The 526,871-nt window shown below is 39.9% G+C and overlaps 4 protein-coding genes and 1 long non-coding RNA gene across 10 annotated transcripts; 4 read left to right on the top strand and 1 right to left on the bottom strand.

The window, feature by feature from the left end:
- The first annotated feature begins 96,558 nt into the window (after window positions 1-96,558).
- On the top strand, window positions 96,559-381,231 carry LOC131459883 (CUB and sushi domain-containing protein 1-like). Its single transcript, XM_058630020.1, has 74 exons — window positions 96,559-96,803; window positions 128,517-128,629; window positions 193,238-193,432; window positions 195,164-195,371; window positions 208,458-208,570; window positions 211,218-211,295; window positions 223,208-223,289; window positions 226,124-226,248; window positions 231,625-231,746; window positions 245,948-246,051; window positions 246,501-246,613; window positions 251,630-251,812; window positions 251,939-252,124; window positions 259,098-259,238; window positions 264,583-264,704; window positions 264,796-264,868; window positions 266,180-266,318; window positions 267,552-267,739; window positions 267,981-268,169; window positions 273,996-274,112; window positions 274,209-274,424; window positions 276,197-276,385; window positions 278,375-278,544; window positions 285,079-285,235; window positions 287,141-287,332; window positions 291,341-291,467; window positions 292,007-292,218; window positions 293,610-293,801; window positions 296,176-296,314; window positions 300,112-300,299; window positions 302,255-302,449; window positions 314,458-314,574; window positions 314,654-314,767; window positions 317,237-317,332; window positions 317,494-317,697; window positions 317,892-318,016; window positions 318,122-318,218; window positions 319,323-319,427; window positions 324,022-324,140; window positions 324,469-324,538; window positions 325,750-325,866; window positions 326,366-326,575; window positions 328,556-328,744; window positions 329,685-329,862; window positions 336,375-336,520; window positions 337,924-338,004; window positions 339,182-339,295; window positions 340,177-340,293; window positions 340,490-340,561; window positions 342,057-342,203; window positions 343,601-343,789; window positions 343,945-344,130; window positions 344,697-344,894; window positions 345,970-346,143; window positions 348,880-349,053; window positions 349,205-349,378; window positions 351,480-351,668; window positions 352,873-353,049; window positions 354,826-355,011; window positions 358,888-359,064; window positions 359,423-359,608; window positions 363,510-363,683; window positions 364,998-365,064; window positions 365,416-365,522; window positions 366,773-366,846; window positions 368,450-368,561; window positions 368,766-368,945; window positions 369,344-369,406; window positions 369,913-370,074; window positions 371,091-371,203; window positions 374,428-374,515; window positions 374,772-374,898; window positions 376,090-376,152; window positions 380,034-381,231. Exons 1-74 carry the CDS (start codon window positions 96,559-96,561, stop codon window positions 380,191-380,193), a joined length of 10,731 nt encoding a protein of 3,576 aa, XP_058486003.1. The 3' UTR covers window positions 380,194-381,231.
- A 7,399-nt stretch (window positions 381,232-388,630) lies between these two features.
- Window positions 388,631-410,333, top strand: LOC131459264 (uncharacterized). 2 transcript variants are annotated; one of them, XR_009240231.1, is made up of 4 exons: window positions 388,631-388,788; window positions 400,234-400,371; window positions 401,755-401,926; window positions 408,949-410,333. It is a non-coding gene; the product is annotated as an uncharacterized LOC131459264 (long non-coding RNA). The 2 variants fall into 2 exon arrangements; XR_009240230.1 differs by having other exon boundaries at window positions 400,234-400,400.
- Window positions 407,451-438,041, bottom strand: myom2b (myomesin 2b). Of its 3 annotated transcripts, XM_058628837.1 has the most exons (39): window positions 437,951-438,038; window positions 435,808-435,911; window positions 433,326-433,380; window positions 432,974-433,128; window positions 432,725-432,811; window positions 430,866-430,954; window positions 430,714-430,764; window positions 430,457-430,621; window positions 429,885-430,046; window positions 429,574-429,715; window positions 428,900-429,099; window positions 428,520-428,573; window positions 428,298-428,425; window positions 427,855-428,038; window positions 427,079-427,253; window positions 426,847-426,968; window positions 426,561-426,748; window positions 426,268-426,394; window positions 425,993-426,171; window positions 425,305-425,419; window positions 424,999-425,161; window positions 424,792-424,898; window positions 423,559-423,603; window positions 423,071-423,207; window positions 422,766-422,910; window positions 422,397-422,459; window positions 421,529-421,596; window positions 420,845-420,958; window positions 420,600-420,687; window positions 419,932-419,970; window positions 419,057-419,162; window positions 416,234-416,300; window positions 415,786-415,882; window positions 415,222-415,258; window positions 413,871-413,893; window positions 412,960-413,015; window positions 412,780-412,869; window positions 409,232-409,357; window positions 407,451-407,928 (listed from the first exon to the last, which is right to left on the bottom strand). In XM_058628837.1, the coding sequence occupies exons 2-39, from the start codon at window positions 435,888-435,890 to the stop codon at window positions 407,716-407,718; spliced, it is 4,245 nt and encodes a 1,414-aa protein (XP_058484820.1). In that variant the 5' UTR covers window positions 435,891-435,911; window positions 437,951-438,038; the 3' UTR covers window positions 407,451-407,715. The 3 variants fall into 3 exon arrangements, with proteins under 3 accessions (XP_058484820.1, XP_058484821.1, XP_058484823.1); XM_058628838.1 differs by lacking the exon at window positions 435,808-435,911 and having other exon boundaries at window positions 437,951-438,041; XM_058628840.1 differs by lacking the exons at window positions 433,326-433,380; window positions 435,808-435,911 and having other exon boundaries at window positions 437,951-438,011.
- A 2,661-nt stretch (window positions 438,042-440,702) lies between these two features.
- On the top strand, window positions 440,703-448,037 carry rnaset2 (ribonuclease T2). Of its 3 annotated transcripts, none has more exons than XM_058630273.1 (10): window positions 440,703-440,854; window positions 442,692-442,769; window positions 442,946-443,000; window positions 443,686-443,735; window positions 444,034-444,091; window positions 444,637-444,701; window positions 445,353-445,466; window positions 446,353-446,398; window positions 446,534-446,608; window positions 446,697-448,037. In XM_058630273.1, the coding sequence occupies exons 2-10, from the start codon at window positions 442,699-442,701 to the stop codon at window positions 446,865-446,867; spliced, it is 705 nt and encodes a 234-aa protein (XP_058486256.1). In that variant the 5' UTR covers window positions 440,703-440,854; window positions 442,692-442,698; the 3' UTR covers window positions 446,868-448,037. The 3 variants fall into 3 exon arrangements, with proteins under 3 accessions (XP_058486256.1, XP_058486258.1, XP_058486257.1); XM_058630275.1 differs by having other exon boundaries at window positions 440,722-440,859; XM_058630274.1 differs by lacking the exon at window positions 440,703-440,854 and adding an exon at window positions 441,087-441,188.
- A 2,082-nt stretch (window positions 448,038-450,119) lies between these two features.
- On the top strand, window positions 450,120-470,515 carry LOC131460046 (ribosomal protein S6 kinase alpha-2-like). Its single transcript, XM_058630293.1, has 22 exons — window positions 450,120-450,779; window positions 454,026-454,142; window positions 455,425-455,506; window positions 456,173-456,253; window positions 457,201-457,280; window positions 457,557-457,663; window positions 457,749-457,786; window positions 457,864-458,006; window positions 459,158-459,228; window positions 459,487-459,575; window positions 460,518-460,582; window positions 462,881-462,983; window positions 463,218-463,363; window positions 464,193-464,315; window positions 464,445-464,534; window positions 464,641-464,799; window positions 465,637-465,798; window positions 465,893-465,969; window positions 466,916-467,033; window positions 467,134-467,190; window positions 467,306-467,386; window positions 468,305-470,515. Exons 1-22 carry the CDS (start codon window positions 450,675-450,677, stop codon window positions 468,452-468,454), a joined length of 2,244 nt encoding a protein of 747 aa, XP_058486276.1. The 5' UTR covers window positions 450,120-450,674; the 3' UTR covers window positions 468,455-470,515.
- The last annotated feature ends 56,356 nt before the right edge of the window (window positions 470,516-526,871 follow it).

The following is a 526,871-nucleotide window of genomic DNA, read 5'->3' as shown; positions in this document are numbered from 1 at the left end:
TTGTGAAGAGAGCAAAATGCCTCACACCAGATCTTGTACAGAGGCAAATAACTCAATGACCCGTGTTAGCCCTAAACAAAATAAAGCGGAGACACCGCGGCTCCCACACAGACATGGACGGGGATGGGGGGTGAAATTTCCTCCTGGAGGACATGCAGAGAGGCATTGCCATGCTCTCTTATTGAAACATGATTGTGTGGAGTCACACTCTCTCAGAGTAGCAGTGTAGTCTCAGACTGTGGAGAGTCTGATGATATGACAGGGATTTATGCTGTGTGTCAGGAGCCCGGCAGTGTCTGTGTTGGTGGGGGATTTTTGTGGCCGTGGAGGTTGGTGCCGTGTTGTGGATGAATGGACCTGAAGACAGTGTTAACATTCCCCTCGTTTGGTGGGAGCGTTACTGTCACTCTGTTTATCAATAGCCTCTCTGTGTGCACTTCTTCTCTTTCTCAATGCCAGTCGCTCTGTATTTCTCTCTTAATCTCTCCCTCACACACACGTTTGAGCAGCTATTCTTCTTAGGTCACTAAGAACATTGACTCCCATTCATTTGAACAGCTTAAACAAGGCTTAACCATAACCAGTTAACAGTTTACCTTCAAATCTTAGTCCTGGACTTAAGAAAAAATTGATTGGGTTCCTCAAAAATTGGCCTCACTAAAACCAGATTTTGGTCTCCCTGAGGACCTAATAAAGTCAATGTTTATGCCAGAAAAGATGTAACAAATACACACATGTTTGCACAACCTTTACAGTGAGGATACTCAAACATAATGCATTCCCTAACCCCTCACCTTAAACCGAGCCATCACAACTACATGCTTAAAACCCTAAAACCATGTCTTAACCTTCAAAAAGTCCTTTTAAGGGATGACAACATGAGCACTAGCCAAAATGTCCTCACTTCCCCATACATGAACACACACACACGCGCTATACATCTCCCAGGTCGTTCCCCCTCTGCGATAAGGGGGCAAATACAGTTTCAAACAGTGCTAAAATTCCCTGATAATGTTTTTTGTTTGTTCCTGTGCCTTTAACTTTAACTCTGCAGAGGTAGAGCTGTATGTATTGGTTTTGTCTTGTTATCTTTAATTCTTTGCTGTCCTTCCATTCAGACTGTCAGATGAAATGAAGGTGAAATGTGGAAGAACGGCTCACATTGATGAATATGATAAGGGTGCATTTAACCTGTTTGTGGTTGAAGTAACTGCCTCTTATATATAAATATATATATATATACATATACATACATATATGTGTATATATATATCAGTTAGATGTTTCCCTCCCATGAGCAGGTTTATAGTTGCTGCTCCTTTATTGTTCTTAGCATAAACAAAAGTAGATTTTTTAACATGCAATCTACCAGTTTAAAACATTTAGCTTTATATCATTTCCCAGCATGATATGCAACACTCTTATTTTTAGCTGTTGAAGTGTTAAACACACAGACAGATAGACAGACAGCTGGAAAGAGGTTTGCAATAATTTATTTCATCTAACCTCAAACTCTAGATGGCTGTCACATTTTAAATTGCAACTCTTTTGGTTGTCTGGGAATGTTATTTAAAAATGTCTTCAGCCATGAAGTGAAGTGCCCATAAAAAAGACAGATGTTTGCAGATGCTTCAGTTGATTATAAGACCTGTCGTCTATACACTAAAATCATACTTTAGCTTCAATGGATCGATTGGATAGAATATCTGTAAATTATGTTAAGGAGATGGCTGGTTGAAGAAGCAGGCGTGTTGCAGTGCTGGTTGGACAGATAAGAGCAGCTGACAAACCAAACCCCATGACATCTAGAAGATGAAAACAGGAAGAAACTTTAAATTAAATCTGCTTCAGAGTAGTTTTTCAGAGAGTGCACTCTTTCTGCTCACCCTGTTATATATGTTATATATAAGCAAATTTGAAAAACTTAATATTTAAAGAATGTTAAAGCACTAGCCAAAACTAAGGTAAAATACCAGTTCAGAAAAAGTTAGATACAGCATTCCAACACTGACTAATTTCTTCAACTGCAACATATAAATGTTAAATAAATAGCACACACGTTAGGAAACAACACATAATTGTGTACAACTAGTATTTATTGTTTGAAGTTTAAAACCAGAATGAACTGGTTGTGCTCACTGGAGCACAAATCAATCTGTAATTGTCTGACATCACAGTAATAATTATCTATATCGACTATTTTGACAATCTTATATTGTGATGTGAATGTTTTTGTCCGTATTGGTGTCATTTAGTTTGCAGCTTTTGCCACGTCATTGTTCATTAACCATTAGAAGTGTAAAAAGGGAGACAGCAGCCGTGTAGTGATTATAACTTAAAAAGAATTTAGTACAAATGTTGCTTTATTGTATTAGGATTTCTCTCTGCTAAATTTGACATTGATATGAGGGATTATGGCACGAGCGATACCTTGGTGGCACCAAATCCTCGTCCTTGTCTATCAAGATGATAAGACTCTTACTCTATGATGTGATATTTCTCTGCCGCTACAACGAGCACACACCTTTAATTTACAGCAGTCGCTCCTAAATAAGCACCGAAATAAAAACTGGAGTATGAACCAATTGTTTCTATGGGAATATACTGTATATACCCATAAAAACAAGCTTCAGTGACTTTTTCTCCTGAACTCCAGATTCAGTAGCAGGTTGTTTGTTTAAACCAAGGAACATCCATGTGTCCAACTGTGATGATAATTGACATAAAACCCAGTTAGAGCCTATGTAATTAATGTATAGTTAATTACACTCTGCAGGGAACATTATGAAAGACTTACTTAAGTATGTACACACACACACACACACACACACACACACACACTTCACCACGCTCTTTAGCATTCACAAGAAATAAATTTAATAAATGGTTTGTGATGGTTATGAGCGGATGTGCTGCTATTTTGAAGTGGTCAGTTATGTTTTTAGTTCAGTTTTCAACATTTTGACAACATTTGATGTATTTATATTTTTACTCCCTTTACATTATCTACACCATCTTTTACTAATAGGTGCCCAAATGAGCAATTAAGGCCACTGACATATACCTTAATAAACAACCTTGTGTTATAAATGCATTTATAATATGTTTGCTCATAAATTCTACATTGGAGAGGCTTAGCTTTACACTATAACATTAGCGTAATATTGTTTTAAAAATGCATGCAGTCAAATCTTTGATTTTCATCTTTCCATGTGTGTCCCATGGCCTCCTTCTCTCCTCCCCTGACCTCAGTCATGTGACAACAGGTGGTCACATATGGCGGGGGAAGCCAGAGCAAATGGTGTCTGATGTGTCTGATTAAGTTAAATTCACTGAAGAACACTTAGACTGTATCCCATGTGTGTTATTAGAATGTCAAGTAGTGAGACGGGCAACTAGAATCAATATTGCGGTCTGGCATTGTTCAATGTCGTGTTATGGTCACCATGGGCATGACAATAAAACTGATTTGAAAAAAAAAAAAAGCTTGGGAAACTGAGACATTTAATCAGATTGTAATGAGAAAGGAATGAAAATAAGTCTGTGTGTGTGTATGTAGCAGGGACACACTAAAAGGTACGTGCACACAAGACAAAGATTTTCGTCCTGTGTTTTCTCCTTTAGTCTGAGAACCGCACACATAATTTGAGCAACCTGAGTCTGGAAAAAGATACAAAGAAAGGCTCGCTGTGTGAGTGACATAGTGAGTCAGTGAATGAGTGTGAGGTATCTCCCCCCACAAGTGCTGATGATTTTCTGGTACTTCAGAGTCCTTCGAGTTGTCCAGAGAGACCCGGAGAATACACAGGCACACTTCAATACAGTTAAATACTGCTGAGCACACAGTTCAATGGAGAGCAAAGAGGTAGTGTGTGAATGTGTGTATAGAAGAAAGAGACTTGCAGAGAAGAGGCCACCGAGAGTTGAACTGAATTCTAGAAGCCATGAACCATTTGATTTCCTCATTTTCTGAAATTTAGATACAGAGGATCTTTTAATAGGGGCATTGCACCAAGGGGGCTCAGTTCAATACCAAGTACGGTAAATACTTTGCCAGTATCATCGATACCAGATACTGACACTGATACTTTTTTATAGTTATAATTGCAGCTTTCATCCCGTCATTTAGGGGAAAGCAGCAGAGAGTCATGTTTTAAAAGGTAAACAAATCATCAATATGGTAAATCTGATGACATTTTCACGACCGCTAAGTGTTAATGTTTATTTTTAATTGAATGTTAAACCGCAGGACACATTTTAAGCAAACTGAATATGCATGAAACGTGCACAAACTTATCAGTAAAAAAATAAGTAACCAGAGAACAATGAACGTTTTAAACGGTACAATTCATCTCAGTGAGAAGATTGTGTTCAGAAAAAAATAAAACTAAATAAACAAAGCCTCTTGCTCAAAAGCTGGGATTGGCCGCAGCTCCCTCCAAAAAGCTTCAAAGACCACGCTGTATCGTTGGATTCATATACTAGGCAGAAATTATGAAGTGACATAGTGCTACTTTTAGGCAAAATCCATACTACTCAGTTTTCATTGAAAAATGCATAAATTCTGCTCCTGTTATGCCTGCAGTCCACACCACACTGGTGCTTTGAAACTGCCTCCTGAAACTGAGCAAACAACTGCTGAGGAGAGAATAATGTTTCTGTTTACATCAGCACGCACATGCCCAATGTTCATAAATGGTCACATTATATATGTTTTCTAGGCTTGTTATGGGTGCAGCTCACACGTGAAGCTGAATCCCTCACATGGAGGCAGATTTAAAATGAAAAGAGAGTGGCACGGCTGTATTAAGTAAACGTCAAAGAACAGACGTAACTAGCAGAGAACACCAAAAGCACGAGTTGGATGCACGCAGGATCATCACGCTTGTGATTGTGGAAATAAAAAAAGGCTTTCAGCTCTTCCCGTTGACATGAAAATGAGAAAAATATATCCATTCAAATTGCAAAACTTTTAAGAGAGCCATGGCCTACATACAGTTGACTAATGCAGTGAGGGAGGGCAGTGGAAGAGATGCATACAGAGGGAAAAAGAGAATATCTGTGAAGAAAGAGAAATTGAGATTGAGACAGAGATCAGAGCAAGTGTGCTAAAGACAGATGGGGGTGGAGAGGAAGCAGAAGCACTGCGATGAACTGAGAGATGTAGTGAAAGCGAAAATTAAAATGTATTGCCCAGCAGACGCGATTAATCAGGAATGACTTTTCCATCTTGTGCTGCTCAGCTAGTAATGTCTGGCATTAAGTAATGACATCATAACCCTGTCTGCCCTGAATTTATACCGCAGATATGGAGGGAAATCCACTGGGCTGACCTAAAGGCACGAGCAAACAGGGCTCTAAAATCTGTTGATATTAATGACTGGACTCAAATATTTCATGCCTGCTGTAAATACTGCATCACACGCCGCAGAATCACGGATCTATCCATCATTTAAAATCAGAGAGGACAGTGTTGAAAAAAGGGAGAAATAAAATAAAAGAGCATGTGTGTACATCATATGAAATGGCAGTGACAGAGCTTGCTCATAAAAGTGCTGTCTCAAAACTTGTCCAATTGTATTTTTCCCCTCTCTTCAGTATGCATGAGTAAATGCGATGTCTACTAAAGTTGTCAGGCTCTATCTGAACCACCATATTAAAACGTATACAGAAAAAAAAATATATATATATGCACTTTGTAAAGATGTCCCAGGCGCAGGTCAGATAATATGCGGGCAATATGGCATGGAATAATGTACAGGAACATCTGTGCCGAGTATGAGCTGGGGAGCCCGTGGCCACCTCCAAAGAAACCTCCAAAGGTGGTTGAGAATGATGGAGTTCCACGGTAGATCCAGATCCAGGCTGATAAAGTAGTTATGGCTTATAAGCCGGACATACTGGTGGTCAGAAGCAGCAGCAGAAGAAGGCAGATGTGATAGATGTAGCAACCCAAAGTGAAATCAACATCAAGAGTAAGAAACATACAAGAATCTCATTTCAGAAACATTTCAGAAACTGTCAGAGTCTGAAAACTTGTGAAATGTGAAGGTAAAAGTTTCAGCAGACGTCTTCAGCAGATTCAAGGAACAACATTCAAGGTCCATGTTTAGAAGAGCTCTGTCTTAAGAATAGCTAAGCTAATGTGTACAACCCTCAGGCTACCAGGCTTCTGGTTAAGGATGTGAGCTAAGGGGGGGTTTCCCACCGTGTTGAAATAACTGCTCACAAGTGGTCAAATCTCTTGTAAATATTTCTCGGAACTGTTTATACCCAACTTAAAAAAAAATATCAGTGCTTCTAAAAGTATGGTATGTGGCCCACAGGTGGGTCTTGGAGGTATTGCAGGTAGGCCTCAGATTGGCCTATAAAAATTCTTTAATTTACCAACTTTATTGAAGCATGCAGTGTAAATGTTAAATAATGTATTATATGTCTTAAATTATTTATGCTGATTATATCATGTTCTCCCTGTGTGTGCTGTGGGAGTAAACCCTGTGGGAGAACCCACAGTCCAAAAACATGCAATATGGGGATTAGGCAAATTGGACAATCTAAATTGACCATAGGTCTGAGTTTGAGAGTGAATGGTTGTTTGTCTCTATGTGTGTCCTTGTAATGGACTGGCGAACTGTCCAGGGGGTAAACCGCCTATCGCCCTATGTCAGCTGAGATTGGCACCAGTGCCTCCCCCTGCAGCCCTCATGTGGAGGATAAAGTGGTAGAAAACGGAGGGATGGATGTTGATTATATCAAAAAACAGGATGGTTGTTTGTCTCTGTGTGGCCCTGTGATGGACTGTCAACCTTTCCAGGGTGTACCCCGCCTTTCGCATTATGTCAGCTGGGGTTGACACCAGTGCCTCCCCCTGCAACCCTCATGTGGAGGATAAAGCGTTAGAAGATGGATGGATGGATGGATGGATAGATATCTAAAAAAAAAACATATGTACTCTCAGTTATGGTAACTGTTTTGATAAATAGTGAGACCATGATTATTTATGGTTGTAGCAGGTCTTGCTAAGGGGGCACCCGTTCACAGTCCCATGCATTGCCCGGCTTGCTCTGAAATCTGCTCTCACTCGTGTGCAGCAGTTGGTCTCTCATGAGGTCCAGAGTGCTGCTGCATATAAAGGGGGAGCAGGATTACAAAGCAGCACCAGCTGTGACAGTTAGCTAAAGCCTGACCGGCACTGGAGGATTTTCAAATCTGACTTGATTTTTAAAAAAAACGTGGGAGACCACAGACACAATGAACTTTGTAACCGAGTTTCAATGTTTTAATCCTGAGAAAGTCGAGACGCAGGACCACACACTTAGCATTTAATCAAACGATTTCATGGATTTGAAATCTCACAGAAACGTGCGAGATTCAGAATATAAGACGACTGTCGGCATCAAGTGTGATGTTTTGTGCTGAGAAATGCAAATAACTGTGGATGAAGTCATGGCTGAGAAGACGGAATCAACTTGGCTTGTACAAGTTATAGCTCTGAACAAGAACACCCATTTCCCGGTCAACTCGCTCACTGAATCGCTGTTCAGTCGTAAATATCAAACGTGATTAATACTTACGATTATTAATATTTACGTGTCTGTTTACCCCTCACACTACAGGATAATTTGGCCAGATAATCTGTTCAAATCAGCCTAAAATCGGAAGACACCCACGATTGTTGGAAGGGCCAGATTGGGTGTGTGGGGTGTGGCTTAACCTGCAACTGCTTTCATAAACCATCTCCATTCTTCTTCTTCTTCTTCCTCATGCAGCTGACTGCCAACCACACCCAACAAAAATATAATATCTGTTTACCCAAAACGTCCAGTGTATAAGAATGAGTGACCTTCTGATGTAGAGTGGAACAAGACTATGCCACTCACCTCTCCCCACAGAATTACAGTGGCCTTACCCAACCACAGAGGAGTTTCTCTAAAGCACATATAAAAGGCTTATTCTGAGACTACAAAACCATTTTTTTTTATAGTGATTTCTCTTTTTCAAACAGAGTTATGGGTCACATATTCAATTTCTGCCAATTTGCCCTCCTAAATGTTACACATTGGACCTTTAAATCTTGTTTGCCTTTTCTGGATACGTTCAGCATCTGAATGCTTTCAAACCTCCCCATACTCATCTCATATGACATGTACTGGAAAAAGCTGTAAACACTTCTAATTTATGTTATGAGTTGAAACAGTAATTTTGGATGCATAAGCCTTTAAAGCAGCCACTTAAGAACAGCAGTTTGTTGCTGTTTTCCTGTACCTTGTGGTGCAGACGCCTCGCTGTGGTGGGAGCTGAGGGTTATTTCATAACACAGGATTACTCAGCCAGCCTGCTCTAAAAATAAGCATGAAATGAACCTCTCAACTGGAATTCGTAATGAAAGCCCGGTCGTCGTGGCTATAAGACATCTGTGAAAAACCAATATTCAAATTTAATTGGAGAAATTATTCAGAACATCAACAGCAAAGTGTCAGTATTCCCCCCCCCCCCCTCCCCATTCCAGTTAAGTAAAGTACAGTAATTCTCACCGCTTTCTGTTCATGTTAACATCCGTGCATACAAGAAGCTTTGCTGAACATTGGTCACCCGGTATGCATATGACTAATGTCTTTCCGGTGATATTATATTAAGTCTCTTCACACTTCTTTCCAGCTCCTTTTGACCCACAGAACAATGCAGTTATTTCTTTCTTCTTTTAGTTTAATCGAGATCTGTTAATTATTCTTTGATGTTGCAAATGTTTCATATTTTTTAATGTCATTAATTAGTCTGGCCTTTGGACTGTGGAATGTTTTGCACCAGTTGATGAGCATGGTCGACTGTTTCTGCCTCTAAAATTCCAAAGAATTATACCTTCTGGAGCCATCGCTCACCGTTTCCACTGTTCACGAGGGCCTTAAGTTACTGTCATTTTAGATCTGTACTATTTGCAATCCTAGGTGAAGAAAAGACGGATTGACAAGTTTGTATGCTTGAGCGTTCTTCACCACAAATAGCACGTGGGATTATGATGGGAAGAAAGTGATCTACTTGGGATATAAAGATGTATGTAAAGAAGTGTAGGACAGTATGTTTTTCTGTGATAACTCAGAAAAACAAAAAAAAAGCAATGATTTCATGATCTGCTTTAAAACAGCAGCTGTTGTTTTAAACAACCACATTTGGCTGTTAACAGCAACTTGTTACACACAAGATAAAGTGAACACTGACTAAATGTAGCTTGCTTTTTGATGTTTGCTATAAACTTAGAATGTGGCAAATTCTCTTTGAACTTCACTCTCATTATTATTTATTTTACTTACATTTTTAGTAATACATCTTGGGAGATATTGACTGTAGTCACTAAAATTAACTTATGCTAGATGATTTGGTTATGTAAGCATTTATCATGATTCTATTTTAAATGTGTGTGTTTTTAAGGAAATGTAGCATAATTTCATCATAGCACACTGAGGATAAATCAAATCCAGGCAGGTGTTGCTAAGAGACTCACACCACAAATTAAAAACAAAATCACTAACGACAACTTAAATCTGCTTAGCCTTGGGAAAGGTAAATGCATTAAGATGGTACTAATTTAATACAAGTGCTACTTCAAAATTTCATCATGTTACATACTATTTTTTAATTAAAAGGGTGGATTTTCTCAGCAGCAGTGAGGTGAAGTTGTTAGAATTTGCCGCTAAATGTTGGATCAACTAATCACTAAGCGTTCATAGTGATTTATATTGTGCAGAATCAAATCTGAGAAATCAGCCTTCTTCCTAAGGACCACCCTATGTTTCTTTTTTGCCCTCTTATGTGGCCTTACTGCATCAGCAATTTGGTTGCTATTTAATTCTTTGATACAGTGCTATTTCTGGTCTGTATATATAACCATGCCTTACTATGATGTAGCTCGGACTTTATAGTTAAAATAACACAGATAAAAGTAATATGGTAATGACTAATCGAGGTAGGGAAAATGGCTTTGTGACGAGAATGCAGGGGAACAAGGAATCAGTCGGTAGAACAAGGAAGGATCCAGTGTCTTGCACAAGGCCTCGAGTAAAGGTTCCTGTGTGCAGCTGAATGACACCGTTCCATATACTGTGATGTCCTACAGCTTTTTACGCATGTTGGTGCGGTGCTGCTGTTGTCTGAAAATAGAGGCTAATGCATCTCTTGATAGTGCTCTATTATTTCTGCTGTGTGTCTCTGCCGGCATGACATTTTCTATAAGTTGAAGGCTAACGGCCTGCTAGCGGGCTAACATTAAGCTGGTTAATGTCTCCGTTAATGTTACATTAGAGTTATTTCAGCTTTACTCTCAGTTAGTTCCGTGGTTTCAGGGCACAGTGTGCGTATGTCTTTGCATGTAAGATACTGTTACAGCTCACCTACACTGTACATGCGTGTGTGTGTGTGTGTGAGAGAGAGAGAGAGAGTGTTGTACAGTAGGAGTGTGTGCGTGCTCCACATGTGGAGCCAATGAGTTCCATTTCCATTTCAAAGCGACGAGTCAGCAGTAGCAGAAGCTACTTTCATCCATTAATTAATTAATTAACATCCATGTAATTTTTCGTGGGAAAGCGAGACAGTGTGACACACACACACACACACACACACACACACACACTGAAAGAAAGGGTAATAATTACTCTCCACATTGGCAAAGGGTTCATCTTGCGTCTCTGTCTCCGTGTTCCTCTTTCAGTGATGAACACCTTTCCCTCTGTCTCCCTCTGGGTTGCCTCGTGTGTATGTGTACTCTACTTATCGGCTGAACAGCTCAGTGTTGCCATGCAGCTGTCACTCACATTAAGTGGCTCGCTGCTTTGCAAAACATGTGCAAGTGTTGTCTTACCAAAAAAAGTTGAGAAGTCTGCAGAAGATGAATCATCTTAAAGAATAAACAGTCCACGAGTGTGGGTGGTTGCCTCGGCCTTTAAGAGAAAAAAACCCTCTGTGTTCGGGTTAGCTCTCTTTGTGTGTTTGTGTGTGTATTTGTGCTCCCTTCTGGCATAAACACTGACCACGTCAGGACCAGTAGTCCTCATGGAGACCAAAGCCTGGGCCTAATGAGGCAGAACCCAATGTCTGAGGAACTGGTCATTTTTAGAGCTAAGATTGAAATGGTGGTTCGGTTAAGGTTAAGGCATTTAATGAACTGGCTATGGTTAAGGTAAGGGAAAACGCTTTGTTTAAACTGTTCAAATGAATGGAAGTCGATGCAATGTCCTGAGAAGAACAGCTGCATAAATGTGTGTGTGTGTGTGTGTGTGTGTGTGTGTGTGCGTGTGTGAGGGAACATGGACTGGATTATTTTGTGCTTGAGTGCCCTTTTGTGTGTAAATGTCCATGCGTAAGCTAAAAGTGTGTGTTGTGTGCCTTTGTATCTAGAGCTGTGTGTGTGGGTGTGTGTGTGTGTGTGTGTGTACATATACATATATGTGTATATATATATATATATATATATATATATATATATACACACACATATATGTATATATATATAACATATATATATATGTATATAAATATATTTCAGCGAGTTGAAAGTGAGTGTGTGTTTTTCATTTATTTATTTGTGTGTTAGTATTTGCTTGTTTCCATAAGCCCGGTTGACTGGTTTATTTGCTTGTATGAGTGTGTCTAAGTGAAGGAATTTAAACTGTTTCCATACAGATGAAAATGAGCTTAGATGGATTGCTGTGTACAAGCATACAAAAATATGTGTCTGCTCTGTCAGTGAGGAGATGTTTATTGTATTGTTGTGTTTGTACGCTTCTGCCTTTTCACATGTGGTATTTGAAGCATTTTTATGCATGACCGCTTTAATAACCTGCTTTAATGTATGTGTGTGTGCACTTTCAACCGAGCATGTGTTTGTGCGTGTGTCGGAGTATAAATGCGATGGCCACGGGCTATTGTTGCTCAAGTAGAATCGTTCTTATTCTATCCATTTTTAATGATCGGTAATGGTCGCTAGCAGTGTTGAACCTACATCGCAAGGACAGGGCACAAAAAAAAGGCCCTGTGGTGCACAAAACAATGGAAATGGATGATGATGGGCGGAAAAAAAGGCGACTCGGAGGAACATGAGAAACTGTGAGGATCTTAATACATAATTGCTTGTGGGAACCAACATTATAGAAGCTGTGCTTCTGCAGTAAGGCATCACAGGGAAGACGGTGGGTGAAGGAGGAGGTGAGAAAGCGGCCAGAAGGATGACCGACTCACTGAGCGGCTGACTGACTGACAGTTAGATTTGCTGATTGAATAGCGGAGTGGTTGTTAAGATGAATGACAGATGGCTACTGTATGTGACCGACTGAGGCTATTTTTGAAGGGCTTTCACAAGGTTCTCTTTTTAGGGATGAGCCGATAAGATATTCAGTATTAGGGAGAATCACAGGGTACCTCGCGATATGATACGCGATGCATGTTCCACGATACCAATAATATCACGATACAACGATTCTCTGATAATTACATCATGATATCTGTCTAACTGAACAAAATGTTTCGTGAAAAGTTAGAAGTGCAGGAAAGTCAAAGTGCATAAAGTCTATGTATTGAATGTGGATGGGGCATCTCTTAGCTTAACATAGCTCCACTTTCTCTGCTGTAAACTCCCTCTTCTTCGGCCAGGTAACTTCCACCAAAGTTTCCCTTATTCCTTTGAGCAGCGCCGCCGCGAGGAGACATGAAGAAGTGATGTCCGGTGAGTGAAACTGGCAGGGACTGTTTACTTTCGAGCGCCTTCATTTGTTAACTAAATCTATCTATCTATAGTTGCCCTGGTGTACCAAGGATCATATTACACGAGGAAGAACGGCGATATATTCACCTAATCGATATTTTTTTGTGACACTGCAGTGATCATGTGGATAGCTCACAATATTTTAAGATAGAAAGACAAGACAATATTGCACTGATATTGGAATAGATGTTTTTGATAGAATAGAATAGAATAAAATAGATTGAGTGATAGACACTCAATGTTGTGATATCAGTATCTGTATCGGACATAAAAAAGTGGTATGAAGTCATCTCCTTTTGGAATGACATGGTTAGAGAGGAGGAGATGGGAGCAAGCAGATGAGCGATGGAAGAAAATCAAGGCCTTTTTAAAATGAGTTTAAATCCTACCAGAGAGGTTTGCAATGGGTTTAGTGGGTCCAAAGACCAAGAAACCTACTTTGTAAAGCACATAATGGTTGTTAAAGTGTTTCTTATTAAATTTTGGGTTTATAAAGACCACAATGTGCTTTATTGCTTCCCTGTACCTTCCTGGGGGGGAAATGGCTGAATGTTATCCACTGAAATCTATTGGACTCAAGTAAAAGTAAATCAAATCAGACTAACCATAGGTAAATGGAAACATTTTAAACAATTACTAAGTTCAGGTATTTAAATCTTAAGGGAGAAAATACTTTAAAATTGGGGCAAATTTTGGGAAAACATGTCTAAAAGTGTAAACGGAGCAATTTCACTGCATGTCCACTGCAGAGGCGAGGCAGAGAGATGGATGGAGAAAAAAAGGTGAGGAGTGGGGAAGGAGTAGTGAGTGAAGAGAGCTGGGAGGGGATTAAAGATGAGGAGGAGGAGATGGTGGAAGGAGGAGAGAGGAGCAGGGAGAAGGGGAAGGCCTTAAGCAGTGCGATAAGGAAATAATAAAGGAAAGGTTGTAAAAGGCTCCAAGACTCCAGCCGTGGCAATATCAGCTGCACACACACACACACCTGCACTCTCCCCTTCTTTCAATCACAAACACACAGACACAGCTGTATGAAAATGGATGTTGCAATGCCCTTTATAGGCCATTAAATCTGAACAACGGCATTCACTTACTTCTGTCTGACAAATGATGGCTAAATAACACAGCTTCTGACTGTCCGCCCACCTGTCTTAAGTCCCACAAGCAAACACGTGTTAGTCTGACTTTGTTTTTCCCAACATTCTTGACTCGTGTTTTTGTACTTCTGCCAAGACAGGAGCGTCTCACCAGAGTGGTTTTGATGAGCACTCAAAAGCCCTTTGACCAAGTATGACTTTGGTTGTTTGCAGATAAGCGCTCCGTATTGGACAGCAAACAACAAACATGTTGACAGAAATGCATGGACTATTAGCATGTATATATGGAGATTGCTTCTTATATAGATTAGCCAAAACCTTGATAGATGTGGGGAAAAATATGGTCTCTCAACTCTCTCAGGTTGCTTGTTGGACTATAAATGGTTTACTACAAAGAAAATGGAAGTCTTGGCCTGGCTATTTGTTGTTGACACAGGATGCCCCCAAAATATTGGCTCTTGCCTCAACAGGCTAAAGACTTATAATATAATATGTAACTTTTCTAATGTCATATTTTTGGTTGGGTAGTGTAATTACACTAGCCAAAATGTTTCCAACACTCTTTAAATCCATAGAAATCTGGATTTCTGTTCAAGGTAACCAATCATTCATTCTGGTGGCCTTTTAATGACGGCATCTGCTTTACTGTCTCTGCTGTATTCTCCGGGGGAAATATGACGAAGGAAATATTTGGTACTACTAATTAGCCAGTGTGAACACTAGTGGTGATCAATTCGTCTCATTTGATTTTGCTTTTCCATAATTGGACATTGGACCTGGTACCTGGTACCTGTTGCTTTCTTTGTAGTGCCTGCTCTGAGTAGTCGAGTAGTCGAGTAGAGCCAAGTCGTGCTAGAACTGTATAATGGAAAAGCGACTTTTGTGGTTGTTTTGATTAAGAGCCCCCTAGTGGCAGAAATCACTGTGCATTTAAAAGCAGCGGAGCTGCACATTTTCCTCTCCTGTCATGCACCTGTACATTTGTCTTCTGACGCAGACTACTCATATTTTGTTGCACGGTGTGATTGCTGTTCACTGTCTTCACGTTCTAATGTCAGTCCAAAACATCTTCTCACTCTTGGTGCAGTGCCACATTGTGGCTACCTCTGTTTCTTCCACTGACGCGGTCCTCTCAGTAACAGTTAATTCAAAGACTCTTCCTCCTTAATTATATCAAAAGCTTAATCATGTTCTTTCATTATTAAAAGGAGGTAAAGGGAACAAGGTTATGAATATAAATAAACAAGCCTGCAGAACCGATGAGATTACAACGTATATGTAAACTGAAACTGGAGAGATCTGGTTGGAGGTGTTTGGTTACCTGGGTAACCATACATTGCGATCGTCATAAGACTTCCGTTTTTGTGTGAGTGACAAAAGTGTCAGAATGACGCAGCCCATGCGGTTCCAAGAATGCTGGTGTCACGTCCACTCAGCACATCTTCATTTTATTTGACAATAAGCATGAATTTCCATGAAGAGTGTCAAGCCGATCTTCTTGAATATCAAGAAGCAAGTGATTTCCTCTCCTCTTTTTTTTTCCACACTCGCCCCCATTGTATTTCCCTTGCGCTCCACTTATCCAATCTTGTCTCATCTCTTGTTGTATTCGCCTGCCCATTTTTTCTCCTGCATCATGTCTTCTTATCTGTTCATCTATGAGGGTTCCACTCTCCCATTTTGCCTTCTTTCATCCCCTGTTCCCCTTTTTACCACTCTGCCACCAACTCAATTTTATTTCTCTTCCCTTGTATTGCTCACTCTGTCCTGTCCTCCCTCTCTTCCTTCACTTCCCTCCATCTCTCTCTGTCCCTCTCTGTCCTCCTCCCCTCATCAACTTCCTCCTCCTCCCTTTTTCTCTCTTCACCACCCCACTTCTGCTCAACATCTCTCTCTCTCTCTTTCTCTCTCCCTCTCTCTCTCTCCCCTCTCTCTGCCCTTTTCGAGTCCTTTGATTAGGTTGTTGGCATTTTCATTGAGATGTCTATATGACCACTGAAATTACTCTGCTGTCACAGTTTCATCTGCCCCCTATCCACTTATTTCTCTGCCTCTTCATTTTCCACTCCTGCTCCCCAGCATTTCCTCCTCTTCTCTTTACCAATCTTTTATTTTCTCACTTAGTTTAGTTTTTTTATCCCTTTCCTGTGCTGCTTTCCTGCTTCTCTGCCAAGCACTCCTCAGTTTGTAATCTCTCTTTGTTTTTCAGTATCTCTGACTTTCTCCCTCTACGTCCTTTTCACAGTTGTGCACCTCAGCATCGCTATCTTTCCTCTTTTTGTGATTTTTTTGCTCTTCTCTTCTCTTTTGTTCTCTATGCCTCTCCACAATCATTTCCGCTCTCTATCTCCTCAGCCACCTCCATAGACCATTTGTCTGAATGTCAGATGGCCACATCAGCTACTGTTGGTATTATAAACAGCATTCTGGTCAATACCACGGAAATGGGGGGAGAGAGGGAGAGATTGAAGTGGTGTGAGTGTGTGATAGTGGTGGTGATGTGTGTGTGTGTGTCGGGCTGACACTGCAGTTTTCTTGTGTTTCTGGCAGTAAAGAGAGAGTAGATGATGTCTGAAAATGGAGAGAACATGTTTAAAAATGATATGGGGCGTAGGGCGGGTGAAAGAGGGGAGCGATAGAGAGGAAAATTAGATAAGAGGAAGAGAGGGAGAGGCAAGGAGGCAAAACAGGGGGAATAAAGAGAAAGGGAGAGAGAGAGAGAGCCAGTGTGTCTACATGCCTCTAATCTGTTGATGGTTGAGGGGAAGCAGACTATAAGCCATTATCTGTCGAAGACTTAGCTTCAGCTGCAGCAGCATGGCACTGCGCACTGCTATTGCCAAAGCAGCTTACAGCACAGTTCTGCACCTAGGATGCACTGACACCCATACAGGAAGAGCACGGCTTATCAGGACAGAGTTTAAGTAAGTGAGATGATAAGTAATCAATAAGCAGCTTAGTAGCAATCGCATATGATACGACACGACAGAGAGCGAGACAGTTTCATCTCTAATAACGAGGGGAAACAAACTAATTCAGTGTGCCACGTCCGCTCTGCAGTAAACGGCTCTTAAATGACGGCTATCAGTTTGTGTTGAAAGTGATTCACGGAGATGCTCTCGACTGTGAGCTGATTTTGGAGGATTTCATTTGTGTTGCCGCTGAGTTGGAATCGGTGCTGTCTCTGTCCCTTAAGAAAAGCTTCAGTGATCTAAATTAGGTGGACAAAATAATAGAAACACCCATCTGTAAGATGCACTTCGTGTCAAGAGGCTCTTAGAAATCACATTTATATTTATACAGCTAATTACCGACGACAAATGCGTACAAATGTATTGTCATTTCATGGCGTTGCGGTGGTTAGTTCTGTCGCCGCACTGCAAGACGTTTTCCAGTTTGATTCTCTGTTTGACTAGGGTCTTTCTGCATGGATTAGGTTAATTGGAGTGTGTTGTTTGTCAGTGTATGTTATTGGCTGATGAACTGTCAAGTACTTTGTCTCTCTTTCAATGTCAGCTGGGACCAACTCCAGTTCCCCCTGCCAAACTCAAAGGATAAATGATAGAGGGATGATATAATGGCATTTTGATTTCTTAGCTGGGCTTTGGAAATTCTTCATTAAAGATGCTTTAACACGTTTAGATATAGAAACATCAACATCCACTGCTGCCCCCTGTTTACAGGTGCTATAGTGTGAATTTTTTTTTTCAAAAAGTAAGTCGTCTTTATCCAAAAACATGACTCTGTGATGAAATCATCCCATGCCTTAATAATGCAATTTTGTTTAATGCCGTCCACAGTGAAAGATATATTGTCTTTTGGGGCAATGAAAGATGCATTCATTCATTCATTCATATATAAATTGACCTTGATCTAAAAGAAGAAGAAAATACACAATCGAAAAATATGAAAATATATGTGAGAGAAAATTTGAATCTTCAACCAATTTTAAGTTTAATTATTTGCAATATTGAATATTAACAGCCTTTCAAGGTTGCCCTCATCTGGACCGGATACACTATCTCAAGTCTTACTAACTATAGTATATGTATCAGACCTGGCACACTGCTCACCAGAATCTGCGATGATGCCTCACTGTTCCGTCATTGGTCATCTCACCTGATAATCAAACATATACATTATTTAACATCCAGTTAAACAAACTCTCTGCACTCCAGTTTGTTTGCTTTTGAAACCAAAGTGCTTTTAGTGCTTAAACGTGACCGCACACAGAAATCAGTATCATCAGACCTCAGTCTTATCTACTTTGTTGACATCCCTCTCTCCGTGTGCCTCTCTATCCCACAAACCACCATCATACACTTTGAAGTGGTCCAAACTTCAGCACTCACTCCTCCCCACAAAGCCCTGCCACTGACTATAATTCAGACGGCAATAAAACCTCTTACATTAAGTGTTTGGCAAAACAAATTGGTTTACATAATCATTAATTTCAGGATTAAATATATTTAGTGTACAAACACATAGGACAAGTTAGTCTGACTTTGAGAGATCTAACCCTGTAATTAAGTTGTTTTGTTCATTTTAAATGTGGAATTTAGCATGGAACAAGTGAGATATTAATAGGTGTAAATGGACTGTTGTACAGAAGATGACTTGGTGATGTCCAAGTGATATAATACAATTGAAACATTTTACTGGTAAGTAAACAAGCATAATGGAAAGGTTCCATTCTTTGTTGTTCCTGAGAGGTTAAAAAATAGCAACTACAGACAGAAAACTCATGCTGTTTTCCATTAGACTTTAATGTATTTAATATTGTGCATCAGGCGCTGTAATGCTTACAGTTTTCCTGGATTGTTATTAATAATTAATTATGAACCTGGTGCACCTCCAGTTGCAGTTAAATGAATGCTAAAAAAAAAGTGAATGTACTTCCTTGGGTTGTGGTGGTGCTTTTATGATGTTGCTATTTCTGTTATTTCCAATGTATTTGCATTAGTTTCATTGTTATGTTGTCTCCGGATGAGTCAGACAATAAAAGATTAAAAAGCACAGAGGCACTGCCACAGCACAAATTTTATTGCCAGGTGCGCCGAGTTGATTTTTATGTATTGTTTTGACCAATTATATCTGAGTCATGCTCAGTGTACGTTGCTGCTTAAAAAGCAACACCATCATTTCACATTGCTGTTCCAATTAAGCCATTATATATGTGCAGTCTGCAGCGAGCATGTTGGGCAAAGTGGCATTTTCTAGCGTGCTCTTTGCACTCTGCACTCATATTACTTATATTATACACTGCGGTGATCAGAAAAAGGATAAATGTCTTGTAAAAAGGCACCCAAAAAAAGAATATCTACTTTCCATGTTTGATTTCTGATCATCTGTCTAAGGCTGAGTCTTTACTGGTCTGACAAACAGGAGGGAGGCCAGATTTGACACCAATGCTGTTAAAAAGCTGACGTCACAGCACTGACTAAGACAGAACAGAGAGAGGTGCCACACAGCAACTCTCCTCTCCTCTCCTCTCCTCTCCTCGTTTTGATTTCAGCATTCATTTTGTGGCATCCACTGGCCCGCTGGTGTGGATCTGTTTAGAGGGCATGAAGTGCTTCCTAAATGATGGCTAAATTTAACTAAATGACTTCCTGCACTCATATCTGATATAATGTTCTCCACTGCTCCTCTCTGGATCCTTCTTTCATTGCTTCACCCCTTTTAGCTATTGTCCTTTTTTCCTCTCCTCTCCTCTCCTCTCCCCTCTCTTTCTCTCTCTTTGAAGTGTGATTTCTATTTCTCAATCTCCCTCCCAGCTAACACCCCTGCCCCCCCGCCTTACCTTTTTTTTTCTCAATTCTTCCTGTCCTCTGCTCCCACCGCTCCCTCCTCCCCTCACCCCCTCACTTCCTTTCTACTAATCATTTTGTTTTGTCTACTTTTTACTTGCATAAAAGGGTCAGTGTGTTCTCTCCCTCTCTTTCTCTGAATCCTTCGCTGTCTGAAGTCTAAACAAGGTGGCGTTGGAGGAAATTCGTTTTAACATGACAAGTCATCAAACAGTCATCCGTCTGTCTGTCTCTGTGATCGATTCACTTTGTCTAGCTTTCTGTCTGCTGACTGCATCATTGTGTCTTCGACTGGACGGATATTTTACCTGAAAATCATAGTCACAGAATTGGATAAAGGGCAGTTGCGTGTAGATCAGAGTCAATGGCGACTCGGTCAGTACCACACCTTTCATCCACTGAGCACATCTCTGCTGCACTGCCCCCTAATCACATCATTTATATGTATAAAACCTAATACTCTTTACATTACCATGTATATTGTGTTACCATATAATTATGCTATAATGTAATATAATGTTGCATGGAGCCTGTCATTAATAATATTTCCTGATCGGTGGTATCCAATTACCTTGTTTTTAAGTTTGGGATTTATGTGTTAATACAGTCCCACATATCATGTTGGGGCAGACTGGTAATATAATAATACATCAAAGCTCTAATTTAGTTGAACGTATTATTATTTTATGCGCCCTATGAGCCACAGAAATATAGTATAAACTGTTTAATTAAGCACAGCTTCAGTAATATAATATAATATGATATAATATGATATAATATGAGGTCTCTTCTGAACCAATATGTTACCCGTCCTAACTTCAGTTGTGCAAACAAAGACCAAAGATTTATGTAAAAATGTTTGATTTTAATATAGGACACGTGTAGTTTGGACTATAATAGTTAACTTTATTTTCCAAGTGATGGATATTTCACTTAAGAAGGAATGGCATTTACAGGTCAAGTTCCGGTTTAAAACACAGTCATTGAGTTCTTTGCTGACAATTAGATAAGAAAAAAAATTGATTTTTCACTGTTTTCACAAGCAAATTAGCAAATCAGAGAGCCTGAGATGACTTTATTATTATTTGTTGGCAATTGTTCTGTATTTAATGCCAATTTAAAATGCAATAGTTCATACAGTAACTATTGTTATGAAGATTGACTTTAAAAGGATTATATCACATCCTCAAATTGCATTTGCAGCTAGATATTTTACCCAAATTGTTCAGCTCTAAATTTTTCAGTCCATGAGCTTCAGCTGTAGACTGGAGCATGTGCTCTACGTTTAAAAGCCCACCTACCACAAACAACTGTGAAAAAAATCACTTTCAAATGCACAAAAACCTGCAATAATTTCTGCTCAAACTGGATCCATTTTAATGAGACCTATTTTCATGGTCACATCACCTAAAATATTGATTCCTCACCAGACATGAGACACTGTGGTAAAATCCTGGTGCATTTATTTTGCTTGAGAAAAACAGTTTTAGTGTCTTTGGCAGAAAAGCTTGTAGATCTCACCGTCTGCTTTTCTTTATCGAAAAAAGAAAATAATCAAATAAATGGAAATCATGAAGATGGAGTGTATCTTATGGAGAGAGGAGCAGGTTGATCTGTGCATCAGTCAGGTACAGCAGTCTCAGCTCAGTGGGCTATATACAGTATATGCTTTGTTTCCGCTCTCTGCTTCGTCAACATGATTGATATTTTAATTGAAACTGTGGTTCCTATATTGCACCAGTTTCTATATAATCATTTATCTGTCCAACTAAATCAGGAAACAAATTGGCCCTTTGTGCAGCAGCTTTTTTGACAGGTCATGATAGGAAAATCACAGGTGTAAATACTCAAAATAATAAGTTCCATTTAGCTTCCTCAGTTTCAGTGTTGCACCGTCCTGACTCACATGAGCTGAACACAGCTGCGTGTCAAAATGGCTGCTGTGCAAAGGACCCATATTTGGTGCCTGCGTTCATTTCCTGGAGCCACACTTTTCCTCTGCAGCACCTGGTTCTCTCGTGTGTGCCGTCCAAGAGCTCACAGATTTGTGTCACTGCTGTGTCGGTGATTGATGGGAGCTGCAGGTGGACGGCGGCGCCCAGAGAGATGTCTCGTGTTTAATTTGTGTCCTTATTTATTATGCACAATTAAGATCACCGGTCCACGGCAGGTAACAAACACAAAAACCTACTCAGGCCCCATGTGCATATTTTCAAACAGAAGTGCTCTGGTTTTAAGTTTTTCCAATTACTACATTTGTTCCATTGACTACATTCCAATTACTACACAGTTGTTGAAGTTATAAGCCTTGAAAATTAAAAAATAGCCATTATTTAATCTTTGACATTTGTTGTTCTACCTTTTAAGCAGTGGATATCAGAAAACACACAAAGTATACGCAACCCCGGTGCTGACAAATATTTATTTAGTCTCATCTTCTAAGCGCAACAAAGCATACATAATGTGTTTTTGCAAAAATGCCCTTGCTAGAAGCTGTAACAACAAAAAGCAAACCCTTGAACAAAGTCACATACGAGCGTCTTGGTGACCTTCTAAAAGGCCCGCAGTCTTTGTTGCATCTGTTTTCTCCTCGTAGCTCTCATGACCACATTAGAAGCTGCAGTGCATAACTATTTGTAATTTTATTCTTGTGACATTTCAGTATGTCTTTGTGAACGGAAATGACGCAACCTTATTTGTATGCTGTGTCCTTCACTTGAAAATGGGCTCTGTCAAACAATACTATCAGACCTGACTCAGGGAGTGCTTGTGATGGCAAGAAGCACTTATACTGTCAAACACTTGGACAACAGGGTTTTTTGAGTAACATGATTCACTTTGTGGGTGTTTTTTGTGTGTTTTTAGTCACACTACATCCTGTTTTCAGCCATCTTAGTTTACTAGCACAGTGTTGCTGTTGCCTCCATCTGTTGTGACGTACAGTACCAGTCAAAAGGTTGGTCACATCTTCTCATTCAATGGTTTTTTTCTTTCTTTTTTTTATTTTCTACATTGGAAAACCATTCCAGATGACTCCCTCATGAAGCTGGGAGTCATGTGGAATGGTGGCTACTTTGAAGAATAACATATGAACATATTCTGGTTTGTTTACTGCATCATTTCATATGTGTTCCTTCATAGCTGGGATGTCGTCAATATTAAACTCAATGTAATGATAGTGGTAGGAGGTTCAAACCCAGGACCTTCTTGCTATGAAGCAACAGTGCTTACCACTGTTCCATGCCATTCTCCCACTGCTGACACAGTGACACTCTCATCCTAGGGCTGCAACGATTATTCAATGAATCGATTATTACTTAATTAGTAAATTAATCGTGATCCGTTTGAGTGTTGTTTTTTTAAAATAATCAAAACCAGCGTTCTGATTATGGTGGTTTCTTTGCTCAATATAACAAAGAAATCATTAAAACTGAATCATTTTGGTTTGTAGACAAAACAAGACATCCCACGACATCCCAGGTTTGGGAATTTCCATTTAAGATTTTTCAACATTTTCTTTCATTTTATGGACCTTTTTATGGTACTCGATTAATCGAGAAAATAATTGACAGATTAACAGATCATGAAAATAGTCATTAGTTTTACATTTTACCATGATATATGCTATTACCGTGACTTATATTAAAAAAATCATAGGGTTCAGAGTGAGTGCCAACATAACTAAATAAGAAAGTCAGCAATAACCTAATAGGTGCCATCTGTTTTTAATGAACTATTTAGGCATATAATTACCCTGAGAACATTTATTTTTACAGCCTACTGACCTGCCTGCTCCTCACGGTGCCGACAGAACCGCTGTCACTTTGCCACTGCACACATTTTTCTTGCTACAAGATGCCCAGAGCGGCCCAGAGTAATCATGTCTACCTCCTAAACTCTGCACTCCGCCTACTGCACCTGCACCTGCTGCTCTCCCCTCCACTCCATCTTTGTCTCAGCCTAAGCGGTATCAATACTCCTGTATCCTCTGTGGTACGGAGGGTCAAGGAAGGCGCAACATTTGCGCATGAACTTGCACACTGACGCGCTTTCATATTTGGCCTCGTGCCTGGCAAGAATTCCAGCTTTTATTGACTTTGTTAACCGGATGTCCTCGACACAGCAACGTCTCAGCTGTTGTGCTGTTCTTTAGGACCGACTTGCTGGATGTGCTGCTTTCCATCTTTATTTTGTTGTAGTATTCCAAATCAACAGTCAAGAAAAACAAACTCACCCATCCAGACTGATGTGTTGGACAAATAATTTAAAGCACATTTAATATGATATAATTTCCCTGATGCATGCACATTGTGCTCCATATTTGGTTTAATTAAACTCCGACTGTGGCTGTGTTTATATATGTGATATTGTATCATCATATAATCACCCAACCATATGATGCATATAAAACTAAGTCTTACCAGAGAGTGTATGTGGCCTTTTCTCAGTACAGTTATTGCACTGGGTTTGGCATTTTATAGATGGAGATTATACGATTTACCATAAAATAGAAAATGAATACGGCCTCCTTCTTAAATGTCACATCTGAGGAGACCACCTCTGCACATTATATTTACATCCAAATTCACTGTAGTTAATATGCACTCAAGGGGAAACAAAGGTAAATCACCATATCTCCCTTTTTTTCATTGAAGTTTTTAATGTTCATAAAGAAATTAAGGATAATAGTAAAGTATAGTAAAGCTGAATCAGGGTTGATACATTCAGGACCAGTTGTAGCAGCAGTTTTGACAGAGGGTCCGTTCAGAGCAGAAAACTGTTGACTCGGGTCTTGTGGTCACACATATTTTTTTTTTCCTTATTTCTTCGCCTGAACCAAGATATTACAACATGACAGGAGTCGCAGACCTCTGACCAGCGGTGCCGCTGTATTACTCCGAATACAACTGTCAACGTTCAAATCCAGCATTCTCTCTCCTTCCCATTCCTGTTTTCCTTTAATCTACCCTCGGCAGCAATAAAGAGCGACCTCTGTTATTGCCGGCGTAGCATGTGTGTGTGTGTGCGCGCACCATGACAATCCATGTTCAATATCTCACACCAGTGTCATTAAAGCACAGAGCGCTGGATGTGAGTCACGGCTGCAGCCTGTAGGTTGTACAGAAATATTTTTGGCTGATGTATTTAAGTCCGTGGACTAGCGAAGACTGATTGAGTTATTGCACAAACTGGTTAGCAACACGAGCGGACTCGGCTGGCGAAACAATGTGATGACACATCTTCCAAATTACCCAACCGTCCTCCTCTGCATCATGTTCTATAAAAAAAAGTTCTAATTTTGGCACGTAGCAGACGACGCATATGCCAACGCAGATATATGTGATGGGCCAGTATCGACTCTATGATACCATATATCGCTGAAGCCTTTGAGATTGATCTTGTCTGCACTGAGCGCTAGTGAATATTTCAAGCGGTGGCAGGAAATATAGTTGGTTTCTTGTTTTGGTGTAGCTGCAAGTTGTAAAGCTAGGTGTCTTTTTTTTCCATTTATTTGTCTCGGGGAGATTGACTGCGCGCCCGGACTCATTGTCAGCAATCCCCCCGTGTTACATTTCTAGTTATATGCACAAAAATGAGCTGCAATGCACTGTGTTGCCTTGCTCAACAGCACTTCAAATGTCCTATAGTTGGTTATTCTAAGAACTTAGATAATCCAGTTTAAATATAATACTGCAACATTATGCATGTATACACACAATTGGTCCTATCAACCGTTTACTCTCCTGTTGTCCTTGATTCCTCTCATTAATTACCACTTTGACGTCAATGTTAGTGCATGCATTTTCCCACTGACTTTATATTTTTTTTACATCATAAATTCATGAGGACACATCATATCAAAAATAGTGAATTGCCACACACAACAAAGCATATGTAATAATAATAATAATAATAATAGATTTTATTTGTATTGCACTTTACTTTCGAACAACAAATCTCAAAGTGCTACAGAGTAAAAACAAGATATATCCCATCAAACTGCACTTTTTAGCTTTAAATATTCACTTTTCATGGGCGCCTCTTTGTGTTTTCGGTCGCGGAAATGTCACCACATGACATGAGATCATCATGAGAACATGAATTAAAACTGAAATAAAACAGATCACAGATGACAACAGAAAATAACAAGACAAGGGAACAGTGTCCGAAAAGGAACCCTTCCCCTTTCCTGCTTCTCTGTTAAGTAACCAAATGAGTTTAAATACACTTACATCTAGAATAAATATAAGAGCCTGTCCTAAACTGAATTTATAACCAAAAATAAGGGAGGTTAGAGGCTTAATCTGCATTGTTTGAACTCATTTTTTAATGGTATGACTGTAACAGACATTTGCTTGTATTTAAAAGTTGTGCTCTACAGTTTCAACAGTCACTGTGTGACATTTAGGAGGGTTTAGATGTATAAAATCTTGCGACGCATGCCTCTTTGTCAAATGTGTTGCCCAAGAGACTGTAATGTCCTGACATACTTTGGCAGAGAGAGGGGTGAGCGTAGGATTCCTCCATTTGTGACATTTTGCCAGTCTCATCATTCGATTCCACTAATTCTTTCACACTGGACCTTCAACGCTGTTGTGTCAGGCTGTAAAAAGAGTAGTTGTAAGTACTAAGCTAATTCAGCTTGTCAATCATTTTCAACCCATAATATGTGTTGAAGTAATGAAGGCTGGTGTGAGGTGGCATATTAAAAAAAAAACAAAACAAAACACTGACCTCATTTATCATGATGATCAAGTACTGTGAAACTGTTCACCTTCTTCTGCTCATAAAATACAAATTCAGACTTTTTTTTTATCCACAGTACTGAGTCGTGGCCTCGTCTTTGTCTCCACTGCATTATCAAGTACTCGCCTTCAACTCATTTTAAACAGTTGCTCCTCTATGAAATGACAGCTCCTCCAAGGACCTGGTTGTTACAGAGAGCAGGATGCTATCTATATGTGGCTGTGGTGTGATAGTTATGCAGCTGACATGTTCTGTCACGGTTATCTTGCCAGCCTACATCTCCTGGGCCTACGCGTGACAGCGTTAGTAATGGCTTCACAAATGTACTGCTCGGTATCTCAAGGATTAAGGGCACATCTCCTGGTTTGTAATTGATAGTATTAACATAGAAATATCAAAAAGCTTTGGTTGTTCTAACAGTGGACGTACAGTAGCATGACTTCTCTTCTCTTCTCTTCTCTTCTCTTCTCTTCTCTTCTCTTCTCTTCTCTTCTCTTCTCTTCTCTTCTCTTCTCTTCTCTTCTCTTCTCTTCCCTTCTCTCCGGTCGCAGGGCCAGCTTGTCATCTTTGCCCGTGATTTAGTGGCCCTACACATATTCCCTCAGTGGCATTAATTCTGAAAGGAGACAAGCAACAAATCAAGCCACTTCTTTGGCATAATCTAAGAGAATCTAACCGAATGTGAATGGACGTGATTAATATGCATATAAACATATGGTGCCTCAAAGCAACTCTTTGGGAAAACCAAACATATCTTTAAATAGTGAACCCACAACATGGCTGCCCTTTTTTCTGCACAGGAGGATATTTTTCCACCGTGAAGGGAGGGGGAGCTCTGCCACTTTGGATGACGATGATGATGATTCAAATTTAAGTTCAACTTTCTGCTTCTAATATAGCAGAGTAAATTGATTATGGGGGGGCAATTCAATCTCCCGAGATTACATTATTGTGTGTAATTGACTGGATTACTTGACTCATTATAATTTTTAACAGGGAAATTGATGACACTTTTAGCGTTCCTCCCGACTTTATGAGAGGACAGTTATCCTATCATGGAAGGTGACTGTGACAGCGGCTGGGATGCTTCTCTGCAGTCTCAACGCTGCACCACTATGAAAGCGGCTGCGCTTGGATGTAACGCAACGCTTATGCAGTTGGCACAACTGTGATTTCGTGAGCATACATCTTGTGAATTGTCACATCATAAGATTAGTGATGATTCTCCTCTCCTTTCCTTTCCTTTCCTTTCCTCTCCTTTCCTATCCTCTCCTCTCTCTACTGAAGGCTAAATAATGTATTGTGTTATTGCTTGTTGAGGCAGAGGGAAGCACTTGGACCGATCTTATATGACTAATACAGTTATGACAGATTTAAATTCATTGTACTGCAGTGACAGTAGCTGGAATATCCTGTTTGCTGTGTGTGTGTGTGTGTGTCTTTGCAGCCTGATTCTGTCACAACTTGCAGACAAATATCACAACTACAGTATCTCCAATATAGACAAGTAAAAAAGAGGGATGTTTAGTTTGGCCGTGGGCTTTGAACTTGCAGCGAGTGCAGCGTGTGACACGTACAGTAAGTGGGGTGTGTCTTGCCTCATGTGTGTCAGTGACTGGTGTCGCCCAGGTTTGACATCCTGTTCTATAATTCAGCTCGTCACTTACGTTTTTGATTGCTGCAGGATTGTGACATACAGTCGTACGGGACACCAAAATCCTTTTTGCACCTGTCACAGCGCATCATGACTCAAAATAGAAGTCGCTGTCATTGTTTGGCAAACAGAATCATTAAACTAACATTTCTACATCGTTGACGTGACAAAGGAACTGCATTTAATGCAACATTTACCTTTGCAACGATCATAAAAACACAATTTAATTTGTCAAATAATCCTAGCAGCGTCGTGGAAATGTTACACAACACAGTTACTAGAGTTTTATTCCTTTTTGTGAAAGCATGGCTTCTGATCCAGAGCAGCAGGAGAAAAAAGAAATGTGTTGACATAGCTGTCTTTGGCCTTTGAGCACAGTTGAGTAATGCAAATGGAGACATGCGTGCGCTGGGGATTTGCAAACCTCACTGTCAATGACAAAATATTTTAAGAGGTTGTGTTTACCTCCAAGGACACAACATGATCAGAAGTTTTTGAAATACATTTAAAATCGCACTGTGGAAGCGCTGACTGGAATAAGTTAGAAAGATGATGATTTTGAGAAAACATGGTGGGGTTTTGTCTGCCTATTTATGAGACCCTGTCATTTTTTTTACTTGTTTATCTGTTTTGGAACACTGAAGACAATCCAGATTCATAATTGCCTCTCCCTAGAGCATGCTGACACACAGCTTTAAAGCTGAAAAAAAAAATTGATTATTTTGCCTATTTGATAAGCAATTTGTCACCTAACCTGCAATATATAAGACAAAAGCCCATTACATTATTCTTTTATCAGCGTTCCAAGAAACGGAAAACAAAGAAAGGCAGCAGATCTCCAAATTTGAGTGGGTATAATCGATGGGTTTTTGGAGTTTTGCCTGTTCTAACAATCCATTAGTGACCAAAGTTGTTGCTCCTGCAAAGTGAATTATGATTTCGCTGTTTATCTGCAATTGAATTTTGAGGCAGGTATAATAAAATTACAGCCAGATTCTTTGGAATATCAGTCCTGACTCTCGGGCTAAAATAAACACACACAAGCAGCCATTCTGAAACCTGGAGTCACTGCACAAATGCCGAGTAAGCCTTTTTGTGAATGTGCAGCTTCAATCACAAATCATTAACATTTTGCCAACAGCTCAGGGGGTCACGAGTGTCAACTTAAACTCATCCATCCAATACTTTTATGAGTAGGACATTAGGCAGCCCAGAATAAAGCCTGTAAGACCACACACTCAGACTTCACTCCACCGGCTCTTTCTCTGTGGAGGAAGATTGCAGGACCCCAGAGGAGAATGAACAGATATAAAAACTAATTTGTTCCTGTACCCGGTATGATTTTTTTAATGCCAGGAAGTAGTACTTGTGGGCACTGGCAGTGTGCTCTTTAAATGCAAAGGCTTTTATAGACGTACTGTACTGTACACTCACTTGCAGCAGTCTGTGTGTGTTAGAGGAGGGAGAAATCGACTATTTTTCAATGCATCGATGTCTAGCGTTGAATCATCCGAATGTTGAAAGTACAGACGTCCATAAATGTCACTCAACTCAAAAATGCGCGTCACCTCGTAAACTTTAGCTATGATGGATTGATGGATAATCTGGATTACAAGATGACGTGAGGAAAAAGTTACCTTTGATTGAATTACAGGGAGGAAGAAGTGACCTGCACAAAAGCATACACTGTGTGAAACAAAACTAACACGACCAACATGCACAACAACATCTTACCACCTGGAAGTGGAGGAAAAACTAACAGCTTCTGTTGCTGCCAATCTGGATTGCTGTCCCGTTTTCCTTTTTCCTTTCAAATTAAAATATGCTTCGTTGAGGGAGAGATACATTAGACTTTTGAGTTCTTTACTCAGTTGTATTTCGCCGTAGCATTGTGATTAAAAACTAAAGAGAATATTGAACATCCAGGTTTATTTTTTAGAAGTATAATCCTCTTCAGAAACTTTGTTGTTGTAACTGGTAACATTATTCAAGTTTCTGTGATCAAAAGTGTGGGCAAATACAGGATACAATTAAATTACAATTGGCCTAAAATGAAGTGCTAGAATGACATGACCGTGATAGGTCATCAGAGATTTAGAAAACATGTGACATTGAAAATCTGGCTTCACGATAACAGTGGTGCAGCAGATTCTTTTTTTTAACTTTTTAAAATGTAATTCACAACATGTATTTTCTGTTTATGTTGTGGAAAAGTGGTATGAGCTCCTCGTACACCTGTCTTTCAGTTTGTGCAGGATTGCTCCCTCAAACTGGCAACCAGTGCTTTTTTTTTTTTTAAATGTAGTTGCTTTATCTTAGCTCCTTTAATGAATAATTTGCCAATGGGGATTACATAATAAAAACAAACAAAGCAATCAGTCTTCCTCTAGCTTGACTATACCGCACATATATACAGGCTTGTATTTGCCCATATAGGACAAATCACATGGCCTTGTTGTGCTTGCGCGTCTGCATATACGCACAGTGTGTAAGTATGTGTCTGCCTGTGCATGTGTGTTTGTCTCTTCTGCTGGTAATTGATGTGTTGCATCATTTAACAGAATGGCAGCCATTTTCCCTAATGTCCTTTTTCAACATGAGAGAAGATAGTGGGCATTTAGCCAGCACTTTACCATGTGTCTCAACCCATTAACCAGCAGCTTAGATATAACACCACACACCTTCATTACCAGGTGCCGCAACCCATTGCCCAGAAACATAACATAGACAGCTCAGCTCACTTATGTGTCTGAATTAATTAACTCGTCTCTTATTATTAGCAGATCATTTGGTATCTGCCTGTCTTGTTAGGTTCTGGCATCAAGTTGTAGAATTTAACTAATGAAGGGAGAAGTAGAAGAAAAGCGAGGGATCCTCCTGTCTTTATAAAGCAAATGCACACTTCTTTGAGCTCATTACTGACAGCCTACTATAAATTCAAGCACTTTAAATGGGAGCAAATACACTATTTCGGTGTGCCCGCTCACACGTGTCAATATGCAGCTGTCGTTTGGTTCCATACTGTGAGTCGAGTATGTTTTCAAATAGGCCTGCAACAGTTTATCGATTACTAATCTCACTAAATTAACGATTTTAATAATTAAAACAAGTTATCTGATTTTTTTCAGCTTCTTAAATGTGAATATTTTCTGGTTGCTTTGCTCCATGTAATAACATTAAAACTGAATGATTTTGGTTTGTGGACATACCAAGACATTTGAGAACATCATCATTTCCATGTTTGGGAAACACTGATCAACATTTTTTTCGACATTTCCTGACATTTCTAAGGATCCAACAATTGCAAATTGAGAAATTAATCGACAGATGAATCGATTACGAAAGTAATTGTAAGTTGCAGCCCTATTTTCAATTATTTTTTTAAAGTCCCATTGAGATACGAGATCTTTTCTTCCACAGAGTCCTGGTCAAGCTAGCAGCATAGATAGTACAAATAGTTACAGAAACAAGACAGTTGCAGATATAAACCTCACAACAGGATATACAAGTCAAAAGGAGGTCATTAAAAGAGAGTAAAAAAAGAGAGACATAATAAAGTAAAGTTCAGAAGTGTACAGGCCATATCAACAAGATCCTTAATCCGAACCCCCTTGCTTAACTTCCATGTTCCAAAAGTACCCTCAGGTAGCAATTTGTTAGGTACACTAATGTGAAACCTATGCGACACTCATGCCTACAGGGAGTAAAGTGCGATGATGGATTTCTGTCAATCCGTGTTTCCATTTAATTTTAACACTTACACTTCTGTACAGAAAGCTCTGAAAGGTGCATAACCTCAACGTCCTTGAGTTTCAGGATGAGACATTTGCATGTTCCTCCTTACGGTATATATATATGTTGTTTTTGTGCACTGTGGGATAGGGTTATTATGTGGCCTGGCTCAAGTCAACCGTAAGTGATTTTTTCGGCTCTAATTAGCTTTATGAGCGTTTGCTTGGTTTGGTTTAAGTTGCAGAAGTCTCTGGTGGCGGTTAAAATATGTTCAGCTGCCACAAAAGAAACATTGAATAATAATAATCAGTACACGGTGCAGGTCGAAGTGAGTGCATTAGAGATAAACAACAAGATGCTGGACAGTAGGAACATGCAGCAGGTGTACAGTAGTCCTGTCCTCAGTAAAATATATAGTAATCTCAAAGCCCTGCTGGCATAGTAATTTATGTGCTCAATATTTAAGATTAAACAGTCAAGTGGCATGATTTAAACAGCAAGTAAATCTAAACGGCAGTGACACATGTATCCTTGACATATGCGCATGCATGTTTAGGGACCGACGTTGACACCAAACAGCTGTATTTATTACTCACCAGGCAGCGGTCCAGTTTGGCTACAGAGTTGCCTAAAGCAAATAAGAGAGACAAAGAGAAAATTAGGGTGCAGGAAGTCAAAGGCAGTTAGCGGGTTAGGCAAAGAGAGAGGCTCAGTGAGAGAGATGGGAGAGGAAGAATGAGTGTGAAGAGCAAACGGAGAGGGTTGAATAAAGCTTCCGGGCCCCAGAAGGCTGAGCTCTCAGACATTTTAATCAATAACCGCAGCTCTATCAAAGGACAGCTGATAGACCAGAGACAGAGGGATTGTTCTGCACTCACAGCTTCACCCCTAAGAAGTGACTCGACACACTGGGGGCCTGTCCACGAGTTTTTTTTTTTATCGTAACAGTGTTTAATCCACGCGAAAATCTCATGTATCTCGACGATGCCATCGTTATCGTATTTTAGTGTTTTGAGCTGTTACTTGGCAGTGTAGCCAAATACTTTCAATGAAAAGTAACTTAAGTCGGGCTGAAAAGATGCTAGATGTCACCAGAACACGTCGTCCTGTCCTCAGCGAGTTCAGACACGGCAGTAAAGAGAAAAATAAGTGGTGAAGATTAACAGTGAAGCTGAATCATAAAATAGGGGAGGAGAAAACAAAAACCTAGTTTTACTTGAATGAACAATATAGATTAGTGACTGTTCCGCACACGGTCAGCTGTACTGCACATCTTTCTTGTCTGTGACTCTGTGCTTCTGTCTCTCTCTACAGTCAGTCAGACCGGCTCTCTGTCAGCAGTAAATACAGCTAGATGAAGCTCACTTGTGCGGCAGAACCATGGATAGAACCGTTGATTTCCTTCTTGGAAAGTAGTTGGCAGGGTTCCCAAGTTTGTGAATTTGCAAAAGCAAAAACAATTTCTAGGCCCTTTAAAGTGTTTGAAAGTGCTTTCATTTTAAATGTCTCCCTTGTTTGTTACGACGCCACCTACTGTTTCATGCACCCCTGCATTGCTTGATGTACGTAGACTTAGGCCTACACATAACATTCAAATTCGAGTCCTAATTACGAGTGGTGTTGTGGACACTGTCCACTGTCTCTCTCTGACGTTGACGTGAGAGTCCATGCTGAGCAACAAGTGAGTAACGTTAAGCAAGAGAGAGAAATGACGTGATGCCAGGGAAATGCAAAATCCAAGATCCCAAGGACAATGACTTGTCCAGATGCAGAGCGTGCTGCAAATCAATACAAGTGTACGCCGTGGGATAAGTGGCTCTTATAAGTTGCCCTCCCATCTTGAGCTGTGTCAGCACATTCAGTCCTTGAATTTGAGGGAATAAGTCCTGGAAAGTCTTTGAATTTGATGTCAACCAAGGTGTGGGAACTTAGGGTTAGAGGGAGAGAAGAGAGAACAGGCATTTTTTGATTGTCTGCAAGTGTTGGTTGTTTTCCGAAAATGAGATTAAAGACTGGAAATGAGTTTGTTGGTATGTGTGTGTGTGCATTAATGTAACTTGACAGAATGCTGCTCCGCAAATGTTGAGACTAAACTTCATGTATTTATTTCTCTGTCTCTGTGTATGTGTGTGTGCGTGCACATGAGTGTGAGTGGGAGATGGAGTGACAGTGGCTAAGTGAACACAGATACAGACAGAGCTCAATATACTAAAACTGTTTTTATTCACTGAAATTGTCCCTACTCCTTTATATTTGCCAGAAAGAAATTCCTTCCCAAAGCTATTTAAATGGAGTTGCACTTCGATGTAGCCCTTGCTCCTTTTAAGAAAAATGTGCTCTTAGTTCAGCAAATGCTTTCTTTGTTTTAGTCAATACAGGTGGACGTTACACAGTACTTTATTTCCTGTTTAAATGTCCCTCTGCTATAGTTCAGCAAAGTAACACTGTCTGTGGAACCATGGAGGCAAAATTAAATTCTGAGATGACACTAGCTGTTCATCATGTACTGCTCATCTTAAAGATGTAGTTCAGGGTTTTTTTTGTGTGTGGTTGTTTGAGGTATTAAGACGGCCTAAATCGCCTTCACTGAAAAAATACATTTTCACCACTTAACAAAAGGCTTAGGTAAGATCTATAGGTATATCTGTGGAAGTGTACCTTACCTTACCTTGGTCGTAGCAAGTGAGTTTCTGTTGCCTTTCCATCATCTCAAATAAAAATAGTCTGTTCATTCTCCTCTGACCTCCAGGATCAACAACACATTTTTCGTCCAGAGATCTGTGTTTGCTCACTGGTTATTTTCCTCTATTTTACACCGTTCTCTGTAAATCCCAGACATGGTTGTGCTTTCAAATCCCAGTAGATCAGCAGTTTCTGTAAAACAGATCAGATGAACACCATCTGGCACAAAAAACATGCCACATTTAAAAACAACACTTAAATCACATTTGATGCTCGGTTTGATAATTCGGCAGGTCGTCACGACCATGTCCACATGCCTAAATGTACTGAGCTGTTGTTGAGCTGTGCAAGAGGCTGATTAGATGTTTGCATCAACCTGTCGGTGGAACAGCTGAACCTGAAGAGGCCTGTGAGTGTACCTGTATCTTCCTTTTTGCCTGACTTGTCGCATCAGCCGGCCTTATCTGTCCAGTTTTGTTTAGCTCGACATCCAGCAGAGAGGGATTTGTTGTCACAGAGATAACGGAGGAGGATTAACCTCGCTGATGCTTATGATGTTATCAGACTCGTGACCTTTCTTCACCTCTTTGTGTTCTCTTCTTTTTATACCTGCTTTTTACAATGTGACTGAAGAGGCAAACTAATAATTCTGTTAAAAGTTCAAACTTTTCTGGTTTTAAACCATTAGCATTGAAAGGCTTTTACCCTTCTGCAACTTTCTGCTCTTTCTTTTGTGTGTGACGGAAATCCTCTGTGAGGAATAAGCAAGTTTGGAAGTGTTACAGTGGGGTGGTTAAAAAACGCAGCTCATCTGTTTTGTGTGCATGTGTGTTCGAGCAGTGATTAATTGCACAGTCGCGCATCCTGCTGTTGCAGAGTCGCTAAACACCGCTGTGCATGTGTACACACACGTCTTTGTGTGTGTACAGTAGGTGTTTCTGTGTCATTGACTCGCATTGTCCGGGGCTCTGTGATCACTCTATTGGCCTTTTTCGCTGCAGACATTTAGACGCGTCACAGTAGGAAAAGACCAGGTGTAAATAATAGAGGTGTTACAGGGAACACAGTTTCTCTGGAATCTGTAGTCACAGGACCTTTGATAAGGTGCAGCTGTGTACAGAGTGCCATCTTGAACAACAGGAGGCCTGCTCTGCTCACAGAGCACGCCGCACATCCCAGTTATGACAGTGACACAAATAAATGGCAGACTGCAGGTGTCGGTCTCACACTATAAGTGCACTACACGCACACACAGCATACTTAGCCCAGTTAAGTACCTGGCAATGAGTATCATCACTAATGTTAGTTAGAGGTCAGATCTTAAAGTCCCCATGACATCAAATCAAGGTTTTAGGCCTTTAATCACACATATCTTGCTTGAAATGTCACCTCCATGCTCATATACAACCGAATAAAATGAAAATAGCCATTTTTCCAATTGGACTTTAGAGGTTGTTATGCCCTTAAATACACTTTGAGATTTTTTTTTCCATTCAACTAAGTATGCATTGGGCCTAAACAATTTTGAATAAATATCTAATATCCTCTTCCTCAGAAACATCACTATCAGCTTCCTCTTTGGTTAACACTGCAGATATAGGCAACAGTGGTGGCAAGAAGACTGTCTTCCATGTTTAAATATGGCATAAGGCTGTGTTATAGCTGTAATGCCCATTCAGTGCTATTAAATACTCTAAACCCCACATCGGTATGACAACAAGACCCTCCCTCTTAGCTCGTTATACCTGAAATATATAAATATGCATATACTATTCGCACATACCACGAGCCCTGTCACTTTCGAGACCATCCTTTAACATGAAAGTCTCTCTAAAGTACAACAGCAGAACAATAAGAGGAGGAAGACCAGACAGCTGTGTGCCTGAATTGTTCAGAAGCAATCATGTATGTTTCTGTGAACACGTCAAACTTGATAACTTCTTGGAAATGGCAGCACACGAATGTGAACATGAATATTTCACGGATCAAATTGCAGATGCTGCTCTTTTTTTTGTATTTTAACAGCTTCATTGTGTTGTCAAAGGAATAAAAATACATTGTTAATGGCAATAGTTGTTTTTTTAAATTTAATATACAGATTGTTTTGTGATGTTTTTTCTTTCCATTCAGCTTGGCGTCATGGCTCAGATGTAGTGTGGTTGTTTATTGATCAGAATTCTACTAGGTTTTCATCCCTTGTTCCTCCAGTGAATGTTTAAGTGTCCGTGAGTAAGACATTGCGCCGCATGTTGCCGCAGTCGGTCAATGCCACATGAGTAGATTTAAGGCACTTTTACACTTGATGTTAACTGTTAAATGACCAGCAATAATAATAAGAGAATAAGAGAGCGAGAGAAGAGACAAGAGGAAATCTAAGGAGTCAAAGCTGCACTGGTGCTGCTGTAAGATGAAGTAAGTGTTAACCATTAGAAAAAAAGAAAGCATGTGACGTTCTGTGTTAATATTCTGGAAGTGGCTACAAATAAATTAGCGCCGATGAGTGTAAAAATGCTGCCTAGAGAAGTGACGTCTTGATCGGAAAGTGATGCTTCACTGCTCTGTACATTGCTATAGCTCTCTTTTAGGACGAAAGGTCACTGGCATTAGCCGTCACAATTGCTTTTGCTTTAGTCTGTCATGTATTGAATATTGGATTTAAGTGATGCGCGACCTCAGGCCTCGTCACTTATGAAGAGTTCCCACGGTAACTAAGGCAAAACCTGAATATAGTGAGCTCCCTAAAGCCACTGATATTTACAGAGACTTCTTTTAACAGTACATTGTAGAACTGCATGGACTTAGTGTACGTATATTTATTTTTATTTTTTATTTATTTACAATATCATGTGATGTCAGTGTTTGTGTGTAGAGTTGAGGGCGGGGTTTTAATGGAATGTTCTGTGGATGCACTGTAGGATACAGCTTAAGAAAGAAATTCTTTGATATTTGGTGAGTAGCAGGTAAATAAACAGATTTGGCCTTGGCAGTGGTTTGGTTCTGGCTCATTGTTTCTCCTTTTGGTATAAATTTTCTTGTCTCTTGAGAGATAATTTACTTCGATTTCCAGTTTTGGTTTTCCATGCCACATGTCTTCAGACTTGTTGTTTGTCCTGTTATTACTCACCCAAATACTGGATACTCCCCTTGTCAGTTCATTCTTTACCATTTCCAGCCTTATTTCATAGTTTACAGTATATTCTTTTTTCTGTTCTCTGACTCTGCTTTTTTTGTTTTGTACTGTTGCCGGTGGTTTTTTATTATAGTGCTGCAGATCTTTGCATATCCTCACTTAGGCCTGGGACATTCTTTCCACTGAGGTGCGCTTGGTCTGCATTTTGTCATCCGTCTATTTCTGCCGCAGAAGTCTACACATGCACAAACACAATCACGCCTCCAGCTTCAGTCCCCACACTGAGAACATACCTGTTGACTGCACATGCTCCCTGTAGCAACTCCTCTTTCCAGTGCAGTTGTTGCTTGAGATGAAGCAAAGAGGTCCGCTGGTATCCACACATGTACAAGTCAGTGCTCACAGAATACACAATGAACACAAATGAAGGTGAACTCCATGGGAATACTCCTCTCTTCCTAATATAGGTGCGGTTTTGCATTTCAAATGGCGTCTGATGAAGGGCTAGTGTGATGGGTATATTTCTAAAGAGAGAAAAAAGGTTAAAAACCGATGTATTGGAGAGTGGGGATGAAAAACAGAGACTTATACATTCACAAACGGACCTGCTCTTGACATTAAAGAAGAGAGAAGAGTATAAAAGGGAATATTAAAAGGACCGTAAACATGCACTTATCTCCCCCCTGTGTGGAGTGTCAGCTCTGTGTGCTTGTGTTTATTACAATTAATTCTCCAGCTGGAATAAAAAAAAGAAGAAGAAAAAAGTCGTGAGAAGAAGATTCTCCAAGATCATGGAGTGAAATCTGGTTTAAAACAGAGGTCTGAAAAGATGGAGGGAGACACGTGGGGAGGAAGGGAGAAAGATGGACAGATTGCCGGATAGAGGGAGACATGAAGGGGAAAAAGGAGCGGGAGTAGGAGTACAGTGGTGAGGGGGGAAAAGGTAAGTGGAGGTGAAAGGGAGACTTATCTTGTGCTCCTCATTTTCTCTCCACTTATTTAGTGTGAAGCCTAGATAACATCTTGAGAGGGGCACACACACACACACACTGCAGAGGAGCTGCATGTATTAGAGCAGAGTGTGTATGCACTGCTGTAAAGTGTGAGAGGAGACCCAGCTTTGCAGCTCACTAACAAATATCCCTAGGCAGGGCAAACAGAAGCACAAGGCTACATGTAATTCAAAGGCACATAACTGCATATGTTTTCACGAGTCGACTGGAATCAAAGCATTTCAAGGCCGTTATGTATGCGGTTTGTCATGTGTGTCGCCTTTCTAAAGAGTTCTTTGACGCTCTCACACATGGGCTCCCGAGCGGTCGAGAGTGGAAGTGGGCTGTGGAGATTCCGATCTGTGGGAGAACGTGTAGAACTGTAGAGCGGAGTGAAGAAAACGGGGAAGATGGAGAGATGAGCAGACAAGTCGGAACTATTCTTAGCCCGCTGCTGTTAACTGCCTTGGCATCCTCACACACACAGAAGTGAACACACACACACACACACACACACGTGCGCGCACAGGAACGCTCACACTGCAGGAAGAAAATACTGTGCATTCGTCATGCATATAGACCTGCCAGAGAATGTGTGTGAGGTGTGGAGAACTGCACTGTAGTGGAAAGGGATACAGAAATAGAGGAAAAGGATGCAGGATGAGGAGTGGGGAGTAAGGAGAGGCAACCAATGTTCTTGTCCTTCTATTGGCTCTAATTCTCCGTAATGTACTTGGTATTAAAGGAGGAGTTCACCCATTTTCTATGACCTTGACGGTAGCACTTTGTGACGCTGTAGAGATACATCGTTGGCAGAGATGGTCTGGCTCTGTGCCAGCAGTTCTTCTCAACATCATTCGAAGAAGGAAAAAAAAAAACAACAAACACTTATTTTATAGCTGCATATTTTACCCTTTCTGTCACTCCTGCACCCATTATTCCGTTGCCTCCTCTTCTCCGCTCGAACACATATGAACCATACATCATCTTTATGGTATTGAAATACATGGGAAACATTAGAGGCAATTCAGACGGCGTGCTTTATGACCACATGTATGACACAACCTTAATGAAACCTTGGCGGTTAGTGTGACAGGTAGAGCAGCAGAAGACAAATGTGCTAAAAAGAAGAACTGAACAAACCCTTAAAGAGTTCAAAGCCTTTATTTAGCACTGGTCTCATCAAACACACACCACACCACTCTTTGTTTCTCAGTGTAGCAGCGTGTAGATCTTTTGTTGCCTGGTAACATTCCCATGCTGCACATAGGAAGTGGTTCATTTTATGTCAAGACATACAGAGGCAACGGCAACATTGTGCTAGTAAAGCAAGACGACTGCAAACAGGTTGGAAAATGACTGAAAACACACACTGCGCTCCCAGTGTATACACACAAATGCTCCCTCAGTCAGGTCTGATAGTATTGCTTGACAGAGCCTGGATGCACCATGCAAATAATACATCATTTCTGCTCATGAACCAATCAGAGGCAGAATAATAATAATATTAACATCAGCAAAAAAAAAAAATCACTCTAGTTTGACAGACTGCAGCTTTAATGGTGCATTTTTTCTTTTTCCATTAACAGAAAGTCACATTGATTAGCTGCTTGTCATACCTGCGTGTCCTCTGTTAAGATTCTCTGGAGGTAATAAAAGCAGAGCTAGTGCACTCCAGATGAGATCACTTAATTTCCCACTGAATAAATGTCAGCTATACAAGCTTCGATAAAATTCAAATTTGTCCTGTACACATACGTCTCTCAATAGTTCAACTATATTTCAGATTTTAGATGAGTCTATTAAACCGGTGCGTGCGTAAGATAACCGACAGGAGGAGCTGGGGTGAGGAAAAAAACAAATCAGGGATTCAAACTTGTCACCTTTTAAACTACGACATAAAGAACTATTGCTGATACAGTGTGGAGTCATTTTTGTGTAATTTGTTTGTGAAACACTTTTTTTGGCTATTTGTCAAGTTCTCTTAACATACAGATAGCCATCAATGAAAAAAGTCTTAGATTAACTGGAGTTGATACACCAAAGATGGCAATATTTTAATTTCTGTGTGTACACTTCCTCCTGCGCTCTTTCAATACCTGCTCTCTTCCTCCCCCACACACATTCACTCACACACTCCTGTGTCACTTACCTCTGTTTTGATGATTTTAATTAGACTTTTTTTTTTATCCACAGCCAACATTTTGCCTTTGTCACAAATTATCCAGCCTGCCAAGCAAATGAGTAATTATCTGTTACTACAGGAAATAACAACCAAATCCTGATTGTTTTGACTATTTAAAGCTGCAGTGTGTAATTTTCTGTGTTTTTTATTTACTTTGTTGTTGTTGTCGATGATGTTATGATTCCGCCTCTGTTGCATCTTTGTGAAAAAATGACGTCATATTGGGACATCATTTTCTATCACTGAGATGATGAATATCATTTTCCTTTGGCACCCATAGGAAACGAAGTTGCAGGAGCATCTTATAGGGCACTTTTCTCCACTAGAAAGACACTCCTTTTTAGAGTACTCCTCTAGAGAGTAGTTTAGCATGTGTCTTGCGACTCAAGAGGGCACTCAGAGTTTTTTGTCCATTCGGGCACCGAGGGGGTAAAGTTGCCGTCTTGACATAAAACAAATCACTCCCTGTGATTCTGTGATTGTTGTGTCATGGATGACACAAAATCTAAACTCCACTGTACTGAGAAACACAGTGTGACACAGTGTGAATGAGCTGTATAAAAGTTACGTAGTACAGTGTAACATTATATACAGTATGGTTAAATAAAATCCTGGTGCAGCACCATGGTTTTGTGTTTGCCTGCTCTGCAAGAACTGGTGAAACATGGAAATGTGATATTGCTCTTTTACCTTGTACTTGTGTGTGTGTGTGTGTGTGTGTGTGTGTGTCGGCATGGACATGATTAAGCAGCGCTTGTGGAAGATGAGCTGTGTGTATGTGTGTGTGCGTCTGTGTGTGGGTGTTTACTGTGACCAAATGAGGAAGAATTTGACCAGATTTTAAAGCCTGAAACAAATCATCAGCACCACGTTTTTTTACTGCAGTCGTGTGATTCAGACACACAGCCTTGGTGCATGTCATCCTTTCTCCACTTCTCCGTACTGTATTGTAATCAATGAAGCAAAAATGTCATTAACGATTTTTCACACACCAAATCACTTAATAACTTAAGTTCCTTAATAGCCTGTCATAAGAATATTAAAATGCAAAAAAAATGTGTTATCTCTTTAAAATTTATGGATGGTTTTATTCTTTGAAAGGTGGGACACAATGCAAAATAATAACGCATTAATCAGCTTAGGATGCAAGTCTGCACACGTTCTTTAACACAGTCTGTAATGGCGCAATAAAATGTGACATCCCCCCCCCCCCAACTATTTTGTATTTTCATTTTTCACGTCACACGGTGATAGATCAACACTAACATTTTGTGTAATATGTGTCCAGATTTGTTATCCTAGCATCATCTGTTTAGGCTGAGGCCTACATCAGAAACTGAAGGCAGAAAGTGTGTGATGAATTGCAATATGAGAGAGGCATAATGAGAATCCCAGGTTGTTTAGAAATGAAGGGCAAACACAAAACTTTTATGCATTTGCCACAGTGAAGCATGGGGTGTAAGCATGGAGTAGACATAACAAGGCTGCATCTGTTTCTGTTGCATTATTCAGATATGACTTTTTTTTTTTCTCTACGTGAGAGAGGAAATAGTTGTGGACACAGTTATCACCGGAATTTGAATTACACACAGCGGCTCACTGTAGAGTTTGAAATTGAACTCTGGGTTACACTTGGTGGATTGATTTGTACCCCCTTTTTTTTTTAAATATCACCTCACAAATCTAGACATTAATTACAAAATCTGTCTCCTTAAAAAATGTTTTTCTTCTGTAGTATGTTTTTTTTTTTAACTATAATTATAATTCCCGTTGTGTTTTCTGCCTTATGTTCACAACGCATGTTACTGTGAATTAATGAATTATTCCTTTTTGGAGACAATGTAGTCATAGCATGGCACCATGTGTGTGTGTGACTGACAGGCACAGCATGTTTTTAACATCCAGGCTGCTGCAGAGTCTTTTTCTCGTTTGGTATTTATAAAAAAAAAAGAAAGAAAAAAATTGAATTTAAATTCTCTTGTGATGTGTGATAAAAAAAAAAAAAAAGTGTGATATTTCCAGGAAAGAAATGGTAGAAAATACAACGCAGTAGGTTTGCTTCCCACAGGTTTTCATGGCCATCATTTTTTTTACAATTTAACCCACTGCAGTTTAATAATACTGTAGTTGTTAAAGCTGCTGATATTTTAGCTCTGCTGGGATGCCCTTTGCTCCGCACTTCAGTTCATTCATGGGTTTTTATGTGGGACTCGAGCTACAATATAGGACACGCGTACATATACTGTGACTATGTTAAAATAATAGACTGTCCCTGTTTTTTCTCATGCGTGTCACAGACGGCATTTTATTGTGAACAGTTCTTACACAGACTTGGATAATGGTCACAACAACATTTGTTTTTCTTCATCATATTTCCTACGACATAAAACTTTTACTGCACTATAGTTGTGAATATGTGTGTGTGTGTGTGTGTGTGTTCTTGTATTTGTACCTCTGTAGGACCTTTTCTGGCATAAACACTGACCTCGTCAGGACCAGTCGCCCTAATAATGGAGACCAAAACCTGGTCTGATGCTGTGTTCGCACCAAACGTGATTTGTCTGGGATCATTTTGTACATTTTGTGACTTGGTGGGAACACTGGCCGCAAGATACCTTATTTCAAACATAAGTTACGGACATTTCTTTTTCCCATCACCCAAAGCATTTTTACACTCTCTGTTGTGGAAACTTCTGCAGAGAAGAAACTGTCATCTTGTGTGGTTTCACGACACCATACGGACACAACATGGCGAGTTTCACCTCTAACTTCAGGAGCTTCTTTTCTGCAGACGGTGTCCAGTGTGAACACCGCATTCAGATGGTGGAACCTCATTTCTGAGGAACTGGTTGGGTTTAGAGCTTACTTTTGAATTATGGTTAGGTTAAGGTTAAGGTTAGTATGCCTAACGATTGGATTTTAACATCGAAACTGAGCGGATTAGGACAGTAAGACAACCTTAACTAAATGATTACACCTTAAAGATTTATTTTCATATTCATATTTATTAAATTACTAATTTCACCAACCCAAAAATACGAATCAAATAGGGTTTGTCTGTACAATTGTCTATAAAAAACCTTTTAGTTGTAAAAAATGTAACCAAAAAAAACAATCAAACAGGAATGTTGCATGGAAACCATGGTGCAACCACAAGAGAACGTTACAGTTTTTGGTTCCCTCAACCTTTAAGGAACATTAGGCTCCTACCTAACCCTGAGGGAACATTGTGGGTGTAACTACATTTAGGCATTAACTGTTAGTTAAGGTTTGGGATAAGGCTTTTGGTTACGCTGTCCAAATGAATGGAAGTCAATGCAAGTCTTAAAATGGGTAGAAATACGAGTGTGTGTGTGTGTGTGTGTGTGTGTGTGTGTGCATGAGCATTCATCACAGCCATGGCCTGCCAGCTGCTTTCTGCCGTGCTGAATCAGTCTGATGGAATATACAATACAGACATGCACACACTATGCACACACAAGTGCACACACTGGTGCACATGCACACACTAATCACCTAATCACTCACATTGCCTCATTCGAGTACTTAGCTCTTTATCAATGAATAAAAAAATCGCAGTTACTGAGCCTTTACTGAATCCTGTAGTGTCGAGGAAATGGAGAAACATAAGTATTATAAATCCTGTTGAACATTCAAATATAAAGCTGCTGACAGAATATTTCCTCATGCCTCCCAGAGCCACACAAAATGATTTTTACAGTCTGTTCAGAAATTGAATGTGAGGTGGTGTCCACCCAAACAAAGGCATGGGTATGGCCGTGGGACCATGATGGCTTCAAAAAAAAAGAAAAGAAAGAAAAAGAGATAGATATTTCTTTTTTTACTCACAAAGCACTTTGCACCCTGAAATGAAGCACACATATAGTCAGTTATACAGCCGCACCATGCAGTGGCTCTTATAGAAGATGGATTTATACATTATGTTTCTGACATAAGAGCCTGCGCCAGAGGAAAAGCATCAGATCATTAAACAGCTCATATGTTAAAGCACATGTGTGCTGCTGCTTCGTGGAAGCGCATGTAGAAGTAGTTTTACCAAATGTAATTTTAAGTTCACAATGAAACGGCTCCTCGTGGCTTTTTATATCCATTTTAGAACAGTGTCTTTATGCACATGCGTCAGCCAAGGGCTGCAAATAACGATTATTTTCAGAATTTTTGTTAATCTGTCGATTATTTTCTTGATTATTCAAGTAATCATTTTGGTCCATAAAAATGTCAGAAATTGTTGATCAGTGTTTCCCAGACCTGGAAATGATTCAGTTTGAATTATTCCTTTGTTATATGGAGCAAATAAACCAGAAAATATTCACATTTAAGAAGCTAAAACATCTGAAAACTTGTTTTAATTCTTTTTTTTTTTTTTAAAGTAACACTCAAACCTATTAAATAACTACCAAAATAGTTCTCTGTTCCTCGAGTCTTCTGGGTTCAAAGAGAAACTTCTTTCTGAAGTTTAGCCTGATGATGAGAACTGATAAAAGATCCTCTATTGAAATCCAAATTTAGTTTCACAATAACATAAAAAAAGTTACATGTTTTTATTTCACCACTTTTTATATAATATATACATACACTTAAATAAATAAATTCAAATGTAAAAATATATATAAAATAAATAACATTAACCTATACACTCCCACCACACGCACACTTCCAACACCTCCTCGTGTGTGCGTGTGTGTGACCGTACATATCAATAAAGGAAGGGTACACAGAGTATAGGACCGACTTCTGTTTGAACACAGTTCACAATCAACTCGATGAAAAGTATAAATGCAGTTTCCCCGTGTGCGGCTTAGTCGGCAAACAAAACAAGGCTGTTTTCTCCTCAGCGAGGATGAAATGACATGCTCTAAAACTGCCACCTGTAATGAATCTGAGCACATCATGATGAACAGTGTTAAGGGGCCTGATCATATGGGGCTGTTGCGTCCATGTGAATCACATCTCCGTAGTTAAATGGAAATAAACCACGATGTCTATACAGTCAACAGTTCACTGAATAAATTGAGATTTACATCTCAGAAAAGTGTCCCGATTTCAACCCGAGCGTCTTGTTTATCTCTGCGTATTGTTGTTTAACAGTGTTATAACTAGTGTTATGTGAGGAGCAGTTAAATGGAGGGAGAGTGTTTGTGTTGTGAGCATGCATGGCTGTAAATATACAGTCCCCGGAGGTCTGTAAAGTCTGGGGGGGAGACGTTACGTGCTGCTAATGTTGGGAGTTTTGTGGCTGAATGTCGATGGTAGTCCTGCGAGATCTAGAGCAATAATTTCCAATCACAGCTTATAGACGGGGCGGAAAGCTTTCAACGAGACATTAATACTCCACCTCCGATCATTTAAAGTCCCTGATTCACGTGCCATTGTATTTAGGCCATCCCGCTTATGTCCCAAAACAACGTTTTCTACATTTGATCTGGCATTATTATGCAAGTAAATTCAGTCAAAATACCTTTATGCTAGCATTTTGGTTATTTCTTTAAATTATTTCCAAGTGTCGTCCAAATGTTCTCCTAAGTCACTTACTTTTTTCATCCAAAAGTATATTTCTTTTTGATTGAGAGACAGACTGTACCGAATGAACACATGAATACATAATAAAATCATCAGCATCATATATTGGCCTCTGTCTATTCCTATTTCTACAGATTGGCATCAGCCATAGAAAAGCCAAAATCGGTCAGTGTCTACACTTTATGAGACACCTCATTAAACATGTCCTGTGCTGGTAAAGGTTTGTTTGATGTCTGATTCTGAGCAAAAAAAAAAAAAATCCCTCTGCTTCTGCCTCAGCTTTGTTGTGTTTTCAGAAAAAGAAGATATAAGCTTTTTAGTTATTTCTACTGGATTTATCTTCCTCCCTTTTGCTGCCTTTACTTCCCTCTTGTCAAACTGCCCATGGATGTTTTGGTTTGGTCTAACTAAAATCCGTAAAAAGCTCAACAACTGTTACTTATCATCCCATCTGAGCCGGTCTGGGCCCTAACGGGAATAGAGTGGGCAAAAAATGGGATGGCAGACCCATGCTGGCCCGAGGTGATCTGTGATGACTGCAACTGCTCGCTCTCTTCGGATGCCAAATATGTGCTGTGTCCTGACAGTGCCTACATTTCACTGCTCCTCTCCTCCCTTATTGGTAAATCCATCATTTTCACCCTTTTCTTTATTTAAAGAAACACTTCTTTATACTTCCGTGCAGTCACATTCTGCCTCCTATGGGCCATTAACCTCTAAAATACCAGGCTTCAGGATTTACTGCAGCTATCCGTCATAAATGTTATTGTTTTCTCCAATCACTGCAAAACATGTGCAGTCTGGCTTTTTAGCTTCACACTGTTTCCTTGCAAAGATACAGAGACAATTTAAAAGCTCACATCTTTTCACCCCTCAACTATTGAAATAGCATTTTCATTTGCATCAAACAAAAACCTCTCTATTCCCACTGGCACTTTGCTTTGAAATTGATTTTAAGGTCTGATTATTGAGGGAGTTTCTCTTGAGATCTTTTTTTTGTAAAGGAATATCTTAAAACTTTCACTGTCAGAGCCCTAAACTCTGGAAGGAACTGCCTGAGGAAATTAGGTTTCGCAGTGTCAGTGACCTCTTTTAAATGCCTTCTTAAAGCATTTTTGGTTCTATCAAAGCATTACTTTCCCTTATTTTGTTGGCCAGAGTACTCGATTCTAGTTTATTTTCATGGATTTTATGAATTTGTATGGATTGTTTTGCTCATGATGTTTGGCTCTTACTGCCTGCTCTAATTACCTAGCTCGAGGATAAGAAAGGAAAGGAAAGGAAAGGAAAGGAAATGGAATAAGTAGCCTACTGTACATGTATCGCTGAGCAGAAATGCTGTCCTGGGAATTCAATAGAAACAGCAGCTCACATCCTCTCCACATCCAGGCCTATGCACGGGGACGACAGGTGTGGCATTCTACATTTGGTAATGGAATTTTACAACCCCAACTCAAAAGAAAGCAAGTAGTAGTAGTAGAAAGTAGAAAAACAAACAACTTTTTGACACATATTGGTGGAAATTGAAGCACATTGTTATGCATTACTACCCAATTTTCCCACATAGAGTTATAAAGTAGTTTCTCCCATTTCCTCCCACAGTCCAAGAACATGCAGATTTGGGGATTAGGTGTGACCATAGGTGTGAATGTGGATGGTTGTTTTTTCTCTATGTGTTCAACTGGCGACCTGTCCAGAGTGTACCCCGCCCTTCGCCCTATGTCAGCTGGGATTGACACAAGCGCCCCCTGCGACCCTCAGGTGGAAACTAGAAAGCGGTAGAATATGAGTGAGTGAGTGGGATTTATAAAGTACTCTGATTTCAGATTTCTCTGAAAAAGTTGTCATAGGCCATATGGAGACTGTAATTAGATCAGATTAGATTAGACTTTATAGATCCCACACTGGGGAAATTCACTTGTTTACTGCAGTTAAAGGGTCAGTGGTAGACGAATAACAAATGTAAGTCATTATAGAATAGTAGGTAAAATAAACAATACAACTTGACAAATATAAAGTGTAAAAATTCAAATGCAAAACAGAAATAGAATAAGCAATATTGACTGCCTTTCCTGTCTTCTAACTTCACCTTTAACAAAATGTTACCTGAGAAGATAAGAAGGAACCTTAGCAGAAGAGAGGAGAACGGCCAAAGAGGAAAAGTAGTGGAGGAAGAGGCTGGAAGGTGTAGAATCCGAAGATCAGGGCAAAGTGGACGATTTAAAGAAGATACAGATGAATGCAAGGCAGACATGGAGAAGAGAAAGAGAAGGCAGGCAACAAGATGGATGTACACAGAATGAGCGAATTAGATGGATGAATAAAGCAGGGTCAAGGGGGGGGACAGGCTGAGAAATGAGAGAGAGCATGAGTGAAGAGAGGAGGATGAAGAGAAGGACACGGGGAAGGAGGTGATAATGGGATGGATGGTATGATGGGATAATCAGAGAGTGACGGTTTCAGAGGAAGAGAAGGAGGCAAAATAGAAGATGAATGCAGACTGCTGTAGTCAAGGGTGAATTCAGCAACACACCGCCTCCTTAATACATCTGTAGCCATGACATGGTGTCATTTAGCTCTTGACTACACTTGTATTCATTCCTCAATCAATGAAGGAATGAAATAAGGAATGGCGATGACGATGTAGCGTTGTAAACGCAGGAATCCGAAGAATTGCACACTTTTATAGAAGTAGTGTGTTTTGTGAAATTCCAATTATTGTTCTTTTAATCAGTCACTCTATATTTACTTATTTATGGAGCGTGTCACACTCACACAAAACACACAAAGTGCTTCACATGTGCACATTTCTCTCATACAAAGACACACGATCACTCTCGCTGGATGGCATCGATCACTAAGCGAAAGAAAGAGAAGGAAACAATTGTAAACGTTTGTAACCAACAGAGTGTAGAAATATAGATTATATAAAAGTCATAAGAGATGGATGGAAAAGAGTAAAACAAAAAAAAATACAATATAGTATCAGTAACACCTATTATCTTTTAAAATGTCCATCTGGACTTTTTTTTTGGCTTAAAATTGACAGAAAAATGTCCTGTAACCTGTAAGTGCTTTTGCCCATTTTACCGGAATAACTTTCAATATCTGGCAGTTAATACAATGTTATGCATGTTAAAATAGTGTATTAACAATTTAAAATGAAGAAATGTTGTACAATAGCAACACTTTTTCTCATGTTAGATTGTAGCTTCCTGCAACAGCACAAGTGGAATTACCGTAATGACCCCATGTTGGCTTTAATGTGCAACTTCTCAGCTTTCAGAAACAGTTGGAATTATTCCGACAGCACAAACTGTCGTGTAAGAACTGCAATGCAAAGGGCTAGATCAATAAACCAATTATGAATTTATTCTTAAGTGGTGTTAACTCAATGTAGCCTTTTTTTCCCCACAGAAGAAATATTTGACCCATTTTATTGGTGTTACTGATAAAATTAACCATGGCTCTGTTAAGTTCAAGTAAGTCATGACATGTGACAGGGAGGCAGCTAAATGGAACCCAGCCATCATTCATTTGTGTCTTTGCATCAGTGCCACAAACTCTCATAATATCCGTTAAGAAAAAACAGAACAGAATAATAACTAATATTATTTGTTATTTTATTTGAACTTGCAATTTGCATCTCTTATGGAGGTCAATGATTGTCAGCCCCGTTGAAGCCGCTGAAAGTGGTGATAGTTGGGTCCACATAGACGACTGGCTGAATGTGTGAACAGGTGTCTGGTGTTGCTGAGTGTGTGTGCATGTGTGAAGGGAAGGGATGGTGTTGAGGGAGTGGTGCGGATAATAGGTGACTCTGTTTGGGAGGTGTGAGACGTGGGGGCGGAGAGGGAAAGCGAGAGAGGACAGATGGATGGACTGGAGCAGCGGTATGAGAGTAGATAATGGCTAGACATAATATCCGGGCAAAGAGAGGAGGGAAGATGAGGGGACAGGTAAAGTGAGGTAAAGCATACCAGGATGGATGGAAGGATGGAGGCAGAGGAATTGAATGCAGATAATGGGGTTGATTCTAATGTCTGCAAGGAAAAGAGACAGTGACGGCGAGGTATGGGTTGTTATGTGCGCAGGAGTGGAGCAACGAGTGTAGATAATGGGCTCCATCTAATGTCTGGAGAGAGGAGAGGTTACAGAGATGAGACGGAGTGATAGAGAGATAAATTGACAGGAGTTGTGGGACAACACTATCTTCACACCTGTGCGCCGTGCAGCGTGAACACACAGTGATAACAAATGTGTATTTGTTAACTGATTATGTCTCCTGGTCATTGTGTTTTTGCAGTGACCTATTAGATGTAAATTGGACAGTCAGTGTGACATTGTTTACTGTGATGCCGGGGGCTGAACTCTCTGTCGGTGAGACGGATTCCTGAACATGTCCTGTTTGTGACAAATAAAGCGACCCGTGTTTGTGTGTGTGTGTGTGCGGAATGTACATCGTGCAACGTAATGGCCTTCATCCAATGTCTGAGCAAGGGTAGAGCAGAAAGGAGGAGGAGGAGGAGGGAGGACGGGGACAGGGAGAGATGGATGTATTGATGGAGAGGACTGGGGGGGATTGAGTTTAAAATATGGTTATGTAATGTCTGAAGACAGGGTAGATAGAGGGATGGAAGAGCTGGGCATAAATGATGATAGGTCTAATATTTGGCGGAGTTTGGAGAGGAGAGGACACAGGGGAGAAAGATGGGGAGAATGGATAGATTTTGGGACACTATACATACATGGACATTGTCCGGAGTGTGAGGAGAGGGAGAAAAGGAGATGGATTGATGGGCAGTGCAGGGATGAGTATAGATAAGGACCGGAGGGTAGACATCCATCTGACTGACCGAATTATAGCCCAGTTCACTTTTTACAGACTAATTACTGGAACATGGGAGTCTCTCTCTCTCTCTCTGTCTTCCCTCCTCTGTGTCTTTGTCTTTCACTTCGTCTTGGTACCACAGGTGATTTTGAGGGCAGGATGCCCATGCTGATAACACGCATCTGTGCATATAGTGCTCATAGCTCAGCTCACCTGCCCTATTTTCTCCTTGTTAGTGCGGATCCTCACATGCCCTGCCTCCTCTAACAGATGGCTTTCTAAGGAAACTACAATGCGTTACCTGCCCATCACCGCACGCATTTACCTTATTTCTCCCCTCTGTACTTCCGTGTCAGCTGTCTGTTTCACGCCGACTCTAAAGAGGATGAGCAGCAACTTTACAGTGTGCTATACTCTGTTTGTTAGTGCCATTGTTCGTGTTTACACCTCAGGTTTAAGTTTATAATTTAGACGGTAAATAGGTGTTGAAATGTGAAATGATTACCTTGGTGCATGCTCCTTAAAAAAAAAATCAAAGTTGGTTGACTTATTAATGATGGGCGATGCGTGAAAAGTGACTAAACTATCAACAGTGTCTCCTGTTAGCTCTTGTGTCGAATAAAAATAAGTAGTGAAATCAGGGTAATGCCAGCATAAAGTGTGTTTATAGGATGTAGAGCCACAAGAGCAGCTTCATTGAGCCTTGGCAGAGACTTTGCCAGTATCTAGCTTTTATTGGGGGCATGGATGCAGCACAACCCTTTTACAAGAAACTCCATTGTTCAGTGTTTTGATGGTGGAAAAATGATTTCTTCAACAGCACTGAATGTACTGTTGTGTTTAGGTCTGAGTTTATAATTAGTGTCTGGGGAGGCTCCATGGTTCACTCTAAACCATTTTAGGGCCGTTCAAACTAATCTTTGTTGCCTGTGTACTCGGCACATCTTCTTCACTTTGACAACATTTAACATGCTGTCAAAGGCCGTTACCGTTACACAACAATGCCAGGAAAACACCTAATGAGAGAGTTGCTGCGGGAAACACTTGGCAACCCACTGTGACATCATAAATTGGTTTGTAAAGTCCCGTTTGGAAGCTATTTGCACTTTGGTCAGTTCTGTCTTTTCTTCTTTTTTTTTTGCAGAGGAGACCATACAGTGACATCTGCTAAAGATCATATAATCACCACACCCTAAACGAACCCTGCTTTATTCACAATAAAAACAACACAGAATGCTGTTTAGATGATCTGAACCTAGCCATTAAGGCCATAGACGACCCAAACTGACATAAATCACTTGATAATTAAGGGTAATTTATTATCTGTACCAGGAAACTGTGCATCACTTTTTACAGTCTATTTTGGAGCAGCATTTGTGATGAAACATTGTTTCCACTTGATTTTTCTTTGCACCATAGACCACAACTGTACCTGCTCAACTGTTCTGCATCAATTGCCTTGCTGCATTTCAATGTTGACTCTCAACTTAAACATCTCTCACAATTACACACTTAAAGTGCATTCTAACGTTTTGGATTGTAATATCAAGATATCTTATTCAGGTTTTAGTCAAATAATAGAGATAGCCAGTACTGCTGAGATTTATCTATGCATCCCTCATATTTTCTTAGGTTAAATTTCTTCTGTGAAGTTGTATTAAACATTTCATATAGATATATATAGATAGATATATACTGTATATCTATATATCTGTATATACTGTATATATATGTGACCTGCACTTAAACCGTATATAAACACCCCGATTCCTGTGATTTATATTAGTTGATGATGCCTGAAGAAACCAAAGAGCTCATTTGTGGAGTTCTCCCTGTGCCTGAGTGAGTTTTTGCCAGATACTTTGGCTTGCAGGTTCATTAGCCCCGGCCCTGTGATAGACTGGCAAACTGTCCAGGATTTGCCCTGTTTCTTGTACAATGTCAGCTGGAATTGGCTGCAGCCCTCCATTGACCCTCAAAGGAGGAGTGGTGTAGCTGTAGACTATTATGACATCAAATGCTTTGGACGTTGAAAAAAAAGAAAGAGTAATAAAAGTGAGAAAATGAGAGAGAAGAAGTGAATAAATGTGAACACTCTGGACCATTTATCACATCTTTTACCAAGTGCACATAATTTGTAACCCTATTAAAAAAAAATTCCAAGAAAAAAACTAGTCTTCCTAGAGTCTGCCTCTAAAGCTGCCTTCTGGCAGAACACAATACTGCCACCAGTACTAAAACACAGTCACATGTTCTGCCAGGATGCTCACCCTGGGCTATATTGTTAAGTTGATCCTCCACCATAGCAGGGGGTTAATCTTGAAGTCTGCATGAGGAACTAACAAGAATCTGTTCAATCCAGCATCAAAAACCTGCTGGTTTCTAAGACCAAACGTAGCAACGGCGTAGGACTTCTAAAATAGCTGCACTGTGTCTTCCCCCTGTACTTTGGCTGCAGCATGTTGTTTACCTTTCTCCTGAGCAGTAGATCTGAATGTGACAGTTTCTTATGATGTGACAGTGATCCAGCATCTGCGCCACAGCCCAGGATTTCATGGCCTTGAAATGAAAATCAAGCAGACATGCCATGTTCTGGAGGCTGCAAATGGCAGCGTGGCCACACAGTCTCATTTAGACGGATGGGTGGCTGATGGCAGTACAGCTGGGTATCAAATTTAATAAAACCTAATATCAAAGATGCGGTGTTGTTTGATGTACTGTACATTTTGGGACCTAAGGATTTAATCCCATCAGTGTCAGTGAGCCAATAAGCATGCAGTGTGCTGTTTGGCCATGATCTACCAGTGTCCATGACTGTCTGCCTCAAAGTTTGCAGGAAGTTATGACCGGAGAGACAGAGCTCATGCCACAACGAAAATAGAAAGTTGTGTTATTTTGGTTTTTAAGGCTGGCATTTGTTTAATGAATGAAGGTATTTTGAGAATAATCTTTAGTGCATGGAATAAATACATTTTGAGAGCAGAAAGTTGCGATGAGCAAGCCAGTGAAAAAAAAAAAAAATCACTTTGTTCTTTTCTATGAAAACATATTTAATAAATTAAAAATATTGCTCAGGCGTCTGTATCGCAGTCCAGCTATCGATGTTGATACTGTATCGAATATGTTATATCAATACCCAGCCCTAGATGACAGTGACCATAACAGTTTTTGACAAACTCAAGAGTCATCAGCTTCTAGATTCATCATCTTCTTGCTGAAGAGCCGCAGCACAGTTTTCATGGGAACTCACACAATAGAGCATTAGTGAAGTAACAAGTGGGTGAACAACGTTGTGGACAGACATTGTTGTAAATATGTGAAAATATATTGAGGTAATAACACATTAAAGTTTATTTATTATTATTTAATCACTGTGAGCCGTGTTCGTGACCCAGTCGGAACAAGGGCCTTACTTACTCAAACAGTCCAAAAACATGCAATATGGGCATTAGGTAAATTGGACACTCTAAATTGACCATAGGTTTGAGAGTGAATGGTTTTTCTCTATATGTGGCCATGTGATGGACTGGCGACCTACCTTGGGTGTACCACGCCTATCGCCCTATGTCAGCAACCTTCATGTGGTGGATAAAGCAGTAGAAAATGTATGGATGAACCGCACAGGATGTGGTAACTGATCTAGCCGTAAAAAAAAAAAAAATATATATATATATATACAGTATATATATATTTATGATGTTGAGATAGTTGCAGATCCACAGAATAATCTGGAGCTGTTTGAAAGAAAATGTTTGGCCTTGGCAGAGCTATCTGCTCCACTGACTGCCATTTACAGTGTATATTGCTGTACATGCTCCAGTTATTTTACCCATTAGGTAGGATTCCTGAAGATCAGCTCAGGTAAGGTCAGAGGAGGTGGATGAAAAACTGCTACGTGGAAGCCAGTGGTTCATTTCTGCTCGGCAGCTGCTGGATGAGGGTTTAGTTCTTTTGCTCTCACCTCCTAAGTTTTCTGTCAGTAAGTGGTCTGTTGTGCTTTTGGGGGGGCACAAGCCAGCCCACTCACAATAAGGTAATTTTCATGGATGAGGTCTCCTCTTTCAGGAATGAATTAGAATATAGCCTGAAGCTGTCTCATAAATCTTTGTGACATTAATTAATGGCCTGTTATGATTCGGACCATAGATCTTCTAGATCCATTAGCCCACATCTACATTTGACCATATTTTATTTTGAAAACAGATAATTGAGACAGTGACTTTCGGCATTAATTTGTCTGGGACTTAAGAGACAGTTCATAATTTAAAAAAAAAATAAATAAAAATCTCATGACAGGAAAATAATGTTTTTCTGCAGCAGAAGTAAATAGACTAACTTTGACCTTTAGGATGTCCCACTATGGTCGTCACTGACGAGCATAATGCATGGCCACTGTCAAGAAGAAAAAATATAGATAGTGTTTTCCAAGTAAATTGGGGAAATGCTTGTTTGTTTTTTTGTTGTTGTTGAAGTAGCAGTAGAGTCACTGTGCCAACTGGAAACTTGCAGCTAAATTGGCTGAGTTATGAGGACAAGGGAATTTGGCTGGAGTTACCGCTCTGAGACCAAAGTCCATTTTTGCCAGAGTCACTGTCACATAGATGTGTTTTGTGGTGGTATGCACAATAACTGTGCACTGTTTGTTTGAGAGTGTCTCAAAGCATCAGCACAGATTCCAGATCACAGGGAGCAGATGTAACCATGTTTGACACTGCCATAGGTGAAGATTTGTTTGAGTTGCTGTGTTCAAAACTAGCTGAGAAAATCATCATCATCATCATCATCATCATCATCATCATCATCTGAGATCAGACGCCTTACCAAAGCAAAGCAGATCCAGCCAAATGTGATTAATAATTTAACATGTCCTTTAATAGATGTGATAAAAATTGAAAAGGACAGAGGAAAAAAGGAAATACCACTTCTGCTCTACAACATATTTTTAGTATTACCTTCACAAAACTGTCCAAACCTGCTGATGCACAGAACAATATATGTCACATCCCTTTTGTTTTGAACTTTGAATTTTGCTTCAGTGCAAAGAATAAAACACAACACTTTTTTTTTTACTTTTTATTTTCACATCAATTTTAGGAAAACAGACGATTTTGTTAGTCTAACAAAACCTTACTAAACAGTTCCTCCATAAATGCTGCACGAACATGCTGTGTTGGCTGCTGGTTTCCGTTTAATTAAAGTACTAAGTGAAAGTACATTATGAGCTTTGCTCGCCATGAGGAGACGATGTTCACCATACACTGCTTGAACGCAGAAACAACTTTTGGATGACTGGAGATATAAAATCTAGGAAAATCTGTTTAAACAGATCTGCTCCTTTTCATTTCCCCCTTTGAAAAATATAAGAACATAAGCCTCTGACATACTTCAATCAGCAGGCTGTTTGCTAAGTATCCCAGTCCTACAGTGCTCATGAAAACACGGCGCAATATGTTAAGATCCACTGTGGCTGATATTTTCAACCTACATACGACTTCAAACTAGAAAGTCATTTTGCAACAACACACTCTGCAAACCTGCACATTATCCATGCATTCATTGTCTACTGCTTTAGTATCCTACGTTAAGATGCATCCATATATCTTGTGTGTGTATGTAGGTGTGTGATTTGGGGTTCTTGGACCAGTCAGTTATCAGAAGAATTGAAGAATTAGTCATTTTTGCACACATACCAAATAGTGATAGTGAATTTGTCCTCTGCATTTAACCCTATCCTTATTGCACACCAGTAGTGAACACACACAAGCCGGGTGCAGGAGCAGTAGGCAGCACTTATCTGCACCCAGTGGAGCAATGGGGGATTGGGTGCCTTGCTCATGGGCACCCCCTCCCTTGGCCAGTCCCGGGATTGAACCAGTACCCTGACAGCCCATCTAGGTACTGGGGACCCCACGATCAATTCAGTTTATATTCCCTCTTCAAAATGATGTGTGATGAATCACAATTTTTCGCAGTTCTAGGTTTGGGCAAACCAAAAAGGGGGATATTTTCTAGACAATTCTAAAGAACTACCTTAAAGTACTTATGGTGCAAACGTGCCAAATGAGTGTTTGTATCTGTGTCGGAGATCAAAATGCAAAAACTTGTAGTAAAACTAAGACGATTTAATCTCTGTACTGTTATATTAGAGTCTGCATTTGCTGTGCAGCACAGCTTAGCAGCCTTTACAGTTAAGGCCAAGTATCTCAGGTTAGCCATCCCCTCTTATTATTGTAGCCCAAAGCAATGGAAACACACACACACAGAGTAAAATCCTGCAACCTTGTACCTACCTATCTAAAGGTGCGCGCACACACACACACACAGGTGAATTATCATTGCTTTGCCCTCAAGAGCGCTATCATTCAAAATGTAATCCAGTCACCATTTGATATACTACTGTGTGTGTATGTGTGTCTCTGTGTGTGTGTGTATTTTTTTGTGTGTGTACTGTAAGTTTCAGCATGTGTGTGTGTGTGTGTGTGTGTGCTTTGGGTTATGTGTATATGCGCTTGTGTGAGTGGGTGTGTAATATGATGGCAGGCCAAAGGGGGCAGAGAGAAATAGCGGGAGTTGAAACTCAAAGGTATTCTTTAGCTTTTATTATCACATGATATCGCCAAGGGCAGAGAGAGACAGGGAGAAATCGAGGAAGAGAGAGAGTTAAAGAGAGAGAGAGTTAAAGAGAGAGAAAGAAGGAGAGGCAAAGATAAATGAAACGAGGAGACAGACTTAACCAGTGAGCAACATAGGAAGAAGAGGGAGACAGAGACAGCAATCTCCTCTTGCTTTGGGCTTGAGAAACAGTGCTCTTTGACTAACCCCATCTCACAGCTTTATATGCCTGTGTTGTTTCTGTCTATAATAAAAGTAACTACCTTAGCTGAACCCACCTTCTGTGAATCAATAATTTTTTTTTGTTATTGTATTGAACCAGCAATGTAGAAATGTGTCTACTTCATGGCACAAGACGAATATAGCTGCTTTACAACTAAAACAGAGAGAGGGCACCATTGTCCCGGCAGAGAGGCGGCTAGAAATTCTTCGGCCTTTCTTGCAATGACAGATGGTGGAGCAACAGAAATGCTGATGGTTGCCTGCATCAAAGCTCTGCTCTGATGCCCGAACACAGGCTGAGTGATAGAGGACCAGAGTCAATATTGCAGCATGATGATGACCACGTCATCCAGCAAAATGTCAAGGCCTGCAGCAGATTTTCTGATCCAAACTGGATCTGGATGAATTACTCTTTTTTTTGTTGGACCTTCATGTTGTTTGTCAAGTTGTAATAAGCCTGATGAAACTGGAGTGAAACTTTGTCATTACTGGGTCCTATCATTTCTGACATTTTGCCTAATCACACCATCTTGTACCCTTTTCTTAGCAGCTTGTTTACAAGTTTGTGTCTGGAAAGTCATCATGTGAAATCGACTGGCATTACACTATGCCAAGAGTACGCTTTAAAATTAAGATCAATTGCCTCTGCATTTGTTTCTCCTGGTTCTCCGGGTTCCCCCCACAGCCCAAAAACATGCAGATTTGGGGTTTAGGTAAATTGGGCACTACAAATTGACCATACGTGTGAGAATGAATGGTTGTTTGTTTCTATGTGGCCCTTTGATGGACTAGCGACCCTTCCAGGTTGTACCCCACCTTTCGCCCTATGTCAGCTATGTCCTGCCCCTGCATTTTTAGGTGCGTGAAGCAGTAAATGAAGACAGAAAACAGAGTTTGCCGTTTGTTGTGTTGGATGATCCTCTTTGAAACTAATAAGAGGAACACAGAGACAGATGGTCATGAGGGTCTTAGAGGCTTTGTGCCTATCAACTTATCCCACAGAGTGAGTGTAATGCTTAGGAGCAGTTTTAGGTAAATGATTCAGAACTCGAAGATCATCTGTTGTACTCATTGTACAGGATGTCATGTTGGAATGTAAATAGTCTCAGACCTGTGATGCTACAGTATATGCGCATGTGATGCTGTGCGTAGCACAAACGTATATCGCCTCATAGTGTATTATTTGTCAGACAGAAACAGGAGACTGCACATCTTTTAAAAGCACTTTGAAAACCAGGATGCATCAGCAGGCCTTTTTTTTTTGCTGCTCAGCCTTCCCCTCTTCCTTACTTAGCCTGAATTGCTTTGTCCTCATTCTTGAAGCCGTAGATGCAGCTTTGCCCTAAAATAAAACTGTTCACTTGTAAGTTTTGATTAGGAAAATTTACTGGGTTTGTATTTTGGGAAATGGTACCTTGTATTACAACAGAATTTGGTTTTAAGCGAGGGTAGGCAAGATATTTTTATTTTAGGCGTTGCTGAGTAATATTTCGAAAAACAACTTTTTTGCTTCATATATATCAAGGAGTATGTGAGAGAATTGTGCTTCTGCGTCTTCTCTATGAGAGAGAGAGAGAGAGAGAGAGAGAGAGAGAGAGAGAGAGAAACAGAGAGAGAGAAACAGAGAGAGAGAGCCACCACTGACAAACTCTAGTTTGGAAAGCAACCTAAAAAAGGGAAAAATCATCAGAACACACCTGTAGATGAGAATCAACTACTTTTCTAGTGTTCATGCAACTTGCTGCAACTTTAAAAGAATCAGCTCAACAGGCACAACAAAGACTCTTGCTCTTAAAGATATACATGTTTCATCCATACGTCTTCTACCTCTTTAACCCCGGTCTTCTTGTTGCAAAGGCAAGAGCGCTAACCACTACGCCAAGAGTGACACATGTAACATTGTTGTCAAATTGACAATATGATAAATATAGGATAATAACATAAAGTGTGTGATCTTAGCAGAGTAATAGTGACACGATCCAGGTGTTTGGAAAGCATGAATGAAGCAGTTAATGCCAGTCAGCAAATGCTGGCATGCATTTTAAATGAGTCTCCCCACTGTTTTACTTTCGTCTGCCTTCCAGGGAAGCTAGCAGAGCAAGCTAGTGATAAGAATGGAGGGCAGCCACACACGTCCATCTCATAATGACTATATCACATGATTAGAAGATTGATGATGGCTTTGCCGCCTGTTAACAGGGGGTGAGAGCTGAAAGTCTACTGATTGTAACAGCAACCAAAATGCAAAAGAAATTAAAAAAATACAACCTAGATGTCATAAAGTAGCTCACACTCGATCTTAAAACAGATAATGGGCAATAGACATAGACGGTGTTACATGCTGGTGTGATTTTTCTCAATTAGGCTCTGCTGTCGTTGTGGAACTGTGGTGGATAACTAAGTTATCTACACTGCTCATTAAGACTTCCCCAGGCATTTTGTGCCATCAACATCAAACACAGACTGTCTGTCTCTTTTATTCTTTTCCTCATCTTCTGGATATGGAAGAGGGCGTGTCTTCTGTCTCAGTGTTTAGCAGATTAGTAATTAACCAGTGGTCTCTTATCTCCTCATGTTGACAGACTTGTCAAAAAAGCTATAAATCACAAAGACAGTGAGGGGGAGCTGGATAGAGACGCAGACTGGTATGATACGTACATGGGCTTATTAAGACTTTAAGTGTGTATGTGAGTGTATGTCGGTCTCATCATTCTGTGTTGACAGAGACATAAAAAAGGTGTTTGAACACATGAGTCATGCTGTTAAGTAATGGCAGAAGAGACAGTGAGATTAAAAGCTCTAGTTGCAAAGACAGGATAGCAATAAACTCATGGACCATATATAAAGAGTGGACATAATCTTCTGGTTTATCGGTTATGATAACCAAGAAGTAAGCATATATTGATATATACCACCAGGGGGGTGACTCTGCCAGTTTGGAAAAACAAATTCTAATTTGAAATGGAGTCTCTTCATCTGTACAGTTCTAGCATGATTCGTGTCGGCTCGAGTACCTGATAACTGGTGCTTTTTTTTGTACGTGTTCTTGCGTGGTTCCAAGCGAGCTGAGACGATACTAAAAGGTGACGTCGACAGACTGCTGATCAGAGAGTGTTGTCAATGGAAGAGTCATGAGTATAGACGTCTGACACAAGGATCAAACCGCACAATGCCGAACTGTAGATCAGTTAAAAATACTTTCAAATCCCGAATAAAACATGCGTTAATCTCCAACATTTAACAAGGGAATGTCTGTTGTGTTAAATCTCAATTTAACACAGGAGTCTGCTGAAAGCCGGCAGTCATGAGCCAAAACACATCCCCTTTTGCAGTATTTGAGTTCAGTGACTGTGTCAGATGGAGTCTACACTTTGGTCATGTGGGAATTACTGAACTAATCTTTTTTCTTAACTGATTCTAATGATTCAGTGCACCGAAAACAACTGCTTTGCTCCTCACTAGTTTGTCTGTTAGGGCTGTGATGTCCCTGCCCACGTTGAGGAGGCACTATAGAGATGGAAAACGACGTGCATGATACCAAATAGTGGAAAAGCTGCTCACTTGATTTATAACATCAGTTAACATTTTCCAGTTAATAGATTCAGTCACTAGTTTCAGTTTTGTAAATTGCATTCTGACTTGGAGAGAAAAAAAAGAAAAAAAAAAGCTGGTGTAGTAGTAGCCTGGCTGCAGAGGATGTCTGTGACCTTGTCGTTGTAAAACATGGGTCACATCACAATTGCTTGTCTCTTGGAGACACTTTGAAGAAATTGCAGCTGACTTTCCGTCAGCCCTGTTGTTGAAGCTCCGCCCCCAACACACTGAAAGTTGTCATTCATAGTTAAACTGGGAATTTTTCTGCCATTTCCCATGGCTCACTCACTTACTTCTGGCTATTATGGTAAATTGTATTTATTGTATTTATATAGCTCTTTTCTAGTCTTTATGACCTCTAAAAGCTGCTTTATACTACAGTTTTGCCATTCACCCATTCATACCCATTCACTCACACTTTCGTACAGCACATCTATGTGCAGCACATTTTTCTAGCACTCCTCTTTCATACCTATTCCCACACAGGAGCAATCTGGGGTTAAGTGTCTTGCCCCAAAGGCACATTGGCAACTTTATTTACTAAGATGTTACGCATGTGAAGAGGATTTCAGTTCAACCGTGTTTGGGAAACTACCCCTTGCTTTCAGAGATTGAACTGATACATGTAGTGATGTGTGTGTACATCATTGTTATGTGTTGTCCTAACTCATTTAGCACTGCTCCTGTCGCCTCACTTTTTCTCCAAATGTCATTGGCCTTTCATTGCTTTCGTGTCACTGCAACATTGGTTTGATGTATGTGAACCTCAGTTAACCAGAGAGAGGGACTCCACGCAGGATGCTGACGTGTCCTTGGGCAAGACACAATACCCCAAATTGCCCCTCATAGCTCTGTGCACGTGAGTGTGCGTGTGTGTGTGTGAGAGAGAGAGTGTGTGTCATGTCGTGTAAAACATTTTTAGTGGTGTCTGAGCCTAGAAAAGCACTTTTGAAGTGCAGTCCATTTGCAAAGAGAAAGAAAACATCAAAGAGTGGACAAAGCAAAGACAGCGGCCGGAAATGAGTGACAACACAAAAAGATTAGCGTATGATCCCAATGAGGAAGAGGGAAAGAGAGAACGCGAGGAAAGATGAAAAAGAGATGGGAGAAACTGAATGGGATTTCAGATGAGTGAGCCATTAGTCACTGCCTTCTTGCTTCCTGCTGTGAGTGTGTTTCCATGGTGATAATTAGCATATCACATATTAACCCCGCCTCCACAGCCTCTAGCGCCCCGTTAACCAGTTAACTTCTGAGTCATTGAGAAGTAAGACAACAAGAACTGACACTGGATTTAACAGTCGGTTTCATGACGGTAACTTTTGGGCCCAGCGGAGAAGTTTTAGGGTTAAAGATGGAACATCGAGTAACTTGTTACTTCATGCCTGCAAAGGAGGTTATGTACTAGATATGATTTATGTGGAATTGTTTACCTTGTCATTACCATATGGGCAGTGACAGAATTACTTGGCGGGAAATGGTTTATTTTATTTTAGATTAGATTTTTAGATTAAGATTATTGATCCCACACCAGGGAAATTCACTTTTTGCAACATGAAGTGGAAAAAAAGACTCAAACTAGTAATTATTTTATTTGCAAAAAACTTTCTTTCAAGTTTAATTAGTTCTGAGATTCAGAAAATCATGTGTACCAATGTTCTTTTTTAAAGATAGAAAAGTTGAATAATTCCATAATTACATTTTAGCATAATGTAAATAAAGTGATCAGAGAGAGAATGACACTTTCTGCACCCAGACTCTTGGGGAAATCTGTGACTAGAGATGAACCAATCACAGCTCAGTTCAGTGAGAGTGTATTGGTTGTTTTACTGTGCATACACTTCCCCTCTGCTTAAATGGCATTATTCAAGCAATGGCAACAACTGCGTATGATCCAAAGAAGCCTATAGAAGGGAACACAGTCTAAAAAAAGAGTCAGACAGTAAACTATAAAATGTGTGCCAACATTTCCGAGATGGAGGGATTTCCTCTGGTTATCAGACGTGGAAGAAGCCTCTGCATTTGACCGTGGTCATGTAGTGGGAGGAGTTCAGGACAAAGAGTTATGATCATAAAATGTAGTTTTTAAAGATCTGGGCATGAATCTCAGCAATACACTTTTTTTCTAGTGATTCTACAGTGTGTAACATTGCTAGATTAGATGCTTTGGGAACTGAACTCCACTGTCGCTTTTGCTTTATTAATGGAATATTCACAAACCTTGCTGAATCCTTGCTGTTTGGGTAAGGAGTGGTGCTAGTTTTGTCTCCAGCCCCAACCAGTCCCCGACAGTGCCCTTGAACAAGGCACTGAATCACAAACTAGTGTGGTTGCACTGCATTCACTGCCAGCCTTCTACTTTATCCCTTCTGGAGTAAAGTTGTTGAACGGACGATGCACTCTGCAATGAAATGTGGCTCCTCACAGCACAACTCTAAAGTGACCTTGAACAAGGCACCGAATCCCAAATTTACCAAAACACTGCCATCCCATGTGGTTTTAAGAATCACTTGTGTTTTATATGTACATTATATGTATGCATGTTATGCAGAATCAGGCAGTCAAGGTACCTTGTGTAGTGTATATAGAACCCATCATTTGCACACTACTTCCTTGCCTGAAATGAGAGAGTCTGGATTTGAAGTTTACTTGAAACACTCTAAAAGCCAAACAGATTAACGGTTTCACAGTTCTATACAAGCATTTATGATGGCCCTGTTTGTACAAACTTTTGTCTGTAATCAGAACAATGTGTAGTTAAAGCTGCAGTAATCAATACTTGTATGCAAAGAACGGGATTATTGATTTGAGAGTGGCTGGTCCCAATCAAGCCCCTATGAAGTTTTATGACCCACTTTTGAGTGCTTTTACTTTGAAACTGGAACAAGATGTTTTGTGTTTGTGACACAAGAAACAGAAACTGTAGTGTATTTTGTGCTGTGAAACACGCGTGGCTCATGATATATAAACCTAGTTAAAATATAGTCCTTAGCAACAGTAATGCTACATCTTGCTATATATGCTACGGTGAAGTAGAAAGCACAGTATCTGTCTGTCCACTGCCCCATCCATCCATCCATCACCTGTCTATCTGTCTCTATGTCCCCCATTCTCTCTCTGTCATAAATTATAGTCCAGTCCAAACTAGTTCAGTTACAGTCACAAAGTTTAGACACTGTGCTGTATCTTTATCCTACAGCTAGAAACTTAAGCACACTTGCACACTTTGATGACAGGACACAAAGATCAGAGAGCAGGATTTCAACTGTAGGTCAGTTACCATAGCAACAGTGCTGAACGCACCGGAGACCTGTCACCATAGGAACCAATAGTCAGAGAGGGAGAAAAATGGAGGGACAGAAGGAGAGAGAGACAGAGACAGAGAGAGATGTAAACAGAAGACAGAAATAGAGAGATACTGTGATTAGATGGAAGCAGAACATGTGAGTGAGAGGGATAAGAGAGACATGGTGTAATGTAGGCAGAGCGAGGAGGAGGAGGAGGGGGAGGAAGAGGAGGGAGATGCATAACTGTATTCACTGTATCCCTATATGAATAGCAACATACTGTCGCCACATACTATAGACACTCGTGTTGTCACAATACAGGATTATGGATTTGATATATGGATGCTCATGCATGATCATGTTCTCATAATAATCACTTTTTAATCCAATTTGACTAAACGGAAAACTTGAGCTTATTTAAGTGCGGGCCCCTGTCGAGGAGGTGCAAGTGTACTTTAGTGCACTTATGTAGTGTGCAGGTTAACAAACCAAAAGTTTGAGCTTTACCGTCTATGACCCAAAACCTGTAACTTGTGTGATTAATCCTGGATGTCCTTTTTGTAGACTTCTAACAAATACTGTCAAAACATGGTCAGATAGTATTTGGCATGGGTTCACTTCACTTCATGTGATTTCCTTTAATAGTTAATAGTTAATCATCAGCAAATAGAGATATTTGCCACATTGGTAATTTAGCTAAAAATACAAAGAGAAGTGACAGACAAAAGTCAGGATGAGTGTTTCTAGGAGACGCACACAAAAATGATGAACCTGACTTGGATATGCTTGTTCAATTCTTTGTGACCTTTGAAGTAATAACGTCTTTTCACTGGAGTTGAAAAATGTGATAAATGTAACTTTGGTTGATTTGCAATAACCACAATATCCCTGAAAACAACTGCCATATCCCAGCTTGGATTATCATTGTCCTCTGGATGTCTTTCCTACTTGTGGTGTGTTTGTTTGCACATTTGTCTGTTTGGCTGTGCTGGGGATATGTTCAGTGTCCAAGTTGTCAAACTCACTAATATGTTTTCTGAATTTTGTTTAATTGCAGCGTTTTGAGTCTTTAGACCTCTCAGGGTCTGTAATAGAAGTAAACACATCAAGTATGAGTCAGTTCATTTGTCAGCTTCCAAAACAATAATGACTTTGATGGAATGTATCCCTCCTTTTTAAGAACTCAAGGGCAGCGACTCACAACAGCTAATCCTGCTGGGTCAGTGTTTTCAATGCACTGACTTTTATGACACATCACATAGGTTAGCTTCAAGTGAAGCTTCAGTAGAGGTCATTTTTCTTGTCAGTATATGAAGGACCAACAGCAGGCTGCATACAGCATTGCTGGTCACAGGGTAAGCTGCTTATTTTACAATATCAATGGCTATTAGTTATTCTAAAATGACTGGAACCGTCCTGGCATGAATGAAAATAACTTTCTAATGGATGAAAGTAAAGGCGGGAAATGTGCCTCAGCACCGCTTTCAGAAAGTTGCTTACTGGCAGCTGGTCATAGTCATTTACAGCCTTTTTAAAAATTCATAGTGTATTGTAGCTTGTTGCCTGGCTTTCATAATGTATAGTTGGATACTTATGCCTACTTAGCATTAAAGTGGGCACCCCAAATTTTACCAGCTGCATCCACTCGAAGGAACAACATCCAGATGTGATTTGCATTAATATTTTTGTCTGGGCTCCGGGAGAAAACTACAGTAACTCCACAAAAGTTGTTTTTTTTATTTGTGTTTTTAGGTTTTAATTCATTTTATTGCAGTGCATCATTTATTTATTTACCAAGTACTGTACAACTGTGACATAAAGACTATCTGAGTCCTACTGTGTGGTGCTGTGGATGAGCTATATTTTATCTCAAGATACAATTTTGTCCACTTTCTGGTGTTTATAATGAAGGTGTGATTCCCCAACAATGGCTGTTTTCAAATGATGGTGTAAGGAAGGTGATTTAGAAAGTCAGCTCCACACAGGAAGTAGGCGAGGGAGGTAGGGAATACTGATAGAGAAGAGAGCAAAGAGCCGACAACAAGAGGGAGTAAAAAAAAATCAGGCAGGAGAAAGAATGGAAAGGGCAAGTGGAGGTAAAGAGAGACAAAGAAAAGGCTTGTGTGTATGCATGTGTCATCGTCTAGTGCTGCCATAGTTTTTATTCCAATCACACACGCTGCCTAATGAGCTAATGGGCCTGACAACAAGACAGACACACAGAGTGAGGGACAGGGAGGGAGAGAGAGAGAGGCAGGCAGATAGATGGGAAGTCACTTGGCCAGTCAGCCAGCCATTCATCCATTCAGGCGGTCAGTCAGCTAGTCAACCTTTTAGCTCCTCTTTCCACAGTGAGGTTGTGTGACTGCTGCAGATAAGAGGTGCACAATTTTCCAGTGGCATTTTCTGAAGAACTGACTCAACCGTTTTTGTCTCGTCTTTTTGTTCTTTGTGTACACGCAGGAACACACATCACTTGTGAAAATACCGGTGACTCTTATGAGCACACACTGCATAAAAATGCATTGAGTCTCCTGGTTCTGAAGAGTGAAGCTAATGTGGAACAATCTGTATTCCCAGGTTGTGTGTAAGTCAAAGGGAAAATGTGTCTTCTCATCTGATTTATAATGTCTGTAAACATCTTCCTGGGGAGTTCATGGTCTCAATCACTATTGGTCTTCTTCAATACAGCATGGTGTCCTTTTTATAAATTATGGTCCCATTTGGAGTCACAAGCAGGGTGTGCTTTAGGGTGTGGCGGTGGTGTGATTGACAGCAGATGTCATGCACAGTGTCCTGCTGGTCCCAACTAGTCATGATGTCACCCATTCAGTTTTTGCAAATGGTAATACATACACCGTGTTTCCATCGTGGTACGTACGGTACAGTTTGGTACAGTTTGGTACAGTAAAGCCCTGGGCCAGGCTTGTGTTTCGACAGAGAACAGTACTTTTATAGGTAGGCGGGGTGTGAGATGCGTAGCATGACGACGTACCGTTGGGATGATATCGAACACCAGCAACGGGGGACATCCAGTAGCTCGTTTCCTTCTTGGTTTGCGGCTGTTTGTCTCAACAAGATGTCAAGCTTTGTATGAGAATGGAATTTGCTACTATACGTACTAAACCGTACTATACCGAACTCTGTGGAAACACAGATGTCTCCACTGTTAACACTGGTATCCGCTTATTTGTGCCTGTTTCAAAAATGCAACTGAGAAGTAAGCTCATATTCCCGTAGACTTCCATTCAAACTGAATGAAATTGTTGCTTTGGCCAAAGTTTTAACATTATTATTATTATTATTTTTATCATCATGTGTTTCTAATTATCATTTCAATTGTAATCAAAGTTTTTGCTCTGGCGTGTATATTTTCTCCCATCCCATCCTGTTTTTTCTCCCTTTTTGCCGTTGTATTCAGTCAGTGTTTACCACATGTCATGCTTTTTCCGACCTCTCGCTCTGCTTCATTAAATAATTTTCCAGGCTTTAGCTTTTTCCAGTGGGCATCAGTATTAGCAGAGCGGGTCAGCAATTTGACACACTGGTAATGGCAGTCACTCGACCAAGTGCTAAAATGATTTACTGTGGGGCCCAGCGGTAACCACAGCAACACATCAACCAATGTCACCCGCGGTGCTGAAAAAACCCCAAGTAAAAACCATTTTTCACTTTGCTCTTATCATCTTTGTGCGACGTTAAATGCATGAATCATCACATCTTGATACAATTAGAATCAACCACTGATCTCATTCAGAACTCTGCTGTAGACGTCTTGACACACTGCAGAAGCAGCGGGAGAGCTGTCACTTGTTAATTTCTGATGTTTAAACTGCTGATGTACTGAGTTTATAATTACCAATCTGCAGACCTCCCATAGAAATAAATTCATCCACAAAATCTTTAGTGTCACTGTTTTAAACATAAGAAATGATAACTTTAATAAAGTTATAAGAACAAAATGAATCAGAATTACCACCAACTGTGGCAAGGAATAAATATGTATAGTTGCATAGTTGTATAGTTGGAGAAACAATTGAAATCAATGTATTCTTATCATTCTTAAAAAAGAAAAAAAAAAAAAAATCCAGTGACATGTGTCATGAACATCTGTTTTTTGGCATCAAACAGCTCACAATTAACTATTCACATATTATTTTTGTCATCTTCCATGTTAAGTTTTAATCGTTTTCATTATCACGCATATTTGTGCATTCATGTGTGAACACGCGTGTGTGTGTGTGTGTGTGTGTGGCAGGTTGTGAAATTTACCGAGCATCTGGGCGAGCGTTCGTTCTCGCTGATGCTTCTGTTTTTGGAAGCTGCAACAGAGGAAGAGAGAGACGGAGAGCGGGAGTCAGGAGATGACAAGTGCGGCATCAATCACGTTGTCAACAAGCATCCTTCACCACTTCACTACCTGAGCACAGATGTTTGGCTGAGCATGCGCGTGCGAATTGCTGTCTTTAGCTGTGAGACATTGTTATGATCCGCTGCAACTCTTTCGGTCACATGAGATGAATTCTATATTTTCTGTAATGCTCCGGTTGACTCTTGCTGATCTTTAAACATGAGAGCCTTCAGCAGACACACCGTGCAGTGTCAGTGAGCGATATGTAGTTTTGATTTTCTCAAGGCGGCTGAGATTGGTTTTATGATGCTGGGCCTGTTTACTGCATCAGAAGGCTGTTTTTCTTATGCATCTCTGTGACAAACATCAGCGTAGGTAGGGAGCCTCCACCAAACCCCAGTCCACATTTTTCTTTGCTTGATGTGCCTTCTTGATACTCTGACCCCCCGTGGCTCGACAGATTCTGTCCCACAGTTTTTGTTTGTGGTTTCCAGGGCTGAGCTCGCAGCAACCTAAATGCCTACAAAAGAACATCGTTAATGAGTGTGGCTTCTGAGAGGACTGAACAAGGACAGTGGCGCATTCTTATCTCTGCATATTTTTGAGTTACTGGTTAAACCTGAAATTGATTTTTGCCTATATTACAGCCAGACGGGGGTATCATTTTTCAACTACTGCTTATGTGGCTTATGTGATATACAAGGTTTTTATAATGATTTAAAAATGATACTTTAGATATTTCATTTTAATACAGGCATGTGGGTGGCATGGTGGTGCTGGTACAAGAAGGTTCTCATGTCTGTGTGGGTTTTCTCTGGAAATACATGTACTGTATGTCCAGAGGCAGATTTTGTTGGAGTTAGGTTAAGTGGGGACTCTAAATTGCTTGTATGTGTGAATGTGAAGGGTTGTTTGTCTCTGAATGTTGGCCCTGTGACAGGCTGGTCATGTCCAGGATGTAAACCCTACCTGATGTCAGCTGGGATTGGCTCCAGCTCAAAGTATAAGTGGTTCTTATTAAATTAGCCAAATAAGCATCTCTCAAATATGAAGTTTAAAAAAACTGGCTTATGGTTCTTTATTGTTTTAAATGTATTTTATAGTTAATTTACATTTACACATGTTCCGTCTTTAAACTGTACGTGTACATTTTGTTCTCATTTTACACACCATCTGTTTTTGCATCAGTAATGCAGGTAATCTATCAGATAGTTTGTTGGTAAACATGACATCAGCAGAAATGACCAACACGCTCACATTGCTCCTTGAAGCAGTAAATCACGGCAAAATCTTACACAAATAGTGTTGAAGTTTGACTAGTTTTGAGGGAGGAGGGGGAGCCTTTTCCTTTTATTCACATTTCCTCTAAGAAAAAGGAGGAGGAAAAAAAACTTTATTTTTTTTTTCCTATATTCAAACACTAGCATGCTCTGATTGCTTTTTCCCTTCTGCCCCTATTTCTTTCCCATTCTCATTTTCACTATCTTTCTGTTCATACTATTAATTGCAAAGTCTCTTTGCAATTCATGTTTCATTTCAGCATCAAAATGAGTTGTGCTTTTGAAGACGTATTTAAATGTGGGCAACGAAAGCACATTTCTGTTGCACACTTGTAAGATTGCAAACCTCAAGAACAGCATGCCATTTTGTATGATTTGACGTTAAGTGTTGGAAAACAACACTGTAAATACACAAATTTAATTTAATTAATTTCTTCCTCTGTCTCTCTCCTCCTCCACAGTGTCTTTACCCTTTCCTGCCTCCCCTTTTGTCCTTTTTCTTTTTTCCCTTTACGTTAACAGCAAATGATTGTCATTTGGAAAGCTCAAATGGTGTTTTACAGTGAACATTGGCTCAGTAATTCAACGTGTCTAGTCAGTGCTACTACCATATGGAAGATATTGATAAACATACTATTCTTCAATCCCTCCTACACCAAATGCTTTGCTCTGCTCTCTAGAACAATTCCTGAAAAGTCTATATACACACAGCCTGGTTTCCATGACTTCAGAGTACATTACATTGACTTACATTCATTTTGTGGAGACTACTTACGACTACTGACCTGACCCTGACTCTAACCTCAGCTTAACCATACAACATGGCCTTGCTTTTTGTCCCCATAAGGAAGACAAGTCCCCACGATGTGACTGTGTAAACATATTTAGGTCCCCACAGCATAGGTTATACCAAGAACACACATACATATTGTTTGCAAGGATACTCAGTTACACAATGCATTTCCTAGCCCTAGGGTTGGAGATTCTGGAAAAGAGACAGAAGTAAAGTACATACGCTCACTCTCTTTCTTTATTTCCACAGTGTATTAATGAAACCCACTCACACACACCCTTCACCCCTCTCCCATCAGCTTACGTCTCCTCCATGTGTTTTGTTTAGAAGTGTGTGTGTGTGTGTGTTTTTGAGAGAGACAGATTAGATTCCCCCCAGTGCACTGTACTCCTACTATAGATTAACTGCTGTTAATGCAGCTTCTCAATCCAAAAGTAGAGAATTAAAAAAAAAAAAGTCCCCACATGAGGCTCTCCTGTAACAGAAGACTTATACAGATTAGGTATTCTAAAAGCCATTTCTTTTTTCAGCGTCTATACCTTCAAGCACCAGAAAGTGCTTTTAAGTTTTATTTGTCTGAGAGAAATTCAAGGATAATTATAAGTGCTTATATAGTGTGTATTACAGTAGCTGCCCCAGGGATCCACTATCACATTTTGTCCCCAATGCTCAATAGTAATAATGGCAACCAGGTACAATAACTTTGAATAGACAACAGTGCTCCCAAAGTAGGTGGACAAATATAATTTTTAATTTAAGTAAACGTTACCATTCTGCAGCCAACACAACTCTAGGCGAGTCTTGAGTTTTAAAGGCTTGATGAAAGTCAGAGGGCGGAGGGATCTTCCATGTGCAGCTCAAGCAGCAGTAAAGTAGAAGTGGATTTAGCTCGTCAGTAATATAGGTCAGAGAAAACTGTCAGATAGAAAAGATGTGGAGAAAAAGAAACAGAGAGAGAGAGTGTGAGAAGGCTGAGTGAGATAGTTTACACACGGTTCGGGTTATTTATTTGACATTTTAGTACGTCATGTACATATGTGATTTTTGGGGTGACCACAGTGTGTTATTTAGACGTAAATGTTAACTGTTTTTGATCTTTAGTGGGAACTGTGTGGATTTTATGCAAGGAAGGAAACAAAACAAATAAGTGTATTTAAAAAAAAAAAAAAAAGGTTATTTGAGTAGCACAATATCATAAAAGTATATAATAAGAAAATGTCTTCTTTTCTCTTTTTGACATTTTAAGTGGTGGGTGACTTATCTCAGAAGCATAAATGCACACAATAACAATTGGCATTAATTTGTAAAGCATTGACAGTAAAAACATTTGATATTTGTCCTAAATTGTAGCTTCTGTGATTTGCCGTTTCATTTGTTCATTGTATGCTTTAACATTACATTACATTACATTACATGTCATTTAGCAGACGCTTTTATCCAAAGCGACTTACAATAAGTGCATTTAAACATTTGGGTACAAATAAGAGCTAGAAGTAAGTAAGAGCTTCAAGTAAACCAAACTATGAAGTGCTAGTCGTAAGTGCGATGTATACGTTTTGTTTTTTTTTGTTTTTTTTTTGTCGTCGTCATCGTCTTAGTCGAGGTAGAGTCAGAAGAAATGTGTTTTTAGTCGGTGGCGGAAGATGTGGAGGCTTTCCGCTGTCTGGATGTCGATGGGGAGCTCGTTCCACCATTTAGGAGCGAGGACAGTGAACAGTCTCGAGTTCTGCGAATGCCTCTGCGATCCTCTCAGTGAGGGGGCAGCGAGCCGGTTTGCCGATGCAGAGCGAAGTTGGCGGGCTGGGGTGTAGGTTTTGATCATGTCCTGGATGTAGGCTGGACCGGATCCGTTTGTAGCATGGAACGCAAGCACTAGAGTCTTGAAGCGGATGCGAGCAGCTACAGGAAGCCAAAGGGTGAAGGGAGCGGAGGAGAGGTGTAGTGTGGAAATATGTATAAATATATATAACATAACAACATCATAAAGAGATTGATGTTTGTAGATTTTTCTCTTTATTATTGAACTGTTATATCACTATTTTGGAAAAAAAAGTATCTCCCCCGAATTATTGGTCATTTGCCTTAAAAACAAGATGTTCCCACTGCGATAATTTGGTGTTGGGTTTTGCAACTAACTCATCCGTGATGCACATCCAATCCAATCCAATTTATACATCGAGCACATTTAAAAGCAACACACATAACAGGTGAGAGGCAAAAAAACATAGGACATAAACAGCAAAAGCTCTCACTGAGTCGAATGCTAAAGCAAGGAAATAAGTTTTTAAGCGAGACTTAAAAACAGGAAGTGATGAGGCCTGTCTAATGTGAAGTGGCAAACCATTCCACATTTTGGGAGCTGCTATCGTGAAAGGCCCGATCACCCCTGAGCTTCTGCCTTGTTTTAGGGACGACTTAGAGCCACTGATCAGCTGATCTTGGGGACCGTGAAGGAGTGTGAAGCTGAAGTAAATAGAAGTGTCAGGGACTTCAATATTCATCTGGAGGTTTGACAGTGGGTAGAGCTAAAGCTTCACTTGTGTATTAAACCACAGCTTCACTTAAAGAGTGCCGGCTGAAAAAAAGTGGGGAAAATGGATGGGCAAGAGATTGGATGGATTTCTTGTGTGCAAAACATCTTCAAAGACGAGATCTAATGAGTTCAATAAAAACAAATATAGTTTTGGGTCAGAAGCAAGACTTATGGCTGTGACGCCCACTACAGCAACATACATAGCCCATAATAAGGACACACCATCTGGACAACACAGTGTCAGCCTGCTGTACTGAACTGCCCTTTGGACTGATGCCCTGTTCTCTCTCTCGCTCTTCTTTCCTCGATCTCTTGTTCTGATGTGTTGCCAGGTTTGTTGTCTGTTCATGTTTTGCCCTAAAATCTGTCACTTCTGTGGGTATTACTTTTTATACTGTAGCATTATTCTAAAACTACTGCAGAATTCAAAAAATGGCTTTTATCTTTATCATATCTTTTAAATGACTTTTCCCCATTGACAGTGATGAAACTGTCTGGGAGAGTTGAGTCACCTAAAAACAATATACAGAAAAGTTTGAGGTGGGTTGATAGAAACACAGTCCTGACGTCATTTTTCTGGCAAGCCTCTGTTCCTCTGGCCTCTTTAGTCTCTCATCCAGCATTTATTCCTGAGGTTTTTTTCCAATCCATAATCTAAGTCAAACTGACATGCACCATTACAGCTGTTGCTGTTAGAATTTAAAACACTAATAGCGTGTGCAAATGATGAATTGTCTGCAGCTCGTAAATGGTTAGAAACTCAACAAGCTCACTGTCAATGGCAATAAATCAAACTCCACGATTGTTTTTATCAAAACGATCAATCAAATACAATTATAGATAAAATGGAATACAAACAGGTTCTTTGAAGAACATTATTGGAAGTAATTGTGGCTGTAGATTTCCCATTTATGTCATTCATTATTACAAATCTCTGTGATTTAGATTTTTTTTTAACTGCGTGAGAAGAACCGGGACAGTCCACTTTGTTTAGTTTTTACTGCATTAAGTGGTAGAAATGTTGCCACATTTGCATGACAAGACTTTTTCTTAAACATTTTTATTAGTTGATGAGTGTCAGAACCTTAGGTTGGCCTTCTAAAACTTGTAAAAACTCAAAAACCAGAGGAGACTGGTGTATTTAGCGACAGCACTGCCAAAACCCTCGGATGGCGAGTGCCGAGCCGCATCACAACCCCTGGCGCTGTATTTCAGTTCAGTGAATGAGTCTGTGCTCCGGTCATGCAGGAAGTACTGAATGATTCCGGCCATGATTTACAAAAAAAACCCAACTATAAATATCTAATGTTCATGCATGTATTTATCAATTTATTTAACACTACTCTTGTGTCACTTTAGTTTATCGTCATAGAAACCACTTCTGCCACCGTGACGTAAGTCACACTGGCACCGCTTGTTTCAACGCAGACACCTCGTGTCATTCTCACTTTAACTATGAGGACCTGTTTTAGTTGCACCACAGCAGAAACCAGTTGTCACTTCAGACTTACCATGAAAAGTAGAATGGCGAACATGGGATTGTAGTGGCTTTGAGGTTTTCTGGTTTTACTTTATAATTTAGCAAAGAAACAAACAAATTGCTACTCCCTTCACTTTCTCTCTGTCACTTCACAATAGCAGCAAAAGTTACAGTAGTGAATTTAGGAGTTTAATGGGTCAGACTTCTGACAGCCTGCATAGTAAATCTGCTCTTGGAGGCCGATGAGAACAGTCGAGGCCATCAATGATTTAACATGTCCTCAGCACTTCCCACTGCAGGCAGTTGTTGTAGTGCTCTCCCCACACCTACCATAGATGTGAGCTTAAACTGAGGCGAACTCTTTGTTGTGCTGGAACAATTCTGTTCGATGTGTATAATTTAATAGGTCTTGTGGTCCAAACTATATTTGTTTCTAAATGAATAATCAGCTGACAGTATCAAAAACAAGCCAGCACTGTCAACAAGCTGTCAAACAACATAAAAATGATTCAGACACTCCTCCTTCCTCTCTCCTCCCTCTCTCTCTTCTTTGTGCTGGTGTTGGTAGTGATTCCTGCTTTGCAATGCTGTGAATTTACACATCACAAGAAAACACACACACACACACACACACACAAATGACTGTAATCATTCACATGCAAATGCATGTTAATCTTTGTCTTTACACTGAAACAGCAACTAAAACTTTCTAGGAGGTAATGACTCAAAAACAGGGGATAATGATATATAATTATAATATTATAATGCAACATTAATAGCATGAAAGAAAAGAGGAAAACAAGAATTGGAAATGCCAACTAACTAAGGTGGGATGTTTTTAATAACGCAAACAAGCACTAACAACTAGTTAGTGTCTAAATGTATGCATAGAAAAAAAACAACAACAACAAATTCTCACTTGATTTATAACTTTAATAAGTGTTTTCCTAAACAGGTTTGTGGTTTCAGTCGTTAAATGCTTTCTTCAATTCATGACCATTTTGTAAATGATGGTCCCAATTAACGTAAAAAAAGACAATAAAGCAGGCTGTTTTAGGGTGTGTCTGCCAGCTCATATTCTTATATATGGTGCTGGACAAACTTCAGTCTATAAAACAGCTCAGTACATCAGGCAATTATTTGTGTCTCTGTCGTCGAACATGGAAAAGGTTACTAAAACAGCTGATCTGTACAGTCCCAGCTTCTCTTGGGGTTCCGAGCACAGTTGCACGGCTCCTTCAGAGTGGAGCTAGAAACACTGTCATCCGTTGGCTTGCCAACAGAGAATAATCTCATGTGATGTAGGGGGAAAAAATGACAAATGACAAAAAAAAAAAGTCTATTTTTGTTTAGTCGGCAGCGTTCTCTCAAACAATCACTTCTTGTGATAAACAGCCACACGCCAAGAAAAACAAATCCTGACTGCTGAATGTTCTCGATTGTTGCTTTTTTGTGATAATATTGTGGCACGCTGAACACTGGGAGGTGTAATGCTGTCCTCCGCAGTTTGAAGTTCTTTATCGCAGTGCGAAGTTCTTTTCTTCTCCTAATAATTTCTGGCTGGCTGTACACCAAGAGGTGCATTGTTGCCCTGGAATCTATTGGCGAGCTACACTGTGTTACGCTGGTATGACATGACGCTGTTAACAAAGCTGATACAGTTGTGTAAATGTTATCCGGTCCACACGCCCAGCGGTGGAAACACAAACCAGATCGTGGTGTACAGCTGAACCTTTGTGAAAAGGCAAATCTTGCCCTTTGGCAACCACCTTGGAAATGCATCTGGGCAGTTAGGGCAGTTATTTCAGGCTCACAAGACAGGGTCTCTCCAAATGAAGTAAGTAAGGGCCGAATTAAAAATAAAACATTCCTCTCCAGCCATGGAGGAGCTGGAGGTTTTGCTAAATGGCTGCTCTCCTGTCAGATTGACTGACTGGTTCACTGAGTGATTGGCTCCCAGGTCGGTTGACTAACTGACCAGATAACTGGCTGACAGCCTTAGCAATGGCTGAATGACTGGCTGGCTTGGTGATGAAATAGCTTATTGGATGACTGACTGAGTGGCTGAGCATGGTGCAGGCTCACAACTCAGAGCCAATAGAGCAGAAACGGCAGCATCCTCAGGTGAGATTATCAATACACACAAGCACACACACATACACGCGCATACACACATGTTTTTTTTTTTTTTTTAAAGTAAGGCTGGAGAACGTCACGCTTCCATGAGTTGAGAAGAAGAGATAAAAAGACTTTGGATCTTTTTCAAGAGAGCAACTTTGTAATTTGCACTGACAAATATGTTGCTGTACTGTGTTTTTCTCCGCCCGCAGTGCGGTGGATTAAAAAGTCTGGTCTGGTACCAAAATGTGGGATCAAGCTGGATGAACATTTCTCTTAAAATTGGAGAAAAAGGGGGCACCATAATCTTTGCATGATAGCACTGTATCTGTCTTCATGTTATGGATCAGAAAACCAGACCTGCGCTGATGTATAAATAAAAATATAGTTGATTTTTCATATAGGTAGTGAAATTGATGATATCAAAATTTCAAAGTAGAAGCCAGTGTGTTTAAATGATAAAATCATTTTGATCGTGGGAGTAGACATAACATAACACAGTCTTACCTCAACAGGAGAAAATATCCAGACAAAAGCAAAAACAAACGTGTGTGTTTTTTGCAGTCCCATGTAGCATAGCTAGTCGTGAGATTAAGTAAGAAAACTCAAGAAAGTCTAGCTGAGATCTACACACTCAAAGATACTATGACACAAAACACAGACTGAGGGTGTGTTTCACATCTTCACACATAAATGTTGAGATGTTCTCACCTGAACCTGTTAAAAACATCCAACAGGGACTCTTCTTTTCATGTTTGTGAAGCTGTTACACGACATCTTCCACTGTAACGTAAAGTTGAGTTTGATGGGATTGAGGGGGGGTTTCCCAGATTATGTGATAAAATAACTACATTTATGCTCAAAGAGTGATGCAGTCTGGATGAATTTTCCATAAACTTATGACACAAATAACCAGACTGAAGTTTTATTAGAAGGAGCAACTGCAGTAGTTACCGCACAGGTCCCATAGCACCATTAAAGTACAGCAGTATTACCATTATTACTCCGTTGTACCCTGATTGGATCAGATTTGATTTCATTAATTCAAACAGTGAATAGCTGAATTAGTTTCCCCGAGGAAAACGGAATATTAGAATCCATTATGTTGTGTATAGAAGTTAAATGCCCAGAGTCAATTATGAGTTAAAATTTAAGGATTCTAAAACCTTTAAAATATTATTCAAGAGGACCATTTAATTACCTTTTTTCAGTTGAGTTTTTTATCAGTTCTCTTTTCTCTCTTTATATTTTACTTTTACAATGTAGGCTGTAAAATCAGTTTTAAGAGTTTCAGGACAAAGTTGATTAGTCATTTACATTTCTCATTTTTTAATGAGATCTGTTCCACATCTCTCCTTTACTCACCCTTCTCCCTCTGACTATTAATATTAGTTAAAACAATAGCAGCTTTAAGGACGTATGGTCCTGTTCCCTTCAGCTCAGTCCTGCTGTATTTTTCCCACGGAACACATTTCTGATATCATCCCAGTTTCATTTAAATTTAAAACATATGGTTCAAATGATGTAATCATCACTGCCACATGGTTCCATGCATCCTTTAAGTTAGCGTAGTTGTGAAGCAATGCATCCACTAGAGGGCAGCATGGAGAGTTAATGATCAGGAGAGGAGGTTAAAGCTGTCGCGCTTAACTTTTGCTGCCCGCCTAAGGGAGTCTGAGTAATTACCAAAAAAAACTGGTGGCTACTCTACTTGAAGTATGCCCAGGCTTAAGCATTTATCTTGTCAAGAAAGGGCAGAGACGAAAAACAAACAAAAACAAGTTACCAACCTGTCCAAGAGCAGTAAGGTGATGTACGTGTCTGCCCACACTACCACTTTTCCTTTCACTGCTCTTCACTGAGGAAAAGCTACACCAACGGTTGTCTGTGCTGTCGGTCACTTTTATTTTAGTTTTGTAAGCAGGAGAATCCACTCCTCATTGGCGCTTCAGTGGCCTTTTTGACCACATTTTGTTGTGCGAGGTGAAAATCACACACTGTGTCAACTCATTTGGCAATGGTTGATATTTAAAAGTTAAGTACGACAGCTACAACTTTAAAATGCCACCTTGCATTGTTTGTGGATGTTCTTACCAACTCCAAAATTTTTGACAAGTCTTTCGGAGTCTTGTGGTCGTCTCGTTTTGGTAAAGTGGAACTGCTCCATTTTTTTCTACTTTGACAGTATTCATTAGTTTATTATTAGATGACAAACTCAAATGTCATACACATGTACACTTAAACATACATTTTACGCCATTGCTCTTGTAGTCATCATTTAAATTTATTCTCAATCTCTGTGGCAAACTTAAACTCGGGCAAACAATGTCTGCAGACTTGTGTGTGTGTGTGTGTGTTCTTATGGGTAAATGGAAGATTCAAGGAGAGGGAGGTTCATGCATAACACTGAGGGAGGAGACGGTGACAGCATGTCATACTCCTCAAGAGTCAGACCCCCCTGGGACCAAAATCACAGGAAGGCTGAAGCAGGCTGCTTGAAATGTATTTGATACTTATTTTTCATGCCTCCATGCCGCTGACAGCGGTGGACGGAGGCTTTATGTGTCTGTCCGTCCATCCGTCGCATTCTTGGGAACGTGATATCTCAAGAGCATCTTGAGATAATCTTTTTTTGAATTTGGCACACACCTTCACTCTGGCTCGTGGACAAATTGCTTAGATTTGAGTGGCCAAAGGTCACAGAGGACTCTCAAAACATGTATTTGGCCTCTAGAATATTCAAGTCTTTTTAAGTAAATAAGTGCATATGGAAACAAAAATGCCTTAAAACTGATGTTCAGTAGCCTGATATTGTGTTAGATTATTGTTATTTTATTGTGGATGGTGTTGTGTTTATTTCCGCCTGAGTAACACGGAGTAACTTCCTCCCACTTTGGTTCCTTTTAAACTGGTGTGAATGTGGGTTGGTTCCTCAGAAAGCACCAAGGTTCTGAGACTCCAGAACGGAGCCAGAACCAAACCGTGTCTTTCTAAAAGCACTAATTAAAGTACGACAGTGGATGCTCGGAGGTTAGCATGTTTTTACCATGGCTAACTATGTAGGAAGAGTTGCTAATGTTGCTGAAGTGATGGTAAAGTGATGTCTGCCATGTTGGGTTCACTTTTTCCGTCCGCCAATGGGTAGCGCAACCTACGACATGTCTGTTTGGGCTGTGTAGGCTTTGACCTAAATACATGAAAGCACCTTTGCATCACATGATTTGATTGTCTGATGCTAACACTGAAACTTGGAAAGCTGAACATTTCTCAGCTTCTAAAACGAGCTATGCGATCAAAGCCAAGGAACGCACCCACAATGCAGTTCAACACTGTTCCATTTACAGTGAATGAGAAGTGTTTCATTTGATGCATCCGCTGCATATTATGTGTGAGTCCACGCTTTTTGGATAACTCAATTGGAGCCATTCATATGATTGCTGTCCCTATAATAGGCTAATTACTGTAACATGTCATGTAGAATGATTTCTGTTGATTAGGTGATACATTTGACCTGCGTGTGAATACCTGCGTGTGTCTTCTCTCCCTAATGTCATAAATGATGCATATTTATGCGCTTATTTATTTCCTTCCCCTCTGTATATCACTTCCTCACCCCAGTCGTTTTCTCCCTTTCTCCCTGCTCGCCTTTTTTCTTGTCTTTATAACAGATTGTTAATCGTTGATTACTGCAGCAACAAAAGGTTAGGTGAAAGTGTTGATGGGATTCTGTTGTCACTGGAAGTGCTGGAGGCAAAAAGGCTGCATCCGCAGAGTTTAATGATCCTGTGTGCATGTGTGTATGCTTAAATTCCCTCATTAAATCATGCATGAATGGGAAGTACTTTGGTAAAGAGTTGTGGGCCTTTGCACGCGCACACACACACGCTTAGACTGGAGAAGATCGATGTCATGGGTTCTGGGTAATTCCTCTCTGTCTCCATTAGTCACCCAGAAAATGACAATGTGCCACGATCATGCATGATATATACTTTAGCTGCACACAAGCACACAGGCAAATACACACTAGGCACATATACAGTTCAGTACACATACTGTACATGCACAAAGATAGAAAAAGGAATGGAGAGTAATACAAAATTAATTCAGTTAGAAACACAGCACAACAAAAAACCCAATGCAGTTTTTTTCTGAATATTTAATCTGGCATCAAGCTGCCTTTTAGATCCTTCTCCACCTTCCTGCTTTTTGAGGAGGCCCATGGAGGAAACATGTCATATTTAACTTGTCCAATGAGCTGGTGTTCCTGTCTCTGTCGCTCTGTGTTTGTGTTTGTCAGTGAGAGCTGAATGTAAGCTGTATGCTGCGTTATAAAAATGTCTGTCTCTACATGATTATTAATAATCATATTTTTTTCTGGCATTTGTGTTTTTTTTTCACACGTTGCGTAATAACAACTGTGCAGGTCTATGAAATGGGCACATAGAAACTGTTGCTATAGAAACACCAGAATAAAAGCACCCTCCCTGGTAACGACACAAGTTTTCATTTCTTCCTGTGAGATAGAAAAGGGGATTTCACTCTGTGTGTCTCCCCCCCACCACCCCACCCGGTCCCTTTGAAATGAGACAACAGTTTCTCTCACTCTCTCTTCCATCTCTCTGTTCCACTTTTACTCTGTGTCTCCCCCCTCTCTCCTCCTTTTAACCTCCCCCCTCTGCTTCCTTGGAGGCTCCCATTTCTGAGTCAAATTCACTGCACTGGCACACTTGGCTGTGACTGGCAGTGTCATGCCCTGATCCGCTCATTCTGTTATGTTTTTTTCATATAATGTCATTCATCCAGTCATTCTTCCCATACTCTTAGACACTTTGCTTGTCCTTGTGTGTGTGTGTGTGTCTTTTTAACCCATCAGTATGATTGGTTGCCCCAGTCTGAATACTTTCAATCCTCTCATTGCCTTCCCTCACTGGTGTATTTAATCTGTGTTCCTCAGTGCAAGTTCATCTTTGTACTTCAGGTTAAGGGTTCCAGCATTTTCCCCTAGTCTTCTAGATATTTTGTGATTCCATTTACTTTACCTGACTTTGTTTAGCTGTGTCTCAGTCTGAGGGAACCCCCCTCAAATGGTTTGCCCTGTTTTCTCCTTCTAATTACGTCCTACCTTGAAAGGTTTCTGGGAATGACGGATCCAACAGGTGGGTCCTTGCTGCCCCAACCTGTCCTATCCATGGATGGGTAGATGGATGAGAGATGGATAGATAGATACTGTAGATATTTTATATAATAATATATATAAGAGATATCTGAGGAATAAGTGTTTATGTAAGAACCGGTCTTCAATCCTTCTGTTAACATGCATACTTGTCATTACCGTAACTCCTAGACCGTTTGTGATATGTGTAAAATTTGATGGATGGATACCGGAAAGCCGAAATAGAGCTTTGCGTCCATATACTTGCATTATGGTAGGACTGTCCAATCACAGACGAGTTTCACCAGTGCGTCACACGTTTGTGACGTCAGCTGCTCAGTACTGTAATTCCTAAATGGTTGAATAACTGCCAGATATTGAAAGTGAAAGTTGTCTTGGAAAAAGGGGCAGAAGCACTCACTCATTGGACATTTTTTTGACAATTCATCAAAATAAATTATCACGATGGCCATAAGAGGGTTAACCTTTAGGACCTTAAATATTTAATGTGTGTTAAAATATCATATACATATCCATCCTTCATGACCAAGTTGGTGAAGCAATAGGGAAATGGAGGAGACTGCCTTATTTTTGGTTTGGCCTTCACGGTCTATTTGACTGATCCATAGACCACATTGTCTGAAGGAGGTGGCCCCTGGATTGGGACACAGCTGTTGTCTTCCCTGTGCTTTATTTGTTCGCCATTATCTTTGGCAGCTCACCTGTGTAGCAAACTGGCTTTCTGGCAAACAGAACACAGCCATTTGTTGAATTTGACCTTTTTCCTCAGTATTGTGCATTTCAGTCTTTTTTCCCTGTGGTTCCGTCAGTTGTTAGTGACGGATTTTTTATTTTCTTTGGTAATTTCACGACCAAAGGCTGCGGCTCTCCAGCGGTGCACCTGCAGTGTCAATGCAAAGGAGGCCGGATTAGAGGAATAAATTATCGGCATCAATCACCAGCAATCAGATCAGCTCCTCTCATCCCATTTAACAGCAGTGTGCTCCCAGCACACACTGACATTTTGTAATGGAGAAAAGAGCCGAGAAATCTCCCACGAGGAAACCAATGTACTTTGTCAGGATGTCCAAATACACACCATTCCAAATATGCAACAAGTGGCGTTCAGTTACACCGCCAAGTGCCAGTCTCCCAAGATTCATTCAACGATGAGAAGTATGAGCTGGTTTGAAAATACACACTTATTTTAAATTATAGGCTGTTGGCGAATTGCACATACCTGTTTTTCTGTCCCCACAGACAGCTACATATTTTCATCATCTGAAAAGGAAAGTCCCTCATACATAACACAAGCATTTGTAGATGACACATTCTAGTTGGACCCACATGTTTGAGCATGCAGTCGTGTTTTCCCGGCAAGTTAGACGTGTGTGCCGTTAACATACTCAAACAAAGTGGCGACATTGTTTCAATTTTAAATACCAGAGAACACTGACTCAAGTAATTTGTGTGCTTTCAGTCTTTTGCCAGTGTTTGTTTTTCAAGCAACTGATCTATTGAGAGAAATATCCAAGGCTGTGCTGTTTCTACAAGATTTGAACTTGACTACATTGTGCCTGCCATAATGTATTTATAATGTGTTTTCAGTGTCAACATTTCGATTCGATTGAGTGCCCAGTCCAGCTCATAGTGCTTCCTCCTCTTGTTTCTGCAGGTACACCAAAAACTAAATACAGTAGGATAGAAAAAGATAGTAGCCTTTCCTGATATAGTTGTTTTTGTTTGCTTTTTTTTTAAATCTGTCTAGTCTGTACTCCATCCATGACTGTCCATGGGGAAGTGAAGACTGACGAGAGCACTCCTTTGTGTGTTGTTAGCTGCTTTTTTTTAACTGTTACAGGCAATTATTATGTCTGCCTATGTACAGTAGGATTGACAACACATTTGCATGTGCACTTTTGTTGAAAGCGGTCACAATCCATCGTGGACCACTTCTGCAGGGGGTGGAGACATTTTTAGCCCAGGCATGGGTGAGATACATGTGTCATGTATGACATGACATATTTCACAATCGCTCAACAGCTAATGTAGTTATAAATAAATAAATAAACAATAATAATAATAATAATAATAATAAAAAATAAATAATAAATAATAAAAAAATGCTGAAGCTGAATTTGTCACATTTTGAACCACTTCAGACCATTGAGAAGAGCATAGACAGAAACTAGAAAACATGCCATGAAATCACTGAGACGGTTGGAAGAAAATAATATCCAACAACCATAAACTCAATGATCCGTCTACATTTTCTACATTTCTCACTCCAGATTATGCTGCACATTTCCTCTCTGTACTTGAACAGACTACCCAAATAAAAAAAAGAGTTTCCATTCCATAAAAGTAATATATATTTAGCTTCAACTTTGTAAAGCAGAATAAATTATTTTTTGTACATTTTGAATCGTGTAAATAGTAGACCGAACCTTCAGGATGAAAAAGATTTATTTTGCCTGTATGGGTGAAGCATTAGCTTTCACTCTTTAGTAACCTTCTTACAACATTTTGTATTTTCACATTCTTAAATTGTCCTTTTCCTTCTCTTCCTCTCTGTTTCTCTCACACTTACACATTTACTACGTGCGATCTCATGTGAAATCAATGTCCCTACAGATGAATCACAAAGCACATACTGCATCATATATAGAATTGAGCCCCCAGGGGCAAATATAATGATACAAAGAGTTGCATCTCCCTTTGTTCCTTTCTCTTTTGCATTCTCTCCCTATCTACCTGCTCAGTGTGTGCTCATTCCCCCTCCCTCATTGTATCTCTTTTTTCGTAAAACATTGGACTAAAAGTCCCAGAAATATCGTCCTTTTGATCTTTATTTTTTTCTTCATTTAGCCTCATACACCCTGTATGTCTCCACACTTACATGCAAGTCAGTGCCTAGAGTTTCTCTAAAGACCTGTGACTGTGTGTCATTTGCAGCGGTGGCCATTTGGCCAGATATCATAGCTTGTTGGAATCACAAACTTGGGACAGCAGCTGCTGTGCTGCCCTGTGTGTGTCTCTCAGATGCTTGCATGCATTTTAATAGTGTACCCCACATGCAGCCATTACACAAATCTTCCCACAGAGCATTTCTATCCGTCTCTTTCCATCTCCCACAACTCTTGTCTCATCCTCTCGCTCTCTCTCCTCCTCTCCCATATTAACAGGAGACACAAAAGTCCATTGGGACCAATAAACTCAAGAGACAGGCACACATAAAAACAGAGACCTACAGAGAAAAGCCACGATGAAGTAAATTTACAATGATATACTTCCCTCTCCTGCTAACTCCTCCTCAACTCCAGTAAAAGCCTGGTTAGAACTGTAAAGTACGGAGCCGTTTCAGGTATAACTAATTAGGTAAATACTAGAACTGACAGAACCCAATTAATTTCACTGAAGAAAGGAAGTTGAATTATTTATAATTAAATTACTTCTGCCCGTCTCTGGCCATCAGTTTAAAAACGACATACAGTTTGTTAAAATGGTACCAGCTCAGGCTCCGAGGCATCATTTTTACTTTATTATTTTCCTTCACACAGCGCCCCGCGTTTAATTCAACGTGAAGAAAGATGCATAAACACCCGAGTTTAAATGCAATTTGAAATATTTAGCTGTTTAAAATACTGTTGAGGTTTTTTAGGAAGATAATAAAGACTCTTAGAGCAGCCTCCCATTGTAGACGTGCCAGAGTCTGTGTAACTACAGTCCACACTTCATACTTTAGAACTCTTTGTATTTTTCCATCTCATGGGTGCAGTCATACTATGTACATGTACACAGTATGTGTATATTTACTGTACATGTGGGTTCTGTTGGGAGCAGCTGGTGGTTCAGCCATTGTTGTTTACAAGCTAAGCGGTTGTAATACGCGCTCAGGTCACCGCTACGTCTTCAGGGCAGACTGGATGCTACTTTGATGAAACAGCGCGTCATGCTCTTGCTATGTTGCAAAAAAATGTCCATGTTAAGCCTGTGAGATGATTAGATTTCTCCTAATATTTATTTCCTCTCTTGGTCCAGCACTCGCATAGAAAACAAACGACAGAAATTGAAGTGATTTATTGTTGTTAGTAAAAATCTTTAAGAGCAATTAACATAAAACAATAACTAGAATGGTCTAATTTTCTCAAGTGTAACAAACACCCAGCCTGCTTCAGGAGAAAGGGTAGTAAAGTGTTTAATATTTTATGGCCCTCGTGTGTGTGTGTGTGTGTGAGAGAGAGCACACACCACAATTAAAGGATGTCATGGGTCATTACTGTTGTTGATCAAACAAAATGTTACAGATTTTTCTTTTTTCTTTTTTTTTAAAGTCAAAAGAAATAACCACGGCTTACTTCTGCTTTCTAATGTCCTGATAATTGTTGAATAAACTGGGTGAACTCTTCAAACTGAATTTACCAAATGATTTAGAATTACAATTTAATAAATGTTATGGTTTATGTAAGGTTTAAATCTATCTAACATTAATTCATTAACACATTTCATATCTGTATCACCATAGGTGAGTGATCATGTAAGCAACATATGTTTAGGGATAAAATGAAGTAACTAAACTGCTCCTTTCGGCTTCTCCCTTTTGGGGCCGTTACAGCAACTGCCTCCATTTTGCTCTATCCCATGTGCCCTCTTCTGTTACACCAGCTGTGTAATGAACCTTCTCTGTGGTCTTCCACTTCTCTTCCTGCCCACTCCTGCGAGTGACCAAACCATCTCAACCTTGCCTTTCTTACTTTATCTCCACACCGTTTCACCTGAGCTGTTCCTCGATTACGCTCAGCTCTAATCCTGTCCATCCTGGTCACTCCCAAAAAAAAAACATCTCAGCATCTGACACCTGTTCTTTAGACAGCGCCACTGTCTCCAAGCCACACATCATAGCAGGCCTCACTTCCCTTTCACTCTTACTGCTGTCCTGCTGCCACACATCACCCCTGACACTCCTCTCCACCTTTAAACCTCGTCCATTTTCTCTACCTCTACTCCTTGCTCCTACTAACCGTCATTCTTCTTCTCTCCGGTGCAGACCTCCACCTCTCCGGGCTCTCTTCCACTTGTCTCTTACGCTCACTACATATCACAAAATCATCTGCAAACAACATCGTCCAGGGAGGCTCGTGCCTGACCTCATCTGTCAACCTGTCCATCACCGTTGCAAACAAGAAGGGGGCTCAGAGCTGATCCCTGATGCCATCCCACCTTCACCCTGAACCCATCTGTCACTCCAGCAGCACAACCTCACCGCTGTCTCACTGTCATGATGCATGTCCTGCACCACCCTCACATACTTCTCTGCCACTCCAAATGTCCTCAAACAATATCACAGTTCCTCTCTTGGCACAGATCATAAGCTTTCTCTAGATCCACAAAAACACACTTCTGACCTCTCTATCCTACTCCAACCCTCTCAAAGCAAAAATCACAGCTGTGGCATGAACCTATAGCTACTGCTGCGCGCTGATCTTCACTTCTTTCATGAACCCGGTTTCAACGACTTTGTTCTGCACAGTTCTCCATTCCTCTGCTAAAGTAGTTACTAAACTAACTCACGAAAATAGTTATTGCTTATTTAGTTGTGTCAATGAAGGTGTACTCATAGCTTATGTTTTAAACTTTAGCAATTTCCTCCGAATACGCATGGCATGTAGTAACCTTAGCTAAATCAAATGCCAACCCTAATTTAAAATGATGTGCAGTCTTCTATGATGAAAAACTAAAATGCTATCACGCCGATGTTTGATGCATCAGAGACTTCTTTTATACTTCTGTTGTTGTCAGATAATTGACAAGCAAGTGAAACATGCATTTATGAAACCTCACCTTTACACATTGACGACCCACAGAAAAACTATTAAGCTGTTGGTGGAATGAAGCTTTGATGGTTTACAGAGATAAAACGGTGGCAAATTAGTGATGTTTTTATTCGGGGGGGAAATGAAGTGACTGCTGTTAACTCATAGCAGCTGGGCTTCAAGACTGCTTTAATTTATGTTTCATTCGCTGTAAAAACAGCATTATTATCAGATGAAACAAAAATTGATTTCCACTGTCAGGGAGAAATTTAAAAGAAAAGAAGCTGAAAAGAGCTGGGCTATGTGTATTTGTGTGTGTGTGTGTGCGTGAGAGAGCGAGAGAGAGAGAAACAGCCTGGAATTAGTCAATGAAAAGAAATTATTCAAAGAAAAATGTGTGGTATTTATGTTCTGTGGAAATGTGTGTAGTTGGCAATGACGGGGTGACCCAGTCCTGACTGTTCGTAAAAAGATTGAATTAGAACATTTCAGCATAATAAACACGGTTTACCGCCTTTTAGATGCACACAATCGACAGCCAAGGCCACGCACTCGCACAACACACGCACGGACAGTTTGAAGGTTGCTTACCATTGCTTGTGCTCAACAGCCGTTTTGCTTTGTTGACACATGTTCAGCAGATTGCTGAGTTCATAGATTGGATATTTCCACCTATTGCCAACCATAGAATGTCTACGTGTGCGCAATGGTTTTCGCGTGCGTCTGTGTTTCTGCTGACTGTGTCCTCTCCGTGTCGCATTTAGAGGTGGACTTTTCTTGAATGTGAAAAAATATCCTTTTTTTTTTTCTTTTTTAGTGATTTCCATTGTCACATCTTTTTTAGCGAGATGGCCCAGTGTATATCTGTGTGTTTCCTCTTCACTGACTCAGGAGCACAGCTACACTGTGTCGAGGAAAACTCAGACCTGGAGACTTTGACAGTTTTCACTTCAGGAAAATCTCAAAGGAAAACACCGAATTTTACTTTGGTGACAGTCACCACTGGCAGTGACCTCCACTGCTGCGACTGCTGCTCAACACAGATCTGAGACGTAATGACTGTTTGCGATGTGACAGTGGACACTTGCAGTGCTATGCGGACTATTACCACCTGACTCTGCAGTGCCTCTCGATTCTATAAAAATGTAGTGTTTTTGTTTTGAGGCCAGTAACACTTAGGTTCACTAACAGGGCTCTTATTATGTTGTTTCTGGCTGGAGCAGACAGCTTTTTTTTTGCCAGTGTAAGACTTTAAAAAAATCATTGTACCTTCCTGGCATTAAATGGCAAATAGACTCGTTATTGATGGCAAATGAGGTGGGTGGAGCTTGTGAAAGATATTTCTTTCAGAAGTTGGTGGAGAGACCAGTTCAATAGCTGCAAAAGGTGTTTGGCAATTCTGTTTCCCCCCCACGTTTGTGGCAAAAAAAAACCCAGAAACATTGAATCTATAGTGGTGTTCCAGTTCTGCTTGTTTTCTGGTAAAGGTGATGTTGTCAATGTGTTTGATCTTCTGCAATGAAGTATAATGGATAATAACAAAAATGAGACTTGAATCAATAAAGTTTTAATTCTTATGGTACATTCACACCAAAAGCTAAGCAAAGTGATGCAAACTATGCTAATGAAATGGCCCCACCTGCATCACCTGCAAGAGAACAGGCAAATATTCAAGTTTGTTTTTACGAGTGTTTATCAAGCAATTAAACACAACCTCAAACTCGATAAAATTTGCTTCACATTGTGTTTAAACACACACCATTAGTCAAAAATAGCTGCTGTTTATGGTGAACTCGGTCACAATATGCTCTCTGAGGCTTGGTAAAACTGGTGCTTCCATCACTGGAGGGTTATAAAAACAGCCATATTGTCTGTTGTATCATGTCCAAAAACAGTCATGCAGAGAGAGAGCTCATGTAAGTTAATAAGCCCCACATGTCTAACTCACCTTGCTGTCTTAGACGAGTGTCATTGCCAACATTTGATCCTAAAATGGCTAATCTGCAAGAGTTTATTGACTGTGGCGGCACATTTCGTAATGAGCTGTTGGGGCAGTGTTATGCACTGCGTTTGCCATCGCTCTATAAATGTGCTCTAAGTGCTTTGGCATCAGTAGACTGACGGCCATTCCCAAACCCCCAAACAAACAAGCATGGGCCGCTCTACTGAGGCTGCTGAAGCAAATACAAATAACGGAATGACAGAATTTCAATCGGTGCCCATGAGCAACCATGTCAGCGGAGACAGCACTATCTGTTCTAAAACAAGAATACATCAACCATGATGTGAAACGTGTTCAAAGATTTATAATTCGGAATGCAGCAGTAAGGCAAATGGATCTACTATCAATCCATTGTTTTTTTCCTATATTTATATTATAGTATTTGGATTTATCGCTTCATTTCTATTCAAATCTCTTGAATGATCTCCCTTCCCTGATAGGTTGAAGGATGATTGATTACAAAGGCAGATTGTTGTTTGTCCTTGGAAAGTCAATCTGTTTGCTTTTCAAAGTGGGAATGATGGAAAGTAAAGAGCACGTATTTACTATTGTAACTATATGTGACGACACGAGTGAGCGTGTGCAGTTCTCTCATGTGCGCCTCCCTGTCTCTCACTTTGTCCTTATTATGGTCTGCATCTATCTTTAAAGGTTTCTTTCTTGCTCACTTACACACACACCCCCACAAACGCACCATCCATCCCATCTATCTCTGCTGTCAGACAGCAACCCCTGTTCCCTGCTGACACCGTTTGGGATTTACTTTAGACATAGCCTTGATTCTCACTGTGTGTGTGTGTGGGTCACTGGGGATATGATACATGTCTCTCCTCAATTCCGTGTGGTTGTCATGGTGACTTGTTCATGCCCTGTCCTTTGTGTTCGTTTAGCTGATCCCCGTCGCATTGATTGTGAGTCATTTTCATGTGCATCTCGTCACAATCACCAATTTTGTGTTGTGACAAACGGGCTCTTTTGTGTGCTGGATATTATTATTTCACAGTTTTTTCCAATTATTTCTTAGTTTGAAAGTTGGTACTGCCCATTACATGGTGGTGAAATTTGGTGAAACTTCTAAGTTAATAGTTGTGTTTTTAGCTATTTTTTTACGAACTCTTTGGAGTTGGATTGATGCAAAAACTGAGACTTTTGTTCAAAACTCCTTTCACTATCGTTATCTGCATAGGTGGCCTTCTGTATTATTTCCCAAAGACCTGCCTCATCACAACTAAACACCCGCTAAATGGCCTAAACACTTTAGTGTAACTGCAGTCCCATTTGCTTAAGCTGTTTGACAGTGGGCTGACGGAGCGTGAGAAATGGCGATGGAGGAAGAAAGACAGACAGAGAGTGGAGGCAGTATTTGTTCTTTGTGTGATAAATATAGGAGGCGAGTGGGTGGAATAAAAAACAAGCGAACACTCCAGCAGGATAAGGGAGGAAACACGGAGAGATGGATTTAATGACACAAGTGCAGAGACAATATGACATACACGTGTGTGTGTGTGTGTGTGTGTGTGTGTGTGTGTGTGTGTTCGGGGGGCACAATCTCAATAAAACTTATACAGAGGTAATTGTAGTCAAAGGTGGACGGAGAGGGTGGAAAGGATGAATGGAATCGAGAGCAGGGTAGAGACAGAAAGGGGAAATAGAGGTGATGGCATAGAGCTGGGGAAACATAGAAAAGAATTAAGCTGCAGGAAAAGATGCACAGGGAGATGAACAGAAGAAGGCTGGTGATAATAATACTGGTGCACCGAAGAGAGAGGATGAACCTGAGGGTGAGGAGAGAGAGAGACAGAGAGACAGAGGGGAGGGGAGATGCAGAGAGGTGGAGAGTCGTAGAGAAACAAACAAAATGTAGAAGAGACAAGATGACTCTGACACAGAGATAATGAAAAAGAAGGGGGTGGTGGTGATGGTGGGGTTCCCCGAGAGGAGGTAGAGAAAAGGTAAAGAGGGAAAGAAAACAAGAATACAGAAGACAAAGAAAAAAACTAGAGCATGACTCCTCTCCACTTGTTCGTAGACGGTATTGAATCACTTCAGTCAATAGTTCTACACGGCGTAACTCAGAAAGATGCATTTGATTTGTGGGCCAGCGCGCCGTGAGAAGAGAAGGCCAGCATTTGATTTATGAGCCAGGGACCTTGTGGTCACGCTGGACGAGGATGCTTCACCACGCCGCTGCTTCTCAGCACCTAAAATTTAACAATCTGTCTGACTGTTATGTAGATCTGCGCACTGACCCGATCCAATGCAGCACTTGTTTGGGTTGTTGGGCAGAAATGATTAAGAAATAATTCTTTTTTTCTTTTTTTTCTTTCTGCAGCAGAGTTACCTAACATCTTAATTTTTATGTGAGAAGTTGAGAATCGAGTTGTTTTGGTTCGTCTGCCAACACGCAGCGCGCCACTTGTGGGAATATTGCTCATATCTGGGAAAATCCTCAAGCAACTGTTCATATTTTTTTAAGTGAAGATAAAACATAAAGCAGGGGAAACCTTAAAGCCTCTGGGATATAAATCAAACAAACTCACCTGTAGGATTTGATCCTGTGTTGAAAGTCTTTCAGTGTGTGTGTGTTAACAGTTTAGTAGATATATAACCGTGAGTGCACAGAACACGTGCATGTGACAACATGTTTATCTATATGTGTCTGCAGCTCCTGTTTGGCATAGTTACACATTTATATAACATTCACTTTCACTTAAGTTTTCTTAAGATAAATGACCTTTAAATAGCTTTGATTTTTGACACAGAAAGGGGTTGTTAACAAATGTCTGTGCTAGAGATTATGAAGTGCTTAAGAGAGATCTTCTCCATTTTAAAGTTCTGTATCTGTGGCCTGGGAAAGATGGTAATCTAAAACACAAGTTGAAGCTAATGTATGTCCTCAAGACTTAGAAAAGCATTATATAAGGACAGACCATTTACCATTTAAGTTCAACACTAATGTGGAGTTTAAAGAAAGCTGTGGAATCTCAATGTTAGATGTGAATGGTTGTTTGTCTCTATATTTTAGACACGGTAATAGACTTATGATATGTCCAGGGTGAACCATGCCTTCTGCCTCGATGACAGCTGGGATTGGCTCTAGCCACCCTCTAAACCCAATGACCCTCATACAATAACTGGGCTAGATAATGGATGGATGTAAATCCTTGAAGGACAAGGTGTCTGAAGAAGGAAATAGTTTCCTGATTGGACTATTACTGTTACTGTGTCATTTTCTTGTATCTGGGGTCATTTGAAGAAAAAACGGTCATACCATAAGGGATGCTCTCAGTTGGTTAGCTGTGGCATATCCACAGGGATCTTTTTGCATGGACTTCCATGAATAAATCCTGTAAAACTAAAGACAGTCCCATCATACTCAGTTCTACTTTGTATTTAGTGCTAATTAGCCAACAGTAATGCAGCCTCACAAAGCTGTTAGCGGGGCTTTTCTAGTTAGATTCATTTTTTTCTTCCCCCTACAATGAATAAGACATTAGTGGTGATCTTTTTTTTTTTTGCTTACGTGGACATCTGTTGGAAGGACAGACCATATGGTTATTGGTTAAAGGACAATCCCGGGAATCAAAGCATGAAAAACAAGACAGCTTAGAACTTAATGCAACATCAACAAAGACACTTTGCAAAGTACTTTTTTACTGAAATGCCCCAAGTATGCTGCTGTAATGTAGAATTCAGTATGATGCAAATATCTCCTCTTTTCTACTTACCCCCCATCTGCTCCAAAGTGGGCAGAGGGGGAATCTGGCAACAGAAGAGACCACGGACCGAAGGAAAGAGACAAGTGGAGAGAGAATGAAAGACATACACAAAGACAGCTGAGGGGGAGAGGTGAATTGGGTTGGAAAGACAGTGGAGAACAATCTGAAATTAATCTGGACACTCCAGATGGTTTGAAGTTTGTGTGAGTGTGTGAGTGAGAGTGTGTATGTGTGTGTTTGTGTGAGCATCAGTTGTTGCCAGCTTGTCCATTTGGGCCTGTGTATAGGTATTTTGCCTATGTTTGTTTGTTTTGTATTACATCCGGCAAACAAGAACATCTGGTATCTGCACAATGAGAAAGTTCTTGTCTCATTCTGATGGGAAAAGACCAAAAGACACACACACACGCACGCACACACACACTCACACACACACACACAGGTTGTTGGCAGTTGGTTGACTCGATTGTGACCCAGAAGATAGTTGTCTTTGGAGTGTACAGCACATTTCTGTACATGTGTAAGAGAGAGTTTGTTCTCTGTGATGTAAGGTTAATAAATCAAGAGCCATCGCTATCTGAGAAACAATTACTGCCGGCTTTCATGTTTTCCACGCACGCATGCACACACAAGCACGCTGTGCTACACAGTATGCGCCTCATATTTTCTAGTAGGGGTAAACTATATAAAGTGTTTTTGGAGAAGAGAGTACCAGGAGATGAAAAGATGGGGGAGAGAGAGAGGGGAGTTTGTGTTGAGTGAGTTTGTTAATGAGGGAGGAGGAGAGGAGGGGAAAGTGGAAACTCAGAGACTCAGTAAACCATAGTGGAGGATTCTTAAAACCTAATTGTGTTTTATTTTTTTCTCCTGGTGTTTGACTTGGTCACACATCGGTTCTCTCTCTCTCTGTGTGTGAATGCGGAACAACAAATTTAGAGATGCCCAGATCAAGTTCTGAGAGGAGTGCGTGTAGGTAGATAGATAATGACTGTATGCTACTTCTGTATGGAACAAAATGATCATTTACTGGATTATTTTGACAATAATTACTCAAATGTAGGATTGAACAACAATAGCTTCCTTTGAAAAGCTGTATAAATGCAGCCACAGTTTACAAATTGAATGTCATATTCAACAGTGCAGTACAATAACAGTGTACAACTTTAAAAGTACATTTATCTCTGAAATGAATCCACAAATTATCTTTAAACACTGTTAACAGTTTAAGAAAAACAAAAAACAAAGAACAAACCTGTACACTTCACAGTAAGTCTCACAGAGCACATATCACATTATCATATCAGCATTTCACCTGAGGGACTCTCCAATGTGTAATCTCACCAAATTGCCGACATTTTAGCTAATGGAACGCTCGCAGAAATAACTTCTTCACAGTCCAACATAACTGCTGTTTTGGCGCGGTGAAGAAATGAAATTGCACTTATATCACAGTAAAACTAATGTACTTTCAAGACAAAGATTTGCAGACATGTGGTTACCTGAGCTCTCATTTCTTGGCAGCGTCGGAGGCATTTTCATATTGTAATCTTAACATTTCGACAAAAACGACTGTTTTCATATTACGCATAAAATGTGTTTGAAAAGCCCTCTCAGGCACTTTCCCATTGCATCTCTCACTGGTTTTCCTAAAACGTTTAAGTCTTACTACGAGGTTTCTTAATACTTTTTGTCTGTCTTACATTGTGCAATGTGAAAATACTCAGAAGTGTATTAATAATAATAATAGTAATAATAATAATAATAAGAAGAATAACAATAATACTAATACTAATAATAATAATGATAAATAATCCCCACTGATTTTTATCAGGTGCATCTGTGAGTGCCTGTAAAGAATAATTAGCCACGTGTTTGCTTATTCCATGTGATGTGAGGTTCAGGAGGTTCAGGTTGTACCAGGTCTTGTCTGTGTTGTCTTGGCCGTGTTTGTGTGTTTAATGTCATGCTATTTTAATGAGTGAGCAATGCTATCACTCAGTACATGCTGTTAAAAAAACACTGCATGATATTCCGTACATGCTTAGATGCACATGAGCGTCACAGAAGATTATTTTTGGCCTGAAATCAGTGGATCACAGCCCTAATGCAGGCTGATTAAAGGTTTCCAGCCATGAAATCTAAATGCATACACTATGTACACTAGGCACTTTGCATTAAGAGCTTCTCATGACACATGCTGTAGTGTCGGGGGAGGCTGTGAACCATGTGCTGCATTATGTTGCTGCAAGAACAGGGGGATTGTTACTCACTTGGCTTGGTGCATAACACTTATCTAATCTCCGCTCAGTGTTCTATTTCCAATGTACATTTCCTTTCATTCTTTTTAAGGTTTTTAAAGGGCTTTTCTTCCCTTTAAAAAAACTTTCACTTTGACAAATATTACGCTTAAAATCTTTGATATCTGTTGTATAATGTTAGTTTGTTATATTCTAATGCTTTTGTTCCATCTCTCTCTTCCAGCTGAATCTTGCGGTGGCGTTGTCCAAGGCCTGAATGGCACGATAGAGTCGCCTGGTTTCCCCCACGGCTACCCCAACTACGCCAACTGTACGTGGCTGATAATAACGGGGGAGAGGAACCGGATCCAGCTAACCTTCGTCACGCTGGCGCTGGAGGAAGACTTTGATATTGTATCAGTTTACGATGGACAACCATCGCCTGGCAACTTGAAAATGAGGTTAGATATTATCCTTTAAAATGTACATCTCCATCCTTTCCCCCCTTCTTTTCCTGCCCTGCTCTGCTCTGTCTCTCCCCTCTGAAGTCTCTGACTTTGACACTTTCACAGCTCTACTTTTGTCTTTCCTCCAAACAAAGCATTGGCGTTTGAACAACAGCACGCTGACATCTGGGCTTTGACTACTTAATCTATTCATAACAGTGTCAGCTTTAACTTGATTAGATTTTCTGCCTGATTGGATGAATGTTTGAGGGGAAAAAAGGGGATTTTTGTGCAAGGTAGATGGAAAAAAATATAGCTTTAAGGAGATGCTTTGACTGATTATACAGTATATACCTTTTTTTTTATCAAGTTCATAGTTCAGGTGCACTGAAATAACTACCTGAGGTCAATGCTTTTACAGCGACTACAGATCAGCCAAAATTAATTGTATATGCTATAAGTATGATCAGTGTGGGTGGGAAAACATCTTGAATAATTCAGAAATCACAGTATTTGCACTTTTACCAATGTTTCATGTAACCTGGCTGTCATTTTACAGAGGATTCAGCTGAGGGGGGGGGGGGGGGAAAGAACGTTACCAGCATGACAACATGCATATTTGATAGTCCCATACTTTGTGGAAACAGGAGAGATTAATAGTCACTATATGAAATTGAATTAAGGTAACCATGTGATGGATGTGAGGTGGTGGATGCCTTCAGCAATAATGCAGATGTTGCAATAAAAAGGACGCAGTGTAGTTTATTAAAAGCATCTAGAATTTAAAATGTAGCAAGGATAGTTTTTTTTATTTCTTTTTATTCTTTTTATCATTAAAGCTGATCATCAGCATTGCTGTAACCAACCTCACTAGGTTAGACGGCACTAGCTACTGGCTCGGTTCAATTATTTGTGGAATAAAATAGATGTCAGTGACAAACTGGCGGCATCCCCTACTTGGTGGGTTGTTGGACTGAAATGTTGTTGCTGAAAAGGCAGAGAGAACAACATCTACAGAGCTGCCAAATGTAAACTGAGCTTATTCATAGGTCTGTGCTTGTATGTAGGAGGTATAAGCTGGGATGGCACCAAGTAGTGCATTGAAAGGATGAGAGTATGGAAGCATAATGCAGCTGCATTGTGTGTTGGTGTTCAAGGGGAACAGACTTGTTATTTATGATATGTATATCAATGGGTTTCAAAGGAGGCTTCCTGTCTGTATCCCTATTGTGATCATGTTTTTAGTTGCTAGAGTGAATGGAAATATTTCCAAATATAGGCACGGACTTAAGTCCAGAATTGATTACTTCTCCGTTTCATGTAAAAGTTCAAATTCTTCTGGAAAATTCAGTGTTGCCGAAATGTTTTCGACGAGCTGGTGTCAAGTTACATTTTTCTTTCAGAACTTGTTCAACCCTGAGAGCAAAATAACCAACCTGACCAAATGAAAGCAGGTATTATTTTTTTTATATCAAAGCCGTACACACAGCGCAGACAGAAGTGCCATTGAAGTTTGCAATCTCACTGGCATTATTTTACCTGCAGCTTGGGCTTTAGAGCCACACGAAAATAATATTTTAGTTTGAAATAACGTCGTGTTATTGTGTGGCCTCACTGAACTGTGATGAGGACTATCTCGTCTGTTTTCAAGGACAAAACATTAAAACACACATTCATTACGTCCTTTACTTTGTACATTTCCAAATAGTCTCTCCAAAGATGAAGACTTGAAGAGAAACTACTCTGAAATGTGAAAAACTAAAATCCTTAAATGGATAGGATTTTTACTTCCATGAACCGTGATGCTGAGCTCACAGGCAGAGATGTTCCTGCCTGTGTTCCCGCGCTCACTGGCTCTGTCACTGGTGTTAATTCGCGCTGGAATTATTTGGCACTCACATTATCCCACCGTGGCCCAAACATACCGGGGGCTTTTCAAATACACTGTCCCTTGCAATCCCTCATATGTAATGGATCACTATAAGGTGGTGTATTAGCGTCGCACTGAGCTTCTGGGTTGTATATGCGGTCGGCTCTTGTGGGTGAGCCCGTTCCCAATGTCGCTGAGGTCAAATGACTCGCTGAGAGGTGCAGCCTCATTCTCTACTCGGCTCAACCTCCTCTGTTGGTGTAAGCACAACTCGGAGTGGTGTGGACATTACAGGGGACAGGCTGCATATTGCTGAACTGAGATCCCTGGCTGGCCTTCTTCGGTGCCCTTGGGGATTTCCTGGTGTTTGTCACTGCTTGTAAAGCTTGAACCCTGCTCTTAAAACATCCCCCCAGGTTCAACTGAGCACCACGAGCTATTGAATCACAGCCACCCTCCCTTTGGCCCCATTCAGACCTGGTATTAACATCTGTCCTCAGTGATTGGATCACATGTGGATAGTCTTGACTGTTCACAGCTGGTATTAAAATGCGCTCTGGATGCTTTTACTGTCGCCACATGAGATCGGATTTGGCTTCGCAGCCCTGTATTCAAATACACAATGATGTGCTGTCTGTTAGCAAGAATAAAATGATGTTAATATGGAGTCTGACTGTACGTACAGGAGGCGTCTGCATGAGAGAACAGGTACAGACTTAAATCCACAATCTATTACTTCTCCTTTTCATGTGAAATAATGCATACGTTCTAATTTGTTGTAACATGAATTAAGGCATCATTTGATGTTGATATTGTGATGGCTACAAATAGATTCATTTATGGCTAAAATAAACAAATGATGTCAGCTAAGGACGCGGTGTCTTATGTGTCCTGAGGACAGGCTGCATTCATGCAGCTCAGGAATGAGGACACATGTCCTCAAACCACCCCATAATGTGGGTTTCAGATCAGATCTGAGGAGAATATCAGACCTCTAAAAAGAGCAATCTACCTGTAATCGGATCAGTCAGGACAGGGTCATCTTCACTTATTACATAAAGCTCATTCATAATGATAATAATAATAATAATACTGAAAAAGCTTTTCCCCCACAAAAGTTCATTTCAATTATCCTGCTGTTTGTCTGGGCGTCCATGAGGCTGTGGTCAGCTGGCTGACCTAGAACCCTCTCGTCTGGTTGAATAGTGTTCAACGTGCTGATATGAACCCATCAGACTGCCCACATGGTGGACAGTCAGACGAAGCCACAAGGAGCCATTTCTTTGTTCACAAAGAGCAGCTCTGAAGAGGCAGGACATATCTTCCTCTCACAGCTACCCCTCCAACTGGCCTCTGACCCGGCGTGTGTGGGGGGGAGTGGTGCGATCTCATATATAGTAGAAAGGCTGATCTGGCATCTGTGGCCTCTTCATATCGGCCCCAGCTGTGCGTCATCAGAGGTAACTCTCCTTCATCCCACTCGCTCTGATGACTGATGTCAACAGTGGGAAAATATTTATTTCTGAGGCTGAAAACCTTCTCTCATGTAGAAATCACTGTCAGCTGTCGGGGGAGGTACAGAAGTGGCTTTGCAGACCTGATTTTGTCAAAGACCCCCCAATCCATTACAGACAGTTTTTCCCAAAGAAAAAGAGAGAGATATACAGTATTAAAATGAAAGCTTTCCTGTGTGTAACATACCACACGTACACACATACAGCAGCAGTAAAGAGAAAAACTGCTGAAGATACTGTTTTAAAAGTGTTGTAAAGCCTCGGAAGCTGCTCTGGAAAGTAAAAGTTTCCTCAGCCATCACTCAAGTCTGCAGGGATGAGTGACTGATGCTCAAAATATGGACTTAATCATTTCTGAGTTGTACTTTAATGCTCTTCTGTGTGTCACTTTCACGTGTCCTTGAAGTGTAAACTTTATTGCGGCGGAAAACAAGTGTAATGTGTGTCTCTGATGTCGTTTTTGCTGGTGTAAAGCACTTTGGGATCTTATCGGTTCCTCTTCCGCGCACGGTCTCAAGACGGAGCGGTTGAATCTGCCATTCATCACTTTCACTGTCTTAGGGAATATGTTTCATGTCACTGTCTGAGCATGTGCGTCATCCAGGCGCAAACCAAGCGTGATCGTTGTCACACCTCACTTCCCATCTTCAGCTGGCAACTTATTCTTATAGGAATAAAAATTGGGGTAACTGTAGAGCTAGTGGCTCGGCCATCACCATCATCAGCCTGTTACAGCCATCATTACTGTGTCATGAACAAACAACGCCGAGAAACATTCAAAATAAAGGCAGAATATCTGACATGTGGTGATATTACAAAAATAACTGAATGGCATACTCCACAATTCCAACACTGATAAACGGCATGCCGTGAAAAGAGGAACTGCTTTGCATGTTGTCTTTTAGAGGAATGATTTATGACGGATACATGTTTAAAGGACTCAAGAAGTTTAGAAATAAAAATTAATTGCCACTCAAGAGTTGATGAGCTAATTTCCATCACAATTGCCAGGGAACATGGTCTGCTAAAATACATCTGCTGAGGGGAGAGGAGGAGAGGCGAGGGCTCTACTGTGTCTTTAAATAAATGCACTAAACATGGTGTGTCTCATAGGTTTTAGATTTTCAGTCATCAGGGTTGAGGCCACGGCTGGAGCTGGGTGTTGGTCCACCCTCTTAACTTCTTCTGCTACAAGTGAAATGACTTAAAGGGGTAGTTCAGATTTTTTCTAAGTGTGTTTGCAAGGGGTACTGAACCGTAGTAAGCACGGATGAGCGAGCTGTGTGTGCTCTGTGCTGGCCCTCTACACTGAGAACCAACATAAGACAGACATGCTCACATTTACTGAAAACATGGCTGCCAGTGGGGACACACAGAAAAATAACAGATTGTAACAGCATATAAAAATTGAAACGGGTTTAGGTGAATACACATACACATTCTTAATGGTTAATGGTCTCTCTATGTGGCCCTGTGATGGACTGGCGACCTGTCACCAGCGCTCCCCCAAGATCCTCATGTGGAGGATACAGTAGTAGTAAAAGATGAATGTTTGCTGCTTTTTCTTGCCATAAACAACATTTTGCTGCTGATTTTAAACTGCTCCCTTCAACCGCTTGTGACTAACAACTAAATATGATATGCCATATATGAGTTACCTCCCAAAGTATAAGGATTGATGTCCAATATTCAGTGTCGAAACTGCTTACTGTATTCCCAAATTGTATGTGTTGATTATGTCAAAACTAATTTGTCTTCCAATGAGCAAGTGACAGTTGATTTTGTCATGTTTAGCCACGTGAGAGTTTTCACATTGTTTTCTCATGCTTAAAATATAGTTTTGGGTATGATAGGAGTGTATGGCTAAATAAGACATGGGAAAAAATTGACAAACTGAGCCCATCTTCTTCTGAACATCTGCTTCACCCCACCTGCACTTGCCACATCTCAAGAACCAGGTTCTTCAGTTACGGGTATTTGTTTAGTTTGATCTTGCCACTGATCTTTGTGCCTTCCAGCTTATCTCCAGAAAATCCTCCTCTGTCCCTCTTACTTAGAACTATATCACTGCACTTAGCCTGAGGGCAATCTGTCCTAACAGAATTCACAAATGTGATGGGATTATTTGATTATAGGGATATAGATGGACTCTTTTAGCAGTTTGCCCCTGTGGTTATCTGTGTAGGAGTGTAAATATAGCCGTAGTGGTGGACGCATCAAAGGTTTTGGTTGGGATTTACTTTGTCTCAAATGGCGTGTGTAGCATCAGATGTTTTTGCTCAAGAAAATTAATTATGATATATTACATACATATTCTATTCCACTGTAATATTTACCATTGTGTTATTTTATTTACCTCACGTATACTTAAGAAAATAACAGAAAACACCATTGAAATGCATAAAGTTGAAATGATTTCAGGGTTCTAGTGCTCTCATGTTTGTCACAACATGAATATGTGGAATGTTGCAGTAGCCAACACTAGTCATTTACAGTACGAAGACACCCCTCTAACATCGGGGAAGTCGCCTTATTCCAAACCCATATTTCCTGGAACGTCCCTCTTCAAACAGTCCCTTCTGAATCCAACTTTGTACTCGTCTGAAAAGAAAGATTACTTCTCCAGTTCTCACAAGTTTTTATTAGGACTGTCAATAGAAAAAAAATAACTAATCTTTCTTCTAATGACTAAATTAAAGAGTAATCAGACGGTGTGTATTTCAGACACCATTGTTGAGTTCTAAGTTACTTTTTAAACACAGAACTACACATATAACTATGTGATTTCAAAGAACACAGGACAGTTAGTAATAGTCTTTATATATTAAATTAAATGGCAAACAGACAGGAGACAGGGAATCAGCAGGTTTGTGAAGGCACTCGCTGACAGAACGGCAGAGATGCACGCAATTTCTTTGAGGGGGAACAGCAGGCAGGCAGGTAGGTAGATGCGGAGAGTTGAACCAAACAAAAAGCTCCCAGTTCGGGGAACAGGCAGACAGAAACCAGAGACACTGAGGCAGAAACATGGTCAGGGACAGAAGGCTGAGGAAAGATCCAGGGTTCAGGGTTCAGGGTTCAGGCAGGGTCGGCAATCGAAAGTCAGTCCGGAAATAAACACTGGCGAGTCTCGCATGAGGGCTAAGAGCAATCTGGCAAAGGAGTGCGTGAGGAGCTGGAGTTCATAGGGAAGGCTGACTGTTGATTGCAGGAGATGAGCAGCTGTGATCACAGGTGAGTAGTGTTGGCTTGATGAGGAGGTGTGTCTTGGCAGGTAGAGTGGGGTGGAGTCAGGTGAGTGGGAAACTGCTGAATGAACTGTGACATCAGGCCTGTAAAGTGCCAACCAGGTCATCTTAAAATAAAGCCTCAAAGTCTCTGGGCAGCTGCCAGTGTATTACGCACTCGGTGCAGAGAGTGGTTAGTTTGCCACTTGCTTTCCACTCGTTGACGATGTCAAGGAATTCCTCTGCGCAGGTCTCAACAATAAGTCGCGCATCTGTTTATTTGACAGTCGCGGCAAAGGATCGCACCACGTTAATCTCGGCTGTATTAATCGCAACCATTAATGCGTTAACTTTGACAGTCCTAGTTTTTATACATTGTGCACAGTGGGATTAGCCTTTTCAGCAACTAAAATAGTGTTAGACAATGGTTTTCTGTGTCTGTAGGGAAAGCACTAATAACAATAATAATAATGATAATAAAAAAAAATCTAATTCTCTGCATATACACATCAGAGGAATGAGGTTAGGCAGGGAAAGGTTATCTGTTAGATGTTGTGTCTTTGTTGTCGACTGATAAGGCAAATAAGGTAAAGGTTTGTGTTTGTTTGTGTGTCTGTGTTTTAATTGTGGACTGGAATTAGAGTAATTGTCCGATGGTGAATTTCAGACGGATTATGTCACAAAGAAAGGTAATAAAAGGGTTAGAAAAACATAAAGTATAGAGAACAAAATAAAAGTACCTTGAGACTCCATGATGGCTGCAAGGAAACTTTAATTATTATAAATGTCTCACCTTCTCTTCTCGTCTGAGACAAAAATGTCGCCACTTGCTAATTATGTTTATAAGTCATCCAATATTTTCACAGAATATTTGTGCTTGCAGAACTTTTGAGAAAAGGGCACTGTGGAAATTGTGTTTTCTTTCTTTGTTTCTTTCTTGCTTTCTTTCTCGACAAGTATAATGTGTACTTTGATTTTATGGACATTCATGGATCAAAATCCAAAACGATCATGGTTTAAAATGCACAAATATGAAGAAAACAATGCACAACTTACAAACTGAAATGGAAGAAAGCAAAATGAAATGCCCAAAGGGGAATTATTGATTTTCAAAATTGGTTACCCGTGAAGTCCGATGACCCCATCCATTTGTCCTCAACATGATGGAAGCGGAGCTTTTTGTGCAATATTTCATCCAAGCATTTTGTTTTCTTGTTTTCTTTTCATGACAGGTCAACAATACGTCTGTGCGAGTTTACTGCACTCAACTTATTGCTTTTATTGGTAGCCGGTGTACGAGGTACATTTACACACACAAACCCCTCTTTAAATATTCAGCTGCTATTGTAGTTGAGATCATTTTGCAGTAACGCAATAAGAAGTGAAATAATAGTAAATAAATAAACAACATGTTCAAATAACACGGAACCCCAAAAGAGTTTTGGATACTGACTTCAATTCAAAGCAATGAGAAATATCTAATAGACTCATTTTAAAGTCTCATCATAACGTAAGCACCCCCCACACACACAGACACACACACGCACACACAAGCTTAGACTACACCCCGGGTGACTGCAGAGTTAAAAAAAAAACCACGTTTTTCCTGAGAAAAATAGGCCAACACTAGATAACCAGGCAATGGAACTAATCCAGGACTATAGCAGAGGAAGGAAGAAGAGATGTAAAGAGTGAAAGAGAGAGACGGGGGGGGGGGGGCTGCTGTGGGGAAAAAAGACATACAAAGAGAGATAGGACCAGAAACACACACACACACACACACACACAGAGGGAAGATGCTAAAGCTAGCAGAACTAAGTCTTTCTGCGGTTGGTAGCTCTGTCTGTCTGTGTCTTATTGTATTCTTGATAATTCACTAAGATGCTTGGACTTGTCACAGGCACATCACAAAGTTTGGTGCAGTTATAAAGTGCGATAAGAGTTGAACAGCACGGGGGAAACTCAGATGATGCATCTTCCTAAAAGCACTTGATGATATGTTTTTTCTACCAAACTTGTGCTTTATCCATTTCTTGATGGTGTGAAGATGTTCTGTTAAGGATGCCAGGGATTTTTTTTACTGTAGAGTCTGGAAAGTGAAGCAGCCCCTTCAATGGCCACCAGGGGGCCACTCGCATCGGTTATGAAAAGAAGTCAATCTGCAGAGAAGAAATGACCCTACCGCTCTCTTGATTTCAACATCAAGAAACATTTTCCTGAGGTGTTTATTGTCTCGGTCATTTTCACTACAACATAATGCCAATTTAGAGTAAAGTAGACTATATAAATGACAACATGTCTTGAGATATGCAGCACATCATATACTTGACAGAAAGAAGTGTCTGGTTCTGAAGGACAGGATGTACTAAGACTTTTATTCTGCCATTATAATGGAAAACAAAGTTGACCGGGTTCATTAATTCAGTGAGGCTGCAGTAACTTTACTGCCATTCGGAGCTTCCTGGTTTCGGTTGCTTAGTAACTAACAAAGGATGTGACAAGCACAAAAACCTCCAAGTGCCTCGGTTAAAAACACGTCTGGGTGGACAGTGCAGGTTGGGGTGAAGAAGATGTTCAGAAGAAGATAGGATCGGCAGTGGAGAAAATGTTATCTCATTTATTTAAGTGTTATAAAAAGATGTGAAAACTCTCTGTTCAGATCAACTCTGTCACTTGTTCATTGGAAGACAAATTAGTTAGTATTTTTCTCATTCATATCAGTTGAACGTCAGTGGTTCGGTCCTTTTGTAGGTGGGCAGCAATCAGCGTAGAGTCATAGCAGTGACTATACAATTTGACTCATTTTGCAGTAAGAAAAAAATAATGACAATATCCACAGAAGCTTCATAAACCCCTCCTCCCCCCCAGAGCATAATCCACTTCTCTGCTTTTTGTCTCAATGCCTGAATATGGCTATAAATGTAGCTCCTATTGTTTTTTCCCCACCAGCTGTAAGCTGTTCATGCCTGTCACAATTGTACAGCACTTTATGTAATGGATATTAGTGCTGAATCACTCCATTGTTTTCTGATCAATTCCTTAATTATGCGCTCGGTAAACAAATTAGTAGAGCAATAATTAAATGTGCTCTTCACAGTTCATTCAGGTACAACGTGACATTTTAAATTTAGGGATGTTTTGTCTTCATTATTACCCAAAACGGCTTTTGCTTTTTCTTTTATTCTCAGCAGTAATTCTATCGTCAAACGCATGACGACATGATGAGATGACGAGATGATGGCTTTGTGAAGCAGAGAAAGGAATGTGTGTAGTGTTGACAGGGGGATGAAAATGACCAGGAGGAGCTGTGGTCGCTGGAGCAGTTCCGTGGACTGATGCTGAGTTCAGCTGCTGGGCTCGACTGTCAGACTGATGAGAACATTTAGATCCACGGGCCTCCTGCCTTAACAAACACCTGTTACTGCTGAGACGCGGCGGGGGGCGAGTGACTGCTGAAGGAGAGATGAGGCAATAGACGGGGAAAGTTACGGGGAGTTTAAGAGAAGTTTAAAAGAGAGTGGAGCAAACAAAGAGGGGGCAAGAAAAACAGCAAGGGAGGTGTAGGCCGGTGGCCAGATTTCAAGCTGAGCTTTGCTTAAGTTATCCTCCAAGCACATCATACACACACACACACACACACACAGTCTGTAATATTGCAGTTCATCCCAGTCTCTTTCGTTCAGAACGCTGTAAAAGTTTAATTTGCTGTAAATCAGGATTAGTTTTGGTGGCAGACACAAGACTTTCTGCTTTGTCTGTTTGTCTGAAGAAAAGAAAAGGAGGATTAAAAAATAAAAAACACCACCAACAATGACCTTCTCTCGTTTACCAACAGACTCTGGTTTTTATGTCGGCAAACTTTCAAACGCTGCTTGTGTTTTTGTTTTTTTTTTGCTGCGAGAAGACACTGAAGAAAAATAAATAAGATACAGCGGTGGAAAGTTCTTGCTGTCGCCCACTTTGATCTCTCTCTCTGAACACAGCAGAAATTAAAACGTCTGTGTTTTCTTATTATTGCTGGGTTTTTAATTTCCTGAATGTTGCTACATGATAGTCCGTGTAACAACTAAACAATGGTGAACATTGGATCAGATCTTTGAGGGGAAAAAGCACTGTGTTGCACCGCACCATTAAGATATTCTTAATTGTGCTATATTTGTTTCCTGAATTATTTATTTCCCACCAGTTTGTTTTAATATACCGGAGCCAGGGCCGCACTGTGGAGCACGTGGCTGTTTTTCCAAGTTCTCCACTTTCCTCCCACACTCCAAAAACATGCAGAGGTTAATTGAACATTCTTAAAATTGTTGTTGGTCTCTATGTGTTTGCCTTGCAATGGACTGGCGACCTGTCCATGGTGTACCCTGCATTTGGTCTTATGTCTTATGCCTGTGACCCTCACGTGGAGGATAGGATCAGTATAGGCGATGAATGGATGGATAAGATATCCTGTTAATCCACAAGTAATGAGCCCTGTTCATCCTTTTACATTCATGACTCACTTGTACTGAGCTTTATTGATCAATAATGGATGTTTGAATGCTACCCTTTGTTTCTGTAGTTGCTATTTTTTATTTTAATGGGCTGTCATCACATGCATTTTTAATTCCACGGCTGTTGTCAAAGTTAACAGCGCGACCTTGCATTTTGGGTTTGTCAACTCATAGAGATGATTTAGAATTTTTATGGAAAATATACTGTCATCACCTGAGATACATTTAAAACTGTGATTTTTATGAGGCAACAGTCATTTTAAAACTTCATACATTATAAGATGTGATGTGCGCAGGCATTAAGACACAAGGCCCTAAGTCTTGCTTTCATGTGAGCTGGCGTACAACCCCGATCCTCTCCTATTGTTTTTTGCTTCCGCCGGGTGTTTGTTGAGCCAGTAAAAAATGGAATCTACACCTCTTGAAAACACAGATTAAATAAATAAATAAATAAATAAATAAATGAATGAATGAATAAATAAATAAATAAATAAATTGATTGTTTCAGACACATCAAGGTAGAAAGGCCTGGCTTGTAAAAAAGCCAGAGTTTGAAATGCCTCCAAATGTATCTTCTTTTTTTTTTCAGAGAGATCAAAGTACAGAAAGCAAAGTGCTTTGATATCAGAGTAAAAAATATATTTATATATGTTCCCCACATTTCTAGTTTGTAGCTTTATCAGGAAATAACATTTTCAGCTAAACAAAAGTTCAAATAAACATTTTTTGTACTCTGCAAATCAAAAAAATATATGCTAAAGCTGCTGTTCCCCAACTTAAGGATGCATTTATATACTATAAATTCTATAAATCTGATGTGGTAACACCTGTTACACAGTCTATAGACTGTATAGGAAACGTTTTTTAAAAGTAATTTTAACTGTATGGCTGTGGTTTTTTTTTTAATGATTAGAATTTATTTTTTTTATTTTTTTTTAATGAACCCAAAATACAAAATACAAAATAAAAACCACACAACCCATTCAATCATTAGGCAAAAAAGTTGTTCAAAATACACTATTGCTGACGGAGAGAATGGAACAGCGTTTTCTTCCATTGCATCATTGTTTTATTGTGGTGCATTTGCTACAGCAACAGCACATAATAGCAAAAGTTTCACACACAAACTAGAACTCTCTCCATCCTTTTTCAGCCTGTGGCGTTTGCCAAGGAAAAAAAAAAAGTGCGACTTCATTTACAGTTTTACTCGTGCACTATGTCAACCACCTGTCGATTCTCCTTCATCTCTTATTTTAGTCACTCTTTCATTGGCTCCGTTTTACTCTCCGTTCCTCCGGTTTCTTTCTTGCCAGATGGAAGTGTTTGTGAAGAAGTGTGGTTCACTTGTGGTTCAGGTGCCAGAGTGTCCTTGAGCCAAACAATGAACTCTAAATTGCATCCTGTACTGTGTGAGATTGATGTGTGGTGGCAGAAAAAACAAAAAACCTTCTCCATGTAAATGTGCTATGGGTGATTGTCAAGACAAAAGACAAATAGCTAAATAATGCTTTATATACAGACATTTCACAAACAGTGTTTGATGATGAACTTTAATTTTTCAGTTTTTAGATATTGTCATATTTACAAATGTGTGGTGACTGTGGGAAGAAGCATGGTGGGAGTGTTTAAATGTCAAATTTGCTTATGTGGGCAGCCAGTATTGTGGATAATTGGAACAATGATGTCTGTGGTTGCTGCTGTTGTGTGTGTGTGTGTGTGTGTGTGTGTGTGTGTGTGTTGGGAGATTATCTGAAAACAACATGTTGCAGCTGCAGTGTGTAACTTTTGGTGAGTTTTGCTGTTGTCGATGTTATTATTATTCCGCCTGTGTTTGGTCTTGGTGAACAGAAACAATGTCACATGATTTGGATTCGGTGTCCTTCACTTGTAAAGCGACCTGAGGCAGTGCAGAGGTGGGCGGAGCAAGAAGCTTTTATCCAGTCAAACTGCTGAACGATGAGATATTTGGGCAGTTGTTTCACTTCCGACTGTGTTTTCAGTCAGTCTCCAACCAGTTTGCAGTCATTTTGCTTTACTCGTGCAATCTTTCTGTTGCCTGTGTCTTTTATGACATAAAACAAATTGCCATTAGGAATGTGTGTGAGTGACATATTTAAAATCTACGCACTTTTAATTAAAGGAGGGTATGATGAGCGCCTGAAAATGTCATGTGAGTAAGTTCTTTTGCCCATTTTTCCAGAATAACTTTCAATATCTGGCAGTTGTTTACAACTTACTACATGCTAAAATAGTGAATTAACAATTTAAAATGAAACATATTTAGAATCATATTTGTTTGAGTTTTTGTCTCAATGTCCAAAAACAGGCCAAAAAATGGTTTTAAGTCATTATGTCCCCATCATATGTGTGCAAAGTTGAACTAAGTACATCAAATACAAATCCTAGTTCATAGACCTCATGTTCACTAGTATGTGGATTTGTTTTCGTCTGAACCAGACCTGTTGTAGCTTGACCCGAGCCTAATGCAGTTAATTTGAGCCGTGACACATACTTGTCACAATGGTTACAGCTCTACAGCTGGCTTTCAATATGTATTTAAATAAGAAAATGAATAGGACTATATATGGTGCTACACACACACTCTATAGCTCCTCAGGCCCAACTGAAACTAACCCACACCCAAATACCAGGTACAAAACAGTTGTTCCCCTGATCCTGAGGAGTTGCACATGGTCACAAAGACCCTGAATACACCAATGTAACAGTGATTATTTAGCATATTTCTGTGAGAAATCTCAGTGCTGGTGTATTTTACCTGTAAGAGGATTTTATCTTGTCACCTTTTGAAGGGAGCTAACAAATCTCACCAGTGAACATCCAAACTTCCCACAGAGACCTACACTCTTCCTGCAAAAGCATCAATGTGAATGTCTCTTTAGATTTGTCGGGGAAAAAAGAAAAAAGTCCAGTTTTCCCTCAAAAACACTGAACTAAGTCTCCTGTCATCCAGTGAGTCAGCCGACTTTGCATAATTGTATCCCTGTGGCCAATTGCAGCACATAAAAAATTATGAGCTCATCTTTAGTCTCTTTTTAAACCCATGGAGGACCACGAGGTTACTATAGCAACTGAAGACAAGCGGTGATGGAAGACTGACAGCTGACAGATTAGTGTCAGAAATATTTGCCGCACGAAGAGAATTTCTCTCTACCTTATTTTTTCCTTTCTGTAAAATATGGGTGGTTAGCGTTAGACTCTTGAGAAGACAGTGAGAAGTGAACTTGTAGTTAATCAATAAAAGGTGTTGTTGTTGTTCTCTTGTATGGATTAATAAACCAATACAGGTTACCAGTGTTACTTTGGCAGCTGTAAATATGACTAACCTGGCCAAGTATGCGTGGGAATCACTTTTTTCCTCTTTTTGTAATTCAGAGGTTTCAGAATGATCTCTCCTTCTGACGGCCATGTCTCGCTCTTTCCATTTAACTCTCTGCGAGCACACAATGTATATCATGAAAGTGACTTTGGAATTTATGGCGCCAATGTTTGCATTTCAATCCGATTTAAATTTCAAAGAAATTTGTGGCGGTCGGAGGAGGAGATTGAAAATGGGGGAGACTGAGGGATTCCTAAGAGAGACCACAGAGAAGACATTAAGAGGAGAAGGAACATTGTGGTGTGCTAAACACTCAAAAACACAAAATTGAGGTTTTTGAAATTAAAATATGTCTCACACACACACACACACGTGCCCACTGCCATGCACTGGGGAAACAGGTGAGGGGATTCACAATATTATGAGCTCCATATTCATTAACTAGAAATCTGTATTCCCTTTAGATATTTTTCTGATATTTTTTTTGTGTGTGTGTGTGAGACGGAGAAAGAGAAAAATAGAGATGATGAGAGAAAAACAAGGTAGAAGTAAGATTGTGTCAGAAAAAGTAGTTCAAATTCCAGTATCTGTACTTTGTTACTTACATTTCTAGCAACTTTTACCTCAATACATTTCCTCTAACTATCTTTGTTAGTCGTGACTACCAAATAAAATCAGAAGAAGAAGAGTTGGTCATGGGCTGTATTTATATAGAGCTTTTCTAGTCTTGATGAGCTGCTTTACACTACAGTTTTGCCATTCTCTACTACTCATCTTTCATACCCATTCATACGCTTCAACATGGGGTTAAGTCTTGCTCAAGGACACATATAGACTAGCAGAGCCAGGAATTGAACCAACAACCTTCCATTTGAAAGGCAACTTGCCTGAACTACCATGGCTCAACCCTAACTCCTTACTTTCTTAATACTTTTACTTCTAAAACTTAAGTACATTTTATATCAGAAAATTACTTTTGATACTGAAGTACAAATGTAAAAATGGCTTCAAAGATAAGATACAGCACTTGTACTTTTACTCAAGTATCCCTTTAAGGTATAATTTATACCTTAAAGTTGCAGTCTTTATACAAGACTGCAACTGACTGCACTCAAAACTTTATAAGTAAATTTTTTTATGAAGTGTGTTTCATGTTTAGCTGAGGATCAGGATCACAGGAAGTGTGGTTAAGGTTAGGTTCCATCTGTTGACATATGTGTTACATACTGTAGCTTTTTTTTCTCCCAGCCACTTGTGTGAAGATCCATTTTCATGAATGAATGAATGGATGAATGAGGTGTTGTTTTTCTGTGCGGAGTTCCTTAACGTTCCTTCACTGCGGTAAAAGTTAAGTAAAGGTTCAGTCACAGTGAGAGGGAAGGCACTGGTGGATTTGCATAAGTGATCCTCTTTGCAGCAGTATCTCTGTAGCCACCTTAGCCCACACAAGTGATCAGCCTACATTTTTAATGAGGCACATTTTTAACGATGCTTTGGCCTACAACATAAAATCTGACCTTACCTGTGTGATTTACGATAATGTTTATCTCAGGAATGCTAAAGCGAGGCGTGCAGTAATCTCAGGAGTTCAGGAGGAGAAATTCCGGTCTCAAGCATGGGCTGTATTTAATAATAAATGTGGTCTCATGGTTCCTGAAAGTGATGCCAATGTGAAAGTGCCAAAAACCTATATTTGCCCCATTGACCACAAGGGGGGCTAACTAAAAATTTCCCAACTAAACATTTCATTTTCAGGTTATGGTCTAATTTCCTCAGTCTAGCTTTATGTCCATTTTTTCTAAATAATGATCATATTTTGAATAATATAAACAAAAAAAAATCTGGTCTTGAGGTGTGATTGACAGCAGGTGTTTGTGCACATCAATCTGCTGGTCGGTGCACTCTCAAAAAGCTTCACACCTTCATTATTATTAGTCTTTTTCATAAAGATGGACAGACGGCAAAACTCGTGGCTCCAAAATGACACCACTGACGGATGATGTCGGCACATCCCTTCAGGTCTTAAAATGGATGAAGCGGGAAGTCCGCGATGAGTGAGGACAGGAAATGTCAATAACTGAGGCAAGAAAAGAAGGAGCTAAACATGCAAAGACGAGGGCACGGGAGACGGTGTGTGGGGTGAGACGTAATAAAGTGGAATGAAGTTGAACAAAAGGGGAAGCAAGTGCGGATGATTTAATGAGATGTAGCCTACAGTGTGAAAATGAAAAAAAAAAAAGACTATTTGATCCACATAATCTCTATAGCTGCTTTGATAATGTGAGTTAATCAACATATGAAATCTGGACTTAATCTGATGGCTTCTGTTACTGAAGACTGATGGTAGAAAAAAAAAGGACAGGACACAGAGATGCTTAACTGGACTTTGTCAGTGTCAGATGTTAGACACTGTGCTTAGGCTCCGACTGTCTGAGTCATTCTTTTAGGTTTCTATGTCTGAATCACAAGCGTTGAATTGTTCTCATACTTGAAGCAGAGCTAATTCCCTGAAACTCCTTTTTTTAACAAAATGAAAAACAGTTACTTCACCACAGTCCTTCCTGTCCTCAGGCGTCGTCATTTTAGCAGTGATTTACTTTGGGTAATTGAAAAGGGGGGATGCTTAAGTTTTGTACTGCTCAATAACATAAAAAGGCAATTTATTATTTTCTTATCCAGATACTGAGCTGGTCGGATAAAAAAAATAAAAATAAGAAAGAATCTCCTCAGAGTTTCTCCTCCTTTGCTACAGCACAATAACATTCAAGATGCCATCTGTGCCTCCACCTCCATCCTTCACATGAAAAGTTACATTCATTTGTCTTTAAGAGTTAATGATCCTCTTCTGAATTTATTTCTTTTGAAGAAATATTGCATAAAATGCCCTACTTGGAATAATAACCTCTGTCTCGCATAAATAATGCAACGTAATTAACGTAACACTGGTCTCCAGTGCAGATCAGTCATCTATAGTGGACACTAGTGGACTTTTCTTTACTCTCCTGCGAAGACAAAAGACAAAATGGATCCATAATAATGCAAATGACTTCAGGACTACAAATCCCTGTTAACTGGGAACACAAACGGCAGAGAACACGGGGATCTAGCCTGTCCAACTTTTCTGTCTTGGCTGGAAAGCATATAGTGAAGGATTACAGCTGCAACAGAAGGGTGGCAATCAATCAAACGTGGATGAGTAAGTGTGCGAAGGAGGAGGAGGAGGAGGACGGGGATTCTTTCATGTCAGTCATGCTTTATACACCAGGGAATGTGCTTAACAAGAAGCTGCGCGTTTTATTTCCCCAGTAATTTAACCCTCTGTTTTATTGCCTCTGCCTTTATTTACATTTGTGCTTACACTATTAAATTCTCATGAGTGTACGGTACACGCAGGGAGGACAAGCTGCTGGTTCTGTCCAAAATATTAGGGCTGCATGTGTCCGCCGTGGCTGTCGTCTGCAATCGCTACAAACGGCCGTATTGATTTCCTCACTTCCAAACTAGTAAAAAAGGCGACAATTACATAATGTGGTAAACAGTACTCTAATTAAGGATTAAAGGCTCCGAGTGCTGAGTGAGTTATCACTGTAGCAGTCGTCAAAATATTCCATGAAAAATTCAAAGCAGCCTTATCTTGTTGCTCAAGCCTGTTTGTGATTTTCAGTTTCAGTTTCTGGTCGGATTTTCTTTTCTTTGGTTTTAAATTTGGTCGCCTGGATTTATTTTGATGTTATGGCTGTAGAATTGTCAAAAATTGTTCAAGGGGTTTCTGCCTCTTTTTCCAAGATAACATTCACTTTCAATATCTGGCAGTTATTCAACCGTTTAGGAATTACGGTACTGAGAAGCTGACGTCAGAAACGCGTGATGCGCTGGTCTTGTCTGTGATTGGACGGTCGTTTCCGTGGAAGTGCTGTGTGCAAAGCTCTATTTCTCTGCTTTCCGATATCAATCCATCCATCTCCCGCAGTGGTCAGCAGTAGGTGGCTCGTGGGCCAAAACTGGCCCGCCAGCATCAGTATCTGGCCCGGCAAAAATGATTTGCTTTTCTTCACAAAAATTGTAACATTTCATATCGACTTCAGAGATTTTATTCTTAGATTCTGTTGCTGGAAATGACAGTTAACGTTAACTAAATGTTTGGTTTGAATAATAGAAATAAAAACACTGCTGTTATCATGGACAGCCACGTTTGTGGCATTAATGTCCATAAAATAACGATTTGCATATGTTAGGCTAAAAGAAGTAGTAGTAGTAGTAATAAGTAGCAGTAATTCTTAAAATTTAAATGATGAACAAGAAATAGGTGATTAAATAAAACATCCACATTATTGTTAGATTAAGGCAGCAAATGAGGGTTTTTGTTTTATGAGACATTTGAAGGCACTTTACGTGATGAAGATACAATGTTTTGGCCCAAATATTCAATTGCGTATAAAAAAATTGGCCCTTGACCACATTTACTTGCTGATCCCTGATCTACTGCTTTATGAGGGTCACGGGGGGTGCTGTGCCAATCTCAGCTGTCATAGGGCGAAAGGCGGGATCACACCCTGGACATGTCGCTAGTTCATAGTTTTTGGAATTTTCTAGGCGTCGAGGAGTTACGATAATGAGAAGTACGCATGCCAAATCCTGTCAGCGACGACAGGATGGTAACAGAAGGGTAATCAAACTGATTAAAAACTGGCTAAAAATAGCCCTGGCTCTCTCAGGGTTAAGGAGTTTGAATAAGGGCTGAACATGTAATGAATCAAAATACATACACATGTCATTTGAATCGATATTTGCTGCTTTGTTGCTTTTTTTTAGAAAACAGCAGCAAAGGCTCACAAATAAACGGTTTTGGTGATATCCAGTTTTTCAAACAAACTTTGCCTACATAACACTGTTCCAATGATGGAGTGTTTTTATGGTGATTGTTTTCAGCTGCCGAGTGGATGATTTGTTGAATACATTACAGCGGCTCGTGTTCGTCATAATGCAAGTGCGTGTGGCTGAGGCCTGTGGCACAGACTGAAGCTGTACAAACCCAATGAAGCCCAATGAAGAGAATAAAAATGAAATGAAATGAAATAAACCCACATGCATTTTGCTTTGTTTTCTGTGTGTGTTTGAACCTGACCTGTCCTCTGCACAGTCATACCAAACACCAACCTCAGGCAAAAGGAGAAAATAGCTTACGTGTTGTGTTTAGGCGACCGTGGACTCAGAGGTACGGCGGGATAAAGTACATTCCAACCGTAAGATTGGGGTTTGATCCGAGGCTCTGCCAGACACTTGGTTGCTCCTATCAGCTGTGAATTAACTTCAGAGTAGGATCATTGTCATTGCTCTTTATCTGCCTTATTCTTTTTGCTTATTTTAACCATCAAAGGACCAGAAAATGCTTTTTGCCAATTTTTTTCAGAATAACTTTCAATATATGGCAGTTTTTCATTTACAATTAACTGCATGGAATGAAGAAAAACTTTGTTATTGAGAAAACAAACACTGTAGTTGTGCATGAGCACTAGATTTTGTTTGTTAAATCTGAAATTTGAACAGTATAAAACATTATTTGAAATAACATTTGTTTAAGCCAAAAAAACTCTCTTCTCTCTGGTGACAAAGACACTGATTCCAATGGCTTCCTGCAGCAGCATGAGTGAAATTACTGTAATAAGCACATGTAGGCTTTGACGTGCAACTCCTCAGCTTTCAGAAACCGCTGGAATTCTAACGATAGCACATACCGCTGCACAATTACGGTAATGTAAGGTCAACAGTCAGTCAAACGTCGTCTGTGATACGTTGGGTGTTAAAGTTAACAGATACAAGGAAAGTACATTATGTTCTCATGTGGTAAAAAAGTTTAGTTTTTGGAGCTAAAAAAAACAACAATACACGTGCAGAAATAATTTAACTGTGGGAGATGTATTCATTTATTTGTGTTCACGCGTTAGATGTGAGCATCACACTGTATGTGTAGGCCTATGTGCTGTATATTTATATACGCATTGCATATAAAATTCTTTTTTCAACTGCTGCCCTCTGGTAGAAGATACATAACTGCCAAATCACGCACAACCAGACTCAGAGATAATTCCTTTCCAACAGTCATTTCCATGATAAATAAACAGTAAACAGTAAAATCAGTTATTGGGATATTTTATCTTTATATGTTTTGTGGCGCGTTTTTATGAAACACCTCTAGAGTGGCTTAGTTCAATTTCGTTGTATGTGCTCATACAATAAAGATTTCTGATTCTGATTCCTGATTGTGACATGTGCATAATGCACTGTGTGAGGGTGCCCTTCCCTCAGGCCTGTGTGTGTGTGTGTGTGTGTGTATATGCGACCGTAGGAGCTTTTAATGTTCACACCTTGTCAAAGTCTTTCACTTACCTTACAGATGCCGTGCACGCACACATGCACACAGGCATGTAGAGGACACATGTCATAGGCTGCTAAACAAAACCTGACAGAGAGAGAGAGAGAGAGAGAGAGAGAGAGAGAGGAGTGGATAGAATGTGATGATGATGATGACGGAGAGAGAGAGAGGATATAGAAGAGGATGCATCTCTAATCCTTCCCTCCACTTTTCTTCCCTTCTGTCTTAGTCTCTCAGAAGCAGAGTGAATCAGTTTTAATGGTTTGCCAAATAATGCTTTACTCCTCCACAGTGTGTGTGCTTGTGTTTGTATTTGTTACTTTTTTGGACATTTTCTGGCATAAACACTGGCCTTGACAGAACCAATGGAGATCGCAACCTGGTCCTAATGAGCTAGATCCTCATTTCTGAGGAAGTCGTTAGGTGTAGGGATAACGCTATGATTAGGCTGTCCAAATGAATGGAAGTCAGTGCAAAGAATCCTTAAAAGAATAGCTGTGCAAACCCCTGTGTTTGTGTGTGTGTGTGTGTTTAAAATGAAAGCTTTAGCCCAGAGGTTTCCTCTGTTGATGTTGCCCACAGCGTCAGATTATATGCTTTTTCCAGTGTGGTCACACACAAGCATTAACCCTCAAAAAAACAGTACATTCACTTCACGATACCTACATACTGAGAATAATGCAAACAACACGCACACACACACTGTTTAGCACATACATAATTGCAGAGCAGAAATACTCAACCCTGCATGAAAACATGCAGTCACATCATGCAAACATACAGAATATTATGTCCAGACAGTAAATGATGGTGTAAATTATACATATGTCAATGTTATTTCACCAGCAGGATTTAGCTGTAGGAAATACTTAGGTTACTGTGTGTATAATATTATATTATCATTTCCACCTTTAGTATAATATGCATGTCTGTATCTTTTTTGGTCTTTTCTCTATTCTTTCTCAGATGGAAAAACCGAGGCAGAGCACCTTTGTCTGGCACATACACACAACTCACATTCACGACTTTTTAGCTTTATATGTTTCTGTTCCAAGTGTTCCACATTGCAGATGGAAAAGAGCCAATGTCAGGCTTCCGGCCAGTTCTGACTTTAGTTATTCTGCAAAGTGAGTTAAACACAGGTGGACAAACTGTTGTATTTGTCATTTTGATTCCCTCTCAGTTCTTACAGGTGTGCACGAGAAAGAGCTGATAGGAAATTGAGCATCATGATTACATGGTCAGCAACTTAAATTTCAGGAAATGTAAATAAAATCCAATATACAGTGCATATGAGCAAAAAAACATTTTACAGAGACAGAAAGTACTTCAGTGTGAAGGACCCAGAGTCTTGGCGAAAACCCAACAACCTGCAGACCTGCAAACCATTGCTGATGTTGGTTCCTGGCACAAAAAGCATTTGTAAAGTGCAGTTAAATCTCTGTTGCCATGTTTTAGTTGTATTTGCCCCCATGAAATGATAAGTGTTTAAATTCCATAGGGTTTGGAGTCTTTGTGTAGACCCTGACTACTGTAGATGTTGCCCGGCAGGTGAAGGAAGAAATCCAACTTTCAGCTCAAGTGAAATGTTTCCTTTTGTGGTGACTGGACTGGACAAAACATTTTCCTCAACAGCAGGGCTACATGTCAGATTATTGTTCTACTACTGGAAACAGCTGCTCCGTTTATGGTCCAATGAGTATATGTTCTCCGTCAGCTTGTCATCGAACAAATCAGTGACTTTTATCACATGGGACTCGTTTCACAACCTTAGATTCAGCTTGAGATCCTCATTGAATATAACACCCTCTTTTTAGGGTTCACTTGAAGCAACCAGTGACCCATGTCAGTGCCAGATTCACAGTTAGAAAAACACTGGTTTACAACCAGTTGAGATGTGGCTTGATGCCAGCTGCTTACTCATACTCTCCTGCTGCACGGCTCCTGTTCCTTAACATAGCTCAGACAAATGAGTCCCACTGAGATTCTGAAGAGCTTTTTTTGTATCTATTGTGACCTAAAATTACGGTGGCTTTTCTCAAAAATTGCAAAGCTATTTCCATTTTTTAATGCAGGGTTATTTGTGCGTAATTTGCAAAATAGATGCAAATTGCAAATGAGAAAAAAAGAAATACTGGCAGCATTTATTTCATTCAATGAGGATGTGATTCGTACTCAAACTGCAACTATGTGTCATAAGAAAGAGACGTATATTATGATTTCCTGCCATAATTAGCACACTCAAAAATCACAGTGGATGGTACTAAAAGTTTTTATCGTTTGCATTTGCTGAGTTCAAAGTGACAGAAATGCTGCTTTTAGGCTCCAGTCTTGATAAATATACCTTCATCTCAGTGTCAGCACAGTAAACAGCAAGTGCTAATTGTGGAAATATCTTTCTCAAGCTCGTCTGATGTGGAATATCCACATTTATTTCGACTCAGGTTCGATATTGTTCCAAATAAACATTCAATGCTCTCGACTAAAGGTATAATAAAGAATATAGAATATATGAATAAGGCAGGTTAATTGAAACACAAAATGCCCTAATGTCCTAATTAGTCTTGCACTTAAAAACCAAAGGCATCATCATCTAATGTGTCATCATTACGTTTTTTAAAAGGTTTTCTTGGTTTGATGATGTCGTGGAAAAAAGAAGAAGATTTTTTGTTATACTATCTGTTAGAAAGATTGACAGACAATGTGCTAATTGGTAAACTCTCTTCTCTTCTCTTCTCTTCTCTTCTCTGACAGTCAGCTTGAGGCTACAGTGGCTAGCTTGCTGCCAAACTGTCCCATAGGCTTTTAATAACAAAGCCAGATAAATTATAATCTCGCTAAATAGTAGATACATTGTTGTTGAACTAGTCCCATTAATGTGGTTCAAATAAAAACAAGATATTACGGTGTTAATGTGGTTCACTTTCACAGTTGTATTTGACTTCATGGACATACGTCTTTTAGAGAGAGTAGCCATCACTGCTAAGCTAAGCTAGGCTAGGATAACAACCATATGTGGATGTATGTGTGATGCATAGTCCTGCATGGGCACAGGTGGAGGTGCGACACGACAGTCCCAGAGCCCAGCAGGAACATCATCTTTACTGTACAGCATAATGCATATTTCCTACTACCAGTCCCTCATTTTGTAAAATCCAAATCTCAGACATTCAATTAGAAACTCATCATTTCAACATTCATATCAATTCAATGCCAGATTGGCTTCAGCTTGGCCAGAAAGCAGCAATCCCCCTGCAATTTCTTCAGAAATTGCCTTCTCTAGTTGTGTTTGTGCTATTGTTTTTCTGTTGTTCTTATCAAAATCTCTCCCAGTAAAAGTCTGTTGTTATTGTGTTGAACTCTTTTCAAGTCACCCCTCCCACCCCCCTCTCTCTGTGTCCCTGTTTTCTCTCAACAAGCACTTCTTGTCTGTCTGTCCATTTACTCTGTACTGTGTGGTGTCACTGACAGACTAGTGTTCTGCCAGAGAGAGTTAAAAATGGATTGCGCCCCCAGAATGACAGGTGGAAACAAATAGCTTCAGCCAGGGACATACATCTACTGTACGAGTGTCAGGTGTATCTAGTGTTGGCAAGAAGAAGCCACATGCCCTGTAACGCAATGTTGGAAAATAGTAATATTTGTTTTATGAGTTTACACACTGGGCTCATCTCAGGTTTGTGTGACAGATTGTTTTTCTACATGTCAGAGCCACTAGATATACGAGGAAACTGAGATATGAATCGCTGCTATCTCTCATAATAGTCAGGAAAGATAAAACTGTTGTTTTTTTTACTACATTTTATTTTCATTTTTGTTTTTTCGGTTGGGTTTTATAAATGTCTTGCTTAAATCTGTCCATACAATTCAAGCTCTTGTTTTATAATGACAGTTTGTGTGCAGTAAGTTCTAGAACTAGTTTGATATAAAGCTCATCAGTAGACCTGACCAGTTCACTCATTCTCACCTTGAGGTCTTTAACTTGGCTCGTCAAACATTCCTAAGATAAGACTTGATGGTAACTCTCACCTGCAAAATATTTCATGTTTTTTATCTTTATCAAAAAATTGCAGTGTCTTCCCACTTTGTCATATTACAAATTTAAATTACTCAGCGATTAATTGTACAGCCCTACTCTCAGGCAACATCCAACACTACTTTTTCATTTGTTGTGTCTCCCCTGGAGTCCGTAGTCCTTTGGTGTTTTTAAAGCACCTAAAACTGAGAAGTTTGGAAACTTTGATGCTGTGTTTCAGTTTGGATGGGCAGAATTGGACAACTTTAAATTAAAATTATAAACAATTTGGCACATTTGCTTTGTGATTGGTTCTCACTGGCCACAACCTCCATGATCAGCTGAAAATGAAAAGCGTTAGTAACTCAAGTCATTTTCAGTTATAGTTCGACTTTGTCATTGGTCTAATAAAGAGAATCCACTTTTCATTCAAACTGTTTCACACTCTCCAAAACTAGTAAAATCAAATGGTCATGTGATATACAGTATGTTTTCCAGGTTTGTAGTTTTCAGGTACAGGTAGAGTTATAAAAGCTGCTTATACAGTACATGCAAAATAAAGAAGCAGAAAAAGAAAAAGAGGCCAAGTGTGAACCATCACTACAATCAGGGGGACAACTGAGTGCACCACTCAGTGTGTTTTTATGACACACACCAACCACTCACATTTGTCAGCTTCAAATCTGAAATGTTGCCATATAGGTTTTATTTCCTTTTTATTTCTTTTGGAGACAACCTCTTTGTTTTTTGTTTTTTTTCTAGGAAATAGTTCAAAGGCAACTTATAGCTTGCTTTATCAAAATTACATCGTAAAATGGCTTTTAGCTGATATTGTGTTAGGAGCTGGCTTGTTCACATTTCAGAAATCCTCATTTCAGACGGAATCTGTCATGTTTTATGAGAGTCCTGCTGCATTCAGCCTGACTTGATGTGAGTAGGAGAGAGTTGAGCATCCCCCCCCCCCCCCAGTTTGATCTGCCTTCCTATTCCAAAACAATAAGAGTCCCATCACAGCCACAGTAAAAGGGTCACTAAATAAGTTCAATATTCCCTCGTCCTGTCAGGATTCCCCCGATGTCAACCCATAAATGTCTGTTTATGGCTTTGTCTCACCTGTGTGAGGTGTTAAAATTCCCAGGCTGCCGATACCACTCTTGATTTGGCATTGTGAAGGTGTGATTGATGCACGTTGTCAAACACAGTGGTAGAAAAACGCTGCATAACACCCACAGACGAAGACGCGCAGTCAGTCAGCTCTGTTCAATACGGACATAAATCCTTAATAAAGGAGAGACAGGAGATCAACATTAAACATCCATTGTTCAGCAGCACATTCATTTACAGGCGGTGGTGTATTTACTGTAAACAAATGAGCGCACCAACATGGGGAGCAGTAACCTCTGGAAGTCGTTTATGGCAGCACAATCAAATTCATAGGCCATCTGGAATATTTTATGGCAAATATAGAGTTATTTTCTTTGGGCAAACTAAAAAAGAGATGATTCTTAAGTTTTCAAGTGTGAGAGAAAGTAAAACAGTTTTTTTTATTATTATTTAAGTAATAATTTCCATTTTACACTCAGCATATGCAACCATTTTAATGATTGCATATATTTTTTTAAGATGTTGTCTGCTGCCAGATTACTCACACGACTCATTTATAATTTAAAAGCCAACTTCCTTCAAGGGTGCACGTGCAGCCTCTATGCCTATGTCTCCTCAAGGAGAAGTTAATACCCCCCCACCCTCCACTCCTCGGTTTGAAATGACAAGGTCAAAGCCTAGATGTGGAACTTCAATGCTTTTCTTCTTCTACATTCACAGTTAATCTGTTCCGTGTGAGTTGGCTAACTGACTTACAGTTTCTAATCACTTCAAAAAATTGTAAAAAAGCTATTGAGGTTTTTCTGCTTGGTAGACTTCTTATAGCTCCAATATTCACCTGCAGTGGCATGATAAAGGTCATCGTGCCTTGACCGTGATGTGTGCATTTGCAGAAGTAGGAAATAACTTTTATTGAAGGGGGGTGAGGGGGACTAAGAAGTATAGTAAATCGAATTACTTTACAGTATCTTGATGCCATTGTTACAAGACTCAATTTTTTGGCACATGCAGTAGCTCTCTGAATAATTTTAATATCAAGAGTAATCTCATTATTACTTTCTTTTTCAGAGGCTCAATCTTACCCCTCCATTTTTGCACATTCACATATAGTGTGTTACACTTTTTGATGTAGGTTGGTAGTATGAAGGCTAACTATCCCTTAAGGCTTTAAGTTTTTTCCCAGATTAACTGAATCCAAAGAAACTAGCTATGCTAATCACAGCAAAACCTGTTTGCAGTTTCTTTCACACACCAAAAACTGTCCCAACAGTATTCCCAGGTTTTAGGTTTTCTCCCATGTCACCACTTTGCTGCGGACAAGTGCGTTATAATAATGCCTAACGTCCATAATAATGGTTTACTGACAGCTTAGAACAGCTCGGTTCCTGGTGATGTTATGACCGGTTGCCACTTGGTTAACGTTATGAATGGAATTGAGCCTCTCTCTCTTTGTTGTTTTCCTGCATGTGTAATTGGTGCAGTGGCATGAGTTGACGTGTGAAGCAGCTGAAAAGGAGAGATGAGTTTCCATTGTGCAACTGAGAGTTTCCATTCAGTTGTGTATGTGTGTGTGTGTTTTGTAGCACAGATAAAAAGCAAAAGGACATGATAACAAATCCATTTTCATATGGTTTACTGCGAGCCCAGAATACCACTGCAAGCCTATTGTAGGTGACAGAAGATATAATATATACTAGTAGTAAGAGTTTACAGTAAGGCATCACTGCTTGAAAATTCAGTATTATACCAAAATACAACATCATATCACAAACAACAGCTGCAGGCCACTGTGCCTATTCGCAACTTATTAATAATATTCTCACAACAATATCAGATTCTACCTGTGTGTCTTGGGGTTTTGCCTCTCACGTTGTAGCTCTTGTACTCTTTTCCCTGATTTCATTTATTATTCCGTGGTCATGTTTGGGCCCCAGTTCGAGGGTCATTGACTACAAGTTAGGAATGCCAATTTTTGAAGTACTCCCAGCTGTCACTCCTTTCATGAAAATCTTACACACAGCTTTACCAAAAAATCTCCAGGGTTTCTGTTATCATATTGTGCAAATCTGAGGAGCTGCCAAACTGCAGCAGCTGCAATCTTTTGAGGGACTGACTCGTTTACACATATGCCAAGTTTTTTTTTTTTTTCTCCCTCCTGCCTAATCTGTGAAAGTGTGGTCGTGTAATGATAATGGAAATAGCACTGATGCTGTTCTCCAATACCATGGCATGCCTCATTACTGCACTACCATCCAATCTAAACAATAACCTTAGAACATGAGGGTCTGTCAACATGAGACATGCCGACAGTGTGGCAGACTGGCAGGCAGAGCGTGAGATAGACTGTTAAACAGGCTGATACAGATGGGCTGTCAGACAGATGTACGCAGCAACAGAAAGGCACACAGGCAAGCTGGCTGGTTGACTGTAAAGCATGACTGGAATCACCGAGTGGCTTTCTGATTACATAAGCAGGTTGACTGGTGGAGAAGGGCTGGATGAACAGTCATATTCTCTAAAGCCGGCAGACTTTTGCTGTGTAATTTTCAAACAGCCGTAAGATCTGGTTGAATCAGGAGGGAAACAGTAGAACCACTGACAATACTCTTCACTACCTGAATGCACATGCGCACATAGAAAATCATTGGTCTCGACACAATTTCACTTCTTTGGAGAACAGAAAAGTATTTGGTTATCCTTTTTAGGTTTACACACTATGTTGTGCTTTGCTGAAGGGTTAGTTGTGTTTCGGTTTAGTTCAACTTATTTCTTTAACCCTGATCATTTCGTTAAAACGTATACAGAGGCTATAAGAATGTGCAAAGTAGAGTGTCTTATATACTTTTTTCAGCACAACCTATGCAATCTGATGAAAACATTATTTCATATGTGACTTATAAACACACACACCCAGGTTGTCCATATAAGGAGTTGTGCATTTTTCCCATGGCAAATTACCATGGGTGCACATCCGGCACAGATCTGTGCCACATGAGCACTAAGTCTTAACAGGACCACTAAGCCAGAGTTTGCTATATAGCTGCTTTGCATCTGTGGTCCCTGGGCAGGAAATATAAAACAGTACAAAAACTGACTGTAAAATACCTTTCATTTGGACATGGACAAAAAAAACCAAACAAACATACATAAGGATTTGGTTGAGCTTATTGCTACCAAAGAAGGGTCAACCATTAAATCCATGGTTTCACATACTGTTTCTGTGAATGCCTACATGTGTTCAGTAAAAACATGAAAACATATAATTGTGTGTGAGGCATCAGTTTAAGAAGACTGTGCTGTCACATTTTATGTCCAATTTATGCAGAAATCCAGGTCATTCCAAAGGATTCACTTTTACTTTACTACCATTGTATACAGTATGTATATACATATGCTGTATATGGGGGTGAAACAGCTGGTGTTACCACTGGACCACCAACGTAATCTGTTAAAGCCTGTGAGCAGGCAATTCTCTTTCTAGTTTGGATAATAGTAGGGCCACTGAAAATGCAGCACACAGACTGAAAAAGAAAAGAGAGGCAATTCTACAAAATCCATGGTGTCACAAAACAGGATATATGATAAAAAAAATAAAAAAATCATAAATGATGAAATGACGTGCAAGAGATTTTAGCTAAACATGACACAAGTGTGCACGTATTAGACAAAGACAGACGTCGTCTTTGATGGTGACACAAGTGCGTCACACATACACGTACAAGAAGGTGTCATCGACCAAGCTCACTGAATCCTTAACTACTGTTAATTAAGGACTCATTCTTGTCAGGTTAGGTTTCACTTGCATGTTCAAATTGAAGTATATGAACTTGTCATAGAGGTATGAAATGATCAGCTCAGCCACAGAGGGACGGATGTCTCAAAAAAAACATAGCACACAGGAGTGGGAACACTGGGTCAACGCATACAATTGAAGGGGGGAAATGACAGAGCTGCTAGACACTATTGTGTTTAAAATCTCATTTACACCTGCAAAATGGGAAAGAAATGAAAGGGAAGGTGTGTGTGTGTGGGGGGGGTCCTCTTCTTCCTCACTTCCCTTGTCTCCTCTTTCCTCCTCACCACGTGTCACATGTTTGTCCTGTCCTTCCCCAGACTCTTCAGACACCGTCTCTCTGTCTGTTTGACTCTTTTCATACGCTGCCTTCGTCCTTTCCCCGTCTGTCTTTTGTGTCCTTCCTTTGAGGTCAGTGGATTACAATTGTTTATTATTTTCCATTACATTCTCTCTTGCTTAGTAGTTGTTGCATGACCTCTATGTTTTCCCTCTGTCTGTCTTTACCTCTCTTTTCAGACTGTCTCTGTCCCCCCCCCCACACACACACACACTTTTACTTTATTTCATTGTCTCTGTTGACCCCCCCGACCTTTCAAATGATGAAAAATAAAATGACAGAGGATACAGAATGCAGCTTTGATCGTGTTAGCAAGAATTCTGTTGTGTTGTCTGTATTTATACTCCCTTTATTTGTCTTACTCCCAGGTGGTTTTGTCTCCCCACATGTTTCACCGCTGCTTACTTTTGTGTGAAGTGAAGGACAAGGACACAAAAAAAGAATGTTGTCTATTATCTTATCATGGTTTTCTTGATTTGAATATAGCAAAGTGCTATTTTAACACTGTGCAGTGCAGTTAGCTCACTTTCATAGACACTCCAAAATGGTGTCAATTCCTGCATTCTGCTCTACTTAAAAAAAAAAGGCACATTTTGACGCACATGTACATTGTATGAATCAAAAATGAAGCCAGGATGAATCAGGAGGGGAAACTGCAGGGAAGAAAGAGAATTAAATAAAATAAAAATAAAAATCAGATGATAATGCCGAGGGCTGTAGTCAAGGTTGCTAAAATAATACTTCAACGATCAAGACAACATGGCAAACACTCATATTTGCAATACTCGCATACACGAGAAATTACCGTAATAACCACATGTTGGCTTTGACGTGCAACTTCTCAGCTTTCAGAAACAATTAGATTTTTTTCCGATAGCCCAAACCGTCTCGCAATTACGATAATTCACTTGCACAAACTCGGTGTTAAATGGTTAACTAATGTGCATTGTCGTTAACTATATCTATATGCATCCATCAAATGTGAAAACGTTGGATACTGACTGTACTTTGAAATATTTTTGATTCCTTGCCAAGTTTTCAACCCAGATTATTTTGGCCTTGTATACAATACACATTATATCTCTTTCACTTGAGTTTTATTTGCTTCAGAAACCTTCCAATCCTCTGCCTAAATCATTAATTATCCATCACCTTACAGTTAAGTGATACAGGCTACTTCGCACAAACTCCGTAATTAAGAGTCTGCCTATTATCAGTCAACAGTGAACACTCCTTTCACTTACGACAGCATTTGCCTGTGCTCATTATACATATATATACAGTATTTGGTTGGCTAAGTTCTTCACTGGTGTATTGAAGATTGATTTACACAGAGTGTGAAAATCACTGCCATCACTCTTTCTCTTGTTCGCCGGAGAAGACGGCAGGAATCCAGAGAGCAGGAACACTCAGGAAAACACACAAAAAGAGAGAGGTCTTGAAGGATTTTGGGCCAGCAGGGATCTTTATGGCTTCAGGGCCAGAGGTCTCCTCCACAACATCAGCCCTGTATTTCACCGCCACATACTTCTTTACCGCGCTGCTGTTCGCCGGGGTTTTCAGAGTTGATGTCGGCTCATTATTTTCTCTCAGAAGTCAACAGTCAGCCGTCGTGCTGGGTTTCACCGACGTTTGTTTTAAGCATTTCTTTGTGTTTTCCAGGTTGTCGGGATTCATGCTGCCTTCCCCTATAGTCAGCAGTGGATCTATATTGGCCTTGTGGTTTACCACAGACTTTGCCGTCAGTGCTCAGGGCTTCAAAGCTGTGTATGAAGGTAAGACCCTGTGTGTGAGTGTGGATAGTGATGTTTGAATGTCAGACACAGGAAAATAGGAGATTACAATACCAGAGCGAATGAACCATGCTGGACAATGTGTTTGAATGCCACAGTGTTTTTTTAATGGGCATGAATAAATAATGCCACATAATAAGATAGTTGCACGTTGCCTGGATTTCTGAGTGTTCTTAAGAAGTGCTAAATGTATAAATCAGATTTTATTTGGCCCTAAAATGTCTTTGCTGCATTTTAACGGGCGTTAAAATTGCTTGGATTATGTATAATATGAAGTTGCATTCACTTCACTCCTGCATTTGATGTTATTGTGTTTTTATACTTTCTAGAATAAGGTAATGTTTTATTTATTTATTTTTAACATTACTTTGAACACACTCCACACAATCAGGAACTGTTAGGAAAATATTGGAAGTGAGGATCGGGGTATTGCAGTCACACGAGAAATAAAAAACCAAACAAAACACAAACCTCCTGTAAAAATCTTCCAGCAAGTGCCATCTTCTAATATTGTTTGGTACTCACATTGACGTCAGAGCCACTTAGTCTGCACTAACATTGTTACCTCCTGCTGCGCTCGTCAGCGACAACAACAAAAAAAACACTTGGATTTGTGCCAACATGAAAAGCTGATGTGATGTCGTTCTTGAAGTACAATCACAACAGTAACAACAAGTGCTTTGTTTGGAAAAAAATCCATTTTGTTTGGTATAAAGCTTTTAAATGACGGGATCCTGCAGTGGGAGTACCGAGTGGACTTGGTGGCAGTGGTTTTTTGGGTGCAGATGATGTTAAAGTAAAGGAACATATTTAATCCAGGTTTTTATTATGAGCTAATATGTTGAATCACCCCTGGAATAACTTAGTGTTTATCATTATAATTTGGCACAGTCCACACGCAGGCAGCTCATTAACACACAGCTCTGGCTTACATTGGCGTCTCATATGATTGACGTCATCATATTTGTTTGTGATACGTCGTGTAACGATGTCTGATTTAATCAAACTGGCACTGGTTTGTAAGAACTTAGCGTTTGAAGATAGTATTATTTTGTATGGATTTTTTTAGTGAGCTCTCAATTGCTAGCGCTACATGTAGCACATTCCTCTGCTTCCTGTTGCTCTGCTTCTGGTTTATGATAATAACTTTTTTATATCAATAGTTGAGTGTGGGTGACTCTTGGCTCACAGCCCAGTGAAGCAATCTTGGTTGTCCCGACATCAGGTGGGACTGTGCAGATGAACTCATAATCTATAGGTCACTCATCCTGTAATATCTCACATAGAGAGGTCACTTTTCATATCAGGGCCTGTTGTGGACTGTGGCATGTCTGCGTGCCTGTTGGGATGTGGCTTAAATGCTTGGCCTGACTTTTTTGAGAACACACACTCACACACACACATGCACAGAAAGTCCTCCATTAGCCTTGTATAATGGTGCATCTATGAATCATGAAGTCTAAATATCAAATACAATATGTGTGCATACCTGGTCTTCCTGATTTTCTTGGGACCTAAATGTGTTAACACAGTCACGTCATGGGGACTTATCTTCCTTGTGGGGACAAAATTCAAGTCCCCGTAACATACATTACTAGATCACAAGGTGAAGACATGTTTTAAAGTTAGGCTGAGGGTAGGGGTAGGGTTAGGTTAAGGTCAGGGTACTGGGTCTGGGTCAGGGTTAGAATTGGGTTAGGACTAGGGCTATGGAAGACATTATGCATTATGAGTGTCCTCACAAATAATGCAAAAGCAACATGTCAAATGGGCTTTTTTTGAGGGTTAAGACTTGATTTTAGGGCTAGGTAAAGAGGATGTGAAGGGTTACAGTTACACATTTAGTTGGTTTGGTTAATATAAGGGGCTTGGAAATGAATTATGTCTCCCCATTAAGAACTCTGTACAACAATGTGTGTATGTGTTTTGTATAGGTCAGTGTGTTTTCTTTTATCACACACTATTGTTTAGTGTGTGTATGTGTGTGTGTATTCCTGGAAGTGTGTGTATGTGCATGAAAGCAAAGCTGACAGCCATTCAACCTTTTTTTTCTCAAGCAAGTGCTTTGTCTATATATATTTTTTTATTTCCACTGTTCTGTTCACATCTATGGGGACCTCTAAGTGTGTTTGTTGCCTCAGGAGTAATTCCCTCTCTCTCTCTCTCTCTCTTTCTGTCTTGCTCTTTCACCTCTCGCTCTCTCTCTGTCTCTCTCTCTGTCTCTCTCTCTCTCTCTGTATGTGTGCCATGTATCACTGTGGTTCTCAAACTTTTCATACCACCTGACAAAATACTGAGCTCTTTGAGTACCACCATTATGACCGACGTTGAAATACAGTGGTGAACATAGACCCACCGAATTCAGTTGCATACATTTCACACTTAATAAGATCATTTATCGTTAACTGTTTTCAGCCACACACACTTTTTGTGCAGCAAGCGAGCACAAGAACTGGCACCGGAAAAGTTAAAGCTCGATCTCTCTTTCTCTCTCTCTGAAGAAAAGTTTTCAGTTACAAACATGGGATATCTCACAACAGAAAATCACAAGTTCAAATAAAAATACATCCTGGATGCATCTCCTGTGACCACATGAGTCAGACTTGGCTTCCCTCGCTCTGTATTTCAATGCACTCTAAAGTTATGTCTGTTTACAAGGGGAAAAAAAAAAAAAACTCTTTTTAACAAATCTGATGCAACGCTGTGAGCAATAAGTTGACGCTCACCTTATTTTTCCCCTGCTTCATATTCTGGTCAAAATCCTTCAGCTTTACTACACTCACATGCACTGGTCTACAGCAAGTATTTTATGATACTCCTCCAGGTAAAACTGCTGCAAGATCTGGTTTGTGAACTGCAGTTTAAGAACTATAAATATATCATAGAAGGCAGACAGCTGTCAGATTTGTAGGAACTTGTAATCCAATTACATTCCTCAAAAATCATACTTATATTAATCCCTGCTCCATTAAGATCTTCTTGACTTGAAACTAAATCTCTGTTACATTTCTGTCGTTCAACCCTGACACAGAACATGTGATTTCATTTTGAATAGTAATTATAATCAAATTAAAACAAGCAAAAAGTTAGTTTTTGTCTAGCCAAGTAAACGTGAAACCAAGGAGGATGTGAGAATGAAAGGGTGAATGTTTGATGGTACATTGCAGTGTGAGTGTAAAGTTATACTTTGCATATGAACGTTTATTTTCATCTTCCATCTCTAACTTCTTCCTCCGTTAGACTAAAGCAGGTGAATCAGTTACTGCAGTGATGACTTACCTCACTGTGGACATTTGGATTCAGTCTTACATGAACTTGTGTTCATGTGTGGGAATGTGGGCGTACACTCTTTGATTTTATTACTGTGCTCTGAAGTGTCCGTGTCCTGCATCTTCCTAATGTCTTGGTGTCTTTTCTGCACATTGATAGGACAAGTGTCTGTTGCCGAGGTTTTGTTGTACACTCTGTTGTCTTCTTTGTGTGTTCGTGTTTTGGCCATTGTTCCTGGTGTTTCCATGGCTTCATGCTGCAAATAGATTTCCTCAAGGACTGAAAAAAACCCACTGAACTTAACTTCATGTAATTTAATATAATGAAATAACGGTTATTATACAATTTCCCCCCCAGCATCTACTTTCTCTTTTTAGTTCCCCTTCACAACTATTTGCACCGTTCTTTCAAACTAATTCACACAAACAGAGAATCTATTCAACCCTGCCTTGTTACTCTCTTTAACGACTTGTCTCCCCCATTTCTGTGTAAATAGCGAGTCCTGTTCACAAACCTTTTCAACTGTTCTGTCCTTTTATTAAAGCAGCCTAAATTGGAGGATAAGTCTGAACACATAGCTGACCGATAAGAAGCCCGAGCGAGGAATAGATGAAGAGAAAGAAAGAGAGGGACGGTGGGACAAATGTAGCTGTAAGTGGCGGAAAGTGAGGCCTCGCTGATTAAAAAAGCAACTTTGCAAACCAGCTCTGCAGGACAAGATAATCATCAATTAATTTCCCCTGAAGCAAAAAGAGAAAGAGAGGTTTAAAAAGAGTGAGGTGTGCAAAGGAGATGGCTGGGAAGATGAGGGAGCCGGAGATTGACAGAAGGGGTGGATTTTACATCTGTGAATATTTCCAGTTTGATGTCTCACCACATTAAGTGTATGACAACATTATTTAGCAGGAGAAACATCCCCTCATATATCATCATTACAGCACAAGGGACTTCTGGTGGCTGTCTCAGTGTGATCAGTGTGTGGCTCTAAGCAAAAGTCAAAGACACAGAATTTGACAAAAAAATATCCGGAAAGTATTTTACTGAAGTTCACAGCTACATAATATGGGATTGGACAGTCAGAGGATTCATTACATATAACACCGGACTGTTAGTATTACAAGTGCAGGAGGAGTTGTAAGTAAAGTCAGCTGTGGCAGAGACAGAAAGACAGAAGAAGATATGTCATGCATTGAAATTCAAGGCCTTAAAGACTCCTAGTGCAAAACTTAGCAAGATATTATTCAAGGTAGTTAAATGCTGCGAGGGAGGCTGGACGCTATGACAGCAAGAAAGAAATCGGTCAAACACAGTGTGGATACCCTCAAGCAAGGTGACCCAAATCTATACCAGAAACTTAGTGAGATGGGAGACATATATCACCGAGATGGAGCATCACACTCGCTGGCTCGGTTTGTCTATAAGAGGGTAAAATGTCATCAACGTTCAGCATGTGTCTGTGTCGCAGGGCAGAGGATTCACTGAGTTCATCCCATCCAGACAACATTTAAAAAGGGGACACGGCTTTTTCATATTAAATATGTATGCAGAACCTTTAACGAGATGGGTAAGGATTACCGGTGGGAGATTTACAGAGATTTGGACTTGGCAAAAACTTCAAATCAATGGTTAAATCACTTCACTTTTCCCTGTGCAGTGGTGCAGAGAGATACTGGTACTCACTCAAGTCCTTTATCTCTGCTGCTCTTTGTACTGTGACTGATCATTGATAGATGATAGAGAGAGAGATACCGTAGATAGATAGATAGATAAGTAGATAGATAGATAGATAGATAGATAGACAGATAGAAATCATTATCATTATTACCTGCATACAATTTTAAAGTAAGAGGTTCAATAAATAAAAGTTTAGCACAAAAGTTCAACATAAAATATTTCGAAAGTAATTCACTTATATTTTATTCACTATAATGGTGTTTTGCTTATTTGGTATTCAGGTGCATTGGGGTCTTGGATGGGGCATGTTCAGCTCTTACATCTCCCTCATTACCATTTCAGTCTATCTCTCTCTCCCTCACAAAAGAACCATAAACAAATTAAAATATTCAGATTTGCTGCGTCTGAGTCCAAGAACCAAAGTTCTCCTCCCACTCGGACCCTCGCTCCACAATACTTGTGTTTTTTTGTGATGGCAAAAGATGTACATATCCCTGCTGGAAGCTTAGCAAGTGTTAAGCACTCATGGTACCAAATGCTAACAATGTATAAATATTTAAAGTTTTAGTGACTGATTGCCTTCCCTCATATAAGTTTGCATTTCCACCTTCCGCTCTTTACCAAAACATCTGTGAAGTGTTACTACCTATTAGGAAAAAAGGCCTCAGTGGTTAAAGGACTTTAGCCACTTAACTGTCCCCTCAACATTGAAACATAAACTTAATTTAATGTATTTTTAACAACAGGTTGCAGAAAAATGTGTAAGGTTATGTTAACTGAACTTTTACCATATCAGAAAACCTTTAAATTCACCAATTAAGTCAATTGACTTTTGCTAGTTACTGTGGCGCAACTTTAATTTGTCAACATGTTCATGAAACACCAAACACAATTTCATTCGCTTTATTCACATATGACATTGACAAACTTCTGACTCAGTTAATATTGCTTGTGTCATTGTTTCATTGCATAACTGACATTATAAAACAATGCTATATAATTTACCATCTTGTTTATTCAATATGTCAAACCCTCATGACAAATATCTTATACTTTAAAATGAGCATGTGCGATAAAATATGAATACAATATGACAGGGAATAATAAATCCATTCCGAATGAAAAATGTATGCATTTTATTTTTGTATTAACAAATGTATTTTAATGGGTAAATGCCACATAACAGAAGTATGAAAATGCCATTTAATTCATTATTTTAAGGAGGAAAAAAAATTGATCGTTTCACATCATGACTGAAAAATACAGTAAACAGCAGTAATGAATGAAGCCTGTTCATTTTCATAACTGTTGATTATTATCTTGAGTATGCAAAACAGTCGAGCTGTTTGTGTGTGAGCGGAAGAGAAGAGCGTGAATGACTCCGCACCAACACATTAAAGACAAAGCGGAATTATCATCTTCAAGTGATTCAAGTGTCATCTAAACACACACACACACACACACACACACACATGCACTATAACTCAGTCAAAGAAAGAGGCCAAGTGCTCGGTTTTTCAATCCCCAGGATAAAGCTGCAGAGTTTCCTCCCTGGTTGAGGGACTTCTGTGAACATGAATTGGAAACCATTGAAAGAGACTTAAACACAAGTGCATACACTTAGGGTCTGTCTGTTCTCTATTGGTGCGTTCACACTGTGAACTCGACGGTGATTTGACAAATGCGGCCAAAAGGTCACTTCCACAGAAGCTCAGCTTCAACGACAGTGGGTGGGGAGGTGGGCAGGCGCGGAAGCTGGGCTTCCGCATGATGATTGAAGGATTGACAGCGTTGCAGAAACATACACGACAGCGGAGCCTTTTCTGCCTCAGTCCTGTGTGGCGTCTGTGAGGGAAGTTTGTAGACAAATAGCTGCTTGGTGTGTGTTATTTGCTCAGGGATATCGCTCATTTTCATTTGTACATATACACTCTGCATAAAAACTGTTTTTAGCATTTTAGTTTAACATAATTAACATGTTTCCTTGTTCCAGTTCTTCATTCATTCATTCATTTTTATTGAAATGTATGTATAAATATCTTGATCTGAAATAAGCTTTCCCTGTTTCAAAGATCAGCAACCACCACTGCTGAAAATGTATAGACATCTGCAACCATGTACCCACTGGACAACACCAGCTGTTCATCACATGGTGTCCACTCACATGTGCCATGTGGGAATATACAACACCTATAGGTGATTACAGTATACGTCCACTTGTACACTGCATTACAACATGTAATGTGTAAGAGGCCCATGTGTGGATGTGATGGCATTTCCACACTCTCTCTCTGTCTATATATCCATCTCTCTGACACTCTCTGCCTCTCCACTGTGCAGACGAGTGTAGAATCCATTAGGAACACTTCTAGGAGCTTCTAAATCTTGCTGACTTGAGCCCCTTAGCCACCAACTACTGGTAGAAATGTAAAAAAGATTGCATACTACTGCTCTGGGATTTTTGGTCCTCAGACACGACATTACATATAAGAAAGATTTATTCATGTGAATTTCCCCCCCCCGATGCCTTTAGCTGGATATATATCTTCGTGGTGTCTCTCTCTTTTTTTTTTTTTTTTTAAGCAGAATTTTGCTACACAGGCTACAAATAGCCATTGCAGAAATAAATAGCATATTGGTATTGACAACAACAGAAAAAGATATTCAGAGGAATCATTTCTAAAATATACAGTAAAGTTTTTTTTATAAGGACCTGACACATAAATGACTTTCCTTTGTGTTCAGACCAAACAAGAAGCAAGTATTTAGATCAATCAAGCAAATTTGGATGCAGGATCATTTGTGTTTACTTCTTTGAGTCGTCTGGGAATATTTTCCTATTCTCTCCCTCTGTGATAAGAGGAAAGCAGCGGATAAAGTGGTAGAAGATGGATGGATGGATGGATGGATGGATGGATGGACGGACGGATGTCGGATGACGGATGACGGATCTCATGTAAATCTTTTTGCCTGAGCTCGAGTTAGTCACATTATGTTTGCAAGATCCACTAGATTTGCACGACATTATTCACGTGAAAATGGACTTTGTATGTGGTACTTCATGGTTGGTGTGGTCATGGTCCACAAGCACATGCTTCCCATTTGGGGAAATTCTGTGCAAGAAATAAACATTTGCTTCTAGTGAGAAGAAGTAAATCTACCATGTGTTTTAGCCTGGAGTTCAGTTTGGCCGTCATTGACTCTTGTTTGGGAGCCAAGTTGGATTAGTCTTGTTGAATCAGATGATACTTTACAATGTCGGACACGACATTTCCAAACTGCTCCCCAAAAAAGAGAGGCTGTCTGGCTGGCAGTGGGTTGGGAGAGCAGATTTGAACATAAGGAGTGTGTATCATTTCCTGCACGACCCACATGCAGTAAGTGATGCGTGTGCAGTTGCCCTCAGTCATTCATGTGTGTGACTGTATCAACACGCACGTTCAATCATAAAATGGAATCAAACATCATTGTTTGCACATGCTTTCGTCCCAGTAGCAACAGCTTCTGAACAGACAATTCTAGGCTGAGCAACATCTGAAATCAACCCATCCCGAAAAAAAAAGTTTATAAGCAACCTCCTTGAGGAGTATATTTGAATTAGGACGCCTTTTATTTATTGATTCACTAAGTTTACTCCCATACCAGGTAAACCCATAGCGACTTTGGCAAGTTCAAAGAGAAACAGGAGGGGGCCTGCTCATTCATACACACATGGATAATAAATTCACAACATATTCACAAAAAATGCAAAAGTTCTGTGTGTTTGAAATTACTTCCTGTAGAGATTATGGAAAGTGTGCCAGTACATGTGCCAGTCCCCCACCAACCCAAAATAAATGTCCTCAGAGAGGTGGTTTCCTGTCACTTCCTTATATAGAATGCTGTATTAACTCTACTGGGAAGAAATGACATAACAATAGCAATCATCCATTACCAAAAATGCTCCCACCAATAATACATTTTGTATAACATTTGATATAATGAATGAGTATTAATGAGAAAGTCACTACATTCTGTTCTTTGCACCCACATCACATCTTTGTTGGCATGAAACCAGGCTTTTAAAGCACAACAGTAACATGTTTTGTTAGATATTAAAGTTTTATTTCATATATATATATATCTATATATCTATATATACGTATATGTGTATTTATGTATATACATATATATACACATATATGTAGTAGAGAGACTAATAATATGATAATTTTGCCTGTGAATGTATGTATATATATGTATATATGTATATATGTATATATATATATATATATATATACATATATATATATACATACATTCACAGGCAAAATTATCATATTATTTGTCTCTCCACAAACTCATAACTAAAGGTGATATCATGTATGTTTCCTCTGAGCGATTCATATGTAGGAATGATACTGTTGAGCCACAATAATAATAATAATAATAATAATAATGATAACAATAATATTTGCTGCATCACAAACTCCATCTCTCTGAGCAAAATTTAGACAGTAAACAAGTCTCAGTCATTCCAGGGGGGGAAACGTATCATTTGGATTTCCTTTTGATTAGCTTGTTGAGGAAATGGGTTGCATACATATATCCATTTGAAATGGAAAATGGTAAAATGTTTTTTTATACAGTATATAATGTAATTTAATGCAAATTGCTTTGACACATGTAATAGTTTCTTATACTAGAGCAGTTATGCACACACATATATGAAAACGGAAATTATACTGCGACCAACGGAGACACAATACAACACATCGCTGGAAATTCTTTTGGTGGCGTGTGACTGACATTTCTCTATTTCCCTATTTAAGTTTGCCATCGACCTGTTAGACTCTGCTCCTATCACTGTCTTTGTGCCCTTTATTGAGAATAATAGGTTGGCGGGTTTAGTCAAAACCAATGGATTCATTTCAGCAGGGAAGCTTCTTAGCGCAAACATAGCAAATCATTGAAGAAAGGAAGGGCTATTGGTAGATTTGTCAACTTGGAAAGAGATGCTGCTACATATTTGTGTGTGTGTGTGTGTGTGTGTGTGCGTGCGTGCGCGTGTGTGACAGAGATAAAAGGAGCAGAAGAGCAACACAGAGTGAGAGGAAAAGGAGAAGCAGTCCGTTACACCATTAACCCATATTGACTGGAACGCCACAGGAAGCTCCTCACTGTGGGAGTGTGTCATATAACGCTGTTGTTACTGACGCCAGCAGTAGTCAGCTACATCGATCAAAGCAGCAATGTCTGTGTATGTGTGTGTGTGTGTGTGTGTGTGTGTGTGTTTGTGTGTGTCCATGGCTGGGAAGCAGAGGAGTGTCTTGGGGTGATACCACCATCATCAAAGTATTGCGTTTGAGCATGGACACAGATTCCCTGGCTGTCACAAACACATACTTGCAGTGAGTGTTGTGAGTGGGTAATCAACTTCCCACCACGCAGTCAAGTCAATATGACATCTAAGTGGTTTGAACTTAGCACCCTTCATGTGCTATTTTCAGTCTGTTTGGTTTGTAACCGGTCTCCCAGCGCAGTTCCTGAAAGCAGAAGGTTGGGATATAAATGCTGACTCACAGTTGGGGGAATGGTCAGCATGTCCGCGGGCTTGTTCTGTGGCGCAGATTCGACCTGGAATTACGTCTTTCTCTTAGTCACAAGTAGATAAGTCGGCCCATCATTTTACACCTGACACTAGAATGTGTCTCCGCATTTGTCACTTCCCCCCCTTCAATCTCAAGTGACTGGCTGCATTTGCACTTGTAATGTGGGTCAGACATGGATGGTCGGTGTGTGCGGTTTTCTTTTGAACAAAAATATTGTCACATTTATCGACATAACCGTGGATCAGTGTTTCCCCTTGAATTCTTCTCAGGCTACTCACTCAGTCAACAGTGTGTCAGAAAGTTAACCAGGCTCTGACACAGAAGGTCAGTGAAGTTCTAGTACAGCCCCACACAGCGCTACACAAACCCACCCAAACACAAATCTCTTTGGATCGTCTGTCAGTCTTTGTGTCTGTAAAGCCTGTGTCTCTTTGATGTCATGGCAACAGTAAAAAGTGTTGCTTTAATACATGCGTGTGATGCTGTGTCAGTTAAAGCCTGAGATGCCCAGTTACGCTGCCCCAGTTCCTTGATTACGCAGTGGTGTCTGTCTGTCTGTGTCTTGGGTTGACAAGTTCAAAGTCATCAAAGGCAAGAGTCCATTGATGCCTTTGAACAAAGAAAAAATACTGATTTTCTTGAGCGGTTAATACAAAAACATGAAATATAGTTTTTAAAGCACTTATTTTGAAGCGTGTCACATGAAAGGTGTGTGGTGTCACCCTCTGGTCTGTGAACTGTATTTTCTTTTATTCCTTTGATGTAAAATGTGACAGATGATGAAAAGAGTGTAACGTCACTGTTTATTAAGGAATTTCTGTCTGTTAATTACAAAACTGATCAACCGTTCATTTGGACTTGGCTTTAGACTTGGCAGGTGACTTACTAAGGGCACCAGTGTGTGCACTGTGGTAGAAATATGTTAGAAATATCATTAAGCGGATGTGCCATGAATGTGGTGCTGAGTCAGTCGAAGCCCAAGATGCCCAGGTATGCTACGAGTCCATTGATGGAAGAAAGATTTTCTTTAGTGGCTTATTAGTTCAATACAATTTTTTTTTTATTATTGTTTTTTTCATAGTGTTGCAGCTGAATGTGCAGCAGGCTGTAAACCTCATGCTGCAATGAAAATCCACAGTCACTGTATTTGCACTATCACTGCAGGAATTGTCTTCATTTGGACTAATGCTCTTAATCCAATCTCCAACAAGAAACAACATCTCCAATTTTAAAATCTCCAAAAATGACAATGATGAGTTCAGACAAAACAAAAGAGTAAATGAAACTCAGTGGAAACGTAATTCGCTGAGTAGATGCTGCTTTTCACAATTTCTGTCCTATTGATTGACTTCATCACACATGGATTTTTTCAAATATTATACTCAAGTGAGTGGAAATTGAAATGAATTACTGTGCTTCATTTGCACTGCGTCATTCCTGTCGTTTGCCTTGTTTGGAGTGAATGAATCTTCATTTTATTTAGATTTGACTAGGAGGTCTTATTGCTAACTTCCTCACAACATGTTTTTATAGCTTGTACGTCTGGAGACTCCTGTCAATAAAGTGCAGCAGTGTGTGAATAATATGAGCTTTAAATTAATATTTTGGATTTTGTTTTTCCTCTAAGTCATTTAGAAACTTCCTGCAGCTTCTTTATCGAATCTAAGTTTGTTTTTAGTTAGACCTAGAAACCATATATAACTATATATAATCCAACATTGAGTTTTAATTATTTTAGTCAACATTTCCACTCAAAACGTCCACTGCCACATTTAGTAAACTTCCGAAATGTAAACATTACACCCTGGAGATATAATACATATAGTATGGGATTTATCCAGTACTGTGACATGGGACCTTCCCAAGTTTAGATTTTCTTATCTGTTTTTGTCACAGCAGTTACAATTCAGTGCAATTTACTTGCAACGCAACACTCTAATGTGAATTGAGGGACAGAGATAAAAAAGATTTAGAATTACCATATCGCCCATGTCCTCTTTTCTATCCCCTATGTTTCTCGCTTTCTGATGATAAGCAGCATTTATACAATCTGTGCTCCAATCTCCATGACAGAAAGGGTCTGCTCACTATGATTTAAGCCACGCCGTCTCAGTCATGCTCTCTGTTTTTTTTCCTGTGTCTTGAGTTTTAACTCGGGCGTTGACCTTCAATCTCTCACCAGTCGGAGCCATCCATGACAAAGAGGCAAATTATTGTAATGAAATTCAGATTGTGGCTCGTTAAATAGCTCCAGTGAATATCTGCATGTAAAATTTAGATCGCTCTGGGATCCATATCTTTATATATACACATAAATGTGTATATATAAAACAAATTTCAGCAAAATAAGCTTTTAAATATTCCTTGTTTTCCTTGTAGACTTACTTATTGATCCAAAAACAAAGTAAAAATCAGACTTCAGAATCTGGACTGCTACAAACACACAATATTACTTTATACAACAAAGGTATCTGCATTTTTTTATTTCATTTTTATTTTACATAACCGTATAGTTACATGATGGTTTGTGCTAATGGTAAGATTCCGACAGTTTCTGAAAGCTGAGAAGTTGCACGTTAAAGCCAACATGTGGTTTTTATGGTAATTTCACCGTAATCAGCATCTTTGACGCCAGGGTAGAGAGAGTGGGAAGAACACCTAGTTTCCATTTTTTGGGCTGTTTTTGCACAGTGAGAGACAAAGACTTAATTTTTGTTTATTGTAAATATGTTTCATAGTGTTCCATATTCCAACTGCAGTATTTTTTCTAAATAAATCTTCTTGGATTTTCTTCATTTTAAATAGTTTTATAACATACAGTGAATTGTAAATAACTGCCAGATATAGGAAGTTATGCTGGAAAAATGGGCAAAAGCACATAGTTACAGGACGTCTTCTGGTCCTTTTATGGTTAAATTTAGCAAAAAAGGTCCAGATGGGACATTTTGAGGGTTAGATATGAAAGGGTTAAGATGAATCTCACTTAACAGGTTTGTGGTCTGACATTTAATTGCTTTAAAGCCAACAACCACACATTATAGACGACTGGAGAAAAAAAGAAAAGAGAAAAAAACTGTTGTGTAGACTCTGTGCAGTAATTGTCGTTCTATATATATCCTGGGAAGTGTCCTCACCAAATGGAAATTCATTTGCTCCTACTATTGATTCAACATACAGTAATAGCATCATCACTGGCCGCATCACTGAAAGAATTTCTCCCGCTTAAAAAAGAATCAGATATTATTTGAGCTGAAGCAACCCTGAAGCGGTGATGAATGACTGCGATGTTGGCCTCGCACGGGGAACATCAAAGCTGTGGGAACTCAAATGAAACACCAAATAGTATGTTGTTCTGAATGTAGAGTGAAATTCCGAGTGCAGTTCAGACAGATTCCCTCATTTTAAAAGTCTGCATATTTTATTGAATTCTAACGCATCTATTACCTAAATCCGGAGTTCCATTCTGGTGTTCAGTTTTGTTTAGTTTCTCTATTCATAGATGAGGTAAGTACGTCCATATCTCACAGGATTTTACCTCTAATGTAGCAACCACTGTCGTGACTATTTTCTTTTCCCACTTCATCTTCATGTATCCTGAAGATTCAACTCCTCCCACCTAAATTGAACTGATATAGGATTATGGATTAGTCATACGTTCCACAGACAAACACTCACAAATCCTTTTTGAAAATTATGCCACATTCTTGTTGTTAAAGATTTCGTTAACCTCCAATCATGGTTTGGGTTTGAGTGGGTCATCACCGGCGAAGACAAAAAGCTTTTTACAAACAACCCATGGGTTTGTTTTTACTTAAAAATAATAATAAAAATAGCATGAAATAATAATTTGTCTTGGGGTTTTTTTGCGAAATAGTGCATCATGCCACTTTAGGGGGTGACTCACACTTAAGACTGAAACACAATAAATTGTGACATAGCAGATTTTTATTGATGAAAGCAAAGTTTGATTTAGAGGCAAAGTGGATTTTAGACTCACAGTTGGCGACAAAGTTAATGGAAAGTTGTTATTAGACGTGAATCAAAACAAAGACAAAAGTTTCTTTTATATGAATTCACTCACACAGTCCACACAATTCTGAAAATAAATGTTTTTCCTCAATTTATTGTTCTTGGCCTTGCTTGTCCTGAAAAGTTCCCAAAATAATAAAAATGCAGAGTTTAAAATGATTATAGAACAAGCAATACTTTCAAATTCACTCGGTACAAAAACTAAAAACAGTATACCTTCACACTTGAGTGTTTTCATGTCGTATTTTTGCCCCTTGCAGCTCTGGCACATGGTCACATTTCTCATTATGCGAGTCCACATTGCTGTTATTAATATAAATGGGCAGCGCTCTCAGGTAGAGATCATTCAGAGGACAGGTCCTGCACCTCTCCCACATTCAAAAATCTCCCAAAGTTTTTTTTTTTTTTTTAACTACAGTTAAAGATCATATCAATCCTTTGGAGTTTACAACTTGTTTGTGGCTTGTTAATTTACAGCAAACGTTGCTCCGTGGTTCAATTTTATGGTGGACAGGAACAGATGGAGCAGAAAATTAGATGCAGTTGATGCACGGTAGTGTATGCAATATACATTGTTATATGCCATGTGTCGTGTGCAGTGTGGAATATCAACAAGGGGTCAATGCTAAGTCACTGACTGAAACAATGTAAGAAAAAACAAAAAGAAAAAAAGAACCCAGGTAGTTTAACAAAAAAGAAGCAGTGGGGGGTGGGAGGAGGCCGCAAGAAGGTTCATCGGGAAGCAAGAAGAAATAAGTAAAGGAGAGTGTACAGACAAGAAGAGAGGGTTGAGAAAAAGGAGGAGAGTAGACTGTGGAGGAAAGAAGAGCAGACAATCCCTAGAATACCAAGCACTTCTCTGGCTGAGGGAGAAAGAACAGAGGAGAGGAGGGGTTGCGGGGAACGATGGAGAGCGTCCGCAGAATACCAAAGAGAGGATAAATGCTAGGAGGGTTTTTTTCAAGTCATTTTCACATTAATTCCAAAGTCTGTGCGAGAAGTTAAAAATAGACACTTGAGTTTAGTTTGTGGTGCCTAAAGTTGTTAGATCTCGTGTAACTGCCGAGGTTTTATTGATAAGACACAGTCAATGCAATAGCATGTCATTGATCATAATTCTCAATAATAGTCACTTTACTGTATGTTCCACACTCTCATGATACCTCCACTTTTATTTAGTGGCATTAGTTTTATATAAACTTTATTTTATAACATAGTTTTTTTACACTATATTATATATGTATTGCTTGTTGTAGTTTTTACAACTGTTGTAAAATATACATTTGTTGTTGACAACAAAAACCGACAATACCTGAAGCAGGAGCTCTAATGTACAGACAACCATGTCTTCATATTCATATATTTATACAAATATGAGGACATTAAAAATGACCAAATAACGACTGTATAGTGCTTAACTTTGCGTAGCTTGAAAGCAGAAATTCCATCATGCCGATGCAGATGATGCAGACCTGCACAGCCACTGAATGAGGTGCCATTCAGACTGCTGTAAATTGATGTACCATCAAAAATAATCTTGAAATCCTAGATTGTGTCGCTCGAAAGGTCAGTAGATGGATGTGATGAGAATGGAGTGAGACTTTTTTCCATCTAATAAACAACGAGAGAGTAGGAAATGAGAAGATGAATGAGGGGAAGAAACGAGAGGGCAGCTGAAGCAAAGAGAGAGACGGTGGAATATTTTTCCTCCCTCACAAGGCTGCACCTTTTTGCAACATGCATTCTGTTAGATATGTGCTGAAAAATAACACACACACACACAGAGACAGACCTATACCTGTCCCTAGGGTGGTCTCACTGCCATGCACACTGAGACATATACAAGCTGCAGACACAGGACACCATGTTTTCATACCTTGACTAACTGGCACAAGTTGTTAAAGTTTTATGAAGAGAAAGAACAATAAAGATGGAAGCAGAAGAAAACCAACAACAACACAAGGACTAGAAAACAGAGAGGAGCAATATGACACCAAAAAAATATGATATATGAAGAATAATTGTTGCTAAAATAGCAGTAAGTCTGCACACTTCAACACAAACCTAGCATATAATGTTTTAAGTGCAGGAGCTACACAAGCGCAGCGTGATTGCACTCAAAGTAATTGTTGCCTCCAATGCAAGCGAAGCACTTTGCACATTGTTATTGTTAGATTAGAATCCATGACTGCAGTTGTAGTGTTCATCTCTTTGTTTGTTTACTTTATTTTTATTTTTTTTAATCAAGCATTTTAGACCCAGCAATACTGTATTTCATGGTGTTTCACATTGTGAGTCTCCAGTTTCGATTTTTAGACGTTAGTAGATAAATAAGTATTGTTTTATTTCACCTACTGTAAACAAGATCTCCTCCAAGGTGATGACATTATTAAACTGTACGTACTGTTATACCGTATGTATGCATATTCACAAGTAGGGCTGCAATGACTTGACTGGCAATTATTAAAGTACATAATGCAAGAGTGACATTGTTTGCACGTATTTGAGGAAACAATCTGATGCAGAGTTGAATAAAAAAAAGGTGGTGGACAGTTCTACCACTTCTTCAGGTTGAGATCAAACATGGCACCTGTCACAGTATGTGTGAGGACGTCCTGGAGTAATACTGTGACTGAATGACTGAAGACGATTTCCAGAGAAGCCAACATGCTTTTCTGGAAAAATCAATAGTGCCATAAGTGGTTAAAACACCACTATGTTGGTCTGTGGACTTGGAGAATATGTTGCTTGCAGTATAGTACAAATGTACAGTATGCGATTGCAGTTGTGTCTCCTTCGCTATCAGTTACCAGAGAAACAAACCGTACAAATGCAGAAGGAGGAAGTGTTGCTGTCAGACAGAAACCAATCAGGATTGTTATGTTCTATATAATCACACCTCAAAGTGGAATCACAGCCTGATAGTTCATCATGTGTTACCCACGTAGCTTGATAAACAGAGGTCACGTGTTGCCTGTATAGTTCCTAGCATTATAGATACACAAAAGGGGCTCAGTTGCACTCACAGTCTGATTAAAAATAATTACATGATTCTGCATTATTACGATAATGAGAGTAAGAAGGATTGAAAGCAAAGCAGGATCAACTTCTTCCCTCCTGCAGCCTTTTAGCTCGTTCACCTTTTTCATATCTCTCCGAAGCACCTTGTCAGCCGCGTACAGCTCTGTCTCTTTCTCCGTCCCACTCTCCCTCTTTCACTTTCCATCTCTCTTTTCACGAGGGGCTCTTATGGGGGTGAGGATAACTACCTTGCTTTATTACCAGTCTGTATTCATGCTATCAGTCCAAGGGCTGTTTACTTTAACAAATCATGACTCAGCTCATGAGCTGCATGTGCAGCACAATAGTAGGAGGGTGAGGTACGCCGCGAGTAGGTGGGTGAGCGGAAATAACAGATGTGATACATCTCCTCTTATATAAAACCATATAAAGGTTATTTTTTGGTGCTAATCTACGAGAGGTCCTCGATGTGCAGAGTATATTTTCACGTTTATGGTGCATTCTGTTCAAGCATGAGGCATTCATGCACATTCTCATGCAAGTTTTGGCACACTACACCCAAAGGCAAACCACCACGCACTTTGCATCACCACAGTTACGCGTCGGTTTGTGCTTTCGGAAAAATTCCAACGTTTTCTGAAAGCTGACGGTATTTTCACTCGTGCTGTTGCGAATCAGCTTCTATGTCATCGGAGAGGAGAAATTTGGAAAAACGCCTGTGCATAGTATCCATTGTTTGGCCTGTTTTTGCACATTGAGACAAATGTTACTTTAAATATGTTTCATACTGTTCAAATTTCAAATTTAACATGCAAAATCTGGTGCTCGTGTACAACTGCAAGACTTTTTCTTCATTTTAAGCTGTTAATATACTATTAACATGCAGTTAAATGTAAAAAAGTAAATGTAAAGTGCAAAAGCACTTACTCACAGGATCACTCTCTGACCCTTTTATGGTTAAAATAAGACATTTTGAGGTGTTAAAATATTGAAGTGTAAATGCACCGTGACACGATCACCACTGTAGACGTTTTAAGTATTCATGGACAAAGCAGTGAGGTATCACGACACACACTTCACAGATTTCCTATTCTTTCTTTTTCTTGAACTATTGCAGAAGCTTAATCCTATTTCTATTCTCCCGTCTTTTTTACATACTGGAATTATTTTTTCAAGCAGCTATTATTGTCCGTCACCAGGCAAACACAAAGACAAAATCGAAACGTTATAGTTTGTACGACACGTATCGGCTCTGAGGTGACATAATAATCCATGTTTGAAATTAGTGGAGTTTTAAAAAGAGGGTGGATCGTTTTAGCTTCGCTAAAGACGTTGATTCAACCCTGTCACGCCGCGCTGTCGTCCTGTGGAAGATAAATGAAGCCCAGCTGTCAAAGCTCCATCTTCAAAGTGTGGTGTTGTCAACATCACCACCATCGCTGGATTTTGGAGATGTTTTTTTTTTTGTTTGCCCTTTCAAAATCTAACTCCTGTTATGTATCTGTCTCTGCACTGCAGCTGATATTAAGGACATTTTCTTTTTCTTTTTTTCTTCTTTTTTTGAGCGGTTGTTTTGACCCTGTCAGCGTCTTCTTATAAAGTGGCATTCCTCTTATGGCACAGTGTGACAGCCTGACATATCGTTATTCTCCCTGTGACTCTGGTGGTGGATTTTTAATGAATTTAGGATGTGCCATTTAAAATGTGTTTTTTTTTTTTTTTGCCATTTTCACCATGTAAATGAGTTTAAGTCAACAGATGGACAGGCAGACAGAAAAAGTCAATACACACATTTGCTCTAACTCTGACAGTTCTAACTCCTCTAAACTGTACCACCTTTCTCATCAGAGACGTTCTGAGACACATTCCTCCTTTCTGATACATACATACAGTGTAATAACTAAATTTACATAATTTCATTTAAGTGTGGCCAATAAAATATAAAGCACAATATAAAAACAATGTAGCTACAGTTTAGAAAAGATAAAATAAGGTGCATTTACAGCTGGGCAGTAACATTATATGATATAATTCTTAAATCAATATAGCAAAGGTTCAATAATATTGAGTGAAAACACACTGCAGATGTGTAGAATGTGTCCATAACGAAGCGTTAAACCACGTTTTGTCTTCAACATTTATTCAGGAGCAAAACTCAATCTTTAATTATCTGACATTCATCTTAATTATTATTATTAATTTGTATTACTGTTATTATTATTGGTATTATTATTATTATTATTATTGTTATTATCAACAACAACAATAATAACAATAATAATAATAATACAATCGGGGTACATTCCTACACCCAGCTAACCAGCTGTTCCACCTGTTACCCTCGGGCAGGCGGTACAGATCCCACAGAAGCAGGACTAACAGGCTCAGGGATAGCTTCTTTCCCAGAGCCATCAGAGAACTAAATAAATAAACGAAAGCAAAAACATTCATTCATAGGGAAACACCACTGGAAAGTGCAATAGTCTGATGTTTCAGTCACTTTGTCCTTGCTGCTATATTTTGTCATCTTGCTGCTAAATTTTGTCATCTTGCGGCTATATTTTGTCATCTTTGTAAATGTCATAGTCATAGTTTCTGGAAAAATGTAAACAACATTTTCATATTCTTATTTTATTGTTAATATTTTTATTTTCTATTTTTAAAATTGTTATTTATATATTGTATTTTGCACCAAGGGAGTGGCACCCAAATTTCGTTGTCCACAAAATAACGACAATAAAGGCTATTCTATTCTATTCTATTCATTCAGCCAGTTTACTTGCAAGGCTATGTGGGTGGGTATGTTGATAAATTGCTGTCTTAGCTGGTGGGGAATCTCTTCTTTACCACTTTAAAATCAGTAATTTCCCGGTGGCAGTGCAGCACAACTGCTGTTTCGGAGCAGGGAAAAAAAGGTGATTTCCAACAGGGTCTCATTATTTGTCTCGGTGAAACTAATACTCTGTAAATACTCAGTATTGAATTGTTGCATAGCTTTGAGTCCTAACCAGTATTCCCTGAGTCACTAGACAACACTGATACATCTATGTTTAATGCCTCTGTTTAAAAGAGGTTAAGACAGCCTTTTATCATCTTTATCATACACACAACGCGCTAACATGCAAATACACAAACATAAGAGTCATTGAAACTGAAAAGATTTATATCACCAGGTAAATAATGAGTCACAGCATTAACACACATTATACACATTATTCTTCTCTTCTCAGAAAACAGTAAAAACAATCCATACCCTTCCATCAGTCCTGTGTTACCCAGCTTTGGAGCAGCTTTGGACACAGTCAGCCAAGACTGACACCCCGCTCTCACTGTGTCCTGTCATTTACCAATCAGAGCTGGAGCCATAACATCGATATATTTGGCACAACACGGCTCCAGACAGAGTTGGACACGGACCACGTTCTGTTTTTTGGGGGTTTTTTTGGCTCAACAAACTACTGTATATAAGTATTAGCATCCCCATGCCAAATCTCTGAGCATGTAGTAATGAAGCCATAAGCATTATCATCATTTACACCTTTGCTCTTCTCCAAAAAGTGGATAAAAAAAATTCCAATCAAATAGTCTGTGTTACTCATACAGTACGCTATATTTCGCCTCTCTCTGTGAATTACTTACTGTTCTCACTAAGGCCACACAACAAGTCTGCACACCTAATATAATAATAATAATTGTTTTTTATTATTATTATTATTCTTTGTTTTGCTGTGTTTTTAACCAGAGGCGCCGCATCTTTATTCAGTTTGCATATGTAATGAAAACATAATTAAAAATGTTAATAACTTTCTGTCAATCACACATTTAAATATGGCGTTCCCTCCCAGTGCTGTGTGTGTGTGTGCTGTGGGAAGCAGGTTTATTTATTTATTTATCTATTTATTTTTTATCACCCGAGCAGAGTGGCAGTTTGTCTGATTACCTTAATAGAATTCACCGTGATGAAATTCAAACTCTTTGCTCTGCCTTTCTCCTAGGCCAGAAAACAGGACTCTGTCAGAGTCTGCTCGCTGTGTTCCAAAACACGTCAGAGAAATTAGAAATGAAATGGTTTGGAACATTTGGAGTTGTTGCGCTGTATGTGGCCCCTGAACTAAAGGGCCCACATTTGTGCTGTGTCCTGTTTTGAGAGGCTCTATTCATTTATTCTTTTCTTACAGCACTCGCTCAGTAAACGTGGTGTATACAAGTATAACACACTTATTTTCAACTTGGCCTGATTTTATTGGTTTATTATTAGTGGGGACAGCTGAATTTTGCAGTTCAACAACAACAACAAAACTGTGTTATACATGATATTTTCCACTGTATTATCAAATCACAATAAATCCGAACGGCAATGCAAATCAAAACAACGCCCAATCACAATCTAATTGTGACAAGAGCGTCATCCCAACCATAATGGAAACAGCTGTTCAGCTGTCGCATGGGATCTTGTTTTAAGTCTGAGAAAAGAAATGTCTCTTCTCTGTCAACGGCGTGTGTCCTTCCTCTCGCCTAAAGGGTCATTCCTCGTCCGACACATTAACAAGGCTGGTTTTATGGATGCCCCTCTCATTGATATAAAACCCAAACACACAAGGTAGCATGAGGCAAAGATAAGTCGCTCCCCCACACTCTTGTTCTGTGACGGACTGGATGAAAGCGCCTCAGTCAGGAGACATGACGGACATCGGTGGAGGTGGAGGATTTTGTCAAAATCACCTGACGGTGACAGATGGCTCAACAAGGATGTGGATGATTTCATCTGACCTTTTTGTTCTTGCTCACATTAACAGTGTGTCCACACACAGAAGGACTTTGTTTTTCAAGTGGAATGTCTCACATGTCTGACAGAGCAAAGCCCTATTCGGACAGGATTAGTTTAGATTAGTTAAGCGCTGGGGTAGAGTACTTATTATGAGAGCTTCTCAGTGATTTTAGTCCCGTCCGAATGTGCCATGTCAGTAATCATTACTGCACGATGTCAGTAAAGATTACCTGGAGTAAAAAGGGCCGGAAACATTCCCCCAGGTAATACTAATCCTGTGCATATGGACCAGCAGTAAATATGTGCGTAAAGTTGTTTTCCGCAGATTTTCAAGCATAGAGGCGTTATGTTGATGTGTGTCTGCACTTGTGATATCAAGTAGTACAGGAGGTGACGGCCGTGCATAAATCAAGCACCGCTCGGTGTCCGGGAAGACAGGGGGAAGTTGTTTGAGCGTAGCCGGTGCCAGTTCGGGGATCACTGGGTTTGCTACCCCCCTTGCCCTGAACCCGGAACTGGTCTGGTCCTAGTGGCGGCTCCACGATTTACCCTGATTATATAATTGTGGTACTTTTACTGAGATTTCTTGTCCCGTGTGAATTGGCCATCAATATTACACATGTCCTGTGGTAACAAATGACATTATGTAAAACTAATCCCATCTGAAAAGGGCTTAAGGCAAAAACTTCACACCAAATTCACACTAAACGTCAAGTGAATGTTTGTATTACTATACTCATTCAAGTTTGGTAGCAATATCATTTGTTTTTAGTAAACAAGCAAATATATTTGTCCTCTCTATTTCAAAGTTGCTTCAGTCTTCAATGCCAATTCACATTTCTGACATTGTGTCACTCAAGTTCAAATGTTTTAAATTTGAGTGAGTAATTCATGGTTTTTTTCACCTGTGGTGAATGATATGAAATGTTCTCATCTTTTCATCAGTGCATGTTTCACATACACATTGGGCTCATTTCCACTGCTCTACATGCAAAACCAGTGTGAGTGAGTGTTTGACTCAGAGCAAACCAAAACACAGGAGATGTTCTCTCAGTACTGTACCTGAACACGTCCTGTCAGTGTAGACACAGTGAGCACTGAAGCTGCTGCTGCTGCTGCTGTTGCTGCTGCTCTGTGAGCAGACTGGTCCTGCCAAACTCAGTGTGTACAGTCAGTCATCCTTCTGAAAAACCCTGCACCTGCACCAACAATGACTGCTGTTTGTGATGAGACATTTGAATCACATTGCTGTTTGTTTTCACGTTTCTTTTCCATTTTTATTGGGTCCCCCCCCACCACCTATGCACATTTGCATATATACAGTACATGCATAAACTGGCTTTGCATCAGTCTACATAAGGGGTGGGACAATCATCAAAAGGAAGTGCAGAAGAGCCAGAATTGACATTCCATCTCGTGAGATACAATTAACGATAAGCAGGCCCCCAAAGTTGATCAGATTATTATCATGTTTTATTTGTCTTGCATTATATCGATCATTGCTATGTGACATTATCATTTTCATTGGCCATGCATTGTGCATTGTATCGTGACTTATTATAAGTGTGCTCCAATCTACAAGACGCGTAAAAAAGAGGCGATGACACTGAACCACAATGGGCAATTCTCAACAATGCATCATGGCCATCATCATTACTCCAAATGCATTATTTTTTTGGAGTAATTTATGTTGTACATACACAAACAGTTTAATAATACTAAACAAATGTAATCTTTCATTTCTATGCATGAGATTTGTGTCAAAAATGTTCTTTCTATGTATTCACATAGTACATGTACATGGAAACATGTGGCTGTGCATGCACACATTTCATACATCCGTATACAACATCAAAACTGACATCGTGTGGTGGTTCAATCAAGCATGAGCCCAGCAAGTTGTGAAACACAAGACCCCAACATACTGTGTGTGTGTGTGTGTGTGTGTGTGTGTGTTCCAATCCTGGTGATTCAGCTGCACAAACCTGACAAACCTGCGTGTGTGTGTGTGTGTGTGCGACCACCAGTTGTGTCGCTTTCCGTCCGAGTTACAGGTCATCTCCCCACCCAAATGTCGCTTTCTCTCATTCTCTCACCAACAGTGACTCACTCTCTCTCTCTCTCTCTCTCTCCCTCCCTCTCTCACACGCACTCTCTCTTTCACGCTCTCTCTATCTCTCACACACACACACACACACACACACACACAGTCACTCTTGTCTTGCCCTGGGCTGCAATGGGCATCAGCAGTTGAATTCCCTCCACAGCTGGAGTGCAACAAAATCACTGACCACAACAGCCTCACAAACAAAACCCCTCATGCACAGGAACACACAGACACACACACACACAGAGCAGAAAAATCCTTGATTGATTTCACTTCTCTCAGTAAAAGCTAAGTGTTAGTGTATCATGTGTGTGTCTCTGTGTGTGTCTGTGTGTGTATGCGGGTAACCAAACCAACAGATTGCCAGCAGTCGCTCAGTTGTTTTCTGCCTGCTCATGCAACAAATCCAATTCCAGCCAGTCAGCAAACCAGAGATGTCTATCTGAAATAGTTCTGCCACCAGAGCCACTCAGCCTCAAATACAATTTTAACCAGTAAGCAAAGTGTAAGCTATTATTTCTTTACAGCCGAGGTTATACTTGAAGAAGTTAAATTAATTCCAATACCAGAGGCTTGGAACGCTTCAGACACCTCCGTCTGACAACTTTAACAGGTCAAGTCGAGGCCAGGACAAAAAAAAGCAGAAGAAAAGTTTAGTGAGATCTTTGGCTCTCTCTCATGCTTTAGGCTCGATAACCACCAGAATAAAGACATTCCTCTGAATCTGTATCAGGAGCGTGGAAGTGCTAAGTTGAAATTGTATTTAATTTATTCTCCAAATGTGTGAATTGCCATGTGTCTGTCTTTCTGACTGTCTGCATGAATATAAAAGCGCTATTGAACGAGTCTGTGTGAAATCCTGTGGAGGGCAAGGGTATAGGTCAGGTAGAATTCATTGATTTTTGGGAATAATTCATTTGTTTTCATTCAGTTGCCCCCACAGCTGTTGAATTTCTAAGAAATTAATATTAACATGTTCTGAGTGCCTACCTGGTAGAGCAGGCACCCCTTTCCTCGGGCTATACACTTCTCTGCAGCAGCCACACGTTCACCTCAACCTTATGACCCCTTGCTGTGTGCTCTCCCCTCTCTCTACCCCTTTCATCCTACAGTGCTAATGCTAAAATGAATAAATAAATGAATCTGTTTGTCTGCTGGCAGAATATGTGAGAAAAGCAGGTTGATTGTTGCTGAGCACATCTGTGTTGGTGGAGGCATGTGCTATATTGCCGGTAATGACCACTCCCCTAAACATCATATGCAGTCATTTCTAAATTGGGGTGATGATGATGCTCTGCTAAAAGTGCTAGTTTACCTGTGGAGGAGGAGTCGGGACCTGTGAGACACAGAGGGAACGATGTGCCCTTCTCTTTTCCTGCTCTCAGCTTCTCTCTTCGCAGTTCTCTCTCTCCCTCACTTGTGGCTGTCGATGAGAACACTGAAGATTTAACCGTAGATACTTCACTTCCAGCTAAAGGTGCATGTAGAGTTCACACCAGTCATGAACTGCTCCAGAGTTCACTTGCAAAACAGTCCGAGACACCTCTTTGAAACGGACCAGGCTGTTAATATTGTACACCAGGTCTGGTTATAATAATATGTGAGTAATTAAACTTAAAGTTAATTGATAAAGACACTTCAGACTGCTGAATCTTTGGATTACCTGCTCTACTTCCTGATCCATATCAAGTTCCTGATTGCTGTATCTGCTGTTGGGTCTGTCAGACACAAAAATATGTTATTTAAACTTTTTATTTTTTTTTACTCTGATGCTGTATATGAATGTGTATTTTACATCATAGTTGTGCCATTGAGCATGTGCATATGTGAGTGGCTGTTGAGTGTTTAAATGTCCAGGCAGAGGTCAAGTGGCGCTCCACTGTATGCTACTTTACACTCCACTACCATCGCTGGCTCTTGTCTGCACACTTAATTGTAACAGTGCTTCACTTCACAGCTGTGTTTCTCTTCTCTGAGAGGAACACACAGACCCATACACACACACACACACACACACACACACACACACAGGAACTGATTGCAAAAAAACTGTAAAGCTATTCCAAGGTGACAAGTGCCAAGGAAAAATAAGCAAGTATCACTTGCGGTTTTCCCACACAGGTGATTGCCTAGCAACCTACATTGTCATAAAAGCCTGCCGGCAATATTAACGCCTCTCTGGTAGAGTAAAGAATGGGTACAGAGAATTTATACAGAGTAGGATTTGGAAGGTTGAAGAGGTCGCCTATCAACTGCTCCACTGCAAACGTCGGCTCTATTTTAGCCAAGATTGCGCACCCGCCACCTCAATTATTTAGCTGCATGACTCTGTGAAAAGCAGGGCAGGTGGAGAGTGAGGCCGGGGGAGAGGGGAGGAAGAAAGACACCAGTAAAGAGTTTGGCTGGCAGCTAATCACGACCGTCACCTCACCGATAGCACAAATTAAACTATCTGTCGAAACCTCAGCTTCACAATATGGCACCTACCTGGTGAGTAAGAATATTTTCACTCTTCATCAAGAGTCACGATATCCCTTCAGAGGAAGTGCTGAATTCGTGATGACCAAATGTTATCACATATGCATGGAGAGTGTTAATATTAATGGCCACATTGCTGTCAGCTTTTTAAAATTCAGAGAAAGAGAGACAGTGGTGGGCCAGGGGTCAAGTGCTGCGTATAACAAAGATGAGTGCAAAATGAGTCTGTATTCATAACACTTAACGCTAAATGTTTGGCGTGTGAGGTGTTTTCCATCAGCTAATTATTACAGTGCTATTTTTGGGACATTTATATACACTTCCTTTTTAATAAGCTCAACCATCTGCTGCCCCGCGCAAATAATTACATGTTTAACATGTGTAAATCACACAGCTGTCAGACTGAGCTGTGGCAAACCCCAGGAGTTATTGAGACGAGCTATTCAATGAAAAGCATAGTATCACAGTAGTAGAGACCAAGAGGAACTAGCTTTTCTCTCTCTTTTTTTTTTTTTTTTCAGTAGATGTAGAGCATCATTCAGCAACACATTTCCAACCCTAGCAACACTATGTCAAGTGTTTGTAATAGGAGCAAAGGGAGTGACATCAACAGTGGGGGGGGGCCTTAATTCACTGTGACCTTATTATTTGACACTTGTCTTCAGACAAGTTTTGAATTATTGTTTGAAAGGTTTTGAGTCATTGATTTGCATGTTGATAATAGTCCAAACAACGTGAATAAGAATGAGGCATTTTGCACACACACCAATTAGTGATGGTGAATTTGTCCTCTGCATTTAACCCATCCCATGACACACCAGTAGTGAACACACACACAAGCAAGGTGCTGGAGTAGTGGGCAACACTTATCCACCCGGGCACCCTTGACCCGTCCCAGAATTAAACCAGCGACCTTCCATTTACAAGCCCAAATCCTTTCCTCTTGGCCATGGGCTGCCACGTGAAGGCCATGATGATAAAAATGAGTGCCAATTACTTAGACACTGCAGTCACTCTATGTTCTGTTTATCCCTTTTCCAAGATTTAGCCTTGATTTCACACACATATGTTGTCAATTATTTAAATACATGAAGAAGAATTAGAAAGAAAGAAGGAAACCATCTGGACTGATTACAGGCCAAAATGGCTGCAGTCGTCACGGACGTTAATCAAAACACATGTTGTTGGACACACTCATTGTCGCCTTTCTTCCAGTATTAACAGTTAAGGTCCAGCTATCATCCACAGCTGTCACAGACTCATTAAACATCTGTGAACAAGCAGGACAATGAGAACTCAAATTATAATCGGTCTGTCCCCACTTTACTCACCCGGTTGAAGTGTGTTTGTTTTTGAGGGGACATGGACACAGACAGGTTCCCAGAAAAAATCACTTTAAAAATCAATGACATTTCCCATCATACAGTTCCTTTGACATGAGCTTCTCATGACTCATCAGGAACGGGGGGGGGTAGCGGGGTAGGAATCCCTCAGGTTGGTGCAGCGTAGCATTACACGACCCCTCCCCCTCCACTTGGTGTGAGCAATCAGTCAGTTGTGTGTGAAGAATGGCTGCCAGAGGCACCACTTCAGGCAATGCTTCAAATATTATTTCACATCTACAGGAGCACCACCCATCACTCTTTGCCAAATTCAAGGTAATGCTGTCTTGAATGAATGTTTGCAACTAGGTATGAGAGTTTGCATGTCTGTCAAGCATTGGTAAAACAAATGCTATTATTCTTGTCACAGGGATTTGGCTCTTAACACACGTGAGATTCCTAATTAACTGTCGTTTTCACGTGGGTATTGACTTATGGCTCTCTGGCTGAGTACAGGCCAGAAAGATTATAAAGCCGAGTTTCCACCAAGTGAAAAGATTTGGTTTGTCCAGCACGGCATGGATCTGTTTGCTTTTTAGTAGTAGTACCAACATAACTGGTCCCAACTGGCCCATTCTTTGGTACCCTTCCCTTGGGGTACCAGAGAAAGAAATGGTACGGTCAGTGTAGCTCCTGCCCTGACATTTAGCTGATTGGTGAGACAGCAGAAAAACGTCACTCCCTTGCGATAAATATCCCATGGAAGTCAAGACAAACACCCATACAAAGCTTGGCGTCTTGTTGAGACAAACATCCCCAAACCAAACAGGCAAAACAAGACCTGCTGAATGTCCTCCACTGTGTCGGACATGGACACACAGCATTAACATAACCCCCATGTAACTTGCCTGACACATCATCTTCCATCCACTTCCATCTGATGTCAGTCATTCAAGGTCTTAGCCAATCAAGTGGGACGTTTTGTTGCTGGTTTAGCATACTCTGCCACACCTTAAGAGGGCTGTTCATGGAGTAAGGGGTTAGGGTTAGAATTGTGTGTGTGTGTGTTTGTGTACGCTGTCTGGTGGAGCAAGCCTTGTGTTAATCTGACGTGCTTGGCTGACATTTTTCAGATGAATCTTCGCATGACTCCATGACAATCTCTGCTTAAGCTGAAGGACAGGGAGAGCCTTTTCATTTGTGACACTGTGTGTGTGTGTGTGTGTGTGTGTGCGTGCATTAAGGACACAGACAGACAGACAGGCAGAGAGGCAGAGAGGCAGAGGGAAAGAGTGAAAGGCAAGAAGCAAGAAAGTTAGAGAGAGGACGATAATAATATATGTGCATGGGGAAGAGAGAGTGACACTAAGCCTTTGAAATTGTATTGGGGTTTGTGTATGACGGTTTAAACTAGGCCATTGTAGGATCAAATCTCTCTCTCTCTCTCTCCCTCTGTCTGTGTCTCTGTCTGTCTGTTGTAGTCCAGGTGGGCTTTCATCGCCTTCTTACATTGTCCGTCTGAGAGGAAACGGAATGCTCAAATGACCTTTTTCTTTGAAAAGATTACACATGTTATGCCATTTTAAATTCATGTTCGGCTAGGCTAAATTTAAATGTGATGTTCTTCGTGACAGCTAAAATACATTCTTACAGGGAATTCTGACTTGAACAGGATGAACAGAATCCAAGGCAGAGTCAGTGGGTTAGTATTTCTGAAGATTGAATCAAAGGAAATAGTAAATGACATCCACTTCTATCAATGTAGTCTACGTTATCCAGGAAGGTAACAGCCTCCTACGTAGTGCTGTAACATATCGAGAGCTATGACTATGGCGACTTGACTTGGATCACGTTTGCGTGGAAGCGGTGGCAGTCAAAGCAGTTATGGCGGATCATTCAGAGCTTGGTTTGTACAGAGCAGCTGTTTGGCTGTTTTTTGAACTGTCAAGAGTTATGTGCCACGACCTTCCATCAAGCACTGACCTCCGGTGTGTCATCGTTAATATGAAATAGCAGTTTCCATCAGCTTTTATCACATTCTTTTCATGCAAATCATCACTTAATCAGCTTTTGATTTGACATGTGCAGTTAATGCATTTACCCCAAATTCTAAATAAAAACACCCCACATATAAAAGCAGTCAAAAGATAAAAATGGAAGAGAGGATGCTCGGAATCAAAACAACGGGATTAAGCATTGCTTTACACCTGTGAGGAGTGATGAGTTTTCAGGATCGGCATGTTCAACTGGGTAATTATGGAGCCTCATGGCAGCCCTAATGTGAGAGAGAGTCAGCATGCCTCTATTTAATTGCCTGCCAATGCTCCTGACCACGGGCAGGATGTCTCATTTGTTATCAAACATGTTTCTTTGGTTTGTCTTCTGGCGTGAGAAGTTCAAATAAGCAGCGCTGTCACTCCAGACAATGTCAGGCCAGGCATGTGTACGGCTATCCACGCCCTCAGGTTTCCATTGTCCATTACCAGCATTCAGACCTTGAAACATATTTTGAAAAAAGCTTTATCCATGACATTTTTGGGGTTCTGGAAGCACATTGTCTTAGAGAGAACTGCTCTGCTGTTGTTATTAAGGGCAGAGAGGTTGTATTTCTCCTAATCCTCCTCTGTACACAAACCTCACAAACACTGCCAGGCTTCAATGCCTGCCTCTGTTTCAACTAAGCTAAATCTGATTGAGCCCATCTCTCTCTCTCTCTCTCTCTCACACACAAGCAGATATGTGGAGCCGCAACGTTTACCAGCTTTATTAATTTTTTATGAATACAGAAGGTGTTCTTTCTCTCTGTTGTGTCACTTGTGTGTGTGCGTCTGATTGTGTGTGTCCTGCTCTGGGCTTGATCAGATCAGAAATTGAATAACATCTGTGGACATGTTTTTTGCTCGTGGCCTTGAACGGGGTATGTGTCCTACATGAGTCCGCCAGTCACAATGGAAATGAAATATCTTTATTGTGTTGTTTTCTACTGCACAAGATAAGATCAAACATTTGTGTGTGTGTGCAAACAAAAAATAAATAAATTAAAAAAAATAGGTCGTCACAGCGCCAAACAGGAAGTGATATCTGTGGAGACGACGGTTCAAAAACATATTAGGCAGCCGGTGCTTGTTGTAAATGTGTTGGAGAAGATAGATTACTGATAAGTGGGCTGTAGATAAACTGAATTTTATTGTCTCTGTAATATTTAATTAAATGTTTTTAATGAAATATCACTGCCAAAGTCAAAAAGCAACAGATTGCCGGTGTGAATACATCACAATGAAAGCATTTTTTTAATTTTAAGTCATATTTTGGGGAACTTTCTGGAGTGGAAATGAAAAAATCGGTGACACATCAAAGTTAAACAGTGCTGCATAAAATCGGTGTAAGCTAAGAGATCCTGACATCTATAATAGATTTTGTGGATATTATAGGCATACCCCGAGGCATAAAAGTACACCTCATTTTTATTCCACAACTGGAGTTTGCAATGCACACACATTTATAATTATCTAAACCTAAAGGCTGGTGGCATCATCAGATTTATTTTATTTGAATATTGATCCACAGGAGACATTACACAGCTGATTTCAGGGTGAGGTTAGCTTCAGCAAGTATGAGTGGTTTTCATTACATAGGTTAAATGCAGTTATCATTTCTTCACCGGTTTATTTCTTTACATAGATACTACTGGGCTTTGGCACCAGCACTGTGATGGTGAAACAAAGAAAATCCATACAATTAAAACTCTCTGTGTGCCTGTTATTCAGGTATTGCATGTTTGTTTGAATAAAACCAAACTTAGTAGCATTACATGTTAGATGCTGCACACCCAACGCTTATTTTTACGAAACAAGAGTTGTTTTCTTAATTGCTAAGATTGTTGCAGCAAATAGCCACCGACATTTTTCTCCAACAGAGTGATGATGATGAAGCTGTGGACGGAGTAGAGGACGAGCCGCGGGAGGGCGAGGAGATGCAGCAGCTCGAGCGGCAGCATTAATAAGCCTCTTTCACGGCAGACTTCTGACACGTTTGTAGCAGGGGAAACCACAGGTGTTATTGATAACATTAACAGCGACTAATTTGTGAATAACTCTTTTTCTCAATTTACATTCAGCGTGACTCAATTAAGTGAACAAATTATAAGGCCCATAAACATCATTTTAATGTGGAACTCAGCCATTATTAATTTGATTATTTACACTGGTGCTTCACATACTGTGGTCTGTCAAAAATGTCTGCCCTGAAAAAGGCCCATAGCTTAGCCTGAGGGAAGAATGGGAGGATGTTGCCGAGGGATGATGACTGCAGTATAGAAGTTTAGCCCGTACTCAGTCACTACCTCACCCTCTCATGTCGAGTGAGAGGAAACTGGGTGATCTCAATCACCTTTAAAGTGGAACTGTAACACAGGATGCATCTGGGCAATGCGGTAAGCATAATAATGTCAGTATCTCTGCAACACAGTAGGTGTAGTGGTTAGCGCTCCTGTTTTTGCAGCAAGAAGACCCCGGTTTTTGCGATGGATATGGAGTCTGCATGTTCTCCCCGCGTGTGCGTGGGTTAGTCGAGATAACAGGCTTGAGCAAACCGCTAAGCAGCACAGTTCGCAGTGGAGTTAGCTGCATCTGCATGCATCTGTCATCACATTTGTTGAGATGGCTGGAAAGCGAGGTGACTCATGTTGTTCACATAACCAACAATTGTTACGTTTTCAATGTGTCTGCAACTAATGCGGTCATAACTTCCCGTACATTATCCGTCTTGCAATGATAGTTTACTTTGCAGTGTGTCAGTGCTCGGCCGTCATTGTCAACATTATTCAAAATGCTCACATATTGCCCCTTTAAGTTGCTCTTGCATGGAAGTGTCACAATGTAGCTCAGTATTGTTGAAACAAAAAGGAAATTTACATCAAATTAAACCGTCTTCTGTGGAAGCCTGGTGGGAATTATATGATGATATATAAACTATTCAATTTTCCGATTGCTAATTGAATGGTCAGCTATTTCGATCGATCGATTAATCGGTTTGAATGTATTTTTAAATCATTAAACAAGCTCTCAGATTTTGAAGCCTCTTAAATGTGAATATTGTCTTCTTGTTTTAACTATTGTTTGCTCCATGTAGCAAAGAATTCATAAAAACTGATTAATTCCGGTTTGTAGACAAAACAAGGCATTTAAGAATGTTGTCATTTCAAGGTATGGGAAACACTGATCAACATTTTTCGACGTTTTCTGACAGTTTATGGACCAAACAATTATAAAACAGATCAATTATCAAACTAAGTTAGTCGCAGCCCTCGACATGAGTCTCCTTGGTGACCAAACTCCTCTCATCACACGTCTGCAGGGAGAGGAAGAAACCTTGTCCACAGCTTCCTCCATTTCCAAATGTTGTCACTCTTCTTTATGTTGTGTTATATCTCTCACCATTCTAATCAGCCATCAACCGGTATACGTTTAGAGCATTATGCCAGATCCCACAGGGTTAAATACACTTGCTTAGGCCCTGAAGCTCAGCTCATTGGGAATTGAACTGGCAACCTTCAGGGTCACACAGACTGCCTATCTTCCTGGCCGCTTTAAACGATCTAGATAACGAGCCCGTTGAGAGTCGATGAGTGTGTAGATTAGCATAAATTAGCATAAATTAGGTACGCAATTAATATTCTGTTCAATCTGTTCAGAAGTCTTCTGACTATCTAGAGGGAAAGACGGGGGAGAGAAAGCAAAACAGGAAGAAACAGGAGCGAGAGAAAGAGACACAAGAAAGTAATTAGAGGCAGCTTTATAATGTGCACGAAAAATGTGATCAGATGAAATGATTTCATTTGAAGTAGATAAATACTTGTGCACGGAAACACATTCTGCAATGCAATATTAATTAATATGGTGATGTGACAATAGGTTCGACATGCATATATGTTAATAAGTACGTTACAAATATTAAACAAAGTAAAATATTGTATAAAGATGCAGTAAAATTAAACCTGATATGCCCACATTAAAAGGAATAGAACAGTATAAATAAAACGTGTGTCATATACTTGCCGAAACTTTAACACAGAGAAAAGTTTTAGTCTGACAAGAGTTCCAGAGAGCTTTAATAGCGTCGGTCTGATCACCCTTTGTCACAAACTGTGACCTGGAAGTAACCAGCAGGGCTCCATTCATGCATCTCAGTATCTCTGCGGTTGAGAGGGCACATACCGGGTCAACAAATCAGAGAGGTAGTTCTGCAGAGAGGCCATTTAAGGCCATAAAAGTGAGCAATAACAGTCTAAAAATCTGTTTGAATTCTAACAGCGAGCCGGTGTAGAGGGAAAAGGCACGCGGGTGATGTGTGGTCATGTCTCTGTCTTCTGATAATGAGTCAAGCAGCACTGTTTTGTACCAACTGGAGACAGTGGGGGCGGACTGGCTGATACCCAAGCATCGTGTTCTGCAGTCAGCAAGCCAGGACGATATGAAATTGCACACGCGTTTTTAAATTAACACTTAGTAAAATGAATCAATAGGGAAGATTACTGTGTCTTTAGGTGGAAGAAATATTTAAGCAGGGAAATTTGAAACAGCATGCTCACTATTATTTTATAAACTATCATAAACACAAAAGTGATGGAATATCAGATTTTACTTATCTCAAGATAATGTGAAAATCAGTCCATTTCTAGGATGTATATAGAAATCAAAACAGAGTCAAAGACAGAGCCCTGAGGGACACCACTCTCAAATAAACAGAACAGTGTCTACAGAGCGGGTTAAATGCTTTTTACAGTCATAAGTCAAAACTTCACACACCAATGTTGTGCCATATTATCAGTCTTTATTAGCAAAAAGATGACAACACTAATTGAAGACCTGAACTGTTTTGAGGGTCTGTCCTTCCATCATTATCCTCCACTGGTGCTTTGGTGCATCATTTTAAATCCTCTCATTGCTTCAGTGTCCTTTGCTGGATGAATATCATATTTAAAACATGTCACGATCCGTTCCTCTTTAGCTTTTTTTTGTAATGCTTCCTGTTTAATTTTCCTTCTCGTCCTTGGTCCTGGTGATTGCCTGACACACACTTTGCTTTTTTGTCAGCTTGTCAGTTTTTCTTTCCCGCTTATGTGTGCTTTGATAAAAGTATCCTGTTGTTTGCTCTTGCTTATTGGCTGCCTGTAACCTTGGAATTGTGTCTTAAAACTTTGTTTTTGGCCTTAAGCTTATGATTATGATGCAAGTAAACAAAAAAACAATACTAGAAGCATCCGTGTTTTGCCATTCTACTGGATTAAAAAAAACAAAAAAAAAAACATACTGGATTCACAAGCTGCAGTACTTTTTGCCCACCTCCCCCACACACGTCCTACCCACATCAACCCCAGCTATTTTTACTTGTTTGTTACTCAAGGTTTTATTACCAGGGTTTGGTAACAGAGACTCTACTGTGCCTGGTGTTCATAAATGTTCAGGTTATGCAAAATAGCTCCCAGTTTGATGGTGTATATTGATAACGGTCTAACTTAACGGAAATCTGCCGTTCTAATAATGTATCCATGTAATCCTATCTCTGTGGGCTGTTTGGTTATGTACAACACTCTGTTACATCAACATTTCCCCGAGGGAAATAACGCTTATTAATCAATATAGCATGCTACTGAGCACCAACAAGAAGCTACAAGCTGGCTATACAGTTTCATATAAATGAGTTTACACACACACACACACATGCAGTAGCTACATTAGGGAGACAAATAACAGTCCAGCATCATTTAAAGGACCACAGGAGAACATTCATCATTAGCAAAGTCTCAGTTTACACTGTCCTGTTTAAATCAAGATTTAAGTAATGAAGGGGCAAATGTTGCTTTATTAGACAACCCTCGGTTTAGAGACAGGATGCCATAAATCAGCTGGCAGCATGGATAGCAACTAGAGCAGGTTGACACTTAGATTTGAATATGTGTTGTTATTTGTCAGTTCTAATGTGCTCAACAGTGGAACTCTACAGTGAGGGAAAGATAAAGCAAAAAAGACAGAGGGAGGAAATAATGAGATCGGGCGCAGAAGGACACTGAAGCTGTAGCTCTCGGAGGATGGAGTCATAATATCCAAGCATTTCTTGAATAAATTAAGAGAAAGGAACTTATAAATACACAATGTTTTTACTTGCATATCCTCTAGTTTGTCCTTTTATGAAGCCATGGGAGATCTGCAAGGATGCAATCAACACATCGCACGTTTGTCCACTGGGACGTTCTTGCCCAGTGAAGCGTCATCAGGAAACAGTGTCATTTATTAATGTCACTCAGCCGTATCAGCTAACACATAACATTTTACAGATGACACTGTTTTGATTATGTGACCGTCTGTGCTCCCAGCGAGGAGTTACCACACCTCGGCTTCATTTTCACTGATTCATATAGAGAGAACTACTGCACTGGAGACACACTTCCACAGATCTGAAAAAGGCACCATCAACCCTCTGTATATTCTGACTTTTTCCAGAGTTGGTCTTTCGCTGTGAGTCTGAACATCCACAGCTGTAATCATGACAGGTTTATAAATGTTCCTCTGTGCATCTCATAAAGTCAGAAATTAACGTTAAAAAAAAAATTGAGTACTTTTTGCTCAGGTGTGTTTATATAGTTGGTAAAAAAATCTGATTATAGGTTGTGGTGAACAAAAGGATATAAGACTCTATATTGCACACTCTTATCGCCTCTGTTTATACGTTTTATGATAGTAATGGAAAAAAAGCAGCCTAAATGCTCTGTGTTCTAATGGTTAAATAAGGAGTCCATATTTCTCGTGTTTACTTGTTTCTCTTGTGTAAAGTTTGTTGTTGTTGAGTATGATGTTATGCAAAAAAGCCTTTAAACTAAAGAGATCAATCAACAAGATAACGTGATGTAACATGTGCACATTACATACTTAATTCAAGTGATAAGTTAGAGTGAAACAAACTGCAGTACTGTTGCCTTTGTACTTTACAGTACACTGGTCATTAGCTCTACCAACAGAAATCCCTGCAGTATTACCATTACATTCATTATGTTTTAACTAGTTAACCATCTGAACCAATTATAATCATTCTAACCCTCTGTGTCGTTAAGTGAAACACATTCTAAATGTTTCATGACTTTGAACTTGCACCTCAGTGATCATGTATGATGATGCAGCCTGCAGACGGATCAGCCCACAGCCCGCAGCCCTCGTGCAGCTCCTCAAGGGAAGGGAAGGGAAGGAAAACACGCATTTCTCCCCACACCACATCTCAAAAATTGGCTTATGTGCATTATTACATTTCCGAGGTGGTTAATGTAATGGATGTAATTTCCTTGTGCACTGGAAATGATAATTAGATGTGGAATTCATTACGGATTGTGTGCGACCACAACAATTTTTTTTGTACAGAAATGCAGCTTTCAAAAATGTTGTCATTGTGCAATTTGCTTTTTTTCCCCATCTTGCACATTGAGTCTCACAAATGGAGCCTTCGGTAATGCAAACACACAGTGTGCAAACGTACAGACACGTGCACTTTCAAGTATGTGCAACATTTCAGTCGATCTTTGTGCAAGGACACGGCAAGGCCAAAATAACTACATATACAAATAGAATTCTTGAAATATAATAGATAGAAATGTATAACAGGTTGGCACAGTGACGGAGTGACCCTGTCACTGTCACAGAGCACTAACACACACAGATGCTGCTGCAGTCGTTTGCTCATCATTGTAGTTTGTCAAGCTCCTAAATAACCGTCCTTTAATCCCGTTCAAACTCAGTAACTTACTCCATCCTCCGTTTGTGCTGTCAGCAGTCCCAACATTGTTTATGATGTCATTCTCTGTCAGTATTGTGTGTTAGAGCGGTGGTAGGGGCATCAGGCTTATATAAAGAGGGGTCTACCTCCTACTTAAAGAGAGAGTTTCAGTTGGAAGTTGGTTGCAGTGAAAGTAACAGCTCTGGTTGTGCAGTACTATTGTTGTCCGGTAATTTTTTGTAATTTGATTTTTGTGTATATAGATTTTTTTACCCATTTTTACTACTGCAATTTTGCGATTGAGGACAATAAATCACTGTGAACCACAGTATTTTGGCTGTGCCATCAGTTTGTTGTTGGAGAAGAACCCAGCCACACAAATCCATGGTGATATTACCTCCAGAGACCATTTACTATGAGGCAATTAAAAGCCAAGCCTTTTGAAACTGGAATTCAACGCAGAACAGATCCAGAGTCTGTTGAAAAGTGAAAAGAAAAAAAAAAGAAAAATTCAAAAACTTGGTTATTAAGAATCAAGTGTGATGCACAGAGGCCATTATGGAAAGAGGACATGGAAATTATCCAGACAAAGGAGAGTATTTCAAAGGATGAATATGGAAACAGTAAACAATAAAGATATGAAAGAGAAGATGAAATGGCGAATGAAAGAATGACATTTGATGTATGGTTTAAAAAAAAATGCTATAAAGGTAAGAACTGGAAAAGAATTGATGTGAATGCAAGAAAGCTGAGTGCCAGCTAATACACTGAGACAGTTTACGAAAGGAAGATGGGAAAGACCAAAGAATGTGGCGATGAAATAAAGCTTTCAAAGGTTAATGTGGATTCAAAAAGGAAAAGGTGTGTGTGTGTGTGTGTGTGTGTGTGTGTGTGTGTATGGGTGGGTGGGGGATAAAAGCGGAAGAGAGAAGGGACACTATAGGGAGAACAAAAGGGAGCGCTTCAGTGAATGAAGTTCATTTGCTTCTGCATAAATGTAGCTGCATGTATGGTTGTAGATGTGCACTGCGTGTGTGTGTGTGTGTGTGTGTGTGTGTGTGTGTGTCATACCTGTGTGAGTGTAGACACGTGGATATCTGTGTGCATGTTAGATGAAAGTGTTGTGTGGTGTTTATGCTAGCCGGAGTCCTGCCGTGAACAATAAGAATCCTTGATCATACATCAAAGACTTCACATGCGCACACGCACGCACACGCACACACACACACACTTCCTCTGGAGTAAGGATGAGAAAGTTTAACCATCCTTTCATTGTCTTGTGTTCTTGTTCTTCAGTGCAGGTGGCAGCTCAGCCAAATATACAGACAACATGCAGCCGTCCACAAACATTCACATAGGTGCTCACGGATCTAACGTAGTCAGTGAAAACTTCAAACGCCAACACTGTTCCATTCGGTTCTGATATCACTTCATACAAAATCAGCTCATGAAACAATGACGGCAAAATGAAATACATCTAATGTGGAGAAAATAACAGAATATTCTAGTGTTTTTAGAGCTATTATAAGCAAGGTCACTATAAAAAAAGGTTCCCTTTTGAGTCTCCTCTTCAAATTCTTTTTAGACTTGACACCCTCTCTAACAATGACATATGAACTGCCAACACTGACTCACATTTCATCACTTTTATTTTCCAGCCTTCTTTTACACCAGTTTCCATTTTTAGGTTCCTTTGCAGCACAGACACTTCAGCCAGTGCTGAAATATAGCCACCTTTCTGCTGAAGGGTACATGTACATGTAGCCTTTAACGGCCCTTTTCCACTATACAGTTCTAGCACTACTCGGCTCAGTGCGGCTTCGTATCAGGCACGTCTTTTTCCATTACTGTACTACCTCCTCAACGTGGGTGCAGTCGCCATAGAACGGCTGCACAAATCTGTTGTGATGTTGTTTTATACACGATACGGAAAAAACGGTGTAGTGAATCATTAGAATCAGTTCACTAAAAAGATTAGTTCACTACTTCCTGCAATATTTCCAGAGATAAATGTGTTTTTGTTCATCAGGCAGTTGATCAGAGATATATGTCTCATTCCCACAACAACAGAGGATGTTGGGATTGAAAAAATAAAATAAAATTGACAACAAAGTCGATGTAAAAGTCACTTCAGAGAAAATAAAAGCCCTATACGCTGCTCTTTACTGTGTTTCTGTCAAGTTGTATGCGTAAAAGATCTGAAAAAATTTTAATAAATAAACATTTGATTGAATTAAACACAGCAGCATCATAATGGTTTTGGCTTTTTTCTTCATTTGACCAAGTTGGAAAAAAATGGGTAAAACGCCCTATAACTGATCTACAGTTAGCCATTGTTTAGTTTGATTCCAGTGTCAGACATTGCACTTATGAATCTTCCAGTGACAACACTCTCTGACAATCAGTGTCCAGCAGTGTGTTGACATTAGTATATGCGCAGCTCACTTGGTACCACGCCAGAGCAGGTACCAGGTACTGTACCGAATGGAAAAGCAAAATAAACTGAATAGAGTCGAGTTGAGTCAAGTCAAGTCGTGCTAGAAATATAGTGGAAAAGTAGCATTAGATCCCTCTTTGATCACCTTATTTCAATTGGGCAGAATGTTTTAATGGTATTGTTGCTCAATAATGTCGAAATTCCCTACCCCATCTTTAATGCTGCCCACTGATATGAAGGTCATCACACGTATTAAACACAACAGAGATATATCATAACATATAGCAGATGTAGAACTGCATTGGCTTACATTTAGATTGTTATTCATCATTAAGCTGTTCTGCTCTACACCAAATCCTAAAGATAAAACTTGGTCCCATGTGCGGGGGCAGGTAGTGCAGTGTTTTCTTTTTGTTTTGTTGTGTTTCCTCCTTTCCAGTAAGTCTCCTGTTGTGGCTGGAAACAGAGTTGGTAATAGCAAGGTTGTGGGCGAGACTGACACATTTCTGTGGGTTTTTGCCTCCGACCTGGACACAATTTGTTGTTGATGTTCTTCCCTCCTACAATCCTCACCGGTGTATGACAGCGGTCGCAAAAACAGACGGGGAGGACACACAAAGGCAGACAGTCACTGGGTGACGCAGTGAAGGAGCTTAAATAAATGAATTAACTGGCTTATATAAGCAGATGGGCAGATAAGCAGGCAAGCAAAACATGAATCTCAAAAACGGTGAGATTCTCCGAGGAGCTGGAACACAAAATGTGATCATGGGCTGCAGAAGAAAATGACCTCAAAGGTGGTTTGCACGGCAACTTATACAAGCCCTTTGTTTTCCATAAAAGTATATATCTGTATTTATTATTAAAGCTGGACATAATTTAAAAAGTGAAAAATGCATATGCAGCTCTTAAAGCTGCAGTGTGTGACATGTTTGGGGTTTTTGTTCGTCTGCTCTCAAATGAATGAATGACTTTCATAAGAATTGTACACATTTCAGTCACCGCAACAAGGTACTGTCACCATTGCCCGCTGAGCTGCTGACCCTTGGCTATGAAATTTAATTAAAAGAAAATTTGATGAGGGTGTTTGAGTGGCACACTTTTTTAATGGTGGTGTCACAGTGCTTCCCTGGCAGTACTGAAGGGCTGCTGGACTAACACTCAACAAGAGAGAGATATGACTGCCAGTGCTGCAGGCGTTGGATTCACCTCATCTATTTACCTCAGGTACACAATGAATTGTACGTGATTTGAATCCAGTGATCCAGTGTTGCACCTTGGCTGTTGTTAGTCAGGTTGAAATATGAGTAGAAGTGGAAGAAAAAACAAACAAAACAAAGCAACAAATCAAATGAAAACACATTCTGCGGGTCAAGAGTGTATTTTATAAAAGAAACCTTCACAAGGCCACAGAAGCCGGGATCACAACAGAGGTGAAAATGTGGCTGATGAGGAGAAGCAAAAAGACCATTACAAAACACCAATGTAACAACATGTAAGTAAACAGGAAAACATCAGGTTTTCGTCTTATATGACCGTGAGGAAGACTAAACTAACAATGGCACCTAAAGATGTGTGTATGAAACTTTGTTAAGAGAACAGGTCGGGCTGTCAGTCCCTGAAAGAGACTCTTCTTTTACTTCACCATTCATTACCTTTGCACATGCAGAGCGTGATAGAATACGTAACAGAAATCAGACATTCCAGTCTTTCACTGAGGTGTCCCGGATACGTCCTTGACTGTCATTCACTACGACACACTACACGGTATGAAATGATTGATTTTTTTGGGGGGCGGACTTACAGGTCCTGACATCCCACGTCTGATGGATCAGGCTTAAAAACGTGTAGTCTGACCTCGGTGTTATTCAGCCAAATTACATGCTGCGAATGAGTTCTAATGAGAACCCATTGCCACTAATGGCCGGGCCTCAAATTGCTCTTATCCACAACAGTGCACTCACATACACAATTTGTCAAAACTGGACAGTTCTGTATCAAAGGAGTGACGAGACAAGAAAGAACTCTTGTGTGACAAAAATGTGTGTGTAATACTTGTATTTGTTGGATTTTTAAGCACCTTTTCTGGCAAAAACACTGATCAGTACCAGTAGTACCAGTAGTAGCCGTGTTTCCATCATGGTACAGTTTGGTTTGGTACAGTATGGTACGTTTCGAATGGTAAATCCCTGGGTCAGGCTGGCGTTTCAACTGAGAATAGTATATTTACTTGGAAGCGGTGTGTGCGCTGCGCCCAATGGCCGTGTCAGCGAGATACGCACCGTGACGTGGCAGACTACAAAGGAGGGAATCCAGCAGCTCGGTTTTTCCTGCTCAGTTTATGGTTGTTTTTGTGCTTGACTGCAAGTGTTGAAGAAATACAGGTCGCAAGGGAGTGATGCTGCCATGCTGAGTGATGTCATTCAATCAGTTGACTATTGTGTGTTTAGCTCCACCCGTACCGTAGCATTACTCTGGTACCCCAAGGGAAGTGTACCGGAAAATTTAATGGTTGGGGCCGGTTATTTTGGTACTTTCCCTAATGGAAATACAAAAAAATACGTATTCTCAGTGGTAACGCCCCATTAGAAACCAAAACGTGGTCCTTAACGAGGCAGAGCCTCATTCCTGAGGAGTTTGTTAAGTTCAGCGCTGATATTTAAATAGTGGTTAAGTTAAGGTTAGGGTTAGATTGCTTTGTTTAGGCTGTCCAAATGGAGGTCAATGCAGTGCCTTAAGAAGTATAGCTGCACAAACCTGTGTGTGTGTGTGTGTGTGTGTTCCAGTCCCGGTGATTCAGCTGTCAAGAGTACATGCCTCCAGCAAGTGCTTGAGGGTTGAATTTTCCTTGAGGGTAACATTTTCATAACATTCATACAAGGGCCCACTCGCCACAAAACATCATAAAGTATGAAAAGTGGCACTTCAGCCTAAATATGTTTAATAATGCAGATTCTGTACTGCACTTTAGTACACACTTCAGGCACACAGACACAGACCCAGCTGTTTAATTGCATATATTAAATGATACATTCTCCCCAAGCCTGCTTTAAAAATAGCATAGAAAACCTGTTCTTACTATGAGAAGAGAGGAGGAAAAGAATAAATATTCAGTTAAGTCAGGGGGGTGGTTTACAGTAAAGAATAATAATGCCGTTTTAAAAGACTTATCTCTCTCTGTATGCACTGCAGTCTGTGTGAGTAGTGTGGTGAATGAAGCCTAAACAAACTTTTAAATCCCAAAAGAGCAGAGCAAGCAGGTCCTCCATCCTAATGATGCATGTTGTTTTGGTGAAGCCACAGCCCATTTAAAGCAATACTAGGTAACCTTTGTCGGGGGCGCTGTCACCGTGCAGCGCGCCATGACGAAAATGGACTTTTAACTAACCTCGGTTCAGCGTTACTCTTGAACTCGCCGGGTCTGATTTGGACAGACCGTGTCACCGACCGTAATTAAGTTTCTCATTTCACACAATGTTCCTATAAAGGCAGAGACAGAGGTCAAAGTGCAGCGTGTGCAAGAAGCTCCACGCACTCTCTAACAAATCAGTTGACCTGTCAAAATGAGTTTTAAACTGAAGGTATGACACTTGTTGATTGTTGCTTTAATTATAGGTGTTAAAGATGCACAGTCTGGGATTCCAACCACGATATTGCGTTGTAGTGTTTTTGGCTCTGTGATCAGATTTGACCTCTAATGTACATGTGTCCATATAATATGACACCACACGGTGTATAAAAAGGCATCATTTTATTAGTATTATCATTATTATTATTATTGTTGTTCTTAGTCTCTTGTCAGGGTTAATGCCATGATTGCCGAAACAAATGTGGCATGAATAGATAAAAAGAAAATGAATGTAATAATACACTCTGATTATAAAGTAAGACAGATTGTGCTTCTCACGGGTGACTAGACTGTTCCCTGCAAATGACTTGACATCTCGCCATTTAATGGATGCTCAAGTTTTGATTCAGTGCTTAACAGAAGCAAAGTATTGAAGAAAAAACAGACTTTTAATGAGGTACAATACTTTGACTTTAATAAAAAAAAAGATGAATTCACAGCTCCTTGAACAAACACACAGCCCCGACTTAGAATAAATAACAAGAAACGCAAATTGGCTTGCACTATTGACTCGTACCTGACACATGAAACTGCACAATTTACTTTTATTTTAGTGTGTTTCTTCTAAGGATGAGCTGATGCTGTGATAATGGTCAAAATCACTGGATCAAATACCAGAAAAACCCTCCAAAAACCACCCAAAAATCCTGAATATCATATTAGATACTTCACTGAAACAGTTCAAATGGAGCTGCTGCTTTTTATTGACTGAGTGATGTTAAGCATGACTCAGCAGAATATCTGTTACACAGTTGGAGCTTTGAAATGGCTGGTTATGTCTACAGGTGGTAAATGCATCAGCACAGAATGTTCTATAAACTGCTTACTCGTTTAAAGAAATGAGATATTTGTATATGTAGATGCTCAAGGTTGTGATATCAGTTTAGGACACAAACAGCAGAATCAACCAATCCCTAGTTTCTACTGTTTTTATTAAAATCTCATGATATGACAGTACTACAGTAAAAAGGACCATTATTGTGATGTTGTGATTGTAATAAAGCGTTGAGTAGCTGGTGAAGTCCACTCGTAGGCTCTGTGCTACTTTAGTTTTTGATTGTTTGTAGAGACCTGGTAATAGTGTTTGACTAAAGTATGTATGTGTGATCTCTCGAGCTGTGGTGTTGTTATGGGGAAGTGGCTTCTCTTCTGACATGACTCAAATCCTCCTACGTGCAGGTCACTGCAGTCCGACAGTGTCTCTCTCCTTCTGTTTCATTTCTTGACACGGAGGAGAAAATCTAAACGCTTTCTCACTCTTTCACATTCAAACTCTGTTTCTGCCTTGACACTGCATTCCTGCATTCAGGATTGTTTTGTTGGTGATCCTAAGAGGTAGCAAGTGGCAAGCATCAGGTCAATGACGGTGTGAAGACACTTTCGTTTTGTGCAACAAACGTCTTTTTGCACTGCACATATTCTTTTGTTGTTGTGAAATCACGTCGAGCAGACAATGAAAAATCCAAAGAAAAGAAAACAAGTTAGCAACTTTAGTTTGACTTAACCTAATTCATTTAAATGTAAACCTTTTTTTTTTTAAGTGTTTCTTGCTTCATGAATCTGATCCCCCCCCCCCCAGTCATTTCTTTATGATTATATTTTGTAATGATAATAGAATCCCTGGGTGTTTTCTCATCCGCCCCTTCTCATTTTATTTTTTTTTTATCTTCATCATGATGTTGTCGGAAACATAATCTGCCTGGATAGATAAAGGACAGGCTGTTCTTGTGTGGGCAACGGGCACAATTGGATTTTAATGTATTCAGTTTGGTTGCTTTTTTTCTCAGTCACATGTGGGTGCATGTTTGTTTGCAATGGAGTGTGGAAGCTGATGGTTGTCTGAGATGCTTGTAATTATTTTCCCCTTGTTGTTGACTTATTTATTTATTTTTTTCCTTCATCTGACATGTTTCCCACAAGCACATCAATAGTTTCTCTCCACTGCACTCGTCTCTCACGCTCCCTCAACGTACATTTTCCCCCGCGCTCGCGCTTCCTTAAAGCTTTCACCCACTGCTCGTTGCACCTCTCGTTTTCACTTCCAGCATGTTGCTTTCATTTTTATTTTATTTTGTTTTATTTTATTGTATTGTAACACCATTATGCTTTGGCTTTAGTTTTCCTCACAATGTTCCGTCTTTCTCTTTTTACCCCCCCCCCCCCCCCCCCCACCATCTTTCCTCCAGCCGTCCTTCACCCTCTGCTTAGAGATGGATGGCGCAAAGTGGTTAATGAATCAGTCAGTGATTTTCTTGTGTGTGTGTGTGTGTGTGTGAACAGGTGAGAGAGAGATTTAAACAGCAAAAGTGTGTGTGTGTGCGACACGTGATACAGAATAGTGACTGATTGGCTCTGTCATTTAGCCCCGCTATGGCTTGTCACGATGTCAAACCTATGAGTACTTGCCTGTGCATAAGTGGCCCTGATAAGTGTGTGTGTGCGTGCACAGGTATGCTCGTGTAAAACAGGGATCCGGGTTCCCTGAAGCGTAGAAATGGTTTTCTCTGGGCTGAACACAATTTAAATGGAAACATTGTAAAAGGGGTTATGAAAAGCTGTTGCCTAAAATACTGTAAAACCAAGGTGCATTCAGCGGCGAGCAGTCGCACGGTTCAGGCTTTCACCATCAATCTGCTGAGGTGCTCGTGACTACTGCACGTGCACACACATGCGCACACATGCACACGCACGCACACACACACACATACAGATACCATTGAGATGTATTTTGGTCTTTTTTACAGTGTTACAGCTGCACAGATACACTGATGTACTGATTCCTTATAATGAGGCATTAACTGAAGCACACCCATTGACCTTTTAATTTCACATTGCAAAAATATGAAGGGACACACACGCACACACACAGAAAGAGAGACACACACACTGATCTTTTGGTTTATGATGTGAAATGCACCCTGCCATGCCTGTGTAGAGATGATTAATAGTCACTGCTCTGTTGGATAATGAACTGTAATATATATTATCATTTAACTATGATTTATACGGTGTGTGTGTGTGTGTGTGTGTGTGTGTGTGTGTGTGTGTGTGTGTGTGGGCCTTCATGCACTTATAGGTCCAACTTTTTTTTACAGGTCTACTGAATGTTCTTCATTAAAATGTGAATCTAGGTGCTAATGCTTGTAGTCTGGTGTGTGTGCCTGTGTGTGCATAATCAAGTCGGACATGAAAGACTTCACCGTGTTGACAATGACAAATTCAGCCCTGCAAACTTGAATGCATCATTTGGGTCGTCCTGATGTAGAGATGTCTGTATCATTTCCATTTGCGCTCTTCGATTCAACCAACATTAAAGGATCCCATTTAAATTTTAGATGTCCAGGGTCTCCCATGTCGCTATGCACGTTGTCCAATTACTGCCTGTCAAAGGAAACGTCTTGATTGACTCTATCAAATATTGTGGCCAAGGGAACCAAAAGGAGAATTATTTATTATATCATTCTATATTATATTTGATTTATTACTAAAATTACTATGCAACAGTACATGGAAAATTTTAACTAATGTGTGACAGTTTCTTTTCTTTTGTTACACTTGCTATTAAAGTATGAATGTATATGGGGGATGACAAAGTGGCAACCCTTATGTGTGTGGTGCTGATGGTGTTGCGTTTAAAAAAGAAAAGAAAGAAGGTGCATGTGAATGTGTGCTGGTGCAACCATTGCAAAACGTTAGTCTATAGCTCTGAGTTAGTCTGGGTTGAACGAATCAAGAGTCGTTAAAAATTCACTCCAACAAGAATGTGGAGTTTCAAGGTCTCCTGCACGTGATCACTTGCTGAATTGTTGCAAAAGTGGAACAACTGCAGCTCTTCTATCTTTCTTTCTTTCTTTCTTTCTTTCTTTCTTTCTTTCTTTCTCTTTCACAGTTCAGTTAAAGCTGGGGGTAAGCAAAGCATAGTTTTGACGGTGCTAAACAATAATTACACAGTTATCTTTATGCCGAATGCAAATAATCTTATAGAGAATGGACTTTTTGCAGGCTTGGTTTTTCTGTCTTGGAGAAATCTGGCCAGTGACAGGAGAAATTGACCTCTCACACAGAGAGAGAAAGAGAGGGTGAAGCTGCATGACTTTTAGTGGATAGATGTAACACATCAGGAGGAAAGTTTGCCATTTCAGCACTGACAATAACTGCCCCCCTCAAAAACATAAAATAGAAATATTGATATAGACATAAAATGTGTTTTGGAGATGAATAGATTGCCTCAGGTCACGCGTGGCGAATGAACCAAGTGTCCATCTGGTGAAATAAATCCCGAGGACTCGACAGTCGACTACTTTGCCACTGATTCTGCCTACTACAGCTTTAAATGAAGTGACACCACTCCTGCATTTACTGTAGTAGCCAGGGAAGGACAGCGATACCTGCTCGTGTGTGTGTAACACACGGCGCCGCTCTGGTAATGGTTGTCTGGTAGATCAGTCACTTTATGACACTTTGGTTGAGGGTGAGGACGAGCAGTGTGGTCTTTAAGAGCCAGCTGTAGCGGCCTCGACAAGCTCCTGCGCCATTTAGACGAACATGGCCCATCAACCACCTGCTCCTGCTCTCATACTGGTCTGCTCACTGTGTGTGTTTGTGATCAGGTGATCATTTCTCCATGTGTGTGCACACCTTCAAAAAGCAAAGTAAATACTGTTCTGTATTTAATTTCATAACCTTGGCACACCTATGGAGGAATATCACTGTTGCAGTTGTATCCTGCTGCTTCTACTGCTCACTACTTTTTAAGGAGAACTAAAATATTCGTTTAATACTGTGTTTTGTTTTGTTTTTTTAATCTTTTATCATGTGCATTCACATAAATAGACTGTAATTAAATATGTGATATATATATTATGTACTCCTGCTGCAAGGCCTGTGGATGATGCAGTAGTGGATGTATTAAAAGTGGCATCTCAGATGAGTTGTGCATGAATCATGATTTCCTTTCTGATGCTCAGACAGGTTTTTTCTTTTTTTTAGCCACATGTTGTCATGTTGACACTAGATCAACGCCGGGAAAAGCATCCAAATGAAAACTGATCCAATCCAATCCAACTTTATTTGTAAAAGCACTTTAAAACATCCTCAGCGCTGTACAGAATAATAAATAAAAGATAGAATAAATAAAAACTCACATGGGGCAATAAAATATATTTAAAAAAAAACAACTAAAATAAATTAAAAGACATAAAACGTAGACAAAAGTTACAGCCGCACAATAAAACACAATAAAAAGTAAAATAAAATGAATAAAATCAAAACTAAAATATCATAAAGTAACGTCAACAACAATGAAGAGAGATGAGTTTTGAGAAGAGAATTTAAAAACAGCAACAGGGAACGCACGTTTGATTGTTTCCCCTGTGTGTGTGTGTGTGTGTGTGGGTTTTCTCTGGGTTGCAGTTATATAAATAGCCTCCCAATTGACCGCAGGTATGAATGTGAGTGTGAATGGTTGTCTCTGACCTGTCCAGCCTGAACCCTGCTGCCTCTCTATCTACAGTATGGCAGATGGGATTGACTGTGGCTCCCATTAAATTTGAAAATCTGCTCTTTATTGGCCGTGAAACACCCGCGTGTGTGTTGCGCCGCAGGTAGTCGTATAAGCATCAAAAGCACACACACACACACACACACACAGACACGTTAAGAGTGTAAAGAGAAAAAGATGTCTGCCATAGTCACCCACTGTGTGTGTGTGTGTGTGCGTTCAGCTATACCGCAGGAAGCCCCGAAGGCCCTGTTTATTTCCCCAAACACAACAAATATTGATCCAGAATACATGCCCACAAACCCACACACACACACACACACACAGACACACTATGTCTCTCGCACACGCGCGCACACACACCCACACACACACAATACGGCGGGAAATTTCTATCTCTTACTTGATCTCTCTCTCCCACACACAATTGAAACACACAAATTGAGCTGAGCTGGGAGTGTTAGGGCTGAAATATGGGGAGGTTTAACGGGGCTTAGTTTGTTTTTATGGTTAACACCCACAGAGAAAACACACACCTCAACACACGCACACACACAGAGGTGGGATGACAGAGCAGGAAAGCTGGGGATAAGCCACGAGATCTCACTCTCTCATCTACGCACACACCCGCACATATGCAGTTACAGTCACACAGCTGCTGGACTAGAAACATCAAAGTAACTTCCCGGTGTTGCTGTAGCAGAACCTGCTAAAGATTGACTTTGACCTTCATGTTAATGGAACACAACTATTGATTTAATTCCATATCCCGTTTCCTGGGTTGTAACTGGGATCATACAAACTGCTGCAGGCCAAAATCAAACTTTGTGTTTTCCCTGTCAGGTCATTTGTTTTGAAAGCAAACTATTATGGGTTCATTTTATTATTATTATTATTAATAATAATAATAATAATAATAATAATAATAATAATAATAATACATCAAATTTATATAGCGCTTTTCTAGACACTCAAAGACGCTTTTGGATTCATTTACATAAGAAGTGAAATGCGGGTCCTCATAAGGGTTGTTTAGGGTCTCCAGTAACATCAGGCGATAGATTCATTTCACTGTAATTGAGCGGTGAAAAGCCCCATACTCTCACCGCTGGTTGTTTCACGATGAAAATTTAATTTCCTTAATGACTGTAAATGCAACATAGTCTCAAGTTACATTAGGCTGTGGAAAGCTGCATTTTGTGCTCGCTCCGTCCAATCACGATTTCAGGCGTTTTCAGATTAGCTGGACGCATAAACATTGTGGTTTGTCGTTTAGATTGAGAAGCAGGAAACGATGCCATTTTAATGTATTATCCGCATCAACCCGGCGCTCCAGGTTTAAACAAAAAAAGTGGATTCAGTGAAATCTTAATTGAATAAAACATGATAAGACGCATATTTTTTCTCTGTTTGTTTAATTTTATCTTCGGTTGCTTATCTTTGAACCGAGTGGAGCTGCAGTGCCGCCATCCTCCAGGTATTGGTTTCTCCTCGATAGTTAATGAGCCTCGGATATAAAGTGCGGCTCATTAACTTTGAGGGTACAAAGACCTGCCAGACATCTGCCCTTGACAAACAGGCCCTGACACATCATAACAGGATTAAGCAGCTTTTTCACCAGTATTTACATCATGTTTTCTCATCTGAGGAGCGATTTCAATCAGAGTCCTGGTCATCAGTCGAGATGATCTGTTAGTGCGGGAGTGCGGATTCAGCTATCGCCACGTTGATTAGAGCCTGCGTTAGACATGCATTTTATGTACAAACATAGTCCTGTTTTTTTGTTGATAGAAACCTGATGTGAATCTCTGTGAACAGTGCTCAGCGAGTGCAAACAAGCGCGATGATCTTCACCCCTTCATCTCACAAACTCATCTGTATGTGATGAGTTTTTTGTTTTCACACCTCTTATCAAACTGCTCAATTGCACCTCTGCCGCAGAATATGGTATACATACTTTTTCCTTCTGTAGTTTCTGGGTGGATTGTTGCTCACACATTTTCTGTTACTTCTCTTGTGCTCTCTGATCAAAATTGTCTTTGTCTTGTTTCAAAAGAAAAAAACTAACTTCCCAACATTAGCTGACCTTGACAGCATGGTCAACACAGAGCAGAGCAGCAAACGATGGAGTTCCCGCTGTGGCTGTGCTGCCTGAGTGACAGAATGACTGATGGTGAATAATGGTGGTAAATACGGCAATGGCAATGATGTACACCAGGTTTTTTCCAGTGGAGCTGAAATTTCTGTTGTCCTGGTATTATCTTATACTTGTCACTCCGTTCTGTTAATGCAGTTTGTTTGGTGGCATGATTCAAACTGAAAGACACGTTTGTGGCCAGTGCTGTTCAAACTTTCTTAGATTATTTCATTATTTGTTTGTTTGTTTGTTTCTGTGGAGTTACTTGATCTTTTTTTTTTACACATTCAATGTCATGGGGGTCTGCTTGCATCACTGCACTCGCTACCTGTATTTTTTAAAAATTGATTTTTTTTTTTTCTTAAAGCTCTTCCATTGGTCTGTAAAGCCTTACATAACCCAGGACCCTGTTACATCAGGGACTGCCTCTGATTTTTTGTCCCCGCTAACCTTTGCCTTCTGATAGCGTGTCATAAGTATTCTTGTGAGGCTGCCCTCTGTTTCTCCGGCCACAATGTCGAACACCTTCCTCTTGAGAAGACGCTCCTGTGACTAATAAGTATTTATTTATTTAACTTTATGTTCACCATAATTGCATTGTGACATGTTGCATTTTGTACATTAAAAGTGCTATATAATTAAAATTATGATTACAGTCTGAGCGTACAAAGGACCCTATTGTAACTGAAGGAGTTATTTATTATTAACAGTAGTTGAAGTAGTGGAGTAGACGTGGCCGAGCGGAAGGGAATTGGGCTTGTAACCGGAGGATTGCTGTCTGTAGTATTTTGTATTATAGCATTATCTTTAAGTGAGTTTTAATGTACAATAGGATTTACTCAGAGGACGATATCCTCTTTTATAATGCACATACATTGAATTATAAGCTAAAAAAACAAAAGAAATATTCATTCTGTTCTGTCCTGATTCATCCTGATGATGTATGGGAATAACTGTGACATTGGGGTTACCCGCCATTCTGTGCTGCCCATGGGACCATGAAGCCCTCCCTTCCAAGGCAAATGACATGTCTACTACTACTACACATGCACGCACACACACACACACACACACGCTCATGCATTAGTGACAGACAGAAGCAAAATATGCATCTGCTTACATGTACATACTAGTAAATGTCAAGGCAGACATGCCCTTTTGGATTTTACAATACATGAAAACACACACAGTAAGACAAATGGATTCACACATATATGTGCAGCATGAAGACAGACAGAGACACACACACACACACACACACACACGTAAGCTCATCCATCCATTTGGTATACTGAGTTGACAGATGAAAATGTGCCCAGAGGACAGAAAGACTAAATGAAGATGCATTAGACCCTATTTTGTGTGTTTGTGTGTGTGTGTGTGTGTGCGCATGTGTGTGTGCGTGTGTGTGTGGTGCAACAAGCAACAGGGACAGCAATGATTAATGCCCATTTTAGCATTCAACCAATGAACACTTGTGTCCCAATTGTATTCAACTGTTTGCTCTCTTATTTGTTACTATTCTGGAATTCCTAACTGTTATTTACAGCAGGTCAGATATTATTGTTTTGTCCTGTCTTTAACTCTAATTTTGCTGCTGCTGCTGCTGCTGCTGCTGCTACACCTGTGGAGTCACTTGAGATAATCAAAGTCAGATGTACACATTTGGCCACCACACAGAACAACAGAACAAACATGCAAACATAGCTATTCAGTGAAATGTGTAATATTTAGGAGGGTTTAATGGTAGAAACTGAATTTACTCCACGTAAATATGCTTGTAGAATCGCTTTTGCTGTAGCAGTTGGAACTAGGGGTGGGTGAAAATATCGATTTGGTGATGTATCGCCGTCCCTCCTCGTGCAATACGATAATCAATAAGCCGGGGCAAATATCGATATTTTAATAAACAAATTAAGTAAACAGTCTCTGCTAGTTTCACTCCCCGGGCATTGCTATTTGACGTCTCCTCTCATCTCGAGGCAACGCTGGCATCGCATCGCATCGTATCATATTGTATAATATTGCATCGTATCGTGAGCTACCCTGTGATTCCACCCTTTCAAGACCTTGAAGGGGTGGAATCAAGACCTTCTGCATTTAAGCAAACGCTTACTATGAAAAGAAGATCAGTTCTTCCAAAAAAACCTGATGCATAAACAAAAAAACACCTGTATCTGTGGGAACCATGTTAGGTGAGTGGAGGAGTCCTCCGTTTCTGCAGCCTCACCATTAGATGATGTAGTTTACAGGGGTGGATTATGAATTCCCTGCTTATTCAAACCAATAATCACTGTAAGTGATGATAAAATCCCATTAATTATCTGTAATGAAGACAGAGATAATAAATCTTAGTATAAAGTAAAGTATAAATAAAGCCGTGGACACATGCGGCACCAGCACAGGGAGAAATCAGAGTTGAGCTGCTGCCCGTTTGCGTTAAAGAGTTTAAATACAAGCTGAAGATGCTGCCTCCTGAGAGAGAAGTCTGACTTGAAGGAAACCTCAGGACATAACCTTATTCACGCTGGATCAATTATGTTTACCAGCTGGACACTGAGCGCTGGGAAATCCCCCAGCTGAGCGGTGGAAGTTGCCGAGTTCAGTTTTTCTATGTTTTCCTGCTCGGGTGGAGTGCAAAACCAAAAGCAGGGGAGTATATCGCAACATATTTAACAACATATTTAAAATAATGTTCCCAAATATCTTACATTTTACCACATGTTTGTTTTAAAGTGCTTCAATAATGAAGCTGTGATCGTAATAAAGTTAGAGTTGTGGAGATGCTGCTCTCTGTCTTTGTTTGGTATTCTCCTCTTGTTTTTGCTGTATCCCGTTACATGAAAAAAAGGGTTGGTATCATCAGTAAGAGGTAGAGAAAGGGTAGATGGAGCAAATGGCTTTACCAAAGAGTCTAATCCTCTGCAGTTGCGTACAGAGCCCAGGAGTGATCATAAACAGAGGGAGAAAACTTGGGCCTACGGTTGTGGTGTTCAAAAAAAGGACAGACTTGTTCCTGGATAATGTCCAAGTGATGTGTACAACACCTTATTCACTGCACCACAGAGTCACTGTAGGGCTACATCTTTTTTTGAGTATAATCCATCATTCAAAAATGACAGATGCCACATCAAAAGTGTTCCCCATCTTTTCTGATACCTGTATGAGTCACTAATTCCGCCATGTCTCGTGCATTTCAACACTGTACGCGAGTAGATTCTGAGATTCCCTAACCTTTTGAAACACTGGTATTTAGAGAACAGAAACAAAAAAAATAGCAGATACAAGTCACTAACCCAGAATGTCAGCTCATTAAAAGCTGGCCTGTCGTGCTAGCTCTCTGTAAATATAGACTTATCTGATGTGGAACTTGTGAGCACAAAATAGTCTTTTGAGCACTCGGTGTAGTAAGTTTTTGTATAGTGTCACAAAAAAGTTCTTCTTTTAATGATGTTTGCTACCATAAAAACACAATGACACTTTTGGGGGAAATGTGCTTCTGGCCAGAAGTTGCTATGGAAACAGTGACCTAGCCTGAGGCGCTAGTGCTGCGGGGGACAAACTGAGGAAACATCACAACGCAGGACGTCCCCAAGGCTATTTGCTCTTGAAAGCGACATCTGCGCTAAAGAGGTGTTCACATATGTATGTTTGTTTGATCTGGAACAGTAAAGCATGGATTTGTAAATAAGCAGATGAAGTTTTCAGAATGATCGTCTGGATTCCCAAGACTTTGATCAATATCACATGTGAGACACGGTCTGTTTTTTGGAACTTCAAAATGCGACTTCAATATAGTGCTGTCTTTTTTAAAGCACTAATGAGTTTAGTTTGGGTTTACGTTTTGTAATGATTCAACTTTTTTATCATTTGTCCCTTTCTAACTAATTTATGTTTGCATGCTTTCTTAATCAGAGGTTCAGAGAAATCCAAGTTTACTTAAAGTAATTACAAAGTTGTACAAATGTTCAATTTTGTGTCAAATGTGTTGTAGTTGAAGAAATCATAAATGACGTTCTTGTGGCCAAAACATAAACTTGGCCTGAGCTAACATGAAAACAACCAAAGAAAAGCAGCAGTTTTGTTGTGGCACTCACAGAGAAATCCATTAGTGATATGAAATACTATTAAATGTGTCACAGAAATGGTGTGAACAAAAGAAAGAAAGAAAAAAATTAAGGTCAGCAAAGAAAATGTCAGTCTGTCTTTCTGTTCACACGTATCTGTGCACTTTCTGTGCTCATTTGGACCTTAGGGCTTCCTGTTCCCGAAGCGAATAGGTCTCCACAGCACACCATGACAAGCCCTTAGGGAAAAAGAAGAAGAAGTAGATACAATAGCACCGCGTCCGCATCAAAAACTTTCAGATTGTGAAAAACCACGTCTCCTTCATCAGCCAAACACGTCCTGCTCTCTATTTTTCTTCCCTGTTGCGATGAAACCCCCCCGACCTGTTCACGGCTTCCAGTGGTAAGAGTGGTTTGGCCTCAGGCTGTAATCTGTCAGGAGAAACAAAAGCATAGTACTCACATGCACACATTTGTTTCAGCCCACCAGCATGTATGTGCACACTCAAACACACACACACACACACACACAAACACGGAAAGCATGGAAACTCATTGCCTCTAGACCTCGTGGTAAAACACCTTGCTGATGACCACTGTCATTGAAATTTAAGTGGTTTATTTAACTCGCAGGGGTCACTGGTGCCAATCCCAACTGGACAGGTCGACATTCAACTCTTACACTCACACCTACGGTCAATTTAGAGCACCCCATGGTGCCAAATCACCATGGGGAATGAGTGGGTGAATCTATATTTTGTGCATCTAGTCGATGAAAATCATTCCCATACACTTATATACTCACAAACTAAACAAATGAATGAAAGCTGTAGGAACTGATCTCTTTCCTCGTGCTTGCGTACTCCAGAACAACTGTTTAAGCAGGAAAAATGATAATCACTTTTGGGTCTGGTTCTGTTGTGTAGTATCTTTTTTGATTTGACGTTTGTGTGTATTAAAATCGTCAACACTTGACATGCCTGTAATCAGGGAGAACGAGCAGTAACCATGCAACAGCACATCAAGGAAACTCAGTGCAGCATCCATGTTAGTCGAAGGCTGAAAACAGAGCTTAGAGGAGATAAAGAAATGCAATCCCCTCTTAGATCTCTTAGATGACATTTGAGAACATCATCATTTCCAGGTTTGACAAACGCCGCTCAACATTTTCTGTAATTTTACAGCCCAAACAAGCACTTGATTACTCGAGGAAATAATCGACAGATGAACCGATTATGAAAATGCTCGTTACGTCTTGGAGCGAAATGGAGCATTTTAGCATTTTAACATTACATACACATTACACAACTGCTGATTTACCGTCGTGTCATGTGTTTTAAATTACAACTTGAGTAGAAATCTGTGGTGGCTGGTGTTCATGGAGTGTACATCACAGCATGGGGAGGTTGTATATTAGTAACCGGTATTTCTTGGTGCTGTATTGTGGCTGCAGAGGCTGAGGAGAGCCGGTGTTTAACAGAGTGTGGCTGCTACAGTGATTACTCTGTTTAGCAGGTGATTGATGAGAAGCAGCTCTGGAAATGTCACTTGCTCTGTTAATATATTTTCACCCAGGGAACATAGGAAAGGCAGCGTTAATACACTGGAATATGTTTACTCCAAGGAAGCAGAACAGCAGTCGAACTTTAAAAGGGTTTTGTTTTCATTTTTTTTCCTCCTGTTAAATTAGTTTTTAGTTTAGTTTTTTTCCTCAGATAATGGTGGCAGATGTCCGGAGCTGCAGAGAAAATGAATGTCTTCCTCTGGCCATGTTTGGAATACACATTTGTTATACTTATAGTAGATGTATATGCTCATTAGGCTGTGGTTTATGCATTTATTTTCTATCTAGAACAAAGTGAAGTTTGTACTTTGATTGCCCTCCTTCATTGGTGATCATTGGGAATTAATACTGGGAACATCACAGGCTGGCACACTTAAGAGGGAAATCCGACATCCAGAATTGTCGAGCAGAATTCAGATATGTTGTTCTCATTATCTCGGACAGTGCAGTCATTATTTGAGGTAATAAACAGCTCTGTCCGTCCAAAAAGCAATAGATAGAAGGAATGAAAGCTCTGAAAGCTCAATATTGGTGGGATGTATGAAAATAAATCAAAATGACCACAATCACAGTGCTTGTTTTGGATTCTTAATGGTAGGTGCTTCTGTAAGTGCAGCTACACTTTCAGAAAGCTCGTCACTCGGTTCAAACATAATTTCAGCTACAAATAGTGCTATTGCTAGCTGTATTGGTGCCTGTACTTTTGACAGTTGGAAAAAAATAATATTATATTGTGGCTGAGCTTTGGTCACATTGGTTGAGATATGGGGCTTTATAAATAAAACTGGGTTTTATCTTCTGTCTTTTTTGCTACATCCTATTCATGCCATGATCACAATGCCTGAGACAAAGAAACGAAATGTGAGGTCAAGGCTGGATGGAAGGCTAGATTGACTCTGGGTCATCTGTGGTGGACGAAACAAGTTAATCTGTCTGTTAGTCTTCTGACAACAGGAGCTCAGGACAGAGAGCTCTGATCCCCACAACGTTACATGTTATGTCCTGTGGGCGGAGGAGTGAGCTATCATCCTGCCTGCTGCAGCTTCAAATGACTTGAAACAGGCAATCCACTGTCAAAGTACACTATACGGACAAAAGACTCCAGACGCCTGACCATTACACCAACAGGGACTGTAATGATGTATTCAAATACATATACAGTACTTTAATATGGGAGTTGGTCCCCCTTTTGCAGCTATAACACGTCTAATATCTGCCACACTTCTTGGAAGACTTTCCTCAACATTTTGAAGCGTTTCTATGGGAATTTGTATCCATTCATTCTGTAGAGCATTAATGAGGTCAGGCACTGATGTTGGATGAGAAGGTCTGGCTCACAATGTCTGTTCCAGTTCAGAAGGTGCTCGATGGGGTTGAGGTCAGGGCTCTGCTCTTCCACACCAAACTCAAAGTCAAACCATGTCTTAATAGTGCTAGCGTTGTGCACTAGAGCACAATCATGTTGGAATAGGAAAAGGCTCTTCCTCAAACTGTTGCCACAAAGTTGGAAGCATAGCATTGTCCGAAATGTCTTGGTATGCTGAAGCGTTAAGATTGTCCTTCACTGGAGATAAGGGGACGAACCCAAACCCTGAATGAAAGACCGGAATTCAATACTTAACTAAGTACTTCTGTCCACATTGTGTAGTTGCAGCCATTTGATTGTGTCTGACGTTGACATCTAAAATGATATTTTGACACACACTTTCCGCGCCTCCTGCGATTTGAAAGTCGCAGTAGGCTGTTAATGCGATTTCGATAACATTCCGATTAATTGTTTGTCCCTGACGTGCTGTAAACCTAAAAGCAAAGCACTGCAAATCAATTTGAAGCTCTCATTTGTGTGAAGCAAATGTGTTCTGCTGGATATGTGGTGTTAAGAGATGTTGACACATCAAAACGAGTACAGCCGGTGGTTCAGCTATAGCCCTTGGCCAGAGTTGGCCACGAGTCCCATTAGTGTTTGGTTGGTTAGAGGTATTATGTATTATGTGTCAGCAAAACTGTTAATACATTTACACCGTGGGAGCAGTAGCAGTGCTGGGGAGTCCATTTAGCTCAAGGGATTTGGCATCTCTCCAACAGCAACAACTCTATTACATACAGTAGAAACACCGTTGGAACTGAGCAACGGTGTTAATGGATTATGAGTGGAGCGATGCCTCAACTTTGAGGTGTAGCAGAGATACGTATGGGGAGGGATTTGTTCAGCTTTAAAAAAAAAGGATGCATGCTGGATTGGGAGAACGTTAAAGTGCCATGTGCAGACTGGTGTAAAAGGGAGTAATCAGAACATTGTTGTGACAAACATCACAAGCATTTTAGGAACTGACATATTGGCCTGAATGGGTTTTTGTCTGCGCTCTAAACTTTAGGGACCAAGGCTTTTAGTGCATGAAAGAGATTACGTTGACAGACATGTTGAGTGTATGTGAGGACTTTTCATTTCAAGAGTTAAACCCTGCCTTTATTTTGAGTTCCCTTTAAAAAGGGGATTTCAAACAAGTCTTCCCACTAACACATCCAGACTTTTGTCTCTCTGTCTGTCATTTTGTTTTTATGCTCGTCTTTTGGATGTTTTATATTTAAGTACCCTGGGAGAATCATTGTCAACTTTGAAGTGTGGTGAAAGAACAATCTTCAGGACCCAACCTTAAAGGAAAGGTTTTCTTCTTTTCATTTTCTTTCTTTCTTTTTTGAAGTGGGGTTGTATGATGTGCTTATACATAGTCAATGCGTTACATACAGTAGACAGTGTGTCCAGCACACTGCCGGGTTGAGAGGAATGAGACAATCAGAATGTGGTTCATTTTCATGTGAACGGGGCAGCAGAGTAAACCCCTGAGAAGGTGGACAAATACATTCTAATTCTGTCTCTTTATTGAATATCATGCTTCCACTATGGTATTTATGCTGTCTCCTGTATTTACCACATCATATATGTAGTCATACACCACACGGTAAAGCTCCATTTTGTAGGTGAAATAACTTTTTGTACTTACTTTTTCATGTGTACAATCACCTGATGGTATGAATTGTTGTTTAGTTTTTCATGAACCCAGAATTAGCCTTTTATAGTTATATCAGGATCTGGGTTAGCTCTACAGAGGCCGACATTTTGACCACGATGCACAAACTACTGAAAGTGACATATCAGTTCAGCACACACTGTACCTTTAAGAAAACCCAAAATTGCCTTAAAGGTTTGGGCTCCTGTAGAATATTCCTTTCCTATGCAGCACAGAGTGACGTCACAGTGACACACCAACAGACATATCATCATTGTAAAAGTTTTATAAATCTGCTTAACTTTTTAATCAAAGTTTTAAAACTCAGTTGTTGTTTTTTTTCTTCCCCCAGACAAATTTCAAATGTTAACATCTGTCCAAATCCCTGTTTGGCAATATGTGCACGCGGGTCTGACATTTGTTTTGGTTCTGCTTGATTTTAACTTTACAACCCCCTCTGGAAAGCCAAACAAGAAATGAGTCATTTTTGCCAGGTATTGAGAACTAAATCTGATGAAACATCTGCTCCAACTTAAGCTTGAGTTAAATAGCGCGCTCTGGATCCTGTTGTTTTGTTACTGTCAGGTTAATGAGGTTTATTCCTTTAACTCCTAGTGATCTATTTGTTTTCCATTTAATAACTGTAGGTCACAGCATTTATAGACTGTACCTTTTGTTTTTGTGTTTCCATGTCTCGCGCTGTTTTTGAAGTCACCATGAATACTGATCATTACCCAGTCCTGCACTTTTTAGTCGCTGTCATGTTCATGTGAGAAACCCATTCCATAAATGTCACCATGGTTCCTATAATTCTTACTCCTTTTGATTAAATTTTGTTTTGTCCTTTATTATATGTGGAATTGAATAATGGTGTGTCCGTTCCCAGTGCACTGCCTTTACGATCGAGACAGAAAGCAGGAGGTTATGGCTTTTGGCTTTCATCCACCGGCAAATGGATCCACAGTGCATCCATAACAACAGATTCAAGGAGTTGTTTGCTTTGCTATTTTTATTCGACGGTTAGCTAATATGTACCTCTGTATATCTATCAATGCTGTGCTGCAGTATAAAAGCATTTGTGGAGGTAGTGAAGAGGACCATGCTGTTTTACGTCTGATCCCTGCCACCACAGAGGTAGACTGAAGGTTTCATTGTGAATGCAGGACGACATATAAACTGAAAATGCAGGCTGCATTGTTAAAGATGTAAGATAATCATCCAAGTGCTGGACCTGTATGGTTGGTATAGTGGTTAGCACTCTTGCATTTGCAGCAAGAAGACCCAGGTTCACGGTTGGAACAAGGGTCTTTCTGCATGGAGTTTGCATGTTCTCCCCGCTTGGGTTTTCTCCGGGTTCTCCGGTTTCCTCCCACAGTCCAAAAACATACAGATTTGGGGATTAGGCAAATTGGACACTCAGGAATTAATGTGGGTTCTATATGTGGCCTAGTAATGGACTGGCAATCTGTTTAGTGTGTACCCCACTTTTCGCCCTATGTCAGCTGGCCCCCCTGCAACCCTCATGTGGAAGATAAAGCGGTAGAGGATGAGTGAGAGTGATTGAGTGAGATACTGTAGTTAAAACCCAAAATATAAACAGCAAAACACAGACAGTCTGAAAAAACAAGCAAGTTAAAGTAAAATAAAAGCACGGAAGAGAACAAGGAGGTTAAAATATTCCATACAATTATTGAAAGGCCATCCTGATCTCCTCAGGCAAGTGTTTCCACAGACTATAGGGGCCCTGATTGAAAATGCCCCTCAGATTCACCCTAGAGTGGGAGCAGCTGGCGTTAAGGATTCAGTTAAATAATCTAGGGCAAGGCAGGGCTTTAAAAGTCAGCAATAAAAATTTGAGCAGGAAGTCGCAGTAAGCTTTCTCTTCAGAGAACTAAATCTGTGATCTATAGAGTGTTTCTAAAACACATTTTTAGTCTCATTTGTTGACATCGCCTTTACAACCTGATGGGCAGCAAAGAAAAGGAAGAAAATATAATCCCCACCAATAATTACATTTGGATCAAACTAATTAATTCACTGACAGACTTGTCACTAGCTGACTACCTGTGCAGGTAATTACAATAACGTTTACTGTTTTCTGACATAATGTTATTCAGTATCAACAAACCCACTGCTTTCTATTCTTTTATCAGGCACTTTGTGTTTTTAAGGTGGACAAAACACAACATAAAAACTATGTGTGACTGAAACACATTTGCGATTCAAGCTGTAGCTGTGTTCTATGTTCTATTCTATGTGTTGTTTGTCTCTGAATCATCATGAAACAATCATTAACAAGCACATTTGCCATTCACCTAGTTAAATAACTAACTTTTAGGATGTTGCTAATGTGTGAGATACAGAATAAGTGAACTCTGTTTCACAAATGTGAACAAAGTCGATTTTGACAACGTCTTGTTCCTTTTAGTTATAAAAAAGTTATAAAACCGTCTCTTACAGGCATGAATAACATCTGCACAGTGCTGCAGGTAGTTGCACAGTACAGCACAGCCAAATGAGTATAATTGTGTTTAAAAGGGTCCATTTTCAAACTGGAGTGTACTGTTAAACTTTTATGTCACTATTTAAATGGCTGCAGTTAAGTATGAGATTATCCGGATGCTGGCAATCTTCTATCCTGCCAAAATACCTTCTGATTCTTTCAGATGGCTTCTTCAAACATCAGGCCAAAAAGAAAAAAAATACCTCTGTGCATCAAGCTGGCGTGTTCTAATGTGGCAGCCTGGCAGACAGAGGACTGTGCGGTCATATAAGTGTGACTAATGACTTAGCTCTCAGACACGATTCCTTTTGTTCTCTCTTTTTAGTCATTTCCCTCCCTCCCTCCCTCCCTCCCTCCGCCTGTCCCTCCGACCGTGCTCTAGATTGGGTTTTGAATTTCGTTTGTGTGCCTCACCTTATTTAAACCAAAAAAACAGGCAGCACAGTGACACTATGGTCAGCTGAGTGTGAGTAATTTGCCTGTGATTCATGACTTCATACAATCCAAATAATGAGTGAATTAGAGTAAATTATACATGTTTAGTGCTGCAATTAGTTCAACTCTCTCTTTTCTCTCCCTTATCTGACTGAAGTGTCTCCTTTATCCCACTCTCTCTCCCCCAACACCCCCTAAAAGTCAGTCTCTCTAGTATTTTTTTTCTCCCGTCTTTCTCTTGATTGTACTTTTTCTTCTCATCCTCACCCGTTTTGTCTTCCTCTCACCCCTCTCTCTCTTATTTTAGCTGCCCTACTTCTCGCCGTCTCATGGTGAAGCTTTGTCTAATTACCATGCTAGCGTTTAATTGAAACAGTGCACACAAACACGCAGATTGACTGACTGAATTCCCCTTATGTGCAGTCACGTGGCCCCGTACACACACACACACACGCACAAAAGCGGCCATTTGGACATGCATCATGTGCACACATTACACACCTAGCAAGTTAACATGCTCCAGTTAAACAAATACACAGAGCGTACACCAGGGTAAGTTCTTGTGGACTTAGTCCAAGTTGTGCTGTGTTGCTGCCCCTTCTGTGGAGCTAAGGAGAGTTGGCCACAGTCACGATTGATTTTGGCCTAGTTATACGCTGAGCTGCCAATAGCTCCCACTGTAGAGCTGTGTCATGTAAGAAAAAAGCAACACTACACAGATTGGAGAAAAAAAACCAAAACACTTACTCATACATTTGAATACTACGTGGTGACTTTTGCATCATTTTTGATTTTTCTGATCAGTTTTCTGTGAAAAGAGTGCAAAACAGTAACTGTTTGAATGATGCTGATATCACTGATATTATGGTGTTCTGTCATTTTGGTTCATTAATGACAGACAGTGTCCAGAGGCTGCATCTGACTTGAACTGAAGGATTATTGTGGTTAGGTTTCTGTGGTTGAAAGTCAAAGGTCAGTGTCACCCGATGTGACCTCACAAAACTCACTCTTTGCCCAGTGTGTGTGTGTGTGTGTGTTCTTAAGAGAATCCTTTCAAATTCAGCACAGATGTCATCTTCTGCTCAGATCTGCGTGTTCATCGGTCAAGGTCACTGTGGCCTTGCAAACATGCTTTTAGCCTCTTAATAATTAAATTCCCTTTTAAGTGAACAAGCACATGGAATGAGACTGATTTCGCATATGGTCATTGGAGGCATACAACCACTGGGCAGTAATTCTTGCCATGACTAATCAACAATGTTTTGTTTTTTTTGTCCTCTGTGTTTCAGTCCTGCCGAGCCATACATGTGGCACCCCCGGCCTCATTCCAAATGGCATCATCCATGGTTCGAGGTACAACATGGGGGACAAGATCCGCTATAGCTGTGAGTCAGGGTTTGTTTTGGAAGGACACAGCATCCTCACATGCATTGTATCACCTGGCAGTGGAGCACAGTGGGACTTCCCTTCACCGTTTTGCAGAGGTAAGGGGCTATTTTGCTATTTTACATTTTTAGAACAGTCTTTGTTATAACTATAATATCATTTATTTTCAGCCGTTTGGAGTATTTCAATCAGAGGAGATTTTGATTGACAGAGGAATAAATTATTGCCATGTACAACTCAGAAAAGTGATGTGATATTAAGATCTTTTGGCACACAGACATATCACCATGTCCATCTGATTAGAGAGGGGATAGGCAGTGTGTGGAATTGGAGACCTTCGGGCTCTGGACACTGATGGGATGAGAGATTTGGAGGATCTGAAAGATGATGATAAACTCCGCTGGGCTCGATCTGCACACTGGAGGTGAAAGGGGTGGAGGAGGGTTTGCAGAGCATCTGAAATGACAGCTGGCAGCAAAGGGGAGCAGAACATATTTTAAGTTTCACAGCACAAGAGGATTGGCTGATTGAGGTCAAAGTGAAATCGCCATCAGCTGATTATGGCCAGGGGGATAAAGAGTCTTGAGAAAGTAATTCATTCAGTCATCGTCTACCGCTTTATCCTCCACATGAGGGTGACAGGGGGGGGGGGTGCCAAGCCCAGCTGACATAGAAAAGTGAAAGGCGGCGTACATCCTGGACAGGTCGCCAGTCCATCACAGGGCCACACAAACAGCCGTTCACTCTCACACTCATACCTACCACAAGGTCAAATTAAAGTGTCCAATTAATGCATGTTTTTGGACTGTGGGTGGAAGCTGGAGAACCCAGAGAAAACTCATTGACACACAGGGGGAATAAATATGTAAACCCTTGTTTTGACAGGGTCGCAAACCCGGATCTTTTTGTGGCAAAGACAACAATGCTAACTACTACACCAACCAATGTGGCCAATGAAACAGTCTTTCTTATTAAGATTTAGCTAAACTTCATGTCTGATACAACAGGTGGCACTGGTATACCAGGCTCCATGGGTTCACTCTGAACTGGGGAAACAAATGCCTTCTTCTTATTTATCCATCGCTGATAATTGTATTTCTGCAAATACCTCATACCATCAGCGAAAAGTAAAACAAACTGATCTAATTGCTGCCGTATCGAGAACTGACAGACCTTAACATGAGGTCACATGCCAGGGGAAGATGAGGAGTGCTTGATTAAGTTTAGAGGCACAGATCGTCTGACTGAAACAAAATAATTGTTTGAACCTGAGTCCAAGTCTAAAAATTCCAAAAAGTAAAGACCATTTTATGGTTCATTAATTCAGTAGAGGGTTGACAATATTACCTTAAGGACTGCAGACCTCACATTCTGTGTGATTTTTTTTATTATTGTGTTTAATGAATATGCAGTTTCTTTTGTTTTATTCATTTAATGTTTGCTCTTCAGTCGTGGTAGGTGATAAAAAAACAAAACACGTTAGTGTGAAAAAAAATATAATGTTGTTGTTTTCTTGTTTGCGTATCTTTCGTTGTATTGAAGAAGATTATGACACATGAATAGAAATGAGTAAGTAAGCTGTTCAAAACCATTGCTCCATTGCATCAAAACATTAATCAGACCATTACAATGTTATTTAATTTACAGCTTTCATGTAGAAGTAGTAGTTTTAGTATTTTTACATGATATTGATAAGATTATTGTAATAACGACACATATATCAAGCCAGTCTAGGCAAATGTCAAGATGAATGTAATGTGAAAAATACTGCTGTATTTTGGAGAGGTGCTATTCCATCTTAATCTCTCTCTCTCTTCTCCTGTCATCAGCGGAGGGAGCATGTGGCGGCACATTACGAGGCACCGCGGGTTCAATAACCAGTCCCGGTTATCCTGCAGAGTACGACAACAACCTGGACTGTACATGGTCAATCCTCGCTGAACCCGGGGACACCATTGCTCTCGTCTTTAACGACTTCCTATTAGAAGACAAATACGACTTTCTGGATATCAGTGGGACAGACGCGCCAAGCATATGGTAAGATACGTTTCAAGGTCATGAATTTATAGTATATACTTCCTTACATTAGTTATGAACCTGAAGCAGAGGTATTATAAGGATTAAATATGTTGGCGATTGAACCCAGACTGTGATAATTCAAAGCAAGTTGAATATAGCAGACATACTGGATACAGCAGCAGTGCGAATAGCTGCAGAGCGCCTGGAAGCATCCATGCGCCCATGTTAATTAAACGTATTGAGCATCAGGTCGAAGTGTCTGGTTTATTTTTAGTGCGTGTAATGAGCAAACCTGGCCAGAAAAAACACACACTCAGACCAAAATTATCCACCAATTAAAAACAGGTGTAATACAGGTTTGTGTTTCATTGCATATGGGGAAACTTCTGCAGAGAGTTTGGCAACAGTCACCTGAGCAGGACGCAGATGCTAGTCATGGAGACAAATTGAGAGAGGATGTTTCACCACATAAGGAGTTCCTCATCACTGAATTTCTGATTCCTTTTTCTCTGGAAAGCGGGCAACTCAATGAAGGATAAATGGAGGTGCACTGGCTCAGCCAATGTGTCTTAACCCAACCTGAAGACTATGTCAAACAATTTTGTCCAAAACTTGCCTCTCTCATCAGGTTCTGTTGGATCCTGTCAAGCTCCAGTGAAGTCACCAAGCTCTGGTTAACACTTATCATTAGCCTCAAATACAGTTAGAGGGCAATGACTTGAGCTACAGGCTTGGTACATTCAACATAAAATGAAGTGTATCTGCGACCTGACATCGTCACTGTTTATGCTACTCTCACTAAAGTCTCATCTGTCATTTCCTCTGCTGTATTTTCTTGTTCTCTTCTCCCTCTCTCGTTCTTCATCGCTCTCTGTCCTGCGCATAAGTTGGATGCAACCAAATTTCATCCATTGTTGGATTTGTTTGGATGTATAGAACTAGGAATCAGCTGATGTAGATAAAGTTCTTGTATTTGGACTCAATCCACAAAAATAAGTAATCAATTCACTTGTTTCGCCCCACTGCTCTCAAGAATCATTAGTGCTCAATATTCCATGTGGGTTGACATTCGTACAACATAGCAACACTAATGGATGATATGCTACAGACCAATATTCACTGATGCAACAGATGCGATTGCTATTTATAACTCGCTGCGGTTTAATCAGAGGATTCTGTGCTTTGATAACATCTCTCTCCTATTAACATCTAAACTTGCTCTTTCTTCTGCTGTGCTATTGATGCTCTTTGAACGTTCCACTTGCTCGGGTATCCACTAACATGGTAGGAATTACGGTGCACACTGGTGTGCCATGTGGAATTACTATCATGAGAATTATGGCTTTAATCATGCTGTGCTTTAGAAATACATAAAAAAAAACGAGCTAGACCTAGCTAAAGAGCCTTGTTCCTCCAGCCTGACTTGAGCTTGTAGATAAGGCAGTGACACTCTTACATCCTGACAGGGGAAAACTCATCCTCCACCTCATCTAGTCTTTGCGGCGCCTTGTTGCCTTCATCCGTCTTTCTTTGAAAAAAAAAAGCTTCTTATATTCATAGCCTTCAAGTCTTGCCTCAGTGAATTAGCCTGCTAGCTACTACCAGATGCCAATAATGACAACGCTCGTAAGCAGCATGTGCTCCGTCTCCCTCTCTCTTGCTCTCGCAGTCGCACAAAATGCACACGTGCCACGTTTGTGCAGTAAATCTGCTGAATGAATGACACGCAGACGCTCAATTTATGAATAATAACACAACGCTGCTATAACAGAGGAATATGGCTTGGCCAATTCTCTCGTTAATTAAATGATATTATTACTATTTGATGATGTTGACGTAGTTTGAGCAGTGTTGCTATCTTAGGGACTTTATTGCTTTATTTATCGATTATTCAGAGCAACTCTTTTTCAAAAATGTGACTAGCTACAAAGCTACAAGCTACTTTTTCTGGTGTTAGAGACCTTTGGAGATGAAATATTGGTGAAATACTATTGTTTTAAAGGTCTTTTAAAGGCACACTGGACAGGACAGAAGTGTGAATAATTTGGATGCAAATTATAATGCACCCTCTCATGCACATCAAATGCTATGTGAAGAAACTAATACATTATGAGGACGGAGGTAAAAAAAATAATAATCACATGACAGTTTCTTGTTTATTAAAAAGAGCAAGGTTTTGGGAAACAAATACATTAAAGCAATCTGCTGTCGTGTTAAATGTTTTAAATATTTAAGGTGTTTTTTTTTTACTATTCCACAATGTAGGACAGCAAATAACTACTTTTCTGAATGAGGAGTTGGCAGGTCCATCTCAAAGGGTTTTTATCCTCCCAATAATAATAATTTTAATCTAAATAAATATGCTTTATTGCGTATATGAAAGAGGACGGGATGTTAAAGAGGACAGTTTAAGGCATATGCTATTTAAGCAACAACATACACAACTGTGGCCAAAACATAACCTACTCTGTGGGGGTAATTATTTATTGACTAGCTGCACTAATGAATTACTGATTTTGTGGCATTCACACTAGCATTGAGATGCACAATACTTTAGTGCCTTTTGGATTCATTTTGGTTTGTTCAAAATATCACACATCACCATTAAAGGCTTAGAAGTGTTTACTGAGGCAGCCAATTGGTTAAACAGATGGGAGGCTGTTGCTAGTTAGAACTGGTGGAACAGCTGGAAAAAAATCAATTGATGAGAAAGTGACAAATCCGTTTGGCCTTATCAGCATATGCACATATGTTCAGATGTCAGACTATGTAGACTGGATTTTTTTTTTCTTTTTCCTAAAATGTCGTATAATGTGTCTTTAATAGTCATCGTTATTTTCTTTATCAATTCTGAAGTGTCTCCATTAAGATTTCTGTCACTGATATAGCTGCTGTTCATGAATCCACCATTAACCCTTTAATGCCGAAGCCTCAAAATGTCCATCAGGACTCTTTTTGCTTATTTTAGCCATTCAAGGACCAGAAAATGTCCTGTGAGTAAGTGCTTTTGCCCATTTTTCTAGAATAACTTTAATTATCTGGCTGTTATTTACAATTTACTGCACATTAACATAATGTATTAACAATACAAAATGAAGAAAAACAAAAGGTGTACACAAACACCAGATTTTCCATGTTAAATTTTAAATTTTAGCAGTATAATAATTGTATATGTTTGTTTTTGTCTCAATGTCCAAAAACAGGCCAAAAAATTGAAAGTATGTACAGGTGTACATACTCACAAATCTTTCCTCTCTGTTGACAAAGATGCTGATTCATGATGAACAAATTGCATTTTTCAGTGAGGAGGTAGTTGTAAGTGAGGCATCTTAAGTCGTCACAACAGAGATGTCTGTCGTTTATTTTCCTTTTCTCTTGTTGTTGCATTCATTGTAGTTTTTGCAGCGTCTTCTGCTGTTAATGTCAAAATCGATGGCTATACTGCCTGTGGGTGTAAACTGTTGTCAGTCTTTTAATGAACTATTTGATCACACGAGAAAGGATACCTGCCAACCCATACCGATTATGAACAAGGTTTGTCAGTCAAAACTCTTTAACTGTTCATTTTGAATGTTTGCAGTTTGTGTTTGAGGGGGAATGATGTCATGAGGCTACTCTGGTGAATATGATCCCTGAAAATGCATTTATAGGTTGCCATGTCCTGCAGAAGTGTTCTCCCATGCTTTTTTCATGTTCTTTTGACGCCGTCTGACGAGCGATGACATTGTCTTCCATGCGTGGAAAATGGTTCACGATCGCGGGGCAACTCACGGAGGTGCAGAATGGATAAGTTGGCAGATAAATAAGTGGAGCAAAGGAGGCAGAGAGAATCACGCTAGATGGAAACAAAAGGAATGGGGAATAATTGCACATTTAGACCTGTCACCCACAGAGCAGTGTGCATGAACCATGGCAGTTTCATGAAACTGTGTGTGCGTGTTTGTGTGCATGCCTGTATTTCTTACTTCTTCAGGTCCTTTTCTGGCATATTCACTGACTTTGTCAGGACCAGTTGCCTTCATGGAGACCCAAACCTGGTCCTAATGAGGCAGAACCTCAATTCTGCGGAACTGCTAAGATTTGATTTGATGTGGTTAGGGTTAGGTATTCACTAGTTACGGTTAAGGTTTGGGATAAATCTTTGTTTAGGCTGTCCAAATGAATGGAAGTCAATGCAATGTCCTGAGACAAATAGCTGTGTGTGCACGTGTGTGTGAGTGTGTGTGAGAGAGAGAGAGTGCATGCTATATGTTTGCATGTGTCAGGTCTTAAGTGCCCCTCTGACAGTGTGAGCTGTTAATCGTTTCTTGAGGCTCTGACAGATTACACACATGCACATGCGCGCAAACACACACACACATCTTATCTCTGACAGTGTACATTAAAGAACCACTGTCAACCCACCATCTGCAATGCAGCGGAAGGCAGCGAGAGTACACCCAACATTTTGTCACAAAATAGTGAGTGCCTTGTAAGAAATAGGGCCGTCCATCGTCCAAGATCCTGATTTCAAAGTATTGGTCTTGTAAAATGCCTTCATTTGCATTTTCAGGCTACCTAAATCAAAACCTTGTGAACCAGGGAAATTGGCATATTGTTTAATTACAACATATTCATTGTCTACTACTTTATCCTCCTCATGAGGGGTCGCAGGAGGAGCTGGAGCCAATCCCAGCAGACATAGGGTGAAAGGTGGGGTGCGCCCCGGACAGGTCGCCATTCCATCGCAGAACAAAAATGGTTCCAAAATTGGAAAACAGTGTAGTTACCACAGATGTCAACTTAAATGGGCTTTTGCCAATCCGAATATTTTATGATTCTTCATAGAGTTCTCCAGATGTGGGATTAGAGATGACTGATGTTTTCACTGAGGCGTTTGGTCAGGTCATTGTGAGAATGACTGACACCTGACAGGACTACTGTGACATGTTCTTCCTGTTTACTGAGAGCTTTTCCTGATTGGCTGTCCCAAAAGTAATTTCCTGTTTCATGTTCCTGTCGGCTGGCTGGCAGGTTGAATGTCAGGTTGTCTAGTTGTCACACACACACACACACACACGCACATGTACTTTACACTTTGTGTATATATATATATTATATATATATATATATATGAATTTATATCATCCTGCCTTTTGGCCAGGTCACAAAATTCGATAGATGGATGGATGGATGGATAAATAGATAGATAGATAGATAGATAGATAGATAGATAGATAGATAGATAGATGCTCTCTCATGCTCTTTTCGACACCATAAACCCTGCTCTTGTATCCCTCCTCTCCTGCTCCTTCCTTTTCTCTCTCTTTGTCTTGTATTGTCCACACTCTCAACTATCCCTCCGGCTGGCTATTTTCTTCTCCTTCTCATCTTGAGCTTCTCTTCCCTCTTTTCTCCTCCGCAAACACACACACAGTTCGTCAAGGCACAAGACACATTGAGGCGCTTGAAGCTTACAGAGTTATTACTGTCATTTTTTTCACACCCCAGCTTAAATTAATTCTTACTCTGCTATATAAGCTATTATATCCAAAGAGCACAACTATCAGCAATTAATCATATTTTGTCCTTTATTGCTCACTACATTATTCACATTGATTTTAAACTAGTTGCCAGTGCAGAAAACTCAAGAGTTTGAGCTGTAATGTATCATCTCAATTATAGCTAGAGATCTTTAATGCACAGTGGTTTGTTGTGCTAATATAAAGAGGTCGATACGGTCTGTAGGTTTTTAATTTTTACACTGAAACCCACCCCTACATGCTTTCACAGGCCTCTTAAGGTCATCATGCACAGTTAATACCGACTTAGTCGACAACACCTACACAAATAATGACTTTTCTTAAGGGATCTACATATAAACAGATACAGATGCAACAACATACTGCAACAATTCTTTTTTCTGGTGACTCTGTGACTTTTCTGATAGCATTAAGAGTGCTGAATGTGTTAGTTTTTTCAATTGTAAGCATCCCTTACTTACATGTGGGATCTAACTTTCTTTCAAGTGTCATTATCAAGTCAAAGGTTTATTCTGACCTATGTTCTATGTACAAAACTATGAACAGTCCCATTAGTTTAAAGTCTGGTGAAGACTCCAAGTGCCTCAAACCTGTATTCTTTTAGTGGCCATCAGGGGGTGACACAACCTTTTGTATGCAAGTCTATCAAAAAATGACAAATTAATGCTTATTAACTGCTAATGTCTATTCCATTTTCTATATTTTTTGAAGAAAGAAATGGTATTAACTAAGAAATGTCCGTTGACTAAATACATTTTCAAGTTTATCAGCCCTGTCGGGTTGTAGTTATTTAAATGGGAGCATCCAGGTGGGAGATGTACAGTTCATCACTGAGCTGTTCTAATGCACGGCGCTAACTAACCACAACAGCATGTCTGCTAATCATCATACGTGATAAAATAAAAATACTCCCTACTAATTGTCAGCCATGCACATATAAGTGGTTTTCTATATCCTGGACTAATTTGTGGGTAAAACAAGTGACAACTACATTCTCAGACATGAAGATCCTGACCACAAAGGCCTCTCTGAGCTTTCCTCATCCATGTTTGCAGAGAGTTGCAGATGCATTCTGGTCACACACATGTACGTGTAGTTCTATTCATATGAAAAATGTATGGTCCACGTAGTCGTGGAGTTTTGGGCTTGCATGTGAACATCACTCCACCACAGTGAACCTCAGTGGACTGACTGACATCATACCATGGACTGGCCTATCAGAGGAATCGCAGTCTGATAAACCCAGAAGGACAACATCATCTACAAATAGCTGAAAATACCATGATAATGTCACTGGTCAATATTTAATATAAACAGGGCGGAGATGAGGCACAAACACACCTGCCTTGTATGAACAACCTGATGGCTTTGACCACCCATACCCTCCACAGCATCTTCCATGGAAAACAACACGGAATACAAAACACTTAATCACGTGATGACAAAATCTCCATCCTTGCTGCAAAGTTCTTTCTCCTTCTGCACATTTCATCCAAACCTGGTCTGTTTTTCTCCCCATGAGCCAGTCTCAACTCACCTCTGTGATCCCCTCCCACACCAAATATAATTCATCTGGAGCTGCAGAACCTATTTGACCTGAAACTGAAGAACTACAAAAAGAAAACCTTACATTTGCATTTACTTTTTATGTTCATAGAAGTGTTGGGAGAAACATGTATATATTTATATTTCAAACACAGATTTGTGGCTGGGATAAAGGTGGCAGGCATATTTTAGTTAAGAAAATATTAAAACCATTTTATTTATCACCTTGATCCCCAAGGTGTTATTTTCAAAGCTACAGGGAGCCACTGCCGAGGGCTTTCAGTGCTTCATGCGGCTCCGGAGCTGAGGGTTGCAGACCCCTGGTATAGGCCATGGGGAGATTAAACCTTCTGCTAGATTGTCTTTACAAGCACCTTGACCTTGGTCTGTTTTCTCAGGCTGATTCAGCTGTGATGGTTTGAACACACCCTCCAGCCACTTTGCCAAAACTCTATGCTTCATCTGCCAATTCAAAGGGCATCACATTAAACCAATGAACCGTGTCCATTCTCAGTAGCTCGATGCTTGCCAGTAAGGGATCAGTGATATCTGCCAAAGAAATTTGCTCAGATCTTTTCTTTTTTCCCTCGGTCTCCTCTCATCCATCTGTGTAGCGTTTTATTTCCACACTTTTCCTTCCTTTACTCGTTCTTTTTGCCTTTTTTTCCCTTGCTTCCTTTTCAACTACTCTCCTTCTCTTCTATGCTCATTAATTCATTCATTCATTCATTCATTCATTCTCTACCACTTCTTTATCCTTTACACGAGGATAGTAGGGAGCTGGAAGCATGCAGAAAGGCTTTTGCTCTGACTGGGTCACAAACCTGGGGCTTTTTGCTGTGAGGCAACAGTGCTGGCCTCTCCTTCGCCGTGTGGCCCTCTCTCTTGTATTTACATTTTAAATTATGTTTACTGGCTGTGTGGTTGTCCCTCTGTGTATATGTGTTTCTGTGTGAGTGGGTGGATGTGTTATAAGATTAACAGTGTACCGGCGCACCAGGGTTTTGCACTAAGCACTCGGAATAAACAGCTTTATGTTGAGAATAATGTGCTTTCCAACTTTTTAGACTCGTATCCAATCATTTATTTTTATGGCGTCTTCTTTGTCGTTTTGCAGATACTTACGTCCACAGGGACTTGCAGCATGTGCAGCAGGAGAATGAGCCTGAAATAATGTATTGCCAGCATTACAAGCAGCCAATAGGGAGGATAGGGGCCAAGACAATGATGCGCAGACCGTAGGAAGTTGTCCGTGTTGTCACGTCCATGTATTACTAAAAAGCTCCTGGTCTAATAATACGGACATTCGTAAGTTATGAAACATTTTCCTGCATTTGGTACCTTTGTCCTCCTCTCGTCTCCTCTCGTCTCCTCTCCTCTCCTCTCCTCTCCTCTCCTCTCCTCCCCTCCCCTCTTTTCATTTATTGTCTTGTTCTTTTCTTCGGACTGTCACCCAGCTCCTCTCTTCCTTGTCTTATCTCCTCTCCTCTGGTATGATCCCTTTTATCCTTTTGTTGCTCTGCCTCTTTTCTTCTCCTCCTCGTCGCACAGTTTTTTTCATTCCTCATTTTTGTTTTACACTCGCCTCCCCCCCGTCCCCTCATCCCTTCTCCCAACATTGCTCACCCCTTCTCCAGCTTCACTTGCGTTGTCATTTATCTCCATCCTTCACAATCTGTTTTTGTAATGTCTAACCTCATTTAGACTCTCCTCATTGTATCACCCTCTTTCACTTTTCGACCTCTCCTTGCGGCGAGTCTAACCCCCGTCCTCCATTTATTTAAGTGGATTTCCTGATCTCACCTCCTTTTTTCCTGTGTACTTCATTCATCAGTCCCTGCTTAACTGTTTTCTGTCATTCATTATCCGTCTCCTCCCTCGTTTCCTTTTCAGCACAGGTATCTCTCCTTACAAGCATTTATCAGTCTCTTTTCTTTCACATTTCCCTCCTCTTCTTCCTCCCCTTACTTCGTTCACGTTCAGTCTCATTCCTCCTTTGTCCTTTACTGACCTCTTGTCTCACTCTCTTTTCCAATGTCAGGCAGCTGGCCAGTCGCTATGAATAATGGAAAAGGTGCAACCATTTTTCTCCCCACTTTACATATTTTTCTACTTTTTCCGCTCTCTTACGCGGGATGACTTTATTTATCTGATTTAGTTAAGCTGCAAACATCCATCCTTGCAATTATAGCAGTTTAGGAAAGTTACACCCATTAATGTCTTCAAACCCTTATTTTAATGTGCACCACTACGTGGATTGATTCAGCACTTACTTATGATAATCTCATCCCAATTTTAACTTCCAAGTTTGGGCTCTTAGAAGAAAAATGTGAGGGCCGCCTCTTCAATCATTTTAAAAACAGGAACAATTGATTTTTACATCACTGGGGACTAATATGCATTTATGAAATAGAGATGCAAACACATACTAATGCTCCACAGCCCTTTGTGAAAACAAATGTCTTCCAACCAAACTGATCTGACCATATGTAGGCTTAGGACGCCTCATAAGGATGGTTGTAATACACAACAAGGTCTAGGTCAAATTTACAGTGTTGTTGTAGGATATAACAAGACATTTTCCCTTTATTTTCATGTAGAGAATCAAGGTCCATGCATATGGTTCTTTGCCCAAAAATATTATATATAAGAATATACAAGAAAAACAAAGTGAAAGGAACATTATGACAGAACATTTTCTGCGACTGGTTGGACGACTGCAAAGCTCTGCCACACTGGCGAACAGTTAAAATTCCAGTTAAATAGCCTGGGGCGAGGCCATTTAGGGTTTGAAAAACGAACATTTAAAGTTTGAAATCGATTCAAAAACACACTGGGAGCCAGTGGAGAGGAGAACTGGTTGGATTGGAGCGATGTTCCCCCCCGTCTTGTTGTGTCAAAGCCCTGTGTTTTATTTACCTCCATTTCATGATCCTCCTCATTCACACTGTCTGTATGCACTGCATTAGCTGACTTCCTCCATTCACAATTATCATACACTAACTAGAGAATGTCGAACAATAAAATGTTATTATTGGTGGTATGGGGTTAATTCAATTCAATTTTTTTTTAGTATTTATTATTGCCCCGCTGTACTGTAATATGATTTGAAAATTGTATCTAAAACATGAATCAGTTTTCATTCATATACAGTTTATAGTAGCTCTGAATAATGCAGCTGAACAGCATTATTACTGGACTGAAGGTCTAATAAAAAAAGATGCTTTGTTGGTGCTTGTCAGAGTTGCACATCAATTTTACTTGCCCCGCTGCAAACGGAGTACAGAGGTGAAGTGCGGGACATATACTGTAACTACCAACACTATTTACTCGTCTGTCGTGTGCTATATTTACCTTCTATGTCATTTGATCACAGAAAGTGTGTACATATGGATCACATACAGTAGTGCTGGGAAAACGTCCATGTTTTCTGTCTCATTTCCAGGTTCTTATCTCTTATACTGTCACACATTTGTATTTAACCACACCGAGACGCCACAGAGACACCGCTGTCGTCGATCCTCTGTGCGTTCTGTGGAGTTAGAGCGTTTGGACAGAGACACTTTGTCTCATCTGACATTTCTCATCCTCTCCCTTTCTCTCTGATTTTCATCCGTTGTCTTGTTCCGTCTTCTTCCCTTTTATTTGATTTGATAACATTCCTGACTATATGCAGAAGGCTATAATAAGCACTAAATAAGATCCTCTAACAAGCCTGTTTAATATTTCACACCGCCGCTGTGCATCCTCCCTCTCTGTCTTTCCCTGTCTGCACAGTACATACCTGCAGCTTTATTAAAAGGAAGTTACAGTGGCTTCTGTGCACGAGGGAGAATTGTAGAACACTGACTCCTGGGCAGTTTTTCTTGGTTGCTTTTATTAACGAAATGCAAGAGATAAGATTATGATGTAACATTTACCAAAGGCAACCAAGTCGCCGTCGTCTTAGTGGTGATGTTGTGGAAACAGCTTCATAAGATTTTTTGACTGCATATTTTTCTGTAAAGGCTAAAAGTATTCATCTGCCCGCAGTCTTTCATTAGATTCTGAGCTCAGAATCATTTGGATATCACAGCAAAATCAAATAATCATCATAATTTGCACCTTCTTATTCCATTAATAAGAGATTGGTTGTGGTTGTTGAACATTATTTTTACAGTTCTGGAGTGTGAGTTTGTTATGAACACAAAAACGTCTCAGGGCACCACCAGCTTTGTCGTTTTTATGTCTAATTCTGTGACACTCACCGATGTGTTGTCAGAACAGCACGTCACCTGCGTTCTCTCTCTCGTCTCCTCTGTGATTTGTGATGCGTTCACTGATGCTCGTAAAATCCGCTCGCTCTCGCTCTCCTCTCACGGCATTCACGCACACGTACACATTGCCCTGTCTTTAATATTGGTATGGACAATCTGGCTTTCTCCAAATATTACGCAAACCTACGCCCTTGCCACATGTGTATGTAAGAGCTCAAGCATGTCTTGAGTAAACCTGGTGTAATGGAGCCTTTTTTTCCACAGCAGATATTTTTGAGATAGTATGAGACTCTAAAATGAGACTATGAAAAATGCAAAATTTACCAGTAAAATTAATTTAGGTTCCAGTCCAGGTTTAAGAGAGCCAGGGTCATGTTATTGTTCAAGTGTACGGGTACATCACACTCAAATACTTGACACTTTAACCTGAAGAATCTGTTTTTTTTAATTGAAAAATGTGTTATTTTAAAAGTGCGTTCATATTTTTGTATCTTCTGATCAAAATAATTATACTGTATGGTCTTCATGTCATTGCTAAAACAACACATTTTGACTTTAGCACACAACTTCACACTATGGTGCTGATTTTGCTGCTGGCCAACACCAGGCTTCTTGCTATACGTTGCCAGTCATACGTGTGAAAACACTGCTGTGATTGTCTTTTACAATTGTTTATGCAATGTTTCCATTTTCTTTGTATTCATGTCTGTTATTTGGACTTTCAGTAATAATGTATGTTTGTTTTGTTTTTGTTGTTTTTCAAAGAGTGTCACGGTCATAAATGTAAGGTATATGTGGAAAAACCTCCTCTTTTAAGGCCATAAATTATTCAATTTGTGATAAAATTCATTACAATTATGATTGTGTAGGAGTATGGGAACAATGGGATTAGATTTCTTGTGACTGTATAGTTGTATAGGGATGGAATACCTTATAAACCTCAACTGACTTTGTATTCTAAACACAGTTTGGTGCTGTAGAGTATTTAATACAGCTGCATAAACCTACTTTTGGTCAGCATAGATCATTATGTGAATGGGTTATATCCTCCATGCCTTTCCCACGTCCACATTTTCCATGCCAGTGGAACAAATTGCCTTTCAACAAAATACCTCCATAAATTATCGCCAGGCACTCCGACAAAATCGTACTTTGGAAAGTTCTGCTTCACGTAAAGACATTTTCTATTACGCGCGCGCCCTCAGATGAAGTCGCATGTAGTTATTAACACTTCCGTGCTGTGCCTCCTGTGATATACCGTGTTGATCCTTTTTTTTGATGTGTAATTTCGCAACATTTTTCACAGGAGCACTTGGTCGTGCTACACTCTCTATAGCTGCGATCCCTAATTACATGGCAGCAATTTCCAAGCACTTTCCCTCCAACTGCTGCATCTTTTTGTTGGACTTTTTTTTTGCAATATTTAAATCCAGTCTTTCATCCACAAACACAAACTTTTATGTGTATTTCAATATTATACTCATAACTAATACATAAATGTATAGAAATATGTCCACTTTTCACAGTTGCAACAGTGTTCGTTACTGGAAGAGACATCTGTGTATTCCTCTGCAAAGTTGGACAGTTTGAATTTTCACTTACCTACCGTCTCTTTCCCATGGACATTGTCTTCCTCTGCTGTGCTCATAGTATAGAATGAATACGCTATGCAGCAAAAAAGTTAGTGCAGTCACACTTTTCTTTTTCTGTCACATTTTGGATTGTACAATGTGAATATATTTTTTACAGTTGTCATTATTTGCTTCTTTTTTTTTATACAGGTTGACTGGAACAACCTTGCCCTCACCGGTGATATCGAATAAGAACTGGCTTCGGATACATTTTACCTCAGACAGCAACCATCGAAGGAAAGGATTCAGTGCTCAATACCAAGGTATATGACACATTTTTTTTTAAAGCACCTATAGTTGCATGCAGGTGTTTGTTTTAAGTGCTCATTGGGGAAAGTAGCAGAGCTGGGTGTCTTTTACAGAAATGTGTGTGAACACTTTCCTTCGCTGTTTCGTGATATTGACACATTCTACCAGCATGATTACATTAACTTGACACCTTTTTAAGTAGTTCAAGGCCTTGTTTAGTCCCATTTTTCCAAAGCTCATTAAAACCCACATACGTTGGTGGTTTCAGATGCGCTCAGGTAGCATTTCAACGTGTCGTCTGCGTCACGAGCAGTGTGAGACAAACAACAACAACATCAATGACGCAGATTCAGGGAGACAGGTGTTAACTGGAGGTGTGTTAAACGATCAACACAGTGAAAGACAATAGTTTAATGTGGAGAAGAGAGTTTGTGCCGCAGCTCCACAGACAGAAACAGATTATTGTTTTTCTGGGGCTTGACCTGTAACTATAGAAATCCATGTTGGAGACTAGGATTGTGTCAATATGGACACACGCAGATTGGATCTGATCACTTTATGAAGTGTGAACAGTTGGTCAGGAAGATCAGATTCGGATTGGAAATGCTTACAAATCCAAATTGGGCAGTAGTCTAAACAAGTCCTAAGTGTCCAGGCTGAATCTGAATACATACAAATTATAACTAAGTAAGTATATCAGGTGAAGGGCAGATTCTCTCACTTTCTCTCTCTCCGTGTCCGTCTGAGTAAATCACATGACATTTTCAGTAAGCGATAAATCAGAAACTAAAGTCATAAACGTACTGGTGGTGTGTGAACACACGCGAGTGCGATGCAGCAGCAGACACATCCACTGTGAACCTCATGTAGCTGCACTGTTCCCTGCCATGGTGCACAAAAAGGATAAACTAATCATCAATTCATCAGTGGGTAATGATGACTTAATGGTCACTTAACCATTTTTAAGTAACCGTTAAGTAAAATAGTGCTTTGGTTAATGTGCACCCTCTGATGTTTGAATGCAGTAAATAAGGTCCAGAGAAGTGCCACACAAAAGGAAAGCTATCGATCGCTGTCGGGCACTTAATTAATGAATTAATATTTAATTGGTTACATTCTACATAGCAATCGATTGACAAATGACTTGAAAGACTTCTCTGTCATTTTTATTTGTACACACACCAATTATAGTGAATTTGACCTCTGCGCTTAAATCAACCTGGGATTTGAGCTGGTGACCCTCTTGTTACAAGCCCAGTTTCTCTCCTCATGTCTCGCTGAATCGCTATTTCAAAATGCATATTAGTCGCCACACAGCGGCCCAGGTTTAATTGGCCGCTTGCAGCGCACAGAAAAACACAGTGAGGCTGTCTGTTTTCTGTAAATGTCATTACATCAGCACTTTTACCACGTTCATGTGAGTGTAAACAGAAAGAAAGAAACCGAGATCGGGAGAGAGAGATGTACTTTTATGCCGTGTCTGTTTTTCAGTGGACCGTAGTTTTTGTCGTAGCTGTATCCACTGCAGTGTTACCAAGGCTCAAAGAGAGGCGACACATTTTTAATGCCGCTCCTCTCTTTTGTCTCCGCTTCCTCGTTCTTATGTTTCCTAATCTTTTTAAATCTTATTCTTCTCTTTCTTTTCTTTTTCTGCCACTGTCACATTTATCTTGTGATGTGGGAGCGGGTGTGTGAGGAAACTGTTTTTGATGTCGCACACACACACAGATGTACAGTAAATAGCAACCCTGAGAATGATAGTAGATACTAATAATTCATGAATTTACCTGCGCACATGATTCTCAAACTGTGGTATGTGTACCACCAGTGGTACACGAGCTTGCTCAACTTGGAGGTAAATCAGAAACGCTTTTCTACAGTATATACCAGGGTATGTGACCGAAGTGGAGCTTAGGAATTATGACCAGAGCGCGTAGGAAAATGAAACAAATAGCAACAACCACAAGAAAAAACAATTGATCCCTCTAACACCTAAGCCTCAAAATGTTTGCTCATTTTAACCATAAAAGGCCCATAAAATGTCCTGTGAGTAAGTGCTTTTCTATTACTCACAGTGTATTAACAATTTAAAAAGAAGAAAACAAAAGGTTTTATTTATATAAACACTCTAGGTGAACACCAGATTTTGCATGTTAAATTTGAACTTTAACAGTGTAATGATAGTATATGTTTGAGTTTTTGTCTCAATGTCCAAAAACCTCTCTGGTGACAAAGACACTGATTCGCCGGCTTTCTGCAACGGCGCAAGTGAAATTACCGTAATAACCACACGTTGCCTTTGACGTGCAACTTCTCAGCTTTCAGAAACCGCTGGGAATTTTCCGATAGCACAAACCGTCACATAATTATGATAATGCCAGGTGCGCAAATGTGTCACTAGCGATACGCTCGGTGTTTCAGGGTTATAATAATTCACCTTGTCTCTCGCTCCATCTTAATCTAATTTTACTCTACCAGTATATTTGAGGAAGGAATCTGCCTCTTGTGAAAAGTCCGTAGCTGACTTTGCTCGTCCTATTTATTTTAACGTTACCGATGATGATGTTACTTATATTATTTTGTCAGGTGGTACTTGGTATACAAAGTTTAAGAACCACCTGTCTAGGCTGTATAATTACATTTATTTCTTTTCTTTTACAGTCAAGAAAGCAATCGAGCTGAAGTCCAGAGGAGTGAAGATGATGCCAAGTAAAGACTCAAGTCACAAAAATGCTGTCTGTAAGTAAACTATAATGTGTGTCTGTTTGTGGCTACTGTGACATTTCAACACCCTTTAAAAACAAAACAAACAAAAAGAAATATTCAGTGTATATTGGAAATACAATTACTCCTGGGAATATAAAACTTCTAACCTGTTCAGAGGAAAACGTACACATCATTTCACTGCCAACAAACCACAGAGCCCATAAACGTATGTGACTCGCTGCAGTTACTTTTCATTATGCAAATGGAGCTAAAAAAAAAAGAAAAGGAAAGGCACTATTTCACTGTGTAAATGCTTCTGTCACAGTGTCGAACACGTTCTGTTGCTCAAAAATATGAAAATACAATAAAGTATACACCATAAAGATTACACTTTAAGTCAAGGCTGAGAGAAGTGGGGTTTTTCTAGTCAATGGTTTGTGGACTTTTTCTCAGAATCTGAAGGTTTTTTTTAACTTGTTACAAAGTCAGCACCAACCAGTCAAACCCTTTTCAAAATCAAATCAAATTCCATTGTGCTTGAATTGCTTTTATTATAACAAGGCCAATAAAATTAAACCTGAAATAAATAATAATGACCAACACTGGAAAATAGTGACATGCAGCAACACTCATGCAGCTGAGCTTTGACCCAATGAGTCTGATATGAATGTTCATCTCATTTTAATAGAAATCAAAATCAGACACACACAGTGCACCTTACTGTGCTTGTAAAAATAAAAATAAACGATAAACTCACTGCATCTACCTGACTCACTTTCGGTTCCACTGCTATTTTCCCAGTGGACTGGATGTTTATATTATCCGTGTCAGCTGTTTGTTATGTTTTAACATTTCAAAAGTGGAGCCTGAAGGGACAGTGTTGTGACAGTGTTGTGACTCTTCTTGGCCAGAGCTGGAGAAACATGTCCTCTGCGACACATGTGAAAGCCAGTAGAGCGATTTATTAATCAATTACGGACATTTATGATCATCAATATTCAAGTGCAGTGCTTCAATTTTTGTTTATTTCTGTCTCTTTAGAGTTCCCCATCCTCCCCCATCCTCCCCATCCCCTGTTTCCTTTTCACATTTTGCAGTTTTACTTGATTAATTTCAACGGGATCACAATGGACAGTGCGATGCCTTTCTCTGTGCAATTTGTTGTATCATAACAAAGCACTCTTCGCGCACTTTCCAATCAAGAACACAAAGCATGTCTGCGCTTCGCCGTTAAGCATCTGTGGTTTTGAGCGCCATAAATCGCTCATCCTTCCACAATGAAAGCATTGTCACTGGCAGTGCAATAAACATAATAACAACAACGACAATAATATAATAAATGACACACAATGAGAACAATAAAATCCAAATAAAAGCAATAAAATCGAAGCCATAAAATAAAAAGCAACTGCACAAATGGAATAATCGGTAAACATTGCACAGAAAACAAGAAAATTAATATGATTTGTTTAAGTTGTTGAAAGGGAACGATGTTTACAATCCCAAATACTGTTTATACACAAATCAGCAGCATCAATTATCTCAGTAATGGTGGATGTGTATCGTTACTAATATTACATTTGAAATGAAAACCTTTTCTTATTGTCACATCTCAAGAAAACTGTTATTTTTCATGGTAATCTTAAAAAAATATTTGCAGAAGTCCCAAAATGATTCATAACACATCCACTCTTAATTCACTTTATTGGAGGCACCTTATATGCTAATTTGCTTGCTGTCATTCATAAGCCATGTGAAGAAAAACCCTCTTCTGTGCCTGGGTTTATTTTTTCTGGGTATTTGCTCAGTTTCATCCGTGTGATATCCGATGTTTTACACCTGATGAATCATGAGCTGTTGAAATTCAAATACATCCGTCCTTTTTTTTTTTAAAAAGTTACATTTAAAATGAAAACAAACTGTGTGAAGGAAGCTTCTCCAGTGGTATCCTGAGCCGCCGATCTTTCTCTGTGTATTTTATCTCAGTATTTTATGAGGTGATCCATATGGGAGGTGAAAGTGTCTCTTTCACCTGGACCTCAGGACAAATATTTCTTCGCCGTAGCAGCAGCTAATGGGAATCCAATTGAGCCTAAACACTACAAAGCAATAAAACCAATGAATTTAATGATAAATACGATAAACACCCCTGCAGTGTGGGGTGGTTGACATATGTCTTGGAAGCTTGGGGGGGGGGGGGGGGGTCTGTGCGTCTCAAACAGCATCCAGATCAAATGCAGAGGCTTTTAATTATCACAGAAGCCCAGGCTCATACCTCATCCATTCCTTAGCATCTAGCTCTATAATAAAAACCTCATCAATAATCCTGCTGATTTTCACACTCAGCCGAGCATGTGCTGCTGCAATTAACACTGGTATAGTGTTTTTCTGCATATGCGTGTGGACGTGAAGACAAAATCAAATGCGCTTGTGTGCCTCCTCATGTGCTCCTGCAATTAAAATTAAAACCGCTGTGCTCTCTGTGTGTATTTGAGAGTATGCATGGATCTCTCTCTCTCTCTCTCTCTCTCTCTCTCTCTCTCTCTCTCTCTCTCTCTCTCTCTCTCTCTCTCCTCTCTCCTTGTTTTACTTACACTGACTGTGCACACGCTCACATGTAGCACAGTCGAATACAAAGTGGTTTCCACATGAGAGAGTCACCTTAAGTGAGTCTGTTGTGGTGAACAAAAAACATTGTGTTCTGTACACCGCTCTTCCTATGTATTATATATTATGGAAATAATATGGAAAACCCCGCTCAGATAATATTTATTAGACAAAAATCATAGACACTAAAATGCTTCTTTGATTCCATTAGCTACAGCATGTACAAATGAAAACTCAGAAATGCTCTGTTGACTCAAACTTTGGATTCTGTTCGATACTGGTTTTGGGGATGTTTTATGTGCATTATATCAGAATGTTCATTTGTCTGTTTCACTCCACCACGGGAACGAGTCTCCTCTGACTGTAGACTTTAAGTCTGAGCTTTTGGTTTCTGTGCAGCAATAAAATTTCAAATCACAACACATATTATCTCAAGGCACTGTGCATAGTATTATATGCACAGTATTATAGAGAGAGGAGAACCCCAACAGTTCAAACACTAGGCATCAGTAGAGAGAAAAAAACTTTCTTTTTAACAGGAAGAAAATCTCTCACAGAACCAGATTCAAAAATGTGCGGCCATCTGCCAAGACAGGTTGCGGTGAAAGAAAAAATCGGGGACAAAGGAGGGAACGAGGAAAGTGAAAGGTGACATGTTTCTATATATATATATATATATATATATATATATATATATATCATATTATATTATATTATATTTATTACTACAATGTCATTTTATACAAGCAGCAATGTGATGTGATGGTCTGGAAGCCCAGATCCTCAACAGTCCCCAAAGCTGCTTAAGCCCCGCCATGAAATCAAGACATTTTTACTAACTTATAATTAGTATTATTAATTTTTTTTTTTTTTTTTTTTTAAAGAATTTATCCCTACTAGTCAAACTTCTGGGTCAAAACTTAGAATAGTGACCAAGTGGGAGTGGGATCTGTGTGCTGCATGTTTAAGTCAGTTGTATATGTATGACCCAGTGCGTCTGTCGTATGTGAAGAGCAAACAGAAAATCCAGACCAAACTTCTGGACTTGTCCATGTCTGAAAATGGTTCAATAATGTTAGACGCTTGACTCCCACTCTGTATTTAGTTAAAAAGCAAAGTCTACTGCAGCTCTGTGAGAAACTTACTGACTCATAATAATACACGTCTGCCTCGGGGAGTCTGTATTTTATCATGATGTTAAGTACAATGATCACCGGTGGTTTCTGCACATATGCTTAAACACCCTCAAAAGTCTGTATCCCAGTTGTAAAATTAGAAGCTGCACTGTACAGAACCATACCTTTGTTATCTGTAATCATTATGTGCAGCTAAAGAATGATGATAATGACTGTTAACTGTGTCGTCCAGGGATCCCCCTAATGTTCTTAAACTCTAGACATAAATGAGAAATGTACTTTCTCACTGTGGGATCCTCGGTCATTAAAAACATACCAACATTTTTCATCGCTGTGACCAAAATCTCGGTGCTTGAAATGAAGGTTCAGTGAGGTTACAGTTAGAGCGTCAGGCTGAGAACCGAGATCATTAAAACATTAAGAAAAAGTAAAGCCGCTGACCACTTTTAGTCCCAAAACTGTCTTTGAACAATGTTTCTCCCAGCGGTAACACTGTATTATACTAGTATGGCGGGGAATGTGTCGTCTCTATGTAATATATAATCATTACAAAGAACTAGAGACTGATGATAATGAGTTTTACCTGTCTTGAGAATGGAGTGCTTATGAATCATAATCTGAAAGACAGCCTGTAACAGCCTCCGGCCTATATTAAAGCACAGACTAATAGACTGACACACATGAGAATAACTTTAATTCTGCTTGAGAACAGCTTGTTTATGAATAATTCTCCAATTGACGATTGATTAAATCCTGCAGTATGTGCTACCGGTGACAAATGCGCGGCACGTTGATAGACTTGAAGTTATGAGACCACACAAACTTAAAGATTTACACTTTTTAGAGCATTGCAATATGGTTCAATTCTATTCATAATCCGGAACCAAAATCATATTACTGACACGTCTGCAGATACTGTTTTAGCCACTTGTTGTTACTTTTTAGAAATTGTCAGTGGTTCATAACCATTTTCTGGCAAAGAGCTTGGTCATGTTTAGACACTCTGGGTAACCTGGGGTTAGGTTTTGGCACAAAAGAAAGAACAACAGGCTTAAAAGACACTAAATGTCCACGTAACTGCAGTAAAACATGGTGTTTTGTTAGCATGCAAACACATGAGGTGTCCATAACATCAGGTCTTGGACTTGGACAACTCCTGGTTACAGTTTTTGCCTTTTAGAACTATTCTACTGTGCAAAAGTATTTTATTTTTGTCAGCTTCTGTATGAGAAAATAACCAGAAACTACATACAATAACTAAATAAATTAAAATTTTTGACTATATTAACCATATACAACAGTGTCAGTTGACCATAAATACTATTTTATATTTTATAAATACAGTGTTATTAACTACTTACTTACTTGTAGATTGTGTCAGCATCTAGTTAGTTGACTCTCTACTTCTGATTAGTCACTTTAAAGTTAACAGGTTCATGTCACTGTATGATCACAACTATGATCAGTTCTAAGTTGATTGTCTGTGTTTATTGTGAAGTAAACATCAAATCATGGATAAGTTGACAGTTAGTTGCTTATCTGTCGTGTAGTTGACAATCAACAGACTGTTAGCACGGATAACCTCACTTGTTACTTTAAATGTGTGTCAGGACCATGTAATTAGAGTGAAAAACAGTAGATATAAATATGTTTCTACTGATGATCTGTTGACATGTTGCTGAATACCTGTTGATTACTTAAAGAGTCGACAATGGACTATTCAAATAAAGTGACACCAAAAAATATAATAATAATAATAATAAAAAATGCTTTTACAGGCTTAAGTATTTGATCTCCCCTTTTGCTTGAACGATAACAAGACCCTGACCTTTCTTAAAACATTAGTTTTAATGTCACTGGTAACACATGTACTGTATTTATCTGCCATTTTATGTTGTGAGAAATGTCGACGTGCTCGACCTTTACATGCACAAGTTACTGTATGTGAGTTTGAACCCAATGGACACTTACTAATACATAAGACCAACTTTCATTTACATCATTCCATTCAAAATAGCATCATTTTGCATCTGGCCACTCTCAAATGTGGTAACCTAAGACTTTTGCATCATGTTTTATGTAACGTCAGTGTTTACATGACACGTCTGACACAAAATATGGCAAAACTTTAATGTAACAATTGCAATTTTCTGTGCAGAAAAAGTCAAATGCCAACATTATTTCGGGTGCTAAGTCTGGGACCCCATCCTGTAGTCGTGGTCTTTGTTTAACAGTAGCATTAGCTTACTGCTTGGGATGTGTCATAATTACAGAGAGGCTGCCAGATTGTGATTAAGGACTTGTACTCTCTGGACAATGACTTAGAATTGTAATGAATCATCATTGTTGAAAGTGGGATTTATATAATCAGTGACTTTAGCAGGCAAGGTGGTGCTAGCCTGCAAAAAAGAAATGAAAGTGATGCAGCCACTTTAAAGTAAAACATGACAAGATGGCTCTATAGTCATCAGGATAATAAAATAAACATATACACTATTTCCTCACTCTTGGCTCAAGCCATTTGGGTTTCATGCGAAGAGGAGCTGGAACAGAACGGTGCTGGGCTGCTTGGCTTCCGCGGGCGTTAGCTCTTGGTGTGATTGACCTGTGAAACACGAGCAGCAGAGGAAAGAAAAGAGGGCAGAGTGGATAAGAGGCAGCGAGGAGAGCGGAACAGAGCACATCAACAAACTGCACTTCACACATTCCTCTCCCCGTGTAGCAGGTGTCTGAAGAGCACCTCAAACCCTCTCACCTGAAACACACATCAGCTGATTACACACACACTCTTCACACATCTGTGCAGCTGTTCTTGTTAGGACTCAGCACCACTGACTTCCATTCATCTTGGCAGCTCAACCCTTTAACCCTTTCTCAACTTTGTTCAAAGTTCAAATTTAACACACAAAATCTGGTGTTCATGTACAAATACAATGTTTTTTATAAATAAAACAATATTTTAATATGCAGTCAATTGTAAACAACTGCCAGTTATAGAAAGTTATTCTGGAAAAATGGGCGAAAGCACTTACTTACAGGATCATTTCTGGTCCGTTTGTGGTTAAAATAAGCAAAAAAAGAAGTGTGAAACAAATGCCTACAGTAACCCTTACCTGAACCCTAGCCCTTAAAACCTGACCAGCTGCTCAGAATTGAGGTTCTGCCTCATTAGGACCAGGTTTTTGGTCTCCATGAGGACTACTGGTCAATGAAAAGGTCAGCAGAAAACGTCCTAAAGAGGTAACAAATACACAGTACACACACGGTTTCATGAAATTGCCATAGTTCACGGTAACTGCTCTGCAGGTGACAGGTCTGAATTTGCAATTATGCCCCGTCTACATGCACACACACACACACACACACACACACACACACACACACACACACACACACACACACACACACACACACACTGTCACACACACATATTGTCTCACTGAACACTGTTTTTCTTCTAATTTTTTTGTGTTTTTTTAAACAATGAATCCGCCAACTGTTCTAGAAAAAAAAATAACAACAACAAAAAAAACCCCAACAAACTTTTGTTGCTGTGTGGCTTTGCATTCTAAATGCAAATGTCCTCTCTGACCATCCGTCTTTATGTTGCTCTGTAAGCCAGTGATTTGCCACTTTTCTCCATTTCCCTGGGCCAGTGGTTTGTAACTCTTTCTCCTGGGAGCTTCAGTCAATGACTGTTTCTTACTAGAAAAAAAATAAAGAAAAAGAAAGGCTGAGAGAGAGACAGAGAGAGAGACAGAGAGACAGACAGAGAGAGAGAGAGAGAGACAGGGACAAAAATTTGATCCCATCTGACATCGTTTTGTGAGATTCACCTCATTTTTAACTCTCAGATATTTACAAGATGTCATAGTAACTCAGGTTAAAGTAAATTAAATTCAATATTTGAAGATAAAATGAATTTCCAATTATATTAAATTGATTTCAAGTGTGTAAATCACATTTATGTCACATCCTCCTCCTGGCCACAACTAACAGTGTATATTATAAATGTCTGTCTGTGAAAATGAAGAGGTGTCACCTCTAATCTGGCCGTTTAGAGGGCTAATCTAATGGCGAAGGCAGCAGCCACATAATCTCCTCACGCTTGTTAGCACGATGACGTCTAGTACTGACTTTTATAAAAGCATAAATCCTATTAAAAAAAAAACTAATACTAAAGCAACTGGTGTCAGTGTCTGACTGAATAATCCAGAAATCCTGCAAAGCAACACTGAAGAAACATTTGCAGGAAATCTGATGTAATTACTTGTCAGAGTGTTATTTATTTTATTTTTTATTTTAAATCTCTATGGTAAAAACATTATTTCCGCCTCATTAACTCTTCTCACGTGTTGACTTTCATTTCCACCAGTCATTTCAGTTTTATATGTTTACTCCCTGAGGGTTTTATTTAATCTTCTTGGGTTTTTTTACATCTTTTGGTTTGCTTGTAACCATGATATATTAATGGGATTATCTAAATACCTATTACAGGAATATATGCCTGATGTGTGTTTGAGTTTCATTAGATTAGATTTTAACTAAGTAGCAAACAAATAAAGTCATAATCTTTCGAGAATAAAGTTGGAATCTTTTGAGAATAAAGTCGGAATCCTTCAAGAATAAAGTTGTAGTCTTTCAAGAATAAAGTTGTGATCTTTTGAGAATAAAGTCATTATTTTATGAGAATAACATTATAATTTTATGAGAATAAAGTCGTAATCTGATGAGAATAAAGTCATAATTATTATTCAAGCAAAATCTCAGATGATCAGAGCATTTGTGAAGTTATATTTTGGTTTGAGCTTCACAAATAAAGAAACACTTAATATTTGTGTCCCATCAGCACCACATTATCATCAGCATCAGGACTTTGAGAAGATTGTTTGGAAATCATCTCTTTTGTGGAGGAGGAAATGGCTGGTCGGGGTCGACTGCTGATTACATCTGTGTTCTGTTGCTGTTTAATAATAAAAACAATACATTTAACTAAATAATTATAAAAAATTATTATAATATTACGACTTTATTCTCTAAAGATTTTTTTTTTTCTTTTTCCCAGTTTACCCAGTCATGAGTGCATAGTGAATGAGTTGAATCTATAGTAGGCAGCTCATGGGAAGTGCAGTTTAATCCATAAATCAGAAAAAGAAAATTAATCGCTTTACAAATTCCCCAAAAAAGTTGTTGTTTTTAAGATGAAAGCTTTTCTGGAAACACTTTGATGATATGGAAATGACATTGTGCATCATACGCTTGTGTTTAAATGTTGAATGGTCTTTTAAGTGTAAATATGGGATTAAGTCAGCTTGGGGGATTTTTTTTGACATCATCAGCCCACCAGTGATATTTGGCAGCGTGTTTCTTATAACAATCTCATGTTGTTTGCATGAGTTGGATGTGTTTCAGTGATCTAAACCTTCATATGCTTTGCCAATGAAAACCATTTGAACACCACATAGAGAAAAAAGGGAACGAGGAAGCAGAACAGAGGAAGTGTGTTTTACCGTGTGTTTGTGTGCTGCTTTCTGGACAGGACATCAAAAAAAACATGGCAAAGCAGAGCGGACAGCTGCTTCTGTTTGCATCGTATCTCACACAAACATGCCGCGTCCGCACATACAGCACACACAGCACTCACACACTCGCGAACGCAGTCATACAAATGTGGCAAAGCCCGCGTACACTTTGTAAACTGCTGGTAATGCACGTAAGAGAGGAGACGTCCCACATCCTTCACCCTTCAACACAGCGACACGTTTGCGCATGCACACTTTGCATTACCGTAATTACCGGACCGTTTATGCTATCGGAAAAAAATCCAACAATTTCTGAAAGCTGAGAAGTTTGACGTGTAGTTATTACGGTAATTTCACTCGCGCTGTTGCAGGAAGCCGGTGAATCAGCGTCTTTGTCACCAGAGAGGAGAAAGAGGCAAAAACTCAAACATGAACTATTATTATACTGTATAAATGTAACACGCAAAATCTGGTGTTCGTGTTCACCTACAGTGATTTTCTTCATTTTAAGCTGTTAATACGTTACTTTAACATGCAGTAAAATGGGAATAACTGCCAGATAATGAAAGTTATTGTGGAAAAATAGGCACAGACATTTTGAGGCTTAGGTGTTAAAGGGTTAAGAAGCTAAAGTTTTAATGCCAAACTGAAGAAACATTTGTTTTTTAATCTTTAGAGAATAAAGTCGTAGTATTATGACAATAAAGTCATAATTATTATTGAAGCAAAGATTCATGCTGATGAGTGATGATGAGGGACCGCCAAGCATTTTGGGAAGTTACAGTTGATTATGGTTTGGGCTTCACTCACACACTCATACAAACACAGTCATACAAATGTGGCAGATCCTGCATCCGTCTTTTTCGCTTGGACTCACAAAACTTTGGTGTGTCTTTGTAAATTACAGCTAATGCATGTAAGAGAGGAAACCTAGGGTGAGCGAGCTAAGAATACACAATGAGAGAGAGAGAGAGAGGGAGTGAGAGCAAGGGCAGATTGGGAAGATGAGAGAGGAGTAAAACACACAGAGGGGCATTAAGTGGTCAGATGTTGCATTTTCTCCAGGTCAGATGTGTTAACTGAGCAGGAATCTCTCTCTTTTTTTTTTTTTTATTTGTCTCTGTTTGTGCTGTTTTAGTACTTTTTCAACCCCCCCCCCCCCTAATTTTCTGCATTTTATTCCTCCCATCTCTTTCCCTTTACATTATTCATCCGCAGACTTCCATTATGATGGACGTAGCCTGGACCCTGTCATTTGTCGGGTCTCATTTACATTTACATTATGTTTCAGGTATGCAGCGGAGGCTTCCAGAGAGAGAGTGAAGTCTATAAAAACCAATGCAAGATCCACAATATGAGAAAAAAAAATCAAAAAGAAAAACAAGTCTCAAGTGTTTTGCTTCTGTGCTGCTTTTTTTGTTTTAGTAGCAGAACAGATCATGCAGATAGATGAGAAAACATGAGGGAATGAAAGGCTGAAATGTGAAAGCCGGTTCTCTTCACGACAGCTCTGCAGGTGTTGGCTTTTATTTCCAGCACAACAGTTGTTCCAACATTTTATTTTAATGAAAAACAGCAACCTTTTCTTTTTTTTTTACACACAATTTCCTCAAAGATTTGATTTAATTTTGCTTGTAACCCTCTTGTGACCATGATGTTATTCAGGCCGCCTGGATTTATTTTGATTTACGGACTTTTTCCAAGATAACTTTCACTTTCGATATCTGGCGGTTATTTAACTGTTTAGGCATCACGGTAGTGAGAAGCCGGTGAATCTTGTCTGTGATTGGACCGTTGTTCCGCGGACGTCCTGAGGGCTACCGTAATGACAAGTATATGGGTGCAAAGCTCTATTTCATTGCTTTCTGGTATCCATCCATCCATCTTCTACACCTTTATCCTCCACATGAGGGCCGCGGGAGGTGTTGTGCCAATCTCCGTTGACATAGGGTAAAAGGCGGGGTCATAGCATGCCCTCACTTTTAGCACCTGATAACTGACATGAACATCTTTCAGGCTGGAGTCTGGTGGCTTAACCCTTGTGAAAGAAATTGGAGTAGAAATGTGTTTCTTGCAGTGACTCAGAATGTCTGCACTTCATAATCATAAGGCTGGGATGTTTATTTAGTTTCCAGCACTTAGTCTGTGTGCTTCTTAAATAGCTCTTATAAATGGTTGAGATTCGTCTAGATTGGGCTTAGATGATGACATTGATAATGAAACAATTCAGCCAACAACAGAGCTTTGAAAAATAAACACTGGAGGAAAAGCTTCTTTTGAATTGTGGTTAGGGTCAAGCATTTATTTAGGGTCAAAATAGCTGCACAAACCTGTTTGTGTGTGTGTGTGTGTGTGTGTAGAAAAGTTTTTAAAACTAGATTTTAAAACTCAAACACTGAGCGAATGCCTCCGTTGTGGGTTATTGCTCATATGTCCAGTTACCCTATCAGTAATTAACCACTTAGCTTTCATCTCATATAAGCTCAAAAACCTGAAATGTCACCGTCACAACAGTGATTTTTCTCCGTCATGCTCATTTTACCATAAAAGTTGTATGAGGACAAGTTGTCAGCTTCGTGTAATGAGTGATGATGTCATTAACAGTAACAAGATGCGAATTGCTACCTCAAAAAAAAGCCAAACACTGATTGCTAAACTTGTTTTGTTTTTTTCTCACCAGTGAGTCAGAGCGGCCTCGCTGGAGACGTGTGTCCAGATCCTGGAGTTCCAGAAAATGGCAAGAGGATGGGTTCCACCTTCCAGTAAGTTCATCCTGTGCTTTATTTCAGACTCACTTCCTCGGAGTCTTTCAGAGCCAAATCATCCACAACGACCTTTTTTTGACTGCTGCTCCTAACTTATTTTCCCTGCAATAGATTACATTTGCAAACTTGGCAGAAGTCATCAAATCATGTTGAGGGATTTTTGTTGCTCAACTTGTGCTTGGTTTGTCTTTGGTTTTGTCAGCACAGTGCGTACATTTGAGAGTCAGAAGGATGGAGAGGACTCCCAGTGGGCTGGGATTTTTTTATTTCATTTTATTTTATCACATTTCTGGCAGGACTGATCACTGACAGTTGAGTGGAAACATTGTGCTGCGCCGTGGGCCAAACAGAGTCACAGAGTATGAGAAAACAAACATATACTGTGTTTGTGCAACAGGCGCAAGCGTGTGCTTGTGCTCGAAACACCAACAGGGAACGCCGAGCACCTGATGTGTCAGCAAACATAATTTCCATTGATTTTATATCAAACCCTGCGGTTGGATCAACTGAAGTGAATGTGATTGGTTATTTTGCTGTCAATCCCTGGCTTCAAACCATAACCACTAATCCACGCTGGACGCTTCAGTGCAGCAATCCTCTCAATAATCTAGTGCCATTTATTATTACATTCGGTGAGTTTCATCATTTCCACTTTTGACCTCCAATCATACATTTTATTTATGTCCTGTGGAAAAACGAGTGGACACAGTTGTTTCAGACCTGTGTTTTTTGTGTCGCTTGTTGCCGTTAAAGGTGCTGAAACTGCTTCCACAAAGCCTGTTGGGCACCCATTTGTGTAGGCTGTGATCTTTGCAAATGGTTTATTTTCGGGTATTGCCGTCATGCACCGCTGTGAAACTTTCATGAATGGCCCTGCCTCTGACACTGTGAGCAGCCAGCAGCCCTACAGTGCAGGGAAATGCAGCTCAGCGTCTCCATTTGATCACATAGGCGTGTCATTATGTGCCGCCAGTGACCCAAGCTGGCGACGGTGAGTAATGGGGCAAAAGAAAACTCATAATAAACAAGCATTTTTGTATCAAAATGTGTAGGTAAAATAAAAAAAGAAGCAAGGACAGGCATGTCAGAACAGCTGCTAATGAGACAGTCCCTGTTTGTCCAGCCCTTCTTTTTCTGGAGGTTACAGACTTTGTGAGGTCAGCGCTCAGCTCGGATTATGAATTATTCAAAACACTGAAATGTGTTTTAGTTGCCTCTCACTCACTCTTCGGTACAGTACATCAAGCTAAGAATAAGTGCCAGTTTGCCTCTGTTTTGTTCCCTGAAATTGGCCAAAGCTCTCTCTCGTCATTTTCACGGAGATTGAAGTGTGTTGTGTTATGTTATGTATTATCATAGACAATAACATAACCGTTGAAGCATCTTATGCAACTCAGTTGTAACAAACAAAGAAACTCATATAGTTTACTGTATTTTAACTTTTCAAAGCAGTGAACTATTTCCCCAACGCCTGCCCAAATTGCAACAGATATTACTGTCTTTGCTGATATGAGCAGATCGCCAAACTTTATCCACTTTATCGCCTGCACATTGGCCGATGACTCCCAGTGCAAAACTGCCGTTATGGGTCATTTACATTTAAAGACATTTTAATCATCACATGTATCATCATCTCTTTTGTCCGTTTTGTCCTGACACAACGTTAGAGTTACGCTAACAACAAAAGTTATGGACATGGGGATGTTTTTCAACGATTCTCTCCATGATGTCTGTGATCTAAACAGATGAAAATGAAATCAGGAGTGAGCAATTATAAAACAATCCTCTCCCCGGACTCATCTAGCGTTAGAGTCAGTCCCGACTGTATGTTTGACTCGTTATTGTGAGGTTTTTTATTTTCATCTTTTAAAGTATGATCTTTTTTAAATTTCTCGCTCGTGGTGTTATTGTAAACGATAACATTACATTAACGACTAATCCAAACTCTGCAGGACCATCAGCGGAGCTGTCTAAATTAGTGAATGGTCATTACCTCTGCGTGTGTGTTAGTGTGCGCACATTATGTGCTGTATGTTGGCATGGATGTGGTTTGCGGGGGGGGGGTTCAGGTTTCTATCTAATTACCATTAAGTACTGAGAAGCAAGAGCTGGAACAGAGTTGCAGTGTGTTGGGGAGGAAACGTAGCTGCAGAGAAAAACTCAGCAGAATGTGCAAGATGGCCGTAACTGTGTATTTGTCACAGCAGTTTTGATCCGCAGAGAACAGTTGTGACGGAAAGGGTTTCGCCTCTTTCCGAGGAAGGAGCAATAACAGCATAGCTCTCTTCCCTGTATTTGTAGATTTCACAGCGTGTGTCTGGATCCAGTGTCATCGGCATCACCGGAAATAGAGCGGCAGAGAGTGTAAAGCGAATGACCCAACTCTCCGTGACAGAGGCACTAACAGGGAAATTTGGCGTGGCTGTACAACTCTACAGTGTTCGACAACAGGGCGGAGCTGCTGAGCATCCAGAACCCTGCGTAGCGAATGTTTGGCCAGGTGGTCGACTGTGGTGTGTCTCAGCGGGGAGGAGATATTAAGCTGTACAGACAAAACCCCATGCAGACTTTCCATTTAGACAGCTGAATGTCCCTCACACTATATAAGACAGCGGGGTGTTGGGGAGAAGGAGAAAACAAGAGTGATCGGAACAGATGACGGGAGGACAGGGAGCGAAAGAAATGACATGAGGGCAAAGAGGAATTACAGATCCTAGTGGAAATTATGATGTCTAAAATGCACTATACACAATTAAAAAAAAAGTTATTTTTATTTTTAGTTCTTGTTATATTGTTTTTTAACCAGTGTCATGTTGTATCTCCTCAACCAGAGTTGGCTCCAGCGTCCAGTTCAGCTGCGACGACAGCTATGTACTGCAAGGATCTAAAAGTATCACCTGCCAGCGAGTCACTGACACACTGGCAGCCTGGAGCGACCACAGACCCATCTGTAGAAGTAAGTTTTCACCCCTCATTTCTTCCACTGAAATTGAATTTAGGTCTTGAGGTGTGGACGCGTCGGAGCCACAGTGACACTTTTACACAACGTTGTCACGGGACACGTCACACAATGAACATTCTCCGCTTGGCATGAAATCTTTTATTATTTGAAATTCAGTGTCTGACGTGTTTTTTTTTAGCTTTATAGATCAATTATACCATAATAACCTTTGGGGATAATGGGGATTCTAACTTACTATAGTCTCTTGCCTTGGGGCAATCTGGCCAATTACAAGAGATTTTGACCAATCAGAGGGCAGGTCAGAGAGAGCAGGGACTCCTATTGGCTGTTCTACTAAGCAGCATGTGTACAAAATGTAGTAAACTTTCTCAAAATGCAAAATAAAAACTCAAATTTGTTGAATCAGATGAAAGTACAAATCGCAGATTTTCAGTGTTTTCACTGGCAAATAATTGTCAGTGAGGGTTACATCATTTTCCCGGCCTGACATTGTCCTGCTGAAATAGTTGTGGAGTTTCTGGTACAGTATGTCTTCTTAATGAGGACAAATGTCTCTCCATGCGTCTAAAAATAAGCCTCTGCATCAATGGTGCTTTCACATAATACGCAGGTCACCCATGCAGGGGGCACTAATGCACCTCCAAAACACCACACATGCTGTTTTATTTGACCTTCCATTGATGACAGTCTGGATGATACTGAAGTCAATAAACTAAAACTAAAGCTAAAACTTGGACTCCCGGCAACATTTCGCCACCAAAATTTGACATATGGCTTCCTCTTTGAATAATACACTTTTAAAGTTGCATTTCTTGATGCAGCAGCAGACTGTGGTTATGTCATCACAGTAGCTCAGTCGACAATTTCTCATTAAAATACCTCCTTGGGGCTTGATGTTCGCGCATATTCAGCAGCAATTCCTGCCTTTGGCCTTTTACGCACCAAGATTTCCCCTGACTTACTAAATCCTTTAACAATATTACGTACTCTAGGTGGTGGCAGACCTAAATTGTTTGCACTCAGAAACTTTATCTTTCCAATTCTTTGCCAAAGTTTTGGCACAAAATGTTGATCTTTAACAACCAGGTATATATTATTGATTATTGTGATCTATCGATTGCAGCGTTAAGTAAATGATATCAAAAGAGGCTGATGTTTAATAATAAAATCAGTGTCACACACGGGTAGCAAGAGACAATTAACTGACACAGTTGGTGCCGTAAAACCCCTGGAGATGGGTTTTCAGCATGACAAAGCAAAGATCTGTGAAACGTGTCACATCGCTGACCTGCGTATTTGGGAGTCAATGATCTGCCCCCGCCTGAGATCCCTGCGCTGAAACTCTGAAGGCGAAAACATGTTCACCTTCAGCCGTTACTCTCATTACCCTGGACACACTGACTGAGATGGTGACAAGGTTACTTACCGTCTGAGCTCTTCCAGCAAGGCATGGAAGATGATAGAGTAGAGTACATGCCATGCAGAACATCTCAGTTAACTATGCACTAATACAGTGTTTCAAGATTTGGGCTTGAATCATAATTTTTTTTGGGAGTTTTTATTTTGAATATCCTAACACCTGAAGGCCCTGGTATACTTCTGCAAAATGCGTCAACGCGCAGGCTGCAGCTCATGTGCAAACTTAACCTCTGCTCCCACGGTGAGGTGGAGTACTAAGCCCCGCTCACCAAGCAGAAAAAAGCATTTCGACAACAGAAGTCGTAGTCGCCAAGGACCGTCATCCAAGCCTCGATCTGGCAACCCACAAACTCCCTTTTTGCGCAAAAGCCAGAAAAAAATAAATAATACAAGTTGCCTTGTCAATTTAATGCAGCCCTGATCCCATTTTGTAGAGCGTCACATGTAAACACATTATATCAGAGAGGTGTTTTTCAAGTGGTCGGTGGTTATGTAAAATCTCTGGTGTGAGTAGACGCAGAGGCTCCACGGTATCATGGAAACACAATAAATAACATTGCTGTTTTTGTTTTTTTTTTATGAAATCACTTTTCACTTTTCATTCATTTTATTTCTGCCTGGCTGAGTGACTGAATAAATAAGTGTATGAGTGGCAGAGTAATGATGCAGGGCCTCTCACTGCCCACATGTTTACTGACAATACACTGTTGGTTTTATTGCTCCTCAATGGAAAGGCAGACAGCTGCAATACACACCCAAGCGAGGGTGCACACACACACACACACACGCACACAGCAAGTGTCCAGAGGACAATGTTGCACATGTCCTAGCTGCAGGAGTGTTCGCCTTGAACTGTGTGTGTGTGTGTGTGTGTGTGTGTGTTTGACAGACAGGCTGTCCCTGTGGTCAGACACATACTGTAGGCTCCCTGTCACATTGTATTATAGCTTACGCGTGTGTGTCTGGATGTGACTGCGGGGACCTGCTTGACTTCACAACACCGGCTACTGGTGTCAGAGGACGGAGGCAGTGGAGATGGAGAGACCGTGAAGGAAGCAGATGAGAGAGAAGTGTGGACATTATTTTCACAATTAGCTCATTTGAGGAGCTGTGTGGAGGAGAGTGCCGATGACAGAAGGCCGAATCAGCACCCACAGAGTCAGAGGTGTGAGGTGCAGGACGACACGGCATCACCTGCACCTGCAGATGCTTCAACACAGTCTGCTGCCCTCAACAGGAGGTGCTACACAGTGTTTGTTGCATATATAGGTTCATAAATGGTTCGATATATGTATTTTTAATGTAACAACCATAACATTTGAGGTCAGGTGAGGTTAAGATAAGGATTTCCTTATTTCAAAGGGAACTTTCATAATCACATTAATCCTCTTTCTTTGAGCATTCAATTTAAAACACACACACACAAAACAGTGTTCACTATATTTTTGCATCATAGAGGAGATTATGTAATTGTTCATCTGGATTGAAGGATGGCCTGCAAATAAGCACCAGATTACAAATAACGTGCAGAGTTTTACATAAAATAAAAAGTGGACAGAATTATTTATAACCGAACATTTCTGGTCATTTTGACATCTTGAGATAACATTGTTCTGTTTCGGGTGGTGGTGGGGATGATAATTCATGACACAACGCTGTGCAACATTGGCAACTGAAACGTGTTTTGATGTGTGTCTCTTCATATTTACCATGTGAAGGTGAGGGAAAGAAAGGAAGAAAACTCGGGGAAGAGATGAAAAGAGAACCGGGATCAATAGGCTCTTAGACACAATAGGTATAGGCAGCAAATGCCTATACGATCGCCCTGTTGTGTGATGTGATGCGATGTGATTATCCTCCTGGGATTCAAACCCACAAGCCTCTCTCATTCCCTCCTGAGACCGAGCTGTTAATTAGAAGCAGGTCTCCAGGATGAATCTCCATGAATGTGTTACTGTGTCCGTGTGTGTGATTGTGTATGTGTGTGTGTGTGTGTACCTGCATGTGTGTGTGTGTCACAGTGTGTTTTCACTCTCATTTCTAATTAACAGGCAGATCAGTCATCTCAGATCCTCTTTCTCTTGTGGTATTTTCTGTGTCTTCTTGCCTCTTGCCCTTCATCCTTCACTTTCCTTTCTTTCACATTATCTTCCTCCCTCTCCCTCTCTCTCTTTCTCTGTATCTATGTGACCTTTCTTCTTCATGTTTCTCCACATGGTTTCACAACCTGCCCCGTATTCACAAAGTTCTATATAATTTCCCTTCCTCCTATTCAGTTTTTAACCTCCCACCCTTTCTAATGGTCTGTTTGTTGTGGTGTGCTTTGGCGTTCTTTGCCTGTAATGGTTGGTGATCTCCTCCAGCTAAATTATTATGATGGCTAAAGGGCAAATGGTATGATCAGGAAACATTTCCCCCACAGTGTGACAGTGCCTGTTGCCCAAAACTGACTGAAAATGTCAAGCATGTCCTTTAATATAACTGTGCTCAAGAGAGGGAGCGGAACTTTTGACTTAATACACATAATTCTTTTTCCCGATTACCCCTTTAAGGCAATACTTTCTCACTTTATGAGGTACTGAAGGCAAGAAATATAACCTTGAGTATCACACTAGACAAAAATCAATATGGATAAAACTGAGCTCTAGGAAGAATAAAATGAAAAATGCCGTTATTAACCGAGATCTGCAAGCTCTTTGATTTTTTTGGAAACATGCTATTTTAAAAGTGTCTATTGTTTTGGCAATTACTAGCCATGACTGTGTGTGAGTTGGTCAATTTGTTGGTCTGTTGATCCACAGCTAATAAACCCAAGAGGCATTTGGACGAGTTTTACTGGCGCTCTTATTTTGTAGGTCTGCTGATAATTATACAGTGCTTTCATTCATGATGCCATTTTACAAACCAATTTCACAATTCCACGGGCCTTAATGACCATATAAGTCATTTGTTCACCCCCTTAGATATAAACTGTACTTTGTTGATGACAATGTCATTATCTGAAAATTGGACTCTAGGAAATGACTCATGCTGAGCTCTCTGAACCCCTTTTTTGTATTTGTTGACCCTATTGTCCATGGTTTCACTTTGTAGTGCTTTACTTCCTGCACTAATGTGTCTTCAATTATCCTTTCTCAGTTTTTGTGTGTGTCATCTGTGTGCTCACAGTCGTCTGTTTGCCTTTCTACCTTTATACAGTAGTTCCGTTTTTTGGGGACTTTCTGTTTGTCTTACTGCATGATACTGGCCGACCCATGTAAAAATGATTCATATGACATGTCAAGCACACAATATAACTTTACTACATTGTTGGAGCTGAGAGGGAACTCCTTCCTCTGAAGATCCTACTAACTAAAAAAAAAAGAACATTTTAAATTTTACAGCCCCCAGAATAATTGTGGCGTGCCAGTGTGCTCTTTAGCAAAGTTGTGATGGATTCATTACGTGTTTTATTGGTATTTTACTGATGTGAATGACCAGGTTGAATGTAACATCAACTACATACATCAGCGTTTCCATTTGCAGGACTGAACCTCCATGAAGATTTATAAAGTTGAAGATTCACTTTATCAAAATTGTAAAAAAAAGTACTGGAACGTTCAGTTGATTAGCTTTAATGCTAGATAGAGTGAAGTTTAAGCTCAAATGTGAAAGGAAGGGAAGTAGTGGAAGAGGGGATCGGATTGATTTGATTGCAGAAGAATATAAAATAGCCAAACTGCCCAATTTCAATGTCTACTAACCACAGTTTTGGTTGTGGTGTCTGATCCTTAAATCCTTTATTCTAAGAGAAATCTACTTTTTTTCTGTCCCTACCACACCCTCCTTTTTGTCTTCCATAGGTATGTAGTCGTATGCAATCTGCAAGTATAATTTTGATGCCTCCATAAATCGTGTTTTAAACCTCTTTTGTCGCTGTGTTTCTCTTGTTCTCTCTCTCCTGCTTTGTAGCTCGCACCTGTGGCAGCAACCTAAGGGGGCCCAAAGGGGTCATAACTTCTCCTAACTACCCTGTTCAGTATGAGAACAACGCGCACTGTGTGTGGGTCATCACTGCAATGGACTCTGGGAAGGTGAGCTCATTCATTTTTTGATTTCTTTTTTTGCTATTCCCCCTGCTGCTCCCACCTGACACGGTGGAAATAAAACTTCTGTACCTAAAAAGCAGAATGCATTCACAGCTGTCCTGTAGGAAACAGAGATCTTAAAAAAAAAAAGAAGGCTGCAGACAAATACAAATATTGTAAACAAGACCAACAACTAAGCCCCATCGCGGGTTCACAGTTGACACACAGTTGAAGGACGGTTTTATTTGCTGAGTTTTGCTGAGTCATTGTATTGGAGATATGACAAATACACCTGCACTCTCTTTATCACAATGTCTTTTATTCGCTTCTTCACATGTTGCCAAATACAGTACACATGTTCTACCGGCCATCCCCCAGTTTATTTGACATTAAAGCAGATGAAGTCTGAGTGTTTGTATGTTCTTCCTGTGTGTGTGTGTGTGTGTGTGTGTGTGTGTGTGTGTGTGTCTGCATGATGAGGCAAGCTGGAAACTCCAAATTGACCGTAGGTGTGAGAGTGGATGGTTGTTTGTCTCTATATGTGGCCCTGTGATGGACTGGCAACCTGTCCAGCGTGTATGGATGGATTCAGAGTTCAAAAAACTTTCTCTGTCTCCAGGGGGCAACACAAGATGGATAGATGGATGAAAAAATAACATTACGACTCAACCAGGATTGTTTAGGTCCTGAATAAATAAAAATGTGATTTCATTTAGCCTGACAAAAAGAAAATCCTTGATTCTTTAGCAATGTTTGGATAAGGAATGAAAGAGCTATTGGTGGAAATGCAACAGATATATCACTAAAAGAGCCACTTCCTTCCCCCCACTCACACGGCACAGAACTTAATAGTAATGACCACATATTGAAAGGGCATACCGCTCTAGATTCATTAATTAGAAAAGAGATGTTCTAAAACTTTTGAGTGACTTCTGTCTCTCGTCTCTGCTTCCAAATCCCTTCCTCTGCCACTTTACTCTGTGCCTCTCCCTTTTCTCTCCTCCTTACCCCCCACTTGAGTCTCAGTATCTTCTAAAAGCTCCGTTCTCTATTTCCGGCTCCTCTCTCGTTGCTTCTCCATTCATCTACTCTGCTCTGCATCTACTTTGTCCTTCTATCATCTTCTGTTCTCTCCGTTTCACTTTGATTTGTCTAAGATGTTAAGTCAGAGAAATGGTGAGAGTAGACGGTGAGAGCGAGGCGAGAACAAAAAGAGGCTATTGAAAAGGACAGCAAAAAAGTATGGATGAGAAAATGGGGCTGAATATTTGGCTCGCTACTTCACATTTAAAAAGCAGGCACTGTGAAGAGTGTAAAAGACTGAATGTCCAAGCAGGTACTTAACATGTGGCACTGAAATAGCACAGAAAATATAGGGAAGACAAGAAGAGAGTTTGTTTTTCCTTCCTCTGCTGTTGACTCTTTTGACCTTTAAGTAACGGGAACATAACTTAACAGTTTGTGACGAGCTCTGCCAGCATAGCAAACACTGTCTGTGTGTAGACGTATTTCATTTAGTCTGATGACATGGCTGGTGTTCCGCGATAACAAATGCTCTTCATATTATTAGTCATCTCGCTCGGTGTCAGGTGACAGATGGAAAGTCGTCCTTAGGTTGTCTGCTTGACTGTTGCTCGGGGTTTGAAATAAAGAATGTTCCTGTGTGTGTGTGTGTGTGTGTGTGTGTGTGTGTGTTAAAAATGCTCCAGGTTTGAGAGCACTTTAAGAACGTGCTCTAATGACAGATTATCACCTACTACAGCTGCTGGCATTTGTAGAATGTCACTATCTACATACACAGAGGGAGATACAGGGACAAGGACAGAGACAAACAAGAGAAAAGAGACAGTTACAGAATAGAATAGAATAGAATGAAAATATCTGATATGTCCACACGGCGTCAATTTGCTCTATGGCACAAAATCAAGCCTAAATAATATAATAATATAATAATAAGATTAAATAATATGTATGTGCTCCCTACTCCATATACAGTACAAATTGCTGTTCTAATTCCATTTCTAAATTGAATAAAGATAACATAAAATGTGTAATCTACCTCATTAAACCCCTCGGTGGAATGATTCGAAGCTTAATGATGCCACTCATTTGCATGTTCTATATCTGTTAATTATTAGCCAAGACAAATAATGTAAACTCTAAGTAGCTTTAAAATGTATGTGTGTACCACATGTATTTGATTATTGATTGTGGGTTTTTTTCATTAATATTTATTTTATTTAGCATATTCAGAGATGTAGTCGGTGATAATAATGAGCTTGAAACTAGCCGGTACTTGAAGTGAACTGAGTTACGGAGAAGGCTGTGTGCAGAAAACACACTGCTAGTTTTTAATGAACAACAAAACACTTGTGTGGAAATTGTCGTTTGTTATTACTTGAACTCTAAGCTCCAAATGGAGAGTAATGTCATGTGTGTAGGCTTAATGACGTAGAACGTATTGTGGTATGGATCTGAAATGTAGTCCTTGTTTCTTTAACGTTTGAAGGAGTAAATGTAGCCTGACTCTACAGCTAAGCTGTTATTGATCCTTTTTTTGTGTTTACTTTTAGATTTTACTGTCAAATTACATTCATCTTTTGTAGTTGCAATGTCAATATGCATGCATTCCCATTTGTAAATTGACGCGGTCTGCATCGGGGCCAAATACACGGCACGCTCGTCTTATTTCACAACCATTTAAAAAAACAACAAAAAAAAACCAAGCTTTTACAATCTTTACATCACATAGAGCTCAGACAATGTTGAGCAGACTGGACAATAAACCACATACTTTAATAACACTGTACTTCACTTTACTACATAATATGTAATGTAGGGATGTATTTGCTGAGATGTTTTCTTTTGCACTGTATTTACTTCTAAATATCCAAATTGTTCATCATTATTAGCTTAGTTGTTGTTGTTTCCACTCTATAGTTCGACTGGCACAAACACACAAACTAGTGATGAGCGAAGCAGTGGTTTTTAGTGTATCATTAGAACCAGATAATTAAAAAGATTCCTTCAGTACTTTTCCTGCATTACCGGAGCACAGACTCTGTCCGACACAGTCACTGAATTAAAATACAGCTGAACGGGTTGTGATCCGGCTCACGATCGCCGGCTTTCGGCAGTGCTGTCGCTAATTACACCAGACCCCTTGGTTATATATTAAGATTTTGAAATGTCCTTGCTAAATGTTGGAGATGAACGCATGTTTTCGGGATTTTTACGTCTTTTTAACTGATCTACAGTTCGACATTGTTCAGTTTGATTCCTGTGTCAGACTTCGCACTCTTGACTCCTCCAGTGACGACACTCTCTGACCAATTAGTGGCCGGCAGTCGTCACACTTAGTAACGGCTCAGCTCGCTTGGAACCTCACCAGAGCAGGTACTAAAACAGTACCAGGTACTATCGTTAATGATAAAAGCAAATGCCGTGCCGAGTTGTGCTCCAACTGTATAGTGGGACTGCGCCATCTAATTTCGCCGATTATAGGATAGCTCTTTGTTTCTGTCGGCAATCAGCTCTTTGTCTTTACATGCTGCTTTAAAGTCCCTTCACTTGCATGTTGTTAATCTCGCTCCCTTTGAAACACATTTTCCTTAAGTAGAAGACACGAGTATTCATGCTCCAACATTGATCTTTAATCATGATTTAATTTGTGCATGTGAGGAGTGAGACAAAGGATTAAACTCACCATTTAAATTACTCGGTTGCCCAGAAAAAAAAAAAAAATAGATGGTACGATGTGCTTTTTTGTGGCCATGCAGTTAGAAAGATACATTTGCCGAGAGACTAAGGCAGCACATGGGATATTAAAATAGATTAAATGAGCATAAATCAACGTAAATAACAGGCTTTTTTTGTTTATAGCTCTTCAGTTCCATCTAAAACTCCTCTCTTCCTCTTTGTCCTGTCTCCTCCTCTTGTTTTCTCTCTCATCCTTGACTGACTATTAATCCAGATGACTTCTTTCATCAATAACAGGTTATACAAAATTGAGACAGAGACGAGTGTTTTCATCGAAGTGTGTTTGCCATTTTGTTCTTTCTTTGTGTTGGTTTACGTGCAAAAGTTTAAATAGCCAATAAGTAAAGCCGGCTGTGTGTGTGTCCTTTCCGTTAACTTCTGAATAAAAGCGGCACAATCAATATAGTTTATACTGGTCTGACAGCCTGTCTGTGAAAAGCTGTGATTGTGCCTCTTGTTTGTGTACGTGCCCTGCGTTGTGGTACAACCGCAGTGGGTTGTGTGTGATTTCATGAATGTTTGTTTTCTCTTCGCCAACTCATTTGCTAACTGCCCGAGGTTGTGAGCCCAATGTCGGAGAGTAAACTTTCAACTTTGGAGTTGTAGGGGAGGAAAACCGTAGGTGCAAAAAGGGACGTAACTGTGTGTGTGTGTGTGTCTGTGTCAGTCATTTGATTCATCAGTATCAAGCAGATAATTATTTTGTTCAAGTCTGAACCATGCCTGACTGCTCACACATACACCCTGAAACCTATTGTCACACATACCCATTAGGCCTATAATCATCGCTGTCTTTTCCTGATGAATACATATTAGTGTGGGGTGGGGGTGTTGGATCATTTTCATGCATGAATCACCATCATCATCAGTTTAGCGTTGGCAGGACACGTTCGATGACGCTCAGATCAGATCGGATTCGGTTGAACATTACTTGATATTGAAATTGAGTTCAGTGAAGACCGATAAAGGCCTGAGCCACAATTTGTCAAAGTGCAATATGATTCTGCATCAAGGCGTCATTTTGTGACATGACCACTTTGTGACTCCAGATGTTTTATAATGGAAGCCAAAATGCCCCATTTTCAGTGCATTGTCAGAAAAAGGGGTTCATTTGACACATTTCTGCGAGGCGCTATGATTTCAGATTGTCTGTCTGTCCCATCCCGTGTACACAATATCCCAATTCAACTCAACCATGTAGTGCTTAGATTGTGGTCAGCAAAGGTCAAGGTGGCTTCAATATCACTTTTAACTTTTGACCATTATCTCAACAACACCTCCAGGTAATCCTCTCTAATTTGATACACATTTTTTACTTGTACTTCTGGATGAACTGATCATTATTTGGCAGCTAAAGGTCAAAGATCAAGGTTACCATGAAAGCAACATCTCGGGGATTTCTTCCCCTAAATGTGTTGGTACAGGTAAAGGTTTTTAGGAACAGGAGATATACAAAACAAAAGTAGGACATTTCATCTCAGCTGGCATAAACACACATGACTCGAGGATAAGCTGGTGGTCAAATGTCAAGGTCACAAAGCCCTTTTTGTCTTGTGAATATTCTAAGGGGATTTAAGAAGATTTATAGTCTTGTTTTATGCTACGTTGCTGCATGTTTGAGTCTGGGAAAAACTGTATTGACTTAGACTGCACTGGTTTGCCTCAAGCTACAGTAGGAAGGTTCTGGTGATCAAAGTAGTCTTTCCTTCACCTGAATCCTTGTTGTGCTCTCAGTCGAAGCTAAATCAACAGCACTCATAGAAGAGAAGTTTTTTTGAATGTGCTGATTGACATCCCTGAGCTTCCAGCCCTGACTGCGGCCTTCACAGACTGTGCAGAAGGAGACACGTCTGCAGTCAGGTGGCTCTAAACTGAACTTAAATTAAAACCGCGGCATATTACAACTTGTGTTTCATCATTGCAGCGCTGGCCAGTGGTTCTAAGGGTTATGACATTTTTTTTAAATCGATATCTCTGCAGTGTCAGTAAAATTAGGTCCAAAGGGGCAATAAACACGAGCAGACGGATTGACAGTCGTGTTGTCAACAAGCCAATAGTTTTGCCAGATTGGTTTGGACATAAAACTAAAAATGAGTGCATCAGCAACATTGCTACTGAAGTATTGGACAAGAAACCTGTGTAGACATGTAAATCAAGATGTAGGTCTGCAAACTTTAATAGTGTTTTTGTCCATTGGAATTTTTATGTTTTTCATTTTCATCATCATGGCTAATGTTAGTATATTTGCAGTCTGTGACTATATATCGTTGCTGAGTTTGACCTGAATGTCTGAGCTGTGTTTCCCTAATGTTATCCTGGCTGATGAAACCAATGCCCAAAGAACACCTGAGTTGTAATATCCCTTAGTTTCCCTTTGTTTGATAGGATTAGCCAAATTATAGGATTAACAAATAAGGGTATCTCCAACAGCAGTCACGTCTTTAAGCATTGCATGTACCTCATTTAGTGTCCCATGTGGTCTTGTGCCACTGTAGCCCATCTGCCTCACGTTTCCTGTCTGAATACATCCAGACATGGTCTTCTGTTTACTGTGGTTGTAAGAGTTTGTTGCTTTTTCTGTCATCTCGAACCAGTCTTGCAATTCTCTTCTGACCTCTGGCATCAACGAGGCGTTTTTACTGAGAGAATTGCTGCTCGCTGGATATTTTTTTTTTATCACCTTTCTTCCACATGCTGATGCTCAATTTGAACTTCAGGTCATCTTGACCACGACTACATGACTGAATGTACTGAGTGTACCTAGTAAAGTGGCCGGTGAGAGTAGCTTTACTCTGCATCATAGCGTTATTAATTCTTCATTAATACACTGTGTCGCCTCCGAATCACTCCAAATTGCTCAGTAGGAAATTTCGGAGTAAATAACCATCAGTGTCTATGGTTATGGACACACATTCACCAATAGCTGCCTAATTAGCACATTATCTCAGTTCAAGGGTTTATGCTATTCTGGTTTGTGAGCATAATTTGGCAGTCTGGCTGACCATAATTCACACTATTAGCTCTGTCTTTGGCTCTGTTTCCTGAACCTTATAATAGCACAAATCTAATCCAAAGGTGATTGTCCACAGTAATACCTAAATGTCCCAATGTGACACATATTAGTTTCTCCATTTAATGGAAACATTTTAGTAAAATACTGCAATTAAATGTTCAAATTAAACTCCTCAATCCACTGAGCGCCATTGTCACACACTGTATTTTTCTATTTTATTTTTAATCAAAAAATGGTTTATAAGGCTGTCCCCTCACAGATGTCACGCAGCTGTTCCTCAAACAATAGTATGCAGTTTATTGTCCCTAAACAGTCAAGCCAACAGGTCAACAACACTCAAAGGTGCTATAACACGTCAGCAGCTGACTTACTTACCAGACAGTGGCTGTTTATATTATTCCCACCACTTAAGGCAGAGGTCACCTTAGGGCAGGATCGCAACACATAAACCTGGCACATCTGGGTACAGCCAACAGGCTAGAGGCTAGCATGGTTCTATTTTTAAACTGAGCAGTGTTTTATTTGTTCCACAAGAACATCAGTTGTCAGAGAACAACAACAACAACAATCATTTATTAACCCAAACTGCAGTAATGCACCACAGATGCTGTGTCCTCTATAGTGTAATCAAACCAGTTTTATTGTACTGCATATGTAATGACCTTGTTACACACCTCATCGGTGAGGGAATTGGTCTCTTGTGTTGAAGGAATGCAGTCACTCTTTTATCCACTATCTGTAAGTGGAGGAGCCATTTTAATGACTGGCTGCATCAGACTTGAAATGGTCAGACCTCTGCAGCATGTATCACAATCTTCATTCCCTTTACTCCAAAGTATATTGTCTTCACCAGGTTGTAGATATAGAGCGATCTGGGTTCAGTAAGTGACCGATTTCTCTTTTGTTTTTGATGTGGTTGTTTTGAGTGATTTTGAATCTACTTAAGCTTGTGATTAAATTGCCATTTGTCTAGGTTGCTCTTTAACCTGTGGTCAGCACATACGGTTAAAGTAATGGTTGTAGATTGTGAACCATGTACTGAACATGAGGATAGATTTATGCAGCAAATTTTAAAATGTTCTTTCACTGAAAATGTGACAGTCTATCAATAATCCATATACTCAGAAAGTGAAAGGGGCAGTGTCTTCTGATGGGTTTTTCTTACAATACTTCAATTATGTAATGTATATCTGTCTTTCGATGTAGTGTTGGAGCTGCATGGTGAAGGAAACAGCAGCAGCTGGGATCGCAGCTTGCAGACACATATTTGAGCAGCTGTTCAGGGAGTGTTTGATTGCTTCTTCTGTCTTGCCTGTTTAGTTGGGACGTAAAATGCGTCACTGAGTGCAGTGTCAACATTTAAAAAAATATCTGCTATACTAAGAAACAGAGAGAGTTCTGTGGAGCTGATCAACTTAGTCAGCACCGTGTGAACTGATTTGCCAGCAGTTTGAATATCACAAACATTTATTGTATTTAAAAGTTACAAACTACAGCTTTAACTAGCCTACAACTGCTTACCATGCTTCACTGACGCTGGCCTGCTGAATCTCATAGGGCTGTAATGTGAGTGTAAAGCCTCTTCACACATTCACACAGCAGTCACTGCTTTGTGCTTACCCTACACATGGGCTCGTAACTGCCGTTTTGAATGAACTGCTATGATGAGAATGTGTCAGCAGTAGCTTGGTATGCAACCTGCCACTGTTTTTCCCTCAGTGCCTTGCTGCACGGTGTGTATCCATCGTAAAATCCACTGTTGCTGTGAGATGCAGTGCACTGTAAAGTTGATTTATAACGCTCTCTTGAGCTGCAATGAGCACCAAAAGTACTTCTGAAAATCTGATTAGATTGTCACCGCAGAACTCCTGGGAAGTCGAAAGAATAAAAGACGTGTGTTTGCTAAAGAAGATTTGTTAATATGGAATGTTAATCAATTGAGTGATGTGATGAATTGGTTGATGGCAGGCAGTTTTTCTGTCACTGATTGCTTTATGGAATTAACTTTCCCAGGCATGAAGGTGTACTGAGGGTCATGTCCTCAAACAGGCTTTCAGGTTATTCTATACTTGTTTATTTTGCTGAAAGGTTAAACTAATCCATTGGAGAAAAAAAGTCCCTCACTGACATTGTGGCAGCTCACCATAGTCAACATAGCTGCAAAATGTCAGCAGGGGAATTCTTGTAGACTCCGCTGTCAGCGCTAACAGAGGACACAAAGCTGTCAGTTTAGGTCCTAAGCTGAGAGAAGCACCGCCCCCCGCCCCCCGAGAAGAGCTTACAACGCCATTCCATAGCGACAACAATTTAATTTTGAAAGGATAAATTTAAATTTCACGAATGACTATGAACAATTATGTACAGAACACTGCAGTGTCACCGTGGTCGCTGAGCAAACAAGACCTAAAGCCAGCGGATCAATTTTGATTGGGTTCTTAAAGTCTCTCGAAACACTTCTGGAGGCAAGCTTCAGCAGAAGTCTTAGTTAATTGTAAGGTGTTTGCACCTTTAATGAAACATTTGAGAAGCCGTCACCGTTGTGTGTTGGATATTTGCCAATATGCAGCCCGTAAAACATCATTCTGTTACTTCAAAGTCACCGACACACATGTCTACTACTGGAAATTGTCTAGTGCTGATTTATTTTGTCGTACAACATTACCTGTTTCTATTCTCTGTGTAAGTGAATAGACACAAAAAACTCTCGTTCTCATTTCCTGACTAAATCGTGTGACTCGTGTGACAAAAAAGGCATAAAGTATGCTTCACATGCTTAAATCGAAACATTTGAACTCTGTGACAGATCTGAACGGTTACGCTACGTAAACACCTTAACTCTATTTATAGATCTAACATTAGGACACTATAAATAGAGCATTTTTTGCAGTAAATGCTACATTTCCAGAGAGGCAGCTGAATCACAGAGTGAATCTAGAGTGAAAATACTGACTCTATTCTGTGCGAAATCACTGTGGTGTTGGAAAACTTGACTGTTAGTTGTCTTTTTGTTGGCCGTGATAGTCGTACTATGCTAAAGAATATTGGTGGTACGGCCCCCAAGATTGAAGTGAAACCTATACCCACGTGTGCCACTGTTGGCAGGGGTCACCTCGGCTTATTCTGTACTTGAAATGGCTGACTGAACATAGTAATTCATTAGATGTGTGCAGTGCTGACATTTTAACAGGGCCCAAATCAAATCTAATCAAATTTTTTTAGGGGGAATCTGGGGCAGTACGGCAGGGCAGGGCAGCCTCTGTCTGACCACAGCACCAAATATAGAGAAGCATCTGATCCACTGCCATTAATGAGAGTGATTAATGGAAGTTAATGATGTGCCATTGTTGTTAGATAAATAGATAGATAGATAGATAGACAGACAGACAGTCAGTCAGTGCAGGTTTACATATTTTCTGTTGATGAGAACCACTGTTGCTCTGCACAGCAGTGACTCAGCGCTGCTGCAGCACTGGCTCGACGAGGGAATTCAGGAACTAGTCCGCCCAATTATTGCTTTGTGTTCTCCTACGCTGTTCTGACGTAAGGTCACCCATGCAAGGGCAAGATCAGCAGGCACAAAACTGTTTCTTATTTCTTACATGTTTTTGTGTGTGTGTTTATTAAGATTAAGGGTCAGGGTAAAAAACCTTCTTATTGATCTTGTAATCGGTGCTAATCTTGCTAAGTAACACTCGCAAACTGACACATCGACTCGTAAAGGGTCAAAGCAAATGCATCACGTCCTGCTGGGCTGCAGTCGTGCCCCGAGGCGACCCCTAAAACTCATGGCTCTACAACTATGCGATCTAATAGACTGAGGACATTTCACTGTACGTTTGGATTGTTCACTGCTCTTAACAATGTTTAAATGGCCCATCGCACAGCTCCTTGCTGCTCTGTTGCTTACTAATGACCTCAAAGTGATATTGCTTCACTTATGCCCACGAAGAGCACCCACAGAGCGACCACCCTCTTGAACATGAGAATAAACAATGTTTAAGGGCCCAAGTTACACTTCCTCCCTCGTTTTTCTTCTGTTGTTTCTTTCTTTGCTTCTTTCTTTGTTCCTGGGAAAATAAAGAACCCAATCCAGTGTAGTTTTGGGTTGCAGGCTGCTCTTAATGTCTTTCTAAAAGGGCTCATTTGGATGTATCGAACAGCACTGAGCTTCTTGCTAATGACCTTAGTGTGATAATGCTTCAGTTCCTTCCCTTAAGTCTGCCGCTGCTATGCAATCTGGCTCGAGTGTCTAGACACACAGCCAAACTGCACTCACACTTCTGACTGAAACTGGCTCGCCGATCGCACTTTACTTGTTAAGGCAGACATTTCTGAGAAAACTACCTCCTACAGACCAACTCACACACACGTGCACACACACACACACACACACACACATACTTGAAATAAATAGGAAAATATAATCCGTCTCATTTTGTTCTGCTTCACTTTCCTTTCTTTGACCAAAGAAACTTCGGCCATTGTTGCTTTTCATTCATGACAAGAAGTGGAACACACACACACACACACACACAAACACCCAAAAAAAACCCTGTTTTTCTAGCTACATGTGAAAATCGACATAATGCATTCCCTAACAATTTCTTACCCTAACCTTAATCATCACAACTAAATGCCTAACCCTAAAACCAGGTCTTAACCCCAAAAAAGCCCTTTAACTTCATGAGGAGCAGACACAATGTCCCCACAAAGACAGGTTTGTACTTTTACCCCACAAGGATAGAAAAGCATGTACGTACACACTTGCACACAGCCTGCAATTAGGTCTTATACAGTTCTATGTTCGGCATATTTCATATCCCCGGATCAATCTGGAGTTGACGCCCAATCCAACTAAGCCTTTTTCTTCGTCAAAAACTATGACAAAATAATGTCATATCATTTTCAGGATTACTGTGAATGTTTTCTCTGATTACAATGAAAAAAAACAAAAAAAACTAAAAGCTGCACAATACTTTATGTGTTATTGTTTATTAGCAAGAGAGCTATTGTGACATGCTCCTTTTGTGGTTTCTCGCCACTATTATGTGACTCGTAGTCACTCTCATCCGCCGCGTGGCAGCGATAATTACTGCTTTATCAAAGTACGCTTTGAATGAATGGATTGGTACAATACAGTTTTGCATATAAACAGACAGAGAAGATATAGTCACATATTTACAGTTTTTACATGGCAGTGATAACAGTGATGTCACTGTGAACCTTCACACAGGTGGGAACTAAAACACAAACACACACAAGAGGCACAATGTTTTGTTAATGCTGAGTTTGAGTTGATGCTGTAAACATTAGCCTGTTTACATGACAGTTCTCTGTGTGATAGAAAGCAGGCGTTACGTGATGACAGAAAATCCCTGACATGAGTCTGTATCCTTCTTTTATATATATATATATATATATATATATATATATATTATGTGAACATAGCCATTTTTATTCTGACACAAAAACGCAGTCAAAGGCTTTGCTATGCACCGCTGATTCTCGCATGTTCAGACCGTTTTTACGCTTCATGCCACCTGCAGTGAGGTCTTTCTTAACCATAGTGTGATTTGCCTCATGACTGATTCTCAACCACACCATCACATATTAATGGTCTCGCCGTAGTCCTCTAATGCACCAGAAACTGATCGAGACTAGTTCTTTTCTTATTTTCTCCTAAATGCAGCAAAAAAAAAATGCTTTTTAAATCCCACATCATCCATTCTGTCAGCAATATAATCTACTGCTAATAAAAAAAAAATGAACAAGCAGCAAATAACAGAACACCGGTGTAATGGCATTTTCAGTACACGCAGTAGATTGGTATTCCAACTATGTGTGCATGAAGCTACAGCCATGAACGCGGCTTTAAGGAGAGCATTTAAAAACAAGAAGGGTGTGTTTGCATCGGGCAGCGTCTGCAGCCTGTAATTTGTGTGTCTGTGAATATAAAGGAGAATGCTGCCAAATACAAACAGTGTTGTTGTTTTTTGTTTCAGAGATTTGTCCTTTGTCTTTGCATCCCTTTTTTGTATTATTTCTGAAGATCCCTACGTCTCTGTCGAGTTAATTCTAATACCTTTCGCTTAAGCAGCAGTAATTAAATAAGATGACACCAGTAGTCTCCCACTAATGCGAGTGGCTGTGCTTTACACCCATCAGCCCCGGTTTTCAGTCCAGTGATTGGCTTTAATGCTGTGGCTCATCAGTGAGTATATGTGGTTTGTGTTTTAAAAGACCTCATCTAACCTTCAGTAATGCGATTGTAATCTTACTTTGTACGTTTAATTAAGTTTTATACCTTAGCTGGAGTCAGAATTACACAGATGTACCACAACAGTTAAAGCAGTTACCCATTTCAGTGTTGGGGCTCATTGATGTATACATTTGTTCTCCTCTGCTGCAAAGACGCCACACCGTTGCATTTATTTTCCCCACTTTTATCCAAGCATTTCTCTTTTACATGAAATGTTCTGGTAGAAATTGTCCATATATGTATGTACTCATATAGCATAAGTAAAAATACAAATGGGATTGTAAGAAAGACTCTTTACTTGGGGGTTTAGACCAGAGAATAATATATTTTGGCCTTTTTTTGTTTGGCTTCATTTCCATTGTCTAAAAGACACCAACTATTTGCAACTTATTTAAAACCAGGTAGTATTTGAAGCTGCTGTCAGTGGTGTCATCTTTCATGTCATTGATGGCTAATTCCTGTCCATCGCAGCTGTTTGCGTCCTCTGTGTTTTATTCATGATATTTACGATCACACCTAGAGTTCATGGGTTTGATGCATTTACTTTGCCTCCAATAAAATGTACAAATATGTCAGAAGCAGAAAAAGCATTTGACTCCAGCACCTTTGTTCCCCTCGTGAGGATAAGCCTCACGTCGCACAGGGATTTAAAACTTTAATCTTGTTTTGAGTGGGATGGAATAAGCTATTTTGTGCTCTAAAATGACTTCCCTCGCTGCTGTAATTAAGCCTGACTTCATGGCATTAATTCAGACTTAATTACAGTAGTCATGAAGTCGTGAGGTCATAACTTTGGTCGTAGCTGCCAGTCCTTTACAAAAAAAAAATTAAAAAAAGGGACCCTTAATTTCTTTGGTTTCCAAAAGTTGCTTTATAAAGGATGTTGTGAATTCATTATTAAAATCGTGTCATACTTGCACGGCGGCAGAGACACTTCTTTGTGAAACACTGCTCTGATTTCAGGGCTTTAAAATATCCCGAGTGATATGATGATTATAGTTTGTGTAAGTGGAAATTGTAGGGGTGGAAGAGATTGTGATCATTCCTCCGGGAGCAGCAGTGATCTTTGTTTATTTTTCCTTGGCTTTTGTCTTCATCCCCACCTCTACACTGCACCTGTCTGTGTTAATAACAATCTGCATGTTTGGCTTTCCTGTGATGCCTCTTTTCTTCTAGGTGATAAAGCTCTCCTTTGAAGAGTTTGACCTGGAAAGAGGATACGACACGCTCACCGTGGGCGACGGGGGGAAGATAGGAGACACTCGGCGAGTGCTCTACGTGTGAGTACTCCGGCATGGCGGCGTGGCCCGTGGGCACACATTTTGACAGGTCACTGGAGGGAAAGCACAGGTGCAAATAATCAAATTAATGATGGCTGAATTCCATTTAGTGTGTTAACGAGATCAGCAGCACCTGTGCTTTTACTGCCACAACATGTCAGAATGGGGCTGAAGACACATGGTTCACGTCAGAAATGAACGATAAGGAAGTTTTTTTGTTTTTTTGTTTTGTTTTTTTAATTATCAGTTTCATATACATAGTTTTGTTTAATTAATAGGGTTAACATGGTGTTATTTAATAATTGGTAATAATATTGTGCTGTGATTATGGTGTTATTTAACTTTTAGCACCGATAAGGTTATTTTTAGAATGAACATAGTTGCATTTATGTATGTATCATCATTAAATGTGCGTGCGTGTGTGTGTGTGTGTGTGTGTGTGTGTTTAGACTCACTGGTTCCAGCGTTCCTGACCTCATCGTCAGCTTGTCCAATCAAATGTGGCTTCATCTGCAATCAGACGACACAATCGGCTCGGCGGGGTTTAAGGCCGTCTATGAAGGTATGGCTCTCCTTTACAGTGAATGTAACAAATATACACGTCTATCGCTCGTAGTCACTCTCGCTCTCTCTCTCACACACACACAGACACACACACACACAAGCTCACACAAATATGCTCAGATAATGAAGTGTGAAAGTCATGGCGTTGCTGACGTGCTGATTCAATAAGAAACGCAACTGCTGTTGTCTGTGAGTGCGCACACGCGCGCGCGACTGTGCACCGCGGAAAGGTAATAAATGAATTATGAGTCGATCACTCTGAGGTTTTGCTTGGTTATTTTCTATATTATGCCAAAGTTGACACTGATAGAGAGATGGAGATGGTGACAGTCACTTTGAATGAAGGTGAGAGAGAGAAATAAAGACACTCCTCCGTAAACCCATTCTTCTGAAAATCCCCCGCTTATTCTATTTCTATTTTTTGATCATATAATACATCTCGCCGTGCCGATGCAGGTCAGTAAATTGAATTGAACAGGTACTGATGGAATTCACTTGAGACAAAGGGTGTGATAGGTGGAGGGAGAAAGGTAATAAAGGTGCGGACAGGGGAAGAGGGACAACAAAAAAATTGAGTGGTACAGAAGGACACAAAATGACAAATTGAGTGAGAAGAAATAGACTGCCTCAGATAGTGAGAGAGAGAAAGAGAGCGATTTAGAGTGATGGAGGTTGTGCTCTTGAGTTTGCTTCGCCGTGTCTGCTCCAGTGATGTTGCTGACAGTGTTGTCCAGGGTCAGTTACTCCTCAGGTGTGCATGCCTGCACATGGAACTATGATGTGAGACCTTTACTATCAATTTACAGTACAAGGCCCTGTTTGCTCAACATAAGGCTTAAGTGCTGCTGACCTTGATTTGAGGACTAACTTTGCTGTTTTTCTGTTTTGCCCTTACAACACTATAATGGCCCTTTTTACATTGACTTGTTGGCTCGTGCTCGTATATGATACAGCAAGATAAGATCCACTGACATCAGATAAAGCTAAGCGAAGATACAATACAATGCCACATGATATAATACGATGTGATAAGATGATAAAGATAAGATAATAATAGATGAAAGGGCAGAATTACGAGGGGGCCACACGGTCGGTGTAGTGATGAGCACTCTTGCCTTTACAGCAAGAAGACCCGGGTTTGCGATCGGGTCAGAACAAGATCCTTTCTGCATGGAGGTTGCATGTTCTCCCCCAGGTTTCCTCCCACAGTCCAAAGACATGCAGATGTGGGGATTTGGCAAACTGGACTCTCTAATTTGACTGTAGGTGTGAGAGGGGATGATTTTTTGTCTCCATTTGTGGCTCTGTGATGGACTGGCGTCCTGTCCAGGGCCAGCTGAGATTGGCACAGCACCCGCCGTGACCCTCATGTGGAGGATAGAGTGGTAGAAGATGGATGGATGGATGGAGTTACAAGGTCAGATGGAAGGTTGATCAGAGCTGCTGCGACTGATGAACCAACCTGACCGAATGTGACCAACATTCATACGTGTTTTGATGGTCGAACCTGTTAGGCAACAGCGCTGAACACTAAGATAAGATATACTATGACATGATGAGGTGAGACAAGATAAAATACACTGTGATATGATGATACGACACGATGCGGTGCGATACGATACGATTCAGTGCGATGCAAACCACACTGGTTGCTCCTTCGGGTTAAATTTAAGATGGATTGTGCCATATCACAAACAGTGATCAAATGCATACGAAATCCAACTCTGATTACACGTACACACCTGCTCACATGGCAAAGCAATGGTAAATATTGTAACAACGCACGTTGCAGAATAAAAGTAAAGGAACAGAGAAAGAAAAAGTTTTAATGATCACTCAATGTGTAGATTGTTTTTACAACTGCCTTTGGTGTGTTTTTTGTCCGTGTGCATCCGTGCATGTATGTAACAGCCTCACCGTATGCGATGCTGTCTCTTTAGATAAAATCACCATGGTGCACACTTTGATCAGTGTTGTCTCCCGGGTTAGCTCTCAGGTTTTCAGCCCTGCAGGAAAACCCACCACTTGAGTTTGTTTGTGTGCGTGTGAGATATTGTGTAGCTGCCATGTATCTGAATGCTAAAATGTTGCACTTAATCACCGCATCTGTGTGCGTTTTGTGTTTTTGTCTGTGCGATTGTGTGTGTTCTGAGAGCGTGAGGCAGAGATGAGAGAGACGGATGATAATTGAAGCTTTCAGTGGAATGCTACTGCCAAGTTTCCAAGCTGACGGCAACCGGCTGTGAAGAATATAATGATGCAAATAATGTTTGGGTTTTTTTCTTTTCTGCTCATCAGAGGACTGAAATTAGCTTTGAGTGTCTTCAAGGTACTTTTGTGGTGTCTGCCGTTTAAATGTGATGATAGGGACATTTAGAATCAGGATACTAACATTGTACTACTGCATATCTGACTTCTTTTTCTCCTTTTTTTTTTTAAAAGAAAATTAAATATACCAAATTAATATTTGGTCACTGAATCCTATATTTTAGTCGTATAGTTAGTATAATAATAGTAGCTTTATCATAATCATTGTCTGTAACCAGAATGTGGCTCTCATGCACAGCCACACACTGTTCTTCTGAAAATATTGGCAGTTAATACACATTTAATGCTTTTTTTGTTAATAGACTGAGCGCACACTAAACTATCGGAAAGGTCCCTTAAGTATCCATCTGAGTATTATTTCATTTTTACGTTTCAACGTATTAAACGTATTTAGGCCTTAATGTGTCTCTGAAACATCTTTTTATCCCGGTTGATAAAATACTATTCCTCTCAATGGCCGTAAATAAATTAAGGGAGGGTGGGAATTCTTGTTGTGCACACAAATAAAACATTTTAATTTAGAGAAAGAAGAGAAAGAAAGAAAGAAAGAAAGTGGAAAAACAAACTACCAGTGACAAAGGAATGAGTGAGAGAGGCAGTTATCATAATGACAGACCTACCAGGGGCTCAAGATTGCTGATATCCATCTTGACACTCGTCAGCTGTGTGACACCTTAGCTGTGGGCCACATGAACACACACACACACACACACACACACACACACACACACATGCACGCTCACCACACGCCTGCCACCTCATTGAGTATTATGTTCTTGTGGGTGTACTTACATCCCAACTGATAGTAAAAGTGTGGAAAACACACACACACACACACACACACACACACACACACACAGAGAGCGCTCACCTTGAGATGTATTTGCCCAGAGCGGATCCAGGAGCATGGTGGAGCATGTGTTACACGATGACAGACGCCTGGTGGAATGTCAAATTTTAGGAGGGGAATGAGGGAAGAGCAGTGGATAAAAAATAAAAAAATAAATAAAAAAAAAAAAAAAAGTCCCAATAAAGGCGGAGGGGATATGTGACAGGAAGAATGATGGAACACCAGTTCATCAGCACAGCTTATGTGTACCAATAAATAGACAGTATATTGATAGCATAACGTCAACTTTATTGATCAGATTGAAGAAAACATTAGTGAGAAGAGAATACAACAGATATTGAAGGGGAAGAAACAGGAGCAGTGACATTGTGTTTTCCCTTTGTCTCTTTCTCTGCTGACAAAATAAACTTATAGAAATAACTTATTGTCATTGTATAGAGCGTCACAACCAGTGTTGTAGTCTTCGATTTTTGCCACCTCCTGCTGTAACTAACAAATGTACACATAGATCAGTGTGTGAGAGAGAGTGTGAGTGCGTCTCCTCTTATTGTTTTGCCTTTCATAATTAAAGCTGAATTGCACTACAATTACACCCTGATGACAATTAGCTCTAAGAAAGAAAACTATTTCATCGCTTAACACGGCAGCGTGAAAAGAAATAACAGGCGCACGCCGCGTTCACAGTCTCTGCTCCTTGAGCCGCGTGATCGTCGCCGCTGTAGACTTGACAGTGCGCACCATTTGTCAGAGGGGTGACAGTGTAACGAGAATTGCTGCCAGCTGAAAGTAGTTATTACACAAATTTTAATGATGGCTCCTCTCTTCTCCCATTGGGTCATCGTGGGCCCCACGGTGACTGGACGTCAAGCGAGACTGAGGTCTTTGTATTTGGCCAAAGGCTGTGTTTGCAGTTAAAGGGTGTAATTAAACACACACCAGATAAAACAGACCGACATTACTCTTCGCTATATGTACAATTGTTGTCTTTGAGTGAGTAATAATGGCAAATTTAGGAATACAAAATGGCAGGAGGTGGTCTTCTGCTGCTTCAACGTGTCGTGTGTATAATACCTTGTTTGTAACGGGCTGTTATTTGGAATACTGTTGTCTTTTTATCATTTTAATCCAGTCTGGTTTTTCTCCTCTGATCTCTGGTATCATCAAGACATTTTCACCTGGATATTTTCACTCTTTCAACCACGTTGAATGGAAGTCGTAGAGATAATTATGCATGAAAATTCAAGTAGATAAGCGGTTTCTCTGCAAATGCTCAGACCAGCAGCCGTGTTCAAAGACACTTACATCAACTTTCCTCCCCATTTTGCTGTTGATTTGAACTTCAGCAGGTCATTCTGACCACGTCTACTTGCCTAAAGAGCTGTGTATACTCTGCAAGAACAGAGAGTTCTTGACACATCATGTGGGCAGAACCTTTTTCTTGTGTGGTGTCTGACAGCTGGTCAGAATTTTGAAGTGGACATGGTCAATGCGGAAAATTGGAGAGTTTCTAAAAAAATACAAACAAGTTTCTGTCTTCCATGTGATTAGTTAGTCAGACATTTGCATGAACAAGCAGTTGAACAGCCGTTCCTAATAAAGTGGCCAGTTTAGTTTCTACTGAACATGATAATGGTCATGTCGTTGCTGTAAACACCACTCAGCATGTTCAGATTTGACACCTAAATTTGACATCTAAATCATTTTAAGCATGTTGTTGCCTTCTAACCCCACCTCATAAGCAAAAACAAGCGACCTGTTATCCGAGTGTCACCATGTCACGTGTTGACATTAATCATATGCATAAAACCGTGTCTGTCTGTGTCCTGTGCGTTGCAGAAATAGAGCGGGGCGGCTGCGGTGACCCCGGGGTGCCAGCGTTTGGGCGTCGCAGTGGCGATCGCTTTCAACATGGTGACGTGTTGACCTTCTTTTGCCAGTCAGCCTTTGAACTCGTGGGAGAAAGGACCATCACGTGTCAGCACAACAACCAATGGTCGGGGAATAAACCCAGCTGTGTCTGTAAGAACACAATTTTCTTTCAGTCTGTGTTTCTTTGCTGTGGTTTTTTTTTCCTTTCATTCTTGCTGATGGATTTAGCATCTTCTCTCTCCTGCCTTTCTTCCTGTGCTCCTTCCTCTTTTGCAGTCTCATGTTTCTTCAACTTCACGGCTCCTTCGGGGACAATATTGTCCCCAAACTACCCGGAGGAATACGGGAACAACCTGAACTGTGTGTGGTTAATTATCTCTGAACCAGGAAGTCGAATTCATCTTCTCTTCTCTGACTTTGACCTGGAGCCACAGTTCGATTGGTTGGTGGTCAAAGATGAAGGTAAATAATATATCTCAATATTTCACCATATTTTTGTGCTTGCTAATGTTTGCTACACTGAATAACCCCCTGTTAAGAGTTGGGTTAGACCTTAGGGTATGGATATACACATTATTTATTGCTTAACCCTCTTGTGACCATTATGATAATCAGGCTGCCTGGATTTATTTTGATTTTATGGCTGTATAATCATAAAAAAGTGAGTGCTTCTGCCTTTTTTTCCAAGATAATTTCGATATCTGGCAGTTATTCAACCGTTTAGGAATTATGGCACTAAGAAGCTGACGTCACAAACTGGTGAATCTTGTCCGTGATTGGACGGTAGTTCCTCAGAAGTCCTGAGGGCTACCGTAATGACAAGTTTATGGGCACAAAGCTCTCAGCTATTTTAGCTGCTTTCGGGCATCCATCCATCTTCTACCACTTTATCCTCCACATGAGGATCGTGGCGGTGCTGTGCCAACCTCAGCTGACACAGGGCGAAAGGCGGGGTCACACCCTGGACAAGTCGCCAAATTTTCCAAATATCACAAACGGTCTAGGAGTTACGGTAATGAAAAGTACGCATGACAATTCCTGGTAACAGAAGAGTTAACTATGGATGCACATACATGTACAGTTGAAATAGTGAAACCATTTGTTGGGGACTCATTTTAAACCTTTTAAGACTATACAGAAAAATAATGCAGATTGAAAATGACGAGGAGGTTGAATGGGATTTTTTCTTTTGGTTATTGTTGCAGAAATGACACAATTTACACCTTCACACTCAACACATAGCAATCAGATCCATCGATTGGCATTGTGTTTACTTAAGTCGCCATAAACTTGTGCCTTTGCAGATCCGTAGCGGCGTTTTTGAAAATTGCAGGGCAGTCGGTGCGACCGCATTGAACAAACAAAGATGAAAGTTGCCGCCTTGAACTCTTGTTTTGTCTCTGCGATAAATCACCGCTGTCACGCTGAACAAAGAAAGTTACTCTGTATCTGACAGGTCATATTAGAAATAATTGTTAAAAAAAAGTTATTATTGTTGGATTTTTAGAAAGTAAAGCCAATAACTGTCGCGAGGTAATCTCGAGTTAACACTGACGACATCAGCGCTGGTCTGAAGCTCTTCAAACATCGCTGCTCACGTACGAGGCAGCATTTCACGATCACTGAGTAATGTTTTAGAGCTGTTATATTAATGTGCCTGATATGAGTACTGAGCTCTTCAGAATCATACAGAATTTATTTATAAATCAGTATGAACTCAAAGGCAGCACTATAGTTCTCAGATAATAAAAAAATAATTAAAAAAACAAGCACAGCTCTTCACTGCAACAGTCCTTCAATGTAAATTATTGATTAGAAAAAAGGAAAATAGCTGTTTAATGAGACAGTGAGAGTTAGATAGATCGTGTTAACCTTCTGTAAACGCAAACAATGCGATGGCCATCATTCTGCATTTATGTCTCTATGAAGAAATCAAAAGTGATGTTTTTTTATTTCCCAGGAAGAAAGAGAAATATGTAGCGCTTTACATTGAGCAGTTATTTGATGCCTTTCCCGTTTATTAAGGGTTTTATCTGAACTCGATATCTCCTCCTGTTTTATTCCTGGAAGAATAGATCATTGACATACAAAGAAGTGGCGAGCAAAGTAAATAGAGCAGCCACAGTAATAATCAAGTCTTCTGAGATTTAAAGACCAACATGAAATCTATGGGAACTGAGTTGTGAGCAAATTATCAGAAATCTATCGTCGCCCTTTGATAAAAAAAAAAAAAGAGCACACAGTGATGGACTGTTCCAAAAGACTTTCCTCCAAATCCCCTCTCTTAGTTTAGTCAACACTCTTTCACATGATATCGTTCTGTTCATTTCATTCTTGTTCAGGGTTTTTTTTTATGTAATGATAAATATGGGAAATATGTTTAAATGTTGCAGAAGACGGAGACTGGCATGGTCCCACAAAAACTGTGTGTTTTATTAGTGGAGCAGTTCTGTGGCTCCTCTTCGGTCCCTCACACTACTTTCAACTTTCAGTGTCTGCACTTAACATAGTAATGAAAACCCCTCTTCAATGGATCATGCTGATTGCTTACACCCAAAGGATTGGATAGAGTTGATACTGTCAACATCATAATCTCGCACCGCTGTCAACTCAGTAATCTGGAGCAGTTTCGTATAGGTGTGAATTATTCCCGAGCATGTTATATAGAATATAGAATATAGAATACAATCATCGCATAATGAATACGCACACTGATGACATGTCAGAGCTTCCCTGCGGTACCTGGCGATGTGTACAAGAACCTTTTCTGTGCCTAAATGAGCTGATATTGCTGTTTGTTTTTGTAAAAATGGTTAAACAAATACTTTTCCCATTGTCAGTTGAGGCGTTCTTTTCCCTCCAGTGAGTAACGTTTTGAAATCACCACTGTGCCGTTGGGTTTTTATTTTGAAATCAGGTCATATCTGTCTTTTCTCGCCAAAAAAGGGACTTGTCACTGCAACCTTCATGCCACTGGGGGGGGGGGGGGGAGTGCTGGGCCACATGAAATTGATTTGGGGGGCCACATGTGGCCCGTGAGCCGCAAGTTGAGACCTCTGACAAAGTGGTAAAAATGTTGAACTTTATGGTCATTTTATTAGCTTTCCCAAAGGCCCACATTTAACTGAGGGGGAAAAAAGTGTTCAACTTTGCTGCTCCATCAGCTTGGAACAACTTCCAACAGCAGCTGTATCTTGAAGTTTTTTTAATTAACTTTGAATTACTTAAAGTTGTATGAATCAGGCTGTAGGTGATTAAGTTGAATGATGTTTTTTTTATGTTGTTTTTTTTGCCAAACACATTCTGTATTTTTTTTATTTTGATATTTTCCATATTTTATGTTTTTCTGTAACCCTGTTATATCTGCTTCTTGTAAAAGCAAATAGGCTTTCCTGGTTAAAGAAAGTTTATAGATAAATACTAGAGACTGGGTGGAGACCGGGTTGGTTAGATGGATGGACTTTATTTATACAGAAATTACATTAAAAGGTAGATGAGAATAAAAGAACGAAATAAAATACAAAATATATACAAAATTACAACTATATATAAACCTATGACGGTCTATACTATAACTAGTATTTGAATATTCTACAGTATTAGTGCAAAAAAGAGTAGTAAGACCATGTTGCAGGAGATTTTTTTCCAGGCTTTCACTGTTTAAATAAATGAATAAAATTAAGTAAAAATTCATTTATCAAACATATCTCTCTCGGGAATGGCTAGTTTATCTATTCGAGAATAAAATTAGACAAGAAAACAACAAAAAAAGGGCAATAAAATAGTCAGAATTGCGTTATTATGCACATATTTGCTGGTCTTGATAGTTTGCCATTTTTAAAATGTGGGTTTCCATGTAAACCGTGCTGTAAACAATGTGAATGCACAGCATACAACTGATAGACCCGAATACAAAGCAACATAGATTTCACTTTCACTTTCATCACTTCAATTTGCTTTTCAGCTGTGACTGAGATTTGTATCCCCTGAGTAGATTGTATCCATTCCCACTGCAGAATAAAGCCAGATGTTAGCAGTGGTTATCCAGATTTCTGACTAATAAAGAGGCTTATGTCACCAAGACTGAATTAAATATTATTGACAGTCAGAGCGACTGTCGGTGCCCATGAGTGAGTGAAAACATCACATAAGATAGAGTTGCTTGAGAGGCAAAGGCAATTAATTAATGTTATTAATGCTGAGGAAGTATAAATAACCACAACAAACCTTTTAATGTGTGAGAGATGACCCTTAACTACCCCAAAGTCTAAGGCGTTAAAGGACATCAGTGCCTGATTCATCTGCCCACGCACAACTGCGGGCACTTTCTGATGATTCACAGTTCCTGGGCAACATCTGTCTGGTTCACGGCGACAGCGTTTGTGTCGTAGTTCTGGCAGTAAAGTTTTGTAAAGTTGTGCGTGCCAATAACTCATCAGCATCATTTGACATTTATAATCACCATGAGAAAACGCAATTCCAATCACATTCAATCAAGACAATAAAGCAGTCTGTGTAATATCAGAAGCCTCCACACTTAGTCTTGATCACTGTGGCAGTGTTACTGCCGCCACCACTGCTGCTAAATCTGTTTATTTCTACCTGCTACATGGCGCCATCACTGCCGGTTATTTTCCTCCATCAACCCCCTCAACCTCCTCCTGTTCCAGTGCCTTATTACCGTACTACGACTTGAGGATGGCATTTCTTTTGTGGTGCATTATGTATAATTCATATCTCACTGATATGACCCTGCTGGGTTCTGTTCTTTGCAGCCCTTTAGGGTTTTATTGCGCTCCCCACTGAATGTGTCACTGCAGCCTGGATCACTGGGGAGCACCCTCCAGATCTCTGTGTACAGAGTGTGTTCTGCCAGACAAAAGAATAGAACCATTTGTTGCAGTAAATGGTCCTATGCTGTGACACAAATGTCTTCGGCAGAAATGAAGTGATGCATGGTTACAGCTGCACAGGCCAATTGGGGGAGGTCTAATGGTTTCACTGCCATTCAATTGGTACACAATGCGTACACGGCAATGTCATAATGCTAGAACATACCTTAGCAAAGCAGCCAGGTTTAGCCATTCATTGCAATCGTGTACCCCCAAGGGCATCATGAGTACTTAAAGCAAGTCAATGCTCCCCTCGCTGGAGACAGAATTGCCCAGGAATTTGTGGTTCAGGACACGTTCAGGTGCAGTAACATCAATGACCATGGGCTCCACAATCCCTCCGAGAGACAGTCGAGTGAATCACTTAAATGCGGCATCTGTAGGGAAGAGCATCAGCGTGTGTCAGTTGTGTCAAGCCCTGATGTCTGTACGGTTTGCTTTAATACTGAAAATGGCCATATGTGGACACTCTGCCAAGACACACGGAAGCTGATAATGGGACTTAGGGCAGTGCAGAGCAGCAATGAAGCCTCTGCGTTTCCAGGTCACTGACTGTAAATGTTGACTATTAAGATAGAAATAATGTAAAAAATCCTGGAAGCACAAGAGCTCAAAGAGTCATCACGACCTCTGCAACGGAACTACAATACAATTCAATACAATTTCCATTATAGCATACAAAATAGTTTGTTTCCATAGACTGTGAATAAAAATGGACGTAGTCCCTCCAGATGCAAAACTTAGGGTGCTTTCATACCTACCTAGCTCGTTGTTCGGACCCGGAAACCAAAGCCGCTTACCTGATGAGACTTCGGAATACAAACTGTCCGGTGAATAGGTCATTATATGCCTCCAGAACACGTCGACACCTTCGGACGCATTTATTATCTCAGCGTAGCCTAGTTGCTCACTCACATTGGAAATGTTCATATTATACTGAACACTGGTATGTCACCCCCCCAAAAAAAAAACTGACCAATCACAAAACTGTTTGCAAGCACGTAGCGTTGGGGACGTTTATGTCGAGTCAAGGCTGCAGTGTGAAAGTATGAAAGCACCTTGACTTCTGTTTTGAAGCCTGGCGTCAATTCACTTTATGAAATCTGACGTGATGTGCTTTTATTGTCTATTTACTGACATTATTAATCAGTCGAGTTGAGCTGATTTTCCATAATCTTCCATTCCAACAGTCTTCTTTATTTGTTTCAATTACTTTAACACAGTGGTGTTTATGTGTTGACAGTTGTTGAGTCCTTTTCAATTTAGTATAGATTTTATCTGGCATGAACAAATTGCTTAATGAATTGTATGAAGGTGCAACTCAATTAATAGATGTGGAAAATTGCAATACATTATCAGTGATCTACATTTTACTGATTAACTTTTTAGTTTTTTCTTGATGTTATGTGTAAAAATGTCATCCTACAATAAACTGAAAAATAACTTTTATTTTGTTTTGCTTTGAGGAAAAACATCTGAAAATATGTATGCTAAAACTTTGAAAGTAATGAAGTAATCTTCATTGTGGGGTCAATCGGGACAAGTTACTCAATAATTATTCAATAAAGAGTTAATAACTTGTCACTGTGAAAGGTGAACATGTGAGGGAGGTTGCCTCTATCAGATAAATTGGCGTACATCGACGACCTGGACTCATGACACCGAACGCACACACACACACACACACACTCAAAAAGTCCAGACAGAGACTTAAGTTGTTGAGACAGCAGAATAAATTTAAGCTCTCATCCTCCATCCTGAAGTGGAGAGTGTCCTGACAGGCACCATCACCTCCTGTTATGGGAACTACTCTGCCTGAGATTAGAGTGCTCTGCAGTGAGTAATATGCTCAGATGAACTCCCAATCAGAGCACCTGCTCTTCCCATCCTGAAGGACATCTACACCCGTACACCGAGCTCAGAGCCCAGAGACTCACGAGAGGAACTTCACAGTCCGACAACAGATTGTTTAGACTGCTGATAGAAGGTCGATGACCCTACAGTCACATGGTCAAAACTAGCGCTTTGAAGAGGGTTTCCTGTGAGACACTGCAGTGTCAATGTCTGCCCGCTAACCTTGTATCTCTGTGCATGTAAGAAAATATGACCTTATATTATGTTTTTAACCATGGATACCTTTTAAAGGCCGATACCGTTTTGACGCTAACTCTTGTTTGCCGTTCTTAAATGAATTATATTTCCATCTTGGCACAAACGAGTTGCGGTATTCAATGAAGCGGAAAAAGCACATTTGATGCATTTGTTTTGCAAATTGATATCCGAGCGGCACATTAGAATGTAAGTTTCTTGAAAGTCTCAAAAAGTATCGAATGAGTATCAAATTAAATTGGAGGAACCTTTTCTAACCCTAATAGGATTGAATACATCTCCCTGAGGTCTCCTGGGGCATTTTGTTGTTTTCCTTTTTACAGGAGTCCTTCACTTTCCAAATGTGTCCTTGCCTTAATGCTATGCAGATTAAATTAGATAAGCACCATTAAAAAGTGTCCCGAAAAGATTGTTTTAACTCTGTTCTATTTTAGGTCTGTCTGAGCCAACGACGTTTGGAACGTTCTCAGGGAAAGACGTCCCGTCACAGATCGCCTCCAATGGACACATCATGAGACTGGAGTTCCAGTCGGATCACTCGAACACGGGGAAAGGCTTCAATATCAGCTACACGAGTATGTACCGACCGCTTTCTCTTCCTCAGTCTGTGTGTGCATGCATGTTTATGAACACACTGTGTGGTGACTGGTACTGATGATGTCACCATGCGTCATTGGTGTAATATTTATTCTCAGCATTGCCATCACAAACCAAAGTGACCTCAGTTTCCCCACAATAGAGGATTCAAAAGGATTTGATTTTAAAATCGTGGGAGACTACAGAACTACACAATGATCTTTGTAACTGATTTTCAATGTTTTAATCCTGAGAAAGCACAGACTAGAGTGGCTTTTCACTGTCCCTTAAATATTCCGTCATACATTCCTACAGTAGTCTGACAGGTCCTCAAGTGTCCTCAAGTGTGGGGCAGGCTTTAGGCTTACTGTGTTCTTTGAATAGAGTACACTTAACTGCAATAACTCAGGCTGGGAATTTGACTCCAATTCAGTCACCTGTCACAGAATCAGACTAGCTCATTTTATATCATAGGATAGTCTAATGGGTCTTAAAATCAAATGTCTGGCTAAACAACTAAAGATCACATTCTCAGTGTGTATGAATTGGTGGCATGTACAGTAGATTGTCACAAACGGAGGATTCTTCCACTCAACTCCCCCCGTGCTTCTGTGAACAACTGTGGCCTTCACCTACTAGAAAGGATGTCATTCTTCTATGTTGACATAATAAGCTTCAACCTCAAAGTATGAAAAGGGCTGTTTTTTTCTGTGCAGGCTGCTGTAAAAAAAAAAAAACATGGTGGCATGAGTTGGTGACCTCTGTAAAGGAATGTCTTTGTCAAAGTACAAAAAAAAAGCTTTTATTCCATTATTCCAGTCAGAATTTCTGTTTTCTCCCAGTACGCAGCACACGGTAAAGCTTGCACTGTATTATGAATGAACCCAAAGTATGTGACTTATTTAGCTGTGGATAATTGTGCATAGTCAGTTATTACTGAAATGAATGTTGCAGTACAAAAAACAACATACAGGGTTAAATATATAGTACACACAACAATTAGGACAGACATACAGTGCATATTCATATTCCGTGGGCTTGATGATATTTAACCGTTCACTGGATGATGAACACATTTTTCAGTTTATTTTGTTTAAATGCAGGGATTCTGAATCGACTCTTTGAGGGGAGAAGTTTCTGAGGAGATGGAGTTGGCTAAACATGATCATGCTTTTTCTGTGTGCCTCATCATTTTTATTTGAGTTTAAATCTATCAGTGACCCATAAAACAGAGCAATAATCATGTGGCTGGCTCCAAAAGATTTCAGTCAACGTTTTCAGGAAATGAGGATGAAAATAACCCTTTTCTGAGTTGGGTTTAGGCACAAGAAGCACTGGGTTAGGGCCAGGAAATGATCATGGTTTTACCTCATAGCATCAACCTTTAATATGGACTTTATTTGCGGAGGTTTGGTTCTCAGGTGAGATGACTGAGGATGGAGTTTCAGGAGTCAGTGATGAGTCAAGTTGAAAAGCTTTATTGGAAACAACTCAGTTTGAGTTCTATGTGTAAAGACAAACATCATCATATACAACAAAAACACACAACACAAGCAAAGTAGCAAGTAGCAGACAGCAGATGTTTCTCAGTGGGCCACACACACACAAAATAAAGTGAGGAACCCGGCAGGGACGCGCTTGCAAAATGTGCAAGTGACTTCAGTAACTTTAAAAGTCACAAAACCTCCCCCAGGAAACACTTCTGTTGTCATCTGTGCTACTCGCGATCGGCTTCTAAATTTGGTTGTGTTGTGTTTTATTTGCAGCGAGCGCCTCCTAATTTGCTCATGTTTTTTTATTTGCATGTGTTTTCCTAAGTTGAAATGTGTCGCGCTCCCAGCACAGTTGTATATTAGAGCTGCTTGAGCGCCTTTGAATATGCCTGTTTAAACTTTAAAATAAATACTGCCGTCTTTTGATGTGGCATTATCATTTATTTTTTTTGCACAATGGTTCTTTTGGTGACTTGGTATTCTTTACCCTTGCAATAACCCACTCAAACTTTAACCTGGCATCACATTTGAGGTATTTCCAGACAAGCCACAATTGTGTTTTGAAAGCAGAAAATTGTCCAGCAATCGAGAAATGACAGCCGTGAACAGATATTTGAGTACCACTCGATGGAAGAAAAAAAAAGTCGTGTTTGGACCAGTGTGTGATTATAAAAAGATTGAAGAGAAATGTCTGCTGTCCATGTCTCCTGTTCAGTCAAAGAGCAATTGATGATGTTTGAAAGGGGGCAGAGATGGGCCTAATAATTCTTGACCAGGAAAGAACTTAGAAGATCACTTCTCCTGTGTATTGATGTACTGCCCTGGCATTTAAATGTTTAAATGTCCTTTCATCGTGCAAGAATTGAATAACAGTCAGGTGACTTACGAGAATTACCATGCAAAACTGCTGACGTGCTTATCTTTCCTGTGTTTTTCTGATCATCTGTTTCCATGTCTTCATTCATCCTTTAAGCCTGTTCTGTTGTCAGCTTTTGAAAGTGACTATCTGCTCCAAGCCAAACTAGTTCAGCATGACTGATTCTGATGAATTCCCTGTGATTATCATGCGGTTTTGCATCATTTGACTCACAATCTTCCAAATGACCTCCGCGACTCTTCCTTGAGAGGTGAAATTTTGTCTTAAATATTGCCTTTTACTCCCCCAAACAGACATTTAACTCCATTTAACATGTAAGTAAGTAATTAAAATGTAATTCTACAGCTTGCACTCACCAAAGTGCTGTACAAAAATGTCTTGTGATATATTTAGGAATGTGAAGATTTGTGAGTTTGCAAGATTAAAGTCTAATCACGTGAATTCTTCCTGGGATTCAGGGTAGATTAGGCATATTATTGCTGTTTCAATAATTTAATCTATTAACATTTTAATGCATATATGAATACCAACGGCTGTTGCTGCGGGTATATCGCTATCTGTTTATATGAATAATGATTGAAACTCAAATATGAACTCTGACACACACCAGACTTGGCAGTCCTGTATTAGAAAACAGTGTTGGGCTAAAGATAGACTGATTGACTGTGTGTGCCATGTGAAAAAAAGTTTACTTTAGTGAGGTGACAGCTGGGACTGGGAGCTCTTTATAGCAACCGGGCTGTGTCAATATTATGAGGCCTTCCAAACTAGGAATAGAAACATGTATTTCTCTCTTACACCAAAACTGGCATATTTTTTTATCCATGGGTAAAAAACTAAAACAAGGTGATTTACTCCTTTGCTGTTGCTCCAACAGAGGAGTCTGCCTCTTTAGTTTAATCTCTCATGAGTCATCTTTGACGTCACAAATGCGTCATAAACCAACACACCAGAAAACAATGCAGTAGAAGCCGGCAACATCACAGGGAAAGAAAGGCACCGTGGAGACCAGTGACAATATCACGGTGGTTGCACTTCATAACATTGTGCCAGAAAAGGAAGAGTCAGCATGTAAACTGGCCTTATACAGTAGTAGAAGAAGAAGGGATTAGCACTTTCTCCAGGCCTGGCTTTAGACTGCTTTGATTGGGGTGACATTAAAAGATGTTGACTGGTCATTAACTGCCAGAATTCAAGATTTGCTAAAGGAATACTTCACCAATTTGCATTTAGCTTTTGTATTACTAGAATAGGGGTAGTATTTTTGAAAAGTTGTGCTTCCCAACCTCAGTTTGAGTTGAGAAATATCTTCATTCTTTTCTTTGTTACGTGCCCATCAGTGACACTTGTTAGCTTAAGATGGCGGACACTGTATACATTCTGGGAATGAGGTCCCGCCTCCCTACGAGTGGGTCTAAAAAGTACGGAATTAGCATTGCAGTTTAAAGGCTCCGACCAAGTGTGATAAATTTCACTGTTTTATGCATTTACAACTAAAGCCATCGTTAGCACCTGGTTAGGGCTCGTATTAGCCAAAAAAGAGAGATGATTTGGTGGGGTGCTTGGTTCATTTAATGAGGCAGTGCTCCTCCCGTGCCCAGGCCTGGAGCTGGGTGTCATGTTGACGTCCCTGCCAATCGGAGCCAAAGCCAATAAAAGCCTTTATCTATTGTGGAATCATTTAACCTAAAGAGCGAATGCTGATTGTATTCATTGCCCACTGCAGAGAGAAGCCAGATGTAAGTGGGTGTTTTTTTGACCAGTGGAAAATAAGCTATGATTACCGTATAAGTCTAAAGGTTACCTATAATTTACCACCCACAAATTATAAAGTTTTCTTATTTCCAATGTTTTCTCACCACTTAACATAGCCAGTGCAGTTCTATGAAGATGATCCCGGACTGTGATTTTTCCACAGCACTTTTCACTGCTTTGAAGACTCTATAGTGCTGTCACTGACTTTATTTCACTTTCCGTGTGTCCCAGAACTTCCTTTCTGTATGTTTGTCTCCTTTATTGTCGTCCCTTTAATCCACCGTGTTGATTTCAGGCTCTCAGTCTGACTCAGGCTTTCTTGTGTTCTTATGCTATTTCATCCACAAAACCTTGTCTCAGACATTTCTTTCTCTGGAACACTCGGCAAACACCAAAGTATTTTAGGGGACTGTTGTTTTTTTTCCTGTGTGTCACCTTGGCTTCTCTGAGTTCCTAGACATGTCTCGTTTTTGAATTCATCCTTTATTCAATCTTTTGCCACCACTTATTATATCAGGTTTGATAATGTGTGCTGGGTGATTTTGTTTGTTTTTTTCATCTTCTTAAGCGTTGTTGAGTCAAAGTTATGATTCATTTTATATCACATTTTTAGTAGTGATATAAAGTAGCAATAATTGTGCAGAAGTCACAAAATTAGACCGTTTTTCTTTTCTTTTTGTTCATAAAAATGAGCTGAGTAACTTTGAACTGTGATGTATTTTTAAATTTCACAAATTCAATGCGATTTTAAATTTTTTTAGTACTCTTAGCTCAGGTGTGTTTGTATAGTTGATGAAAGTGATTAAATTTTTTCATCAGATTGCCAACAGGTTGTGCTGAAACAAAGGATATAAGACACTCTATATTGCACATTGTTATAGCCTCTGTATATACTGTTTTTTTAATACTGAGTAATGAGAAAAAAGCAGCCGGAATGCTCTGTGTTCTAAGGGTTAATTTTCAAATCAGTGCAGTCACATTTACTGACAGTGATACAGCAATGTTTCCCTGTGGAAGTGAAAAATCATCATAAATAGTGTTTCCATACTCTCTGATGTCATTTTATGATCTAAAACAATACATTTCATAACCTATTCTCTTCCAATTCAGTGTTATAGTAAATTAACTTGATATTTAACGTTTTTCCTTGTCTACCGGTGTCTAATTTAACTATAATGTCACTGATTTAACTATAATGTCACTGTTTCTCCTCTGTAGCATTTGGTCAGAACGAATGTCACGACCCAGGTGTTCCCGTCAATGGTCAGAGGTTTGGTGACCAGTTTCAGCTGGGCAGCTCTGTGGCCTTCCGCTGTGATCAAGGATTCATCAGAACACAGGTAATGGTTATGAGTTTAGGAGCGTGTGCGGTAATATACTCACAGCAAAACTTAATATATCATCATCATTAAATCATTATCATGTCTCCAGGGATCAGATCAGGTGATGTGCATCATTCAGGACGGAAATGTTGTCTGGTCTGCAGCTGTACCTCGATGTGAAGGTGAGTAAAAACACACACACAAGTGTTTTACCTTTTAAACTGTACGGTCACCAAAAAATAAACTATCCACCTTTTGCTGTGGTGCTTAAGTGAGCTTATGAAGCTTACAAATTTCCCCCGTCCTGCCTCCAGCCTCCCGACGCTTACTCGGGCTATTTGCATGCATCTGTCTCTCTGAACAATAATCCTAAATTAGACTGGCACAGGTTCTGCTAAAACTCAGCCAGTGAGACACATTCATTATACAGAGATGTATCCATGATGTGCAGATAAGCTAAATAATAATGAAAGGACAGTGGCTATGTCATTATTCCAATACTTTTTCTTTTTTTTTCGAGGCAAACAACAACTTGCCTGTGGGTATTTGGTATCTTGTTTCGGTATCTTCTCCATGATTGATTGTATTGCCTAAATGACATTATCAATTGTTGCCTCTTGTTAATGAATGGGATAGAGACGGTCAAACTAAATAGGGCTGTCACCTTATTAAATAGAGAGTATGGAGAATGTTATTCCGCCCTGTTCCTGTTGTTGTTGTTGTTGTTGTTGTTGTTTCTAGGATGGCTAGTGCATATTGAGGATGCACAGAGTAAGGAGGGTTTTTGCTGAAAGTTTTCTGTTAAAGGGCAAAACCACTTGCGACCATAACAGAGTGAGAGGAATAAGCCTCTGCAAATCATATATTGCAAGAAAATGAAGATGAAGCTCATGAACTTACTCCTCCTCTAATTGATGCCCTGCATATTAACTTCTCATTTCGAGACAGAATCAAGAAACACTTTAAAAGCCGTAGCAAATACCAAAGTTATTCTGCCTTTTCTCTTTTATTGCTGTGAAATCAAAACTCTCCTAAAGGTAATTTTTTCCCGCATGGCGTCACTGTACCATAATTGAGATTTTGCGACTCTTAATTTCGGGCGTCAAATAAGCGTCAGCCTACGACGGCGTCGCCGCCTGCCGCTCTCTGAGGCGCGGATAATTGGGGGGGAAACAAGGAGCTACTTTTTTTGTCACCGTGCGAGACAAATATACTTGATTTTGCCTTTAAATGATCATCCTATAATTACTTTTTACCTTTTTTTTTCCAAACAAGAGCAACTCAAAACGGTGTAGGAACGCAAAGGAGGAGAGGTTAATGTTTATGCATACAATCCCGAAAATTCGGAAAGGATTAGACGGCAAAAATAAACCGAGCAGATGATGAATCTGCTCACATGATGAAATATGAGCGCTGTGCTCGTGCCATAACACAGTTACAAGAAAACATGATTAATTTCTCTCTCTCTCTCTCTCTGTGTTTATTTCCTGTAGCCCCATGTGGAGGCCATCTCACAGCTGCCACTGGTGTTCTGCTGTCTCCTGGTTGGCCTTCCTTTTATAAAGACTCTCTCACTTGCCAGTGGGTGATTGAAGCCCAGGTCGACCACGCTGTGAAAATAAACTTCGACAGGTTTGTTTCTCATCAGTCTAATTATGCAGCAATGTTTTGTCCACTCTGCTTAACATTTCACTGTCACATTTTTTGTCATTTCGCTGCCTCCAAGTCATCTAGTACATCATTTAGTTCGTCTTTCGGAGGCATTATAAATTAGTCAGACTTAAATGCAGTTGGTGAGTTTCTTCTGCTGTAAATTATTCATGTTTTTTTTTTTGCATATTTTCTCTAGACAAAGTGTAAAAAGAGCAAAAGCAGCTTAGCCTGACATCGCTATAATTAAAATGCATCTTTTCCTGAATAAGATGTACAGAGCCATGTGTGCAACAGAGGCTAAATTGCCATGTTATTATTCTGATAGATGTTTTTTTTCCATTGTGTAATAAGGTTTAGAGCCTGGCTGAAGTCACACCTGCAGGTCACAGCTGAATTAGTCAGCAATAGAGGAAAATAACAGGGAAGCTAATTACTTAAACAGGATAATTATATGGGTTTTTTTCTGCTACTTCACTTAGCCTAGCATGCTAGGTCACCAATCTGTTATTATGCAATAGTCAGCTGTGCAATCAATGATGCATTGGTTGTGGAATTCCTGGACTAAATGTTTAAGTGAACAATTCTGCCAACAGCAAATACCAACACCATAGTGTTATTTAACCATTTTATCACAAATTGAATCATACAAAAATAAAAACTTTTAATACTATCAGCCCTAATAAATATTTGTAAATGTATTGACGATTGTCATCATATTTGCAAATAGGCTAATATAAGTCAACAAGCTGGCTGGTAGCATGAACAGCTGTTATGCTATTAGTACATCCCAGCCTGAAAAAGAATGACTTTGCTTAAATATAATTTGCTGTTGATCATGAACACATTTATCCATTTAATGCGTATATAAAGGGAAAGATCAGTATGCAAATATGCCAGAGTTAGCGGTGAGCTGCTATTCTAACGCCGGTGACCATACAATGTTTTTAAGACAACACAACACATAATACAATGCAACAAGTCATTTATTATTTATAAAAGAGCAGTTCATAAAAGTGCGATGGCAGTAAAATGTATTAACTGAGCCAATGTAAAGTGTTGCTCTGGTGCATGGTGTAAATTGCTTTATGCAGTATCATATAAAAAAAGAAAGAAAGAAAGCTGCTTTAGCCTGAACACAGTCTGTGTGTGCTGTGCCAGTTATACGTCTATGTATTGATATTGTGCAATTTATGCGTCTCTGCCTTTGTCTAGGTTTCAGACTGAGGTCAACTATGATACACTGGAGATCAGGGATGGCCCCTCCACCTCCTCCCCACTGATTGGCGAATACCACGGCACCCAAGCACCTCATTTCCTGATTTCCACGTCCAACTTCCTGTTCTTGTTGTTCACCACAGACAACAGCCGCTCGGCAGCAGGCTTCAGCATCAGATATGAAAGTAAGGCTGATTGACTGACTGATAGAGATCACACAAAATTGCCTACTGACTTTCATTCAGCTCATGGGATGGTTCATTTTAGTGGGGTCTGAATACAAATTACAGTGAAAGGGAGAATTACCATCTGATATATATGTATATATATATATATATATATATATATATATATATATATATATATATATATATATATATATATATATATACTCAGCCATTTGTCCATGTAAAATTTGATTCACAGGTGTGACAATGGAGTCAGACTCTTGTCTCGATCCTGGTATCCCAGTCAACGGTCGTCGCCAAGGCAGCGGCTTCTCCATTGGCTCCCAAGTCTCATTTACATGTGACGCCGGATACACCCTGAGCGATCAGGAGCCAATCGTGTGTGAGCAGAATCATCAGTGGAGTCACGCTCTTCCCAGTTGTGATGGTGAGACGATTTTATCCTTTCATTTTAAGACATGTGCGTTCGTGAGTAACTGCTGAACACTGCTGAAAATAGGAAAATCAAATTTGGTAATTGAGGAAAAGCTAATATCAGGAACATATTAATGCCTCTGTCAAAAAATGAAGACAGGAAAAGAAATGGCTCGTATAAACTTGCGCTACAGGTCACTGGTGTCACCTTGTGTCTGTCTTCCAAAGAACAAAGGCCTTTTTCCTCCTGGGTAAAATTCTCTTGTCAAATTCTAAATCCTATGCTGAGCCAATGAGGTGATCTTGATCTGCGATTAATCCATCCATCCATTATCTGTACCAGGTATCCACTGAGGATCACAGAGGAGCAAAGACCGTGTAGTCTTTTGGTTTGAAAAGTGAAGCCTAGGAAGTAAGACAGATGTAGCACTGAGCCACCAGTGGCTGACTTCGCTGGTTACATAAAGAACTCCGTTTGAACGGCGGTCTCTGGGAAAATGAATCCACTTTTCACTTGATTTACAACGTCAGTAAATCAAGTAACCGTTCCATTCCTGAGGAGTTAATGGTGTCAAGTGATAGTTTCGGGTCTTCAATAGAAAATGTCGGCAATTTTGTAAATGATGTTCCCATTTAGAGGAAAATTGATGATAAAGTAATGCACATGTGAGTGGACAGGAGTTTGATTGACAGCTATTATCATCCAATAGCTGCCTGATTGCAAGTTTTTTACTTTTTTATGCAGTTTACGCTGGCACCAATCACAGCTATTATTGGATGCATGTCAGCCTATCACAGGGCTAACATATGCAGACAAACAGCAGTCCACACACACATTCACGTCTTTGTCACACTCACCCCAATCAGTATGTCCCTTGATTGGACTATGATTAGACTGTGCGGAGTAAGCCGGAGTACCCAGAGAAAACCTCCACACACACACACACACACACACACACACACACACAGAGAACATGCAAACTACAAGAAGAAAGACCCTGGTCAAACTGTGTTTCAAACCTCCCTGCTGTGAGGCACGATTCTGAACCACCACATCAACACGCCACCGTGGTTTGAATAAAATGTTTTACCCCAAGCTCCAGTCATGTGCAAACACTGCGCCCTATTGTTATGAGGGAATAGTCCTTCATAACAACTGTTCCATCCCAGAAAATGGAACATTTATACAACCAAGTTCTTGAAAACCATTAAATAATTCCACTCTTCCGTTAACCTAACTCCAATCTGCATTTTTAATCTGATTGTGGGAGAAAACCAAGCAGGCAAGAGAGTAAATTCAAACCTTCTCACTGCGAGGCAACAGTGCTAACCCCCGTACTGCAATGCCACCCTTTATTAACATATGTATACATATACAGTATGTATATATATATATATGTATATATATATACATATATATATATATATACTGTATATGTATGTGTCTGTCAAAAACTTCCATGATCCCTTTATCAGATGAATTCCCATCAGATTTTAGACTTGTAAGCTTAATTCATTGTGAAAACCGAAGAACCTGTATTGGAATAGTGCTGAACAACAATAGTCTCATTGGCCCAGATATTCAGCGTCAGGTAAGGTGACGATGGGCATTTGTGCAGCTGTTACTATAACATTAGTGACTTCTTTTATCTATTAGGAGACTAATTAGAGAACGACTTTTTTCCTCTTTTTTTTCCCGTTTCAGTCGGTGTAACTGGCAGCCATAGTGTTAATTGCACAATCAATTCCCACTCCAGACTATGCACGGACTACAATGGACAAAATTGGACTCTCACGCTGAGTGAAATTATGCAGGTCAACAGGTTCTATAGAAACAGATGCTCACTAGCAACTCTCAGGACCTCTCATTCGACGTTCATGCTGTCGTGGTAGATGAATACAAAACACCTTATTTGACCGGCAGATTGAAAAGAATCCAATTTTGAAGACAGAACGCCTCAAGTTTCAAGAGGGAGCTCATACTGAGGCGATCTGTCTCACAGTGCCCGCCATAAAACATTAGCACTTTTAAAATGGCCACTGTGACATTTTCAGTTTTCTAGCTACGCATGCCATCTCACCAGACAGCTGTCACAGCTCAACACACTTCAACTGATTTGTACGTCTTGACTAAGGTTATTTATCACTTGTTACTTGGCAGTTTTTCTGACCATTCTGTGCCGCCGCCCGATAAAGGCACATCATCGATTTAAAATTTTCTCATTTTTTGTGAGAATGTTTCAAAACTTGCAGAGACATTCCTGAACCTGTAGCAGTAGAATTTACTTGTGAAGCTTTGTGGACATTTCTTTGTGTTTGCAGTCATCGTGCTTTATAGTGTAATGTTACTATTGTCTCTGTCTGTCTGGACATTAACCCTTCTGTTATTATTAACCTTTAACCCTTCTGTTACCAATATGACACGCGTACTTCTCATTACCGTAAGTCCTAGACCGTGTGATATCTTGAAAATTCTAAATTATAGACCGGCGACCTGTTGTCCAGGGTGTGACCCCGCCTTTCGCTTGATGTCAGCTGAGATTGGCAGAGCACCCCCGCCTGACCCTCATGTGGAGGATAAAGCGGCAGAAGATGGATGGATGGATACCGGACACTAGGGCGGAAAGATTACTCGATTGATCAATTATGAATCGATTACTAAATTATTTGTCAACTATTTTGATAATTGATTAATCAGTTTGAGTGTTTTCTAAAGAATTAAAACCAATGTCTGTGATTTTTCAGCTTCAGAAACACTCATCACTTGAACTATAAAATCAGAATAAATTCAGACAGCCTGATTATCATGATGGTCAGAAGAGGGTTAAACGAACCACTTCATATCACTGGGCAGCAGGAGATATAAACACAGCTCTATACAGAGGTGTGTGGACCTGAAAGGGTTAATCATCAATGTGTGAACTTATTTGACAATGTTTTCAATGTAATGAACAGTTCATATTTAAAAGTTAGGCACTACACTTCCTTCAAAATGCATTATTTCAACAATGCTGCACCTTACAGAAAGAAATAAAAAACCCCAGCTGACCTGTTCCTGCAGGTTCTTGAAGCTGAGTTTCTAAAGAAATACAGTAACACAACTCTGGCTACTCTTTTGTGTATCAGGGAGAATACTGAAGGGGCGCCGTGACATTTTAAAACTTGCTGTGGCAGCCTGGACAACAACTTGTTAGAAAAAAAAAATCCCACAGACATATTCAAGAGTGAGATAATTAAAGATCAAAACATGAAGTAGAAGAATTGAATTTACCTTCTCACTCCCTGAAAAACATTTCTTTATCTGTTTTTGCTTTCAGCTCACAGGCTCAATACTCCTGCTCTCAACAAGGAACGCAGCCTCACTGTTTTTTTTGTTGTCATCAATAGTCTCTATTTCTGTATTTTTCTCAAGTTTCAACAAAGCTCTCACTTTCGCACAGACTTAACCAGTCTGTTTCTTCCTCCGCAGACATATATATGTTAAAAAAATAAATCAACTTTTACTAACAACAGTGAGAGTCTCGTTCTCCCACAGATGTCAGCATGTGCCTCCCTTTAACTAGGGCCACTCATTCTGACAGTTTTTACTTGATGAGAGTGTGATGAATTGGCACACGTCACCACAAAGAGGGAGACGGGAAGATTGTGACTCTCTTAACAGCGATTTAACTCACCTCAAACTCTGTTGAAATATGTCTCTTGTGTTCTGCAGTGAGAGGCAGCAAGATATGCTCGGAGAGAGTGAGGAGTTTGGCATGACAGCTTTTCTCACAGCTTCAGCATCTGTCTCCACGAAGTAAAATAAAAACAAGTCGTAATTTAACATATTATGTTTCACCTAATGAATCACAACAGGGTTGGTTAAGGATCTTAAAGGGATTTAAATGCACTGATATGTAGTAAGTTTAACCTCCTCAGCAGTCAGAGAGGATTCATAATAAAGGTAGGGTTTGTAAGTAGGATCGCAGAGCAACCAAACTCTCTTATATCAATGCAGCACAGCTCGCAGGAAGATTTGGTCATGTGCCGCGAGAGCATGGGCAGATGTGAGCAGACAGGTCTGCCAGGCGATCATCCCATGCCATCAAAATTAAAAATACTGATTGTGTTTATTACAGTATTGTAAAGGCTACAGAGACCACTGCTTTTTTTTTTAACGTTTTAACTTAACCCTTTAACACCTAATCCTCAAAATGTCCGCCTTGCTTATTTTAACCGTAAAGGCACCAGAGAATGTCCTGTAACTAAATGCTGTTGTCCATATTTCCAGAATAACGTCCAATATCTGGCAGTTATTTCCAATTTACTGCGTGTTAAAATAGTGTTTTAACAAATTAAAATGTTATTTAGAAAAAACACTGCAGCATATGAAATACATACACTTGGTTATTAACCGTAATAACCACATGTATCAATTCCTCCGATAGCACAAACCATTGTGTAATTACGGTAATGCAGAGTTGTGGTATGAAGAATGTTAAGAGTTTTTTAAATGACATTCAAGCACATTTGAATTCATCTATTTATATCCTGTGTAGTGAACACCAAATTCTCTCTTGGGTCGTTTCCTGAAATCCTCTTTTTCAACACACCACTCTTAATTGGATCACCTTAAACCTTGGTGTATGGCTTGTCAGCCAGGTTTGCACATCTTTCCATGGTCTGTATGGGTTTCTTATTTTTAGGTGTTTTCTCCCACAGTCGGGAGACATGAAGGAATTGTCTGTATTGTGTGGATGTGAGGTTGTTTGGCTTTACAGTTCAGCTGTGGTGATAGCCTGGTGACCTGTCCACAGTGGCCTGCATCTCACTCACTATAAGCTGTGATAGGCGCCAGGTGACCCGCAGAAAAATAAGTGTTATAGCTTTCGGGAAAATAGAAAACTACCTCTTTCTGTTTTTCTCTACAGTGTTTCCGCACCGACGTGTATCTTTGGCCTTCACCTTTTCTTTCTCACACTGATATACGACAAAAATGTGTTGCCATTGTGTTCATTTAAGAAAAAATTAGACTAGGTTTTAAACTTCTAAAAAACATGAAAATCAGTGTAGAATGAAACCAGCGCTACCCACTGTGGCTTCTTATGTTTCCACTCTATTTTTAGGAATCCTATTTTAAACGCTCATCCATTTCCAACAATCAGCCAGGGCAAATAAAAACACCTAAGGGGATGCCACGAGGCTTCAAATTGTATTATCACACGAACATCCTGTTCATTAAGTTCAGACAAATTGGTGTGTGGTTTTTAGCTCAGTATTTACGAATGTAGAACAAAGAAATCGGTAATAAAATTATAATCTGACGTGATTGAAGATGTGCTTATGTTGTAGGTGTTGAATTAGGGTAGGATTGTTTTTTTTCTGACATCAGGACAAGCATTAGAAGATGTCTGTATGTAATTTTATACCAGATATAAAATGTATATATACTTATAGTAATGTACAACAACTGATTACATATGCTGCATACTAATGAGTGTATATGTTGTATATGTGGTGCCACTTTAATATTTAAATTTTAAATCTAAAATTGTGTCAATGAATCGCAGGAAAGTGATGTGATTACAGTGTATGTGGGATGCATATGCTCATGAAGACTCTTGTCTTTTTCCCCAAAGACACTTTGTCATGTCACAAAAGGAGACGCACAGGTGTAAACAATTAAATTAGTGGGACTCCCCCATAGAACAGAGCCGTCGTTAACGTTATGAGGAACACCTGTGCCTTTTCTTCTGTGGCAAGTCAAAGTGTCTGCTGTGAAACAGGCCTACAGGGTCTAACATAAAATCTTTCTTTTTTTCTTCCTTCTCTGCCACTGTCACTTTTTTTGTTCTTTTAGCTCTTTGTGGAGGCTATGTTTATGGTAAAACTGGGACTATTCTGTCTCCTGGCTTTCCTGACTTCTACCCTAACTCTCTTAACTGCACTTGGACTATAGAGGTGCCTCATGGGAAAGGTAAGGACACACACGCACACAGACACACACAATGGAAAGAGACATTATTTTGCTTTCAATAAGTGTTCTAATTTCTATCCCTCCACACATTTCCAGGAGTCCATCTGGTTTTCCACACTTTCCATTTGGAGGAGAACCACGACTACCTGACCGTCACCGAGGATGGGAATTTCCTGATCCCAGTGTCTCGACTCACTGGCTCTGTGCTGCCCCCTAGTGTCAAAGCAGGACTTTTTGGGAACTTCAGTGCTCAGCTACGATTTATATCAGATTTCTCCATGAGTTATGAAGGCTTTAATATCACTTTCTCAGGTAAGAACACTTTTTTTTCAATATCATTAAAGGAATACTTCACTGATTTGCATTTAGCTTTGTATTACTAGAATAGGGGTAGTAGTATAGTATTTTTGAAAAATTGTGCTTCCCAACCTCAGTTTCCCCTGAGAGAAATATCTTCATTCTTTTTTTTGTTACATGCCCACCAGTGACACTTGGTCCGAGGCTTGAAAATGCAATGCTAATTCCGCACTTTTTTGACCCACTCGTACATGTTAACAGTGTCCGCCATCTTTGCTAACAGTTATGCTAACAGGACCATGTGTCACTGGTGGGCACGTAACAAAGAAAAGAATGAAGATATTTCTCAACTCAGGGGAAACTGAGGTTGGAAAGTATACTTTTTCAAAAATACTACCCCTATTCTAGTAATACAAAGCTAAATGCAAATCGGTGAGGTATTACTGTAATGTAGCAGACAAAAAAGCTAACATGGTACATTACAAAGTGTTGTATCCTCTGGACAGATGAAAGAGGATAAGATAACTTGGTGAGGGAACAAGGAAGTATCCCAAAGAAGTGTACGGCAAATACTGGGTGTCTATGTGTGCTGCAAAGAGTGAGGTGGTAAGAAAAGGCTTATAATGAATTGTATGACAGTCTGGACACTGAGGAAGGACAAAAGGACTTGTATCTTGTATTGGCTAGACAAAGAGACAGAGCTGGAATTGATGTGCGGCAGGTTAGAGTGATTAAGGACAGAAATGTCCTATCAAGTGAACAGCGCGTGTTGAGATGATGGCAGGAATATTTTGTGGAGCTGATGAATGAGCAAAATGAGAGAGAATAGAGGACAGATGGAGGTGCAGAGGATCCGTAAGGAGGACGTGAGTCCAGATGATCAAGAGAGGAACTGTGGTATGATACATTCAGGAGTGGCAGAGAAATATGTGAGGGTGGTGCAGAACATGTATGAGGACAGTGGTGAGGTTGTGCGGCTGGAGTGATTGATGGGTTCACAGTGGGGGTGGGATTGCATCAGGGATCAGCTCTGAGCTCCCTCTTGTTTGCAATAGTGATGGACAGGTTGACAGACGAGCTCAGGCACGAGTCGCCCTGGACTATGTTGTTTGCAGATGATATTGTAATCTGTAGTTAGAGTAGGGGACAGGTGGAAGAGAGCTTGGAGAGGTGGAGGTCTGCACGGGAGAGAAGAGGAATGAAGGTTTGTAGGAGCAAGACAGGATATTTGTGTGAATGGCAGCGAGACAGGTGGCAAGGAGTAGAGGTTGCAAAAGTGGACGAGTTTAAATACCTGGGGTCAACCATCCAAAACAATGGACAGTGCACACTGGGTGGAGTGGGTGGAGAAGAGTGCCAGGGTTGACGTGTGACACAAGCATAGCAGTAAAAGTGAAGGGGAATGTCTACAAGATGGTAATGAGACCTGCTATGATGTGTGGCCTGGAGACAGTGGCACTGTCTATAAGACAGGAGGTTGAGCTGGACGTGGCAGAGCTGGAGAGGCTGAGAAGTTTTGATGGGAGTGACCAGAATGGACAGGATTAGAAATATGCATATTTGGTGACAGTTCTGGTTGGAAACAAGGTAAGACGAGCGAAGTTGAGCTGATTTCCTCACATGCAGAGGATGGTTTTATTTTAATAATACATGTCATTGGCATTATATACAGTATTATTAATAGCATATCCCGCTATATTCACACATTCCTTTTACAATTTGCACCAATTCAGTTTTTTTCCCCTCGAGTCCTCAACAATGTTTATTTAACTCTCTTCAACATGAAGAGTACGACTTGGAGCCATGTGAGGATCCAGGTGTACCGGCATTCAGCAGGAGGATGGGATTCAGATTTCGAGTCGGTGACTCGCTGGCATTCTCTTGTTTCCATGGCTACCGACTCGAGGGAGACACCAAGATCACGTGTCTGGGAGGAGGCAGACGAGTCTGGAGTAACACACTACCTCGATGTATAGGTAAGACAAAATGTAAAATGACAGGACTGCATGAAAAAGGTAGCTGTGATTTTTATGTTTTAGTTGAGGGAATGACAAAGGAATGGATTGCAGTAACTAGAACAATCCCATGAAGTCTTGACATTGATGGTGTTGGCGTATTGTGACCTGATTAAAGTTGAAGAATGATGGATCACATGAGGCTGTGAAGACTCATCTGACAACACATTTTAAAAAAGGCGGCAACAAGACAATTGGCTTAGAAGTTAGGCACCTAAGCACCATCATAGCAGTGACATCCCGAGAAGTTCTAGCTCGGAATTGAGAGTGTGCATGCTTGAAAACAGATGAAAACAAAAAGAGTGAAAAGGAATCTGTGACTTGACGCATGCAACAGTGTAATCATGTCGACTGAAATACGAGACCTTAATTTGTTTAGTCTTTGTTTGGGCTTTCCTTTTACGGCGCTGCTTATTGTGCAGAGCAGAATGTAAAGCAACGTTGCCGAGTCAAATGTTGTAAACATATCATCATATATACTTTGGAATTGTTTATGGTTTGTGTGTGTGTTTTTTTTTTACAGTTTAATAGTTTATGTTCTATGACAATATCTGGAAGCTTGTAATATAAAACTTTCAAATTAACTTCACTCCATGAATGAGCGTAGAGGTAAAGTATCAGCATTTTCCATGGTTGTAATTCACCCATATTTTATTGGACACAATGGTAATTTACTATTATTTGACTGCTTGAGTGTTTGTTTTATTTGCCAGGATTTGGCTTTTAACAGGTCATAATTTGCTGGTATTTGTATCAGTATAAGTATCAGTATTTTCCTGGATGCTGCTGGTAATTTATGAGTGTGACTGGTGGCTGCTAGTGATTTCCAAGCCCCCACAAGAGCAGACTGAAACTGCTTTAATAGCATTATCTGTCATGAGATCAGGCCTGACAAAGAGGAAACCAAACTACGGCAGCTGGCAACATCCACTGGGTTCATCTTTATCCCTCTCCATCTTTCTAAATGTCCCTCTCTTTACTTTGCTGTCCCTCTTTTCACCCCCTTCCCCCCCAAATAAAAATTTGGACAGTCTTTGGGAAGATAATTACAGCATCAGAAGAGTTAATGTTGTGACTTTTGTTACTCCCCCTTTTCCTTTCTCGAAATTCTCTTTGCATATTTTCAAAGAACTCTTGTCTTGGTTCATCAACAGTTTTCTCTCATTTTGCAGCTCCTTTTCTCATTCCCTTCTTCTCCTCTCTGTGGTCCTTCTAGCTACACACTTTTATAATATTCACTTTAGAAAAGAATATCTTAAAAAAAAAAACTGTGGATCTTCCCCCCCGATCTGGTTAAAAATAAATTTACAAAGGTGTTTTGAATTTCAGATTTGCTCCCAATTTGATAAAAACTACATCTTTTATTTCTCAGTGAATTCCATATTGTTTTACATTACCTTCTCTCTTGTCTATTTCATTACTTCCATTTCTCTTTATAATTTCCAAGCAGTGATGGTCCTCCTCAGTGGGAGTTAAAAGCCTGCTTGTCTTGCCTCCTTTCTCTACTCCTCATTTGCATATGACAGAACTCTATTTGCATAAAGTACCACTTATTTAAATTCCTAAACTTTGATAAGCACTACACCTGCAAGATAATTCTGTATAATTTATAGGTAATACTTTCCCAAACAAAATAATCCCGACCTACTTCAATGCAAAGTTTTCCATTTTGCTCTATTTTCTTTAATTGCCTTTCTTTTGAATGTGTTTTTACTGTCCGTCAGGTTTGAAACCATCTTGAGTCGGGTTGATTTCTGCTTTTTAAGGTTATTTTTACCGCACGGCTCATTTCTCCCCATCATTATCATGTCTGCTGATCTGAATTCATGGTCACAAATAACATGCACTTTTCTCTTTTAAGTCCTATTCTTAAAAAAATAATTTGGCAGAATTGCAGGGATTTTGATCCACTGTGTCTCCCCTATGTCCCCTTTATTGTTCTTGCTGTAGCTGAATGTGGAGCCTCCTCGCTTGGACCAGAAGGCATTCTCCTTTCTCCAAACTTTCCTTCCAACTACGATAATAACCATGAGTGCATTTACCGCATCACCACTGAAAAGGGCAAAGGAATCAGGCTGAAAGCTGAGAGCTTCTTGTTGCAAGATGGAGACTATCTCAAAGCAAGTATACGCACACACACACACACACACACACACACACACACAGAGAGTGAGAGAAACATTCAGCTTTTCCCATTTAGGTGGTACAAAACATTCAGGCACACATTTATGGGATTATGTCATAAATAAAAGCAAAGAAGACATAATATAATCATTATATCCCTTTCAATTTTTTCAATCATGTTTTTTTCAACTGTGGCTAATCATAGTTAAAGCCTGTCTAAATCATGTGCAGGAGCTATTAGCAGGTATTATTATTATTATTATTATCATTGATATTAAATGAAATGTGAAGTATGGGTCATTCACAAATGTACTACTTTCATTGGAGACCCATGCACCAAAGAGAGTGATGTCGTTGTGACGCACAACCGCTGTGACGTGCCATTATTTCTGGGTGAGCCAGTGTCACGCATATGTGAAAAAAATCTACTTTTTGGAATACAATGGCAACTTTTAGCATGTCTCTTCATATCCAGGCCAAGGAAGCCAAGTCTTTGTCCACTGTAAAATGAGTTTTCACCCTCCTGAATCAGTTTGTGGAAGGACAGGATACAAGGATGGGTGAATAGGATGTTCATACACACTTAAAGAAGTAAAGGGAGTGTGACGGAATTTGCTGTGCTTTGTTTTTTACTTAATTCTGAGTTAAATTAGTTAATTCAGTGAAGCTGCAGCAACTTCAGTCATTTCAGCAGCATCCCAGGTGTTGGTTGAGACAGAAGAGCACATTTAAGAGAGTCCAGTTTTGAGGCACTCCTGAGTTAACTTCACTTTCCGGAACAACTGACGAAGACTTTTCTTTTTCCCCCCAGTACACCTGTCACACCTGCACCACACCAATGGATGCTGGTAGTTGTAAAATGCTTTTGCTGAAATGCTGTGATTCAACCACAAGAAAATACTTTATAGCCTGGCAAGATTTATCTGGCAATAAATGCAGCTGCCTCACCAGGTCACTTGGCAAATGACAATTACCAACCATCAGCCCTCAGCAAGAGCCTGTGCCAAAGAAAACATATAGCACACTTTAACACAAAACCAAATAACTGCCTTAAATCTGAATTATCCCTCTCTATATTTCTCCACCTTTTCTTAACACAAGCCCATTCTGCAATGGAGCCATTTTTCAGTGGAGTGTGCCGTCCATATGAGGTTTTCCAGAACAAGACTCGAGTACAATTCTTGTTTTACCGTTTAGTTAAATTGTTTTACCAAGGTTTGGTACCTAAATGGTAAATGTGTTTAACATTGCTGTAAGAAGCAATAACATTCCTGCAAGGGTTTTATTACCCATGTTCTCTATTAGTGCTCCTGCTGCAGTGGCCATCTATGGCTGAATGAATACATGAGAAACAGCAGCACAAAGGATCAAGGCCTCTTCTAATTCTTTTAAGGACTCGACAGTGCATTTCTTTCACTTGAGGGTTAACTCTTGATTCTTATCCAATCACAGGCAAGACGAGAGGAGTCATATTATGAGGTCGAATCAGGGTAAAAAAAAGATTTTGATCTCGTAAATTGATATTCTTGAATAATTTGACATTGTGTCATTTTAAATCAACCTATGTGAACATGAAGATTGTGCATAATTGGAAAGGTAGAGTAGATTCTAGAACAGGGGTGCCCAACCTGTTTTAAATCAAGATCTACTTTAAAGGTCTCTAGTCTATCGAGATCTACCAGTTCACATCGTCATTGCTCGCCGCTTGAAATCTCAGTAGTTCAGTGCCACTGTCTGTATTTTTGACCTCGTGTTCACACCTTCACACACACGCATTTTATTTTTATATCCCCGTGTCTTTATGTAACCTCATCACTCACGTATAATTGGTGAACAGATGTTATTCTTTTAATTACAAATCTTCTCTACACATGAACACATTGCTGATATGTTTTTTTTTACGACTTCAACCTTTGGAAATGTTTGAACATCAACGTACAAAAACTTCCTGACCCTAATTTAAGACATAATTACAAATTCGATCTGCAGTCCGTGCTTAGTTTCAGTCTGCCGGCGCCCTCGTGGATTTAACTGATTGTCTATGTAATGAAAAAGTGGAAGCATTTACACAGAGTGAACTTGGATGGTTGTACAGTATTTATGTCTGGACTACAAAGTTGTTTCCCTGGCGAATTATTCCTCACAGGCGCTGCCTTTGCTACATGCCGCTTCAGTGTCAGTTAGGAGCAGCTGTGTGACCTGTTTTACAATCACGATGCCGTCGTACTGACATCCTCTGAAACTGTTTTTATTCACAATGTCTTTTAGTGGTATTAAGCCTGAGGGCATGGTTAAGCCAGTAAGTGGTTTGAGTGTATTATCAGTATTAGGTCGAGAGTATTGGCTGAGCTTTCCTCTGGTTGTGTTGTGTTAGCAGGTTTCTCCCTGACTTTTTTTTAAAAAAAAGAACAGGTATCAGATAATGAAGCCCCCCTCCCTGAGAAAAGGAAATTCACACAAAACCGAGACTTTGTGTTTCAAAACATTTGATGCCGATTTTTGTAGAATACATTAGATTAGAGCATACAACATACAGTACGACATAATTATTTTAGAGACAAGGTAAAAAACATGTAATATTATATAATGCTGCACCAGCACAATATGTACCCAGACTTGCTTAGTGTTATTATTTAACTACTGGATACTTGTTCTATGTTTACAGTGTACTCTACATGGGATGCATTGTTCTTTATTGTTAATGGGGGATTTCAACCTGTCCTCCAACAGAAACGACCCCATTGGTCGTTTGAGTTAACCCTTAAAATATGACCCATAGGAGTGACTCCAGCGCTAGGAGAGATACGACACTGGTATTTTTCAACTCAATTAGTTGTGAGGTCATGGTTAGGGTTAAAAAAACACTTGGCTAGTACAGTTACAGTTACTCTCAGACTTACCTTGGCTATGACGTTCGATCAAATGAGCGTGTCGTGTGTTATCGACGCCAGGTTGCTGTTATTTATGCAACCACTAGGGAGCGCCTATTTTAAAAATGGATCGTAATTTGCTGCAAATGACCAATAGGGTTATTTAAGGACAGGCTCTGAGATTTTGTAATAACACTATATGGTTCAAATCATTTTAATGTGACAAATGCAGGTTAGATTATTTCCTGTATAAGGATTCTTCTGGTGCGTTCATACCAAATGCAAAGTGACCTTTGACACTGCAATACTCACATGTTTTATTATTGTTTTTGTTTGTGAGTAAAAGTAGGTGCACATAACTCATAAATAATCACATTCTTGACACAATTTTTTATCACAATCTCAGCACTGATTGACACTAATGACACTGCACCACATGCACATTCTATATTTGAACAAACACATTTTGTTTCTTCTGCATTATTAACGTGACTCCGCAAGAGTGATGGCAAATCTGTGTCTGTTCACATCCATGCATTCACTAGGTACGTAATCTCAAGGGCATAATACATTTGCTTTGCACTGTGAACAAACCATTAGGTAGCTTTAAGTGTTGAGAAGGCAGTGTTTAGTTAATGCACAACATATATTTTCATTTTAACTTTCTGAAAGAACTGGCAGAAAGCACCGTGCCACATGGGCGACCAATTAGCGTGCACATTCCCCAGGCTACGAGTAACAGAAACAATGCCGGGAACCATTTGTTTGACAGTAACAGCAGATTTGCCACGAAATCTCCCTGCAACATACAATATCAAGTGCTGTTGCTTTAGGCGACTTTGCTGGAGTATCCAAGCTTAATCCACCTATAAATGTCTCCTAATACAAAAGTTAATTTTTACACCAGGCCCTCGAGAAGTAAACAGAGGGTGGAAAGGAAACAAAGTAAGAGTTGTGCGGGAAATGTTATGAAAATAGAGGTGGTGGAGAGAGCAAGCGAGTGAGAGGGAGTCAGACGGAGCGAGGAGGGGTGGCAGATGGTGACATGGTGATTTATGAGCTGCGGGGCTTTTTCATTAACCATACTGAGTTTTTACTAAAACTGGGTGAGGAGGAGAAGAAACAAGAGAGATGCTTGCGGAGCAGAAGGGATGAAGGGAAAAAAAGGAAAATAAAGTTTAGCGGAGTAATGTTAAATATATATATATATATGTATATATACTGTATGTATATATATGTTCTATATCAGTCCTATACCGTCTCGCTATCGTCTTTATTCTGGGCTTTCCGTCAAATCCCCACACTCCCCACATTGGAGCGCTTCTTTCACCACATAGAAGTGTCTCCTCCTTCACCTTGGCCCTTTATCTTTTCGGTGCTCTTGCCACCTGCAGAACTGTCACTACCAATCTGTAGGAATGTCCCCGCATGTGAAATAATATAAGCATGAGCAGTTCACATTTATATTCCAGCTGTGAGCGATAGTATTACGAGGTACTTCAGAGTCCTGCTCGTCTCCTCCAAACTGCAGTCAAAAGTATACTGCACTTCCCTAACTACTACTTCACTGTGATCACATTAAAGATACACACATCACTAGGAGAAAAAAGTTTGCTCACAGCAATCTGCATTTTTTTTTTTTTTTACTATCAAATACTAAGCACCTGTGCCTTTGAAAAAAACAACAATCCCCAACTCTGAATTCCTTCTACCAGGATCCTCACAGTACAGTATTCTCAATAAAATCTACACAAAATCTGGGTAAATATGTCAAATATAAATGCACTTCCTGGCGAAGAAAAAACAAGTTACCTACATAGCCTTTGCAGGCACAGTTGTTTTGGTTGAAACTGTCGCTGAATGACCAGGCATAAACTTTTTCAAGCATATTCTAAGATAGATGACAATGCCAGGATGCACTAGGCTCATTTTGTGAAAGAGTGAGACTTCACACAGCAGTCCAGCTGTCCTTTCAAAAATACAAAAAATCAATGTTGAAATAAATGTTGTGTCATTGGATAAACTTGTTGAATCAGTGCCAAAACAAATGTGTGCCATAATCAAGCTAAAGAAGGTCCAACAAAATTTTCGAGGATGTGACTTGTTTTTGGGGTTTTTTGGCCCGACAGTGTTTAGTTCCACCTGCTGCATGAGTTAGAGTAGAACACATCCCAGACTGCAGCTCTGTCTGGAACAAACCCAAGCTCGAGAGAATACTAAACAACCCTGAACCAAAACTTAATGCTGCACTTACTCCATCACTGGACCAAACTTTGAACCTGAATATCTTTCAAAATATTTGTCTGACAGGCTCAGGTTCAGACATCAATGATCTGCTTTGGCTCTAAAGAACAATCTGTGCATTTAATCTGTAACACAAGTTCATCATATGATAATCTCAACTTGGGTTTGTTTTGCCAAGTTGCACGCATCTCCATGGCAGTCATTACTCTACCCAGTGTCTCACAACACACATTTCAGATGAATTACTACCACCTGTTTTGTCTCCTGATCGTGCCGCCATGAACAGGTTGATGGTTATGATGCAAATGAGAATCAAAATCCACAGGAGACTGATGATAGGACTGAATTAGGAGAGCCTAAGTAACAACATATTCATCACTTTCATATTTCTTAATTAATTAATAAGAGAGAAAAAAAAACAGAAAACGGATCACTAAACAAAAGGCAATCTATGTCCTGAAAGACCCGTGGCATGTAATAAAGAAAAGAATGAAGATATTTCTCAACTCAGGGGAAACTGGGGTAATACAAAGCTTAATGCAAATCTGTGAATTATTCCTTTAATGCTGAAGCTTTTAGATTTTAAGCTTTATGATGCACTTTTTCACTGATTTGTTGAAATCCTGATTATCATTAATAAATCTGAAGCACTCAAGAGGGTGATAAGTTAAAGATTCTTTGATATTTCATAGCTATTGAATATATCAAGAGTCAAAACTAAATGTCACTAAGACCTTTGTTAGGGCCAATAAATAAAGCTGTCTGAAAACATTTGTGTACTTCTGTAATATGATCAATCATTTCATTTTGACTGCAAGGGAAGAAATGTTGGGGAATGTTTTCCAGGAAACGCATCAGTTTTACATTTTAAACTTTACTTAAACTTCACAACCGAGGACTCCTCAACCATGAAGGAGTCTTTTTTTTTTAATATGCCCTCTGCAATATGCCCTCTGTCAATGCTTGAAATTAAAGGGATACTCACATTCGGTGCTTCCCTCAGGAGCTAGACAGAAATTAAAACTGCAAAAATTCATTCCACCACATTTAATACAACATTTCAAAGAAAATCAACCCATTTTGTTTACCCACCATCAACGGTTTGATTCTTAGCACTGTGGGACTTTCATCAGCAACTTCCATATTTATGGCTTTGTCTTTCAGTGGTTTCACAAGATCCATGGTAATACAAAGCAAAGTGCCGTATTCCTGAGACTCCTGAGAAGTGTCTTACGTTCTTTGTTTGGTAATACTATAACTCACTGCACTGCAGAGTGTTTGCAGGCCTGGTTAGCAGAGCATGGTGTGTGTCAGGTAGACTCGACAAAACCACCTCGACAAAACCACACAAATCCCTGCTGCTCATGTTTTTATTCATGTTCTTTCGGGTCCTTGTTCCTTTGTGTTGATTGATAGGTATATGATGGAGAGAACACTTCATCCCGTCTCCTTGGCAACTTCACACGCGACGGCATGCTGGGTCATGTCATCAACAGTACGTCCAATCACTTGTGGCTGGAGTTCAACAGCAACGCCTCTGGAACGAATCAAGGCTTCCGCCTCTCATACACAAGTGAGTTATCTTTGAGAAAATTGTATCTGTTGAATGAAAAAGAATAAGAAAGTGGCAGAAAAATACATGTTTTTTCCTCGATATTTTTCTACTTTTACAATCCTGGTTTTGAGATTTCTGTCTCTTTCTTTCTCTCACACACACACACACAGACACGTACACAAACTGTAATCTGAATAGAACGTCCTGAGTCGAAGGTGGATGATTTTTTTAATTGAAAACTATACACACAATGTTGTGCTTTGTGCCGCCAAGTGATTCTTCAGTGATACGTACCAAAGTGAAAAAGGTGTCATGTACTACAAAACTCTAGAGTAAAAAATGACCAAGCAATTCTGTTTCACTTCTGACAGATGAAGAGAGGCCAACAATCAGTTTACCTAGATGTTTCCCTCAGAGGTGGAACCCTTGCATGTACTGCACTCTCTCTCTCTCTCTCTCCATATCTCTCAATCACGCTCTCACACATGCAACACACACCTCTTAATTGCTTTGAAGTCTGTTAAGAAGGCACGGCCAGCTGCTGTGTAAGTCAAACAGGCTGTTTAATGAGTATTTATCTGCACCTCAATTTAAAAGAAGGTGAGAAACCGTCACATCTGGGGCTGGACGACAGGGCTGAACGGAGGGACAAAAGGACGAAACGAGACGGCGCACGGACACTAGATGGATGCGCTGTGCGTCAGTTAAACCATTAGACGGTCGTTAATCTGCAAGTCATTAAACTGGAGAAGGTGTCACCTTCTGCAAACTTGTGGAAACAATATGGGTTGATGGATTGATGAGAGACAGAGAGTTATAGAAACTTTTAACAGGAGTGAAGCATCTCATCCAGAGAGAGAGGCGGTGAGTTTGTAAGTGGAGTCACAGACTGTTGAAAGAGCTTTATTGGTGCAGTAGAGTGAACTGGATTCAATCAACTGCACACGGTTTTATCAAGAAGGGTTGACAGAGGTGAGATACATCTCTAAGGTAAGGTAAGGCAAGGTAAGGTAGGTTGCTGTGTTCACAGATCATTTCGTCTCGCTCCCTCACTGCTATTTGAAGAGGCGAAAGGACAATCTTATTAACTTTCTTCAAATGACTGTGGTCAAAGTCCGCGAGTGTTACTTTACATTCATTATATTTGGTTCCAAAGTGGTCTGTAAACGCTTTCTTTCCTCCATCCATTCGTCCATTTTCTTGCCTTTTGCCTGTGGTCAAATGGCAGTGGCATCAGGTAAATCCTGGGAGACGTCCCTCTCCCGGAATAGATTCAATATATTAAAGTTATTAATCTTGTTTAGTAGTTATTTTAACCTGAGTAGATGTGCAATAACCTCACTTCAATACGATGTCATGTTGACTGAAATGCTCAAGCCAAATTCCATTGATAGTGAACAGCTTATTACATACTGAGGTTCAGTTCAAATGATGTTGTAGTTAGAGGAAGAAGTTAGTGTGTCTTTATTTACCTATCCTGGAACTTTCATTTTCCTTGTTGTTCCTGTCCTTTTCAGTGTTTTTTTGTTTGTTTTTTTCAAATGTTTCTGTGAGATGAGAAAATATAACATCACATTTATTTCCATAGTTTTATGGAGGAAACACATTTTCAATCCTTAAACATTCCTGCTAGAGCTACTCACCCATATACAGTATATATACTGTATATAGCTGTGTGTGTTTTTTTTTTTCTTTAAATATCATGGAAACAAGCACGAGTAGAATTTAAAAAAAAAAATGCTCAGGAGCTTTCACCACAACTGTCACATAGTATTTCAGCACGATGTGAACTCCACACAGTGTTTTCAGCACTGACTGTTCAAATTAAGAAAAAGTAGAGAGATTCAGGAGGGAAAAATAGTGTGACCTCTGTCCAAAATGGCTCTGAATCACCCGGTGCCTTCTGTGTGTGTCTCTCTCCAGGTTTTGACTTGGTGCACTGTGAGGAACCAGGTGTCCCCAGTTATGGCTACAAGATACAGGACGACGGTCATTATGCCAACACGTTTGTCCTCTACTCCTGCAACCCTGGATACAGTCTCCATGGCAGCAGCACACTCACGTGTCTCAGCGGGGACAGACGTGTCTGGGACAAACCACTTCCTTCCTGTCTTGGTTAGTATGCCGGTGTCTTGTTGTTGTTGTTGTTGTGGAAATATTTGGATATTAAATATGCCTTCCTGTGGCTTGTAATAAGATTATAGTGTGTTTTAAGGGCGGTGTGGTGAGGTTGCAAAGATAAGTGATGACTATGTGAATTGAACTTTGATAAATTTATAATGTAAGTCAGACTACTTTCTTTTCCCCCGAAGCTTCGCTCAGTATTTCATGCCAAGTACTTTGACACAAGCCTTAGCTTTCACTTCTCTTTTCAGTAGACACAATAAATAGAATATTCTATCAGGAGAGAGTTTTCACGAGTCCACGCTAAAGCGACAGCGATGGCCAGAAGCATTGTGTTTTCGGGTTGTTCGTCTGCTTCATCCATCACATTCTTTTGAAGGCAGTGTTTCAGCAGCACCTTTAGGGGAATCTGTTCAGATTTGGCCCCAAAAGTTCAGCCAGACTCAAGGGTGAACTAATGGTGGTCGGAGATCGAACAAGGAACAAGAGGCAATGTGAGAAGGAGAAAAGGCGCAGCTCATTAAAACACCACCACGACTTTCTGCCCTATCAGAGTTTTATGTGAGTCCTTAACAATACAAGAAAGATGCCATATGCCATTTTATTTAGAGCCACGGATCCAATAATTAAAAGGTCAAGGTCCCTGGGACGGCACGAAAATATGTTTTGACCTTAACTCAAGACTTCTCTACTTGTGTGGGACGAGTCAGACATGGATTTTTGAAACTGTGGCTTTTGCACAATGACAATGTAGACCTGAGTAAAAATATACCCAGATTCACAAAAGTGATAACTGTGACGTCTTACTTTAAAAGGCCGCATAAATAATTCCCATCGCCATGTGTCAATGCAGCCAGAATCGTGGCAATAAATCCACCTGAAGCAATGAAATGTTTCACAATAGCTATCACAGTGGACTACTTGAAAGAAAGAATCTGGTATTTAGAGAGTGATTAATAGACTAACAATTTGTTCTAACTGTAAAGGTCTTCCACATAAAGCCAACTGAGATTGGACCCAACTGAATAAGCCATTACCTGATCCCATAGTGACTCTCTTGATTTAACCATTATGGGATATGGTATAACTTAGCTCCTGAAGCATATTTAAAGACATGATTATCATAAAGGTACTTAGTTTGATGTGATTATACACTAATAAAAACATACATAATGTCATTTATGCCATTTTTCCCTGATAGACCCTGTTTTACTCATGTAATGACAATAAAACTCTTCCATTCTTTTAGTTTTCCTTGACCTCATATAGCAACAGCCTTCTTATTCGTAAAATGCCATGTAAAAACCACAAAAGGTTCCATAAAACTACTAAAGATACTTATATAAATGTATTGTACAGTTTGAAGGAAGCCAATGAGAGTAGGAAGTCAAATATAACAATCAGTGATCACATATTCTTCCAGGTTTGTACATCTGGAAGAAGAGAGGTTGGCTCCCATCCAGATAGTAAAAATACATTAGCTTTACTTTGCACTTGGTAGCTTTTAATTTAGTCGGAGATAAGTGTAACATAAAACAAACCCTGAATTATTATTATTTATTTATTTTTGCTTTGGAGTCAAGTTAATTTTAAATGTATGTTTTAAGTCCAGCTTGTACAGCTGGTCATTCTGTGGCACATGAATGTGATGATAAAATCTCACATATTTATTTGTCCACAACTGATTTTTTTTGTGAATTTGCATTTTTAGCCTGTTAATATTTCTACCTATTTTTCTAACCTGCCAGCACACCTGAACTCTCTGAGGTGGAACACGGCTCTTGTAGTTTCTAATAGCAACTAAAAAGTTTGTGTGTGTGTGTCAGTCATTAATTCTTATCTGCTCTGTTTCTACCTTACTTTGTCACTGCCTTATTTTCGGTGAGCCAGCAACCAAGAGAGTACTTGCTGACAGAGCCCTGAGCTTACTAATGTACCGCTATAGGTAGCATTGTATTTTCTCTATTTTTCACATGGTTGCATGGAGCACTTGCCTCTCTGCCTCCCTGAATATTTCCATCCCAGGCTGTCTGGCTTGGTCCCACACTTGTCCCACAGAGATGAGGAGATGGCTTTGCCTCGGGCACCAGTCTTCTTTCTCTCTCCAGTACAGAGTCAAACAGAGAGGAGGTCTACCACTCTGGGACTCCTTTATTTTCTTTCTTTCTCTCCCTCTATTCATGCACAACACCTGTCTGTCTCACACTCTGTATTTTTGTGTGTTATTCTTTCTGTGGAAAATGCAGTCGTCATCAACCCAGACCAACTAAATGACTCCTGTTTGTTTGATCTCTGAGATTCACAAAGAGAAAAGTATGTTTTTTTAAGGCTTTAGTTGGTTTGGTTTGTGTACATTTTTTTCACATCCCTTTTCATTTCTGTTTACCTGTGAATGCGGATATGTGTGCTCTGTGCCTGGTTATACTGTAGTGCAACAGCAGTAGGTTGTCACATTACTGCGGATTGTTCGAGCTGTGTTAATGGCGCCCTCTTGACTCGCACAAACACACAATGTGCACAACACAAAAATAAAGCCTTCTCTGAACCAAACTGCCTCCTAATCAGCAGTGATCTGGTGGCTCTGTGTTCTATCATGTGTACCTTGTTTACCATGATGAGTTCAAATTTGCCCCAAGCCTTATTCCGCCCCTCTTGCTCCTCACTTTTGAAAACAACAATAAACCCATACAAAAGGGCAGTTATCGCACGTGCATGAAACATTTTCTTCGCGTTGCACATCTTAGAGACAAAACACCCATCAAAGTCATTCACTCACCTTGAAAGTGTATCACAGTAGAGATGATAATTCAAGGTTGATTTAATGATTCAGCATTTCTTAACTGATTCTCCTTTAACGCAACCTTCACACCTCAGAGTAATTTATTGCAAAGTAGGGGCACCGTCACTTACAGAGATGAATTGAAATGTTAATGGGGCTGGAAAAGCTGGATACAAATGTATTGAGAAAAGAGGACTTCATAGATCCCGAAAGTTTGGCCATTTGTCTATCTATTGTTATGGAGATGTGCATGAGTTAGAAGTGTAGAAGATTTATTTCCCTTCACTCTGTGTGCGGCATTTTGTGCTCTGGACATCAAGCTCAAAAAGTGTCAGACAAAGTTTACTCCAATCCACGAGGTAAACCGAGGTTAGATGAAATGAGACATTGTTCAGTTATAATGACGTTGCTCTACATATAAGAAAATTATACGGGGTGTTTCTGAATGTAAAAAGGTTTAATTTAGAAATGTTGTTTATCAGCTATAACATTGCATTTTTACTGTTGTTATGTTAGTAGCCCCGTTTTGTATTATATCAAGTGTTTTATTTGTTCTGTCAAGGAGAAGAAGTATGATACTACCCACAATCCCCAGGCTGATTGGTAGAGTTTACTGATACCATGGAATTGTTTACAGCGGGGGTGTCAAACTCTTTTTAATTCAGGGGTCACATCTGACGCAATTTGATCTCAAGTGGGCCAGACCAGTAAAATAATAGCATAATAACTTATAAACGACGAGTGGTGTTTTACATTTAATGACGTATCTGTTTACAAAACGTATTATGAACAACCTGACATTTCAACAACAACTTACAGATCACAGTGGATCTACAAAGGCACAAAACCTTTAGTCACAGGTCTCTGAAACTGACAAATGAATGTTTTAACATTATGAGCACACTGTAATCATAATGTGAAATTTTAACAAATCCTGCGGGCCGGATTGGACCCTTTGGTGGGCCGGGTCTGTTTGACACCCATGGTTTACAGCATCTGTACAAATGATCTTGACTGTGATCAAATTATTAGCATGACATCATATTTACTACCGAGCATGCATGGTTAGAGAAGTGCTGGGAATAATTGGAAAGGTAAAAAGTTGTCGTCTGTTTTGCCATTTGTTTTGTTTTTGTAGATCAAATACTGTACAGTGTGTTTTTTTGTTTGTTTTTTTTACCTTTGATGTTTCCTCATCCCTTTGTCTCACGTCCTTGTAGCTGAGTGTGGAGGTCACATCACTGGAGCGGTGTCTGGACGGATACTGTCTCCGGGATATCCTGCTCCTTATGACAATAATCTGCACTGTACCTGGACAATAGAGGCTGACACAGGCAAGACTATCAGGTAATCATGGATGGAGCACATGCTGGATCAAAAAGTGTTTGTGAGTATGTGTCTGCTCAAGTGCTTTGCTCCAGCTTTGATGGGGGTTATTTACTGGCTGCACTATTATTATGAGCAATTAATTAAGTATTTGTATAGAACACAAACAGGTGAAACTATAATTTGTGGTTCAATACAGGGGTCTTGGGCCTAAGAAGTCCTATGGATGTCAGCATTTACTGTAAATAGACAACCACTTTGTGTGCAAACCATAAAACAAGCAAAAATGAGCTACTCTTTCCATCCTGGGCAGGACAATGTGCAAGGTAGAGGCAGACACTCAAAAACACTGGCAGGTAATAATATATTCACTAATTAGAGATAAACGGTCACTGTCACAGCTACTGCTGTGTCATAGAGTACAACTCATTAGTCATTATGCCACCTACATGTTTCTCAACAAACTGTGGCTGCTGCTAATGTTTGTGAGTGAATAAGCAGTTCTTTTTTTTTTTGCTCTGGATCTCACTGACATATTCTTTCTTTCTGTGTTTCTCCAGTCTCCACTTTATCGTCTTTGACACCGAGATCGGCCACGACATCCTGAGAGTTTGGGACGGTCCATCTGAGCCGTCGGACAGGGGGATCCTTCTGAAGGAATGGTCCGGCCCAGCCTTACCCGAAGATATTCACTCAACTTTCAACATACTCACACTGCAGTTTGATTCCGATTATTTCATCAGCAAGCAAGGCTTTTCCATACAGTTCTCCAGTGAGTAGCCTGAACTCCAAATCAAATTCATTCACATTAAAATTCTCTTGGAAAAAAAATGTTTTTCAAGAACCAAAAGTGAACCATGATTCCACTAAATCACTGGTTTGGGTGGTCTGCTCCTCTCTATACCCTGGATTCATTTATGAAGAAAAACCAATTATCGAATTAGCAATTAATTTTTGCTGCGTAACACTTAGTTTCTTAGTTATTATACAAAACTCATTTATATTGGCTAGAGGCAAATTAATCAGGAATTAATGTTACGTTTAACAGGATTTCTGAAAAAACCTTTAGCCAAAGAATCAAATGAGATATTTAATATCTCACCCTGGGACTTGGGCTTACTAAGTACTTCAAGATACCAGTGGTGGCTCAGAGGTATGGTAACAAAGCTATGAGTTATTCTGCTGCTCAATTAAGTAACGTGCTGAAAGATTAGGTACAGACGTTTTGTGACAGGTAAAATCATAAATTGTTTGTAGATGATAACCAAAATGATCCCATTCTAAGGGTTGACTTTAGATGTTAATTTGCAATCATTCATTACTTCATCAAACACCTTCAGTCGGAAAATCAGCAGTTTCTTGTGTTCTGTCAGTGGACAGGTGACCTTTACTGTTTGCTCCACTAAACCCCAAAATGCACCATCCTATTAGAAGCAGTGGCTTAAATCAGAGTGAATCAGTGTTTCTGTAGCAAGAAAACAGATAAACATGAGGCGCACAGTCTGCCTGAAGAGAGATAGGCACAGTAACATAGCACAAAAGGAAGCTGAAATCATAAATGACATTTTGAGCAGCAAATGTTCCTCGTTGTTTTTACGATTTCTAATCTTTTTACAGTCAATATCTCACAGCTGTTTGGAATAAATGTGAGACCCAACGAAGTGCCTGAACCCACTGATTTAAAATCAATCAACTCATCATTGCTGATCAATATGTTTTTCATTTTAACCTTTTATTATTATTTCACAAACGGATCAAACAGAAGCGTTGTTGCTACATTGTTTTTTTTAAACACAACTGCAAACACGTGAAACCTCTGCGCCACGAGTTTGATTGTCATATAAAAAGCAGTATAATTAACCCGAGTAAACACACTGCGATGCCTGAGGGGGGAACCACTAATTAAAAAACAAAAAGGAATGCCAGGTCAAATTTGATTGAACTGATGATCCATTTATCAGCAACAGTAGTTGCTGACTAGTCAGGGTAAACACGAGCTTATACGAGCGTCTCTCTCCAGCTGCCGGTTATTGTCAGGTACAATAACAAAATGATGACAAAAGACACTGCCAGTGAAGATAACACTATATAAAGTGGGTCACTTTTCTCCTCCACAAACAGTACGTCAATATCAGTTTATCTGTTTCACACGCTTCACTACAGCCACTACAGCGACGACCTGCAACGACCCCGGCATCCCGGTGAATGGCTCTCGATACGGCGACAGCAAGGAGCCCGGGGACAGCATGACCTTCCAGTGTGACCCTGGTTATCAGCTGGAAGGTCAGAACACCATCACATGTGTGCGGATGGATAACAGATTCTACTGGCAACCGGATCCTCCGACGTGTATAGGTATGGGGCATGAATCACCGTGTGGATAATTTACTACCCGGCTGAGATAAAATGTGACATCACGGCGTGATAAGTGACACATCAGTGTCTTTAAAAAATATCATATTACACACTAAACACCCAGTCATTCAGATTCTTAGACAGTGTCCAGACACCAACACTTTGCTTTTATGAATACACCCGATGATGGAAGTCTCAGGGCTAGACTTTATAGTCTTAAGTTATATCCAAAGCCTGAAGTTTCCTCTAACTTTAACAATAAACATGACAGATGAGGTCTCGTAAGTGGCCCTGCATTTTTCTGCCGTTACTCACATACTTTTCATGGAGATAAACTGACTCATTACTGATGTGCTGATTGTGAAATTCGGGGTTTATACTGACATTTTTGTTGTTGGTGTTCTTTTAAAAACACTACAAAATCCTGAGCTCTTTTTAAGACTTCCATCCCTTCACACTTTTTTTACTATGCCCATGGCCAAGTGTAACGGGAACTGGGCTTGTAACCGGAGGGTTGCCGGTTCAAGGTCAAAAAGGGCTGGGGTAGGTACCCTGAGCAAGGTACCCAATCCCCATTGCTCCCTGGGCGCCGCACAGTGTGGCTGCCCACTGCTCCTAATTCTAGGATGGGTTAAATGAAGAGAAAGAATTTCCCTAAAAAGGAGGGATTAATAAAGTACAGAAAAACACAAACAAAGACAAATTTAGATAGAAGCTTTGATCACAAAATTCTATTTGCTGATGTAGATATGAATATTAGTGGATACTGATGTGCACCTGATAAATCTGTAGCCTTATGGCAAAATGATCGAGCGCTGATTGATGTTAACTGATTCTGAGGAAAGTCGCTGAAGCATTAGACACATTGAGCATGTGACCGTTCTGGACAAGCTGTTGATTGGGCAGAATTTGTATAAATCATCATCACAGAGGCCACCTGCTGCTTTCACATCCCCTTCCACGCGTCATTCACACAACTGTGCTGCACTTTGTGTTTCACTCCACCACTTTGAGATGTGCTTCCCCTCTTTCATTTTTCTCCTCGGCTCCATTAGTCACACTCGACTACCTCACTAAAGGAGGAAAGTGACTTCCAGCCATGACACTTTGTCTTTTTTTTCCCCGAGTCAAAAAATACAGGAATAGCAAGGTCAATACCAAAACAAGATGTAATCTGTAAGGCAACAAGACTCTTCACTATTCTTATCCATCAGAACAACGAAGTCTACAGTGTTACAGCCCAAACACACCTGTGGCATATTTACAGAAATCTTCTGCTTATACTTTGTCGTTGTCAGCTGCAGAACTGCGTGACTTTATAAGGCATTAAAAAGAGGGCATCAAGTTTCTTTCCTTTTTTTATTCTACTTATTATCCAGCTCAGTTTCACACATGATCTCTAATGTCAAGTCACTCAAACCAGACTCCCATTAAGGTCCTGGGCTGCTGGACTTTATTCAAGAACCAGGGAGGAGGAATGGCATGACATTCAGCTCGGATGCTAATAAAAATTCATGCAGCATGTAGCATGTGGCCCATCCCTCCCTCAGCTTGGAGCAAAGGAGTAGTCATTTGTCCCTCTGTTAGGTGCCATAATCTCTCTATATCAGCCAGCACTATCAGGAAGTCCTCCAGCACAGGCACAGAGGCCAGTAATTTGCCTGTGAATCACATTATGCCGTTGCCTCTGACTCGGCACCATACGAACTCATGTGTCTTAAATTCTCACTTCATTTTCTCTTCCATCTCCTCCACTTGAAAGGCGAAATCCTCTGTGTTTTAAAGCTCCCAAGATTAAGCCAACATTGTACACGATTGCTGACTGTCTAAGTGTGTGTGTGTGTCTGTGTGTCCATGAGTGATTCACAACTATTAATGGCTTTGTTTACCTCTGTTTCACTGTTAATAATCCATTCACACCCACCTGCCACCCCCACGACACCTCAGTGTGCTTCATATTCTGCTGAATCCATATCTGTCTCTCTTGCCAGTATCTCTTTCCTTCTTTCTGGCTTGTTGTGGTATAACGGGACCACCAGGTGCGATTTCCTCTGCTAACTGCCCCCAGTGCTACACTCTGTAACTAAATCTCAACATCTCTCCCTGTCTGCCTTTTGCTCTTTCACCCTCTCCCGCTACCTGTGGATGTAATATTAGCAGTCCACTAGGCATAATTCACCCTCTCCCAGCCAACGCCTGCCATACCTCACATCACTAGCGCACCGTGTTCCACTCTGCCAGCCTGTGGGGGTTACATGAGTGGTCAGCCAGGGGCGATTCTCTTTCCAAATTAGCTTTAGCCAAATGCTGTCTCATCATCTTTTTGTCTCTCATCCCGGTTTTTGTCTGTCTCTCATTTTTTGTCCGTCTACAGCCACCTGTGGGGGGAACGTCAGCGGACCGTCTGGAGTCATTCTGTCTCCAAACTACCCTCAGCCTTATCCCGCTGGGAAAGAATGTGACTGGAGAGTCCGAGTCAACCCTGACTTTGTCATCGCCCTCATCTTCAAAAGGTAGGCCGGGAGATATTTTTGAACTATTTTGAATTAGGGCGATAACTGCCCAACACCCACATTTCACCACGGTACATGGTATTTATATTTAATTTAAAAAGGGGGGCTCAGAGGGAGTGCCAGCAGTATGACAACAAATAACAAAGGCAGCAACGAGGCAACGAGGACGCTCCATTGGTTTATTTTTGGACCTATCCTCGTATGTAACTATCCTGAGAATGTTCATTTTTATATTTTTTTACAACCGCACATCACCCACTCTGCTCCTGCTCACTCCTCATTATGTCGACAGGAACTGCCATCACACAATTATTATTATTATTTTATTTTTTTTTGTGAAAGATTGCCCAGAGCAGCCCAGAGTCATTCTTTTTTTAGGAGGTGTGCGTCTCCTTCCTCATGTGTCCCTTCCACACTGTGTGTCTCCCTCTTAAACTGTGCACTCTTGCTACTACTGTACATTCAGTGGTATTGTCACTTTCATTTCCCCCGCCCCCTCCACAGTTCCAACGCTCATTTTATTGACTTTATTTTAACCAGATGTCCTCATTTGACACAGAAACACATCAGAATTATTCTACTTACTACTGATTTGTATTTTTTCTTCTGTATTCAGAGAGGAAGTGGTCACGTCCAAAAACCCTTCTGAAAATGTAATTTCCCAAATCAACGGTCAAGACAAACATTTTACTGAAATGAATTTTTTTTTTTTACCTCCCTCAATGGACTTGTTTCACAAATCTAGTTTAATAGAAATGTATTTTTAGTGTAGACTGTGTGTGACTCACCGTGAACCAGACGGAGTGAAAACAAGGTCTCTGCTGTACAGTCAGGGCACAGGCTCGGGTTAGTCTGATGCCAGTTAATGCAGTTAAGCGTCATTAAAGCCATTTGTGTGGAGGCAATCTCTCGTATACAATAAAATCCACATCAACACAAGTTGCTGCAGTAGTTTATTGATTAGTTAGCGGCATAGAATGTTTTTGTGTTTTTTTTAAATGGAGCAAGCCCCTGGGTCCAGAAAGTGAAGCTAAGTCACATGCTCTTTGTAATATGATTATGTGGAAAAAAAGAAAAAGAAATTGGAGATGATTAAACTCAATGATGTGGGGGTGATTATTTCAATAATCTAAATATTCATTGGCAGTCTGGGCTTCAATAATTTCCTACACGAATTGTGAATTTATTTTAACATGTTTTATATGGAGGTGTTTTTGACATATGTATAATATATAACCCATATTATATTGCAGGTCACAGTGGTTATGTGCCTCTGTCCAAAGCAGAATTGAAGACTGCAGTTTCACATGTAGTAAAGAAGAGATAAAAGCAAAGCAGAGCTTCCTCAGATTGCCAAAGGGACTGATGACCCAATTTTGCCTTTATGTTTCTCAGCTAAAGAGATAATTTCCCTCTATCTTTTTTTTTTTTTGTTACCGTGAGACAGTTATGCGTCATTTATTTGCTATAATTCTAACCTTGTAATTGTGTTTTATGATCTCACATGAGATGAACTTCCTTCAACCAACCACAGATGAATATTCACAAGCCTTTAAGGCACAATTATGTCCATATCTAACTGACCCTTGTTTGTTTTATACCAATGCTAAAGAGTGGCTTTGTAAAATAAGTGAAATTCTATTCCATAAATGCACCGTCTCCTGACTGCTTACTTTACAGACGACCGTTTGATGATATAATTTGCTTAAAGAAACAAACGCCTCCTCTTGTTTGTGGGAGCACAATGAATTTTTTTTCAAGTCTTGAGTCTTTACAAACTTCTTTAGGCAGAGATTACAGCCCTGTTCTATTTCTGCTCAGTGAGATATTTGTGTTCTCTATTTTTTATGACATTTAGTAGCTGAAGCGTTCAGACCCCGAATGGATCACTAATGCAATAGGTATTAACAGGGATCATTTTAATGCTTTGTCAGTACAAAAGGGCTCATGAGCTGTTAAGCCCACGCTGCATGAGATACAAACACAGGATTTTGCACATTTCTTTACATTTCTTTTAACTTTGCTCGCGATTATATGCGTTCTTTGTTCAGTTCAACAAAGTCATTTAGATATTAAACATTATTTTTTAATCCGTGTATGTGATAACTTCTACTTGGAAACTTACATTATTTCCATCATCATCATCTCCTCTCCTTTATTGGCATTTTTCCTACAATTTTCAGTGAATTACAACCATTATAAATACTTGCAGAAATGTGTGAGTACTGTGCTTAGAGCATAAATGCACAGTTTTGCGTTGTGAGGTAAATGATGACACAATAGCGTGTGTGTGCACTTATCTTTCTATTACTGTGAGGACAACATGAAGCCCCTTTTCCACCTAGTGTTTCCATTACAATATAGTACCTCCTCAACGTGGGCGGAGTCATCACTGCACTGATTTACACGCGGCACACAGTGTAACTTTTCAATGTTTTCAGTGTAACTGAATCATTAGAATCAGTTCATTGAAAATATTTGTTCAGTACTTCCTCCATGACGAGAGCACTCCGTCTGACACAGTCACTGGACTGAAATACAGCGGCAGGGTTTGTGATGCAGCTCTCTGTCACTAAATACTCCAGACTCCTCTGTTAAATACTGAGATTTTAGACATTTCCCTAGTAATTCCTGGAGATTAACCCACATTTTTAGGATTGTTTTTGCCGATCTACAGTTAGGCATTGTTCGGCTTGATTCTTATGTCAGACGTCTTGCTCATGCCTCTTCCTGTGAAGGCACTCTGACCAATCAGTGGCCAGCAGTCAGGTACTAAGAAAAAGTACCAGGTATTCTCGCGAGTGGAAACGCAAAATAACCGTGCCGCGCCAAGGAGAGTTGTGCCGAGTCGAGCTAGTGGAAACACACCAGGAGATGCAGATTGATTGTTGTGTGGACATTTTGGCCAGTCCTCACAAACGTAAAGGGCTTTTTGAGGGTTAAGACTTTGGAAGGTTTTCACAGGTTATGTCTCGATTGTCTGTGATTGCTGTGTGTTTTCAAGAGAGAAGGTTTAACATAAACACTGAGTTTGAATTCTCTGTGTGTGTGTGTGTGTGCGTGTGTGTGTGTGTGTGTGCGTGTGTGTGTGTGTGTGTGCGTGCGTATGAGTGTTTTTGTAAACATTCATATCAATTTGTTTCAGTGTGACAAGTGAGAGACAGGGCTGAGGCAACCGCTGCACTGTCAGTGCAAACCTTAAGACTGTGCTTGTGTGTGTGTGTGTGTGTGTGTGTGTGTGTGTGTGTGAGAGAGATACTGTTACTCTCATGAGTACCAGACGTCTACATGTATGTTTTAACAAGATGAGAAAAAGTTTTCCAAGTCAAACCGAGCAAAACTTTTACAAATCAGACCATTCAGGATTAATTTAAGAATATTTCGAGGTGTCGGTCTTTTGTGCTGCAAAAACTCAATCTTTACACATATCAGAGAATGATATGAGATGTTTACATTTGTTTTAAAATAATGTGAGACCAAGACATTTAACCACTGCTCTATTAGACTGAGTAATGCAAACAGTTATAACCTCCATCCTCATGCTCAGACAAGTGGGTTCACTCTGGATTAATTAAACTGAGTCCAATAATAGCAGCACTGACAGGTTCCCAGGCAAGATACCCTAACACAAATGAATATTGATTTGTCATGATTTTTGGTGTGTTTTAGTCTAGATTTATCCTAATTCTTTTCAGATATAAGTTAATACACATCACTGGGTTGTTGTTACACACAAGTAATCAAACTTTCTTAATTTCCAAACCTAACTTTCTCTGTGTCTTTCTCTCTTGTTTTAGTTTCAACATGGAGCCAAGTTATGACTTCCTGCACATCTACGAGGGTGAAGACTCTAATGGGCCATTACTTGCAAGTCTCCAAGGCAACCAGGCCCCAGAGCGAATAGAGAGCAGTAGTAACAGTCTCTTCCTGGCATTCAGATCTGATGCCTCATTGGGCATGTCTGGCTTTGCCATTGAATATAGAGGTAATTAAACCCAAATAGTGCGACCTAACATTCTGTTCTTTTCCAATGAGACTGCATGCATTTTAAAGTACTAGAATTCATATTAGTTTCAGTATCCCTCAGACGTATTGTAGCAGCAGTAACAGTAATGGCTATGCAACAGAACACTATTAAAGGTACAGTATTGGAGTTGTACGTGAGTATCTGTACAAGTACATTAAGTTTATTCTCAAGTTCAAAGCTACAAAATAAACTAAATCACATTGACACAATACTCTATTGTGTTATTGCTCCTGATGAGACATTTAGTTCTGTATTATGTTTAATTTAGTTTTATTGATATTCATTTTTCCCTTTTTTTCTTTTCATTTACTCAGAATATAGAACTGGATATTTTTGTTTTTTTAGCAACAGAAAGTAAACAAACTGCCTCAAGACACATCATTTTAGCAGGTGTTTACAAGGTGTGTTTCTCTCCTCGTTGCATTTGCATTTAAGGGAGGATCACAGAAATAATGGGAAGAGACATGTTGACAGCGGTTGATTATGTATTCAGCTGCTCAGGTTGTGCAATTCGAGCACCGGCACAGATCTGATTTATGAGAGACGCGCGGAAGATTGTGGTGGGAGAGAGAATAATACGTCTATCTTTGTATCGCAAAAGAAATCAATTATCAATCATTAGAAGCAGAAATTAAGGATTAAGGCCTTTGTTAATGCACACATTATCTGATTACTGTTACATAAAACACTAATGGATGGGTCATTTTGCTTTGTGTGTTTGTTTTTTTTTAAATGGACCATCAGTGAACTATAAAACCACTACAGGCACCTTTAACTTCAAAATTACACTTCTTAATTCCGTTTTCTTTTCTGGTGATGGGGATTGTGGGCCTCCTAATAAAGCAATAATTGGATACTACCAAAGATTATATCACAGTTGTTTATGTAGTGTTTTAGCAATACATTTTCTCAGCTGTTTTCCATCAGGATCATCTTCTTTTACACATGTTGTGTTTCCTGGAGGGCTGGAACCACGTTTAGCCCAGTATGTAATTAGCTGCTGTCTTAGTAAACCAGGTGCTGAACACACATACAGATTATGGTTTCCTTAGTAAACCCACGTAGGTATCTCAGATCTAATTGAGACTGTTTTTTTTGTGTTATAATTAAAACGTAGAATGCGACACTAGGCTCGGTCATGTGCACACTGGATAATATTTTAAGCTGTAATTTTCTATGAATGTTATACTTACTGTACAAGTCTTTTTCAGTTGAAAAGGCTCATCCTTATTTTGGAGGGCGCTGCTTTGCTGAGGGTGATTTAACAGCTAAAGTCAACATAGAGCTGATGATGACTCACTTGAATAACTAGCGACTAGATTTGCTCTGTCAAGTTGTATCAACCAATTTTTCTCATATTTCTCTCACCTCCATGTATCACTAATTAAAAAAAGATTAACTCCTTCTCTGCTGTCTGTCTCCTCTCACTATCTTACACCTTTATCATTAATTCATTACCTTTCATCAGCCATCTCACTAATTAAAATCCAACCTTAATCATCTTCCTTTTTCTCTTCCATCTTGCCCTCCGCCTTTCTGTTTCTCTGCGTCTCCCTCTGATTTCCCTCTGTCAAACCCAATATCTCATTCTCATTGGACGATCACAGAAAAGCAAACAAGCTCCACCAACGCTTAGTCACTGTGAGCCAAAACACTTTTAGCCTAAATTTGTGCTCAAAATACACGCTACTTATAGCTACATTTGTCCCAAAATGATGTTATTTTATAGTGTAATCTGACTGTTTGTTAGCAGTGAGTGTTATTTAAATTGACATTAAAATGGCAAGTGTTGGCCATGTGGTATACAGAGAAGAACTTTTGGTTTTCTGCATAGCACTGATACAGGATATAATGAACTTACATGATGAATAATTGATTGTCTAATAACACGACAACCTCTCCAATCCCCACAGAAAAACCAAGAGAGGCCTGTTTTGACCCCGGTAACATAATGAACGCCAGTCGCACAGGTTACGACTACAGACTGGGCTCTCAGGTCTCCTACAACTGTCACCATGGCTACACAACTGTGGGCGGGGACACCATCACCTGTGTCATGGGCCATGATGGAAAGCCTGTGTGGGACAAGGCTCTACCTTCGTGTAAAGGTAGGAGAGATAGACGAGCAGCTGCATTCACCAATACGCTTTGTTTACGCAGACTTTGATTATCAGGTGAGGCGACTGAATGATGGAGTCAGTGATGAGTTAAGCTGAAAGATTTTATTGTGGACAGCTCAGAGACAGATGTGAGGAGAACTGAGACAATGCCTGACATCTCAACAGTGAGGCATCATCGCAGATGAGCAGTGTGCCAGGTCTCCTACACATAGTTAGTAAGACTTAAGATAGTGTATCCGGTCCAGATGCCTGGTGCCTTGGTATCTAGTGAGGGAACCTTGAAAGGCGCCTAGTTTGTGTCTTATCCTAAGTTACGGCTGTTAATATTATACACCAGGTCTGGTTGTAAGAACAGGATTTGAATTTTCTCTCACGCTTTTCTTTATTATTATTACATTATAATAAACCGCGTTTTGCTTATTAATAATACACCACAGTTTTACTGTCAAAACAGGCTACCGGGGTATTGAACGGTAAAGATGGATGCCATTTTTAATTGTGTCCTCGTTTTTACTGACGGGGATGTGTCATAATCCTCTCTTTAACAATTTCCATCACATTTAAATATGTGTGTGTGTGTGTGTGTGTGTGTGTGTGTACTGGAGACTTGAAGGCTAGACTAACTACTGTCCTTGATTGACAGCTCAGAGAGCTGAGGGGGTGAAACCTGCCACGCTGCCAGTCAGAGCTATATGCTTCTGAATACGTGTGCGTGTGTGTGTGTGTGTGGGCCAGTTTTTGCTCATGTTGCAGGGACCTAAATGTGTTTACAGCCAGTCACATCGGGGGCACTTGTACAGCTTTGAACAGAGTGCCAGTGCAGGTTTTTAGGCTTGCAGGATTGTTTTTCCTCTTATTATCAGACTTAAATGCAGCACTTAGGTTTTGTATTTTATGTAGATCTGCAACTAACGCTTATTTTCATAACTGATTAATCTTTCGATTATTTTCTGGATTAATCGAGTAATCATTTGGTCTATAAAATGTCAGAAAACTTTTAAAAAAAGCTGTTGATCACCTGGAAATGATGATGTTCCCGAATGTCTTGTTTTGTCCACAAACCAAAATGATTCACTTTGAATGATTTCTTTGTTATATGGAGCAAAGAAATGAAGAAAATGTTCACATTTAAGAACCTGAAACAATCAGAAATCTTGTTTTAATCATGAAAAAAGCTTCAAACCGGTTAATCGATTATCAACATAGTTGGCAGCTCTGTGTGTCTGTGTGTGTGTGTGTGTGTGTGCGCTTCCGGACTTGCTTGCAATATGTGCGACAGAGGCCGAAAGAGGCACACACACTAGGCACATGTTTATGTACATTGCTCAAGAATCTTCTGATCTGGAATCAATCAGAGTCTGTTCCACATATATAGGCCGACAGAAGCTTGTTGCGTGAATGGGGTGAAGTCTGCCATCTCTGATTGCCTTGTTTAGTAATCGATTAATAATAGATTACTAATTATTACCCATCACTTCAGCTCTAATTGTATGTCACTGTTAAACAATCTGTTAAATTAAATGCAACAGGTTGTAGCATACCAGTGTGACTGCAATCTTAAATTGTGTTTGTTGTAGCCTCAGTGTTGCAGTCTTTCAGAGTCAGTCCACCGTGTGTTTGGTTTGTCCAGTGTTATCTACGGGTGTTTCTCACGGCTGCTGTAAAACGTTTAGCTGCAGCAGAGGAAATAATTGTAAGTAAGAGTTCTCAGTGTCTCTCAATGTCCTGACTAAAGAGATTAACCAGAGACATAATCTGTGAAATCCATGTCAATGCTGATAAGCTCAAAAAGACTGAGGTCTTATAATTTTAAGTTGAATGTGAATGGAATTAAAGTGAGAGGAATCTACATAGAAACGGAGTCAGCTGGTGGCCACACTGACTTGTCCGTGGACACATTTCTGAGAAAATTGCAGTTGGGAATCTTTTCAAAAAGTCTTACTTTACGGAGGTTGTTTGTCAAGGAGCACTTAAAAATGTGAGAGATTCATTAATATCACAGTACGTAGCGCTCACCTCATCAGTAGAAAAAAAATATATAACCAGTATGTTTTGAATGATCTCTAGGGTGAAGTCTGGTGCTAAAACTAACTTTTTGTATGTGAGGAAAATGAGCCGGCTTCTCACTTTATTAACAAACATTTTAATTAAAAAACTAAATGGTTTGCCAGTTTCAGGTCTTCTTCAGTACACCACCGTGTCCATTTAGTAAATTATGGTCCAGTTTAGAGTCAAACAGACTGACAGCGAGTACTGTCCAGCGGGGTGTAGGTGGATGTGCGTGGGAAAAGCTCTCATTGAGGTCTGTCCACCACTCCAATATAGATACATCTCATTTAAAACAAACAAGAGTTTCAAGTTTAAGACCAGTGGATAATGCCAAACTTAATAATGTTTCACTATCTTCTTCTTTTCTTGCCTTTAAGATGGCAGCACTCTTAATGTTGCTGTAATGTACAACATACCCTATTCTATTCTATTATGTTCTGTTCTGTTCTGTTCTATTCTATTCTATTCTGTTCTGTTCTGTTCTATACTATTCTACTACTTCACTAACAGAGGCACCACATCACCTGTAAGCTGCCAGTGGTAATTATGGTTAGAGTTAACCTTCAGGAAATTCATGTAAATGACTGTGTGTGTGTGTGTGTGTGTGTGTGTGTGTGTGTGTGTGTGTGTGCGTGCATGTACCAGGTATTACTAATGTTGTGGGGACCAAAACCTGTTTACACAGTCACATTATGGGGACTTGTCCTCCTTGTGGGGACAAAAAGCAAGTCCCCATAACGTAAATTACTACATTTTAAGGTGAAGATATGTTTCATGGTTAGGTTGAGGTTAGGGTTAGGGTTAGGATTAGGATTAGGCCAGTATAGTAATTGTGGTTAAGGTTAGAGTAAGTCTCCAAGAAATGAATGTAAGTCAATGCAATGTCCCCTCAAGTCATGAATGTCGAACATGTGTGTGTGTGTGTGCGTGCATGTGAGCGAGAGAGACAGAGAGAGACAGAGAGAGAGAGACCTGACCTGGTGTGATGTGGATGAAAAATTTAAATAGCCCACAGAGCAAGGTGGCAGGACAAGGGAAGAATTTAAAAATCACCCCCCCACACACCCCCGCACATTTTTACTTCTTAACAATTTAGACAAAGTGAAAGCTCTGTTTAATAATGTCTGAGACACAGCACAGACGACAATGTATGCGCGCGTGTGTGTGTGTGTGTGTGTGTGTGTGGCGTGTGAGAGGGTAGAATAAAGATGAGATAATTGCACTCGAGTTGCTATTTGAGAACGGCAACTAATAACAGTCAGCCAGACGGCGAAAAATGAAAGGTTTTACTTTGTCTCAAGTTTACACATCTTGTTTCTTATGTCAATATAAAGGTCACTTATCACAAATAAGCCTTGAATTTGGAAAGTTTTCTGTTGCACTCCTTCATCCAGCTGTCGAACACAAACACGCTTCAATCTCTGATCAGTTCATCAAACCAGAGTGGAATTCATTTCTGACAGAAAGAAGATGTCTGTGGAAGTTGTCTTGCCTTACGTTGACAGGGAAGAAAGTGAAGCCACTTTGTATCTTGAATACTTGTGAATGTATTAACCACACAGTTTTGTCAATTCAGTTTCACTTTATTTCAGACACATAGGTCCATGTCGATATAAAAAAAAGAAACAACCAGAGTGAGATAAGCAGTTATTCTCGCACACACAGGCATCTGTTGCACCTTTGTGTCACGTTAAAGCTATTATGGCTAAATTTGCACGTACATTTCCTGCACACAGCATGACGAGTGTTAACATTGTCATTCCCAAATATATGACGAGCACCATCTAGGGATTGTGCGCATGATTCTCAATGCATCATTAAATGCCAACTTAAGTTTTATTTATAATGCTAATTCACTGAGGGTCGTGGTGGGAGCCCGAGCCAAATTCCAGCTCATCCACATCGCCGATGACCGTCCGTAGCCCTCGTCTTGGCAGCGCTGTGTGTGGCACTGCTGGCCCCTGTTTGCGTTGGCAGCTTTTATGGCCCATTCACCACATTGAATAGGCATCACCATCCATTGATGAGAGCGATCACTATGATTGGCTGGTTCGCTCCAGCCTATCAAAAGACGGGCTTTTTCCCAACAGGACCGTCAGGATGTGGTCTGTTGTTTTTTTTTACCCTGTGATGTGTCCCAGATTCAGGGATTGATCTTCTGAGATTCTCTTCATCTACTCTGAAGGACAATTCACATAATGAAAGCAGAACAATGTAACTACTAATCTTATCCTCCCTTGGCCTGTGTTGTTCATTGGATTTCCTCACCACTTGGGGGCCGTACACACAAAAACGAGTTCTGGAGAATTAGCTGAAGTTTTTCTTTGTTATCATATTGGCTTTTTATCCACGTGGAACCTGAGTTTTGGGAGCACTGAAACACTATTTTTGGAAAAATGGGTCCCAGAGTGAGAAAATGGCAAAATATCACCCAATATGCTACTTTGGTAAAACGATGATGTCATAGGTCCCACCTGTCTCTTTCTCCGTCGTCTTTGGGTTAGAGTTTGGGCAGTTTGCTTTATGGCAACTTTTCTTTTCTTTTCTTAGTATGGTTCATTGTGCCTCTGTGTCCCTGTTTTTACACAGTGCACATGCTGTGTGTGCATGGTAGACGTCTCCTTCTTCGTTCTGGATGTATTTCTTTGGCAGCGCCACATACAGGCCTGGCTTATTTACCAGCTTGTAGAGTTGTTTTGTGGGGTTTCATGTGGATGAAGGCCAAAAGTTCTGTGTCTGTGCGGTTATAAGGCCATGGGTAAGGAAGTTTCTGTCTGCCTGTCTATCTGTCTGTCTGTCTCTCTATCTTTGGGCAGCTCCTGGGGTTTTTAAACCAAACTCATTAGACAGGGTGAGACCTCTTTAAATAATACATCTCCATTTACACTCCCACTGTCTCCTTTCTTCTTCACATTGACCCCCATTCCCCAACACACACACACAGAAACACACACTTCTTGATTATTTCCTTTTCTCTGTAACTGTACCTGCACTCTTTCTTTCTTTCTTTCTTTCTTTCGCCTCCTTCCCACATCCTGCACATCTATTTTTGATTTAATTTGATATATATATATATATATTTATATATATATATATATATATATATATATATATATACATATATATGTATATATTGTGTTCTCCATTACTCACTGACTCTCTCTTCCCTTCTTGCTCTTTCTATCACACGCACCCTTACACCTCCCGTCTCAAACCACTCTTTTATTGGTTTCCATGGTAACTAAGAGCTGGTGTGAGAAAGAAGGAATACTCTGTGACTGTTGATAGAGTTCTGTGTGTGTGTGTGTGTGTGTAGATGGCTCTAAAGACAAATGTTGATTTATTTTTAGTCGGGACAGGTTTTAGGGTTAGAGATGGGTTTATGTTTTGGGTTTATGAAGTGTGAGGGTAAGGCATTTGGTTGTTATGGCAATGGTGTATTAATATCTTTGTGAGGCATTTTGTCTGGACCGCACAACTTTAAAGTACAATTGGGTTTAGTTTCGAGTTAGGGTAAGGGTTAAGGTCAGGCACTTAGTGCTGATGGTTAAAGTTAGCATAAGGGACTATGTCAATGAGTTGTCCTGACTAAGATATAAAAACAAGTTTGTGTGTGTTTGTACTTGTATTTATATCTTTGTGATATAAAGGGCTTTTTCAGGGTTAAGACCTGGCTTTAGGCTTAGGGTTGGGATAAGGGTTAGGGTTAAGCACTTAGTTGTGATGATTAAGGTGTGTGTGCGTATGCCAGAGAGACATTTAAATACATTTGTTTGCGTACACTGTGGACAGGTCAACAGTCCATTGAGACACACAACCATTCACTCTCTTTAGAGTATTCTGTTAACCAAATCCACAGACTGCATGTCTTTGGACTGTGGGAGGAAGCTGGATTACAGAAAGAACCCACACATACACAGGGAGAACATTCAAACTCCACACACAAAAGGCTGTCGATCGAACAGGGATCTGAACCGATGACCTCCGTGCTGTGAACAGGGCTGTAATTTCACTCCAATGATATCGCATTTGCATATATTTGTTGCGTCAAAGCCTAACAGTGAGTCTGCCCTAACCCTGCGCTCGCACATTTCAGTTTTCCACTCAGGACAAACAATTTTCCAAAATTTTAGCTTTGCAAATCGACACGTCTTCCCCCTTAGGACACACACACTGGGTGTTTTGGTGAACGCCACTCGGTGTAAACAACTTTTTGTTAGTTTCACAGGAAACTTTTAATGAAACTCAACACTCACTTTACACTTATTTACCATTTACAGCCTCCCAGTGGCTCAGGGGGCACGGCCTCCCTGTTCCGAGTAGGTGGTGGAACACCTTCCACATTTGGATTAAAACAGCACGGAAAAGTTGAACAAGACGCGATGTACCAGTCAAAGAGAAACCGATGAACGTCGATCTAGATCAGTGGTCACCAACGTGGTGCCCGCGGGCACCTGGTAGCCCGCGAGCAGCCAGCCCCGCGGGCTCGTTTCACTTCACCTCACTTGTATGTATCCATATGATCACTGAGTAAAATGTCCTTGATATTGTTTATAAAAACTATGATAATCATTAGGAGTAAGCACTGGAATTAATGTGTATGCAATTGAACGCATAATATTTATCATTTAAATGGTAAACTGCATAAAATGTTAATATGGTAGCCCTCCATATTATTCTCTAACCTTCAGGTAGCTCTCGGTCTCAAAAAGGTTGGTGACCCCTGATCTAGATACTGAGGCAGGAAAATTGCCCGTGTCTGCAATACATTCAGCAATTACTCTGTCCGTGGTTTGTTTATATTTGAATGTGTTTTTTTTTTCCTTTTTTGTTTGTGATAAGAAGATAGTATTAACTGTTTTGTAAAGAACATTCAAGAGTCTGTTTGGCCTCCAACGAATGCAGCAAAACCACTGTACAGGGTTTTTCAAAGATTCAGTAAACAAACGGATTCAGCCGTGTCTCCTGCTCAGTCAGGAGTTTTGGATTATTTACTTTATCATTTATTTATTTATCACCGATATGAATTCTTCTCTCTGGGAAGTCTCTATAACTTTTGTGTTTTGGGGTTTGCAAAATTCTTCAGAGAGAACGAAGTGCTCGACAACTTTAAGTGTTTAGGACATTTCTGAAAGCTTTTTTGTACTCTCAACAATGTGTGTGTGTGTGTGTGTGTGTGAGAGAGGAAATACAAGATGAGGCGCAGACTACAAGACTGTTTACTCTGTGTTTTTGTGGCAGCGTTAGGGTGAGAGAAAGAGTGACCTCTATACATTTGTTTGTTTATTTATTTATTTCCTGTTTAATTTGTGTATGCGCGCGAGTGATCACCTGAGCCTCGAGCAGCATCGCTGGCGATAGTGGGAAGATGAACACAAGACCTAGAGACCTCAGTGTTTCATTGTGGGTGGGGGTCGGTGAGTGGAAGTGCAACTGTCTCGTGAAGAAGTGGAAACCTTTTCATTCATGTGCATTGGTTTATACCGAGCAAACAACTTTACCAAGAATAAGGGCTTGGTCTTCACACTCACACACAAACAGAGAGAGAGAGAGAGAGAGAGATGTGCGTCATTGCCATCGTGGAGAAAACAAGGCATATTATTGTCACTCAGAAAGCACTATATGCATTATATTGTTTCATTACTTTTACCATATTTGATACTGTGTAGATGTGTAGACGTGTGGGGAAACATGTACAAAAGCAATATTCAACCATGTATTTAATGCCGAAATTTAATCAGATTAATAAATAATGCAGGATATAGAATCCACATTCCTCTTAAAAAAATACTTTAAGCTCTAACATTTCCCAGATCTGATTCAGTTTAAAACAGCAGAGATAATATTCAAATAAAAATAAAAAGTTGTTGTTTTCAGAGAGACAAAGGGGGATATCATTTAAAAATGCTGTGTGCCAGGACAACTTTAAAAAAATATGTGTGTTTCAATCTCGGGGCTTAACTGATGGAACAGTCTAACAGATGAATTAAAGCAGAGTAAAAAACATAAATCAGTTTCAAAGAATATACAAAATACACATTTTAGAGATTTTTGAAGTAGAGGTACACACAGTCAGTGTATTACATACGGCAACCAGGGACAAAAAATTTTTTTTTAATTTTTAATTTAGACGATGACAGCGTACAATTAAACATTAGCCTTGTATAAAGCACGGAGAGAGGCATTGTACCATTTTGAATAAGATGTATATTTTTGCACTACATTTTCAAAATTCAAAATTCATTTTCTGGACCAGAAAAAAAGTTTTTTTGTCACATTTCACATCTTATATCTTTCCCAGCACACCGTGGTTGTCAGCAACTCACTGGTATATATATCCTTCTCCACCAGGAAAATGAAGTGTACACGTCTCACTGCCTCACACCAGAGTCCATTGACAAAATGACAGCTGTGGCTTTGCAGGACACAGAAGTGGTTGGTCTGCTGCTGCCTCGGTCGATAAGTTTGTGTTAACTTAGGTAAACCCGCATGAAGACCCTCAAACATGAAAGTAACAGAACAACACCATTTTTTAACGTATTCTTGGAGGCAGCAGTAGACGTTAAATGGCACACGGTGCAGTCACCTGTACTGTAACACACGGACTCTTTAGCGTCACAAAATAAAGCTACACCCTCACGTCTTTAGTGACCTCAGATATTCATTGACATATCACCCTTCAATTTTTCAGTGCAACATTTTCAACCTATGCCCCCAGGCTGTGCTCACATTGTCAAGGAGCGCAGAGGTGATGATGATTGAGGTCTCGTAGGGACCACACTGTGGGTGGGCACCGGTACGGAGCCATGGAGACACACACGCACACGCACACACACAGCAGCAACCATAACAAGACAATAGGAGCGCAGGCCGGAGGGGGTGAAGTGGAGAAGCGCTGTATGGAGATGTTGACAGATGTTTGTTTCGCTGCTGCACACTCACACCTACCTACCACACACACACAGAATCATAGACGCTTACTTATTTCATTGACCTCTGCTTGTGCAGTAAGTGTTTGCACAACAGTGTTGCAGCTCTGTTGGGGGCTCGAAGGATGGATAAAGCTACCGCGAGGCCTGGTTCTCGAGGGTCATGCAGCAGCAGTAATAGGGATTGATATGGGTTTTTTTTCTCTTAAAATTGCACTAATATAGGTGATACCACGCTGTTCTCACGCTCAGCACCACATAAATTCACTCACTTAAGTTTTTATCCTGCTGGGTTGTTGTGAAGAGGGGGAAGCTAATCTGAAAAGGCTGCAGCAGAACTGCTGTGTGCCACTAGATTATGGCACAGTTGTAAGTTTTTTTAAATGTTGTGTGTACTTATGTGCCATCCATCCATCATTTAAAAATTATTTTTGAATAAAAGAAAAAAAATATATAATATATCCGAGACAACGTCAGTCTACTATTGTGATATGTTATTTCATCGCTGGAAAGAATTATTGTTATTGTTGTTATTCTTTAACAAATTGAACATCATATTGATCATTACTCATCTTTGCTCTAACCACTAAGCTCATCCTGACTTTAACCATCACCACTAAGCCAAAATACAGGCTTTTTTTTCTCTCGACTGGGGGACACAGTTTTGTTCCCTAACTGAAAAACTAACTTTTGTCCAATTACCTGGTCTTCAGTAATTTCTCCCTCGAGGTTGGACTTTTACAAAAGCATGCACTCACATACAGCACGGCACAGCGATACTTCTTAGGGCCATTGACTTCCATTTATTTGGACTGCCTAAACAAAGTATTCTCCCTAACCATTGGGGACTCGTGGTCCTGACAAGGTCAATGTTTTTGCCAGAACATGTGCTAATGAGGCAATAAATACAAGCACACACACATCAAATGTACTATACTTTAGCATTACATAACAAAGACTCCAAATGATGGTGACAACATAAAAATTCTGTCAAACTTAACAGCTTTTTTTCTTTTTTGGAGCCAAATGGGTTTTCTTTTGAAGAATACATAAGAATAACAGATTAGCGGAGTGACACATTCAGCAGCTTTGAGTGCAGTGGGCAGCCCTCCCAGCGGCAGCAGCAGCAGGATGAAAATAAAATATACAGTACACGATTCAAATCTAAATGCGTCATTGCTGTGAATGAGGGTGATGTCTCTAATCATTGTTGCAGCAAAGTGGTTAAAAGTGTTTGCTTTGTTATTATAAACATGTTGCTACAGTGAAGTCTGTGAGTACAATGACATTTGTTTTGGTTGTGTATTAATCAGCTCTTACAGTGTTTGTGGATTGGTTGAACATGAAGCTGTCTTTTTTTTTACATATGTATGTATAGAGAGAGAGATTTTCAGGTTTTAGGATGTCTGGTCATATACTAAGTGAACATAAAGTGAAGCTGGCTCTAGCACAAACTGTTGTGCGGAGTTCCGTACAGAAGACAATCAAATGCACGCTGATCTCTGTGGGCTTTGGATACGAGTGAGTCACTTATTTACTTTGACCTTTATTTATTCAGAGGAGCAAAGCTCTCCTTTTGAACAATGCCACTAACACACTTATACAGTTGGCCACATTCTCAACAGGGAAATACCAAGTTTTCAAACAGATCATCTGACTTGAATGAAAACACACTCCCAAATCTGAAAATGTCAGAGCTCTTTAGTCATTTCTTCATTAAAAAAAAGTTGTTTTTGGTGTCTCTCTGTGTGTGTGTCTGTTTGTTTGTTTGTGTTTCCGCACTTGCCAATTTGACCAGCAGAGGCCGCCAGAGGCTTGTTGCGTGAATGGGGTGAAGTCTGCCATCTCTGATTGCCTTGTTTAGAAAGAGTTTTGGAGTGACAGCTCAATGGACTGGAAGTAGTCACAGACTTGGAGTCGCTGTCGGTCTGGAACTTAGAATTGTAAGTATCATAACGTTTGTCAGGTTATAAACGTTATGATACTTACAATTACTCAGTAGCCACTGTTTGAAAATATTGACACAAATCTAATTTCATAGTTTCCAGCATACCAGCTTTAAGAGTCAGTGTAAGTCAGTGTGAGTCAAAGTGAGTCCGATCATGAAGGCGCACTAGTATCTCAGGAATCACCAGTGTGAGCTTCATTCCACTGGTACAGTACGGCCCTCTTTACTTGCTGTCATAACATTTTAAAATATGTTAATTTACAGCTTTTTCTGTATTTGCCTGAGATTCACAAAAGCCAAGTCCCTCTGCACACCGACAAACCATTGATATAATTCCTGAGGTTTATAATAAATATAATAAGGTCAAGGTTAGTTCAATTCTCTTCTTTTCCACCACACAAACCTACATCTGGTCTTTTAGGGTGCGTTCTTTGCAATTTATGTGAATATTATTAAGTGCCTGTCATTTGCACAACCCTTCTGTAAATGCTAAAGCAGAGAAGGGCACTTCTACTGATCTCACAGAGGATACACCATGGTAAACAGCAAGTGCCTCTCCTGACTCGTGAGTCTTTTTGATAAGAACAAGCACAAACTGACTGATGAGCAAGAAAAAAAGCTTTGTCGTACAAATGTAGGTAGTAGCCAGAACACCTTTCGCCCTATGTCAGCTGGGATCGGCACCAGCAGCCCCCCGTGAGGAGTGAATGAATCAATGTGCATTTTAAAACCCTTTAACACTGAGTGTATCTCAGACCACACGTTTGCACAAGCGCACTTTGCATTACCGTAGTTACGCGTTTATATCGGAAAAATTCCAATGGTTTCTGAAGGCTGAGAAGTTGCACGTCAAACCCAACGTGTGGTTATTACGGTAATTTCACTCATTAAAACAATATTTTAACATGCAGTAAATTGTAAATAACTGCCAGATAGTGGAAGTTATTCTGGAAAAATGGGTAAATGCACTTAGTTACAGGACATTCTCTGGTCCTTTTTATGTTTAAAATAAGGTTAAGGTGTTGAAGGTTGAATGGCTTTTTTGATAAAACATATTTCTATTTCAACAGCTCCATGTGGCGGACAGTATGGTGGATCAGAAGGGGTTGTTTTGTCTCCAAACTATCCTCTCAACTACACTACCAGACAGACTTGCTCCTATTACATCACTGTGTCCCCACAGTTCGGTGAGTACATAACTAGCCACACCACTTGTATTGAAAATGAATATTTACATGTGTTTTAACTCTTGTTCCTCTTCGTCAGTGGTGTTTGGTCAGTTTGCCGTCTTCCAGACAGCGATGAACGACTCCGTGGAACTGTTTGACGGAGCCAATGAAAACGCTCGATTACTGAGCTCCCTGGCCGGATCACATTCAGGTGAGTCCCTGACCTTGAGCGATTGTTTGATTGTTTTTTATTTAAAGGGGTAGTTTGTGGGAGGGAACTGGAGAACCTGGAGAAAACCCACACACACATGGGTCCAAAAACATGCAGATTTGGGGGATCAGACATATTGGACACTGACTGTAGGTGTGAGTGTGAGAGTGAATGGTTGTTTGTCTCTAAGTGGCTCTGTGATGGACTGGTGACCTGTCCAGACTGTACCCCGCATTTCACCCTATGTCAGCTGGAATTGGCACCTCGACCACTCATGCGGAGGATAAAGTGGTAGAGGATGGGTAGTTTGTGACTTTTGATGTAAGGTTCAGCTGTCTTATTTTGTGACTTTGATGTTGTCATTCCTATAAAGTTTTATCACACAAACTTCCCGACTGAGGCAGCAACTGCTATGTCCTGTGGACTAAAATTGCTGTTTTTGTCAATGGACTCGGGTGCTGGGGAAGCACTTTTATGAAATAGCAGAACCTCATATAACCTCACGACTCAAAATATTCTCTAAACATTAGAGGTGTGAGAAAATATCGATACACTGAAATATTGTGGTATTTCTATAGCGATACTTTTCAGCGTTGTATTGATGTGAATAGTTTTGTATTTTTAACATATCTCCTTGCTCATAGTATCCAATTCAACATTTCACGTCGTCATATTTTTGAAAAGCTTTTATAGAATTCTTCAGTTTTTTTCCCTTTTTTTTGTTTTTCCGAGCACATCTGTTGAGGAGGAAAATAATGAAATCATCTATAAGGAAGCAGTTCTTGGGGCCTGTAGAGCTCAGCACCAGTGGTCGTTATCACAATTTATTTGACAGTGATGTATTTGGTGAAATTCCATTAAGGGTTATCTTTACAAGAAGAAATCAGCCACAGGGGCCATACGATATACACCGCACTGGTACTTTTTTCTTTTTTTTTAACACATTCCTCCACGGGATTCCTTATCTGCCTAGATTGGAGTCATCTCAGCTTGGCAAACGCTTGAGTCCCCGTGCAGTAAAGGCGCAGATCGATAGATGACACACAAATCAATGTAGATGGCATATTTTAGAGACTGAGACATGAGGAAATATTGATTAACATAGTTCCCAACTATGTGCTCTCATTTCTGAGGAATGTAATGCTCCTGTTCTGTGTCATGGCCGAGGGGCGAGTTACAGGGTTTTCCCACTGGAATTGATGTTTAGCATCTTACTGTAGAAATGTGGTCTTGTTTATTCTGTTACGTGTTTGTAGATTTATGAGGGATAAAGTGATTGTTTGATAAATGACAAGACTGTGACAGTAAAAATACTCCTTCTTATGGCAATGAACTATATATAACTGCACATTATGCAAATGTTCTTCCAAATTACTAACCATCAGATTGACTTTAAAGGAACTGGTCTGTTTATATAAAATGAAGCTAGGGTGCCATATTTCTTGATTTGAGTTTAATATTTACACTTATTTCCCACCAAAACGGTCAGGACAAAAATTAAACGTTACAAAGTAATTGGTATCCACATAATAACCAATTCATGCACACGTGTATGTACATGCACAGGCATGTGTGGGCAAACAGATTTGTAGAACACTGTTCCAACTAACTAACTGATTGTACACAAATGTATTAACATGCAAACCAAACAAACACATTCTCTCTTAGAATGCAACACACACACGTCACAATGCAGTTAATGATGTTGTAAATGTCATCCACACCAGGCCATGTTTTTCTCATTTATCACTGTTACTTAGTTTGGCTGTGTACAGGCTGTGTGTGCATAATTATTTTGTGTCTGTGTGTCAGTGTGTGTGTGTGTGTGTGTGGGTTCATCCTAATCTTTTTGAGGATTTTTTTTTTACCACAAGGCAAAAAAAGGAGAGAGGAAGTGTTCAGTTATGTAAGTTATGACTATAAACCAGTGCAGGATTATGCTGTGTCTGTTTTTGTGTATTCATACAGAATTTGCACTCACCAGCCACTTCTTTAGGTAATTTGTGTACCTAATAAAGTGGTTAAACTGTGTGACCTTCTGGTTATTTGAGTTACTGTTGCATTTCTATCATGTCGAACCACTTTGCCCTTTCTCCTCTGACCTCTGTGCTCACTCCATTCTCTTTTTTGGCCCATTCTCTATGAGAGGTTGTCTATGAAAGTCCCAGTACATCAGCAATCATGCCACATTCAAAGTCACTGAAATCATCTTTCTTCCCCATTGTGATGCTCAGTTTGAACTTCATCAGGTCACCTTCATCACTTCTACATAACTAGATGCACTGAGCTGCTGTCCATGCATGATTTGATGCTTGTGTAAATAAAGCAGTTGAATGGGTTTACCTAAAAAAAAAACATGTGTTTATGTTTATTATGGTTTGTGTCTCCATTGTCTGCAATAACATAAGACGTCTCTGTGTGTGTGTGTGTGTGTGTGTGTGTGTGTGTGTGTGTGTGTGTGTGTCCCAGGAGAGACGCTTCCATTGGCAACTTCCAATCAGATCATGTTGCGGTTCAATGCCAAGAGCGGCCAGTCGGCTAGAGGCTTCCACTTTGTCTACCAAGGTAACTGACACATTGTGTTTTTGTCTCTTTTCACATATCCATACACCTACACACTCAATTATTTGCATACAATTCAAATGCGACATCAAATTTATCTCCCGACTACAGTTCTGTGTCTTTTATTGCCTTGTTCTCATATTTTTTAATTGCTGTCATTGTAGCTGTGCCTCGCACCAGTGACAGTCAGTGCAGCTCGGTGCCAGAGCCTCGGTACGGCAGACGGATAGGATCCGAGTTCTCGGCTGGCTCTGTGGTTCGGTTTGAGTGCAGTCCGGGGTATCTTCTGAAAGGGTCCAATGCTATCTGGTGCCAGGCCGTACCAGGTGCCCTCGCACAATGGAACTCAACAACACCAGCCTGTATAGGTATGGCTGGCTGATACCCTGAAAGGGTAGTCAGACCGTTGGCTTTGGTATAGAATCTAATACATTTATTACAGTTAAACTGCATAGAAAGTGTAAGAAATGTCTCCTCTGGCTCTCTGTAGTGGTCATTTCAACACCTGTGTATGTGTTTGGTTAACTTGCGAAGAAATTCATAGCTTATGTTGTCATTCTAGTTCCCTGCAGTGGCAATTTGACCGAGCGTCGCGGCACAATACTGTCTCCCAGTTATCCTGAACCCTACCCTAACAGTCTCAACTGTCTGTGGAGGATCCATGTCAGTGAAGGGGCCGGAATACAGGTACCGATACATATACAGTGCACTTAGGTTCAATGTTTCATGCGATACATGTTCATTCATTCGGAGGCCGTCGCAATCATTTATTTTCCGTTGTTTTCTATTAAGATCCAAGTGATGACTTTTGCAACTGAACACAACTGGGACTCTCTGGAGATCTACGATGGAGGAGACATGACAGCCCCTAAATTAGGGTCATTTTCTGGTATGACAGAACACACACTGAATAAACACACAAAAACCTACAGACACCCATGCACTGGAACACTCTGAAGTTCTCTGATGAATGAGATATGACAGCTGCTTAACTCAACATGCACACACAAACACACACACACACACACTCACGCACAGCATATATGATGAATTAGATATGACAGCTCTTAAACTGTAGCTACACACATACTGTAGAGGTGCTCTAGATGAGTTGCAATACCACACAAAATATGATGTATACTTTATATATCTTGAATAAATAATAAAAAAAAAATGTGTTTAGTCTTCTGCTTTTCAGTCAGGGAGAGGAGAGAGAGAGAGAGGGACAGAGTTGATGGAAGGTTGGAGAGAAGGAAGGGGAGAAAGAAGACATGGAGGGATAAAGAATGATATAACCTTTTACAATTTCCCAGTGGAGTTTCCCTTGTGACCTGCCCCAAGCACATACCTGTCACACACCTATCACACATAAAACATGCTGCCCATAGGGACACACGTGCACACACACACACACGCACGCACGCACACACACACAGAGACGGTGCCCTTCTTGAGAAGCCACACAGGGGAGCTGCCCACTATAACCACAGTGATCTAGTATCGGCCACTGAGCAGCTCACTTGGGCAGATGAGGGTTGCTTCACATGCGTAACACTAAAATGCTCCCTGTCCATCGAGAGCGAGGGTCATTCCCCTTTATATGTGCTGTACATTATTTCCCAGCTGGTATGGGGATTTGATTTTGTTATAATATTGTAACACATACTTATACATGCATGTATAAATAGAGTTTTGAGCACGGGCAAATATCTGTGAAGTGTCACATGAAATTCATAGTTCTAGTGTTGCATTTAACTGGTGACAAAATCACATTGTGTTTTAGTTTCAACAGATGATGTTCAGGACAGAAACATTGAAATGTCCTCATGTCTCAATGCAGTGAAATGATTGTATGTGTTTGTAAAGAAGCCACACACTGATCAACCACACCTTTAAAACTAACAACTGTTTCAATGTTGTGTCTGATTATACCAGAGTTTGTGAATGAGACAGGAAAGAATGTACAATCTTGTTCTGTGTCTTGTTCTTGCAGGGACTACAGCCCCTGCTCTCCTCAACTCAACATCAAACCAGCTCCTACTGCACTTTCAAAGTGATATCAGTGTGGTGGCGGCGGGTTTTCACCTAGAATACAAAAGTAAGTCAAAGCTTTTAAGATAGATAGAAATGCAAAATGCAAAAACAAAAATGATATCAATACAGACTGAATAACAGGTGCGCCACACGGCAGTGTAGTGGCCAGCACTGTTGCCTCACAGTAAGAAGGTCACCGATTTAAATCCCGGTTTGATGGAGGGCCTTTCTGTGTGGACTCCAGTTTCCTCCCACAGTCCAAAAACATGCAGAGGATAATTGGACACATCGGTGTGAAGGGTCTCCCCTCCATGACCCTCATGTGGAGGACAAAGTGGTGACTCAGTGACCGAGTGAATATCAGGCCCCTTCTGATCTGAAACCAGAAAGCACACATAGGGTTAAAAGCAACATTTCAACATCAACAGCAAGAGTCAGTGACCTGAACCGGTACTGGTGGTACAGCCTGAGAGCAGAGACACACATGCTGAGTTCAACACTGAAGCACACACGCGTGGAGCACACACCTGGAGGGACATAGACAGAAACACGTAGAGTCCAACACACACACACACACACACAAAGTGCTCTTGCTTGTTTTATACATGCACATGAGTTCACAAGCAAGACACATACACATGTCATAAATGGACAAATGTGTAGAGATAGATATCAAGATGATTGCATTGACACACCTACACATGTGCCTTTGAGTCCTTGTTGTTTTTAGTTTACGATCACTTCCAGATCAATAATCGAAACATGTTCCCTTGTGTCTGTAAGAGTCTGTGTATGTTTGTGGCTGCGTGTTTCTAGGTGTGTGCAGGTGAATGCACACTTCTGTGGCTCACTGCTGTGCATTTTTGTCAGCTCTGTGTGTGTCATCGCAACTTCACTTGGAGTAAAAACCCTTAAAAGAAGGCTCACTTCAGTGTTTTCAGTTTTTTGCTAGTGTGGCTGCACCCGTTTATTCAGAGAGGCTTTTATTAGCAGATGCACCTGATCCATCACACTGCAATGATGAAACCGTATGTGACACTTAAATTAGAATGTGACCCTTTTTATACAGCAATACAGTGACATGAATAATCTGCAAGTAAAAATGGCAGGGCAAGGCACTTTAATTTTTATGATTTTTGCATTTGTATGGATACTCAAGCCTGCAACAAATGAATTATTGAGTCAAAAGCAGTGCAGGTAGTGGTCTATTTGGGCTTTTGGACTATGCTTTTTATGAGGGCCCCTAATATCAATGGAGATAAGATTTTGGTTGAAAATGTGCACTGGCATAAAAGGCTCTTTGTAGTTGCTACTCTTGGTGCTTTGTGGGGGCGATGTCATAGTCTGCTATAGCCCGTGTCTGCTTGGTAGGATCTAGAACGTGGCATACTCTCAATTTGTTTACGCCGATGAAGACAAAGAAGAACTTTGATACTGTTGAAAAACGGGGCTGTAACGGGCATAGATCAACTGGTACCTACATTTCTACGACACGTTTTTGAGAGACTGGGACACGCAAATGGTGACAAACCTTTGGACATAAATCACAGCTACACTGAAACACGGTGAGAGAAGCTGTGATACATCAATAGTAGATGTATCACAGCTATCATTAGCTATTGCTAATTAATGCCATCTACTGGAATGACATGTAATGTGGCGTCAGGATAGCTCCGTACTGGAGCCACAGGCATTTAGATGTAACCAAAAAGACCCATCCATACACCCAGGTTAAGTGGGGGCCATCTATATCCAGTGTAATCAGTGTGGGGAGGGTGTATTAATGTGAGTCTAAGTTTTTGTGTGTGCCGGTGTAGTCACAAACTGTATTTGTGTGGATCTGAATAGACATTGATGACATGATGCTTCATAATCATAAGAGGGCTCTTGGCCTCAGATAATGGTCTATTTTTCTGATAGATTTCAGTTTGATCATTTTAATGATAATGCCTCCACACACTATAAAGTGAATTATGGAGTTCCACAGGGCTCAATGCGTTTTACCATATATACATGCTTGCATTGTTCCATTGTTATGCAGATGACACACAGCTATATCTATTGATGAGGCTGGATGAAAAAAATCAGGTTTTTTAAACTCCAGGAATGTCTCAAAGACATAAAGTCCTGGATGACCTGTAACTTTCTCCTTTTAAATTCAGATCATTATACTCAGCTCTACAAAAATATCTTACCACATTCCACAGCTTCCAGTTCCTCTAAAAGGAAACTTATTTTTCACCAGGATATGACTTTTGTCTAATTTCCAGAACAGCCTTCTTCCACCTATTATTAGTATTAGTAGTAGTATTGTCATATTTATTAAACCATGATTAAAATTGATAACAGTATAATTTATTTCAACGTAATATATCTAACTGCTTGTATAAATGAAATTGCAGTACTATAAACATATCACAACCGATTCACTTTTCCACTCCACTGACCCCTGGTGCTTTCTCATTGTTGGGTTTTCTCCTCTCACTCTATAATATTGTAAGGTTTCTGCGTTACTATGCCAAGTGTCGTGAGATAATGTATGTTGTTATTTGGTGCTATAAAAATAAAATTTATTTTAATTAAAATTACAGGTGTGAAAGATGAGCAAAAACAACCTTCATCACTGCCTTTTTCCTTCTGGTTGACTAGTTTATGGATTGGATTCTGTGGTGTGTTTCAAAGATTGTGACTCCCTTAGAGAAACAGCAGGTCCTTTTATGAAAAGCTGGACAACAAGACTGTGTAGTGGAAGAGCTGTTTCATCCCCGAATACAGTTAAAAACACAGCAAACTCCCCGTGTCCTGGCACTTACCCCTTTTTGTACAAAAGTTTGAGCACTTGGTTGCACAAAAGGAAACTTGTCACATCTATAGTAAATACAGAAGTATGTTTTTGTGCACAGTTCTTTTTATTCCACTTTGTCCACACTGTTGTGGAAGGTGACGCCTTTTTTCTTGCTTTTGTACCGGAGAGCAAAGATTTTTGGTGGTTGGAGGTTACACAACAGACAAACAAAAACACATGCAGGCCAGGCCTGATCTTTATTGCTGTTTTAGCCAATAAACAGACCTGTTTTTAAAGCCTTTTATTTTTAGGATAAGTTCTCTTGCACTGCGTACAGAGCGATCAGTCAGACTCATATTGGCATCATCCCATTTAATTTTGTCATGCATTATTATAACACCAACACTATAAATCAATTACAAGAAAGTACAGTGACTGCTCACCCCATTTCACTGGCTGTCATTGTTTTGCCTCCCAGTGTTGTCACGATGTGCAGTATTGTGGTCATTTCTATAAGTTGATGAAATCATTTGGTGGGGATGTGTGAATGATTGTGGCGATGATGCTCTCTTCATTTTAAGCTGGCTAAAGGCTGTCTGATCTATAAAGGGCCGAGTGAGACGTCCCTGTCCCCCGTCTATCATTTATTAAATTGAAACAGAAGTATAGTAAATCCAGTCAGTTAGACATTAAATGCTGACACTGTCTAGTTCAAGTCTAGTGGTCCTAGTGGGGTGGTTCACGGTACTGTCAGCATTTTAAAGAGCATCACTGCTTTTTCATAACCCGTGAAAAAAGGGGGTCGTTTGCTATTACACACACACACACACACACACTCACACACACACGCTCAGCGCGAGATAGAGGTGGTCAGCCAGATGGAATAGTTCCATTGATCAGTTGTCATGAAGCCTGCTGATGCTTTGCTTAAAATACACAGTGTTTCTCCACGTTTCTCAGTCTCATGCAACTTTTTCCACTTGTGCTCCATCTAAAAAAAGTCCATAACTGAGCACAGTTTCACGTGCTGTGACAGTTTCACGTGCACACTCACACTCTGTCACACATTGGGCTGTGTGTGTGTGTACGTGTGCATGAGAATCACACAATCAAATGAATATCTGTGGGTGATGAGTTGGTTTTCGGGCTAACATTAAATTCAGATTTAGCCATGATGGTTGAGGTTTGGGTCTGTCAGTGATGTCATTTGTGTGTGTATGTGTGTGTGTGTATTTGTGTGTTGTTGTTTGTGCAAGCTCAGTGGGATCACTTTGTTTTGCTTATAGGAAGGTAGATAATGAAGCAACAAGACATAGACACCCACACCCACAAGCGTGCGCACACAAACAAAGGTTCACTCCTCTCTCCTCCCCACTCTGTACCCCTCTTCCACCCCTGTGTTGCCATGGTAACTGCTCTAGGGCAGTCTCCTGCGGAATTTTCCAAGTGAAACACACAAGCAAAAACACACACAGAGGGAGGGAGAAAGAGAGAGCGAGATCCCGATGCTGTTTGATAGAGGCCGGCTGCTGTCAAACTTATTAAAGATGTGTTTAACCTCCAAGGTTTTGGGAATAGTCACTGCTGATGATATACACACTATTTATTAGCCATAATTTCATGGATGTGGGGGTTTTTCCTTGACGAGTACTCATGGAAAGCAAAGAAAGATGATAAGAAAGATAGGTTCACACAGTAATGGGGGTGTATCTGTGTAGATATTCAAAGTGGCAATCAGGTAAAGGTTCCTATATTTCTCTAGATCATGTCAATTGTTGTAGACAATCAACTTGAAGCTGAAAGCAAATAAATATGCCCTGTTAAAATACTAATTGCATTTCTCCCCCCCCCCCCCTCTTCTTGTGTTTTGTAGCTGTTGGTCTTACCACCTGTCCAGAGCCAATGATCCCGGCCAATGGCATTAAAAGTGGAGACAGATATATGGTCAATGAGGTGGTGGCATTCACCTGTGAGCCTGGATACACGTTGCAGGTAACACAAATAAAAAATAAAACAAAGCAAACCCTCATAAACAGTCATTGTTGGTAGAAGCAGATTAAATACTGAAAGCCGAACTTGTGATGTTTGTAAAAGTTGGAAAGTGTGTAATAAAATTAGGTGTGTACATTATTTCCGCACCACGCTCGTTTGATGTTCGGAGATAAAAAAAAATTAAATAAAATTCACAACCTTGAAAATGTTGAGGTTGCACATTCTCCTCCACGATCACCCTCAGTATTTTCATAAACTATTTTGACTGTTGAGACTGTGCCTTTACTCTCTTTTATTTGAACCTAACCAACTGTATTATTACTTTCAGGGCCACTCTCACATTTCCTGCATGCCTGGCACTGTGCGCCGATGGAACTACCCACCTCCTCTTTGCATTGGTAACTCACACTCGCACCAGGACACTGCACTTCTCCAAAAAATAAATGAATGAATAATGCATCGTTGATTAAATAAGAAAGATTATAATCTGTATACAGTGCACATGTGAGTGTGCAATGAAAGCTTTAGATGCCAGTGCTCGGTTAAGTGGCACAAGTGGTCTAAACACAAAAGTGGCAACGGTCTGTGCTGGCGTGTTTGTAATATATGTACAGTTCATGTTTAAATTTGGGTTTTTAAGTAAATAATACTTGCAAAAACCTTTGGAATTGGTCCAGTAGTTCCCCACTAACTCCACTTGCAGCCAGGACACGGGGCAAGTTTGACAAATCCAAGTTTCACAGTGTAGATCAAATTGAGGCTGTATCCACTCGCAGTAACATCTTGCAGGAGCGTTCTGTGATATTTATTGCAAATCAAAACAATAAATAGAAATGTCTGAATAAAAGACTGCAGTTCTTACTTACAACTCAGTCGGTCCACTCATTGTTACCAGCTTGGAATCAAATCTGCGAAAGTCAGCAATTTCTCTGGTGACATAGGGTCAGCGATCTATAAAATCAATAAGCCTGCTGGGGACAAACTGAATTTTGTACCTTGTGTTGAGAGCCATGGCTTTCTAACTCCTGCAATTGTGTTAAGGGACCTTGGTTACATTTATATTAGTGTTTAGGCTTGAATAACTCAGCTGGTAAAAAACCTGTTGCCAGTCCACCGGAAGCCAGTTCCAGTTAAACGTAACCTTATTGTGTCAGAACTAACTGAACTCAATCGTGCCACGGCCTCATTCACGATGTGTCAAACTTGACTTTTTCAATCAGAAACTTTTGCATCAACCAAATCACTCATACAGTACAAATGCACTGAAGTGATGGTGATGCAACATTGGCCGTGTCTGCCATTGTTGAGTACGACCTGTCCAACAAAGAAACATCGGTAACGGGGAGAACGGCCGTGTCCGAGAGCTCAATTCGGGCTTTGTAGTGTTTGAGCTAAACACATGAACGTGATCTGATAGGCTGCCATTTGGAAAGTCAAACATTTATCATTTTCTCTTATAAGTTTCCATTAATAGTTATTATACTCATTAGCATATTAAAAAAACAGCTGTAAAATAATGTCAACTGTGTTTTTCTGCCAGTTTCTCTACTGTACATTGTTAATGTTTATGTTTGTTCTAACGATGTCTTTGCTGTGTTTGTGGCGTCAGCTCGCTGCGGCGGGATCTTGTCTGAGATGAGTGGTGTCATCCTGAGTCCAGGTTTCCCTGGCAACTACCCCGGCAACCTGGACTGCACCTGGCAAATCACCTTGCCAACTGGATATGGTAAGTGTTATGAGGTGCGATCGCACTGCTGAAAGAATGGTATCACTTTGACCACATCTGTCGGTGTGGTTGTGAAACACAGACCCCCCCTTTTTTTTTTCCTTTTTTTAGCACAAATCTGCAGCACATATGGTTTGTTAAAAGTTATAACACGTTTCATTGGAGGCTGACACATGGTATCTTATGTTTAATGAGGACACTAACTGCCGTTATGAATGGGGCATGCAGAATGAGGTCCTTGTGTCTTTTTAGGTCCAATCTATTATGATTTGTGACATGGAAGAAAATGATTACAGTATGCTCAAGTGACTCAAGTGGCAGTTTTATCTTCAGGATAATTAATTAAAATGTTAAAATGACTATACAAAACTTGCTTTAAATCTCTGGTTGTCGATACAATTTAAAAGTGCTTTCGTATATAAAAAGTGTCCCTAGTTGTTGTCAGATCCGTGAAATGTTTTTCCTCTGTGGTCATTAATATCAAACCCCTACTTTCTAGGAGCCCATATTCAGTTTCAAAACTTCTCGTCTGAAGACAACCATGACTTCCTGGAGGTCAGGGCTGGACCACAGCACAGCTCTGCTCTCATTGGACAGTTTACCGGTTCACAGATTCCACCTCCGCTGCTGAGCACTACCCACCTGACAATTATCCACTTCTACAGTGACCACTCCGAGAACAGGCCGGGATTTAAACTGACCTATCAGGGTGAGTTCATCTGTTTTCTGATAAATTAAGATCTTGTTTTTTTTGGTTGATGACTGCAGACACTGAATGCTATATACCTTGAGGTATGACTGCAGGCGATTTCAGTTTAAAGCGGGCCCTCGAGGGATGCTGAGAGCACACACCTATTTTCAAAGTGAGCCTACTGTTTGGTTTCTCCATATGCGGGATTGGGAGAACACAAGCTGGGGGTTTTTTTTGAAGTGGTTTCTTTCAACGTGGTCTGAATAAAAAAAACAACATTACAAAATTACTATCACTCCCAAAGTCAAAGAAATATGAAGGGTAAAAAATGTTTTGCTGTTGTTTTTGATTTTTGAGCTTTGATCCATAGATGAGTCATGATAAAGACCTCATGGCTTTCCTCGCATCATTATAAGAGATAGACTGTTTGTAAGCCCATGAGAGAGACCGCCATCCTGTCCTGCAGGCTTCACTTGTCGTCCTAAGTGCTTTACTTCAAAGACACAAGAGATGCACTGTGGGCCAGCAACACTCGCTGTGTGCACACTCATTTTTCCATTTTTCTCCCAATTGGCAATGACCAAGTCAGTCAGTGTTTATCAATGATGTCTCCCAGTGTAGGCTCTGTCGTGAAGGACGGGCATATTTCCTCACACAGATTTGAACCCGATGCCTGTCTTTTATCTGACAGCAAGGATCTCCGAGTGTGATGATGTAATACACATAGATTCTCAATACGTCCCTCGATAAACACAATTGGCTTTGCTCCAATCGGGGAGCTTACTTTCAACCTGCCACCACCAGTGGATACAAGCTTTAGAGCCCGCTGTGTGAACATCCATACAACCTCAGTGGGATGAGCTGTGGATGCCAAAACAACTTTAAGAAGAAGAGTTTGTGTCACTCAGCATTTAATTGAAATTCTACCTGCAGTTACAAATCCTCACACATCAACATCTTGTGGTTCACATTCTTCACATCCCCACCTCCTTTTTTAAATAATGTATTTTTAAACATGATTAGACTACTTGTTTTTTCGCAAGTCAAAAACGAAATGGCATGAATCAACGAGGTGTAAGTGGGAAACCCACAACTGTTGCTTTCACATCAAACCTATACATCTGTTTCCATTCATTTTGCTACTCTAGTTAATTCTGTCAGTATATCTTTAAGTCCCACAGATTTATGTTTTAAAAAAAAAATCTCTCTCTGGACACGCACTCAGCGACACCACAGGTTTTCATGCACACAAGTGACTTGAAATACAGTTTCCTCCTACATCCTAGATCCTGCTACTACTGCCAGCATGGTGTGTCTCTGAAGCCTCATTTGCTGAATGTGCACCTCAGGTGCTGTCCAGTGCTGCAGGCCCCATTTGTATTGGCTTGGCGCTGAGTGCTTGTTTTGGGGCTGTCGGTTGCTGCCTTTCTCCCTAACTTGTCTCCCCGCGCTTGGCATTCTGCTGTCAGCCACCACTGCTCTTTTCAATAGCACATTTAATGGAAGACCTCGGCTCCCCATGACATTCCTGCAGAGTGAGACGCATGCTCTAAATGGAACCGTGATACTGAAATATCCGTGAGCGAGTGTTGGTATGCCAGCCATACATGTTCAGAGGACTGTGTAAAAGGAAATGAGATCTATTGATGTAGCTGCACTTACTGCTGGTAACCTCTGTTGGTCATGGATTTCTTCATGCTCCCTCAAGTCCATTAGCTCTAAATAGGAGAAATGCTTTTAATACAATGGATTGTCATTCTGTAGTAACATATTGGCAAGCGTTAAAAGCTACTGTATGAGACTATATATGAGACTGTATGAGCAGAATAAAGATGAGCCCGACGACACTGTATATACACTATTTAACCAAACATGTCCACATAGTCCACATAGCAGCTTGTTAGTATTTTCCTGATGCATCAAAATCAGTCTGAAATCATACCAATTTCTCTCTCTCTCTCTCTCTCTCTCTCTCTCTGTCTCTCTCTCTCTCTTCAGCTTATGAATTACAAAACTGCCAGGACCCCTTTCCCTTCCCTAACGGTGACATCATCAACAGTGACTACAGTGCCGGCCAATCCATAACTTTTCAGTGCTATCCCGGCTACGTTCTGATTGGACACCCAGTACTGACGTGCCTGCACGGGACCAACAGGAAGTGGAACCATCCATATCCACGCTGCGAGGGTAAGAACCAATAACCTCACCGAGATGACATTTGAAAAATGCTGATATCTGTCCTCCTTCACCTCTGCTACATCCCTTGTAGACAAATAAACAATACAAAATAAATCAGACATATAGAATGTATGTATAGAAAATGTGTAGTTTTCTCCAGTCTCCTGGTCAGGATTTTTTTTATAAATATGGGTCAATGATGCACAGGAGCTATAGTTATCAGAACTCCTCCTCAAAAGCAGTAACAATATAAAAAAACATCAGCACACTTTATCATTGTTGAAAGTGTGTCTTCCCTGGATGCCGCTTTATTCAAAATTCCTCCAGATGAGGAAATGAAGTTGAGGAGAAGAACAGAACTCCTGCAGTGAGGCTACAGGTACAGCTGATCGAGAGGAACAGAGCGAGAGAGGGAGAGAGAGAGGGAGAGAGAGAGGGGGAGGGCAGGACTGTAGCTAAACCAGCTCTGTGTTTTAAACTGTGTTTAGTTGAACAGGAAGTTTTGGTGCTGGTGCGTTTACAGCAATGTTCTGTACAAACACTGATGAGCAGCAATGTTTGCAGACTTTGGTCCCTAATAGGGTCAGCAGACACCGACTCATACAAGATTTATGTGCGATCAAAGCAGGTGAATGTTGCAGACTTTGGTCCCCGCTTAAGTGAGTCAGTGTTGCTGAATTTTACATGATTTCGAAACCTAATTTTTCTCCAATCTCTCAAAGGTGATTAGCAACACCTTTTCAGTAGGGTGACAAAGTTAGAAGAGATAATTGAATCACTTTACAGGGACTTTAAATTATTATTGGATTATAATTGTATTTAATTAATTTAAGATTAATTTAATCTTTTATGACAATTTATTTTAACTGGTACCTTTAAGGGGGTCTGTTGTCTACTTTTAAGTGACACATTTGCAAATGAATCATTTTGTAACTCTTCCTTTTTACAGCTCCTTGTGGCTATAATGTCACAGCGGAAAATGGCACCATCTATTCACCACAGTACCCCAATGAATACCCCAACTCCCAAGATTGTACCTGGCTCATCACTGTCCCCCATGGACATGGAGTTTATATCAACTTCACCTTATTGCAGACGGAGCCTGTCACTGATTACATTGCTGTCTGGTGAGTATGTCGCACTTACACTTACACACACAAATGCAAAGGCTTATTTTGTTGGTTTCGCTATCATGGCGCTGATTTCATCACGGATGCATTTTTCTCTGCACACTAACAAGAAACCAAGTCTTACTTTTGCTTTTTAATATGTCTCTTTCTCTTTCTCTCTCTCTCTCTCTCTATCTATCTCTCTCTCGATCTCTCTCACACACACACTTGAACCTGTTTTTATATCTTAGTGAGGACACATTATAGACATAATACATTCCCTAGCCCCTTACCCTAACCTTAACCATCACAATTAATTGCCTAATCCTAACCCTGAACTTAAACCCAATTCCAGCGATGTAATGTAACAAAGTACAAATACTTTGTTACTGTACTTAAGTAGAATTATCACATATCTGTACTTCACTTGGTTATTTATATTTCTGACAACTTTTACTTTTACTCCACTACATTTCCTAAATAAAATGTGTACTTTTACTCCGATACGTTTCCCTGGACTTAAAACACACCAGCGGCTCGTTGTTTACCGCGTCCGACACCAAGAAGAGAGCTTGCCTGTACCTATTACGCTTTTATTTTTAAGAAACCACAATAAATGTCATAGGCAAAATTGTAATTGCTCACTTTGTTTAAATACTTTTACTTCTAATACTTAAGTACATTTTATATCAGAAAATTACTTAAATATTCTAAAAGGTGACTTTAACTTCTACCAAAGTCATATTTTGTACTTTAGTACCACTCTCAAGTACTTTACTACAAGACTGCCCAATTGTAACCCTAACCCTAAAACCAGGTCTTATCCCTGAAAAAGCCCTTTAAAGTTGTGGGGCCCAGACAACATGTCCTCACAAAGATAGGTTTGTATGTTTTTTTTGGACCTCACAAAGATATAAATACAAGTTTACACACAAACACTTTGTTTGTCTCAAACAGACATCCCTGGTTTTGAGTGCATATGTATTACCTTCACCAAAAGGGTTATGATTTAGGTTGCATTTGTCTGTCTGTCTGTCTGTCTGTCTGTCTGTCTGTCTGTTTGTCTGTCTGTCTGTCTGTCTGCCTGTCTGTCTGTGAGCAGCATAACTTTAAAAAGTAATTTTGTATGGAATTTACTAGGGATGTAAGGTTGTGGCCCAAGGAAGAAATGATCAGATTTTTGTGGTAATCCAGACTCAGATCAAATATGGATAACTTGAGTGTGTTGACATTGTGAGAAACTGAGCAGCTTTGGCTTTTTGTCCAGTTTCAACACGATTTGACTGCACAAAGACAGCGCATACATCAGTACGAGTCAATTGTTTATGACTTCATTATACATGGAGATACAAACAATCTCACACAGATCTGTGTGTAGAGTGGTCGCATCAGTGTGAAACCCCCTCACACGTACACATCTATACACTATGTGCTATGCATACACAGACTCACTCTTCTGCAGTAATAATGGGATTCAGTGTGGAGGTAAAATTGTAATACAGGGAGTGTGAGAGTAATGCATTTACAATGGGACCACTGACCAATTCAATCTAACTCGGTACCATGGCCACACACAGACCTGAAGAGGGCTCAAGAACTCTGACTGTAATGATGAGATTCAGTGGGGAGTTGGAAATGTAATGAATGAATGGAGTGTGGTGGAGCTGGGTTCACAAACTCACCCACAGTCGTCTGGATCTCATACAAGAGTAAGAGACATTTCAGTTCAAATAATTCAATTTTTTGCCAACAAAACTAATTATGATTTATAAATTTACTAGGAAGGACAACAGGTCGTGTTTGGACCATGTCATCATTTAATAGTTGAGGTCGTGTTGTGATGTTTGGACTGAAAAGTCGAACCATGGAAAACAGCAGCTGAAATTCAGTGGTAAAGTAATAGATTCAGAGTCAATGACTCCTCATTTATGCTCTTGCGAGCGACCAGAGGCATGAATACAGCAGTGGAGAGGTGCAGCATCAAACTTGTTCTGCAGTTGGAAATGTATTTCTGTGATTTACATGTTTTCTTTTGGGCCACATTTCATTGTGAACAGAATTATAAAATCACATTCATAGATTGTAGGGTAATAAAAGGCATGTGTCATGCGAGATTGGTGCATACAGATGGACTCTAGCTCTGGCTCTAGCACCTGGATATTATTTGGAAGTGACTGTGGGTCCTTTTTCTCAGACCCAGGAGAAAACCATTTACCTTCCAGAGCCTTCATCAGATTTAGAGTAAATGATTCAAATGTCTTTTGCACAGGCTTTACAATCAGGTTAATGGTATCGCCACTTCCAGTGGCGCTGCTCCACTGGTGATCCAGGCTCAGTGCTGTTCTGCAGCTGTTCTTGCAGGGAACAGAAATGTTCTCTGTGGACACAATAAAACTGATACCAACCATCTGTTTTTTCAAGTTTGAGTAATAACATAAAAGCATTTTTTTAAAGCTTTTAATACTTCAGAGCTCCAGTGTCGATGTATTCTTTGAACGTTAAGGAGACCTCTGTTGGATGATCTCACAGTTCTGTCGGGTGTCAGTGATATAAGATGGAGCTTTTAACATCACCAGGACTCAGTGAAGAGAGGCCAAAACAGGGTTGATATTATTGTATCTGCTGGTTTTTTGGTGAGTGCTCTGGCTGCAGCATTCTGATTGTAGTAGTTTATTTAGTCTGTTATTTGTCAGACTGGCAAAAAGTGCTGTACTATCATATAGTCTAGTCGATATGAATGCATGAATCAGATTTTCAGAATCTGTCTCAAAAGAGACAGGAGGGATCTGAGTTTGGATATTTTCGTCTGAAATGATAAAATGCAGTTTGAAAAGTTTGGATATGAGTTTCTGGAAAGTCAGGCCAGAATGATACCCAGAGTTTTGACACGCTCACAGGGTGTTAGTGACATGGTGGTTCACTGTGAAGGAAAATGGTGCCTTGTGGCCTTAGGGCCAACTAACTAAGGTTTTCTTCTGACGTAATTGTAAGAAACTCACCTTTATTCAGTGTTTGATACCATCAATACACAGGATGAGGTCACACACAGGGTTATGATTATTGTAGATATGTACAGCTGTGTGTCATCAGTGTAGGAATGATATGAAATATTGAATTGCTGAATAATGGACCCATAATGGAAGCATATAGAGATTGTGCAACAGTGACCACCTCTATTTTTGTCCTCAACTGTCCTGTTTCTATTTCTAACATTGTTTAATTATGAGGATTTACTTGTTTATTTTCCCACTCAGAAACTGACTTAGTGGCCTACATCATATTCAATTTATGAACAAAGAATACTTTAATTGTGTGCATCAAGCAGCGAATTGTAATAAAGACTTAATATCTGACATTATTTTTATTGAATTCACAAGAGCTTAAGAGTATAATATAGGGGCCACTGCTCTTGTAACATATTAGACATTTGACTGTTTTTGAATCCAGAGTGGGAGGAGATGCATTATTATCTCCTGTGTGAGCTGCCGGGTTAATAAGTAATTGATTGGGAGCGTGATTTCTATTTACTGAAATATGAAACTTGTAATGGTTCATTTAAAAGAGTTTGATCCCAAAATGATCAAATTTTTATTGGATGTGGATGAGGGGACCAAGGCGATTCTATTATTGATACGATTAACCCTCTTATGACCGTCATGATATTCAGGCCGCCTGGATTTATATTGATTTTATGGCTGTAGAATTGTCAAAAAATGTCCAATGAGTGAGTGAGTGAGTGCTTCTGCCCCTTTTTCCAAGGTAACTTTCATTTTTGATATTTGGCAGTTATTCAACCGTTTAGGAATTTCGGTACTGAGAAGCTGACGACGCAAAAGTGTGACGTGCTGTTGAATCTTGTCTGTGATTGGACGGTCGTTCCACGGAAGTCTCTGCTTTCTGGTATCCATCCGTCCGTCTTCTGCCGCTTTATCCTCCACATGAATGGTTGAGGAGATTTTTCAAATGGTCACTGTTGAATGTTGTTGCACATATGAATATGAAGTATTATGTTCATCAAGCATCGCTTTAGTTCCCAACGTTTAATTTGTGATGTGCCATCAGTAACAGCTGACTCCTGCAATCACTACTCTCAATCAAACAATGGAGTAGTATTTTTAAGCCAAGACATTCATTCTTCAGATCATTTATTCCACTTCACTTGTAGTAGCTATGTCGATCCTCCTTCACCAGCCTCTTCTCTTCTGGTTTCTCATGAATCAAAATGGCGATGCTTTGTGCTTCACCGCGTCCTTTATATTCTATAATCTCAGTGGCGTTTGCTAACTGGTTTCTGTCCAGTACCACAGATGGTTATGTGACAGCGACAGCATCCAGATGTCAGAGACTAGAGTCACACTGTCTCTGTGGTCTGTGCCACTGTGATGTTTGGCTTGTTGCCCAATATCGCTCATCCATTTCCAACAGTGGCTGGTGGTTCTAACACCAAAGCAACATTATTATTGTTTGTATTATCTCTGTCTTTGTGATGGATTTCTGAATAAACAAAAATCAGTACATACTGTAAGTGATTGGCAGGTTATGGAGGATTTGGTGGTTTATGTCATTCAGGGAAAAATACAAAGCTGTGACAATTGCAGCACTCAACTGTGATACATCACAATATTTAATAAAGAAAAGTCCCAAAACTATGTGTTATACTACCAATGTACTGATTTCTACTTCTTACACATGGTAATTTTGAGTCTTGATCATAGAAACATTAGTTTTCTGTGCTGCTGCCAAGAATACGCTGCTTCTATTGTGAAGGGGTTTTGTTTGGTGTTCACTGAAGTCAGCTTTTATCACTCTTTGTGTATTTCTCCCAATACTACCATATTATTCCCAACTGCAGAAAATAGATACAATAGGTTTACTTAAAATGTGAAAGTGGAGACCAAAATACTAACACCAAATATCTGTACTTTTTCTGTTGAAGGTTTCTCGTGTAGCCTACGTGGAGTAAAGTGGAAATAAAAACATCTATAAATGTAGTCCCTAACGTCTAGTCACATTTTTCCCTGACACACTCTCTAACAATAGCGTTTGTTTGTGTTGCCTTCACACCGTTTTTCCCACCAGTGTGAGCACAGTGTGGAAAAACACCAAACATCATCCAGATGACCAAAAATATCGCAACTGGATGGTACAAATAATATACACCTCCATACAACACATTTAAAAAAAAAAAAATCAGTGTATACATGCTTCACATCATTCATTTCTGATAATTATACAGATTCTAGCACTAAGAATCATTTGCACAAAAACTCCATGACCAAGACGGACAATAACAAATACAATGCAGTAAATGTAGCAGATAAAAACTATAATGTTGACATAAGGGCTGAGATTTAAAACAAAATTTAATATGAATATTGCAATTTATGAATGAGTTGTGATGTAAACTGTCCAAATAGCATATTTAGATTTTCCAAAGAGCTCTAACACCTTCAGAAGACCTTGAATTATTGAGGAGCCGAGAGAGCAAAGGCACTTTTGTGGATTAAAATTTTAAAACCCCAGTTTAATTCAATGGCATTTTCATTTAATAACCTACAAGTGAATTTAGGAACTTTAGAAAAGTGTAACTTTTCAACAACATGCAATATTTAATGAGGGGTGGTTAAGCCTTTAATCCATTTATTTCCGAATGACTTTGATATTCAAATCACAACTTGATGTAGTTGTTTCTATCACTCTTTGAAGTCATTTTTATTGGTTATTTTTCTTAATAAAATAAATAAAACATATTATCATCTCTGAATTATGATTCTCATATTTCTTTATTTTTTACCTTTACCATTTTGTCTAGTCCTTTTATCACCATTATGACCATTTATCATATAAACTAAGAATGTAACTCAAAACCTTTCTTGAATATATCTTGAATCTGAGTAAAATTGCTTTGCTTAACATGCAAAGACTCAATGTTACATGTTATATAAGCACAATTATAGATATAGGATATATAAGATGTTTATACCATGTGTATCATAGGGAATGACAACAAAGGGGACACATCACAACTTCCAGGCAGAAAGTTTGCCATCTGTGATATTTTTTTTTACCTGTTTTCTGTCACTTTAATGATGTTCTCAAATACAAGTACAGAGCACTCAAAGGCATGTACAAAGATAAAGAGCCCAAGAAAGTAATAAAGTTGCAGCGAGATGTGTTGTGTTTGCTTTATTTTTCCCCCTGAATAGTCTTTTTGCGCTTTGTCGTCTAGCCCAGCCCCCTTTTCTGTCCATCATCATCATCAGGTCAGGTACCACTGTGTACTGTCATGTACTGTATGTTGGTCAAGTCACTGCACAATATCACGGTCTGTGTCGCCCAATCTGACACAGTGACTATGTGCTCTGACCTCGGCATAGATCAGAGAAATGGTTCACATCTTTCTGCCATCGCCTGTGTTTCATGGTTTATCTCTCTCCATCTGTTACCTGCTACCTAAACTTTAATGTATATGCATCCTTTGTTCCTCTTAAACATCATCACTTTTGTTTGCTGTCTCTTTCCTTATTCAGGGACGGCCCAGACACGTCTAGCTCTCAGCTTGGAGTCTTCAGTGGTAACACAGCGTTAGAGTCTGCATACAGCACCAGCCCGAAGGTCCTGATCCGCTTTCACTCGGACTTTTCAACAGGAGGCTTTTTCATCCTCAATTTCCACGGTACAGATGCACACACTCGGTCTCTCTCTCTCTCATACACACATGCATGGACACATGTAGTTTAGGTCATTCTTTCTTTTTTGATCTTTAATCAAGGAAGGGCTTTTTTGTGAGAATATCTCTCCAGCACCTGCTGCAACATTTGTCTGCCTCTCATTTTATTGCTGTGTTATGTTATGCACATAGCTTTTGAGGGACAGAATGAATGAAATACACATTAAGATTTTGTCGAATGTTGTAAAGCTTATTCCTCCCATCCTCTCTGGTGCTCTGATTGTGTTTTCCAGCAGTGCTTCTGGTTTAAAATGCTTTTCAGAAAGTACTTTTGGTCTTAATGTAATAAAAGAAAAAGGTCAGAGGTGCTGAGACAAAGTAGAGAGGAAGTAACACTAGAGTGTTTTCTTCATTCAATCTATTCAACTGCTGTAACTACTTTTGCAAATAAACACGTCGTTTTTTATCTGGGATATGGGATGTGTTTACTTCAACACCTAACATTACTTAGAAATCACAGGTAGTGTGTGAACTCGGAGAGGCAGCTTTCGTTACACCTTTGCTGTATGTTGTGCTGCAGACTTTGTTAAAACCACACAACTGTAAAGAAAAAGGAGCAAACTCTTCTTTTTTTTTAAGTCTGTATGGATTTCCTAATTCAGAATGCAGGATGAGAAACATGAAGTTACTGATGATGTCCTTGTTATTGTTTGCTTGTGTTTGTAATTCAAATGAATGAGACACATTTCTTAGAGGTCAAATTCTCTTTTAAAGTTGTTCTGGCAGAGTTTGCCACAGCGTTGTTGTTGTTGTTGTTGTTGTTGTTTCGTCGTGTGTCATAAGTTCACCCTGTGTTTGAGATTTGTTCCCCAATTTCCAATTTTTACCATACTAATATACTATATAATAATGCTACCCACAGACCAACCAGATCCTAGATATATAATATACATCTCATGTTTAACAATAGCTTATCATGTTATGTGACATCATTCATTTAAAGGCCTGGTACAGGCTCAGCAAACAGTGGACACTTCACTGACAGTACATGCCACTTGAGACATTCTTAGGCTCAAAGTCACCTCAGGCCAAGTTCCATGATAAGAAAGCATGTCTAGAACCCCCTGAAGCATGGCTGCCCCTAAAGAACGGCTTGTCTTGATACTTGAAATGGTAAAGATCACAAATCCGATTCACTCAGTCATTGTCCACGCGGATGCTCTTTGCCGAGGGCACACTTTGCTTTTGATGTCGAGTCCCGTACGGAGCAACCGACTGAAGAAATACCACAGCTTCCTCTTTTTCTGACCATGCATGCACTTTTAATTATCAACGGATATAAAAAAGATTCTTATGTAGAACGATGACCAGCCATTACATCGACGCATCTGTATGTTTTCTCTCCCCAGCTTACCGACTGAAGAAATGCCCTCCTCCTCCTGTTGTGGACAATGCAGAGGTGATCTCTGAAGATGAAGACTTCCAGATTGGTAATATCCTGAGTTATTGTGTATTTTTATAGCAATTGTTGACAAAAGAGATGCTGTGTGTGTGTTCATCTGTGTTTTTGTCACACCTTTTGTATCTTGTTAGCATGAGATATGACGTTACCAAGCTTTTACCTTTTGGAAAGAAAATATTTCTTGTCATGTTTTCGATTTTCCCTTTTGCTCTGTATTATGTGATTTGCTCAAAGCATCTTACACTCAGGTTTTTGTGACCTCTTAGAGCTGTAATTCTCTAAAAAAGTAGACATTTCATAAAACCAAAGAAAAGGAATCAATTTACTCTACCATTGCTGCTCTCACAGAGTCTAGACGCTTCTGGCAAAGTATGAAAAAAAACCCTCTTTTTTTTCTGCAATAAACTTGAAATGCTTTTGTCTTATGAGTTCAGAAAACCTTGTTGATCCTCTAAAGATTTCTTGGTTGTTTTTCTGTTTCTTTTTTGTTTTTGACCTTTTCAAATAATGGCGTGTTATAGCAGTTTAATTCCAGGATTGAGAAACTTCATCAGACTTTCATATTGAACAAAAATATCATTAGATAGATAAATTGACTGAAAAAACAATGACCCAGCGGGGGTGATGGCACTGATTTAAGATACACTGAAAGGTGTAAGGCAAATTAGCGCCGCTTCACAACACCGCAGCAGCACGAGGACTGCGCTTGTTCATGGCAAGACTTGCTCCAATTGTCTGTGATCGTATAAAGACCAAAGACAGGTAGTTTGCAGTAATCATAGATCCAAATTGTACAAGCCCTCCGACTGAACGTGTCGGTCATTGGTTCGATCTAAAAGCCAATTGTACAAGCTATTAACAAGCTCAAACAGAGGTTACATGTTGTGTTTTTGTTCTGTTGAACAGCTTTCAATATAAAGAGCCCCCATGCTGAGAATAGATGTCCAAGGCTGCAAAGTTTAAAGGCATATAAATTACCTCTGCTTCTTTTGAGACTGTCAGCTCTGCCTCTTGAAATGTGCTATCCCATGATTGCAGTTTCACACTTTTTTTAAACGCACACTTAGATGTAGAAACCTAGTTTATAATAAGATTCCCCTAGGTATTTCTCTGCTATCGTGAACTGTGCAGATTTGCTTGTTAAATGTGTAATGATGCTGATGATGATGACTCAGTGGAGGTTTCATTATTTCCTCCTGCCTTAGGTGACATTGTGAAGTATCGCTGTTTACCTGGATACACGTTGGTTGGGAAAGCAGAGCTCATGTGCAAACTCAACTCTCATTTGCTCTTTGAAGCTCCGCCACCGTCGTGTCTCGGTAAGACGACAACACTTGGCTTAACTCGCAAAGCATAGACACTTTAATATGTGTTCAGATGGAAAGAAAAGCTTTTGAAATGAACATGTGCAAGAAAGGTGGATGTAAAACCTTTAATTTTGGAAAAACTGTGAAAAAAAACAATATCACTTACAAAGCCACATTGAATACAGCCTTCAAATCATGCCATCATATACAAGCTCTCTGTTCTCTGTGGGTTGCCATGTGTCATTTTGGGAAATGTAGAAAAACACCTATTGAAACACATTCTCATTTAATTATTCATAAGGGCAACACACACGTTATTCGTCTACATGCAAGTGGAAGCCAGTTGGCTAATTTTCAACTGTAGTCCTTTGGCACTAGATGTTTAATTAGACTTTTATAATAAAGCCTCTTGTTTTATGACCGTTTAAACAGCAAAGAGGTGTAGAATTCCTGTGTCCATGTTGGTACTGAAGGAGCACTTTAATGTGACACGTTAAGTTTGATTTGTATGAAGAAAACCCCCAAGAAGACAGCGCACATTTAAGCAGCAGTTAGCAGGATTAATACTTAAACTGTGGAAAGTACTGATAATGGCCTCTGGTGTTTGTACACCAAAGTGAGTTCTGTGTTTAATTGCTCTAAAAGATGCAAAGCCTTTCCCATCAGACAAAATGGGAAATGCCCTTTCCGTTTGAAAGTAAGAGAAACTATAATAACAATACAAGCGGCTATGTCATGTCGAGTTTCCTGGCGTTAAAGGCAGAGACCATGAGCATGTGAACTTAAGATTAAGCCCCAACACGGTCCTTGTGCATCCGTGGCCAGTGCAAGCAAGTGGAATGTAACCTGAGTTGAGCTGCTGTCTGATTGTCTTTTGTCTGTTACCCCTCCAGCCCAGTGCCCAGCCAACGAGGAGCGATCTTCGTCATCGGGAGTCATATTAAGCCCTGGGTTTCCTAGCAACTACCCCAACAGCCAGACGTGCTCCTGGCTTTTACGTATGGTTGCAGGTATAGTTTTCTGTCCAGGGGGTCAACACTATGTAGTGTGTGTGTGTGTGTGTGTGTGTGTAGACTGCAAAGCAGAAAAATGTGTTTCTAAGGCTGTGTTCACAGCGGATGTATATACATAATGTATGTGTATGTGTATGTGAGGCATAAAGCTTTTTCTAGGTGCAATTGTAAATGTGTTTCTTTTGTTTTCCAGGTTTCACCATTAACATCTATGTGGAGATGTTCCACAGCGAGAAGCAGTTTGACGAACTCGAGATCTTTGATGGTACACCAATCTTTCTGTGTTCACATACAAAAGAAAGAACCCCAACACTTAATAAATAGTAGATCACTTACAGTAATACTTCACTGATTTGCATTTAGCTTTGTATTACTAGAATAGCTGTAGTATTTTTGAAAAATGTTGCTTCCCAACCTCAGTTTCCCCTGAGTCGAGAAATATCTTCATTCTTTCTTATAGGAAGCACAATTCTTTAAAAATACTACCCCTATTTTAGTAGCTTAATGCAAATCGGTGAAGTATTCCTTTAATTGTTTATATTGTATATGAAGAACGTCCTTCAACTTTACAAAACTCTGTGATTGACAACCATCTTGGAGTCTTCTCAGGCCAAAGTTTCATCCACTGCTCAGTTTAATTCAAAAAACTTGAGCAGTGGCCATATCATATCGCATTGGAATCAGAAACAGCCACAGCAGCTGTCAACATGTTATTTTTCCAGCCCAGGGTTTCTCACTCCTGCTCCAAGTAGATGGGTCATTATCAGGCTTCTCCAGAGCTTCATGATGAGCTGACCATTTGAATCAGGTGTGTTGGGAAACATCTAAAACATGCAGCTCTGTGGGTCCCCATGACCAGGAGTGAGAAACCAAGTACTCATAGTCATTAAATCTAGTCCAGGATAAATGGATTCCCACTATAGAATGTGCTGAATAGTTACTGTCTGAAACTAACCAAGCCTGGGAAAGAGATAAAACCAAACCTGACCTGAGCCAACAGTCACATCTTTCACTCATAGCTAGGCTAAAGTTAGCCACACAATTAGGCAGTCAGACGTCAATTTACCTACCTCTGTGCTGCTGCATTGCTCTGATGATGATGACGCACACACAAGGTGAAAACAATTGCAATGAATAAGAATCATAATAATAACTTTATTTTTGAAACCATTTTCATCATAGGATTTTGTACTACGACAGTCGAAGCAAACGCAGGATACTCCAAGGACAAAAATGAGAGAAAAACAAAGCCAAAAGCTACAAAATACAAAACAGTAAATATCAATATAAGTATAAGAGAAATAAAAGCGGGAAGAAGTGGCGACAAATAAAGCAATGGGAAGAAAGATGACATTGCATAAAAACCAAAACTACAAAAAGTAAAAACTAATAACAGCAACAAAGCACAAGCTAAAAAGATAAAATAAAAACATTGAATCAAGGCAAGTATGTAAAAAAGTAGGTTTCGCTAAGTGATTTAAAAGATTCTACTGCGTCTGAATCCCTTATCTCTTCACCTATAGCTTGCAGAAACAGAAGGACCCTCCCTGTAATGATGCGAGCCGGCTCAGTGTTTGTTAATTTCACTCCTAAAACAACTGTGGGATCGGAATTTGTGAATTAGTGATACACACATATGAAATCTCCAGGTTTATACATCCGCCCACAACACAGACAGCTGAAGAAAATGGCAAAATGAAAGAGGATGTATGTACAGTGCACTGTCGAAGCTCTGATGTCTCACTAATGTGTTTCTCTAGGATCCTCAGGACAAAGCCCCCTGCTTGTTGCACTAAGTGGTAACCACTCATCTCAGCTCAACTTCACGTCCAAAACAAACCAGCTCTATCTACGATGGTCCACAGACCATGCAACCAACAAGAGAGGATTTAAGATAAGATATTCAGGTACAGCCATTGTCTTTCTTTCTTTTGGGGATTTATTCTTTTAAGATGGTGTCATAAAAATATCAGCTACATCTCTATCAACAATTTAATTTCTCATTAATATAAGTTATTGTGTCGTTTTTTTTAATGCAACAGGCTGAAATCAAGACATTAGTCATTTATTTTTGTAGATATTTATACATGCAGTCTATTGTCTGTACAGTTTCTTTTACAACAGGGCCACATTTTAAGCATTAGCTGTGTTTAGCCGTGCTAGATTTAAATCATCTGCCCCAAATGGCTTTTAACTTGTGAAGAATTTGTTGAATATCTCCACCAATCTCAGTCACAGAAAATACAATTTAAAGCACTGCTGATCCTGTTTGAGCTTGAGAGGAGTGAGTCACAAAGTCAATCTCCCCGGTCTCTACACTGGGGAAAAAAAAAAAGTGTGATATATTTTATTTTGTGGGTTATATCAGCACAATGGCCTGGAGTAATAGTATTGTCTTTTCCCCACGGTGTTGTATTGCCCTGACAACGGCAACTATCGAGAGAACAGAGAAATTTGCAGTGGATTTTTCACTTCCCATACACGATTAATGCTCTGTTGTGCTTCATAGTGAAACGCACCCCACGCAAAGTGTGTTATGTATGAATGAATGGTTATTAAGTACTTATGATATGGATCTGTCGCCTTTAAGTTGTGTTCATTCGGTGTACAGGGAAGAATATATTATGTCCTTGAGGGGCTTTTTTTTCTATTAAAATTCAAGATAGTCCTTGATTATTTCTGCAGCCTGAGAGTGATAATGTTAGGGAGAAGCTGTCTAAGACATAACACTAGTTATACAAATGAAAAAGGGTTCAGAGACATGACAAAGGACATTCTGTATCAACCACTGCAGAGGAAGATGGAAGATACTTCTTAAAAATAAAGGTTCATAAATCAAAATGGAAATTACAGAGCGGCTGTGTGGCCCGAACGGAGTGGGAAAAAAATTCCACCAATGACTATCCAGCTGGGAGAAGAACTAAGACCAGGTGGTGCAATACCTATACCAGACAGGGAAGACAAACCAAGAACTAAGTGGTCTATTGTGGTGTTTTTTTCTCAGATATTTTGAATTTATTCTGAGCTCTAGCGCTTTTGCATCTATGCTCAGTTCTGGATAAAACCATGAAATAGCTTGAGAGGGTTTCAGAACAAGTCTTTTTCTTTATGTGAATGTTCTGCTAACTTGTTGGCAGATTTGTGAAAATGTTGACTGAGCTCAGTGTTTACGAGCCAGAATGGTACGAGTCATTGTCTCTAAGTCTTTTCTCCAAACTGACTGTCAGCATCAGAGTCTTGATGCTGTGAGCTGAGACAACCGGAGAAACAGCGTCTTATTTCATTATCCTCTCTGTCTCTCCAGCTGCTTACTGTAGCATTAATGATCTCCCAGCAAATGGGGGTGTGGTCAATCGAACCAGACTCCGCCCTGGTAGCCGGCTTCAGTTCTTTTGCAACCATGGTTACCGCCTCGTGGGGTCAGCCAATGCTACCTGCAGGCTCCATTCCAATGGGCTTTTCCAGTGGGACACACCGCCACCTTTTTGTCAAGGTAGAATTTATGCTCTTGATCTCATACTTTTGGGCCTCGTTGGATGTGCTGATAAATAAAGAGCTAACTCAGGATAAAAAAAAACTAAAAAAAACTTGCTGTGTCAGCGGAATTCCCTCCAAAACACTTAACTGTATGTCTTTGTGATGTGACAGCTATCTCGTGCGGAATCCCTCAGTCACCAGGCAACGGGAGCTTCCACGGTTACCAGTACACAGTCGGTACCCAGGTGACCTACCACTGTAACCACGGTTACCACCTTGACCCCGGTGCTCCAATGACACCAGAGTGTTTGGAGGACGGTAGCTGGAGTAACGCTGCCTCAGCACCCAGATGTCTACGTACGTTTTTTTTCTCAAAGTTCTTATTTAAAAGCAGCCAAAAGAACAACAACTTATTTGATCAGTTTTGTGGTTACCATGTTGTCTCGATTACATATAAACAAACTTGAGATGCGGTTGAACTCCCAGAAAAAAGCTGGGCAGTAGACCTTGGAATATTATTCATTGGAAAACGTGATTTACATATGACAAAGCTAATGCTTTGGCTTTCTATTCAATGCCATGTTAGTGTGTCAACACAAACATGCTGTAACGTGTGTAATGACATTTAAATGATTAGTGTGTCGGATGTAGAACTACCTATTGGTAGGAATTGAATGTAATATCAGTAGTTTGTTTTAGTATAATAAGCCTAAACAAAGAGGAAACAACCTCAGAATGAGCTCTTTATGTCCACATAGAGAGTGGATCCTCATCTGAGGAGGCCATCTTCACATTATCTAGAAGCCACTATAGAATATCCCATATGCCTGAAAAAGGACAGTTAAGGGGAGTGACTTTCACCCTCACCACTAAACCCTACACAGTCTTATTTTTATTTAAATGTGATACGTTTTATCTCCTAGCGGTTCACTGCCCGAGCGTTGAGGGCATCTTGTCCGAGCACACGACCTACCACCTGCTCTACGGTAGGCAGGGAGAGTTTGGTTCCATGGTGATGCTGGAGTGCTCAACAGGATACTATTTAGGTGTCGGGCATCGGACACTTCGCTGCCTCGCCAACGGCACCTGGGAGGGATCGGATAATCCAGCTACTTGCAAGAGTAAGTATTGATGCTCATGGTCCCAATTCTGTCCATCAAAACTCACATTTGATACCGTGCTCAAATTCATCTGACACACTACATACAGTAAGATAATAAAAGTGTACTATCACTCAGTGTTTGTGCTCTTGTTCACCTCCCTCTGCACTCAGGACGACATAGAGTGTAACTGTATTTATGAGTCTACACAGAAATATGGCCATGTTTGATTTAGGGCATCTCTCTGATTCAACACATGCCCGCGTACGGTATATTCACGTTCATGAATCATTTCACACTCTTGCGCTTGACACTGCGCGGATAATTTGTAACTTCTTGCATCGTGTTACTTAAAGTGATGACTTTCACGGGTAAGGAACCATATAAACCGGGAGATAAATGAGCCACTTCATACACATGGAAACACCTGCGTGATCCGGAAACATATGTAAGCAAAAAGAAGCAATAAAATCATTTGCAGCTGCTGCTGCTACAACATATTTATTGACCCGATTACTTCAATATTTAAAATGGTTGCCAGCGCGATATGTATTTACCCTACAGCCACTTAACGACACCTCAATGTTTTCAAATAGTGGCAACCAATTCCGACAGAATGAATTCCCACTTTCCATAAATGTGGAGTGTATGTTGGTGTTCTGCTTATTTCATAAAGTGATGTACCAAGGCAACAAAACGAAGACTTACATTACATTACATCTCACATTAGACCAGTCACTTTACTATCCTAATTTTTTGCTCATTAGTGCGGCATTGACCTACCTAACTCTGCAGCAGAGCTTAAGGGATTTGGCAATAAAACAGAAGTGCCTATTCTTCAAGCTGGCCAGTTGTTTGCACACAATGTCTCCAAGGAATTAATGAACAAAGGATCTTAAATCCTCTGACCTAATTCTAATTCAGGCAGGTATAGTGTACACCTTATAATGTATACCTGATGCTAAATAAGTAAGTAAGATGTAACTTATCTGTCTTTCCTAACATCATAACATACCCACACATAATACATCAAATATTTCCCGTGTCTTGAATTTCTTTAACGACTTACTCTTATGATATTTATTTTCTTATTTAGTCATCTCCTGCGGTGAGCTCCCTTCTCCACCCTTTGGGACCAAACTAGGGATGTTGACCACATTCGGAGCAACTGCAATCTTTATGTGTAACCATGGCTACACCCTGGTGGGGTCACATGTCAGAGAGTGCGGCGCTAATGGGCTGTGGAGTGGCGCAGAAACCAGATGTCTCGGTAAGGTTCATTAAATGTGACGTGCGTTGTGTTGTGTCTTTCCTCACCTTTAGACACTTTGTAATAAAAAATAACGATATGATTGATTATCAAAAGGGAATATCCAACGGGTTCAAGTATGTTAATAATTGAAAAAGGAAGAAAAGGCTTGTGTATTGGTTATCAAATATTCAGTAGCAGCTGATAATGGAGTAAAATCAAAGGCTTGAAGGCATCTTGTAATGTTTTCTGTGTGTATTTTTGGTTTTGTATAACATTTAAAATCATCTGATTCTGCCAGAAAATCAGACCTAAGCCCTGTCAAAAGAAAGTTGTTTGTTTTCTGTGAACTCGTTGGTTTCTTTTTCTCTATATAATAGAGCAGTGGTTCTCAAACTTTATATACCATGTACCACCTGAGAAAATACTGAGCCCTCAAAGTAACACCATTATCGCCAACGTTGAAATACAGTGGTGTAAATAGTCCGAGCAAAGTCAGCTACGGAGGCAGATTTATTCCCCATTAGATTGTTTTCTTCACTCATAATCCTCTCCTTCCTCACAGCTCCACTCCAATCACATGCTCTGTTATATACGGTAGAACACTATTTCTAATTGGTCTAATTTCTATATGGTCTTAAAGCTCCCGTGTGTAACTTGAGTTACACATCACCAACAACAAACTGTTAGGGTGAGTTGGTGGTACACAAGTTACAGATTTACTTTGATATAGTTTAATGTATATTAACATAAATGCACAAAATAAGAGAAAGTAATGTGAGTCAAACTTTGTCTCATAAACAGTGATTTCACTATATTCAGTTCAACTGGTGTACAGATGGCTAAGCATGATTTTTGTGTACGTGTGAAGGTGTACTTTTATTAATATTAATAAATGTGGTTGCTAGGTGAAGTCTTTGGAAAAAAAAGAGCAGCAATAAGAGGGATAAACCGGCGCACACACACGCCTCAGTAACTCAAATGATCTACCACCGTCTGCAACATTTTATTACTTATTACATTAAGAGCCTGATTTAAACCTCCAGTAAGCACCAACCAGAGATGATTAATCCTGATTTTACATGTGCACTCTGTCCCAGTGATTTAATCTTTAAGTTACGTACCTGAATAAGAAACATCATGCAGTGCAGGGGGAAATTTGAATGTAAATGAACAAACAAAAACATTGATGTAAGAAGAGTTTAATCCAGTCCAAATCTATTGACACATGACTTGGATTATGTGAAGTCCTCCCTCTTGACATTCTGTACCTCTTTAAAACTCTTTTTTTTTCCTACATTGAGTATTTAAATCCCTGCAAATTTATGCTTAGGCCTGTTATCAGTTTCATGCTGACATTTTCTAATGAATAAATCTAATGGTCATTTATTTTGTGTTACAGTTCAGCAATCCTTTATTTAATCCTGTTTTTCTCCATTTCTATTTCGGCTACTTATTATTTTTGCCTTGTAAAACTTTGTTTGTGTGCGTGTATGTGTGTGTACACACGTGTGCCACGGCAAACTGTGGTCCTCAAGACACCAAGCAGGAGCCGCCCACAGAAGACATTTAGAGCATTTGGAAAGTGTTGATTTGTCTGTGGACATATCCTGTCATCACATTACTGTCACAGCTGTGAACGACACAGTCATGGGGACGACGCTCGCGCTCAGCTGAGATCAAACCGAAGATTAAAGATGCTGTGGTCCGATCCACGAGCACCAAATATGCATGCACTAATTAAGTCACAACTGCTGAGCACTCAGGTAATATTGTATTAATGAGTACTGAGTACTAATGGGTCATTAGTCATTAGTCATAGTGCTGAACATTGCAGCTGGTGCTGGCAGTGCAAGAGAGTGTGATATTCTTAATTGAAGTTGTGTGTCTCCGCGTGGGCAACGTTGTGGTTAGCACTGGCGCCTCACAGGAGGTTATTGGTTAGATTCCCAGTTCGACTGGAGTTTGCATGTGCTCCCAGAGTTTTTGTAAGTTATCTCCAAATACTCCAGCGTCTGCCCACAGTACAAAGACATGCAGACTGGGATTAGGTCAAAGATATATATATATATATATATATATATATATATATATGTCAATTATGTACAACAGCAACGATTAGAATTTAAATGTGGTAGTGTTTTCAAATTTCAAACATATATACTTCTGTAAACCACTCTGGTATTTATAATATAATATTTTATTTGGCAGCATTACTTCAGTAGTATTTTAATGGGTTTTTAAATCAAATAAAAATAAAAAGTCAATTCTTTTAGTTGTCTGTTTTGAAGTATCGATCAACAGTTGACAACTCAATGCCAAACACTTGAAAAAAGTGTTGCAGCTCAGTCATTGACTTTATGGGACACAGGAACATGAAGGCAGAGGAAAGGACTGTGAAATCCAGGTTATTGGTCTTTTTATATAGTTGAAATGGCATTGATTTTGTTTTAACGATTCTCCACATGTGTCCTGCAATTTATGTGCTCAGGTTTTAAGAAATCCTGAAAGGAAGTTGTACTTCAAGGCCACTTAGAGAACGCAGATAAATTGTTTGGATGTGCTGATTCTCACAGACCTTTAGTGCATCTGTAATCGCCTCACAGTTAGAACTACAGCCATGAAACAACACTGTCTGTGAAACATTGATTCGCAGATGCACCGATGAAATGAAATTGCTCTACAATAATACAGAGAAGTTGAAGCACATGCAGGAACACACTCAGAATTCATCTCTGTCACTTTCTTGTCTTCTAGCCGGTCACTGTGACTCTCCAGATCCTATTGTCAACGGACACATTAGCGGCGATGGGTCAAGCTACCGTGACACAGTGGTGTACCAATGCATGTTAGGATATCGTTTAATTGGCACATCAGTTAGAATCTGCCAGCAGGACCATCGGTGGTCTGGAATAACACCTGTCTGCGTCCGTAAGTACTTTATAATACCAAAAATATTGCATCTCCAGAGAACTCATGATTTAACAAGGTGGAAACTATTAGGAAAAATGTAAAAATAAAAAAAATAAAAACTTTTCCACACCTCCTTTATCTCACCATACCTCTCTCGCTACTCCTTCAGCAATCACTTGTGGTCACCCCGGAAACCCAATCAACGGGCGGACCAACGGCAGCGAGTTCAACCTCAACGATGTCGTCAACTTCACCTGCAACCGAGGTTACATCCTGAGCGGGAACGCTCGAGCTCAGTGTCGTCTGAACGGACAGTGGAGCAGCCCCCTGCCCGTCTGCAAAGGTCACAAACACATACATTAACATGGGCGTACATTATATTATAGTCCTGCCGATGCTTCACTTCCTTAGATTAGCATAGATATTGGAGGATAACATGATTACAGTCAGGTCAAGCAAGTCATAGCCAGCTTTAGGAAAAGGAAAAGCATAGAAAGCTGCTAAATATACATATATATATATATATATATTTATTTATTTTTTTCAAATGTGCAAGTACATATGCAAACATAAATGTGTAAGATAACAAAGCCACAAGGACATTTGCATACTCTAGAAGGAATGAGAATAAGTATAACGTATTAGCTCCCACCCCCTTCTCCATAAATGATTATGTAACAGGAGTAGTGTGCTTCCTTTAAGTCATACCTAAGTAATTGACATGACACAAGCCAAGGTGAAGGAAAATCAACAGAGCAGACAACAAACACAGTGTCAGTAAAGCATATGAATACAAGCTACAATCAGTGGTTCAAGTAAAAACCTGATGGTTATTGCACAGGCTGGTAATTAAGTTCATTCTGAAGGCAAAGGAACGCGGTGAGTGTGAAGATAAAGTAAACAGAATGAGGTGGCCGCTCTGTGGAGTTTAAAAGAAGATGTGGACCAGGGGATGTGCAGTATCCTTAATTATGGTGTGATTTTTTTTTTTGTTTATAGTCATGTCGTTTTAATTATCTGTAATCTAAATTATCTGCTTGAACTGTGATGGCATTTATGAGGGCTGCTGCAGCAGCTGATCTTTTCTGTTTGTTTTTAGATATCTTATATGGACAAATTTGCCTGTTGGAGGATAATGTGCATGTGTGTGTGTGTGTGTTTCTGTAATACGTCAAAATTGAGAACTGAGCAATAGTAGCACAAAGACACACACACACTCTACTGAGCTGTATTTAAACATGCACACACACACACTCACTCACACACAGCTGGGTACATGTCCACAGACACAGTCGATTCCTCTGCTAACCATGTGAAGCCGCTATGCTACAAGTCCCAGACCTCTGGTAGTGTAACAGTTCTAATATACTAAAACAAACACTCAGGCCGTTCAGCAGAGTCACGAAAGCAGATCGATACAACATAGTTGCACGCATGGGTTTTTCCATTGAAGGGAGTAATCCTCGCTTGCTTGCTTTCTCCGTCTTCCTGATTTTCTCTTCCTTATCCCCTCCTCTCTCTATTTCTCCCTCCCAGCAGCAGCTGTCAGTTATGGGACTGAAAATTTCATTGTTCCCACTGGGTGCTAGACACACTCACACCCTTACGCAGGCATAAACACACACATAGACACACACACATCCCCATATCCCCCACATCCCCCATGGACTTGAATTTGAGTGAGTGTCAGTCTCCCCTGTGACATGTGGAGAATCAAACCCCAGTCTTTTTGGACTGGCGTCTACCCAGAGAGCGGAGCTGGGTAGCAGGGACCAGAAGAGAAAGTAGAGAACAAAGAAGAAAGCCAGAGAACAAAGCAGACTATGACAGAGGAGAGCAGTCGAAAAAGGGACAAACACTGAATTTGCAACACTGGTTCAGGGCTTAGTTCACGAAAAGTGCTGATCACACCCTGCTGTTCTCTGGTGGTTCTTCTGTAAAGTTCCATCACGTTGAGAGGCGGCTGATTTCCTTCTCCAAGCTAAAATCACTCTTCATTCCCCACGTTGTGCACTTTATTTACTGCCCTTCATTTTCCCCGGCTCCCTAAGTATGATGCATAATGAGGCAAAATGATCATACTTAATAAACGTCCAAAGTCTCAGTTAACAGCCTATTATATCGCAATCTTCAACATCTTTTTACATAGGGAGTGGTGAATGGGTGAGTGAGTTCAGGCACAGCTAATGTTAGTCTTCTCTTCTCTTCTCTTCTCTTCTCTTCTCTTCTCTTCTCTTCTCTTCTCTTCTCTTCTCTTCTCTTCTCTTCTCTTCTCTTCTCGTTTTGTATTGATGTAAAGTGTCTTTGAGCATTTGTTAAAAGTGCTATAATCACAGTGCCTGTGAATGAGTTTGAATGGATGGGAATATGTAATGTAAAGGTCATAAAGGTCATTGAGACCAGAAAAGCACTGTATAAATACACTTTTCTGTTTTCCTCCGCAGTGGTCAACTGTTCTGACCCGGGTCACGTGGAGAACGGTGTGCGCCAGTCTGGCCTACGTTACCCAGAAGTCTTCAGCTACGGCGTGAGCGTGGTGATCCACTGCAAACGAGGCTTCTACCTGCTGGGATCTGCGCTCCTCACATGTCAACATGACGGACGATGGGACCGGCCAATCCCTCGCTGCCAAGGTAAGGACTGAGAACAGAAGACGTTGTCTTTATATTTGTGAGAAAAAGAGGAGCCAGTTGAGGAATAAAGTCTCTTGAAGAAGTTTAAGTGTGTGTGTGTGTGTGTGTGTGTGTGTGTGTGTGTGTGTGTGTGTGTGTGCGCATCATGTTCTGAAGAAACGGAGAGAAATGTCTGATAGGCGCCCTTTGTCAGACGGCTACCATGGCTAATAGAAACAAAGAGATTAAACCAGAGTGTAACAGGAGTGAGAGTGATTCATAGACGGAGGGGAAGACAGAGGACTGACACAGTGACAGAGCGGTCGAGATGAGGAATCAGATAGAAGGGTCAGACACTGATGAGACACCAGTGTCTGCGCATCGAGCAATACATTCAAGAAACAAGGTTTTATCGGAAAATTGGGGGGAGTGAGGTGATGACTGAGGGCCAAGGGGAGGATGAAGTAATACAATTTGGCGTAAGGAGAGATTTCAGAAGACCAGTCATTTTACCGAAATAGAAAATCGAGTGCGGGCCCATATCTGTGTCCTCTGCTCTGTAAAGCTCTGTAAAACATCGTTTTTTTCCCCCAAAATTGTAAAAAAAAAGCATTTCTTTTCTTTCTTTTTTTTTCAATTATGTCTGTTGCTTTGACAGAGTGGAATCCTTTCTACAAATGTCTGACGTTGCAAGAGGAAAAAACAGAGGAAGAGTGGGATACACTGTTTTTTTTATGTTTTCTGGCTAAAGTAAATTTAATCTGAGATTAGTTATTGGGCCTCAGTCGATTTAGCAGTCAGTTTAACTCGACAAGAATGAACGTCACTGGCATGACTGTATACAGTACTGTGTTCTCTTTAATCAAGTGCATACGTGTCATGTTGCACAAGCAATTCATTTTCTGATTCAGCAAAACACAGAACACATACAGTAAGTCCCCAGTTTGTTCCTGTCGGTTACATGACATTTGGGCACAAAATATTATTGTTTATATATTCATATACATAGACCAATTTTTCTGTCTCCTTTTCCTGTGTGTGCAAAAACAACACACAAAACACACGTGTTCATCTGGCCCTTTAATCTCCTGCCACCCTCTTCACCATCACCTGCAATGACCCAGCTGCACGACCTAATGCGGTCATATCTGGAATCTATCGCTGCACATAACCCCACACACTCTAACTCTCTCCCCCTCTCTCAATCTATTACTATCTCCAATAGCGATCTCCTGTGGAGATCCCGGCATTCCCCCTAATGCAGTCGTGTCTGGAGCCAACAGCTGGACGTATGGTTCAGAGCTGCACTACTCCTGCCTGCCTGGAGGGGTGCTGGTGGGCAACGTTACTCGCCACTGTCAGGAAGATGGCACATGGAATGGTTCGCCGCCTTACTGCACAGGTAACAGCACACAACAGAGTTTTTTGGAGCCGTTTGTGTATTTATTTATGGCTATAACTATATCTGTTCAGCCCTGCCTTGCATATTGCATTTATTTTGCTCCACAACAAAAAAAATATATTTTTTCAGGCAAAAATGTTCACATTAATTGATATTACTGCTAGTATTATATAATTTAGAGTTCATAATATTTTCAGCCACTACAATAAAGTCTAATATTAACTTGCAACAAGGTGGTGCATTAACACTAAAGTCTCCAACTGACAATAAGGCATATTTAAGTGATTTTAAGAAAGTAAAAATAAAAGATATTGACAAAAGGACAAAATTAAATGAACATGTTGTAGTGTGAATATTAATAAATATTAGTAATAATGATGCATGTTTTAAATGGAGCTGCTTTAATTGCTCCTCAGTGTGTAAGTTCACCTCTACTGTAGACTCACGGAGATCCAACAACACAACAACTGATCATTTCCAAACTCAGCATCTACTGTCTCTATCGCTGAAATGCAATTAGCTTCCTCTGCTGGCCTCAGAACAGAGCGCTCAGCAGGGCAGAATCCATCCTGCAGCTGAAGACCTCATTGAGATGCAAGGCGCTGCATTTGGAGCCGTAGCCTGTTCAACTCACAAATCCCCTCCGATGGAATTTAAGCTGCTCAAATTGTGACACGCTCAGTGCTTTTAATGCTAGAACAATTTGGTATAGCCCAAATGCAAAATGCAGTTTTACAAAGTTTGTGTGTCTGGGGCACGTGCGTGCGTGTGTGTGTGTGTGTGTGTGTGTGTGTGTGTGTGTGTGTGTGTGTGTGTGACAGTGTGAGAAACTCTGAATATGCAAAATTAAATGTCTGTTCTGCAGCAGAAAGAATTAAATGAAAAATGCTTTTTTTATTGTATGACGTTGACTTGTAGAATAAAGAATATAATTATCACAAAGACCTCAGTCAGAGGCAACCTCTTGTTTTACTATAGTTCAAATCATTAAACCTGTTAGGAGGGTTGAGTGCAGCCGTTGTTTCACATTAACTGTAAATAACATGGTAACGTGTACATTTTTGGTTGTAGTAGTTAGCCACCAGGGGGCGACTCTGCTGGTTGCATAAACAATTAATTTGAATGAAATCTATAGGAAATTGAGCCTTCTTCTCTCTTGATCTTCAACATCAGTAAATGTTGATGAATGGAATTCATTTCACTTAAAAAAAAGTGGCTTTAAATATGACATTTTTAATTTACCTTTGAATTGACCTTAAAATATCTATCATTTTTATATATACAGTATATATTCACTCAAACATCCTCACAACATCATTGCATCATTAAAAGTGTGATTTTCAGAATAAAAGCCCCCATTTTCTAATAATAGTTTTGTTTTGATTATTTTGTTTTTGTAATGGTTTGGGGCCATAATTGTAAATGAAACGCAAGCCTTCATTAATTGCACAGCCCAAGTCTTTTCTTTTTCTTTTATTTTTAATACAGACCTAGTCTTAATGGCTGATGTCAGGTCTTCTTTTTAGGCGAAAATAGATGATAAAACATAGCATAATATGAGCTCACACCAGTGTGACAATGGGTGCCTGGCTGCGGGTGATGTCTGTGAATAAATTTGGTTGCAAAAATTGACAAGGCACTAGTGAAATAGGGAATCTCGAGGCTTTAAAATGAGAGCACATCACTGAACATGTTCATGAGGTGACCTAAGGAGGAAGGAGGGGAAATGCTACTTTGATGACAAAAGCTTTAACTCTGTGTCTGTTCTCACTGTAGGTGTAAGTCCAGGAGTCTGTGGAGACCCGGGAATCCCTCCCCATGGTGCCCGTCTGGGAGGTGAAGAGTTTAAAACCAAGAGCTTGTTGCGTTTCAGCTGTGAGGCGGGATACAGTCTGACCGGCTCAGCTGAAAGGACCTGCCTTCACAACGGCACCTGGAGTGGCACGCAGCCTGTCTGTCAAGGTGGGGAAGCTCAAACATCGTAGTACACATGATTATTACTCAATTATTACATCATTAAATACAAATCTGGGACTTTTTCCTTGAATCAAACTTGATATAAAAAATCTGGTGGGCATGGTTGTTAATTTATCTACACATTTTATAGTAATAGGCTGCTGTTTTTGTCACGAATGTGAAAACAAAGCATGTTTTGAACATGACATGTGCTGATGGGATGTTATCCCTTGATATTGTGGGATTACCTTGGGGTCCAAACCCAGATTCTGTGCAAAACAGCCATAAAAATAAACATTTGGCTGTAAAATGAAATATTGCAGATTTGGTACAAGCACACACACACACACACACACACATAGTTCATTTGAGGCATACAGACTTAATTATTCTGCCTTTTATGTGAAAATAAATCAGCCCAGGCTTCAAACTTAAATAGCTTAATTTCTTCTTTGGAGAATACAGTGGCATCAGGCTAATTGGCATGCTAGTGACAGTAAGCAACTAAGCCAAACAATACACCATTCACTATATGTAATAACTATTGTTACGTTGCTTATACATGAATGCATTTAGTATGTAAGACACTGTCTTTATAGGACTCATCACTTTCCATCTTTTTTTGTCCAAATACTCCTTGGTCAAAGAAAATAAATCTCGTATTGTAGCCATCGTGCTACTGAAATAAACACATCCCAATTCCTCCATTCAGCATTAGAACGATGCCCTGATATAACTGTCTGTCAACAGACCTGTCTACCTGCAGATGACGAGTCCAGATGTTGAGTGAGTCACGAGCCCGAGGCCGAGACAGTGCAGCCAAATTACACACAAACAACTCCCAGTGTTTTTCTTTTGGGGGGGGGGGGGGGCAGAGCATAGATAAGAGGAGTGGGTGGGGATGTATCAGTTGCTTTTTGTCACCATCTCGCCTGCTACTGCGAGCTTGTTCATAATTACAGACCCAAGCATTAATCTCTATTTTACTAATTATCCGCACAAACAAAAATGATCCATTTATTATATGTTTGCTGTAAGTGGTTATTTGTTGTGGACCGATGAAGGGAAAATCACTGAGTGACAGTAGAGTTGCAGTGCGCGTGTGTGTGTGTGTGCTGCCAGAAACACTGACCTTGTCAGGACCAATCCAATCGTCTTATTGGAGAGGAACTGTTTAAGGATTGTGGCTACTGTAGGTCAAGGTTGGGGTTAGACATGACCTGGTTATGGTTAAGATTAGGATTAACACTTTGTTGAGGCTAAATGAATGGAATTCAGTGCGTGCTGTGTCCAATGTGTGTGTGTGTGTGTGTGTGTGTGTGTGTTTATCTGCGAGGCCCAGATGCAAAGGCTTGAAGTGTGTCACTCCTCACTGACTGAGCGGATATTCCACAGCACTGTGGTAATAAAATGACTCCTATACAACAGCGGTTTTCGGAGATTCTCTTTAAACCCATGTGGGTTTAGGGGAAATTAAAGTTGGTCCCCAAATCCTAAGCTGTTGCCTGCGCGCTGCCTACTCCTGAATGTAAAAATGTGTTTGCTAGAGTAAATATAACGCTCCTGACATGAACTCCAAAGTTTTTGCCGATGCTGATTCTACAGTAAATCCAGTTGGATAAAAGAATTGTTCTAGTGGTAATGTTAATGGACCGTGGGAGGACAGGTGAGTCATATACTGTATATTTGGTGTCGTCTATAATACTGTGATCCAAAGCAGCAGCGGCACACTAAATATAGACCACTGAAATGATTAAAGGCCAAACTGATTTTAATGAGAAAAATAGGAATGGCCACATAAATATATTTAGCTGTGTAAACTGCAGCTGTTGGTGAGAAGGTTTTCTTCAGAAGAAGTTCTGTTCAGATTGATTGAACACATTTATATCAAAATGTTATTCCAATTTAAAGTAGCATTGCACTTGTTATTTTTGAATTATGCTGAATGTTGAACGGAATCCATAATGTGATATTTTGTTCACACAAGCTGTCGATGCAATCTGACGATACCTGACTTTGAGATAAGCAGCAGAACCCCAATCGCAAACCACACACAAGTCTGAACTGAAATGTTGTCGTCCAACTTTGTTTACAGACCTGACAGTTAAGCAATATATTTTTTAAGTCATGCCTTTTGCCTACATGCATGGAATCAATAACACTAAACCCTAGTCATTTAATCTTATAGACACCCAGCCGTACAGACCTCACACACACACACACACACACACACACTTGTCTTAGGGCTGTGTGTCTGTTTGTGTTCACCGGGTTCTGTGTTTATGTCACACTAATTATTTATGTCTGTCTACAGTTGTTTTTCATTAAGCTAATAGTGGTTAAAAGCTGATTCAGAAAGGATGGGACATCTATCACCGGGACACAAACACAAAGAAATCCATACACACATCTAGACAAATACACACATGCACATACACAAAATAAAATACACACTATTGCTCATGTATGCTGACATCACACAGACACACTGATGGACACACACAGCTCTGCAATGTGCAAACCCTCTCTCTCTCTCACACACACACACACACACATTCTTTGATAGAGCTTTTAAGGACTCTAACGAATGAATCTCATCAATAGGTATTTGACTGTTAAAGGCCATCAGCTGTCATGATCTTATTAGTGGAATGTGCTGTGGTTAGTTGTTAATTCCTGTTGGTTCTGTTAATGTGCTGTGGCAGCAAACGTAAGACGGATCGTTACTCGCGTCCCCTTCTTCACTCTCGCGTCCTCGTCCTGTCTGACAGTGTCCGTCTTTTAGATGAGACGAGTATCAAAATTCCAGGGCAGATAAGGATACGAGCCTTTGATTCAAAACTGGTCGATAAACATGTTTCACTCGGAGAAAGATGTCTTCTATAGGTTTTTGGTGTAGAACCTGCTTCACATAGTTGTGAGGATGTACACCTTTATCCTCCACATGAGGGTCACAGGTGCCACAGCCGGTGCCATTCCGAATCCCAGCCGACATAGGGTGAAAGGCAGGTTACGCTAACTGACCAGGTCGCCAGTCCATCACAGGGCCAACATAGAGACAAACAACCATTCACTCTCACACTCACGGTCAATTTAGAGAGTCCAATTTGCCTAATTCCCAAATCTGCATGTTTTTGGACTGTGGGAAGGAACCAGAGAACTATGAGAAAACCCACCCGCACACACGGGGAGGAAATGCAAACTCCATGCAGGTCACAAACCCAGGTCTTCTTGCTGCAAAAGCAGGGTTGCTAACCACTCCACCAACCGTGTGGCACAAATTCAACCGTGCTCAAATTAGACATAATGTATGTGTCCTCTTGTTGCTCTTATTGCTGAGACATTGTCTTCCCTAAGACATTGCCCACACTCGACTGACTGATAATTAACTCCACAACCGTGCTGCATGACCATTACTTCTTGCTTTCTTTTGCTTTATTCCACAGCTGATGGGCATCACACCACCATGGTCTTATGCAAAACACGGTCCCATCTCTGCAGGCATCATCTCTTGTTTTTATACAAGAGGCAGAATCTTGTCCTTGGATCTTTATTTTTTTCAGGCTTGGTGCTTTGCTCAGTGGCACTTATAGTGTGTGCTGTTCTGTAGATGTATTACCAGCCTCCCGCCAGCCTCCAGCGCACAAGCAGAATACTCTACATCTGCCGCTCAGTGCTGGGAATCAGTCCAACAACCTTTAGTTATTAATCAGCCTCACTACCTCAAGGATATATTTTATGTTCTTTCCAGCTTACTCCAGTGATAATCTCATTATTGCAGCCTACAGTTGATCGGCCTTGAGTGACAGCCAGACATCATTGTTCAGACTGATATCATCAGTATGATTAATCACCGCTGTGTAATGTTTCCTCAATCCTCAGCCGTATCCTGCGGTAACCCCGGCACCCCAGCTCACGGCAGGATCGTCTTCAGTGACGGCGTCACCTTTGGCAGCTCGGTGGCTTACGCGTGCTGGGACGGCTTCAAAACATCGGGCCTGACCAACAGGCACTGCACGACTAATGGCACCTGGACAGGACAACCCCCAGACTGCACTGGTAGGATAATGTTTAAATGAGTTAAATTAGTATTACATTATTACTAAATATGGCCCAATACTATGTTTTCATGTCTGATACAATACTGACATCACACCTACAGCCTACACAGCTCACATCATCACTGCAGCATGGCAAACATCTGGGTCTTTACAGCCCTAGGTTTTTTATTTTACCACTTTCTAACTCAGTGATTTTGTGACCAGTTTCAGACTGATACTGAATATGGTATTGACTCATCCCTAGTTATTTCTATTGTTGTAACATTTACACAGGTCAAACTAGTCTGACACTCTGTATGTACTGGACATACTGTATGCATAAAAGTGTCTCTCTCTCTCTCTCTCACCACCTATAGTGATCACTTGTGGAGACCCTGGGCCTGTAGCCAATGGGATCTATATCGGAAAGGACTTCACCTTCAACCACACAGTGACTTATCACTGTAACCCCGGTCACCTGATGGAACCACCTGGACTTGGATGCAGCGTCCTGCGCTGCACCAAAGATGGAACCTGGAACCAAACCAAACCCAGCTGTAAAGGTGACCGTAAATACAGACTATAATATCTGCTGCCAAAGTAAACCAAGACAAGGACGGCAACTTTTAAATGTGTTCAAATATACAATAGGATGGAGGATGGCAGTATGTTAGGGGATACAGTTACTCGCAGATAAATCGTACTTTAACTCGTATTGAAATCCGTTTTGATTCAAATCTACACAGACAAAATCTAATAATGTCCTTTTTGGCCCATATCCTCAAAAGTTTTGCTGCTAAAAGTCAGTCAGACAGAAGATAGTGGCAAAAACATGACCTCCTTGGCACATGTTCAACCTATACTGAAACATAAATATAACATATTTTAAAGATAGTGTGGTTTGAGCGAGCATGCGTTATTTACATTTCACTCACTTCTGAGATTCATTATTGGCATCCTCTCACATCTAATGATAAATCTTATTTATCCTTCACACATAATCATTTATTTTTGAGTGCGTGAGTTTGAATATCAAATGCATTCAGCAACATTTATTCAAATCGAACAACATTTCAAACATGCTACTCGTGTAGAGAACCTGTCAATAACAATGTTATACAGTGTTGTCAGGGTTTATTTTCTGAAACCTCACAAACACAAAGGGGAAAATAATAAAGAATGCTTAAAAATGCTTACAATCAGACTGGAGTTTTACAACTGCACATATTTAGAGTTTAGACTATAACACTCCACAGTAAAAGGGAATGCTTCCTGAGATCTTCCCTGCAGTTTCTTCCCACAAACAGAAAATCTCCTGCTGGCTCCTGCAGTTGCAGAAGCTTTGAACTGAGCTATATAAAAAAAAAATAGAACCGAGAATGCAGGAACAGAGGCTACTGAGAGGGGACCAGAGAGAGATGCAGACACAAGGAAAGTGGAAGGAAAAGATACTGTAGGTGATTGAAAGTGAGTCCTGGTCAGGAAATAGAGATGTATCAGAAGGGGTAAGAAAAGGCTGCGTCATCAGCCTCCGTCTCAGTTTCCTCGTCCTTTCAGGTTCTGCCGTTCATGTCTCTTTGTTCCTATCCTTCATCCTCTTTGTTTTCACCAACTTCAAACAATCCACACGTCTTCATTTGATCCTGTTTGGGAGCAACTGCGATAAATGTGTAGCCTGACGGGCAAAATGAATCATGTGAGATGTAGAATGTGTTTGAGCACTTTGGACGGGTAGTGGTTTAAAAGGTGACACAAACCACAAAGCCCCTGGAAACGACATGGATTATTGCCCGGAAATTAAGACAGACAGAAAATGGGATGCAGAAAACGGTGTGAATGGGGAAGAGAAAAGCAACAAAGAAGCAAGTGAGAGAAAGAGAGGAAACGAGTAATGGGAGAAACAAAGAAAGGCAAAATCAATACCTGTCCCCAAACCTGTAAACACAGTGAGAAAAGGGATTGGACCTATAAAATGTGTTGACTGTGTGAACTGCACCAAGAGAGAGATGCCTAAAACATGAAATAAAGGCGTGAGAGGCAGCAAAGGTGCCAGAAAGATACCGAGAGAGCAAAGGAAGAGATTAAACAAGGACTGGAGCGAGGGAAGAAGGTGCAGGGAGGAGAAGAAGAAGAAGAAGGGCTGGAGGGAGAGTGGAGGAGGAAGACCGTATGAAACTGTATGAAAGAACTGAGGTTGGAGACTTGAGAGGAAACAACAAAGGGTGAATGAAGGGAAAAGGAGTCAGTGATCGCTGTGACAGAGAGAAGAGCAGAAGCAGTTAAGAAAGCCGGGCTGTGTGTGTTGTTCTTCCAGAGACGTGTGAAACCAAACCAGTGTAATAACAACAAGGGGAGAGACAGAAATAGACAATAAACGAGTTCAGAAACCTTTAATTACAGACAGGTGTTCTGTGAGCATCAGAGATGTGCAGAAATATTGGTCTGAAAATATGAACTTCTGAAGTCAATAAAAAATGTTTTATGTTATTTTTAGACAGCCGGAGTCGGCGCACAATAACTAAGCAATATCCATGTGACAGAAAAACACTCATTCAATTATTAATTTGAATCCCCATTAGCTGCTGGCCAGCCACCACAACAAAATAAAGACAAGAAAAAAAAAGATGAATGGCTTGCTTTAAGAAATGGGGCTTTGGCACTGACTTGTGTGCAGGTGTGTAGATTTGAGGCTTTTCTGTGTATCATGCTGGCAGCTTACAAAATCAGAAGTGGTCAAATTATTATGTTGCCACCAGCACCCGCAGTTGCCAAGAAACTGCAGAGTCACAAACAAAGGGATTGTGTTGCATTATATATAGTTCAAAACAACTTTCTAAAGACTGCCATGATGTAAGAGACATAAAACAGAGCACACGAGAAAAGGATTAACAGACTAAATCAAGTATTGCAGGGATTTATAGAAACAGAAGCACATTTTCCCTCTTCATTTTAACATGTCTCTTCCTTCATCTACCGACGTTTGTGTGTGTGTGCGCGTGTGTGTGTGCTTTGTATCCCTCCGTTTGTAAATGTCTCTCTCACTCTGTGTGTGTGTGTGTGTGTGTGTGTGTGCACGTGTGTGTACTGTATCATCATAGCAGAGTGAATGGTGCATGAAACCATCTGTCTCCCAGTTAGATGAGAATTACACTGACTTTATTAGATGTTTGAAACCATGCAGATGGTTATCATTATCTGAGGGAGTTGGGCACATGCACATGCACGCACACACACACACACGCAGAGAGAAAGAGATGTTTATCAGTGTTTATGAAGTTATACGCTCAGAAGTCCATGCACATTCAACATACTTACATACACAAACACAGAGAGAGATGGAGAGAGAGAGAGAGAAAAAGGGTTTCTTAACATATTGAAAAGATGCAGTGAATGAACATTACATTTTTAATTCCCAGTCTGTAAACAGATGTAACGCTGCCTTCATGTGCTATCAGAAAGATGATACTTCCCATATGTTAAATCTTTACGTTCCAGTTTGTTGTTGGAGCGAAATTTAAAATAGCTGACACACACGGTTCACCCTTACCTGCTTCTTGGGTAGAACTATTTCTCAAATTAAAATTTGCCTGCTAGAGCAGGAGGAGGACGCGGCGAAATGTAAACGGTGAGCAGCCTAATTTTTTAAAGGTGATCTCCACTCAGGAACTCGTGTTTCAAAATGATCTCCCAATTTCCCACGGGAAATCGCGTTCGTGTGCATTTAGCACGTCGGGAACTGGTGTTTAGCGTAATTCCGATAGTAGCATAAGTTTATGTTAGCAGCTGTAAAGTAAAGTCAAAGTAGCTCAATGTTTGTGTGAATCATTAGTATTGCACAGGAATAAGAATATTTGTGAGAATTTTTCATAAAAGGCAGTTCTTGTGGAAGTCATTGATCAAATATCTCTGCAGATCACAGGATGAGGCAGCATCACATCACACGAAGACGCTCTAAAGCCCAAAAGTCCTTTTTTAAGAAAGAAAGAAAAACAAAAAAAAAACTGTTGGTCCATATGGTGACCATGCTTCATCTTCTGGTTTAGCAACTTTAATGTAGTGACCGAGGTCATGTGCAGCTTTAAGACAGTTAATGTCCATATGGTGATCACAGCTGTCTGCTTTGTTTACGCTTCATGTCTCACCTCCCGCCATCTATAGCCATCTTGTCGTTTACAGTGACCTTGGATGTGGCTTTGGTAAATCTCCCAAATTATTTATTTATTTTTCTTTCTTTTTTTTTTAGCATAACTGGAGATAGAAATACTATAATAAATATTAGGACATTGTAAAAGCATTGGCAGTGAAAAAAACACAGATTTTTTTCATGCAAGACAGAATACTTAAACAAAAATAAAGTCGTAGATATGAACAATTAAAATGTTTACATATTTGGAAACCAAACCTTCAGTGTGTGTTGTCGTCGAGCCATGTTAACTGTTCTTGTAATTCACATTTGTGTTCCAGTGATCCAGTGTGGCCCTCCTCCTCAAGTGCATCATGGGAAAGTGGAAGGGACTGACCACTCGTGGGGATCGAGTGTCAGCTACAGCTGTTTCCATGGTTACCAGTTGTCCACTCCCGCCGTGTTAAGCTGTGAGGGGAATGGCACATGGACAGGAGATGAACCCCAGTGTCTGCGTACGTTCGCTCGCCCGCTGCATGTTCTGTAAAAATACTGCTTAAAGCTGCTGTCAGTTAAAAAATGATGTTAAATAGCTCTATATTCTCACAACTCTCCCTAATTGTAGTCTGTAGCATGGTCCCCCGTGTCTCAGGAATTATAAAAAACTTTCCCAGTATCCCACAACACCACCGTCCAATCAGGAGCCAGAATTATTGTGGTAGCCTGACCAACACCGACCTTTAAAATACACCTAAATATGTTAGTAGGACTCATTTTACTTTCTATCTCCATTACATCAGACTCATTTTATCCTGATAGTGTAGTGTGTGTAGAGCTGAGATCACATGCTTGATAATAATACTTCATAGAAAATTGTGAATTAATGCCTCATGTAAATCTATGAAATTTTACATGTTATAGTAAATGTGCAATAACTGTTTATTACAGCATTTCCTTTTTTCTTTTTCACTGGAGATAGAATTACTAAAATAGACTGAATATTATGTTAAATTTGGCTTGTTATTCTGACAACTCTGTCTGATCCAGAGTATTTAGTCTGTAGTATGGTTCCCCTGAGTCTTAGCAACAAATCTAGAAGAAAATTTCAGTATCCTACAACCCTCAATACCATCAGAAGCCAGAATTATTGTGATAGTCTGACTCAAACTGACTTTTAAAATACACATAAATATCCAAGTAGTACTGAAATTGTGCTAATTGTACGTTCCCAAAGTTACACTAACACACCCAGAGTATGCCAGTGGGATTCTATGTTCAGTCAGACTCTAGGGGACCTGGACTCTTGGACACACGTTCCACAATTTCCTCCTTGGGCTTTCACGTAGAAGTAATTGCAGAACTGCTCAGTACGCGGAAGACGACAACAAAGTCAAAAACATGATAAAATCCAAAGCAGTGCATTTTTAGACTGACAAGGTGACTACTAAAGGACTTAAGTATTGTGAAGTTATTGGATGTTAGAAAGACACAGACCGTCCTCCAGCTAAAGCTGTTGTCATCTTGTATGTAATACAACAAGCTCAAAGGTAACATGTAGCCACTCCCCCCTCTGAGGCTTGTTTACTCGGACAGGGGCAGTGGTCCAGTTAAATGGTGTAGTGAATAAATGCCTCCTTCCTAGCAAACATGTCTATAAAAGGATGTTGAAGAAAGAAGTGAAAGCGAACAGTGGCAACAAATGGAAACTTTAGCAAAAAGCGTTAGTCCAATAATGACTTCTCTGACAGCAGCTTTAACTGATGATCATCACTGTCGGCCTTCTTTATGACCAGGCATGAGTGTTAACGGTCATTGTTGTGTCCTTCAAGCTGTCCTCTGTGGCGATCCTGGCTCCCCCGGAGGAGGATTCAGAGAGGGGAACAGTTTTTCATATAGGTCAGTTGATGACACTCTGTACTCTCTCTGCATACACTATACTGTACATACGCAGGAAAGGTAATTACGGTAATGCAAAGTGTGCTTGCGCAAACGCGTCATCTTAGATACGCTCGGTGTTAAAGGGTTAACCTTGACTTTCCTCCACATTTTTGGCCGTATGTGTCTGGAGTTACAAAAAAAAAATGTTTTTTGTTGAAAAAAAAGATCGTACACTTAACAAACCCTAAATTGAACATTGCGAAATAAACTAAAAAAGAGAATGTACATGTCTACATGATTTACCTGCTCATCATTTGTGTTTGTTTCTCGCATGTGTGTGTAAATCACTATTTTTTGTTTCCCTTGTAGGTCAGAGGTCAGGTTCTACTGCCATGCTCCCTACCTGCTGGTCGGCTCTTCCCTCCGAATCTGTCAGGCTGATGGAATTTGGAGTGGCCAGCAACCAGCCTGTATAGGTAATTAAAATAAAACACACATAATTCAGATACACTGTTTATATGAGTGCTACCGACTTATACACTGACTTAAACATAAGCGTTTAACTATATATCAAAATGAAACTTTTATAACATTGTGATTATAACAGTAATAACTTATTTATGCTATTTTTTTGTCAACTATCTCCGTTACAGTGGACTCATTTTATCCTGATAGTGTAGTGTGTGTGTGTAGAGCAGAGATCACAGCCTTAATAATTGATAACATATCAAATATGTATCCATAAATCCATATAGAATATGTTAACTCTGCATTGCAAAGTGTAATATTCATTATTTTGGGGGCCATGTGTTGTTTGTGCTCATTTAAGAGGGAAATTAAGATGGATCCGAGATATCAGTGCATGATATTCATACATGTGTAAGAAAACACATTAATGGCACTGATGGAAGCTCTACATGTTATAGTCTTTGCCATAAATGTGCAGGGACATTTACTTTATTACAACATTTCATCAACATGTTAGGAAGAATCCTTCTGAAATGAGATTACAGAGCAGAAAGACCGTGGATCTTGCGCATATGCATGTTTTAGCATTAGTATTCCTGTGCGCAGAGAGAGAGCTGGACATATTATCGTATTAGTCACTGATGTGTGTGCTTTTGATATCAGCATTTGATTTCCACAAAGACATCATCTTTGGACAGGACTTTATCAGCCTTTGGCTTTAAAGTGAAATTGAAATTCTCGCACTAACTCATGTGGAAGGCATGAAGCTTATTTTCGAACAAGTTGTGAAATCATAAGAAAAAAAATGCCCCGCTGAAATCATGTGTAATGTGTAATGTTATTTTTATGCTTGAGTATAAAGCAGCCGTGTGGCAACACAGCAGACATTCCTGTCATCTCCCTCACGTTAAAAATAACTGTACTTTGTCAACAGTACAAAACTATAAATATCCATGCCTGATGGATCCTTATGCCCTGACCAGTGCTATAATACTTCTCCTCTTTTCCAAAATGCTGCTGGGTGAAGTTTCTATCGCATTACTATAAATATCAGAGACACTTGCCAAAGGGGGGAAATACTCAACTACTTATCTGTATTAACAATAACACTTTTTACTCATTATACATGTGCGTGTTGCACTGCTGAGCTCAATTTATCGGAGTACATTACCGCTGTTTTTCTCCACAACACATAACATTTAAGGTAGTTTATCAAACGGCCGAGGCCCTGAAAATATCTATGTGTGTGTGTGTGTAGATCCAGCCTTCAACAGCTGCCGTGACCCAGGAACTCCGGCCTATGGTATCCCAGTCATGGCCCAGGGCTTTCAGGTGAGAAGCATATAAGTTGACTGTTAAAAGTACAGTGTAATACTAGATATTACATCACTACTTTGACTTAGTCAAAGAATACAATCATAACAGCAGCCAACAAAATCATCAAAACTTTAGCAATTCTACTAAGCATACATTTTTTTCCACCTTTAAATGTACATGTGTTTTCCCTATATTTACACCTTTATATACAGCTTTTAGAAAATGTTTACCCCCAGCCAGGGAAGGAACGTCATTGATCTGGATTTTCTACATGAAAATGATATATTTTGACACTCTATGGTTGAAATTTAGAATTTCAGTGAGTGCCCGATAATGAGCGTAATAATTTAATCCTTTCTAACAAAGGAAATATCTTAATCGTAGACGGTGCAGGACCAAGAAAAAATAATAATTCTAATAATGTGTGGAGGACCAATGTCAACACAACTGCACATACTGTGGCTAATTTGCATTTACTCAAAGTTTTGTACCTCGTCGTAACAGAAAACGACCTCTTCCAATGATTTAAGTCCATTTCCTGTGTTTGTGAATTCATTAGTGATTTTTCTCTTTTCTTTTTTTACTGATGTCCTTAATGACACTTTAATCGTGTTTGTGTTTTTAATTGGAACAATTTATTGAAGAAGTAATAATTCTTTCGGAAATTGTTTGTCAAATTTATCTTTTTCCAAACCCCCCCGCCCCCCCATTAAAGTATCAAACAGCACGTTTTAATTAAGTCTTTTGATTTATCAATGAATAAATCAGAAAGCCTTTTAATTAACGTGAATTTATGTTTGTGACTCTTCTATAAAGGTGTGCCTACCAAACGCCAGAGCTGAAAATAAGAGCAGGTCGACTAATTCATGAATATTAATGTCTGTGTGAGAAACAATTGATGCTGCCCCCGTGACCCTGAGATGATACATGTATAGATAATGAATGGAGGGATGGATACAATGGGCCCAAGGTTTGCACCGGTTGGAAAAAGCCAGACTGCTTCAAACCTTGAACATACAGTACAGGTCAAAAAAGGATCTTATTGATTGAATATATAATCACCCTTAGTAGGATTTGAGAAGATATGTCTTATTAGGGCCCGAGCCACGAATGGCACGAATTTGTGCGAGGAATTGTTATCCTTCAGATTAGTATTATATCCATGGCTTCATGGTCACTTTTGAGGGGGTTAATATGCATAAAAACTCTTGAAACTTTGCATGGAGGTCAGGTCTGGTGAAAATGCGATATGGGCTCTATAGCGCCCCCTAAGGTGAAAACAGAGGCAACATTTAGTTCCACCGAATTTCCTGAAACTTGGTGGGAAGATGGTATAGACCAAGACGAACAAAAAAGTCCACCTTGACCATGGCCTCAACTCAACAGGAAGTCGGCCATTTTGAATTCTGGCTTCCATTTTGGTGATTTGCACCCTACGTAAATGAACAAACGTCCAAGCGCGTTTGTTGTACCGACATAAAAAAGTTGTATTAGTAACCTCTGACGTGTCCAAAGAGAGGAAGCGGTTTCTGGCATCTTTTAAAAAAAAAAAAACAGATCTGTGTAATGTGTTTTGACAATAACAAATTCATTCTCGTGTGCTTTTGTGTCAAAACAGGTTGGCAGTAAAATTTCCTTCAAGTGCCGCAAGAACTACCACATCCTCGGATCGACCACAAGAACGTGTCTAGAGAGTCTCACGTGGAGCGGAACTCAACCCGAGTGCATCGGTAAGAAGAAAGAGGCTCGCGTGTTAACTGTGAACATCAGTCATTAGCTGTAGTAGTAAAAGCTGAGGTTAATATACAGTAGGAGTTGCTCTGTTGAGGTTTATTCTGTTAGTTTTAGGTTTTATGGGGAGAAACCCTCTGCTTTTTTTGTTCTTAGTTATTTCATTGTTAAGTCAATTTATCTTCTCTTCCCCCAACACACAGCCCATTCCTGCCGACAGCCAGAGACGCCCAGTAATGTAGACGTCCGCTCTATGGAGCTGCCTACCCTGGGATACACGCTGATCTACACCTGTCAAGATGGTTTCTATCTAGCTGGGGGGTCTGAGCACAGAAACTGCAGAAGTGATGGGAGATGGTCAGGCAAACCCCCACTCTGCAAAGGTACACTGAGCTTCACTGAGCCTAACATCTAACCTGGACTCCATTACCGCCATACAGATTATAATCCCGATCTTATTTGTATGTCTGTAGCTTCAGGTATACTCTTTTTAATCAAAGTCAAAGAGTCGTTGGCTTTGATATTTGACAGCAAAACACCGGAGTTCATAACCATGTTGGGAAGAGGCTGCCACTTTCTGTCTTGTGTTTTGGATTCTTTTTTTTTTCGTCTGTGGCACAGTCAGAAACAATTGAGCCCTCGATGCTTTCCCTTTGTCTTTATCACTCCTGTCACATTTTAAATCATCCACTCCCAACCCCTATCTCTACCAAATGTATTTCCAACGAAGCCGTCACTGTGAAGTGAGCTAAACCAAACTTAATGCCATTTTACATTTCAGTTGGAGTGAAAGTCAATCCCAAAGGCAGAGGAGAATCAGATGTCCAGAAGAACAAGATACGTGGTATGCAGAATACATTCGTTCATATTCATTCAGTTACTGCTTCTCCCAGAGATGATTACTGACGTAGAGGTTAAAGTTGGTGTTGACGACAGAAGTCTTCTGTACAGACAGTCAACTATCCTGAGAACACATTCAACTGCAATACCATGTAGTACTGATATAATATGATATAATATGTAATGCTGATCATCAATATATATCTTTAGAGGCAGCCAGTAGTGAGGGAGAAAAAACACCAAAGATCTTTTGCAAGAATATTGAAGCTTCTCAGTTCTGAATAAGTCATAATTCTCTGCAGCATCAGTTTTAACGGTGGTAGAAATGAAATTTGCCTGTGTTTTTTTTTGCTTCTCAAAGAATTAATCCTAACCCTAAAACTTTTATTGCTACCTCCCCTGTTAATGACATTTAATATGAAGCTGGGGAAAAAAGTTAAGTGAAAAACTGAATCCAGTGCTGTTGCAGCTGCTAACCCCCCCCCCCCTCCTCCTCCTCCTCAATTACAGTTTCCATGGATGTCTTCTCTCCAAACTCTGAGTGGAGCGGTTTCTACGAGTATCTGGGAAAGAGACAGGCCACCACGTTGACAGTTAACGGGTTCAATGCCACCAGTGGCAGAGTTAACATCACATTACTGGAGACCAGCGGAGTGTCAATCAGACTGTCAGGTAAAAGAAAAAAAGTCTTATAGTATTATATATTTATAATATATAAGTTATATATATATATATATATATATATTGATTAAAACATTTTTAACTAATTAATTGCACAATTTTCTGTAATGAATCGTGATTAATCGCGAAAATAAACCTGAAGCTTATAACAGATATTTATTTATATAAAATCATGGAATGAATGTAGAAGCAACACAAAAAGTATATTTAAATTGAAAGACTGTTTTAATGGCTTTCTTTAAACTTCAAACAGTTTCTCTCCTGTGAAGTACAAATTTGGCACGTTCTTATATTTCGTTCTTATATAGATAAAATAGAGCTAAATGAAAACCGAAGATGTTTTTGTAACACTGTCTTTGTTGTTGGTGAGTGAAAGATTAGTAGAGGTTAAATGCAATGGTAATAAAATAGAGAGAATGCACTGCGGCTAAATACACAGCAGGTTATTGGGTTCTGACAGTGAAAATGTCATTTACAATTTCTTTAGAGCATACAGAGAATATGACTGGGGTCATTAATACCTTAAATAATAAAACACGCAGGTGCACTGGTGGGAATTATGAACAAGTTGTGTGCCTGGGCCTCTCATGCATCGACACAACTGTCATAACCTTCCGTCGCAGTGGCCCAGTATACATCACGGACTATTTATGTACTGCAGAGTACATATAGTACGTTGTTCGGGAGTGACTGGAGGGTAAACAAAGAAGTTATGTACGTATCTAGACAGATCCTGCAAGAAAGAAGTGCTAGAGTAACTGAGGAAAAAAGGCTATCTGACTCCAGCAATAACACTCAAATATGTTTTGACATTTCAAAATGACGTTTCACAGTCATTCATTCAGCTTGACCCTGGACTTGTCATAAAGAAGAGCAGCAGTCCTGTGTTAGCACTGCAGCAAACCAAGTAGTGACTTGTCCATGTGTGTCTGATGATGTTCAGCTCTGCCTTGTTAACTCTTTTTTACTGATTTTTTACTGTTTTTTTCCCCTTTTTCTCTGTTTAGGTACTTATAAGTCAGAGGAAAATCAACTGCTGTTGAAAGTCTACCAGGTGAAGGGTCCAACAGAGCATTACTACAGCAAGTTTAAAAACGACAACTGGGCAATGGATGGATATGTAAGACAACCTTTCTCTTGTGTCACATATTGAGCAACACAATATCTATCTATCTCCTCTAAATTGGTTAAATTGTTAAAATGTTCAACAAATAACAGCAATATATTTTTTTTTTAAAAAACAAATAAAAAAGACAGCACATATTTATATTTACTGTATATATCATTTCATGTGTTGCCCCATGTGACCTGTGGCCCAGCTAACAATTTTTGGTTCCTAGAACGTTCTGGGAACGTTACCTCTTGGTTGTGGGAATGTTCCCTGAATGTTTGTTAGTTTTGGATGCACATTTGGTACTTTGTTGGAACCTTCATACAACCATTAGAGAACATTCTCTAAAGGTTCCCAGAACGTTCCCCTAACGTTACTTTTCTACAACCTTTACACAACCTTTAGAGAACGGTCTCTAAAGCTTCCCAGAACAATTCCCCTAACGTTACTTTTCTACAACCTTCATACAACCTTTAGAGAATGTTCTCTTAAGGTTCCCAGAACCGTTTTTGTCACAGCCTTCACACAACCTTTAGAGAACGTTCTCTGAAGGTTCCCAGAACATTCATCTAACGTTACTTTACTACAACATTCATACAATCTTTAGAGAACGTTCTCTGAAGGTTCCCAGAACATTCATCTAACGTTACTTTACTACAACGTTCATACAACCTTTAGAGAATGTTCTCTAAAGGTTCCCAGAACCACTTTTCTACAACCTTCATACAACCTTTATAGAACATACTCGAAAGGTTAAGGTAAATGTGGTGTTTAAAGTTTGGAATCCTACGAATCATTTCTACGACTGAGGAATAGATTAAAAATCCAATCCTGTTTGACTTGTGAACCAGAGAAGGAGGCTTCAAGGAACCAACCAAGTGGATTGTAAATGAGAGTAGCTGGCAGTAATGCAGGAAAAATGAGGTGAGAAGGAGAGATGGAACATAGGAAGCAGCGACAGACAATTTTTCATGTTGCCAATGACAGAAAGAATGAAGGAGGAGAAGAGTCAGGCTGATAATGGCCTAGATGTGTGGTTCAATCTTTTCACAGTTAGATGGAATTTCAATTGTTGAGGTCTGTGTAAAACATTTGCTCTTTAATCGTCAAAGAAGAAATGGTGGAAAGCAGAGAAGAAAATAGGTGGAGGAGGAGAGGAGCTGTCCAAAGAGCAGGAGGTGGGCAGGACAAGGTTAAACCGGGCACTCAAATGTATACAACATAGTATAAATATTCAGAGCTATGTTAAAGGTCGCACTCTTGGAGCAAAGTACAGGAGCAGAGTCAGTTTTTAAAGTGAAATTCTGAATGTGGTGCTGGCGTGAAGGATCACACAGTTGAGAGTCCAACAAGCACATGAGCAGTGGTACAGAGATCAGACAAAAGTCTGGCAGGAGTCCCATTCAGAAGAACAGTAATGAGGGGTGGCTGAGCATGGCAGGAACAGACGTCAGGTCAATGATCCTCGGCATGGATAAAAAAAACACAGTGATTAATATTCTGGCAGACAGACAGGTAACAGAACTTTTTAAAAAGCTTTCAGACAGACACAGGCAAAGGCTAACAACGATCTGGTCTTTAAGGAGCTAAATGAAACGCACGCTGTTGCTAGCCACATGTGACCGAACTGCAGCCTCAATGTATTGGCACATACACTCGGCTCTATTTGACTTGACTCTATTCACTTTGTTATCAGGCGACTGCACTGTTTTTCATTACTTCAGTACATCCTTAACGTGGGAAGGGTCGTCGTAGCAAGGCTACACGAAATGGCCATGATATCGTTTTATATGGGACACAAACACACAAACCTGTGGTGGTCAGTTCTTTTCAGTGTACTGAATCAAAAGAATCAGTTAAAAAGATTTGTTTACCGAATTGTTCAGTACTTCCTGTATGACCGGAGTGCAAACTCCGTCTGACACAGTCACTGAACCCCGGCTTTCAGCCGTGCTAAACACACCAGATTACTCTGTTAAATATTGAGATTTTAGACATTTCTTTGCCAAAAGTTGGAGATTAATGCATGTTTTCAGGATTTTCAAGTCTTTCTCTTGATACAGTTTGGCATTGTTCAGTTTGATTCTTGTGTCGGATGTTGCAATTGTGTCGTCTGTTGATGTCACATTTTAGTATTGTCTCAGCTCGCTTGGAACCTCGCCAGAGCATGTATCAACAAAAGCACCAGGTAGCAGGTACTATCTCTGATGGAAAAGCTAAAAAAAGGAGTAGTGCTTGAACTGTATAATGGAAAAGCGCCATTATTCTTGCACTCATGGAGGCTTGCAACAGCCACGAGTATCCTGGGCTCCAGCCACAACTGTGACAGTTGACTGCACTATTTTACTCATGGATAGGATGCACACTGATGAAGAACAATCTGTTCTTTGCTCTGCATTGGTCACTTTACTATGCTTGATAAAAGTTTTCTTTTGGGGTCTGTGCTGTGTTGGGAGCTGAACATTTGCTGATACTACGCTAACTTGAGTGCGTGTGGTCTACGTGGCCGACTCTTCCTAACCACCGTCACCTAGCAACAGACTCAGTATAAATCACTCCTGGCATAAAAAACAGGTATCACATAAATATTTTAAGTCAAGTTTTAAAGGCCTCTTGGGTTTAAGGTGTATCATTAGCAATTCAATTAAATTAAAGCTTTATTTAAGATTGTATTCCTCTGACATTTGGGTCCGACCATTTGCTGCCACCTTTTTTTGAAAACCAATTCATCACCAGCTTGGGAGAGCAATAAATCCTGGGATAGGTAGGGGAACATTAAAAGATCCATCTGCAGTCCCATTTGAAAGAGCTCTTGAAATGGGACAGTGAATTGAATCATGGTGTGTGAAGTGTTTGGATAAAAGTTTGAAAATGAACATGTATACTTGCTGTGTAGTGAACTTACTTCGCACTAAGAAGTTTTACTGTTAATCTTAAAGGAATACTTCATCGATTTGCATTTAGCTTTGTATTACTAGAATAGGGGTAGTCTTGTTACTTTTGTTACGTGCCCACGTAACAAAGAAACAACTTCAAGCTGACTACTGTTAGCTTGATGCTGCCATATTTTCACCCACATGTAACCACACCTCTCGTCTTCTTTTTGATCCATAAGCCATTTTTTGACATTTGTCATTAAAATTCCGAACTGTCATAAACTGTAAATAAGGACAACTTTCCTCAAAACTACAACGAAACATACACTGAGCACTTATATTCAATGTGTCTTCCAGGTTACTGCAGAATCAGACCAGAAGACGTTTGTTTATCAGGGCCATATTCACAGTAAAGACTTTGGAAAGTTCCATCTAATGAGACAAGGTAGGTCTTTGCATAAATTACCTTTATTGTTTAAACGTTTAATGAGCCAATTTAAAGGAATAGTAACATGTTTTTTTCAGTGTTGTGTAAAAAAATCAATTAAATTTAAAACTATGTAAACAACCAGAAGCTTAGCTCATGTATACAGAATGAATGGATGCAATAATCATTTATTTCATGTCAACAAAAGGGCCTTTTATATGTGCGCTCTCATGCATGTGTTGGGATTATTTTTTCCTACATTTTTTATCCCCAGGCCCCGTTACCATGGCAATGGATCCATCCAACCCCTACACAAACAGCAGCTCTGTGGCAGCAGCCATCTTAGTTCCCTTCTTTGCCCTCATCCTGTCTGGATTTGCCTTCTACCTCTACAAGCACAGGTGAGATACTGTACACTATGTCCTCAGTGTAAATCCATCACAGAGAAAACCACCACAAAACAGCTTCTCCAGCTTCGTCTGCTGTTAAACAAAAACATGGCAGGTTTGATGCACTCTGTCAAAAGTCAAATATTGTATAGTTAAGTAAAGAATTAATGATTTGTAGTAATAACACAAAAGCTTTATATTGATCAGATGAAAATACCCAACCAATAATGATAGAGATAATTCAGTGCAGATACAGTAAGACTTTATTGTCAGTTACAATTTTCTAGTGATGTACACAGTGCATATACAGTACTGCGCAAAAGTCCATTCGATTTATTGTTTCAGAAATGCTATAATGGCCACACACAATGATTATTTCTCCGTCTCTTTATTGGAACACATCCAGGAAATATGTATGCAGAAAGAAATAAACTTCTGCTGGTTAAAGTTTGTCTAAAGTTAAAGCTTCTGCAGGTTAAGTATTTAGTGTGACCTACATTTGAAAAACTCATTGACAGCCTTGACAGCCACAGCGTTCCAATCCAAATGCCAACCATCACATAATTTGACATATATACAACAGACTTTTGCACAGTACTATACTGTAGATATTGAAAAATACAGGATTGTTTTTATTTACATATTCATTTACTGGTGACTAGACACGGCCTTGATACTTCTTTATAGCCTCAAAAGCAGTTTGTTTAAGCCTTGCTTCACTGATCAGGTGCCTGTTCTAAAGCTAAAGTAAAACCAAACAGAATGTGTGATGTATTTATCTATTTCACTAAAAATCAACCTTATTGACTGACCGATCTGACATTAACTGTATATATGAGTATAGATAGTATAGACAGTATAGATGAATATGTTCCTAATTTTTGCTCCAACATTCCGAGCACACCTTCAGGGTTTAATCTGATTTACTTGAGAAATTCAAAGTTATTTTAGTTAGATATTATTTCAGGTCTATGTTGAGGTTAAAATGTCGTTATTAATGTCACTGTATAAGATTCCTTCCCTTTTCTATGGGGCGTTCTTAGTTCTGCACTTTATCACTTTTAAGTTAAGTTTAAGTTACCTGCAGACGTTATAGAGAAAACACACTTGTTACACAGCGTTCTTGCCAGTTTGCCTCTATGTGATGCATCTACTGTATGTGATGCACGATGATGTATATTAAAAGCTGCTGGTTGTACACAGGACGTTGTCCGCTGACACAGATGACAATGAGAGACCAAAAGACACCTGGGGGCCTGGCGGCAGGTAAGACTTGTCATCCACCTGGTTTTCAAACAGCAACCAGACCTCCGTCAAACCTTTCATCTCTTCTTTTTTTCTTTTTTTTTGACTTATGGATTTTTTTTTTTAGTAGGGCTGCATAATTCACCAAATTCTGAATGTCTGATTTCCTGATGTTAAACTGAAACTTTTATTAAACTAAAGTGAATAATATGTATAACTTTATGGGAAATGACTTGAAAAGACACCTTTAAAAGTATCTGGGGTGGCATTTCTACTTAGGGAATAGTATAACAAAATCAAATATTGGTTTTGTGCAGCCCTGCTGTGTGAAAACAGCAATCATTAAAAACATAGACGGAGTACTTTTTTTTTTAAATATTTGACTTCGCCCTAATCACAGAGACTGACATATATCTTTTTGTTTTTGTTTTTTTATTGTTTTCAAATGTTTGCTATAACCAGGGGACACGTTTCATCTTTGTTTAACAGTAGGTGTATGACGGCGGGCTAGTTTTGCTTTTATAGCGCGCTGTAGCTTAGAAAGAGGTATAGACTAAAAAGTGAGGCGTGTGTGTGTGCTTTGTCTGTACAGTGTCTATAATAATGTCAAAGTAATTATGTGTGCTGTTTTTCATTCTGCCAATAAAGTTAAACTATTGCACCTACAGCCACAAAAAAGTGCTGCAGTTTGAACTCGTGCCACGCAGCAAGGCCTGTGTGTTGCCGTGTGTGTGTGTGTGTGTGTGTGTGTGTGTGTGTGTGCGTGTGTGTGCAGTTTTGTAAGTTGATGGGTTGAGCGTAGGGTAGGCTTAGTGTCTCCCCAGGGTTGGATTTCCACTGTTGTGCATACACACACACACACACACACACACACACACACACACACACAGATAGACAGACACACACATACACATCCTCTTAATGAGGTCAGAGTCAAACAGTGTTACAGCTACAGCACTCCTCCCTTCTAATAGTTCCACAGGGTTTGGGAGTAAGTGATTATATCTAACTGGATTATAAAGCCTGATTATCTCAAGGTGTAATCTGCAACATACAGACAAATTACGAGGGGGGGGAGGGAAGTGGGCGTCATTTTTCCCCACTACCTCTCCTCTTTTGCCGCTGTAGTGATTTTCGCCAGATTCAGGTAATATATTCCTTTGAACCAAAACGATTGAAAAGCATTTGCAGGATGATGGCAGGTTGCATGCGCGCGGACACACTCACAGAGCAGCAGATGGCAGCTGAACCCACTGGAGCAGACAGTAGTTAGACTCCATGTTCTCATCCCTGCCACGATTTTCATAGCATGCCTTCTTTTTTAACACCAGAAAGCAGCACTTGAGAAGTTTGCACCTTTGATCCCCAAGGGTAAAACTTTACATCACAGCATGTCTAACAAGACAGCTGACAGGACGTGCAGTGCATGGGTGTTTTAAAGGTCCAGTGCGTCAAATTTGAAGCAGTCTATCAGCAGAGGGTGATTGAATATTTATAATTGTGCTTTTCTGAATCAACTAAAAAGAACTGTTGTGTTCCTGTTACCTTAGACTGAACCTTTACCATCATGTTTGTACAGTAGCCCGAAATTCACCTCAAGATAACACTAAAACCTGCACACTGGCACATTCATTGTACTTTTTCAGTTAAACATCAGTTTTTGGACACTGGTAAAATGTAGCCAATATTCAGTTAACTGTTAATCCATGCATTTTTTTTATCACATGCTATAAAATGGTGCATGTCACTCTGCCTCATTTCAAAATATTGTTTCACATTATTAAAATGCTTTTTTTTTAACACATATACATACAGCACATGGTGGAGTGGTGGCTAGCACTCTTGACTTGCAGCAAAAAAAACCTACTCATTCCAAATGAGGGCCATTTTGCATGGAATTTACACGTTCTCCCTATGTGTGTGCGTGGGTTTTTTCTGGGTACTCCTGGGTTTCCTCCCACAGCCAAAAAACTTTGAAAAAAGTGGTTAATTTGACATTCTAAATGGCTTGTAGGTGTGAATGGTTGTTTGTCTCTGTGTTGGACCTGCGAGGGACTGGCGACCTGTGCAGGGTGTACTTCTCCTTTCACTCTGTGTCAGCTGGGATTTGCCCCAGCGACCCTCAACCCTCATGTGGAGGATGAAGCAGTAGACATTGAATGGATAGTCCTTCTCTCTTGGTGTCAACTGAAATATTAGTCTTGTTGTCTGTGTAGATTCTTGTTTATCCCGGTCATGGGACGTGAAAGTCTACATGTGTGTGTTTCTAGCCACCTAACAAATGTAATATAATATTCACAGGCTGTTTGGCTGTGTGTTAAATCACCAACTCTTGGTAAAAGTGTCTGGATCTGTGGGGTTTGACTTTTTTTTTCTCCATCAATTGTTGATTACTAGCAGCTCATTGCAGTCGCTCATTGCTATGCTTGGCAAGTGCTGCACACCCGGTGGGTTCAAACATGTTCCTCGGAAATGACTGTCTGTGATTTTATGTTTGAGAGTTTGTGAGAGAGATGCGACAGTCAAACATGTAATCAATGTAATGGAAGACCAAACCATTGATCTAAGAGCTGCAGAGAGACGCACACTACTGTGTTAATGCTCACTGAGCTCAGCAGCACGAGCGACAATTTTACTTGACAGACATAATTAAGAATATCACTCAATGCAGGGTTTGGATTAGAAAGTTAACGGAAGCAAGACGAAATACAAGGTCGCAGGGAGGAGAGGTAGTGCTGTGGAATAGTGAGGAGATGAGACAAGGAGAAGAGAGACAAAAGATGAGTCTTAATACTTGGGTGTTGAACTGGGTAGTAAGTGATTAACATCACTCACTTACTTCCTGAACAGATCTTAGCAACACAATCTTTTTGGAAGAAAAAACAGGATCAGGAATGGATCTGTGAGAAAGAACTGGTTAGGTTGCACACAAAGAGGTGGTGGGATTTGGGTCCAGAATGTGTGAGAATGATGCTAAAGATGGAAATCTCGGGCAAATGGACGTATATGGATGTGGTGAGAGGAGACGTGCAGGTGGTTGGTGTGATAGAGGCATGAGTTTGCCTCCTCCCACAGTCCACAGACATGCACATTGGAGATTAGGTTAATTAGACAGTCTAAATTGACCGTGAGAGTGAATGGTTGTTTGTCTGTGTATGCTGGCCCTACAGTGGACCAGCCACATGTCCAGGGCGTTCCCTGCCTTTCACTCTGTGTCAGATGAGCTTGGCTCCAGCTCCCCCTGTAACCCTCATGTGGAGAATAAAGTGGTTGAAGAAAAAACAAACTAAGGAAAGAAAATAAACACTTGCTTTAACGACTTGTTATTAAAGGTTATGGGGCATGGGGCATTGCGGCTCTCAGTTGGGATTGACTTGCAGGCGGTGGGCCTTACCACACTCAATGCCCTCTCGCCGCAGGTTTTCAGGTTGGTATGAGGGATGGTGAGCAGACCTGTGTCCGTGGAGTCCAAGTTCCCTGAATGGAAAATAAGGTTGGAGGAGGTCAAACATGTACTGACAGGCCGGGGGCATGGAGGGATTTTTAAGTGAGGAGTAGAAGGAGGATTTTGTATGTGATGCAGCACTTGACTGGAAGCCAATGGAGATGAATGAGTGTGGGTTTGAAGCGCTGCCAGGGCATTATGCTATACTTAGTATCACGGAAAGATAAGCATGACCTAACCTTGTCAATTTTTTTTTCAATTCGTCTCCCTGGTGACAGTTCATACATATTTTATAAAGAAACATCAGCAAATCTTATCTTTGATTTCCTGTGTGATTCACTCGATTGTGTGATTGATTTGCGTTTGTGTTTCAGAGGCGTGATTGGGTTTTTTGAAGACGTTGTGTTTAAGTCAAGATTAAATCAGTAACACAGCGTTTTCTTCCTTCTCTTTCCAGGACACGTCCAAAGGTCCAGTTCAACGGCTATGTCAGCCATGAGAGCTCCAACGGTCAGGCATCGTTTGAAAACCCAATGTATGATACGAACATGAAACCTACTGAGGCTAAGGCAGTTCGCTTCGACACCACACTAAATACAGTCTGCACTGTGGTATAGTCCAGCAAACCTGCCACTTTACAGTGGTTTAGTCCAACCTCCATACTGCAGTGTGCAGTGTGGTTTAACCAAACAAACAAAAAAGACAGAACAAACTCGTGTTTTGGATGTGTCACAGTGAGCAGTCTGTGTTGTAGCATGCTGGTCCCTCATAGGTCAGCGTAACCTGCACAGTCACGCAGCTCCGCTGTTGCTCTGCTCCTGAACAATGGTATCATACGCCACTCCCAATAGTCTGAAAGCGATAACGAAGTTGGAACCAACCAACGAGGGAGTAGACAGTGACGTCATCAAGTTAAATGAAGTCTGTTGTTCAGGAGGTCAATACTGGGACCAGAATTCTTCTTAAGCACCAAGCAGTGCTGATACAGTGTCACCTGACTGACTGCAAAAACAATGACCCAGCCTTCTTATGGAAAGGGCTTTTTATTGCCTCTCAAATTCCCTCCCTGCAACTTGAATCATGGTTTAGCCCAACCTCACCCCTTACCCCCCCCAATGCTAAATTTGCACAGTGGTATAGGCTTACTAACTCCTCCTGCTGTAGGCCAGACATGGGTTTGACCACTGCAAGGTTCTACCCTCAGGGGAAGCACATAGACTATTCCACCTCACTGCTCCCTCCAGATGTTGCATAGTAATTGGACGATTTCTATAATAGGTCAACAAAAGGAAAACATCACTGGTGCTGGACCAAAACCTCCCGCTGGACTTCCATCGAGCTGCACTTGACGGGACTGGACTCTGATTCAGTGACAACTCAAAGAGTCTGTTTTCGTGAAATTGGATATTAATTGTGAATGCTGACGACCAAACGCAGTCAATGCAGGCACAAGTTCATCCAGACCAATTCTTTTACAGAACGTGACCCTCATATAAGTAAATTAATACCCGGGGTGGGAAACCAGTGGAATATGACAGATTGAGATAACTATAGCAGGTCAATTTGAAATGTTTTAGCCTACACTTGGAACAGAATGCGTGCGGTTTAATATAGCAGGACAATCACAGAGTATGGTAAGTTGTTTGTTGTTTGTTTTTTATGGGATCCTGTGATTATCTTTACCCTCTGCCACTTGCTGTAATGCCTTTTTTGACAGTATCTACCTACAGTATTTGGCAACAGTTAGGCTAAAACATACCAAATCCAGCATTTGCGTATAGGTTTTTAGAACGACAACTTTTGTGAAAGTTCTCAATGTGTTTTGGACTCTCAAATTATTCCTTTAGAGATATTAGACCCTTAAATTTAGTCAAGTGCTCGATACACACTATAGCAGCAGGCAGACACTGCTGAACCAGAAAACCAGACATTCGAGTTGCCAGGCTGGCGCACACAATGGACTGGTTTTCGAGTGGCCTGTCTAACACAATCAAAGAGTCCGACAGCTGATTCTTGGTCTTGGCCAGGATTCTGTGCAGAAGCTTGGAGGTAAAAGGCTGTCAAGATCTTCAACTGCTGCAAACAGCTGTGACCACATCCAGGAAATGATTTGTTTTCATGTAACTCTGGTCGGGATCATCAGTCAGTCAAATAATGACTGGCGTTCTTTTCTATCACACACTCTCCGGCCACAAAATCAGACGCAGATGAGCGCATAGAATGGTTGATGGACAAACACAGACAAATGGACAGACACCTTTGTCAGTGTTGCTGAAAAAAAAAAAAAAAAAAAAGAGACAAGGACAGGTTGCTATGGAAACAGAGGCAAGTAGTTGTCTCCAGTTGTCTCTTCTGGCATTTTTCTTCAGTGAAGATATTGATGAACAGACTCTATGTTCAAAAGCCCAGTGGCCCCATGGGACTTCCCAAACTATTGCTGCTGGGGACCCCAAAATATAAACTTTATATAAACTCTTAAACTGCACAAATTTTGCACTAGTGTGTTTTTCTGACTGGGTTATGAAAAAAAAAAGATAATAATTTTGGGGTCTGAAATGGGTTTGAAAAATGAGTCATTTAAAAAAAAGTGAATTTTATTCAAAAGATTCTATCTTTAAAAAAAGAGTATAAAAATGTCTAAATACAGGGTTGCAGAGTGTTTGTATATACACATTTATATTTCAGACTCCCTGTTAGCAGAAGGCGTGACCACATGCTATATCACTGTTTAATTTTGTTGCCATGACAACATATTAGTCTACCAGAAAGCTGAGATCAGTTGACCTGTAGCCCTCTGAATTTTTCACATTACAAAAGCTAATGGCAACACACTCCTGGCATTCTTTGGAGCAGTGGCTGTTTCTGAAAGCTCATACTGAACGCTGGTACTTGAGGAAATATTCAGAAAGACTCACTCCCATAATAATATGCAGTATGATCCCACTGAAACACTCGTACCACACTGCTAGTTTTATTTACAGGGATTATACACCGTCGTGTTCTTAGATACTTGATTCTTCTATGGTAAAAATATTGAAAAATATCTTCTGATTCTCGATGTGATGGCAGGCATTATGAGCTTTGTAGAAACAACATGCCGCTGTTTCTCTCTTTTAAAGGGACGTGTTTGTTCCCAAATTGCCATTCCTCATCTTTCAACACATTTTTTCCATATCGATGCACACGATTGTATGTCAGCAGGCCCTTTTTGAAGAGCACACGGCACATGTGTGATCTGTTTCATGTGATCTGTCATTTAAGGCAGAGTACAAAGACAACATGCACAATTAATGTTGACGACACTCGACGACCCCCCCCCCCCCCCCCCCCCCACTAAAGCCCCTTTTTAGAAATACCTCCTGTGCAGAGAGTACGTTACATCGTGTTTATCAATGCTGAATCTCACTCCAAAAAATACACAAGCTTAGCGAGCGTGACCTCTCTTTTCGCTCATTTCCTGGCGTTTTGGTTCAAAACGCTGTGCTAGCGCACATGAATCTGCAGGACGTGAAATAATTCACTGTAGTTTCAAAAATTGCTTGCCAAGCTTGTCATTTCTTGCAGTGTTTTTTCTTGCTCCTTTTTTTTTCAAAAATATGAAAGATGCTGCACTTGGTTTAGATCACGGATGTAACTGCTTTCAGTGTGTGTGTGTGTGTGTGTGTGTGTCTATGTCTTCAGGCCCATTTCCTGTTTGTTTCTGACTCCACGCATAGCATCACGGTGTTGACACTTCAGGCGTTGGCTGTCATCCTGCATGGTTTCTATTATCCTGCTGAATTTTACTTTAATCTTTTTCAATTTCACTCATTCAACACGTCGGTCATACTTGTCTCACACGAATAATACATCACACCATTATTTGTGTGTTTACACATGGTGAGTAGAATGTACGATGTCAGACAATAAAAACATAAAACTGATAAATTTTTGTCATCAAACACATCATATATTCCAGGTAAAGGCTCCATTCAGACCAGAGAGTCGATTTCCTCAACAATTGGTGTTGGAGAGACTTGATGTGATTAATGTATTTGAAGTAAGCAAGACTAAAGTAACGAGTAAATTGTTGCGTCTATTTAAATTTTAATTGAAAACAAATCCACCCCAGATCATGATCCTGCAAATGAGGTGCCCCGAAACAATGGCGATTATGTTTTAGAATGACTCGAGGATGATGTTGTTGTTATTCTTAGACCCCATTGTCACTGTGTCATTCATCTTCTGCTTCAGGGTCGAGGACAGACAGCCACAAACACAAACAGAAGTGTGCGACACAGACCGTTAACACACCCAGATGTGCATTGGTAGCTAAAAGACTGGCGGTACTTAAAGAGAGTGACAAGACAGAAGAGACGCATTCAAAATCTCTTCACAGGAATAAACGAGACATCTGTAAACAAGAGTCGAGCGTCGGCGCACGAAGTTTGTGCGCTTGCTCTCTTTTTATTGCCGGCGTGCACCCAGTGCCTCTATTTTAATTGATTTAATTATTTCAGTTGAGATTTCCTGGAGTTTAAAGTGCATAATGGAGCCTGAAAATTAGAGGCTGCAAGGTTCTCAGAAGCATAATAAAAGGTCTAATTTTTAACAATTAATGACACAGATCTGATCTCCGAGTGTGATCAAAGTGAGAACATTTAGACTTTTACGGCGTATAAAGATCAAAGTTTAGGTTTCGGATCATGTGTTTGGACAGAAACGCAGCCAGATGTGAGCAAATATTTGGGCAGATCCTTAAAAGTTATGGCATAGATGCCATATATCTTAAGCTTTGAACAGAATACTAATACTATTCTGTTTTTATGGCTGCCAGCACATGTACAGTCACACACGGAGGATGTGGTTTCATCATCTCTGTTGTGTACATTTTAATTTAACTTATTTTTAATATTCTGTGTCTAGTCAGTACTTTGCCAGTTTACTTGTGCAAAGTGTCTCCATATCGGTGACAATATTATCTACAATTTAATTCCCTTAATTCTGTTTTGACTCTTACAGAACCAACCCGGCATGCATAATGGATGCTGAGTCATGGTGAAGGGGCAAATGAATAAAGATAATTAGTGAGGATATGACCTTACAATGACAGTTCTTCTCAATTAATCCAACAGTGTGCCGCAGCTTACTTTCTGTCATAAGTCTTTGTAGAAATTGTACGACATTAGACACTTCCCAGAGAGCCACACAGTGGTGCAGTGGTCAGCACTGTCACCACATGTCACCGCTTTGTTCTGTGTGTTTTCTCTGGGTTCTCCAGCTTCCTTCCACAGTCCAAAGACGAGTAGATAGGGCTTTAGTTAACTGTGGCCTTCAGATTAGGGTTGGAGTTAGATAATAAATGAAAACTCCCTTCTTATTGCAATGAAATAGATCTTTAACGTAGCGTTTCTGCACATTTCTGTTGGAAAATGTGTGGAACACATCTGTGTGACAATAGATTCAGTAAGAATAAGACTGCAGTCTGTGGCTACTGGAAATTAGACCCGTTTTTGAAGTTTCTACATTTGACCTCAGCATTTTTCCAATTAAAAAACAACATCTGCCTGTAAGTCTTAAAAAAAGAAAGAGAAAAAAGAAAAAACCTCCCTAAATTTTTAAATGTCAAGGTTGTTTTTCTACTTCCATAGCGGAGTTTTTTTTCACAGTTTGGGAAGAAGACGTCACATTTCTCCTTCACTTAAAGTGGTGTTTTCAGCAAAGTCCAAAATGAAACAAAGACTTTGTGAGTTTAAAAACAGAAAGGGTAGCCAAAACTGTAAATGTCAAATATTGCCTTTTTCACGCTGTCACGTGGCGGAAACACGTTTCAAGATTGCACGGGTGACTGGAGTAGAAAAGTCCAGGTTCAGTCTTGTGTGGACAGGAACCAAATAACACAAATGTATATTATCTATCCTGCAAGTTTACGATGAGATGGAAATCCCACATTTCTGTTTGTGTCTCTGAGTCTGGACTATTCTTAGATGATCCTTGTCCTCCTTTCATATATCTGGGCTCAATAGGTTTCACTACTTAGCCTAATGTAATAAAAAATATCCATTATTGCAGTTCAAGATTGTACCTTTTTCCTAATGGTTTGGAAAAGACAAACTTTTCATGCTGTAAGTTATTAGAATTAGTGCTTTGAGGGAAAATCTACAACATGGTGAGTTCTTCACTTATCGCCGCAAAATTCATAATGTCAGCACTTTTGCATTTGTAGATTTGGACACCACACACATATGAATACTGTATAACTATTAGCTACAATAACAGGATGCATTCTCAGCAACAAACTGTAATGATGTGCATTATTAAATGGTCTCTTGTTGCTCGTGAATGTGCAGTGGAAAAATATAGTTTCATTTTTTTGTTGTCTCCAGTGATACTGAGATACATTCGAAATGGCAGGACCCTAGCGGGAAGTTGTCATCATCATTCACGTTGTTGTTTTGACCATCACAACCCTCATCCTCATTATCATCATCACCCTCACCGTCATCATCATCATCATCATCATCATCATCATGTGCTGCTGAACTTGAAGTAGGTGCAAAAGAAAAACAATTTTGTACAGAAATCTATTTTTTATGGAGAATTTGTAAAAAAAAGAAAGAAAGAAAACAAAAGAAAGAAATAATAAAGCATACTGTAATTTTTATGATTAATGATGTAGGTACAGCAAAATCTTGTTCAATGAAGTCAATGTTGTTACTGTTACACGACATGTAAACATCTATGGCTCGAGTTTCAAAAGTGTCATATTGTCTCTACGCTCTGTTATGGCTGCTTTTACACAGGGACGGAAATGTATGTGAGATCTGAATTCAAGACTCTGTGTTCAAGAAACGTCTGTGGGGTCACACTTCCAAAATGAAATATTTATTCACGGTTTTAACCCTTCTCAGTTTCTATCATTTTTATTTTTCAATCAGCATCGACTTAAGAATTACACGAGCATCTGCAATCCCCATTGAATTTTTTTTGGAATGAATTTTCGATACAAAAACCGAACAGATGTTTAGCATCATAATATTATGAACACTGACGTTTTTGGGTGAAAAATGGCACCGTCTTTTTTTCACAGTCAGCATTCCTGTGTAACAGCAGCCCCCGCGAGACTGATCCCAACATCTGTATCTAGGAGAAAGATGATTTCCACAGGCCCAAAAGAATTTGGAAGACATGATCCCTTTATGGCCCCCAAAAAAGTGACCTGGAAGTCCTTGCTAGGACATTGTGGGTTCCGATTGGAAAATAGAGTAAATTCGGTGGCAGCGTTGGCAAATTGGCGACCATTTCAGAGGTTTCTATGTCGATCGGTAAACTAGTACTGGTGAATTAAAGCATTGGAAATGTGGGAAAACTTTTTCTGTTCTACCATAAAAGAGAGATAAACAACATGGGGTGTTATAAAAAAAAAAGTTTTAACAACACACAGTGTATGTGAATGCAGCTTCACAGCCTGCAGTTAAAGAGACTCGGTTATCTATCAACTATTTTGAAGATATTTGAGAATAAAGTTTTTGATACAATAATTCCTCCTTGTACCAATGTTTTTGTTGACTGCTGCACTATTTCCTAAACCCAGCTTATTTAATCATCCATTAACATAAAGTGATTATTCATGCTGTTATTTACACTATTTGTATTTAATTTTTCCCTAAGTAACGTGAGCAAACACAGCCTGTAAACAGATGCCCTATACTTCTTGAACCAACACGCTATCAGCATTGCTGGATCATATACTTTTGTTGTTATTTACAAAAGGAGAGGCTAATGCTAGAGCTAACCGACAGTCAGGACCAGGACACAACTTCCTCCCACAGTTTCTGGCCCGCCCAATTTCTGGCACACATACACTGATGGTACGCCATTTTTAACACAACGTTGGGATGCTCAGTGCGTTCACATGCATGTTAAAAGTCGTTGGACTAAGACAATAATTCGGCTTTCTTAATGTCACGTTAGTCTGACTAAAATCGAGCTAATCTTCGTCAGACTACCATGATGGATAATGCAATTAATAGTCTGATTACTCCTACATGTATACGCTTAGTCAGACTGGAGTCGGACTCCTAATATTTGTGTCGACTTGCATGTTTGCATTGATTTTGTATGTGATTTGCATCATGTTCAGTGTGAATGCACCGCACCATACGACGATCCTGAGTTTCCAACCGAAGCCTCTGGGTGGAGTTTGCGTCTTTTCCTCAAGACGTTCCGGCTTCTCTGAACGGTGCGATGAATTCAGGTGAGTTTGTTACTGTTTACATTCATCAGCCCTCATGGAAAACAGTCTGCTGACATGTACACATTTTGTTCTCACTTTAATCGTGTTGGGATAGTTATATGAGTACAGCAGGGATGTGTATGTATGAAGATACTTCTCAGTTGATTTATAGTGTCAGTAAACCTTTTTCATTGTGTTAATTATGTGTTGAGGAAAATAGACCATAAACATGACACATGAATGGACACTATTCTTGTTGATTCTTGTAGATGAGATCATGACCAGTTGCCACCAGTGTATTTCCTGACAATTTATGATTTACATCAAAATTGAACATCCTCGTAATGGCTTCTTTTAATAATGCCACCCTGGTTTGCATCCTTTGGTTCTGGGTACATTTTTGGAAAAACGTTTACCAACACAGCAGACAGGACACCAGCATCTCATGTTGATAGGGGTAGTTTTTATTTACACGGGATGAAAAGTTGTTTACATTCCTCCATCGGGGAAATGGGAAGCTGACCACAGAGACAATATTAAGAGTCTGATGCGATTTTTTTGATATCTTTTACATCCATATATTCTCCCATGGTTCCAAAACAGCTGATTACGACTAAAGCTGGTTGTAATTTTAATGATGGTGATGACGTAAAGCCCTTTAGTTACACACACAGTGTAATCCCCAATTTTTTTTTGGGAGTTTAACTATTTTGAGCTATACAGTCTGAACGAGTTTGTATGTTGTTGTAGTTCCTAATTTTTACCAGCAGGGTACGTATTAGTCACACACAAGCGCTACTCACGGTCATAGTTCCTTTGTTTTTTTCCCGGCACCGATGAGAATGAACGCGCTACGGCAAGAGAGAGAGCAAGTTAGTGTTAATTAGATGAAGAGTGGATACAACTGTATTTTGTTTTGAGTTATTGATTCTGAAAGGTATCCGCGTCTGTAAGGGACTTCGCCGTTTTATCCTGTTTTTGTCGAGAGAAAACTCCGGTGAGTAGGAACCATTAGTGCTTAGCATAGCATGCTAGCGGCTGCCGACCACGGCTAATTACGCACTCATTTTATGGATATATCATTATTGTGTGCCGTTATGCTTCTGAGAAAATGTTTAAAACCAACCGGAGGTATACAAGTGTTCAATTTAAGAATGTGCTTAATGTTGTATTTCTGTGGGGATAATTGTCTGTGCTAAACGAACTAGTGCTATGTGTTAGCAATTGGGATATTGCTATACAAAGTGTTACTAATACAGTATATGACCTGTGCTATTGCTATATGCTAGCTAATACTACAACGCTAAACGAGTTAGTTTTGTGAGCCAAAACACATGCAGTTGTGTGCATTTGAGTTATAGAGACAGTAATTCAATGAATCATTCATTGAATTACATTGAATTCATTTAAGGACTAGTACACACACACACACACAGATTTAGGATGAACTGTGGACACTGACTTATCTTACCTATCGTTTTTTCTATTTTATTTGCACTTTGAACAGTGTTACTTATTTATTCATATTTTAAATTAGTTTATTTTTTGTTGTCTACAACTGAGGTTGTTTATTGAAGAGTGGCTTCCTGCCAATTAAGAATATATCTGATACTCTTTTTTTTTCTAACTGTTGTCCATGTCATATACATCCTCCATGAGCGAAGCTATATCTTCTGATTTGGCCTAAATTGAGAGTACATGACATTCACCACAACACATGTACAATAGATGGTGTTATGAATGGTCATTATGAAAACTCACTTGTTGCATTAATCCCTGTGTTGAGTCAGTATTTCTCTGCAAACCCCAATCATAAACCCTGGGTGACTTGGTGGTTAAAGTAGCTATTAATAAGATAAAAGCTGCATTCTTCAGTAGGGACAAAGACGGCTTGAACAGAGCTGAAATCATCAAAAACAGAGTACATGTAGATGTAAGGAGAGAGATGAAGGACAGATGTCCTGTAGGAACACTAAAGGTCTTTAGAAAGGTTTGAAAGTAATTACTGCCTAAGGGACCAATAACAGTCTCCCTGTTCAGCAATAAATGTACATGAGCTAGTTATTTGCTAGGTTTGATGAATTGGATTTATTCCGCTTATGAGAGTATTCCCTCATCTCTTTAAACAGAACAGTCCCGAGGACTGTAGTCCAGTTTTTAACGTGGATGAGGTCAAGAGGTGTTCAGTTGGTGTTCATCCACACACTGAAAGTCTGTGCGGACCAGTTTTCCCCAGTCTCGTATTAAGTTTTTTCAAAATCTATTTGTCAAAAATCCCAAGAATGTGGACATTTTGTTCCTATACCTAAAAAAAATAAAAATAAATAAATGTGAGCTACTCCATACTAATCTTAGACCCATAACACTGATATCTTACTTCTGGTATAGATGAAGGGTGAGGGATTGACATGCTGCATAAAATCACCAGATTTGATCAGATTATGCTTTTTTTTTATTTGTCTCGTGCTTTGAATACTATCCATTCATTAGTTTTACATTGCAAGACACAGCTTTGATTTGTTTGAGATCTTTTCTGTCATCATCACTTTGTCAGACTTGACAGCAAACAGTCGGACTCCATTTTAACCACAGGAGCTTTTTATCTCATTTGTTATTCACACTTTATACAGCTGACTGTAGTCACAGTGAGACATCCTGTCTGCTTCAAATGTTTCCAGACGACACCACTCTGGTGTATCTGCTTACTCGAGGTAACCTCAACTTCAGATGAGAGGTTGAAGCTGGTTTAACAAAGACGTTTTAAAAAAAGGATCAAATTATTAATCATTGATTTCAGAAGGAAGAAGAAGAAGGATCTCTCCCCTGTTATTATTTAGTATCACATATTAAGGGTCAATGGGTGGATGTTGTTGAAACCTTCAAATATCTCAGTGTCTGTCTGTGTAAATTAAACTGAAATAAAAGTCAGGTAAAGTCAAGACTTTTCATCTTGAGAAAATTGAGATCTTTTGACATTAGCCAGAGCAACAAAACTGAATCAACAAGCTGAGGAAAAGTAGAGAAGTTACTCCAGATTAAACACAAAACTAAAAACATTGCTCCTTCTTGAAGGCCATACCATACATAATGTATTTCTCAGCCTTAAATGTGAGTTAAATGGTTATTTTAGAATTTATTTAGCCTCAGTTGTGATTTATTTGTTTATTTATTGTTTTATTGTATTTTTAGTGCAATATTTTGGACATATCACATGAATTTCAATAACTATATGGAGGATAAAGTGGTTGATAATGAATGATATTGTATCTGATAGTGATATTTAGTTTTTTCTAACCTTTTTTAGTTGTTTTTTCTTTATTTAATAATGTTCTCTTTCCTGTCTTTGACTAAATCTATCATCAGTAATATCATTACCAGTCGGTAATGTGTAAGTCACCAAAAAGGGACAGGCAAAGTAAGATTCACATATAGAGCTGAAACAATTAATCAATTAATCGATTATTAATCGATTACTAAATGAATCGACAACTATTTTGATAATCGATAATCGGTTTGAAGTTTTTTTTCATGATTAAAACAAGATTTCTCATTGTTTAAGCTTCTTAAATGTGAATATTTTCTTAATTTCTTTGCTCTGGATAACAAAGAAATCATTAAAAGTTAATCAAAACAAGACATTTGAGAACATCATCATTTCCCTGTTTGACGAACACCGATCAACATTTGTTAAGGTTTTCTGGACCAAACGATTATTCAGAGAAAATAATCGACAGATTAATCAGTTATGAAAATAATCGTTAGTTGCAGCTCTAGTCACATACACATGATGAGTCAGAAAGTACAAACGATTGTCTCATTGTCTCACTACACTCGGATTTGGTTGCTCGTTTCCTGTGTGCTTTTTTCCCTGATATTCATTACTGATCATTAAGTCATTTGTTAAGTGATCTCAGGATGAATAAATGTCTGGACCTTAGTGCAGGTCTTAAAGGAGCTTATGACGTATCAGTACCTCTGTGCTTCAATATGTAAATAGAACACTTTACATAATTGAACCTCAGCTAAGAAGAACTTTAAAAAAACAGAGATTCTGTGTATTTAAATATGTATAAACAGGAATTCATGTGGCTGAAAGTCTTAATCTCCCATCAGTGTTGGGTACAGATGGCTTAATTTAGTCTTATCTGGTTTATATCCAAGACCAGTGCAGGATAGTTGGCTTTTTTTTTCCCATCATGGTACCCAACTCACTCCTCAATAAAACAAACTGATATCAGGAAAACTTGGCAGACTGCCACACCATAATCTTGAGTCAGCAAGGACTAACCTCAGATGGCCATATGCTGATTTTCTTCTCCTCTACTGTGTTATACATCATGGAACATTTTCCATGACATTCATATTCCTTTATGTCTTTCCTGATGATGAGGCTGATAAGTAGGGATGCACGATATATCGGCATTAATATTGGTATCGGCCGATGTTCGTCATTTTTTAACATATCGGCATCGGTGCAATGAGTAAAACTGCGCCGATTTTAACAACCGATGTTTATACCCGTCTAATTGCTGTTTGTGTATGTGTGTCGGGAAGGGGACAGCGTCAGTGATGCAAGCGCAGCACAAGGTGTGTGTGTGTGTGTGGAGGAGAGAGAATGTCAGCGGTGTGGGCGATTTTTCAGGGTGTCAATAGAAGATACGCGAAAAGCATTATGCAACACTTGCAAAGTCGAGGTAATGCGAGGAGGGTTCCGCGTCAAGTCATTCAATACCACAAATTTGATCATGTCATTTGAAAAACCGCCACCCAGAAGTACACAAACAACGGCAGGAAGCTAACGCTAGTAACATTAGGCAGCAGACAAAAAGAAAGCAGCGCAGCTGGGACTCGACCAAAGGAAGACAGTGGCCAGGGCAATAACGATCAAGGTAATGGAAATGATTGCTCTTGACGACCAGCCGAGGGTTCCGACGGTTGATAGCGCATATTGAACCCCGCAACAACCTGCCAAGTCGGCGCTACTTTTCCGATGTTTTGCAATTGAATAAATATCTGGTTGCCATGAATACTGGCAAGTTTGATAAAGTATTTTAACATGTTTTTTTTTAATTATGGCAGCTCTTAGTAGAGCTTGTCAGGTATTGTTTCTCATATCTGTTGTGTAGTTTTATTGTGAAGGGAAGTGGCGCGGTTGTTGTTGCCGGGAGGAAGGGTTGTTGACTTTATTTACGTACCCAGTATAGACGCCCTTATCTCGGTTACAGTAACTTTGGCAGGGTATTATTTTTATTTATGTTCATGTTTGTAATTTATGATCCAAACTTTCTCACAGGAGTTCAGTGAGTTGAGGGAGTTAAACTGTACTTTAATTTAGTTACACACTTGCTACAAGTGGTAAAGGTTTCTAAAAACCTTTACTTGTAGTTGGTTACTTGTGTCTTATGTGAACTTGTTATTTGGAGGTAAAACATGTTTTGAAAATAAAGAAAGACATTCAAAAATTCAGCTTGCATGATTTTCATTCTGTACAAACTTTTATCATCTCAGAAACTTTTTTTTAAAAACATATATCGATATCGGTAAATATCGGTTATCGGCCATAGCAGCAATATTAATATCGGATATCGGTATCGGTGGAAATAGTCATATCGGTGCATCCCTACTGATAAGCATGTTGTCTGAGGTAGATTTAAGTCGAGAAAACCAGTAAACAAGAGTGAATTCATTATCAGTGAATGAGCACCTGCTTTACTGTATGCCCCTGATTAGGGGTGTCACTGCTCTGGGTTAATCTTTGGGAGACAGATGCTGATTTAACAGCACAACTTTATCACTACTTGGTTTTGCTGTCACAGAATTTCATTATTATTGGTTTCAGTGGAGAGTTTTAGTATTACATCTAAATACTCTTTCTGGGGCCTTTTCAAGCTGCCAAAAAACATATCTTGGGGAAACACTGAAATGCCATTATGTGCTTATTGTGTTGGCCAGTCGCCTAAAGTGGGAAATGGCACTGGATTTTGGCATCATTGCAAGGATTCAGGCATTATCATCATTTTGGCATAGTCCTCAGTTGGCAGCACGGGTGACTCATTTTCCATCATTCGCATTCTCTCCATTTATCTTTCTGTAGATGTTGGTCGTCTTCTGTGATGAGAAATGGGAAAAATCAGGATTCCTGCTGTGCAAGTTCTTCCGGAGTCTTGTCTCATTGTCCACTGTCCTTGTCTGCTCCATCTTCTTGTCTTTTCCTACCCATGACTTTGCTTCTCTGTGCTCACTTTCTTTTCTTGGTGGTTGTCTGAACAAGGAGCGGTAGAGAAACCACACACAGTGTGGGTGTGTGGGTATCATAGGCTACATTTGGGGACAAATTTCATATTTCAGACTAAAGAACCACTCCACCACTAACACACCTCAGCCAGGTGGTGTGAGAGGGAATAAGTGGTTGCCAGATCTAATAAGTAACTGTGGATTGGAGTTGTGTGCACGCCATGCGCGTGCGTGCGTGTGTGTGTGTAAGAATGCACCATGTGAGCATCAGGTGTTATATTTTGGAATCTGTAGAGGTTATCATGACCCCCCTACACACACACATAGGTGGCGTAAGAGCAGGTGTTTTTTGTGATTGTCTGGCTGTAATAGAATCTGAAGAGACTGAGACATACAGAGATTTATAAGTGTATGTCCTCTCCCCATTCCTCCCAGCAGCTTCATTCTCTGGTGCTTTATCAAACACCTCTGTCCCAGGAATTACACCACAGACCATCCTTTAAAAAAATCTCCCCCTATATTCTGTTCCCTTTTTCCCCTATTCTATGCTTTTAGCCCCTCTTATTGAATGACAGTGTGCAGTCCTGCATCTAACACCCATTAGTACAATGGTAGCAGCAGTAGCCTGAGCATCCAGTCTGGCGTCACTTGCATGCCTTTCTTGTTATTATTAAAAAAAACCAAACAACTTTTTCATCAAACTTTTTTTTCCGCCTGAAACGAGGATAGAGGGGGACACGTCACGAGTGTTGAGCCAGTTATAAATGATTTGGATGCAGTGGTTGATTGGACGAACTGTGACTGAGTCTGTTCCAGTCTGGCTCAGACCATGTTTGCAGTTGGAAGAGAAATCATACATTGTGTTGTGTTGCATGAGTCAGATATTTTTGCCTTTTGATGGGGTTGAAATTTAAATGACAAAACTGTATGAAAACGGCGACCAACTGGCAGCCTGGTGTATTGTGTCGCAGCTATTTCTCTTAATTTGCAAATTTTTCTTGGACTATTGTGTCACCTGACATTTTAGGAGTATGAGATGCCAAAACAACAGTCCCTTTATTTCCAGTCAATCCTTAAAGCTAAGCCAACTGTGAATTCCCCTTATCGGGGTCCACACCACTTTTAATAGGTTGTTCATTGGGCCATACTCCATCCTTCCACACAGTCCAGTAAAAATCTGTTGAGTATATACTTTTTTTTATGATTCTGTTAACAAAAAAATAACAGATGGACATGAATAAAAATATAATTTCTTTGGCGGAGATAATAATTATTTGTATAAGTATTGACAAACAAGCAAGTTTTACGAAATCTAATGTTTTCAGTATTTTAAATGCAAATAATGCACTCATGCTCACTTTCTCTGTTTCCAGGAATGGAGTAAGCACTTTTTCATGGAAGAAGGGCTATAATGAGGACTGTGGTGTCAGGTGGGACCGTGTTACATTGGCAAATGGTTAACACGAGTCAGGGTCAGGCAGTATAGTGACCGCTTAGCAGTCTTTTATTGGGGGCCATAGGATTGGCTCTGCATGAGGAAGTGCAAAATCAATGGAAAACTGGCTATTGAACGGCTATTTCACAGAATGGCTGAAACTGGCACCAGGTCACATGGCTTCTGTGCAGCAAGTGTATGGCACAATCAAAATCAAGGCAATGGAATCCCAAATAAAAAAACAGCCTTATCAACCCTCTATCTTCATCTTCAGTACCAACACCAGGGCGCAGTGTGGTGTATACAAACAACGGCAAAACAGTAATTATACATGAATATTTATATACACACAATGTGCCAACACTATCACTATGTGACTGCACATGTTTGTAACACGTTGAAAATGGATGTAGTGAAGCCAATGCAAAAGTGTCGTAAACCTGTATTTTCTTTAATCACCACTAGGGTTGGACTCCACTGGTTGCAAAAAGATGTGTGTTTTTATTTTTTGAATTGTAACAACACCATTTTATTTTATGGTCTCAATAGTTTTAGGTCTCTTTCAATGCAGCGTGATGTAAATCTTTTTGTTTAAAGTGTAACTTACCTGGGGGGGGGAGTGTATGTGTATCTTAGTCATGGTATTTGTTGATCCAGGTGCAAATCCTCACAGTTTAGTGTAAAGTATTGAAATTATACATATTGTGATAAAAATCATTGTATCTACTGCCTCTCTGGTCAAACACTAGCTACACTAGCTACTGTACTCACTTGACAGTGGATGTTATGCATGCTTTCAGTAAGACCCGCCCCTTGCTTCTTAATCAGCACCACCTCCATGGTCTCTTGGCTCACTTCCGTAACCCGAACCCAATGAGTGTCCAAAATCAAATTTGAATCAGGTTAACCGGTCATGATGTCGCCCTTTAGGCCTGTACACGCTGTACATATTTGAAGTGGTCGTGGTTAATGTGGAAATGTTGTCATTCCCTATAGGGACTTCCTGGGAGTTCTGCATTTGAGTTGCTCTTGAAGTATGAAATGTCCTCAACACATTTCTCTGCACTTGCCGAGTATGTACAGTCCTTAAGATAATCTAAATTTCCATTTTGAAGCCTCCAGAATCGCAATTTGGCCGTTGCCCTGTACTGTAGATGTCTTTCAGTGTCCTCACCTGCAACAAGGCTCGTAGTGGACGATACCAGCTGTCAATCACACTGGGGTCCACACATTTATGTCATGTCTTTTTTTTATCTGACTTCCTCATCATTTTGGGGACATCATTTATAAAATTGACATAATGTGCTAATCTGCTAACTCCTCAGGGAAATGTGTACTAACATTGTATATAAAGTGAGAAATGTTCTCATTTTCCCATATAGACCTGTTGAGTCATCTTCTGGTGGTTATTCAGTATATTTTTAATTCCTGATTGATTTCCTGAGGAAACCTGAAGACTTTGTTTTTTTTATTTTTTATATGCGGTGTAAGGTACTATGCATAACATAGGACCCAAGGCATTATTTTCTGTAATTTCAAATACTTTGTTTTTAAACAAAAATGAAGAACTTTTAGCTTGGTTGTAGCAACCATGACCTCCCTTTTTTTTAATAGCTGCTCAGTGAAGAATGCAGTGTAGCAGAGGTGAAACTGAGACTCATGGTTGCATGAGCAGCTACTGCAATCCACCCTAAGCTCGACAAATATTTTCAATTCAGCTCGCCAATGCAGCAGGGAACTGACAGACAGTAGGAGGAAGAGGGAGAGAGAGATTAGAGGGGTGAGAGAAGAATGGAACTAGGGTGCATGAACGGACAAAAGATGGAGATGAAGCATGTTTAGCTCTTGGTGCTCTGGTAAATAAAGGCAGCTTTCATGGCCTTGTATTCCCACACACACACACACACACATTTCTGACTGTATCTACCTCCACAGTATTACATAAGTGTTCCACATACAGACTCAGGCCTTTGATTGAGAATTAGGATGTACGAAACAGACTCAAATTTATTTTTCCCATGCACACAAATTCATGCAGTACAACCCACAGTTTTTAAATCTCTATGTGTTATTGTTGGTGTATGTGTGTAAAAACGATCCCAGTATGTATAAGTTTTACTTTACTACTAACGTTCACATGTTGTCTTTGCCACTGAAGTACATTTTAACCTCTAAGTTATTCACTATGATTGTGTGTCTTTGTGATGAGCCAGAAATTAGAATTGTTCATTTATGTAGAAATGGAGCACATGGTATTTTCCTCAAAAGTCTGTATACAAAATAACCCGACTTGTATAAAGTAACTAAAAGTGATACTTGAGTAAAAGTACAAGTATCTTGATGTAAATCACCAATAGTTGATATTTAGTTAATATATCAACCTTTGAAAAATAAGCTCATCTGAACTGCATTCTCACATGTGGTTTTTTAAGGAATTAATTTTCTGACTCTGACCCAATACTTATTTATTCATAAAGCACAGGTTTGACCAAAGTGCTTTACAGTAACATTTAAAGACATTAAACTGCATTTAAGTTGCATGTCTGGTTGTGAATGTGGTTTGGTTGGTTTTGGCAGAAAACCAACCTCCACCTACCAGAGATCATTTTCCAGTTTCCTTATGAAAATTGCGATGGCAATTTAGCCGTGTGGGAACTTTGTTTTGAGAGACTGATTGTACGATAAGATTTTGATGAAAAGCCGCGACAGATAACTGAATATGTGTCCATACCGTGTCCATCTACTCTACATTGCCTCCGCTGCCAAATTGCAACCACTGCTCTCTTTTTAAATTATTATTCATGGATTTGCATTTAAATCTGGTAGCTGTCCCTTCTTGCAAGTATCTCTACTGTTGCTCTGCAGTTTGTGTGTGTGCACACTTGTATTTGTCTTTTCTGGCATAAACACTGACCTTGTCAGGACCTGTAGTCCTCATGGAGGCCAAAATGTGGTCCCGGATAAGGCAGCAGAACCTGGTTATGTTTAAGATTTGAATTGTGATTCCGTTAAGGCTAAATTTAGGCATTACACTTTGGATAATGCTTTGTTTGGGCAGTCTGAATGAATTGTTGAATATCAAACCTGTATGTGTGTGAGAGAGCGAGATCTTGGTTAATAATGCGAGACTCCCCTCACTCTAGCTTTAACACACCAGTGCTGATCTTTTAGCGCACACAAAGCAGATGCACATTCCCTCACTGCATGCTCACAAAACTGTTTTAATTATGTCGAGGATGAGAGAGGACGCACTTTTGTCTTGAGATCGAATTGTTGTAACATAGCCAAGACCCTGATATTTACATTTTTATTGCAGATTGTTTGTGCGTGCGTGCGTGTGTGTAAAAAGGGATGGACTGTGCCATATGTGTCTGTTATAGGTCTGCTATCAGGAGCAACTGCTTCCTGCTAACGCATACAAATGGAAATCTGTGCCTCTGCTTTGAAGAAATATGAAGGAATATATAATTATGTTGATTTGGATAAATAAAACTAATTAAAGTCACATTGAAATGATCACTTACTTTGGCAACAGTGAAATGGAGACCAATTCATAACACACATTTATCACGTATTCAGCAAATGTAAAGTTGTCACATCCCTTTTGTGTTGTACCTGACTAGGCTGTATGTGCTTTCTTGGTGAGGCGATGTTCGTAACTCAGCAATTATTTATAGGATTTTTTTTCCAGCTGATGTGGGAATTTGACTCCATGCTTGATTGAGGCTGATGAAGACGCAGGAAGGCAGATGTTGGAAGCCATCACAGCTGTAACCAGCTTCATGGTCCTGATAAGCAAACATAGACGTTTGGTAAATCATAGAAAAAGTGAAGCCAAAACCGAGATCCAAACAGCGCTTCACAAACAAATGAGTGACATCACAGACTTAACCATGTGGAAATTTTGTCCATAAACGTCTCTGTATTGATTTGTCAAGAATAATGACCGGGCTAAAAAAAGATAAGTTATACAGTTACGATTAATTTCAGAATGTGTCAAAGAGATCAAGGAGAAACCGTACAGATCAGACCTAAAGATATGATATTTCCTTAAAAATATTAACTTACATCTCTTAAAAAAAGTTTAAGAAATACAAACTATGTATATCTCTGCTGCAACAAATGTAAAAATCTAAATAATTAGCTTCAATATTGTGGTAAAGAAAGTTGGATTAAAGAGTCTGAGACAACTGAATGGTTTCTATTTCAAATGCCTTACATTCTATTGAATTCATTTGTATTTATTGGATGGATTCCGATATGCTCAAGATTAAAGAGACAAAATAAGAGGGAAGAAGAGAAAAAACTCACTCAACTGGCTTTACTATGAATGACAACACACACCTGTAGCAGAAATGATATGTACACTTAAGTCAACATGAACGTAATGTATGCAGTGACAGCAGGTGTGTCATAGCGTTGATTCTTTCTTATTAGGCTGTCTGTGGGGGTTTAATCCTCACCAGCTCTCATGGGCAAATCTTCTCTCTTTTAATTTTAAGGTCACAACCACAACTGCAACCTCTACTTTCTGCTTTTCTTCCATGTCCATGTGTGTGTATTAAAAGAGCGCACTAGGAATAATAGCTCTCTGCAGGAGTTACACAGCTCACTTCACTTAAAAAAAGGCTGCATTTGACCCGAGGGACTTGTGACCTCACAAACTGTCCTTACTTAATGAGAAGGTCACTCTGCTGTTTATTCAGATTACTGTACATGTCAGGACTCTGCAGCCTCCTGCCCCCTTTTACTATCCTCTGTCTGTTTTCCCAGTGGTCTCTCCCCACCTCTCCACGCCTCCTGATCATCACACCTGTATGAAATCATCTCATTACCTTCACATGGTCTCCAGAGTAAACATACCCTGGCTCTTCACACCATCTTCATCAGATTGTCCGTGTATCCTTCATGGTAATTAAGCGCATGAATCCTTTACAAAAGTGAGTGTAGCGCAGAAATTTTCTAGGATTACATATAACTTGGTGTTCAATTAAACTAACTGGGCTGTGGGTGGGGTTAAAATGTGGGGAGAGTTGTTTCATTGTTACTTAAATAATACTATATCACCTCATTACCTTTCATTATGTTACTCTGCCTGTCAGCTATAACATTACAGATTAAGATGATCTACATCATTAAACGATACAATATTTATATAAATGTAGACCACAAATAAAATAATTAAAATGTTCTCAGTAAATTAGAGAAATACATCTACAAAATAAATCCTTCAAAAGTAAATCTCATCATCAGGAATCATTTTCCAACAACTCTCTTCTAGTTAAAAGTATTTATCAGTTCCACACCTTTAGGCACTTTGCTGGTAAGGTCAAAGACACATGATGTAAGACCTAAAGTGTGATTTCTTCTGCACTACCTTTATTCTCTCTGCACTTGCCTTCAGTGTCTGTGTGCATTTAAAATAAATGATGATCTCAATATGCTTCATGGCACTGGCAAGTTCTGTTTAACCGAAAATCTACACCGTGTCTTACACCATGACACGTGTATGGGCTCTGACTTTAATGCCCAGAAACATTGCTTCATTAATTGCAAAAGTGTCTCACAACAACAATGTTCTCAGTTCAAATCCTCATTATTTGGGTTCATTCCTGTGGTACAAGACCTCTGACACTGATAAAACAAAGGCAACATGTTTGCGGTATTGTCAGTGATCCCAAAAAGACTTTAAAGGAAGTCATCATGGATAGTATGACTGATAAACAGATAATTACAGCTAAATTACACATACGTTTTGAGGTATGAACGGAAACACAGCAGCATTAAGTGTGGGCAAATTGTGCGTGTGTTGCTTTGCTTGCATTGTGTGCAGGGAAATATGTGACATTTTAACTTTCCATGCAGCAGTGGGAGCTTGGATTTGAATTTGCCACACCGACACAAGCCATTCAAATCACGTCTATGCATCTAAACTGATATGACATCGGCATCAATTTAGCAACATTAGCAACTCTTGCTAAAAATCTGAAACACTAAATGTGTGTACATGCTCTGCATTCACTGTATACAGTACAGCGCCATGGTGACTCACCCAATACTCACTCACATAATTATTCAGCACATCTACATTCAGCACATACACAGACTCCCGGCACAGCATATCACGAGGATCTTAGTCAGGCCTGCCCATAATTTAATTTTGAAAAGATGACAATAGCTCTAAAAGTAACCTAAAGAAAGAGTAACCATGAGAGAATGCAACAGCATGTGGAAATATTATTTGTCTGAGTATGTACTAAAACCAAGAAATGACTGGATTTGTTTTTTCTGCAGGTGAAGGCTCAAGGATTCCTGAACCAGTGTAAAACGTCGGGTTTGAAGGTGTCGTCTGCAGCAGAGCTTCTTCCCTCTGAGCCTGAGAAGTTGTTAGACACCTGTTCACTGTGCCTCGGCAGTTCAGCACAGAGAGGAGTGAAGAAGAGCAGCTGATGTTTGGAGCAGACAGGTGAGGAAGAGTCTGTGTGCTGGCTGCCGTCTTATAATAATCTCAGAGCGAGGCAGCTGGCCTCCATGCATCAAGAAGAAAAAAAAAATGAAACGTGCCGTCAGAGTTACAGCTTTCTTTGTGTGACTGCGACATGTTGACATGCATCAGGGATCGTTCTTGTTGCCAAGGAGCTCAGAATCCATCTGTGTGCGTTTTGAGGGGAAAATATGGCTGTGCAAAAATAATCCACTGTGCAACACAGATATTCTCAAGGGTAAACATGGTGTTTATTTTTTAATGATGAATTGCTGAGCTGTCCTGTCCATCTCTCTTCTCTCTATCTGTTCCTCCATCCAGCTGCAGACTCTCTCCTTTTGTCTCTCCACTGTTCTCTAAGTGTCACTGAAGACTCTGATGCAACTGCATCTTCTTTTTGTTGGTACTTTACCAGTGAGAGACACCACTTGAATAGTGTTTTGTAATTGTACGTTTCTGAGAGAGTGAGTGTGTGCAAAAGAGAAAGAGAGGGCGGGGGGGACTTGCAAATTGTGACTGTGAGTATGTCTGGCTGTCTGGGTGGGTGGGCGTGCCTGTGAAGCTACAAAATCATTTAAATTGGGAAAGGAATGCGGGAATACTCAGTAGCGATTCTGATCGGAGCCAAATTTCTCTGTCAGAAAAGTCCCCAAACAGCCGCCTTGCAATTTCACAGTGATTGGAGAGGGAGTGGGGGAAAGAGTGACAGAAGAGAAACTGAAAGAGAGAAGAAATAGAGGAGGAGAGAAGTGGAAGACATGAATAGAGTATAAGGAGGGGAGATAGTGGAAGATAGAGAAAGGGAGAAGAAAAGTATGGTAATGCCAAGTTCATTTTTGTTAGCAATTCGGCTGTGGGGTGAGAAGAATGGTGCTGTCAGATGAGAGTCTTCCTTCTTTTAGAAAGAAAGTCGGCTTTCCAGGAATAAGCAAGTGGAGTTAAAATCACTTGTCATTCCCAGTGTCTCCCATTGTGGCAGACTCCATTCAGCATACCCTGAAAACATAAGTATCACAAATTATTCATTTTCACTGCCCACTCTCCTGCGAGAGCAGGGCGACATATGATCAGACAGATGGTGGGTCAAACGTGGACGTGTGAGCCATTTAGAAACTTTGGACAATCTAACTTTAATGTCCATGATGTGAGAGAAAAGTGAAAGGGCCAGAGCCACATGAGTATGGAGACAACATTCACCATTGTACATTTCTGCGGTGAAGCATCGGTGAGCATCTGTAATGGCATTGTAACATCGTCTTGTGAAAGAAAATAAGTTTAGTGGACGTTTTGTTATGGTACATGCATAGACTGTAGGTAAAAAATTAACAGAGTCTTCTGGTTTCATGGGGAAGTCTTCTCACTTGATTTATAACAATAAATATCTTCCTGGGTCAAAAATCATATTCCCATGTAGACTAATATAGATGATAAAGTAGCACATTTATGAGTGCATGGACAGCTGGTATCGTCCAAAAGGTGGCACGTTGCAGGTGACACCTCCACCAATCCCTGATTTCTACATTGACAATAATATTCTGGACATAATGTATGAATATAACATTACTCATGCTTTGCAGAAAAGCATAAGGGCTATTTATTTGCTGCAGGAGCAAACTTTTTTATGCCAGTTTTTCCAACATGGTTCTACTGGGAGCAAAGCATGTGATCGTCATGGTTCCTTCACACCAGGAGATGATTTATTACACGGTGTTGACACAAACAACATCCCTGGATTTAATGTGTGCAAGGGCTCACTGTATCTCAGCAGTGAGTCCAGAGTGGCATTAGGGCTACAGGGTGGAATGGCAAGTAGGCATGCTGTCCTTGGAACACAGATCTAGAGTATAAGTCCCTCTGTGTTGTCACACATCCGCCCTGGTGAATCCTCCCGCAGCCGGATACCGAGTCCCTACACACCAGCTCCAGGGAAGCTGCTGTGGAGTTGAGCTACCTGACTTCCCTACAGAGAGAGAGGGAGAAGTATATTTGCCTGTAACGCACTGCATAGCATCAATGACAAATATGAATATTAAGCCTCCTAAGGATGAATCACTTTTTAGTTTGATGTAAAGGCTGTGTGCTTGAACATGATGTGAAAAGAGTAAAGTCAATTCATGTCAAATAATGTGTCTGGGAAAAAAAGAAAAAAAAACATCCAAAGACTCATCAGAGTGAGTCTGAACAGCACAAATTAATCTAATAACATCTTTGACACCACACGATCGCCTCACCTGCTTCATCATGGTCTGATGCTAGGCACACAATCTGCTCTGGTGTTTAATCAACCCTTAGTATTCTGTCTTCCATCATCCCTTCTTCCTTTTGTCTCCCACACCTCTTCACCTCCTCGCTGCTCCGTTCCAGGTCTCTCTCTCTCTCTCTCTCTCTCTTAGCTCTCTTTCCCTCCCACTCTGATTTAATCTCAGCCCTCCTCGTCTGCCTCCTACAGCTGTTCTTCACCTCACAGCAAAAATAAAGAAGTGATCATCTTTGCCAAAGCAGTGCGACGGCGAAATTGCAAAATAAGATGCTTCTTGTTCCTCCTTTTCTCGTGCCTCCTGTTGTTTCTCTGTGCACCTCTCAACTCCTCTGTCTTTTAGGCACACATTGGCAGTAACCTAGATCATCCTAATCATCATTTACACTCATATGACCCATGCATAAAGCTGTTTAAAGGGGGGGGGCTGTATACAAGCTTATATGTGCACATACAGTATACTGTGTAGAGTATTTTAGAATGTGGCCGTGTGTCAGTACACACCCACAAAATGTCTCTGCTCCGAGTTTATCTCATTGTTTAAACAGTGCTGCTTTAATTAGGACAGGCCTGTCTATCTCTGTGTGTGTGTGTATGTGTGTGTTCGCTCGTGCACACACACATGTTACCATAGTGCCCCCAAGTGGAGAACCGTAGAAGAGCATATATTCTTAAGTCTTGTTTCCCAGCACACGCACGCACACACACAGTCACACACTCCAATGACACGGTGTTATATTTAGAAACACAATTTCATGCTATCACCACTGGCTAGCTATTCCATTTAGATAGCAGCAGTCTATATGTGTGTGTGTGTGTCTGTGAGTGTACACGCACTCACAGTCCGTGTGTGTGTGTGTCACCGAGAGGAGTCCGTTTATTGAAATTTAAAGTTTGTTGTCATGGCAACATTGGGGTTGTCGGTAATTATGTTGATTAAAAATGTGAAAATTAATTAAAAAGTCGGGGGGAAATGATCTCACAGCAGATGATCAGCGAATCATCAAAATGATTCAGATCTCTGTCTCTCCTTCTCTCCCTCCCACTCTCTCAAACACACACCAGTGTCACCCACTTCAGAAGTCCTTTATCGCCACGCAACGCTGAATTATCTGCATTTATTTCTCGCACTCTTCCTTTCTCGCACTTGCAAGTTGAAAGTTTGTTGCTTTGTGACCGAGACACATAACAGCAGCATCTGTGGGAAAGAAAGAGAACAAGAAAAAAGACTTCAATCACAAACTGCTCCCCTCATCCTCACTCAAACTCAGCTCGTCCTCAACTTGTTAACAAGCATGACAAGAATCGTCTGGAGCCGCCGGAGCGCACACATCAGCAACAGAAGTAACGCGAAAACAATAGCAACCTCACAGTTTCTCGCTCTCGCTCTCACTCTCTCTCTACTCCGTGCAGCCTCCACCTCCCTCACAATCCCCCTGTTGTTCTCGGCCTCTTTCCCTCTACACAAAACAGGCTCAGCAAATTATAATCTTTTTCTTTTATTAGCAGTGGCAAACACAAGAAGTGATGAATTTAGCCTCCTGTACCCTCCCCTCTCCGTCAGCTCCTCCACTCTCATCAGCTTTAATGAACCACAGATCTCATCAGGCATCTTTTCATCATCTTCTCCCTGCACTAGTCTCTAAACCTGACTACATAAGTCTGTTTTTAACATATTGGCCAAAACAATTGAAGAACTGTACATTATTATATTTTCGTCCACATCATTATCTGTCGATATTAAGAGGAGTTAGGTTATGGCAGTTTTCACTTGCAGCAGTTAAGCGTGACAGCTCTGGTTTACTAAATGATGATTCACCCGCAGCTGATCTCCAGCATGTTCAATATCTCACCATGGTGCAGTTAAAAAGGCCAGACTTATATATATCTATATATATATCTCTCTCTCTCTATATATATATATATGTATATGTAATCATTGGTTTGTTTCTCTGCGTATGCTTTAACATGTTCTAAGTGAAAACCCGCTGTTATTTCCAGAAGGAAGGTAAAACCTATTTAGTTTGAGCATTCATCTTGTACTGCGTTGTTTGTGCGTGTGTGTGTGTGTGTGTGTGTGTGAATCATCGCCATCCTAAAAGGAGATTTTTAAAACATTTAAACGGGAAGGAATCCTTTATGTATAATGAAACACATCTCGACTGATACCCAGCCAAACCAGTGATCAAATGCAGGAGCACGCCACCTCTCTCCACAGGGTTTTCTGCACGCTGTGTGTGTGTGTGTGTACTTGTATTTTTATTTTTGTGAGGTCCAGAAAACGTACAAACCTATGTTTGCGGGTTAAAATTGAGTTTAGGTTACAGTAACGTAGTTTATTTTAGATGGTTAAGGTTGGGGTAAGGGGCAAGGAAATGCATCGCGTCTATGAGGTGTTCTCACTAAGACATAAAAACGTGTGCTTCTTTCTACCATTTAAGACGCTTAAATGAAGACTAATATAACAATCCAGGAATCAGTGAAAAATAAAATCAGCAGGACACTGATGAGAGCATGTCATAGCCACTGTTCCAAACATACAAAGCTCTATAATTAGATAATGAGTGTCCTGTAAAGGCCACACGGTTGGTTTTTGCATGTTCTCCCGTTGCATATGTGGGTTTTCTCCGGGTTTTCCGGTTTCTTCCCACAGTCCAAAAACATGCAGATTTGGTGATTAGTAGGCATACTGGACAGGTGTGAGAATGGATGATTGTTTGTCTCTATATGTGGCCCTCCGATGGACTGGCAACCTGTCAGCTGAGATTGGCAGCAGCGACCCTCATGTGGAGGATAAAGCAGTAGATGACGATGAGTGAGTGCGTGAGTGTCCTGTAACTGCGAGGTAGTGTTTTAGTCCAGTCACTAAACCACATGTCTGCGATGAGTCGTATGCCCTCAGTGTTTTAGTGTTTAGTCGAGAGTCCAAGTCAAGTATCTCCATGGTCTGAATCCGAGTCATCTCCAAGATGGCCGCCAGTGCTTCACTTTTGAAGTTGATTTACTGTAAAATCTAAAAGGGGAACAATTTATGGTGTCTCTGTGATCATTAACACAATAAGCTGTGGAATACATACAGTATATAGTGCTGTATGTCTAATTATTATGGTGTACTACCAAGAATTGCTTAAAGGTTCTTCTCGCCACGACTTGAGTCGGCATCTAAGACCAAGTCAAGTCCTGAAAATAAAGAAATCGTGTTTGAATCAGACTTGAGTCCAAGTATGACACTTAGCATGATATGCAAAGCCGTGTGTGGAAATTTTGCTTTATTCAAGTTTCTTTTCACTTCATTTCAATTAAAATAAACTCTCTACTGAGTGAATCATTTGCACAGTGATGCAGTTTTACCTTTTACCTCATTCGTTCCACAGTGGGCTAGCTCAATTTAACTCTTTTTAACATTTATCCAAATGGATAAGCACCAGTAAAAGCCTCAAAACTCCGTGTGGTCTGCATGTGCTCCAGGTGTGAAATATGTTTCTTCTTCTTTCACGTATCACTGTCATGGTTTCTACTTCCTCCTCGTGGGGGTGGGGCTCTTCATCCCCCTTCCTGGTGCGGCCTTGGGAGGGGCAGGGCTAGGAGCGGCGGGGGCGGGGCTAGCAGCAGCAGGCTGAGACTTCGTCTGAGGGATTTCAATGGGAAGCTTGGGAGGGATGATCGTCTTCGGAGTCAGAGTTGGTTTTGCCTCAGGGATTTTCTCTCCATGGCGGTATGTGGTCACCTGTAGAAAGTCAGAGAGAGAAAATGAGACTTGCCGTACAGTGGCATTTTCTATTTGCATTTGACAGGTGACAGTGAAATAAAATTGAAAAACACTGTTGTTTAAAAGTGATGGTTCAGGATTTTTGAAGTGGGGTTGATGAGGCAACAGCTCTTTGTCAGCACTTTCATCTCAGAATTCTGATATAATCAGGCTGTTTTCCAAATTCTTTTAACATTTGACCCTAATCCTCTTCTATAGCATTGCTTTAACTTGTTGAAACAGCTTTTTCTTACAGTAAACTGGAGATTGCAAGAGTTGTTTCACAGGAAGTTTGCAATACTAAAGTACGCAGACGTCACAAATGACCACAATTTAACTTATTAATGAAGGCACTTGTAGAGTAGACCAATAACTCTTCTTTTCTTTTGAGCTAAATTCACTGTTTTTTTTGTTTCAGTGGGGAGTTAGTAGTTTACAAAGTCGCATAATGGCTGCAAGGTTAAGTGCTGGACAGAAGTATTAAGATAACAAACACTTAAAGATTATAATATGTAACATTTCTGCATTAAATATCTTAAAACAACCAAACTAATGTTGACTAAAACTCTTTAAATCCACACAAATCTGTATTTCTATTCAAGACCTGATATTGGATGCCTTTTTATGATTTACCCGTCTCTGCCATAACCCCGTATGAAACATCATAGGAAATACTCGGTACAACTAACTGGTGTGTTGTCTCCAGTTTTTTTTCCCTTCTTTTCATTGTGTGTATTTGTCACAAGTGGATCGTGACTTTGCCATGAGCTACGTGTTCTGCTGCCAAAGCTCTCCCTTTTAAAGAGCAAATAAGTTAACAAGATAAAAACATAACATTTCCCATGACCCCGCACTGCTTCCCAACATCATCAAACCAGGTCTTTTATGTTTTGATTGAGAGACACATAGCAGCAGAAATAACAAACTGTACATTTAAGCTGAGGCAGATTTTATGAAGTATTATGTAAAGTGGCTGAATTATTATTTCCTTTTTTTCAGTTGGAACCGTGGATTGCTGAGCTCAGTACACAGAACACAGGTGCATGCAACTGACGTCAACCAACCCCACTTTTCCAAACTATTCCTGTAAAGGTAAGGTCAAAGAAAAGTCATAAGGTGACTGAAATAAACATAAGTTTGGTCACACAGATATATATATCCGCCGTTTGGCCCAGTTAATACAAGGTTTAGTGCCACAGATGGTCTAAAAAAAATTTAAATAAAATGTCATGGCTAAGTAGAGTAAATCCAGTCATTTGCAGTACACAGGAATGACACTCACCACTATATCCACAGACTCTCCACCATATTTATTCTGGACACTCATGGTATATCTGCCAGAATCCTCCATACATACGCCTTTGATCGTCAGACTGGCAAACCTGCCCTGGTCCAGGGAGACCGTGTACTGAAATAGGAAATCAAAGGTTACACAAAAGTGAAAAGGCAGCATGGGGACTGTGTGGGATACTTTAACATTTTTAATGCCTGCCACTTAAAATTGTATTTCATAATGGGTTTTTTCTCTTTTTACTCTGTGCAGTAGTTTGGGGGGTTTGATTGACAACTCCTCTCAGCAAACACTGAGCACTGCTCACACTGGACACAGAGAATATTGATTTATTTCAGTCTGTTCTGTTCGGCTGAGCCCTTGTAGCTCAATCTATACATTAAAGGAAATTAATGACTATTTAAACAAACCTATCTCTGCGTACAGTCTCCAGAGTTGTGACATTATCTTTAAGAGGACTCGTAGTCTGACTTGTCTGACTTCACTGGTGTGGACAAGAACACAATATTTCAATTTCCCCGTCTCATACCTGCCCACTCAATTCCATTCAACGTCTGGGAAACAAGTGCCATTAAAGTGAGTGGCATTTGTAGCGAGCTAATTACATCCCTGTTAAGAGAAAAGTCATTTAATGCTGGGAAACTAAAAACCAAATAAATTCAAGCAAAAAATGAAATGTGTGTTTCTTTTTCAAACGGTCTTGTTCGACCAGTTAAAGGTTACTAACACAATAGGTGAGTACATCATTTATAAGAGTTTTATCTCTTTTTCTACTTTTACCTTTTTATAGGACATTTTTAATTTTGTATTATTTTGGGTTTTGGTTTGCAGACTGCTGTTTTGAACCCTCTGATCTTTTTTCCTTTCTTTTTAAATAAGATTTTTTCAGAGTTTAGGCCTGTGCCTGAGAGCTTGTCCACAGCAAATTCAACTACACCTGCACCTACAGAGAAGTACTACTTGACAATCACGGCACAGCCTGCCCTGCTTTATCAGTTATCAGTACAGGTTACAGACATTGGCTTCAGTTTCTGTACCTGTATTCTGTCCAATTTTACAGTCTATGCTTTGATTGGTTTGAATTTTGCCTTTTTGACTTTATGTTTGTCTCTGTGTTATCAGTGTAAAATATGATTATTGTTTATCTTACAACAATGATATTCATAACACAACAAATCCAAGAATGACCAGATATGAAAAGGGTATTAACTTGCTCCAAGTCACTTGCATTTAAACCTGATTTGTAGTCATTTCTGTTCTGATTTTGGATGCTGGATCTGATTCTTTTATTCTCCTGTTAATATGTTCACTAGTCTCTGTGGTGGTGCAAGCATTAGGGAGCGGTTTGGGAAACACATCACCGAGGATGTCAGCTCTTGTTGTAGACAGATTAGTGTCAGGTGAGGGAATGAATAAAGACGAGGGCAAACTTGAGCATAAATTCCTCCTGGACGGACGTTTCTCAAACTTAAATCTTCAAAGCCGATAGGAGCCTTAGGATGCCGATGCTGTTTGAAAGAGTTTCCACTGACTGGGGACTAACTGTAGACTTATACAGTTTGGCAAGTAGGTCAATGAGTTGTAAAAGGTAGATGTGTTGCGTTTCAGGGCCAGGAGTGTGCTGCTGATAACACTGTTCTCACCTAAGTTACTAAGTAGATCCCCTTCAGGAAGGGATTCTAATGGGTGATGAAGTTAAAAGCAGGTATGGGGTTATCACAGCAGCATTATATACAGTGTATGTGAGGCACTGGACTGTGGCTCTATCAGGAATTTGCAGCAGTTCAATCATAGACAGATAAAAGATTTTGTGTATATCATCAAACTAATTGTATTTTCATTTAACACATTTAATGAGAATACACACTAATTGGAAAATGTAGTGCCGCAATAAGTTTTAAAGCAACACTGTGTAATCCTCAGTGCAGTGTTACTCTTATAGAGCTCTGCTGGATGTTGATGTCACACAACCAAGGTAACGCCTCCGACACGCCCCCCTGACAGGAAACAGTGCGGTTCATCCCTTATACAGTAGACGGCACATAAATCAGACAACATGTCAGAAAACTCGTCTCTTCGCCGGCTGTTTTCATCATAAAAGTGAAGATGGTTGATGGATGTTGTGCCCCAGGATGTCCAAACAGTCATCGACAGACCCACAGAGACGGTGGAGGTGAATCACTGCTGCGGAACGTGCTCGGACAGTGTAATGTTAATGTTGCTGTGCAAACTTGTATGTCAGTTACACTGCAAGTCGTTGTCTACGACTTGTTAGTTACAAGTCGTAACTCACTGTGAGTGCATTTCATTGAAATGATGCACCGCCACTGTCTCTCTGACCTGGATCTGTGCAGATCTGGTAAAATACTTTCCTGTTACCCCCGTCTACCAAAGAGCAAGTTGTCTGACAAATGGCCTGATATATGTGCCATCTACTGTATATAATTATGAGATGAACCACGTTGTTTCCTGCCTGGGGGCGTGTCAGTCACGTGACGTCTCTTATGTTGCTCTTGTGACTAGCATGATATTCAGGCGGCCCGGATTTATTTAGATTTTATGGCTGTAGAATTGTCAAAAAATGTTCAGTGAGTGAGTGAGTGTTTCTGCCCCTTTTTCCAAGATAACTTAAACTTTTGATATCTGGCAGTTATTCAACCGTTTAGGAATTACGGTACTGAGAAGCTGACGTCGCAAACGTGTGACGCGCTGGTGAATCTTGTCTGTGATTGGACGTGTGATGTGCCATCTACTGTATATATGGGCACAAAGCTCTATTTCTGTATATTTTTCTAGATTTACTAGAGTTACGGTAATGAGACGTAAGCATGCCAAATCCTGTCGGCGACGACAGGATGGTAACAGAAAGGTTAAAGTCACACACTGTTCCAACCCACTCATTACAAAGTCGAAATGCTCTAGACTCCCCATGAGTTAGTGACTCATTAAAAATGATTTTGAAGCTTGCAGTACCGGTTTTAAACTTGAGTTGCATATCTTACATATAGCCCCTTTAAATTAAATTCCATAATTTCTTTAGTTCCTTAATGTCACCCCTACATTAAAGCCATCATTGTAGTAATGTGTTTAACTGCACAGGTATAAATATGAATCTTCAAATAAAAAAATTACAGTGGAAAAACCTGATGCAGTAGACTTGCACTCTGCAGTGCACGTCTACTGCATCAGGTTTTTCCACAGGGATTCCACAGTATCTCTGGACAAGCTGATGGAAACATTCTATTGTAAGCCTTCCCCCCATGATTAATTACCTAATTAATCGTGAGGGAAGAAGGAGGGACCGGCTTTCTGAAGAGGTTAAACTGCTCGGAGTCAGCAGTAGCGTTTGACAGGTAAAAACCAGTGAGAGGAACGAGGCTTCAGTGAGAAAAAAAACAAAAAAAATACATGCTGCAGTGTGGTGCAAGAGTCGTGCGTACAATTTAATTATGTGCCTGCTTCGGTAAAACAAAACACGATTAAAAGCAGATTAGTGAGAGTGTGATCCCTGTCACGCCCACTGTGACAGCCGCGTTCACCTTATCATCAGGTTCAACCTCTGCTCCGCTCTTCAGCCATGACACCTGCGGCTTGGGGTCCCCACACACGGTGCAAGTTAAACTCAGGGTCTGTGGGAAGCAAAAAAATAAGACTTATTAGGCAAACGTGTACATATTTACACAGACAGACAGAAAACACAGAGAGAGTGAAAACATTACCTTCTTTTCCATAATGGTGACAACATCAGGCAATCCTCCAATAACCTTACCACGATCTGAAACGATTTTTACGATTAACGATTATTATTATTGCTTGTTAATATATGTTGGTCCCCTGCTGTGCTATTGCGTAAGTTTAACAGACCTGACCAAAATAATTCATTATTATAATCAGTGTTCTAATGTGACAAATGTACAAATGCTTTGTTAGAACACTTAAGTACAAAATTGACGTATCTGTAGTTTATTTGTATTTCTAGCAACTTTTACTCCACCACATTTATTCTGACTGACAAAATAAAATCAGAAGAAGAGTTGATCTTGATGAGCACTATAGTTTCACCATTCACCCATTCACACTCTTCAACATGGGGTTAAGGATCTTGCTCAAGGACACATATAGACTAGCAGAGCAGAGGAATTGAACCCACAACCTTCCACCATGTCTCAGTCCTTACTCATCACCTTTTTAATACGTGTACTTCTGAAATTCAAGTATCAGTAGGAATTTTCTGATATAAAATGTACTTAAGTAGAGTAAATGTCTCATACTTTAAGCCTTTTACTTATAAAAAAGTGGCTTCAACTTCTACCAAAGTCATTTTCTGGTAAAATACTTTTTACTTGATACTTTTAATCAAGTATCTCTTTTAGGTACTTCATACAAGACTGATTATAATGCAATTATACTAATTTTACTAATACATTTACTTTTCAATAAGAAACATGTTTTTTGTGTATTAATTATGGGGTGGAGTGGCTCAGTGGTTTAGACCGGTACCCCCTGTGTTCAGCGACATCATGGTCCCCGCTAAATGACATGTAATGTAATGTAATCTAATCTAATCTAATCTAAAACAAACTAACTGTTCTTTACAGTCCTATGATTATACTGATGATGTTGCACTTACTCTTCTCAGCGTAAGCTTCAGCCCTGAAACGCAAAGACAAGAAAGGTTTAAAAGTTAGTTTTCTTTATATGTATTTTTTCTTAATAAACTGTACGTCTCACTTTGAAAAAGAAATATCCTGAATGAATGTGAATGTATGCATCAAACCTGTAAAGTTAACCTCTGATCCTGAGTTGAACTGTAGGGTTGATATTTGTGATAATGTGTTGTTTTTTCCTCACTGGCTGACAACAAACATAATATCTTTTCCATTGCTGGGTCAATAACTGTGGTCAGATGGTTTGCCACAAGCTATCTATTCTGGGTTTGGAGCCAAACCACATTATACAACAGTTTTCCGAGGGACTTTGCGAATCTTTTCATGGGAAAAAATTGATATTGCTTTGTAATAACTGGACGGGAACCGTCGGAGCAGCATGGGAGGAGCAGAGGTCAGACACACGAGCAGATGGCTGGGAGGACTCTGCTCTCCTCCTGGCATGTTGATCCTCATTCAAAAGTGTGTTGGAGAATGTTTCCTGCTTTAAAGTCTTTCTTTGAATGTTAATTAGAGAAGGGATTTGTTGCAAATCTCTCTCCACGTGTAGGGTTTAATGTTTGGCGTTTCAATTGATTTTAAACATATTTGCAAAATTAAGTTGGTGGGGGTTTCCCTTTAGTCTGCACATGTTTTAAGCATCGATTTTTATTGATATTTAAAAGTAAATTGTAGTTGAAGGTGTTTGCAGTACCAGCATACAGGCTATTTTATACAGAAAAGTACATAAAAACCTCATGCACTGGCTGAGTGACAGCGTTTCAGCAGCACATGAGAGAAGACAGACGCAGATCGCTGTGCAAACAAGTGAGTAATTTTCATCTGCTAAAGGTTCTGACCTTGTCACTCCCATTAGACACTCGGTAAACTAAACGCGGCGCACTTTTATGAATGCTTAAACAGACGGGAGTCAGAGGCAATGCTGCCGCACAGAAGCACAAGCATCAGATTGTTTTTCAGACCATACATTTCAGACCATACAGTATCTTTTAAACTCATCAGTTTATTTTAAAGGCTTTTTTGACAAGTGTTCTTATTTTATTGTTGCAGTGAAGCTCTGGAAGTCGTTGTGACTTCAAATGCCCAACTTTAATTTAAACTATTCAGTGAAAATGTCACATGACTTTATGTTAAACATGGTGCGAGTGATGTGATTTTCAGTGCGTGGACAGAAAGTGTCTCAGCAGTCGTCCAGTACACAAGTTACTGAGTGTCACACTTTCAGCATTGAAATAGAAAAAGTAAATATGTGATTTGTAGATATGAAATAAGAATATACAATTTAAAGTAACAGGCTCAGGATTGTGCACTTACTTGAGTCTCTGGAACTCAGCAAAGGCCTTGTCATATACTGTAAAAGATAAAAACAGAATTTCACTGCTACTGTTCACAATATGAATCGTCTTTTTAGAGTAAGAATAGTAAAAATGCACCTGATTTCAGATAATATTCACTCCCTGTGTTTTGCTGCCATTTGGATTGGACCTGCTCCTCTACAGTTAGTTTCAGCTGTGTCCAGTTAACTCACTTCAGTATTAATTAGTTTAGTATTAAGTCAGTTCATCTGACCTGAACCCAGTAAGCATTCCAACATTTAGTCTGTGTTTTCCTCATGTAGGACGTCTCTAGTCTTTGCCATTTTGATAATGTTGCCACTTTTTATTGACTGTGTGTAAAAATTCTTCATATCATACATCAAAAATATTGATTTGGAGTTATAACTGTACCACTATAGATTGAATACTCTAAGAGCTCCATAAAAACAAGTGTCTGTGTTGTTTTAACCCCATTTTCTCTCCAGTATTATCATAAAATTGTGCCACACACACACACAACAAGAACAAATGAGGAGAAACTGGAGCCATAAAAGCTACTGACCATCACCACTGAGGTCCAGGGTGCGTTTATGTGAGTTTTCAGGGTCAGTGATCACGATGGAGTACATCCCTTTGTCCTTGTCCTCTGGCTCGATCACCTGTGAAGTGACAATTAACTATTCAGTCATGTGACCAGTGTTCAGCTCCTGTTTTTTGGGTTATTTTTTTTGGTTTAAGACATGAAATAATTCATTTATAAAGCTTCCTTTGACACAAACAGTGGGGGAAATGTACAAGTTTAAAGACTTAGAAACCTATTGTTTTTTATTCCATAATTCCTCGCGCAGCTGCCCCTGGTGCCATGTTCTTCAAAGGCTCTCTGAGGTCTTTTTAAGCAACACTGATTGGCAACAGTGCCACCACCTGAGGTGCTTCTCTGTCATAAAAATCACCCATGTATGAATCATGGAGAATACGTAGAGTGTGCAGCACTGCATAGAAGATAATACCTCCATCGTTGCCATAGCAGGGTTTCCTCCAATCACATGCTTGTCACTGTGGGAGAGTTTAGTCTCACTGAGGAGGAGAGAGGAGAGGAGAGCAGAAGTTAGTCTATTTAAAGATTTACATGTTTGCCTAATGTTACGTCAGGGGAAATCAATGTTTCTCTCTTCATGTACACATAAAAATACCAGGTAGAGGTTAAACATCTGTATGTTTTTTTTGTTCTTTTAATATTGGAATAACAGAAAGGCCGCAGTGGCCTCCAATGTCATTTTCCTCTTTCATTTCTCTTCATCCTTTTTTCACTCTTTCTTTCCGTCCACCCGCTCCCATTTGGTTGCATTTTAATCTTGCGTGGTGTGACAAAGTGCCTGTAAGTGCAGAAGGACCTTGCTTCTTTATAGAGCGTGATAAGGGTGTGAGTCTTGTCACAAAGCAGAGCAATTTTATTGAAATAACCAGGATAATGAAACACTCGCCCAGTGAAGCCATCACAAGTTTTGTTGTGTGTGGCTTATTGTTAATGCCGCTCCCTGACAGTTTTAACTTGAGAGAAAGGCAAAATGATAGTTTGTGGTCAGTATGTTTAAGACTTAGAAGAACATTCTTATTCCTCCTAAGGCGACAGCTATGACTACTAATACAGGGGTTATTGTTTTCTTCTTTTTTTAGTTGTAGTAGACGAAATAATCATCTTGGAACACAGCAGTTACTGGGTAGTGAATTAGTATTCTGAGAAAAAGTCATTTAGCAAAGGTCCGAAGCTTCAAAATGTCTGTTGAGTTTTATGGTTTAGTGCAATGTAAATAATTACTGACTTTCATATTAAAGAAAATATAGTAACAAAATTGTTTTACACAATATGTTTTGCCAATTTATCCATTGAATTTCTCTTCTGATGTCAGGTAAAGATAAAAAAGGTGTATAAAATAAAGCACTTAAGTTGCACATGAGTTGAATCTTAAGTTAAAGTGCTTAACTTTAGGGAATAAAAATAAAAGTAGGAGCAATTTTAGCAAATTAAATGAATTCAATCAAGTTAAATCTCTGTGGTGTCTGTTTTCAGATCATGCCAAGAGAAGTTAATTTTCTTACTTTCATCTGATAATCGGTTTGTTCTTCCTGCGCTCATCTTTCCCTGGAGCATACTGTATTTCTCACTCACTCACTCACTCAGTGACATGATTGGCTGAATGCTGTCATGTGATGATTTACAGTGTATGCACTTGTGATGCTGTAAAGTCTGTATAATCAGTGCCAGTTAAAAATGTCAAAATGTGGCATTTATACACAATTTATGGAAATATGTCCAGATCTGGACCGTGGACTGTCCATGAGTGACCTCAGGGCTGTAGCTCATGACAATGAATTACTCTTGATGTGGCAATGGTCAATAATTTTCAGCTTCCTCGATATCCATGATTTAGAGTTGAAAGTTATCTTGAAAGACATTGAGTTTTGTCTCATTAATAACTATCTGCATGTGAATTCAAAATATGATAGTGGGGCATTTTGGTCACTAAAAAAACCAAAAACAAAGCCTGCTTAATTGTGATTGATGAAACTAGAAATGGACAATCAAAAGTTTGATTTCCAAACAAGGTTATTATCGTTAACGTAAACTAACAAAATAATGAAAACTAAAATTGAAAAAACTTTTTTTCAAAACCAAAACGATAACTAACTGAAACTGAATTGTGTGTTTATAAAACTAAAACTGTAGTGAAAGTGTGCTTAGTTTTTGTCTTTGTAAATTAATTTCATACATAATCTTTTTGTGTTATTATCACCTTTATGAATCTTGCACCTGGAAAATACTCCATATTACATAAAACTAAGCTTTTACAAAAAATAAAATAAATAAATGAAATAAAAAACTAGCAAACCCACTCTAAAAACGACCTTGATACCAACAACATGGTAACAGTAAGATAATTCCGGATGCAATGCTTGCACTTGCATGTTGCTATATTTCTCTTGAGATAGTAAAGACCCTACTGTATGTAACCAAAATAACATCCTGCTATGATTCTATACTTGAAGCTGCAGTGTGTAACCTTTTTTTTTTCTTGTTGTGGCTGACATTACTATTCTTTGTGAATGGAAACGATATAACATTATTTGTGTGATGTGTCCTTCATCTGAAAACAGCTTCTGTGAAGCAAAACTATCAGACCTGACTGAGGGAGCGTTTGTGTGTAGCACCGGTGTGGACAGAATCAAGAAGGGTTTATCTCATCATCAAACGGCTGAATGACCATTTTTTAGCAACAGAATTCACTGAATTCTGAAACTTTTCATGGGCCCTTTTTTTGCTGTTGCCTCCATCTGTCTTGACATAAAATAAAATCACTTCCTGTGTGCAGCACGGGAGCTGCAAAATTACAGGAGAGTCATGAGAGCGAGAATGATGAGGACAGGTGAATTGCTAATTAAGGTCCCTGAGTGAGTGACATTTGTGACCTTTGACCCATTTTGACTGATACTGATTATGTGTTTAAATATTTTATTTTGTAAAAACAATTCATGTGAGATTTGTGTCCCCTCGTCCTTTTTGCACGAAACAAGAAAGAACCCCAACCTTGTTAAAAAAAAGTGACTAAGTAACTTTTAAACAAGCTACTTTTTTACTTTAACTTGAGTACATTTTTAGACCAGTGAGTATAATATTTCCGTACTCTTTCCACCTCTGAACACAGCCATGACTATAACTCTTAAAAGGTGTCGGTGGTCAACAGACTCTGTATATTCACATACAGAATCTAGACTGGCAACACTATTAATAGTTAATATTAGTTTTTATTTTTAATGTAAGATTGGTGTCTTACCCTTTAAGCCAATTGACGTTCATCTCTGAGGTGTAATACTTCATGTGACACTGTAGCTGAATGCCCGTTGCTGTGCAGCTAATCACCAGCTCTCCTGCACTGGCTCCTGCAGGAGGGGAAGAAGGAGGTGAGAGAAGTTGTTGCAAATCAAAGAAGCAGGCACTTGCAGCATTTTCGCCATCTGCTACAGAGTAAGTCGCTCTGTGTAGTGAGGGGGGCTACAGGTGACACTTACCCTGGAATGAGATGAATAAAAACAAACATCCAACTGCAGCAACCGTTATGCCCGCTTTACACTACACTTCCCTTTTTTGTGTCACCATTATCCAGCTTGGAGAGTGTTTGTACTAATGAAGCGTAGTGCAGAGTGTAGAGTGCAGACTTTTTTTTTGCTATGCTGTGTTAAGTACAGCACTTCAACCGTCACAGTTTTTATTAACTGATTTTTTGGGGGGTAAGCCTTTATACCTAAAAGGGAGTTTTATAGTACTATGTTTAAGTGGAACTTTTGCTCACTGCACAGTACAAATGCACAAGTGTGTCATCCACCTGGTCGCATCACCATGGTTTCCCATTATCACAGTAATGAACCCTCTTCTCCTCTGTAGCAGTGGCTGCAGAGCTGTCAAGTGACTGTCTCTTAAAATAGGAGTAAGATGCTCCTCCACACTGTCACTGTGACAGTGCGGTGGAATTTTAAAGTGATTTCACCACATGATGGCATGATGGCCAAATGCTTCCAGCATGACATCTTCTCTGTGTGTGTGTGTGATCTGTTTAGTCTCTGTAGGTGGAGGACGAACATGATGATGCCCAGTACAGTTTTAATATTTATGTATTGTGTGTGTGTCTGTGTGTTTAAGGCAAATACCTACCGGCAAGTTTGGTGATCTTATTTATGGCATTTTCAAAAACTAGGAGAGAGAGAGAGGTAGAAGAACATGGGGTCAAGATGAGAGCCAAGAGAATGGAAGTCACAATGCTGCCCTCTGGTGGCAGCATGTAAGGATCAGTCGGGTCACGCCTGTGTGCTGCATGCAGTACTGGCTCCGAAATGGGGGTAAAAGCATATAAACATAACCATAAAAGAACTGAAACAGTGTCGTTTGACGAGGAAAGGTTAAAGGTTACTGGTACCAGAAGAAACGCAGCCATTTTAACCATTAACTGAGCAGGTAGTCAATGGATAAATGGATAAATAAATGATTTTTATACCTCTTACATTCATGAAAACAACAAAGATCAATCTGTGGTCATTAAAAGGTTTAAAAGGGTTTAAACTGCCACATACCAACTATGTTTATGCAGTTGTTGGAAAAAAACAACATTTGACTTACAGGGTTTGTTAAAAACCCATTAATTTGCCAAGTAAAGATACAGTGCATACATTTAAATCCAATTTTATCTGGTCTATCACTTTTTAATGAGTGTTAAACTCTTCCTACTTTTTTTACAAGCCATTATGTTGTTATTTATTCCTGCTCAATTACAGGCCACTCTGAATTATTCCCCTAATTAATCAGGAAATCAGCCCCATGTTTACCTTTTCCGGAGATGTCAATTTGACTCATGTCTTTTCCTCTGTCGTCACTGATGGTGGCCTTATAAACTCCAGCCGTCTTCCGTGAAAACTGAAGAAACACGTGGCAGAAATACACAAAATTGTCTAAGTAACGTGGGAGCACACGGATATATTTTAAGTCCTGCTTCTTGCCGCTGTGTATAAATAGTAACATTGTGTGCTGGCTTATTGCATTCAAATGAACAGCAGCTCCAAAGTGCAATTACCAGTTTAATTGGCAGTTTACAGACTCCTGATCCAAGGTCAGGCTTCACATCAGGGATGATCTCTTTTTCTTCTCTGTACCAGTGGAACTCTGACTCCTTCTTCAAATTAGCAACCTGCAAATGGAAAAACATTCACCGTAATTATCATTAACAAGGTTTTAGCTTCTTTTATAGCCTATATATAAAGCAGATAATAAAATCCCAAACAACACCTAGTCAGTATCGGACGCATCCAACCCCAAAACGGCTTTTTCATTAAACTGCTTTTCAAACGTCACTTGCCCTCTGACAGCTGTCTGCCACATATCCTCGCCATCTCTGCTCCTATCGTGCTTTTCTCAAAAAATATAGACAAACAGATAGAGGTCCCCTATGAGTATTTAAAATTGCCGATGTTGGTTTATACGTCACATCAAAATGCGCTTATTTGGGCTAAAATAACAAAGAGTTTGCTCGGAGTGCTATAAACATTACTTCAATCTTAATTATATTTTTTACCCCACACCAAACCCGGAACAAAAACTGACAATATAATGATGGTTCTTTTTGATCTGGACCTTATCATTACACAGCATTCTGGAATCTTGCACTTTATAGAGCAGCTAATTGTCTATCCGCGATTCAGCCTCCTCCTTTTGTTCAGAGTGTAAATATGAAATAATTATTGAGCACGGCTGTGTTTACCTTGCAGACCAAAGTGACAGAGCAGTCGTCTCCAATCTGAAGTGACAGGAACTCGCTGAAGTGGGGACCTGCGGTGGATAAAGGCAGGAGAGAAAGGCCCAGGGAGGTGAAATAATTTAAAATAAATTACTGTGGGAGCCAGGATTGTTTGCGCTGTATCCACTGCCTCATACCTAAGTACACCTCAGAAATTCTTAATATGAAATATGTGCTTCACATGCAACTACCACGCGATTTAAAGAGGCAACTGACAACTTTTGTGTTAATAGTGGATGCACGAGGTATTATTGTTTGTTCACTGTTACAGGTGAGGTACCAAGAAGTCTAGTATTCTCTCATATTACTTAATGTACATTACGCTTGGTGGTTATAATTGAATTAATCCTTGCCTCCTCCAGCTTTAATGTGTAGGCTGTAGTGTTACTTAACCGATTCAGAGGAAACAAAGCAAATTGCACGTCATTTTTCAAGCCTCTAAAATCCTGGAGCCCTTTTCCACATCGTGAATTCCCGTCCAAGATTCACTCGTGTTTTATCTCTTTTTCTATAACTCTCACACTTTTTTTTTAATTGCTTTTGGCTGTTCACAGCAATAGATATTGAAGAATGCTATTCCTTTTGGTTTGGTAACAGAATGAGTAATGCAGCTTCTTTGTGCTGTAAACCGAGTCATCAATTTGCTAAGATAATAGCAGTAAATGTAAGGCTTATGGGGACATTTCCACTATTTCCACTTGAAGTAATGTTGATCCAATTGTGTGCTTGCTAAATGATTTGATTAAAAACTTCCTGACAATAATGGTAGTGTGCTGTTCTCACAGTAAGTAAGTGGAATAAAACAATATTGCGTTATTTTTCCACTTCTTACCCTCCTTGACACGGATGTACTCCCTCCTCTGGTAATCAGCCTCGGCCAGTGCTGCCTTGAATCCTGCATGCATGTGACAAAAAAGGGGAATAATTAAAAGCATGAAAGATAAATGAGAGCTGTTGGTAGTAGATGTGGAGGATTACCTGACTAATGGCCCCCTCTATGGTGTGGGGAAATATAATTTATGGAGTAAATAATTCAAATCAGGGACAGTGTACTTCATTTACAACATGCTATAAACCCCAAATGAGGTGAATATGTTGCTATAAAATGACTTTCTTTTATCATGAGCAGTAGTGGACAGGCTGTTTTTTTTGTTTTTACATATTGTTTCGGATAGATTCAGAAAGTCATAGCCCCTCTTACCGTCTCCAATCAGAACCAAGGTGCTCTGTGCTTTGCCTCCTCCATCTGTGATCTGGCAGGTGTATGTGCCTTCACTCTCCTCAGTGACACGGTCCAGGATGAACTCAATAATACCTGTAGAGACGTCATGGCCCATCTTGTTTGGCTGTAAAACGTGAGCGAGCAGGTTTGTTTTCTGAACAAAAAGACTTTAACGCGCTCAAAGAATGCAGAGAACATAGACGTATATTCTATAACTGTATTTCTTTATCGTGATACTGTGTTCAACCCGAACCCAGAGAAAATACTTGTGCAATGTTTCTTACATCAGCTCCAAACATCTCCTTGTCGTTTGCAAAGAATTTGTATGTGACATTGGAAGAAATCTCCTCCGCTTGCAGCCAGAATCTCATTCTGCCTCTCTCCAAGATCTTGTAGGCCAGCTCTGACTTCAGTGGGATAACTAGAGGAGGGATAAGAAGGGAGGAAAAGAGGAGAGGATGAGGCAGTTGGGGAGGCAAAAGAGAGGAGAGGTGAATAGCAGTTAGGCAGGTGATGCAAAAGCTGGTAAGACTTTTCTTTTTTGGATCAAGTAAAAAGAAAAAAATATTCTCCTTAAAGAATAAAGAAATCTGACATGTTCAAAGTAAGACCGAACAAAGCAAAATGGCCCCTATGAATGGCAGAAACAAAGAAGGAGAGGTACGAGAGTGGGTGAGACAGATTAAAGAGGAAAAAAAGAAATGAAAATGGACATAGAGAGAGAGAGCGAGAGAGATTATTGGGGAATAACGGGTTAGTTAAAGGTACTTACTCGGGTGTCTGATTTCATAGCTGAGGGCCAGCATCTTTGCCAACTCTGAAATGGCAAGAAAACAACTTTGTCATGTCAGTCACCTATAGACACAGATGACACCTCGGTGTGCATCAGTGTCATTTAAGGGCTTTTCAAGTGCCACATATAAAGTTGGAGAGGTAATTTCTGTGAATGTGTTAATGAGGCCGAGGCAAACAAATTCACATCCTTCAAGACTGATACTAATATACAGTAACTGTAGGGGAAACAAAACGGCAATATTCAGATATTGACCACATTAAAATAATAGCTAATAATAAGACACTGCCATGAGTGTCATGTTGTGGACATGTAAATGTTATCAAATTCAAATGTCCTATGGGACTTCTCACAACAATGAGCGCTATGTAGCAGAAATCAGACTCCGTAACATGTAAACAGGAACATTAATGGAAATTCATGTGAGCATAATCTGAATAATGGGTTTTTCAAATTAAGGTCAATAATCAGAGAAGAGGGTCCACGCAAACACAGATGGTGTTTATTTAAATCCCAGATAGAGATCAAATGTAAAACTCAGCACTGAAAATCAGTGTTTGTTTATACAGTATAATAATAGATTATAACGCTCTTCCCTTTTCCTCATGATAATTGAAATGCATAATACATGCAGATGACATCTGTATCGCGAGCATGGGCTTAAAAGAAAAAACGGCCAAACAGGAAGTAATCAGTGCACAGCGGCACACTGAATAACAAATGACACCTTGAGACAGGAAGATGTGTTTTGGTTTTTTTAAATGCACACACTGTCCCAAGTGTGGATACATAATGTGAGCAATGTGATCTACAAGTTTTCATCAGCTGTGGAACAAAACTGTGTGTTGCCTATGTGCCACTGTGATCAAAATTCTTTTTTTTACTTTCATCCTTATTTCACCCTCAGCTGTGCCTCAGTTCTTCAATATACTGTGTTCCTCTGGATTTTGCTCAAGTCTCTTTCTCCGATGCTGCATAGTCAAATCTGATGCTATTGCACAAAACTGTCCAAAGTTGTATTTTCAAAACATGGAACACTTTTTTTTGTGGACAGGATGGGAACATCGATGGCAACAATTCAACAATATTGTCTGAAAGAACTGCAGCTGAACAGATTCCAACAGCTCAGCTTGCACATAATGTAGTTGTTTATCATGTTGCGTTTTGAGAGCAGAGCCAGACTTACAGCAGTGATATTGACTTATATCCTACCTTCAGCAGTGATTGTGTGGCTGGATGAAACTCCCTCCGTGTTAGTGACAGAAACAGAGTAAGTACCAAAGTCGTCTTTGTCTGCGTGCTTAAAGATCAGCTTAGAACTGCAGTGTTGAACACAAGAGAGACACAGACAAAGACGGATGGAGATGTGAAATTGGGCTAAACTGTACATTTTATCTCACTGTTTGCAGCCTTACTTACAAGCTGCCTTCAGTCTTAATCTCCACTCCTTTGGAGAAGTCTGTTATTTCTTTATAATCTTTTTTCCAGATGAACTTGGAGCCCTCGTTCAGTTGGCATGATGCAAAGGACAGGACAATGTCACCTGACTTCTCGTCCACCATACAGGACACATCCTGTGAGCCTTTAACACATACACAAAGTTATCATTTTAAAACACAACAGAAGTGACTTTTCAAAATGGTACACATTCCAAATAAGCATGGCCGACCAAGCTGTTGTTCTTAAAGGGGAAAATAAAATAATTAGAAGCTATTTAATTGTTACCTTTCACAGCCTTGGCAGTCACAAGGTCAGAGGCCATTGAAGCCATACCCACGCCGGCATCATTGACTGCACGAACCCTCATCACATAGCTGCTGCCCACCTCCAGGCCTTTCACCTATGAAACAAGGGAAGTAGAAGCACTAAATATGTGTTTATCATAGATATTTATTTATTTGATTCATTAATCTGAACTGATTTGCAAAGCACATTTCATCAGACCATTAAAAACAGTAATAAACCAGACCTATTGCCAGTGTCACGTCACGAGTTATGTTGTCTATTTGCTCCAAATGTCCTTTCTTTTTATCTTTTTTTTGGATCAGTTTTTATCCAAGTAAGTGTCAGATTTAACCACTAGGTGTCAGTGCCACACAGTTTAATGTAAGTGTTTTGCTGCACTATCTTCTATCTGTATCAGCCTTACAGGATGATCGTTAGGGTTGAAATTTAACGGAAGATGGTCAACAACTGTGTAGATATCCAGAGACAATAGATGGTTTTACAGAAATTAACAAATAAAGAGGAACACTGTGTTAAAGAAGATGTTTTAATATAGTGTAAAATGTCACATGATGTATGTACACGCCAGTATCTAATTCCCCCTAAAATAATATTTTAAAAGCCTCTGAGAAAGTCCAAATGCTCTTTGTTGATCTTTTAGAGGCTTTACTGTCCAAAATACTCTCACCTTGAGGAAGCGGTGACTGACAGCTGACTCGTTGGCTGTGATCCACTCAGAAGTGCCCGTCTTAAGGTACTCGACGCGATAGCCCGTGATTGGTCCAGAGCCAGTGTAGATCGGCTTTTCCCATTGAACCACCATAGAATCATCTCTCACTTCACAGACAGACAGGTCATAGGCTGGACCTACGGAAGAATAAGAGAAGAATCATCCATCCATCTACCCATTTTGCGAAATCCTTGGAGGGTTTTTCCAGGACCTGGAGGACAACGTTCACTCACCGGGCTCAGGCATAGTCCAGGCCTCACAGGAGAAGTCAGCTGAAGGTTTGGACACTAGTCCGAGGCCAACCAGGTTGGCGGCACTCACCTGGAACTGATAGACTGCTCCTGCTGTCAGGTGCGCTGCCTGTCAAAAAGACATCACCATGGATACTAGAATGCATGGATAAGTGGATAGTCGGTGGATAGTGAATATCTAACATCTAGTTTTGCTTTAGTACCAGAGAACAACCGGCTAAAGAATGTGTATCCACTGTATTAATGTTTTAGGATAATTAGAGAGATTATTGTACCTTATAAAGTCTTTCTGAGATTGGCGGGATGTTGATCTCCCTCCACTCGTGTGTGCCACTGCGTCTCTTGTCCACGTAATACTCTTTGACGTTCGATCCTCCAGATTGAAGTGGCTTCCTCCAGGTCAGAATCATTGAATTGCCATCGCAGTTCAGCAAAGCAATGTTGTAAGGAGCAGAGGGGGTGGCTGGAAAGGGAGTACTGAGTTGTAATATTTATAACTACACTTACACTTGCATCAAAATATTGAAGCAGATAATTATTTAATTGAATTTAAGTACTGACTGAGGGCAGCCTTGACAGTCAGAGGAGCAGATTCCTGGGATTCATCACTGAGACCAAGCTCGTTGATCGCCTGGACACGGAACATATACGTTTCCCCTGTGGTCAGACCACTAACAACAAACCTGAAAAAAAACAAAAACAAAATTACACTTTCATAGCCAACGACCAAAAACCAAAGAAAGACATGTTTCCTCTGAACACAGTGTGTTTCTCTGTGGTTGAAAACACATACTTGGTGTTCTTGTGAGGTTTGTGATTGGCTGAGACCCAGTCTTTGGACCCCATGACGCACTGATCAATGTAGTAACCGATCAGATTGTTGGGTTCCTTTGGAGCAGCCCACTGGATGAGAACAGAGGTGTCTGTTTCCCTTGTAGCAATCACCTGCCCAGGAGCTGATGGCAGACCTGGAGACAAGAAAGTGTCAAAACAATGATTTTAAATAAGCTAAATTAAAAAGAAGAAGAAGAAGAAATACATGTTTCAATTAATAGCATTCAATCTACATGTCTGTGAAGGTTCTCATTCATCCAGGTCATAGTCATCTTCAGTAGGTAGCTATAAGCAACTACCTAACTCAAGCAAGTCCAGTTTCCTACAGCTAACAAGTGAAGATGACTACAGCCATGGTTCTCAAACTGTGGTACACGAGCTTCCTCTGGTGGTTCTTTGAGGAAGATCAGAAATACTGTTATACTGTATATACCAGGGAATTTTGATGATTTTTTGATGATTTTAATCTATTTTCACTATACCAGTACGTGAAGTATGTGTGAGGAAGCGGAGGATGATAAGAGAGCAAATTATCTTATTGGGAATAAATCTGTCTCCTAGGAAAAGTCTGTAGCTGACTTTGCTTGGCCTTTTAACACCACTGTATTTTAACGTTGAAGATACTGGTGTTATTTCGAGAGCTCAATATTAACTCAGGTGCTACTTGGTATGAAAAGTTTGAGAACCACTGATCTACAGTGTGTCACCCTTAGACAAAAAGGGTCAGAAACAGACCTTTGATTTGCAGAGTCTCGATAGGTCGTGTTGGTTCTGATGGCTCGCTGAGTCCATTGATGTTGGCTGACAAAATTCTGAACTTGTACTGTGTTCCCTCTGCCAGGTCAAAGACGGCGTAGCGTGGAGAACGAATTGGGATCTGAGTGTTAACGCGCTGCCAGGCATCGCTGTTGGCCATACACTGTGGATACACACGCACACAGAGAAAGCGACACAGAAAGCATGAAAGTAGACACTAGTATGATCTTAGGCACAAAACTCAGATTTTAGAACCCCACTAATGTGCATTGATAACGCTTTCTTTGGATCTTATTCAGCTTGGGAGCCTCGAGAATTCCCCAGAGGACTATCGTGTACTCTACTTGAACTAGAACTCAAACAGAATAAGAGGCATTGTATAAAAATGACAATGGTTGTGGTGATGAAACAATGATTTTTACCTTTTCTATGTAATACCACATGGGAGCCTTGCTGGAATATGTGGGAGCTTTCCAGCTGAGAACAACATATGTCCTGTCTACTTCTGAGGCACGGACTCCTGATGGGGCACCTGGAGGCTTTCCATCATCTGGAAAGAGACGCATACATGTTATTAAATGAACAAATATGGATTGATTAGTATGTTTAGATGTGTTGGTGTTAACTTTTAATTGAACACCTACCTTCAACTTCAGTTTGGTAAGACACAAAATCCAGTTTTCCTCCATGCTTTTTGGCTACAGGAAAATAAAATTACATGTTGATTTAAAATAGAAATGTGGATTAATTGGGTTTTGGGATTATTCATCTGTGGTTCAGATAGACATGCCAAGTAATTAGTTGTTGGTGGCAAATTAAAACTATGGATGTTCTGTAGAATTTGTGGGAGGATAGTGGAAATGCTTGTTTTAAGTCAATGAAATAAGGTCATAAATGAAACATATTTAACTTTACATCCATCCAAACATCCCTAAACAACACTGACATTGCACATGTCACTCACCCCAGACTTTTTCAACTATTCAATGACTTAACAATAACATTTCTCGTTCATCAAACCCACCATGGAGCCGTTCAAACTCAGTGGGATCCACTGCAGCAACCGGGTCGGACATGCGGGATGGTTTACTAATTCCTTGCGAGTTGACAGCTCTGACTCTCAAGTGGTACGAGTGTCCTTCAAAGAGCCCAGACACTGGGTATTTACAAATCTTAATGGGGTGATCATTGCACTGAGTCCAGTCATTGGTACCAACCTCACACCTAGAGAATTAAGATGAAAGAAGAAAAGACACGGGTTCAGGAGATATTTTGACAATTATTTTGCCATCATGTAATATCAGGTAGTTATTTACTGAAAAGTATCATTAAAATGTTCAGTTTTGCAGTTTGAACTTGCAAAGGGGACTTGGCTCCACAAAAGCTCAGGCAACTCTAAAGATGAATATAGCAATTAATGTGACAGCACAGGTATAATTAGTAAAGTAGGAAATTAAGTGAGCTGTTACATGAAATATGGCTCTTTTAGGCTTTAATGTTCTTGATGAAAGTAGGATACAATGTAAGGTGCAAAATAAGTCAAAGTTTAGCTTAGCTGCCAAGTAAAGTAGCTGTAAAAGGAGCAGTAAAGAAAAAAATGGAAGGATTGCCTGTCCCTAAAGATTGACTTACAGTAATCGATTTGTCTTTATGTTGGTCAGTTATTTTTTAATGGTGTTTTAAATCAGTAACTCCTACTTGTCCACAAAGAATCCGAGGATTGGACCCTCTGTGGTGGTATTGGGTGGCTTCCATGACACAATGACATAGTCTCTATTGGCATCGTGGATGGTGATATCCATAGGAGCACCAGGTGCACGAGGGACTGGGGGAGGACCATCTGCACAGGAAGTGACAGGGGGACTTAACTTTTATCACCATCTTACAAGTTCTTGCAAAAAAAGAAACAAAATTGTGCAAAGATGCAAGCCACACAAGAAATACACTGACGACAAATCCATTTCAATTAAAGCGAGAGTTGTTGCATCCAAGCATTTAGCATCGCTCACCTGCAACAGAGACAAAAGCGCTGTGTTGTGCGGTGCCTCCTTTAGTCACCATGCGTAGTGTGTAGACTCCTTCGTCATCTTTGTACAGGTCGGGGAGAGTCAAGGTGGTGAATCCTCTGCCAGTTTCAATCTTCACCCACTTAGAGTCAAACAGACGAACGTCTGCAAACGAGACACGAGTCACATTAAGTCTTTTTTTTCTCTTTACAAGCCTGAAACCTCTACAGTAAATTAAACATGAGGTTTAACTGCAAATAGTCATTATCAATTATGAAGATTAACCAATAACATTTGACTTATATACCACATGGCACCTTTAATTAAGGTCCATAGACACACATCATAAATTAAACTACTCGTGAACTGGGGATATATTACTAAAATGTATTAGTGCTTTCAGTATAATTAATTTGCAGTTAAAACACGGCTGTAAAATCTTCTTTGTCCACAGCTGTGCCCGTGGCTGCATTTCAACGAGATTGTGTGGGGTATTCGCCGTGTTTTGCCGTTATATATTAGTAGCAATTACAGTGCAATTTCTTTGGAGTAATATTTTATTTTAATGCAATTACCATCTCGATACCACTGGGCCTCAGGCTGCAGGTTGGCCAGGTTGGGCTCCACGTTCATGATGGCGGAGAGAGTGGCAGATCCGCCCTCAGACGCAAACACTGGCCCAAACTTCTCCAGAAAAGTGATGTGGATTTTAGTGTAGTAGACCTCGGGAAGCAGGGAAGCTGCGAGACAGAGGGAACAGAAGAAACTTCATTTCATCTCCCAATAAGTGGTGTTAATCTTGATATTTATGGATTTCATGCAAGATGTTTACCTGTGAAAGGCAGCCATGCATAAAGGCAGCTCTCTTCTTCCTCCCTGAACCCTACATTGTTAAAAAAACAAATGTAAAAGTTCAATGTTATGTTTAGAAGTACTTTGACTCGATGATTAAATGCAAAAACAAACTACAGCAGATGGACTTACTCTTGACGATGACGGAGGCTTGAGTGGAGGCCTGACCATGGAGATTACCAGCAACGGCGGTGTACATGGCTGTATCATCAGTTGAGCATCTGTAAAAACCCAAAGAAGCATGATTTAGGCATTTGAGGTCATTGTTTTACAAAATATGAAACTAATGCAGTAGAGCAGTAATTTGCCATATGAATGCATCATTGTGTTGCGAATGAGTTGATCGGGGGAAGATGTATATTTTACCTGACATTTTCTACATGTTTAAGCTAAAGTTTGTATGATACCATATACCCTGGAGACAAGATATTGTTCAGTAAATTTCCTTTGGCAGGCAGTTTCTCTCTACAAACTAGCTAGATTATGGCAAAACTACCTAATAGATTTCCAAGAAACTTTATAAAGGGTATGGGCCTATAGGAAGAATCCATTAAATGTTAGAGGATTTGAATGAGAGGATGGATCCAGGCTTTTGATTGAAGCATAGATGTTTGGCAGATGTACGGTCTCCATTCAAAGTATCAATGAAAGGTCTCTTCAGCGACAGTCAATCAAATTATTTTCACATAAAGCTTCATATTAAAGTCAACTTCACACATTTAGGTTGTACTGCACCTGTATCATGCTATACACACAGGTGTTTCTGCTACTCTGCCCTTGTATAGTTTGACAGAATATTGATTTTCTACACAGAGAAAGAAACATGTTCTTGTCACGACTCTGCATCGGCTCATGTCTGGAACACAAAACATAACAGTACCTTACAAGTAAGAAGTATGTATTCATGTCATGTCATTTGAGTGTTTTTCATCTTTCTTTCCTCTCCCCAGGTTTCTCTTTCAACCAACTTCTCCTTTCACCAAATCTGCCAAAAGCTTGTTTAATAACAGTATTATCTTCTTACTGCATAGGCTGCTGGAGTCAGAGGTAGATGATTTTGACTTTTAAGAGCAATTGTTACAGCGAGTTGCATCAGACAGCTTTGAGAGGGAGAGAGAGGGTGTAGCAAGTGTATTCTTATTTTGAATCATAATAGCATTCACCACGTATTTCTACACAGAAATGGTTCTAAGGCATGTGTGTGTGTGCATGGTCTAATTATCCAAGGATTCTGCAGTTTCTCTCTGTGGACAGTGTCTTCAAGCCCATTTTTTTTAAAAACACTTTAGTATTATCCATCTTTTTGATAAGGTGATGACATATTTTATACTTAACAACATCTATCTAACTTATTGCCACCGTCTCCAAACGTTTTGGCTAAAAGATTAATCTGCAGATAAAGAGAATTAATCTACAGCATTTCAGAGGTAATACAGTGAGTTCCATGGTGGGTTGGACTGTAGCAGGGAGAGGGAACTAGAGTTGACTGGATCCGAGGAAGGAGTGATGACTGAAAGAATCCTGCAGTATCATGTGGCACTGAGGTCAGCACATGAACAGCTGAGCTTCCTAAGACTGGAGCGAGAGCGGGGTGTGCACTTATATACAGCATGTAGTTGCACAGTCTACCCACACAGGCAGATTTTCTCATGGTTCATGCACATACAGTAATAGTCTTAGTCGGATGAACGACGAGTCAGTGGTGAGTCAAGTGGGAAAGATTCCTGAATAAGCTACTGTAGATAGGGCAAATTGAGTGAATTGAAAATATTAGTTACATTAGAAACATACATTTTTACAATCGCTAGGCGAGATAAATACATGACCATCTGTGTTTAAGCCTTGCTTTCACTATGTTATGAAAGAGCAATGATGCAATTTTGGTCAAAAAGGTGTTTGCATCTCCAATTCTGTAACCAAACAAAAAACCTCTTCAATAGATACTTTTTAAGTGATCAAGACTCAACAATACACTTGATAAATCATTGTACCTGGGGATCTCCAGAGTATGGGTTCCAGCTTTAGATTGAACCAGGTAATTTCCAGAGGACATGTTCAGGATCACACCATCTTTGTACCTAAAACAGAGGAAAAATCCATCTTCAAGACACAATAATTGCTAAATAATTAATTAGATACAGTCGATAAAACAAAATGCTGAAATACCAGAGTTGTCCAAATTCCAATTTTGATTTAATTTGGTATCTTTTTTGTTAAAAAGTAATATTTGACTATTTTACCATTTTACACAAGGCAGGGGAAAACCCTCCACGGTGCAGAGGAGTGTGATTGGAGTGTTTTCAAACACAGTGTGGGATCTGAGTCTGACCAGGAAGCTTGGTCCTCTGATCATGGGCTCCTCACGCACATATTTAAACGACATCTTTTTGGTTACCTGGAATGGTAAACAAGAATATCATATGATTTTACACACAGTGCAGTATAATACACATTACTCACACATGTTTTCTAGCTAAGAGAGTCATAATATCTTACCACAAAACACTAAACCTATGATTGTGTTAACAGAAGCACATGGACATGAATTTGTTAATGTGACATCCAAAATGTAGATAAGTGAGATTTCCTTACCACTTCCTGGATGCGAGCTTGTTTTTTATGCTCATATCTTTCCTCCATCTGAGAGCTAAAAACAAATTGTAAGTCATTTTAAACAAACTTGTACATCAGCAGAGAAATGTGACTGAAATTTACATGGGGGCACAAAATGTCTATCGGGATGTAGGCTGATACCTACTTCCCATATGTAAATATGATGTGTAAGGTGCTATTAGCCTTGTATAAACACATTTATTGTAAGTAGTTCTGCATACAACAGGAAATCATGGCTCTATGATCAAATATGTCTTGTGATCTTGACGATGTTCAGTGTACATGGGCAGCATATGCAGATATCCTCCAGTTCAAGTTATAACACGGTTTATGCTGCAGAGTCGAATACCAGACACGATGCAAGATCTTCTCGCTTGCATACTGTTCTCTGCTGATCAATGCACTGAAAGTTCATTCAGTACCAAGTTATAAATCCCAGTAATACTTGGGTATGACAGACTTAACAAGTCATAAGCTACTCATACTTAAGGGTCCCACTCGTAGGATAGAGTAGAGATTGGGCATCCTAACAGTTTATCACAAACAGCTTATAGATCATTTATGCTCACATTAACACCTGTGGGCAATTAAGTTCCAACCTTCATCCATGTCTTTGGACTGGAGGAGGAGACCAAAGTATGCAGAAAAAACATTTAAACTTTGCCCAGTAGGTTCACTTCCAGCACCATCTTGCAGTGAGGCCACATTACAAACCACCAATGTGCTGCACTACTCATTGACTTAAAGTGTCATTTTCAACCATCAACATAAGATTTTAAAAGGAATATGAACCTCACCTCACACAGAGGCTATAAACACATCATCTATGACCCATATGTGATGAGAAAAGAGTTCAACTTTCATCATGGGCTTGAGTGGTTGACATCAGAAATCCTCGAGGCGCACAAATGAGGGCTATTTCACGTGCCTATACTCACTGTAGACCCAAGTCATTAACTGATGGTCTCAGAGCAGACATATGACCTGGCTGAGGAATAGGGATTGTCAACAGAACAGTTACAGGGGATGGGAGACTCTGACTCTGGGTCAGTCATCATCGTTGTCCATAAAGGATTCACAATAGTCCCCATGCAGTCCATAAAGTTGGCAGAGACACTTGGAGCAGCTTCTGTGATTATCTGACGCTGAAAAGTTTTTGTTTTACAAGTCATTTGGCAGGTTGGGATGTGACAGCCATCTGTGGGATTTTAGGAGTGTTTTCTCTGACCGGAGAGGGGAGCAGAATACAAATTTCAGCATGCTGGTACATCTGGTACACTGTCTAAACCAACGTGATTACCAGACAGCTTACATCACATGTATTCTAACCACAATTTTAGAAAATACAAGAATAAACAACATAAAGCACAGCAACAACTCACAAACATACTTCATACTTACTTGAGATTGAAGGACAAGAAAAGAGACTGTTAGGAGATTTGCTCGATATGAGCAGAACCGCGTAAGAAAAAAAAGAATCCAACTCCAAGTCTTTGTTTCTCAAAGTAAAGACTTTTGTGTTGTGTTACGGTTAGATGAGTATTAGCAACAAAAAAAATAATTAGAAAAGAGGTAAGAAAAAAGCAAGAATAAGATGTTTAAAGTATTAAACATGAAACTCAGCAGTCAGTTGGTAGTCCTCATAAATCACACACACACAAAAACAAACACATAAACACTTAGGCCACAACTCCATGGGACTAAACATAGGTTTAGTCCCATGGAGTTGACTGTCAGAGCTAACAGCAGCAGTTTCTAATCATTCCCTAAAACTTGTTTTTTTAATGCCTGTGTTAAAATTAGTGAAGCTAATCCAATTTACACAAGGTAAAGTACACTTTAATCTAATCTAATCTATCTTTTTTTTTTACATCCGTGAAGTCAGTGTTGTCATCCACCCATGTTTGTGATGGTATACACAGACCCTTTGCCGGTGTCTGCTGGTGTGCAGCCCAGAAATGATGTTTGATGTTTGCTTCACGTAGGACAGTGTATTGTAATTGAATGTGGGATCAGGTATACAATGCTAGACTGACACTAATTCCATTATTATAATTGAAATGTCAGGTACAACTTGGAAAATCCCACTGCTCCCATCGAAAATACTGACTTTCTTTGCCATTCACAAGTGGATACACTGACTAATAATTTCACGTGATGCCAATAAAATGGTCCATACAAAGTCTTTCAGAAACAGAATACAGGAAATAAATTGCCTGTAAAATATGTGAATGAGTTGAACTATTATACAGACTTGAAAAAGAACATATATCTTTTCAAGCTTAGATTAGCTTAGGGTTAGTTTTACCTACAGGCTGGGTTTCTTTTTTGGATTTGCAGGTTTTCCAGTGACAAACATTACTACTGCTACAATACTACCATTAGTAATCATATTAGGACTAGTGCAGTGATGCGTTAGCTTTTTGGTTTTAGCTGCTATAGCTCGATTCTATAGCTGTACCTGCTGTATTCTTTAACCACATATTTGCTCTGTTTGTGGTGGTAGTCATGGTTGTAACTCCCACGTTGGATCCACAATGACATGATGACACTGTCCTCACTGACCTGTAGGACCAGCAACACACAATCACACACAAACACTGATATGGCACAGAGCAGTTTTGTATCTTCGACCTTCAACAACAACGATGCTAAATGCAGTGTTTTTCTTCCGAGTTCTTCCGTTTTGATGGCGTTTACTTCCTTGTCCGTTGTAAAAAGGAAAATCCCTCTGGAATTCTTGAACAAGAAATGTCGCAACACAGACAGATAAACACTGGCTCACCAAGACAAGGTGACACTATCTAAGACACCACGAGCACGGACACGTGAACATACACAAAAACAAAAGGCAAGAATGAAGAGGAGCCTATTTTTGGACCAGTAATGTCTATTTACATGAGAAGTCTGTCCAACTGATGCACACATTGTCCTTCAATTTGACAGCTCATGTTTAACAACCGCATACTGTAAATTCTTTTCTCATATAAAGACATGTACGGTACAAAAAACATTAATAATTAGAGCTATTTGTTTGCAAATTCAACCTTAAACCTGAAGAACTTTGCATGAAAACTCCAACGAAAGAAAGAAAGGGCGAGACTGCACCACTGCAAACACGTGTGAGGACATTCAAAGGCATAATGCATTCTCTAGCCCCTTACTAGGGCCTTCCTTTAATTGTTATATCTCTAAAACAAACACTTAACCCACAGAAGGACCTCTGAAGCTGTGGGTTCCAGTCAAAATGTACTGACAACATCAAGAGAAAGATATGCATCAATATATTATCTGATATGATCAATTAGATAACAACTAACAACTAGACATGCACATACACAGTAAAGGTTGACACCACAGACACAAAGGCTATCCTATTGCATTGTTAGATAAATTACTAAACAAGTAAAAAGGCTGCCTTTCTTCCAGCTTGCAGCAGTTTCTTTGTTCTCTGCTTGTAAGTTAAGCGGCATTGTTTTTAATACATTTCTCTTGAGGTTTCACATACATAGAGACATCGAAACAAGAGCATAACTTTGCCTTACGTCATGCACACGTCATAAAGAATGAATGATCTCACGTCACTCAAGTCTTCAGAGACTAGAAGTAAGGTCACATGAAACACAAAGCGGTTTTTCCCCTGCCCATCTCTGATATGCTCACCCCAGCTTCAGGGTCACCATCACCAAAACCACGTCCAATTCCCCAAAACAGTCAGTCAAGCAGATAAATAACCCTGCAATGTCCTAATCCCTGACCCTGACCTTTAGCCCCTGACCGGTCAACAACATCTGATAAATGCCTGGCTGAATCATGTGACTTTGCAGTGGATGAATTTAGGGCAATCGTTTTAGACAAACAAACAAGAGGTCAAACCACAACACAAAGAAAGAAACAGTGCTTCCAAAGATATTGAGCTGTACAGTCATCGGCTCTCAGGCACGGCAGACAGGTCATGTTCTCGTCCCAAATCTTACTCCCACATTCCTGTCACAGTCCTCAGCCTCCGTCAGTCCAACCAGGACCGTAACACCATAAACGTCTGCTAAATGACACCTGAGCTTCTCTCTGTGTAACATTGAAACTGTATAATTTCAACTATAAATGTGCAGTAGAATCATTACCGTCGCCAACTAGGGACGATATGATGCAATAACCATGTTCATTTTCAAGTTCACTGAAGTTAAATCGTCTCCGAGTGAAGATTAAATGAAGTCAGTGCAATAAAGAGCCAAACACCAGCAATTTGTTTAATTAAGCAGCGAGGCCTGAGCGCCCTTACCAAATGTGACTCTACATTCTAGAGTGCTATGATAAACACACGTAACTGTAGAGCTGCTGTCGAAATGATTTGTCCAAGAAATGATAAATACATCCCACACATTTATTCCAACTGATTTGCTGCACATCCCTTATCCATAAATCAAAGATTTCATTATTTTTTATCAGCTCTGCTTAGAAGCCATTCAACATCCCGTAACTGTCTCTCATTACTTCCATCCCATTGATTCCACCTGTTACACACAGCAGTGCAACAGAAATAGATTTCTTTTTTTTTAAGGGGCGAATGCAGAATTAATAGTAACAAAAATCAATTTTCTTACCCCTTGAGATTTCCTTCGCTGTGACTCCGGTTGACAGCCTGAATCCACAGGGAGTCAGCCTAAACCAAGCACCAGGCCAGCAAAACCAGCAGCCGTCTCCAGCCGACCCCCACCTGCCTTTCCCTGAGGCCTTATAAGGAGAAGGAGCTGCCTATATATAACCAGTATCCCTCAAGACTCTACTTATGAACTGTGCGATTAACAGAACCATTACACTTTTGATTGGGAAAATGTGCTCGTGCGACTCGTGTTTGTTGTCTGACGCTGAACATCTGAGTATTTAAAATGTAATCGCTGATCTAAACAATACAACATGTCTGACCCTGGTGACGTCATCTCGTCCAGACCGAAGAGAGTTCACATTTAACTGCATGGTTTGGGTGGATGTCATTTGCATTACTGTATGCAGAGCGGCGTGCCTGCTATTCAAAGTGCCACCGTTGTTGTTTTAACTGTGGCGTAATTCATCTGCACCAAATTTCTGCAGTATACAGCAGTCTGGCTTATTCATTTAAATCTAGCTGCACTTTAAACTGAGGTCCCCCGTCAAGATCCTTCTCATCTGCTCCCAGGAACGTCTTGAGACACTGTGTCGCATGCTGAACTTTGGCCAGAACCTATTTATAACACTAGCTACGGTTACAGCGGGACTATTCCTGATGCAGTGGAGGAGATAAAAAAAACGATATGATGGGGGAAAATAAGGAGTTATACTGTATGTGACGAGTGAGTGACTGAGAGAGAAAGTGTGAAACAGAAGTATCAAGATAGCAGCACATAAAAAAAAGGATGGGTGGCGGAAACATCATACACAAAATCTGTAATTCATGGGTGGAATATATACATTTATATACGAGTCTCAGGTTATTCTGGCAACAAAGAGGGAATCTGTTTTTTTTTAAAATATTGACTTAATATAAGAACTGGCCTGTTTCTGTCATGTTCAAGATCAGCAGCATCTTTTGCCGGATGGAAACAGTTATACAGACACATCTGACATCTTCTAATATTACAATTTAAAAAGCCCAGGTTTCGGCCTCATACAAGTTCCCATCACTTATCATTATAATTATATAGAGATTATTATTATTATAGAGAAAAAACTGTTAGAGGGAAGTCATAAGGAGTCAAATAGGACCTGAATGTGTTACTGCAGACAGAGAGTGTTTTATTATGTCTCACAAAGTTCTTTAAATATATGTAAACAAGACTATTTGCATGCCTGTGCAGTAATCTTTGCTTTCTTTGTTTTCTCCTTTAGTCCGTGGAAAGACTGATGTCTGTCTGTGGTTGAAAAGAGCCCTCTGTTGGTCATGTCAGTACACTGTAACAAAATGCCTGTGATAATTTTAGTATATTATGTAGCTGACAGATGGTGAGAGGCTGGTGAGCTTAAACTAATTCTTTTCACACATCAGTCAATAAACAGCACTTAGGGAAATATCCAGTCGTTTTGTTAGAGGAGTAAAGATCAAAGCCATTAAGGTTCCAAATTTAGAAAAATAATAAGAGGAGAAATGTGCAAAAGAAAAAAAATATGCAACCACGTTATCTCTTTATGAAGTGGTGTCTGAACCAGAGGTGTCAAACATATGGCCCCGCAGACCAGAAACGATCCACCAGAGGATCCAATATTTCACATTACATCACACAATCTAATCATTATGTGAAATCAGTGTTGTAATGTAGCAACGTATAAATACTTTTGTTACTGTAATTAAGTACAAAATTCATCTGTGCTTGACTTTGTTATTTATATTTCTAGCAACCTTTAGAAGTTGAAGTAGAGTTGGTTATGGTCTGTATTTATAGAGTGCTTTTCTAGTCTTGATGAGCTGCTTTACACCATAGTTTTCCCATTCACCCATTCACACACTTCAACATGGGGTTAAATGTCTTGCTCAAGGAGAACATATAGACTAGCAGAGCCAGAAATTGAACCCACAACCTTCCAATTTAAAGACAATACTACTATTAATACTTCTAAGTACATTTCTGGTAAGATACTTGTACCTTTACTCAAGTATCCCTTTTAGGTACTTTATACAAGACTGTGTGAAATACTGTATTTTTTAGTTCTAAATAAATGTTGTGCCTTTGTAGATCTGTAAATTGTAATAAACATTTTAAATGACAAACTTGGGAAAATTCAGGTTTTTCATAACACGTTTTATAAAGAGATACTTCATTAAATGTAAAACAAAGGGAATGTTGCGACATGAATGTGTTTTTGCTTGTCACTATGAGGTAATATGTGTGTGTGTCTGGAGGTATGTCTGTGTGTGGGTGTGTGCGTGTGTGTGTCACTGGGGCTGAATGATTGCCAGATTAATGCCACCTGCGTCTGACTGGTAATGGTTTGCTTGATGCAGAGAGAGGAGAAGCAGGGTGTGTATATTTCTGTTGACCGCTAAACAGCTTTTATACCATCATATAGCACATTTCTGCAAGTCCATCTGCAGAAAATGTATGTAGGAAAGTACGTGTCAGTGAAATGATAAAATAAACACCCACGAACTGCAGTAACGGCTAATTTGGGTTTTGATAGTCACAATACAGGGAAAATGTTGGAGTCACTGTTGTTTATATGTTATTGTGCTATTATTTAACTTGTCTTGCACACTTGAGATCAAATTGCGCTGTATTTGGCCCCTGAATCATAACAATATTCCATTTTTGTGTTGGGATTTTGCCTAGAGCACCTTACAGGTTAGAACCGCCCCTGTACCCATTTCTACCACGTGACACCGAATGACGTCTGTTGTTGCTCGTGATTGGCTGAACTAGTTGAAGCAGTGTAAAGGTTGCGAGTGGGACGTAAACAAGCCAAGTATTTTCCCTGAGAGACTGCGCCACGGCGGGATAACCACTCCACAACGTTGCTACGACATAAACAACATAAAGGTGAGGTGTAAATGTAAATAATACTTTTAACTGAAATGGAGCTTTACGAACAGGACGCTGCGGTGAAGTCACCTTTGTGTTGGATAGTCGACAGCGATGTGTCTCGACCACAGGACTTAACTCATTTGATGACTTCTAAAGTTGAAGCTCTCGGAATTTGGAGAACGCCAGACTAGGAAAATCACGCTTATTCAAACTTGGGGTTTTATTGACGGTACTTAAATACAAGCCCCGTGCTCCGGATTGAGTGTTGAACATCCAACGTAAAACCAACTTCACCTCGGTTAACGCTGTTCGATGTTCTGGCTAGTGGGTAACGTTTAGCCGACATCAGGTACGTATTTCAGCTTTACATTAAAAGAGTGTTAACTAAAAGTGTTAACTACTTGTGGCTGACCAGTGACTTCAAACTTGCCCATTGTTTTCTCCACTTGTTCACAGAAACTGAAGTTACAGTCCAGTCTTGAACAATCAGGACGGGGTGTGTTTTTGTCTTGTGTTTTGTGCATAGCCAGCTGAACTGCAGTAGTTAAAGAGCTGCTATAGTCAATAAATACACACGTATCTTCGCTGTTGTTGTTGCTGTTACTTAGTTCTAGCTCTTGTTTGTACCCAAATGTTGAAATGCACTTATTGTAAGTCGCTTTGGATAAAAGCGTCTGCTAAATGACATGTAATGTAATGTTGCAGTGAACATTAACACAGATTACACACAGATTCACCATCATATAAAAATGTTACCTCCAGCCTGAGTCAGTGCATTTTATAAATGTGTGTTCTGTACAAATCATTGTTAACCCGTTCAATGTCACTGTACTAGAAGTGTTTCCCTATCCCTTCACTGGTGTAGACGGGGTTAAAATGTTGTATAATTGCCAAGGTAACGTACTTTTGCAATCACGACGTTTCCAATACAGTTTACATTACTGCGCGTGTGTGTGAGTGAGAAACATTTGCTGAATTGCCCAATTAAGTGGTCACATGAAGTCATATTTGCCTCTCACTTCCTCCAGTAAAAGCCACTTCCTGTTTTTTTTATCTACCCTTTGACTTGACTGACAGTCACCAGATCGCTTATGTCTGTAAATTCTGTCAACAGAAGCTGAAATACATACAGTCTTGTTTGCTTTGATGTTGGTATATATGACGTACATGTACAGAAAATGAATTCCTTGCGATTCATATTTGTTCTAAGGATGCAAATGTACAGGTATCTTAAGTGAGAATTATATTCATTGTATGGAACATATATAAAAAAGAAAATGAAAATTATAAACATCTATAATATGACATAATACTTTTTGCACTTGTGGAAGGAGGAAAGCCTTTTTGCATGGAGTTTGCATATTTTCCCCCGTGTGTGCGTGGGTTTTCTCCAGGTTCTCTGGCTTCCTCCCACTGTTCAAAAACATGCGATATGGGGATTAGGTAAATTGGACACTCCAGAGGACTGGGGAACTGTCCAGGGTGTACCCTGCCTATCGCCCTATGTCAGCTGAGATTGGCACAGCACACATTAAAATACACATTCATCACATTTTCTTTCACCACATTTTTGATAATTTGTTTCAAATTTGTGATACTTTTTAGTGGAAACAAGGTTATTTTTTCCTAGTGTGTTGTCTCCTTATGTGGAGCAGTCAAACTACTATGTGTTTTAATCTATGTATTTTATTATAGAAACTATACACTTAATATACTTGATATGATACTAAAAGAACACCAATTAAAAAATTAGTTTCACGGTTTGCAGAAGTTAATAATACATTAATCTCATGTTGACCACTGAGTTGTCGTTGAAAGCAGCTGACTTCTATTATCCGTTTTTATCTTTCAGGTCAGACATGAGGCTGTGCTCACCTTTAATATTCTGCCTGATGGCAGCTGTGGCCTCTGCCTTTGTGATCTCGCCCAAGTAAGTATAGCAAAATTGGCAGTTTGATGTAACCATAAATGGATCTGTGAGACATTTTTTAATTACCTCTGCATCTGTATGTCTGTTACAACCTAGCATAAAGCTAGAAGAGGCACATTTTTGTCTTAGTCATGCTAATAACGGGACTAAGAAATTAATGTACATATACATTTCAGACCCATGTGGACCAAACTGATCCTGACCCACCACTGGCCCAGCACTTTCTGTTCTGTGAGTAAAAAAAGTTCCTATTATTTATATGTGTGTATATATATATATATATATATATATATATATATATATATGTGTATATATGTGTGTATATGTGTGTATTTATTTATATATGTATATATATATAGATAGATAGATATATGTCTATCTATACATACATACATACATACATACATACATGTACTCTGCAACTTAAATATCACGTGAGGTTCAAGTCATGTGACTGCTGTGTCAGCAAAATAATCTGATTAGGGAACATCGTGGTCAGACAAGTCTGCAGTTTACTGGCATGAGAGGAAATACCCACCAATCAACACAGCAGCAGCATTTCCTCTCTCGTGCCATGCATTGATGGGAATATTTTTATTCGCTGTAACACTATTAGTAGTTTAAATAAAATGCAGAAGAATATATTGTACTTTCTATTCCATAGCTACAGCTTCAAAATAATAGGAAAACCTTGCTTCTCTTTTTGTATTTCTCTATATTTTTTTATACTTTATATGCAAAATAATAAACTGGTTCATCAAAAATATTCAGTGTGAATCAATATTAGAAATAATTACTTCAAGCCTAGTTAGACAAATGAGATTCAGCCACCTCGCTATTAGTGAAAACATTATTTAGTTGTTTTTAGGGTTTATTTGTTCAGATGAAATGAAAAAACAAATGCTGTCAATTTCAGATGGAACCCTGTCACCCCACCATCAGCTACTGGACACTACACGGACTCTGGTGTGTGTGTGTGTGTGTGTGTGTGTGTGTGTGTGTGCGCGCGCCTGTTACTCTGTCATAACCTAACTTTGGAGATAGATTTTAAATTTAAGACCGCTTAATTGGAAGACAAGCTTGTCCATTGGTAACAAAAGACATCTCCCTATTTTGGTAATAAACAGATTTTTGGGTCAGTGGGTTACGCTACGTCAAATTAAGTCACATGTATTTATTTGGAATACGTAGCTTTTTGAATCAGTCAATGTTACTTTATGTTTGTTGCTACAGAGGTTTCTAACACTGTGAATCTGTTTTACAGGCCAGATAAAGGGATTGAATGCAACTCAACATGGCATTTCAACTCCTCTGAAATTGAGGTAAAACACTAGTCAGACTACTTGTACCTTTTATGCAGTTAGACATGAAATCCAAAAATGTCTTTTATCCTCTTTCTGTAATGTGTTTAAATGGTAGGTCTGTCGTCATTTTTAATGTCAAACAAATGTCAGTTTCCTTCAATAATAAAACTACTGGATAAACAGAGGCCTTGACTTTGGTTCTGGACAATGAATCCAATTCACCATCAGCCTGTATTCTTGTTATCAGTTGCCATCAGTGCAAACATTTAAAATAGACAAGTCTACTTCTCACTTTGTAGTTATAAAGCAAATTAACATTAATTAACACACATTAACGTTAATATTGTGCTGATGGTTTCATTCTTCAAAATGTCCATATTGGAAATTATGGTCCAATTTCAAGACCCCTTTCTCCTGAACCTAGCTCCACCTTCTTATTTATTTACATGGTCATGGTCTCTTCTAAATGAAAAAACAAAATAAGATGGCCCTGGTCAAATATGGGAAATGATGTGTTTTTCAAACTGATGAAAATATCCGTTTTTTGGTCTTTACGTTTTCAGGACTTGCGTCCTGACATGGAGAAAAGTTGGCCCGACTTGATTAAGCCCACATCTTCTGGCTTCTGGTAATGTATCAGTCACAATATCCATTTTATTTTCCATCTATATTATACGATACATTTTAGCTGGGTGCAGTCAACTTTTATGTACTGTGATAATTTCCCACTATCAAATTTGTGTAGCTGTGTGTTGTCAGTCAGCTGTTCTCTGCACTACACTGTGAACTTGTGTATCACCTTGTGTGCAGACAACGATATTAATCTTACAGTGGGGGTGGGTGGATGTTGTATTGAATGTATTATTTATAGTATGCAGTCAAACTTCAATTGGCCTTTGACATGCTACAAACATCTTTTATTTTTTTATGATGAGCAATGCATAGTTATTGTGTCTTGATTATGTCTTATTTAAATGTATGTTAAACTTCCTATGAACACTAAAGTTTATATCCTAAATTGATGGTAGTAGGACAGTTATTCTCTTTCTAATGGAGTTTAGCCTGTTTTACTGTATGTACACAGTCATATTTGTATATTTCAGGAGGAAGAGAATCCTGACCCTCAGCTTTCCTTGAGATCATGCATATGTCAGCTATCACCGCTGATCTTCCTCTGTTTTAGAGACCATTTTGTGATTTACTTCTCGGATAACTAAATTTGTATTTCATTCGTTTCGCTTTAACTGATTTCCACTTCTTTGTGCTTCTGTTTCCACAGGAAGTACGAGTGGCAGAAACACGGTACATGTGCGGCTAAAGCAGAGTCTCTGAATAGTCAACATAAATACTTCAGCAAAGCTTTGGAACTGTACCACAAACTGGATTTGGACAGGTGCAGAATACATGCATGTGTGCACACACACACACACGCACTTCTTTGTAGTTCCCACTACTGTTTTGAGGTTACTGATTCTTGTCAACCCTTACTCACTTATTAGCCAATGAAACATGATTTTACAGCATTTACAGTATTTTCCAACTGTCTGCTGGAGCCTTTTTTGCTTGTTTTTAAGTTGCTTTGCAAAGTATGCAGTTATTGCATACTGATGGAATAGCAACCTTTATATGCAGCTGCTTAGTTAGATGTGCAATATGAGCACCTTGTTTCTCTCTGAACTACCATATCAGTGGTCAAAGGCCAGATTGTCCCCAGTATAGTTGAAATAGTTCCCAGATGAGGTGCAGAAGTCAAATTCTCTCTCTTGATAACATGATTTAAATGATGCTTAAAAGTTATTATGATGTGTGCTCAATACTGCCAAAATGTGTTGCCCGTCAGAGCTTTAACTGACAGAGTGTGGTCAATTGGTCATATCTGTTGATTATTTTTTTGGTCTCCTTTTGGTCATAGTTATCAGAAAGGGTGTAATATTATTTGTATGCAGTGTCCCTCATCTAAAAACAGGCTATACTATCCAGACCTACCTAACTATCAGACCTGACTGAGGGAGTGTTTGTGCGTATGCACCCGCTGGCGACAAGAAGCCTTTATCCCATTAAATGGAATGACCAGACCTTTTGAGCAGTATAATTCCCTTCTTTGTCTTTTCAGTCTAACCCACACCTTGTTAGTGTTTTCTCACGCCTTCTCAAATCACTTCCTGTGTGAGAGACATAATAGAATCAGCACTGTGTGATTTAATGGCTTGAACATAACAGGTGTTTGTTGATAAAGTAAAAGTTACCCACTGCAATTTAAAATAGTTTCTGTTTTGTAGCATCCTGAAGAAGTTTGACATCACCCCTTCAGAAAAATACTACAAAGTAAGTGAATTTATATATTTTTTTAATAACAAATTGAAGTGTCTTTTCTTGTCTGAAATATAAGTTTTATTTAGGGTGTAATCTAACCAAACGTAGCAGCTTTATACTCTTCTTTCTGATTGTGTCTGTTTGTAGTTTTCACAGATTGAAGCAGCCATAGAGAATTTCTACAGCGTCAAGCCTAAGATTCAATGCGTCCATCCATCAAAGGTATTAACACGGGATCTCCTTTTCATTTCAAGCTGCGGTCTCATATTCTGAAGGATTTTAAATGGTTTCTTTTTATGTTTTTTTGCAGAATGCTGATGTCCAGCTTTTGGGACAGATTGAGATTTGCTTTGACACTGATTTCGCTCTCCAGGATTGCGAAAAAGAGAAAGACTGGGTCAAGAATATGTCTGTTGACAAGGTGTCTGGGTTCAGCGTGTGTGACCATGATATTCCAGTGTACTACCCCCCTCTACCTTAAAAGTTATACATGACCTAACTGAGCTGGTGGTACACATGTTCACAAATGCAGTCATGTGTACTGTAACTAAGATGCACGCACACTTACAATAATTTCATTTTCTCAGGTAATCAACATCGTCGCTTAATGATCATTTAAAATAGCTTTGGATAATCGGGGGAGATTGAAAACACTTCAGCTTAATCGAAATGCAGTCAGGGACAAGTACTTGAAAAAAACAAAATCATCTTTATTGCATTGAATGTGCTGTTGTTTTTATATAACTCGCAAACCAGCACACAGACAGACAGACAGACACGCACTCTCCACTACCATGTCCATGATGTCCTTTCCTGACCCTTTAGAGTACATAAGTCCAACAAGCAGGATGTTTTTTTGAGGACACAGCAGGAGGCACTGTGGTAAGTCTAGGTCAAGGCAGGCGAGCCAACTGGCTGTTTACCGTACGTGATTATATATATATACGTACATATGTGTGTATTTTGAAGTAAGTAAGACTTTATTTTTGACTCCAACTTCACGCAATAAGATGTAAATGTCAAACCACTTTGGATCTAACTCTACAACTGACAGTATTTTATAGTTTATGAAACATTTGTGACATTTTATTGATGAATTCAGACAGTACATCAAAATAACTAGTGTAAGACTTTATTTTTGACTCTAACATCATACGTTCTGACTCGCTGTATTTTGTATTTTACACCACATTTGTGATATGTGGTTGTTTAATTCAGTCATTTCATCAAAAATAACTGGACTCTTTGATTCATACCTCACCTTCCCATCAATTTGGAGAACATTGGTACAATAGTTTCCGTGTAATCCTGCTACAAACACACAGACAAACAAAAACAACAAACACTAGATGCCACACAAGTTCATTTTGCACCAGTATATAAACACAAAGCCAAACAAGTCCAAGTATTTTTATTTTTTGTCAGTGATGTAGCAAATGTTTTTTTGTAAACATGTTTTCCTAATCCCACACTGATTTGTACCTAGTCTCTAACTGATTTTATAGTTTTTCTTGCCAATCTTAAATCCAAGAACTGTATTCAATTGTTGTAATTATAGCTGCTGTGGACAAATGGTATGGTGTGAGATTACTAGAATGACTTTATATACATAAGTACTTTTAATGTCAATAAATAATCTGATGTCTGGTCATCAGTGAGGTGAGTGATTATATAACATACAAAGATGTAAATCCAACCTATAAATAGAACTTGTTGTATAAATACGGATGGACGACAACAAAGCAATGGCAGCAGGAAGGCTTTGGCGTGCATTTTGTGGATGTATATAATATTATTATCACCGCATTGTGTCAGTATGTGTGTCTTTCTGTGTCTGCCCACTCTGTGTGTATGAATATAAATGTCATGATCTTCTTACAGAGCCCTAATCCCACTGGGACAAAGACACCGGCCCATAATCCTGAATCTCCTCCCACAACACTTGTGATTACATTTTTCAGTAGTGCTAAAAATACCTGGCAACGACAGTGTGAGCCAGCAATATTCATTAATATGTTCCAAATCCTGTCAGACACCACTGTGGGCTCTGTTCTTATGGACAATGACAGTAAAACAAATCTGAGGTGAATTCAAAAATAATGTTCTTAACCATAATTTAGAAAGAAAAATGAAGCTTAGGTCAACCCAGGCGAAGCAGCAGACGTGATATGCTTAGTGTTTATTTATTAGTTCTCTCACTTCACATGGTTTTAACCTCCATCTCTCCCTGTCTCTCCTCTGGTCTCTATTTCTCTATGATTATGTAACACTGCAGTTCTGCAAAGCTGCTGATGTGACAGATCCAAGCACGCACACACACACACACACACACACCCAGAGCCATGCCCAGTGAGTGAGCGGGTATCTCACTGCTCTCTCACACACACACACACACTTCTGTCCCCTGCGGTCTACAGTCATCAATATTGACTGTAATATATTGATTGCTGTCCTCGGTGCTGCATTGGATTGTGATGTTATGTCACTGGAACACAGTGTTTCTCATCAGGTCTTCTGTCAGTCACTGTATATTATCATTTATATTCTTTTACTTTAATATAATATCCTAGTCCTAATAAAATAATATCCTCTTGAGCTGCCCTTTTTGTGATAGGAAGTAATATATCACAGTCAGTCCATCTTATTTTTCATAGCAATCACCAAGTAAAGGCTTGGCGATAACAATGGAAATTGTGGGTGAGACAGAGGAGGAAAAAAGAAGGCAGTCATTTGTGTACAGTAATCTGAGTAGGCAATCAATAAATATGTAAATAAAAGCAAGATTTGCTGAAGAGACAACCGGTCGCGATGTCACCAATTATTGTGGAGGCAATTGTGCCTCCACAATTGTGATTTGGCCAGACACCTGGATAATACCAGCTGTCAATCACACTGGTGTCCATGTTATCAATTTTCAAAACGAGTGATTGAGATCATTAACTTCTCAGGAAATATGTTTACTGATGTTGTAAATTGAGAAAGAAATAGGCTTATTTTCCCATAGACTTCCATTTCAGCTGAGTTTTTTTTAAGCAACCAGTGGACTCACCCCCTTGGTGGCTATTCAATATATTTGTTACTGATGCATTGGCTTGTATCATCTAGTCGGAACAGGGGTTTTTCTGCCTGGAGTTTGTGTGTGTGGGTTTTCTCCGGGTTCTCCAGTTTCCTCCTACAGTCCAGAAACATGCTGATTTGGACAAATTGGACACTCTAAATTGACCGTAGGTGTGAGTGTGAGATTGGATGGTTGTTGACCTGTCCAGGTTTGTCCTGCGTCAGCAGGGATTGGCACCAGCAACCCTCGTGGAGAGATAGGACTTTATGTCTATGTCAATTTATTAGTTACAGTTTATATATTTGCAACTTTTATCTTATTTTTTTATAATCAATAATAAAGGGGCACCCTTTTTTTTATTGATTTAATTCTGTTTATTTTGTTTCACTAGAGGCCCCTGCCTCCCCCCTTAAACTTCTGTGCACGCCACTGATCATGTCCCTGTGTGTGTCATTGGATGTCACGCGGGAGGAGGACACAGGCAGACAGGGAGAGAGGTAGCTGGGTTGCACCATGTGACCTCAACAGCTGTTGCTGCATGCTGGTGTGTGTGCGTGTGAGAGTGAGAGAGAGAGGGAGAGGTGAGAGGCAGAAACAGAGGAGAAGAAGTGAGGGAGGGGCGCATGTGACTGGTCACAATCCCATATTCTGCAGAGAGTGAGAGACAGTAGGGGATGAACACACACACATATCCTGATTCAGCGGAACAGATTTATTCGTCACCTTTCTCTCCCTGGAGCCTCACGCTCACGCAGCGACTCCGCTGCAACACAACACAAGCCCAGACCCCGCAGCAGCAGCAGCAGGAGGAGCAGGAGAAGCAGGAGCACCTGTCCCGTCCGTTCCTCGTCCCTGCCTGCAGCCGCCTGTCTGAGCAGATTAACGGCTCCGGCGCAAGCCGAGACAGCGCGCTTTGCTCACTGCAGTTAACAGGCGGAGGAGGGGTGGAGGAGGTGCTGGAGGTGCCGGAGGTGGAGGAGGAGGAGGACTGATCATGATGGCAGAGCCAAAAGGCGACGACTGCATCGAAGGTGGGCCAATGAAGAAACTGCGGGACAAATAAGACACGCGAACACTTTCCCCCAAAAGCTCTGTTCTGTTCTGTGTTGTGCCTCCGCGTCTCTTAACTAAACCTTACACAGGACCCCCTGTCAGAAGGGACATGTTCATCATTATGGGATAGATGCAACAGAAGGCGGAGGGTTGGGGGAAAAAAGTCTGCCCGTTGCCATGGATACCAGCACTCGGAAATTCACAGTGCGGAGATGGTTCTCCATCTACCTGAAGAACAAGGCGGCGAGGAGCAAGAACAACACGGGCTTCTGTCAGCTGGAGGTGAGTGTCCCTGTGTCACTGTGTTCATAATGGAATACAACTTGTGCCAAACCACACAGATGCCTCCAGCCAGGTGAAGGCCTCTTTAGAAAGACATGTTTTATTAATGTATTCTTACTTTTTTATCTTTATAAAGCCCCAAGTGTGTAATAATGCCCCAAAATTGCATTTTAGTTGTACTTTCTGTGAGACAGCAGTACTTCTAAATACAGTAATGTTGTAGATTTGTGTGGGATATGAGTTTATGAAACATAGTACATGGTTACTGAAGATTTACCAATGTATTATTATTATTATTATGTGTCTGTATGTGCCACTGGAGATGAATATACAAGGGAATTCCATCACAGTGTTGCAAAACATGCATCTGTGAATTTCAAAAAAAACAAAAACTAAATAAGCTACATAAATTCTGAAAAGTAATTGAAAACAGCTCCCAGCTCAGGCGTGTGGAAAGAATATTGTTGTTGTGTTTCATTGCAGCACAGTTACAGCTGTTGCTCTGCCTGTGTCAGGTATTCAGATACTATGAGAGAGAAAGAGGGAGAAGGTTTCATGTAAAAAAATAAAATAAAAATACATTCAGAGTCACTCAGAAACACGCAGCAGTGAGGCAGGGCGGCCGGCTGATAGATAAATGGACACAGACAGACTGATTCAGTGGATGTTTCTATTAATAGCCCAAACAAACCAGTGGGTGGTTGGTGGAGGCAGCAGTGTGAGCTGTGTGATGCACATCATACCTGCATGTCTGGGACAAAAATAGAAAAAGAAACTCCCTCCCCTCCCTCTCCTCTGTCCCCTCCCTCTCATGTGGTCTTTGTTGTGACCTGAGTGCTGATGAATCATCTTGACAGGCGACATCTCCCTGTATCTGTACATGCTTTTATGTCCCTGGCTGGCAAGTGTCTGTCTGCTCGTGTTTGTCGACCTGTTACCTGACACAGGAAAGTTCTCTCTACTAAGAGTGGGTTTCAGCTACCTGTAGTGTAGGCATATGTTGATGGAGCTGGTTCAAAAACCTTATGTTTCCCTTCTGTTGCACTGTTTTAAAGGACACATAACTGGACCATTAATTGTAATTTTATCGAAATTGCAATATGGCCCACTGCAATTTTCAAATTGCAAAAGGCACAATATTTGTTAAAGCCAAAATGTGTGTCAAAATATCATTGAAGTTGAATTATTGTCTTGATCTATGCAAATCTTATTCTACAGACTGAAGAGAACTAATTTGTTCATCACAGTAATCATTTTTTAATGTGTTTTTCAAATGAAAATGAGAATATTGATTGTAGAAGTGACCTTTACCTCTCATACAGAGAGTGATATCCCTTTCCCTAGAGAAGAATCTAAAACTCCTACAAAATGATTATGAAAATTGGCCCAACCTCACCGACAGTGAACAATATTTTTTATCATAATAATAGATTAGGTTTATGTATTGCGTTATTAAATTCAACATTTAATGAACACAAGCGTGTCTAGTGTTTAGTAATTACAATTGTCTTCATGTTATGTTGATTTAATGCTTTAATGATTCCATTTTATTTCTGTCTGTTTTTGTTATTTACAGATGTTATTTTGTTATGAACTACATTTCAAAACTAACACTTTTACTTTGAAATGGTGTGCACTATCATGCTCAGTATTTTTAAATGCAACATCATGATGGATTATGAAGATATAATTTGAATTTTCCCCACACTTGACCAGCCTAGAAGTTCACTGGAACCTCAGGTCATTTTGAGTTTGAGGAACTTGCTTCTCTTTGCATACTGTAACAGGGAGTGTCAGTTTGAAAACATTCAGGCTGCTGTAGAAACTTGTCAATGCAAGATTTGTATTACGTTTTTATTTTAAATCAATCATACACATACAGCGTCACTATATTCCTGCCAATAGATGTTTCACTCTTGACCTTTAAGCATAAAACATGAAAGAATACTTTAAGTTAAACAGCTAGGCCTGGTTTTAGATCACTTTGATTTAGAGGATATTATCAGATTTTGATTTCTGTACTTAAACGTAATGAGTGATCTTACAGCATGTGACTGATACTAACAAACTACAGTATACTGTATATTAACATAGTGTAAAGTAAGTTAAGGGAAGAAGAAACTTCAATGGGCTGAAAGGAACAATTTCATCTTACAGTTGCAAACACAGACATATACAGACCACTTAATGCTTGATTCAAAAAGAAGCAAAATGAAATTCAAACCATGGATCTAGCTATGATTGGATGACAACATTCCCACCCATGCAGTAGTCAATACTTTATTATCAGGACTGAGTACAAATATGCAACAACTGTAAGGCTTGATGACATTTTTCACAGTTGTGGTTGCAAAATGTGTCACAGACAGAAAAATAATTAGCCCCTGCCAAATTCCACAAATCCAACTTTGTTCCTGCGTCTGTGTCGATGTCACCAGAACAGACACATGCTCTTTTCTTATAGTATCTACAAAATCCAGTAAACCTTTACACATCATGTCGTCGCGATGCATTGATACGTTTCAGTTACAGAATTCAAATCTTTGTTTATGGGAAATGAGTAAAAGTCAAGGTGAAGGAGTCGAGCGTTTTGCATCAGCGACTTAGCGGTGTGGGGTGTGGATCTGCACTGTTATGTCATGTCAGCACATTGTCTCCCTGTTCAGTCTCTTGTCTCATTACGCTGGAATGTGAGCCTCTGCTTGTTTCTGGGCCGTCGAATCTAGACAGCAAAAGAAATCGTTTGAGGCATAATCTCAACTGTAAAAAGGAACTTTCATCCAATGTGGGACCATTGTTAAATCTTTCCAATATGGAGAACAACTGGAGAGTTTGACCTTGCAACAAAACTGAATCTTGAATTTGAGATTTCTATTTTGAGTTGCTTCATGCTTCTTCTTTTTTAATGTATGGGTATTAACAGGATAACTGTGATTTTATAATGTCTTATTATACCTTCATTTGTACTAAATCTCTATAATTCTCATGACACTATATAAACTGGGGTTGATCTTAATGAGTAAGTTAACACGTGGGTATAAAATAAGCAATGATTAACAATGCATAATGGCAAAACAAATCAAAACCACATACAATCCTTTGCTAATCCTCCCCAAAAAGTCCCTTCTGTCCCACACATGACCTGGAATAATCGGGTTTGTGTTTCTGGCATTTTGTTGGTTGAGGATTTAAAAAGTTGTAGAGAACACACTGTACACATTGTGACTTCTGCTCTTATCTCTATAGGATGACAGCATCCTGAAGGAGATCGACATCAGCCACCATGTCAAGGAGGGCTGTGAGAAAGCAGACCCTTCTCAGTTCCAGCTCCTCAAAGTGCTGGGGCAGGGCTCCTACGGGAAGGTACAGGACACACACTTTAACCCACTGACACCTGAATACCTCACACCAAATCACATCAGAAAACCAGGACAAGGGTCACATAGGTGGTCACGAGACACAACCAAGACACAAAGTAACCCACCAGGCCTTGTGCTGGCTGCTTGAATACATTTCACCTCTAGTCCAATAGACGCCTCGTGAGCACTGTCCACTCTCCACAGATGTTAAATTCCTGGGTTTTTATCACCAACTTTTAGAACTGAAGAAGCCTCTTCATCAAGAAAACTCCCAAGTTGTCAGTGATTTAATGACGGTTGCAGTACATGGAACAGAACGTGTACTATAATTATCATTTTATAATATGACACTTTCCTTTTCTTCTCCTCTGTTATCACCCGAGTGCTGCTGCTGCTGATACTTTCCTCAGGAGCGGATGTTCTGTCATAATAATGAGCGCGACTGACAAGAACAACACCTTCCATCACGAGAACAAGCTTTTCATGCAGGAGTAACTTATATAACACAAGTCTGGCTATGACGAAAACTACCCCGCATCCTGTACTGGCATCGTGCTGCTTTAGCAAACGTACCACCTGGAGTTGTTATAGGGACCCTACAGTTGTCAATATTCATTTGTAATCACTCTCAAGAGACTGAGTCGGGACCAAGTGGCAACGAACTCCCCAGCAACCAAGCTCCTATTGAACAATACCAGCTGTCAATCACACCATTGTCCACTCATATGAGTGAACATTTTTCCTGTAAATGTGAACGTTATTTACAAAATTAGCGTCATGATCTATTGAAGAAGACACAACACCTTTACCTTCTCAGGAAAATGTTTACCGACATTATAAATTGAGTGAGAAGTGGACACATTTTGCGTTTTAACTTCCATTTTCAGTTCTTTTTGCGACCAGTAGAGTTGCCCCCTGGTGGCTATAAAAATGTATTCCTACTTCCATATTTACTTCACTGAGGAAACCAGAAGACTCGAGACATTTTTCCATACTGTTCCACTGCCTTTTTCTCAAGATTATTTTCGATAACTATGCAGTTGTGATTCATTTGTCAAACATCTGCCTGGTTTATGTATTTAAAATAATAATAGAAATCAGAAATGTTATATTTTTAGATCAAATATTGTCTTTCTCACTATGTATAATGTGCATTGGTTGTCATGCCACAAGTATGGGAACACTGTTGAACAGCTGAATCACACAAATGTCAAAATATCACCTGCCTGATAGTTGTGACCGTGATGAAGACAGTGATGAGCTGATGGTGATGATTTGTGTTGAAGGTGTTTCTGGTGAGAAAGATCCGGGGAGCAGACAGAGGACATCTCTACGCCATGAAGGTCCTGAAGAAAGCCACACTGAAAGGTAAAAATGAACAATAACTGCTTTGGTTTGTTTGGAGACAATATTTATATATAATGTCGTGATGAAATACTGTAGCAACTTACAGCAATGTAATGTAATGTATTTATCTGTGGCCGGGGTAAGCTGTGTGTTTGCTGGTGTCTAAATGAACTCCTGAAACTTTACTGAGGTGCATTAAACTTAACAGACTTATTGTCAAAAGGGCTCTGAGTAATAATCTAAGAGACATAGGACTGCCAGACTTCCCAGAATGCCCTGCATTCAAAAGAGGTTGGTTTGTACTTTTGTTTCCGATGAACTGGTTTTTGCAGTGAATGGGATTATCATAAATGAGGTGTGCAGTAAAATCAGGTTGAGATGACATGTGCTGATTTAGTGTCTTTGTAGAAGCCCTAATCCTCTTAACCTGCACCCCTGGTCTCACTAATGGTCTCATCCTGTCAAGGAGACAGATGCTGCAGTCACGCTGTTATTGTAGTTTTCACTGCAGAGCAGAGCAGAGCTGCAATACTGGAATACTGGGTCTAATTCACTCTACACCTTTTAATTAAGTAAATGCTCTTTCATCCTATGTGAATAAATGGTATAAGAGGCTTGTCACGCTTGATTTATGTTGAGATTAACAGACTGCACTGTTCTGCACTGTACCCACTCTCTCCTGTTTAGTTCGGGACCGCGTGCGATCCAAAATGGAGAGAGACATTCTGGCAGAAGTGAACCATCCATTTATAGTTAAACTGCACTATGGTGAGTCTGTTTCATTCATTTCATCATTCTGATGCATGAATGATGATACACCAACTGTGACATTTTGAGATGCTACGGAAGTTTAAAATAACAATATGGCCAATAGTGGATGTTATACTCTAATTTCTGGTCACAAAATAGGCATAATGTGCACATGAAATCCAAGTTAATAATATTAATATAATTTCCATGAATTACCTTGAGAGCTGCTTAAGAAAAAAGGGGTTTAAGAGGTCTGAAGGTGCACGATGGACAGAGCTGGAGTGAGATTCTTTTATTTTAGGTTAGGAGTGAGTTAGAAATATTCTCAAAAGCCTGACATTACAAGGAATTACCACATTATTACACAAATTAATATTTCCTGCACACATTATACTCATTTGACTTATCACTCTCCAGATCGCCATCGCTTTGAAAATAGTGATCACCCAAGTAAGATTTCGGTTTGCGATCCAGTTGAGTCAGACGGTGCCAGGTCCAGTGAGAAAAAAGGCATGGAGCGACATTTCAAGGCTACATTTGGCTTCTCCCTCTCATATTCAAAGGACGGCTCTTTGCAAAGAAATGACAACAAACAGTGGAGATTTTGTGGCTTTATAGTCTACATATGTGTATAAATTGGAGTTATGCCCCTTATTTCTGGGTGAGGCTGAGAGCTGAGCGTTAGTATCAGTCTCTCTGAATCTTGTATATAACAAGGCAGAAAAAATAGCTGTCAAACAGGTTAACTTCACATCCAAACACCAACTCAACTATTATTAAAATAGGGAGGGAAAAATATCAATTTATCTACGGCATATGTTTGATTGGATCCGGGGACGGAATGAGTCAAAACAAGTCCAAACACTGAATGTGCGAAATTTTGCGGTGGAGCTGATTTGGTCCGTACACCTGAGCCCTGAATACATCCTCTGTGTGTGTGTGTGTGTGTGTGTGTGTGTGTGTAGCCTTCCAGACAGAAGGGAAGCTTTATCTGATCTTGGACTTCCTCAGAGGTGGAGACCTTTTCACTCGTTTGTCAAAGGAGGTAGGTTTTTACATCGGATAAACCTCTTGGTTCTTTCCTCATCTTATTTGAACTTTTTAGCCTTTATTTTGAAAGAAGTGTAGACACTGGCCACCACTCCCACATTTTTTAGTGCTGTGTCGATGTGAAAATTCGAATTCATTGTCAAATAAATACAAATAATATACGTTAGTTCTTATCGCCCTATGTCACCCGCGACCTTGCTGTGGAGGATAAAGCGGTAGAAAACGGATGGATGGATACTGCAGTTGTCATCCATGCCTTGTTTTGTCGCAGGTCATGTTTACAGAAGAGGATGTGAAGTTTTATCTGGCAGAGTTGGCCTTGGCCTTGGACCATCTCCACAGTCTGGGCATCATCTACAGGGACCTCAAACCGGAAAAGTACTGTCACACAACGCCTCCATTTTGTTTTATCACATATTTTACATGATGAAAAGCATATTTTAATATTCATTTCAACCAACAGTATTCTTCTGGACGATGAAGGACATATTAAGATAACAGGTCAGTACGTGGGACTGCACATGTGATCTGTCTCCGTGTGTCTCCTTTTATCACCTTTTTCTCTCTGCGTCTCACAGACTTTGGATTGAGTAAGGAAGCCATCGACCATGACAAACGAGCGTATTCCTTCTGCGGAACCATTGAGTACATGGCTCCAGAGGTTGTAAACAGGAGAGGACACACACAGAGTGCTGACTGGTGGTCTTTTGGAGTTCTTATGGTGAGAGAATTGTTAAAAAGTCACTTTCCGCAAGCGCTGCTAATCTTCCCTTCCATGTCTTGAGTACATTCATGTCTGCATAGCTTAGCTGTTGTGACATACTTAGTTCCTTCATTTGGATTTATTCTGCAATTAATGCTGCGTAATTACCACATCTGGCAGACAGGTCTCATCACTTTCCGTAAATTAAACATACATCTGCTTGATTCTTGTTTGCTTAATTGTTATCCTAGTGGCTTATTTGACTTGTACTGAGAAGGAGATTAACGTTAACTGGCAGCTGGCAGCTTCATCAGGGCAGCAGGGGGAAAAAAAGAAAAAGGGTCACCCCCATCTGCCCTTGGCAAGTATTAGAATGACACAAAATATTAAAATTGAGAAAAGGAAAACAAATATTGCAGTATTTATCACATCTACAGTTCATTTGAAATGTCAGTGCAGTCATTTTTCAGACAGCCAGTTGTAAATGGTGTCGGAGATGCTGGCTCGTCTGCAGTGGTGGCAGATTTGTTGTGACTCATCTGTGTTATCGGGCTTTAATTTATCTGCTCCATTAATTATTAGCAGGACAGGTCGTCTCCTCTCTGTCACCAGTTGTTTGCCACTGATTATAACGTTCAAAAAATCAAAATCCAGATTGTTATCCACAGTCACAATCTTAAAAGAAGTTAAAAAGTGTTCATAATCGCAATATTTTATATTATGCGTGATATTAGGCGTGATATTTCTTAAAGTGTCAAAATATCATTTTAGGTTAAATCATTCAATTTCCTGACCCACGCACATCTTCGGCCCTCTGTCGGACCCCTCTGTCGGACCATTCCCTCTCATATCACAAATCATATTGCACTCACAATTTCAGTCAAAATAAATCGCAATTGTAATGTCTCCTGTTTGTAACTGTTATCTTCACTGCGTCATCGTGCTAACAAACACGTAGACAAACAGCAACAAAGAAAAATGTACTTATTGTGGGTAAGTACGAGTGAAAATGTGTCCGCTGGTAACATATATGCACTGATAAAATAACTGTATATGAAGGAGGCCTCATTTAAATCACAAATAAAGCTTGAATTGAGTGTCTACAGTGTCATGTTCTGAGCTGCTGAGCTGACGTGTGTCTCACAGTTTGTGTTTCATCTGTTTTCCAGTTTGAGATGTTGACGGGATCTTTACCGTTCCAAGGAAAAGATCGCAAGGAAACAATGGCACTTATTCTAAAGTAAGATTATACGCTACCATTTTATAACTGTTGTGGTTCTTCTACAGCTGACTGTGATCTGTGTGACATCTTCATTCACAATATTATAAATGAAACTCTCGTTGATTTATGTGAAACCGCCTTTATGACCCTTCAGCAATTGATTTTGGAATAACTCGTTATTCTCTGGCTAAAAAAAATGATAAAGTTGTTTACATGAAAAACAGAAGAGCTCATCCCAGCGTCATTAATCGTCTGTCTCTTGTGTTGTGTGTCCAGGGCTAAACTGGGAATGCCACAGTTCCTCAGTCCCGAGGTGCAGAGTTTATTAAGAGCACTCTTTAAGAGGAACCCTGCTAATCGACTAGGTACTGCATACAACAAACACGTACTGTATCACATGGAGCGTTCCTTTACTTTATCTCCAGTTAGTATAAAACAACTCATTCTGATCAGGTCTGTTTGCAGTGAGCTAATGAAAATGTCACGTAAACACCAGAACACTAAAGCTATGATTTAAACATGGTGACACTCATGAGTGCAGCAGCTTCATGCTCTCTTTTGTATGCCCTATGTTTTATTCAGTGTTATGTGTTTTCTATGTTTGCACCATTTTCCTAATGGGCTTTTCTGTTCATGAGAGACTCTAAATTGCTGTAGGTGTGAATGTGAGTGAGTGTCAGAGTGTGTTTGGCCCAGTGAAATACTGGTTACTCTAAACCAGCGGTCCCCAACCTCGGTATAGAAACAACTAAAAACAAAACTCACCATCCCACTGAATTAGTCTGAGCCCTGAGCTTGTTTCCCTCCTACGTGCCGGTCCCATCTGCGGGTAATGAGAGACGATGACACCCCAAGTGTGTTACTTATGTCCAGTTTGGTTTTGGTCGCGTCTCTGCAGAAAATCCCGCTTCACAAAGATAGGATATTGGAAATGGAAGCAGGATATTCAGTGCGATGTCTGGAATGGAAATTCTGCTTTGACAAGCGTTTTTTCAAAATAAAAGATCCGGTACCGGTCCGTGGCCCGGTGGTTGGGGACCTCTCCTCTAAATGATCTTGCATGGATGGATGGATAAGATGAGATAGATTGCACACAAAGAGCACACAACAACTACAATACATTGAAATAGTTTCCCATAGTACAGTCATAGTATGTTGAAAAACATTTTTGATATTCGGGGGGTTTTGATGGAGAGAGATATGAACGGTATGGATGGTTGGATTTGCCTAACAGATGTGAGCAATGACACCCTTTTCTCTCTCTCTCTCTCTCTCTCTCAATCTGCCTCTCTGTGTGTGATTGATAGGTGCGGGACCAGATGGAATAGAAGAAATAAAAAGACATCGCTTCTTCGCGTCCATAGACTGGAATGTAAGCACAATTTATGAGGAATATTTACAGACACGTCAAGCCGTCAAACCTTCTTGTTGTTTTTACTGGTCACTATAGCAACCGTGCCGAGGTAAAAGAGCGATGTTTTCGTTACTTTTTTAGATCGTTTTAGCTGACGTCAGTTCAGTTTTAGAGATAGTTTGAGTCTCTCACTATCTCTAAGTTACACACCTCTCAGTTTGGAGTGAAACTGACTTTTTTACAAGAACAAAATTCTTATTTTAGCAAAGTATTGTGTTATTTTTTGGCAATTCTTTGTAAGCCACACCTGTGGAAAAAATGCTGGACGTAGTTCATGTTCTGCCCGACGACCAACAACTGCACCTTGGTTGCTGTGGTTGTGATATCATATCGTTTAAATCCTACAGTACGTTCATCCAACACCTCCACAGATGCCCACAGTCATGAATCATTCATAAACATCCTCAAAAAAAGAGATTTTGCTCAGTGTGAAAATCCCTAAACTCCCTTCCTTGATGTCTTCCCCCCCAAACTTTAGCGTAACTAATGCTCTTATCTGTGAAAGCCTCTCTCACAGAGGAAAAAAAAATCTCTGAATGTGCAAAATGTCTGCCTGCAAAACATTTCCTGTGCGATCCAACCTCAACATCCAGCCGACATATGACGCTTTAAAGGGATCATTCTTCAAAACCTCATGCCTTGAGCTTATTGGACCTTTAAGACGCCTGTCAGACAGTAGTGGATCATGCTCTGAGGCTGCACTTTCTGTTTCTGGTGAACTTTAAAGCTCGTTCTGCTGGCGATGACTTAAATATGAATAGCCCTCGTGCTGCAGAAGCCTCAAAGAGGAACTCAGGTAATACAGTGGTTTTATTGTGACATCCAGTGGCCAGAGGTATTAAGTTTTTGGTATACTGCTTTCAAAAGGAATATCATAGACACACAAGCTTCAAGTATAAAGAATAAACGTCTCCTGTGCCTCTTAGAATGTAAAAATAATCACTAGTTTTTTGTTTTATTTATAGTAACCTTACATGTGTCTTTACTAAGCAACAAAGTATTTTAAGCTCTCAACTGTCACACTCTTGTACCCATTATTTCTTGTGATTCACATTTATTCACTGTTATGCAAAGTGTTGCTTTCATGTCAGACAAAATCCACCATTATCTGCTCTGCGCGCTAATCTCGGCTCTCGACACCAGCTCTCAGAGTCATAACACTCAAACACTCCCCGCCATTACAATCGCTGTCTGCCTTCCTTCCTTCCAAACACAACATTTGCCTATTTGCAGATGGTGTTGCTGGCTTGATGTGAGAAAGCCATCAGTAAGAGGCTTATGTTCTTCTTCTGCTCACTATGCTAATTAAAGCATGCGGCGCTGCATCGGGTAGAGTGATTCCTCCTTTGGCTTTTGCTTTATTTGAACTCAAATCTTCCATTAAGATGTTTGACCTGTGGGAAGTTTCTGTGATAAACGGCCTCGTCGTCTCACAACAGCAGATGAGAGCGTCCATTAGTGGTAACGGTATGATGATAAATAAGGGATATCATCTTCTTTTTTTCCCCCTCTAATGCTGGTGGACTCTGATTAAACAACTGGTGTTGCAAAGGTGACACCTGCAGGTCATATTTAGTAATACACTCACTTAAATAACATTTGAATCTTTTCAACACCAGGTTTCTTTTTCATTACTATCTGTAAAATGTAAGCTTTTTCATCATCAAACATTACATTTATTTACATTTATTTAGTCTGTTTTATTCTACTGTAGCATAAGTGGCATCATCTGTAATTTCACTATACTATAAAAAACTATTTAACACCTAAGCCTAAGTAAGTGTTTTGGCCCATTTTTCCAGAATAACTTTCAATATCTAGCAGTTATTTACAATTTACTGCATGATTAAATAGTGGATTAACGATTTAAACTGAAGAAAAAAAACAAAGTTTTATTTAGAAAAAAACACTCACTAGTTGTACATGAACACTAGATTTTTGATAAATTTGCAATTTGAACAGTATAACACATATTTAAAATAACATTTGTCTGAGTCTTTGTCTCAATGTCCAAAAACAGGCCAAAAAATGAAAACTTATGTACAAGCGTTTTTCTCCTCTCTTGTGACAAAGGCGCTGATTCACCAGCTTCCTGCAATGGCGCGAGTGAAATTACGTAATAACCACACGTTTGCTTTGACGTGCAACTTCTCACTGCTTTCAGAAACCGCTGGAATTGTGTTATTTAATAGACTAAAGCAGAATGTTGTTGTTTCCACTAACACTTCTTCTACATTGTTGTTGTTCTTTCTGTAGAAGTTGTACAAGAAGGAAATGAGGCCTCCTTTCAAACCAACTGTCGGCAGACCTGAAGACACTTTTCATTTTGACCCTGAATTCACCTCCAGAACACCAACTGGTAACGAAAGCATTAACAATCATAAAGTATATAATCATTACAAATACAGATGAGTGTGATGAGTGAATGAGATAATGAGGTAATGAGGAAACTAAAAGGTGAAAATGTGGTTCGGTAGAGAAGACATGACAGCGTCAGTAGAGATGCTCCTGTAAATGTTAAGAGCTCAGTTATTTCCCCATAATCTCACACAGTGAACCTTTAATGTTTGTATCCTTGTGATTGTTTACCCAGATTCTCCAGGCATTCCGCCCAGTGCAAACACACACCAGCTCTTTCGGGGTTTCAGCTTTGTCGCAACAAATCAAAGTCAGGAATCGAGTGTTGCCACGGTAGCGACTTCTCGTCAGGAGGTGAAGAACGCCGACCCCATAAAACAGGTATATATATATATATGTATGTATGTATGTATGCTGTTAAAAAAGTCTGTCTTTACAGCTTAACTGACACAGAACAGGTAAATACCTTTTTTATAAGGCAGATATACATACATACTTCATTATGTACAGCCACTGCCCACTGGTGGCCTTTGGAGGTACTGCAGGAGAGTCTCTTTACAGATAACAAACAAGTCTTCCCTTTGCCAAATTGTTGGAAACATACAGTGTTCTCCTTCATCTGGGAGACAAAAATCTAACTCACACAGTCTTAAAATATGTCTGATTGTATGTCGTACTTTTTATTCCAAGTTTGAAGGTTGTACACGAATAAACACGACATATAGACTACTTCATATTAGAGCTTCACTTTTGCCAAAATAGTAATGCAGACTATGGTTGTATATGATAATTAATTTATATGGTAATGTGATATTTTCATAATGTTTTCTTAAAATGTGCCACAGTTGATGTACAGTACTGTGCAAAAGTCTCAAATTCTGTGATTTTTGGATTTTAATGATGTGATTTGTGTGTTTGTAAGCTGTCAATGTGTTTAACTCATAAAACATGTGCAGTTAATGTTCAAGCTTGTCTTAAATAAAGTTGTGTTATTGTTCAAGTGTCACACTACGTTACACTAAACACTAAACACTTTTTTTCAGAAAATGTCTTATTTTCAAACTGCAGACATGTTTCCCACATTTTCTGAATGTGTTCCAATGAAGTGATTGAGAAATAATTTTACTGTCCGGTCAGTACAGCATCACCAGTAGTGATGATATGTTGTTAGCGTTTGTGTTTTTTGATGATTATGTGTTTGTGTCTGTAGCATCTCCGTGGCGACGTGGCCTTTAGTGACGTCTATGAGCTGAAAGAGGAAGTGGGACAGACTGTGACCTCTGTCTGCAGGAGATGTCTGCACAGAGTTACTGCTGTGGAATATTCAGTGAAGGTAGTGGACGTCAGTGTGCAGATGTTCCCTAAGATTCTCAGTGTCTCCTTGTAAATATTACATGTACAGTATATGAGTGGTCATGCGTCTCCCATAATTTGTCCCGCGTGTTTCTGCTTTTTCTGTCAGATATTTGAGAGAGCGAAGAAAGACCCGTCAGAGGAGATTGAGATTCTGTTGAGATATGGACACCATCCAAATATTATTACCCTGAAGGACGTGAGTGTCGTACACGACGACTCCATGTTGTCTTACTGAAACTTCAGCATCTTTATAACAGCCAGTTTTATTTAGCTGTGTCTCCGTGTCTCATTCCTCCCTGTAGGTGTTTGACGACGGTCAAAGTGTGTTCCTGGTTCAGGATTTAGTGAGGGGCAGTGAGCTCCTTGACAGAGCTCTGACCGTGCCACGTTTTACAGAGAGAGATGCATCAGACGTCATCTGCACTCTGGCCAAGACTGTGGAATATTTGCACTCAATGGGGGTAAGATGGAGACAAAAAAGAGACAATAAAGAGACAATAATGAAACAAAAACCCTGTTTACATCGTTATACTTTAAGTACATGTTCTTTATAACAAGGAGAAAGAGACATTTTATGTGTAGATTTAGGCACATTTGTCTTGCAGTTTTAAGACGGTTGCATCCTTTGACAAACGTCTTACAGACAGCACAGACGTTACACATGAAATAATAATCATAATAATAAACTTTATTTTTATAGCACCTTTCATACAAGGATTGCATGGAAAATGAAAATGAAATATAAAAAGAAAAGAGATGCAAATACAACAATAACACACAACACAGGATGGAATAAAAAGGAAAAGGCTAAAGTCAAAAAGGTAAAAACCCTGTTTTAACTTTGAAATAAAGCAAAAGCTTGCAAATAAAACAGTGAAATACAACACAGGGTGGAATAAAATAGGAAAAGACTGGAGCCTAAGAGGTTAAAACCCGGTTTTAACTTTAAAATAAACTAAAAAATGCAAATAAAACACAACACAGGGTGGAATAAAAAGGCGCTCGCTGAAGGCTAGAGTAAAAATATCTAGTGTGTTCCAAAGTTCAGGGGCGTAAGTAACAAAGGCGGCATCCCCACTTTTCTTTCGACTAATAATAATGTGTGAAATAATGAAAAAAAACTAAGTTAAAAGAATGAAATGAACATGCTCCAGGCGTATTATTACGTAATAGTAAATAAATAATAGAAGGACTGGACCACGACTGGAATAAATAAATGCATATGTCACATAAACATATAAAGAGATAATGTGCAATACTGATTGTTCTTATCTGTGTGTGTCTTTCCCCTTTTCCAGGTTGTGCATCGAGACCTGAAGCCCAGTAACGTCCGCTACGCCGATGACAGCGGACGACCGGAGAGCATCAGAATTTGTGATTTTGGATTTGCCAAACAGCTCAGAGCTGAAAACGGCTTGTTGATGACGCCGTGTTACACGGCTACATTCATGGCGCCCGAGGTACAAAGACAATCCTCATTCACAAACTCTAAAAGCAACCAGGAATAAATATTTTTCTACATATTTTTTTTAAATAATTTTTCTTTACTCACAGGTTCTGAAGAAGCAGGGCTATGATGCAGCCTGTGACATCTGGAGCCTTGGAATCCTGCTTTACACCATGATAGCTGGGTTAGTTTAAAATGATTCATAATATCTTTATTCATTCAGTACATCTCAAAATGGTTAAAAAATATAAAAAAGGTATTCACATGTAAAAATATAAATAATAACACTAATTGTGTGACAGCATAAGAATATAACAATATTAACTATAAAGACTGAGTTCCACTCAACTGAGCACAGACCTCTGTCTCTTTCAGTGTCTCAAATGTTACATCTTGGATCTGCAGTGTTATTCAGATTCACAACAAACTACCCATTTAATCTGCCATATTTCATTTGGCCTGTTGTTTTAGAGTCTCTGGGTTCTTTTTTCACACTTTCTGTCCCCCTTTGTTTTTCAGCCAAGAACAGTTGAAACAGGAACACTTAACCTGTAGAACACAGAGCATTTAGGCTGCTTTTTTCCAATATAGAATGTGCAATATAGAGTGTCTTATGTCCTTTTTTTTTCAGCACAACCTATAGGCAATTGTTTTAATTGTGGTAAAAGTGGTATTGTATGTGAAATGTGAAAGGGCTGCAAAATACTGTGCCCTCTAAATGTACTAGAGCCCAACGTAAAGAGAACAAAGAGGTGATGTGTTCCGTTATTGTCTCAAATTCACCTCTTAATAAACATGAATCAGAGGGATTTAAGTGAATGTGTTATGACCTGTAACTCTGTAGAGACACACGCTGTAACCTTACATTTATTCATATAATAGTCTCACTCTCCAGGGTCACACAATCTGCCTCTTACTTGTTGCTCTGCATCCTCCTCCTCTCCTGAGTGAACTATAAATACTCCGTAGATTCCTAATTGGACTCTCCTCAGTAGGTTTCATTGTCTCTGTGTGTTATAATGTCAGAGGTTTGAATGAATCAACTGTTCTTTATGCTCTGACGTATTCTCTGCTGTTAGAATCCAGCCATTCTTTTCATTGCACTGTAACTTTGTATCGGTTTGGTCCAGTTTCAGCCCGTTTGCCAGCAGTCCTGAGGACACAGCCGAGGAGATTCTGGCTCAAATTGGCAGCGGGAAATTCATCATCACCGGAGGGAACTGGGACCTGGTGTCAGATGCTGCCAAGGTAAGAAATATTATTTTTTATTTGTTGTTGATGGATACACATTTAGTTAAGTTCTGTTGCAGGATAAATATAACTAACATCAACACTTAATGTTTGATAGGACATCGTGATGAAGATGCTCCATGTGGATCCTCACCAGCGCCTGACTGCACCCCAGGTATCTTTAAACCATAACTTGACTTACTGTAGTAGTCGTACTGTAGGGAGTTTAAGGATTATAGTTTTTGAAGTAGTACATTAGAAAAATCATCACTTCATGTCACGCTTTCCAGATTCTTCGTCACCCCTGGGTCGTAGAGAGAGACCAGCTGTCTGACAGAACTCTCACCAGACAGGACGCACTCACTGTCAAGGTCAGACTGCTTCATCTGTGTATTTGTACTCATGAGTGTTTATTATATCATAAAGAAAAAAAAATATAATATTCAGTAGTTCGCTGTAGTCAACTGGACTTAAGTTTGAAGACGTTTCCCAAGAGGCTTCTTCACTTCACTGAAACATCTTCAAATTTCACTTAAGCAAAGTCCACTTGCCTACAGCTCATCTAGTGAAGATAATTAAGGCAGCATACATAAATAATACAGTATTAATGTCTGTATTTGTGTGTAATTAATATCAGTATCATTTTTAAAAAAAAAGGTGTAACGTTGAATTTTTGGGCCTGAAAAGTTTGGTACAATAGTTACCGTGAAACGCAGAATTATACCTTAAAAATGCCTTAAAAACTATGGAATTAGATTTGTGTCAATATAATCAAACCACACATTTCACGAAGCCAGCAATACTTTATGAATTAAGCGAAACAGAAAATTAACCACAAAATCAAAACACACAAATTGCAAAAGAAATATTGATTGATTTAAACATTTAAATTTATTGTATTTTATTTTATATATTATATATACAATATTGACACAAATCTAATTCCATGTATGCTTTGAAAAATAATAAAATAAAGTTGTATGTTCATGTATTCATGAGACTTTGATGTTAAATATACCATATACTGTAAACCACACTGTTTCAGTTTGTATGTTCAAAATGTATACTATATATATATACTGTATATATATATATATATATATATGTGTATATATGTGTATATATGTATATATATATATAATATTATATTATACACTATAAAACCTGCAGTGTCTGACATGAGTGTGTTTCTCTCTGTGTCCATCAGGTGGCACTGTCTGCCACTTTTTGGAGCACAGTGCAGTGATTTCGACCAGCCTTACAGTAACAGAATATTGTGTTTCCACCAGGGGGCGCTGTCTGCCACTTACTCAGCTCTGAGACGCTGTGCTCCTGCTCCCGTCCTGGAGCCGGTGCAGTCGTCCAGCCTGGCTCAGCGGAGAGGGATGAAGAAAGTGGCGAGTCCAAAAGTCAGTCCAGGACTGAGAGAGAAGGAGTAACCTCGAAACGATGCGACTGCGACTCAAAGGAAACCAAACTATGGGCCGTAAAGTACAGACACTTTATGAGGAAAGCACAAAGAACAACGCTTACAGGCCTGTAAATGTAAACCTCGAATATAGACCACTGATATTCAGCACATAAACGTAAAATGATTATTAAAATGATTGAAAAAAAGAAGAAAAAAAAGGACCGAGGCATTTCTTAAGCCTCAGGTTTAAACGATGTCTGACATTTAAAGATTTGGTTCAGATCGCTTTACAGGAACGGATTCAATGTAAATTTGAAATCTCTACATTTTGAATTTGATACTGTGGGATTTACCAATCCATCACATACATCTGCACTGAGACCCTGGCCAACATCTCTCTTAGAGAGTATTACAAGCTTTTTTTTGATTATTTTATTATTTCTTTTTTTATCTCGGCCACAGCGGATGATCCGCACACATGATTTGGCAGAGATTTTAACGCTGGATTCCCTTCCTGATGCAATACATTGGGGCCAATTTGGAGTGTCCAATTAACAAGGAGCAATGGGGATTGGGTAACTTGCTCAGGAGGACCCAAACTGGCATAAGCCAAGTCCCTTTTCACTTGGCCATGGGCTGTCCCCATTCTTGCTTGATTGAAATAATAAAAATAATAATGTTTTATCCATTTTCATGGGATCAAGGTAACATTTCTAACATTTAAAGCAACACATTTACATCATTTTGGTGATACATAATGCATTAGTCAGCACTGACACTAAAACACTGATTAACCCATATCTAAATTAGCTAATCCAGTTGAAATTTGGAACAAAATGATCAGTATTCTGTGCCACAAAGGACCCGTCGTCCATTTCCATCTATGTCATTAACAAAGTCTTCCATAGTCATGACATAAAAACATAATGTTTGATTTGAATTCTTCACTTATGCATGTACCAAATGTTAATATCCTACCAAAGGGAAATTGTCAATGATACCATTGAAGTCTTACTGTTTATAATAATAATACTGCTATAATTATTCTACTGTAATGTATTGTTGTCTTCCATAAACACAGCCTTTGCCTCTTAATGTTAAATATGTCAAGATTGCACTTCCCCCCGGTGGAAACAGTATTTTTTCGAGTGTCATTCAGCTTAAATAGTAGTCCTGAAAACTGCACAGCGTCCTATGGCTCAGCTGATACAACGCCGTATTATTATGTGACTTAGCATTAAAGTGTCATAGTTTACCATTCAGTGTGTGTGTGTACTCGAGTGTCCAGTGAGCTTCTGTTTGCTCTTAGCATCTGAGCATTTAAAACAAAAACACTGTGTCAGAAGTTTTGTATAAGTTGTCGTTTGCCACTGCCCTGTTTGTGTCTAATATGTCGAGCAGTCACTACTACGAGGTATAAGACAGAATCGCAGATTATTATTATTATTATTACTATTATTATTATTATTATTGTTGAGTAGCACACTCTGTGTTGTACAGTTTTAACCCGTTAGGATTGTGATGCTCCTTATCCATTAACAACATGTATCGTGTGTAATCAATAAGCACTGTAGCAACAACGCCGTAATCCTGTACATATTACTTTTGCTGGAACACAATCTGTACGTGCTGTGACAGAGACACTGGCACAACTGTGCAAGGTCAAGCTGGGAGCGATGCAATCAAGAGTACGACCACCATGCTGTAGATATTGTGTGGTACAATGATATGATGATAAAGATGTAAATACTCTATTGTTTATGAATTTAGGATGTGTATATAATCGTGCAAACCCACCAGTAAAGAAATGAAAGACTATATATATATGTATATATGTGCATATATATGTATATATATGTGTATATATATATATATATATATATATATATATATATATACATATATACATATTAATATTAATTATGGGCAAGATGTAATACTGCACATATTGTGTTTGCAGATATACTGAGATTGTACATTAATAGTATGTTGCGCATCCATTGCTCAGACTGTACATACTCTCTATAAACGGCCAATCATTGACAGTGTTGGCGCCAATGCCAAAGTTTTACAAATAAAGGAAAATGAAAGAAATGGCAGTGAAATGTGTGTGTGTACTTGCATTTGTTACCTGTTTTCTGGCATAAACACTGTTGTACATTGTGAGAACCAGAAAAAGTAATAGGTTAGTATGTCGTCCAAAATGTGACAAAAAATTGTGGACAACATACTCAACTATGACTTTATTGACTGATTTTGGACGACATACTATACTATGACGTTTTTGACCGATTTTGGATGACATACTATACTATGACTTTTTGGACAGATTTTGGACGACATACTATACTATGACGTTTTTGAACAATTTTGGACGACATACTATACTGTGACTTTTTTGACGGATTTTGGACAACATACTATACTATGACGTTTTTGACCAATTTTGGACGACATACTATACTATGACTTTTTAACCGATTTTGGACGACATACTATACTGTGACGTTTTTGACCAATTTTGGACGACATACTATACTATGACGTTTTGGACCGATTTTGGACCACATGCTATACTATGACTTTTTTGACCGTTTTTGGACGACATACTATACTATGACGTTTTTGACCAATTTTGGACCACATACTATACTATGACTTTTTTGACCAATTTTGGACAACATACTATACTATGACGTTTTGGACCAATTTTGGAGGACATACTATACTATGACGTTTTGGACTGATTTTGGACCACACACTATACTATGACGTTTTTGACCAATTTTGGACGACATACTTTACTATGACTTTTTTGACCGATTTTGGACGACATACTATACTATGACGTATTGGACCGATTTTGGACGACATACTATACTATGACGTTTTGGACCGAATTTGGACCACATACTATACTATGACTTTTTTGACCAATTTTGGACAACATACTATACTATGACTTTTTTGACCAATTGTGGACGACATACTATACTATGACGTTTTGGACCGATTTTGGACGACATACTATACTATGACTTTTTTGACCAATTTTGGACGACATACTATACTATGACGTTTTGGACCGATTTTGGACGACATACTGTACTATGACGTTTTTGACCAATTTTGGACGACATACTATACTATGACGTTTTGGACCGATTTTTGACGACATACTATACTATGACGTTTTTGACCAATTTTGGACGACATACTATACTATGACGTTTTGGACCGATTTTGGACGACATACTTTACTATGACTTTTTTGACCAATTTTGGACAACATACTATACTATGACGTTTTGGACGGATTTTGGACGACATACTATACTATGACGTTTTTGGACGACATACTATACTATGACGTTTTGGACCGATTTTGGACGACATACTATACTATGACTTTTTTGACCGATTTTGGACGACATACTATACTATGACGTTTTTGACCAATTTTGGACGACATACTATACTATGACGTTTTGGACCGATTTTGGACGACATACTATACTATGACGTTTTTGACCAATTGTGGACGACATACTATACTATGACGTTTTGGACCGATTTTGGACGACATACTATACTATGACTTTTTTGACCAATTTTGGACGACATACTATACTATGACGTATTGGACCGATTTTGGACGACATACTATACGATGACGTTTTGGACCGATTTTGGACGACATACTATACTATGACATTTTGGACAGATTTTGGACGACATACTATGACGTTTTTGACCGATTTTGAACGACACACGAAATGATGAAGATGTGACAAAATAACAAGAATAAGAATGGTGTAATGGTTAGCACTCATGACTTCAATGTAAAAGATCCGGGTTCAATCCCTGGTTGGAACAAAGGAACTGCAATTGTGAGTTTAATTTCGCATGACATCCTATACTATGACGTTTTTCACTGTTTTTGGACGACATACAAAACTATGACGTTTTGGACCGATTTTGGACGACATACTTTACTATGACGTTTTTGACCAATTTTGGACGACATACTATACTATGACTTTTTTGACCAATTTTGGACGACATACTATACTATGACGTTTTTGACCAATTTTGGACGACATACTATACTACGACTTTTTTGACCGTTTTTGGACGACATACTATACTATGACGTTTTGGACCGATTTTGGACCACATACTATACTATGACTTTTTTGACCAATTTCGGACGGCATACTATACTATGACGTTTGTGACCAATTTTGGACGACATACTGTACTATGACGTTTTGGACCGATTTTTGACGACATACTATACTATGACGTTTTGGACCGATTTTTGACGACATACTATACTATGACGTTTTTGACCAATTTTGGACGACATACTATACTATGACGTTTTGGACCGATTTTGGACGACATACTTTACTATGACTTTTTTGACCAATTTTGGACAACATACTATACTATGACGTTTTGGACCGATTTTGGACGACATACTATACTATGACGTTTTTGGACGACATACTATACTATGACGTTTTGGACCGATTTTGGACGACATACTATACTATGACTTTTTTGACAGATTTTGGACGACATACTATACTATGACGTTTTTGACCAATTTTGGACGACATACTATACTATGACTTTTTTGACCGTTTTTGGACGACATACTATACTATGACGTTTTGGACCGATTTTGGACCACATACTATACTATGACTTTTTTGACCAATTTTGGACGACATACTATACTATGACGTTTTTGACCAATTTTGGACGACATACTATACTATGACGTTTTGGACCGATTTTGGACGACATACTATACTATGAAGTTTTTGACCAATTGTGGACGACATACTATACTATGACGTTTTTGACCAATTTTGGACGACATACTATACTATGACTTTTTTGACCAATTTTGGACGACATACTATACTATGACGTTTTTGACCAATTTTGGACGACATACTATACTACGACTTTTTTGACCGTTTTTGGACGACATACTATACTATGACGTTTTGGACCGATTTTGGACCACATACTATACTATGACTTTTTTGACCAATTTCGGACGGCATACTATACTATGACGTTTGTGACCAATTTTGGACGACATACTGTACTATGACGTTTTGGACCGATTTTTGACGACATACTATACTATGACGTTTTGGACCGATTTTTGACGACATACTATACTATGACGTTTTTGACCAATTTTGGACGACATACTATACTATGACGTTTTGGACCGATTTTGGACGACATACTTTACTATGACTTTTTTGACCAATTTTGGACAACATACTATACTATGACGTTTTGGACCGATTTTGGACGACATACTATACTATGACGTTTTTGGACGACATACTATACTATGACGTTTTGGACCGATTTTGGACGACATACTATACTATGACTTTTTTGACAGATTTTGGACGACATACTATACTATGACGTTTTTGACCAATTTTGGACGACATACTATACTATGACTTTTTTGACCGTTTTTGGACGACATACTATACTATGACGTTTTGGACCGATTTTGGACCACATACTATACTATGACTTTTTTGACCAATTTTGGACGACATACTATACTATGACGTTTTTGACCAATTTTGGACGACATACTATACTATGACGTTTTGGACCGATTTTGGACGACATACTATACTATGAAGTTTTTGACCAATTGTGGACGACATACTATACTATGACGTTTTGGACCGATTTTGGACGACATACTATACTATGACTTTTTTGACCAATTTTGGACGACATACTATACTATGACGTTTTGGACCGATTTTGGACCACATACTATACTATGACTTTTTTGACCGTTTTTGGACGACATACTATACTATGATGTTTTGGACCGATTTTGGACCACATACTATATTATGACTTTTTTGACTGATTTTGGACGACATACTATACTATGACATTTTTGACCAATTTTGGACGACATACTATACTATGACGTTTTTGACCAATTTTGGACGACATACTATACTATGACTTTTTTGACCGCTTTTGGACGACATACTATACTATGACGTTTTGGACCGATCGTGGACGACATACTATACTATAACTTTTTTGACCGATTTTGGACGACATACTATACTATGACGTTTTGGACCGATTTTGGACGACATACTATACTATGACATTTTGGACAGATTTTGGACGACATACTATGACGTTTTTGACCGATTTTGAACGACAAACTAAATGATGAAGATGTGACAAAATAACAAGAATAAGAATGGTGTAATGGCTAGCACTCATGACTTCAATGTAAAAGATCCGGGTTCAATCCCTGGTTGGAACAAAGGAACTGCAATTGTGAGTCTCGTGAGTTTAATTTCGCATGACATCCTATACTATGACGTTTCTCACTGTTTTTGGACGACATACAAAACTATGACGTTTTGGACCGATTTTGGACGACATACTATACAATGACTTTTTTGACCAATTTTGGACAACATACTATACTATGACGTTTTTGACCAATTTTGGACGACATACTATACTATGACTTTTTTGACCAATTTTGGACGACATACTATACTATGACGTTTTGGACCGATTTTGGACGACATACTATACTATGACGTTTTTGACCAATTTTGGACGACATACTATACTATGACGTTTTGGACCGATTCTGGACGACATACTATACTATGACTTTTTTGACCAATTTTGGACAACATACTATACTATGACGTTTTTGACCAATTTTTGACGACATACTATACTATGACGTTTTGGACCGATTTTTGACGACATACTATACTATGACGTTTTTGACCAATTTTGGACGACATACTATACTATGACGTTTTGGACCGATTTTGGACGACATACTTTACTATGACTTTTTTGACCAATTTTGGACAACATACTATACTATGACGTTTTGGACCGATTTTGGACGACATACTATACTATGACGTTTTTGGACGACATACTATACTATGACGTTTTGGACCGATTTTGGACGACATACTATACTATGACTTTTTTGACCGATTTTGGACGACATACTATACTATGACGTTTTTGACCAATTTTGGACGACATACTATACTATGACTTTTTTGACCGTTTTTGGACGACATACTATACTATGACGTTTTGGACCGATTTTGGACCACATACTATACTATGACTTTTTTGACCAATTTTGGACGACATACTATACTATGACGTTTTTGACCAATTTTGGACGACATACTATACTATGACGTTTTGGACCGATTTTGGACGACATACTATACTATGACGTTTTTGACCAATTGTGGACGACATACTATACTATGACGTTTTGGACCGATTTTGGACGACATACTATACTATGACTTTTTTGACCAATTTTGGACGACATACTATACTATGACGTTTTGGACCGATTTTGGACCACATACTATACTATGACTTTTTTGACCGTTTTTGGACGACATACTATACTATGATGTTTTGGACCGATTTTGGACCACATACTATATTATGACTTTTTTGACTGATTTTGGACGACATACTATACTATGACGTTTTTGACCAATTTTGGACGACATACTATACTATGACGTTTTTGACCAATTTTGGACGACATACTATACTATGACTTTTTTGACCGTTTTTGGACGACATACTATACTATGACGTTTTGGACCGATCGTGGACGACATACTATACTATAACTTTTTTGACCGATTTTGGACGACATACTATACTATGACGTTTTGGACCGATTTTGGACGACATACTATACTATGACATTTTGGACAGATTTTGGACGACATACTATGACGTTTTTGACCGATTTTGAACGACACACTAAATGATGAAGATGTGACAAAATAACAAGAATAAGAATGGTGTAATGGCTAGCACTCATGACTTCAATGTAAAAGATCCGGGTTCAATCCCTGGTTGGAACAAAGGAACTGCAATTGTGAGTCTCCTGAGTTTAATTTCGCATGACATCCTATACTATGACGTTTTTCACTGTTTTTGGACGACATACAAAACTATGACGTTTTGGACCGATTTTGGACGACATACTATACAATGACTTTTTTGACCAATTTTGGACAACATACTATACTATGACTTTTTTGACCAATTTTGGACGACATACTATACTATGACTTTTTTGACCAATTTTGGACGACATACTATACTATGACGTTTTGGACCGATTTTGGACGACATACTATACTATGACTTTTTTGACCGATTTTGGACGACATACTATACTATGACGTTTTTGACCAATTTTGGACGACATACTATACTATGACTTTTTTGACCGTTTTTGGACGACATACTATACTATGCTCTTTGGACTGATTTTGGACAACATACTATACTATGACGTTTTTGACCAATTTTGGACGACATACTATACTATGACGTTTTGGACCGATTTTGGACGACATACTTTACTATGACTTTTTTGACCAATTTTGGACAACATACTATACTATGACGTTTTGGACTGATTTTGGACGACATACTATACTATGACGTTTTTGGACGACATACTATACTATGACGTTTTGGACCAATTTTGGACGACATACTATACTGTGACTTTTTTGACCGATTTTGGACGACATACTATACTATGACGTTTTTGACCAATTTTGGACGACATACTATACTATGACGTTTTTGACCAATTTTGGACGACATACTATACTATGACGTTTTTGACCAATTTTGGACGACATACTATACTATGACTTTTTTGACCGTTTTTGGACGACATACTATACTATGACGTTTTGGACCGATCGTGGACGACATACTATACTATAACTTTTTTGACCGATTTTGGACGACATACTATACTATGACGTCTTGGACCGATTTTGGACGACATACTATACTATGACATTTTGGACAGATTTTGGACGACATACTATGACGTTTTTGACCGATTTTGAACGACACACTAAATGATGAAGATGTGACAAAATAACAAGAATAAGAATGGTGTAATGGCTAGCACTCATGACTTCAATGTAAAAGATCCGGGTTCAATCCCTGGTTGGAACAAAGGAACTGCAATTGTGAGTCTCCTGAGTTTAATTTCGCATGACATCCTATACTATGACGTTTTTCACTGTTTTTGGACGACATACAAAACTATGACGTTTTGGACCGATTTTGGACGACATACTATACAATGACTTTTTTGACCAATTTTGGACAACATACTATACTATGACTTTTTTGACCAATTTTGGACGACATACTATACTATGACTTTTTTGACCAATTTTGGACGACATACTATACTATGACGTTTTGGACCGATTTTGGACGACATACTATACTATGACATTTTTGACCAATTTTGGACGACATACTATACTATGACGTTTTGGACCGATTCTGGACGACATACTATACTATGACTTTTTTGACCAATTTTGGACAACATACTATACTATGACGTTTTTGACCAATTTTGGACGACATACTATACTATGACTTTTTTGACCGTTTTTGGACGACATACTATACTATGACGTTTTGGACCGATTTTGGACGGCATACTATACTATGACGTTTGTGACCAATTTTGGACGACATACTATACTATGACGTTTTGGACCGATTTTGGACGACATACTATACTATGACTTTTTTGACCGATTTTGGACGACATACTATACTATGACGTTTTTGACCAATTTTGGACGACATACTATACTATGACTTTTTTGACCGTTTTTGGACGACATACTATACTATGCTCTTTGGACTGATTTTGGACAACATACTATACTATGACGTTTTTGACCAATTTTGGACGACATACTATACTATGACGTTTTGGACCGATTTTTGACGACATACTATACTATGACGTTTTTGACCAATTTTGGACGACATACTATACTATGACGTTTTGGACCGATTTTGGACGACATACTTTACTATGACTTTTTTGACCAATTTTGGACAACATACTATACTATGACGTTTTGGACTGATTTTGGACGACATACTATACTATGACGTTTTTGGACGACATACTATACTATGACGTTTTGGACCAATTTTGGACGACATACTATACTGTGACTTTTTTGACCGATTTTGGACGACATACTATACTATGACGTTTTTGACCAATTTTGGACGACATAATATACTATGACGTTTTGGACCGATTTTGGACGACATACTATACTATGACGTTTTTGACCAATTTTGGACCACATACTATACTATGACGTTTTTGACCAATTTTGGACGACGTACTATACTATGACGTTTTGGACCGATTTTGGACCACATGCTATACTATGACTTTTTGACCGTTTTTGGACGACATACTATACTATGACGTTTTTGACCAATTTTGGACCACATACTATACTATGACTTCTTTGACCAATTTTGGACAACATACTATACTATGACGTTTTTGACCAATTTTTGAGGACATACTATACTATGACGTTTTGGACTGATTTTGGACCACACACTATACTATGACGTTTTTGACCAATTTTGGACGACATACTTTACTATGACTTTTTTGACCGATTTTGGACGACATACTATACTATGACGTATTGGACCGATTTTGGACGACATACTATACTATGACGTTTTGGACCGAATTTGGACCACATACTATACTATGACTTTTTTGACCAATTTTGGACAACATACTATACTATGACTTTTTTGACCAATTGTGGACGACATACTATACTATGACGTTTTGGACCGATTTTGGACGACATACTATACTATGACTTTTTTGACCAATTTTGGACGACATACTATACTATGACGTTTTGGACCGATTTTGGACGACATACTGTACTATGACGTTTTTGACCAATTTTGGACGACATACTATACTATGATGTTTTGGACCGATTTTTGACGACATACTATACTATGACGTTTTTGACCAATTTTGGACGACATACTATACTATGACGTTTTGGACCGATTTTGGACGACATACTTTACTATGACTTTTTTGACCAATTTTGGACAACATACTATACTATGACGTTTTGGACCGATTTTGGACGACATATTATACTACGACGTTTTTGGACGACATACTATACTATGACGTTTTGGACCGATTTTGGACGACATACTATACTATGACTTTTTTGACCGATTTTGGACGACATACTATACTATGACGTTTTTGACCAATTTTGGACAACATACTATACTATGACTTTTTTGACCGATTTTGGACCACATACTATACTATGACTTTTTTGACCAATTTTGGACGACATTCTATACTATGACGTTTTGGACCGATTTTGGACGACATACTATACTATGACGTTTTGGACCGATTTTGGACGACATACTATACTATGACGTTTTTGACCAATTGTGGACGACATACTATACTATGACGTTTTGGACCGATTTTGGACGACATACTATACTATGACTTTTTTGACCAATTTTGGACGACATACTATACTATGACGTTTTGGACCGATTTTGGACCACATACTATAATATGACTTTTTTGACCGTTTTTGGACGACATACTATACTATGCCGTTTTGGACCGATTTTGGACAACATACTATACTATGACGTTTTTGACCAATTTTGGACGACATACTATACTATGACGTTTTGGACCGATTTTGGACGACATACTATACTATGACGTTTTTGACCAATTTTGGACGACATACTATACTATGACTTTTTTGACCGATTTTGGACAACATACTATACTATGACGTTTTTGACCAATTTTGGACGACATACTATACTATGACTTTTTTGACCGATTTTGGACAACATACTATACTATGACGTTTTGGACCGATTTTGGACCACATACTATACTATGACTTTTTTGACCAATTTTGGACGACATACTATACTATGACGTTTTGGACCGATTTTGGACAACATACTGTACTATGACGTTTTTGACCAATTTTGGACGACATACTATACTATGACGTTTTGGACCGATTTTGGACGACATACTATACTATGACGTTTTTGACCAATTTTGGACGACATACTATACTATGACGTTTTGGACCGATTTTGGACGACATACTTTACTATGACTTTTTTGACCAATTTTGGACAACATACTATACTATGACGTTTTGGACGGATTTTGGACGACATACTATACTATGACGTTTTTGGACGACATACTATACTATGACGTTTTGGACCGATTTTGGACGACATACTATACTATGACTTTTTTGACCGATTTTGGACGACATACTGTACTATGACGTTTTTGACCAATTTTGGACGACATACTATACTATGACGTTTTGGACCGATTTTGGACGACATACTATACTATGACGTTTTTGACCAATTTTGGACAACATACTATACTATGACGTTTTGGACGGATTTTGGACGACATACTATACTATGACGTTTTTGGACGACATACTATACTATGACGTTTTGGACCGATTTTGGACGACATACTATACTATGACGTTTTGGACCGATTTTGGACAACATACTGTACTATGACGTTTTTGACCAATTTTGGACGACATACTATACTATGACGTTTTGGACCGATTTTGGACGACATACTATACTATGACGTTTTTGACCAATTTTGGACGACATACTATACTATGACGTTTTGGACCGATTTTGGACGACATACTTTACTATGACTTTTTTGACCAATTTTGGACAACATACTATACTATGACGTTTTGGACGGATTTTGGACGACATACTATACTATGACGTTTTTGGACGACATACTATACTATGACGTTTTGGACCGATTTTGGACGACATACTATACTATGACTTTTTTGACCGATTTTGGACGACATACTATACTATGACGTTTTTGACCAATTTTGGACGACATACTATACTATGACGTTTTGGACCGATTTTGGACGACATACTATACTATGACTTTTTTGACCGTTTTTTGACGACATACTATACTATGACGTTTTGGACCGATTTTGGACCACATACTATACTATGACTTTTTTGACCAATTTTGGACGGCATACTATACTATGACGTTTGTGACCAATTTTGGACGACATACTATAATATGACTTTTTTGACCGTTTTTGGACGACATACTATACTATGACGTTTTGGACCGATTTTGGACGACATACTATACTATGACTTTTTTGACCGATTTTGGACGACATACTATACTATGACGTTTTTGACCAATTTTGGACGACATACTATACTATGATTTTTTTGACCGTTTTTGGACGACATACTATACTTTGACGTTTTGGACCGATTTTGGACCACATACTATACTATGACTTTTTGGACCGATTTTGGACGACATACTATACTATGACGTTTTTGGACGACATACTATACTATGACGTTTTGGACCGATTTTGGACGACATACTATACTATGACTTTTTTGACCGATTTTGGACAACATACTATACTATGACGTTTTTGACCAATTTTGGACGACATACTATACTATGACTTTTTTGACCGATTTTGGACAACATACTATACTATGACGTTTTGGACCGATTTTGGACCACATACTATACTATGACTTTTTTGACCAATTTTGGACGGCATACTATACTATGACGTTTTTGACCAATTTTGGACGACATACTATACTATGACGTTTTGGACCGATTTTGGACCACATACTATACTATGACTTTTTTGACCAATTTTGGACGACATACTATACTATGACGTTTTTGACCAATTTTGGACAACATACTATACTATGACGTTTTTGACCAATTTTGGACGACATACTATACTATGACTTTTTTGACCGTTTTTGGACGACATACTATACTATGACATTTTGGTCCACATACTATACTATGACTTTTTTGACCAATTTTGGACGGCATACTATACTATGACGTTTTGGACAGATTTTGGACAACATACTAAACTATGACTTTTTTGACCAATTTTGGACAACATACTATACTTTGACGTTTTGGACAGATTTTGGACAACATACTATACTATGACGTTTTGGACTGATTTTGGACGACATACTAAACTATGACTTTTTTGACCAATTTTGGACAACATACTATACTTTGACGTTTTGGACCGATTTTGGACGATGTCGTCCAAAATCTTGAACGACACACTAGACGATGAAGATGTGACAATACAAGGAGAACAAAATTGGTGTAATGGTTAGCACTGATGACTTTAATGTAAAAGATCCGGAATCAAGCCCTGTTTGGAACAAAGAAACTCTGCGATCCTGAGTCTTGTGAGTTTGATTTCGGATGACATACTATACTATGAGTTTTTTGAGTGATTTTGGACGACATACTATACTATGACTTATTTTTAGTGATTTTGGACGATATACTAAAGTATGACTTTTTTGTCACATTTTGGACGACATACTATACTATGAGCTTTTTGAGTGATTTTGGACGACATACTAACATATGACTTTTTTGAGTGATTTTGGACGACATACTAAAGTATGACTTTTTTGTCACATTTTTGACGACATACTATACTATGAATATTTTGAGGATTTTGGACGACATACTAAAGTATGACTTTTTTGTCACATTTTGGACGACATACTATACTATGACTTTTTTGAGTGATTTTGGAAGACATACTATACTATACTATACTATGACATTTTTTGAGGATTTCGGACGACATACTAACCTATGACTTTTTTTAGTGATTTTGGACGACATACTATACTATGACTTTTTTGAGTGATTTTGGAGGACATACTAACCTATGACTTTTTAATCAAATTTTGGACGACATACTATACTATGACTTTTTTGAGTGATTTTGCACGACATACTAACATATGACTTTTTTGATCAAATTTTGGACAACATACTATACTATGACTTTTTTGTCACATTTTGGACGACATACTAACCTATGACTTTTTGATCACATTTTTGAAAACATACTATACTATGACTTTTTTGAGTCATTTTGGAAGACATACTATATATGACTTTTTTGAGTCATTTTGGAAAACATGACTTTTTTTGAGTATTTTGGACAACATACTAACCTATGACTTTTTTGAGTGATTTTGGACGTCATACTAAAGTATGATTTTTTTGTCAAATTTTGGACGAGATACAAAATTATAACTTTTTTATCAAATTTTGGACGACATGCTAAACTATGATTCTTTTGTCAAATTTTGGATGGCTTGCTAAATTATGCCTTTTTTCTCACTTTTTGGATGACATACTAAAACTAGGATTTTTTTCGTTAATTTTTGGACGCCATGTTAAACTATGACATTTTGTAAATTTTTGGACAACAAAAAAAAATTAAAAAACTAAAACTAACCCAAAAGAATGTTAAAGAAAAAACAAAACAAAAAAACATCTATTTTTGTATGGACATTTTGTCTGGGCCACACAACGTTAAAGGGCTTTTTCAGGGTTAAAATCTGGTTTTAGGGTTAGAGTAAAGGTTGAGGTTAGTTTAAGGGGCGAGGGAATGCATTTGGTCCATGATGTATTTGCAGCTACTATATACTGCAGCAAGTCATAAAATGATAAAAAAAATGTATGAAAGGTGCAGAAAATCATTATTTCGATGAGTTAAACATACTTATTTTTTCATACATATTCTTTCACAGGAATACAACACATTTTCACAAGTCTCCACCCGCTTACACTGTACGGTTGAAAATGTCAATAACGTTTAATAATCATGAAAACAATGACAATGATATATTTATTTCCATTTTTGATCTTTGTTACATGTAATAAAGTCGATCAGCACTGCATCTTACATTTTTCACAGAGAGAGCTCTGTGAAAGTGCAGCAGCAGACACTTGTCAGAGCCACTAGATGGCAACCAATCACAACCTTAGGTTCTCCCTCGCTGTCTTTCCATTTCATAAACTGTCCCTTTAGAGCCATAATCCAAAGAGGAAAAAAGTCTTTAATTTATATCAACTACCAGGCTCACACTCTGTTCTGTTCCATAAAAGCTTTTAGCAGGTGCTGAGCTGATGTGTCAGGTGGGTGTGGCCGACTCATCACAACTGACATTTAAGTGCAGTAGTGTTCAGAGCAAAAGGGGATTGTGGGATATGAGTAGATACAGATGACAAGGCCCCCTGCAAGGATGATTGCAGTGGAGTGACAAGAGGAGACCAAACAACAGATACAGGAAGGAGAACATGTCAGGAGGGGACGGATGAAAGGCAAAAGAGAGAGGGAGAAAGAAGCTTGAAAGAAACAATAACTCAACCCAACAATTACAGCTTTGTCAGAATTTAAATAATCTTTCATAAAGGGGTGAACTTTTAAAACTCATTTTGTGGACTTGTTGCTTTAAGTTTAAAAACACTTTCGCACCTTTGAAGCTTAAAAAAAAAAGTCAAGCCGGAGTCTCAGTGTTTGTTCTAAGTGACCACAGAAGAGTAGATTTAATTTAAATAATCTTCCAGGTTTTTCCAGTTTTATGTCTCAAACACAATGAGTTTAATCTCGGTTAAATTAAGGTGCAATAGAAATAAAAATAGTAATAGTAATGTATCATTTTGACCTCGATGTTCCTGTAAAGAGATAATGAGAAGAAAAAAAAGATTTACAGTTTTGGGAAAAGTGCTTTATGCAGATAAATTCAAGTGTTACTCAAAATCAAAAACACTGAGATGAAGGTTTTAAATTTCACTTATTTTGTTACATTTTGCCAGATGAAACTTTTACCACATTAGCACACGATGATGAACAAAAACAGTCAACAACACTAAGATCCAGATAATTATCAGGATCTGCACAAAATTGGATCTGCTCACTGATATTAACACTTTAAATGTTGTTTTTTTCATAATGATTTGTCCATGATTTTAAGTTTTTACTCTTGAATCTCTTTTGTCGACACGGCTGAACACTGTTTTGTTGCGTGAGGTAAACTGGGGTCTTATTTCCCATTGAATGGATTAAACCCAAACTATTAATTTCTCATGTTAGAGATGTGTATATGTGATATTGATATCGGCCAGTGGTCATTAAAGTGTCACTAATGTGGCCCTTGTCTCAATGCATATTAAAAAAAACTTCTAGAATACATGAATACAAATATTATAATATATTATGCATAATATTCTTTCTCATGTTAGCATTTATTTGTTATTGAAGCACTTGTTTATAGTCAAATTTAATGTGGAAACTGACACAATAATGAATGACTTTCATATAATCCTTTTATTTTATTTGAAAATCAAGCACATGTTTACATCTATACAATGTGTCCATGTATATACATTTATCAATCACTCACTCAAACTGTACGTGATTGTTTCAGTTATGTTCATTTCATTATTGTCATCTACTGTGGATAGATACTATGTGTATGTGTGGCCCTATGTTTCTCTTATGATATGCTGAAAATAAATAATAAATACACATTGCACTAAATTATAAAGCTATTGCGCTGAGACCCATTCTCAAGTTTGAAATTGGATGAAATACCTCTCACATATAGGGTTTGATAAATGTTCCTTTCAAATGACAAAGAGTGTTTCGGGAAGCAGTTTGTGTTCGTCTTCGACTCACGGTCACAAATCATAGGTCTGAAGATAAACGACTGTGCACACTGACAAGGACAGCGACTCCACCACCTATGGCACTGAGTGTAAACACACACACACACACACACACACACACATCCCTCGAACACCCTGTGGCACTGCAGCTAGACCTGCCACTCGGACGCTCACTGAATCAGACGGACAAATCTCTAACAGACGGCTGCTGACATAGAGATTATCACCGTGACAGGAGAAGTGTGTGTGTGCAGCTGTGGGTGGTGGAGTTTACAGTGGGGGTGATGGTGGTGGTGGTGGGGGGTGGAGATGGAGATGGAGAGTGAACTCTCTTCACATTCACACATTTGACTCTCGTCTTTCACTGTCCAGGGTTTGAAGTCGGTGTGTATGTGTGTGTCGAGTGAATGACTGCGCGGGTTTCCAAACACAAAGTCACAAAGACTCAGAGTTTACAGGCTTTTAAAGCTGCAGTGTGCAACTTTTTTGGTTGCAGTTGACGTTATTATTGTGCTTCTTTTTGATCTTCGTGAACAGAAATGATGTTACGTTTTTTCTTTGCCGCATCCTTCATCTGAAAACAGACTCTGTCAGGCAAAACTATCAGACCTGACTGAGGTAGTGCAGAGGTGAGCGGGGGGGTGGGGGGGCGGGGGGAACTGCTGAAAGACTGCGTTTTTTGAGCAGTAGAATTCACTTCTGGAACTGTTTTGTGGCAATGAAGGAACAAGATCTAAACAACACAGAGAGAGTCATGTGGAGCTGTAGTTTGAATCTTCCATCCATCTTCTACCACTTTATCTTCCACATCAGGGTCGCAGGGGGCACTGGTGCCAATCCGTCCATCGCTAGGCATGGTTTGTTAATATTTTAGAAGTTACCGTTTTAATCTATAAAAACACAACCCGAGAAGTGCACCCAAGACTCAGACTAATAGCATCAAGTTGCGGAGCAGCCGCTGCATCTGTGATGGTTGATGGGACACAGTTTGATATTTCCTGACACAGTTCTGAACACACTACAAATTGCCACCGTAATGGCAATATAATCATGTAACCCAAACACAAATACACTCTCGAGTCAAAAGGTGCCAGTGGAGGATAAGTGAGGCTCTGCAGAAAGTCAATTAATCTTTTCAGTTGTTCCCCCTCTTCCCTCCACCCTGCTTAAAAGCTTCATTTACCTCCTATGGAGAGGAGATAGAAACACCATTAGTGAGATGATGGCAGGACTAGAAAAAAAAAAATGGGGAAAGGAGAATCTCACAGTTGGATGAGCTGAAACAGTGCAGGCCGCCGTCTCCTCGAAAAGTGTGTGTGTGCGTGGAAGAAGAAGGGAAAAAAAGGCGAGAGCATCTTCTGCATGGGTGAGCTCAATTAGGTTCTATCTTGATTATCAAAGGTAGTGGTGTAACTTTTAAAGGCGGAAGTGTGCCTCAAATGCCAGGGATGGCAGAGGGTGGGCTGACCCGCAGAGCGAGGCAAGAGTTGGACAGAGGAGGAGAGGAGATGTAGCTGAGAGGGTTTTCTTTTCTGCTGCAGAGAGAGAGATGAGAGACATGAGAGACGTGCCAGGCAAGGTGAACATTAGCGGATAAGACCACAGATGTTATATCAATATCTAAGCTGTGTGTGTATGTGGTATTCCTTGACTTGTCTTTTTTATGGGGACAAAAATCAAGTCCCGATAATGTAAATTACTACATTTTAAGGTGAAGACATGTTGTTCTAGTAGTCAGGCTGAGGTTATGGTTAGGTTAACCCTTGTTGCTCACGAGGCACGGCTCTGTGCCGCATGTGCACCCATGGTAAATTGCCGTAGGAATAATACACAACTCCTTATATGGACATCCTGGGGGTGTGTGTTTATAGGTCACTTATTTAGGCTTTAAAAGTTTAGTAGTGATATACAGAAACAATAATTGTGCAGAAGTCACAAAATTAGAACGTTTTTCTTGCCTTTTTGTTCATAAAAATGAGCCAAGTGAACTTTGAACTGTGACATATTCCCACATTTCGCAAATTCAGTTTGATTTTAAAATACTTTTTGCTCAGGTGTGTCTGTATAGTTGAAAAAAAATAATAATTTCAGAAGGATATAAGACTCTATATTGGTTAAGGTTAGAGTAAATCTCCAGGAAATGAATGTTAGTCAATGCCATGTCCTCTGAAGTCATGGAAACCAGTGTGTGTGTGTGTGGGCGTGCGGGCGTGTGTTTGTGTGTGTGTGTGTGTGTGTGTGTGTGTGTGTCGCATGGGACCCCAGCTGGATACATGACATTCATGTGTGTTTACACGCACACGTCTGGATGTGTGTGTGAGAAATGCCAGTGAGCATATAGGCTCTGCTTCACTGAGCTCGGCTGGCTACTGGAGCACAATTGGGGTTCTTCCTGTGTGAAGGAGGTCAAAACATATGCATACGCACACACACACACACACACACACACACAAATGCAAAACACAAATAAGGAAGTTTGCCTGAATACTCATGACTCCAATAATCAAAGAGTGTATAGAGCAAAGTTTCTTTGTCTATGCAGATCATTACCCATATGAATGACTGGTCATGAATCTAGTCACATTATGGCTTCTTTAAAATTCATATCCCTAATAATCCAGTATTGTTGCACTGGTTTCTATAAGAGAGGCACCGATACCACGTCAGACCAAGTACAAGTACATGTATTTTGGTGCTTGCCAGTACTGAGCACAAATAAGAGTACTTAATAATGACACTAAATTACAAAAACAACATGCATTTAAGATACAAAATGAATAATAAATATAATAAATTGGAAAAATGTAATTAAAACACCTGGACACGTAAAAATTGTATACTGGATATTATATACTGTGTATAATTTCATGTTTATTTTAATAAATGTTTTATTGTGAAGTTTTTAACATTTGATATTTATTTTATTAGTTTTTTTTTTTACATTATCTTTGTTTTATTTTACCTGTTTTTAAGCAAATTGTATATTTATTTTTATTCTTATTTTTAAATTTCAACTTTTTATTTCTTTTGTCCTTGTATTTTTAAATGTTTCTCTACAGCACCTTGAATCTATCTTTGTGTATGTGCAGCTTTGTCAATTCAACTTGTAGGCCACCACAATTGCTCCCTCCTCTCCCATGTGATCTTAACTAGCAGCAGCTGTACATGGGTTTGTAAAGTCGCTGGTACAGTAAGAAGGTCGAGTTCAAGTTCAAGTGGTAAACTGGGAAAGAAGAGAAATACCCGGAGAAGAGGGCACGAAGGGGGAACTTCGGGCAGGAGGCTCAGTCCCCAATCTTTTAATTAAAGGAGCTTCTGGTGTTAAACCCGTAGGATGAATGCAGATTAATATAACATGCATGTTGTTCCATACGTGGTCTATTACATGCTTAGTGCAGCTCAGACTCCTTCAGGCTGGCTCGAAAGGCAAACTCATCGTTCTGAGGACTATATGACTTGCTTTATACACAAGAACAAATGTGTGTGTGTTTGTTATTGTGTGCTTGTATTTGTTTCATCTTTAAGACCTGGTTTAGGAACTGGTTAAGTAAGATTTGAATTGTTTGAATTGGTTAGGTTAAGTTTGGGCATTAGGCTGTCCAAATAATTGAGACAGTCCTACAAAGAACAGCTGTGCAAACCTGTGTGTGTGTGTGTGTGTGTGTGTGTGCGTGTGCGTGCCATTGGGACACAACAAATGTTTTGTCCCAGTTAACGATGTCCCAGTCGGACTAAACCTGTTTGGCATTGGTTTGTTGATGCTGGTGTGCGTGTGTTGCAGCACTGTGCTCTATATACACAGGGAAATGTGTGCGTGTTGTGAATGTGGCAGCCAGGGGAGAGCACACTGCTGCTGCTGCTGCTGTTGCTGCTGCTGCTGCTGCTGATGATGATGATGATGATGATGACACTGGGCCTGCCTGCCTGGTGTGCCCCTTTCTGCACCAGTAGATCTGGCTCTGCCTCCTGCCTCTGCCCTGTCGATCCACAGTGCGCCAGCTGGACGCTACCAGGAGAGGCCCCCGCAGGGAGAGGACGCAGGTCAGCCATGATTGAGGGACAGAGAGAGGGAGAGGTGGAGTAAAGTGACAGGGTTCAGATACACAGAAGGGATGTAAAGCCACAAGCTATGGAGAGATTGTAATAAAAGGGAAGAAATGCGGCCAGCAAGGGTAAAAAACAAAGGACACTGCAGATTCTAGGAATCCCTGTGAGCAAGTGAGACACTTCAAATGTTTTATGTTACTTACTTGGCAAGTCAGTTGTACCTGCAGCTCCACCGAGACATAACAGTACAATATTCGGTGTCAGTGTCTTTTCACTTTCATGTAGAACTCATGTATTGATAATGACCTTGTTATATCTGGCATTTATTTAATCAATTGTCTTTTTGTCCAGTTAAATGGTTTGTAAACTCAATTAAATTAATTAACAAGTGACATTGCACGACCATAGTAGTGTTATCTTAAATTATTTATTTCAGTTTTTTCTTGTCATATTTACTTTTGTACAGTAATTAATTATATTTTTCTATTCCATGCATATTGTAAGTCCTGATTATCTGTAGAGTAATATTTCCTGTGTGCATCATTTAGTTCTGTCCATTAGGACCTAAACCTTTTTTGATTATATTAATTTTACAGATGTACGTTGTAAATATTTTTAATTTTACTACCACCACTGGTTAACACCTTCAAAGGTGGGCGCAGAATGTATTTGACAAGCAAAAAAGAATATTTTGGGCCACTCTGCTTCACTCTTCCTTCCTGTGTGTGTGTGTGTGTGTGTTTTCTCCAGGTTCTCTGGTATCCTTCTACAAAAACATGCAGAGGTTAATTGAACACTTGACCATAGGCGTGAATGTGAGAGTGAATGGTTGAGTGTACCCTGCCTTTTGCTGCTGGGATTGGCTTCAGTGGCCCCTGCGACCCTCATGTGGAGGATAAAGCGGTCAACAGTGAATGAATGAATGAATGAATGAATGAATGAAAAAGACTATTTCAAGAAAAACCTTGCAAGTATCAAAGAAGAATGGGAAAAAGAAGGCAAACAGGAAGGAGTGTAGCTTAATGACCCTGAGCTGGATTGACACTTGTCCCTGTTGTCAGTTAGCAAACTAACGTCATGTCAAAGGTCTCAGACCCTTTTACTTGAGATTTAACCTGTGTCATTTGCAGAGGACTAAAACAAACAAGATAAATAAACAAAAGATGCTGGCTCTGTAAAAAGTGTTGACAAGGAATAAAAATTCTCCAAAGTTCATAAATGACAAATATATATTTGTATGTAACACAGCTGGTTTCCTGCTCCTTGACTATCATGTCTGTACGTCACCATGTAGCTCAAAGCCTAACTGTGCCGACGTTGACATTGTGGGGCCACGGGGTCGTCCCTAAAGCACCACAATCAATGGAGAAGTCGTTACATCAGTAAGAGCAAAGGCCGAAGACACTCTCACCTCCTTTCTCCTGCTACTCCCGCTCTCCCGCCCCAACACAGACTCTCTGTGTGAACACCAAAACCCCAGCCTGCGCCTTTTCCAAAGCAGCTTTTCTCTTCCCCATGCGGGCCCTGGGTCTCTGGCTGGGGCAGGCTGGCACAGCTGTGCCGGGAGCCGTGCTGTCACAGGCGGTTAGGGTGACAGCCACTCACACTTCATAATGTCCCTCTCACAGGTCACCGAACGACAAGCTGGGTCACCTCGCTCCAACAGGCAGCCCCAGGGGAAGCAGAGTGCCCCCCAACACCACCACCACCACCTCCACCACCACACTCCCCCTAAGCCTCCCTCATCCACCACCTTTCCATTAAAGCATCCCCCGCCCCCCCAACCCTCCACCCTCCTATTGCCTAGGAAAATAAAGAAGCGAGGGGAGAGGGCAGGTGAAGAGAAGAGGTGCTCTCTCCTGCTGAGCTTGGCTGGAAACTCTCCACTCGACTATGCCAGGGTCACAGTAAGGGTGGGCACACCAATGCTGACTCCTCTGATCTAGATGTTCCAAACTGTCTGTCTTCAACTGAGTATAAGATGCTTCGAATTTAACAAACACAAATTAGTAAGATAGTCTGACTGAAAACCAGACTTTTAAAATAAAGATATTAATCCGATTAACTGGACTAACATGTACATGCACAATACATAAAAGTAAGTCAACTGGAAGGTGCCTAATGGTGTGTTCAAGTTGTAGTAGTTGTAGTTGGTATTTACACGTTCTTAGTCTCACATTTCTACTGGAATCAGATTGTAATTCCAACTCAGAAAGTTGGAGCAACCTTATAAACCCTGACATAGACAATCGTCAAGAATAGTAAAAATGACAACTGACAGGGCAGCACATAGCCAAGTGGAAAGAGAACTTGACTTGTGACCAAAGGGATTGTTGGTTTGAGGCCCCACCAGGTCAAGGGCTGGGGTTCCCCTGACCAAGGTTCCAAATCCACATTGGACACTTTAAATTAACACTGCCACATGTAGTGTACTCCTTGTGCCAATCCCAAGCCTGAATAAAAAATGAAATGTGCAGATCATCCACTGTGGTGACCCCTAAAAAAACTCCACCTCAGTCAGTCATACACATTATTTCCATGGACATGTTGCTATGCTGATTGTGTGTGCCAAATACCATACCGCGGTCAACTCGGAGCACCCTGTTTATAATTATGGCTTGTTTTGGCCAACCCCTGAACAAGACCCATAGGTAAGTTTTTAGTGCACAGGTCTTTTTCTATGCACAAGTGTTAGTGGGGTTAGGGTTAGGTCTAAAAAAAAAAAGACAGGGATGGGCAGTAAGTTACAGGAAATGACATAAAAAAAAAAGATAGTATGGTGCGTGTGAAACAGTCTAACGGTTGTCGATCACACCAAAGTACAAACCACTAAGCAAACTAACTAACTATGGCTCGTATGCAGGAATTATGACCCATAGGAAAGTTTTTTAAAAGTTAGAGGACAGTCTCACTCCGGAGATTACGTCACTCACATGTAAATGGGATGCACCATAATACTAACAAGCTGAAGGGGTGAGGGGTGTAAGCGCTTACACACTTCATTCAATAATTCCCCACTAATGCTTGTATACTGGGACAGCGATGACTTTACTGTGCATGGAAATGTGTCAACCATGGACTGCACAACCTAAATTAAATTAACTTAAATTAAACGTAATAAAAAGATGTATTGTTAATTATCTCTCCATATGAACCTCCATGCCATAAAATGTGATACGATTCTGTCCTCTGTATGGATGAAGCGATGGCATGAAGTGGGTAATGGCCATATAGGAGAGCACCATATGCTCCTCATGTCTGCCATCCGACTGTCATTAATGTGCATTACCTCTGCTCTCAACCTCATTGTGAAGTCTAATCTGATGGCAATACAGGGCTGACCAGGCGACATTAAGATCCACATTAATGGGCTCCCGCTGACAGTATCTCTAATTGGTTTGCCATTTTCAGCGAATACACAGCTTTCAGGTCATGACTATTAAAACTACAGTATGTCACTTGAATTAAGCGATTGGGCCTAAATGATTCTTATAATATCCTCAATATTAAAGTGCTTGAAAGATGTAAAAACAGATTTTAAAACTCGGAGTTTAGCGAGGTGTACTTTCTCGCATGCCAACTGCGCGGAAAACAAGAGATTAACAACTACGTGCACCACAGCGCTGTTCACAAAAATGTTTTACGCGCTGGCAAACCGCAAAGTTAAGCATGAATTTGAGGCCAGATAAGCTAATTGGATGCAATGCCCGCAGTTAGCTTCAGCTGTGAGTGAGAGGCCTCACACCTAATTCCCGTTATTCAAACAGTCACACCCAGAGAGCGGTTAATTCACCGAAGGTGCGCACACACCCACTGAACAATGTGTAGCAATTAATTTCGCTCTCCCACCCACATCTGGCGCTTCGGTGTGACCCTGCCACTGCTGTGCCGTGTCGCTCAGGCTGGGCAGGCCTCTGCAATTTCACACGTAAGGGACCCCAATGAAACGTGAAAAGAATACGTGGCATTGTTAAATTGCATTAAAGAGTTTAAAACAGTAGATCTGCCCCCCCCCACCCCCCACCCCGTTTCAGAGGAAACAAAGGAGTAAATTCACTCTAATGTTCAGTGACGAGATGTGACATAGTGTAAAACGCACCCAGGATGCATTTTCACAGAGGGGAAGATTTCATCATGAGGCACAATGTGATCACAATAAACACCTCAGGACAGAGAGAAGGAGCCTGACGCCTCAGAGGGAGTCGCACCGAGGCACTGTGAGACTCTTCTGCATCATCTATCACTATGTCCCAGTTTATTTATATTGACTTCAGAGTGAAGAGTTGGGTGAGTCAATGAGAGTTCACAATACGACAGTTACCACGGGGATTCAATTAACAAACTTAGAAAGCAACAGAAAAACAAGCATCTTTATTTCAAATTTGAACACTTGTGTTAGTGTTTTTTGATGAGCCAATCTCTTTTTTGCTGTGATTATTATATTATTATTATTATTATTTACATGTGACCATTTACCCTACAATATTCATCAGTCATGTGCATTTTCCTAGCTAACGAGTTAAGAGAGGTGAACACATCATAATTGAACATATTTACCACCCTGCTATTTAATGCCTCTGTCAAGACACATTGTACAGTATGTAGTGAAGAATATAATGGCAGCACACTTCAAATATAATTCAGGAATAGTAAGTCGTTGACAGATAAATAAAGTGGGTTTGTTTTTGTATTTACAGTCTTTAATAGTTATATCTGGTTTTATCTAAGAATTCATTTTTGTTTTCTTGTGTCAAACAATTTACCTTCTGGTCTTTGTTTGGTTCCCTGTGCCACTGATTACAAGACCACGCCCTAATAGTTTGCACCTGTGTCTTGTTTTGCACTCTCCCACACTCACACTCACCTCGCCAGTGTGTTTCATCACAGTTAGTGTTGCAGCAGGGTTGTTTTTTCCTTGTATCAGTGGTTAATCCACTGGATTATCTTTTTTCTTTGATCCTTGACTCTGCCAGCCAATATTTTTACTGTTGCCTGCGATTCTTCAGATTGATTTTTCATGCTTTCCTCAAGTAAAGAGGGCTTTTTAGGTCTCGTACTGGGGCGCAGGCCGTGTGTTTATGCTGATGTAGTTCTTTTCACCCGATATAAACATGTGGCATGACACTAAAGAGAATACAGCCGACATAAGCAGAAAATGAATGACTCATGTACATTTAAAAACTCCCTTTTTTTGTTTTTTTTTATGTTTACTACTTTGACCCTACACGGAAAACATACCATCTCATCCTCCTCCTCTCCCCCGTCCCCCCCACTGTATAGACCTCACTGTGCCACTGTGCCAGTCACCCTGCTCTAGGGCTCTGGAGATATTTCAAACATATCCGGGGAATCAATCTTACAGCAAACTGAAGGAAAACATCGAATGTCATTGAGCAATAAGTATGAAGCCTGTCAGAGGTGTAGCTGAGAGCCGAGCCTGCAGTGAGTTAGGCCTGCTGGTGTCCCAGTGAGAGGCCTCCTCTATCACACATGAAACACACACACACACACACACACACACACACACACACACAGCTGTTCTTCTTAGGGCACTGCACTGACTTCCATTCCTTTAACCGTAACCAGTTAATGCCTAACCCTAACTTCACTCTAACCACAGTTTAAATATAAGCCCTAAACTTAACTCAGAAATTAAGTTCTGCCTCTCATTGAGACCAGGTTTTGGTCTCCATGAGGACTACTGGTCCTGACAAGGTCAGTGTTTATGGCAGAAAACTGTCCTTAAGACATAAGAAATACAAGCACACACACACACACACACACACACACACACACACACACACACAGACTCATACAGACATTCATGTCATGTAATTATAATGATACACCACGGATTTATATAAACACAAGTTTTAATTTCAGTTAGGGCTGCTATTATTGATTTTTTAATTATATTATCATTATCATTATCATTATCATTATCATTTATGCACCTCATCTGGATTATTGATTTATTCTAAAAACTACTAAACCAACCAATAAACCAGCAAACCGGTCCATTTTCGTCACAAAATGACTGTAAATAATAAAATATAAAACTTTCCTGTGTCTATGATACCACAATACAACACACTATGAACATAATTATAATTCATTATTATGCATCGACAGTGCTGCATAATCATAGTTATAAATGCTATCATAACATTTATAAAAACAATAATTCATCTTCAACGTCATCATAAAGCTAATACCTACAATGATGTATAAGCAAACTCATAATGTGTCGTAAAGTGCATTTATTTATTACCATTCATAAATAAATAATAATAATCATCACACACTATAAAGCATACTATGAAGACTTTGATTTTGATTTTGAGAAGTGTAATAAAATAATATTAAGTGGTTAATTGTACATTCACTGAGTATCTGATTTTTTTTTTTGCATTTTATTATATTTAAAGCCCACAAATATAATACAGATTCATGCCATGTTGCTCTCCCCGGTAAACTCAGAGTAGATGTCCTCAGTTACATGGTTCAGTGGTGTCCTGTACATCTACAAGCACAGAAATGAAAAGCAGGAAGATGGATTTCAGCAGGCAGGAGGGGGAAAGGGGAAAGGAGAAAGGCAAAGGCCAAGCCCAGACAGACAAGTGAAGGGAAGCAGACGTTGATGAAACAAGATGTCACCACTGATGGGTCATTACACCCAAGTAAGCATTGGGACATTAGCTAGGCTTACACTGACCCCATATATACCCCCCCCCCCCCCCCCCCCCCCCCCCCCCCACACACACACACACACACACACCCTCCTTACATTTTCTCACTTTTTGTGTCAGGAACTACAGGATGCGTTATTGTCTTAGTTTTTTAAGTGTAACCCATGAGGCTCTTTATCACGGTACCACAATTCACATCAGTTCAGCGTCCCGACACTCCTAATTGGCCTGTCTTATATCCACATACACGTGTTTACATCTCCAGGTCAATTGAATTAGGTCTTATAATGAGCCTGGGTGCTGAATATATAACACGACTGAGCACATTGGGGCATAAACTGGCACAAATCAGGTGAATGCAGTTAGGAGTGTTTACACTTTACGGCACAAGCATCCAGTATTTGTTTCACAGTCCGATGGTGGAGTCATCCTGTTGCTCATTATCATGACTCCAAGTCTGCGTGAAGATGAGAGCGTACGTGTGTACGTGACACCACATCAGCGGGTCGGGAGGATCGAAAAAGCGACACTAATCTACAAATCCCTAGTGTTAGAGTTTAATAGTAAAGCTCAACCATTATTGCTTTTAAAGCTTACTCATTATTTAGCGCCACACACAATGTCCATATCACACAGCCACTGACCACATCACAGAGCACGGTCCAATTAGGACCTGGGGATGCAGGAAGGAAGATGAGATGTTAATGTTAAGAGGAACTTAGATGATTTTTCTAACAATAAGTGCGTGGCGTGAAGCTTGGATTAGAGATCTGCCAGTGATTTTGAGCAATAACAAAATGCTTTTACTGGCTGTTGATGAACACAGGAGCCTGAACAAGTGCTGTGATGTGAATACGACAGAGCAGGACAAGGATTCGATGGCCCTTAAGCTGTTCAGTGGCAGGAAACAGGGAGGTCAAGTTCGTGTTCAATGTCCCGCATCAGTTAGTCAATTGTTATTCTTATCGTACTGTATAATGAACAGAATATAAAAGTTAATTTTAATTATTTCCCTGAACTATAGTTACCTGCTGCCTTTTAATGTATCAAAAATGTCATTTTAATGACATAAAATCATACCTGCATACAAATATACAAACTCCCTGCATCATCCTCACTCAATCAGTCCAATTAACAATGTCTAAGTCATAAAGTCAGTGTCAGATTAGTGTTTCACATGTTCACACATGATGAGGGGAGTGTCCCACAGGGGACCTCACATCGTCCATGTGTGCATTTAGACTAGTGAGTGGAACTAAAACCTGGCCCGCGAACCGACGCGCCCCGGCTCCATTGGGATGGACACACACATAAGCGACAATAACAACCAAATTAACCATGCACACATGCAGGCGCTGGCGTGTTGAGCTGATATCACTAAGCCGTGGGCTCAGTCAGCAGCTCCAGGTCCACTCTGGTCCACTGATTCCAGGGGCTACCGCAAGCAATCATGCAGCCAGGAATCCGTACTGTGAAATTAGACCGGGGTGTGAAAGTGGAAAAACCTACATAAGCATGAGGTTGAAAACACGGCATCACTCGTCTGTCATTCGTGCAACTCAACGGTGACAAAATGCTGTCAAAAGAATTGTTCATGATCAGAAATGTCTTGGTTTCTCTTTGGCTGAGGTGGCTTGAAATTCTCCTTTATTTCTAACCAGAATTATTAAGCCATGCACGTATCAGATGTTCTTCAAAAAGGGAAAAACTTATTTTCTAACTTTTTTATTTTTAGAATTTTTTAGATGTTAATTTATCTTAACTTTATTTATTTTCACTTATTGCATTGTGTCATTTTTTACACTTACTATGACAAACTACAACTAAGGGCACCTTAGATTTATACTTTTTTTCTTTCTGTCATCTGGAATCCTGCTTTGACCGTCAACAACCTACTCCATGCTGGTAACTATAATAGCATCCAACACTGTTTGATCCACACACACACACACACACTTGGTTTTATATCTTAGTGAGGACACATTGTGTACATAATACATTCCCTAGCCCATATCTGAACCATAAATATCACAAATAAGTGCCTAACATTAACCCTTAACCAAACCCTGAACCTAAACTAAACCCAATTCTAACTCTTACCCTTAAACCAGGTCTTGACCCTGACAAAGTCCTTTTAAGTTATGGGGCCCAGACAAAATGTCCCCACAAGGTCAAATGTCCCCACAAAGATAGGATTTTTAACCATTTTTGGACCTCACAACAATAAGTACACACACAAACTTGTATTTATATTTTAGTGAGGACACATCATAGACATATTGCATTCCCTGCCCTAACCTTAACCATCACACTTAAGTGCCCAACCAGAACCCTGACCCTAAAACCAGGTCTTAACCCTGAAAAAGCCCTTTAAAGTTGTCAGGCCCAGACAAAATGTCCCCACAAGGTCAAGATGTTTTTTCTCCTTATTACACTTTTTTTTTTTTATTACACAATTTTTTTTTATTACACAATTCGGCCAAAACAAAACGTTATCCCTAAACTCAACCATAATGAGTTCATGCATAATCCAAATCTTAACCTAACCAAAATCTAACATCAAACATTAATCTTGGCCTCAGATATGAGGTTGTGCCCCCTAAGGACCAGATTTGGGTCCCCATGAGGACGTGTGTCTCTCTGTGTCCTCATCACACACTCGTACATGTCACACAGATCAAACAAATAAATAATTTTCTTTGAAACCTCCACATGTCTCTTGCTCAAAACACAACACTGAGCCCAGCAAACATCTCACGTACACTCACAAGTCCTCCTGTTACCTGCACCTCTGGGGCCTTTCTTTGCGGTCTCGTCGGCATCTGAAGGTTGGAAACTCCACTTTTATTATCCATGATGACCACACACATGCAGAGAGACATGTACAGTACGGCAGCTGAGAGAGAGTCAACAACGGGGCTGGCAGAGAGCTGGTCTACAGCACCCTCACCACACCAGACCTAGTTATACTCTGCCTGTTTGAGGTACACTGATTACTGATATTACACACACACACACTCACACACACTACCTTCACTGCAGGGTATGTGTAAACTCACCATGCAGAAGCAGGTCGCTGCATTAAACACAAGCATATGCTAGTAAGGAGTCTTACTATGATCTTGCACAGAGCACTTCACTAGACTGGGCTTCACCACGCTACACTGGTCTGTGTTTCACTGCGTTACATTGGGCAGAGCAGGGCTAATGCTAGCCCAAACCGCCTGCCACCATGTGCACACAGCACAGGGCCTGGCTTGCTCGCAGATGCTAGGCTAGGCTAAAGCGTATCAAGGCCTCCTGCAGTCATTGGTGTGAGAGCCCATTTTCACAGTTCACACCCGACCTGCTAATGGCTCATCATTCATTCACGCTCGCTGTTGATTGTGCAGGCAGGGGGTTGGCCAATCGTACAGTTCGCTAATGTACCGTAACCTAGTGAGGATAATCGGCGAGGGCAATAAGCGTGCTGATGTTCTGTTGGCCATGAAAACTGGTCTGGTAATCTGGAAATAGTTCTTGTGAGTGGGAGCTGCAGGTCGAGGCAGGAATGGACATCGAGATCTAAACAAGACAAAGTTTCCACTGACTTCTGCCACTTTTCTAACTTTAGTGGTGAACACAGCATTTCCAAGATATTATTTTAGGTTTTATTGCAATTGGCAGTTTCCACCAGGGGAATATACATGCAGATGAGAACATACATTAAGAACTATGTGAAATCTATCTATCTATCTATCTATCTATCTATCTATCTAAATCAGATTGTATAATCCTTTTAGGGCATATTTTTAACCTGTCACATATCTTTATCACAGTGAAAATCTTTTCTAATATGAACTACTCTACATAAGAAGCTAATTTACAGCAGTTAGTACAATTATTATACTAATGAATGAGCAGGAAACTAAGTGAATGACTGCTCGCCCCAGGCAGTGTTGCACTGTTTTTTTTAGTAAACACACATTTCACTTCACAAAATTAACATCAGCGTGTTTCACTGCACATATTCATGCTCTCACTTTTATTCAGAAACTCTAACTGACGTCCAGTCTCTATCAGTTTAACATTTTCTGTGTCATTAAAGAGCTGTGATGCGCGCTGATGTAAAACATGTTGCATCTGCCTCCCTTACAGGTTTTTCACAGTGCATTAGGAGAGAACCTTGTCGAAATCAGTCTCTGAGATCGCGCCGCGTTTTCCGTGTGACTTCACGTGTTTACCCTGCGGATGAGTTCGACTCCGCTCCCCTGTCCATCTGCATATCCCAGCTCATCCCAGGGAGTCCAGTTCTGCCAAACATGACAAACTTCCTCAACTAGATTGGATTATATAGCATGAGAGGGAGTGTGCAGCCACAGCCACAGCCTCAGACTAAAACCTTCTCCAGGCTGAAGAGAGAGTGATAAAGTTAGTGCCAAGGAAGCATAATTAATGTTCTTAATTGGGCCTTTCCTTACAGTGGCGACTGATAGTCCACCCCTACCCAGCCATGGCTGCAGGGCCACTGCCATGTGCTGTCAATGGCACGTACCCATGTGCTTGTCTCATCTCATACAGTTGCTGGCCTTTTCTATAGCAACTAGGCATCTCAAAGAGCCACAACCAATGGCAAGCTGCAGAAGCAAAGCTGTCGCAAAGATCATACTATAAATCACATACTTTAGTGTCCTCATAAAACACTCCACACAATTATACTCTGTTACTTGACAAAACTTAAAGAGTTACACATTTTTTTTTTGTTTTCATTCCTTCCATATCATCCTTTTTTGGTACTTTCAGCATTTTCATTTTTATCCATATTATGTGCTACTTTGTTGATATAATTGAATATTGAGAGAGTTAAAATTTACTGTAACTGAGAGGTCAAGTGTGTAAGAAGAGGTGGTCAGCACGTTGGTTGAAACAATCGAGAGAGCAACAGGGAATGCAAATGCATTTTGCTCTGACAGCGTGAGGATCTACAAGTAAGGATAAAAAGTCTGCGTACATGTGTCCATGGTGTCAATGAAGTGACACCTTTTCTTTGCCCATATCTGTTGCTCAACATATTTAAACTTGTCTCATAAATCTACATTTAATTGAAGAAGAATTGTCACAATCCAGTCCATACCAGAAGGTTTTTTTTAAGAAATACCTTCAAAAATCAAATATTATATTTATATATTATAAATATAAAATTATGTTATTGTTTTTTCGGGAGTGGCAAGAATTTTGCCTCAAATACTTGTGAATTAAAAGTGCACACCTCTTATCTAGAGATCAAGGCGATAAATAAGTGTTGTCATATTTCATCAACTAATAATATGCGTCATGAAATGCGACATTTAAAAACCTCCCAAAATACAACAGACCTGTGTTTGAAATATGGAACACCATTGCAAACAGCAGGCCGTTCCATTGTCCACCATTTTCACAGGTCGTTCTTCCTTCAGCTGCAGCTGTTAGACTGTACAACAAACCCTGTTCTCAGTTAACCACATACAACAGGTTAGTCATCTAACATGCAATATACTGTCATTTTAGCACAATATACATATATATATATTCTGGTGACTTAAAGTCTTATTGTTTAATATTTTTCTAGTTTGCATGTTTATTATTTACAAACATTAGTCATTTTTATAAAACTTTATACCTGATGTTATATTCATTTTATGGGTCAAGTAGATTTTGCGGCTCCAGATTTAATTATTTGTGTAGCAAGGGGTCAGAAAAACAGCTCTTTTGATAGTAAGGGTTGCAGAACCCTGGTGTAGAATGTTTAAACATAACATGGTTTGCAACAGAAAAAGTACAATATAATTTTTTTTTTGTTTATGTTTTATGTGCCAGACTGACGGGAGAGCAACTCTTTTACTCCTGTTTCAATAAAACACATGTTTTTGTTTTTTTTATTATTAATATTCAGCCACCTCACGCCTCCTTCATGTCTGAACATGATCTGTTCCTGCTGTTGAATGATGAAGTGAATCATAACAAGCCTTTGTCCACAGATGGATTTAACCTCCCGTCTCCCCTGGAGCTCTTACTCACAAGCACTCTCCACCTCCGCCTGACCTATGGCTCAGTGACACTGGATGGGCAGCAGGGTGTGAAACCGCTGCTCTTGTGTACACCACTCCTGCTACACACGTCAGTCAAGTGTGACTCAAAAGCGTAAAATGGATACTATATCCATGCGTATACACAACATCCTGTTTTTAAAAGCTCCAGAGATCAGATACATTTATCAAAGGACATGCTCATTGCCTATAAACCGCATATTTCAGCTATTGTTATATCACATTATCACCATTTCATCAGTTATATGCAATAAAGGCAACATTATCCCCAAAGAAATGATGAACTAATTAAATAAATCAAACATTTATGGCTTATTTACAACAAATCCTGCAATATATGATCAAATTTTAATCCTCATTAAAGAGCCATGTGGAATACTGTAGCACTGTAGGTGCCTTTCAGTCACATCACAACTATACTCATCGTTATTTTGACACTAATTCTCTCATCATTGCAATTATCTGTGCCACTGTATTTTCCATGTTCCTTCACTATACCTTCCTTAGGTTTGTTATATGTTATCTATGTGGGTTAATAAGAAATACGGCAGAGGAATAAGGGCCGATGGTGGACATGAGAGAAGACAGAAATGGAAGTAATGGATCATCAAATGCAGATGCCAACTGCCATAAGACACCGCCATCACCAATTACTTTTAATCTTTTTTTCCAATCACACTTCATTCGACCTAATCTATTAAATTTAAAGACATACTCAACACATGCCTTTAGGCTACAACAACATTTATTTATGCTAGAAAAATGGTGAACACAAGGGAAATCATAAAAGCCATAATAATGGACTGTTCCTCTTGTGAAACCTCACACCAGCAGGGGTCAGTAGTGCTCCACTCTTAAAGGCTCTGGTCGCCAACTGCATCGGTTCCCTCTCACAAACCACAGTAGCTTTGTACAGAGGCTGTGTTAATTATGTAAGAATCATTTGTATTTTTTTCCCCCAGAATTCTTCACATATAATTGTCTTGCTCCTATAATGGAGAACAGCAGTGTTATATTCTGAATTAAAAAATAAATAAATAATAAAATACTATTATAATTCCATGCTTCCAGCTTCTATTAAAACATCTGGACGAGCGTCAGTAACTGGCGGACAGTGATGGAGAGCTCTCATTTCAGAATCCTAATGAACTTATGTCAGAGTCAGAGGCTGAAACGTCACCGATGCACAAAGGTCGACACAAACGTTGCCTTTGTAATTGTTGGATTTAATCAGCGTTTTTTAAATGTTCACCTCACCGACTGCAGCTATGCCATGACATTTTAGCCTCAATTTAATTTCCCTTCCCTTCTGTGTGCTAATTGGACGCCATTAACTTACTGTACTATGTCTAACTTTTCTGTTTCTGTTGTCGCTGACCTTCATTGTCACTGTGACAATTAAAAAGAAATAGGCAGATAAAAAAGGGATTAAAGGAATGGTGACTTTAAATGATCATATCGCACAAAAAAAGTCAATAAAGGCTTTATTTGAACATCCATAAGACGTGGTGCTAATATGCCATGTTTCTTGGTTTCCATGGGCAGAGAGACGAGGTGGCAGCTTAGTGTCCAACACGGGGGGAGACTGACACACTTTCTCTGTGTTTTCCCCCTCAGGCAGAGAGCTAATTAAGGACTCTTTTTTTTATTTACTGTCAGCTCTTGGCCTCTGGGTGTGTGTGTGTGTGTGTGTGTGTGTGTGAGAGAGAGAGAGAGGCTTCTTTTGCCCTATCTGAGACCGTTTTCAGACACACCAGTTTAGCTGGGCCTTGCCATTTTATCTGCATTCAGCCAGCGGCCCTGTGATAGTGGTATTGCTGACGGCGATCTATTCTGTAAGGCTTCTCATATAAGGGCACGAAAGCCAGTGCTGCAGGGAGAAATGTGATTGTTATTATTACGTCCTCAATAGGACACAGATATCACAGTTTTGTGGACATTTAATGTTCATCAGAGCCAGAAGTGAAGAAGCCTCTTGAATGGATCGTCAAGCAAGTCCAGTTCTCTATAGATTATCACTGTCATCTTATATCATAATGTCATAATATTACGTGCACCTTTTAAAATATTCTAAATAAACTTCAAAAGGATCGATTCATTATAATTTGGGGAAATCGATGAGTTGTACAAGTTGATTATACTGATGATTATATAAATCAGAATCATGATAGGACGTTATTTTTTTTATCAAACAGTCATTGATATAATCCATGTCTTAAGCCATACAAGTCCCAAACTCATGGCCCATGATTTCTTGTGGCCCACCTCTTACGATCAAGTTATGATGACTTATTTATTTGTCTTTTTTTATTATTTACAGACTCATATTGCAACATAATTATATTTTGATTGGGAACTATGTATCATTCCATATCAAAACAAATACTTTTATTTTGAAATTCTGTGAAATGTTGTCACAGAATATCGTTATTGCCACATCATGACATCCAGAAGTTGGACCTTTTTTTTTTTCTTGACCAGCACACGGTGGCCTTTGACATAATCATGAGCACACTAAACACTATACAATGACAAAAGTTTTCTTATTGTCTGAAGAAAAATCACCTGCTCAGTGATAAAAACATTTTTCTTAGACTGGTTTACACCATTTTTTGCTATGTGTCATTTGCCCCCAGTCCTCATTAAAACTGGATGTGCATGACTTTAACTATAGTTTTTAGCATATTACACACATATGCATTCATTTTGAGACTTAAATGGAATACAAGCACTTGTACCCCTGAAGTGCATCACATAAACAACACGTGACCTTAACTAAAACACCCTTTCAACCACTTTTGGAAGCCAATCATGGTACAAAATGCACCTTAAACTGTGATGTGATGTGGAGACCAGCATCAACACCCACCTCAGATGCATTAAATCCAGAAAGTAAATGGTTTTTACTGTTGTGGCAGATTTGGAGGAATAACTCAACCTAATATCTGGGTTTTAATTGTGGAGCTGTTTTGTGTATGGACGACTGAAAATGGACTTTAAAGTAAAGTGGAAGACAACTTGCAGCTGCAGGATTTTTGAATGCTCGACAAGTAAATGTAATGGATTTTTAATGAGATTTCCCTTTTTTGTGGAAACACACATCAGACATAAAGAATTACAAAATGGTGAATATTCACAGGGCACCCATGGTAAATTTCTGTGAGAATAATACACAACTCCTTATTGGACATCCTGGGGGTGTGCGTTTATAGGCCACATATTCAGGCTTGTGTGTTGTTGAGTCAAATTTATTTTGCATCGCATTTTTAGTAGTGATATAAAGTAGCAATAATTGTGCAGAAGTCACAAAATGGACTGTTTTTCTTTTGTTTTTGTTCATAAAAATGAGCCAAGCCAACTTTGAACTGTGACGTATTTACAAATTTCACAAATTCAATCCTATTTTAAACATTTTAAGTGTGTGTTTATATAGTTGGTGATTATTATTTTTTTTTATCATTTTGCCTAGGTTGTGCTGAAAAAAAGCATATAAGACATTCTATATTGCACATTCTTATAGCCTCTGTATATACTCCCATGTAAAGAAAAACAGCCAAAATGATTTGTGTCCTACGGGTTAAAGGCATATTTGGTTGAAACAGTATTTTGGCAGTTCATCATTCCTGACTTGCTGTTATTCTCTCATTTAAACGTCTCTTGAATCCGACTTAAACATGACAAGCGTTCCTAATGAAGTGCCCACTGTCGATGCTCACGTGCAGTTAAGCCGACAGTGGACATCCTCCCAACATCTGCTGATGTTGATCAAACAGAACCTGCGGTCCCCCACCGGCGCCAAGCTGATTCAAACAGTACCTCAGCAGGACTCTCTTTACGGGGTTCCACCACGGCTCCATTTGTTGGTGACAGCACTTGCTGCAGAGGTGACACACCACACTGACAGGGGCACCTCCAGCCTCCTCCCCACCAACATCCACTCACCCAGCGGTGGTGTCCCTAGTGGGCCTTGTACATCACCCACGTCAGTCAATAAAACCGCAGGCCTCCACACACACACACATCATTGACAACCTGGAAATGTTAAGGGGGGTAACAACAGGACAGAGAGGGGAAAGTAAGTGAAAGGAAGTAAGTGATGGAAGTGTTTCACCGGTGTCTGAGCAGCAAGCACAACATGGAGCACTCTCATTATGTGCTGTTGTGTCTGACAGCGACAGTGTTGTAGCTGTTATATGGGAGTTGATGACCCAAGTGACCCGGAAAGCAAGGCGTGGCCCACACAGCTGTGGTCACCGTGGCGATCTCACACAGTGTAATTAATGCACACATTTAGAGGTGCCTGTCTACGCACGCGCGTGCATGCGAACACTCATGGAGGGGCTTGCCTGCTTATTACAACCAAACAGTGAGTTACAGTCTGTCAACAGAGAGCTCTGGGTAATTTCCCATCATGCCTCATCAGGAACAGTGGGGAGCCAAGAGCCTCGCCACATCAGCTCACACTCGGACCTGGGTAGAAAATTACCATCATTAAACAGCAATGCACGAGAGAGAAAGAGAGAGAGCGCGCGAGAGAGAGAGAGAGAGAAAGAGAAGGAGCCAAAAAAAAAGGAAAGCCCATGATAGACAATGGGACAGAGAGAGAAGAGACAAGATGGGAAATACACAGAGACAGAGATTGAGACAATTGTAAATGTCAAACGCATGATGCAGTATTGATCAAGGGGAAACTCCCCGCGTCTCACATGACAAATCTATAATAACAATTTCAGCTTGACAAAAAAACAACAGAAAATAAACGTGGAAATGTCTCTTTCTGTGTCTGTTTTTGTGTCCGTCTCATTAGCGAGAAGCTGTGATTGCATCGGATTGAACGGTCGTGCTGTATCGATCGGGACGAGCCTCTGAGGACTAATGTCGTCAGTGTCCTCTGGTGAAGGGTGAGACTAGCAGAGCAGCGAGACAGGTGGAGGAATTAGCAGGAGTATTGTGCTCTCTTTGGTGGTTCTTGTATGAAGTCTGGCTGCTGCATTTTGGACAAGTTCTTGTGTAGTTTGTGTAGAACAGACAGGTTTAAATCAAACTAAGATTGGAACCCGAGACCCTCTTACTGTGAGGTACCAGAGCCGACTCCTGAGCTCTCATCGCAGGTCTGATTAAAGCAACTGTGACACAAAATATATGAAAATACGAGGAGGTAATACAATTGCAGTGTACTATTTTACTACATATCTGTAATATCCAACCAGCTGTGACAAGTTTGTGCCGTTCAACTTTTCTCCTGTCATCCTGACAGCTCCACTAAAGCCTCCGCCTCCTCTTCACTACTCCCGCCGCCTTCACGTCTTTTAATGTGTTTACCTTCCTCTCCTCTGCCATTACCTTCAGTGTCCCCCTGCACATAATGTCTGCAGCTCTCCCTCCCTCCCTCCCTCCCTCCCTCTTCCGTGTTTTTCCTGCTTTTTCCAGTCCCATAGTCCTCTTTTACTTTCCTCCGATGTCTCTCCCCTCCTCCTGTTGAAAATTACAAAAACAGCATCACTTGATCACTTGAGTGAGTGCTCACCTGGCTGCTCAGCTGCATGGCCCAAGATGAGACGCAGGCAGAGATGAAAAGAAAAAAGAGAGAGATTGTAAAAATAAGGGTTATAGAGAGAGAAAGAGAAAGAGAGAAACCCAGGAGGAGGAGGAGAAATGGATATTTGCAGCACACATTTGCACTTTGCACTACCCAATGACCTCAGCCCATCACATACTGTAACTTTACTTATAACACACACAGCTTAGCGCACCTATTCTTGTGTCATTCATTCATTCATTCATTTATTTGGAAAACCTAAACAAAGCTTAACTCTTAGTGCTCATGCGGCACGGAGTTGTGCCGCAGGTGCACCTATGGCAAATTGCCGTGGGTATAATACACAACTCCTTATATGGACATCCTGAGGGTGTGTGTTTATAGGTCGCATATTCAGGCTTTAAAAAAATGTGTGTGTGTGTGTGGGGGGGGGGGGGGGGGGGGTCATCTTCTTCTGTGTTGTTGAGTCAAAGTTAGGATTCATTTTATTTTCATTAGCAATATAAAGTATCAATAATTATGCAGTAGTCACAAAATTAGACCGTTTTTCTCTCATTTTTGTTCATAAAAACGAGCCGAGTGAACTTTGAACTGTGAGTGTTTCCAAATTTCACACATTCAATCCGATTTTAAACATTTTGAGTACTTTTTGCTCAGGTGTGTTTGTATAGTTGGTGATAATAAATGTTTTGCCAAGGTTTGTCCTGAGAAAAAGGATATAAGACACTATATTTCACATTCTTATAGCCTCTGTATATACTGTACATTTCAACATAGTAATGTAAAATAGCAGGCGAAATTATCTGTGTTCTAACCACAATTTCAAATCTTGAGGTTCTGCCTCATTAGGAGGCTGTCATGAGGACTACTGGTCCTGACGAGGTCAGTGTTTATGCCAGGAAAGGTCCTAAAGAGTTAACAAATACAAGTACACAAACAAACACACACACAATCCCCATGTAAAGGCCTACACAGATGCGCTCTGAGAGAGGAGGAAAGAGAGAGAGAGAGTGAGAGAGAGAGAGAGAGAGAGAGAGAGAGAGAGAGAGAGAGAGAGAGAGAGAGAGAGAGAGAGAGAGAGAGAGTCTTTGCATGGATGACCCAGTTGGGCTTGTGCCAGTTCTGGAAGAGCCTGGAGCCAAAGTGTAGACCTGGACGCACACACACACACACACACACACCATCTGGTCCCGTGCCTTTTAATAACTGAAACAAGGCACAAGATGTAGGCAGCATGGTGCATGGTTTCCCATCAGCCTGGCAGTGAGAGAGAGCAGTAAGTAACAACGGCAACTATAGCCTTGAGGACAGTAAATACACAGAGCATTACAGGTGTAGACGGGAACACATGGCCGAGGCCGATGAGGCCCCTGTTGCAGAAAAATCTGCCGTACAGTGTGATGCTTTGGGTTTTCAGAAGATGAATTCTTCCTCGTCCTTTGCTCTCTCTCTACCTCTTTTTCCCCCCCTCGCCTCCTCTCTGTCTTTCTCCCCTGCTGCGTACAGGAGTCAGTCTGACTTTTGATCCTGACATCTGCGTCTTGCAGGAATGTTTGTGTGCTCTCTCTGCCCTCAGATGTAGCTCCAGGAACTAATGGAATGTGAAAGAGGCAGACGGGCTTCTCATCTGAAAAACACTGCCCTCTCTCCCTCCATACACACGTGTGTGTGAGCTGAGAGGGCATTCTTGCTCCCACATACACTGTCTGCTTCCATCCAGCCTTTTTCATCGCATCCTCAAAATAAAATGAAACGGAAAAGAGGGGGAGGGGGGAAAAAAGACGATAAATGAGTCGAACACCTCAATTTGTGTGTGTGTGTGTGTGTTTTTTTTCACATGGCAATATGGAGCATGGTTTCAGATCAGCTAACCTTTGAGCTGTAGTGTACGGGTTAATCCCACAACTCCTTCACTTTCTCTCCCTCTCTCGGCGGAGAGAGTCTGAAGGTCTAAAAGGGTGTTTACAATTCACTAATCTGACTTCAAAACCAGCTTAACTCTGGAAGACATCAAAGGTGCGCGCGTGATGGCCCCACTGATCCCAGTGAGGGGGGGATGTATGATAGACTGGAGGCCGAGTGAGAGAGGGTGGGGCGTACAGGCTTGATAACTTGATATTTCTGAGATCTTGTGATGACCGTCTCACTTGATCGACTAAAAAAAAAAAGTTACAGACTCATGATAAGGCTTATGTTAAATATAAAAATAAAAAAAAGCATCATGGTGCTGATTGGCTCGTCGTCAATTAAGCCAATGAGGATGTTTGTTTATTAAAATGTTGTAAAGTCAAGCTTTAATTGTGTGTGTGACTAATGAACTCCTCCATCTCTGGGTTTATTATATCCGGGTATATTATTCTATCCTCTGATTTTTCCACAAACATATTCATTAAGAATCGATAGCTGGACGTTCAAACACAGTTCCAGGAAGTGGAACAGGGGGGGGAATCTTTGTCCTAATGACAAAACCGCTCATTTAAATAAGACTTGTACAAATATCCGCGGCGCAGGAAATGCAGGCAAGGTAGAACAAGGCAGTAATAAATGAACACTGTGGAGATACATCTGGCATTAATTGTCATCCAGAGGTCACGGTTCATTAAATTACCATTAAAGACTCTGACAAAATATATTTGGTGCTCACTGGAGTATGCCGGGCTTTATGAAGTAACATGTATAAATAACTGTAATAACTATAGCTGTGTTACCTATTAATATCAGATGGAGAGGAAGGCCATTCTGTGGAGACGTTATCGAGGGATTCGCGCTATTAACAGATGTATTTTTCCTCCTCTTTGAACACGTAAAAGGAACAAAATAACACAAATTATAATAAATTGTCATGTAATGAATAGTCAGGCGAGCCAAAAAAATGAGGACAGTATGATTTGACGGCGGCGACCTGATTATTAGTTATTCAGTGTGTGTGTGCTGAATACATCTCAATGTAAAGTTCTTTTGTGATGCCAGGTCTGGCCCACATTTCTCTATTGAGCCGTCAGGGATGGACATGCGAAAGTGCCCCAAGCACAACATCTGCTCGCACATGTACACATATGTAGAAACATGCACAGGCTGACATATATAGAAGCCCACACTGGACCCGTCAGACGCCAGACAAAAAAACAAAAAACAATCAAATAAAATAGAAAGACATGCATAAAAGAATGGATGGTAAGTGCACATGTAAATAAGAGGAGGAAAATAAGGAGAGAAAATGTGTGTGTGTGCGCGTACATGCGTGTGTGTGTGTGTGTGCAGAGCAACACGAGACAGAGAGAGACTCGGGTGGACAGACACTGATTCCCCCAGGTGCATGTTGGGTAAGTCTTCAATAATGTGGAGTGACAAGGAACAGAAGGAGCCGATTTCTCCTCATGTCATATCCTCTTTCTCTTCTCGCTTCCTGCTTCTTGTCAACAGGACTTTAAACTGGTGTTTGTTAAATTGGATGTCAGGGTCAACAGAAGACTTTGTTACATCCAATGCTTGTCTGTGCGTCTGTGTGTGTGTGTGTGTGTGGTGTTCAATGCCATGATTTAAATGTGGTAACATGTTGTCTCTTGGTATTAGAGGGTCTGGGTAAGAGAATAAAATGCTGCTTGAGTAACTGCAACTTTAAAACTTCCAAAACCCCACAACATTACACCAGGACAACGACGACGACGATGACACATGAATCAATTTCAAACGCCGCCGCGCTGATTCACCAAACTCAAGACCGCAGCACAGTCCTGGCAGTATTGGATGGCAAAGCCCCGGAGCCTCCGCCGCTGAGCCGTGACACTGTAGCAGGTCTAACCTCACCCTGCCTTTCCAGGAAGCCTCAGATGAGTAGGAAGCCCCTGGACATCTCTGCTAATCACTCATCCCTAAACAAGCACTTTCTAAATGACCTGAGAGAGAAAAGAAACAAGAGACAGACACATCATGCAGCCAAACAAGGCCCCAGGCCTCTAACCAATTTAAATCCCAATTAGATTTTTCAGATAGTCTCACGAGGGAAGTGTGTGTGTCCGTGTATGCTTGTGCATATGTTTGCGTGCGTGTGGATTGTCAGCCAACCAGCTCGTCTGTGTAAACAGCAAAGGTCATTCCCTGTCTCAGCCCGTGTATGTTATTGTCCCGATTAGTGTGTATGATTTTGTTTTGACTGTTATTGTTGCAGCCGTGGAGGCAGCTGACCTTTGACTGCAACAAATAGAGGATCAGATTATTGTCATTGTCAGGGGGGTCTTCAAAAATGTATTATCGTGCCACAGACAGTCAATACGGACGATAGAACGGCGCGGGGGCAGCTCAAATAACAGGGTCAGAGGTCACGTACGTGCATGCGAAATCTCGATTCCGTTAACAACTAATTTATCACACCTGTAAACGAGATACAGAATAAATACCTACTCCATACTAGGTTTGTGTGTAATAATAATAAGTAAAAGAGGCAACCTCATCAGCTTTGTGATTGTCTTTCTCAGCCTTTCACTCTTTCATCATTGAAAAACATACAATTGTTTTGTTTTTCTGAATTTTAGCTCCAAATACACAAAATGACGGGACAAATAAGGTATTTTGTGTTTCAACTCGGTCTTTCAGGCTCAAATCACAAGCTCTGCGTATGGCAGGATGAGTTTTCTGTGCACAAAGTTCATTTCTGGCATCGTGCATGAAAGCAGCAAAATGTCCACACTAAAGACGGCAGAGCTTTAGGTTTTCATCTCGTTTATAACAGCTGCTAAAAAAGCAACAACCCAAAAACGCCTTTAGTCACTCAAACAAAAGCGACCAAATACACTCACAAAAACACACCAGATGGCCACTCCCCCCCTCCACACCCCCCCGCCTCTTATGTTAGAGGCACTCGTGGCAACAGGTCAATACAGGTCCCACCTGAACAGTTCATTTGTGGTTCACAGGTGAGGCCTCTCTGTTCCTCTACGTCGTCTTTTCTCTTTAGCTGCGTCCCACCGCTCTCTGTCTCTCTGTCTCTCTGTCACACACACACACACACACACACACACACAAAGCAAATGAGAGCAGGTCAGCATGTGCTGGTTTACTCCTGCAGGCCAGATGGGATTCAGTAGGAGATGACAGATTCAGCGGACGACCCACCTGATGTAACCTTAATGCGGCCAGAGATTCATTTTCCTGTCAGTTTAATAAGCAACGACAGAGATGCGAACACACAAAGACGCACACATGGCCTCAAACTCGCTATTGATACGGGGTTAATGCTACATGTGAAATGGATGCTGCTCGTGTATTTAGCAGAGCTCTGGCCTCTGTCAACCACCGAATGAGGTTTTTAGTAACAGTTGTGTGCTCTTGCCTCGTTCCTCCCCACACCTCTAGGTGGCAGTATTGTCATTTCGACCTCTTAAACTGGAGCCTCTGTGCTCCAGCTTTCAGAGCTTAATTCCACATCCACAGCAGCACAGTATGAGTGACCCTAAACGCTGATCATCAACCTTACACTCTCTTAAGTTTGTACAAAAAAAGTACAAAATTAAATATTCCATTTAGCAGAAATTGGCACAAAGACTTTCTGGTAGAATCTTTTTTTTATCAGTGTGGTAGATATTTATTTACAATTGATTTGTGTGAATGAAATGCCCAGTTGACTTTGTGGAGCTAAAGAGGGAAATATGAATTTCTATTATATTCTAATAATGTAATTCTAAAAAGTTTTTCAGGAGTCATAACACAGAGGTGAAGTCATCACAGTAAGGCCAATAAAAGCAGCAGAATCGTATTTATGAAGTCATCTTTGGAGTATATTTCTCCTTTTCTCGAGTTGTACTGTATGGTATTTTTGGTCGGGGGTCGGTGGGAGCTTCGCGTGCAGAGCAGCACTCGCTCTGACACCGGGAGAGAGTCAGCGAGAAACGAGAGGCAATAACAGCCGCATGAGCAACACACAATTAGACTCATTATTGCATCCTGGAGATGAGAGAAGTGCAACGTGGGCACTCCCCCTGCTGTGACTTGGCACCCTTTGGAGACAGTGAATCATGTACACATGTACACATTTCCCACAACAATACAACAGAAGCTCTTCAAACAGCCTGCCCCCCATTCACTCTTCATCCATGCAGCCAAGCACGCAGTTTACATTTGTCAGTCATTGGTAAAATGGCATTCAAGTATCCGGCCAACTCACCTATTCACACAGTCACAGTCAGGCCTCGTATTCATCCTGCACCAACTCTAGTTCTCATTCTCCAGGAAAGCTCTTTCTCCATATTTACAGGCCACAGTGCACAAAGGGAAACTGATGCTTACACTAACAGTCACTTTTAATCGTGAAGTTTGGGTATTTATACACACGGGCTACAAAGACACCTCCTTGTGCCCATGGTTTTCCCTCCTAATATGGCTGCAGGACTGCGGGCGCACCTGGACTCCCCAGCAGAGTTTTGCTCTGACAGCTAACACTGCACCGTGTCATGGTGTGCACTGATTGTCTTATCTGCCCATTTATCACAGTTGAATTGGAACCAGCCTTGCCTGAAACCTGCTTTCAGACTTCATTCGGGTGACTTGGGATGCACGATGCCGCAATTGCCGAGCTCCCAGAAATGGGGGTTCCATTGCAAATGTATTCAGGGTTCTTCGAACACACTGGGATGCTTCATGTGTTTCATGACTGGCCTGAGATAATAATGACAATTAGCCTGCCACTAAGGCATACTGGGAGTACGACTGTTGTCCATATTAGTGAACGTGCGCACTGTCTTGTAGTCTGCTCAAGCTGTTTCAGGCAAACGGACACAGAATGACCTCCTGAAAAGTGCACGACCCTTCATTTAGCCGTGGGTTCTTGCACGACTGTAAAGCCTAAGAATGCACCGGCGAGTGAGAAGTGACTGACTCGGCGAGGCCGTCCACGCGAGCTGTTTGCACACAAACCGGCGCTGATGTCCTCTGTCAGCTTTCATCTTAGTAAACACTGATGTCGACATGAAGACACGGAGTGACAGGTGCATGATTGAGGTACTTAGCAGCAGACGCTCTCCACCTCTCTCTCTTGATATCCCATGGTTACTGTGATTGTCCTCATGTGCTTCCATCCTGACATCATGCGCATCGCCCCCAATTAATTGATGTAATGTACCTTTTGCGAGCTTTAGTATTAATTGTAAGATGGCCTCAACAGTTCTTCCTAATCACCTCATTATCATTCACAGAGGCTGAGTTTCCATCTTCCATATTGGAAAAAGAGAGAGTATCACTTCTCAGGGGGGATGGACGCAGCACCGAACTTGTTTGATTCTGTCGGGCTTCACAAGGACTACCTTTTTCAAAGATTTTTTTGCTTTATGAACAAGTCCGCTTAAGTGAGATCTGTAAAAGATAAACATTAAATATGCATCCAGATCTTCTGCTTGGGCGAGTGGACTGAATCTGTATGAATGGCTAATGTGTTGCTGTGACGGCAAGCAACTAGATTGATCACTCATTACGATATCTGCTCCATTGGCCATTAACACCCGCAAGGAGACTAACCATGGGCCCCGTCACACACCAGGGTTAAATTGAGAGTGAAGAAGTGAAGTGTGCGTGTGTGTGTGTGTGTGTGTGTGTGTGGCAGGAGATGTCGGAGGATTGGTTGTTGCTCGATCCAAACACGGTCAACGACAGGCTGCGACAGGGTGAGCGCTGGAATGACAGCACAGGTGAGTGGGTTCAGGTGCCCCGGTCTACATAAGATGCACAATGCATTTCTATAGTTTCCCACCAGGGATGCTGTCATTTGTATTAATCACACTCACTAACCACATTTGGCCACAATGCTGCAGATAAAAGTGCAAACATCCACCCAGATGGCTCTTTACTGGGGGAAAATCACACGTGTGATAATGCAAAACTTCAAACTGTGGGCGTCTGCACTCACTTCACCACCTGATGGCCTGTTCACCGTTGATCCAAGTGGAAGAGGGAGCAATACATGCAAATTCAAGAGCGAGTGAAGAGGCTCTCCACACCCACCGCTGCAGGGATGTTGTCAAATGGACAAGAATTTAATAAATCTGTCAATGACACATGTGGACACTTTTTTCTCTCTCTCTCTCTCTCTGTCTCCCTCCGTGTGTCTCCTGTGTTTTCTCTCTCTTTCTGTCACAGACACCTGCCTAAGAGAAGGATTTGCTTGTATTACACACAGCACATTGAACACGCCAATCAGCCAACGGTGCAGCTGTCTGCGCATTCGTCGTATGTGAGCTTTCTGCATTCCTTCAGAAATGAGCCGTGCTCCTCTCAAGTGCTCCAGACACACACACACACACACAGCTTTAGATGCTAAAGTGGGATCAGATGTTGTGACGAGCTGCTCCATCATCGGCGACATGTCAAAAGTCCCTCAAAATAGTTTTTAATTACAATAACTGAATGAATAAAAGCTGTCCATTAAATATAAGATAGTGAATGTCAATGATTCACAGAGCTGCTCTGGTCTTGTCTCCAAGATAATTCCAAGATATCCTAGCTTATATTTTGTGGTAATTTCTGTTTTTCAACTGCAGGTTGATGGGAATCTTCAAGTGGAGAAACTGCAAGAAACACTTGTGGGATTCAAATGAGCATTTGTAACATTTAAATGTCTCAAACTGACAAAAGGAATTCTGAACGGCCAATCACACACTGTGTTTCCTGAATGTAACCTGTTGCAAAACCAACCATGTCAAGCTCTTATTTATCACAATGTCTGTAATGTTCATCAAGGAAACAGGTTTACTCTGCCATGTGTTTTGATCAGCACTGTCACTTTAATTATGGTACTTTACACCTAAACATTTTCCACTGTGGTTACTGGGTTGTTGTTTTGTTTTTTGTTTTTTTTTACAGTATTTGGTGTTTTATGTCAGGTCCTGCCTCTGTTTTAAAACATCTGTAAAACTGCTCTGTTTTTTTTTTTAGCATCCACGTTTGCACAGTAACTCATCAGATATTACTTTACTAATTCCGAGATGAAACGGGCAACTGTCATATGATACATAGGTGACTTTCACTGTAAAAATTAATTTACTCGGACACATTAACACATATCTGGATTCTGATTCAATTCTGTAATAATCTCACACGTCTTTTATACATTATACATACAGACCCTGTAATTCTACATTTGTTTTGAGTAAGTCATTTCGGACAGGAGGTTAACATATTCAATATTTTTTTTGTGTTGTAGATCAGGTGCAAAATGTAACATATCGAGTGATTAATGTCCTTGCACACTGTTATTGTTTCTACAAGAGTGTGTAATGTTCTGCAATTGTTGGAGCACCTTTGTCCAAGGAAAGTTTCCCTGTGAAGACAATCAAAATCTTAGACTTGTTTGATTTATATCTAAAACAAATGTGTAAAGTGTCGTGGCTGTAATTGGATTTTCCAGAGAATCCACATGACAAGCTCCTGAAACTGGAAACTAATCTATTGGAGGGCCAATAGTTTCTATGGGGCTATGTATTATTATTTTTGTTGTGTTGACATAAAGCCCGTCCCGCTGCCCTCCCTCTGTACACATTCTGTCCACAGGGACCTCATACGGGGTGAGGGACCCCTATTCATCTCCTCCCAAATGGGATAGCATCCTCCAGGGGAGAGGGGTGACATAGTCTCTGCCAAGGCGATGGGGAAGTCCTTCTACTGATAATAGCAGTCGACGGGGGGAACAACCTCAGCGGGCACCAGGCCAGACAACTGTCAATCAAAGTACCTCTCCTCTTTTCTTTCTTTTTTATGTATTTATTTTTTTGTTTGCTTCTGCCTCTGCTCTTTATGTATCTCACTATCTTCCATGTCAGGCTCTTCTCCTTCACAGTGTGCACACTGCACCATGTTTAATGTGCACGAGGTCAGTACATCGACGGGGACCGACGCTCATTTAAAGATGTGTTGTTGTTGTTGTAAACAAAAAGACATTTTTAATAGGGCAGCTAAGTGTACATTAGCAACGACACAACTTCTTCTTTAACCGTAACATTCTGTCCAACGATTCATCCGTCTTCAATCGTCTCTCCTCCCATTAGACGACAAAATAAACATTACATTTTACCTAATTAGTAATTACCACAATGATAATTACACAACTGTGCAATGGCATGAAATAAATTGATTTCAGAATGAAGCGCATTCCTCTGTCAATTAGTTCAATTTGTATGTTTGAGTGGAATATGTGTTTCCATCAATGCTGAAAAAACAAAACAAAAGTGAAATGGAAGAACGAAGAACAAGGTCAACTCTGATAACAGAGTAACAAAGGCTAAAACTTCTGTTTGACATTTTATTTTGAAGACTGTTGTCCATAGAGGTTAAGCACTTCTCTCATTGAAGTTTTATCCTATTTTTAAATGGGATTTTAATTGTTTCATGTAGTAAACTCCTGCAACAGTGCATTTAAAAGTCTGGTATTTTTCACGTTTTATTAGAAATGTTGATGTCCTCAAGAAAACCTATTTGAGGTGTAACCAAAAGGCATTTTCCATGCCCTCTCTCATGCTTCAGGCTGATAACAAACCAGAAGGAGACTCTAATCCTCCTCTTTGGTTTGTTACCAGCTGTTTCCCAAATGATGCACAACCAATGACAGGTGACCGATTTTGTTCAAACCCCTGAAAATATGACAAGTTGTAGTATGAAAGTTCTATGCGGGTGGAAGTGGTGCCCACTGGTCACCCACTTTCACCTCACTGTGACTGACAGCTCGAGCCTTCAGAAAGACAAACAAAGTGCCTTGTTTTGTCGAAGCCAACCAGGGGAGTGACATGGCTCTGGAAATCAAGAGCATCAGACCACAGAGGGAGGTGGGTGGTGGGTGGTGGGGGAGTGGGGGGGAAGCAAGAGTGAAATATCGGGAGCAGGAAGTCCTCTCACAGGCACTGAGTTATTGACAAAAGATGAGGAAACAGCAGCGGGACAATAGCAGCTTATATGAGGAAACTGGTCGAACATAGGCTTGAGCAGCAGCTCACTGGACCACCAAGCAAACCCAAGGCAGTAAATAAGCAATTCTAAGCAAACCATAATAATAATCCAGCAACTCATTGAACAAAATATTCTTCTCTGTACAGCAACACAATCTGCTTTATCATCGAAATATAAATTGAACATAAAAAAACTCACTTTTAGGGCTTTAACACCTGCACTGCTAGTGTGTCCATGTGAACTGTTACGCCATCAGTGGTCAATGTAAGCTCTAGACAAGAGAAAGAAGGACGGATTATCTACCAGTGAAAATCACAACAAATGCACCAGTGTCTGGAAAAGTCAAGATGTTTGGAGGCGATCTGTGCTTTCACTGAAATCTGGAAGGATTAACAGAAGTCTTGATTAGTTCAATCTGCCATGTTACCACTATCATGCGTGAATAATGTCCTCCATTGATGGCATTGGGCGGTGGAACTTTGTTGGTTGGCTGTGGTGCTGAACTGGAGTACCCTATAAAAGTGCCTATACTTACTGGTTTGAAGGCACTTTTTGTATAATAGGGGACCTTCACATTGTTGTGAAATAAATGTCCACTGCTATTGTGCTGAATAATGTAATGTGCATTGGCAAATACCTTGTAATCACAAAATATGACCTCTAATCTTCTATCTAAAGTCACTTTCTGAACATATTCTATTTCACTGGCTAATTTGCTGCTTGTAACGCTGATTTTGAAGAGAAACATGTTTTTATTTGCATAAACTAATGTATATTTGGCTATAATGCAGCAAAGGAAATATTCTAAATCAGATGAGAATATGTTCGAGCGACGGACAACAACCTCGGTTTATTGATAAAAACAGAACTGTCACCACCGCGGCCAAGTCATAGTGGGAGAGGTAACGCCGAGCTCTTGCTGCAAGCTGTGTATTAATGAGACATCACTCCATCAGAGATGTCCCGTTATGACAACTACCAGAGGCGTTTTTGTTTGTTTGTGTATACAGCATGTGCGCATGTGTGTGTGTGTACCGAAAACATTGAATTATTCACATTTCTAGGCTTCTTTCTTTGAAAATATAGAACCTTAAGTACATTTGTCATGATAGAAATGTCAACATTAATGCACAGAGAAAGACAGGAACAATCATCACACACTTCGGTGACAGATGACACATGAAGACATGTGTCCTACATGGACAGAACTATCAGCTGTGTACGGTTCAGCGAGGGGACTAACATTGTATGTCCTGTGTGTGGTAAATCATAACAGAACTAAAGTCAATATGGGAATTAACCAACTACACAGGTCTCGGAAGCCTCGCGTGAGGTGCCATAACCCTCTGAATGAATTATTCTTACAGTACCGGGGTGGACCGACCGTCCGTCCATGTCTCCTTAGAGCAAGAGTTTTGCATTTACAAGTCACCGTGTGTGCGTGAGTGTGTGTCTTAACCAGCTGTATGTATAGCAGCTTTTTGCGTGTCTAAGAGTGGTATGGTATAAAAAGAAACCCCAAGGCTCATAAAATATAAAACGCAGCCCATTTTGTAGATTTACCGATTGGAAACATTGGCACAAACACACTCGACATGCTGCCACACCACTGGTATGCTATTATGCTTTTAAGTGGAGACTTCTGGTGATTGCCCTTTAGACGGTTTGACTCATCAGCTACACAACCTGTCGGCTGCATCTGTCAAATTCACCCTAGTGTTAGTGTTAAGAGATCTTATAAACACAGGTTTGGTGCAGAATGATTTAACAAAATACAGTTTTATGAGAACAATGATCTGAATTGCACTTCGTTAAATTAATGCACACCTGCTGTTTGATCATGTATTTGTATTTTATGATTTTTAAATTCAAGATACATGTGATGAAAATGTGTCTTCTCAGTTCATTTATTCATCTGTAAATATGCCACAGTGTTGACTTTGTCTTGCTTATTGAGTCAAAAACTTTGAAAGACTGGGTCATGTATTTGAAATCGGTGTCATTGATTAATGTTGATAATTAATAACGATCATAATAATAATATACTTTTCACACTAAATACATCTAATTGCACCGTTGCAGCTTTTAAAATCGCAACACAATGTGTCGGTGAAGTCACTGAATCTATGCTGACTGTATTCTTAATAAGACATTATTCGATAATGATGATGTTTTTGCATAAATAACAGCCCATTTTCATTCCTGTTTACATGTTACAGAGCATTAGTTTGATTATGACTTACGTCCAATCTGATTAAGTTGTAAACATGCCATAATCTGACTATTATGGATGATGGATAGATAGATTTGGATAGTTTCTTTCTTAACCCTTTCATCTTGGTAATTATGTAGACAGGAATCTTGGGTTAAGATTAGATTATTAACATTAAAGAGAGAGAGAATGCACATCACAATACTATGATTTAATTACTATATGATTCTGTTAATTAAGGTCAGTAGTCAGATTATTGTTGTCCACATAAACATGGGTCAGTCTCCTTCATTTCCTTATCCCTCTCTCCAGAGGCTCCAGACATCCACGAACCATCTGCTCTCTCTCTCTCTCTGCATTTTCACCAAGAACTCATCTCATCAGATATCAACAGAACAAACGCAGCATCGTCCATGACAAAATGGATTCCCCCAAATTCACCATCAAGTCCCTCAGTACATACAGTAACTGTTGTTTTGCACTGCTGCAGATATTGCCCCCCCCCCCCCCCCTGCCTCTCCTGTTGCTCTCTCTGTTCAAGTCCAAACGATTTCAACAAAGTGAAAACGGCAACATAAAAACAAACAAAAAAAACCTCCCCAAGTTCAGGCACGCACAGCCAAACCTGACAGTCTAATTAGTTTTAAAAGTAATTGCTCGAAATGATTAGTTGAGTTGGGCCACCTTCCCCTGTGACCTCTGAATTGGAAATATAATTGCGGCAGACAGTAATTGGCTCGCCGTGGACTGTTGGTTATTGTAGTCTGTTGTGGCCGCCTGCATCATTACCAAGGCTCGGACGCGGTTCAGCTTTTGAACTACAGTGACCGAGGAGGAACACACACACACACACACACACACACACACACACACACAAACGCAATGCTCTGCTTCCCCATTGCCACTTAGGCCCATGCCTCCCTCTCAGGATCTAAGTTGTTTTCCATCCTGACCTCTCTTTTTCATTTCTTTCTTTCTCTCTCTCTCTCTTCCCTCGCTTTGCCCCTGTTTCCCTGTACCTTAGGGGGAAATAGTCCACTTATTGACAGAGAGGAGAATCGTCAGCTTGTACTGTAGTCGAGGGGAGAGAGAGTGGAGTGGGAGGAAGCAGAGAGAAACGATTGTAGAGCAATAAGAGGCAGGACTTGGTTTAGTGTCATCAGTTCTGAGGCGGTGAAATACTTCGCAGCACAGAAAAGTTGAGAGCAGTTCTGTCAATCACATGAGCCTCCTTTTTTAAAAAAATGTGCCATCTATGTGTGTGTGTGTGTGTCACTGTCTGTGTGTTTCTCTCTCTGTTATTGCCCGGATCAGTGTGTGTCTGTTTATGTTTGTTGTGCAGAGTTTCCCTTGCTAAATTGTCTGGAAGCTGATCAGCCCCCATCAGTAAACCAGGCAGAAAGAGCAACATATCCCACTACAGGATCCAGGACATGCCAGCGGGACCACACACACACACACACTCACACACACAATTTGTACCTTACTTTTCTCCGACTCACAAAGCAGGCTGACTAATTGACAGACCGTCAGAGGCGGAAAGCAGCGCATGCTTGGGCTTTTCCTCTGCAATGCAGCCATTGGACTTTTTGATCATGCTAGTGACACAAACCGTGACGCTTGCCTTATTAACGTGAGGTGACAAACACGTTTTTTTTAAAAACAAAGTGACGCGATGAAGCCTGAACTCCCTCCCTCCCTCCCCCACCTCGCGTCCCACTCTTCATCAAGCACAGAAAACACAAACAGGAAAGAGGGCACTCCGAACAACAAATGTGGGTGTGTGCCAATTACTATCTCTCTATTAAGCAAAGGGAGGTGGATATAGGTCAGGCCTGTCAGACTAAGGATGCTGTCCTCTTCCCCCCCCTTCCTCCCTCCCCCTTACTGCATCACTCTTTGCCTGAGGATAGAGCTCGCATAGCTTTCCATTAGGACCCTCTCTGAGTGTACTGTATGTACAGAAGATGTCCCACTCCCTGCACACACACATAATGCCACACGCACACCATTGAAGGGGAGAGTCACTAATAGTGATGACTGCCATTGGGAGGTGGGAGGTGGGGGGGGGCACCAGGTCCAACAGCGTAAACTTCAGTGTTGACTTTAAAAACACCACCAAGTGCTACTTTTGGAAGTTCCTCTTACTTCTTTAATGGAGTTTTTAAACTTCTAAACAGTCTCTGTGTTCATTTTTCCTCCCTTTTCCCTCTTTGATAAGTGGACTGTGAGTATTGACAGGCTGGTGTGTGTGTGATCATCACAACAAACTGACAGTAGGAAGCTCGATAGCCGCCCTGCCCAGCCTCCATTACCATCTGTCTAGTATGGATCTCTGGAGGCCGATGCCTGTTGGTGTGTGTGTGTGTGTGTGTGTGTGGGAGATGTACACACACATCACAGGCCTCAAGGGCCCAGCAGAACAGAGTTGGAGGAGGTGTATCTAACTCCAAGTGAAGCTGTTCACTCATCTTCACACACACACAGACAAAGTGGGACTGTATCCCCACTCTTTTTCATGCTGTCTTCCTCTCCCTCACACACACGCATATACAGACTGATCAAACGTGACTGTGATGTCTTAATTAAGAAGTACTAACAGGCTTGATTAAAAGGAACGAATGAAAGGATCCATCGATGAAAGGAGCAATTCCCTCATCAGCTAACAGCAACACAAGTGGATATGGGCGAGGAGGGAGCGTAGAGGAGAAGTGAAGGAGGGAATGGCGACGCAGTAGAACACACGTATGCAAAAGAGAAAAGGAGATTTGAAGTCACGCACCAGTGTGACTGAGACCTCGTTCAAGTTAAAGTCTGTGTAAGTTTTCATCAGTGACCTCCTCGTGGTGGTGTTTTCTCCAGGATTGAGGTATTTTCGTTTGCAGACAGAGATGCTTGGCTGTCTGTCAGTGTATCACTGCAGCATCTGACCCGAGTTTACTTGTGGGTCGCCTTCCTTATGCCATGGACATGAAAATAAACAAACCACACCATTACCACTGACGGATGCCTCTCTCTCCTGCTCTCTCTCTCTCGCACACACACACACACGGTCTCTCTCTCCTATTTCACGTGTCTCTGCACTTTTAAAGGATTCAATTAACCTTAAATGGACCAAGGAATCAGATTCTGCCAGTCTTTCCCGTCTTTTGCCACATATTCAACTCCTCCAGTTCCCTCCTCATGTTCCACCCGGTCTGACAGTTTCATTTTCCTCCTGTTTAACTCCTTCACTTTGCTTGTGCGCCTGTTTTAGAGAATACAGAAAGCACCGTGTGCCACAAATACTAATAACCACAGCCGTCATGATTTGTATTACTCGTGTAAATAATAATAACATATAACATCATTTATTATATGCTAATCCTTTGAGGGTTATGGGGCAGCTTCGGGGTATCAATTTTGTCAGAAAACAAGGTATATACATGTACAGGTTTGATTTGGTCACCACTTCTTAATAATAGTCAACTTGTGTAGATAGAATATTCGATCATCATTACCATCATTATCAGGATTTCTGATTCGACAAAAAAATACTCAAAATGCTATAAAAAGTGAAGGTCCAAACCGGACACTAATGTAGCTACCAATAATAACAGTTGTTTAAATAAAAATAAATTCTTTCTAAAAATCCTAAATATCAAAGACAAAGCTGTACATAAAATGTCACTTGAGTCGGTTGAGGCTGCACACAACGTCTGCATCCTTCTCCTTGTCTCTGCTGAAGGCAGAATAATAGCTGAATCTGACCTGAGATTGAACTGTCAGCACTTGAGGTGCATTGTGGGTAAAGGAGGTTACGAGTCCTGCAAGGGGGAAAGAAAAGAACATATCGCGTAAAAAATTCAACATGCCTGGTTGTCCTGCATCAACTCTGAATAGTAATATTTGACATTAAGAGAGTTTGTAAAAGTTAAACAGTTTGCATTAAAATACATAATACAGAGAGTGAAAATTATAACTCTGCGATGTGATAGTATGACGTATTAACCATATTTACCACAGCTTTAACCCATATTAAACCAGCCTTGTATAACATACCTAAAAGTATCTTACCAGAAAATTACTTTGTTAGAAGTAAATGTCATTTTTTATACTATTACTTTTGACATTTACTGCATCTAAGTATCAAAAATAATTTTCTGATATAAAATGTACGTAGTTTTAGAAGTAAAAGTATTAAAAAAAAGTGAGGAGTTAGGAACGAGCCATGGTAGCTCAGTGGTAGGGCATGTTGTCTTTCAACTGGAAGGCTGTGGGTTCAATTCCTGGCTCTGCTCATCTATACGTGTCCTTGAGCAAGACACTTAACCCATGTAGAAGTGTGTGAATGGCAAAACTGTAATGTAAAGCAGGTCATCAAGACTAGAAAAGCTCTATATAAATACAGTCCATTACCAACTCTTCTTCTTCTGATTATATTTGGTAGTAACGAGTAACAAAGATAGTTAGAGGAAAGGTAGTGGCGTAAAAGTTGCTCAAAATATAAATAGTAAAGTACAGATACGTGAATTTTGTACTCAAGTACAGTAACAAAGTATTTTCACTTTGTTACATTACAACACTGTTCTAAACAATTTCAATCAAGACCCATGCCCAAGTGACACTGGACATTGATACAGCTGAATACTCTAAGAACCATCCCATAAGAGGCACACCTGAGCCTTGCTGACATCACAGCCTGTCTCTGTGCTGCTGCATAGCTCAGCACAGCTGTCTGATGTCCCCGTCATCTGATCTCCACCCCCCCAACCCTCAGCCTTGTGCCCACTCAGCATGATAATGATATACACCTCTGCCCAGTCATCTTTTTCAAACTCAACACAACTCAGAACGATTACAGCAAAGCCAACAGACGAGATGCACAGAGTGTATCAATGGTAGGAAGGAAGCGCAGCTGCAGGCGCGACAATGAGTACATTTAAATGACCGGTAATGTCGTCCAACCACCAGGGCGGGAGATACAGTATAGAAACCAGTGCTGCCCTCTATGTGGCAGTATCTTAAAAGAGGCACAGAGAGGACATGTCAGCATTTCCAGCCAAACACTGGCAGAGTGTTGACACACAACAGATGAATATTAAACCTTGAGAAACAAAGATGTGCTTGAAGGAAAAAAACAAACACACACAATCTTGAGAGTTCCTCCTCCCCAGCAGGCACAATCACACTCAGGCAGATAATCCAGTGTCACAGGGAGCCTTGTCTCTGACCCTCTGGCCCCTTCCAGACAGAGGAAGCAGCTGGACAGGGACCCACGGCTGCCTGGAACTCACTTCCCCTTGGGGAGCTCGACTGAGAAGAGTCCCTCTCTGCCTCGGAGAATGACCAGCTGAGCTTCTGCAGTGCAGTATGTGAATGCGCAGCAGAA

This window comes from Solea solea, chromosome 5 (assembly GCF_958295425.1).
Source record: "Solea solea chromosome 5, fSolSol10.1, whole genome shotgun sequence".
In the NCBI taxonomy this organism is placed as follows: domain Eukaryota; kingdom Metazoa; phylum Chordata; class Actinopteri; order Pleuronectiformes; family Soleidae; genus Solea; species Solea solea.
Note: the sequence above shows the minus strand (reverse complement) of the source record. Positions and strands in the feature narration are given on the sequence as shown.

Excerpts from the sequence above, each read along its gene's own strand:
- LOC131459883 (XM_058630020.1), top strand. The coding sequence starts at position 96,559 with ATGCTTTTGTTCCATCTCTCTCTTCCAGCTGAATCTTGCGGTGGCGTT. Across the intron at positions 287,333-291,340 it reads ACCACTTCCTTCCTGTCTTG|CTGAGTGTGGAGGTCACATC; the intron begins GTTAGTATGCCG and ends ACGTCCTTGTAG. Across the intron at positions 366,847-368,449 it reads TCATGGCCCAGGGCTTTCAG|GTTGGCAGTAAAATTTCCTT; the intron begins GTGAGAAGCATA and ends GTGTCAAAACAG.
- rnaset2 (XM_058630273.1), top strand. The coding sequence starts at position 442,699 with ATGAGGCTGTGCTCACCTTTAATATTCTGCCTGATGGCAGCTGTGGCC. Across the intron at positions 444,092-444,636 it reads TCAACTCCTCTGAAATTGAG|GACTTGCGTCCTGACATGGA; the intron begins GTAAAACACTAG and ends TTACGTTTTCAG. Across the intron at positions 446,609-446,696 it reads AATGCGTCCATCCATCAAAG|AATGCTGATGTCCAGCTTTT; the intron begins GTATTAACACGG and ends GTTTTTTTGCAG.
- LOC131460046 (XM_058630293.1), top strand. The coding sequence starts at position 450,675 with ATGGATACCAGCACTCGGAAATTCACAGTGCGGAGATGGTTCTCCATC. Across the intron at positions 463,364-464,192 it reads ACGCCGACCCCATAAAACAG|CATCTCCGTGGCGACGTGGC; the intron begins GTATATATATAT and ends TTGTGTCTGTAG. Across the intron at positions 465,970-466,915 it reads CTTTACACCATGATAGCTGG|TTTCAGCCCGTTTGCCAGCA; the intron begins GTTAGTTTAAAA and ends GGTTTGGTCCAG.
- myom2b (XM_058628837.1), bottom strand. The coding sequence starts at position 435,890 with ATGTCATTGTGGATCCAACGTGGGAGTTACAACCATGACTACCACCAC. Across the intron at positions 413,016-413,870 it reads TGAAGCTTACGCTGAGAAGA|ATCGTGGTAAGGTTATTGGA; the intron begins GTAAGTGCAACA and ends AAATCGTTTCAG. Across the intron at positions 412,870-412,959 it reads TCACCATTATGGAAAAGAAG|ACCCTGAGTTTAACTTGCAC; the intron begins GTAATGTTTTCA and ends TGCTTCCCACAG.